The 576,716-nt window shown below is 40.2% G+C and overlaps 2 protein-coding genes across 7 annotated transcripts; one reads left to right on the top strand and one right to left on the bottom strand.

Moving 5' to 3' along the window:
- Positions 1-100,623: 100,623 nt before the first annotated feature.
- On the bottom strand, positions 100,624-366,608 carry WDR7 (WD repeat domain 7). Of its 2 annotated transcripts, XM_080919796.1 has the most exons (28): positions 366,446-366,608; positions 354,565-354,736; positions 353,672-353,778; positions 351,373-351,451; positions 347,554-347,728; positions 346,817-346,893; positions 345,665-345,784; positions 344,471-344,616; positions 343,732-343,834; positions 341,029-341,170; positions 340,559-340,807; positions 339,700-339,920; positions 325,909-326,104; positions 320,417-320,631; positions 303,552-304,321; positions 301,968-302,056; positions 284,393-284,488; positions 282,021-282,139; positions 280,114-280,237; positions 255,694-255,807; positions 219,978-220,199; positions 175,871-176,057; positions 160,417-160,534; positions 158,311-158,460; positions 157,738-157,820; positions 149,298-149,397; positions 112,916-113,020; positions 100,624-103,135 (listed from the first exon to the last, which is right to left on the bottom strand). In XM_080919796.1, the coding sequence occupies exons 2-28, from the start codon at positions 354,721-354,723 to the stop codon at positions 102,932-102,934; spliced, it is 4,470 nt and encodes a 1,489-aa protein (XP_080775922.1). In that variant the 5' UTR covers positions 354,724-354,736; positions 366,446-366,608; the 3' UTR covers positions 100,624-102,931. The 2 variants fall into 2 exon arrangements, with proteins under 2 accessions (XP_080775922.1, XP_080775923.1); XM_080919797.1 differs by lacking the exon at positions 284,393-284,488.
- An 11,233-nt stretch (positions 366,609-377,841) lies between these two features.
- On the top strand, positions 377,842-403,590 carry TXNL1 (thioredoxin like 1). Of its 5 annotated transcripts, XM_080920278.1 has the most exons (9): positions 377,843-378,114; positions 385,826-385,922; positions 387,907-388,080; positions 390,396-390,518; positions 392,414-392,483; positions 393,590-393,762; positions 395,737-395,841; positions 402,105-402,147; positions 403,431-403,590. In XM_080920278.1, exons 1-8 carry the CDS (start codon positions 378,017-378,019, stop codon positions 402,141-402,143), a joined length of 879 nt encoding a protein of 292 aa, XP_080776404.1. In that variant the 5' UTR covers positions 377,843-378,016; the 3' UTR covers positions 402,144-402,147; positions 403,431-403,590. The 5 variants fall into 5 exon arrangements, 4 of the variants coding, with proteins under 4 accessions (XP_080776404.1, XP_080776405.1, XP_080776406.1 ...); XR_013975110.1 differs by lacking the exon at positions 402,105-402,147 and having other exon boundaries at positions 377,842-378,114; positions 395,737-402,061; XM_080920279.1 differs by lacking the exon at positions 402,105-402,147.
- The last annotated feature ends 173,126 nt before the right edge of the window (positions 403,591-576,716 follow it).

Raw genomic sequence — 576,716 nt, 5'->3', positions numbered from 1 at the left:
GCCAGGATGGAGAAATAGAATTGGTTTAAAATGTTGCTAAAAGCAAACAACCCTCCATAAAGGTTTTCCCAGAAATTCTAGATTTAAAGAAATTCCTGTTTGCAGCTTAAACTCTGAGCAAAATACAGCCCTACACAGACAGAACTAAGATGGGCTTCTAAACTTCTAAACTTCATCAAATTCAACTTCAGAGACTCCTACAGTCTACCCAGAATAATGAGAAATTGAAATGATTCTTCAGGAGTCCAAAACCACTAAATGTGCTGGGTATGGGCTTCTGTAAGTATTGGTGGAGTTAGGCATGCCAAGGGGAGGAGATCAAATAAACACCTCCAGCTTCCATTCGGCACTTCTAGAAAAAAAAAAAAAAAACATTGTCAGAAGAATCACTGGGTCGGACAAAAGGCTCAGAACTCCCCTGTACCTCTGAGGTCAGAACCAATCTGGTTCTCCCACTAGTCTGACTCATTGCATTGGCCCATGACAAGTCCCCTAAAATCCTAAAATATGACACTCTGAAGGAGATTGGGTGCTAAATGTTCACACATATTTGAGGGAGCTTAGCATTTACAGAATTATAATCTTTGCAGGAAACAGATTCCAGGCTAGGTTTATTTTTTGATCACACTCCTTAGTTTAAAGCTAGACATCAACAAATGCTTAGGGAGACATCTAGTCAGTTTCTGAATCTTCCTACAGCAATCCCTTTGCTCTTGGCAAGGTTTTATTTTCCTGAGAGGCTGCAATTACATGAATAGAGCAGTAATAATAGCTGGGTACTCATCTATGTTTTATCTTTTCATCAATGTGATGAAATACAAGAAAGACGATGTAAAGAAAGAAAGATTTATTTCAGCATGGTTTCATAATCTTCAGCCCACCTTTCCTTGGCTTCATAATTATAGACTAGTGTTCAGGCATGGCATCATGGTCCTTGACCCCACAGTAGCCAGGGAGCTGGATGAAAGCAGAAGGGAAAAGACTGGCTGACTGCAACTTAGAGGAGGAGGGAGTGGGGAAGAGAAGAACAGAGAAGGGATGGGGACAATGCCACCAGCAACTTCCCAGTAATACTGTCATTTTCTACCACTTCCCAATAATGTTATCAGATTATGGATCTGTTGATGGAGAAATCTATTTATAAAAGTCCTGTTACTTGCCCAGATCTTACCTCTGAAGCATTGCACTAGGCACTGACTATTATAGTTTGATTATGAAATGTCCTTTGCAGGATAATGTATTTGAACACTGCTGTTGGTGCTATTTGAGAAAGTTGTGGAGCCTGTAGACGGATCACCAATTTATAGCGTTGCCTTGCTTCCTGTACTCTTTGCGTTCTGAGTGCAGATGTAATATGACAGGTAAGATTCCTCTTCCAGCCCCATCTTTACTGGCTGCTATCATGTCTTGTCCACCATGATTGGTAAGGGCTATATCTCTCTGGAGCTGTACTAGCAATGAGAAAGGAATTAAGACAGGTTCTAAGTCTTCAATATACCATGGCTTGGTTGTCTTTGCTAGATAGTGTCATCATTGTTGATTTGTGTTTGCTGTCTTGACTCTAAAGAACTAGACTACTGGTGTGTTCATGAAGTGTTTTTGAGTGGAACAAGTTACCACTGCTAACCTGTGAACTAAACTGCTGATTTCCAGACAAAACAGTTGGGAGTTGTTCCAAAGACCCTTTCTAAACAGGTCCACTTCTCCCATATTTTTTCTTTACCATTACTTCTGGTAGAGAGATTAAAGCATTTAAGAACTATCATTAAAAATAAGATTTAAAGAAAATTGGTTATACTTTCCTACCATGCCTCTAAAACAGTGGTTCTCAACCGGCCTAATGCTGCAATCCTTTAAGACAGTTCCTCATGCTGTGGTGACCCCCCAGCCATAAAATTGTTTTGTTGCTACTTCATAACTGAAATTTCTATTGTTATAAATTGTAATGTACATATATGATATGTAGAATATCTGATATATGACCCCAAAGTAGTTGTAACCCACAGGTTGAGAACTACTGCTCTAGAATAATCTTACTGTGGGAAACAGAATAAAGGTCATATAATATTTTGTGTATTTGTTCACAATTATTTTCTACTAATTTTTCAGAATTGTAGGGTAGGGTGAGTTCCCATTCAAACCTGTTTAGTTGGAAGGATCTGTTAGACACCCAAATGCCTTCCATTTCCAAACAGAAGCCTTTAAATTGCATTTTCAAGTAATGTGGTCACCAACATCCTTATCAGCTGTGCCCCTACTATATGAAACAGTCATGTTTTTCAAAGTTCTTCTTGCCCATATCACCTAGAGTCAAATAGAGTCTTACAGATTGGCTGGGCAGCAGGATGGATGTGTATTCATTCTGTAATTCTTAGAGGTTGTCAGATGCTACTGGTACTCATATGTTTGATCCCCAGTATGCTGATGTCTGCCGGACTCCAGTATGTGGGTACCTGTATGTGTTACCTAAAGACTTGCTCAAAGTCCATCTTGTCCACTGTCAAAGGTGCTGGTGGGTTTCTCCACTCCACAGAGAAGCCTTCAACCAATCGCTGGTAAAGGCCACCATTCTCCCACTCACCACTAGGATAATCCCAAGATTTGTATTGACCACCCTTTGCAGAGTTTCCCAGTGGCACCAGTATTGTACTACCCAGTTACTGACTCCATAGCTTTTGCTGGTTTTTTCCTTCACACATAGAAGGATGCTTTCTGGAATCATAGCACAAATTAATCATTTGTGTTGGAACTCTTATCTGCTTCTGAGAGGTGAAGCAAGATGGATCAAATACTGTAATCAGCCTTCTCATTTTGCTGTTTCTTTTCCTAGTCTTAGGAGTGTACAAAGCCCCTAACAGTATTTTTTAATATTAACTACAACTCAAACCATAGTACCACCATGTTGTGTCTTTGTGATTGATTTTATTTAACTTAAACTCAGACATTATGCTCATTCCTGTTATACTCTTGGCTCATTTCCACATACCAACCTAACAGAATAACTTTGAATATTGATTTGTTCTTTTGCTGTGTTATCTGTCTCTCACAGACATGAGTCATACTGAGAAACCTGATAAGCATGTCTTCTGGTTTTTTTTCCCATTTACTTCTTCAGAAAAATATTGAACCATGCAGGTTGGGAATGGGGTTGTAAACCCGCCTTCCTCTTGTCTTAGCAGTCTAGATTGTTGCAATAAGAAGTCTCATCAATGCTCATCAATTCTAACTAAGTAGATTCAAGTCATTAAAACATCAGGCAAATCAAGTCTGTTGCTTTGCTAAGATGGGGATGATCTGTCTTTAAGACATGGCTCTGCTACATAAATCTACAGGCCTATCAGAAAAAACAATGTGCTCAGTTGGTTTTTTATTAACAACATCATGTTGCCTGGGACAAACAACTAGAGACATTTTTTTCTCTTTTTGTTTTTGGTGGGTTTTGTTGTTGTTTTTATTATTTTGTGCCTAAGACATGATTTCTCTGTGTATCCCTGGATGTCCTGCAATTGGCTCTGTAGATCAAGCTGGCTTCTAACTCTGGCTTCTAAGTATTAGAATTAAAGGCATGCACTACCATGTCACCATGGATTCACCTCTAAAGGCTTCCAATCTTCCTTTTAGCATTTACCATTTGTGGAACTTATGCATCTTGGTGGTGTGAATTGGTTGGTAGGGAGTTGAGGTGAAGAGGCTCTATCTGTCTTCATTTGTGATTTTTGCTAACATGTTTTCTTATCCACATCTCTTCTTTCTTAACCCAGAAAGCAGTACTTGCTAAAGCCCTGTTTAAAAGCCTGGGGTGTCATGATTTTTCAAAGATATCAGCCTCTTTCACATAGCATGACCTCCCCCCATTCCTTCTGTGTGAAGGCTGACTCTTTTCTGGAGAACCCAGTTTGGGTGTATTAACTCCATCTCTAGTAAGCCCTCTTTAACCTTCTTTCTCCTCATTTATCTTCCCACACCAAAATGCAAGTGTCAAGCTTTTGATAGTTCATTTAACAGTGTGAGAATCCAGGCTTCTGCTGCCCCAGTGTCCTTTGTACCTTATCTGGGCAACATTCTGCCACAGGCCCTGATGCTCTGAATTTTCAGTAAACTCTCTCAAGAGCCTGGAAGTTTTGGTTTTACTTTGTCTCTCTTTCTTTTCCTTATTTACTGACCTTATTTATGTCCCATAATGTTACTCATACCTTTCGTCCCATCCATTGCTCCCTGTCATAGTTCACATGAGAACTATTCACCTTTATAAGGTGTGTTAGTCCAGTATCCTCCATTTTCCCCTGGGGTACTTGTAGTTAGATACTTTTTTCCGTCTTGATCTTTCCCATCCACTAACAGTTTTTTTTCTTTTGGATACTGCCCAGTTCTTCTAGATCTGTATGAAGAATGTTTAATAATAGAAGGAAAAAACCCCAAGAGTCAGAATAGGCCCTTGTTTGTGGCCATGCCCACACAGGTTGATTGACTCAAAGCAATCTCTAGATAACCGAGGGATAAAGTCCTTTCCAGAATCTTGCCCCTCATTTAGCATTGGGATTCTTGTCATAAATATTTTCTAGAATGTGTGTAGTAAGAGGCCTGGGGACAGAGATGCTGCTGGAGGTTGGAGAGCAAGAATCTAGTCTCTTGGTTCAGACTGCCTCAGCTATGGGAATCCATCCAGCAGGAACATCTAAAGCCAGAATGCTTTCTGCTGAGTAACTTAGGAGTAAAGAAAGATGGACTGAAACATACAAAAAAAAAATCCCAGTTGGGGGAGGAAACCTCTCTGTCTTTCTCTGCTGAGTGAGGCTCCAACACACACCTGTTCCTGCCAGACTCAGCAGGGGGAAGGGAGGTGGAATAGGAACAGGGAGCTAAGAGGAAGAGCTGGCCAAGATTCCTGTCTATACTCCAAATCCCTTTGTAGAGCCATTGCCAAAATCAATTTTATTAACTGAAACATTTACCTGGATCCAACATTGTTTCTAACTGGCAGCAATTAATTAATTAATTGCCACTCACCTGAACAGCACATTGGGATGGTATTTTGATGCCAGCAGATATTGAAGAGGGCAAGTCACATTTTCTTTCCCAAGCCATCAATTAACCAACCCAAATGAAGATTCAGACCCCTGCCTGTGCATATAGGCCCTTCATGACTTCCTTTGCCCAGATGCCACATCCTTGAGTCAGGGCTGTCAATGTTAACTCAGTATTTAAGAGAAAAATCACAACAGTTACATTAAGAAATCATGGAAGCATCTTCATAATTAATAAATGAAAAAACGTTCCTGCAGCTAATCAATAAAGTTGTGAGACGGAATTGATTGGATGGGGAACTCTTTTGTGGGGACAATTTTTTACCTCTTCAGAATGAAAGACTCCCCAGAGGGCTCTCAACATAAAACACTTGGGAGTATAACCCAAAAGGGAAAAAAGAAAAGGAGAAAGACAATTAATTAAAAATCTCTGTGAGTGATATCTTTCATTCTGTGGCAGAAGCAGATCGGGTATAGTAGAGGCAAATAAGAAACTTCAGGACAGATCAGAGCATCCCACGTGGTGTGGCTGTTTACCCCCTTCAGAGCCATGCTTCTGACATAATGGAATTCCACCATCTTTGGAAGTTAGAATTAGGTAGGACCTCTGTAACTCGTTTATTAAGTGCCCCAGAAACCTATGTCTTGCTAGGAGTGATATATCAAATGTGTGGATATCTACTAGAACAGAAGCACATCTCTCTAGCAGATGATTTTGATGTCTAAAAGATTCAGCAAGGGATCAGGGAGCTTATGTTTCCCTAGGTACCTGATCTTAGAAATACTTGCAAGAATTCTTTGGTTCATGTATATCTCTTGATCCAGAGTCTGTGAGACTGGAGCCCATGAAACCACATTTGTAAGTTTCTACCCTGAGATTTGTCCTTAGTTCCCATCAAAGTGTGGTCAGCACAGTGTTGGTTCACTTCCCTCTCTGGGTAGACATTCTGGGAATGAGATGCATCTTTCTTTCCCCTCTCCTTTATCTTTATTGGGTGAGTCTTAAGTCATAATATTTACTGAACACATTCTATGTGCCCAGAGTTGTAAGAGATTCATAAAAAGTGTGATTAAGCCATACAGCTGTCTAATATAACATGGTTATCATTTCACTGATGAAAAATGGAGACTTAAAGAGATGGAGTGAATTGTTAAGGTTTACACACCAGACTCGAACCCAGGCTCATCTTCTTTCTAGGAAGATTCATTCCCTCACCATTTCATCCTGCTACTACAGAGAAGGGCTCAGTGGAGAGAATACAAGGAAGAATCTCAGGCTGCCAGCTCTGAACGGACAGCCCTCCAGCCTCTCCCTTGCAGATACATAGAACTTTAGTTCATATGACTAAGACCAGAGTAGTGCTTTGTTCTTCTCTGTAGAACGCTGTCTCTTTTAGGCTACAAAATGATAAAAAGTGGCCAATAAAGTGGATCGGAAAAATGACTACAATTTTTGCAGAGCACTTTTTGGCCAGTGGGCCTGCTTTCTTATCAGAGTAATGTCTTAGTCGGTGTTCTATTGCTGTGAAGAGACAACATGACCACAGCAACTCTTATAAAATAGAGACTTTAACTGGTGCTTGCTCGCAGACTTGGAGGTTTAGTATATTGTCATGATAGCAGGGAGTGTGGCTGCGTGTGGCACTTGGTGCTGGAGAAGTAGCTGGGAGTGAGACATCTGAATCCACGAGCAGCAGGTAGAAAGCCACTGGGCCTGGTTTGGGCTTTTGAAGTCCTCAAAGCCCACCCCCAATGACACACTTTTTCTAACAAGGTTACACCCCTAATTCTTTTCAACAGTACTACTCCATGGTGACCAAGCATTAAAATCTATGGGCCTATGGGGGCTATTCTCATTTAAATTACCATAAGTCTTTGTTATTAATAAATGTTCCCCAAATAGCAGATTCAAGAACCTACTATGGAGTGACTAAAACAATCAGGTGTTTGTATTTTCAAGGCCTCTTGAATAAAGTATGAGAAAAATCAAGGTAGGAAATTCTGTAGTAATCCCATATACATCCCCAAGGATATGCTGGTTAATAATGTAATTGGGAGTGTGTTAGACAGAGTCTAGTCATTTGTTGCTATTAAAATATATGCCAAAATCATGGCTTTAGACTACTAAATTTCTAAAAACAAACATTCATTCTGTCTATTAAACTGCAAAATAAACAGATCTTACAGAGAAAGATACCCCAGCACCCCTATCTAAGGCTGGGGTGGTGTGTTGGTACATAGCAGGGCAATTGCACATATGAATCCACACAAGACCCATTTAAGCTCAAGCCAGACAAAATTTCATCATGAAAAGGGGAAGTGGGCACAAATTTCCACCTCCCCCCCCCAACTTAGAAGCTCTTGGCATTTGATATATGCTGGGAGCGGAAGAATCAGTTTTTCTAACAGTATAGCAACTAGGGAATTGGACCATTGATTCCACAGTTAAGATCACTTGTTAATTTTATGGAGAATCCAGATCTCATTCCAAGCACCCCTATGGTGGCCCACAACCACTAGAGTAATTCCAGTTCCAAGAGAACTCAGAACCTTCTTCTGACCTCAGGCACCAGGCATACACCCACAAAGCACATGCAAACATGCAAGCAAAACACTTATACATTCAATAAAAATAAATGAAGGTTTAAAAAAATAAACCAAAAGCCCTGGTAGGTCATCTACACTTCACACATCTAAGGCTTTATATCCAAGAATATATGGACAACACAAATTGAACCTGATGAGTGGGGCACAGAAATAAGTGGGTAAAGAAGGGACTAGGGTCACAAGAATAAATATGTTTGGATTGGTCTAGAGCCACTATGTATTCAGATGCTAAACTGTACCCTTAGATTTGCTTGCCCCAAGATGAGTGAATTCTCACATATACCCTATACCAGCTTTTGTTGTACAAAACTTGCTCCTCAAATTGGTCAATAAAAGGCTAAAACTTGTGATTGGTCAGTAGCGAGAGATAGGTGGAACTTCCTGGAAGGGAGAAAGGAACTCTGGGAAGAAGAGAGAGGACAGTCGTTTTGTGAGGAGACATCAGAGGAGACAGATGTTACTACAGGCCTGGAAGGCATAGCTAGCTAGATGGAGCTAGGGTGACCAGGTAAACTTGGGTGAACTAGTTGAGACTCTGCTCAGCTAAGGCCTAGACTTTGAAATATTGAAAGATCTCTGGGTGGTTATTTGATTAACTATCTGGTAAAGGAATAATTGCCAGCATATTAATTTCCAGTATTAGTTAATATTCACAGAACATTAATAATTTTATACAAATGATCAAAATGTCCTATATAAGCATTTTTGAAAGGTAGGAACCTTTTTATTCCTTTTAAGATGTACTTATGTATCTTGTGTATATGAGTTCTCTATTTGCATGTATGTCTTCATGACAGAAGAGGGCATCAGATCTCATTAGAGATGGTTGTGAGCCACCATGTGGTTGCTGGGAATTGAACTCAGGACCTCTAGAAGAGCAGCTAGCACTCTTAACTACAGAGCCAGCTCTCCAGCCCTTGTACAAAATTTTTAAAGAATTAGTTTTAAAATGAGAAAAAAAATACCACAAATGATTTTCTCAAATCCTAGCAAAAATTAAGATGCTGGCAGGGCCATGCTAAATTTTAAAATGCTAAGAGCAGAGCCTTCCTTGTCTCCTGGAACTGTTGAAGGCTCTACGTGTTCCTTGGCTTGGAGCAGTCACACTCCAGTCTCTGCTCATCTCTATCTTCACATAACATTCTCTCATTTCCAAGTAATTCAAGATTCTGACCAAACATGAATCTGAGAGAGAAAGTATTTAGTCTACTCTCCATATCTCACACACATGAAAATTGTCACATATTCTCTGGAGGTTTACATTATCATTGAAGTCCACCAGATCACAAGAAGAATAAACCACAGATTGAGTCCCAGGCAGGGGGATTTGTCAAATTCAGAATACATATACCATATGCCAGATAAGTCCTTATTGTAGGAGCTGTCCTGTGCTCTGTAGGACATTTGACAGCATCATTGGCCATTATGTAGCAGTAAGATGCCCTCCAACCATGACAATCAAAACACCCAAGACATTGTTAATTTTCCCCTAGACATTGTTAATTTTCCCCTAGGTGTGTGTAAGAAGCTTGTCTCTCATTAAGAACAAGTAGCCTATATCAAATCTGATCAAGACATACAGAGACATGCTGGGATCAAACAGTCTAGATGCAGAGTAGATGCAGAGAAGTCTCAGAAGGCCACAGGTACAGGATGCCGTCACAGTCTTTGTCAGTTGGAAATTAAGGGCCATTCTGAGTGTGCATCACTGTACAAGAGTAATAAAATGTGCTCTCCACCATTACTCATGTTATTAAACCAACACTTCAACGTACTTAAAGCTTCCATTTGGTACCTGGAAGCAAAATTCTGTAGCTTTGTTTGGCCCTTCATTCAAGGCCCATTCTGGTGTATTGTTCAAAGAGTACCCTTTAAGAGAACAGAAAATGTGCTATTCATCTCTGTTTCTTCTAAAACACTGCTCAGTGCCTTACACTCAAACATCATTCAATACATTCTAAATCTATTAAATGTATAATACCATTACCTAGAATTTATTTGTTAATTCTACATACTATATATTGGCATTGGTTAAGAGCAAAACAAATGTTTAATACTTAAGAAAATAATCTATTTTTAGAAAGCAAATATAATTTAACTTGGTTGCCTTGCATAAATAGGAAATCTGATTATTCCTTCATCTTACTTTTCCTTTTTAAAATTTAATTCACTGAGAGATGACCAATTATGAATGACCCTACAGTTTAATAACATATCTGTTAATGTTCTAGAAAAAAAGGCCCAGTGAATTAAATTAAGTATTAATGGGGTTTGAATTGATTCAAAGAACTGAAACGAAGAGATATTGTGTCCTGTTGTGACCCAGTTCTGTATATTTTTATTGAAAACTGATCTGAAGTTTGCTAATAAAGGGGAATCCTGACCTCGTGTCTTCAGGATCCATTGTCCTTGGATCATGGCAAAGCACTGGACACCTGTTTAGGTCTAACAATAATAAGTACAATATCCAAATGTGAAGCATGGTTGGTACATATAATTCATTTCCATTCATTTATTCAATGAGTATCCTTAGTCGCCTACTGTGTTAGACATTGTTCTAAGTTCAGGGATTTGGAGACAAACCTTAAACAGTCCCTGCCTTCACTGTGCCTCTAGAAAGGCAAGGGGTGGTATGGACATGACTCACACGTGATGGACATACATGAAGCAATGGAGAACAGTGTGTGGAACAATCTATCTGGGAAGTGACAGACAAGTCCTTGTGACTCTCTGGGAAGGGTCAAGGAAGTCTTTATGAAGATAACGATCCTTTGATTAAGACAGAATAGCTCAAAGAACATTCAATAGACAAACAGGCATTCCTTAAGCTCCCACCATGGTGGTCCTTAGCTTTTGTGTCTTTACGTGATCCTGGGCTTTGACAAAGTCTCCCAACAGTGGCCTGAGAAGGTGAGAGATAATGAGAGCTGTTTGGACCCTTAGCCTGTAAAAGATACAAGAGTACAACCTGATTCAACTGAGGTCGAGGCCTTCAGACCGAAGCAGAGGAACCCTGTCTTAACTCTGGACTCAAATCTGAATCCCAAGACAAGCTTTGTGGCCAAGAGTAAATGACTTTCAGTTGGTTTTTACAACCATAAGAAGGGAGTCTGAATAGGCCATGCCTTGGGACTGCTAGGAGAATTAAATGGGTATATGTTGATAGAGTGATCCAGAGCAGACAAGCAACCACTGAATACCAGTTATGCTATTTTATTATTAAATGCTGTGAGAAAAGCTAGGTGACACACTTAACCAGCTCATGAAAAGATGATAACATAGGCCTGTCTGTTCTAGATGTATTTACTGGTTCCCCCATGCTAGATCATGTTGCTGCTAGAGAGAAAGCAATGCTCCTCAAGTAAATCTTAACCTAAAGCACTGGGTTAGGAACTCATGAACCTTTGAACTTGAAAGAGAGAAAATGTATCTTTACTTTCAACAAAGTCGTCAAAACCTAGCATTTCTGTTCATTTCAGGTATAGACAACAACAACAACCAAAATTGTCACTAAGATTCTGGATCCTGTCCAGGAAGTCCTACTTGCCAGTCACTCTGTGAAAGAGCTCAACAGCAATGGTCTGTCAGCCATTATTAGCTTAATTAGTCAATCAATTTATTAGTATTAGCCACAATCATCAGTGATAATTACTTAGCCTCCTTTTAAGTACCAGGAACTTTTCTGAGAATTTGAATAATTTGGCTCTTACCAAAAAGCTCTCTGAAGTAGGGAATAGTATCTTCACAAATGAGAAAACCGGGGTGCAAACTGCCCCACAGAGACAGTCAGTGGCTGGTCTGGGAAAGGTGATAGCTTCTAATTCAGGAGACTTTACAGTCTACTCTTAACTTCCTCTTACTGCTCTGTGGACAAAGGGAAAGAAGCAGGGAGCAGAGGACCCGAAGAAAGATCACATGATAAGAAGGGAAACAAGTCAGGGAGCTGGGGAAGCCACATTTGCACTCTGATGGGAACCAAGAACTACGTTACTCTCTTAATGGGCTGACTTTTAGAGAACAGTCAGTATTCCAAGTTGTTTCCCTGGCAATGAAATGCCATTGTGAGTTCAGGGTTAAGCAGAGCACAGTACAGCCATCAGCACTGGAGATCTGCATGTAAGTGATGCGTAATTGACAGACAAGGAATCTCAGGCATTAAGACAATGGTCCCTCCAGCTATCAGCCCATAGCTGATGGCTTTGAATGTGGTAGTGCCTTGAACAGCTGACTTTCCCCTGAAGTAGTGGGCAGGTGCTGTAGACACTAAACAGCATCTGCTGGATGATACTGTTCATTCAGAGTGTGGCCAAGTGTGAGTCTTAAGGAAAAAAATCCAAACAAAATCATCAAAGTGTAATCCAATAAATTCATATCAAATTTACACGCCAGGCACTGTTTCTTAATGGGGTTTTATTTCCTTTCTGCATTATGTGTATGCATATATGTACGTAAGCATATTCCTGAATGAACATGTGCATCTGTGTGCTTGTGGAGATATAGGACAACCTTAGGTGTCACTCTTTGGTTACTATCCATCTCGTTTGTTCATGTAATGTCTTTCCACCTGCCTGGAACCCACCAAGGAGACAAAGCTGGCTGGCTGCAAATTCCAGGGATCTGCCTTTCTCTGTCTTTCCAGAGCTGGGTTACAAGAACACACCTCCATGCCATTTTATCTCTTTTTAAGATTTATTTTATATTTTAGTTTGTGCAGCTCTTTGTGTGTGTATGTGCACATGTGTGTAAATGGGGCCTGGCTATGAAGGCCAGAAGGAGGCAGCAGAGTCCTTGGAGCTGGAATTACAGGCAGTTGTGAACCATCAGATGTGAGTGTCAGAATCTGAACTCTGGGTCTGATAGAGCAGTGAGCCTCCTAAACAGCTGGTCTATCTCCCCAGGCTGCCCCTCCCCCCACTTGTATTACACAGCTTCTGGAAACCAAACTCAGCTCCGAGTGCTCTCAGGTATTCACTTTACTGACTGAACCACTTCCTCAACCCCCTCTAAGTGTTTTTCTACATAAACATTCTAAATCCGCGCAGTGGACAAACTCCCTGCTGTCTGCCTCAGATCCCGAACGAAGGACCCGTGGCTTTAGCTGTGTGCCACTGATCTTACTATGGTACACACAGAGCTTCGGCAAAGAGCAGGAACATCATAAAGAATGGACTTTGGAGAGACGGTTCAGCAGTTAAGCAGACTTGCCGCTCTTGCAGAGGACTCTGATGCAGGTCTCAGCCCCAGCATGATGGAGCACAGCTGCCCATGACTCCGGTTCCATGGAGTTCATAGCCCCTTCTTCTGGCCTCCATGGGTACCAGACATATGTGTGGATACATACATGTATGCAAAACATTTATATACACATAAATTAGTTTTTAAAGTGAGTTACAATACCCAGAGCATTCCCAACCTCACTTCAACAATACATACACACACACACACACACACACACACACACACACACTGAAGGACTGAGGCTCAGGGCAGAGGCTGGACTGAGGGAACTCCTAATTACTCTGCCTGGGGCAATGCCCTTGGCTAGTCTTTTCTACTGACCACTATAAATATTCCAAATCAAATGTATTGTTATTAATGCTTTAATGCAAAATAGTTGGATTCAATTTGGGGGGGGATGGGGTTTCTGGGAACAAGCTAGAAGGGAGCTCACTTTTTCTTAACTTACAGTGCCACCTCATGCAGAACAGCGGAGGGAAGCAGGACATACTGTGGGGGTGGGGGAGATGTGGAGAGGAGGCCTGTGGCCTCCCTGAGTTGAGGCTGAGCCTCGGAAGCTGGCTGCCCGCTGTCAGTGATGGGCTCAGTGGACGAGAAGGAACTGGCTTAATAAATGTTTTACTCTGGCATTTGGTGGAGGGCAGGCCCTGGCCTGGCCTCAGAGCTGCCTGGAAGTGCTATGGGGCCGGCTGACACTTCTCTGCCCTTTCCACAGTGCTCTCATGACAGCTGCTACCTGGGGGCCACTGGGCTGGAGTGGCCGCTGTGCAAGGTGGTGACCTTCTAAATCCGCGTCAGTTAATAAACTTGGCTGGTCCCAGAGCCCAGAGACTGCACACTCTACGGTTGTTCCTGCCAATTCCTCTTGTTGGTTTTAATTCCCTCCTTCCTCCTCCCCCTTCTTACCATTATGCCTGACATTTCTAAGGCCAAGTTTTGTTACAAGCAATTAGCCCATGTCAGGGATCTGGGAAGATAAACTGCACTTCAAGCCAAGACATGGGGAGAGTGGGAAGCACCTGCGTGGCCCTGGTGCAAGAGTTCGTTGCTCAGAGGGTACCTGTGTGGTGGCCCTGCAGAGCTCTCCAACCCCCATGCTAACCATTTATGTCCCTCCTTCTCCTTCTCCTCCTCCACCACCACCACTATTACCTCCTCTTCCACCAACACCACCACCACTACCATCACCTCTTCCTCTACCAACACCATCACCATCACCCCTTCCTCTACCAACACCTCCTCCTCTATCACCACCATCACCTCCTCCTCCACCATCACCATCACCTTCTCTTCCACCATCACCTCCTCCTCCACCATCACCATCACCTTCTCTTCCACCATCACCTCCTCCACCACCATCACCATCACCTCCTCCTCTATCAGTACCACCATCACCTCCTCTTCCACCATCACTTCCTCCTCCACCACTACCATCACCTCCTCTTCCACCAACACCACCACCACCTCCTCCTTTATCACCACCACCACCACTATCACCTCCTCCTCTACCACCACCACCTCCTTTTTTGCATGTACATATTTATATAGTATCTGTACATGTGAGTATCCGTGTTTGTATGCATGTGGGCACACATGTGTATAACATGTATATGTGTGTACACCTGTGCCTGGAAGCCAAAGATTGATGTCAAATGTCTTCCTCAATCACTTTTCCCATTATGATACTGAGACAGGGTCTTGCATTGTACTGGGAGCTAGGCTAATGAAGCCGGTTGCTCCTGGAATTATAGGATGGGATTATGGGTGGGCATTGGCCCAGCTCTCGTGTGGGTGGTGGGATCTGCACACCATCCTCACTCTTTCACAGCAAGCTGGGCCATCTTCCCAGTTTCAATTTTTCTACTGCTAATCTGGAAAGGTCTCCTCCCAATCAGAGTTTCCTAGACCTTAGGAAGTGCCCAAAGGTTGATACCCATACCTATTCCCAATATTTGAAAGCACAAGAAAGAAATTGCATATTAATCCATAATAAACTATATGATATAAGCTAACTTTTTCCATAGACCTATTCACTCGATAGGGCTGTCTAGACACTCAGATTGCCAACTTTGTATGCTGACTAGTAGAAACTAAGTCTCCCTCATTTTCATCCAGCCTACACAGTATCAGCATCCCATGCAAGGGATATGAAAACAGGTCTTATGCATTAGCCAAGACCTAGAAATGCAACAACAATCTGTTTTGTTCCTAACTTAGTCAGACAAACCCCACAGCTGCCCTGCTGTGAGCCCAAAGAGCAATGAATGAATAAAAAAGAGGAAAGAGAGTGAGAAAAATCTCAGAAGAAGCTGAGACCAAAGGAACTTAAGCTGCACAGTGCTGTACACTGTGTGGGTGAGATACCAGTTAGGGATTTCTTTTTCTCTAGTTGGAGGTATGGAAAAGTCTCACTGGCAATTTGCTCAAGATCATGGAATGTCTGATCGCCTGCTTCCTATGTCTAACCTCCATGTGACAGTCCCTTCCAATCATAACCCATATTCTTTCTGGCATCTCCCAAAGACTTTCCACCTGGCTTCTTATAAACCTCTCATAGGGCTATTTCTCTCTTATAGTCCTCATGATAGGCCAGATTAGCTCTGTCTTACATGTCATGGTGTTTCAGATTAAAAGTTTTAAATACTAAAGACACAGAATACCTCCTCTATATTGTCCAAATAGAAAAGAATGTGATCTTGGGGAAGTTCCACTAGATAACTTTTGTTTCTCAAACTTGAGAGCCTGCCTGGTCTATCCAGAGCTATTCATAGCTGATGACAGGTCTAAAGCTCTAATTCAAACAGAGTTCTGCTCTGCTCTTTCTGACTGGACTTCATTGAGTTTGAGGCCAAGACAGCCAGAACTAGCAAAATATGTTGAGCTCATTTTTCTAAGAACACCAAAAAGATCTATACCCCTACCCCACAACAATTTTAGAGAAGGAACAAAGACAAGGGAAGGCTAGTGTGACCAATGTTCCTACTAGATGCTTGCAATTGGCTGAACTGGAGACAGAAGTAAGAAAAACACCCAATGAGTTTTGAAATAATGAGATTTGAACACCCAAAGCTGGCTAGATAGGAACAGGAAACCAGAGTTCCCTTCCTTCTCCAACCCATCATACCTAATAAAACAATTCAGTATCCAGTGATCAGCTGATGTCTGCTGATATCTAATAAGTTTCTCCACCTACAAAATAAGACAATACAAGCCAAATCAAGAGTATAAAGGCAGGTTTGTTGAGAGGCAGATATTGGGCAAGTTGACCAATCTCACAAATGGAGGTCAATGGAGTTGGAAGCCCAGGCTAAACAAAGGGGATCTTATTGATCTTGAATACAGGGTGATGATGTGTGAACTAGGAGCTGGGACTGTGCCCAAATAAGGTTAAAAAAAACTGAGCCCCTGGGCAAGCACTGAGAGGTAGGTTACCTGAAACTTGAAGACTGGGAGAGATGATGTCTTAGCCCACAGTTTTCTCCTTGCGGGCAGGGTTGGAGAAGAAGAACAAACAGGGTTTCTTGGCTTGTACAAGGGGATGATCAAGGATTCCGACCAATCAACACTATCCGCTGTTTATTTCATAAGGGGCCAAAAAGCAACCACTTCTAAGAAGTAAAAAGCAAAACTCCAGACAGTCTCAGCTACATGATCTGGAAATCGCAGTACAGCATCCCCGGGAACTCTGTAACAATGTGTTCTTGTAGTCTTGCTGCATTACACCACTCTGGAGTGGTCCCGGGAATATGTGCCTTGCAAGCGTCCCTCACTAAAGGTGCACCCAGCTTTCCTACACAGAGTGTAGAATGACTCTCATTGTTTGCCTCCCGCTTCCAGGTCCACATCTGCCCCATCCCTCTCTGCTGTCCTTCCCGTGGGCCTGTCTTTCAGAGGCAACATCCTCACACTTCTTTCTGCTCTCCATATTTCTTCCAAAATCCTGCTCAAAATTTCTTCTTCCAAAGACCCTGAAGCACCTCAGCTTTGAGGTTTCCAAACGTCACACTGGAACCACCACAAACTCCCATCTCCAATTTTCATTCTTCACTACCTGTCTAGTTAGATGTTGCTCCCCAAAACTTCCTACAAGTCCTTTGAGAGGCGTGACCTTGTTGGAGGAAGTGTATCATTGTGGGCGTGGGCTTTAAGACCTTCCTCATGGCTACCTGGAAGCCAGTCTTCTAGCAGCCTTCAGATGAAGATGTAGAACTCTCCTGTACTATGCCTGCCTAGATGCTGCCATGCTCCTACCTTGATAATGGACTGAACCTCTGAACCTATAAACCAGCCCCAGCTAAACGTTGTTCTTATAAGAGTTGCCTTGGTCATAGTGTCTGCTCACAGCAGTAAACCCCTAACTAAGACATCCATAAAGGTACTATGTCTCTCATCCACGATTGGATATATAATAAGAACCAGACAGGCTCTTATTATTAAGACTGAATGACTTCTGGCTCTTGGGTCAGAAAGATTTTTTTCCTCCAAGGAAGCCCCTAAAGCAAGTGTTTAAGTCAAAAGATAAACCAGGACAGGACCAGAGTGGGAAGGGGTCATCACAATGTCCTCTTAGAACTATCGTACAGGCCAGCTTCAACTCATATGTAGGCAGTCCCATGTGGTCCCTTCATGTGATCCCCCATGTGGATTAGAGCTTGATACAAAGGACAGCAGGCAGGGATCTGGCCCTGCTGTCAGAGTCTATAGAAGTCTTACAAATGACAGCTGAGCTCCCGCTTGCTCTTGACACCCTGTAACCCAGAAAGAATCGATTTCAAACCCAAGGCCAAATGCTGCCTCTGGGGGCATCTGTGCTCACCCAGGTCTGAGAACTGGGGTTGGGGAGGAAAGAGGGAAAAGTAGAAAGGGCACCTTGCATCCTAAAGAGGACACACAGTGTGTGTGTGTGTGTGTGTGTGTGTGTGTGTGTGTGTGTGTGTGTGTGTGTCCACCTGTCTCTATGTCCATCTTTCTATTCCTGTGGCTCCACTGGTCTACTCTTTTTATGAAATTCTTTTCACTTATCTTTGGGGTAGAAAAATCACAACTTAAATAAATCATTTTCCCTTTTGCTTCATAAACTTTTAATTGTGTCTATAGGGACAGAGACTTTCACCTATGTACAAGTCTCCTAAAAACATATATTTTCAATAATAGGCAAAATGCACAAATGAAAATGTATCCAGAAATTCTATCCATTTATCCTGGACCACAGGAAAGGAAGTCTTTATGAGGAAGCTATAGAAACAGAGTCTTGCGACCACAATGTCTCAATTGACAGGATTCATTTACTTATTCACTGACTTACTGATTTTAGCAACATACTCTCTCAAACATTAGTACTTTTCATTTTTTCAGATTCACATGGGAGAAACAAAAGGCCTAAGGCTAGGGTTGTCAGATTTGACAAATTAAAGTACAGAGGCCCAGTAATTTTGAACTTTAGATAAATAACAAAAAATTTAAGGTATAAACATGTTCTAAAATTTGCATGTGATTTATGTATACAAGCAAGCATTTGCTCTGTCTCTGAAATTCAAATTCATTGAGCCTCATGGTTTGAATGCCACCCGAAGTTTCATATACTGGAAACATGTCCCCAGTGTGAGAAAGCATGACGCAATAGGAACATTCAGAAGCAGCCAAATGCATTTGCTGGGGGTGTTACTGTCAATGCGATTAACCAAGCACTCATGGGAAACAATTAGTTCTCCGGAAAGATTTGTTATAAAAGAACAAGCTCTATCCTTGCTCCTCATTCTCTGGCTCATTGTCCTGCCATGTGACCTCACCCTCATAGACACTGTCCCACTATGAGGTGGTTGACTGTTCAGTGGGATGGAGCTAAGGAGATGCTCAGCATAGGCTGACTCACTTCGGCTCAGCCCAAATAAACAAATAAACCATTCTGCTTCAGAAAGTTCCAAGTCTCAGTGTTTTAATGTTTTCGTGTGTATGTGTATAAGTGCTCACACACACATACACACACACACACACAGAGAGAGAGAGAGAGAGAGAGAGAGAGGTGGGGGGAGGGGAGAAGCCAGAGGACATCTGCTTTGTCTGTTTTTATGTTTTTTCTTGCTTCTTGTAACTTTTTGAGCTTATTTTTTTTCTTTTATATATTGTGTACCACATGAGTGTGTACCCACAGTGGTCTGAAGAGGATACTGGATCCCCTGGGTTTCCCACAGCTGGACATTCAGGCAGTTGTTAGCTAACTAATATGTGTGCTGGAAATTGAACTCGGGACCTCTGGAAGAGCAGTCAGCACCCTTAGAGGCTGAGCCATGTCTCCAGCCCTCAAGTTACTGTATGAGACAGACTTTCTCCCTGGCCTGGGACTCAACACTGAGGCTGGGATGGCCAGCAAGCCCCAGATGCACACCATTCTCCTCAGCACAAGGGTCGAAAGTGCAGACCTTGAGGTCTGTTTTGTTTGTTTATTCATTTGTTTTTGGTTTGTTTTTGTTCTGAAGTTCGTCTCAGGTCCTTATGCTTACAAAGCAAGCACTTTATTGACTGAGCTCTGTCCACAGCCTTCAAGTCTCCGATATTTTGTAACAGAAATGGAAGTCAGACTAGGACAGTAAAAAGTGTCCTATATTTGACCTGGCAACACAATCTCGGGACAATTTAAGTGCAGACGGAAGAAAGGGCACTTAGAGAAAAAAGAAAAACCTTAAAGTTTTATTATACTTTATTGCATTATTCTTAAAAGAACCCAAATCAAAAATCTCTTGAGCAACACATTTCTTAAAAGCAGAAATTAGGCTCCTTTTATGTGAGCGCAAAGGTAGATGCCAAGCTGGGGTCTCAGACGGGGTGACTGCAAATCTCAGAAAGAGCTCAGCTGGTTCTGCAAAAGGAAAGTTGGCAAGTGATCATTGCTTATGTAGCCCAGCTGCTCTTTTGTACTTTGGAAGAAACAATTAAAATGGCTGGGGCATTAAACTTTAAAGAGCTGACTTGTTCATATTCAGAAGCTAATTCTCAAAAGGACCCTGGTACCTAGGAAAGGGAGAAATGTCTTTAAAGAGAGCCCTCTGCCTTGGACTCTAAAGTTGGTGAACTTAAGCTCTTAAGCTACTTACAAGTAAATGTAAGAAAGTCTTTTTTTGTGGTTGGATTTGTTGATACAAGATATGACATTATTTTTACCTTTTCAATTCTGAGAGCTCCAATTTGTGACACCAAGTAAATTGTAGAAAAGATACACCTAGAACTAGTTTTCTCAACAAATTGCTGAACCTTTGCAAAAATGCATACATTGGAGTCCCAAAGAGGAGGAGGAGGAGGAGGAGGAGGAGGAGGAGAAGGAGGAGGAGAAGGAGGAGGAGGAGGATGAGGAGGAGGAGGAGAAGGAGAAGAAAAAGAAGAAGAAGAAAAAGAGGAGGAGGAGGAAGAGGAACCGGAAGAAGGTGAATTCCATCCAGGCAGAAGATTATGTTAATTAGGATCAACAGATTTCTAAGCGGAGGCAGCTTACTGGGATTAGATGATATAGCAAAAACCTAGTAAAAAGAGTTATGAAGGGTGGGCTACATGGTGGGACTCAGGCTCCTGCATTTGGTTTCCAAATTTGCTTTATGAGAACAGAGAAAGGTGCCTTCATCAGCTCATGAAGATTAACAGTGAAAAATAAAGGTTGATATATCACCTATTGTGTGACAAATGCTGCTATAACAAATGTTGGCATAGATATATGGGAACAAGGTTGTAGAGATTAGAAAAGCTGTGATGGCATCTAACAAGAGAGTAAATAAGGGCTTGAAGATGATGGAGCACAAGAAATCCAGGACAGTTGACAGCATGGATGTCCTGTGAGGAATGACAGCATTGAAATCAGGAGCTGTAACAAGGAGCCCAGTGATTACAGCTCTCATAATCATGGAAAGCATGCAAGTTTCTTGACCTTCTAGAGATATGGAAAACTCTGATGGAATTTAAAGTGGTGGGGATGTCTTGCAGAGGTTTTAAGTAGGGCTCTCCAAGTATAGAGTGGGGTATGACCATGGAGAGAGCAAGAGAAAAGCCATGAGTCAGACAATTGAAACCACAACTCCAATGATCAGTGATGAAGAGGGTGAACAGAGACCTGTTCTGTGGTCCAGTAGGCAAAGAGGATGACAGTGGTTTTAAAAAGTTTCAGAGAACTGGCTCAGAGAGTAAGTATTCACCGTGCAAACCTGAGTTCAATCCCTGGAACTCCTATAAAAGATCTGGTGAAGGGCACCAGAAATCCCAGTACTGTTATAAAGAAATGGGTAGTGAAAACAAGAGAATCATCCAGAAGTGCATGGGCAATCCAGGCTGCAGTGTTCAGCACAGCAGGAGAAACAAGAGAAAGACTGTATCAAATAATGGACACTGAGAAGTGACTCTCCAAAGTTCAAGCCTATACAGATGTACCATGGCACATGGGTGAAATATTCTCTCTCTCTCTCTCTCTCTGTGTGTGTGTGTGTGTGTGTGTGTGTGTGTGTATGTGTGTGTGTGTGTGTCTGTCTGTCTGTCTGTCTGTCTGTCTGTCTCCCTCCTTCTATATTTATACATAGTACAAATGGACACACGCACACCATTGAGCACATGCACAATTCATTCTGCAGTTGATGAGCAACTAACAGGAAGAGGAATAAGTTGACAGTTAACCCTGATGTTTCTAACTAGGCCAATAGGGATGACATGGTTGACTAAGTGGACAAAACATTTGGAGATGAGACTCAGGAGACAAAGAGAAATGGTCTGGCAGTCCTCATTTACTGAGTGTGACGTGCATATGGGACATCCAACTAGGGATATCTGCCTATAAGGTCCAATGAAAGGGAGACCAAGCCACCTAGGGAGACTTGGTAGAAATGGCTACTAAGAACCTAGATAAGTATAATAACGTGTTGAGCTAAGAATGGAAGCTGAGGACATGGGAAGAAAGCAACAAGAGTCTGAAACTATAACCTGAAATGTTGCATTTCAAGAAAATCTGGGTCAGATGCCCCAAAGGCATCCATCAGATTTGGTGGTTACTGATGATCGTACAGCAGAGGTGTCAATCTGTTAAAAAGGTGTTTCGACAAGAAAACTGTGTTGCCAATAAGATCCAGGAAAGGTATCCACATCCATCTTTCTTGAATAGAAAAGCCCTGATGCACAAAAAGAAACACAACATTCCAAAAGGAACGGCCATTACTTCACTCTCCTCCTCCGAGTTATTATGGTTATACTGCTGATAGTTTGGAGCTTTAGGAAAACCATTACACAGTATATTTCAACAAGAACATTTACATAATACTTCATCAGTAGTCTTTCCCTCTTAACCACTAAGCAGATTTCTAGAAAAGACTGAATGTCTCCTCACATAAATCAGCAAGCCCACGAAGGCTGGAGTGTACTCCATAAAACACTCAATAAAGGCTGAATGTGGTTGCTGTCAAGGACACCCAATATAGCTAATTTTCAAGAAGGTCAGTCTATTTAGTGGTGGAAGATCCAAACAAGGGAGACCCTTTAGCACCCACACAGGTGAATGGAAGATGAGCACGGAGCTGGTGTCTAGCACAAAGAAGTACATCACTCCCAGTTGTTGGATAAAGACAACACAAGTGCAGGTGATGGGTGGGTGACTTGTCCTGTGTTGGGACCATTCATAGTTTGGGAAGGTTTGGCAAGTAGGGCACAGTTTGGGTCTGAATACTTTCCTATCTCAGGAGTCCTCTTTGTCTTCGACTGCAATTGCCTGTGTGGATAAATAGGCAGATGGAGGGGAAGACCTGTGGGATTTCTCGGGAGTAGCTTTGTACCTAGAAGGGCATTTACCTAAGACAGCAGCAGTAATAACAATCCCATCGAAATATTACATTTTGTGCTGAATAAGAAAAAAAAGACCACTGTTAAAACCATTGCTTTTTTTTTCTTTCTTTTCTCCATTCATTAGTTTTTCTTCTTTTGCTGTGGGGAAGCACTGCAATGAAGGCATCTTATAGGAGGGAAAACTAGTTTTGCCTTACAGTTCCAAAGGGAGTACACGGTGATGTTGGAGAAATGGAACTGGGCATCTAGAGCAAGAAGCCAAGAGATCACATCTTTGGCTTACAAACACAAAGCAGAGAAAGAACTAGAGATGGGGCCAGGCTTTGAACTCTCAAGTCCTGCCTCCAAGTGAGTCACTTCCCCCAGCAAGGCCTCCCCACCTCCCCTTAGCATCACCACAAACTAGGAACTAACTGTTCAAATACCAGTTGGGATTCCAACTACCCTGCTCCTCCTCTTCCTCCTAAGCATCTTCATCCCCAAGTCGTAAGTGATGTGCTGACTTTTTTTTCCTGAATGCCACACTGCATGTTATTTGTAATAACAGACATTAGGGCTATCATAATTATCTCATAACCTTTTGTCAGGGTTGAGGGCACAGGCCAGTTCCCACTGGTCTCAAAACTACTCCTCCTGGTGGCTTGGCAAACTAGCAAGCCACTAGAGTAACTTTGGTGACCTCTAGCTGACCTGAGGGATCAATGAACAATTAATTACTATCAACCCACTCTGGGAAAGATAGTGCAGAGCCGTTTCTCAATCACAACTGGAAGCACCCCTCGGCTGACAGCTGCCTGTGGGATAAACCATGTCTGTTACTGCTTCTAAGCCACACTTCCTACCTCCAACTTCACACACACACACACACACACACACACACACACACACACGCACACACACACACACACTCACGCACACATATCCACAACCTCATGAACACACAGAGAGAAACAAAGATGGGGGAAGGGGGAAGAGGAAAGAGAGGGAGGAAGGGGGAGGGGAAGTGGGGAAGTGAAGGGAAAGGGGCAGGGGAAGGGAGGGAAAAGGGAGAGGGGGAAGGAGAGGGGAAGTGGGGAGAGGTATGCCACTCCATATTAGTCACATATCTGAGTGTCCGTCTATTGGTACAGTTTTTTTTTCCCAATTGTTTTGTCTAAGGGAGAGGAAATTAACTGCAGAGACCCAATGCAGGGACTCTGTACTTTGACTTTGCTTCCTGTGACATCTCTATAGACCCAACTTTTTCTACCATCAATGTTTTTAACATTTGCAGCCTTTTTTTCTCCCAGTCCTAACACTTTTCAGTCTATATTTCTCATGGTTACCTGATCACATAGCTCACACAGGTTCTACCCTTCCATATATAGCAAAATGTGGTCGGCATATTCAGAGACTCCACATAGTAAATCTGTGTTAACTTCTTCAGCTACCATGCCTCTAGATGTTTTAATCTGGAACTTGGAAGCCTCTGTCTGAAGATGGAAGTAGGCCAGTATGGGCCACAGAGGTGCTGAGAGTCTTCTTATCTTGTCAGGTGTGTTTGCTGCTTTATGTCTACAATCAATTGTATAAAGACTGTTAATTTTGTTATAAATAGTCTTTAATGCTCTAAGCCAAGAGTTTTTGATTATACTCAGCAGATACTTGGCTCAAAAATGGAGGGGAAATATGCAGCTGAGGATGGTTGGTGCGTGCCTTTGATCCCAGCACTCAGGAAGCACAGGCAAGTGAATTTTTCTTTGTTAATGTTGAAGACATTCTATGTCATCCTATAGTATCAAATATTTTACCAAGATTTAACTCTATATGCAAAATAAATATACATAACCATGCATTAGTATACAAATTATTTGATATATATATATACACCAAATAATTGTTTAAAAGAAGGTTTTCTTCTACTCCATCAATATACCTATGATATCAGCCTGTGGGTCATGAATCAGTACATCTAGGATAATCTATTATTGGTTTAATTTATGCATTTATATAAATTCAAGGCCTATGTAGTGAGTCCCAGTGATCTATATAGTGAGTCACAGGCCAGCCAGAGCTACATAGTGAAACCCTGTCTCAAAACACACAAAAACAAAGCCATATATGAATGTCTGGTCCAGGTCCTATGGGAAAGGATGTTTGAACAAAGGTGTCAGAGTTTTCTGTATAGTTCCTCTGGATTGGTATTGTTTCACACCAGGTCTTGCCCCTGGGCTGTCTCAACTGCACCACTGTGAAATCTTCTGACAAAAAGGAAGCTCATTCTGAGAAAGAGTAATTACAACACAAGGCCCAAAATCACACCTATTGGTAGAATGAGAATCAATCTCCAGGCTTGAACAGAATGTGATAGTTGTCTACAATATAAAACCACAGAAAATTCTTTTCTTGTCCAAGTTCCTGATCCCAAATACTTAGAGTGACCAGCCTGTGGCCAGTCATAGTCAGTGCAGCCCACACAGGGTATTAAAAAGGGCCCTGTTCACTCACAGTTTGACTCAGAGAGGCTAGTGACTATTTAGAGCAGTGCCTCTCAACCCTTCTAATGCTGCAGCCCCTTAAATAGCTCCTCATGTTGTGATTACCTCCAACCACAACACATTTTCATTGTTACTTCATAACTATAATTTTGCTACCGTTGTTAGTTGTAATATAAATATTTGGTTTGCCAAAGAGGTCACGACCCACAGGCTGAGAACAACTGATTTAGAGGGGCTGTCAAATCCATTGTTTCTGGAGTTTTGCCAGAAAGCAAAGTATTCCTAAGTTAAGAGTATACTTCCATGTGTAATCTCCTGGCTTGAGTACCAGGTGTGCACAGCATGCTGACACTATCGTACTGACCAGAGCAACAAACATAAGACCCTGCTCTCTCTCATGCATTGCCCAGAAGAGAAGAATATGAGAGTAAACACCTCCTATGCCCTTTAATACTCATGCCGCAGGCTGTTTCATGTTCCATCCAACATTTCCCCCATTTGGTGAAGTTAAATAGAATAAGGCACGGTGATCAGAGTCCCAGAATGCAACATGGTGACTTCCCGGAAGTTCTCACGTATACCTGGCTTCATCAGTAGCTTGCCATTTTCTCTCCCTCCATATACCCACCACATGGAAGGCTGTGGTCTGAATTCAGACCTGAGAGGCAGTTATAAGATCTCGTCCCATTCTACTAGATAGTATCACTGACCCTTTGATGGTAGATTGCTTTATAATGTTAAGTGTAAGAGAGCAGCCATGCATCTCCAAAGACACAGCAATATTGTTGTCATTAGTATGATGTGGGCCTTTCACCATATTGAGAAACAGCAGGAAGCCAGGTCAGTGGTGACTCTGCTCTCTTACTGATTTTCCCAGAGCTGGGGCTTGTCTTCCAAAAATAACTCAAAATAAATTGGAAAGTCCCCTCTCCAGACTGTAGGAGTTTACCAGTCCCTGGGGCTCAGATATTAAATCATACTGGAAGACCTATATCTGCCTGCAGATAGAAGAATCAATAGAAACACAGTATTGTAAAACAGCCCCAGATATATCCTTTCTTGTGGCAGCCTACAAAATGGTGGAGAATAGTCCCTGCCTTTCTCTAGACAATACAACAAAATGTATTGTTCAGAAATGGGCCATGAGGAAGTTCATTGTTCAATCTCATGCTATCTTCTCCTCATCCCCTCCAAAAAGGAAGGCCCGAACTTGAACTTCCAACCATCTCCCACTTCTACTCATTCCCCAGGCAAGCAGTCTTCTCCAATATGGTGGTTGTTATAGACTGGGAAGAATCCTGATGGAGACCGGTCTCACATGTGGTTTTGTTTGACCGATGCATAGTGTTTCTTCACCATCTGAGTTTGGAATTTGCTGGCTCCTCGTCAAGCTGATCACTGAAGTCAGACAATTTGTCATCACACCTCAGCTCAGTGAGGACAAGTGAGACCCACCAAGGCCAGCTTCAATCAGCACAGCGTTACATCATCTACAGTTGTCAGTGTGAGGAACACAGGGCAATGCAAGGGGCTGGGGGTGGGCATTTACCCCATTCCCATTCTTGCAGTAGTAGCTCACCTTGTGGGTAACAATTAACCTGATCCTAGAGACCCACATAAATCAATCACTACAGAGGAAAAACATTCTTTATCTCCAGTAGTAAATGTGTAGACATGGTCAGTGGCCTGGTTTATAGCTTTGTTTCAGAGGTGAGATTTGGGGAAAGAAGCTGCCAATAGAGAGAGGATTAGGGACACTTCCAGACACCTGTGTGGGACAGCCTGCCGACATTGGCTGCCCTGGAATCCTTCAGGCTTCTTTCTCAGATCGCATCCGTTACCTGCCTTCAGGCTTCTCGAGGCTGCATAAGCACAATCCTCAAAGGTGCACGCTGGTCTGTAAGACCCCTGGATACACAGCATCTCTGGCCAGATAGCTTTCCCTTCTTCTCCAGCACACCCCTTTTCCTTGCTGGATAGCTCCTCTTTTACACTCAGACCACAGCCAAGGGACTTGGTCCAGGGACTAAAACTTCTCGATCATATTCTATATGAGCAGACTCTCCTGTGTTCTGCAGTGGGACTTTAGCCTCTTACAGTTGTTATTGCGAAGTTCTACAGAGTAGGGTCTTAGACAAAAGATATTTACTCTCCATTTTGGGAGCCTTGGGTTGAACACAAAGCTGTTCTCTTCAGCTTGCATAGAGTTTTTGTCTCTTTATGTTGCTTATCTCTGAATATTCTTTTTTTTTTTTTTTTTTTTTTTTTTTTTTTTTTTTGTAAAGACAACAGTACATTGGATTAGGGCCACTTAGGAGCTTATTTTATTCTTAATACCTCTGTTAAGGTCTATTTCCTAACAAGGCTCCATTCTGAGATACTGACAGGATTTCACAGATGAATTTGGGGAGAATAACAGTCACAGCAGGGTACTTATCACTTCATATCTTCAGAAGCTACTAGTACTCTTGCCCGACCCTTGTCACAGGACACCTGACTTCCTCCTCAACTCCCAGCAGGTGGCAAAAACCAGTTTTCCACATTGTTAATGATGTCACATACCCACTACTCTTGCCCTTTCAAAAATACTCTGTCGTGTTTCATAATGCCTCTTGTACCACCAGCAAGGGGGTGGGGTGTCACAAAGATTCCTAAACTACCCAGCATCAGGAGGTGGGGGTGTGTGAGCTGGAGAGATGCTTGGAGCCAAGCTGCTGTTGGCAGCCTTGTTATAATGACCCATCTGCCTCACCTCAAGGGAGCTGCCACCACTGGGGACATGTGTCCCTCCTTGGCAGAGTGAGTATCAAGCTAATTTTCTGGCTCCATTTTTTTTAAAATCTACTTGGTGGTTCCAGGAATCCAGCCATGAGCTCTAATGGGCCCTTGTCATTAGAGGCTTGGCAAATGTTCCCGCTCTGGAGCTTCTCAAAGCTCGAGAGAGCTGGCCAAGGCCTGAGAGGCACCAAGGCCATTTCCAAAAGCAAAAGGGCAACAGGATTATAGTCCGACATTTTTTTAAACCTGCATTTATTTAGTAAATAATGTATGTTAGTGCAGCATGTGGTATATTATGCAATAATTATGGAAACAGCCCGATTCTCCTATCCTAGACCTTACTTGTCTACTCAGCAGGATACACACAGCTCCCTTCAATCAGAAAAGGTTCCAATCCATGAGAAGACAGTTGATGTTAGAGGTCAGCTCCCGGTCATTCAATTCCACTGGGCTACCTGCCCTTCATTCTCCCACAAAGCCACTCTTAAGACCTCCCCAGCCCTGTTGATCTGTGGTGATTTCCAGACTTGTCACCTCACCCCTTATCATTCTGGCTCAGCATGACAAACAAAGGTATTGCAACTTGGTCATTTCCTGTTTCTCTCTAGAGCTGACCACAGAAGTAAGAGCCAGCTTTCTACTCTTTATTTCTCAGGTCATCAGACAGTGCAAGGACCAAGTCAGAACTGCTGACCTTCCCTGACAAGAGACTCTGATGTGAAATCAGATTGTTTGCTAAGCACACACAGAGCAAAAGGCGAGCTGGTCCATGAGGGAACTTTCCAAGGTGTGGGAACTGTTCTCATTCTTGTCAGAGGTTACCTAAATATACACAGTTTTCTAAACCTACAAAACTACAAAATTAAAATCTGCATTTTCTGCCAGGTAAACCAGACTTCAATAAAATTGATCAAGAGGAAACAAAAGCCCAATGTCATCAGACCACAAAACAGAACCCGGCTTCCCTCGTGTTCTGACAGCACAGCCGTTCTAACCCCATCCTCAGTAGATGTCTCTCCTAACAAGCAATTATGGTGACATGCTTGCCCCATGGTACTTGTTAGAATATGGGCCTGTCAGACACAGCACAATGCAGGGGAATGTTTTAGGTCCTATATTATCAGGAAAAAAATTTGTCTTAACAACGCTATTTTTTTACTCACATAGGACATTTTGTTATTCACATAAAGAGACTCAGACTCTAGTGTGAGGGTCACAGTCTCATGTCTGGTAACCAAAGGGCTATCGTGACACGTTAACCCTTTGTAGTTTTCTGTTTCTTTAACTACCAAACAAGTCTTCAGACTGACTGAATTTGTGACATTTCTTTTAACTTTACAACTTTATAACTGGGATACATTATCTCTGTGTGCTGATGAAGTCACCAAGTGATGGAAAAACTGGATACCGGTGACATCTGTCAGATCCCTTTCACCAGCCTTTCCTTGCCTCATGAATCCTCCCATTTCTTAATTTTCTTGGATGCTTTTCCAGGGAATATTCTTACTTGATTGTTTTCTTATGATGCTGGCAACTCAGAAAAATAAAGTCTTAAGGACAACAGAGGCAACAGCTTTTCAAGCAAGTCCTTCCCTCCTCCCTTATAGGGAGTCAAGTCCCTTCCCTCCTCCCTTACAGGAAGTCCAGCCTTTTGTTGAATGCTTCTAGGGACCAGAGGCAGAGCAAAGACTGGAATGCTATGTATCCTTTGATTTTTACCTAGGTGGTTAGTTTTATTATTGTGCTTATTTTTTAAATAAACAAAGATTAACATAAAGCAGTTAAAGGGTTTCCCAGGTCCTGAGTGGCTGGAGTTATGACAGGAGGTTCTTGAACACCAGAACCCTTTTACTTGACAATGCTGTTCCTTCCTAAGTCCCACAGTAATCATGTAAGACTGGTGACATCATCTTCTCTTTCCCTAATTAAGAAGAGTCTAACATGATCACCAGTATAAATATGTTTTTTTTATAATACAAAAATGGCTGTGTAGGATTACTTCATTTATTCTTTTAAAGACTTTGTCTGAGGCCTTATGGTTTCTGGTGGCCTGGAAGTGGCAACTATAACCAAGAAGAAGGTGAGTCTCAGGACAAACTCAGTCTTATTCTCTACTGGTAGCTCCACAAATATCACAGAGCTACAGAAACTTCAATAGAGACTGAAAAACTTCAAGACAGCTCAACTTTAATTTGGAACATGTCCAAAGATGCATTTATCAAACCATACCCTTCCAAATACAGCATTTTTGGAAACATCGACATACATTCTTTGAAAGATAGTTCAAGGTGAAGGGAGTTTAAGAAATCCTGGTTACATCTCTATGGAATGAATATATATATATACTACATTGTAAATGCTGAGGGTAATCAGGAGTGGAGGGTGACTTTTTCCAAATACCTACTAACATTTTGATGGAAAACCACAAATAACACTTAAAAATCTCAGTGGGTAGAAGACAAAAAGAAAACTCTAATAAGTGAATGTGGTAGCCAGTCTTCCATGTGGTCTCCAGTGATTTTTAGTTCTTAGTAGTCGCACCTCTGAATAGCCTTTCCTACATAAGGCTGGCCTATGGGACCAAAAGGATATTACAAAAATGGTGGAGTACTACTTAACAGGTAAGGCCATAAAAAAATATTTTGGCTTCTGCCTTGCTTTCTCTAGGATTAACTGTGAGGGAGTCTAGAGGACAAGACAACCTCTGGGAAAATCCTAATGGTGGAGAGTTAGAAAGTTCACCCTAGTGTATTTCCTCATCCAATTATTAGGGCAGAAGCCTAAAAGACCTAGAACATAACTCTCCCCAACCTTGGGAACTGGACACCCTCAATCAAGAAAATAAAATAAGCAATAGAAATATTTCAATTGGGACAAATTTCTTAACTGATAGGAAGACCAAAAGGGATTAGGTTACATAATAACATGACGTTCAAATTTTCATTTTTATCATCTGGATGTTGAATGTTTTATTTCATCTAATACAAAAGTATTATATTATGTTACACTAATTAAGCTATGTAGCAAGAGCAATATGATGTCACCTAAAAGAACTTCTTGCCTGCTTTAGCCTGTGAGCCCATACCCATGAGAACAAGTCTAAATGGCACCTGAAATGGAAATTCTCATTTTATTTAAGAGTTGTGTTTATGGAAAAGCTAACTGTGGTATTTAGAGAACTATTGAGCCCACCTATCAGCTTTTATCCCATTCCCTAAGAGCTAGAAATCTGACTCTTAAAATCCTATAACCCCCCAAAAAAATTGCAAAATCTCAACAAGAGGTCATATGCTGTCATTATTACTATTTTGATACTTTGCTATAACAAATTTTATTTTTTAATCCAGTTTAAAATACCAGTATTTGCTTAATCTGAATCTTCTTGCAAATAATAAAGAGATGTCAAAATAGATGACTAAGCCCACCTACTTTCACATGAGGGAGGGGACATTTTCCCGAGCATTAGAGCAAGTGCAATAAAATAGTGTTTTGTGAAGCTCCTTTCTTGGAAGGAACACTCATAAAACTTTATCATACATATATTTGCCTTACTAATGCCATCATTTAATATCCCTCCTGCTTTTTAAAAAGACATCTTTATTACCATGTGGCAGAGACCCCAGACTAATTGTATTTACAGACAGTATCAAGCCATCTTCTGGAAAGGGCTGATTTTCCGAAGGATTCAATGGTGAGAACCACATGATTTCCCCCTTTATCAAACACCACTCTTAGGTTTTCATTAAGAGTATAACTACTGTCCCTATGGAACAGGCAGCCTGCCTTACTGATTAACCTTATCTGCTGTCTCCTTGTTCATTCTGGGTCACACAGGGACCATGGGAGAGTAAACATTACCTCCAGCATTACCTTTCACCTCTTCCTAATCTTTTTGTGTGGCTCCTAGCAACTATCCTATGCAAGAAACCAAGGAAGGAGTGGGAGGCTGCGAAGTGAGACAGGCAGCCAGGACTTCCGGCTCAGATCATGTAAGAAGAATGCTGAGGGGCACCCTCTTAGGAGCTTCCTCAAAGAAGCCAAACTGATATGCAGAGACACTGCATCCACCCTGCCAGCAATGACGCTGTGCTGACACAGTGTGTTTAACCATGGGTCTCTTTGCCCCCCCCCCATTTTACCCAGAGACAGGAGGATCCAAGCACCCTGTCTTTAAACAGATCATTGAGGAACTTGTCATAGAGGAAAGCTGTCAAACATGGAGGTGTGGATACATGTTGGGTTTGCAGAGTTATTTACAAACTTCTGAGGTCTTCTCCCATTTTCCAATTCGAACTAGGCAAGCCTTACTCTCCTAAAGATTCCACAGCAGTCACATACCACCAGAAGCTGGTTACCAAGTGCCTAAGCCATGGGTATGTGGGGGCACATTTTAGATTCAAGAAATACTACAAAGATAAATAGAAAGTACACAAACTATTCTCTACATCGTGCATTTGAGATTATCTTTACTTGATTTTACACACACACACACACACACACACACACACACACACACACACGCACACACACGTGGAAATCAGAGGACAATTTATGAGAGTCTCTTCGTCCACTATGTAGATCCCAATTGCCAACTCATACCGAACAGGCTGAGAATTCAATAGATTTTCAGTCATTCGTTTGGATGTCTTGGTCGTCCCAATGTACCTTGTAGACCTGGAGAGCTGCTGGTCTTCTGTTTACACTGAGGGCCCAAGAAAGTCGGTTCTAATATTGATGAAGGATTGCTGTAGCAACAAGACAGATGAACTTTCCCTCAAGTACAAGGGAAAGGGGATAAAAAGTAGTTTCCTTTCTGTGTGTGTCCTTTTATCTGGGCTGCTATCGGAAGGTGCTTACCCACCATCACAGTGGGTCTTCCCACTTCGAATAATGCTATCCAGAAAAATCCCTCAAAGAAATGTCAACAGCTTGTGTTTTAGTTGATTTCGGATCCAGTTAAGTTGTCAACCGAGATTAGTCATCACACTGGAAATGATCACCTCCGCTAACCCAAATGCCTCCCTTCCAGTTGTGTGCAGCCTTCTTTCTTAACTTGTTGCCTGGCTCTATTCCTGGGTCCACTTTTGTGGCGGTTTGAATGAGAAAGGTCCTTCATTGGCTCGCGTATTTGAACACTTAGTCATTGGCTGGTGGCACTGTTTGGGGGAGGTTATGGAAATTTTAGGGTGGGAAGCTTTGCTGCAAGAATTGTGTCACTGGGCCTGGCTTTGAGAGCTTAAAGCCTTGTCCCTCATTTAGTTCACTCCCTGTTTACTGTGTGTGGTTGACGGCATCTATCATGGGCCCTCCCTCTGAAACTGTAAATTGAAACAAACTGCCGTAAGTCAGTTTTGGTTGCGGTGTCGTACCACAGGAACCAAAAGTAACCAATGCAATCTAGAAGTAAGCATGGTCACACAGGATACCCGGGAGATTTCCTTGTAAATAATGGGTGTGGCACCCTTGGAAAAGGTCTAACTAAAAAATAAGAAAAGAAAGCTCAAGAACCATTATGTTTTCCAGGAAGCTTCCACCCTGTATGACCAAAAACAGAGCTCCACACAACCATGTCTACTTCAGATACCTCAGCAGACACGAGGGTTTACTAGATTACCTACTCAACCTTTGTTTCCAATGCTGAGGTCCTTTAATACAGTTTTCATGTCATAGTGACCCCTCCCCCAACCAAAAATTATTTTTGGTTCTGCTTCATAATCACAGTTTTGCTCTGGTTATGACCCATTATGTAAATAGCTGTGCTTTCTGATGGTCTTAGGTAACCCCAAAGTCCTTTGATTGCTCAAATGGGTCATGATACACAGGTTGAGAAACACTGATGTAAAAGATTTAAAGGTAACTTTAAAAAAAGAGAAGGTCTCTTCTAGCCCAGGCTGGTGTGTGACTTACCATGTAGACGAGGGAGATCTTTAACTTCACAATCATCCTGCCTCTTCCTCCCAAATGCCATGACTACAGGTGTGTGCCAAGATGTTTAGTTTTACATGGTTTGGGAGACTAAACTCAGGACATTGCATATACATAACTGAGCTATACTCCATGATCTAATATATATGTATATATGAAAATTATAATTTATAAAAGTATAAGAAAAAAATTACTACTCATCATTACCCCCTTGTAACCTTTACTAGAAATCCCCATTTCCTAAGTCAGCTTGGTGAAACTTGCTTGTTTTCTATTACATTTTTATGGCAATGTAGTTTCACCTCAGTCTGACAGATAGAACCCCATTAGCATTTCATCACAGTGGGTTAGAAACAACATAAGTCCCCTAGCACCACTTTTTTAAAGATTTATTTATGCAGCCATGCTTGTCTATCTCTGTGAGATTATGACACACATGTAGGGTTACCATGGAAGCCAGAACAGGATATCTAATCCCATGGAGCTGGGACTATAGGTAGTATGGGTGGTAACCTAGGTGGATGCTGGTAACCAACTTGGGTCCCGTGGAACAACAGAAAGTGCTTTTAACTGCTGAGCCATTTCTCTGGCCTCAGTATTACGTTTTAAGTGTATATTTTTAGACAGTTATTTTTAGACAGCATAGATGACTCAGCAGTGAAGAGTGCTGGTTTCCTCTTCCAGAGGACCTGGGTTTAGTTCCCAGCACCTATAGTGGTTCACAACTCTAACTGCAGTTCTAGAGGAATCCAATACCCTCTTCTGCCTCTGTGGCCAATACACACATATGGCACACACATATTTGGGTAAACACTTATACATATATATTAAAAATAAACAAATCTTTTTAAGAGTTAATTTTTATGAAAAATAAATAAATACTAAACTAGGGAGCTAATGACCTGGGTATAGGGTTGAAAGATCAGCTCCAGAAGCCATGTCATCAGAAGCTGAGAGTGTGCTGCTATGAAAAAAAAAAAACAATCACACTCAAGTACTTGGCCTATTGGGATTCTGCTTTTTCATGCCTCTATCCTCTCTAAAGAAAACTGTGGCTGCTGTACAGGAAGTGTCCTGTATTTACTAGACATTGGATATTATTACTATTGTATTAATATTTTATATATAATAATATATTATATATAAACATATTATATATATACAAATGAGCACATAAATACAGATAATATGTTATATAGAATATGGTTTACTAATATTATTAATAATAATGCTGCATTGTTTATAGAGATGTCATGGACGGGAAATCGGAACGTTTGTCATGTGTGGATGGTTGATACATAGAGTAATACCGTGTTTTCCTTGCAAGTATTTGGGTTATTTTGCAGTCTTAAAATACAACTCATAAAGGAAGCTATTTGCAGTGTAAATGGGGCCTCAGCTCACACAAACAAGGGTAGAGACCACCCTGTTCCACATCTGCACAGCCACCACAAGCTGCTTAAGGACAGCAGCCCAGGCAGAGAGGCCTGAGTCCTCATTTGTATTCAGACCTTTGGTTCTCAGAGGAGAGGCCAGATGGGACTTTGCTCGGAAAACCATTCTGGTTTAGCAACTAGCTCGGAGTGATTCTGAGCTTCAGAGTTCATTCACTGAGAGGGGAGTTTGTTTCCAGGCACATGTTAAAATGTATATGCAACGATGCCTCACAGATCTCTGCAGAAAGGCAGAGGTTCCAAGAAAGGCGGTCAGCTGCAGGTTCAGGACTTCTCTCAGAAAAGAGAGAATCCTTCAGGGAGCCAGGGGCTGTTCATCCCAGTGCTGGCCTGGAAAAGCACACCCTTACTGTGTACTGTGAGCCTCACTTAGACTGGATCACTTTGGGGTAGGGGCTGAGACACTACCTCAGCCAAATGACCACTCAGAACCCTTCCTAAAGTGCAGGCAACAGGGGACTGGAGGAATAGGGCTTGTCCTTTGAGGGAGTAAGTAAGCAGTGGGTGTCACAGAATTTCATCTGTCTTGATCACAAAGGACCACTGCAGCTCCATACCGGGCATCAGGCAGGAGGATGCCTTTCTCCTCCCTCCACACTGCTTCCCAGACTGGACAGGAGAAAACTGGAACCCATCAACTGTGGAGATCCCTGGGCCGTAATGGAGTCCATCGTCTACCTATTATAAGACTCCAGGCTGGTGCATGAGCAGCACAGGGTTTGAGTTGAGTTCTTGAGAGAGTAGACATGGTAGAAAGAGGAAACACAATTGCAGATGTCAAGTGCAGGCACAATGTCAATTCTCTTAGTAGCCACGTTAATAAAACACAAAGAAGTGAAATTAAATTTTAATTAATACTTGGCCATTTTATTTAAAACAAACAAACAATCCTGGGGCTGTGTGATGGCTCGGGGGTAAAGGAGCTTGCTTCTGAAACTTGAGTACCTGGGTTCAATCCCTAGGACCGGCGGAACAGAGGAAAAGAGCTGATTATTTCAAGTTGTCTTCTGACCGCTGTATACACATGTGCATAAATAAACAAGGGAACAGATGAATAAGTGTAACTTTTGTTAAATTAAAAATGTTAAAAATCAGTTGTAGCCATGTGGGAAAGCAGAGCTATATAAGTATTAAGTTCCTATGTAGCACACATATACAGCTTACACACTTACCTATTAGAATCTGGCATGTGTTGGTACGTGTCAGCACATTAACTAAAGCCCAGAATGTACACTGGGGCTGGTAACATCTGGTTGCGTGTTCTGAGAGTTTTGACAGATACACAGATACCATTGCAGAGTCATTTCTGGTTGGTTTTCTTCTACAGCCACTCCCTGATCCTGCTCCCTCCTCTAACCCTCCATCCTGTCCCCACACAGACCTGCCAACTGCCTTCAGAGTTCCGCCTTTCCCAGAACTTGTATAATTGGACCCTGACAGTATGCCATCTTCTCATACTGAAGTCTCTCACTCAGCAACATCTTTCGGGTCCATCCATGCATTGTCTTGGTTTGATGGCCAGGTGTGGTGGCTCAGACTTGAATCCCAAGGAAGCTAAGATGGAAAGATGGGCATAGTCACCAGTTTAGTCTGGGTAATGGAGCCAAGACCATGTCTCAAAAACAATAACAACAGTAATAATATCATGGGGTGTGGGTGCATTCAAGTTTTATTTTAACCACTCCATCTATTTAAGATCATTTTGGTTGTAAATATTAAGTAAGCAATAGTAACATATTGCCTTTAATTGAATGTAGTCTAAACAATATCCCAATTAAAATTATAACTTGCTGAAATATTAGCATCCATTTTCATTTTGAATCTTCAAATTCCAGGGGATGTCTTATATTTACAGCTGACACTTTTCTCTTCTCCTTTTTCTTTTTTTCTTTTCTTTTTTCCATTGCATCTAGCCATTAAAAGAATGGTGGTCATTTTAAGAATCGTGACCAATTCATTTTTGTCTGATTCTAAGAGCATAAAGTTGATCTTAGAGTTTTGGAAGTATGCCATATTTCTATTATCCGAGGTAAACAGGAAAGCTAGGTGTCGACAGGAGAAACAAGAAGCACTGTTACCAGGTTTAGTCTGAAAACTTGACAGCTGTTGACAAATGGCGCAGATGATGTCACAAGCCACAGTGAGCTTCCTTGCATCAGTACCACCTGAACAAGATATGACAAGGAACTCTAGGCACCACTGTTTGCATCTTGCTAAATGTATTTACCCCACCCCCTGAGCTTACATGCCTCTGGCACCTAGGAGCATCCAGTGGTCTTAAGCCCCAGTCAGCCTGTAGCAGGATTTTTTAAAATTAATCATTCAATTCATTTATGTCTCAAATTATATCCCACTTCAAAGGTACCCCCTCCACCAATCCCCCATCCCATGATATCTTATTTCCAAAATACTCCTCCCCCAGACCCCATCTCACATCTGCCCTCCCCCCTACCCTCTACCTATATGAGAGTGCTCCCCCACCCACCCACCCACACTCTCCTGCCCCACCACTCCAGCATCCCCGTATTCTGGGATATCAAGCCTCCCCAGGACCGAAGGTCACCTCTTCTGTTGCTGTCTGGCAAAGCCATCCTCTGCTGCATATGGTGGTCTAGACTCTGGGAGAGCTGGGCCGTCAAGCCAGACTATGTTGTTCTTCCGGTGGGGTTGCGATCCCACTGCTCTCCTCCTGTCCTTTCACCAGCTCCCCTACCAGGCTCCCTGAGCTCTATCTGATGATTGGCTCCAGCCATCCACATTGGCATCAGTCAGTTGCTGGTCAGTTGCTGGTCAGACTTCCTCAAGACCTGCCACACTAGACTTGCTTCTGTCAGCAAGCACTGTTTGACTCCGGCAACAGTGTTGGGTTTGGTGTCTGCAGACATGATGGATCCCCTGGTAGGGCGGTCCCCGGATGGCTCTTCATTCAGTCTCTGTTCCATTTTTTTTTTTTTTTTTTTTTTTTGTCTCTGTTCTTCCTTTGGACAGGAACATTTCTGTGTTAAAAACTTTGAGATGGTTGGGAGTCTCCATCCGTGACTATCTATTGGAGGAGGTCTCTACAGGATCTATCTCCCTCTTCTCTATACATTTCGGCTAAAGTCATCCCTGTTGGGTCCTGGGAGCCTCACATTTCCCTAGCTATCCCCAGTTCCTCATCCCTCCTGCTACATATTTTTGTTCAATTTCCTGACCCTCTGTTCCTCTCTCACATCTCCAGATCCAGATGCTGCCACCATTTCCTTCCCTTTCTTCCCCCCCTCCCTGTCTCCCTTTCCCTCCCTCCCTGACAATCGTCCTGTTCCCCCCTCATTGCTGGACTGAGGTAACTCAGACACAGGAGAATGCACATGCTACACACTTACTAATAAGTGGATATTAGTCCCAAAGCCCACAACACCCATACTACAACCCAGAAAACATATGGAGAAGGAGGGCCACGGTGTGGATGCTTGTAGCAGACTAACCCCATCCGAGTCATTACAGAGCTGGGAACCTTGCCTGCCCATTCCGCCCTTTGCATCAGGCAATTGGAAACAAGTCTTCTCAGGATGCCGTGATGAATGCAAGCGAGATTGTCAAGATGTCGATAATACAGTATTTCCTGAGAATGGCACGTGCAAAATAGGCACTGTAGCAGATGTGCCCTAAAAAGCAACAAAAAGTCAAGTGCTCGAGCAAGCACACACACACACAAACACACACAAACACACACACACAAACACACACACACAAACACACAATTTGGTCACAATTTTTAAAATGACCACCATTCTTACAATGAAAAGAGAAAAGGAAAGGGTGGTGAGGGAAGAACAGAAAGCAGAAGAAAGCGGAGAGTGAAGATAAATTTAGAAAGAAAGATTGGCTCCCTTAACTCAGAATCCAATCTTGTCATCTCCTTGACAACTGGCCCTGCCGAGGGACAAAGGGCCAGAGGTCAGGTCCCAGGGGTTCACCTGCCTCAGCAGAAATACAGGCATGGGGCCTGGCTGGCCGGCAAACTGGAAAACCTGAAATGGGAAGGTCGTGTCCAGCCTGTCTGCTGCTCACTGCTTTCTCTGTAATAGAATTGCAACAGTACAGGGTACCCCTGTACAGGGGCGGGACGTGAGCTCAGGCAGAGCCAAGCTCCAATATTGCAAGACATGACATTACAGGGGGGCCAGTCCTGAGTGCAGAGTTTCAAAGTATCCTCAAAGCTCTGGTTTTAGAGTCCTTACACAGGCTCCTCTTCCTCCCTCCCCACAACATTCAGGGAACGACATCACATGGCCCCTGTAGTGTTGTCAGCAGCGGCAGGTTTTGTAACTAATAAATGTCAAATCGGATCATGGTGTCCAGGTGCCTTAGTTGGGGTTTCTATTGCTGTAATAAAACTCTATGACCAAAGCCAACTTGTGTTTCATCTTATAGCTTATCCATCATACAGGGACGATGGAGTAGGAACACAAAGCAGGAACCTGGAGGCAGAAACGGATGTAGAAGCTGTGGGGGAGTGGTGCTTACTGGCTTTCTCCCCGTGACTTCTTCATCCTGTCCTTGTATAGTCCTCAGAGCCACCAGCCTAAAGCTGGCACTGCCTGTATCAATAATCAGCCAATAAGTGCCCCCCAATGGCTTGCTCACAGGCCAATCTGGTGGGCAGCATCTTCTCAACTGAAGTTCCCCGTTTAAAAAATGACTCTACCTTGCATCAGGCTGATATAAAAACTAGCCACCACAGTGGAATATTGGTGTAGTCACAGTCCAGCCTCAGTAGCTTTTGATTCCTTAGGCAATTTTCACATTCAAATTACATTAATAAGATCCAAAGGCTTATATTAATTTAATTTTAGTGATGCTTTGTGAACACTGGTGCCTGACTTGCTCCAAATTCATGTTTTAATTTTATCTGCAGTGACTGGATAAAGATGTAGAAGCTTCCTTGATGTGGTTAAGTCATGAGAAATTTGGTCCCAGTAAGAGCTAGAGGGAAGCTGCCTGACCACTGTTACATGTGAGGGCAGAGCAAGAAGAACAAAAAAGAATAAAACCTCGGGCTGGAGAGATGGCTCTGTGGTTAAGAGCACTGATTGCTCTTCCAAAGGTCCTAAGTTCAATTCCCAGCAACCGTGTGGTGGCTCACAACCATTGGTAATGAGATCTGATGCCCTCTTCTGGTGTTTCTGAAGACAGCTACAGTCTATTCATATACATGAAATAAATAAATATATCATTTTTAAAAAGGGGGTTCGGAGGGGTTGGGGGGCTAGAGAGATGACTCTGGAGAGAACTAGAGTTCTGAGTTCAGTTTTCAGCTACCACATGGTGGCTCACAACCATCTGTAATGGGATCCTATGCCCTCTTCTGGGGAGTCTGAAGATAGCTACAGTGGAGTCATATAAATATAAAAAAAAATCTTAAAATAAATAAGAATAAGACCTTTCAAGACATTAAATATGTTGGCACAGTCACCTTGAACTTAAATAAATTCTGTTATTTATATATCACTGAGATTCTTGTGTTTTGTTATAACAACCCAAAAGCACTATGGCAAATACACCCATCTTAAGGTAAAACACAAAGATACAGAGAAGCCACAAAAGGCTTCACCTACTCAGTTCCTTATTTCAGTCTCTTCTCTTTCTCCCCAGCCCCCACTCCAGCCCTACACACAGTGTCTACTCCCTCAATCCCCTTCCTTTGGTTTGAAGGAAAACTCTGCAGGTCTCAACAGCATCTAGGGTACTCATCTCCAAAGACTTCTCGGCCATAGCCAGAGGGATTGGTTACACAGATCTGGCCTCAAGCCAGATCTCTCTCAAGGTCCATATTTTCAGAAGACAGCTCAAATATATGGGTCAACATGCAATGGCTCTGATGAAGTTGGTCTAAGGGAACAATATTGGAGTTCTTCTCTAAAATATCCATCCTCTACCAGGTTTCTGTTTTATGCCAAATTAAACATTTGCCAGTGCCTTTATGCTTCAGAGAAGACAGAATTTTCGTAAACTTCTTTTAAAATGAAAATTGCTTTATTGTACAGAATTTGCAAATAAAAGCATCACACAGCTAGATTAGTGTTATGGTGGTTTGAGTATGCTTGGCAGGGAAAGGCACTATTAGGAGGTGTGGCCTCATTGAAGTAGGTGTGGCCTTGATGGAAGAAGTGTGTCACGGTAGGGTTGGGCTTTGAGACCCTCCTCTTAGTTGCTTGGAAGATAGTCTTCTCCTGTTTGCTTTCAGAACAAGGTTTAGAACACTCAGCTCCTTCTACACCATGCCTGCCTGGATGCTGCCATGGTCCTACCTTGATGATAATGAACTGAACCTCTGACCCTATAAGCCAGCCTCAAGTTAAACATCCCTTACAAGATTTGCCTTGGTTATGGTGTCTGTTCAGAGCAGTAAAACCCTAACAGGACAAACGTATTCACCCAAATCAACATATTCTCAGACCCAAAGTCTACAGTAGAGGCTAGGATCAGCATATGCAGGAGGGGATGTGGCTTTTGTCTTTCTGAGATGAGTATCTTCACTTAGTACAACTTATTCTAAGTTCATTAATTCTTTGAAAATTTTCTTATTTAATTTTTTAGTACTGAATATTACTCCATTTTATATTTGTGACAGATTTTCATCATCCATTCATCTGTCAATGAGCATCTAAATTGGTTTCTTTACCATAGTAAATAAGGCAGCAATAAGCATGAGGTACACACACACACACACACACACACACACACAGGAGGGCATGGATTTCTCTGTGTGTATATGGCCAGGAATGAAGCAGAGGGATCATATGGTAATTATATTTTTAACTTTCTGAGAAACATCAACACTACTGTCTATATTAACTTATTAATTCACGCCAACAATGAATAGGGCTTTTCTTTCTCAATATCATCTTCAATATTTGTCTGATTTCTTTTTTACTAAAGTGATATGGCATCTTAAAGTAGTTTTAATTTACATTTCCCTAGTGGCCATTAAGATACTTTAAAAGATATTTATTAGCCATTTGTGTTTCTTCTTGCTCTTCTTCTCCTTCTCTTCTTCTTCCCCTTCTTTTTCTTTCTCCTTGTCCTCCTTTTCCTCTTCTTCCCTCTCCTCTTACTCCTAATTCTCTTCTTTTTCCTCCTCTTCCTTGTTATCGTTGTCTTCCTCCTCCTCTTCCTTTATCCTTTCCTCCTCATCCTGCCTATCCAACTCTTACCCCATGTGTTACTTGGTAGTTTCATTTCCTCTGTATTTGTTCTCTGCAGTCCATTGTAGATTGTTGACATTAGCCCCTGTCTGAAGTACAGCTGGAAAAGACCTTCTCCCATTATGTGGGCATCTGTGTGCTCTACTGATAGTATCTTTGCTGTGCAGAAACTTGGGACTACTTCCTACACTTCTGATGTTTTGTTCAGAAAGTTATTACCTACCCGAGTGTCATGAAGAGTATTTCTTATGATTTCTTTTAGAATTTTCAGAATTTCAGGTTTTAAGTTAAAGTGTTTGATTTACTTGGATTGACTTTTTTGATACCAGGTAAGAGGTATAAATTTATTTCATTCTTCTGTAGGTAGATATCCAGTTTTGCCAGAACAATATGTTGGACAGGTTATTTTTCCCATGTATGTTTTGTCTCCCTTGTCCAAAATTAGGTGGGCATAGCTTTGTCACTTTCTGAGTCATTCATTCTATTCTGCTGGTCTTCCTGTCTGTTTTTCTGTTACTATAGTACTGTAGTGTAATTTGAGGTTGGTTATTGTAATGCCTCCATCTATAATCCTATTCCATGGGATCATTTTTGTTATTCATAGTCTTTTGTGGTTCCAAATTCAAGTGGATTTCTGGATTTGTTCTCTAAATCTGTGAAATATGAGATTGAAATGTTGACAGATATTGCATTAAATATGTAGATTAATTTTTGGTAGTATAGCAATTTTCACAATGTTGATTCTGCCAGCTCTGAGCATGGAAGGTCTTCTAGCATCTATTACCTTCTTTGGTTTTCCTCTTTCAGTGTCAGCAGATTTCCACTGTAGCTCTTCCTCTTCTCTTACAAGGTGTTTTCCTAGCTACTTAATTTTTTTAGAATTATTTTGAATAAAATATTTTTATTTTTTATTCAAGAGTATTTTGCTGGCCCTATTTATAATAGCCAGAAGCTGGAAAGAACTCAGATGTCCTTCAGCAGATGAATGGATTCAAAAATTGTGGTATATCTACACAATGGAGTACTACTCAGCTATCAGAAATAATGACTTTATGAAATTCCTAAGAAAATGGATGCATCTAGATAATATCATCCTGAGTGAGGTAACCCAGTCACAAAAGAAGAGACATAATATACAGTCATTAATAATTGGATACTAACCTCAGAAAGCTCTGAACACCCCAGAAACAACTCACAGACTATATGAAGCTCAAGAAAAACAAAGGCCAAAAAACAAAAAAAAAAAAAAAAAACAAAAAAAAAAAAAAAAAAGGAAAAAAAAGAAAGCCTCAGTCCTTCTTAGGGGAAAAATAATAAATGTATAGCACCCTCTCAGAGTGTGGTACACCTGGACCTCAAATCATTAATAATCCAAGAGCTAAGATAATAAATAGCCTTGTGGCAATTTTTGGTATTCATAGATCATTATGCTTAATCTGTACCCAACAAGAAATCTGTTTCTATGTTACGTTCTGTCCTACATGTACTTCATGCTTATGGTAACCAGTGGGATTTCAATGCATGCTATCAAACCTCTAAAATAATTAAGTACTGACAAAAATATTCATATAATGTTATGCCAAAATGCCTTTAAAAATCTGTAAATGTATCCCTCTTTTTTTTTTTTTTTAAATAAAGCACTAAGGGGGAAAAAGAGTATTTTGCTGGTCTGTATGAAGGCTACTGTTGTTTTAACATTTTTTTTAATTTGACAACTAGACCTAAGAGTTTTCTAGTAGATTCATAGGGTCTTTGAAATTTAAAAAATTTCAAAAAAAATCATGTCCCCTGCACATAGAGATGGTTTGATGTTTTTCTTTATTATTTTTAATGTCTTTTATATTTTTCTTGTATCTAGTTGATACAACTAAGACTTCATACATCCACTCAAACAAGACTGGGAGAGTGGACATACTTGTGTCATTCCTGGTTTTGGAGGAAATGCTCCCAGACTGGCTCTCCTTAAAGGGGTGATGGCTATAGTTTTGGTATATATAGCCTTTATCATTTTGAGGTGTGTTCCATGGATCCCTAATGTCTTCAGGACTTTTATCACAAAGACTGCTGAACTTTGTTTTGAATGTCAGTTGAGATAATCACACAGTTTCTCTTCTTAAGTTTGTTTATATGGTATATTATATACCATTTATTGATTTATATACATTCAATCAACCTTGCTTTCCTGGAATGAAGCCTATTTGTCCATAATGCGTGATGTTTTAATGTGCTTCTGAATTCAGTTTCCAAGTATTTTGTTGAGAATTTTTTGCATTCATGTTCATCAAAGAAATTAGTCTATAGTTTTCTTCTCTGAGACCACTGGGGCTGAAACCCTGGTCACAAGGTTGATGCAGTTGCATCAGAGCCAGAGGCCTAAGTATACAATGCTCTCTTGCCACTCTAAAGCTGGAGGCCTGGACCACATAAACTTAAGAAGTGTCTTACTGGCTCTATCTTCTGGCTCCATCATCATATCTCCCCAGAACACCTGCTCATCATACCTTCCTACCATTAATTGCTCTGTGGAAAAATATACAGTATCAGGTATAATGGTTTGTTACCTCTTCCTGGTGCTTACCCTTTAAGAGGATCTGGGAGAGAAAGAGCATATGTCATCCGTGCTATGACATTGAAACACATAAATGAAAAATCATGACCAAGTTGTGCATGGTGCATATTGTTTGAAAACAGCAAGAATCCAGAGTTCCTTAACTTGTCTGCTTTAGAATAACATTCCTTTATGAGTCTGCCTTACCCTTTTACCTGTGCCCACTTCATCTAAATGTTTCTTCGTGTGCTTGTCCCAGCAAGGCACCATCTAACCAACTTTCCAAAGAATCCTTAAGTTTCCACTTCAGTCAGCTGCATGGGCCAGCAGACATGAATCCTCAGCCAAGGCCAGATTGGGTTAGGTATCTCAAGTGAGTGGCTTCCCAGCTATTTGCCCACTGCCATTCAAACAGCTTCTCCTATTTGTTAATGCCCAGCAATGGTCATGTTTAGACCTCTAAGTGCCTGCAGCATTACAACTCGATCAGATGTTAGCCAAATACCAGAAACCAGGATGATGAGTCAGGTCCTGAACCCTTTCAAGGTTAAAGTTCTCTTCTTGACAGAACTAGGCTGTTCTGAGGGGAGTCGAGTAACAGAATCAACAGGAACAAAGGGTTATAAAGGCAAGAAGGACTCAGCTATTTCACATCTCTAATAAAATTTTGTGGACAACCAGCCTTTTAAAAAAATAAATGGTGTTGAAAATGAACAAAATATCACCTAGGAAGCAACTTCCTAGGGTAGAATCCAAAAAGCTTACCCTTCACTGGATTTTAGGTGGGCCTGGCTCACCCCCCCCCCACCAAGTTTTATGTTTCCTACAAATTCCATCCTCCGGGTTTTATGTGGCCCCCTGCTTACCACTCCACTGAGTTTTATGTGGCCCCCACTTACCACTCCACTGGGCTTTATGTGGCCCCCACTTACCACTCCACTGGGCTTTATGTGGCCCCACCCTAAAGCCTCTGCAAAAGCTAATTATAGCCCTTCCAATTCTCCCCACTCTCCTCATACATAGACCGATTTTTCATTCATCTGGAATCCACTGTAGCATTTTAATGTGGAATGTCTACTTCTCCATTTCTCTCCCCTGAAGAAAAATGGCTCAATTTCGTCAGCCAATAGATTTTTTTTTCTTCCTGATCCTTCAGACAGTAGAAAAAGACTCTGGAAAATCAGCAGTTGGACTATCCACGGACATTTTATGATGGCCATAAACAGAGTTGGGGTGGAATGACATGCCAGGCAGCATCTGAACCGGGGCCTTAACACAGCTATTATCAACCTCCTGCAAAGTGATAGCCAGATAGGCAGGTAAACGCATGGATGCATAGGCGGATAGACAGGTAAATGGAATGTCAGCTGGAGGAGAGCTGTGGTTTCCTCTCTGTGTTTGGAGACTGTAATCACCCCCTGCATTTTCCCCTGTCCTCGCATGAGACCTTCTGAATCCAAACCAGTTCATGTGCCCACCCACCACACTGAGACAGACTTCATCAGGAGGAGAAAAATTGACTTAGGAAGGAAATTAGAGGCAAAATTGGGGTTAATCATGTTAGTTGTGCCTTTCATTGTTCAGCTCACAAGGCTCAGATAGGCACGCCTGGCCTACGCTGTCTGCGGCGCTTCCTCTGCAATATAAGGCAGCCTGGCCTGGGAGGACAAAGACAGACCCCCCCAACCCATTAATAAAAATGGCTGGAATTTTATTAGAAGAGGGGTGTAGACCCTGGATTTAAAAAAAACACCAGGGTTCAAATTCCAGATTAGACTTTGTGACTTCAACAAGTTGCTTAATCTCTCTGTGCCTCCGTTACCAGTAGAGATGAGAATAGTGCACGTTTCGCACACTGTAATGAGCATTAGTAAGTCGGTGTGTCTAACGTGCTTACGGCAGAGTATGCACCACCAGCACAACTCAAGTGTCTGGCCAGAAGCTCGTTGTACAAATATGAGCTCCATCCCCAACGAGAAGATAATTAAATTTAACTAACTCAGTCTTAGGTTTAAGGCCAAAGGTTTCACTTAAGTATAACCCTCTTCCTTTATACTGTTTGTCGAGCTTCCCCAACAACCAAAGCCACACTCATTCAAATCAATAGCCTATGAAGCTGGGCTCTGAATGAAGAGAGTACGAAGTATAAGCCCACAGCGGTAAGCCAAGCTCTCATTCTCAGGGCTTGATCTCTGAGTCAAAACTTTCTGCCTTTATGCTTTATGGCCTGTGAGTAACTACCTGGTCAGCTAAATGTCCCTCAGAAACCACGGGGAAGTTGGCAGGCTCCATTCTACTGCTACATAATTAAAATGCCCACATGTTTCTTAGGCATAACATAGAGGTCACCCCCAAGGCCTACATAAGGCTAGTTTCCCATTAGTTAAGTTTATTTATTAACATTTTGGTAGATCCAAGATTCCCTCTCTATTTCGTTCATACTTTGCTTGAAGAAATGTACACATGTTGTTCTGCTTTACCAGGCACTGCCTTAGTTGTCCTCATATAATGACTAGTAACATCTGCTTTTTATTTCAAAAGTGTTCCTGCTAAGACACTGAAGAATGCAGTTATCTTAATAAAAGGAGCCACTGCAGCCCTATCAGGCTGCCTAGAAATGGAATAGTTGTCCCTGAAGACACTAAAAGTCTCATACACAGACACCCCCATCCTGAGCTTGCAGAAACCAGGGGATTAGGATGGTGGGAGAGTATGGCTGATTCCAGGCAGGCATGGTACAGGAAGAGCTGAGTGCTCTACATCTTGTTCCAAAGGCAAACAGGAAAAGACTTTCCTCAGGCAGTTAGGAGGAGGGTCTTATAGCCCACGCCCATAGAGACATACCTACTCCAACAACGCCATCTCTCCCAATAGTGCCACTTTTTGGGCTAAGCATATACAAACCACCACAGGTAGGATGGTCATTTTCACAACGTTAATTCTCCCACCTTGATGATAATGGACTGAACCTCTGAACCCATAAGCCAACCCCAGTTAAATGTTGTCCTTTATAAGAATTGCCTTGGTCATGGTGTCTGTTGACATCAATAAAACCCTAAGATATTACCAAAAGCAATTTGCAGATACAATACTATCCCCCCCCCAAAAAAATTTCCATTTCATTGAGCAGTTGAGCAATGAAGAATCCTACAAAATGGGAGAAAACCTTTGCCAGCTACACACAACATAGGATTAATACTCAGAGTATACAAAAAAAAAAAAAAAAAAAAAAAGTCAAAGAAACAAATGACCCAATCCTTAAAATGAGCTAGGATCTAAATAGAGTTCTCAATAGAAGAACTAAATATTGATTACAAAGTACCTCAAAAAGGTTTATTGTCCTGAGCAATTAGAAAAGTACAAATTAAAAGAATTTTGAGATCATCCCAGTCAGAATGGCAGAGGTAAACAAAACAACCAACAATAAATACTAATGAGGTTGTGGAGAAAGAAGAAACTTCATCCACTGTTGGTTGGAATGAAAATTGGTGTGGCCATTCTGAAAAACAGTTCTGAAACTCTTCAACAAAATGAAAATAAATCTCCCATATAACCCAGCTATACTTTCACCTTGGTAGATGCCAAAGGACTTGTCATCCAACTTCACCATGTTGCTCAATGATGCCCATTGCTTCTCTATCCACAATTGCCAGGAAATGGAAATAAATTAAGTGCCCTTCACCACATGAATGGATAATGAAAATATGCTACATGTATATAACAAAATACTAGTGAGATATAAATTTAAATTAAATGGCAAAATTTGTAGATGAATGAGTAGACCTAGAAAAGATTGTGTTGAGTGAGGTTACCCAGAGTCAAAAAGGCAAACATTCAACTTTTCCTTCACCTCTGGTTCCCACCTCCAAATCCTTAAATATAAATATGTGATATACAGTAAGCACAGAAACTAAGAATGTAATAGGGACCACAGGTAGAGACAGCTTGTGAGATGAATAGCAGAACACACGTGATGTGAACAGGAAACAGAAAAATAAATAAGAGATCCAACTGGAGAGGAGAGACAAGTAACACTGATAAAGCCTCAAGAAAGATATTTTATTTTTTTATCTAGACTTATATACAATTCATAAGTGTATATATATATATATATGTATATATATATATATATATATATATACTTGTGTATGTATGCATGTATGTATCAAAGGAAGTTATGCCCACTTTGGCTAACAACACTTTCTATAAGAACCATAGACTACCCAAAACTCCAGTACCAAGCATGAGAAAGTTCCTTTTGAATTGTTGGTTAGGGCAGTTCAAGTGGCTTCCAAAACAATATAGAAGTAGCCTTTGCTTTGGAGTTGAAGGTAGCCTTCCATTGCTGAAGACATAGGATACTGAGAACACATAACTCAGATGATTCAAACTGGATCTGACCTGAAATCCTCATTCCTGCAGTCTAATTTTCATAGTTCCAGAAAATCCCATGGGAGCTGCTAAGGGAGGAAAGTAATTAAACAACCCTACCCAGTTGCAACACCTATGTACCACAATTACCAGCATGGTAAGATATGCATGAAGGAGGTTCTCCCGTGTCAGTAGCAACCAATATTTGTCTAATTGAACTTAAAGCCCACTGATGAGAAGGGAAATCATGTCAGTTCTGGAACTAAAGAAAGGATTCTACTACTTCCACTTTGCTAGACCTGCATAATTCCTTACTACATTCTAAATCCTTATCCTATACCCACAAATAATGGTGGCTATCACCCTCATCATGGTAGCTTCTCTTTACAGAAGAGGGAGACCATCACCAATGAACAAAATTGGAAACAATGAAGAGATCAGTGGAGCGTGGGGAGCTCAGTTCCTGTAGATACACACACACACTACATCTCCTGTACCTACAGCTCAGAAAACACCTTGAAAGAAAGGGGAGAAAAATTGTTAAAAATAAAAATACTAAGAAGCCTTCTGTGAAACAGTCTCTCTTAGACATGGCTGCATAAACAAGATGGGAACGGTGGAAGTACCGATGGATGTACTGAGCTTGAAGGAGAAAATTTTCACAGGGTCCCACCTCTAGACAAGGAACTACAGGCAATAAATGTCTGTGAGAAAAGAAGTCAACTCCTTCCAGGAATGAGATACCTTGTTGGTTGTCCAGTGTCTAATGGTCAGCCTTGAAATCATATACACATAAACAAAACAAAAATGGGTTCAACAAGTTATATTTATTGTATTTGTGCATACACATACATACATATATGGTTGTAACAATAATAACCAAAGAGATCATGACAGGGGGAGGTGATGTTCGAGGGGTTAAGCTGGAGTGGAAAAGTGTTGTGATTCCACTTCAATTAAAAACATATAAAAATAGTGAGATGGGGCCCAGTAGAGGAAGACATCTATCACTGACTTGTAGCCTACACACACACAAATATGCACACATATACTTATGCACAAAATATTTCTCAGCACATATGAATTATTGATGTCACTGAAGCTGCACTGTAAATTTTCAAATCGTGCTGTCGGTTTCAGACAGGTGCACTTGGAGCTCCCAGCCACAGTTCACACAAAACCCCTTCAAAATATTGAGAACACTGTGGGATATAGTTATCTCTTCCAGATGCGGGGAAATGCCTGACAAAACGAGGTGCAAACACAAATCCACTGAATTGTCTGAGAGTATGGCAGCTTGACTCACAGCCCAGCTCCTCCTGTACCTGACAAGGTTATTTGCAACCCATTATAGGGGATGACTACAGTGTGCCATTGATAACAGCACCGAGTATTCTCACAATGACAGCTTTTAAATGATGACCATTTCCCCATCATCTGAGTCATCAGAAATTCTGTACAAATGACACTATTACTGGGGTGCCACTCTGCAAACTGGATTATTCTTTGACATCAACAGTATTTTGCTAATGTCTTTCCTCCCCACCCACACCTCACTCAGCATTAACTCAATAGAGCCCATAGTGAAAGCCATATTTGATGGTCATGGGAAGTTCATTGTTTCTTGTCGCATGCCATTTGCTGTCATATCCCTTTTGGAACCATGACATATGAGTAATGACCTTCTGCAATGTTTAATTAGGATATTCAAGGGGCCTACAAACTACCTGAGTATTCACACATGCTTGGCAGTGAGTGAGATACATTGAAGAGGTTAACTGGGAGAATCCCAGGGGAATAGGATTCTGATTTGATCTGGGAAACTGGGGTACTGTTTAAGGAGAGAAATGATCCCCATCACAGATTTGACAGTAACCAAACATGTTTAGTCACACTGCTTAGTTTAGTGGGGGAAGGGAATCTCATATGTCGGCAAAAATCACGAAACTTCTGGATGCAAATTGCTCTGCTAAGTGACATGGAAAAATTCTGGTAAGACTGGATATGTGTTCCATGTTTCCATAAAACACTTGAAATAAAAGGGATGTGGCCAAAGGAAATGATAGAGTTCCAGGAAGTAGGAGAGAAGATGATCAAAAGAATACCCTTTGACTTACCATAAATGGGAAAGACATGCTAGGTTGCTGTAGTGCTTGTGGCTGGATTGATTCAGGTCTTCTAGAAGAGGATGTGAGTAAAGTCCTTGGAAGTATGACACCAGCAGCTCCTAGATCTATGCCATTGGGAACTGAACATGGACCAACATTTATGAAATACTGTCTTAGGGTTTCTATTGCTGTGTGAAGTACCATGACATAAAAGAAAGATGGGGAGGAAAGGGTTTATTCAGCTTACACTTCCACACTACTGTTCATCATGCAAGAGAGTCAAGACAGAAACTACAGCAGGGTAGGAACCTACAAACAGGAGCTGACACAGAGGTCATGGAGGGTGCTGCTTACTGGTTTGCTCCATATGGCTTGCTCAGCCTGCTTTCATAGAGGCCCCAGGACCATCAGCCTAGGAATGGTACCTCCCCCACTGATCACTAATTCAGAAAATGCCTTACAGCTGGATCTCATGAAGGCATTCCCTCAACTGAGGCTACTTTCTCTCTGATTATGCTACCTGTGTCAAGCCAACAGAACAAAAAACAAACAAAAACAGCCAATACAAATACTAAAAGAGAAAAATAATTCAGCAAAGTTTAGTTGAGTCAAATATCTGGAAACTCAAAAATACTCTATTACTCTTTACTTTTATCACAGTGACTATATTGATTTTGCAAATTAATGGATATCACTGTGAATTTTCATCCATAAATATTAAGCTTTATGTCTATTCTGATTCCTACCAAGTCTTACCAAAACACTTTCTTTAAAGAACACAACCCTCAAACGTTTTCAATGGGCAGTCCTATTTCAAAAGTTTCCCCAAAGTCTAAGCATGTCTAAGACCCATACAGAAGAGTGAATATGACTAGATGTTTAACCTCTGAAGAGACAGCCTAGTCCCTGCTGTGCATTTGTCGGTGAGCTGTCAAGAAGTGGACCATCATGTGTGGGGCACCTACTGCAGTGAGATCAAAGGCAAACCTCAGCACTCCTGAATGGCTCAGGTGGGTGAGAGATCCTGTTTAACTGAATCATCATTTGGGGTTCGTAGTGTATCAATTATTGCTAGGTACAAGCTCCTGCAACTATGCAAACAGGTAAATTTTTCGAAAGATACTTCTGTGTTTCTGCCACTATCTTCCTAACAGCTGGAATAGATACTCTTCCTTGGTTCCTTCAAGATCTATAAATTTAAAGCTCTTTCATGATATAAAGTTTGGAATATTTAGACAAAATTCAAAAGGTTTTTTTGAAGCAAAAAAACTTTCTTATTGATAGTTTGACAATAAAATGGTTGCAGTTGTTCATAGAAGGAAGACTGGATGAGTAGGGCTTCAATTGCAAAATTAAAAACTCCATGTTTACCCTGGATTTCTGCCTGCTCATGTCAGCCAACTGTTAACAGGATGGACATTTAAGGAAAACTGTATTTTCTGTATAATACACATGTCTGTATGCCAGTCAACAGCACACCTAGGGTTATATCCACCAGACATTTCTATTCTTTGGCACAGTTAGACTTTATCCTCTACATAGACTGAGGTGCTGTGTCAGGCATCTTCAAGGCTCTCTTGGAAGCTCTTCAATGTCTTTTAATAGCTCAAAACAGCAGTTAGATGAGACACCAACAGTCCTAACTCTAACCTTCACTGAAGGTGGCACTTGAGTCTAACTTTAGTTGGCTCACTAATACCACAATGATATGTAAAGGAAAGAGCTCACATTGCACAGCTTCACTCAGACCTAAATATGTCTATGAGGATGTGATATATGAATTCCAATGTTTTCTAAAATCAAGCTTTGCTTTTTTTAAACTAGTTCTGAGAAATAATTAACCAGTTCTTACTACTTGTGACTCACTAGTCATTCTGCTGGAAATATGTCTCTATTTAGGCATTTCCTGAGCTCATCACTAGAATGAGTACTCGTGATGAGTGTTGCAATCATGCCCTTTAAAAGCTGGCACTGGCATGACTCTCAGTCCCCAAATAAATGAAGAACTAAAGCTAATTGTTGAACAAGCACAGGATGCTAAGGAGAAAATGTGAAATCACAGTGTGAGCATCAGTTTTTAGGACTAATGATCAGCAGGGGACAGCCCTGTGTCAGACACTTTTCTCTCCAAGAGCCTGTCTGTGTTTACAGTCTCACCAAAATATGAGGGCCAAGTTTTCATCAATCTCATTATAATCTCTATTCCAGTCAAAGCATTTTTCTCACCAACTTCAACTCAACTCAACATCTCTAAGGGGCTATGTGAATTTTCATACCTTGTACACTTTACAGAGTTACACAGCTAGAGGTGTGATAGTTTGTTTATGCTCAGTTCAGAGAGTGGGACTATTAGAAGACATGGCCCTGTTTGTGTAGGTGTGTCGCTGTGGGTGTGGGCTTTAAGACCCTCATCCTAGCTGCCTAGAAGCAGTCTTCTACCAGCAGCCTTCAGATGAAGATGTAGAACTCTCAGCTCCTCATGCACCATGCCTGCCTAGATGCTTCCATGTCTTGCCTTGGTGATACTGGATTGAACCTCTGGACCTGTAAGCCAGCCCCAATTAAATGTTGTCTTTCATAAGACTTGCATTCATTATGGTATCTGCTTACAACAGTAAAACCCTAACTAAGACAAGAGTGAGCCTCTAGATTGTATTCCAGTGCCAGTGATGAAAATACAATGGTTTATCAAGGATGAGAAATCTGACCAAGGTCACTTGGCAAATTAGTGGCAGAGAAAGACCCATGTGGTACCCTGCTCACACCTACCCAGGACCTAGAGTGTCCCATTGCTACCACAACATTCTTCCACTTCCTATGAGGTAATGCTCTCATGACATTGTGTCAGCTTTTACTCTGGGGCACTCAACTCCTATGTGCCTCACCTTGCAAGGACCCTAAACATTTGTAAGTATTTTTTCATCGTGAAGTACTTGTCATTTTTCAACCTGGTGGTAAATGCAGATTGCCAAACACTGTGGTTTTTGTTCTGATTGTTGGCGCTGACCGTGGTGCTGATTCTAATGCCAGTGGTGACAAGAAAGCAGAAGGCCAGAAGGAGTCTCACCAGAAATGGAGCTTCCATAAACTTGATCTTGTATTTCCAGGTCTCCAAAAATATTTTTGTTATGTTGCCTGAGCAGATCAATACATGAGGGAAAATCATATCACACCTGATGCTGTTGGTGGGGAAAAAAAAGCAAAGGTCACAGTGCTCTCTAGTATCCATGATATAAATAATGTTAACATGATATCTGTCTCTATATGCCCCATGATAGGAAGTCAGCATTCATAGCCAGTGAGTCATAAAGATGGCTAGGGTTAGACCCTTTGATGAAGTATATAAAGACAAGACAGTGATGTGTACATTGTATATGTGTATGTGTTCACATGTGTGTATGGTATGGGGTGTATCTGAGTGTGTATTGTGCATTGTGTATGTGTGCATGTGTGTATGTGTGTGGGGGTGTGTATAAAAGTCTTCAAAAGGGAAGTGTGATAGGTGTTATGTGAGATGATTATTGTGTTCTTAGTACTATATAGTACCTAGTACTTTTAAAAAGTTAATTCATTTTTCCATGTTTGAAATCAGGTGGGTGTGGTCACAGAAAGTGGACTGAAGGACATGTTCCCATAAAATGTCATGAATTATGATCTTCTCAACTGTGAATCCTAAAAGTGACATCGGAGTCCCAAAAGGTCTATGGAATCTTGTTTTGTATTCACCTATAAAATTCCACACAATTATAAATATTAACTTTACTTTTAGTTTTTGTTTCCTTAATAAAACTTATATTAGTCTTGGGAGAATGAAATGGTCAGTATTATTTGTGGGTTAAAAGCATAATATACTAACCTGACATGAAAGAGAAACAAATTACCTGCAACCAGAGCTGGCCCAGTGCTATAACTCTCCATATCCAGAACCTGTTGGGAGAGATCCAGTCTCCCAGAAGTGCTAACACACGTAGGACCACCACTTCTACTCAAGTTCCTGGCCTAAGCAGAAACCACCTAGAGTCTTCTGGACAATAGAAACTGAGGAGCAGACCAGGACAGGAACCTTCTGGTTTCTGTCTGTCCACTGAGCTGACCCTGTGCCACAGCTCTCTGTACCCAGATTCTTCTGGGAGAAAGCTGGTCCCCCAGGAATGCTGACACACCTGAGAGCCAAGGTAATATCAACACTTTTGCTCTGAGGGACCCGCCCAGAGCCCTCAGTACACAGGAATCAAGAAGCAGTCTGGGACAGAATTCTGGTTTCTGTCTGTGCCCTGAGCTGAACCTGTACCGCAGCTGACTGTACCCATATCCTGCTTGGAGAGAGCAGGTCTCCCAGTAGTGCTGACACACTGGCAGGGTCAAGCCACAGTTAGAGAAAGCAAGACTAACAACAGAGATAAGCAGATGGTGAGAGGCAAGTCCAAGAACCTAAGCAACACAAACCAAGGCCACTTGGCATCATCAGAACCCAGTCCTGGATACCCCAACACACCAAAAAGCTAAGATTCTGATTTAAAATCACAACTCATGATGATGTTAGAGGACATTAAGAAGGACATAAATAACTTCCTTAAACAATACAGGACAACACAAGTAAACAGCTAGAAGCCCTTAAAGAGAAAACAAAAAATCAAACAAACAGGTGAAGAAATTGAACAAAATGGTCCAGGATCTAAAAATGGAAATAGAAACAATAAAGAAATCACAAAGGGAGACAACCCTGGAGATAGAAAACATAGGAAAGAGATCGGGAGTCATAGGTGCAAGCATCACCAACAGAATACAAAAGATGATTCAGCAATTATGAATGTGTACTGCCTTTGAAGAGGACCCAAGTTTTGTTCCCAGCATCCACAATTTCAGTTAGTAAAATAACAAACTTTTGTTTTTAGATCTCAAAGAGATTCATTGTCCTATGGTCAACAAATGCAATTAACCTAGGTGTTCACCCTATTTAGATGAATAGATAATGGTCTATATATACATGTCTTAGTCAGTATTCTATTGCTGTGAAGCAATGCCATCACTATGGCAACTATTATTTTTTTAAACATTTAATTGGGGCTTGCTTACATTTAGACGTTTAGTATGTTATCTATATGGTGAGAAGCATGGTGACAGTCAGGCAGACAGGGCACTAGAGGAGTAACTTGAGAATTCTACATCTGTATCCACGGGCAGCAGAAAGAGAAAAACACAGAACTGTCTTGAGCATTTGAAATCCCAAAACTCACCTCTAAAGGAACACTTCCTCTAACAAAGACCACACCTCCTAATCCCTCTCAAGTAACACCACTCTCTAATGACCCAGCATTCAAATATATGAGCCTGCGAGGACCATTCCTACTCAAACCACCACAATACACAAAGGAACACTGTCCAATCATAAAAAGGTAAAATTCTGTCATCTTCAGAAACTAAAACTGTATGACTTTAAGTAAAATACAGAAAGTCAAATGCCATGATCTCACCTATGTTTGGAAGGTTTATCTTGAAGAAGTAGGGAGCCGATAGTAGTTACTGAAGCATAGGAATACTATTGAGGGTACAAGGAACAGAAGCTAGAAAGTAGATATAGGGGTGGCATTAAAGCAAAGGAAGAACTTCTCATATTCACAAAGCACAGGAGGATAGTCATGGCTGGCAACAAACAATTCACCTAACATTCTAAAGTAGCCACTAGAGAGGATCGGACATGGTTTGGCACATAAGGAGCTTTGCTGCCATTCCTGAGGACCTGAGTTTGATTTCTAGCATCCACAGAGGGAAAAGAGAGACCAGATTCCCAAAAGTTATCTTCTGACCTCTATACATACACCATGACACAGGAAGTGGTATATAAACATATATATAAATAGATGTAAAAGAATAACATTTAGTTTTAAAGGGAAGTGATGTATGTGGGAGGGACTATCCACGCCAGTCATTCTGACTGGATCATGGCACACTATATACTTGTATAGAAATGGCATTAAGTATGTTATAAATATGTAGTTACATTACATGTCAATTTAAAAGATAAAGTATTTTTTAGATAAAGATCTAATGTTCTAGATGAAGTCATATTTTTCTCTGTGGTACAATCAACTCTTTTTTAGCATAATAGAAGCCCATGGGGCCACGTGTCGGCAGAGAGCCCTACTAGGCAAGCATTATGATTGATAGAGCATCTGCTAGGAATCTCTCAGGCATTATCTCAGCTTCACAATAGCTCCATGCAGAAACAGATCACACCTTTCTCTGCTTTTCAGATCAGGAGCTGAGTCTGGAAAGGTTAGGGTACATGCCATAGCACCCGACTGGATTTCAAACCTCAAAACAGTGCCATTAGGAGCAATAGGAGCAACCATTCCTATTGATTGTCAACTCAGTGGGTCTCAAGCATTGCTAAAGAAAGGAATTACCTCCACCATACAATTTAAGGGCTTAAGAGAATGACTCCTCACCAAATAGTTTCCAGTTGCTGTCCAAAACACTGCTACTCATGACTTAATTCCTTACAGGAAATGATGTACCAAGTTCAAAGAACTTCACAGAATTAACAACTTTACCAGTACAATTTCATCATCAAAGTGCGCATAGGTGAAATAGAAGATCTTGAAAACAAAGGAGGCATGACTGACACATGGCAGGTAGGGAAGAGGAGGAGACAAATGAGGGAAGCTGAAGAGATGGCTGGGTTGAGCATTTCCTGGTCTTCCAAAGAAATATCTCTCTCTCTCTCTCTCTCTCTCTCTCTCTCTCTCTCTCTCTCTCTCTCTCTCTCTCTCTCTCCCTCCCTCACACACACACACACACACACACACACACACACACACACACACACACACAGAGAGAGAGAGAGAGAGAGAGAGAGAGGAGAAACATGCACAGATACACATATACACAGATATATATGCACACAGAAACATACATACATACACACAGATATACAATACAGAGACACACATACATATACAATAAACAAATCTAAAAGAAACAGAAAAGCAAGGTAGAAAGCAAAAACCAATAATGCTGGCTTCCCATGTTGGCTTTTGGTTCCCAAAGACCTGATCATTTCCCACAGGGAATTCTTCTGCCACTGTGAATAAATGCCGAATACCTTACTAAGAATAAAATTCACAAAATAAAGACTGGCTCCTCAAAGATGCATTTTGGTAATTTTTTATTATATTTCCAAACAATGTGTTCACATTGCGGGCTTTATCCATTACATGCCTCCCTATCATACAGGTCCCAGATCCTCTAGTGTGGTGTGACTGGAATGTCAAATGATGTATTCGCTTCCTGGAATCTTATTGACTATTTGCCTTTGGCTTCCACAGCCTGTGTGCCTGGTTTTGTTCCTTTCTTTACTGAAGCCACTGGGTTTTCTTCTCCCCCATGAATTACCCTCTCGTTCCCACTGCTCTAATTCCGAACCTTAGTTTCTCTACCTTCCCAGTTCACTCTCCACAGGAAACCAGAGGCTCAGTTTCACTTCCAACAGAAGGCTGACATCTATCTAGTGCACACAAGAGCACCTAAGAACCTTTTAGAATGTAGTTTCCATCTGTGAATGTGCCTGTCAGCAGCCTTCTAAGAGGTGTCCCAGTTTGAGAAACTTCATCAGAAACTGCCAAGAAAGGCAGAATTCTGTGAGAGAGTATAGTGAGCTCTTTATCCCAAGCTGTACTTCACCGACCAGAAGGTTTGTCTGTGTGCGATGAGGACTTCACACACTCCTAAGCTTTGTCCTTGTCTAGCTGACTGGGGTCACTAGGCGCCTGTGTTCTGCTACTTTGGCTCAAGGCTCCTAATTTTTGAAGAATGCAGCTCATTGGCCTTTCATCGTCCCAAAATTTAAGATGGGAGAAGAAACATGAAAGGGCCTAATTGGAAATGAGACAGTAAAAGCCAAAGTTTGATTTTTGCAAAGCCTCGTGTCTTAGTTTGCTTTTTATTGCTGTGATAAACACTGTGGGAACAACTTGGGGAAAAGAGGGCTTATCTTAGCTTACATTTCCACCTCATAAGCCATCACTGAAAGAAGTCATGGTGAAAGCCTAGAGTCAGGAACTAAAGCAGAGGTCATGGGAGGACACTGCTTACTGGCTTGCTGTGTCTCATTTGCCCAGCCTGCTTTTTTATACCACCTAAGATCATCTATCAAGGTGTGGCACTGCCCTCAGTGTGCTGGTCCCTCGTCCATCAATCATTAATCAAGTAAATGTTCTTATAGGCCTCATTAATGGAGAGATTTTTTCAACTGAAGTTCCCTTTTCACAGGTGACAGTTTCATCAAATTGGCAAAAATCTCACCAGGTTTCTAGGTGCCCATGTTCTGCTACTACTCTGTATCATAGAAGTTGCCATTAGAATTCTGCTCAGCTCAACTCACAAAAATGCTGTTACAGTCGCCCACCAAGCCAGTGGCAGTGCACCATCTCTGACTCCCAGGTACCCTCTCCCTCTCTCCCTCCCTCTCTCCCTCCTTCCCTCCCTCTCTCCCTCCTCCCCTCCCTCCCTCCCTCCCCCCCACTTCACTCCACCCTGCACTCTGACATGGTGGGATCATAAGAATGAGGATGGCTCTATGTTCACTTGCTCGTCTGTCACTTCTATTGACACCCTTACAGATAGTCACTTAGCTCCTGACAACTTTTTAGTAGGCTCCTTTACTCTGTTTTTAAGCTTCAGTCCTTAATGAAGCCCTGAAAGAATGGGCCTTAGGATGGGGCAGCTACATGTAAAGTCAGAAATAAGGTCATAACAGGGGGTCTGGGAGCTGGCAGCTGACAGATCAGACTAAGACTCCCTTAGTAACAGAGATGCAGAGAAACTGGTGAAGGGAAGAGACGTGTACTTGGACATATCGCCTTGACATAGCCTGGAATATGGCAAAGACCCAGATATTTTCCAAGTCAGTGTCCTGTTTCCTTTGCCAGTGCTGACATAGTTGTGGGCAAACATTTACAGCTCCAGCTCCTGTGAAAGCTGAAGTCTTCTCAATCCAATGAGAGGAACATCACAGGTCTGAGGATGCCAGACTTGGCCTTGAGAATGACTCTACCATGGCATCTGCCCTGTCTGTCTACTTGAGTAACAGAACCACCATTTTCTCAGCTGTGTGAGAGGAGAATGAAGCCCAGTTCCCAGGCCATCAAGAAGCCTGAGGGTGTTTTTGAAATATAGACTATAGGCCATCAGTGTTGAGACCCTCTTTTCACAAGCTCTAGTGCATATAGACACACAATACTGGTTACATGATACTGAACACAGTTGAGAATGCAGTAGAGCTTCAGAGTGCAAAAACAGAAGTATTAATATGAATAGCATAATAAATCCACCCTAGCCTTTGTCTCCAAAGCTATGCAAGTGACCAAGACACAGTCATAGGAGTGAATCAAAGTGGGGGCTCATAAGGGTGTTGCATTTGCCTCTCTCCCTCTACTTCCAAGTGTGATTATCTTCATAGTGATGTTCAGGCAAGCCAATACATTTGATGTTCCTCCCCATGCCATGAGCATTGTCTTAACTAATAAAAGTTGATCCTTCCAGTACCCAGAATTACCCCTGGTTCTGGTGATTGTTGAAGGGTGGTCAAATCTTCCCAGCCCTTGGGGCTCCTGTTTTATGTTGGTGAATACCCCCAGTTACTAGACTTGAGCAATAATCCTTGTAGACAGTTGTTGTTGACCAATTTAAGGAAAGCCAGACTCAAGATGGTATCAGTAAATGGCAGAGAAGGAAAAATCCCTGAACCTGGTCACCTGCCACACCTTCACCATTCTGAAATTCCACAGAACATAGGAACTTCACTCTAGGGGCTCAGAGTTCTACACTCTTCTCTTCTTTGTGCATTCTAATGGATTTCTATTTCCTGAAACTTAATGCATATTACATTTGATTCTGAGCACACAAATGCCATCTATAATTCTGGCTCAGATGTTGTCTTTACTGTAATGAACAACCTGCCCCAGATATGAATTCCTGTCCATGATTTTCTTGCAGAGCTTTGAGTTTTGCCAGATCGAGGTCTGGAAATTTAAACTTTGACTTGGTACTATCAGTCATAGGCTTCCCTAATTCTTTCATGCATCTGTTCAACCACGCAGGGAAATTTTATGAAATCTTGATTATGTACCAGTGAGCACTAGAGATAGGCAGGAAAGCAAAGCAGAGCATCGTCTGTAAATTACACCCAGAGTCTTCTGAGGATCTAATATGGTCTATCTATGCCATTCACATTTACAACACATTTCATTGCTGTTCAGTTTCTACCCCAAGTTCTCAAAATTTCAAAAGAACCATGACTTTTTCTGGGGGGGGGGGGGCAAAAGTCAAGAGAGTGGATTCCAGAGTTCCTTCCTTTCAGGAAGTGTTACAGAGTTTGGAAGAAAATGGTGATACACAACATTGCTTTCAAGGCAGGGCTCTATAGTTAACTTCGCTTAAGCATTTATGTACTTGCTGAACCCAGTGGTCTAGAAGAAGAATCAGGAAGCTTTCAGTTCTTAAGTGAGTTTCTTAGTGGCTCTCTTATCTTTTACAAAAGAATACATCCAGCAATCTTTTGAAGCTCAAAAATAATTACAGAATTCCAACTTTGGATTTCCAGGTTATTGAACGTAGGTAATATGGAGGACCAGACAGAGCCCCAGCAGCCCACCACACATGAAGTTATGGTTTTACAACATGGCCAACATTCAGTCTTTCTGGTTCCTTGGCCTTGCTTTCTAGAGCAGTAGGCACATCTCCATTTGAAATCTTCACAGCACACCCAGGAGAACTGCTGCCCACGTTTCTGTCTCATCTGTCTGACCTTGAAGTGCATGGGAGCACAGAGGTAAAGGGCAGCTCTGGAAAATAAGGACATTTCATTTACTTTGTCCCAGGCACCGTGCATACATTTATGTAACCCTCGTGACCGTATTGTAGGACTATTTCATCATCCCCACTGCACAGAGAGGTACAATGAGGTGCCAAAGTTTAAAATACCTTGGCTGTGGGTCTCGGTACGCCCTGGGTGACTCTAATCTACAAAGTAGCAATTGCCTTTATTTTGGAGGTTTGTGCATGTAGACACTACTACCTGTCCAGCAATGATGTGACAATAAGCAAACAACTTATTCAAGCAAGTAAAAAAGTGTCATCTGTAAACTTACTGAAGTCTACTGGGAACACATGTGCGCATGGGCATATTCAAATGATATCAGGAAGGAAGTGGGCCAAAAATTTAGGAAGCACACCAGACCAATGAGGATGGTTCTGTGGTTACAGAGCTCCTGGTATGGACTTTTTGATTCTTCTCTTTCAGATCAATGGCTCTGCTGATTGGATTTAGTCTTGAATTTCCTTTTTTCTACCCACTACAGAGGTTTTCACCGAGTAAAAACACTTGGTCCTACTAGAGGTCTGTGGCAAATAAAAAATATTTTTAACTTAATCTAGGTGCCCCAACCAACCTTAAGCAGATCTGGATGGCCCTATATTTGTGTATTTTTAAAGACTGGCTCACTGGAAGAATAATTCCACCTCATATATATATATATACTCAATTGCCTCTTCTGAGATTTTGCTGCCACAATATTGTCCCCACCCCTGTAACCATCTCTAAGGTCAAGCTGGTGGGACTACATACTGCTCTGCCTAAATGTACACAGCTTGTACTTTACATCACTTGATGGGAATTTCCTCAGGGCATCCTTATTATTGAGTTAATAATATAGAGCTCAGACAGTGTCCTCAGTTAGCCTTCAGTCTTCACAAGAGAAATTCAAGACACGCTTAGGTCAGCATTTCCCATCTTACCTGTGTCCTTTACACTGACTCAAATGTCTTTCCCATGACTCATTTTATGACAGTCTCCTTTTACTTCTGAGAACTACAGCTCATTCGACAATCAGGTAGCCCAGGGAGAGTGGCATCTCAGTATCCTGAGCTCTGAATTGGAGCTGAAGACCGATGAAAATAAATACAGGAAGTTTAACACAGGCAATAGACAACAGTTTCCCTCTTCATCTGGTCTTAGCATTCTTTTACTAAGTTCAGAAAACAACTCAAAGTAGGAGCAAGTTAGGAACAAATACTATACAGTTCTAGTATGTCTCAGGACACAGTAGAGGGTGAAATATTCCCCTGGTCCTTTTACCAAGAGCCTGGATGCAATTCCAGAATAAAGGTGGTTACTACTCCCCCATTCACATTCTTCTCTCATACCTCATTCATTCTGTCCTTTCTTTCCCATGTTCCCCGATGTCTTGTGTGGATCAAGGAGCAGTCAAGGCCATAGTTTTACAGGTGTGCATGGCACAAAACTTAACAGGTTTCAGAGGATGTGGGATTAAGTTCTCATGGGTCTTGGGTTTTACTTCCCCCAGCTGAGCCTGAGCATGGAATGTCATAGAGGTTTGAAAAAGGCTGTCCAATCTCAAAAAGGCCAATGCACCTCTTCAAATCAAAAGCTCAGACAGGTAGTCATTCTCCCATTCTGGACAGTCCTAGGATTCCCATGCATTTTCCTTCCTTTCCTTTTTATGGTCTTCCTGTTGTGTTGTCTTCCTTCTCAGGACACAAGACAGAAATCCGCTTAGAGATAGTTGATATCATGTCAGACATCACCTCTTGACAATATTCCACATGGAAGTAGAAATATTGAATAGCCACAGTTTCATTGTGAAAATCACAGTAGGCTCCCAGCTGGCTATGGCTGACAGGAGGCCATCCTCTTCCTCCTTTGTTCTTGGGCGTTGTGCACTCCGTGGTGCAGCTCATATTAATATTCTTTAATGAAAGCAGTCACCAAGCGGTTCTTCTAGGATAGTTAAGACAGGTTAATGATTGTCCTGCCACAATTTGTGAGCATTCTCTGATGAACGCGGAATGGATGGAAATGCAAAGCAATCGATGTTTTCCATTTTCGAGTGCGTTCATTCATCCCATATCTCAATCTTCCAGTTGAGCAGTCAATTTGCTGAAATTCTGCTGCTTCTCTTTGTTCATTTTCTTGCTCTGCTGTTCATGTTGTATAATGAAGTAATGAAAAATTGAGAGAGAAAATTAGCATAATGAACCACAGACAAATGAACCAAGAGAGAGGAGCACATGGAGGAAGAAGCTTAGATGAAGTTTGAGAAAATCAGAGACCCAGGGATGATTTGAAGCAAGAATGTGGACATTAAACATCCCAGAAAGAATTAGCTGTTAAGAATGGTCTCACAATGACCCCATATCAGCTATTCATCATTCCTGTACGCCAGTAATGGCTAATCACAAAATCCCCACTGACATTCGGTTTTAAGCACTCGCTCACACAGTGAGGTCTAGAGTTGGTGAAGGAGCTCTCAGGTCTGGGTAAACCGGTTATATGCTGACATTGAACTTCCCAGACACTACCATGGTCCAGATAGCTTTCTCTTGCATCTGCCAATATCTCATTGGCCAAAGCAACTACCAGGGCTGAGCCTAGTGTTAGGACAAGAGACAGTCACTATGCCTGTAGTGCAGACTTGGCAAGGGTGTGGCTATGTCTACAGGGAAAAATGGAGCACTGGGTCCTTGCTGCAGTCTAACATGATGCCAAGTTTGCCAAAGTCCAGGACCCAACTGCTACATCAGCATTTACTATGACAATGACAAGTCTGCCTCTCATTCCTTGACTGGGTATCAAGCTTGAGAACATGGTCATCATCTACGGCCATGTGAGTACGGACAAACTGAGTGTCTGCAGGCTTTCAGCTTCAATAAGCACTGTCAGCAGCATGTGTACTGTGAGGAACTCTACACACATGGGAATGATATGTCCTGCTTCGTTTCGTGTTCTTATAACCACACTGGAGACTGGAGAACTTTTACAGAACAAAATTTATTTCCTCTCAACTCTAAAGACTGAGAAGCCCAGTATAAAGCTGCTGGTATCTGGCAAGAGTCTCTGGTTGGCACAAGGATGCCCAGGGCTCACAGATGCAGATGGTAGGATGCTGGGGACACTGAAGACACTGGAGGCACTAGGAATGCTGGAGACATGGACCTGGAACAAATTGTGGTCTTCAGGCAAGGACAATCTGAGATGATGATCTTTCTTCCTCCTCCTTCTCTATCTTCCTACTACCATTTCCCCCTCCCTCCTTTCTTTCTCCATCTTATTCCTTCCTTTCTTTTTTCTCTTTATTTATCTTTAATTTTATGTGCATTGATGCTTCTGCCTGTGTGTGTCTGTGAAAGGTTGTTGGATCACCCAGAACTGGAGTTATTGACAATTGTGAGCTTCCATGTGGGTATTGGAAATTGAACCTGGGTCCTCTGTAGGATCATACAGTTCTCTTTACCACTGACTCATCTATCCAGCTTATTCTCAGCTTCATTTGTTATTAATTAATTAATTAATTAATTAATTAATTCAGCCATTCATTCACTTTACAACCCAGTATCAGTCCTTCCTTCCCAGTACCACCCTCATGCAAGTTCTCCCCCATTCCACCTTCCCTTTCTCTTTTGATAAGGGGAAGCCCCCAATTCGTGGCAACCCCCACTATCCTCTCCTGTTCCCCACTGCCCAGCCCACACTGGTTCTGCTTCAAGTCCATACAGGACTAGGCACTTCCTCTCCCATTGAGGCCAGGCAGGACATTCCATTTAGAAGCACTGCGTCCACAGGCAGGCAGGCAACAGGCTCAGGAACAGCCCCTGCTGCAGTTGTTGGGAATCTGCATGAAGCTAAGCTGCTCATCTGCTACATATGTGCAGGGGGCCTAGGTCCAGCCTGTGCTCACTCTTTGAGTGGTGATTCAGTCTATGGGAGACCCTAGTTAAGGTCCATGTTAGTTGACTCTGTTGGTCCTCTTCAATACCCTCAATCCTTCTCCCAACTCTTCTGTAAGACTCCCTGAGCTCCATCTACTGTCTGGGCGTGAGTCTCTGCATCTCTTTCCATTGGCTTCTGGGTGGAGCCTCCCAGAGGACAGTTATGCTAGGTTTCTGCCTGTAAGCATAAAAGAATATCATTAACAGTGTCAGGGATTGGTTCTTGCCCATGGGATGCATCTCAATTTGGAGCAGTGATTGATTAGTCATTCTCTCTGCCTCTGCTCTATTTTTTGCCTCTACACATCTTGAAGTCAGAACACATTTTTGGTGGAAAGTTTTGTAAAGAGATTGCTCTCCTTATCCCTCCACTGGGAGTCGTGCCTGGCCACAGGGAATAGCCACTTCAGGATCTGTATCTCCCACTGCTAGGAATTTCAGATAGAGTTACCCCCATAGACCCTCTGGGGCCTCTCCCTACCCCAGGTCTCTGGCCCACCCTAGCAGATCTCCCTGCTCTGTCCCCTGCTTTCCCTACATATGACCTCCCCAATCTCCTGTCCCCTCCCCACCCCTTCTTCCACCCAGTTCCCTCCTTCCATTGACTTCCAATATCTATTTTGTTTCCCCTTCTGTGAAAGATTCAAGCATCTTCTCTTGGATCCTTTTTGTTACTTGGCTTCTCTGGGTATGTTGATTCCAGCATGGCTATTCTATACATTATAGCTAATATCTACTTATAAGTGAGTAGATATCATGCTTGTCCTTTTGGGTCTGGGTTACCTCACTCAGGATGATATTTTCTAGTTCTATCCATTTACCTGTATAATTCATGATGTCCTTGTTTTTAACGGCTGAGTAGTATTCTATTGTGTAAATGAACCACGTTTTCTTTTTCCACCATTCATTTGAGAGGCATCTAGGTAGTTTCCAGTTTCCGGCTATTAAGAATACAGCTGCTGTGAACATAGTTGAGCAAGTGTCCCTGTGGTGTGGTGGCTCATCTTTTGGGTTATATGCCCAGGATTGGTATATCTGGGTGTCAAGGTAGAACTATTCCCAGTTTTCTGAGAAACTGCCAATTGATTGCCAGAATGGTTGTGCAGGTTTGCACTATCACCAGCTGTGGAAGTGTGTTCTAGGGGAAGACATTCTAACCACAGCCACATGGCTTTGTCTTTTCTTTCTAATTCAGGTTTGTGTCCCAGTGCTCCCAGTGACTCTTTCAATCTATCACACTAAACCATATTTCCTCTGGTGACAGATGGAGTCATGCTGTGTTCAGCCAATCAGTACTAAGGAAATGAATAAATGATTTTTCTACTTTCTTCCATGAATAGACAATCTTAAAAATACTTGTAAAACATGGTAATGGGAGCTGGTGAGATGGCTAGGCAGTTAAGAGAACTTGCTCTTGAAAAGGACCAGCATCTGCTTGGCAACTCACAACAGTCTGTAAATTCAGTTTCGGGGCATTATATGCCTCCAGGTTGCTAAAGGCACCAGGCACCTATGTAATCCACATACATACATTCAGACACACACTCACACACATAAAAAAATAAAGAAATGTTTTAGATGGTACTACAATAAAGCCTTTTTATTTTATTTATTACATAAACCTAGCTCCATGCTATCAACAGAATCAATCCAAATGCATCCTACCCCCATCCTTAAGACTGTGATCCATCCAAGCCAGCTCACAGCTAGATGATTTCTAGGTATGTTTTAAATGCCTGTTAGTCTTCTCTTAGCTGCTACCATCTGCCATCCTTTTCTGTGTTACACACATAAACTCTGAAAGGTAGTTTTAAATGATCCAATATGCTTATAACAAAATATTATGTATCAAAAGAAATATAATACTGCTACATAAATGTAATACTGATACATTGATCTAGTATTGATACATTTATGTGATACATTACATCAATAGAATACTGATACATAGATGAACTTTGAAAACACCTTATAGGTGGCCTGGAGAGATGACTTATGGGTCACACCACTTGTGAAAACAAGAGAGTCCACGTTCATGTCCATAGTGTCCATATGAAAGCTGGGCACACCTATGCACACCTAACAGCATTTGGGGGTTAGCATAGGCAGATCTTGAAGTTTAATGGTCAGCCAACATGGCAGAGCTGGTGAGCTTTAGGCTCGGTGAAAGACTGTCTCTCAAAACATAAGGTGGAAGCTGTGATGGTCTATATCTTCAATCCCACAACTTAGGAGCCAGACGTAGGTGGATATCTTTGAGTTCCAAGCCAGACAGAAACATATAGTAAAAAACTGTCTCAAAAACATTGTAAAAAATGAAGAACAGAGACAGACATTGAGTGTGCTCTTCTAGCCTCTATTTATACACACCTGTGCACATCACCAAATACATACTACACACACCATACATACACACATAGAAGCAGACCACATACATGCATAGCATTACACACACAAGCATGCAACACAAACATACACACCACATACATTCACATACAATACACACAACATACACATACAACATAATACATATGCACACTATGCATACTATATACACACATGCACACACCACACATACATTATATATACATACATACATACATACATACATACATACATACATATACATATATATCATACACAGACACGCACACACTAAGCAAACAAACAAATAAAGAGGAGTTGGGGCATATATGCCATGGAAGACTAAGGGTGGGAAAACTCCATTTATGCAGTTATGGGGACTCCATCTATGCAGTTATAGGAAAGCTATCATCCTTGGTAGTAAATACATTCTGGTGCAGCCTTTTACGGGGAACATTCATACTCCATAAGTTATCCCTCACCTATGGGCTCTAAGGAAGCCCCAATAAACTCACTGGTTCCCTGGGGTGAGCTCTGTAGAACCATACCTTGGTTTGTCATTGGAGGAGAAAGGGTAGATCTCGTTTATGTCTTTCCCTGGGAAGGAATTTTAGAAATGGGGCTGCAGGGAGCAGAGACACTTGAATTAATGTTCTCATGTTTAGAAGAGGGAAGACAGAGACATGAACACAATGGAGAGTCTTTGTCACACTGAAACATGTGACACGACAAAGCTGGCCATGAGATGAGAGAGAAAACAGCCACCAGGAAAATCCTGGCAAGATCATCGGGAAGGAGGGACAAAAAGGCCACGTGCTTCTCTTCTCATCAAAGCCACAGTGCTGGAGTTCAAACGAGGAAGAGCCTGTTGCTCCCAGGATGCCCAGCCATTCATTTATTCAATCAACATACACTATTACCAACCTGCTTCTGCCATGTTGTGAGTCTAGATTCTTGAGTGCAAAACAGCAAACCAAACTGGAAATGATCTTGGTGCCATCCTGGAGGAGAAGGTTAAGTCAGACCAACCAATAAATAAGGAACGTGGCTTGTTTGGGTGTGACTATTTCTGATGGCTGACTTGACTCAAACCATCAATTTGACACAATCTAGAATCACCATGAAAAAGATTTTCAAAGCTGGACTATCTAAATCGGGCTAGCCCTTAGGCACACTCTGTAGCAATTGGAGTAGTTGTGGAATTATTCTTTATGACATCATTCCTTGGGTTTGGGTCCCGGATGTGGAAGAGCAGAGAAATTGACCCGAGTAGGGAGCACGCCTGTTATTCATCTCGATCTGCTCTGGACTGCGGATGTGATGTGACCAGCCATTAAGTTGATGCTCCCTTGATTTCTCTGCTGTGATTGACTGTAACCTGGAGCTGTGGGCCACAGTGAACCCTTCTCCTCTAGGTTGCCTTGTGTTGGGTATTTGCTCACAGCAACACTAATGAAACTGCCGATACTGTCACGGAGGCGATAAAGCAGAAAACGTGAGGATTTAAGGATTGGAAGCTTAAATAGAGTTGCCCCAGAAGTCCTCTCTGGGGTGAGATGCTCCTGGGCACAGCAGTGGAGACAACCTGTGCTCTAAGAATGCAGTGGCCTGGGTTTGTACAGATGGTGAGCTGCAGAGGGAACTCCTGGGCTCGATACTGCTTCTCATTCAACAGCCACAGCTGCTGTACCCAACGGACACACGGCTGGGAAGTGCTTTTCTCTTTTGATAGGCATTTGTATATATCCATGCTGGATCCAGTCCTGATGGAGTCTCTCTGATTTGTATATTGACAGCCACTTGACCAGAGCCAACAGACTGACTCTTTGGAAGCAAAGCCACTGTCTTTGTTCCTAGCCAGCACCTTCCCAAAGCCTCACTGAAACACGTGGAGCTGTAGGCCTCTCAGGGCTTTTTCTTTTGCCTGCGTCTGTTTTCCTGACCACAGAGAGGGTGGAAGAGAAATCGGGAAGAGGGCTCTGCTTCCAGAAGCAAATGTAATATGAATGGCTCTGGATAGAAGATGGATGGGGTGGGCAGACCTGTCCATCAGTATCTCCAGATCCATTTTCCAGGGTTACACTATCAGTTCATAAAGGTTTAAAAACTGTGGGTTTTCACTTTGCTTGTTGTGCCTGTAACCTTCCCAAGCACCCTCTGTGTGTTGGATGTCAGTAGCTAGCAACTGGGACCGAGGAGGAAAAGATAGCACCTTTGCACTCGAGATGGGTATTTGGAGAGAGGGGACATTAAACCAATCAGCCACTGCAAATCAACCAGGTCCTGCCTTTTGGAGATCTTGGCTGCTGTTGCTCAGTCAGTCCTTTCATATGCTAGTGTATGTACTGTGGACAGGGGAAATGTGCAGTGGAAATTGCTAGGAAAAAAAAAAGCCAAAGCTCCCAGTCCTGGCCAGGGCCTGACTCATTGTTCCTGAGAAGACAAAGCAGGTCCAAACACTTACTGTCAAAGCAGCCAAGTCCATAGAGACGTGAATACGTTCAATCTTCTTTGCACAGCCCCAATCCATAGGATGTCACTATACTTGCTCCTTCATTACCCAACTAGACTCTACTGAGAATGGCCACAGTACAGACCAGATGACAGGAGCTAAAGACTTCTGCTGTTTCCTCCAAAACCATCTCCAACTCTTTCTCTGTACACATTCGGCCTGGCCCTCCTCCTGTCCTGTACATGCAAGCACACTTGCTTCAACACTGGCCTTTTCTGGTGCCATAAAGAGAGGCTGAACCATCCCCACCATGAGGCTCAGCCTCTTTCAGCTAAATTGGGATCAGGAGATCATAAGGCTGCCATGACAACAGTTCAGATTGAAACACCTGCACGCATACAAAAGGGCAAAGGGGAGGTGGGGGCAGGAAGGACACCTCCACCTGCCTACCACCGGAAGTCCTTCTGCACAATTTCCAACAGCAGGTGCACACAGAGGGACATGCATAGGGCTGAATATTTCACCACATAAATGATTATGAAAGAGTAGGGAGCAGTCTAGTGTAATGATTTATAGAATTTCAGAAACTGTGATTTCTTAAGTGTACTTCACAGCAGGGCTATCACAGACACAAAAACGGAGGCTCATCATCTACACTTTCTGGAAGAATAAAGGGAGGCTAGGAGTCCTTTGTGTTGCCTTTCTGAAGCACTTGGAAAGCTTGCTCAAGTACACACACACACACACACACACACACACACACACACACACACTGCAGCCTCTTGTAACACTTGATGCTGATCCCATACCCTCCACACTTGACCAAAGAGTGACCAGAGGAGACATCTCAAGACATTTCCAGAACTGGCTTCAGTCCAGCACTTTCCAAGAGGTGTCTGCCCCAGCTGGCTGCTCTCAGAACTTTGCAAGCTGAATCCCTGGATGGAGAGTTTCCCTGTTTGGAGTCGCTCTCTCTTTGAAGAAGCCCCGGAATAGAAACCCTACTCCACTGGTCCTGAAAGCTAGTCTCTGCAAGTAGAAAACAGGATCTCACTGATGGGAAAAATGTCGGCGTGAGACCAGTTAAGATCCTGGTAGAACGGGCTGCTGCCTGTTCATGGACAGCGTGCCCATCGAAGGTGGCGCATCTTTTAAGACTTCAAGGAGCAAATCCCTAACCTCCCCACAGGTATGCAACAGGAGATTAGCCACTACACTCTCCTCGGCTACCCTAGCTATATCCTGCCCTGAAGGTGGGAATGAACCAGACTCAGGGTAGCCCGAGTAGCCTGAATGGCGAGTAGCATACAGACAGTACTGTAAGTAGCCATGAATCCTGGATGACCCCAGTATGGAGTAATCTCACCCCCACTGTCTTCTCACTTGCAGGGTCAGTACCTCCAGGGTATACCCTTTGTATGGGTGATAAACTTCCACCAAAGGGTAAAAGGACAATTGAGTGGGGACAGCCATTGACCATTGCCCCCTCCTGGGACTAGATTGCACCTTGGTATTAGGGAAAGGCATCTTGCATGGAGAACTAGAAGCAAGAAATGAATAGCAGCTGCCCAGGAAGGTCGGTCTGTCGGTGTGAGCGCTTTCGTGTTTGTGGAACAATTAATTATCCAAAGCTCCCGATTTGAAAAGGGGATGTTTAATCTCCTATTTCCCCCAGGGTCTTAGCCCTTTGACCCTGCCTCTTGACCTTTGCTCTTCCACCTTGCCTTACTCCCTGGAGGCCTGGATTCTGCACTGCAGTTTTATTTAGTAAACATGGCTCAAGTTGGGGAGGTTAAAGACTAGAGTCTACAGTGGCACCTCTGGACAAAGGCACACTTTCCCCAGGGCAATGTGTCAGGCTGGGAAGGGGCTGGGCATGGAAGGTCAAACCTCATCAGATCCTATCCCAATTCCCTCATGAAAGGTTCTTGGTGCATGATGGGAAGGATGATTATGCCTTAAGTCAGGTTCCTATCTTTGTTCCTGTGCTAAGCACTTTATGCAAGAGAGCTGGCTGGTGGCACACCTTGCAGAAGGCAGAGCTGCAGCAAATGCAATAAACATGTCCCCAGAGAAAGAGCAGGGCCAGTGTGAGAACCTGGGTCTTGGGCTATTGGGGCCACCAATGTCTCTTAAGCTCTTAGATATTTAAGGGTGAGGGAGAGAGAGGTAAAAGGAGCACTCTGCTTAAGAATCTCAGTCTTGCTTCTAGTTAGCCGTTTGCCTTCTGGCAAATTACTTAACCTCTCTGCCTCAGTTTCCTGGTTGGGAAAAGAGAAAAGCATGTACTGAAGAATTAGCTGGCTCAGAGGTTGATCTAAATTGCTTTTTTGCAGAAGAGCTGGGTTTGTTCCCAGACCCCACATGGTGACTGCCGTCCACCATTAATCTAGGTCCTCAGGATCTAGCACCTTCTTCTGACCTCTGTGGGAACAAGGCACAATGTGGTGCACATACATGTGGGCAAAACACCAACTCACCCGTAAAATAAACAAATCTACAAGGGGAGAAAAGGGAGTGGAGAAGGATCTTCTCATGAGGACTAGTGTGAAAATGATATTAGTCTGTGGCAGGAAAGGATTGGGCCACTGGAAGATAGTAAGGGCTTCCTAACTTGCTTGTTTTCTATTCTGGCCAGGGGTTTCTGCTGTCTGGCTTTGTTGTTTTTCTGCAAGCCCCACATACTCCTGGAGTGTTACTCCAGGACATGCAACAGATGTAGGCATTTTTGGTTGTTGAAACTTGGGTAAAGGTCACTCTTGGTGTCTGCTGGGTAGAACCCAGCGTTGCGGGGCCTGAGAGGGCCAAGGCATACAAAGCACAGCACCCCACCACCTTTTATGACAGAGACATATACAACCCTTACTGTCTGCCCTGGAGCTTGCTTACTGCCTGTGTCCTAGTCTGTGAGAATCTAGTGCTGCTGACCTCAATGAGGCTCAGGGGGGTGGGGTTCACACCAAGGCTATTTTCAGTCTTCCACATTTCCCTCAAGAATCTCCAGGAACAAAGGCAACCCTTTGACACAAATTATGTATCCTGAGACATCAGCTACAATATGCATTCATGTTAATCAATGAACAAACGCCAATTGCTGTGGTGCCTATTGCCAAACAAAGCCCTGGACCTAATGTCTGTAATTTGAGGTGCTCACAAAAGTGATAAGAATCTCCAGCGTGCTGGTCCTCCTCTGTCTCCTAGTGACACATCCGGTCTTTCAGCTGTCACTCAGCCCTGGCAGATGTGAGGAGAGAGATGCTGTACTGATGGTCATTCAGGTCCCCTCTGGGGTTAACCCATGCTGAGCATCCAGCCTCTGACAGAGGTCCTTTCTGCTTAGGCCCTGGTTACCTTGGTTACAGTGAGAGAGTAACCATTAACGAGGCAGGGGCAATGGTAGAGAAAAGAAGGCAGGAGGAGAGTTTGCCCTTGAAATTCCTAGATCCTCTGTAATTCTCTCATGAAAATGGAGATTCGGCAAAACTTACTTCTTGGAGGTCCCTTTTGACTCCCTCTATAGTGATTTATTTTGGCCTATAGCTGAAAGCTAAATTATTTCTATACAGATGTTGACTTTGGCATAAACAGTACACCTAGCATCAAATCAAATCTTGATGTTATGCAAATTTCGATATTATTCATAAGAGAAATCCTGAACAGATGCACCATGCTTCCTGTGTCTTTCTGAGGGATCACCGTCATTCCTGAGAGTTGACCAACCCCGACCATGTTGATTCCATCACCAGAGGAGACATGAGTCCCATCTTCACCTGGAAGCTGCGTGTGAGGTTATGACAGTCAAGATTTGAATCTTAATTCATGTGTTAACCTCTGAAGTAGTAAAAATTATTCTTTTGAACACCATTTGTCTTTCTGGAAGGTCGGCTTGAAAATGACAAGACTAGCAATTTAGTCTATTATACTACAGACAGGTACAGCTTCTTCCCTTAAATGCTTGTGAGGTTTGAGCAGACACCACCAACCACTGATGGCACAAGATTCGGTCACAGAAGTAGAGCAACCCTGTCTCCAACTGCAACTTTATAAAGGGCTCTGGCATACACTTTGTTCACATTTAATATGGCTGTCATAATAGTCAGTGCTCTTAACACTAAATAAATGCTAAAAAGACCTCCAGAACATAGACCAAGCACAACTTGGGTTTCTAAACACTTTTACTTAGACCACTGGAAAGCCCAATACTGTGAATAGGTATATCCTTGGAAAAGATTCTGTCACTTCTCTGAGCAGGAACATCCTCAAGTCAGTTGTGGTTGCTAATAGTGCTCTCTGGAGACATTCATAGTTAAATAAATGACAACTGCTGAGCCTTTAGCAAATCCCATCATGGCTCCTTACCGTTTGTTGGATTATAGCCAGCGGCTGTTGGTACAGGTGGTCCCTGAGATATGAAGATTGAAGTTTCCCACATCCTTTCTGCTTAACTCCAGCATTACAAGCCACTGTCCAGCCCACCTGACAGGAAAGAAAGCTGGAAGAGAGGTGGATCTAAACTCCACTGGGTCCATTGGTAACCCAAGAGTACAGCCCACGTGACCTGTCAGGAAAGGTAGAATTGTCCTGCCAATCAATATCCCTGAGCTAGAATTTAGGACATTCCATTGGATGCAAATGGCAGCTCCCTTGTTCAAGGGATCACAACGCTCCACTCTAATCTAAATTCTTGTTATTTCAGGACCCTGTTTGTAGACCCAAGCTATTGTTGACTTCTCTGAACATTTCTGTCACTTGAGGCAGGGAAATGTATGTTTCTATAAATCTGCTAAAGTGTGCAATCCAGCATTTCCCCAAGCTCAATAGATATTTGCTGATTGATCCATTGGTCAGAGCCTAGGTCTCATGACTCATGGCACCTTCCCCTTTCAATTTCAAAAGGGCCAATCAATCAACTAATATGTTTTCTACAGTGCCACAATGCCTATTGCACAGTTTAGGAAATTTCCATAAATCAAAATATCATCCCTATCTCAATCAAACAAGTATATAAAATTGTATACACACATACACATGCACATATGCACATACATGCATACATATACATACACATGTACATATGCATATACCCCCATGTTCATGAATATGCACACTCACACAAATGCATGATGACACACTTAAAAGGACCTGGTAGCTCAGCCACAAAACAAAACCCTCGTTTCTAGGAGACATCTCATGAGATATTTTTTATGAGCCAACTGGGGTATTTTTCTGGACAGGTCAAATATTTGTATTAAAAAAAAAAAAAAACAGAACACATGATCTGTGAAGTGGCTCCAGGAACTGCTTCTGTCTATGTACTCCAACCAGAAGCCCAGACACTTCTGCAGAAGCAATTGTACTCAACTTGTACAATAAAGGCAGCCAGGCTGTTGGGAAGATAGACAGTAGAAAGCATCTACCTAAGTAATGAAGGCAGGGTAATCAGGGTTCTAGGACTCTGGATCCCCTGACCCCAGAGAACTCAGAGCCTGACCCTAAACTTTTCACACTCCCTAGGGCATGTACTTAGGTAGGGAGAGTATCAGGCCAAAGGACCACAGTCCCCATTGCTGCCCACAAAGAGACTGTTTCTATTTAGAGCCACTGGGATTCATTTCTTCATATCCACATGCGACCTTATCCAAAGAAGCTGCCTGGGGGTTGGGGCTGCTGGGTTTGTTCTTTGCTTCCTCTGCCCTGCCCTCTGCTGCTCTCTCCCACCCCACATCCCCAAGCCAGAGCAGAGATCTGCTGTTCCTTTCTGAAGTTAATGGCTCTAAGAATATGTCATTTTATTCTATTGCCACCAGTCCCAATATTTTACATTTGCCTCTGACAAACTAGGAGCTCTGGAATCATCATTTAGGAAAAAAAGCTTCACCAGGAGCTCCTAAGGTTTTTTCTTTCTTTCTTTTTCTTTCTTTCAGTTTTAGCAGGCTAGTAAAAATCAATAATACTGTGTTCCCATCTGTAGACCACCTGACATCTCATAAATGGGCAATGGTGCCTGTGCTGGCTTCGAAGGCTCCTGTGAGAGACAGGGCCAATCTGGCCAAGCGCTAAGCCCTGCATTCTTTTTCTGCTAATTTAAAACCCCACTCACCCCTGGGACAGTCCTGAGGGTTCCTTTTGGGGAAAGTTGGGTCTTCCTGGACAGAGTTTAGCACGGCCAAATTGAGGCAGGAAAATGGCAGGAGTGGACAAGGGAAATGTTATCCGAGTTCAGAAATGATCAAACCCTTTGTCCCTCAAAGGATTCATTAAATGGTACAAGGCAGGGACGGTGATTTGGAGGGCATTATTCCAGGGCAATTAGGCATGAGCGCCAAGATTTCAGAAGCTGTCACTTGGTCCAGGCTCATGCTGGAGGATTTGGGTCTCAAATCTCAAATGTCTGAGGCTCACAGTTGAAGAAAGGCAAAACCATCCTGGGGCACCAACACACTCCTGCCCCATGGGACTTCCTAGCTGCCCAGAGACATCAAAACATGCCAGGTTGGGACAGCTCTGGACACAGAGTGGTCCCGCAGCAGCACGGGCACAGGAAGCAAGTGTGACTCCTAAACAATAGAGCCAAAGTTCAGGAGCTACAGGGGCCACAAGACACAAGAAAGGCTGCCTCCAAGAACAAGAGCCAAATCCAGGCAGGAGGGGGCAGGGCCTCTGAAACTGCCACTCCCTTCATCCCACCCCCAGACCTTTTGAAAGCCACAGACGGAACCATATTGTCCTTCCCAGGCCAAGTTTAACTTCTAAAGAAATCTTTTCAAGACGTTCAAAGCAGGCGAGTGTAGTTTGGCTCTAAGCGCTACCATCTGCTGCTGCACGCAGACCAGTAATCCCGGCTGGGACAGAGGCCCTGCAGCAAGTCGCCTGCTGTGCCCACTGGAGAATGCACACAGGCAGCAAGAGACAAAGGGCCATCCATGCTCCTGGGCAGTGACATGGGATTGTTGGGATGGGAGGGGGTGGAGGGTAGTGGAGGGGGTGGACTGGACTGAGCGCAGAACCGCTGCGAAAGCAGTCAGCTGTGCGGACTGAGGCAGGGGCATGCCTGAGCCAGGGCTCACTAGAGGTCCTCACAGCCTGTGACCTCATCTAGTGGTCACAGGGAGCAGGAATGACCTGCCAGAGAGGTCTTAGTCTCATTACATTTGTGGGTTTTTGTGGTTGTTTTGTTTGTTTGATTCCTTGTAGTCACTAGTTATCAAGCATTTAATACTCTTTTTTTGGTCACAGCGGACCAGCAGAGTCCCCTCACATGGCCCGTGTTGTGCCAATTCCAGGCGGACCAGGAAACCAACCATGATGGAGACTCGCAAACCCAAAAAGGAAAAAGCAGATGTCTAAATATGTAAGGGGAGGAAAGAGCTCGGATGACTCAGCGGTCCAGCGGTCTACTACCGTCTCTCTGAAGAACAGCTGTTACGTGGTTTGCTTTCTCCTGGGCTGACAGAGCCTCCTGCTCTTCCGGGTCTACATTTACACTTATACAGGAATCTTGATCAATGCCCTTATAAAGGCATTATCTGCCTGGCTTCCTTTGGACTTCTCCATCCCTCAGACTCCCCTAGTCTGCCCTTCTGTAGGAAGCACTGCGGCTTCATTCCCACCTCTGAATATGTATATCCTAGGCTCACACTTAAGACGTATTTTCCTCACACGCAGGACTGTACACTTCGTCTTTACCAAGCGTCATTACCGTTTCGAGTAAAAGTCACACAACACTTGTCTATTTACGTCACCAAGATAACAGTTCTCTGTTCATCTGCCTCTCTATGGTGATATTCATCTGAGCATTGACGGTTCTGGGGTTAAGAGGGCATAATGTTCTGGCACAGGACTTGATGTGGGTCCCAGTACCCAGACTGGGTGGTTCCCAACCATCAGTAACTCCAGCCTCAGGGGATCCGATGTCAGCGTCAGGGCATCTGGCCTCTGCAAGTGCTTGTTCCCTGCACACATACCCCCACAGAGATATGTACACATAATTTAAAATTTGAAAGAGTCTTTGAACAGAATTGTTCCCCTTCTCCTTATTGAGCTACTTCTTTATGATATCCCTTGCATGACATTGTATGGGTTACTGTGTATAGCGGCAGGTTTATGTGATCTTTGTGTGCTCTTTGGATGCATTATTAAGATACTAAAGACTCCATTAAAAAATGTTTGTCATGGGAGGAAGGTAGGGTTGATACAGCTGAAGACTCCTTGAGGAACTAGACTGGCCCTGGGCTATGGGTAAGCTGAATCACTGTAGATATGACACTGTGTTCATTGGGTTTCTCCCCCGTGGAACAGAGAAGCTCAATGAAATGACCCTGGAGACTGTTCTGCTTCCGTTGCCCTGAGGTCTAATTTATAGGAATGTTACCTGCTTTAGATTGCCTGGGCCTCCAACAAGAAGCCTCCCCTGCTATAGAAATTCTCTGACGAGGGCAGGTAGTGAGGGGATGCTCCCCTGAATTAAATACTATTCTCAAATCACACTCACATCACAAAGACTAGCATCCATCACTACCACCCACCCGGCCCCGTGATTTTTGCCTTTAGAACTACAGTTTCAGTCCCATATGAGTTCTCAGGTGTTTTTTTGACCTTGTCCAATTTGCTGTGCCATGTATCCAGGATGCCAACTGCCTTTGAATATTATCCCATCCCTGTCTCTGTCTCTCCAGATAACTCTTGACCCTGCGCCAGGCATGTGCTTTCTGGGGGGGGGGGTTACACTTCCTGGGGGGGGTTGCACAGCCCGTTGCTATTAATCTTCCCTCAGCCTTGGGGTGTGTTTTCTGCTCCTTGGGTCATTAAATTATAGTTTGTAGGTTGTGTTCATGGAGAATGCAATGAAGTCCAGACACACGCAATTTCCCGTGAATAGACCTTGTTAAGGTTCTAGGTGTATCGAAGTATCTCAAATAGGCAGGTCCAAAGAGATTGGTAGTTGCCATGGGGTGGGAGAAGAGAGAAGGTAAGGTGAGAAAGTCTGTTAATGGCTGCAGGTTTGGGGGAATAGAAACATTATGGAACTAAATAGAGACAAAGACGCGCTGCTTTGTGAATCTATCAAAGCTCTTTGAATTATACACACTAGAATGATGGGATTTTTGTGATGAATTTTATCTAATGAAAACAAATCACAGTTGGGCATACAGCTCAGTGGTATTTGGCTAACATCCAAGACTCTGGGTTTGGTTCTCTGCTCCGTCAAAAGAAAATAGAAAAAAAAAATCCAAATGCAAACAGAAGCTCCATGTTTCCCAGATCCTTCTGCCACCTCTGGTCACCTGTAAGTTCTGTCATCTGTTAATGGCACCTCCCCTCTCTTGGGTCTCAGGTCAGGTCTCCCTGTCCTCATTCTCTCCCAAGCTGCCTTTCAGCAGTCGAGCAGGTCTGCCACCTCCCCTGAGGCCCCAGCCTTGCTTGCACACCTGCGGCAGGGCAGGCAACTCTTAGTCTTGGATCCCAGTACAGCAGCGCTCCGCTTACAACCCGAGGTGCTTCTTCACTACCTCACAGAATCCCTTCCCACACTGACCCTGTCAATGACTTCTCCTAGCCCATTCCTTCTTTTGGCTCAGTTTTGCCCAACAAGATAGAAAAGGTTGGAAGAACAGCAGTGGCCAGCTACAGATGTCTGACTCATTTCACTTGGAATTTTATGTAACTAGAAAGCTTGGGTGGAGTTGATGTACACATTTCATACGAAGGTGAAATTCCTTTATATATATATATATAATTTATTTTTCTCTCATAAAATACATCCTGACCACAGTTTCCCTTCCTCTGCTCCTCCCAGGTCCTACCCAATCTTGCTTCACCTCACAGATCTATATTTCCTCCATTTCCCCTCAGGTCTCCCAAGGATATCAACTGAATATGGCACAACAAATTGCAATAAGACTAGGCACAAACCCTCATATCAAGCCTGGACAAGGCAACTCAGTGGGAGGAAAGGGGTCACAAGAGCAGGAAATTCTTTAGGGACTAAGAAAACATTGTCTTCTTGCTACAGCAGAGAGTCAGCCAGAGAAAACTGGGAGGCTTGCTAAGGCTCTCGCAGGACATAGTTCAGTTAGGAGCACACACAAACCCTGGATTCACATACCCCTGCTGTGACAGCACATGCCAAACGCCTATGATGCTGGCGTTTGAAAGGCAGAAACAAGACTCCATAGTGAGTGTGAGCAAAGCCTGAGACGCGGGAGACTCGGACTCAAAAAACATGCAAGGAAACAAAGACACTTAGCACAGATTCCCCAATGAGAAAGTCAAGAGAAGGCACCTACCTGAGCAGTTCAGCACTTTCGGCCCAGGACAAAAAAGCAGCTGGTCTCCCTGGGAAGCATTCTCTGGTTTGAACATCAGTGGTGGCAAAAGAAATGGCCCAAGGAAGAAACTTCAAAAGAGACAAAATGCTAAAGATAGTTACTGGTGACTGTTTCCTATATTACGTGTGTCACTCACTGTTCTTAAACGTAACACTCGGTTCACTCACAACCATCCTGAGAGAGAGAACCATTGCTGTGAGTCCCGTTTCTGAGGTGTCACAAAGAGGAGGCTATCTCTCTCAAGGTTCTCTAAACGGTCTGACTGAGCTCCCCAGATTCTCGCTGTGCTCTTACCTTGAGAACAAAGAGAAATCCACTCCTGTCCCTACCCCTCATCCCTGCTATAGTTTGATAAGGGAAAAGCAAACCTAGTCAGTTGGGAAGCAACCATGAGACCAGGTCTTTGCGGAACTGAGAAAGTTGAAGATCTCTTCTGTATCAAAGAAGGAATATTCTAATACGGAAGTTCTCAACCTGAGTGACGGTCACGACCCCTCTTGGAGGTCAAATGATTCCTTCACAGGGATCACCTATCAAATATCCTGCATAATAGATATTTACATTATGATTCACAACAGTAGCAAACTTACAGTTATGAAGTAACAATAAAAATGATTTTCTTGGTGGGAGGTCACCACAACATGAAGAACGTTATTAAAGGGTTGGCCCCAGCGTTAGGAGGGTTGACAATCACTGTTCTAAAAAGACTCTGAGTCCCATCATGGAATCAGCGTGGATAAACAATGCATGGCAGAGCAGAATGGGGCTTTTTGGTGTTGCCACGGGACTTTGCCCTCATGCACTGCTAATCCTAGATTTTCATCAGTGGCTGGAATAGACACAGGAGAAAGTAGATACAAAAAAAAAAAACCCAAAAAGTATAAACAAACAAACCAACCCAAAAAACAAAACTAAAAAGCTCAAGCAACCTGATTTAAAGATACACAAAAGACTTCACTAGACTTCTTTTCAGTGCAGAGGCCAGGGGAGCTTGGGGGATTCCTTTGGAAGAAGCCATGTCAGAGGCCCCAAGCCCTTACAGAGTCTTGTGGGCCTTTAAAGAGCAGAGGTGGTGCTCAGTGGGGTTAAAAGAGTGAGGGTTCTGCATACAGGTGAGATTTTCTGGGTGGGGAAAAGTTCTGGGCTTGCTAAGAAGTTTCCAACATTGTTTAAAACAAAAATCTGCAGCTTGCTCGTATAAAGCATGGTTTGCAAGGTGCCCATGCACTTGAGGGCCAACAGCTTGTATCTGGGTACCTCAGATTTGGGGACTTTACTTTGTAGTCTCCAAAGAAGAAGTGAGGCTCTTAAATGCTCAGTGGTCCCTTTGCAGCTCCATTTCCTCAGAATTAAGACATCAAACTCAGCCCAGCATAAGATCCTGGATCTTGAAAGAGGTATGCCCACCATGGCTGGCCGGACACTAGTCATGGCACCTGGTTCTTTACCAACTGTGAATGACATGGGGCGTTTCCCCACCTTACTCATTTCTTCCTTAGGGCTGGTCAAGCTGAAAACAACTTGTTTCTGTGATACAATGCCTGGGCCGTTTCACATGCCACAAGTTGTAGGTGACAAAGCAGCCTCACAGAATTAAACGGGGTGGGAGGGGTGCTGGTTCAAATACAGATTTCTGAGTGTCCTCAAGGTGCTTCCTACAGGATCCTATGGATTTGTACATACTCCAGTTTGAGACCATTCTCCTGTGACAACCCTGCTGCAGAAGAGGTTAAAGGCCATGGAAGAATCGATTTATTGACTTCTGAGCTGAGGGAGTCCAGAGGCTCCAGGCCAGCTCCCAGGGCCTAGTGCAGCTCACTGAATGTTCTCAAGGAGACCAGGGGTCCCAGGTCAGCACAAAGGGACCAGTGTAACACCCTGAAGGCACCGACCATTCCTTCTTTCCCATTCTCCTTTGTCTGACATGCAGTGAAGGGACTCGGTAAGATCCCCGTTATTAAGGGGCTAATGTTTCAGTGACAAAGTCTTAAATTCTAATAACTCTTACTTAATAAACATGGTCATATCACAACTTGGCCAGCTATGGTTTTATACCCATTTTACAGATGAAAGGGGAAAAAAAAACCCAGACCATAAGAGATAGTGATCTCATTCCTGACAGCCTGAAGACGCTTGCTGTACCTCAGAATAGTGTTCCCAAATCTGGCACTCCACCTCCCCCCTAGAGTATATTAGCAATGCCCAGAGAAGCAGTTCTCAACTTGTGGGTCATGACCCCTTTGGGAGTCAAACAACCTTTGTATGGGGTCACCTAAAACTATCAGAAAACACAGATATTTACATTATAATTCATAACAGTAGCAAAATTACAGTTATGGACTAACAATGAAACTAATTTTATGGTCGGGGGATTACCACAACATGATGGTCACAGCATTAGGAAGGTTGAAAACCACTGGCCCAGAGACACTTTTGGTTGTCATAGCTAAGGGAGTTAGTGACACCCAGGAATAGCAGCTGGGGGCACAAGTGAACATCCTACACATTGCATAACAAAGATTGTCTAGCCAACTGACCAACAATACCGTGGCTGCAAACAGAAGCAGGGTGGAGACACAATGGAAGGGCTGCCAGAGACAAGCATGTGGTAAGTTAGCCCAAATATTTCTATGAAGTAAATAGAGTAATAAAGCAATCAGTAAGGGCCCATCTTTTCAGCACTCAAAAATTAAATATAGATAATATTTAATGATAGAAAGAAAAAAAAAGACAAATAAATAGCAAAATATCCTTGAAAGTTATTTGGGTTTTTGTTGTTGCTCGTTTTGATTTGGTTTTGGCTTTTCGTTTTATGTGTGTTTGGGGTTGTGTTGTTGTTGTTGTTGTTGTTGTTGTTATGTTTGGATTTTACAAAAGCCAATGTCATGTCATGTGATCTAAAGGGTCAACAAAAATACTTCTCTTCAAGCCAGGGCTGGCATCTGGGTACCTTGTAAGGAAGCCACAGTAGTTCACAGTAGTTCACCTGCAGTTGCTACACTGAGTACATGATGCAGAAAGTCTCCCAATGACCTCTCCCAACTGTCCTGCTAAAGGGCTTCCCAGACCACCACAACGTCCCTCAATGTACCCCTTCCCCAGAAGCTGGGGCTGGAGAAGGAACTCCTTCTTATAAGGGCTGTCTGAGGAAGAATGTAGGCACCAGAGATGTCTTCCGATTTACAGATGGCGGAGGTGGACATGTCCAATAGCCCCATTTGCTGGTTTGCCTCCAGAGGGCTTACTCCTGGGGGCAGACATCTTGAGTCCTGATGTGTGTTGTGAGGTTGGCACAACTGCCAAAACCTAAGGGCAAGGTGGGAAAGTAGAGGAGCCCTGCCCTGGAAATTACCCTTTTTTCATGCCTTGGTGCCTTGGTGAAGTCAGGGGAAAAGTAAGGGGGTGAGGTGTGGAGTCCACCAGAGCGCACTTCTCAGGGAACAATGATCTCTCTCCAAGGCTGGGACTTACCTTCTCACCAGACCTCTTGTCACTGTCATCTTATGTGGATGCTCAGTGAGAGCCAAAGTGCCACCTTTTAGTAGATATTCATCTGTTACCCAGAGTGAGATTTACTGGTGCCCCTGAAGAACATTCCAAGAGAGAATCAGTCCTGGCCTTCGAGAGTAGCAGCTATAGTCTAAACGCCAAACAGGAGAGGTTCAGAGATACTGACTATCTGTGTAATCAGGCTAGCACTTGTGTGCGTCAGCCTGGCACAGCAAGACAGCCCCAGCCATCTGCAAGGTCAGGAAAGCCAATGATCCGGAACTTCGAACCGTGAAAGCTGGCAGTTGCTTCCCTGTTGAAATTTCTTCCTTTTGTAAGAAAGTTCATGCCAGAGTTCATTCAGAGAGGCTGAACCACTGGGGGTGCTGGAGAAGAAAGAACCTATAATCTAGTTTGACCTCACACCGCTAGGGAACTGGTCTGTCTTGTTTCTTCTTCAGGAAGAGCAGTGGGGAGGTCCAGTCAGGATCTACCACCCAGGCAAGGCAGCTGCAGCTTCTAGGCAGGGCAGGAGACAGAGCAGAGAGCCTGTGGGTCTCTGCAGGGCGGGTTCAGTGAACGTCTCTGCCATTTCTGCCTTGTGCAAAACTCACTCAACCACACCTGCAAGAAAGTTTTATACTTTTTTTTAGTTAGTTTGTTTCTATATCTCTATATTTGTTCCTGTATCTCAACCCCCATTTCTGTGTGTGTGTTTGCATATGTGTCTATGTATGTATATTCCCCTGAATTGAACATACTTCTGCTAGTCTCCATTGACCTTTGAGAATTGCTTTAAATTCTGATAGAAAAAAGTAAGAACCATGTCAGGAAACCTACTTGTTAAGGTGTGTGTGTGTGTGTGTGTGTGTGTGTGTGTGTGTGTGTGTGCCTCTGTGTGTATCTGCATATTTGTGTCTCTCTGTGTGTCTGTATGTGTATTTGTGTCTGTCTATGCATATGTGCCTGTGTGTGTGTATATTTGTGTCTGTGTGTGTGTCCCTGTGTGTATGTGTGTCTCTGTGTGCCTGTGTATGTGTGCTTGTGATTGCATATATGTATTTGTGTCTGTGTTTGTGTATATATCTGTGTGTTTGTGTCTGTCTATGTATTGTGTGTCTGTGCCTCTGTGTGTGTGTGCCTGTGTGTATATGTGTATTTGCATCTGTCTGTCTATGTGTGTGTTCAAGATATGTGTCTTTATATATGCTCTGTTTCCACACATGCTTCATGCTGAAGAGGGAAGAGGAGAGGAAAGAGTCAACAATAGTAACAGAATGCAAAGCTGCAAACGAGGCTCTGGGAGGCCAGCGTCCTTCCCCCACAAACCAGCTGCAATTTCAATCAATTCAATCAATGGGCAATGTTTGCTGGTCATAAAAATAGCCCAGAGGTTGCTGGTCAGCGGCTCTAAGATGGATGACCAGTGGCCCTGGAGGTCCCAAAGGTCAAAGATGACTATCACCTTAAAATGTAATCTGCGCTGGCCCCTGGCCCAAGGCCTAGTGGGTGGGATGGGCACTGATGGCCGTCTGCTGCCACCTCTAAACCAGGCCGCTCCCAGCTCAAAGCTCTTAGCCCTCGAGTTTCGTGGCCTGTCTGTCTATCCTCCTCACCCCTGGCTTGGTGCCACTGCCCACCAAGCACACTTTCTCTACCCATAGCTATCAACACGACATCCCTTGGGGACTGAAAAGAAGCCAGAGGCTATTTCTCACATGACCCCTCTGGTCCTATTCACTAACAAGTCTGCTTGAAGGGGCTGCTACTGGTATTTGGGTGCCTTCAGCTTTCACTGGTGAGGAGAAGCTCTGATGGCAGCCAGTCCTTTGTTCTCCCATCATGTGACAAACAAATTCCCTCAGTCTCTTCCTCTCCATCCCTAATGGCTGCAGGCTCTCCCTATTCATTCGGTCTATTCCTGTACATTCATTTTTAGAATTCCCTCCAGTTTCTTCACCCCAGACAAGCAATCTCATGCTTCTCTGTTCTCGGTAACTCAAGGAAGGCCTTGGCATGCTGGGTTATTTTTAGCGGGGTTTCACTTTCCCGTTCCTTGTTTGCTGAATATCATGTTTGTCACCCTTGTTATAGGCATTTGGTTCCATGAACATTCCCCTCCAGCAGGAGATAAGACACCTGAGAGCCACATAGGAAGTACCTGAGCTACACATAGCATCACCGAATTGCACATTACATCACCATTCACCCATCCCCTGGTGCTGCTGCCCTGGCTAAAGGCTGGCAACCTGGCTAAAGGGTTGCTGAAGAGGCCTGCCTCCTGGAAATCCACTTCCTCCCATAAATCATTGCAGTTTGGCTATTTAATGATCGGCTTGTCACCCGAAGATGCAGTATTTCCCAAAAGTCAGGAAGCAAATAAATTATTACAGTTTAAAAATGAATCTATTTATTGATCTTCTTTTACACTATTAATGCTAATTGTTTTTCATGGTGCATGCATTTGTGATTCATCAAAATGAATTCTTAACGAATTTCCAAACACAAAAATTATAGCAGGATAGCAGTAGAGCCAAATCATTCCTCCATTTTTCAAAGACTTTGCTCTGGAAGGCCCAGTAATATAACATGAATCACATATACCTGTCTCTAAGAGTTGAGAAATTGCTGTGAGCATCAGTAGATGAGTAGGTGGACCTTGCAACCACATAGTTTGAGTGCCAACTACATGTTAGACCTTGTTTGGGGTTGTTCACAAAAGCTGTTTCATTGACTACTCAAAAGATCATAAATGGCCCATGATATCATTCTCACTCTAATAAGAAATGAAGACAGAAAGGAAGTCACACAGCTATCAGAAAGAAGGGCCAGGAAATAGGTCAGTTCTACTTGGCTCTACATACTTACTCTTTCCACCTGGCCATGGTACATGTGGGGATAATGTCAGTTAGCCAATGCAGGCTGTGCATCTGTCCCTCTCACAGTTGACCTAGGATCCTCTTGTCAGATGGACCTAGATCCAAAACAAGTCATGGATAAATCTCGCATCTTGTTTGGTTTGTTCCTTTTCCCCAATTGAATCGGACAGGTGTTCCCCATGTCCTCTTGCCTATTTGGTGGGGACATTTCTTTGTCCTTTCTACTTCCTACTTAGTGACATTTTAACTAGACACATGGTTCCAGCCACCTTCCAGAATTCTTTGAGCTGGCCCCAGTCATGTGACTAACAGGTTGTGAGTTGACTTGATGTAAGCCAAAGAGAAGCTTTGCAGTCTCCTTCCCATGCGTCTTCCTGCTATACGGAATTCAAGCATAACAGTGGAGCAGAAGTAGGCACATCAGACCATTAAAAAGCTGCAATGAGGACAGAGACAGGAGATTTTAAAAACTTAAAAAGCTTGATTTGATGGTACCTAATTGCAGTTCCAACACTTGAGTGACACATGTAGAAGTAACAGGGGCTCAAGGTCATCCTCAGCTACACAGAAGTCTTCTCCAAATAAAGTGCAATGTAGAGGACAAAGGTCAACATCTGTCTTCCTAGGTTGCTCTTCGCTTTGTGTTTTTTGAGATGGGATCTCTCCTTGAACATGGAACTCATTGATTTTGTTTACTGCCCACTATGCTCCAGAGATCAGCATGTCTCAGCCCCCCAAATGCTGAGGTCATAGATGTTCATGGCCATGCTTGACTTTCATATACATCCTGGAGGACAGGAAGTCATGCTAATAAAGAAACAAGCATTTTACCAGATGACTCATCTCCCTAGGCTTAGAAAAGTGACTTGAAGATGCATGCAATTTAACAGTCCTGGATTATCTTAAGTTGCCTTAGTGGGTGCTCTGTAAACCCATTGCTTTTCATAACAGGAATGCCGGCAAGAAAGCAATTTGACAACAGAAACTGAGGCAGAGAGAAAATACTATACCACTGAGGTTGAAGATGAAGGAAGGACTTGTTACCCAAATAATACCAGGAGCTTCTGGACCTGGAAAAGGCAAGGGAGAAGTTCTTTCTGTTCTAGGGTCTCTAAAAGGAGACCCCTGTCCCCATCGAAGGAGAAGGAAGATATAGGCTATGACTCTAGTCCTGTCTGGGATTTTGTATTTATCCCAGAATGATAGTTAATTTGTGCTGCAGTGGGTTACTGCATTGAGGTAATTTGTTGTAGCAACAGCAGGAAATGCACACAGCAGGAGATCTTAAAGAAATAATTCAGGTCAGGAAGGAAAGAACAAATTTGGATGATGCAGTAATACCCTTGCCCCTGCCTCCTCATCTCAGCAATGATTCACTCTTCAAGGTCTACACCAAACCCATTGAACTGTTCTAGGCCACACCAAATACCTGGTTCCCATGCTGATCTGCACAGAGGTACTGGCACAGGAAGAAAAAGAGCAAGACGGTGTGACCCCAGCCCAGATAATCTGCTGCCAGCATAAGTGATCTTTGTCATGCAAATCTCCTGGTTCGGTCATGCTGCTTTGGAGTTTCTGGACATTCATAGAAACAAAATGTTCCCAATAACATGGAGGAGCAAAGAGGTGGACGAGTGGTACCCGTCCAATCAAGGCAGCAGAGGCTTAGCAGGCAAGAAATATCCCTTCATATGAGAATGCACTTCCCTATTACCAGTGTTGTTTGGGCTCCACTTGCCTCTTTGCACCATTGGCTTTCTCCAGTTAAGAAAACTTGACCTCACAATCCTAACTATAGTTTCCCAGAGGATGATAAACAAGCAGTTGGAACTTTTCACTTTGGTCCCATTGTTTGATAAAGAGCAACAATTCAACCAACTTTACTAACAGAAAAATCTCCATTTGTGAAGAGCCGTGACTGTAAGGAGCACAACCAAGAATCATCCAGATGTTGACATTACCAGACAAAAGGATGAAGGAAACAGTGTCTTTCCATTATCTCAAAGCTTCTCCCACAAATTTCTCATTAAATGCTGACTACAAAAACCATAGTTTGTTTGCAGAGTTCACAGACATCACCTCATTCAAGGGATCAAAATAAAATAACAGGGTAAAGCTCATATCTGGCATAGACCTCCTGGTACAGGACAACTAGGGGGATGTGTGGTGTCTGTGGGTGAGGTGGAGGGGAGCGGGCAGGGAGGGGAAAGAGATGGTAACAATCATGGCTGTCAGTTTTTTTCTTCAACCTTAGCTGAGGCAGGGTCTGTTAATCATCACTTTATAGTTAAGCTAGCTGCCCAGTGAGCTTCAGTGGACTGTCCACTCTCGACCTCACAGATCAATGAGGCACAGGAATTACTGACACATACTACTATGGTCAGCATCGTGTGGCTACTGGAGATCTGAACTCTGATCCTCATGCATACAGAGCAAACACTTTACCCACAGTGCCATTCCTGATACCCTTCCTTCTCCATTGCTCTTGCAGAAGTGTGCATGCTGTGCCTAACCATGGGAAACATCAGACAAAACCACACCTGAAACTCGGATATGATAGAAAACACCTCCAAAATCATCAAGACAACTGGGCTGTCTGCAAACGAACCTGAATTCTTGCAGTATCAAAATCACAAGTGACAAGAGAGACTAAGACCTGTTAGGGATTGGAAGAGTCTAAATTGGCATCAAAATCAATGATCTTGGGATCCCGTGGTGATATTTACTAAGACTTTTGGTAAAATCCCAAGGCTGCAGCTTAGCTTAAGAACACTGCTCACTTTTAATTCACTGCCCTTGATTATTAAACTATGATAATGTCACATGTTTATAATCAAAGGTGCTGAGTAAGGGAATGTGGGAATTCTTTCTAAAACTTGCTTATAAGTCTGAAATTATTTCCAAGCAAACAGGGGGTGGGGGAAGCCTTCACAATTTATGGAATGCTTCCATATTACTGATTGATCTTATTCTGGTGATAATATCTATGGTGGCATTATCTGTTTCCTGGTGAAGAAATATTCACAAACGAAATAAAGCTGCATGCCAAGAGTCACTGTTCACAAGTGCTACATGGATCTGAGGCTTGAGACTGAATCTCCTATTTCTGTTCACCATTACTTTTTCTATAAGACAAACTGGCTTAAATTTGATGTCCCACGAGGTGTATCCTTACAGATAGCAGGCACTGTTGAGAGAGATGGTTCTATGTAGGCAACAACGGTACTGCTCTGTGGCTCTCTGACTACACTTGTGTTTCCCATTCATGAGGGCTCCATGGGCAAATACAACAGTGCCTCATGCTGTTCAGGCTGCATGTTCCCTAGCACTCTTCCCTTTCTGGGGCTGAAACAGAGCATCCTTCTGCCAAAGCAGAGTTTTATACTGCACCAAGGGCTGGCTGGGGTGTCTGTCGTACTCTAAGCCAAATGCTGAATGCACCAGGCACTTTTGGTTCAGTTGGTTCTAGCTGTGTTGGATTCAGTCCCCAGTCAGTAAAAAAGTCATTGAAAAATAGACACTAAATTAAGAGTGAGGCTATTTAGGTTTTTAGGATGCTTAGGAGCTCAGTTTTTCAGGGCTTTTTTTTTTTTTTTTTTTTAAACCCCAGGACTGGCTTAGGCTTTGTTGGCCCTCCAAGGTGTTATTCTGGGGAACATAAACCACATAATCACCATGTGTAGGGATTACCTAGCTTATCTTCTTTAGTTTTCAAGGAAACAAAGGAAGGCCCAGAGAGATGCTATGACATGCCTAAATCACAGAGCCATTTAAGGAACAGGTTGCCCAGCATCTGTAATAGACCAATTTCAAACCCGTTTCCTGGGGCTTTGGTAATGGTACCCCACCAGTGTTTACTGTAGCCTATCACTTTCTCTGAGTGTTTGTCTCCTTGCCTGCCCCGGGAGGAGTTGTTTTATCCTCGACATCTCTTTACGGAGCATTGTAGCAGCTTCTTCATTGCTGTTGCAGTAGCTCAACCACTTCTCTCCTATCCTAGAGTCAGCCCATGGTTTTTGTACAGTTCAGATTTGAACATGGACTTGTCCTATGGAGCAGCCAACCCACTGCAGGCCTTTTCAGCCCAGAAGACCGAACCACCTGCCTCTCATGCCCCCTTCTTCCCACCCACCTTCTCTGCCTTTAACCTCTGACATGGTGGCCTCTGGAAGCTCTTCAACAAAGCTCTTCTCCCAGGAAGAAAGGTGCAGATGCTTTTCTCCTTCTGGGGAGCCTTGTGTTCATCCTCACTCCTGACATTGAGTTGTCTCCCCAAATTATCTTCCAAAGATGTTCCTGGGGTTGTCCTGTGCCTGAACCTTCAGTAGCTTGAGTTCTCAGTTCTCTTGTTGCAATCTCCTGTGTGTGTGTGTGTGTGTGTGTGTGTGTACATACATATGAAGGAAATTTATTAGATTTTAATGGGCTGTGGTCCAGCTAACTCAACAGTAGCTCTTTACCAACTAAAGGTCCAAGAATCCAGTAGTTGCTCAGTCCATGAGACTGTATGTCTCAGCTGCTCTTTAGTATCTGCCAGAATCCCAAAGAAGTAGCTCTGATGCCAATGAAGAAATGGACTTGCCCGTGAGAGCAAGAAGTCATTGAAAGCAAGCTTCCTTCTTCCACATCCTTTATACAGGCTGCCAGCAGAAGGCATGGCCCAGATTAAAGTAAATCTTTCCACCTTGAAAGATCTGGGTTAAAGGTTTATATTCCCATCTCAAAGATCTGGATTACAAGTGGCTCTTCCCATTTCAAATGATGTAATAAAGAAAAAAATCCCTCCCAGGTGTGCCCAGCTAATTCCAGATGTAGTCAAGTTGACAGCCAAGAGCAACCATCACACCTCCTCCGCATATATCTCTCCATTTCCTATTACTCAGCCAACAGATGGAGCAGAGCCTATTTTGAATGAGTTTCCAGGCCTCTCAGGAGAAGCCGAACTGCTCAATACCGATGAAAGCCTTTTCTGGCCTCAGCTCACAAGCCTGGCTGTATTTCCTGCCACATCACAACACACAATCCAGGATGTTTGAAAACATCGTCTGAAAATGGCTTCACAATAGGACTGTTGACTTGATCATATAATAAAAAGAATACAACTCATGGGACAAGGCTCTGCTCACCGCCTACCATGCCCTCCTCCCCATATTACCTCAAAGCAAATACCTTTGTATTTTAACTTGTCTGGGGTCTCTTTCCCTCGCAAAGATAGATATTGGCTGCCCAACCTCACCCTGCTTACCTCTGTTATTGTATGATGGGGTTTCTACCTTCGCCTTGATTTCTTTTTGCTTCTATGACTATTTGTGCTTACAATTTGGATTTTCCTTCTCCCACTCCCCTAGCATGGAATCCCCATACAGCAGACCCCAGTTATTCCATTCACACTGCAAGGACAGCATTTCATTCGCTGCCTGATGATGATCACTAGATATGTACACAATGAGTGGAAGAGTCAATGAATGAATTAATGATATGCATACACTTGAATAATATGCATATCCTCGACTCTTTTCTTTGTCCCTCCTCTTTGCCTTCATTGAACCCTTTAGTTTTAGACCAATTGTTTTTTAAATAAAAGCACTGAAGACAAGTGCTTAACAGAGAGAGAGAGAGAGAGAGAGAGAGAGAGAGAGAGAGAGAGAGAGAGAGAGAGAGAGAGAGAGAAGAAATGGAAACATGGATGTTTAGAGCTCTGGCCTAGAGTCTGGGAGAAAAGTCTGAATCATGTAAAAAGAAATTGACTCCTGGGGTCCCTCCGGAGGCTGCTTGGGGTCCATGCACACTGCCTTGAGAATATTGACTGAGTTCAGTCCTGAGCAATGCTCTAAGTTCAAACATGAGAGAGAGAGAAAGAGAGAGAGAGAGAGAGAGAGAGAGAGAGAGAGAGAGAGAGAGAGAGAGACAGAGACAGACAGAGACACAGAGAGAGACAGAGAGAGACAGAGAGACAGAGAGAAAGAAACAGAGAGAGAGAGAGAGAGAGAAAGAGAGAGAGAGAGAGAGAGAGAGAGAGAGAGAATACACGTTTGTATGCCTAAGCATGTGCAGTATGTATAATGTGCTTTACAAAATGCAGCACATTAGCCAGATAGATTTTGAGATGCATAAATGATGTGAGTGCTTGGGCTGTATTAATTTTGCCCCCTCTGGAAATGCCTGGAAAATAATAGGCATTCAATAAGTCTTTGTGTAATAAATAAATGAAGAATAGATTTTGAAGTCCTTGCTGTTGTTTTTATTGAGGTCAATATAAAAATAAGCCATGTCTCTCCAGGTACTATAGAATTGCCCTTGAAGACCCTGTCCATCAGTGAGAGGAGAGAGCACTTTGAATTTAATCTCAGCTTTACCACTTACTATCTGTGTGACCTCAGGGCAGTTCCTTATCCTGTCTGTATGGTAGGTTTCCAACCTATAGCATATAGTTTAACCCATAGAAGTATTGAGAGGTCTGAATGAAATGACATATATCAAATATGCCAAATGCCTAACTTAGGCTCAAAGCACACCTGAAACCCTCAGGGAGCCTCTCTGGCTAGTTAAGAAAGAGACATGAGAATTGTTGTTATAGGGACATGAAACATGCTGCCATGCCAAAGTTGGAGCTAAGAGACATGAGTACAGCAGTATGATTTTGTTTGCTTTAGAAAGTTCTGGTATATTTCAGTATTTCCTAGGATGAGATGATCAGGAACAGGGGAACAAGATGGCACGGATATTCTATGTGACAGCAGATGCTGGAATAGCCTCTATTCCAGCAAAGATATTCTTTAATGAATACAGGCTGTTAGGGTTAAAAGTAATGTTTGGCTAGCAAGGTAAGAAGGACTTGAGGTAGTTTATCTCATTGTCTACTTGATGGATTTAGAATCACCTTGGTGATAAAATTCTTGGTGTATCTTTTTGGAAGTTTCTAGAGGTGGGGAGACTCAGCCTGAATGTAGTTGGCACCTTGCCTGGGCTGTGAGCTCAGACTGAAGTAAAAGGAAATGCTTGAGTGCCGTTATTTTCTCTCTGCTTCCTGATTGGGGACACAGTGTGGCTGGCTCCTCATGCACCTGAGGTCGCAGATGGAGTCACTCTTACCACCACATCACCATTGACACAGTATTCTACACCCTTGAACTGTATGCCAAAATGAACCTTTAGTAATTTGCTTACAGCTAAAGGACAGTGACTGGCTAAGTGGGGTTAAGTATGTCTTGTAATACTTCTGTACACGTGAGAGTTCAGGTTACCAGGGAGGGGGATCTCCAAAGTTGATTTCTAATTCCATTTCAGATATGTGATGTTTCTAGAGTATCCTTCATATTTACCAATAAGAAAAAAAAACCCAACATTAAAAAACAACAACAGCTCACTGGTCACATAAGTGACATGGAAGGAACATAGAAAGTTGGGCCTTGGTGACTGAGTTTGAGAGTCAATAGTAGACTTGCCTTTTGTTTGTCATGTGATCTTGGTAATTTGTCTTTGGGACTGGACTTCTGTTCTCTGCAAAAGGGAGATAAGAATTCACTGCTTTGGAGATGTTCCAATATGTGGCTCTGGGAACTGAGTCTTCATCTAATACCCCCCTCCTAGTGACCAATTATTGGCTGTAGCTGCTGTTGGGAAGGTATATGCAAGGCATAGGGTTTTTTGAGTCTCAAACATTTCCTAGAGAGGACTCAGCAGCTAGATAACAGGTGCTTACAGCCCAGCTCAGGGGGACAAGCACATACTCTCTGTCCCATTGGGATCCATGTGATTTGAAACCTTTATAAGCCCCAAACTCTAGAGGAAATAATAGGACAAACACCTGGAGGTAGTGTCACAGCACCTTGAACTGTGTCGGTGAGCACTTTATGAAAAAGTGTATCGCAGGGAATAATCTCAATAACTGACATGCAGGATGAAATGAAGCTAAAACGTTGTGTGCAGCAAAGGAAACAACCAGCAGAGTAGAGACAATCCGTATTTCTGATCAGGGATTAATATATGGATTCCATAAAGAACTGTTCCAAATAAATTATACCCAGTCATCCTGCCAATAAATGGGTTAATAAATTGAACAGATGATTTTCAAAAGAAGAAATACAAATGCCTAATAAACACTGGGGAATAGGTTCAGCATGCTTAGCCATCAGGGCCATGCAAGTTAAGGCTGCACTGAGATTCTGTCTCATCAACTATAAAACAGACAAACAGCAAATTCTGCCGAGGAATGTACACTGGAGCATCCATTACCAAACCAAAACTAGAGCCACCATCCAAAGATTCAGAGTTAGGGATATTTAAACATTAGTTAATATAGCACTGCTCACTGTAGTAAAGACAGGCAACCAGCCTACAGGTACATCAATAGCTGAATAAATAAGGAACATGTGGTGTATATACACAATGGAATTTTAATCCACTGAAAATAATGAATAGTAAAGTATATCATTGTAGTAAAATGAGTGGAACTTGAGGTCATGTTAGATGAAATAAGCCTGACTCAAAAGGACATATATTGTATATTTCCTTTCATATGTAGACTCTAGATTTACACTTATATGTGGAGGTATTATATATAAGAAAATCTTGAAAGTAGAAATGATGTTACAAAAATAGAGAAAGGTCTAAAGGGGGGACAGGAGAGGATAATGGGATCGATGTAAACAGAAACATGACAGGGAGGAGCAAGTTGGAAAAATGTATAATGACACACATAAAAAGGCCAGCACATCACATCACATGGCAGCACATTACAGAAATAGTGGGAGAACTCTATCCCTCACTGGGCAGTTGTTCTTCAAGTCACTACTGTCACCTTTACTGTTTCATATACTGTCCCCATGTGTGTGTGTGTGTGTGTGTGTGTGTGTTTGTGTGTGTGTTTGTGTGTTGGGGAGCACTCCTCTTCATGACTTATCAGTAAGATAACCCAAAGCTTGTCTCATGATGGGGCTGAGCTGACATGACTATTTGACAACTATGACCTTCATGTTTACCAATGAGACAGGGTGGGACATTGACTTCTTAACAGAATGGATGCCTTAAGCCTCCTTTTGGTTGTATGGACAAATGATATCCTTATTGGCATTCCTCCAATCTTACCCATAGAGGACATGTTTTATTAATCATTGGTAATCATGCTTACCTTCCAGATCTCTTTACCTGAGAGCTTTACTACTACTCTTGGTATTATCAGAGAGGGGTCCAGTACTACAATGCCATCTTTTACTCTCAGTACTGGATTACTGGCCTATTATACATCCCATTGCTTGGTAAATAAAATATAATAAAATAAAGAAAATGGTAGATAACTTTCCCTGGGCAAAGGTCTTCCTGGTAGGTAAGTTTTCCTGTTACTGGAATCCAATCCAGCATTTTCATCTCTGAGAATTTGGTCTCTTTCTCCAGCATGGCTGTTGTGCAGTTTTATGTAATTATTTTTTCTTGGACAGGCTTTTATATAATTATTTTTTTTTGTTGGCCAGAATCCAGCCTCTGTTTTCTCTCACCTGAGCAGATTGTCATCAGGAGGTGTGCAATGTTAAATAACATATTAATAAACTCTTCCTCACCTTACTTTATAATGTATCTCCTCAGAGCCCTTGACAGTCTTTTCTTCACCAGTTATTCCAAGTCCCTATTGGTGAGGCTTCGAAGCTCCTTGGAGATGTAGCTAAGTCAGCTAGATCCAGTCAAGTAGGCCAGCATCTCAGCAGCTGTGTGAGAGAGATGTAAGTGGTTCACTGGCCTGATGGTTGGGAGAGGAGGTAGGGAAATTCATTATTATCTTCAACGGCACAGCCTTTCCTACTTCAATCAGGACCCCTTTCCAGGGCAGCAGACCTTGTGAGGCAGGAATTCCAGATGCTCTGGAACTCCACATCTCATTGTGAGTCTTGGCTTTGATGTACATCTCACCTGTGGCTGCAATGTTGCCAGTGGATGTCTCTGACTCTCCCCTTTAGCTTTTAGTCAGTAACTAATCACCCTTAGCCTTTCACTGTCTCCCTGGGGTGCACTAGAATAGTCATCTAAACGGAGCATTCTCTCAGAAAAATATTTAATGTGTTCGAGCGTTTGCTTGCCTACAGCTGTGCATGTGCACCATGCTATGTCTGGTGCTTGCAGTCATAACACAGAAAGAGACCGGGTGGCCTGGAAGTGGAGTTACTGCCAGCTTCAAGCCACCACGTGGGTGATGCGAATGAAACTCTGGTCCTTCGTAAAAGTAGCTAGCGCTCTTGACCTCTGGGTCATCTCTTCAGTGTCATCTCCACTCATTCATTGTTCCATTGCCCTTTCCCTTACACTGCAAATGGCTGCTGTGGTGGTTCATGCAGTGTCAACCTCTATCAGTATGCTGGCCACAGTCATCATCAGTGGGTTTTGATAAACTGTACATCCCTAGTGTGCCACAGGCTATGTTTGCCCCTTACTTCTCCCTCTGTGCTCAGTGGTATCAAATCCTGTTCCAGAATGTTTCCTGATACCATACAAGTGGTTCTTTGGGATGTGGATTGAGAGGAGTAGGAAGGAGGGGAAGGATGGAGGGACGGAGGGAGGAGGGGAGGGAAGGTGGGAGGGAGGAAACGGAATATATTTGTGGTATGGTGTTCTCAGGATCAAGGCTGCAGGGGAGGAATTCAGGACTGAGGAAAGTTAGAGATTTAGCTGTAAAGCAGCCAGCTAACCTTCAGAGTAGTTCTAGAACTTGGAGGTCATATGCTTTTAAAGTTTTTCACATCCAAAGTTTGTGGCGAAAAGCAAGATGGTCACCATAACATCTGGTAAATAGGCTGATGAACATGAGTAGATTCTTGGAGCTCTGTTAGGCACGTTCCGAGCTATCCACAGGGAAGATGTTAGAAAGGATGATCAGAGCCAAGAAGGACAAAATATGGGGACACAGTAACCCAGCACTTTCTGAAAGGCAGGGTGATTATTTGTATTCCTACTCGATAAATGCCCTTTAAGACTGTTCACTTAGTAGGGAACACCTAGTGGACACTGTTGCTCTTCTACAGTGTAATCTCATAGATTTAACAGCTTAGCATCCATTCACCTGATGCCAAGGGCAAGCCAGGCATACCATTCCAGGCTTTCTGGGGGGGGGGGTTCCTTAGATTATCAAGTAGCATTAGATCATCAGCATTCTTACTTGGAAATAACAAAACTGAACATCACCAGCTGACCCATCTCCTCAGAAAAGAGTTCCATTTACCAATGAGAGGAAACTGAGGCTGGACTTCAGTTATGTGATCTTTTTGAGAGGGTAATAGGACTCAGCTATGAGCACTACCCTACTTAGGATTCCTTTGTCCTTCTGAGCTTGTCTGGAGAGTCTGGCAACATATGGCCAGACTTTTTACCTGTAGAGAAAAGAATCCACATTTGTTTGCCCATTGTTGTATCCACAGAAGGGACCCAGATCTGTGGACAAGAATGGACTGGGTTGCTGTTTTTTCCCCAATAAAGGTGCAAAGCCTCTCATTTAGAAGGGTCCTAATTAACATACCTGAATCAATGATATAAAGATTTGGGAAGCTACAAATCATTTTAGCTCTAAAAGTGCACCAACTCATTTCCTATGTGAGTGGTCGAGGCAAATATAACTAAGTTATAATCACAGTCACATGAAGATACAGGCATCTTACAGAGATGAGGCATCTGGACACCTACCATCTTGGTATATCCACGTTTTTGACTATACAAAATTTAAAAAGATAAACCTTTTAAATACCCAATGGTGGGGTCAGTTCATATAAATAACAATTGCAAACACAGAAAAACAATATTTTCCTTCCCCCTTTTAGTCTGTAAACAGCAAAAAGAACTGGAGCCTCTGATTTTTGAAATTCTTGTGGCTTCTCTGTTTGACCTTTGGTATTTGTATGTATTGACGAACTCTAAACCCTTGTACAAAAACACCTTGAAGTGTCAAGCTTTAAAAATGAGTCTTTTCTCTTTCTCCTGTGCAGCTTGTATTATCTTGGCCTTGTCAAAATATATTCTCTAGTTAGAGGGTGGAAATATTTCCCTCCTGGCTCTGAAGTATTGATTTTCTCCAACACTCAGTTCTGTCCGTCAGGCAAAGGGGTGAAAGGTGAAAGTTCATCCAGCATTGCTTGTCTTTACCTTCCTATTAATGTCATGCCCTTTCTGCATTTGATCAGTTTATGTGATCACCAGTCACACAGAACTGTTACTGCTCTTATTTTCCTACAAGAACACATTTCCGTTATTGCTGCTTGATTCCCAGGGATGATAATCCGACACATGCTGACTGGAGTCAAGCTGCTCTGCATTCTCATATTAAAAGCAGGAGAAGGGTTCGGTTGTTATGTAATGCTCAGTGGGTGACTAGAACATTTGCTATTCTTCCCTCAGCATTCAAATTAGACTTCAAACTGAAGATGAAATTTGATGAATCCAATGATCTCCAAGTCTGATTCCTAGGTAGATAACTCGTCATGAGGGCTGACAAGATACAATTTGGCTCAATGTCAGTTGAGGTGCAGGTCAAGCTTCAGGTAAAGCAGCAGGCATGCAATTCTCTGCCCAGGCGATAGATGATGCTGTTGAGTTTCTTCCTCTGGCATCAAGCAAGAACTATTTGCCATGGCTCTACTGTTCTTAGGGAACGAAGATAGTTGCCTTTCCTGAAACGTGCTCTCTAGTCAAACAAATAGCTAGAAACAGGAGGGCAAGAGGGACAAATGGGTCTCAACAGAGAATATTTAAGAGAGATCACAGAAAACAGTAAGGACAGGATAAAAACAATCTTCAGTACTCTCAAGTTTTATTTAACACAAGTATGTACACAGCAATTTTAAACACATACAGAGTTTATTAAATGGAGTCAGCCAGAATGTCTTAGGAGACAAGACATTTTAATTCATTCACTATATGCAGTTTCAAACATGACAACATTTTCATACAAGTGTCACATCATGTCACCTTTTGCTTATAAATTACCGATGAAGTCACATATGTCTTTATACTTACAAGGACAGGTCCAAGTGCTATGTCAACAAAATCAATAAGACACTACAAGCGTAGACTGAGATGACAATACAAAGTTTACCTCAGTGTTGAGGAATCCAAGCTGAGATGAAGCTGGGGACTATGGCTGTCAAAACACCCAAAGAGAGCATTATGCTTCTGAGAATGTAAATGATACTTTTTTAGTTAACGATTCTTCTAGCATGAAGTTTTATGTGCACAGAGCTTTATAGTCCTTGTGCTCTTCTGAATATACACACAAGGCATGGAAGGACCAGCCTGGACCTATGACCAGAGGTTTGCCCCTGTGACCTCACTGCTTTGTGTCCATCTCTATGACGTGATACCATCTGTTGGTGACCTCCAGTCCCACATCTCTTTCAAAATGTATAAAACATTTTTCTTAAAAATAAAAAAGGTCTGTGTTTGTCTTATCATTTCAACTGGTTTAACTCCTCCCTCTGAAGTTCACAAAGTAAATCTGTGCTGATCAGACAGCTGGCTCTAGAGTCCACTGGACAGTTCTCCATCTACATCAAATATATTATTAGCATGTTCACAAAAGTCTACACTTCACAGTTCTTGGTTTCTTTCTTGGAAGCTACATATATAATCATTATAAATATCATATGATATACATGCATGTGAAATAAATTCACTTTTGAAGGAACCCCAACATCAAAACCCAAGAGACAGTATAGAGTTGCCATCAATGAAAATAACATACATCACTAGGCAGAAGACACTCTGAGGGCATTAGCTTCTTCACATGTTCGTTGAAGGCTGTGGCCCTACTTTTCTATATATCGCACAGACTTTGGCCGTCTGTCAGCTTTAGACTAAATGCTCTCATCATCACTTCAGTTCTGCTGCTAATATTATATATTTTCTCTGAATTCAATAATTTCTTTTAAATTTTTGTATATAATAAATAATCTTGTGTAACTAACCAACCAACCAACAAACAAATCAATTCCCACTAACACGGATCAAAAGATTTAGGAACAATTCATACAGAACATTGTTATGGATATTTTCTTCTCTTACAATAAGGCCAGCATAACTGGACACAAGAAGAAAGTGGAGTTAAAGCTTGGGTTGAAGCATGAACACTTTCACTGTAGTATCCATTCTAAGACCGACAGTCTTCACATTTTCTGTGCACTCTGAACAATGTATCTGCACAGTTATGAGATTTCTAGGATGCTGACTTAAATTACTTCCCAGTTGCTCTTCCCCTGGTCAGAATTTGGAAGGCCAGGTTGAAGTGCCCACCGTAAGTGGCACTGCTGTACCCATGAGAACTGTCGGCTGTTAAATACCCAAGAAGAGGAGGCCTTTCCGAGCAAGAGAACCTGGTGACACATGGCCGACACTCTACTATACAAATCCGCTATGCTTCTAAACATGGTTCTTTGTTGAAAGTCCCCTTAGAAGGTTGGCTATAGTCACTGCACGGAGAGTAGTGATGATCTGTGTTCTAAACTATGAAATCTACTAACATTGAATCAGAAATGAGCATTTAGAAAGCTAGCTATCTGGAAAACTTTTCTAGAAGAAAAGAATATATATGTAATTTAATATTTTCTCATTAGCCTCAAATTAGAACTGGTATTATTGAGGAGTGGTGAAATCCTTGGAAATGGAATTGCCTACCAATTGCTAGCAGGAAAAAAAAAAACCCAATGTAAACATGGAATAGGTTTGGTAAACAACAGCATATTTCGGAAATCCAAAGGGAAGTCATTTCAGTGAGGACTCCACATCACGCCAGCATCCAGGTCTGAGCTAGGCCTGGGAGTGCAATCACACTGGTTATTGATTATCAGGTTTCTGATGCATCTAGCTACCACTAGCTGTCCCCTATCTCTGGCAGGGAAATACTACCTAGTGGCAGAATGGTCGCATCCTGTTGAGTGATGTGTGTGCCTTTGACTCAATAGGCTGCCCATGTAGAATCTGCCCCCATGAAGCATGCGCAAGTGACACAGACCGGGCCATGGCCCTGGGTGGCACTGGGGGGCGGGCAGGAAGCAAGCAACAGTCTAGTATGAGGAGGAATAGAACAACATCAGCCTCGACAATACAGAATCAACCAACAGTCCGGACAGCTGACAGCAGTCAGACCATGAAGCGGTGCTCTTTCCCATCATGGGCCATGAGGATAACATTCCGGTTGGAAGTCCAGATGAGCCGGGCCAACCGAAGGGCATTGTGGGAACCAGGTGATGCAGGCTGCACTGGAGGTACCTGGTAGGTCTTGATGCAGCGCAGCTGAGGTGCCGAGTTCAGCATACCAATGCTTCCCAGAAGTGAGGTGTTCATCTGCAGGGACAAAGCACACCCATCAAGATACACATCAAGACCCTCCCCTCCTCCTCCACAGACAGTGGCTTATTTCTTCTGCTACTCTCTCCTCCAGCATGACAATGCACACTCAGCTTTGAGTTTTATTTAACTATAAATGACTCCTCTGAGTAGATTTCAAATTGTTATGATGCCATTGATATGAACACAGAAGCCTGGAGAAATTTTCCTTTGTGAGTACAATGTGACAGTAGAGTCCATTGATCCTGAGGGAAGAAGCTAAATTAAGGCTGCTAATAAAACAGTTCTATCAGACAGGATTTGGTTTATAATTAATTGAGGAAAGTGAAGTACAGCCAAGCTATGGATAGAGTGGGAGCTGCCCAAGCCCCACCCTAAGGGCCACTGTCATCACCAACCACCATTACACCACTGCCTTTACAAAAGCTCTGGAAAAGCATTGTGTGTGCACATACATGTGGTTGGAGGTGAGAGGTCCATGCAAAGTGTTACCTGCAATCATTCTTCATCTTATATATTGGGGGCAACATCACGTCTTTCCAGAACCCAGGCCTCACAATTCATCTCCTCTAGCTCACCCACTTGCCCAGAAGATCCCTTTCCTTCTTTCTCTGCCTACCAAGTGCTGGGATTTCAGGTGTGCTACCATGGCAACCCAGCATACATGTGGTTGCTGGGGATCCAAACTCAGCTCCTCATCACCTTACTCCCTGAGGGATCTCCTCAGTCCCCATCTCCCCCTCATCGTCAAGAGAGAAGTGAGGAGCTCTTTCACTTCACCCCTCTGCTACCCTGCTCCGGATAATATATTTTTTTGCCTTTTTGAGAATTTTTCTGGGTTTGCTTTAAAACTGTGATTTTTCTTAATCCATTTACAAAATGAAAACATGAAAATTGTGAGTCATGAACAACCATGTAATTTGATTAAGGTGCTGAATATCAAATAATTGTTGTCCAAGTGGTCTGGTTTTGAAACCACTGAGTTTGACGGTTTCTTGAAGAGCATATCATTACTTAAACGACTTCAATATGCACTATTTGTGCTACAATAAATCACAGAAGAGATTCTGAAAACTGGAAAGAAGCTTTGAAAATAATCTTCCTCTTCCATACTAATATTCACTTCTATTCCTCTGGTGACCAAAGCATCTTCATCTACATGGACCACATGCCAATTACGTGAGCTAAACATGCCTATGATGACCCAGCTGCACCAGCAGTTGAAATCCGAGCAGATCTTTGGGCCTTTAAGATATGTTATTGTGATACCATGCTCTGAATTTGGATCAGTGCAAAATATAAGCCATTCCTTTTCCAGGCTTCTCGGCAGCAGATTGGTGTCAGAGGGCGTAAATCATGGCATCTCTAGCAGGGTGCGTGCAGGCTCTGCTGACATTTTCACAATTTAAATCATCTTGAGTAATAACCCTTTTAAGATGACTAATGTTACTGATTTTCCTGCATTAATAATAGTGCCGAACACAACACAAGAGGTGAAAAAAATCACTAGTGTACGAGGTCACATTTTAAACCAAATGTATGGTCATCATTAACTCTTTCTGCTAAAGTTCAGCTCAAGTCAAGCTCACCTGTCATCCTCCCAAGGTCTCTGTCCTTGTTTCTTTTCCTCTTTATCCTAAAACATCTCCATAAAAGATAACAACCTAAACCTTACTGCTTCCTGGAGGTTCCGTACTGTTAAATGCATATAAGGATGGTGAAGTCAATTTGCTAGTCTCACATCTATAAAACCTAACAGTATATAATTAGTCCTCTTATAGAACAGATCCAATTGATCCAGGAAATTGTTAGTTAAAATTAACTGGCATCAACAAGTGTGCCATGCTTTAAAGATATATGATTTCTAGGTTGATAAATAGCTACAACATATTTTAATTCCTTATGGATTTGCTATGAGAATACTTATGAAGCTTGAGTTCTGCTCATGGCTGAAGATGTAAAGGGCATAAAATAGGCTTGGCTATGCCTTCATTTTTATTCATCCTTGAAATGTAGCCATTTATAAGAAAAGTGCTAAGGGTTAAAGGAAGAGAGTATCTTGTAGACATGCCATAGATGGGCACGGGTGATGAACAAGCCATCGTTATATCTGGGTTCCCATCATAACCTGAGTCTGTTTGCTCTGCTCAGTGCCTTGATCAAAAGGCCTTCCATCTTAGAACAGGGTATGCCACGTTCTCAAAGGCACTTACTGTTACGAGTGTGAAGATGAAGACCCATGTACTCACTGGATTTCACTTCTCTCCTGACCCTTCCCTACAACACTTCAAAAGAGAACTGCTCTTGGTTCCCAGGATGAGGGTTAATTCTCAATGAAAGAATGAACTATTCTGCTAGTCGTCATTATTATTTTAATTGATTGGTGTCTGGCCATAAACTATGATAAACTCAAGGAAACTTAAAACTTTGAGTGAAAGCTACATGGAACTACAGAATTTATCAATATTATGGAATTTTCCTTATTAGAAAAAAACATAAATACTATAAAATTTTAAATAAAAGTATAAAAAAGTTAAAGAAGCACAATACATCTCCCTAAATCTTATTTTCTTGTGACAACTACTGTTAGCAACTTTTGGACACCCCCTAACACTCACTCTTAGACCCTGCACACAAATGCACAATGTATGCATAGAGAAGATAACACATGCACACACAATTACATGCACATTCATGAACCTGGCATACATATGCAGACTGTAACACAAACATATACCTACACACTTACACACTATGTATTCATGTGCACCATGAGTGGACATATCATATGTACTGTCAAAAATGCACCCTGCACTTATATGTACACTGCATGCAATACTACACATACATACCACATGCATAGTACATACTGTATTCGCATGTAACACACACAGGCACACACACACACAGACACACACACAGAGTAACAGACCTAAGAAAGAGGCTAACATTAAGAAGTGGTTTCACAATCTGCTTTTTCATTTAACATGTTAAGGCAAACGTCCTGGTGTAGATTTACATCACTGGTTTTGAATGTTTGGATACTGTATGATGAAGTAAATAAAAAGAAAACAGTATCTATGTAATTTATTAGCATTTTTGAAGTACAATATTTATTTGTTAGGTGGTACTGGTAATTTCTGGAGAGAGTTAAAGATGTTTTTCATTAGCAAATTCTCCTAGTTGTTTTATTAACAGATACACTGAAGTGACTTATTCAAATTATAGTAATATGGTGTGTAGCTGCCAGACCATGGTATTTAATAGCTTATCTTATAAACAGACTAAAACCCAACACTGGCTTCTCCCTTTCCTTCAGACATATGCACCACTACACAATTTATGTGAAGACTGTTTTCTGAACAGAGAAACACACATAGATGTAATTAATCAAAACAAGAGAATATTTTAATGCCTTTCCCAAAGTAAGTAATGCTGCATACAAACCTTTTACTGAGTCTCACTTGAGTAATTACCCAACCAATATTTCTCATTAACACTCATTTCTCAGCAAAGATTTTATAGCTGATGGTTTTAGTAAGGCTTTGTATTAATAAGACTTCATTAACTTTTCAAAATATATTATAGTTCGCTTCCTGGAATGATGAAAGGTCTCAGACAGCATTGGACCTGAGTGGGACGGGCATGCATCAGTACAGCGGCAGGAGCCCGCCCACGGCACTGCAGACTCATCTTCATAAAACAGACACAGATGCCACTACAGTATGAAGGGCTGTGCTGCTTTCTTGGACAGCCAGGGTGATCTGTTTGCATGCCTTCAATTTAAACTTGGATCAACGTGAGAGTTGACTGCACCTTTAACTGACGCTGTCAGAGCGAGGAAGGACCTGGAAGTGGCTAAGCTGTCTAGGGCAGACAGCACCACACAGTCTTTGAAGCAGGGGCTCTTACGGAGCCATGTCCATAGGCTCAGATATTCCGGGAAAACAACAGAAATGTCAGTGAGCCAGCAGAGAGGAACCAGAAGAGGAATCAAGACCTCACTGTCTTGTATATGATCCCGGCTTCTAAAATAAGCATGACACCTGTGTGTTGGGCACAGCATCTGGGTGGAGGTGGAAACTATTTTGAGAAAACAATGAACAGATGTAGTCAAAAAGAACCTTAGTAAGATAGACAAGGGTAAGGCAGAAGCTTGTCACTCAACAAATTCAAGTAAATGCTGAAAAGCTGTCAAATTGGGTTTATCTTTTCTATAACATTGTATATATACGCATACACACACATAAACACACAGGCACACACAGGCACACTCACGCACACACACGGCTTTGTTTGTCTATTCTTTATAAAAAGGAAAACATGGGAAAAACTAGTCCCCTTGAGAACTAGGCTCCAGACTTGCTAATCCCTATCTCTGCAGTGTGGGTCAGCACCTGGACACATAGGTAATGTGTAAACACCCATCCAAGATTCAGAAAATTAGGAACTAAAGGTAGATGTATGAAAGTACAGGAGGCATAATGGTGGTCCACAGTGCGAGCATGAAAAAAACCACAAATGGACAAGCCCTTGGAGGGACACATGTTCTAAGCCCATCTGTGGATAGCAATGGACTCCTGGAGCCTGACAGTAGAAATGTTAGTCCTGTGGTTGCTCAGAATGAAGACTGGGTGAGGTTTCTGATAGACGGAGTTTAATACGAGTTAATTAAGTTGCTGGAGACACATTCTGGAAAAAGGGATAATGAGAAAATAATCTGGAAGGCTAAATTAGATTAAAAAGGAGAATAAGTTTCTGACAGATTTGAAGGTGTCACATTTCAGTAGGATATTGTTAATTAAACAATTTGTTGTATTTATTTTACATTTTATTACCTATTGATTTTGTTTTTAAACCATCATCAAGTTGTGTTAGAAACTTGTCAAAACTTTAATTTTATTTCTCAGCTTTTAAAGCTATGTAGTGGATTTTCATCCTCCAAAAAAATGCAGTTGTCTATAAAACTTTAGAATAACCTCTGGTGGGGTGGGTGTCTTTTTAACATTTTTCTAATTGTCCGAATAAAGAGAGCTAAAAAAAGAAAAAAAAAAGAAAAGAAAAAAAAAAAAAAAAAAAAAGGAAAAGGAGACGGTAGTAATTAAACATTTAATATGAAATAGTCTATTATAAAAATTAGTTGTTCAAAATTAGCATTTACTTTAATCAATTTATATGTATACATGTGTATATGTGTATGTATACACACACACACACACATTACATAAAGTGGCAGATGAAAATATAAAAGCTTTTTTAATGTTTTGGATAGTTTAGAAATTAAGAATGTTTTCCTAATTTCTTTCTCAGCCTCTTTATCATTTGTATAAAGGAAGGCTTCTGATTTATTTGAGTTAATTTTATATCTGGTCACTTGGCTGAAGTTGTTTATCAGATGGAGAAGTTCTCTGTTAAAATTTTTTGGGGTCACTTATGTATACTATCATATCACCTGCAAATAGTGATACCTATTTCTTCTTTGCCAATTTGCATCCATTTGATCTTTTTGTTGTCTTATTGTTCTAGCTAGAGCTTTGGGTACTATATTGAACAGATATGGAGAGAGTGGGCATCCCTGTCTTGTCCCCGATTTTAGTGGGATTGCTTCAAGTATCTCTCCACTGAATTTGATATTAGCTGTTGATTTGCAGTAAATTACTTTTATTATGTTTAGGTATGGACCTTGACTACCTGATCTCTCCAATACATAAAGAGGTGTTGGATTTTGTCAAATGCTTTTTCTGCATCTAGGGAGATGATCCTGTGATTTTTTTTTCATTGAGTTTGTTTATATAGTGAATTACATTGATGAATTTTTGTATAACCAAGATTGCATCCCTGGGATGAAGCCTACTTGATCATGGTAAATGATGGTTTTGATGTGTTCTTGGACACAGTTTCCAAAAATTTTATTGAGTCTTTTTGTATATTTGAATATTCACAAGCAAGATTGGTCTGAAGTTCTTTTTTGGTTCGGTCTTTGTATGGTTTAGGTATCAGAGCAATTGTGACTTCATAGAATAAATTAGGTAGTATTCCTTCTGTTTCTATTTTAGGTAGTAGTTTGAGGAATATTGGTATCAGGTCTTCTTTGAAGGTGTTGTAGAATTCTTCACTAAATCCATCTGGCCCTGGGCTTTGACTTCTTCTATTTCCTTATGGGATATGGGCCTGTTTAGATAGTTGACCTGCTCTTGATTTAACTTTGTCATATGGTATCTATCTAGAAAACCATCCATTTCATCTAGATTTTTCCATTTTTGTTGAGTATAGGCTTTTGTAGTAGAATCTGAAGATTTCTGAATTTCCTCCATTTCTGTGGTTATATCTCCCTTTTCATTTCTGAATTTGTTAATGTGGATAAGGTTTCTACGCCCTTTAATTAGTTTGGCTAATCCTTTGTTAATCTTGTTGATTCTCTCAAACAATCAGCTTTTAGTTTTGTTGATTCTTTGTATTGTTCTCTTTGTTTCTGTTTGGTTGATTTTTGGCCCTGAGTTTGACAACTTCGTTCACAACAGTCACAAATAATATAAAATATCTTGCTGTTACTCTAACCAAACAAGTGAAATATCTGTATGACAATAACTTCAAGTCTCTCAAGAAAGAAATTGAATAAGATCTCAGAAAATGGAGAGATCTCCCATGCACACATATTGGCAGAATTAACATAGTAAAAATGGCCATTCTACCAAAAGCAATCTACAGATTCAGTGCAATCCCCATCATAATCCCAACACAAAGACATGGAAAAAGCAATTCTCAAATTCATCTGGAAAGGCAAAAATCTCAGAATAGAGAACACCATTCTTAACAATAAGAAAACAGCTGGGGGAATCACCATCCCTGACCTCAAGCTCTACTACAGAGCAACAGTGATAAAAACTGCATGGTATTGATACAGAGACAGACAGGTTGATCAATGGAATAGAATTGAAGATCCAGAAATAAAACCACTCAAGCATATTTGATCTTTGACAAAGAAGAGAAAAATATACAGTGGAAAAAAGAAAGCATCTTCAATAAATGGTGTTGGTCTAACTCCTGTCTGTATGTAGAAAAATGAAAATAGACCCATATTTGTTACCTTGCACAAAGTTCAAGTCCAAGTGCATCAAGGACTTCAACATAAAGCCAGATACACTCAATCTAATAGAAGAGAAAGTGAGAGAGAGACTTGAACTCATTAGCACAGGGAGAAATTTCCTAAACAGAACTCCCATGGCTCATGTTCTAAGATCAAGAATTGATAAATGAGACCTCATGAAACTGGAAAGCTTCTGTAAGGCAAAGGACATAGTCAATAAGAGAAATAGGCAACCTACAGACTGGGAAAAAATCTTCACTAACTCCACATCTGATAGAGGGTTAATATCTAAAATATATGAAGAATTAAAAAAGCTAACCACCACAAAACCCCAACGACCCAATCAAAAAATAGAGTATAGAATTAAACCAAGAATTCACAATGGAGGAATCTTAAATGGCTGAGAAGCACCTAAAGATATGTCCCAAGTCCTTAGTGATCAGAGAAATGCAAATCAAAATAACACAGAGATTCTACCTTACACCAATCAGAATGGCTAAAATCAAAACTTCAGGTGACAACCAATGTTAGCAAGGATGTGGAGAAGGAGAATACTCCTCCATTGCTGGTGGGATTTCAAACTAGCACAACCACTCTGAATATCAATTTGGAGGTTCCTCAGGAAATTGGAAATAGATCTACCTGAAGACCCAGCAATACCATTTTTGGAAATATACCCAAAAGATGCTCCACCATGCCACAGAGGCACATGTTCCACTATGTTCATAGCGGGCCTTATTTGTGATAGCCAGAAGCTGGAAACAATCTAGATGTCCCACAATAGAAGAATAAATGAAGAAAATGTGGTTCATTTATACAATGGAATACTACTCAGCTATTAAGAACAAGAACATCCTGAGTTTTGCAGGCAAATGGATGGAATTAGAAAATATCACCCTAAGTGAAATAACTCAGACCCAAAAGGACATGCACTGTATGTACTCACTAATATGTGGATACTAGACAAAAAAATGTACAGAATACTCAAGATACAGTCCACAGAAATCAAAAAGGTCAACAAGCTGCAGGGCCCAAGTGAGGATGCCTCAGTCCCACTTGGGTGGGAGAAGAAAGCAACCACAAGGGAGGAGGAAGGGACCTGGGAAGGAAAGGAGATGGTGGGGGAAAAGGACTGAAGCCCTGAGGGTCAGCAGAAATAATGTAAACAGGCAACCTCAGGAGATAGAATGTTGGGAAGACACTCCAGAATGGACCAGAGACCTGGGAGGTGAGAGACCCTCAGGAATCAAATGGGGGACTGTATATGAAATGCCCTACAGTGGAGAAAGGGAACATGTAGACCCACCTCCAGCAGAAACACAGGACATCAAGTGAGGGGTGGGTTGCTATCCCACAGCCAAAACTCTGACTCATAATTGTTCCTGTCTGAAATAATTACAGGGATGGAAATGGAGAAGAGCCTGAGGAAAAGAAGGTCCAGCAACAGGCCTAAAGTGGGATCCAGCTCAAGGGGAGGCCCCAAGGCCTGACACAATTTACTGGGGCTATGGAGCGCTCACAACAAGGGTCCTATCATGGCTGCCCTCCCAAAGACCCAACAAGAAGCAGCTCAAAGAGTCAGATGCAGATATTTGCATCCAAGCAATGAACCCTGTGGTTGAATTAGGGAAAAGCTGGAAGAACCTGAGGAGGAAGGTGATCCTGGAGGAGAACCAGCAGTCTTAATTAACCTGGTACCCCGAGATCACTCAATGGATCACCAACCAGGCAGTATACACCCGCTGATAGGAGTTCCCCAACACATATACAGCAGAGGACTGACGGGTCTGGGTTCAGTCAGAGAAGATGCACCTAACCCTCAAGAGACTGGAGGTCCCAGGGAGTTTAGAGGTCTGGTGGGGTGGATGGGGTAGAGGCATCCTGTGGAGATGGGGGAGGGTAGCATGGAGGAGGTATGGGATGTGGAATAGTTGGAGGGTAGACCAGGAGGGGAATAAAATCTGGAGTAAGAAAAAAGAAACTTTTTTTTTTTTTTTTAAAAGAATGTTATGTGAGCACCAGCCTGATAGTACATACCTATAATCTTAGCACTTAGAGATGGAGGCAGAATAATACTGAGACCATCCTGGGTTATAAGGGAGACCATCTCAGGCAAAACAAAACAAAACAAAACAAAACAAAACAGCCAAAACTAAACAAACAACTTAGCACTCAAACAAAAACATAATGCAAGCAAAAAAGGAGACAAGGGGAAATGCATAACATAGGAAAATACCTAGTGCCCTATGCTCCACTACAACAGATCCAAGAACCTTGTGGAAACCTACTATAAGCTCCCGCTTGAGTGCAGTTTCCATATCCACCTCACCACGTTCTTCCTTGTCTGCTCATGGCTCCAACAGGTGTCCCTTGCTCTGTTGGAAGAAGGCTTCCTACCATTTCTGAGAACCATGTCATTCTCAGATTCTCTGTATTGTCAGTGCTCGCAAGCTTACCTGTGTTTCCCTTGTCCTGAAGTCCTGTGAGAGCTGTTGCTCCTTCTCGGCCAGATTGTTAGCTGTGTTCTCAGCATTCTGCACATTAGTGCTGAGCACATAATTAGCAAGTGAACACTCAACACTTGTGTAAGGGAGAAAGGAAGGGCACAAGAGGAAGGCTGATAGACAGGCCCAGCACAAAGACTTTCCCACTGAAGCACACAAAGCGGTACATATTTAAAACTTGCTTACCTGCCAGAAAGAAATGTGACTGTCAGTGTTTGAGTAGGTGGCAAGATAACGTCCATCAGGAGCAAAGGACACTGCAGTGATCGGTCCCTTGTGTCCATGGATGGTCTGAAATGAAATTTATGGGTCATCAGTGACATGTATTCCGTAGAACTTTTACAAGTACTTCTGTGAACAAACTCAATGTTTAACAGGTGATATCACAGATACTGGAGACTGCAAACTGCGATTTTCTGTATTTACAAAATTATATAACAATAAAAAAAAACAATGAAAAAATTCTTCATGTTTGTAATGGCATTAGTCTTGGTTTGAGGAGTGGGTCTGTCTTCCAGTTTGAATGCATATGAGCCCAAAGAGAAAGTACATATTAGTGGACAAACCAGAGTTATAATTTTTCACACTAAAGGCTGAATTTTGCAATCAATGAGAAAGGTGTGGTGGCTTACTCTTGATTGTAAATGTGACTATGTCTGGAATTAACTAAAAGCAAAATGGGTACACTTGTGATAAATTTTGTTTTGTTTCTTTAATTAAATCATTCTAAGTGGGAGGACTGGTTTCTAATTTACATCTTTGAAGTGGGAAGATACACCTTTAATTCAAGTCTTTTGAGCTGGGCAGACTCACTTTAATTTGGACCACACCGCTGCCGGCAGCCTGTGAAGAGGACATGGAAGAAGGAAGCTTGCTCTCTTTGGCTACATGCTCTGACTCACAAGCCCATTCCTTCCCCGGTATCAGGGCCTAGGTTGTAGGGATTTTGGTATACACTGAGGACAAGCTGACACATCCAACGGTGTGGACTGAACAGCTACTGGACTCTTGAACCTTCCATTGGCAGTCAGCCATTGCTGAGCTAGCTGGGCCACAGTTTGTAAGCCACTCTATATTCCTTCATGTAGAGGCAGAGACTCATCCTGTCCCATCCTCTAGTGAACCCTGAGTAATTTAAAAAACAAACAAATAAATCACCAAAAAGTACCCAGGAACTTGCCTTTCTGAAGTGAAAGCTAAGCTTTTCCTCTGAAACAAGTTAAAGACTAATTTTAACTCCTTAATAATCACACAATTTTCATGATTTATCCTTAATTTGATACCAATAACACTGTACTTAACTGTATACAGCTACGATTAGTACACAAATGTACATGTACGTACTGGAAGTATGGGCACATATAAATCATGTTAACAGGGACAGTCTTGAACCTGTGCCAAAAGCTATCATTGATTTAACCATGAATAATGAGAAGAAACGTGTATTTTAGAGCATGTCTCTGATAAAATGTCCTTACCAATAAAAAATACACTCATCTGATGAGGTTATTATTTATAGAAAATACAGCATGCTAAGGACATCAGATTAACAGTGTAAGCTAGCAACATTCAACTCTTAAACTGCATACCTTCACTATGCTAGCTAACACCCAGAGTCTTCCCTTTTTGAATCTCAGTGAGCACAGGCTTGTGATGTCATTTGGTTCATATGTGCTGTAAATTTTCATAAGAAAATATATATAATTCATATCTGAAAGTTCAAATGAGAAAAACTAGGAAAGATAGAAAGACATGACCAAGCACATTTCTTAATGGCCTTTGCTATATTCTCTTCTGTCATTTGATTTGATGGTCAAGGTACTCAAAGAAAGACTGTTATTTTGGTAATATACCGCTGGTTTTAGGCAGCAGAGGGCATGGGGACTGAGTCAGACTGTCTGGATTTGCATTGGCTCACTCACTACTTATTCACTGTGAAACAAGGATCACATTAATCTCAGAGTATCAATACCTATAGTAAGGATGATGACATTGATAGTGATTGTATGTGTGCTAAAGAGCTTTGTGACAATTAAATGCACTAATATACATATTGCAACCCCCACAATGCTTAGCACATAATAAACTCAGCAAATATTGACATTTTTTCTTATGCTTGCTTACCTAGGAATGACCACACAATAAATTGTTTAAGTATAGTGCTTTTTAAAATGACCTCTTCCCTAAAAATCTAGAATAGTTTATGCTCAAATCATCATCACTAGGCATCCTAGATTGCTTAAAAACAGACCTCAGACTGCCATTATTAAATAAGCGTGGGAGTTATCCATGGTGCTGGCAACAAGTGTGCTAAATGGAGCTGTGGGTACAAGCCCTGAATAACTACCGAAGGAAACCAGTGCAATCGAACATAACGAGAGAATTTTTCACAAAAGTAAATGTCTACTGGCACTTACCAAGCCAGCTTAAAGAACTCAATGGAACAGCACTTTCATTTTTTAAGATTAGTACTCAGGTCTGGGAAACAAAACAAAACAACAAACATATCTCACTTGCTTTGGGCCAATTTTAATCTCTATTTGATTAAGATAAATGATTGGTGAAACCTTAGTTTATAATAGTCATCAAAAGCAAATTATTATTATTATTATTATTATTATTATTTACTGTGGATTGAACCCAGGGTCTTAGACATGATGCAAGCACTACTCGATATACCTAGACCTGTACTATACATGTATTTTGTTTTCCTGCAAACTGTTTGAAAAGGTTTGTGCCTGCATTTCTAACTTACCATACCTAGTGTGAACTGAGCTGCTTAAGAGCTGGGTTCAGCTCACAAATGGCCACTTCAACTTGGACACTTGGTCTTCACTAGAGTAGGACTGACACAAGAACAGGTCTATGGGTCAGACAAGCTCACCTGTAGACTACAGAACTATGGGCCAGACAAGTCCACCTATATAATACAAGCCTTTCATTGCAAATATTTGATTCAAAACAGTTTTCTCCATGCTCTGGGATCTGATTATTCAACCAAAACCATAACCAGACTACAAGAACACATTGCTCCTCTTGAAAGCCTCAATGTCCAACTAAGTGGGTATTGCACATTCTAAGTCAGAGCAAGCATGTTCTAGGCAGTGGCCCTTCAAATATCTACACAGAATGCAATACCTGCCTCAGATTAGCATCCTGCCTCAATTAGCAATGAATGGACTTTAAGCCAGGCACCCACAGGATGTCACATCTAACAGCGAGGTAGCACACTTTCCTGGAAAAGTCATCCCGGCTAAATGCAGAAAACCAGACACCAGGCTCACAACTGCCCCATTCGGGATATGTCAGGCCAGTTCATCCTGTATCATGTTCTCCAGAGACTAGTGTCAATAACATCAACATGAAGGACAGCTCCACGTCAGCAGACATGGCTTCTCTCACAGATGCCGTAAAAATTCTTCCTGGCATTTTTTTTTTTTTTGGCGGTGGATGGGTAAGGCAGTCAGGAAAATAGTTTGTTTACTAGACACATTTCTTTTCATGGTGTAACAGTCATTAAATAATCCAGTGGTATTTCCTTTACTGCCAGGAAGCTCAGAACTAAATTTATGCTCGGTTAGTGTCTAGTAATAAATATGGCATACAGATTCTGCTCATCTTTGACCTGTTTTTATCTAAATGGTTTAAAGTCCAGACATACACTAAGTTTGAATATAAATTTCTTTGAAGTCTGTTTTTGACTAAGCAGGATTATCTACTTTTGAAGTGCTAGGAGGGATGAGAAATGCTGCAACTATCCCAGTCAGAAGACGGAATACTAAAGTCTCCAACCCACTGCCTAATGAAGGAATAAGATCTGCAGGAAAAGATTAACAGTGAGCAGTACTTGTGTCTAGTAATAAATATTCCCGACCCATTTTTTTGACCATGGCTCTGTTCTCATCTATGTGGCTGAGACTCAAACAAAACATTTTGTTACTTTTAGCAAAGTTAGAAAAATTTATGAAAGTATGTAAAATTTTGTTATCATAAATATGCAAAAGATTTACAAAGAATTGACCATGTATTTGCAAACAGTAGATAGACAATAGATTGGTGGATGGATGGATTGATGGATTGATGGATTGATGGATGGATGGATGGATGGATGGATGGATGGATGGATGGATGAATAAATGGATGGATGGATAAATGGATAAATGGATGGATGGATGGCTGGATGGATAGATAGATGGATGGTGTCTTAGTCAGGGTTTCCTATTCCTGCATAAACCATCATGATCAATAAGCAAGTTGGGGAGGAAAGGGTTTATTCAGCTTACACTTCCACACTGCTGTTTATCAGCAGAGGAAGTCAGGACTGGAACTCAAGCAGGTCAGGAAGCAGGAGCTGATGCAGAAGCTATGAAGGAATGTTGCTTACTGGCTGGCTTCCCCTGGCTTGCTCAGCTTGCTTTTTTATGGAAACCAGGTTTACCAGCCCAGGGATGGCACCACCCACAATGGGCTGCGTCCTCCCTGCTTGATCACTAGTTGAGAAAATGCCTTACAGCTGGATTTCATGGAGGCATTTCCTCAACTGAGGCTCTTTTCTCTGTGATAACTCCAGTTTGTGTCAAGTTGACACAAAACCAGTCAGTACGGATGGATGGATGGATGGATGGATGGATGGATGGATGGATGGATGGATGGATGGATAGATGAATAGGCAGGCAGGCAGGCAGGCAGGCAGGCAGGCAGGCAGGCAGGTAGGCAGGCAAACAGGAACATGGCCTACAGGTCAGCATCAATGTCTTGGAGGTTGAAAAAGAACTGTCTATCTTGGGAACAGCAGGGCTGAATCTGTAGTAGTAAGGCAGATGTAATCAGAGGACACTTGACAGCTCTGTTCCCAGTGGCTGCACTTGCCTACAGAAGAACCAGTTATGCCTCCCACAAGGGCACCTTCCCCCAGAATGCACTCAAAACAAGCGAAGAGGACAAGCGTGCACCTCATGTTTCATAAGCACAAACATGGGAGATGCTTGAAGTTAAAACACGACTGAACAAATGTCTGCTGGTCTGTGGAAACGAGATAGATTGGAGATGGCCATAATACTGAGCAAATGCCTAGGGAGTAAGCAGAGTGCTGGAAAGGCAAGACCTAGTACTTTCTTGGTACTAATCCCATTTAATGATGACCATAAATGCCACTGTGGGTCAAGCTCTGGCCACTTTGTGTAGGATTTTAAAAAACATATTCATATTTATAGCAGACAAATCAGAAAGGGCAGGGAAGGGAAGAGGTCAGCACATAATTTGCATGTCTCTCTAGGATCCCAACACAGGAAGCCACACATTTCATGGCAGGCTGGCAAGGAGGTAAGTTTTCATAGCAGAGAGGAAACAGAGACAGACATCCTCCCTGGGCAATGAAGAAGGCTCATTTAAACACAGCCATTTCAGATGAGTTCAAAAGTTAAGATGGAACTATGTCCAAGGAAAAACTATTCCCTGTTCTTTTCTTCCATACAGCCAACTAAGGAGAATGTTGGCAGATATGTGAGTTGTCTGTCTGTCTGAGAAGACAAATGATAGGCTCGGCAAGTCACTAAGGTAGACATTAAACTTAAATCCATTAAACAGAGGATCATCTCACTGTGGCTGCTCACAAGGCTTAGATCATAACACCATCAAACACTGCATCATCTGCCTGTGGCCAGTCACAAGGCTCAAGTGGACTTAGAAACCACCGCATGAAGCCTGCTCAAACCTCTCTGTGCAGACTCTCTTAGGACCTTGTGAAGTTGCCAAAAGGGAATCTTTAAAAAGTTTAAGCAATAAGACCTATTTTTACAGACTTATATTTCTAATTTTATCTTAATCGTGCACTTTATCAGGTTATTGCATTTCACAATAGTAAATATATAATAAAGACTTTCCTAGTATAATTATAAAAACAAAAAAGCCATACCGTTAGGAACTAGGAAAGAAACAGCGGAGTTGAAATGAATTTGCATCTCTCTGCATATATGCAAACATGTTTGGTTCTTCACTTTAACGTGCAGATTCTTTTACTAATGATCACAATGACCAATTTTGTTTTGCTCTAAGTTTCATCAGTTCATGGAATCATAAGCTAGAATCAATACAAAAGACACTGGGTACTCTGCTGCAATTTCTTCTAGCAATATACTGTATGTGTAATTAGCATTCCCTATAGATTTCTCAAAAAATTTACTTCAATGGAAAATGAATTAAACATCCTTACTGAGATTAACTATAGAGGAAGGTGTTTTAATGTTCTTAAATATAATGAACAACTGACAGGACATGAAGAAATGAAGGAGACATGCACACTTAAAACTCTGGATCTTTAATGCAATCATATTGCCTACTGAGGAGCAAAACTGAAACCTGAAGTCACTGGTAATGCCTCATTACACGGTTAAAAGCATCAACATTTACAGTGTTTTCACTATTTCTAAGCCAGTGGAATATTATTCCCTACAGAAAAAAATCAAAAGGCTATATTGCATATGTCATAAGCATTATCAGTATGTAGATATTGAAACACTATTTAATTCATCAATGTCAGTTAGTTTATCCCCAAATGACATATAAATCACTGTTAGTAACTGCAAATGGACAAAAGGGCTAGAGCTGTTTTTTAAAGGAAGAGAGTCCATTTACTTGGCTTCTCTCTTATAATGAAACTTATGGTGGCTAATTTGATTATATTTATCCTTAAGTCTATTCCCATTAAGATGCTCAAATGATACCAAATATACATGTCTTCTCCTCAAGTGTCTATTTGTTTCAATCAGACAATGTCAGGAAATAATTCAATTCACTGATTAGTTCAACTGCATCCTGTTAGGAAGATGCTATTCAGGTTGATTCCCACTCTATACTTGGTATAATATATAATCAAAAATCACCACCTCAGCCTCCTTCTGAAAGGAAGATAACGAGATTTTAAAACAAAATACCCATTTTTCAACCCTCAAACATATTTCAAATCATTGTAATGTCACCAAAAGGCTTATGTGCTGAGAGTGTGGGAAGGAACTGAGCCAACGAGAAAGGCTGGGCTCCCTTCACGATTACAGAGCTTACCTATACATTCTTCTATCTTGTAAGACATTTTGTGTCCAGAGAGAAAGGGGCAAGCCATGAATTTTATAATTATTCTTCTCTTAAGAACTGCTTCCCTTCTTTGCCTGCAGAGGACACACAACTAAATCATTAGAAAACCATTGGCACTGAGGGCTGTAGAGGAGAGTTACTGATGAATGTGGAAGAACCATTGTCATCCTTGGGCTGAGGTGTCTGCGAGCCAGCCCAATCTTCCTCCATCCTGCCCAGTGTAGAAGCCAAGGCTGCTCTGTGTTCAGAGGTTTAACCCCCCACAGTCAAATCCAGGACAGGGGCTGCTTCACTGATTGCTGTTGTCGGAAGCAGCAGACCCCATGTGTTCCTACATGTCTGTAAGACAGCTAGACATCTGAACTCCCTCTAGACTGGGTTTACTGTGGGTTGGTGCTGACCCCTGAGTCTTTTTCCTCAGCTTCCCAAGTAATTAAATTATAGGCATTTGTCACTTTATCTGACTAAGGGCATGCTTGCATATGTGTGCACAATCACAGACACACACACACACACACACACACACACACACACACACACACCAAAAATAACTTCTAGTCCCACCTGCCTTTTTAGAAGTACTTGTAAAGAAGGAGCCCTCTTGTTAAATTCCTTCCCCTTAGGGAACTATGTCAGTCAGTAGGTATGCCCTTTCAGGATTACTTTTAAGAATCTGTATATGATGTGTGTGTGTGTGTGTGTGTGTGTGTGTATGTGTGTGTGTGTGTGTGTGTGTGTGTGTGTGTGTGTGTGTGTTGCAGGGGAGGTGCATAGAGAATGTGTGAAGGTCAGAGGACAAGTTTGTGGAATTGGTTCTTCTTTTTGATTGTAATAAAGACAAGGTCTCCCTATACAGTTCAGGCTGTCCTGGAACTTGCTATGTAGACCAGGCTAGCCTTAAATTCACAAAACTCTGCCTGACTCTCCCTTCCAAGCACTGGGATTAATGATGTGTGTCACCATGCTGGACTCTCCTTCTAACTTTTAACATAAGTTCCAGAGACCTAGCAAGTCTCCAGGCTGGTGCAGCAAATGTTTTTACCTACTTACTAATCATTTCGCCAGCCCATCTTCCCAATGGTACTTTAAAGGAGACAATGCTTTCAAAAGGAAAACAGTCTTCTGTTAAAGATGGGAATATATTAGCTTAACTTTATGCTACACATAAGCCCTACTTATATTTATTTTGTTTTCATTTCTGAATAAATATTGTCACTCAATGTTCTCATACATACAACTTGTTCCTTTATTTATTATCATATACTGGAGAAGTTTTTGTATGTAGTATGTTCCATCCAGTAAGATTTCCTAGGTTTGTTTGGAATTCTGCCATTGATGTAGACACTGGTATGATTTTTAGGCCAGCTTCTAAAAGCCTATAGAATCCTCAATAATTGAGGATTTACAGTGCCAGTTTACACTCCTAAACACTACTCTGATCAGTTTCAGTGAAGGAAAATATTTCCAATTCCATGTCAGACAATAAGTATTTACTGTAGGACCAGAAACTTTTCTAGATACAAGGGACATCTCAATGTACTGTGTATGCATGGCAGGAGACTATATGACATGTGCAGAAAAGAAAAAGATTAATTGTCCTAATCCTTTAGACATTTTCTTTGCCCTAAATTCTAAGCTAAAACCAGGGAGACTCCTTTACCTCCTTTTATACATCCTTGAGTAGGTATTAAAGTATGGGATTACTGTAAGATAGATAGGAAACTTTGGTAATTTTCTGGTTATAAATTGTGTGTGTGTGTAAGAGAGAGAGAGAGAGAGAGAGAGAGAGAGAGAGAGAGAGAGAGAGAGAGAGAGAGAGAACAGAGAGAGAGACAGAGGAGAGACAGAGAGACAGAGAGACAGAGAGAGACAGAGAGACAGACAGAGAGAGAGAGAGAGAGAGACAGAGAGAGAGACAGAGAGACAGAGAGAGAAACAAGAACATACTGGAGTACACAGGGGGATAGCCACCAGAGGGTATAAGTCTATCCTTGGGAGAGGTCTCTACAAAGCCTCTAGAATGGCTAGGATTTGGAGTTCTGGGGCTAAGCAGACTGAAGACAGCAGGAAGGGCATGAGATTGTTGTATATGTGGTAAACCCACCTTGAGAGAACTTCTCTTAAATCCAATGAAGACAATGCCTTTAAAACTACTCACAGAAGATGCTGTGTTATCTAAGCCATGGAATATTCGTATGATTTAGATACCAAAATAAACTCATTTAATACTACATTAAGTCTTAAAATTTTTGCTGTTCAGAGATTTAAAAAAAACATGTTTTATTTATGCAGTGCACATGTGCATTGGTGTGTGTGTGTGCCTGTCTGTCTGTCTCTGTGTAGGTTTGAAGTTGAAGTGCCTTCCCTTTTCTCCTTATTATTTGAGACGTGCTGTTTTACTGCACTGCAATGTACTGGTTGAGGACACTGGCCAGCCAACTAGCTCCGGTCTCTGCCCCCCTGTCCCTGGGGTTACAAGAGTGCACCTTGCAGGCTGAAGAGCTGAACCCAGATCCTCACACTTGCATGACAAGCACTTTTTACCAAGAAATCCATCTCCCCAGACCCCGTAACCCAGTTCTTGATATTAGTAGTTTTGAAGATACAACTCATTTTTTAAATAAAACATAAATAACTTGGTCTTCTCACTGAGTACTTAACAGAGTAAATGTTAGAGCATTAGCAAACATACTAAAAAGTAAGATGCTTTTTAAGGTTATAGAGGGAAAGCATAAAATGTCATTTCCTGTATTTTAATATATTCCTTACTTCAAAATAGAAGTCTTGGCACAGGTGTATAGCTCAGGGGTACAGAATGTTCTTAGAAAGCATAAAGTGATGGTTTTGATTCTTAGCACACATGCACACAACAACAATAAACAACAACAACAACAACAAAATAAAACCAAAAGAAGAAGAACAACAAAAAACAAAACACAAAGTCAAACGACATATTAGTCTTAACATGAAATGGCTTTGCTGTGGAATTCTGCTTATAAAAATTCTTCACAAATTTAAAGCAATGAAGAAATAAAAGCCACAGATTGGCTAATCCCCGAAGCCTGGCTGTGTTCAAGTTTTGCATCTATGAGTACTTTTACACAAATTCACCTCACCAGTGTCAACAGTATCTACCATTTATTTGATGTCTCATCAAATTTAGTAAGATAAAGAAAGTTGCAGTGAAAATGTATATTTTATTTACAGAAATCAGACACATGGCTGACATGTTAAAAAGTAAGGCTCCTCACACTGATTGTTTTAATTATTTGAAATGTAAATTACACTTCAACTTTGGGCAGCAGTAAATGCAAGCACAAAAGTGAAAGACTGACCATCGTGTATAAAATACACTTATCACTGAAATGACACGCTGGCTGCCAGTCAATAGGTGCCTCTCATTTGTTAGGTTCTCCTGCTGTGATGCCCTCATTAGGATTTGCTTTCACTTCCTAGGCAAATGACAACTAGAAAATGAAGCAGTTTCTTTCTTGACCAAACTTAATCCAGAAAAAAATGAGATGACAGCTGCAGCCACCCAAGTGTTACAGGACATTTTCCATGTGTTTGTTGTGTACTTGAAACATCAGATCACAAAATGTGACAGCCAACAGGTTATTTCACATCCCTAGTGTTGGACCACAGTGGAAAATGTTTCAGAAACAGAGTATTTTTTGCTTATGATTTGGAGCACCCCGTTCATTCAGTTAGATGACTTTTGCTTTAGATACACACTGTAGAATATCTTAGATGCTTTAGAAAGAATATTCAGCTGAACTCTGAATTTGGAAAAGACAGAGCCTGTACTAGGTGCTTTGTGATTACTTACTTGTATAATGTGTGTGTGTGTGTGTGTGTGTGTGTGTGTGTGTGTGTGTGTGTGAATGAATGAAAATCATAGTCACTGGCTTGGTTGTATTTAATTTCTGACCCACCAATTTCTAGTGCTGGTTTAAGATAACTCAGTGTCCAGTACATTATTGCTGGGAAGCAATCACAAAATTGCTAAAATCCTTCCCACCAAAGGAGAAATGCACTGCAGACATGAAGACTGCCCAGACCACTGCTGTCTGCTCTGCTCTATCAAGTTCTGCTCTGATGTAAATCAGTTCACCTTTCCAGTCGAGTTCAAATCTGGAATTCTGTAGGTACAATTTAGTATCACTTATCAGCAAGGAAACATAGGTTCACGGATGGATGTACATATGTTAAATAATCCTGTCCCTTCCATAGCAAGTGTGAGCACAACCATACACACACACACACACACACACGCACGCACACTCCTGCCTGTGGTGGTACCCAAACTGAATGCATTGTTATTATTCATGCAACTATAACTCCACAGCCAGTACATTGAGTACCCCACATTATCGTACCTCATGAAAGCAGTTACACACATGTATGAACAGGGAAATACACTGTTTTTTTACACAGAAAAGTGTAAGTTGTGTGATGCCTGTGTTGCTGCTGCCTGGAAGTAGTGAGAAATGGGCTCACAAAAGGCTACTTAGAGCAGGAGGCTAAAAGGCTGCTTGTGAAGTGCATTTCCTAGTTTCATCAAGCCTCAATGGATACTGCTCCCACTCTGTCCCTTGGGGAACCTTAACCACAACCTACCGTCTCAGCCAGGAAGCCTTTCCTGTAAATCGGCTCCAAGTGCTCCTTTCCTAGAACTGTGGTCTGTCACACAGTCGTGGATCTGTGCATGTCGCAGGTGACGGTGCTTCCTTTCCAATAAGCCACACATTTGTGCTCCATCTATAATACTGCCTATTGATTCAGGGTGGCTTGGCCAGGAAATTGTTAGCATTTTCACTTTCTAGCTCTAAATCTAAAATGATTTCTTATTGTCTGCTCACACTTATATTCAACCAAAAAGGTAGAAAGTATTTAAACAAATTTCAGAAACTGCAAGTTCAAACTTCTATGCACAAGAAACCAGACATTTATTTTCAAACTAAACACATGGCAGAGTGACAATAAACAGCATGGAGTGGACATAAAACTCTCTGAAGGAAGCCTCGGGACACTTTCCAGAGCAACCAAACCCCAAGAAAACTCTGAACTCACACAGCTTGTACCTACAATGCACTGTTAGTTCTAGAAGGATCTTTTTCGTTTCTGCACCCTGTGAACAGTGATTTGGTGAAGTATGGCTGTGTGAGCTTTCTGATTCTCAACAAACCAAGTCCTCTCACAAAGATTAAAAAATCACCAAAACCAAAACAAGCAGGGCTGGGAGGAGATGCCAATCTGCCCACAGAAGAGTATGGCATTACTTTTAATTAATGTAACAACCAATAGCAGAACCTGAGAATAAAAATGAATATCCAATACAGGAATAAAAACGGGATTTTTCCATCATTTTAAATCAATACCTTCCTTATTAAGAAAAATATCAAATGAGGTACTACAAGATCAGTGAAACAAATATAAAAAATGCATCATCGTTACTTATTACTGACAGCCTAGGATCTTAAGTGATTGTAGGAGGAGCTAATTAATTCTGTTTTATGACAGTCCTTAAAAATATAGATGTAATTCTGTTTAATTAAATACAAATACTAATAAATCCGTAAAGCTATTTCAAAAAGAATTATACAGTCAGGATTTTAGTTTAAGGACATCCTCCTTAAGCCTCCCTGTGCATGTCTCCTAATACTGCCTCTGCTTCGTGTCCAACCACAGTGCTCCTGTGAGGTGAGAGCACAGGGACTTTTCACAGTCAGTTTTGCCTAAGAGACCTGAAATAGAGATGAATTCAGCCAATAGGGGTATAGAGCAGCTCACAGGGCTCAGACAAACAAAAACAACAACAATAACAACAACAACAACAAAAACCCAGACCCTCCTTCAGTTCCAAGGACTGCCTTATTTAGCAAAGCCATGGCATGACCTACTTCCTTAGGAAAGTTCCAGGCATCTTTAGTATCTCTCTAAGTGGCATTTGCACTTTTCACCATTTCTGTCTGTCTATCTGTGTACATGTGCAAATATGCACATGTGTAGGTCAAATGACAATGTCTCCTTTCTATCACTTCTGCTTTTTTCCTTAAGACAAGGTGGAGACCCTCTTATCTCCTCCTCTCAGAGCTCGGGATTACAGCTATGCCTAGTTTCTCATGTGGGTACTGGAGGTTAGAACTCAGATCCTTAGGCTTGCGCCACAGCAATGCTTAGTCACTGCGACATCTCACCACTCCGGACCTTTAGTATCTACCTTACTTGCCTTCCTTCTTTCTATCCCTCTGGCATTATTTCCATATGCATGGGATTTTAGAAGAGACCACTAACTTGTCATTAGTCTTGGTTATATTATTATATACATTATATATATATATATATATATATAGTCTTGGTAATATTACATATATTACATATATAGTGTTGGTTATATTATATATATATATTAGTCTTGGTTATATATATATATATATATATATATATATATATATTATATATATAGTCTTCATTATATATATAAGACTATATATATATAAGACTATATATATATAAGACTATATATATATATAAGACTATATATATATGACTATATATATATATGACTATATATATATATATATGACTATATATATATGACTATATATATATATATATATAGTCTTGGGTACCTTCTCTTCTTGACTGCCAGTGCAAAGACAACCTTTTCCTGGAAGTCTTTCCTGCCTGGTTCTACTCTATCACCATCATTATTATTATCAGACCATCTGAGCCATTTTTCTAGCCATCTTTCAATGTCCTGATGGCTCAGCTAGTACAGGCAGAGTGCACAGAAGGCACTGGGCAGCTTTCTTTTCCCTCTCATTGCTTTGCAGCACCTCAGAATGAGCGCAGGAGTGTCCTTTAAGCTTTTTTCTTTCGGACCTACTTTAATACATAATTCATTATTGCTGAAAACAAAACAGAGACCAGGTAGGGTCTATGGCCCTTGAAAATGTGGGACTTGCTATTATTTGTTATGAAGTTTCAAATCAAGTTAAGAATTTTGTTCTGCTAACATTTTCTATAAATGGTATGTTTCTAAAGTAAAGCTTTATGAATATTCTTAGAGATAATGTATGCAAGAGGACAACTTCAGTCACTGGAAAGCATGACTTCTATATTACATACAGTTTATACTGCTAGTTGGGAAATTGTTGCTTCAGTCTTACTTTCTTCAGTTATTAAGTACTGTACTATAATACCACCAACTTGGAACAATTAAAAAATAAGGCCTGTAATGTCTCACATTTTCAATACTTGTAAATTTTCTAAGATACTGTCTTAACTTAAAAACAGAAGATTCTTATTTATTTCTGTACAAAATGACCACTTAAGTGACATTCACAAAACATTATTCCTTAGCAAGATATATATGCAAAGTTTTGTAAATTTATGGTTTTATTCTTACAAAGATCTTTCACAGTCACTGTATGCAGCCTCGGATGCCCACCTGCAGCAATGGCTCTCATTCCTCCACGTCAGCCCTCCTTAAAAGAATCACACACACACGAGGACCCGTGAAAGACTACGGCACAGCAGAACGTCCGGTGTAGTGGACAGGGCAGCTGGACTCTTTCCTGAAGGCCAGCACTTGCATTTCCACTGAGGAGGGAGTGGGCTTCTGATTTAATTTTACTAAGTAGAAGTCATTAAAAACCGAACTAGTAATAGCCTCAACTGCACTGTCAGACTGCACATGGAGAGATGGCAGCACCCGAGAAGACTCATGGCACCCCAATGTGCCTTGGACTTGACTGTGTCATCCTCCATAGAACATACAGAGGGACACAACAAGGTACTTCTCCATCCTCCCTCAGATTACCAGAAAGATGACTCTCTTACGAATGGTAACAGACACACACATCATTTCATCTGTTTATCGTTTAGTTGGAGGGCACACTATCACACAGGACAAACTGTAAGGGAGGCTGATTTCCTCTCAACTCCTAGATCCCCCTTTAGATCCTACACTGTCAGTAGCTGTTGATTATCAGGTTATAATAGTAGAAATTAATTCATTCTTAAAAAGCTGGAACCTAAAGACAAATCAAGGTGCCAGAGACAGCCTGACATAAATAAGGGGTATTTCTGTAAGTGGTGGAATGATTTTCACAGCTTGGTTAAGTTTGCGATGGGATGCTTACTGCGGTTCAGAGCTCACGGGAAGTCTTCTTGACAAGCACAGGGCTACCAAATTATGCTCTTACATAATTTTGCTTAATTTAGACTAATAAATTGCTTAAAATTGCTCAAACATATTTTCCCAGGGGCCACAAGAGTTTAAGATTTAGTTGTTTGAGGGAAACTTTAGGGAAAAAATTACAAAAGAGAACAAACTCTTATTTTTGAGATGATAAATCAAGCAAAATGGGCACAGGGTGCTACAACTCTAGAAAACCTTGAGTGACCGTAAGTTTTCAGACAGTTAACAAACACACATGCAATTTTACCCTTAAACAGTAATGGGGCAATAGTCATTATTGTTCTCTTTTAACCAACAACATAACTGTAAGTTGGACCAGCTAGAAAGAGTCTGCGTCCCCAAGAGGTTATCAGGCACCGGCAATACATCTGCCTGATTCTTGTAGAATACGTATCCAGTAATGTAAAGAGCATCCTGGGGGACGACTCATCACTTTACAGGAAAATACCATTCTATGAAAGGGTTTCCTATAAATCAGCATGAACAGGAAAAAGAGACCCGCACCCCCCTTGCTTAGACAGAAGCCCCTTCTGACTGTCTGAGCTAAAGTGCTCTGCTAACACAAGAACCTCCCAGAGCTAAGAGCTCAAACAGCCTATCTGGGGAGACCTGGGTAAATTAGATACACTCCTGCATTTCTTTTTGATACAAATTCAATTTTTTAAGAGCTTTTCCCCCAGACGAGATGCCAATTTCAAATCTCAGTCCTCAGTGATTTGGCTTCAGCAATGGTCAGCAGTTTCCTGTTTCTCAGGCAGCTGGGTCCATGGTACCAAGTGGCTTCATTCCCAAGAAAAATAAATGGTGAAAAAAAGAACTAAATTGATGAATATGTCATGCTGGCTATGTGTGCATTAGCTTGTTTTTGAGATATGGTCTCACGTTGTTGCTCTGCTAACCCAGAATTCTTTAGGTAGACCAGGCTGCCTTTGAACTCAGAGCTTTGCCTGCCTCTGCTGGGATTAAAAGCCTGGGCAACCACATTTGACCCTAACTATTCTTTTGTTTCTTTGTTTCTTTCTTTCCTTCCTTTCTCTCTCTCTCTCTTTCTTTCTCTTCCTTCATTCTTTCTTTTCCTTCCTTCCTTCCTTCCTTTCTCCCTCTCTCCCTCCCTCCCTCCCTTTCTTTTTTGAGAAAAGCTAAAAATTAGGTAGAAACTTCAGCAAACCTTTGATTTCTGGATCCCAAGTCCTTGGTGTCAGACATGCTGCCTCAGGGCCATCAGAATTTACATAAGCAGTCTGGCTATTCTAAAATAACTCAGAAGGTTTTGCCACTCAGCTTCGGAGGTCAACTGATTTGATTACTCCAAGAGCTGCTCTTCACCCACGCCCAGTTACTTCACTTCATTCAATGTATTCCACGTGTGCCTCAGACAACCGTAGTCAACCACCTGCAATATTAGAGCACTGTAGCTTGTTTAGGAAGGACAAACCAGGTTCAAGAATTGTTGGTCATTGGCATAGTGAGCTAGTTTGCATGGCAGTCAGTGTAAAGTTCCATGACTCCTCATCTGTGACAGCTCTGGCTAAACAGACTTTTTTTCAGTCATGGCCAACAGGGCATTAACTACTATGGCCCTGGGATGTCCTTTATTGAAAATCTTAGTGAATGTTCCAGGTCCTTGATTCCTGTCTCTGAACTTGAAGATAAATGGAATACTAGGAAAGTAACTGATCAGTCACAGGGCAGGACTGAAGGAGACAGAACACAAGAAGTCTGTTATACTTCACCATTATCAGATGAAATAGTCTGCTTTCCCATAGTAGCTCTTACCTAGTACTCAGAGAGGTTTTCCATTACCTTCCCAGTTCCATATAACCAGCCCTACCCTTACTCTTTTAATTCTTACTCCAAATTAATAATTAAGACCTTAAATAAAGAGTTAGCTATGTGTAGGTTTATATTAAAGTGAAACATGATTGGACAGTGGAGAGGTAGGTGGGGAATGAGGCTGGGGGAGCAGAAGAGAAAGCGGTAGGCCGAGATTGAGGGAGAGAGAGTCAAGAGGCAACATGGAAGCCAATGTGTATATTTCTCTCAGCGCACCTCTTGATGAGGTTGTTATGATTATTTCTAAGGGTTTCTATGGGTCTAATTTGTCTTTTCTGGATGGGCAGTTTATATCTTTGTCTGCTGATTGTGAGTTTATTGTGTAGAGGGGTTTTGGATTGAGAATTTAACATGTAAACCTGTTTGATAAGTTGATGGTTGTGTGATGTTTTTACTGGGCTGTGGAGAATGTGAGCTAAGTTCTTGGCTGGTAGAGGAGGAGCCAGGGCAAATGGTTTCAGTGTGGTGTCCTGTGGCTCCAAGAAGGAACTGGTAGCCAAAGTTCCAGACTAAAAGAGAGACAGCTGAGAGAGGGTGGTGTGGGGACCTCATGGTAAAGAAAGAGCCCGGGCACAAGGCTCCACACTGGAGCAGCTACCGCAGAGAGAGACTGAGCAGGACTGGTAGCAGCAGACTACTTTTTAATATTTACCTCAATAGCTATGAATATCAAAATCCAGTATTTTGTATTTTTTTACATAAAATTCAAGCTTTATTGGTTAAAATTAGCAGAAAAAATTCATTCCCTTGGGAATATCCCATATAAAGACTACATCATTTCTGTCTGGATCCTGATTCTACCATTTTTGAGATACTTAGCTTGCTAAGAAACACTCTATGTGTGGGGCACTGCCTGCACATTCTCCATTACAAGATGGCGCTGACATCTGGCTGGAGTTAGCAGTAAACAAGTCATGTGCGCACATGCTGGGTAACTTTCCACTCCTTGACCTCTGCCTCTCCCGTGGCGTCATATGGCCTGATGAGTTTCAACCAATCAGGGGGCTCCACGTCCAAGGCGAGGACTGATTCCTATATAAAGGGGATGGGCTAGATAGTTTGGGGTCTTCGCTTCGATGTAAGCTTATGCTCTGCCTCTCGAGAGCATTAAAGCTTTACCGCAGAAGAATCCTATTTTGTGTGCCGCGTCGTTCTTGCTGGCGAGACAGTTGCTCGGGACATCTATGTAGGCAACTCTTCTTTACAGAGCTACTCTATACTTCCTTTACACAGACAGGCTTTAATGTGCAGAACGTTATGTGCAATTAAGAGTCTACACACAAGCCGACACCCTGCCCTGCTTCTCAGTCTAAAACATTGTCATGCATCGTGCTACATTTGACTACTGACTTGTTTAACCTGGAATGGATTCTCAGGCTGGGGATATGTTATGAAGACCAGATGAAAAGAGGAAGCTGTTGTTTGGTTAGCTGAATTACTCTATTTCATTGTGAGTACAACATCCATGTAAACAACATGAGTTTGAGACTGCAGCACATAGAGCCTTTTCGATTTTAAATGAATAATGTGTTAATAAAAAACCAACATATTAAAGATTGGAAAAATGTGTTTATAATAAAAATTTGAAAGACATGAATAGTTCTAACATGAAGCCATAATAAGAAACTTAACTTTGAGGTATGGGGCCTGCTCTCCTGATGGTTCTTGTACTGGATGGTTTTGTGTGTCCACTTGACACAGCTGGAGTTATCACAGAGAAAGGAGCCTCCCTTGAGGAAATGCCTCCATGAGATCCAGCTGAAAGGCATTTTCTCAACTAGTGATCAAGCAGGGAGGGTTTATTGTGGGTGGTGCCATTCATTCCTGGGCTGGTAGACCTGGGTTCTATAAGAAAGCAAACTGAGCAAACCAGGGGAAGCAAGCCAGTAAGTAACATCCCTTCATGGCCTCTGCATCAGCTCCTGCTTCCTGACCTGCTTGAGTTCCAGTCATGACTTTCTTTGATGCTAAACAGCAATGTGGAAGTGTAAGCTGAATAAATCCTTTCCTCCCCAACTTGCTTCTTGGTCATGATGTTTTCTGAAGGAAAAAAAAAAAAAAAACCCTGACTAAGACAGCTTTCATGCCTCTCAAGAGACCTCTGAATACCATTTAGAATCAGAGTTCTGGTATTTTCATTTTAACTACCATCCACTGTGTCACCAGTGATCCATTTCAAAGGCTTAGAAAAGACTATAAGTGGGGAGGGAGGGAGTGATCTGGGAGGGAAAGGGAACGGGGAGGAGAGGAGAACATGATCTGGTATTGGGTGGGGAAAGGACTGAAACCCTAAGAAAGAATGAAAACAGGTTACTTCAGGAGATAAGATATTGGGAGGACCCTCCACAATGTACCAGAGATCTGGGAGGTAAGAGAGCCTCAGGACTGGGGGAGGGGGGTAGATGTATGCCCTACAGTGGGGAGAGTGAACTTGTAGAGCCCACCTCCAGCTAAAAGACAGGACATAAATTGAGGAATGGGGTTGCTATCCCACAGTCAAAACTCTGACCCATAATTGTTTCTGTCTGACAAAAAAAAAAAAAAAAAAAAAAAAAAAAAAAAAAAAAAACTGCAGGGATGGAAATGGAAAAGAACCTGGAAAAAAAAAAAAAAGAAGGTTCAGGGAAAGGCCCAAAAGGGAATTCCAGCTCAAGGGGAGGACCCAAGGCCTGACACCATTACCTAGGCTATAGCGCACTCACCAAAAGGGACCTATCATGACTGCCCTCTGAAAGACCCAACAAGCAGCTGAAAGAGTCAGATGCAGATATTTGCACCCAACCAATGGACAGAAGCTGCGGGTGAATTAGGGAAAAGCTGGAGGAAGCTGAGGAGGAAGGTGACCCTGTAAGAGGACCAGCAGTCTCAATTAAACTAGACCACCAACCAGGCAACATACACCAGCTGATATGAGTTCCCCAACACATCTAGAACAGAGGACTCTCGTGTTTGGGTTCAGAGAAGACGCACTTAACCCTCAAAAGACTGGAGGCCCTAGGGAGTTTGGAGGTCTGGTGGGGTGGGTGCAGTGGGGACATCCTCCTGGATATGGGGGTGCGGGAGAGAGGAGGTATAGGAATAAAATCTTGAGTGTAAAAATTAAATAAAATTAAAAATTATTATTATAAAACAAAACAAAAAGAACGTAAGGGAAGAAGGAAGGAAGAAAGAAAAAAAATAAAGAACCCACTCTACCACCACACCCCCACCATCCACAGACCTCCCACAGGGCCTTGGAACCCAAAACTCATTTTATTTGGTGTACTGTAAGTTAAAGTTTCTTTCTCTCTCTCTCTCTCTCTCTCTCTTGCTCTCTCTCTCTCTCTCTCTCACACACACACACACACACACACTCATCCTTGACGTGTGTGTGTGTGTGTGTGTGTGTGTGTGTGTACTCTCTAGTCCAGTTTCAATGGTCACTTATCTTCAAGATCATTTTGACCTCACCTGCTCACTTTCTCCCTCACAGTGGGAGAAAGGACACTCTTCTGTGTGCAGGATCGGGGAAGGAATGAGCCTTGGTTCTAGTCAGGAGAGCAGGAGGTAAACAAGTAGAGCAAAACTGTAATGCTGAGTGGAATAAGCGTTCCTACAGTACCAGTGGCAGTACAGCTGGGAACTAGGAAAGAGCTAAGCTACCCTTGGGTTTGCCATCAAGGGCAGTAGTTCATTTACCAAAAATGTGGACTAGAGGATGAGAGGTTGGTAGATACCAAAGAAGGACATAGTATGCACAGAGAAAAGCTGATATGCAAATAAAGACAAGCCAGTCATTCTGGCTTGAGGACAGCTAGCAGGCAAAAGCAGAAAACCATGTAGAAGCAAATTTTACTTCAGACGTATCAGGAAGTATTATTTATATTATATAGTATATATTATAGTATCAATATTTCTGTTAATTTAGTATTTATATATTTACACTTCAAAACTATTACAGGAAGCTTCAAATTACATACAGTAGAACAGAACTGAAGTATCAGTCAGGACTACTTTGTTATGATTAATCATACTTGCTCTAATTTGACCTACCTTCTTGCTCTTCTCACACTGATCTGAAGTAAATCTTTAAGGCCCTAAGATCTTATCACTGGGAGATCTGCTTTGAGCTGACTTTCCCACGTTGAGGGAAGAGCTCACAGCTGCAGAGAGGGCAGCAGACTGCAGAGCCCGGATGATTCTATGACTCCTACCACAAGCATAGGATTGCCACTGGCCTCTGGGTCACAACTAAAAGGTCCCCTCCCTCTAGGGGGCCTGGCAGCAGCTTCTGCTATTCCAGATCCATCCCCTCTTCTCAGAACTTCACTATGCTATGATCTTTGAGCACAGGCACGAAGGTCTTGGGTGAGGAGAGCCATTGGTCTTCAGCTTACCTACCTGCGGTTTTATAGATTTCATACAAAATGCTATGGTGCTTTCTATCAGAAGTTCTCTTTAGTTTTTTGCTTAGATGGCCTCATGTTATTAAGCAACAACATTAGTGCAAGCACCAAGCAATCACGGCTTAAATAATGATGCTAATGTTTTAAGAAACATTTGCTTTCCTTATGAAGAAGGATATTAGTTTCCCTGGGTCCCGTCAGCTCATTTAAAGGAAGCTTACTATGGGTTTGAGTGTGAAAAGATTGGAGTTTAAAATCAAATGTTGTTCAAGGATAAACAGTGTTGACCTTTACTAGCAATGGAATTGTAGTCACAGGACTTAAGATACAAGTGGCTAAATTTATTTTAAAAATAATATTTTTATGAATAAAATGAAATGACCAATATTATACGTCACTTAATAGTAAGTAGGTGCCAAAATTCCAGTTTTTCGTTTGATTTTTTTTCTTAAAGTGACAGGAAACTTATTAATCTAACATAGCTAAATGCATAGCTTCAACATACAACAAATACCTGTTATATGACAGGATCTTTTAAACATTGAATACTATGCTAGGCAATACTAGAATTTCAGCAGGAAATTAAGACACTCCTCAAAAGGGGATGCATTTAGGTCCCATGGGAATATCAAGAAGCCATAATAACACAGTTGAGTCGCTAAGTTACAAACTCTTGAGAAAAATGAACGTGCAAGGATATACTTTTTCTTTAGAAACAAGTTAGACAATATTTTAGGAACTAGTCATATAGCTACTTGAGAGTAAATTCAAGACATTACAAATAAAAGTTCTAAAGTGTATTTCCTCAGTCTCAAGAACTGAATGCAGCTGGATTCTACCAGAAATTCAGAACATTAAGAAGTATATCATCCAAAATGTGGTCTCTTCAATTAAAGTCAGAATAAATTTACAAGAGATAATGTAGGTTTTTAAAATAACAAGCTAGAGTCGACATAGAAAATATAAATCACTTTTCTCCAAAATCTTAATCAAACAGAAAACAGTAAAGGTTTAGTAATCTCTCTCACCCTACTTTTAACAGTAGTAGTTGCAGATGGAAGATTATAAAAATGCTTCTGGATATGAAAATCCAGTTACTGTCTTCTAGAGAACTTTCAAGTGCTTGGTGACGTCATTAGCATAAAAGCACATGCAGTTCTGAGTTTATAAGAATGGCTAACTGTTACTGTTCACTAAATGGGCAGCTGAAAAACCAGCATGGTGAGAAATTTGCCTTCCCTAAAACCAACCTTCTGTGGAAGTTTAACCTTAAAAAAAAGTGAGGTTATTAATTTTTCTTCAGACGTGTACACGGAAGTTCAACTGCTACCATCTAAACAATGAAATAAGAGCTTGAAGATTCAAACTCAATAAGACTGGAGGCAATGGCTTTACAAAAATCAGCTATTTGGGTTAGGTGAGTGGGTAAACAAGAAAATGTCAGTGTCACCTGAACACAAGTGGTGGGCATGCATCCATCCGTGGTATCAATGAGCAACCACGTGGTATGTTTATCACAAGATAATCACACCCGTAGAGGTTTAGAAGCATTCAGCTGAACCCTGTGACTCACAACACACTTGGGGCGTCATTATCTCACGATAACCATACTCCCTGTCAAGTCGTATTGCTTAATTAGGGGTTATAAAGGTGATAAGAGTAAAAGAAACTGGATGAGCAGAACCAGAGATGAATGATACCTTAATCAACCTAAAGCTGGGGGCCGAGGGAAGCAGGGCGGACAGTGTGTTCCGTGGTGTTTGCAGAAACATTTGTTAATAATGAATGAAGAGAAACCCTATCTGCATTCCCAGATTATTTGAACTGCATTTTCCAGGAGACATGATTTCATGATCAATAATTTAGATTGTGTTTTCATACAGTTTGCAAAAACATTCCAAAAATTACTGGTAGCATAAAATTTAACTGTGACTCGTGTTTCCTAGGTTATACATGACAGCAACCCATCATCACCTAAACATGAGATTTAGGTGTTAAGTGTGCCAAAGATCTTATCACTAACATCCATGAACAAATTAATCTGGAACTAAATTTTGAAATAATATGATAGGCCCCTTTCTATTTTTTTCTTTTGTGAATTAAAAATGAACAAATAGGAAAGGAAGAAAAAATTCCTACTACTAAAAGTCTTTAATAATCCATTCACAAATATTTAAGTTCCATTCTTTTGTTCTATTTTTATAAATAACTACCATATTTATGGAGGAACACGGCTCCAGCTACTGTGTGCTTGGAGCTGCTTTTCAATTCACTGTGAAACATCAATTATCTTTATCAAATAACAGCATCTCATCTCAGCCCATTATCAAGATGGAGTCTTATTTCAGCTGGACCACAGCCCTATCTGTATATCAGGGCTGGCCACAACGGCGGAGCATGAGTGAAAGGCTGGGAAATAATCGATAATAATCATCAAATTGTGGCTGAAAGGCTGTGAGGATGGAAGTTTTTGATGGAACCTCACTTTTTTTTTTTTTTTTATTTTGGTGCAGATGATAAGGCTTAACCTTAGCAATCCCTGATACTGAAGGCTCTGTTAGAGGAAGTCTCCTGCACACTTAAAAGTGGTTCTCAATGTCTAAGGCAAAGGGTGTACTAGGCTTAAGTGGAATGTGAACTTGTGCTACCAAACCCATCTGCATGACAGACTCAAAATAACTGTAAGTGTGGTTCCTGTGAACCTGATGCTCACTGAGACACAGACCAGCCGTGAGTGCTGGGTCCACGCTGGCCAACGTCAGCCACTGCTGAGCACAGTCTTCGCAACAGTGGGTGAAATGTACCCTGTCGTTTTTGCCCTAGGTCATGGAACCTAGAATTGAACAGGGCTCTGCTGGAAGGGAGAGGCTTCGTGGTACTTACCTGATATCACCACATTATGGGTGAAACTGTGTTTCCAATATCTCACTCAATAAATATATACTAATAAAATGATTGAAAATAACAATTATAATAAAAAACACTGAAAAGACCGAATTTTTTTAATTTAAAGTATGAAATAAAAATGCCAATTTGGGAGAAGGGGTAATAATTCTTTTCTTCTGATGTACCTCTATCTTTAGTTTTGTTTGGTTTGTTTACTTACTTGGTTTTCTGAAACAGGATCTTCCTCATATAGCTCAGACTGGCCTTGAACTCTCCTAGGCTGGCCTCAACCCATGACCTACCTGCTTTAAGTGCACATGTCTGGGTTCCTGGGCAAAGCTGAAGAAGCAACACATGAGGCTGCACTACACCATGTCAGTCCCTAAAACAACACTCACTAAAAGCTTCTTCCACTTGGAAATCCTTAGTTTAACGTGAGTTGATGTTTTTAAAAGCACTTATTTAGAAAACTATGTATCTCTCAAACTTAAACCAACCCTTTAAAGTCTGACAAAGCAGAAGGATGTAAATGCTAAATCTATAACCACATCAAAAAGAAATAACTATTTCAAACTGTGAAAAGTTATTTGTGGATTGGTGATATGAAGCCTAAAAGCCAGGATCCTTTCCCTGGTTTTCTTTCACTGGCGAAGCTTTTCGCTACTTTACAAAGGTGAATGTACATAGCAGACAGATGCGACCCCATTTTACTTCTCAAAGACTGGCTTTATTAAAATAGGCTTGTTAAAGTATTTTTCATCTGATCTAATAAAACATTCAAATTAACTTCAGCAAAGAGCAATCATGATATTAATAATCTCCCCTGCAAGTCTTTCACTTTCACTCTCCTGTAAAAATCTCTAGCTTAAGATGAGAATCCCCCCTCCCTACATTACTTTGTATACAATAAAAGTAGTTACAGTGCATTACAATATTAGAAGGCTGCCTTGGAAACACCTGCATGTTATTCTTTCTCTACCAGAAAAAAAAAAAAAAAAAAAAAACAAATCCTGCCTTTGGTCCCTCAGCTCTGTTTAGAATCTTATTCAACAAACATGGCACAAAGGAATTGTTAATGGTAATTCTGGATTGGAAACCATGTAAGTAGTAACAATGCCTAAAATATTCTGATATTAGTACAAGATAAAAAAACACTAATATTGACAAAAAAGATCTATGTTTAAAGAAAACCATTTAATTATATCTTAAATAGAAAGTAAATCTTTCAAGATAGCTAAGAAAGATTTTACTCAAAACACTTAAGTATTTAGGACATCAGGCAAGGATAACCTTGAAGCATGTATAATTTCTCGGCCTCATAATATCCAGTCTAATAAACATGTAAGGCAGTAATAATCCTTGTATATACTTGAAAATTATATTGTTGGCTAGTGAGCTTATTGTTTTACAATTAATTTTGTATATATTATTCAAAAGTTCATGTTAAAAACAGGTATGAAGCCAGCACTGGGCTTTTAAAGGCATCAGAAACTGTACAGGCTGAGACCTGGCTACTGAGAGTACACAACTCGGAGCCCTAAAATCGCTACACCTTATCCCACACATAATAAATGTTCTCCTGAAGTACTGTGGTGTGTGGAGGCTGACTGCATTGACTCCCAGAGCTGAGAAGCAATAAGATGGTATGTTTTATTATGAGTGTCATGGAGACGGTGTGAAAAATCACGAGCTACAGGCAGTCAGCAGCAATGGGTCAATACAGCTCCCAGAGACACTGTGCAGATAATCAACAACAAGGCCTGAGGTTCTCTGTGCTGCACACAGCTGAAGGGCAAATCAATAGAGCCAGGGGAAGGCCACTGCCCTGCTCTGCTTCCTATAGTACACCATGGCGACCCGAGGAAAACACTCCCAAATGAAAATAAAGCCAGTGCTGGGTAACAATCCACTTGCCTCTTAATTCAGTCACACATTGTGCTCAACCAAGCTTCCCAAAAATCTGAACAGATTTCAACATAGTCTGCCTAAAAACATGACATCACCACAAGAGCAAGGAGAAAGAAAAAGAGGCTGTACTAACAGAACCAGGACAGAACTAAAATACAAACATGGCAAATATGCCTCATGAGACACAATAGTGAGCCATCCTAAAATTAAAGTTCAATTAAATTTACGCAAGTAAATAATTCTCTTTGGAAATTGTTTTATGTTGACTTTGAGGTCTACCTTTGGGACTATTCAGACTGTTCCCTGCTTACCACAAGAGGGACATATAAGTAAAAAAGATGACATTTTATAAATTGTAAATTATATTTCAATCACATTATTCCTGAAAGACATAAAGCAAACAAAGCTAAGTTCCATTGTAGTGTGGTCCACTGGTTCTGAGAGCAACACTTTGACAATAGTGTTTACTTCCTACACCTAGTTAAATATATGGTGCTAATATTTCACATTTTTCAGTAAAAATTTATGGGTAGGGATATGTTGATTTATTATTTCTCAAGAAAAAGGTGATTTGTCACTATGTTAATCATTAGGAGTTATTTCTAAGTTACTATGCAGCACCAGCTTCCTCAAAACAGGAAGAAAATGTACTGAAAGAAAAACGAAAATATTTTAAGGTTTATGTCTGTCATTCAAATTTAAAAATTTTAATAAATAAAGTGATGCCATGAAGCATTAAAATATGCCCTAAATAAGCCCTAAGTAACTTTAAATATCCCTCCAAAATATTACAGAGCTATGTGCAATATGAACCTATTGTGACAGACTCAAAGGCATTTTAAACAAAGAACTGCCTGGAGTGTCACTCTAGTGCTGTGGAGAGCAAAACACTGACCTCTTCCAGCATTTTAGAAGCATGGTATCTGTTTGCTCAGCCCAGTAGCAAGAAAATTCATTGTCTTTCTTCCCGTCTGTCTCTATTTGCTGACTGTTATTATCAAGTAGTAAGAAAAATAACTATGCTATTTAGTGAAATGCTACCATGAAAATACCCCAAACTTGTGATTCTCTAGGGGAATGTTTGCAACTAGAAAGAACATGAATTAAAAAAATAATAATTTGTTTGTTGATGCTTATTACATTTCAGTATCTGGGAGACTGATAGGGTTCCCACTATATGCTCAATTATTGAAATCTCATGTGTATAAAGCAAATTTTAGACTTTAGGTTGTGGCTAGAGTCTATATAAATCATCTATTTTGAGCTCTTCATTTATAACTGGTAGGTTGATGCAATAAAGTTTAAGGCAGGTTTCCATTTTGGAAAAGTTATATTACATGATCTAGTTGCTATGACAACAAAATTGCAGTATGATATCAAACTACAGAAAAAAAAAAATCACTGCTTTTTAAAAATCAGAAGGTGACCTCTAAAAGTAGTATGAAGTTTTCAAACATTTACTTATGTACTATGTAATTACAATATGTAATAATGTAAAAGATGTTTAGGGAAATACTGGTACTACCTCATTATCCACAACAGTTCAGACTTTGTCTAACAATGGGAATCTGACATGAGGTACTTAAGAAGCCATTCCTATGGGTCCCTTGCTGCGCCCCTACACTCCCTATTGTTCCAGACTTCCTGTTTAACTATTCAATTTTAGACTTTCTCCCTGTGTCAGCTCTGGTTACAATCAGCTAGCCTCGGTCCTGCTGCTGGGCTACAACAGAGGCATGTATGTCAACAGCGGTTGGATCTGCATGCTGCTCTCTCATTGGCTGAGAAGGTGCTCTGCAGTGACACAGCCCGAGATGCACATGGATTTCAGATGCTTGTTTCCGAAGTCAGGACCATTTTGCACAGAGCACCCAGACAGCCCCAGACACTGGCATCACAGTGGCACTGTTTCTTTACATAGTCCAAATTAAGAATAATTGACAATTCATTCCTATAGATATTATGTTAGCAGATTTAAAAGCCTGTGATTCTAATTGTGTTTGGTAGGATTTTTAAAGTTCCATAACCACTTGATCGATCCAGGTGATTTAAAATCAATGCCAAAGCCAGACAAAGACTGCTGTAAACAGCTCGGCGTTTGCTTTATGGAGATGGTGGAGAGGTGGAGAGCAGCTCTTCCTGTATTGAGATGTGGCATCATGAAAACCATTGGAGTCTGTGAGGTCACTGATGCTCCTTTGGTGGAAATTCAGAAATGTGAACAGAACACTATCTTGCTTACTTACACACGCATGCACACATATGCATGCACACATGTCAAATGAGGATGAGAAAGAAAGGAAGGAAGAAAACATAAATGTGAAAATCAAGCACAAGAGCAACTGCCTAGTCAACCAGCATGTGCTTGTGAGCAAATGAACAGTACAGAGTTGCTGGCAAAGGAGTGTATGTCCCTTCATTATATACAGGAAGGGCTGCTTAGAATTCCTTTTAGGACTATGAGAAGCCAGGGCTCTGGACAATCACAAAATTAACATATGGCTTTAGTGACTCATTAAAATTGGGTAAGGGGTTCTGTTCCAATCCTGGGATACTGCTCTGTGTTTCACTCTGTCTCAATGGCTTCCCTTTTACTCTCATTGGTGTAGCTGTGAAAGCCTGTGGCTCTGGGTCAGCTGGCATTCAATATTATCAGTGGTTTACAGTAACAGTGTCAGCCGAATCATACACAGTATAACAGTATACAAACAGCAAGCTGGAGCACCACGCTCGGGGCAAAGTCCAAAGAAACATCTTCCACATCTGTTAAACCCACGCCTACTCCTCATGCCTTACCTTGGTCACTAGCAGTAGACAATACCTGACAGTGCTTTTCCAAGATAATCTTGGTTGGGGATGTAGCTCAGTTTGTAGAGTGTTTGCCTAGCCAGTATGAGGCTCTGGGTTCCATTCCCAAGACCAGACAAACTGGTCATAGGGATGCTTGTTTGTAATCCCAGCATTAGGAGGTGGAGGCAGGAAGGCAGTTTAGGGCATCATAGAGAATTTGAGATCTGCCTGCTCTACATGAGACCTTGTCACAAACAAACAAACAAACAAACATTCTTTTAACAGTATACAGCACTGATACAGTGGTAGCCAAGAAAAAAGGTCAGATCCCAACAAACTGGGAAAGACAACCAGATGTTAGAAAATTCTCAATTTAGTACTTTATCTGTATTCTGCAAAAATTCTCTATTAGGGGTAAAACTACAAGGGGCTAACCATATAGAGATGACTTTGGTCAGTATATTTTCTATTAGTGATTTTACCTACTAGAGGCCCCCCTTCCATTGTAATCTGAAGAGCTGAAAGGGTATCAGCAGGGAGATGGTAAGAAAATAAAGATCAGAATGTGCTGAGCTCTCTCGGTTAGGAGGTCAGTAAAACAGAAGGGAATACACTCAAATGTAAATGGAAAGCCAAAAGACTCCAGCACTGGGTGAGCTCTATCAGGGTGTGTAGACCGTGATTTCAAATGTTACTTCCCTTTGTGAGCAAGTTTTTTCTTAGGGGAGCACTGGGCTCTCTAATTCTTCTATGTTATTGCTATGTTATTTTTTCAATGATAATACAAGCACAGCTCAAATTCCAGTCATCCCAAGCTCCATTTTAGTCTACATGGTTTCAGATAGAGGTCGTTTTTGGAGCAATTTCTGAAATAATTTAATATCACAGACCTTGAGGACTGAAATATTAACACAATATTTCTCATGTTATTCCTAGTCAGTAGATTTTCTAAACTGTAGCCTGTCATGGATTTACCTAGGGGTGCTCCATAAAAATGTAGAATGCCTAGGTTTCTGCTTCATGGGTTTTGATTTAAGTTTGAAAAGAATGATGCTGCATCTCAATGCCTAGAGAATGGATGTGAAGCCAACTCTAAGCCAGACACACTTGTGCTAAGTATCCATATATCATTACATAAAGGAGACACTGACTTAGTATTCTAATTAATGATTATTTTCCTTGAATGGCCTTTATAATATTTGACACGTTTCTGTGAAGCATCTATATTCTGGCCCTATTTGTTCTTTTGAAAAAATAAGGATGTTGGATGGATGAAGTGATTTAATTCTCTAAACAAGATAATTTTACACTTAAGTTGGTGCCCAGTACTTGCTGAATGCATGCACTGTATACATAACTGTTGCACAGGAGCAGTCATGGTTAGTAGCACAGGTGTGTTAAACAGGGTTTTACATCTAACAATGTACGGTTCAGAAAATTAAGTAGCAAATTAATGAGTGAATTTCCTGGCTCCTCACTCGATGCTGAAATGTAGAGCACAGACAGACAGTGGGGTGAAGGACACGTGTGTAATTTGCATTCACCACTCTCCCAAGTAACGACAAACTGCTGACTACGTATAATGGCATGTAAGCTGCCACCTTCTTTAACCTCTGAGTACTGAAGAGGCAGTAATTCCAGATGTGTGATATATGTCTTTGTAAGCAATCTATCTATATGAGTTATAGCTGTGTCCTTGTAGATTTACTGCTCTGATTTTAATTCATCTCTGACAAGACATTTACATAAATTCCTGCAGCATAGCAACAGTGCCATATGCTGGGTTTCCCCCAGGGTCCTTACAGAGGCTTGTGGGAGCTGTTCTCTCACTACAAAGGACCATGTCCAACATGTGTGAGAAAGGAAGGAGTTCCTGGTGAGGTGTGGTGGCTACTCCACAGACTGTTCCTTGCTTCTGTCCTCCTTTGGAGAATAGACTGTGCTTAGGAAACCTCATGCTGCATAGTAAATATTATAGATTAAGACCGATTCCTCACAGGACAGCAGAAGCAAGGCTTGGTATGTGGTTGCTTCACAGCTGGGTGGGAAAATGGGGGACTGGAAGGTTTGCAGGGCAAGCCTGTGCCTTCTCACTAGTCACTGGCCCAGGCCTCTGTATAGATAACTGAATGCTGAGGAGCTAAGTCACTGGGATATACCCTGCTCTCTGCCCTCAGTAAACTTTCTCTGTGTGTCTATGTGTCCAAGGGGGGCATGAGACTTCTGGTAAGCTGATTATTAATGTCTACTTACTCATAAGGTATTTCCTAGAGATATGTATGTATTTTGGTTTTAACAACTGCCTAAACATGAGCCAAGCAAGAAAGACACCAATAGTCATGCCAAAGTTGGCTGGGAAAAGTCCACAAGACCTCAACCCTGCATGAGGAGCTACAGGCCATTCAGGAAGGCTGGGAATGACTGCAGAAGTCCAGGCAAAGTATGAACTTCCAGGGTCATACTGAGGTTGCTTCGTGTTTGTAAAATCACATTTTCACTTGTTTTGTAGAAGTTGTGTGTCACTGTATGCTGTGGTAGTCAGAGCACAACTTGTAGGGTTCAGCTCTCTCTGCCTTGTGGGTCCTGAGGACTGAACTCAGGCCAAGTGGCAGGTGCCTTACACACTAAGCTATCTTACCAATTTGTAAACTGCTTTTGATTTCAGATCACTTTAAGAATAAGAAACCAGTTTGACCTAGCAAGAAAACCATATTAGAACTCAAATCAGTGGGCCAATATAGAAAGTCCTTGGTCATGAGAATTAATGAGAATTTATGTGCTCAAAAGTCATGCTGTAATGTACAGAAATGTTGTTGAACCTTGGTCACAACCTGTGTCCCAAGTCAGGTTCAGCTACCAGTTCTTAATATGCTAATAAAAAGAGCCAAATTAATAAGGGAGCCAGAGAACTGAGATTTGTTCAATGTGGCCACATTGGGAAGAGGTAGAAAGAGATACAGAGCACCCTTCAATTCCCTTGGAGGTCCTGAATTGAGATCAAAGTTTAAGTAGAGGGCCATTGACGAGAACATATAATTAGTCCTGGTCAAGGTGTGGCTCCCCACACCACAGACCCATCATCATCCTGGGTCAGTCTCATCCTGTAAGATGGTCTGTGTAGTTGTGAGAAGTGCCCACAGGAGAATCTCTTTGCAGAAGAGAAGTCTTCTTTCTGGCTGACACGTTTTCCTTTTCCAAGCATGAGATTCCTGGGGAAATTCCCATTTATTTGGGATCCATTGTATCAGTAGTCTGATTGTCAGTTTGAGAGATACAAGTGTCTCTGGAGAAAGTCCTCATTTCTTCCAGGCCTCTTACAGAGACACCAGGAAGTTATAGAGAAGTTAGTGCTCATATACATGTGGGGAGACAGCTTTAGATAGTCTAATGCACAAATCTTATGATGTAGCAATGTAATTCAGGAATGGTTACTTGAAGTAAGAAAACATGCCTAAAATGTTACACAGATGATGAGTTTTAGGGCAGTAAAACTCCTTTGTATGTCAAAAGAGTGGTAAAAAATATTCAGTGGTGAATTTGTTCAAATCTGTCAATAAAGAACAGCAGAAGAGGACCCCAGTGTTGGCTGTGTGAAAAAGTCAAGTATAGCTTTATCAGTTATACTTGCTAGGGCTTAGAAAAGATGCCTCCCTCCCAACACACATGCTTCTTTGGATATAGATAAAAAGAAAGGAAGATGTAGCAATTTCAGAGAAGGGCTTTCCCTTATCTACCCAAACATGCAGATGCCTTCAGAGAACATATGTGTTCAAAGTTTACAGCCTCAGAACCCAAGGGAGACCTATCATGTGTCACAGAGGAGACAGGGAGCATCTCATAACCCAAGGGAGGCCTACCATGTGTCACAGTGAAGACAGGGAGTACCTCACAACCCAAGGGAGACCTATCATGTGTCACAGAGGAGACAGGGAGCACCAGCACTCTGTCAAAGTCAGAGGGACACTGTCCCTGACTCTTGGCTGGTCTCCAGGCTCCTTCTGTCCTCACCAATCAGTCATTCCTGCTTAGCCTCCCACTTCTTTATCATGAAGATGGAATCGAAGGCCCAGTCATCTGGACCATCTGTGAGATTCATGTTGCATTTAGCTTTCACATTTGTGTTCACACTGTGTCCTGCATTGACTGTCAACATGTTTCAGCAGCTGAAGCCATGAAAGCCCTGAGGAAGACTATGGCCACCCTACAGTGCCAGTGTAGCACTCCAGTGGAGGATGGCTAAGAGAGACTCATTCATATATGAGTGCGGTGGATATACAATATCTGTATCTTCCTTTCAATTTTACCACAAACCTAAAACTGTTTGAAAAGGGTCTACTATGAACTTTTAAATAACTTCACTCAGAAATATTCTAATAGCACATTAGTTTTTAGTTAATAGCATATAGTATACAGTTAATAGTACATTTGTTTTTTTAATTGCCAAAAATAATCAATAAGGTTGTAGAATACAGAAAAAGGACCAACTATAAAAATTATTAAAAAGAGATGAATCAGTAGGCTGGGTGGCTTGAATTCTGCTAATTATTTGGTTGGTACTATGTTTATTATACTTGAAGGGTTAGTTGAAATAGTGTCGGGGAAAAGACCATCAGGACAAAGTTACACTGAATCTAGCTGGTACTATGGCAGCAAGGGGGACCTGACTGGTTTTGTCCTATTTAAACCAGTGTACACTTAAATAATAATCATAGCTTACACTATATATATATATATATATATATATATATATATATATATATATATACATACATACATATATATACATATATATATACACACATATGTGTGTGTGTGTGTGCATGTGTTCTATTTTTTTCTAACACTAAGTCCAGGCAGTGTGGTTTCAGAATATACTCTCTACTACACTGGCTTCTCTGGCAAACTGCTCAACAACTGAATTACGGGTATTAAATCTGGTACATTACAAACACTAGTAAGGACGGCTGTGAGTGAGAAAGGCGCACACAGATGGGAGAGGAGTCTGGCAACTGCATGGCTTATGAGAGGAGCACAGGACTTGAAGGACTGCAATCAGCTCAAACAGAATAGTATTAAAGGGAAGTGCTGTCACCGGCTCAGTGTGGTTAGACCAGGATAGACCATGGGAGAAAAGAATGGTGCTACTAAACGAGACAAAACTCAGGAGTAGGACCATATGTGTGATGACCAGAACAAGAACAAGAACCCTGAAGGCCTCAAAGAATAACCGAGATGGTGACTTATGTTGTTATAAGAGAAGGTCCCAGCTCCCCTGGTATACTGCAAAGAAAAGGTCAATTACAAGTAGCTGGGTGATTATGGGATCACCACATTATGCCACCAACAGGAAAAGGTCAGTTGCAACGGAAGCTGTTAGAAAGAAGGTACTAAAGGCGTTTTCTGAGGCAGTTTTCTGATCTATCTTATAGGGAATGCTCAGAGTTGTAATAATGTACAAGTTCTCAGTTTTGAAGAATCTTACAAGATATCTCCCCCTCTCCTTTCCTCTTCCTCTTTTAACTCTGTAAATGTTTGTGTATTTTTCAAATTTGCGATTTAGTAACATACTTCATTAAAAAAAAAAAAAAAAAAAACAGTTTCAAACTGCTTGTGGTTATCAGAGTCAGAGTCAGGTGATGTGGGGCAGGATGGGAGAGGCATAAAGAAGGGAGATGTTCTACTGAGCTCTGCACACTGTGTCCACTACAGAACAGCGTGACACACACGTTAAAGTGCTACTTTTGAATGTCCTCATAATAAAGAAATGATCAAGTTTGAAGACAAAGAAATATTTGACCTGTTTTAAATATTATACAATATATACATACATCAAAGCATGACATGGCATCTCACTAATATGTAAAGTTATATATTTAGGTATATTAAAAATAAATTAAATAAAAAGCCGGCATAGTGACACATGTCTTCAATCCCAGCACTCAGGAGGCAGAGGCAAGTGAATCTCAGTGCGTTTGAGGCCAGCCTGGACTAAACAGTGGGATGTAGACCAGCATGGAATACATTGTGAGACCTGGTCTCAAATAAATAAACACATAAACGAACAAACATAAGAACGTTCTTAGAAGATGTTCTGGGGCCTGGTGTATGGCTCGGGTGTGTGTGTAGGGGGTCTGGGGTTTAAAGGCCCTTACTGCTAAGCCTGACATCCTTGGGATCCACATGGTAGAAGCACAGAGCTGACTCCCTCAAGGCTTTCTCTGATCTCCACACACGTGCTATGCCTTCTGCCCCTATACAAAACAAATAAAGGTTAAAAATGGGGCATTTCAGAAATGCTATTTGCAGTATCCCTTTCAAAAGAATTATATAAAGAACACAAAACATAATCTTTAAACAAGCTTCAGAGTGTTTACACTGATTTCAATAAGAGCCGAGGGGAAAGTGGTATGGACCAGAGTGAGCTGGAGAAGGAAACACACCAATTAGAGAGTAAATAAGTATACCAGTGGTGCATACTCTATGCACAGTGTACTCTCAGAGGTATCCTCAGAGAAATGCACTTAATACTCAAATAGCATCCTTTAACAGTATCTGAAACCTGAGTCTTTTACCCCTACCTCTTATTATGAGACTTTACAATTATTTCATGGCAGACTATCAAGGAAACTTTGACGGGGGCATTAGATTAACAGTTTATTACATTGAAGAAATAATCTAAAGTGTTAAAACACCCTGACAGATTTCTTCTATTTCCTCTCTATACTGTAAGAATTCAGCAGTACTAAATGTTATACTGAAACAGGAGAAGGCGTGACTTGGCACTTTGTGGTCAATGAGCATCAAGATTATCCAGGTCCTTGGTAGAATTTAGTCCTGGCTTTGCTGTTGCTAATGGTGTGACTCTGGAAAATAGTGATTTAAAACACCGAGCTTCAATTCCTTTTCTATCTCAAGTGGGGATATTCTTGCCCCATCTATCCACTGAGTATATTTTGAAAATCAGATAAACAGATCAAAGACAAAAAAAAAAAAAAATCATGAACAGTAAAGTGTCATGAAATCATAAAATGTAGTATAAAGTCTAAAAAGTGACACACCATTACTGTAAAGGGAGCACCAGTTCTGGAGAGTTGTATTAAGTGCTACTGTGACTGGCTGTGAGAACTCCGACTAATTACTGCCTTGTCATTGCTAACTGACTGCCACCATGTCTTCACAGGAAACATGTCGGAAGTAGGAACCTAAACAACACCGAACAAAGAAGAGACAGACTGTAAAACCAATCACGAGAAGAGCCTTCTCTCCCTGCTCCACTGGGAACCATGGCAGCCTCCAATCCCAGGGAACAGAGACGAAGGGCTCTATATTCTTTAGTCCTTCATTACGCTATCGATCTCTTACACATTATCCATAATGTTCCAGCAACCCGGTTCGTCACCTGGTGAAGTGCTAGTCTCTCACTCCCTTCAATAGCGTCATGGAGAGGAAGTCACAATGATTTATTTACCTGACATTTTCCAGTCCGGATGTCATACAGGGCTACTGAGCCATGGCGTGCTCCAACGGCAATTCTGTGACTCCGCTCATAATAGCTGACCATGTAGAACCTGAATTGAACATTTTTGAAACAACAACAAAAACAAAAGCCAGGTGAGATTGCCTGTATATTTAAGACAAACCAATACTCACTAAGATTAAAGCCAATGTGCATATAGGTACACATGCATACACACATACATAAAATATATGTACACATTTATGTATGTAAATGTAGATAAAAGCTTTAACCCCTTTATATCTCAAATATTTCTAAATAATACATCTGTGACCAACATATGTATTAAAAAATATTTCCCTTCAGTACTGGGTACTTTTGAGATATTACCTAAAATGGAATTGATGTAGAATATCACTTAGGCCTGTAATGAATTTTCAACCAGCTCTAGTGGCTGGGCCACATCTATAATCCCAGCACATGGAAGGCAGAGGCAAGAAAAACTTAGGTGCCTTTGGGCCAGTGTAGGCTTCACTGTAAATTCCAGGCCAGTAAGGACTACCGGCAGAGTAAGAAAATGATTTTCAATAGGGAACAACTTCTTAACAATAAATGCACTCGAAAGTTTGAGGTACAAAGGATCAAAGGCAAAAAGAATAAATGTGAAAATCCAGTTTTCTGATAACTTGTACAAACACTTCTATTTGAGCAGAAATGATGATTTTGAAGAGGTTCCCATATTCAGTTATGTTCTCATATTACTTAGCTATTGAAATATATGTCCTCACAGAACAATAATAAAAGGCTACATAAGTAAATAGTATGTCTCCTGAATTCTAATGACATTAGAAAAAATACTCACCAGAAAAAAAGATATCGTGAAAACATCCAAGGTTTTCCACATTTACTAGATTTACTAATTAGGCTACAGAACTGAGGTGACAGGCAGTAAGAGGTTTTAAGAGGCTGGCTTATTACTAATACTTTCTAGATTCGGTTTGGGAGTAGATTAAGTACTTGAATTTCTGATCTAGGCTCTGACATATTACAAATCCATACATCTGGGATTTAGAGGTGAGAACAGTACTAGAAATCAGGTAAATCAGGAATGATTTTTATGTTCATCAAGAGTTTTGAATATACTTTTACCTGGTCTCCATGAACGATCCAAGTGAAGGGAGCTACACTAAATTTTCTATTTAAAAACATCTTTTCCAATCACATTATTTGCTGTGCCTTCCTTTGTTTCCCAAGTTTTTTGTGTTGTTTGGTTTTATATCAACTAGATTTATTTTACACGAAAGACTCCCAGCCGTGGAAATGCCTCTATAAGATCTGCCTGTAGGCAACCTGAGGAGCGCTTTCTTGACTCGAAAGGGCCTAGGCCACTGGGAGTTGTGATACCCTTCAGCAGGCAATACTAAGTTGTGTAAGAACAGAGGCTGAGGAAACGAAGGCCTTTTTAAAATAGAGTAAATGCAATAAACTTTCTAGTGCTGGTTTTGTCAGCTTTACACACACACAAACTAGAGTCAATTTAGAAAAGAAAATCCCAATTGAAAAATTGCCTCCATTGGATAGCCCTTTGGGGTATTTCCTGGATAAATGACTGATACAGGAGGGCCTGGTCCACTGCAGGCGGTAGCAGCCCTATGCAGGTGGTCTGCGGATGTATAAGAAGGCAGGCTGAGTAAGCCATGGAGATGAACCAGTAAGTAGCACCCCTCTGTGGTGCTGTAGGCTGTAAGCTACAATAAGCCCTTTCCTCCCCAGTTGCCTTTGGCCAGTGTTTTATCACAGTCACAGAAACCCTAAGGCATTTTTTCTCTTTTTCAAAGGAGATAAAACAGGAAAAATACTGCAATGCATTCTTGAAGTAAGATACAGGGCCATTCTGTAATTCTAGGAAGAGAAGCTGAGGGACACACACTTGAGTATTAGCGGCAGTGGCATTCTGACAGCTCTTCTGCCTTGGCAGTCACATGACAGCTACACACAGATTAAAAATCTAGAAAAAAATCTTTATGCTAAATTTTTTGTTTGCTATTTATTAAAAAGGTATAGATTCTGAGATGTTTTGTCTTATCCATAAGCCTCATTAATAATCAGTTTCTGATTTATGGAAGGCCAAGGCTTCATTTTCATAACATGGAAGGCAGACACTACTTACAAGTGTTCTACCACATTTTCCACGGAAAGCAGCATATTATTCTACTTCAGTGGTAAGTGGGAGTCTGCATTCAAATATCCAATGTTCTTAATATGAAATGAATTGCTTTTGAAGTGTCTGAAGGCAGTCGCTATGTCATTGCTAATTGTATCAGCCTGAGTACTGGTGCGCTCATATCTACATCCATGTTACTATGGGCATCTGTATCTGCACATATGAACTCATATGTAATTTACATCCTAGTACAGTGACACAGAGTGTAATACTGAGAAATAAAATTTGTAGTGTCATTATTGCAAATATTTAATAGCTTGAACTACCAAAATCTTACTACAAAATAATATCGCATTCAAAATAACATTTTTCAGAACAAAACAACACATTTCTGATGACAGAATCTTAAACTAAAGGTTTTTGTTGCATTACCTTCATGCTTTGGATTTCAACCTCCTCCTTCTACATCATCTATAAACACCATTATTTATGGGATAAAAAAAGATTAAATCTATTCTTGGTATAAAATCTTTGGTCTGCCTGAAAGGACCATATATTACAGTTCTAGCATTTTTCATTCTTTGTAACTTATCACTTGACTAACATGGCTGAAAAACACTTTAAAGATTTCTAGGCAGTGATAGTCTCATGCCCTGGTTTTGGCTTAAGGGTTTTATATTAAAGTTTCCTTCCTGGTTCTTTTACTACTACTACTACTAATAAATCTTGTATATGTCAGTTTGTGCACAGGAACCCACTTTTGTGCTGCTGCAGGAAGCCACACACTGCTGAGGTCTTTGGGGTCTCTCAGACCCCTAGACTACTTACAACTGGAAGAGTTCTGCACATGAGCACTGTCTGTTCTAAGGATGGTATGGCAGATATAATTTGTTCTGACCTCTGATGGCATTAAAGGGCTGAGGCAGGAGTCCACTCTAGGTTTTAATATTGTTCTCATTTCATCAAATGAAAAGTCTCAGGTTTCTCTAGACCTCTAGTATCTCAGTGTTCAGGTCATGGAGATGGTAACAAGACACTGAGGTGGCAATCACTAACCTGGCAAGAACCTTTTGTTACTATTCCCACAGTCCTAGTTCCATTTGAGTTGCCATGAATAAGTAACCAATAAAAAGTACCGCACAGGAGAAAGGTTCACTGTAGCCCACAACTCCAGGGTGCAGTCCATCCCAGCATGAAGTCAAGTGGGACAGGAACTTAAAGAGAGCTCATTCCATCACATCCATGGTCCAGAGCGAAGAGTGATGACTAAGTGCACGGTTATTGCTCGGCTCACTTTTCCCACTCCTGTAGCACTAGTGACCAAATCTAGGGAATGGTGCCACCCACAGTTCAGTCTTCCCACACCAGTTACTGTAATCAAGATAATCCCCCACAGGCAAGCATGTGAGAAGGAGGCAAGGACACAATGTCCCACCCTTAAATGGTAGCATTTTGCAAGTGATTCCTGCTGCCAAAGGGAAAATCAATGTTCTCTAATGGAATGTCACTGGCTATATAACCACACTCCCAGACAGGCCCCATGCTCATCAGGAGATGACTATCACAAAATGAAGCTGGTGGTATTTTTGTGGACCTTTACATTAATTTTTGGTGTAGTTTGTCTCACTGGTTTTTTGCTTATTTGTTTTGCTTTTGGTTTTTATTTTTAGCTTTTGTTATTTTGAGATAGAGAAAAAAGGTGAGAGTGAAAGAACACATATAAAGTTGGGGGGGGGGTGACCTGGAAGAATTTGGGAGAGGGGGGAAACAAAATCAAACTACAGCATCTAAAAAACCTTTAATTAAAACATAAGACCCAGTCTCAAAAATCTTTGACCTCCAATCTGTTTTGTCTGTAAAATATGCCAGGGCAATAGTGGCATAGAATTTGTGGGTGTGGCCAACCAATGTCTGATTTGACTTAAGGCCCACTCCATGAAAAGGAGCCCATACCCACACAGCCTTCGTAACCATGAACCAGAGACTAGATAGCCTGGAGACTCAGAATAAAACCAACATTACTGGTATTCAAAAAAAAGTATCAACAAAATGATTCTTAACCATATTCTGCTATACTCATAGCCGAATCCTTGGAGAGGTTACCTGAGGAGGCAAATGGGAACAGATGAAGATACCCTGCAGTTAGATATTATGCAGAGGTGGAGAGAGGGAGAGAGAGAGAGAGAGAGAGAGAGAGAGAGAGAGAGAGAGAGAGAGAGAGAGACAGAGACAGAGACAGAGACAGAGAGACAGAGAAAGAGACACAGAGTGAGAGACAGAGACAGACAGACAGACAGACACACACACATAGAGAGATAGAGTTAGAGAGAGAGAGAGACAGAGAGACAGAGAGACAGAGAGACAGAGAAAGAGACACCACAGAGTGAGAGACAGAGACAGACAGACAGACAGACACACACACACAGAGATAGAGATAGATAGATAGATAGATAGAGAGAGAGAGAGAGAGAGAGAGAGAGAGAGAGAGAGAGAGAGAGAGAGAGAATATATATCTAAATGGAAGTCTAAATCAAATCCTTTCCCTCAGAGCTCAGGGAGTCCCGAGGAAGAGAAAGTAGAAAGATTTTAAAAGCCGGAGGGATGGAGGACACAAAAGAACAAGGAAGGCCCTCTGCAATCAACTAAACAGGTACAGATGAGCTCACAGAGATCAAGGCAGTGAGAACAAGGTCTACGTGGGTCTGCACCAGGTCCTTTGCATATATATTATAGCTTTAGCTCGGTATTTTTATGGGACATCTGACTGTAAAACCAAGTGGGTCTCTGACTCTTGTGCCTGCCCTTGGGAATCTTTTTTTCCAGTTGGGTTGAATGACCAAATTCAATATGAGAGTATTTTTTCTTCATCTTATACTTTAGTTTGTCATGTTATAAGACATTATCATCGTCGTCATCAGAAACACTGTAGTCATGGTGACTACAGTGTGTATGAAAATAAGTGGTGACCCATGTTACTCTAATAAGGAGAAAGAGTGAGTGCTCAGATAGTTAAATAGCTTTAAAGACTTACTCTTTACAAAATATAATCTCCCCTTCAAATGGATTCTCTGTGTAGCCCTGGCTGTTCTGGAAATTACTCTGTAGACCAGGCTGGCTCTGAACTCAGAGATTTACCTGCCTTTGCCAAGGGTTAGGATTCAAGGGATATGCTACCACACCTAGACACAGTATAAACTTATACGAACTATAAATTATTTTAGTTTTTCTTAAAAATATGCTAATTCAAATAAAATAAACTTTGGTCCTTGTTTTGATTGTTTTGGTTTTTTTTTTTTTTTTTTTTTTTTTTTTTTGATAGATGGTCTCATGTAGCCTTAGTTGGGTCAGAACCCATTCAGCAGCCAAGGATGGGCTGGAGCCTTCATCCTGCCTCTCAGTGCTTGGATTACAGGTGTGGTCCACCATACACGGTCTAAACTTGCAGTCCTTACATTATTTTAAATAACCTTCAAGTTAACTTTTTCTTGTTGTATATAGAATGCAGATAAAAGGTCTAGAATTATATATGCATAAATTTACCCAATAATATCCCAAGCCCTATTTTGGTTTATTTTAACATGAAAACTTAATACTTCAAGACAACCTCCTGGGGAGATTTTTAGGAATCTAATGAGGAATAGGAATAAAATAATGAGGGAGATTCCTACCTGTGAGGGGATGGGTACCAAAGACTAATATAACATAGTTACTAAGTTAAGAGTTTTACTAAAGGCTAGGGCAGAAGCTCTTTTACGTTTCCTCCCTGTTATCACCAGGCTATGAACAAAGCACAGTTTGGAGGAGTCACTTGCAGATGAGCTCATGAGGCACTCTGCAGCAGACAGTGTGCAATTGCTTACTAGAGTTTAAGTGCCCATTTAAGGTGAAATGAGCTGATTCAGCTTCTTACTTGAAAAGGAAAATCAATCAGTCTGTCTCATAATAACATAGTTTAAGAAAAGCTAAATCATTTTTGAAAACATAAACTTTTAACTCTTCTGTCTAAATACTTTTTGATTTTGCTAAGGCATAAAAGTACTGAATTTACAATGAAACTTTGTGTCGTATCTATAATCATACATTTAATGTTTTGCTTAAACATTTCTAACTCTCCACTGCATATTAAATAAAGGTGACACTGTTCTGTGGGGTCCGAAGCCCTAGCTTGGCTCTATACATCTACAGGAAGCCTCCATTCTGGTCACTCACTGCATGGTGCAGCCAGACTCACGGTTCACTTCTGTGGCTCCAAACACAGCAGCCTGGTTCACCCCACTTTTCACAAAGCCCACCTGCTCAGCTCTCTGCGACATGTTCCTAGACCTGCCTGTGCTCTTAGAGTCACTACTCTAGTTGGCTCAATCTGTCTCAGAGGACCAATCCCTCTCTACCTGATAGCCATTTCTGTGAAGGCATTTTTAACAGGAAACCATTACCCTCTACATTGTGCTCATCAATTTCTGATTTCACATACTGAATTGAACATTACACTCACTGCCCAGCTCAGTTTCCAATAGGTAGTCAACCAGGCAGTGAGCTGACAGAATCTCCTTCTCATTAGCCACTGTGATTCTGGAGCACAGAGATACCTAATCTACCATTTCTTCCCCAGAGAGTAGTGATACTCATTTTGTGTTCAATAAAATACTACTAAATCAACAAAATACTACTAAATCAATAAAATACTACTAAATCAATAGCCAAAGCACATTGCTTTTTGCCAAGTCAGAGGGGAAATGTATACACAGTGTGCAGTGAAGGCATCCAGCACAGTTCTCTCTTTCCAGGGTAACTTAGTCAACAAGTCATGGGTGTCTGCAGAGCACAGGGACCTGAAGAGCTGCTGGTAGAGGAGGCTTTGGGTGAATCTGGAAGACAGACCCTTTAGTGAAGAGATAAGCTCTAGGAAGCTAATTTATACAGCACTGGCTTGTGCCTTACCAGCACCATTAGCCCCCAGTCCAATAAGTTCCACTACAACCCCTTTCTTGTCATCTCCACATGGCAACAGACCACTGTCGGCCATTTTCACATGAGCGAAAATGCACCTGTCCACATGTGCTGCACCATCTGTGCACGTGTGTTACATAGCAGGACTTTTATCTGTGCTCACATTCTAACACCTAGGTGGCAAAGTCAAACTGCTAAATGATGGAATAGTGTGCAAGTTCTACTGCATGCAGGAAACGGTATGGCAGATAAAGAGAACACAAGCCAGTCAAGCAGTGGCAGAGATGTGGAAATGACAGGATGAAGGCATGCTGTACACCACTCTTCTCAGGAACCTTACTGCCAACTACAGCTTACACACGCTGCCCCTGCACCCATGCGCAAAGGAAAGGCAGCTATCACTAGGTTTGTCTTACAGACACAAGAATCACATCTAACTGTAACTGAGAAAACTTACCTATGACAGATTTAAGTACTATTTCTATAGACTACATAAAAGCAAGAAAATCCAAAAAAGCTCCCCAAACTTTAGAACCAACTCAGAAGTTACTCTTTTCACGGTGATGATTGTGTATGTATGTATGTATGTATGTATGTATGTATGTATGTATGTGTGTGTATGTATGTATGCATGTATGTACATATGTGCATGTATTTAAGTCAGAGAAGAGTTTGTAGGGGGATAGTTCCCTCTACCACTACCATGTCAGTCCCAGGGATCAAACTCAGACTGTCAGGCTCATGGAACAAGCACATTTACCCAAAGCTCCAATTAAAAAAATAAATGCAATGCACTGTATTTTGATGCAAAACCAATCTTCACTGTATTTGTATAAATAAATGTGTATATTACATAAAAGAGCAATCCTAAGTTATAGCTCACATATTTAGTGCCATTTGCAAAGTTTTAGCCTTCTAGCCTTCTGTTCCTGTTAGCCTTCCAAGGGAAGTTCTTGTATTAGTGGAACAATATGTAAATACGTCATTCTCAAAATACGATTTACTAGTGAGTGAAAGGAGACCAACTGACTTCTGTTGCTGGCAAGTCTATGTTTTCCCGAGTCAGAAGTGTTCTAGGTATCTTGTAAGACAAGTAACAATATGAGTAGACTGTGGGAACAGACATTTAACAATTCTTCTGAGCCATGACCCAAATGTCTGTGTCAACTGATTAAGTAACTAGTTTGATTATCTGTGTTCTTGTCACAAACTGTCAGGATTATTCTAGAAAGTAACAGGTAATGATTAATACCTGGTTTTCTCATTTAGCCTCATAATATTTTTTAATTACTTGTTACTGAAATGGACTTCTTTTGCATTCTGTGAAGGCTTCTTTACCTGCAGATAGCTGGAAAGCATTCCTGAAGACCTTTCTTTTTAACTAAAGATCCCTCCAGGCAGTACATGATGATGTCCATAACCTTTGGCAAAAAAGACAGATTGGAAGTTAATTTCAAATGCTTAATATTCTAAAATATAAAATGATTCCATTAGACTTCATTTTGTCTGTATAACTCCACACTGATTATATATTTACTTTAAATAGAATAATAACTATTTTAAGCTTATGGCTACTACAGGGCATCCTTGGTCTTGTCTGCAGCAACAGATAATCATGTCCTTTAACACTGAGTGCTCATGAGCAGAGTAGGGAAGCTGCCCCAGCACACGGTGCAAGTGCTTCGTTGACAAGTCAGCCTTGAAAGTATTCTCATACGGATCAACTCCATGTCAATGGCTACAGCTATCAATTTTAGCTTTGAGGAAATGGAGTTAAGGCACGGAAGCTAATTAATCTTAGTTATATGACCCACTCCCTGTCCCTCCCTCCTTTCATTCTTTCCTTCCTCCTATTTTTGACCTCATGAGTTTACTTCAGGGTCAGGGGGACTTGAAACTGGATATTCTCACCTCCACAAGAAGATCCACAACATCCGTAGGCATCTTCTCAATGAGAATTTCAATGACTCTCAGGATTTCACCTTTAGCCCGTGCCAGGGTCGTGGTGTGTATGCTCTGCTGTGACTGGGTATTTGCTGCAAGGGCCGTGTGTCTGTGTACCTACAAAAGAAGTGCCACACTTCAGAGGCCATTGCTGCTGCTCATAAGTTTACATCTCTGCTCACTATAGAGAAGTAGAACAATCAATCAGAACTGTAACGCAAACCACTTGGGGGTAGGTCAGGAATTGTTATCAGTTACAAAGAAGCATCATGTACATAAAACTAAGTAAGTAGGGTCTAATAAAATTCTACAACTTCCTTACACATCATCATCATCACCATCATCTTGAGAGAGAACCTTATGTAGCTGGCCTTAAGACATAGCTAAAGATGATTTGAACTGTTTCTCCTGCCTCCATTTTAAGCCACACATTGGGATTACAGACATAAAACACCATGCCCAAGCGAGTTCCCATGTATTGTCCTCAGCACAGTATTACTATGATACTTTAGGTGTGAGTAAGTCTGCTTAGTGAGATGTGGTCATAGAATATCAGGACTTTCACTTTAAAAAGAAACAAATTGAAACACAATTTGGAAGTTTGCTGTGAAGGTACTTTTAGAAAATGCCCAGGAAGCATCTGATATGACTATCACGCCTGTTAATAATAACACGTGATACTTACACAGTGCTAGCTGTTCTAGGCACTTTAAAATCAAGTTGGGAAGTTCAAGATAACATGCCTCCAACACTGATCAGCACAGCAAATAACAGAGATTCACTGGGATTTTTTTTTTTTTTTTTTCTCATACAAAGCATAAACTCTACAGCTGAAAGGAAACAAACTATTCAGAGCCTTGAATAGTCCTGGATGCACTGTGGAGCAGCAGGCCCAGGGACAGAGTCCTGCACAATGGTGACGGTGAGAAGCACCTTAGTGCGTTTCTCGAATGTTCCAGGACTAAAAGTAGCATTAGCAAACTAGTTTTGAAAAGAAATAAATGTAGGCTATTAAAATATTTTAAATGACCTTTCCAACCAAATGTCTCAGTATGAGTACCTAAACATTTCCTTAAAAAACATTCTTTTGTAGTTAATGCAAAATAATGTTCTGAAATGTAATTACTATAAACACCTATCAGAGTGATGTAAAGCTCCTGAGGCAATCAATATGCCCATCTGATCACATTCTATGCAGGCGGAAAACTGATAAGAAAAATATCTAAGTTAAACAAAACTACTCATTCAAACAGCACACACCTTTGATACAAGTATACATTAAGTGTGTGCAAGTGAAACATGGTGGAAGCTTCCTACTCTCACACTTACTGTCCACAGCTTTACTTTAGATATGAATTCATGACTCCACTGCTTCCTACCCACCATAAAACTCCATCCAGACTGGACCATCGTGCCTCCTTTCTAGCTGTTTTCCCAGCATGCCTGTAAGGATGGCTTTGGGGCAGACAGAGCCCGTACCCTGTGGACGCTGAGCTGTGCAAGCCTTTCCAAGCATTAGGAACTTTTTCTTTTTTCTCTCACTAAGATGTATAGGAAAGAACATAGAACTGGTTCATTGTTCTTTACTAGTTTGTCAGCTGGCTGTGGGCAATTAATTAGACCAGTAGAAGTACAGGAATCAATGGACTCTCCAGCCTTTATCTGTGACACAGAATAGGAAAAACAATCACCCATTTTATGGCTTATGTTTTTTTGTATACAGTTTGAGAGCCACTGCAAAATAAGTTTAGTTTTGATTACAAGTATTTGCTTACACTTGAGAAATGTGAATAACTTTAATACCTTCTAATTCACACAGACCTATCATATTTCATATTGAAAGGTATTGTCAAATATAACAAGTGTGTTCATTCTGAGAGCAGAAAGGAGCACGAAAGCACAATTCCACACTGTGGATTTCAGTGTGTATACACATATGATATGTTCATTTCAGCAGTAAATTATTAACTTGCTTTGCTTGAACTACCAGGATTCTTTGCAGGTCTACCCCAGTTACAGTATAGAGGAATGCCTCTGGAAGGGGTGAGGAAGCAAGTGAGGAGGGCTGCCCACCTCCTTAGCTATGGTGGTGATGAAGGCGGGTGGTCTGGCAGTGGCAATGAGAGAAAGGGCGTGTCTTGCTGAGCGGGCAGAGTCAGCTGCAGGGCTCAGAGGCAGTCCCATTGTGATGCTAAACAGGGAACAGGAAAAAAGGAAAAAGAAAAGAAGCATTAGAAATATAGACTGAAAAGATTAGACACAGCTTATAATGTCAGTTCAAGGTCAATGGAAGCACTCAAACAGTTAGAATATAATAGACCTGCAACAATGAACAGTGATTAAGAGTCAGGGTGTTCTGGCATCAGATACAAAATCGAATTATTAACCATGAAGATTGAAAACAGTATGTGCATCTGTCCAAAGGTTCAAAACGCCTTGTTAACAAATTATCAAGAACTACTACTGAATACATATCACAAAGCTCAAAAAGGCAGGAATGAATATTGTGCTAGACGTTTTAAAGTTTTTTTTGTCCTAGGTTAAGTTAAAGATAATTTATTCATATGGCCATGTTAAAAAGACTATAACAGAGGCTCTTTTATGAAAGAAAGCAGAACTCATTCTAGTCTGAAGTTGTAAAAAGAATGAAGAATGACAAAATCACTGTTACTTGGTGACTGCTTTCAGTCTAAAAGCTCAGCACCACTGGTCTAACATACAACAGTACTTTCAGAAAACCCACTAAGTACATGCACCTCTGACATTCAACACTGTAACAAAAATGAGCTGGTGCTAATTTTCTTACTAGAAAGAAGATCTGTAGACAGTATTCATAAAGTGATGTACATAATGCAGTGAACTTTTCTAGCCTGTAAGATCGTGGGGTCTTGATACAACAGTGTAGACAATGCATTCCCATCTCTGACATATGAAAGCAATAGTCTTATCACTAAGATCACTTTGTGTATGTGTTTATACACACACATATACACACATATACATATGCCTATCTATATATGTAAACATAAATATATATACATACATATACACATAAACACATGCACACACATGCACACACATGCACACATACACACATATACATATGCACACATACATATGCACATAAATATATACATATTCAAACACACGTGCACACATGCATACATACAAACATATTTATACATACAGACAAATAAGAGTTTTGATTAAAATGTAGCCAAGGAGCCACATATTAATTATGCAAATAAAGTATCCTATTATATTTATCATTATTTTCTAATAAATAATTTTAATTTAAATGGTATATAAAGATCCATTAAAATGTATTTTAAACAAATCTATGATCTGTATGTATAAACTGGATCATGTAACATTCTCAAAAAGTTTGTCTCTTTATAATTAACCCAAGAATGATTATCTTAATTTTTAGTTGAAAATGAAGATGCGTTACATGGTTACTCTTAACCTCACGGAGGTAAACTGTAGCAGACAGTTTGCTTTAATACTTGGTGAGCACTGTATTACTTAAAATCAGTGGTTCTCAACTAGGCTGCGATCCCTGTGGGGGGGTTGAACCCTTTCACAGTGGTCCCATATCAGATATCCTCCATATCAGATATTTATATGCATAGCAAAATTTTATATATAGCAAAATTAAAGGTATGAAGTAGCAATGGAATAACTTTATGGTTGGGGTCACCATTCATGAGAAACTGTACTAAAGGGTGGGAGCATTAAAAAGGTTGAGAACTATGGCTTAAAAGTTTGACAGCATATAGCTTTCTCCAGGCTTTTTCCAAACTGAGGGTAGCTACAAAGTATGGACTTGGACGAGAAGAGTACACAGAGGCTTTCTTTGATATTTAAAAATAAAATAAATTAAAAAGTGAGCTTTGAAAATAAACCTATGTCCTGAACCAAATATAAACAGAAGTGTGGGCTCCTGGGCTGGTCTAGCACAAGCTGGGAAGAATGGCAAATAGGACATGAAGCTAGCCAGTCTCTCGCCTGTGTTAGACTTTACCATTTCAAATACAGCAGGGCAATGCTCACCACCTAAGCAGTGGTGGTGCTTTGGAGTGGATGGCTTAATAATTACTGGTAAATTTATGTTACATATCTATATTTTAGGTCACGTTCTTTAAAAGCCCCAAAACTAGTTAAACAGTTTAGATACCTTGTATTTTATTTTTCATGGCTAGGGGACAAGAATATAGAAAGTAGGGGGCGGGGTGAGGGTGTAGATTAACTAAGTCTGAATAAACCTAAATCAACTTTTGTAAAATCAGTCTGTACAGAAAAGGTAAATCAATTTCCTGGAGAATCCATCCCATGCTGGCAAAGCTCAATACAGAAGGAGAAAAACTAGACACAGCCTAGGTTCTGGGGTGGAAGGTGGGCTTGTTTTCAATCTGTCATGTCTTCTTGCACTTGCCCCCAGCATTCCCACTGGAAACAAAGAATTTCATTTTTACAAATGAAAAACCAGCTCAAAGAACAATAAATGAGGAGCCAAGGTACTGGTGTACCATGGTCCCTTGATATTTGCTATCCAGGTAGGTTTCCTAAAAAAGTTAAGTGCAAAACTTCAGCAATAATGAATAAGAGTTTAAGCTGCATGAAACTCAGAGTTGTGTGTTAGAATCTTATGCAAGCAGTGTTGGTCAAACTGTATGACTGCATGCAGAAGAATGCGAGTATATGCATACTAATCACTCTGTACACCTCAACGCCACATGAAACATAAAACCAGACAGAGGCTACGAGCAAGAATGCTCGAGCCATACTCGCAGGGGGAATGGAATGGTTGTCAAAGGTGAATGGAGTGAGGGAACTAAGTGGGAGAGGGTATCAGGATGAAGATTTCCAGGTTGGATGTGGGGATGGTCAGATGGCTATGAGAATGAATGGAAATCTGCAATGACAGGGGACAGGTAGGGAAGGGAGAGGGGCATCTCCTGGAAGAGACCTAGAACTGTGGCAGGGGAGGCACCCAAGAATCAATGGGGGGCATTCTTGGAACCTGGGGAGGAATTGGGAATTGGGGATATGGAACCTGGGGAGGTTGTCTCCTGTGGCCAGGCAGAAAGCCCAGTGGAGCAATAGGGACACCAACCCACCCACAAATTCTTCAGCTGAAAACTTATCCTGTCTACAAAAAATGTAGGGATTGGGGATGGAGCAGACTGAGGGAACAGCCAACCAATAGCCAGCACAACTTGAGCCCCACACCATGGACAAGCACTAACCCCTGACACTCTTAATGGTACGCTGTATGCTTGCAAACAGGAGTATAGCACGGCTGTCCTCTGAGAGGCATCACCCACCAACTGACTCAGACAGATGCAGACACCCAGAGCCAAACAATGGATAGAACTTGGGTACTCTATACAAGAATAGAAGGAAGAATTGAAGTCCCTAAGGGGAATAAGAACCCCACAGGAAGATAAACAGAATCAACTAACCTGGATCTTTGAGGCTCTCAGAGACTGAACCATCAACAAAAGAACATACACATGTAGCAGATAGATGTACAGCTTGGTCTTCCTGTAGGTCCTAAACAACTGCAGCAGGGCTGTCCCAAAAGCTGTTGCCTGTATGTGGAATGTGTTCTTCTAGCTGGGCTGCCTTGTCTGGCCTCAATAGGAAAGAAGTGCCTAGCTTTGTAGAGACTTGAAGTACCAGAATTAGAGAATATCCGGGGAGCAAGTAAAAAGATAAATAAATAAAAATTTGAAAATCCAGAGAAAGTATAATGCAGAACTACAAGGGTCCATCAGTGCACAAACTCAGTCATGTTAATAAGTGGGAGCCAGTGTTGCAATGGAGAACCTACAGGAAGTTTTCATGTGGAGTGAGCCATGTCCTTCAGTTGACCTGAGATTCCTATCGAAATAAGATATATAGAAATAATCCCACCCAGTGACATCTCCAAGACTTAACCAGCTCAGCTACTCCCTTAAGTGAAGAAGAGTGAATTATTACTTCCAAAAAAGAATGCTGCAAGTCAGATAAGATGTACACCTCATGTCCATGGTGTTTGCACAGTTTTTACAGATAGTAAAACAAATGATAATCAAAATAAAGACTTTAGTGAAAGAAAAAGAAAAAAAAAAAAAAAAAACCAAAAACCAGACATACTGGACCTGATAAAAGACAAAGTAGGAAAAAGCCTTGAACTCATTGGCACAGGAATAGACATTCTGAACAGAACACTGTTAACACGGACAATAAGATTAATAATTAATAAATAAAACCTCATAAAACTGAAAAGAATCTGTACAGCAAAGGACACTGCCATTTGGACAAAGTGGCAGTGTTTGTGTTTGGCAGTGGACTAAGTATGTGTTTGCTTATTTGTAGAAAGTAACTGTTAAATTAATAATACCAAGCTACAATCTGTACAACCACATAAGTCAGGTATAGGGTAGAGAGAGTAGGATGGAGCATACAGCTAATATCGCCTTTGAAAAGGGATATAGAACAGGCAGTTATGGAGAGATGAAGGGGTGCTAGAATGGGAGAATCAAGTGGACAGGGAAAGCAAAGAGACAAGGGAAGAAACATGGGGATGCTAAAATTAAGAACTGTTTGAGGGTTAGAATGAAAATCTAATAGAGTAGAAGCTTACACACACACACACACACACACACACACACACACACACACACACACACCCCTAAATCTAAATGAAATTGCCAAATAATGGGGGAGAAAGAGCCCCAACTGGACATCTCATCACCAAATGATGCTTCCAGTCCCAGAATTGCATTACATCTAATTGATTTATTGGCCAAAGAGGTCCTGTGGGAACTCCCCAAACAATGCAAGCAGTTGCCAAGACAAGTTTATCTCCAAAAACTTACAGTTAAGCCTCACTGAAGAAGTGAACGCCTATGAAATTCATTGAACATGCAAAGGTGGAGCTGTGCCTATAGAGACCCCATGTGCATAGTCAGTCCTTCTACTGTTTACCCTTTCCAGAGCTCCTTCCTTCCCTGTTTCTCACTATGGTCCTTTTCCACTTTTATAACCTCTGTGGTTACTTCAGATTGTAAACCAAATCTAAAGATTCAGATCTGGGATTATCCTCCAAAGTCAATAAAGAACTCAAGGCACACAGAATCAAGAAGACAAATACCAATTTAAAAATGAGCCATAGATCTGAACAGAGAATTGTTAAAAGAAAGAATGAAAATGGCTAAGAAATATCTTTATGATGTTCAATATCTTTAACAACCAGTTCTAAATGAAAAATTAAAACTACTTAGAGATTTCATCTTACCCTTGTAAGAAGTCCAAGATGAAAAACTTCAACTGACAACAAATGTTGGTGAAGATGTGGTAAAGGCACCTTATTCTATGATTGTGTGGGTGCAACGTGGTATAGCCTCAGGAAATCAGTACAGAGAATTCTCAGAAAGCTAAAAATAGATCTACAAAATGACACAGCTATAGCATCCTTGGCTTATGTCCGCCTGACTCACCACCTAATCCCACAGATATGTGCTTGGCCATGTTTAGGCTTCTCTTACTTATGTGCAACAAATCTTAATGTGAGATTCTGGAACCTGTGTAGAAACTCTGTTCTCTTGACCCTGCCCAAGGGCTGTTGTATCAACCCTTTGTTTTACAGACCTATAGAATAGGCCTTTGGTTTTAGTCTTTATTCTAAGGAAATTGGAGACCTCAGACTATCTTACTTAGCATTTCTCAACTCCCCTCCATCTTTCCAATCATAAACACCAGGGCAGAACAATGTTGTAGATAAATAACATGAATAGAAGAAACTCTTGGGCTGAGCTCACTCTTCTCAGGACTGATTATTAATCCAATTCCAAAATTACTCCATTTTAGGAAAATCATTTTAAAATTTATAGAAAAAAGCATTTTAGTAAAACATTACCATCTAAAATTTCTAGATGTAAGACTCTGTCAAATTAAGAAATACTGTATGGATACACTCCAGGGGAAAACATTAATATTTTTGCAAATAGCCTACAATTCTTAGTCATCAGTAACAAGGCTTTGAAAACAGTCTCCATCAAAACAAAAAATGCTAACATTCATTTAAGTACATACTTAATTATGTAACACCCAGAACTTCTATCCTACACTTTTCTAGGAACACTAGTATGCTCATATTTGTTACATCTAAATAAAAAAATATGCAGCTCCTCTGTGTTAAGCTGAAGCTTCATGTTTAAAAATATTCTTCTTCTTCTTCTTATTGCATGTGCACGCATGCGTATGTGTGTGCATGCTATGACAGGTCATGGTGGTCACAGGACAAGTCTGGACTTGCTTCTTCCCTTCTGCTTTAGCTTAGGTTCTGGGGTGTACCTGGCTTCACTGATCAGCAAGTACATACTGAGCCAATCTCACCAGAGCCTAGAGCTTCATTTTTATAACTTAAGGGAGAATTCATATCCAAAGCTCAAAGATGGAAACTTTTCCTACTCTTCCAAACATGTTAGCTGCATTATATATTTACAAAAAATAAAAAACTATGCTAACCCTGTAAAGGCCTTCCTCAGGTTATAAACCCTTATAACTGAATTTTTCAGAACAGAACAATATAGAATTCTCAGAAAACCGAATCCAAGAAAACATCAAAACGATCATCCATCAGGATCAAGTAGGCTTTATCCCAGGAATGCAGGGATAGTTCAATATATGAAAATCCATCAATGTAATCCACTATATGAACAAATTCAAAGAAAAAACCTACATGATCATCTTATAAGATTCTCAGAAAGCATTTGACAAAATTCAACACCCTTTCACGTTAAAAGTCTTGGAAAGATCAGGAATTCAAAGTTCATACCTAAACACAGTAAAAACAAAACAAAACAAAACAAAACAAAAAACAAAAAAACAACCAAAAAAAAAAAAAAACCTCACAGCAAACCAGTAGCCAGCATCAAAGTAAATGGAGAGAAACTTGAAGCAATCACACTAAAATAAGGGACTAGACAAGGATGCCTAATCTCCCTACCTAATCAATATAGTACTGGAAGTCCAGAGCAAATAGACAGAAAAAAAAAAAAAAAAAAAAAAAAAAAAGGTCAAAGGGATACAATTTGGAAAGGAAGAAGTCAAAATATCACTATTTGCAGATGATATGATAGTATACTTAAGTGACCCCCCAAAATTCCACCAGAGAACTCCTAAACCTGATTAACAACTTCAGCAAAGTGATTGGATATAAAATTAACTTAAACAAACCAGTAGGCTTCTTCCTCTACTTAAAGGATAAACAGGTTGATAAAGAAATTAGGGAACTGAGACCCTCCACAATAGTCACAAAAAATATAAAATACCTTGGTGTGACCCTAACCCAGCAAGTGAAAGATCTGTACGACAAGAACTTCAAGTCTCTGAAGAAAAAATAGAAGAAGTTCTCAGAAGATGGAAAGATTTCCCATGCTCATGGATTGACAGGATTGATATAGTAAAAATGGCCAAAAGCAATTTACAGATTCAATGCAATCCCAATCAAAATTCCAACTCCATTCTTCATAGAGTTAGAAAGAGCAATTTGCAAATTCATTTGGAATAACAAAACACCCAGGATAGCGAAAACTATTCTCAACAATAAAAGAACTTCTGGGGAAATCACTATCCCTGACCTCAAGCTGTATTACAAAGCAACAGTCATAAAAACTTTATGGTATTGGTACAGATCAAAAACTCAGGTGACAGCAGAAGCTGGCAAGGATGTGGAGAAAGAGGAATACTCCTCCAACATTGGTGGGATTGCAAGCTGGTACAACCACTCTAGAAATAGTCTGGTGGTTTCTCAGAAAACTGGACATATTACTACCTGAGGACCCAGTGATACCTCTTCTGGTCATACACCCAAAAGATGCCCTAACGTACTACAAGGACACATGCTCCACCATGTTCATAGCAGCCTTATTTATAATAGCCAGAAGGCTGAAAGAACTCAGATGTCCTTCAACAGAGGAATGAATACAGAAAATGTGGTACATTTACACAATGGGGTACTGTTCAGCTATTAAAAAAACAATGATGTCATGAAATTATTAGGCAGATGGATGAAACTAGAAAATATCATCCTGAGTGAGGTAACACAATCACAAAACAACAACAACAACAACAACAACAAAAAAAAAAAAAAAAACCAAAATAAACCCCTACATGGTATGCTCTCACTGATGGGTGTATATTAGCCCAAAAGTTCAGAATACCCAAGACACAATTTACAGACCACATGAAGCTCAAGAAGAAGGAAGACCAAAGTGCAGATGCTTCAGTCCTTCTTGGAAGGGGGAACAAAAATATTCACAAAAGGAAATATGGAGACAAAGTCTGAAGCAGAGACTGAAGAAAAAGCCATCCAGGGACTGCCCCACCCTGGGATCCAGCCCATATACAGCCACCAAACCCAGACAATATTGCTGATGCCAAGAAGTCCATGCTGAGAGAAGCCTGATATAGCTGTCTCCTGAGAGGCTCTGCTAGATCATGACAAATACAGAGGCAGATGCTCACAGCCATTGTCTTAGTCAGGGTTTCTATTCCTGCACAAACATCATGACCAAGAAGCAAATTGGGGAGGAAAGGGTTTATTCAGCTCACACTTCCATATCGCTGTTCATCACCAGAGGAAGTCAGGACTGGAACCCAAGCAGGTCAGGAAGCAGGAGCTGATGCTGAGGCCATGGAGGGATGTCACTTACTGGCTTGCTTCCCATGGCTTGCTAAACTTGCTTTCTTATAGAAAGAACCCAGGTCTACCAGCCCAGGGATGGCACCACCCACAATGGGCTGGGCCCTCCCCCCTTGATCACTAGTTGAGAAAATGCCTTACAGCTGGATCTCATGGAGGTATTTCCTTAACTGAGGCTCCTTTCTCTGTGATAACTCCAGTTTGTGTCAAGTTGACACAAAACCAGCCAGTACAATTGACCCCTTGTCAACTTGACACACAAATAAATCAATATTAAGCTTCAACCCTTACTTTCTTGTTCACCCCAAGATCTAGATAACCTTAAGAGTCCCACAGTCTTTACCAATTCTTATATTTTAAAATTGCAATAGCTTTAAAATGTTCAGTCTCTTTTAAAAGTCAAAGTCTTCTTACAATTTGAAGTCTCTAAACTGTGGGCTCCACTTCTTCCTTCAAGAGGGAAAAATATCAGGGCACAGTTACAATCAAAGCAAAATCAATCTCTAGCCATCCAGTATCTGGGAATCCACTTTCAAACTTCTGGGTTCCTCCAAGGGGTTGAGTCACTTCTCCAGCTCTGCCCTTTGAATTGAGAATGGGGTCTTCAATGGAGGAGTTAGAGAAAGGATTGAAGGAGCTGAAGGGGTTTGCAACCCCATAAGAACAACAACACCAACCCAGAGCTCCCAGGGACTAAACCACTATCCAAAGAGTGCACATGGATGGACCCATGGCTCCAGCTGGATATGTAGCAGAGGATGGCCCAGTTGGGTATCAATGGGAAGAGAAGCCCTTGGTCCTGCCAAGACTTGATGCCCCAGTGTAGGGAGTGTCAGGGCCGGGAAGCGGGAGGATGTAGGGGGAGGTGGAATGTGATATGGGGTTTATGGAGGGGAAAATGGGAAAGGAGATAACATCTGAAATGTAAATAAAATATATCCAATAAGAAAAAGGGAAAAAAATAATTCTAAAGCATGCTCTCATTGTTAGTGTGTTTCTCTCTATCCTTCAAACTTAACAGAAATGGTTGAGCTTGATTTAAACTACTCAGTTCCTCTATATATACAGTTCAAAAGGAACCTTTCCAATGTTTGGTGCTTCTCCGTATACCAAAGGTTCATGGCTTCCAGAAGCTCTGTGTCCCCTCTCTGTCTGTGTTTGGTAAGCTGTGACAATACCCTAAGAGCAATAGGCTTTCTGTAATCCGTTCATGTCCTCAGCTGTCCAGCACATGATGAGCGTGGCCCCCTCAGCAGCTGGGCTGCGCTCCACTGTTCTTTCACAATAAAGGCTCCACACCGTGACCTAGGCAAATAGAATCCAAATCACAGGTCACACAAAGCCAGGCAGTAGTCTAGTCTTCCAGGAAGGAGCACAGGAGTTTTCTGCTTGTGTATAAAGTAGTATTTTATCAGTGCGTACAGACAGACCCACAGGGCTCTTTAAAAGAAGGAATTCTCAACACAAAGCAGAGCAAAACAAAACAAAAAACATGTATATAAGTTTTATTATAATTAACTACGTGGCTCATCAATTATTTCAGAAAAAGCACAGCCTCAGTAAGGTATTATACAATTCACATCAAAGAAATATAACATTCTTGTACATTAAAACATATCCTCATAAAAGATGCTACTTGTGGCTCACTTCCCAAACAACGCGAATAAGCCTGAAGTACAGGGGCTGCGCAGTGGGGCTGAGAGTTCTGAGAGGAGGGTGCGGTCCTTGGAGTTCATCTTCTATCTCTCTTTACTTTAAATATATAGAAATTAGAGAGCACACTGAGTGCACTGGGCCAGATGCAGCTGATGGAGACTGTCATATATCAAGTATGGCTTTATTAAAACCTCACTGGCACCGTCACTGTCTACCAACACACTAATGAGTATTGGCTTTGGTAACATACTAAAATTGAAACCACACAGAGAAGGTTAACATGGCTCCTGTTTAAGGTTGGTCAAAAAAAGGTCACATGTTTTATTTTTGAAAAAATTAATTAGGTGATATTTAAACAAAAATTTAAATTTCTATAAGGTACAAAATCCTTAATGAAAATTTCATTAAATATAAAATCCAAAAGAACATTTAAAATCCTGCCCTTACCATTTTTATAATCTTACTTAAGATGTCTTTAATTTTGCAGATATTAAGATTTTGAATTACATTATAGCTTTAGCTTTTGGAGTCAGCTAGATCTTAACTGAAACTCAGTAATTTCTTACCATCTAGAAAACAAGGATGGTGTCTCTCACAGAGGCATACACTGTATCTTGCATGCACTTGTAAAATGGGGAAAATTGTGTTTACTGCCTAGGGCTTCTGTATACCTAAGGGAAAACACAGCAGACTCTCTGGAGTAGCACTGCATATTGGTAGAGTAAACAAACACACAGCTTTGTAGATCTGCCCACTCTCCTGAATTACTCAGAATACGGCATTTCCCTTGCCTCCCTTCTATGGCTTTTACAAGCATGCATTCTTTAACACATTGGGAGTCCCAAACATTTTAGGCCTGCTTACTATTTCCCTAAAGCTCCCTCCCAACAATGTGGTTGCTTGTCTGTCATGTGTCTGACCTACATGACAGCTTAAACAGCGTGACACCTACCACACCACACCCCCAATTTTCCTCCAGGAAGCTGCAGAGATTTACAGCTTACCTGCCATTGGAATTCTAATAAACTCTAATAAAATTGTCCGTGAGTTTCCATTTGAGTCTATTCCTAAATTATTTATTAATTACACTAAGAGCTCTAAGAGGCGAATCCCAGTTTCCCAAGTATCAATACCAAAGACTGTTCTTTGAACCTACAGATCCATCATACCCTAGTGTATACTACACAGGAGGTGGTACAGCAAGGAGCTTCCTGTTACAACCTGTTTCTAAAGTAAAAGCTTAGAACAATCTGTGCCTAACCGTCATTCTACTTCCCAAAGACCCCGGGGAAAGAAGCAGCTGTGGTTTTGATGGGTGAGTCCCAATTTGCATCCTGCTGATGGGTCAAAGTGAGGCCGACTTTCACTGAGGCTCTGTTTAAAGACATGCCAGTGCCTGGTCTGTGGCTGTTCTGTTGGGCACCATTATCTTCTCCACACAATATGCTGATGTGAAAATCCAGGCACACCTTCTACTCATCCTGCTAATTCATCTGGTCAGATCTGTCCACCCCTTTACCACGCCCACCTCCTCAGAGTCCTGGCCATCAGGAGACAGGATCTCCACATGATTTTGCTGGAAACTAGGACTCATTGATATGTGAAAGGGCCAGTGTTAGGAAAAGACAGCCCCTCGGCAAAATATCCAAAAACCCCGGAAAACAAGTGCTGCTGCCAGGCCAGACAGAAGCAGTGAGTCAGAATTCTAGAGTAAGGTGCTGTGAATTCTGGGAAAACACTCCACTGACCTCAAAGCACCTATAGTGTTATAGAAAAACTCAGAATCAGTACTTGAAAGAGAGGGAGGGAGCACAACTCTGTGATGCCCCTAAGCCTTTCTTCATAATCTTACAAAATTTGAAGAAGGAAATATTTGCTTTGGTTGCTCCTGTCCACTGTAAAAGCATTTTCACACGGCAAGCTTAGCATCACAGACAGAAGCAAAGCAGTGCGGCCCTGGAGCCCGGTTATTGTGTATACAGTAAATCCGCCACAGCCGGGCATGGGGGGAGGCGTGGGTAAGATCCCTTTAAGCTGCTGTGTACCTGCTGCTCTGCTCTGCTTCTGCTTCCCCATCTCGGTACTCCAGCCTGTACCAAGTGGGCCGCTGATGTAACAGGCCATGTTCAATCTTAATCTTGTTAGAGATTAATAAGCAAACATTTTCTTGCTTATTATGCAATTTATCATGATGAAAAGTACATTGGACTCCTCAAGGCTACATGCTGATACTTTCATTTATTCAGAGCTGTACAGAAAAAGTCATACTAATCTTTGTGACAGAAAGGATGTAATACCAAGATTTAAATTACCTACTGAAAACTATAAAATTTATGTCTCTTGACATACCATCCGTAGATAAAGCATACATATACATACATATATGTTTACTTTGCTGGTATAAATCTGATATAAACTTATTTTTAAAAACACAAAATTGAAAGTGGTAAAACTAAAATGAAAACATTTCAGGTAACAAAAATGCATAAAAACTTGTAAAATTGTGTTTGGTCGGATTTGAAAGCAAACCTTATTTTTAGAAAATTAAAATACTGCACGCTTCTCAAGCAGCAGCCTGTGCTGTGGTCTGTTTTTGGCCACATAACAGCCAGCAGGAAGCTAAAGGTAGAAAATGTGTTCTGGAGATCTGCACAAACACGGCAGCCTTAGACTACTGGTGTGAATTTCTGGGCTAACATTCCCTCAATTCCAACAGTCATCTGAGAACTATCTGCTGCCTCCTTTATCAGAAACCATTCTGGCCAATGATATATAAAGTTTGTAATCTGCTGAATAGTGGAGCCAACACAACAGAACCTCCACTTACACAGCAGCTGCCACAGTGACATCATCAGTCTCTTCCTGTCCTGGTTACGTTTTATCCTCAGCTTGTCACAACCTGAGGCACCTGCAGAGAGGATATCTCAACTACAGAATTGTCTCTATTAGGCTGTCCTGTGAGCATGCCTATGGGACATCATCTTAATTGCTAAGTGGTACAGAAGGACCCAGTGTACTGTGGGCAATTTTATACCTAGGCAGACAGTCATAGAAAAAGCTGCTGAGCATGAGCCAAGGCCAGAGCATAAGCAAACAGAATTCCTCCATGGTTTTGGCTTCAAGGTTGTACACTGACTTAGTGAAACTGTGTTTGGTCAGATTTGAAAACAAACCATATTTTAAGATAATTAAAATATTGTATGCTTTTCAAGACAAACCAAGAGAGCTTCAGTAGCAACAGCCTGTGCTGTGGACTCTTAGGCACAAGACATCAAGGAGGAAGCAAAGGTTTTGGAAAGTGTTTTACCATACTAATCAAGAAACAAATTAAAACACTTAGGATGTGCTAACTGCTCCTCTAAATTTTCTGTGAACATAAACTCACTTATCATCAACCTTTTAAAACAGATACTTTATTTTCCATCCATGACTCAAGGGAGACTTAGAGGTGAGATTAGAACACATGGAGCTGTGCCCAGAGGTAAGGGAGGAAAGCTGCTGCTGGGTTGGCACTAACACCTCCTCCTTCCAGCTAACCTGGGGCAATGGACAACAGAGCTGATCTGGAGACAAAGCCACAGCACTGTACTCTAGCAGAAAGACGGCAGGCCCTCAACATGCTGTAACCTTAGGGATTGTGGTATAAGGGAAATCAGCCACGAATCAAAGAGCAGCTCACTTTAGGTTTCTACAAAGTCAACCACGGCAACACTGCATGTCATCCATTTTCACAGATGAGACAGATACGGACTTTTTACTATTTTATATTCACTAGGATGAGATGCTTTAAAAAGGAGATGGAGCAGTGGAAGTCTTGTGTGTACAGCTCTGGTGGGAATGAGAATTCGGCCACCATGAAAAACTGTGTAGCGGTTTTTGTAACTCTTTAACACTGAACTATCCTATGTCCTAGTAAGCCCGCTTTGGAAATGAAAGCAAGTTCTCACATAACACTCATGAACAAGGCATCATTACCAAAAGTGGAATGGAACTCGGCTAAAATACAATGTAACAGAGAAGCAAGCTACAAGATGGATGGACTCTGTAAGAGGGATTAAGTGAAAGAAGTCAGTCATGAAGGACCACAGGATGAAAGGCTCCACTATCTAGGACTGGCAAATTTAAGAAAGGATGCAGTGTTTGCTAAAGCATGCACGGGGAACAAGTACTTAATAGACAAGGGTGTCTACCTGCAGTTAGCATATCGGGAACTAGGTGGTTGTGATGGCCATGCATTGTCAGTGTACTTAAGATAATCACCAACTGTAGGCCACTTGTATAATATATCCCAAAGAGGCAAGATTTTCTGGAATGAGAGACTGAGTGTAAGAAGGCACCAGTGTCCATCTTTAGTCCCACAGCTCCTAGTCAGTTCACAAAGACCCGTGTTCCACTTACGTCAGGCTAGCCACTCTTTCAGGTTACATTTCCCTCTTTATTTTTACAATGATGATTATGGTGTATTTAAAATGTAATGCATTTCATTTACTGTCTGGGTTTGTGTGTGTGCGTGCATGTATGCGTGTGTGAAGAGGTCAGAGGACAACATGCAGAAGTTGGTTCTTTTCTTCTACCGTGTGTGGCCAAGGATTGAACTTAGACCATCAGGCTTGGTGACAGCTACCTTTGCCTGCTGAGTCATTCTACCATTTCAGCTACAGTCTTCATTTAACCTGTCACTGACTATATGCAAAAAAAAACCTCTCCAATAAAGTTAATATAAAAATTAACAGGAATACAGAGGAGCAAGTCTCCAAATTATCTAGTTCTGTGCTCTACTATTAAAACATTTTTGATCTAGTACCAAGTATGGATATCATTTTTCTTATAAATAATATGTTTATATAATTACTTATCCAGTAATATCTCAAGGTATAATAAACAGTTTGAAAAATATATCATGAGTCATTTACTGTCTCAAGGTTACATCTCAAATTTCTATTGAGTTTTGTATTGTTTGTGGTATTGAGACAGGGGGATCACTGTATGGCCCTGTTTGGCTTTGAACTTATAACAATCCCCCAGCCTTGGCATCCTGAGTTGTGGCTACAAGCACGGCCATTATTCCCAGTAGATTTACTACTGATTAAGCACACTGAGTATCTAAGGGATAACCAACACCTTCAACAGCTTCTTCCAACAAGAACACACTAACCCACTGGAACCCGCACATACTTGGCAAGTTGTTTCTCAGCGTCTGCACATAGCTCCAGCAGCCCCATCAGCACGGCGGACACATCCATGTAAGGCTCCCACACCGTGAACCCTCGCCCAATTAGGTCAATGGCAGTTCTCCGGATGGTGCTATGAGGAGGAAGTTTGGGACTTGGTGGCTGTAGCAGAAGATATGTCAGTGCCTTGCCTAAAAAAATAAAAATCAGAATATTAAGTATACTTTAAAAATATAAATATATTTCAACTTTCTCCCCCAAAAGGATTTGAACAATAAAATCATAAAAGATTTTGAACTTATATTTTATTTAGCTCCCTATTTTCAAGAGGAAAGTTAGGTTACAGTGTTTTAGACTATCTTCTTCAGTGCTTAATTATGTAATAGTTATATACAAATACTTTGACATTAAAACGTGAGTACCCTGGCTCCCTACAATGCTCCTTTCAACTCAGCATCACAAATAAGAAGTTGGTTCAAATAATGTAATGTAGGATCTTAACAACGTCAGCTCTTCAGCTATATCTACCACAGGTCACACTCACACACTCCGTCAGTAAGACTTGTCTTTAGAGGTAATGTCAGCAGAAGGGCTGGAGATTTCTTTCCACATTCTGGTGCCATTTATAATAACATTCTTTATGCAGGTTTGTTTTACAAATGTAAAAACAGCATACTATAGTTTCTAACCCTGGTCAAGTGTCCTAGCTTTGACTGTGCTGACTGATATGCCTAAGGCTGACCTTGTGACAGTTTGCTCACCGTGTTCAGGGGCCACTAACTGCAAAGGCCTGCTGAAAGAGCACTTTGACATTCAAAAAGAAAACCACTAGGAATTATAGTAATTTATTTACTTATTTTGTATTGTTGTTGTTCTGTTTTGCTTTTAGGAACTTAAGGCATATGCTACCACCCGAGGCTAAGAAAACTAATTTTAAAGAGTCTTTTGTTTGTTCTCTCTTTAATGGTAATTTTGTTTATTCATTAAATTTTCAACCTTGTAAATATCCATATGAAATTGTAAAACCTTGGTCATATAAAACTGTGAAATGTACCTTCTCTGGCATAGGCTTATTTAGCACAGAGCTTCATTCACAACTGTGGCTTTGGAAAATACCAAGAAATGCTTTGTGCTATATGTGTGCAGTATAGTCCTGATGATTCCAAGAATCACTTATAAACCTGTCTGAGCCTATGGCAAATTCCCACTGTTCTAAGGTAAAAATGAGAAAAATTACAAACAATAGTGCATGTATCCAAAAGCAAACTGAGTAAGCTGAAGAGAATGCTTATTCAAGGTAGGTTTACTACATTCTTAGTAAAATTATCTTCTTACACTTTTGATGGAATACAGAAATTTTAAATAAAACTATGTATGTAATAGTATTTGCTAATGTTTATATCAGACAAAAAATAAATTTGAAATAGTTCTTAATTTTCTCAAATATTGTAATTTTAGAAATTTTACTGGTCTATAGTGTTTAAAAATTGCAAAACATAGCTACTTTGAGAGATTAGATGTTGTAAGGAACTAAAAAGAAATGTTCTATAATTCACAAATACTAAGCCCTACTCCTGGCCACCAGCTCTGGATACACCAAGGAGCTCTACCTCAACTCACCACAGACTGAAATTCTGCATTACAGTTTGCAATCTGGAACCACAGTCAAGGTCAAATGATGGACGTCTTAGTTTCCTCCCCTGTAGGCTCAGAGAGTCATAGAGATGATGGCTGCTCTACAGAGAGAATTCCCCATGCAGCTTGTCCTTACCACTATGCGCCCAAATGCACACACACTGCCAAGTGCAGACAGATGTAGAGCCCACAGGATCAAAATCAGAGCTGAATGGACCAAAGTCCAGCACTGGATAAATCACAATTAACACTCTGTTGTGCTTGCAAACAGGAACCTAGCATATTGTCCTCTGAGAGGCTCCATCTAGCAGCCAATGGAAAGGGATGCCGAGACTCACATTCAGACATTAGATGGAGCTTGGGAGTCTTACTGAAGAATTGGGAGAAAGACTGAAGGGTCCAAAAAGGACAAATAACTCATAGGGAAATGAACAGAGTCAACTAACCTAGACTCTTGGGGCTCTCAAAGACTGACTCACTACCCAAAGAGCAAGCATAGGCTGTAGCAGATGAGCAGCTTGGTCTTCATGCTGGTCCCCCAACAACCAGAGCAGGGGCGTCCCTGAGCCTGTTACATGATAAATGGACAGCCGTGTCTGAACTCAATGGGAGAGAATGGGCCTAGCCCTGCAGCAAAATGATGTGCCCGGTGAAGGGTGGGGTGTAGGGTTGAGGGTGGGGAGTTAACACACAGAAGGGGAGTCCCCTCCTAAGAGGAATGGAAGGAGGACTTGCATGAAAAGGTACGGGGAGGGAAAAGAAGGGCTGCTATTGGGTTGTAAAGCTAAAAAATGAATAAACTTAATAAAAATTAAAAATAAAAAAATATCAAAAAAAATCACAATTGAATTTGAGCCTCTGGCTGTCGAGAAAATTCTGTCAACCTGCAGCCAGCACTGATATCAATAGTGAATATTTTAGTGTCATTTTTACCTCATATTCTTATCTGAAGACTATTACCTTTAAAAGTGCTACAAAAGAGCAATAGTGCAAGAAAATATTTACACTTTGCTCTACCGGCTAAACTAAAACAAGAGAGAGGCTGAGGCAAGGACAGCAATGTGAAGCTGTGGTTAAGAGGTCAGTCTCGTACTACGGCTCACTCACTGCGTTGGCACGAAGAATATTATTCAATCACAAACTTGCAAGAAAAACCAAAAACCAAAAAAATTACCACCAGTCCTTAGTAAATTTTGTTGTATCTGGCTAGTTACAATGGCTTTTTAAAAATAAATATACAAATTTAGAACACAGGCACATGAATGCATTTGTGCTACAATGATATTATGAAAATACTTTATGAATTTGTATTGTGGAACATGTATTTATTACACAGCACAGACTCACTGTATTAAAAATGCTATCTACTCAACACTACATGAAAACATTTCGTTATCCGAGAAGAACTATAGTTCCACAAGCCTATGGGCATCACTCCTCTCCCGTAACATCTACACTGTTTCCCTTTCCCACGGCCTGAGCCTCACAGTGAGACCTTCTGCTCTTCACAGTGCACCACAAACACAACAGGCGTGTGGGAAAGCAAGCTCCTTTGGTCACAGAGAACACAGACACCTGATAGCACAGTGCCTCAGTTTTCTATGTATTCACTTCTCCACAGAGTTAATGGATCAGCTCTTACCAAGACACAAACTTAAACTACACAGTACTGTTCAACCCAGTTTGTTCATGTAGAGGGCCACTAACCAGGAGAAGATCGGATAAGAGTATGAAACTGGTGACATACTTTTTTTCTTTTTTTGGCCCAGCCTTTTCACTGTAATTTTTGCCTGAGATTTATCATCCTTTCTTATTTGGAAGTAGAAGACCTCTGAAAACCCCTGTGAGTCCCAACACTGTATCTAGACCTCACCGCCCTGAGTCATCTGGCAGCCAGTACCCTGTCAGAAGGTGACAGCAGGGCTACAGGCTGCAAACCAATGGAAGATGGTGTAAGAGACAGGAGGAGGCATCAACTTCAGAGCTCCTCTGGGTTTCAAGGCAGAAACTTGGGTTTTATGACAACTAATGCTGGTGGGAAAATACTAGCAAGAAAAAAATTAAGAATTAGAAATTAACACAGAAGTGAGCATCAAACCACTCTTTAATGACAGAAAATTAAACAACGTCTTCTCACCCGTTTAAAAGACCACAGCCCTCCATTAACTGTTCTATGTGCCCTCAGAGACAATGCAAAAAGAGCAGCACCACAGAAAGGAAACAGTGTTCAGGCTCTGCTCACTTCCAGCAGACAACGGTCCCAGTCACAACCTCATTCAGTGGCCTTAGAATCTTGGGTGAAGAGACAGTCACTAACTCTTCCTGGGTCTGAGTAGCAGAGAGGGGACAAAGGGCCATATTCTGAAAATACCTTAATTAATAGCTCAATTACAGGGAAATTCCTAGGGGAAAGCATATTATATACACTTTAACCCAAATGAATTTATTATGATTTATGCCATTACAAAGAGTGCAAAATGAATAAATAATGATTGGCCACTTATTTCAAAGTGTAACCTAGTGAATGAAACCTTTTCCTAGTTGCTATGTCCATCAAAGAACAGGAATGGCAGAGCGCCAAGGGAATTCTAGTCTTCTGCTTCACACAGGTACTTGATTACAGATGATGCTGATATGTATTATTTGTAAGTGCAGAATAATTAAGACACACTTTTATAACTGGATGTTCGTGGCACATGCCTTTAACTACAAGACTTTGCAAACCGAGGCAGGAGGAATTCTATGAGCTCCAGCCAGGACTACATAATGAGCCTTTGTCTCAAAAACAAATCAAAAGGCAACCTCCCCTTCTCTCTCATACTTTTTATTTACTATATGACATTAAAAAATAAGCCATCATTTCTTTTTATTTAAAGGCATAAAAGAACTCTGTTATGTTGGAGAACTAGCAAGTATATTTTAAAACTTATAGTCTTGCACTAGTTTAACTAAAACAGTCCTAAATTAAAACAATTACATGTTTCCTTTCTTACAATAAAAAGAATATAAAGTTCAAATTCTCCATGATAGAAAGTAGAATTTTTTCTTCGTCTTACTGAATGTCAAATTGACAAAGCTATATCCCATAGGGAAATTCAGTCTTATTTTGCTTCTGGTTAACTCGTTTTAGATGGCAGACTAAAATATAACATAGTCTGGTCATCCTACAGACAGAAGGGTGTTTACTGCTCAGTGCACATGGCCTTCTGTAGAACATGCCAATGGTTGGATAGCTATGTGGGTCAGCAACAAAGAATTAAAACAAAAACAAATGTTTCCAGGATCAGAAGTCTGTTAAAATATAATTCAATGAATGTCGTCCAATTCAAATATCCCTTTCCTCTCTTCTCAGTAGGAAGGGTTAGTGAGAGGCTCATCAGTGAGAGGACAGGAAGGACGATAGAAGGGGACCACAATTGAGGGTCATGTTAGTTCATGCACTTAGTAGCTAAATTATCTTTTTATATCCAGTCTTTACTGAGGACCAGTGATGAACCAGATACTATTTTCAACCCAGACCCCCAAATTTTAGGTATGATGCTTTCTGTAAGAGCCAGATGAACCAGTATAAGCACTTTAACTACTCCTAAGTGCTGGCAGAAAAACAAGCACAGGAGCCTAGAAGTACCCAAGACAGGGGGAAAGAACAGCTCAGAGGCCAGGGCAGAACTGGAGAAACACTTGACTTTGGTGGAAGAAGCGTAAGGAAAGTGCCTGCCTGGGACACCTGAGACACTGGAAACCAGTATAAACTGCAGGACAGTGGACACGACAGAGGGTCGAAGGTCATGCAGCACAGTAGTCTTCACAAACCGGGCTGTGCAGGACTCCTGAGGAAGATTCTGGCGAGATGACTGGCCTTGTCTCACTTCACAGTGGAGAGCAGCTGGGGCTGTGCACAAAGTACATCATATAGGGCAGGGGAAAGGGTGAGCCTGGGAGGACCAGTTAAGCTTCCAAAGGTTCGGCAAGAGATAACACATCAGTGAGAACTGCATGGATTCTGGGGTTCAAAAGTTGTTTTAATGGGTTCATTTAAGGGTTGGTCATTTTCATGAAAAAGAAAGAGAGAGAGGGGGAGGGAGGGGGAGGGAGGGGGAAGGGAGACTGCCTGACTAAGCGGTCTGGCACAGTTTGTGTGAATGACAATTACATTTAGCCAGACAAGGAAGAGCAGGAAGATCGGTGTCTGCCTGCTTGCTGATAATTAGGAGCAGCAATCCAGTTTAGTTTGGGACATTTCTTTATGGTTCTTCCCCCTCACCCCTCCATGTATGTATGCATTGTTTGTGTATGTGCTGCTGCATACATGTGGAGGCCAAAGATCAACCTTGGCTGTTGGTCCTCACCTTCCACATTGCCTGAGACAGGGTCTTTTGTTTGCAGCTACATATAGCAAGTCATCTTGTCGCAAGGTTCCAAGGAATATTCCTGTCTCTGCCTTTCATCTCAATATACCAGTGCTGAGATTATTGTAATGAATCATTCCTAAGCTTTGAGTAATGCCCACTGGACCAAGACCAAAACTAAAACTTCAGAAGCAGCCCTGGGATGGTACTACCCTGTTCCCCAGACATGGCATCTTAATTCACTGCACTGATCTTCATTGGCAACAGGGCTTTGAGACATGCGTGTTCAACCATTGAGTTTCTGGACCCATTGTTGAGTTTGCAAATGCCTGCCTGTCAGCACCAGCTGCTGGCCAAAGCACTCAAGGACCTTCTGTAACTTCCAATACTGCCATTCTCCCAGCCACCATAGCTGAAACACCTCCCACAGTGCCCTCACCAGAGAGGATTCCTTGGTGGCAGCCTGTATGTTTGTTCCTGGACCACAACCTCTGGGTGAAGCATCTGTGTACATGTTGCTGTAAGGAATGGTAGAATATGTGAAGGGCAAATCTCATGTGGACATCTTAGTTGCCAAGTGTCTTGCAGCCCACTAGCTCTGCTAGTCACAGAGCGGTTCTCAGCTGAGTCCCTGGATATATGGGTTTAGGTGTAAAAACTAGGGTTAGAAATAAAAATCTGAAAATCATTATATAAAAGAACCTTTAAACACCAAAACAGTGTGAAGGGCCAAAGAGGTAAGAGAAGTTGGTGTCTCAGAAATGAAGAGAAGGAAGTCTCGGGTTCCAGCAGAGCCAAGGCTGTCACATGGGTCAGAGACTGACACAAAGGCTAAGGCATGATAATAGGATCGCTCTGCATACCTTACTGCTGATATCAATAAGGTTTCAGTAGAGTGAAAGGAGGGAAATGCTGGGATGGCATCGAGAAAGAGCAGTAACTGAGAAACACAGGTGAATACTGTCAGAGTTTTAGTATAAAATGTATACAGTCCCACAAAGGAAAATATTTTCTTTTTTGTGACCATGGTTCCTATGATGACTGATAATAATTTGGTGTCCATCTAGCTTCCTACTGGTGAAGTACTCTGGTCTTATGTCCTGCACCAGTGCCTCTGAGACTGCCTTTCACACACAGAGCCGAGATCACCAGAGCTGCTGCAGGTTAGCCCTTCACACATAGAGAGCTGAGATCACCAAGGCTGTACCCTCAGCATTTGCTAAAGACCAAGAAGGCAGCATGTGCAGACTGGAGTCAGTGTAGAGGAAGATTCTGAATTTGTCTAGGAGCTGGGAAAGGGGCAAATACTGACTTTCTCAATACAAGCACTTAACACATTCATTTTACTGAATGGGAATGAGAGGTTGCGGAAGATGGGCAAACAAAAGTCACTTGGCTGCCCGTTTCTCAGCCTGGACATCTTTGTTTAAGCTTTGACTTGGCTTAAATGAACGAATTAATATTGACAAAAACATCAACTAAGCTAATGAGTTGTTAGTTAAAGCAATAAACATGTCACATTAGAGTCAGCGCAGTAAAGAGGTAATTAGCCCTGGGAAGGCCCTGCTGATTGGAGCTGTTGAAATCCTCTGCTCTTAACCTTTGAGTCCATTATCTAGCCTAGAAGTGGTGGCTGGGTTAATGGCAACGCTCTGGTAAACATGAGCCTTCCCACTCAGCTCAGTCTACCTTCGCAGCTCTAGGATACAAAGGGTGTCTGTCAGTGGTGACAGGGGTTCCAGGCAAATCTAAGATATTAATGTTCAAATAGAGAAGGTCCAATATATTTTAAATTATTCAGGTTTCTCTATTTTTCAACAGAAGGGCACTCGGTAGTATATCTAATAACATAAACTGGAACAAAGGGAAAGCCATGTCAATCTCAAAAATACCCGAAGCAACCAGCATTACAGGCTAAAATCCTAGCTGACAATTTACACTCACTTAGCAGGAAGACAAAATGCCCCATAGTGAGTCTTACTTCTGGAGTCTGCTGCTCGGAGAGCCTGCCTTTCTGCTGGTTGTCTGATACAGTTCTGCAGGAACTGACCACTAACTTTACTCAGTTAGCTTCAAGACAATTGTAGACACATAGCTCAGTCTGTGCTGGAAAATCAGGTGCTTACAGAAAAATTACAGGCAGGATGACAAAGACCTAAACAGCTGGAAATCCAGAGCTAAGCATGTGAATAAAACCCTGTTCTCTGATTCAGTGGTGCTTTCCTGAAAGAAAGCAAAATCATGGCGAAAGAACAATTGGAATTTGCATAATATTTATATCAATTTTAAAATCATTATGAAGCATATGCAACATTTTGACATTGATTCTTACAGTATACTCAGGTGCCTGGGAGTAGATACTGTTACATGTGCAGAGAAATAGGCTGATAATACATTGTCAGGGAATGGGGATTTTGCCTTTGGAAATTTGTTTTAATTTTGATCATAAAAGCAAACAGAGACCTTCCATGTGAAGCTTACCCTATCATTGCTATTTGTTTTCAGTGTTTAATTCCATTTCCTTTTTCAAAGGATAAAGATACTGCATCTTTATTTTGTGATGTTTAATGAAAGCAAGGGTTTGATATGCAGTTCCCTGAAGTGTATATAAGTGGAGTGTGTGTGTGTGTGTATGTGTGTGTTTAGAGGAACAGAGACAATTGAACATTTACTATACAGTAAATCAATATGTACTATCTTTTCAGGCTGAGTAATTTTGGAAGGGACAGGAAACAATTAGATGCTTCACTGTATTGGCTAATATATAATTTTAATGTTAAAAACAACTTTCTTTCAAATATAGCTCTTTTTCATTAAATCTGTAAGCTATGTATAGATTAACTCTTCAACATTAAAAAAAAGCACTAAAACGCAGTCTTCATATTTAATGGACATGAAAGAAGTAATAATGTTAATCAAACTAAGAAATTTATTTTTTCACTATTTTACTGTTATTGACATTTAAGTAAAATCTGAAAGAGGGTATAGTACTCCCTTGTTATAAAAAAAAAGTCTAAATCCTCTAGGATCAATAATTAAAAATAAGATCACCAAAATATTGTTAACATATGGATTTAATTTAATACCATCTAATTTTTCTTGTATCTAGAAATGTATGACAGAACAATCGTGCATGATCATTTTTCTGTTCTCACATACTTGAGAATAAGACATAGCGCCAAACCATAGTTTAAAATGTCAGGGGACAGTATCAGAATTAGGGGAGGGAGGAAACACAGTTCCATAAAATCCAGTGTCCTTCAAACAATTGAGGCATCTTCTCTCACTCCACACCTTGCTTTTTCAGTTAAAAGGAAAAACCTATGTTTGTCTCCACTGACTAACATACTATGGGTAAGTACAAAGAACTGTACAGCGCCGAAGGCGGGCACTGGTGTACCTGCCTTTTCATCTAATAAGACATGGTGATTTGGATGAGACCTGCTTGAGTTGATAGAGGTACTCAGTGCAGTAGTGTCTGCCCGGCAAACAGAGGGCAGGCTGCTGTTGATAGACCACACTCCTATCCTTCCGTTTAAACTAGTTTTATTTTTCTCAAGCCTAGACATATTTAATTGTAAATCATATTTATCTTTTAGAGTGAAATTTTTTAATGTGGAAAACTTCCTGGATAATAATCCTTCAAAAATACTACAAAACAGAAAGGAATGAAAAATGCACAGAGCCATCTATATTTATCCCCCGACTGGTAGGCAGCAGGTGTGGTGCTGTGTGTTGACATGCACTGTTTCATTTATTCTGAAAATAGCTTTGTGAGGAATACAATACTAGTTTCATACTTTTAGGGAGATTAAAAGTCATTCCCAGAAAGCATAGACAACACATTATTGGTACATATGAAACTACATGAATGAAGTTTCCTGACTTGCGATTATAGGTTCTGTCCAAATTAGGTACATTGTTTACACAAAAAATATTATCTAGGTTATACCTACAGTTTTCACACAAAGGGGTTTTATGTCTGAACTATCGAATGAAGCATTCTATGCTGTCCTCTCCTGACAATACCACAGTAACAAGCTGTTCTAACAGTCTGTCACAGAGTCATCCCCATACAAACAGATAGCAGAGGCCCGGGCGAGCATCCATACCTCCAGGATGTTGAAGACTGTTCACTCAAACTCTACTACATTAGCACATCCAAACAAGGCAGAGAAAGGCAGCAAAAATCACAACAACTGGTTTCCAGCCTGCCCCTTATTAACTCTGGCCTAGTTAAACTGAGCTAGCAATGCCATTTTTCTTCCTTTCAAAATCTGTAGAGGGTGAATCAAATGTGAAAGGGAGATCAATTCTACTCCGAGACAGTAAAGAGGCTCAGCATGAGCCCTGCTTCAGTTATGGAAAGAATCTAACTTACCAGTCAAGTGCACATTATACAACTGTATTACAGAGGAAGGAAAAAGGACAAGCACACCCCAGAAGCAACAAGGAGATGTCATGGTCACTGAAAGGACCACAATTGCCCACAGAACTGCCCAGTGTGTTGATGCTGCACAGACAGAATACTGCCCGCTTGTGTAGGCAGTACACAGGTAACACATTGTCCACCTGCATAAATGCTGTGATCTGAAAGTGCTTAAATCCAAAGTGGATGTTAAGAGTTGAACCTTTGGGTGGTGATTAAGACATAAGTGCCCTTATTCAATGGGATTCAAAGACCTTGTTCACTCTTCCTACCACATGACATAGACTAGAAAGTGCCATCTCTGATACATAATACAACAAGCCGTAAGCCACTTTGATGGCAAATGCCCTAGTTTCCCAAACTGTGAGCAATAAATTCACATGGCTTAAGAAATTAGCTACTCTTGGCATATTTCTCTCTAGAACTTTGAGTTACTTTGCAACAAATCCCACTTATAAATGTTTCATTGTCTGTCTTAAAGATTGAGACACACATACAAAAAAAACCCACAAAACTACTATCACATCTAGAATAACAATCAATTCTTCAGATTTATCAAATAGACTGTCAGAGTTACAATTGTATCAATTTTTTCTGCCCTCCTTTCTACCTACCTTCCCCCTTTTCTGCCTCTCCTTTTCTTCTTTCTCGGTCTCTTCTATTTATAGTACAAATCTCCCTCTCTCTTACGTTTTTAAACCTATAGTTTAGTTTATCTTCTATCTACTGTCAATTCCTTTATACCATCTTAGGTCTGGCTCTGATCATTCCACGCCTCCAACAGTATTTCAGATGCTCTGATCTTTGTATGCTACAAAGTGGATGAACAGATTCTACCTCAAGAATGATATACTTCCAGCAGAAGTATAGAGCACTGTCTGACTGTTTTAGGTTGGGGTTGGAACTGTAGTCAAGGTCTGTGGATTCAGTGGGAGAATAAAGTAACTGCATGTTAACATCCTATCTTTACCTATCCTTTACTGGATAGAACACTATTATAATAATTTTCGAGGACAGGAGAGTGGCTCAGCATTTTTTTTCCTTTTTTTTTTTTTTTTTTTTTTTTTTTTTTGTCCCTGGCAGATGATCAGATTTCAGGAGTTCATTTTCCAGCACCCACACTAGATGGGTCACAACCACCTGTAAGTCCAGGACCTGATGCCTTCTTCTGGCCTCTGCAGGTAGCCCACACACATTTCCACACTGTATCTGGATGTCTGTCTGTCTATCTGTCCCCTTTTCACACATATACACAATTAAATAAAATTTAAAAATGGTTTTAAAAGCTGATACAATTTCCTCTCCCCGCCACTTGATTATACATTCATAAAAACACAGAATAAAATAAATAAATAAATAAATAAATAAATAAATAAACAAACAAACAAACAAACCACAGAAGAAATGCTTACTTCTTCTTACTTGCTGGTTTCCAAAAGTAACAAGGTAATTCCTTAAATCATTATAAAATGGCACTGAAGTATATATGACCCCAGTAAGCCTGGTGTCATTTTGAATTTGGGGTCACAGTAGATTTGATGTTTCTGCTTGAGTTCACTGTTCTTAAAGTAAATGGTACACCACAGTTTATAGTGCTCAGACACCGGAGGGGATTTATGTCCTTAAAGTAAGTGATACAGTATATCTTACAGTGCTCACACTAATTTATAAACTGCTTCAAAAAATTGTGAGGCATTGTGCACGGAGGCATCCATACGCGATTACTTTCTTACTAGTGCCTATATAAGTTTTTATAACACAAAAACACATTTCTTCACGATGATTGTAGGTAAGTGTTATTGCTACTCCTAACAGAAAAGACTGCATCTAGCCTGTCAGTTACGAGGCACCCCTATCAGTTGCTCTCTACTTACCTCCCTCCTCCCCCCAAATCCTAGAAGAAATGTGGAACAATGCTTTCTCATTTCCCTACTACCAAAAAGGAAACTAATGTAACACAGACATTCCGCCACTGTTGGGGGCAAGATATACCACAAAGTCTAAGCTTCCTTTGTGTTAAGTCTTTGCTTCACCAAATATGCCTTCTACATACTGTCCAAGCAGTAGAAAGACTTAAATGGCATCTGTGTGCTTTCTCATTATACTATTCTGATAGTTCTATATTCGTTCAATATTTATTTCAGCTTCCTCAATGCTTCCTCTCATGGGTCCATGGAACAGAGCTTTACAAGCTCCACTCCTGTGTACTCCACACAAAGACTCTGGTGCTTTTGAGTAAAGAAGCTTAAAAAAAAAAAAGGTTAGTGGAAGTGAAGGTTTTTTCAGCAAGGCAGTGTGTCGAAGCACAAGATCAGGTGGTCAGTCAACAAGTCCCTTCAGTGAGGGCGAAGCTCCTGAGCTGCTTGCTTCTGTCTAGTTTCCAGGTGGAGAAAGTCAGGACTGCTGCACGTTCCACAGGACGCACAGGGGAAAGTTAATAAAGTACCATGTAGGATCACCCGGTGTCTTTAGAACTAAGGCCAAAACATTCTCACCTTTCACTGAGGAGCTACTGGCAATTAATGGCTGCTGGAGAGGGAGAGTCTGTTTTCTTACAGGATGGGGTCCCTGAGGGACAACCGAAGCACCAGCAAATACTACCAAAGTCCAGCATGTATGCAATTCTCAATCAATATTGTTAAGACACATTGTGTGCATGTATAAAATTTTTAATCAATATTGTTTTTTAAAGGCAAAAGCTATAGAAAACATTATTACACCCAAAGTCACACCAATGTGATCAAGTTAATTAAACTTAAGTGCTAAAATACTTCCAATCCACAACTACTCTAAAGGTTGAGGCTTTGGAATACATACTGTATACAGAATTGAGAAATATATATCAAACCAATTAAACTCATTACAAGAACTCAAAGACAACAATGAAATAGCATTTTGATAGTTAGCAGGATAGGGTTGGGGAGATGGCTCCGAGGCTAAGGGTGCTTGTTGTTCTTCTAGGTCTGCAGTTTGTTTCCCAGCATCCATATCAGGTAGCTTACAGCCATTTGTAGCTTACACCACACAAATGGTATACACTCATACAGAAAGAGACATAACTAGATGCACATAAATAAAAAATTTAAATTAACAAGACATAAAGTAGATTAATAAAAGCTACACAATCTTAATGGTGGATGATATACTTCCTGATATAATTTTAAGCAAGGTTTAAATCTGTCTCTTCAATTTACATTGAAAGTATTCAACCATCACCTAAGGCATTAATAAATAGGTTTATAAGTCAGGAAAACAGCAGAGTTCAGAAATGAAACTGCCATGCCAAGAAGACAACCACATAAAAAAACTTGAGGAATTCATCTCAAGGACTCACATAATCCTACCTATGAGACACTTGATTCACACATCCGCTGAGCAAAGTCTGTGCTGTTGCCACAGTGGTCAGACTCCTTCTGCTGAAGCATAGACTGAGTCATCACTAAGCCGTGAGCGTGGACCACCCTGACAGACTTGTGTGTCTGTGGTACAGATGTTAATCTGGGCTCACATTTATATGTGACTTGTTTTAATAATTTCATTGTTAGGTTGGGTTATGTAAACTGCCACCAATTCAACATCTTTGACTGTCAAACTGGCAGTCACATACAGTATAAGTTAATACTACTACTTTTCTTAGCCCTTGCCTATGTTAGGCAAATAACTACATGGCTCTTCCATGTGTGTGCACTTAGATGACAGATATAAGGAAGGTACAAAGTAGAAAAGTAGTTACTTTTCCATTTTTATTTAGCATTAAAATTTTTACATCTTCTGAGCATACACACTATGTGCATATGCATGTATACATGTTATATAAATATCCACAAAGCAAACTCTAGGGTTACAAAAATTATATTGATGGACAATCTGTAGGTTCAGCAATATGACTTCTGGCAAGAAGAAGAGTTAAAATGATTTTCTGCATAAAAACTATGTAATGCTGCCGAACTTGGGGAGCGACCACATCAATATTTGAAGACTTGTGCTATTGCCCAGAACTCTGCTCTTCCCAGAAGCACAGGGGCCGCTCCGATCAAGCCAACTATGGCATAAGGAAAAGGAAGGTCACAGAACTGGCACAGAAGAAACTGGGAGCAGACTGTTCTCAGAACATGATGGTCAGCTAGACAAAGCAGAGTTTTAAATGGTTTTGGGTTTAATGCATTACTTTCTCTTGGCCAGAAACTCTTTTTCAGTGCTTAAGAATCTAAAGAATTCTCCTCCTGCCAATATTGTTCCCTCTTTAGCACAAAAACACAGGGAAATCCTCTACTTGCCATTTTGATTCCTTCATTACTCCCAGAGGTCTGTCCCAGTGAACTGACAACCACGGCTAAAATGGACGGCACTGCAACATTTCACAACATAAAATGGAACTGCACTGCAGTTTCTTTTTGGGAGAAATGCATTGTAAAGTCCACTGGGACTGGAAAGAAATTAGAAGAACCATTTCTCCAGCCGATGAAATACCTCCTACCAGGCCAAAAAAAAAAAAAAAAAAAAAAGAGGCAAATAGAAGTTAAATATAGAATCTGTACATCTACTGTACATTATAATAAAAGATTTAATTTTGTTAACAAATCGCTAATTCTTCTGAAGTAGTAGGTATGGGACAGAGCTTTATTAGGCTACTGAGATGCAGACTGGGTACCAACAGTTACATCATCTGCTCACCAGCAAAAGTAAAATAGGGTTAGTTGTGCTTACCACACACAGAGTTTGTCACTAGTCTGGTTCTTTCCAGTTTAAATCTACTTCTTTCAGTAGTATTGTATAGAAACATATGCAAGCGTGAAATGGAACTTCTTAGGGGGTAAAGGAGGAAACTTCCTTATGCTCTCTGTGTTTGTCTCTCTGTGTCTCTGTCTCTGTCTGTCTCTGTCTCTGTCTCTCTCTCTTTGTATGTGTGTGTGTGTGTGTGTGTGTGTGTGTACTTACATATGTGCCCTAGATGTAGAGGTCAGAGAATAACTCTTGGGTGCTGGTTGTTCTCATTCAGCTTTACATGACCTAAAGACTCTAACCAGGGTTGAAAGGCAAACACCTTTGTTCAGGGAACAGTCACTCCAGTCCATCGTGTTCCTAAGGGGTAAGTCAAGTGTACACAGAATATGTGAGGGAAGAACAGAAATCAAACTGAGGGGCTTGAGATAGGGTCTTTCACTAAACCCAAAGCTCATCAGTTAGGCAGACTCCTTGGCCACCCTCCACCCGGGGGTTTCCCCTTTTACTGGAAATAGACACAAGCCCTACACTTGAGAGTTACATGGACTGGGAACCAAGTCCAGTCCTCATGCTGATATGGTAGGTATTTCACACACTGAGCCATCTCTAGCCACAAGAAAACAGTTTTTGGTTGGTCTTTCAAAACATAAACCCTTAATTCATAACACTTTAATGGAGAATATCATTAGCAGAAGGAATCAAGCAGAGAAGCAAATTGCAGTGATCAGCAAGTTCTCAGTTTTGTGACTATATTTAGAATTGGAAGAGTAAATGATTCTTCCTGGAACACTTGACATTGTACAGCACCTCAGCTCCAAATCAACGGCACTTCTCCATAGAAATGTCAGGCAGGATATTGACAACTGAACCCCAGAAATGATCCTACCGAGAGAAAGATGCCTCCCTCCCTGGTAGGTGGAGCTTACCCAAGCTTTGCAGGTAGGCAGGTGGCCCCCATAGCAGCTCTTGCCCTGGGCTGCTCAGGAATAGTGAGCTGCATCAAATTGCCCTTGTTCCTATTTCTCACGAGTATTTGAACCAGCTCCAAGGAAAGCAGTGTAACACTTCAACCTGAGCTCTCTGGCCAGGGTGTTGATCATCCACAATCTGGGCTGTCCTTGAGCTCTTTTAGAGTGGACCTGTCCCTATACTTTAGTGTTCATTCTTCCTCAGCCCTAGATAGACAAAAGAGCAGCTGATATTTTGTATACACATTTTCTGAGACTATAAGAGTCTCTTTTAACTCCAGGACAAGGAATAGGATCCCTCTTTTGTGAACTGTTGGCCAGCAGAATCCCATAAAGCCTCTCACATTATAGGCTATAGCCATTGCTTTCAGTTACCCCTTAGAACTTGACAGACTCTCTTGATAAAGGCATCACATACTTGGGTAATAAAATATGGCAAAATCAAGTGGGAACAGACCTAGAAGCTTCATTTCTACAGAGTAGCTTTCACAGAGCTAGAAGATGCTATGCACAGTACTGGAGCAGAAGAGCAATCATCAGTCTTACCTAGATGTGAAAACCCTGACAGCTACAGTAATACTGGTCTTACAAGATATGCCTACTGGTACAACAGCAGCACAAGTGTTAACAAAGTAACCGACCATTTTCACATTGGATCTGATGCCCATTTCAAGAGCTGCAACCCATATATGGTACTGTCAAGAAAGCCAAAAAGTTATGATTAGATAGGTTATAGGTTATAGAGAGAATTTACTGTAATTATTTTGTTAAGTGCTCATACTATTAAAATGACTCCTAATAACATATTGTCATTATACTCATATATCAGTACATCTCTCAGTCCTAAAGAATAAAGGTTTCCCTTGCAGCAGATAGCAGTTTACACAGAGACACCTCTTGGAGGTGGGGCAACAAGTGAAGAATAGAAGACTATGAAGAGTTCAGGATTAAATTTGGTGTACATAATAGACCCCTCCTCCAAGACTCAAGTATGTTCACCAAAGAGGGCTTGGAGACATTGTAGGAGCCAAAGGTCATAACAGAAGCATTGCATGTATGACCTTACAGTCGTTGTGACAGAATGCACAAGACCTATGCATGCTCAAGTCATCGAAAAATCACAGTGTGGAGGAGGGAAAGTGGGTGTAAAATCCCACCGAATAGCCGAGGAGCTACTGGTATTTGATAGCTGATAGAAGAGGACGAGCCCATTTCTGTTGTTTTATTTATTTATTTATTTTTTTGTTTATTCTACTGGTGTGATACTTGGTAGATCTACTACACTGCACAGCAGGCCCCATGCCCAGGAGTAGTTATGGAAACACAAATTCAACAAAATGTTATTTCTTTAAGTTAGATTCATAGGGAGGTACAGGTAGACCTAGGAGGAGTTGGAAGAAGAGAGTAAATTTGATCAAAATCCATTGTATAAAATACTTAGGAGAATTAGTAAAAGTATCATAAGGCTTCTCTTTACCATCCTATAGTGTTTAACCACTTTCTACTATGAACATCTATTGATTTCTCTGTAGAGATAACTGATGAAGCTTCTGTCTGAGGTGGGGTACATCTTAACTTCTTCGGTCCCTTCAAGAATTTCCAGGCTCCAACATAAGACTATCTCAAAGTAATTTCTTAAACTCTCTGTGCTAAAGATAGCTTTTATAGTGTTTTAGAAGAGTTGCAAAATGGAGATGTAATGATATATTTAAGATGCTGAAAGCAATCTCCAAAGTACCTAGCTGAACCTAATCTATAGATAGCATGATGGGATTTCTGATGACAGTGAAAATTTACCAAGACACTCTAAACCAAAGTAGTGATGTTTACATTGTGTGTGTATAAGATGTCCACTTAGAGACTACTTAGGATAGTTGTGCTACATGAGAATGTTTAGTTGGTATCTCTGTACTACCTCGGAAGCACCTTCAGAAGTGCAGCATGAATGCACACCTTGTACTGGAAGGGGAGGTGTGGCCCTTGTTCCTGTAAAGGCTCGTTTCCCCAGTGTAGGAGAATGCTAGGGTCTTGAGGTGGAAGTGGGTGGGAGCGAGGGGGAACATCTTCATAGAAGCAAGGGAAGGGACTATGGGAGAGGGGAAACCAGAAAAGTGAATAACATTTGAAATGTAAATACATTAAATATCCTGTAAAAAACACATTTGTTTAATAATAAAAAAAAACTTGCTTCCTAGCTTTTATCTTTTAACCACAGGTTTATACATTGTTGATCACAAATTCATTTTATGTGCTTTTAAATTTTATCAAAATAAAAAAGAGCCCTGGTAGCTCAAAATCCTCATCAACACTTGATCCCACTCCGTGTGTCAGCACACTATACTTCTAATTTTCAAGTCACTTGATGACAAGGCTCAGCAGCTCTCCAGGATTTATAGGGCATTCTCGTTTTCTCCCAGAGAAGCTCTTTCACTTACTTTTTCTGATGAACAAGTTTTGTTTACTTTATCATCTTTTTATACACAAGTAATTTATCACCTCTCCTCACTTACATTATAAATACTCTTTGTAGTTTTACTTTTTACTTTCTGATAGAAGGTTGGAATTCTAATACAATTGAACTTATCCATCTCCATTATGGTTTGGCTGAACTTTCTTTCTAGTTTCTATTTATGGACGTGTCCTTATTCCAAAGTCACACTCTTCTGAATCATCTGTAAAAAGTTTTGAAATATTTTGTCTTTTCTATAAACATTGATAAACCCACATGGATTTACTTTCGATAACAACAGAGAGTAGAAATTTAATTTTACTATGTTTTATGGCAACCCAAAGATCACTGACTTGGTTTGAATCTAAAGAGCCCTCATGGGCTCTTGGTCTAAATGCTGCACCAGCAAAGGGGACTATTCTGATAGCTGTGCAGTCTTTAGAAGGTAGGCCTGATGAACATAAGTAGGTCAACAGGGACTGGCCTTTCAAAAATAAACCGAAAGAGGGTTTAGTTTGTTGAGGTTTGGTTTGTTCTATGTATTGTAATGCTAAATACTGGCCCGAAAAGACCTGGTTGCCTCTGGGACAAGGAAACCCCACATATACCAAGTGATGCTGTGTAATCTTGCTCTTTAATTTGAAAACTATTGGTTAAATAAAGATGCTGACAGCCTGTGCCTGGGCAAAAGGGAGGTAGGTGGGGCTTCAGTTGCCAGGCTTGGGGTCTGAAGCAGAGAGTGTGAGTGGAAGAAAGAAAGAGAGATGAAGAGAGGAGAAGATGCCATGGGGAAGATGAATCATGAAACTACGGCCACGAGGGCTGGTCAGTTGGAGAGTGCTGGGTGGAACAGGACAAGTGATATCTCAGAACTGTTGACAGGGAAGTAGACAGGATAGCATAGAAGATTGGTATCTACACAGCTCTAGTGCTTTAAGGATTATTATAAATACAAAGTTTTTTATTTTTTATTTGGGAACTGAATGATCAAAGGTGGAGTAAAAACTCTCAATTAATATTTAGCACAGCATTAATTTCTGCCTAGTTCTGTTTCCTGTTATGCCACTGTATAAAGAGTTTTACCACAAGCTTCATTCACCATGCCTTACCTGCTGTGATGGACTGACACTCTCAAATCATTAACCAGAATAAACCTTTTCTCCCATAAGTTATTGCAATCTTGTATTTTGTCATAACAATGAGAAAAGTATAAAATGAACTATATATCATTAAACTTACTTGCCTTATCAATTTATTTTGGGGTAATTTACTAGCATGCACAAAGCCCTGAATTTGATTACTACCATATAGACATGCAAAGACTCACTGAATTTTATCATTTATTTCACTGATCAATAGTCAAATTGCTATATATTTATGAAATGTTTGTGTTAGGTTGTTTAATGAGACTGATGCTCTCTCTCGCACTAATCACTGTAAACTTTATAGCAACTATGATCTAAAGATCTAGAGAGCCCTGCTTCCTTTTCCTTTCTTTAGAAATGCCATGTTTGTCTCATCTGATTCTGACTGCTTTAGTGTACAAATTTGAAAAACCATGGTACCCAGTACAATAGCCAAACAACCACTGATGTTTGCTCTGAAAGGGCTGTAGCTGCTTTTGTTGTTCTAAGGAAGAAAACCAATGTCCTTGCAATGTTAGATACTCACTCCTTCCTATTCATTTAGATCATTTATGCTCGTGCCTTTTCCTGTATTTCTTATGTTTACTGATAGACTTGAGACAGCACCTGTTATGCTTTTCCCTCCACTCCTGGGGACTGAACCCATGGCCTCTTGATTATGAGGACAGTGGTCTACCACTAGCTCTTCCCACCTGGAATCTTGTTCAGTATGTTATTTCTTAAATCTGAAGAACTATCATATTTACATAAAAATCCATTCAGTTTTTAAAAATTTATTATAAACAATACATAAGTGTATCTAGTAAACCTTCTTCCCCCGATTCTTTGACTATTTGGTAAGGTGAAACTGCACCATCTGCAGCACTTGTACAGACTTTGAGGGAAATATTTTGTAATTTTCTTTCTGCTATCCTGAGTCTTGTTAGATGTGTTCCAATGAAATTCTTCTGTATGACTTTCTATCATGTTCACTATTGTTAGCTATCTGGTACTCTTCAGTTTCCAAATACACAGCATAAACCTTTAATATTTGAATTTTTATTTTATTTATTTTACTTTTTATTTTGCCAAATTTGTTGCAACTTTCATCTTGGTAATTGGACCAGTGATGAGGCTCAGTGGGTAAAGATACTTGTATCTAAGCTTGACAACCTAGGTTCACTCTCTGGAACCCATTTGATGGAAGAACACAAGTTCCCTTAAAGGTGTCCACTGATTTCTACATATGTGTCATGCTATGTACCTGTGAACACATAATGCACACACAAATAAATAAGTATGATAAACTTTCAAACAGCTGGAGATGGTGGTACAAGCCTTTAGTCTTAGCCCAAAGGAGATGAAGGCAAGTGGATCTCTATGAGGTTAAAGCCAGCCTGGTCAAATAGTGACTTGTAGGCTGCCTCAACTATATACTAGACTCTGCCTCAAAATAAACAAATAAACGAATGGTCCTCACATGCCATTTGTTAGATAGTAGTTGCTGTGGCAAATTAATAACGTGGCTTTTAGGTCCAGCTTAAACTCCTTAATGAGAAGTTTAGCCAATTATTAAAGAGTTCTTATGCAGAAAAGTTCTAGATACAATGTCATCACGTTTTACTTATATTGAAATTAACAAGAATTAAGAAAAGGACCTACTGTTAATGAGTGGCTATATCATACCATAACTATCTGGATTAATAGGTTATAGATCTTAAAAAAGATAAGCAAAGTCATGTCAAACATCACACAAAAGCTGAAGTTTAGATTATAATGAAAAACACTGTAAAGCTCACTTAGTCACTACTGCCATCAGTGTTTAGTCACTACTCTGATGAGTACTTAGTCACTACTGCCATCAGTGTTTAGTCACTACTCTGATGAGTACTTAGTCACTACTGCATCAGTGTTTAGTCACTACTGCAATGAGTACTTAGTCACTACTGCCATGAGTACTTAGTTACTACTCAGTCAACAAAATAGACAGTGGTTCCTTTCTAAGCAGAGTTTCATTGTTATAGCAGGAAACTTATATTCTGTAGTTGACAGCAGTAAGGACTTTAGAAAGCAGAGACTGATGGGGACTACATATGAAATGTAGAAGATAAGAGGCCAAAGAATTAAACAACATGGTATGGACAATCTTGGGGGAGGGAAAATGTAAGCCAGGGCATAAATGAGGTAAAGGAGTGAGTCATGCAGGGATGGGGTCAGATGAATTGCTGAACTTTCAAATGAGAAGTAAAAGTATCACCATCAAGGATGCTAAGCTAACACACCCTACAGTGATGATCTCAGTAAAGAAGAATTGCTGACAATCAATGAATGAAAACGCAAACCAACCAGTCAGATGCAATAGAAAAGAAACAGGTAAATTCTGGATTGCCTTCTAAGATGCAACCAATAAAACTTCCTAGGTAGTACATGGGTTTGTAAGAGAAATGAAGACTGCCTACAAACTGAAGAAAATGAAAAAACAAAGAGAAACGGGCATCCATTAATGCAGCTGCCTCCTCTGGATTAAAATCTTCTCTCCTAGAGGGAGAAGGCAGCCTAGGGATGCTACATAAGGGAGCCCAGTGATGCTCACCTATGGGTCATTGTCATTCACACTGAAGAGAACCTCCTAGTGATAAAGCTGCCACTAAGTCACTTTGCTCCTGAAATCAACCCCCCCCCCACTCAATGCTATAGCAACAACCTCTCCCCCCAAATACTGCTTTACTCACCTATCTGGACATGGTTGGAATCATTTCTTTGTTCTTTTCATTCCTAATCTTTGGTAGACAAATGTACTTTTATGTTCCCCACAAGAAAAATTCATGCAGCACCATTGAATGAGCATAAATAGAACAGGTATAAAGGAGAAAATAACAAACATTTTTATTATTGAGTTTTAAGGATGTACAACTTTCAGTTTTCATACTTGAAAAAAAATTTTTTGTTGTTTCTACAAATTTCCTTTTGCAAAAACACTGTGATGTCAAACTCCAACTTCTAAACATATATACCAAAAATCTATTCAACTACAATTAGTATTAAAGACCTAAACTGCTACTGATAACATCTTCATGAAACTGTAGGCCTCTGTCGAACATAATTTTAAAACTAAAGTATAAAACAAGAACTCCAGGAGTCAGAAGTTCTAGTCAGCTGAAGGTGCAGAATCAGCCGTGTTTAACAAGAGTCCAGTGCCTCTGAAGTGGAACTTTGCTTAACAGAGACAATTGTTACATACAGCTGAGAGCAGTTGTAAGAACTCAGCATTAACTTGTTCACTCAGCACACGGAGGCAGTCAGTGCTCCAGAGGGGTCCAAGGTTGCTGCACAGGCCATCAGCCAAACATGGTGAATGCCTAAGAAATCTCCCATGTTACTGGTTTTAGCAGCATGAGACCTACATAGCTGGGAGATGGGTCATAAAGAAGAGCTGAGGGTTGGCACAGTGAGATGCCACTGGTGAAGATGCATTTGGTTACACTAGAAACTCCAAGACTGAAGGCATCAGGGAGAGCAGCTGAGGCTTGGCACCATATGGCAGGGTTAGAGTTCATGAAGAGAGGTCAAGTAAAGGTAAAGCCTCAAAGACTCTATCATATTAAAGACAGCAAGACTCTGGGGCAACTGCCAAGAACAGAGCAGCAGTGGAGTGGAGCTGGTCTGAGCCTAGGACACAAGCTGTGTGTGTTGAGGATACAGAGTCTGAAAGGTGGAGATGCTTAAGCCCTTTGGATCCCAGAAGAGAGTGAGTAAATCCAACATGTAGGACACTGAGCTACAGGATTTAATTTACAATGTTGGAGCATGATTTTTCTTTGTTCAGATTGTAACTATACCCTGGATCTTATATTAGGAAGTTATAAATTATTTTTGGTCTATAGAAGCTAAACATTAAGTGGTTTTGAATATTTAGAGAGATTTAGGACATTTTAAAGAGACTGAATTTACTGTTTCATTCAGTAATACTGATATAAATATAATATCCTGGGAACAAACAAGAAAGGAAAGGTCATGGTTTAATGGCAATATGTTGGTGTATCAAATTGACAGAGTCAATTTTCTTAGTTAATACTTTGTCAGCTTGACAGAAGCTAAAGTTGTTTGAGAAGAGAAACTTCAATGGAGAAAATGCCTGTATCACATTCTCTGTACACAAATCTCCAGGGAATTTTCTTCAGTAATAACTGATATGGGAGGGCCCAGATCACTGGGAATAGTGCCACCCTGGACAGGGGTCCTGGGTTGTGTAAGAAAGCAGACTGAGAAAATTATGGGGAGCAAACCAGGAAGCAGCATTTCTCTGGGGTATCTGTTTCAGCTCCTGTCTTTTCTCCCTGCCTTGAATTTTTGCTCTGACTTCCCATAATAATGAACTGTGATATAAAAACTAAACAATCCTTTTCTTCCCTAAGTGCCTTTAGTCATAATATTTATAAGAATAATAGAAACTCTAACTTATATACAATGTGCTTATAATAAAATCTATTCATAAATTTCTTAGAGATTTAAAGGAGATTACTACATATACATACACATACATATACATATGAGAGACAACTTCTACCCGAAGCTGGCCCTGAACTCATTAAGCAACAAAGAATGAGTCTGAACTTGTGGTTCTTTTTTTTCACTGTGGAACACTGGGATTACACACAGGAATGAGACACATACATAGTTTATATGGTGCTGACGATCAAACCTAAGGCTTCACGTACGATACTCAAGCACTTGACTAACTGAGACATATTCTCAGTCAGTGTGAACTTTAAAAGGAGCTATCCTTATTTTACAAATGTTTGTAGGAACAATTCTAACACCTAAAGTTTTAAAAGAATTTTGTCTTAGATGGTTTGTAAATACTTTATACACACTTGTTACTTCATCCTTGCAGTTACTCTGAAAAAACAGATTCTTAGTTAAGGAAATTAGAAAGAACTGAAAATCATGCAGCTACTAAGTGATTAGGTCAGAGTTCAACCAAAGCAATCTGGTTTCCGAATAATTACATTGTAATAAAAATGGCTAGATTATCTAACTAATTAGCTCAGAGGGTAGTATAAATATCCTTTATTAATCCTGATTAGTTTCCATTATCTCTTCTCTTTGAAAATTTAACAAAAAGTATAGTCTGTGCACGTTAAGATAATTTAATGATTAGAAGAACTACCATATTCAATTTAAAACATCCCATAATCAGCAGAGAGCTGAACAACCAGGAGCCCCAGAAGCACTCTCTGTCCTGAGCCCACAGGTGAGTCCCCACTTTCTCTCCATGAACTATCCAGGGAGAGACCAGTGGGAACTCTCAGGGCACAAGTATCTTGGTGCTGCCTAAGATCAGACCCTTCTGGACCATCTGCGGCCAGAGCAAAAGCCAGCCCACAACAATCTACACTCACAGCCTACTCACAGAGAACCGCTACCCAGGAGCAATCTCCCTCTTCAGCCCACCAGCCCACAGGCCTACAGAAGAGACAAGCTCCAGTGAGAGACAACAAGGTCAACTGGCATCACAGATAACAAAATCCCAAGAAACAAGTGCAAGAACCTAAGCAACAGAAACCAAGACAACCTGGCAACATCAGAACCCAGTTCTCTGGCCACAGCAACTAGTGGATATCGCAACACACACCAAAAAAAAAAAAAAAAAAAAAAAAAAAAAAAAAAAAAAAAAAAGACTATTGTTGATGATGGAGGGCCTTGAGAAGTGAAAGAAAAACTCCCTTAAAGAAATACAGGAGAACACAGGTAAACAAGTAGAAACCCTTAATGAGGAAACACAAAAATCACTTAAAGAGCTACTGGAAAACACAACCAAACAGCTGCAGGAATTGAGCAGAGCAATTGAAGATCTAAAAAATGGAAATAGAAACAATAAAAAAATAACAAAAGGAGACAACCCTGGAGATAGAAAGCCTGGGAAAGAGATCAGGATTCATAGATGCAAGCATTACCAACAGAATACAAGAGACAGAAGAGAGAATCTCAGGGGCAGAAGATATCATAGAAAACACTGAACAACAGTCAAAGAAAATGCAAAATGCAAAAAGCTTCTAACTCAAAACATTCAGGAAATCCAGGACACAATGAGAAGACCAAAACTAAGGATAATAGGTGTAGAGGACAGCAAAGACTACCAACTAAAAGGCCCACTAAGTATCTTCAGCAAAACCATAGAAAAAAATGTTCCTAACCTAAAGAAAGAGATGACCATAAACACCTCTAAGAAAGAATCCCTGAAAATTCCAAATAGATTGAACCAGAAAAGAAATTCTTCCTGACACATAATAGTAAAAAAGCCAATTGTTCAAAACAAAGAAAGAATACTAAAAGCAGTAAGGGGAAAAGGTCAAGAAACATATAAAGGCAGACCAATTAGAATTATAACAGATGTCTCAATAGAGAATTTGAGGAATAGAAGATCTTGGACAGACATCATACAGACACTGAGAGAACACAAACGCTAGCCCAGGTGACTATATCCAGCAAAACTCTCAATCACCACAGATGTAGAAACCAAGATACTCTGTGACAAAGTTAAATTTACACAATATGTGTCCACAAATCCAACCCTACAAAAGATAAGAGAAGAAAAGCTCCACCACAAGGAGAGAAACTTCACCCTAGGAAAAGCAAGAAAATAATCTTGCAAAAAACCCAAAAGAAGAAAAGCACACAAATATAAGTCTACCTCTAACAAAAACAATAACAGGAAACAACAATCACTATTACTTAATATCTCTTAACATCAATGGGCTCATTTCCCCAGTAAAAAGACAGACTATCAGACTGGATGCATAAACAAGACCCAGCATTTTGCTGCATTCAGGAAACTCATCTCAACCACAAAGACAGACATTACCTCAAAGTAAAAGGCTGAGAAAAAAAAACTTCCAAGCAAATGGTTCCAAGAAACAAGCTGGAGTAGCCATTCTAATATTGAATAAAATAGGTTTTCAATCAAAAGTTATCAAAAAAGATAAGAAAGGACACTTTTTACTTATCACAGAAAAAAAAATCTATCAAGATGAACTCTCAATCCTGAATATCTGTGCTCCAAATACAAGAGCACCCACATTCATATAAGAAACTCTAGTAAAGTTCAAAGCATACATTGTACCACACACAATAGTAGTGAGAGACTTCAACACCCAACTCTCATCAATGGACAGATCATGACAGCAGAAACTGAAGTTATGAACCAACTTGATTTAACAGACATCTATAAAACATTTCATCCTAAAACAAAAGAATATACCTTCTTCTCAGCACCTCACAGTACCTTCTCCAAAATTGACCATATATACTCAGTCACAAAACAGGCCTCAACAGATAAAAGAAGATCGAAATACTCCCATTCATCCTATCAGATCACCATGGACTAAGGCTAATCTTCAATAACAACAACAACAAACACCCACATGGACATGGAAGCTGAACAATGTTCTACTCAATGATAACTTGGTAAAGGAAGAAATAAAGAGAGAAATTAAAGACTTTTTAAAATTTAATGAAAATGAAGACAAAACACACCAAAATTTATGGGATCCAATGAAAGCAGTGCTAAGAGGAAATCTCATAGCTCTGAGTGGCTCCAGAAAGAAACTGGAGAGAGCATACACTAGTAGCTAGACAGCACACATGAAAGCTCTAAAACAAAAAGAAACAAACGCACCGAAGAGGAGTAGATGGCAGGAAAGAATCAAACTCAGGACTGAAACCAACCAACTAGAAACAAAAAGAAGTATAAAATAGTCAACAAAACTAGGAGTTAGTTCATTAAGAAAAATAACAAGATTGATAAACCTTTAGCCAGACTAACTAGAGGGCGCAGAGAATGTCCAAATTAACAAAATCAGAAATGAAAGGAGAGACATAACAACAAAAACTGAGGAAATTCAAGAAATCATAAGATCCTGCTATAAAAGTCTATACTCAGCAAAACTAAAAAAATCTAGAGGAAATGGACAAATTTCTAGACAGATACTAGGTACTAAAGTTAAATCAGGACCAGATAAGCCATCTAAACAACCTTATAACCCCTAAGGAATTATAAGCAGTTATCAAAAGCCTCCCAAGCAAAAAAAGCACAAGACCAGATGGGTTCAGTACAGTATTCTATCAGACCTTCATAGAAGACTTAATACCAATACTCTCCAAACCATTCCACAAAATACAAACAGAAGAAACACTACCAACTCATTCTTCAAAGCTACAATTACACTCATGCCTAAACCACACAAAGACCCAACAATGAAACAGAACTTCAGACCAAATTCCTTGATGAACATTGATGCAAAAATACTCAATAAAATTCCTGCAAACTGAAATCAAGAACATATCAAAATGATCATTTACCATTATCAAGTAGACTTCATCCCAGTGTTGCAGGGATGGTTCAATATATGAAAATTCATCAACATAATCTACTACATAAACAAACTCAAAGGGAAAAAAAAAACCACATAGTCATCCAATTAGATGCTGAGAAATCATTTGACAAAATTCAACATCCCTTCATGTTAAAAGTCTTGGAAAGATCAGGAATTCAAGGCCCATACCTAAACATAGTAAAATCAATATACAGCAAACCAGTAGCCAACATCAAACTAAATGGTGAGAAACTTGAAGCAATCCCACTAAAATTAGGGACTAGACAAAAATGCCCACTCTCCCCCTACCTATTCAGTATAGTACTAGTAGTCCTAACCAGAGCAAATAGCAAAAGGAAGCAAAAGGGATACAAATCAGAAAGGAAGAAGTGAAAATACCACTATTTGTAGATGATATGATAGTGATCCCAAATTTTCTACCTGAGAACTCTTAAACCTGATAAACAACTTCAGCAAAGTGGCTGGATATAAAATTAACTCCAACAAATCAGTAGCCTTCCTCAACTCAAAGGATAAACAGGCTAAGAAAGAAATTAGGGAATTGACACCCTTCACAATAGTCCCAAATAATATAAAATACCTTGTTGTGGCTCCAACCAAGCAAGTGAAAAATCTGTATGACAAGAACTTCAAGTCTCTGAAGAAGAAAATTGAAGATCTCAGAAGGCTGAAAGATCTCCCATGCTCATGAATTGGAAGGATCAAAATAGTAAAAATGTCCATCTTGCCAAAAGCAAGCTATAGATCCAATGCAATACCCATCAAAATTCCAAATTCATTCTTCATACAGTTAGAAAGAGCGATGTCATTTGTAATAACAACAACAACAACAACAACAAAAAAAAAAAAAAAAAAAAAAAAAAAAAAAAAAAAAAAAAACGAAGATAGTGAAAACTATTCTCAACAATAAAAGAACTTCCTGGGGAAACTCCTTCCCTGACCTTAAGCTTTATTATAGAACAATTGTGATTAAAAACTTCATGATATTGGTAGACAGGCAGGAAGATCACTAGAATAAAATTGAAGACCCAGAAATGAGTACACACACCTCTGGTCACTTGATCTTTGACAAAGTACCTAAAACCATCCAGTGGAAAAAGACAGCATTTTAATAAATAGTGCTGGTTCAACTGGCAGTCAGCATGCAAAAGAATGTAAACCGATCCATTCTTATCTTTTTGTACAAAGCTCAAGTCCAAGTGGATCAAAGACCTCACATAAAACCAGGTACACTGAAACTAAAAGAACAGGAAGTGGGGAAGAGCTTAGAACACAGGGGAAATTTTCCTGAATAGAACACCAATAGCTCATGCTCTAAGATCAAGAATTAATAAATGGCACCTCATAAAATTGCAAAGCTTCTGTAAGGCAAAGGATACTGTCAATAGGACAAAAGGGCAACCAACAGATTGGGAAAAGATTTTTTTACCAATCCTACATCTGATAGAGGGCTAATATCCAATTTATACAAAGAACTCAAGAAGTTAGACTCCAGAGAATCAAATAACACTATTAAAAATGGGGTACAGAGGAAAACAAAGAATTCTCAACTGAGGAATACATGACTGAGAAGCACCTAAAGAAATGTTCAACATTCCTAGTCATCAGGGAAATGCAAATCAAAACAACCCTGAGATTCTACCTCACACCAGTCAGAATGGCCAAGATCAAAAACTCAGGTAACAGCAGATGCTGGCAAGGAAGTGGTGAAAGGGGAATACTTTTACACTGTTGGTGGGATTGGAAGCTGGTACAACCACTCTAGAAATCAGTCTGTTGGTTCCTCACAAAATTTGACATAGTACTACAGGACCCAGCTATACCAGTCCTGGGCATATATCCAAAGGATCTCCAACATAGAACAAGAACACATGCTCCACCATGTTCATAGCAGCCTTATTTATAATACCCAGAAGCTGGAAACAACCCAGATGTTCTTCAAAAAAGGAATGAATACAGAAATTGTGGTACATTTACACAATGGAGTACTACTCTGCTATTAAAAAACAATGACTTCATGAAATTCTTAGGCAAATGGATGGAACTAGAAAATATCTTGTGTGAGGTAATACAGTCAGAAAAGAATACACATGATATGCACTCACAGATAAGCAGATACTAGCCCAGAAAGCTCAGAATAACCAGGAAGCAATCCACGGACCTTTGAAGCTCAAAAAGATGCCTCAGTTCTTCTTAGAATGGAGAACAAAATATCCACGGGAGGAAATACAGGGACAAATAGAGGAGCAGGGATTAGAGAAAAGATTATTCAGAGACTGCCTCACCTGGGGATCCACCCCATATGCATACACAAAACCCATGCACTATTGATGATGCCAAGAAGTGTTTACTGGCAGGAGCCTGATATGGATCCTCCTCAGAGGCTTGGCCAGAGTCATACTGATACAGATGAAGATGCTTGCAGCTAACCATTGTACTGATAACGGGGACCCCAATGAAGAAGATAAAGGACTAAAGTAGCTGAAAGCGTTTTCAACCCCATGGGAAGAACAATATTATCAACCAACCAAAACCACTACAGCTCCCAGGGACTAAACCACCAATCAATAAGTACACATGGAGAGACCCATGGCTTCAGTTGCATATGTAGCATTGTTTGGCATCAATGGGAGGAGAGTCCTTTGGTCCAGTGAAGGCTAGTTTTCCTAGTATAGGAGAATGCCAAGGCACTGAGGTGAAAAAGGGTGGTTGTGAAAGGGAGCACTTTCATGATAGCAAAGGGATGGGAAGTGGAAATAGGGGGGAAATAACATTTAAAATGTAAATACAGAGACTATCCAATAATAATAATAATAATAATACAGAAAACATAAGACTATTTAAAGCAAAAATGAGTTGCCATATTCATTTAATGTTCAATTTTGCTAAGTTCGTAGGTGTGATTTACTAAAATATATGTTACTTATACCTTTGATATTCTTTAATATCGATTTTAAAAGATGAGAAGCACTTGGTTAGTATTGAGACATGTATGAATAAAAGGTATTAAAATTTCATAGGAATAGGTAACCAAATGAAGAGAGAAAAATACTGCTTGTCCCAGCTTTCAAACCTTTAGAGTTACATACTATCTCTGAGAAAATTTTGGTTATAATCTGTTGCATTCATTTCATCCTAATTTTCTTTTTTATTTAAATGTACATATTCATTCACATACATCTCAATCACAGCCCCCTTTCTCCTTTCTTTCCAGTCCCACCTTTACATTCCCTCCTTCCCCATTTTTTTCTGAGAAGGGATGGCCCCTGTGGGTACCAGGATTATTTCCTTTATTATGGACAGTATAATGTGCTTATGTCATTTCCTCCTTCCCTTTCCTCCCTCTAAATCCTACATATACCCTTCCTTGCTTTCTTTCATTTTCATAGCATTTTTTATTAAATATAAATTTTTCATTTATACATATATATTATATATTCAAACATATATTAAAATATATATGTATTCATATATTCATTACATTATTATATAAATTATATATAATGAATATATTCATTAAATATATGTACATATAATTTATTATCCTGTTGGTTATAAACTAATAAAATAAAACCTATTCCTAAATTAAAAAAAATAAGATTCCATATTCTATCATGTTTTCTACTCTAGGTATACAGCAAATTTAGCTGTGAAAAATTTTAAACTAGCAAAGATAGCCAGATGTGCAGTATACTGCTGTAATTCCAAACTCAGAAGCTTGGCACAAGTAGACTATATATAGAAAATCTGAGACAAGTTTGTATTATATCATGAGAACCTATGTACAGAATACCAAAAGGAAAGTAACAGACACCAGTCTCACTCCTGACTCTGTGAACAGGAGCTCGATAGAAGGCTCCAATACCTCACTGTTACAGTCCCCTAGTTGTGACATGAGAGCAGTGCCAGCCTGGGGCTCATCACCTACATTCAGCAGCATCCAAAAGTAGAGACAGGAGGGAGGGAGGTGGTCATGGTGAGATTGCAGAAGAGAAGAGCTGGTAAGAAGCATGGAATACATTAAGGAAAAGAAAGAACAAATTTCAGAGTGCATTAAGACCCAGAGTCAAAGGAAACAATAAATATGAGATCTCTATGGCCACAGTTATCTCTATGAGGCTCATGGTTAATGACTGAAGAGTGAAAATAACCATCCTTTTAACAAGGTCTATCCTTAGGAACTGCCATCTGTTTTTTGGGGTTTTTGTTTTGGTGTGTGTGTGTTTGTGTGTGTGTCACTATTGTAAATTCTATAAGTTACAAATATCACTAGTTTTTCTTTTCTTTCTTTTTCTATTTTTACTTTTTTGGAACTGTAATTCAATGATGTTGTCCTACTCTTGCTGATAAGTATTTGAGATTGAGGGTTGCATGCAGAGCAGTGCTAGAATGCTTGTGTAATCCCCAGACCCCAATCCCCACACACAAGTAAGGGATTTATTTGAGATGTGGCTTAGCTTTTATTCTCATTTAAATATGTAATAAAATTTAGGAAAGAGATTCATTATAAAATCAATCTCGATCTATATTAATATATTCATTTAATATACTCTTCAGGATTAGAAAGCATGGGAAGTATCTGGAGGGTTCCTTTCACAAAGGATACTAGAAGCAAACACAATTAAACATATCCATCACCACAGCACTATAAAACTCTGAATGTAGACTCATAAAGCTAAAACATTCCTTTGGTAGCATCTAACTGATGCTCTCTCATTTGGTGGTACTATAGCTCATCAAGAAGGATATGGCTCTATCCCTTGTTGAAAAACAATTATTTCACCTCTACAGCAAGACAGATCTTGCAAATCCTTCTCCAGGGTCTAGGTAAGTGTGTCTGCATGACTTTCCACTCTACAAATCCTCTCCAATTCAACAGTTGCAGCTCATGTCCACATCCAGTCCTGCAGCCTACTGTGGCCATCTCTGCCTGCTTCACAGTCTCTAGGCTCTCACAAGGACCACCCCTGCCTGCTCACAACTGCCTGTCTCCACCAGGCCAGATCTACCCCCATACGCCAAGCTTTAATCAGGATGCATAGTCTGCACAGCAGCCCAAGCCCTTACGTCTGCCTAACTTCATTCCACCTAATTTGTACATTCTAGGCCCTCCCTCCACCATATTCTTTCTTCGATCAACTCCTATCACAGAAATACTAACCATATGAAATATCATGCAAGTGTCTCCCCTTCAAAATATACCAGTCATGTAGAAATGCCAGCCAATGAAAATTACCCACATAAACTTCAGGACACAGGATTTAAAAGAACAATCATAAATGTCAACAAAGAATTCAAAACATTCAAAGAAAACTCAAAGAAACAGCTCAACAAAAGGGACAGACATTCAAGGAAAATAAGCAACCGAGTGATGCCTAAGAAAACACAAAGCTGATGGGAATGGTGGAGTAACCAGGACTTGAAAACAACATCTAGTACAGAGCTAGAAACACTGGAGAGAGCTTACCATGAAATGAAGAGGGAATGACAAAGCCTAACAATTCGACTGGCAAACAAAGGAAAGCCCTACAAGGAGAATGAACTGGGCACAAGATAAATATTAGGTCTAGAAGTTAAAGTACATGAGCTAGATAAAATAAAGAATATAAAAATGGTAAAATAAAAAAAACTGAAAGTACAGAAAATGTAGGATGCCATGAAAAGACAAAACCTTCCAATTACATGCATAGAAGAGAGAGAAAACCCTAAGTCAATGGCATAGACAAGATCGTCCATAAGTTTATAAAAGAATGCTTCCAGAACCCAAGGAAAGACATATCCATACATACAGATATATCACACAGAAACCAAACAAGACGAGGAATGAAAATCTTCACAATGTATCATAGTTGAAACACCAGGTATGAACAAGAAAAGCAATAACCACCACCTGTTATATATAAAGGGAACCCATCTGAAAAACAGCTGATTTCTCTAACAAAACTTTGAAAGCCAAAAAAATCCAGGAGCAATGCATTCAAATCCTAAAAGACTATGATGGTCAACATAGACTATACCTACAAAACTATCTGCTACACTTGAAAGTGTTTTAATCACTTTCTATTGCTCTGAGGAGATACCATAACCAAGAAATATTATGGAATAAAGCATTTACATTAGGGGCCTGCTTACAGTTTCTGAGCCTTAGTCTACCGTCATCATGTAAAGGATATGGCAGCATGCAGGCTGGTGCTAAAGCAGTAGCTGAGGGCTGTGTCCTGATCCCTAGGTGGGAGGTGGGGCTGATATGGGCTCTTGACACTTCAAAGTCCATCCCTAGTAACCTGTTTCCTCCAACAAGGTCATTGTCTTAGGGTTTCACTATGGACACCTTTTAACTGGAGTTGGCTTACAGTGTCAGAGGTTCATCTCATCATATCAGGGAGCATGGCAGAGTCCAGGCAGACAGGATGCTGGAGAAGGAACTGAGAGTTCTACATCCTTATCTGAGGGCAGCCGAGAAGAGACTGTCTCTTCTGTACTGGGTGGAACTTGAGCACTAGGAGAACTCAAATCCCACCTACACAGTGACACACTTTCTGCAACAATGCCACACCTATTACAAGACCACACCTCCTAATAATGCCAGTTTCCATGAGCCAAGCATATTCAAACCACCATAGCCATGCTTATTCCAATAAGGCAGCATCTCCTAAACATCCTAATCTCAAATATATGAGCCTATGGGGGCCATACTTATCCAAACCACCACAAAGCACAAAGAAAGAATTTCCATGGTATAGACATAAACAGCCTGAAGACTGTCTAGCCAACAAGCAAAACTAAATAAAGGGAGCAATCTTTGTACTGAAGAGAGGAAATTAGCATAACTAAGATTCTCTCAAATCAAAACAACGCCATAATTACTAAACCATGAATACCACTGAGAACACTAACAAGACCACCAAAAATTAACAACACAATGACTGCCATTGAGACCACCACACACAAAAACTAGTGTAGGAGACCATACTATAGAGAACAACAGGGTACAAGTTATTTGATAGAGAAAATGTGAAATGTAGGAAGGCTTTAATTAGAAGGGGAGAGGAAGATAAACACAGAGAGAGGACAACATGTTTGAAGGGGTCAGAAGAACTCACACTAATAGCTACCAACCCAATCAGACCAAATAGTACAGGCAAATCTGTCTATAAAGAATCAATAAATAGTTTAAAGGAAGTCCTCTCATTTAGGCTTACAATCCTCCCTCCCTTTAGAGTCAAGACCATCTAACAAAACCCCAGCACCAGGGCGACATAAGAATCTCTCTTTGAGTTGTTGGTCAAGGTTTCCAAAACACTACCAAAACATTACAGGCTCTTGCTATTTTACTTGGTTGCCCCCTAGAGGTGAAGATAAGTTCCTGTTACTGAAGACACTGCATTTCAGGCACAGGACCTAGAGGCCCCTGAGCAGAAACTAACCTCAAATCCTCTTTTCTGGGGACTGACTTTCATCATAGCAGAAACATCTATTATAGATTTTAAAGGAGTAAAGCAACCAACAGTCCTCCCCAGCTATGATACTTATGAACCACAAAAAAGACCAGCATGGAGTGACAACTAAGGGTGCAGTAGTGGCACAATGCCCTGGTGGCAACCCATAGTTTTGCAGTAGACATAAGACCAGCTCCACAGAGGGAAAACATTCCTGGTACTGGGGCTGGTGTAGTCAGGGATCTTGGAAGAGAACATACAACCACCCCTTTACTAAACAAGTATAATCCCTAACTACAGTCTAAATACTTGTCTTTAGAGACATAGATGAGTGCAGTCATAACCCCTCAAAACAACAATATCTTCTCTTTGCAACTGTCAGAGACCATTACAGAAAACCACAATCAGCCAAAATGCAAGACTGGAGAACAACAGTCCTAAAGGATATGTCTAATACAACCCCTGAACCTAAGACTCAGGGGTCATTGTAGAAGAGGGGATAGAAAGACTGTAAGTGCCAGAAGAATAGGACATTTGTGGTAACACTGAGTCTCCTAGTAATGTCAGAAGCTACAACCATTAAGTCTCTCTAACAGGACTACCTAAACACAAGCTTAACAAGGTCAAAGTCAAAAGACATGCTAATGTGGACTGGAGAAAGCCAGGAAGGACTCAACCCTATACAACAAACTATAGGCAACTAAGGGAATGCTGAGAGCAGGAGAAATAGTTTTCCCCAGGGATGAGCACACCAATTGATTATCCAAACAAGTAATAGTACAGAGATTGAACAGGTTCTGTTTAGGAATATATGTATATACATATAAATGTAGCAACAATTAATGAAAAAGCAGGTCATGAATTTGAAAGAGAGCCAGGGTGGTGATATGGTAGGGATTAAAGGAAGAAAGTGGAGGAGGATTTATAGTGTAACCTCAAATACTACAAGATAATAAAAAACTGACAAAAGTTTACACTAGTTCTTATCCATTATTATTTTGATGACTTTCTTTTGAAAATGGAATGGAATCTAGGTAGTCTTTTCCTAAGACAAAAGCAAAAGTGCACATCATTTATGGCCTCTTTCCATGCACTGACTAGAGATCATATACCATGGCCAGTTGGAGAGCTTGTCATTACAATATCTGTAATGACTGACTTAAAATAAAATGCTTTCCTCAATCTAAGTTTTCACAGCAAAGTTGAAAGCCATTTTGAAAGTACGGAGATGCATATAGATTCTGTGTGCTTTTGCATCCTGTCAGTAAGTACCTGCTCGTTCCTACATGAGAGACGCAAGATATTGGCATCTGCAGTCAGTGTGGTACTCACAGAACACCCTCAGCTTTTGTACCAGCACAGCTAAGTTTGCTTATTCATAACTGTGCAACAGTGGATAAACTACATGTTATTCCAGGTTGGACACAGATGTCTAGCCCATGTTTGGCATGTTAGAGTTAAAAGATTAACTTTGAGTTACCCTATGGCTAGGAAGAAGGAGTTCCTCTCTCAGATGTTATATGCTATCAAGCAAACTCAGTGCCAAGTGTGGCTTAATTCTCATCTAGTTGTTGCCCAGTGGTGTCCTGCATCCCACCTCAAACAGGATATTGACACTTTTCTAGATTATGCTTCCATAATTGATGGTAGGACTCTATTACAGAGGACATGAATTTGAATCACAAACTACAGGCATTAATGTGAAAGTGTCATCCCTACCACCTAGCTTCCACAGGCCTGGAAGGTGCTAGGCATGCTACTGGGGAAGAAAAGTCAACAGTATCACCCAGCGGTGATAGAACTGGCCCGGGAAAATGTGCCTCTTAGTACAGTAGCAGCATAAAGACACTGTGGTAAGAAACTAGTTTCTTGGTGGATTTCAGGCCTACTCCACAAGACAGAACCAGTACTATTTTTCTTTGTTGTTGTTAAATGGATTGAATATTAAACTGTTTCCTACAAGTTTGGCTTATACCCATATGTTAGGGTGTAAATCAACCCTCATAAAAGAACCTTCTTTTTGCAGTAGATGATGGTTGGTTGGTAAAGAGACACATAGCTGGTCAACATGCAGAGATTAAGAGACTGTTCAGTGCTCAACACTAATGGGAGAACTATCTCTATCTATACCTATACCATACCTATACCATACCTACACCATACCTATACTATACCTATACCATACCTATATCATACCTATACTATACCTATATCTATACCATACCTATACCTATACTATACCTATAGTATACCTTTACCTATATCCATGTCAATATCTATATCTCACCCCTCCTTGGAAGGTTCAGGAATCAGAAGAAAAGGGTCAGAATGACTCTGACTAAGAAGAGGACAGCTGTGAGACAGTATGATCTGTAGACCACATGCCATTGCACACGTGAATTCACAGTAGCTGCGTTTTCAAGACCTATATAAAAGAAAATCAGTGTAACCCAACATGAGTTAAGGAGGTGCTCACAAAGTCCCATCCCCAGCTTAGGAGTTTTGGGCAACTGATGGCTGTATGGGGAGGAAAAGTCAGCTTTCTTTAGGGAGGTGCCCTTGATAGGCTGCCCTTGCTTCAGTAGCTGGCCCTATACCCATGCACTATACCCAGGAATAATAGATTAAATAGCACATTTGCAGTGTGGAACAAGACACCTTGCAGAGAGAAAACAGTCACTCATAACCCATCATGAGTGTGCTTCATACTGTGTCAGGTGAGAGAAAGTATTTACCCTTAAGTGTAATAAGAAATATGTATAGATTGGAATTAAAAGGCCCCTTCCTCTAATCATTTGTCCTGATAAAGACGGAAACTAGAGCACATGCAAGACCATCATATACTGCAGGAGAGTCGGGGAAAGCCGTCTGTCTGTCCCTACTCCTCAGACTGAGGACTGACTCCCACAAAAAGTTAGCAGTTCGCATGTCTTAGTTGAGTCCCTCTGCAGGTTCCGCTTGCTGTCACAGCCTCTTCTTAGGGCATCTCCAACTCAATGGCTAAGTGACATAAGTTACTAAAGTTAAGGCCTGTGTCCAGTGGAGGAAAGCCGAAGGGGTCAATCAGTCTCAGGGCTCCCTAAGATCAGCAAAGGCTTTCTTCGCAACGGAAACTCAGCTCAATATCTCCCCTGGCCAATTCTCCTCCTTTCCTTCCCTTGAAGCTATTGATCTCAAGAACAGTCCTAGACACAAATCAGCTTTGGAGCCTGCTGCCTAGAGAGATGACTTATAACACCTGCCTAAAGTAAAGGGTCCAATGAAAGATCAAAGCAGATTTACTACAGATGTGCCAGCATAATTCTATAATTACAAAATGAGCAGAAAAGACCAAAAGACAAAGGAAACAAAAGATCCATAGGTGATACCATAAATGATACTCTAAAACAATAGAGTTTCTTATCTGTGTATTTAAAAAAGGGAAGCATCATCATCATCATCATCATCATCATCACCATCATCATCATCATCACCACCACCACCACCATCATCTCCTCCACTCAACTCAGTATAAAACAAGAGGGAGTCCACCCTCACAGAGTAGAGTAGGAAATGGAGGTAAACTTTCTGATATGCTTGGTGTCTGGAAGCAGACTCATTGGGCAAAAGGAGATGATCTAGTAAAAACAGGTCCCCTCACTTTTTTACAGAGCATACTGCAACCAAAAAGGAACTAGATACTCAAGGACACACGGAAACAGTGTAACCTGATCTAGGCCTCTCATTAATTTCAGAGCTTTAAAAATTAACTTTATAGCTTTTCTTCCATGTTATTTCAATAAATACATCATGTGTAAGTTCAAGATGGGGGTTTTCACTTCTTGCTCTGCCAGCATGCTGTCCCTGCCTCTCCAAGCCCTGGAGAGCTAAGCCAAAGTAAAGCAAGTTGTGTTGGTTATGGTGTTTTATTACAGCAACAAAAAAGTAATTAATATAATTAGCAATTAAAGTTCATCAAATATTGCATGTTAATGGCCTTATCTCAAAATGATCATTATTACTCATTCAATAAGAGACTGTCTTAGTCAGGGTTTCTATTCCTGCACAAACATCATGACCAAGAAGCAAGTTGGGGAGGAAAGGGTTTATTCAGCTTACACTGTTCACACTGCTGTTCATCACCAGAGGAAGTCAGGACTGGAACCCAAGCAGGTCAGGAAGCAGGAGCTGATGCAGAGGCCATGGAGGGATGTCACTTACTGGCTTGCTTCCCCTGGCTTGCTCAGCCTGCTTTCTTATAGAACCCAGGTCTACTAGCCCAGGGATGGCCCCACCCACAATGGGCTGGACCCTCCTCCTTGATCACTAGTTGAGAAAATGCCTTACAGCTGGATCTCATGGAGTCATTTCCTCAACTGAGGCTCCTTTCTCAGTGATAACTCCAGTTTGTGTCACGTTGACACAACACCAGCCAGTACAGAGACCAAATAGAATAACTATTAATGGTAATGATGCATTCTAACTGACAGAACAAAACAGCAACAGATATGAGAGGAAGACAGCAATATGGACAATTAATATTATGAATGAGTGACTGAAAGGAGCTAAGCGAGATACCAGGCAGTTAAACTTCTATTTCCAAACAGCAGAGCAAGACTTAATTTTATCAAGAGATTCCTATTTTAAACTGAAAACCACTTGTTATTGTAGGCAAGTCCATCACCAAAGATCACGAGCTCTTTCAATAAAATAAAGGGTCATGCTATGGAAGTGAAGAGCAAATCTACGACTGCCCTTAAAATATTTTATATCTGACTTGGGAAGATAGATCAGTTTGTGAAGTGCTTGCATTGCAAGCCTAAGGACCTGGTGAAATCCCCAGACCCTGCATTTTGAGAAGCCAGGCGTGGAGATACATGCTTCTACCAGTTCTGAGGAGGCACAGATAAGCAGCTGTGGGGTCACTGGCACCAGCCCAGCCGACCTACTGAGTGCCAGGCCAGTAAAAGCCTTGACTAAAAAGTTGTAAAGAGTCAGATGGACCCTGAAAATTATAGCCAACAGTATCCTCTGGTTTCATATGTATATTCACACATGTACAGGGATCCACATACATGTGAACTCACATGAAAATAAGTGTACATACATGCAAAATATTTCATGACTATTAAAAAATATAATGTAAACCTAATTTTAAAAAAATAGGAAAAGCATTTTTGAACCAGGTGAAGGAAGTACTGTATAACATAATTTGACATAGGACTTCTTTCTCAAAATCTCTGAAAATGAATCATTTTCTAACAATCAACACATTTCATCATAATTATAATATGCTAAAGAAGCAGAATCTAGATCTTTTTATATCCAGTCCAATAACCAAAGTTCTCAAAAAGTACACCGGATCTAAAACCTTCAAATTGTTAAAATGTCTGGTACCTTTTATTTGCCATCCCTGGGATGGTGACGGATGGACAAAAACCTCTAATACAGCAAAATTCAGTCCGTGTTTCCCTTCAGGCCAGAGACACATACTGAGATCATTTCACATGTAGGTCCACTCCCCACTTTTCAGCAAAATAAGACTTCAGTAGGAACACTGTAATGGCTAGTCTTGACTGTCAACTTGACTACATTTAGAATCAACTAAAACCTGAATAGTTGGGTTCATTTGGCTATTGGTTTTTTGTTTATTTGTTTGTTTGTTTCAATTTTTTGGCTCATGTGAGGTTAGAAGACCCACCTCACAGCAGAGCCGTACCTTTTGGTGGCAGCCCATGGAAGAAGGAAGCTTTTGCTTTTTGCCCACTTGTCCTCACTATCACTGGCAAACTTGTCTCTTTGGCTGCTTGGGCACTGTTTCACCAGCAGTGAACAACTAACTTCTTCAGGATTCAGACCAAGAATGAAGACCTACTGAGATGAGCAGCCTCATAAACAACTACTGGATTCTTGGTCTTTCACTAGAGACAGCCATCGTTTGGCCTCTCTAATAAATTCTGTTTCTCTGTCTCTCTCTCTGTCCCTCTCTCTGTCTCTCTCACTTCTTTTTCTCTCTCCCTCCCCTGCTCCCTCCGTGTGTGTGTGTGTGTGTGTGTGTGTGTGTGTGTGTGTGTGTGTGTGTGTTATACTTCCTTCTGTCACTTCTGCTCCCCTAGGTCAGTGGGTCTCAGTTTTCCTAATGCTGAGATCCTTTAATGCAGTTCCTCATGTTATGGTAACACCCCCCCCCCAACTATAAAATTATTTTGTTCTACTTCATAACTGTAATCTTAATGTAAATATCTTATATGCAGGATAGCTGATATATGACCTCCAAAAAGGTCATAACCCACAGGTTGAGAACCATTGCTAGAAGCCTGACTAATACCATTGGTATTACTAGAGAAACAGAAGTATACAGATGATCTTTTTAAAGTATCTGGAATAGACTTTCCACTTTGTTGATATATCCAGTTACTGAAGGCTCACCTAGATTCATGTAGAGCATTAAAAATTCATGGTATGAACTATTCAAAGAACTTATCTATTAAAAGAACTTATCAAGAAAAATGTATCTGATTATCCTGATATACATGTTATGAAGAGCAAGGAATTCAGTGACTCTACACATAAACCTTTTGAAACTTTGCGGAAAGATAAGTAAAATAGTGATGCTGGCTGGTTGAGTCCAGCATCTCTGCCAAGAACAAGCTCCACAAAACAAGCAAGCAGGCAAAGCACCACAGGTTACAGTGACAGCGGAAAAGAGTGAACTCATGCACATGAACGGCTCCAGACATGTAGTCCAGCGGTTTCTAAGTAAGCTCTGGCAGACAATCCTCTCTCCAGCATCCACAGGGCTCAGCTGAATGAAGAGAAGACTAGGGCCTGGCTTACTGGTCAGAGTGGAAAACTGCAGTACCACACCCCTCTGAGCAGCCTTTACAGGCGCCAGAAAGGCAGGTACTGGGATAGCCAGACTGCAGCCTATAAGCCACTCTAATAAATTTCTCTTTAATATACGTTTTCACATATAGTGTATATTCTTTCTTTGTTTCTTTCGGTTCTTGTCCTGTAAAGAACCCTGATTAATATAAACATCCTTTAAAATTCCTTATTATATCTCTAAAACTTCTTTGGAAAAAGAAATCTCCATTTCTATTCTGCCACAACTTTTCCTTTTCTCTTAACCCTTTCCTCTTTTTCTAGTTCTAGTTTGCAAATGAATTCATTACATTTAAGATAAGACTTATGGACGTACATTCAAGAATTCCAAACTTTTGTCTAGACAAGCCATGGGTTGAAAAGTGACATTAGAAGTACTCTACAAATCCGGAAAATAAGGTATAAATTAATCCATAAATTAATTAATTAACAACTAGCCCTACCCATGACACATATACATAATTTAAATAAAAACTGACATTAAAAAGTAAATCTTTTTAATAGAACATCTCCTGATATCAGTCAGCAGAATCATACCTTGCCCTTAAATGATGTCACAATTCAGCAGGGACTGTGCATATACACTTTTAGTCCCAGCCCTCCAAAGGAGGAAGCAGGCAGATCATTGTGGGTTCCAGGCCAGCCAGGGTTACATAGTAAGACCATGTCTCAAACAATAAAATAAATAAAAAAATGTCCCAACTCATTAGAAATGCTTCTGTGAAATGGTGAGAAGACACTTGTCCTACCCGAAGGAATTTCAATGCCAACAACCCTCGTTACAAAACACCTCACACCCATTGTTCCACACACAGCACTCCCAGAAACACATGACCCGGGAGAATAGTTCTAATATCTGTATCAATGTAAAACTGTTACTGGGACGTTTTAGACTACAGAGGCTATTCATGCTAGTTCTATTTTCTATGATCCATTGCTGGTCCAACTTTGCGAATCCGATCCAATGCCAGTGACATGGTTTTCCAGAAATTGTTTTTCAAATTTTTAATTGAAATTAGCTTTTGTGAGTGAGGATGCCTAGAAAAAGTGCCGTGTCTGACAACACTGACCGGCTGATTAGAAGTGTACTAGCATCTAAAGGCTAGGATGCTGCAGACCCGGAGGCTTCATCCTCTTACTCTGTGCAAGCTTTAGCTCTCTAAAGAGCCATTCCTTATCCACCCCCATGCCAGAACTTTCGGATCTATTAAATTAGCAGACCACTAGCGTTCATCAACTCAAAAGAGTATCATCAGATAGCAACTGCATTGCTGATGTGGATACCGATGTATTTTTAAATTAACTTTATGCCTTTCCTCTTTCTGTTACTATAAAACTTCATGAAACCACGTCCATAAGAGAACACAGGGACCAAGAGCTTTGCATTCTCTGGGCCATGGTCACTCAAATTTGGCTACAAAAAAAAAAAAAAAAAAAAAAATCTCTATCTTAACTATTGCTTTTGAAATGCATGCTGCAGCATGTGTGTGTGTGTCTGTGTGTCTGTGTGTCTGTGTATGTCTGTGTGTCTGTATGAGTACAAGTGTGCACATGCATGTATATGTACACTTTTAAACGTTTTGGAGAAGAATCTTCATCAAAAATTCAAGAACACAAATCTTAGGAATGTGTTCTTTAGAGAAGAACTGAAAATATCAATATTCTGATATTCTGTTGACAAAGATGATGTCTTAAAAATCAAGTAGATCAGCATCAGAAATCTGAGAACTTACAAGTATGTCTGGCCAGTGAGTAGTTGGAACCTCCACTTGTCAAACCAAATCCTTCAGGAATTTGACTAGAGCTTCGAGGTCTGGTCAGCAGTTTTGGGGGTTCAATTTCAGCTCCAAACTCTGCTCCTATCACTCCCAGGAGAACAATGGCAGTGGCCTGCTTCCTTCTTTCTTCATAGGATGTGGAAATTTTTTTCATTTGTGGGACACTTGATAAGCAACCTAAGAACAAAAATATAGGAATTCAAATTTAAAAAATACCATTTGTACATACACAGAAAGTATATGTGTTTAGAACATTCCAGATCATGCACTTCAGAAAGAATATTTTCAGGAAATGATACTGGGACGCCAGGGTAGGACAAGAATATGTCACTGATTCACACAAATGGAAACACCTTGTCAATAGTTCTCAAGTCCAGTACAGAAAGCCAAATCTTTATTCCTTAAAATATACTAATTCCCTATAAATTCTAGTTATTTCAGGTTTTAATACCATGCACAATCAAATGTGTTCATTTCAGATCACATGTAGGCTGCTTTATCATGAAGCTCCCCTGATGTTACAAAATGACTTTGTAATTTCTAAGGCCATGAAAAACAAATCACATCTCATTTCTTACGTCTCCTGTAAAACTCTAGTCTTGGATGTTTAAAAATATTTTATACTAAGAAAAATTTCCAATCTATATTACACATTTCCCCACTTCACAAAATTTTGTTTATAAAGACAAAAGAAATATTTATTAAAATATTAACAATTAATAAAGTAGGAGGAAAGAATTTAAAAGCTTCAGGACACTAGAGAAGAAGCATCAATAGTTACTTCCTTTGCTTAAAAGGACCTTATTTCCAGACAGTCATATTTACCACTTTGATAACCTAGATCTCTGTGCATCCACTGAAACCCAACCTTCTTTGTGTACTTAACAGACACGGGGAGTTAGAGCCTACAGCGACTGCAGCTACAGTCATCTTCGGTGGCACTGTGTGCCTGACTCCTTACACCGAGGTCTGGAAATGGGAAGCAACCGCGCCCCTCCCCCACGGCTCAGCAGGAGCGCGCTCCACAACAATAGTTCAAAGGAAAGCTCTCTTCTGCAGTTGCACTGATTGTTCTGTCAGCTGACCTCTGCAGAAGGGAATTGCTAACTGCTGCCTTGCTCCTTAGCTGACAAATGAATGATCGCAGCTCCATCTATTTTCACTATGGCTGCCTCTAGCCCAGGTGCTCAGACAGAGAGCCCGGTGTGACATCTTAGATCAAGATGAATTGGCACAAACTCCTGATCCAAGATTGTTTTATACCATTTAATTTAGTTTCTTCCCCTGCTTGGATGAGCACAGCTCTGGTTATGGATTTCTATTCTAATGTACTGAAGCAGGCCCTGAAAGAAGCCGATGAAGCAGCTGCTAGAGCAAGGGACTGCAGGGATACTGATCAATAGGCAAGGCATTGACCCCAGCCGCTCAGCCTCTGCAACGCCTGGCTGGAGGGGGAGGGGCACAGCACACATGGTCAGCTTCCAGTAGAAAATTAAACAAGGGGCATTGGAAGAGTTCTACTCTCACGCTGGCCCCCACCTTCTCTCTGTTCCTTCTGTTTAATTACCTCAATCTTGTCTTAACTCCCACTCCTGAGGAAGGAATTAAGACTTTACACTAGTTTAATTCGGTACTTTCTGTCAGCCATTTATACATTTTATTCCTAAGCTAACAGTAAGAATTGTAACAGGTGCCTTCTGCTAAGTGGCAAAATATGAAATCCTAATTACATTACTTGGTGTAATTTGAAGTTTGGCATGTGCTTGGGCTCATAATAACACTGTCGAAACAGTGATCAAGTCTACTGGTGCTAACATTCAGTACTTAATTCCTATAATCACTCAAATGTAAAGAGATAGCTCTTTGTGAACACGGAAAAGGAAACAGAAGAACCACTGAGAGAGATGCTGAGTGAAGGCATAAGGGGCCAGATGCATCCCTGGTGCTGAGCCAAAAATAACGGCAAACCCGCCTTTAGCTTCCCTGATTTGTTAATGTTCTTCCTTTATTGGTCTGGATACATTTTCTGTTAAAAAGAAATAATCTGTTAATTAGCTGCAATGTTTTCCTATAAATGAAACTGTCGATCAAAGGGGAGATCTGGAGATGTTCAAAGTAAAATAATTCTTTAAATGTAAGTCTTCCCACAGTTTCATGAAATCTGGTATTTTTTTTCCACAGAGACATGGCTCCATTTAATCATGCTAAAGGGTGACATAGAGATCCATTTTCTTGACAGGACGGTTGATCACCCTATCACAGTAAGAAAATTAATACCTTCAACTAGCCTGTGCAGAAAATAGAAGGAACTGGATGGTGAGGGACATAAATGTCTTATATAGAAGTTGCAAACAGAAAATACATTCTGTGTGATGCTTCCTGATGACTGGGCTACTCTTAACACAACATGAGGGCTTGATTTCTTTAAAACAACCATCTCATTCATAGGGTTTCTCAAAAGGACACAACTGTCTTTGGATTTCGCATAATTGACTCCAGATTTACAGGAACAAGAATAAACATGTTGCTTACAGCTTAACTGGAGCACAGGTAAAATATTTGAGAAGTTTAAGCTATTAAAAGGGCTGTGAGATATTGATTGCTTCATTTAAAAAGCAGTCGGAGGGTGCAACTGAGAGGTCAAGATAAATGTAACAATTTGAAGCACTTTACTAAATAACTCTAAAGATCATGTTAATTGGCTTTGTGCAGTTCTGGGGTAAAATTAATTTTATCCTAGCTTACAATAAAAGGATTAAAAGACATATTAAGTTCTTCGGCTTTAACTGGAATAGGAATCAATGGATTGAATTAAAGCTAAAGGCGGTTTTATGAGAGATGAACTACCAGTATATACTTTATATCTGCAATTAGCCATATATTGATAAAAGGCTGTTATTGTATTAGGTATTAAAGCTGTAGATAAGTACATACCACCAATTTACTACTCTGATAAAATACTTTAGAAATTCTGTGTTTTAATATAAGAAAACTTTTGTTTTTTTAAACAATTCTTTGTTTAGAACTGAATATCATAATGCTTTCTTACTTGACTCTTAGGAAATTCTAGTTAATGAACAATGTAGTTAAATACAACTGAGCTTCCCTTCAAATTGTAACATTACGCAGAACATGTCAGACTTTGCAAACATACCACTAGGATTTTTAAAGCTAGTACATTATTTTAACACTGGTCATAGAACAGCAAGCTTTCTCTGAAATTTTTGGTATAAAATAGAGTCCAAGTGACACTCATAATAATATGAACATTTTATAAATCTGATATGAATCAAAATGTACTAAAAATTCATTTTGGAAATTCAAAATATCTATTTGGTTTTGGTAGATAAAAATAGTAGAAATAGATACTAAATGTTTTTCTTTAGTCTTAAATTTTTCTTAGAATTACATGTATATAATGAGATGTGACCCCTAACAAAGGAAAAGTAATTTGCACTTAACAAGGCACATCATACAGTTTATCAAAACAAAAGATGCTTTTATAAAAGAAAAATGTGTTATAGATATACACATGGCAACTGAGAAATTGTTTTAAGTAATTTGGATTGAGCTAGGAAATATTTTAGATTCTGGTTCCTACACGCTTATTTTATTTGAAATAACTTTTATTTTGCTAACACTAGGTTTTAATAGCTAAAGAAAAAAAATAATTTTTACAACATCTGTGTGACATTAGAACTGTCTTGACATACTACTCAAGAATTCCCTGAGCTGCAACAGATTTCTATTTTCTGACTAGAAAAATATTCTTCTAAAATTTTTTCAATTTTTCTATTTCTAGCTTTTCAAGCTTGAAGACATTTAAAATCTCATATGACAATATCAACAAATATTGATCATAAAAAGGATATAAAACGGCACACCAGGTCAAGCTGAACTGAACAGGACACATGACAGTGAAATTGAAATTTGCTATCAAGAAGCTTTCCAATCAGATTTCAAAAAGTTGGCCCAACAGTCTCTTGGATGTATGCTAACCAAAATCACCTTCATTTTTACTGACTCCTATTTTAACTGAGGAACCCGGTGCCTAATGGAATTCTTACAATTCATTGTTAAGGTATGCCGTTTGATCATCATTATATGCTGCTAATTAACTCTCTATATAGAAACTCAATATATGTGATTATATCCCCACATATAAATATATCACATTCTTAGTGAGGCTTTCAAGACATGAAACCTGAGTGAACTACACATATCTTTTTTTCTTTTTTTGAGATTTTTAAAGTGTGTTGACTACATTTTAGAATTAAATTTCAAAACACTGAAACTAAGGAGTTCTTACCATCTAAATGTTTCTACCTAAAATTAACTAAATATTTTTGTATGTATTTGTTCTTAGGATTCTGTAAGACAGACTAAATGAAATGTCATGAAAATAAGAAAATCAAACTTCACCAGATATAAAATAGAAATCTTCCAAACAGGTCTTAAAAGAGCATTCTAAAAACAAATTTTAAAATACTTAAAGGAAGGAAAAGTCTTTTAATATTAAATTTAATATTTTTAATCACTTTTAAAACCATCTAGTTTTAAAGAAATGTATAATCATAGTCTGCTGATTAAATTTCAGACATCCAGTTTACCACTTTCTTCTTGACTATTTCAAAATTGAAGTTATTAAATGGAAAATGAATGATTGAATGTTAGATCTGTCACAATCTAGGGTGAGAAAGAACTTAGACCGCATGTTCCTAGTGCTGACTTGTGAGAATCTGACTAACCTTGCTATATAACTGCTGGACTTCAGTTCCTTGTCTGGACTGTGATTCAGTAACCGGAGCACTGCACGTTGTTTTCTTTTGCTAACATAACTTAGAGTGACACAAAGAACTTGTAGCAGGAAATCTAGTACTCTAGACATGTTCCTCATCTTCTCAACCTCTTAAGAAAAACAGAAAGAGCAACTAATTTACATGACTGTCCCCTTGTGTTAAAGTAAGTATGGTGGGAGGTGAGCAGCCTTGCAGCTCCTCCCATTGTGCTAAAAACAGTATAGTTGCTTTGTTCTGAGGCTTATCTGCCAGCATGTTTCCCATATATTGCTGGGTGGGGGAGAAGGGACTGCCCCCACACCTCATGTGCCTACTTTTGTTGCAGGTGCTGCACCTCTCCCCACTCCAAACACCAGAGTAAACAAACATGCTATTGATTTGTATGCGAGCACGATGGCCCCCTGCTGGAACAAACTGGGTCCTGCAATGCCTGTTTCTCAGGCCACTCACTGATGAAGTTATTTTGAAGTAATGTCTCTGCAAAAAATGTATATTATGTGTGTGCATTTAAAATTGCATGAAGGCATTTCCTGTCAAGTCAGATCAACGCAAAATATCTGACCACGTTAAAATTACTTTGTAAAGCAATTAGTGTTCTAGGTGTCCTGTGCTAATTATTTTGGTAATTAAGTGCCTGAAACCCTTGCAGCTTGCTGTGGTGGTGCATGCCAGCAGGCTATGCCAAAGAAAGCTTGACCACTAACAGGAACTTGCATGCTTTCCCAGTCACGATGTAATTAATTATTTCTTTGTCTCCATACAGGGCTATTACAGTGTTTTCTGTGATCTGTATTACTCTACCTTTTCTCAAAAAAAAAAAAAAAAAAAAAAATTAGTTTTCTTGTCTTTACCTTTACTTCACTTTCACTATGTTAAAAAGAAAAGAAAAGAAAAAAAAATCTGAAAAATAACAACCCACAGGAATTTTTCAAAAACATCTTAACTATAGCTATACAAATTGTAACAAATTTTCTTAAAAAAAAAAAGAGAGAGAGAACTTTCAGGGAGATACTCATATAAACGACACAGATTTGAAAACAGCAAATCATTTGGATAAACTTCTACGTGTTTGTTGATCTAAAACCCCAACTCCTAGGTTGAGACCTACATAGAAAGCTTTGTTTCTGTAGCAGACTGAAGACGTGTTAACACATGAATTTCTTGGACAGAGATTTTTATACCTGCTCATTACAACTCGGTAAAATAAACTGTTACACCTGGAACATTTTTATGCATAAAATGACAAAGCACTTATCGGATTCACATAAAAATTACATCCGTGGTATAAAACTGAGACCAAAAGGGACAACAGCGCTAATCCATATGAGGTTTTAGCGAGGACATCTGCTTATATGTGGGGCGCTTGTAACACTGTGTTGTTTTAATTACTGTACTTGCACTCCCAGTAATGAAGCAGTGATAAAAGGCTTCTGTGGAGGAAACTGGAGTTTCCAGAGTTTCTTGTTGTCTCTGCTTTTAAACACTCATCATAAGCTGCATTTCCCCTTCTGCTGCCTCCTGCTAAGAAGGAGGGATGGAAACAGGAGTTAGGAGAACCTAGTTAGGAGAACCTAGTACCTTGGTGTTAATGGCCACAGATCTGGGTCAACTTGTGATGGCTCAACCCAGGGCCAACTTTTGTAGTGACGATTCTACCCAGTGCACAAATGGCAGAGACAGAGAAGAACTCAGCATCTAGGAAGTTATAAAATGTGATAAATTTTAACATACATAATCCCTGAGAACTGAATAACAAATGTAAAAAAAATAAGCTTAGAGGGTAAATATAGAAAAAAGAACTGTAAAAAAGTAGAAAAGTCATAGGCAACTTGGGAATTTTTAGAAGAGCTACACTAATAAATAAACAGGACTATAAACACGTGAGCTTACAGAAAAAGGCAAACCAAAGTGAACAGAGTCCATGATCAAAGTCTAAAGAGCCCTGACAAACGACTGCCGGGCAGCCATCACAGGCTCCTGTCTAGGCCACAGGTGGGCTGCTAAGAGGACAGCTCTCACTTCACTACCAATTTCTAAGGACCTCAAGGAAGTATGAAAAACTGGAAATTTTCATGTCTAATCTTTTCATATATGTGGGATTTTGTTGGTTTTTTTACTGCATGTAGGGGAATTACATACTAATAACATTATTACATGGCTTTAATTTAACTTATTAAATTGTTTTGCACATCCTCATTTTAACATACTGCTAATTAGATTATCAAATTAATTTTAGTTATTATTTGGCACTTTTTCTTCACAGACATTTTGTGCACAAATATTTCCTTTATTAAAAACCTACACTATTGACTGGAAGCACATACAGATATAGAACTGACTGTCTTCCATTCAGCCGTTGTGCATTTCCTATTCATTGTTAACTCCATTTAAAATGTGAAGATTAGTTACCAATCTTGCACATGTCAGAAAATAGCAGCCTCTGGGCTTCAAAACTTTTTCCAGATGATCTCAGTTCATCTTAACACAGCACGGAGAGACACGGGAACAGTTTGTTCCATGAAATATTATGACTGTAAATTGGGAAATCTGTCATTTCTAAGATGAACACTAGTAGAAAGGTTTAATGTCCGAACCTACATATGTATACAGTGAAATACTCAGGTTCATGGACATGATGCTAGATTGATTAACAGCAATCTATTTCTGTTAAATGCTAAACAATGATTTATTCAAAATTCTTCTTGACTACAGCAAGTCATCAGGCTACTTAGGAGTTAAAAAGAGAGATTTCCTTGATAGGCTCTCATTAATTCTATTTACATTATAAAACATATACCCATATATAAAAGTCATAAATATGTATATATTAATGTTGGTAAACACACATACCAAAGATGTCTTACTATCATTTTACTGAACTACAAAACTGTTTGAAAAGAAGAGAAAAAAAAAAAGAATATCAAGGCAAGAGAAGATAAAACACAGAGAATTCTTACCACACCCCACAAGACCACCAGTGTCAAGGTCTTAAGTTCCCATGCAAGGACTCAACACAGAGAGAAAAGACCCACAGCCAGAAGTAAATCTGTGATTAAGACTACTCTAAAATATAACTTGTTTTTTCAATCATCATGAGAAAAGGCCATTCCTCTAATGTTTTACCCAATGTTTTTGATTTCTGTAAAATAAATAATAAACAACATTTTCTTATAAATGAAAATCCTATCAAAATATGTTAAAAAATAAATTTCCCATTTAAAAACATTATCAAAAAGCTCAAGTCTATTTTTAATTTTTAATGGATCTAAACAAATTACACGTGTGTATTTACAGAGCATCAGACATCCACTGGAGCTATATATTTGTTGTGATGATACAATTACAAGCGTTTCACAGTTATTTTCCATATTTTTCAATAAAACACCAGATTATATTAAAATTTGTAAAGGAAGAGAGAGTAAGTTCAGATCAAGATGTAAACCGTCTCATGGGTCTAGGACATAGCTGGGGGTGGAAGGGTGGAGGGGGAGGAGGGGGTGGAGGAGGAAGGTGTGGGAGCACAGGAGCTGCTGTGCATAGGACAGTGTTAATATTTAATTTCTGTTCCAATGTGAATTACTACTGGGGACTTTCAACACTGTACCATCTTGAATGCTCCTTAAATAATAAGTAAACAAAACTGATTTGGAAAAAAATCTTTTAAGATAAATTTTCATACACTGTATGCAATAATGTTAATATATAGCTTGGGGCAGGACTCTATCAGACATCTGAAATAACTATAATAAGTCTTACATGGAGCTTCGAAGGGAATATTGAAACACACTAAACATAAAGTACTTAGTAAAAACACCATTACCGCTCACACACTGAACACTTAAGTGCTTTCACAGAAAGGGAAACTCAGTGTGGCATAATCAAAATCATAATTGCCACAGAACAAGTGTCTTCAAATATATTAGGCAGTAAAAGCTACTAACTTAAAATATAAATTTAAGTCTTAGGTACTTCTCCATAAATCTTCCTGTCAATTAATGTCTGCATGTTGTTAGAACACACGCGCAAAGTCATTCACTAAACGCTAACTACTGGAAATAATTCAAACTTCTGCAGTTCACATGGTGATGTGAAAGAAGTGCTGGGAGCCGCCACAAGGGTTCGGCTTTCTGTACAGCATAGCAGCGCTATTCTAAGCCAATCGTGTGTTTAAATCCCCACCAATGAAATCAATATGGTACTGTTCTAGTCAAGGTGAGACCAAATAAACCTGTCTGAAGGTTTGAGAAATAGGCTTTGCAGTATACTTTGAGTGCTAAATGCCTCTCAGTCCAGAGATCTGTCATTAAATAATCATTAGCCATCATTCACTCTTCCTAAAAAGCTTAACATCTAAACTTGTCCGGCATCCTCTAAAGCATTAGTGCAGATGAACAAGTAAGTGTGCATCAGTGTGTAGATGTCTCAGTCCCTCCCTCACGCTGCAGCCTCTCATCGAAATACTCCCAAATATTACCACACTTGCTATGGATTAGCAAGCAAAGACAACGAGTGATTAGGAAAGAGGACTTCAATGTAATGATCAGTCTAGGTTAAAAACAAGACACAACCTCACAGAGTGATAATCAAGTCATTCCAGACTGTTCTATACATATAAAACTCAGTGTCTTTCCTACCTTTCAGCATCAATATTATTTAGCTCCACAAAGAAATCAAGCAGAATTAGACTGATCTCAATAGGGAATCCATTAGTAGGTAGGTAATCTTTGCTTTGATCTTGAGTGTACTTTAAGCAAAGCTTCCTATATCAATATAATTATTATCTCAATTTCAATAGATGTTCATTTCAGTTCATGAATAACTACTTTACGAGACCCATTATTATTTTAAATATTATGAAACTGAGAGGGGAAAATCAAGGTATGCTTATCTTTTAATACCTAGAAGGTTAAATATAAACACAGAATGGTCTTAATGTAATTATTAGATCATTTGATGGCCAAAGTATTTTTTCTCAGCATAACACCAAATATACTTTCAAGCTGGTATTATAAAAAAATTGTTTCACTGAGACATTAATTTGTCCTTTATGAATAACACAGAAATAAAAATAAATGACCAGATACATATAATCCCACCTATAGTTTCATAACATGCCATTTAAAACTTATTTAATATAGATTTTAATGCAAATGAGAATGCAGCATTATTTGAATATTTACGTGAATGTTATATTTTCCCAGGTGTATTTTGGCCCTAAACACAAATAAAAAAGTTCATTTACTTGCTAAATGCTTTAATATTACAATTATGTATTATAGACATTAAAAAATACTAGTATTTGAAATTTTCCTAGTATTCTAATGATTAGTTTTTTGTCTATTATTTTCATTTCTCTGAATAGTAATAATAATAAGAAGAAGAAGGCGGCTTCAGTTGCTAAGAAATATTTGGATAGGTTGGCAATTATGCCACATCGTTATTAGTAAAAGATTTCATGATTTAACAAATTAAAGAAAAAAACCCATTGTCCCCCCAGGTCATGTTTTAATAGTCCCTTGTTCCAGAGTGACACATGGTAGCATTGAAGTTTCCAGAATCCTGTCAACACACTCTGGAGAATAAAATGGCCACATTTTCCTTAGAAGATGTACTGAATTTATCAAGGAAGGAACTGGACTCGTCATTAAGGAAGGAGAAGCGTCTTTGGCACACTTGCAGGAGCATAGCCATACTGAGCTGACCTACACTGTAGGAGAGGAAGTGAGCAGCCATCTGCCTACACTCAGTGCAAAGGTTGTGAGGTGAACTCCTCCCTTCCCAACTCAAACATGCTCAAAAGTTTAAAAAATATTTCTTTGCAGCAAATATAATATATAAAAGTATACGATTATAATAGCTTACAAAAATAAACTTCTAAAACAGCCACAATTTATAAAATTTGTGCAGCTATCAGTTATCAGGGATATAAAATCAAGACTGCAACACTGTCCTGCAAACTAGGCTGTCTGACCATGTAAGACCCTACCTGGAAAAATCCAAAGGCTTTATAAAGCACCGGTGCTGCCTAGGCTGACGTGGGGTCTTCAGTACGACTGCGTTTTTATAATTAGCAGCAGTGCAGGCAATGTCTGCAAGGCCTGGCCATATAATATGGATCCCTCTCAAACTTGGTACAGAAAATTTCTTGCTTACCATAGACTCAAAACATATGCCTCCTGTCCTACATTAGAAAGAAAATGTTTTACCAGGAAAATCATTTTAAATTATTTTAAGTGATAATCATTTTTATCCCTATATTTAAATTTTGGCCTCCTCTTTAAATAATGCTAAAAGGCAAAGGACAGACTCTTATCTGCTCTTTAACAACTGCTTTTATATGCTAAACTACATTATTTAAAAAAGAAACAAAAATGCTGGTTTTGAAAGATCTCATGCCTTTAAAGATATGTTAGATTAACTGCAAGTCAAATATTTATTTAGTATAGGCTACATATAAATGAGAATTCAAAAATATTTAGTGAATCGTCATTGATTTTTAAAAGGTATTTTGTAAAATTAAGCCAATCTCAGAGAGTTTACCACAAGCATATTTATATATCAACATGCACAGTGTCAAAAAAAACCATCAAAACTTGCACTACAAATTTTACTTATAAAATATCTTCAACATGTGTTATATAAAAATCTTAATTTTTAGACTATTAAATCAGTATCAGATCAATTAATAAAACACACTTATATAAAATTCAATAAGCAATGAATATGTTTTGTGTAAAAATGACTTAAAGTATAGTGCAGTCTAGTTATTACTGAAATGTAATCATTACATCACAGTTGAGGTTACTAAGCATCCATTATTATCCGAGTTAGATATTCAAAATGGCTAAATTTAATTTTGTAAGAGATATCAATGTCATAATACTCATCTTCCTTAAAATATTTTGAAAACTCTCAACCCAAAGACTTGGCTGTTTCCTAAAGTGACCAATACAAAAACAAAACAAAATAAAGCACAAGGTTCCTGAAAAATGCCACCAGAAGTCTCATTCAGAGATGAGAGGCTGGTTTTATACATTCTTTACATGAAACCACAAATAAGAAACAACTTCGGCAGGCCCACAGTATCGCAGAAGCTCAATACTTGACTGCTCTGTTGCTGGGGCAGCTCCAGAGAGAGTTAACCTGGTGTGATAAAAGACTCGACAAAGCAATTCTGACTGTGCAGCAATGCTAAGTTGTGGACTAATACATGAACAGGAGGCCCAATCACTGTCTTTCACCATGCACAATTTACACATGGCTTTATCAATAGCCTTAGCGCTGAATACAGAACACACTCTATTTGGCTTTCAGTCAATTAAGCTTTAAGCTGTCAGCAAACAAGACTTTTAAGTTAATTTTGAATCACCACGAATCAAGTTGAAGGTTGTAAAAGGGCGGCTCACATGCTGGCATGAAAAAAGGCAGTTTAATTGCCTCTGAATAGCTATTACATGCTGCAATTGGCCTATTGAATCTTAGATGATCTATTTATTTATCAAAGTACAACTATCAAAGATTAGTAAAACAGCGAATAATATACCTCGATCTTTTACTATTCTTCATAAGAATCTGGTATATTTCCAATCTTATAAAGAGTGAATATTTTAAAGTACATTTAATTTTTAGTGTAAATTTTTGAGAGATGAGAAGCCAAAAAAAACAAAAGTTGGTAACAGAGAATGAAGGAGATATGTTTCTAGGAATATTAATATACACTGTTAAAAGATATTTTGCACCATAGAATATTCTGGTATATGACATGAAATGCAATGATTTACAATGTGTATGTTCCTTTATAAATGCTCAGTAAAAGATGAGTGAGGAATTAAAAAGGTAAAGAAAGAAATTATAAAACTGAACTGGGTTGAAGATTTTGAAATATCTTGGTTTAGAATTTCTTAGATTAAATGCATGGTAGATGCATCATTTTAACGCCTTTAGAGGGAGATTAAGAATTTCTTCAGAAAATTAAATTAAAGCAATTGTATACGTATAATACTGCACATCATCTGTTTTGAAGGCTGTGGCTGGTTACAAAGGTACGCAGATTTCTCCTGGAATTAGCGATTTCAATTTCATGTACTTGGCTTTATTATCACAGGGTTGCTCATGAGTGTTTGGTACGTATATTGATTTTTTTTATTTGAGGAAAGCGGTGAAGCATTAGGTCAGTGGGGGAGGAAAGGAATGGTTAGCTTTTTTAAATCGTCATAAACATGGATCAAATTTAGGGATGATGAAAATGGGTAATTTTGTGTTGGTAGAGATGAACTATGGCTTTTGTATATTCTGGATAAGTTTCATATGTTAATATCTCAAGTTAAACCCATTAAACTGTGTACTCATGGTTACATGGGGAAATTACATGGAGTTTAATATCAAGTGCTAATGATGTTAAAATTTTGAACAGATAGGTTCATTATATGGTTTTCTCAAACAAAAATGTATATTCTTAGAAGCACACAGCTACCCTGTGTTTCGGGTCAGGAGAGTGAAGGGCTTGGGAAGGAGCACTCTCCTCATTCCAGGAACTACCACACGCTTAGGGGCTGCAACTCATTGATGGAAACCCTTTCTCCTCCCTTCTTCCAGTCATTATAAAACATTTTGCTTGCATTTACATTTGCAAAACATAACCATCCACTTGTTACTTCACACAAAAAGCCAAGCTACTAAAACCAGAAATACAAGGACTTTAAAGTAGACTATGCTTATTTGATTCCCAAAGGAAACACAGAAGGAAACAACTGAAAGTCAGAGTGGGAGTGGTCAGGGTCGGGCGGAGACTGCAGAGCAGAGGTGTTCTTTCCATCACTAAGAAACATTAATAATGACGCTTCTGATTCCATGGTCATAAACATTCACTGCACATCTCCTCCTGTATTTGTGCATTTATATATTGATGGAAGACAACGTATTACCAACATCCACATCCTTCTCTTATAAACACATCTGACAGAAGAGGAAATAAGACAGCCTCTACCTTCCTATATAGGTTCAGGCAAAGAAGGCACACATGGAGACAAAGACAAAAGTACACAGGTATGGAAGCCAAATCAAGTAAACAGGAAAGACAGGTGAGACAGAGGGGAAAGGTGAAAGTCCCACGGCACAATTAGTGCTTGAGTATGTTTATTCTCACTGATGTTAAGTAGCGGGGCTAGAATATAAACCTGATGCTCTTTTTCACCAATAGTTTAAGCAAATATCTTAGAGAAGTAACAATCAGATAAAAAGTTTTTGCAAAGTTTTTGGAACTTAACGGCAAACTGTGTTTGTTGTTCCCATTTCTATCACTATGACAAAACTTAGGAAACCAACTTGGGGAAGGAAGGAAGCACTGATTTAGGATCATAGTTTCCACCCAGAGCCATCTGGCCCATTGCTTTGGGTCCGCTGGAAGGCAGAACATCAAGACAAAGGTATTGTATCCTGAAGGAGGGCTGCAGTAAGAAAAACTGAGCCTGTCCTGCAGGGTCTCCTCCATTTCGTTTCGCACACTCTCCGCTTTAGACAGTGCCATCTGTACTTAAGCAGGTCTTCTTTAGTCATTGTCTCCATAGCAATAAAATTTCTGGAAACACCTTCACAGATACACTTATAAATGTGATCTACTAATGTCCTACATGCCAACCTAACCTGATAAGAATAACTATCAGAAAAGACAATGGATGACCAAATAAATTAAATCCAAAGCAATACTTGTTATGATTCAAGTACAAAAATAAAAATCTCATGGATATTCAGAGATGTGATCCCAACAGGCAGAAGAGGCACGAAACAGGTGGCGTTCTAGGGAGGCCCATAAATAAATTAGGCAGGAAGAATGGGGTGCACATAAAAATAGAAAAGGGGAGCAGAAGCAGAAGTCTGATATCCGTCCTCTCCTGTATGGCCACATGACTTCTTTCCCTCTATTCTGCTTTACCATGCTCTATTTGTTTCCTATCTCAACCACACATTAAAATGAATTCACAGGCTGGTGAGATGGCTCACTAAGCCTCATGACCTGAGTTCAAGACTCAGAATCTACGACATGGAAGAAGAAAGCCAACTGCCCCAATGCAGTCTGCATATATATGTACACACTAAATAGATCAATTAAAAATGTTAATACGTTCATTTCATATGCTCATTGACCTCCCACAATCACTTTTCCTACCTGGCAGAACAGAGTTATAGGAAGATAATTTGCTGTTTAACTATGGGGGCCAACCAGCCAGCTCCCAGGACCTGCTTGTTACAGGTCCTCGAGGCCATGTTGTTAGTTTCTGTTTGTTTTTGGTGTGGGTGCTGGGGAATGGAACTTGGGCTTCCTTGTATGTACAGCACATGCTCCCCCCACTCTCTGGCCCATCTCCCCAGATAAAGACACCAGGAAGAAGAGTCAAACACACTGTTAGGATTCAGAGCTGGGAAAATGGATCACTGATAAAATGAAGGTCATTTTAAATAGAGACACAGAAGCAAAGAAGACGAACTGGGAACGGTGGAATATAAAGCCTTGGAGCAATGCGAAGAGGCAGGACATTACTCCTGGGTGGATAAAGTTCATACCACAAGACAAGATGGATATACAGTGGCATGAAAGAGAGGGAAGACGACTGTAAAGAGAGACTGGAAAAGCCTCCATGTGGCTTCTTTCATCTGGCAAACCCTGACACAGGTCACAGTTCAAATGACAGAGTGGAGTGGGGAGACAACTCAGTTGATAAAGTGCTAGCTAGCCAAGCATGAAGGCCAGAGTTTGGTGCCTAGAACCCATGTAACAGCCAAGCATGGTGGAATCCCAGTGCTAGGGAAAAAGAGATCAGCCAGTCTAACCAAGCCTCATGATCCAATAAAAATGCCTTTTTCAAAAACCAACAGATGTCCAAGGAACAACATCTGAGGTTGATCTATATTCATACATGTATACTGATGTACATGAACATAAATGGGAGTGCACACACAGACACACACAGATGGAAGAGAGGGAAGGAGAGGGAGAGATCTTAAGTCCGATCTCTGGCTAACCATGTTCCCACAATGCTTAATGTGAAATCCTACAGAAGTAGTAAAAAACATCATTTTGGGGATTCATATCTTTCCCTCAGTAACAGAATCCTAGCATAAGCCAGAGTACTGCAAGGTAAGAGTTAACATATACACATGCACATACAGGTATGAGTATATGTAAGAGTTCACACTGGTTAAATGTATACAGTGCATGCATGCTTAGGTGCGTGTGTGCATGTGTGTGTGTGTGTGTGTGTGTGTGTGTGTGTGTGTGTTGCATGGAATTTAATCCTGTTTAATGTGTTTAATGCTCTGAGGAAGAAATACTAAATCAGAAACCACTATTTAGTACTTTCATCCCTCTGTAGTATACAAAAAAGGAGCCTTATGCCCTGCCTCACAGGAAAGTAATTACTTTGGAATGATTTATATAGAGCCAATAGAGAACTTAGCATTACAGGCCATATTATCTACAAAATTTACATCTCGTTCCTCATGATGCATTCTTATGAGCTCCTTAGTGCTACCTTATACAAAGAGAAATGAAACCAGAGGTCTCCAACACGCCACAACACACCTTCTGCCTCTTGGGCGTGAAATCAATCTCATATAAGGAAGCACGTGTTAGACTGGCTGTGCTCTCAGAGACAGGAAGCCCTACTTCCTATGAATATAGAGATGGGAGACAGGGCATGAAGGCAGCATCAGCTCATGCAGCAAAGTCTTATTTCCCTCAAAAATGTTTTGTGAAGTTCTGAAAGCTATTCAAGAGTTTCCTTTCTGTATCAGGACAGCTAGAGGCAAAACTCTAAATAATTTTAGGAAAGTAATGAAGACATATACACTATAACAAGTCTTTTACTTCAAAGATGTCTTATTAGAATCTACAATAATGGTAGGAGTTACAGGCTCTTTAAAGTGACAAAAGTAGACTCTGCCATAGAAGACAAGACTACTTGGGAGCCAGAGAGTTCAGAATGCTGGGCATGCAGACGGCCCACAGTCTGTCTTGGAAAATTTAAAAGTTGAAGAGAATTAAAGAACTGGAGATTAATAGGGCTTGAGTCTCCCATCTCTACTTTCCTCAGAGAGGATTTTCCTGAGGGTCTCTGGCTTCCTGACTCACTCTGCCTTCAGTGCCCCCTTCTTGATGGACAATGAAGGACAGGACTTGTCACAAGTGCTTCTCCCCACTCCCTGCCCTCCATGCCTGCTCAGGACACATTTATTTGCAAAGAGCAGCACTGCTCCCAAAGCCAGTCCTTTCCAGAAGCAGGTGCACAGGGGAAGAGTGTTTCCAGCAAAGCCTATGATGAATTATTAATTCGACTATCCAATGTATTATTGGAAGAACAAAGCTCCAAGAATAAGCAAGACATCTCTGAAGAAGAAAACAACAACAAAGAAAAGAGAGCATGCTCTATAGAGTATAAACACCGATTATAAAGCTACAGTAATAAAAACAGTAAGGTCCTGCAACAGACATAAAATAAGGAGAAAACGAGCAACAGCAATAAAACCAGAGGTCACCGACACATGCTGAAACAATGGTCATGCAGGTACACTATAAACATGGTTTCTGTTGTGTCTACTTGCCCTGTGAGCAAAAGAAAATTAAACATTCCTCTTCCATCACACACAAAATCAACTATTAGCTAACTATTAATTGCTATGACTGTGGTAAAACATTAACTATTGAAGGAAAGTATAATCGATGGTGTGAAGATTTGCTTAAGAACAAAAAGCACCAATAATACATGGAGAGCTGGATAAGATCTCAAGACAAAAACTAAAAAAGTTCCGAAAGAAAATTAAAATGCAAGGCATGGTGTGAAAGAGGCTACGAATGACTGATAAAGCACTGGTATTCCAGATGTACAGAAAACTTCTGCAATCAAAATGACATACGACCAGTAGAAAATCTGCAAAACAAACAAACAAACAAAAATCCCAACCTTTCGGAATGCGCGCGCGCACACACACACACACACACACACACACACACAATCCTTCAAAAAAAAAAAAACTTCAAAAAGTTTCAGCATGCCTTTCAAAAAACAGGAAAGACACAGCTAAAAGCACAACAGAGAAGCTCTGTCTCAGAAACAAATAAGCAAATCACCCCTCCCTATGAATTAACCTCTTCTATCTAGAAAAAAAAAAAGTGTATTTTTATTGTGGTTGTTCTGAAACACTATGCGACTATGTTGTTCCTGGGCTCATACAAATTTTCTGCCTCCACCTCCCAAACAATGGAACCATGTCACATGCCACCTTGTCTACTTAAACTGGCAAAACTATAAAATAATACAGTGCGTGTTGGAGCAGTTGTGAAATCACATAACCTCAGATAACATTTGCATACATTGAGTAACTTCAGTAATAGGTATACAACCAAAATAAAAATTATACTCAAGTACATAAATGACATGATAACATGTTCATAGCACCAAGATTTTAATGATGAAAAACAAAAAAAACCAAGCAAACAAAAAACCCTAACAACCCAAATGCCGATTACCAAATAGTGGACAAGCTGTGAGTGGACTACAGATAGACAGAGCAACGGGGATCTTGGTACTGCTTAGTCACAGAGAAAAACAACTCTAAGGGATTATATATGCAGGAACACCTTTAAAAACTCAAAGAGTGAGTGACACATGCCTTTAATTCCAGTACTCAGGAGGCAGAGGCAGGAGGATCTCTGAACTGGTCTACAGAGAGAGAGTTCCAGGACAGCCAAGGCTACACAGAGAACCTCTGTCTCAGAAGCAAATAAGCAAACCAACGAACAAGAACAAAGTGAGTTTTAAAAAATTAAAACAAGGCTACATGATACATTGTTTAAGCATAGTTCTATATGAGGACTAGAGACAGAAAGGGCAGCTATGATATGATTAAAATACATGTTTTCCTGTGAAAATGACTGTCAAAACACCAACCAAAACTACAGCCTAAACCACCTCGATGTCTATGAAAATGACTCTACTTGTTCACATTTTCTCAAGTAAGCCGGGATCTATCTGTCATCCCAGGATGCTGAAAGTGATGGATATCATAAGCACAGGCATTCCAGGCGAACATAGGTGATAGTTCCAGACCCACTGTATTACAACAGGCAGAGGAGAGAGGAGCGTTAAACATCCCATAAACAAAAAGAAAACGCATTATCTACTTTAAGTTATTTGTATAAATAAGTGACAATGAGAAAAAGAAACCTATGTGGTAGAATGTTATTGTTAAAATATGTTAAACTTCAAAGCTGTATCAAGGAACCATAATTGGTGACTATTAAAGTTGTTGGAGAATGACCACAAAGAATCATCACTAAGGACTCCAAAAAACTGACCAGTCATGTTCCTGACATTTTGCATACCATCACTAGGAGTTCAGGTATACTTATGCCTGAAGTTCAGAACTCCTAAATTAAGTGAATGTTAAATACTTTATCAGATGTTTGTTTAAAATTGATGGGCCGGGAACTTTTGTTAAGACGCAGGGATGTCTGGGATGCTGAGTTGCTCAGCAGTTAAGAGCTCATTGGACTCTTTCAGCAGATCTGGTTTTGACTATAAGCACTCATTTCCAAATGTATTTGTGCTTTATACTATCCTCACCTTTTCAGACAGAACCCGGGACAAACTATACTCCAGTAAAGAATGCAGAAAAGGACTGTAAACACCAACAGTTAGCATCATTTACTAATGAGAGCCATGACATTAGTCATGGCTAAGTCTATCAGAAGTAAGATAGGAAGTGACAAAGAAGGTTCTGTCAGGAAATATTAGAAGCCACTTACATTGTATTTAAATACAATTTAACAATTATTCCTTCAATACAAGTATCTGCATTTAACAGCACAGAAATGTTTCTTCGTTAATGTGTTAATATTTTCTGTTTACACTATTACAAGATACCTAACATAACTCAAGAGAGGAAGAATTTATTTTTCGCTGGATCCACTGATTGACATCTGAGAGAAAAAGTATAAAATGTTCTAAAAGTGTTTTGCATTTTACTGGAAACAATGTTAACTAAAAATGAGCACGTGATTAAGCAAAACTACTATACAACCTTGTACTAATTATTTATAGTTACTAATATCATGGATGTACATAAATAAAAACATGATTCCAAATAAAAATGAGTTTTGGTGGAACCTATCCTACATAGATTAGTACTGGTTTGGTCTTCCTTATAAAAATGAGTTTGCCATTATAAATAAGAAATAACAACTATGAATTTGACCCATGAGTTCAGTAAATCTACTAGACAACAATTATAGAATAGCAGTGAAATACTGTGAAACTTTTGTCTCCTCCTTGCAAACTCTACTGTTGATAAACAAAAAAAATGTTCAAACTGCTAAAAAAGCAGACCTATGGCAAGAAACTAGCGAGCTCTGTAACTGTTTACAGATGACTGAACAAAGGGTTATGCAAAGAGGAAATCGTTTTGTTGTCAGAAACTTCTTCTCCTAAGTACCTAGCTTAATTGTACAACTAAGATGCATCTGATCAATTCACCCAATTCCAAATCATAGCAGAAACAAACAAACAAACAAATAAAAATACAAGAGTCAAAAGAGGAAAAGTCAACACTGCTCACAGAACAACTGTAACTCTCGGTCTCCATGTCTGTTTTCCTTTACTGAAGTACCCATTCCCATGGGACAATGCAAGCCTTGTCTAAACTTCCATGAGCTCCTACAGTGACACATGGAGCTGTACCTCCTTTAACTCATGAGATTAAGCAAAATTTACAAGTTTAAAAACCTAAAATTATATCTCTACACTGCATGCAAAAAATTTTTTAATTATTTGTTTGTATTTTAATTGTTTTAGAGACTATTTTTGTCAGGCTGTACTCTAACAAAGGTCACAGATCATTAAAATGGACAATTGTAAACTAGAAAGGAGTACACAGGAGGGGTGGGATGTTAAGGAAGCTGAGGAGGGGCAATGGGAGGCATGGCAATGAGAGCACAGAACCAGGGGAGCGGAGCAGGGTGCAAGGACGGGCCATGGGGAAGGAGAACCACATCTACTCTTCTGTAAATACCATACTGAAACTTAATTCTGTGTGTGCTAACTTAAAAAAAATTAAAATAGTCATTCATAAAGAGGAGGAAAGTCAAACAATAAGGGAAAAGAAGTCCTTTTAATACTGAACACAAAGATTAGGTAGAAATGGTGTATGCATTTTCCACAAAGGTAAAGTAATAAATAATTCTGTCTTTTTAAATTTTTTTTGTCGTGGGATTAATAGGCACTAGGAAATGAAAGGCAGACCTCTAATGAGACACAACAGTTTAAGACCTAGACCATCCACACTGACAGTAGATGTGTAAAACAGAACAGTCACAGTAGAAAACAACATGACAGGTCTTAAGAATCACTGCATGCTCCAATAACTCTAACCTAAGTGTAAAACTAGGAAAACGGGATCTAAATGTCCCAAATGGAAGGATTTAGCAAGACACAAACATTTAAAACAGTCAAAGGGAGCTAAGTATCTACCTAGTATTAACAGAGCTGAGTCACACACTGGAATATTGCTCTGCCTTATACAGAAAGGGAATTTTGACCCAAGCTACAAGACAGATGAGTCTGAAAGGCACGATACGTAATGAAATAAGAAATACTTATTTGATTCTATATATAAACTACTTGTATTAGATTAATAGACAGAACACAGATGTTTTCCTCTGGTTCCAATTTATGAGAACATGTTTATCACCCTTAAAATACGGTTTGTGTCTAAGCCCTTGATAGATAATTTTTATTACACTTATTAGTGTCACGCGTGTGTGTACACATTATACAAGTACGGGGATCAGAGGACCTCATCCTGTGGGAATCTGCTTCTCTCCTTCCACCACTGGAATCCCAGGAACCCACTGAGCTATCTTGCCAGAAAGATTTTCTAATTCTCAAATTTATGCAGCAAAATAAAAGGTTTCTTGTATATAGGGGCTATTTTGGTATTTACATTGCTATAATAAACACATATCTAAAGTAGGTTAGAAAGCTCACTATTAAAGGTAATCTGTACATACACTATCAGCAGACATGCAAAAAAACGCTAAGGAAAACTATGGCCAACTCCACCCTGTGTGGTTCTTTACAAGTGGTGATTCTAACATTTCAAGACAACTAGTTCAGTCAGTTCACACAGGACAGACCTGCAAGTCTCTGGGTGATACGCCTGGCTTTTGTTCAAAACAGGCCAGAGCATCTGGATGAAAATCTAAGCAAATTATTTTAAGAATGAAGAGGTAAAAGACAATTTGAATACAGATTTAAAGATATCTTCCTATTTTGATTTCTTTTTGATTCATTTAGAATGAATTCATACAAACTCAAGAGTTTTCTTCTGTATGTAACCCTCAGAACATGCTTTTAAAATGCTTTTATTTCTGTATATAATGCTGTGTTAAGAAGAAAAACACTTAATTATTTCCACATCTTCTTTGAATAGAAACAACTTTTCTTGCCTACATTATGCCTAGGCTGGTCACATGTCAACTTTTAATGTCCTCTCATGTTTAAAAACAAGCCAAACTGTTTGCTTCAGAACTGTTCCCTTTGCTGTGTGGATTGCATCTCAATACGGAAAGCAGTTCTCTGGCTATTTTCCACTTTATTTCTCTTAAGTCCACTCAGAATGATTTGATAAAATGGCATTTTAATATACTCATAAAACTTACAGGTTATATAAATTGTATCAAGTATTCTTTTTGCTAATCATATTTTAATATTTTTTCTTTTATTGGATCTTTTAATTTACATGTCACATGTTATCCCCTTTCCTGATTTCCCCTCCAAAAGCTCCCTATCCTATCCCCCTTCTTCCTGCTTCTAAGAGGGTGCTCCCAACCCACCTGCCCACTCCTTCCTCCCTGCCCTGGAATTTCCCTCCACTGGGGTATCAAGCCCTGACTGGACCAAGGGCCTCTCCTCCTAATGATGCCCAACAAGGCCATCCTCTGCTACATATATGGCTGGAGTCATGGGTCCCTCCGTGTGTACTTTTTGGATGTTGGTTTAGTCCCTGGGAGCTGGGGGGGAACTATTTGGTTGATATTGTTGGTTTTCCTATGGGGTTGTAAACCCCTTCAGCTCCTTTAGTCTGTTCTGAACTTCCTTCAATGGGGAACCTGTACTCAGTCCAATGGTTGACTGCAAGCATCCTTCTCTGTTTCAAGTTTTATAATAGCAAACTGTTAAACAGATTCAGGTTGTGACATTTTTACTTAAATCTGTTGGTGATTACAGCCAATGAGAAACATTAATAAATCTAATAACATTTTCTACACGGTTATTTTTTAAATGTCAGTTATTGCTAATCAATAGACTTCTGTTCTCACTGATCAAATGCTCACAACATGGTCACAATGACTGATTTTTAGATCTCTTCACAGGTCATATCTACAGAAAGCTTGATCCAAATAGTGACTATCTCTGTGTCTTCGCATTCTTCTGCAAAGAATAAGGACAACAGTACTATTGGCAACAGCTCCATTTATATTTCAAAAATAAATGATTCATTGTAATCTTTAGTTTAGCTAAAACCCTCAAATTAACTTGCTTCTTAACGCTGCTAACATTTGTTATTCAACCATGGTGCTGCTCACTCAAATACTATCAACTCAAAGACAAGTTATTTAATGACAGCTGTCAATTGGTCACTGGACCCCAACTTTACCTTTAGATATAAAATTCTTTGTGTTTGGTGATTGCTGTGGTTAAGCTGTGATAATTTACAAAAAAAAAAAAAAAATTAATACAATTCTAAGGATTACAACAGTGTTAAAATTCCAGCAAAATTGTTACTAATTAAAAATGCTATGATTTTAATTGCAAAGTATATGCCAATAAAAGAATTCACACTGACAAACATGCTAAACCAAGCCTCCAGAAATGTTAATTGAAAGGCTCTTTTCAAAAAATGGAAATTGTTACAAAGCACCAATTGCTTAAAATACAATGCCCTTTTACTGCCCATATTATCCTCTTCACTCATGATTTAATGGAGAAAACATGACAAGGGTAACAGAAAGAATATTTTTATTTTAGCATTTGAAGGGGCTTCAAATTTCAAAAGACCAAGTACATATGTGGTTGTTTTTATATAATAGCTCCTGCTGGATATGGTGCATGGTTTTTCAAGGGGTAATTAAACGCAAATTAAAAGGTCTTTGATCTCCATATGACTGACTGGTGAGAGAGTCACATCTCCAAATGCTTCCTGACAGGGTTGGCCTTCACCCTCAGAAATGAGCCTCAGCAGGAGCCCTGTCCAGAGGCTGAGTCCTGGAGCCAGCCCTTCCCAACAGTGGGAAGGCTAGTTGGCTGGGAGTGCCAGATGGCTTCATTTGTTGTGTATCTTCACTTTAACGCAGGTGCCCACAGAGGATTTCTGCACCTGCCACCTCTGCTTCCAAAGCATCACCTCTGGTTCAGAAAGGACTTGAAAGGGGAGAAATCTGCTAAGTAGGCTTTAGTCACTGAATGTTCTAGTAGGCTGAGGTCACTTTGTTTATAGTTATCAATGCTTTCTAACTAGCCTTCACATCTCCTACTCCTTAATTTTATTTAAAATTAAGCTCGTAAAGTTTTTAAAGCATCTCATTTAAAAATAGCCTCAAAAAGCATAAAGCATATTTATAATGTTCAAGTTTTTTACTGCCTTAAAGAATTAGTATGAATAGAATCAAATGTAAATATCTGAAAATCTAAAAGAATTGAAATAATAATACCACAATAAATTGATTTCTTGGTTTTCTATCACAAACCAAATTTTCTTAAACTGATATTTAAAACTAACCCTGTGCAGGGCTCTAAGATGATCTGTTTCATGTGACTTTTGTGTACCCTTCAAAAACAGAGAAACTCAAGTTTTAATTTAAAGCAAGCCTGTTTGCTTCCCTATGAGTAGACAATCAATAAGTATTCACAATAATAATCAAAGCAAACATTCAGTCATCAGTATTAGTTTCATATACAGTTGTGATATGGATGATGTCCTGATAGATCCTGCACATCATACACAAATACTACACAGCACCAGATAGTGCAGACGGAACTCTAGGTGACTTCAGAAACCCTGAAGATGATTGATTATTGCTCTTGGCTGCTAATTAAAATAAAATCATCTCTACCAGAACCCAAAATATATCAATAATAATCTTTAAGCTTCTTAATATGCATGTAGCTTAGGCACAAGAGCACAAATGTTAAAATTCACTATCTCCCACCTACATTATTCATAAAAAAACATAGTTTGATATTAGTATCTGGAACATTTTATGGGAATATTGTTACAAAAAATGGATTGTAGAATTGATTGGCATTACAAACAAGTGGTTTTATATGGTATCAAAAGTCATGTCTAAGAGCGATTTGAGTGAGGGCCAATGAAGTAGAGTAGCTCCTACCTATTGGGGCCAGGTTTTCATTAACTAGTTACCAAAGGCACAGCGTAGGTTTGGTGATCATATTTTCAGAAGAGATAATGGTAGGAGAAATAGCTCATATACTAAATAGAAAAGAAAATTTTCCAATCCAAATATTCAACAAAAATCAGTAAGATATAAAACATAAAGTATACAGGATACGTATTAATACCTTTTCCTAATTCAATAAGACAATTCATGTCAAAACTTGCAGTTAGGCAATTGCTATAGGCAAGCTTCTTGAGTTAAGTGAATTAATGTGAGAATTACAGTAGGCTAGTAAAATAAGCAAAAGCTCTTTAAAACTTCCCTGATCATCAAGTGGTAGCCTGGTTGATTCTGGACTGTGTCCTAAAGAATATCACTGACAAGTTTCAGTGGTTTCAAATGCAAGAGGTTGTCTAGACTACCACTGAAGGACAGCAGGAAGAACTAATCTCACCTTTCCTCTCTGGAGGTTCAAAACTTGGATAATCAAAATTATCTGTTACATAAAACAAAAACCTATACACAGGGAATCAACTGAATCAGGCTTATCATCAAGAGTTTTATTCTGACAATCTTAACAGTAAACTCTACTTTAAAGTAATACTTAGTAAAGGAAATAAAATCAATTGCTTGCAAGTGACCATGCTGACCTGAGAATGAAGCCTCTGTCCTCATGACCCCTCAATGTGGCAGCTTCACCAAAGCTACTTTCTCTGTCATAGGCCTGAACAGGGTTTGGAATAATTGTTACCATTTATTTGTGATTAAACATTCACAATAAGGAGGAAAACACAGTAACTGATTTTCATTAAAAAAAAAAAAAAATCCTGATTCAACATGGCTGGCAAATTTCATGACCTTTTCAGGTGTTCAGAGTAACTACAATGTGCCAGGGAAGACACTTTAAAGCTAAGGTACATTTGAAACTCTCCTTCTCCCCTTTACATGGCTTTCACAGGAGAAGTATTACGGTTGAGTCAGGAAGCCTGTGAGTTATGAGACACTGTTGTCATTCCTCTTGTGAATTATGACTCCTGGTCATATGGTTTGTTAAAATTAAAGGCTTCTGCACCTAACATTCAGATATACAATAGTGCACCTTGACGCAGCCCAATTCCTTCTCTGAGGCATCATCACACAGCTCGCAAAGGACCAAAGTTAAGTTCATCTTGAAGGTTATTCACTATCCCAGAAAGAGTCTTTTCCCCTTTAAATATTGCTCCTACAATCTTATTCAATTAACAATTTCTATGGTTTCCCAAGCTCAACAAAAGGATGTATAAGCAATTAAATATACAAATCAATCATGTATATGTTATAAAGGGGTAATGAAAATGTGTCACATGAACTGTTGTACAACTTTAAAAAGCCTAGGCCATAGTCTGACACATGTTAAGTATTAAGAGAGTTTAGTGTACTGTCCTAAGTTCCTTTTCTTAACCCTGTCGGTGTGTGTGCATTTCCTAAGATTATATTAATTACATATAAACTGGAGTAAAATCTTTTGAAGTAGTACATACAAACATCCTATATGTATATACTTAAAAATAACAGTGCTAACAGAATGAGGTTGGGTCTGTTTAGAAAAAAAAATTACAAAAAAATCTGCTGCCCAGGCAACTGTTACTTAAAATAATTCATGCTATAGCACCTCTGATGTTTTGTGATATTTAATTCACCTAAATGAACAAACACATTCTTAGGAAAATACATCAATATTAAGTAGATTATTCACTTATAAGAGGCAAAAATTTGTTCACTGAGAAATTAAACATTTAAGTGTCATTTAATGGAATCATTAATCCTGGTCTGCTTTCATATATCCTACGCTTTCCTCAGGGAAGCCCTCTCAGGCTAGTCTTTCAGGCAAATAAATCCAAGCATCTGCAAGTGTTGGGTGCAGCCTTCAGCAGACAGCACAAAGCAAGATTTCTTAGTGTTCATAAGTGGCTACACCTCTTCACAGATGTACCTTGGCATCTCCTCCTGAGAGTCATATATTTTTGCAAACTTCCTGTAAAATCTTTATGCTTCCTGGAGCAGTCCACTTCCACACCTCTTCCTTCCACACAAACCACTCTCCCTCTTCTGCAGTAGCCCTCCAATCCTCAGATTACGTGTGGCTATCCTGCTAACCTCTGGCTCCAAGAAATTAACAAGAGTCTTCATTCCCTTGACAGGGCCACATCCAAAAGTCATGGAGCAGTTACCATGGCAAAGTGTGGGAAGGCACACAGTGAAGGAGAAGAGACAGCAACCAAACACACTCACAGCCTGTCACGAAAGCAGAACAGTTATCTCCACGGACTATAAACCTGAAAGGTCTGTGCAGACCACAGTGGCAAGAGGGTACTTGGAAATAGGCTTCTTTCTGCCTGAGAACCCACAATATGCTCAGCCTTCCACACATAACAGGGTTTAAGTTACAATCCATACAGTCTTCGGGTATCTTTTCCTGTCCTTTTTTTCCCCCAATAAAATCCTTCACATCTCATGCTATTCCGAATTTTGCAATCATCTTTTCCAAGAGAAGACATACTTTTAATGAGAATCAACTGTGATCAGTTCCATATAGACAGCTATCTTCTTATATCTGTCTCCAGTCTCTTTCTTTACAATACAGAAAAGTTGTCAAGAAACAACCCAAAATCCTCTAGCAGTTTGTTGCAAAAACTTTTGAGTCACTAAATAACAATTAAGATGAAGTTGAGGTAGTTATAAGATGCATATACCAGGTAAAAAAAGGAAGGTAAGTATATGAATCTATACATTTACAAAACATACAATATGTGATGAATGCTACTTCAAATGAAGAAAAAGTCCAGGTTCAATAATTCAATTATTTAGTTTGATAATTTATCAAGGAGGTGCCACATATCTAGGCATTGACTCATACTAGAAATACAAACAACTTAAAAATCACGTAGCAGTAGATGATTCTCTAAGGCAGGTAGAATGTTTAAAACAAAAGTCCATGATATTATTCTGACAGAGTACAGAAAGGGGAAGAAAAGCCTATGAAACAGACCCAGAAGTACTCACAAAGATGTCCATGAGGTAGGGTAGAATTTGAAGGAAATCTCGCAACATCACCCCTATAAGAGAGAGCTGAGGCAGAAGAAATGAACTATGCTTCCTCTTGGGGAACTAAGCTAAGTACTGTAGCAGTGATGACTCTGGAGATACGTGGACTCCTGGAAGAGCTCCATGTGTCCCAGGAAAGTCTCTGGAGTGTCCGTCACCTCAGTGGGTGGCACTTACAGAAGTGACAAGTGATGCACAAGGCACTCAAATTCTCTTAGAAAGGCAGCCCTGAGGCAGATGTGGGCAAGAGCTGGGGTTGGGGAGGCAGCTATGAAACACTACAATACAAATAGTTTTTAAAAATAGCATTGAGGCCGAGGGTATTTCTAGGAAATGAGATAATTAGGCGAATGGTTTATATGAATTAGGAGCAACTACAGGTGGGCACAGCTGGACAGAACTACCTATGCCAGTGACACTGCCTTCAACTGAGTGTAAGCAGAAGGGAAGATACACTTCAGGAAGAAAGAGCACGCAGCTTGTTCTGGACAAGGCTTTAGGTATTAGGCTTGGGCTAGTTATCTATGGGACATGCAGGCAAGAAGAGGACATATGAGCCTAGTGCTCAGAAGAGGCATCTCAGAGGCTGCAGATGCAGATGCAAATGTCGGGACCATGCAGCTGGTAGCTAAAACAAAAATAAACGAAGTTTAAAGCATGGATATATGAGAAAAGTAATGTTAACTTATATAACAGCATATGGCATACTATGTGTCTGGTCAGAAATGTCTAGAAATACTGTGCTTATCCACTGATATACAACTAAAGGCGAACATTGAACATTAAAATATAAATATTCAAATTTATATTCTCTTACTCAGATTAAAAAGTAAAGCATGGAAAGAAAAAATGACTTGGAATCAGATATTCTACTCAGAAAACTATGATGGCCCAGCTTTAGTTTTCAGAAACTTTACAGCGGAGAAGTAAGCGCTTCACTAACCTGCAAAAGAGCCAGAACATGGTATATGTCATAATAGTAATGGTCTAAAGCTAAAAGAATGGGTAATGGAAGTTTACAGCGACTTGGTGATTTGTGATTCACTTCTCATCAAAGAAGTTTGTCTTTGCCACAAAGGGACTGTTCCAGAAAGCCACAGCCAACCAAAATGCAGAGCTGGGGAACCCAGTCTCAATGACTACATTTACAAAATACTCCCTGACCTAAGGCTTAGAAAACATGGCGGAAAGGTTGACAGGAATAGAGAATTTGTTATGAAATTGTGTTTGTCACACCTATAAAGCCTTACCTACAGGACCGCCTCAACATGAGTGGAACAAGGATCATACCAACAGACATGCCAAAGTGGATGGGGTGGAGTAGTTAGGCCATGAATCCTCAACACTTCACAAGTACCACAGGCAACTAAGGAATGCTCAACATGGGAGAAACAGTCCACTCCAGGGCACTGACTATACAATACCAAACAACCAACCTGAAAACACACATTCAAGAAACCTTATAAAGATGAGGTTATACTTAGCAATATATACATATAGACATACACATATATACCCCTAACAAATGCTAATAAAAAAGGAGACCATCAATTTGAAAGAGAGAATAGAGGGAGCATGGGAGAATGTCAAAGGAGGAAAGAGAAGAAGGAAATGACACAATTATACTATAATCTCTAAAGTAAAAGGAAAAATCACTGAGCAAAATTAATTTAAGAAATAAAAGATCAGACAGTGTTTTAAAGGAGTTACATAGATTGGGTACTCCATACACTCCTTTTTACACTAATTATGAGTTTAAAAATTAGAAAGGCAATGGATACAGGTGTAACTCTTACTAATTACAGAGTCTCTTTTGGTGTTAGGAAAGCAATGTTGCTTACTGAATAACTAATGTTCCTCTTTTCCCCCCAGTGAAGCTTATCTGGACTTTAACATGGCAAATTTCCCATCTTTTAGTTAGAAAAAGTTGTAAGGATATGCCATGAATAGGCCCTTTAGTAAGTAGTAAAATGAGCAGATCAATATTTAGTCTCAGGGCAGACATTCTTTCCAGCTTTATCTTCACAGGCATGTTGAGACTTTAATACATGAATATTGGTTAAGGTGTCAGTTTTATAGTGATGACTTCAGAAAACCCGGCAGAACAATGAGCTTTCTGTTTAACACATATGTAATAAAAAAGGATGTGGCAACAAGAAAACATTTCTATTTGCAATCTTACAATGTTGGAAATTGTAAAGAAGAAAGAAGTTATTTTTTTCTTTTCACAAAGGAGACAGTATTTTGGCTTAACTTTAATTTTCTTATGGTGCTGGTGGCTAGACCTGCAGCTTTAAGCATGTTGGACAAGAATGTTACCACTGAGCTGCATAACCAGCCCTTAATGCTCTCCTTAATTTCAAGCATCGAGAAAGGATAAATACCAGACTGCTCATCTGGTACCATAAGCACACAGCTAGTCTGTGGTATCTTTTCACATGTAAGGAAGGAAAGAAGGAAGAAAGGAAGGAAAGAAGGAAGGAAGGAAGGAAGGAAGGAAGGAAGGAAGGAAGGAAGGAAGAACTTCCTTAATCAACCATTCACTGAGAATGAGAGACAGTACAGGTTAATAATTCTCAATCGTGGGGTTCATGTTAGATTCTATGACTATTATCTGTCAAGCACAAGACCCAAAAATGTTCTGTCTGCAAGCTTGTTTCCCCATTTATGTATAAGTACAACACTAGTATTTATTTCAAAAGAATTTTATAAGAGTTAGGCATACAATTCTTGATACATAAAGAATTTTAGCACTTTTACTTTATCCTACTGTTTCATATTTTTTTCTGTAGCATGCCTCATCTTACACATCGTATATCTAATTATTATTTTGTTGTCTGTTGTCCCCCACTAGAATGTATGGCTGCCTAGTTTTTCAATGACTTGTTCTAATAATGACACACAGAGTCACTAATTTAATGAGACTGCCATATACTATTCAAAGTAAAATATATAGAAATACTACTTCTACTCATAACTAAATGTTTCTGTAGACTCAAAATAAGAGACTCTTTTATCTCAGTCAACACACAGTACTATGTGACACCGAGCATCATTGTCTGTCATAAATTAATGACTGATTATTTAAAAAAAAATCTAATGTCATACCTAGAGAAAATACTGATTCTATAATTCAAAAAAGAAATGAAAGTTGAAACCTGCATTAATCTACAAAAAAATATGTTCCCTCCCAGACATACAAACCTAAGTAAAAGAATAAGTAACTGGGCTTGAGATGGAGATGTGTATATACACCCAGGTCCCTGCAGCACGAACTTCACAGCAATAGAAAGCATTTATGAAAGCACTGCTCATCGGCAGTGGGAAGACACATATTGCTCCCTGAGCTGCTAACTTTTTAGTTTAGCAGGGAATTGCAATTTTACAAAACAGGAGTGAACTGGCTCATCCAACTCATATATCAGTTTTTTCATCTTGAGTGGCTGCATCTGCCAACTACTGCATCACTGCTCTGCCCTCACCTGAGAACCCTGGTGACCTTTGACCCCTTTTCACTGTGAGCTGTTCAGTTTGTCCTAATTATATTAAGTAGGAGACAAGACATAAAATACAAATACAGTGGCTTTCTTAGGGAAATAAATGTGGTAATGAGTAAAACCCTTCTAAAATTCCCTTTAAGTTTAAAATTTTATAAAGCTATGTGAAAGACAACGCTTGGAAGATCTGTCACTCAAACCTCAATTAGGATGCTATTTTTTTATCATGAAGATATCTATATAAAAGAAAAGTTAGTCATACAGAATGCCTACATAAGAATTAATTCTGCGTCATCAAAAATTTTTTCTGTGGAGGTCAGTTTTTAATGAGCTTTCACCTATGAGTGCAATTATGTCATATAAAACCGTAATAATACTGGTTTTTACCAAAAAAGAAAGTAGTGATAAAATGACCACTAATGGTGTTCTGCTATACTCACAGATCAGGGTCTTGTTCGGCTTCCTATCATCAGAGAAGCTTCCTCTTGCAGCAGATGCAAAAAATACAGAGACCCGCAGCCAAACATCATGCAGAGTGGGAGACTTTGGAGCATTCAACCATATATGGAATGTCTCCATCAAACCCTCCCCATCAGAGCTCAGAGACCCTCATGGAGGAGGAGATGGAAAGAGTGCATGCGCCAGAGCGGTGGAGGATCACAAGAAAAGAAGGCCCTCTGAATCAACAGGAGCAAAGCTCACATGAATAATAAAGTAAGAAGATAAACCCACAATGCAAACAAAACATTATTTACAATACAGACTATATAGTGTACCTACAAAGGCTATAATGCTAAGGAAAGTATATAGATAAAAGCTAACACACTGTATAGGACAATATTCTTTGGATCCAAAAGTTGTAAATAATCTTGACATAACTTTAACATTATTATTGGTTTAAAAAAATAAGATCTTAAATATAGACTATTCATAGCCCTGAGGCAGCTTTATTAAGAAAACGCATTTTCCATGTATACTATATGATATAAGATTCATGTAAAAATAAGCTTTAATATCTATACACAAAAATGTTGATCCAAATAAAATTGATAAAAATAAATGTGAAAAATAAGTTAAGCCACATAGTTAAGACAGAATGGTATGTAAACTGGAGTGTGTTCACAAGCACACAAACAGCTGTGCAGTGCTGACCAATTTTTGGCTTTGGCTCTAAAGGGAAAGACAGACACAGCAGTGGTATATTGTTTAAATGACGTGGCAAAGCTTTAAATTGGCCCCACCAAGGCTCAATTCTTTTCTCCCAGCTTTTCCAGCTGTTCTCTTCCAATTCAGTACTCTTCATTTCAAATGCACTTAATTAGATCCATTGATCATACCCAACACTTAGGAGGCTTTACCTGTGCTTCCTTACTTCTGAGAGGCAAACACTAATATTGTTTTAAATACCCTAAAACAATATTCAGACCTCATTCATTCTCAGCCAAAACTATCATTTCAGAGAAGGTTGCCCTGCTTTTAGCAAAAGAGAAAATTATATTTTGCATTTCAACTGATGATAAATGGTCAAATCACTTTTAATAGTAACTCTCAGCTACCTACAACAAAAATAAAATTAAATAACTAACCACATTAACCTAAGTACATCAAATGATGTCATGACATAATTTCTTGGTATTTTATGAAGAGGTATTAATAGCAATTCCTTTAGAATAAGCAAATGCATTAACTGGATTTTAGCTCACAGGGATTGAACAGCCTTTGGTTTTGCAGAGCTGGGACTCAACAATGAAACTCATCTCAAAATAAGATTGTGCTCAAAACCGGTTTTTCTCGATACATCTCCAATATTTTTCATAATGCAATTTATATAGGATTTCAGTCAATAAAAAGAAATATGGTTTTCTTCTAAACTGTCACAAAAATCTATACCTCAGCTTAATCAAGTCACACAGTCTAAAGGCAACCTGAACGATCAACAAACGATATAGCATGCTCGCTGCTCTGACAACATGTTAACCAAGGCTTTTTTGGTTATTTAAAGTCTTTGGATATTGAGCAATCTTGCCTCTAGTACCCATGGTATGAAGCAAATAAATCAACCGACAAATGCCATTCGTCACACACGTTTAGCCAAATTAACCAGATTAAAATACATGAATTAACTCTTCAAATGAGATACACTAAAACTGCATTAAACTTATAAGCATACAGTCATGAACATTGATATGACATCATGAGTTTGTAACTGTGTTATCTAAATTATTAATTAGTTTCTTAAAGTTTATTTGAGGGCTCACAATGATCTTTATTCATGAATATTCACTGATCTGTTCTACTACTGCAAAGCTCCTTTGCAAAAAATTAAACAACTACTTTTTACAAGGAAGGCTGTTAAACAGAACATATCCATAGCACTGTATTTAAAACACAATAAAAAAGAGCTAAATAAAAAAAGCAATAAAAATGTCTTTTTACTTAAAAAGCATCTGCAAATGAATGGTTTTCTTTAGCTGCTACTGAAATGAACTATATTGTTAAATACTAAATGATTTCTAAACATTTGGAGGTTCCTAACAGCATTTACATTTAATCAAATGATGTTTCCACCAGAAGACTTATATGTTAAAACAATTGGTAATCCAAGTCCAAGTGTATACGATCCCAAGGCTATATGCACATAGGTAGCATTACAGACTAAGCAGGCTAAATCTATATACATATATACGTATATGCTGTATGCATGTATGCATGTAACAAAAAAGAAGCCATGATCTGAAAGAGAGCATGAGGAGACATTGGAGGGAAGGAAACAAAGGAGGGAAATTTACAATTACAATTTCAAAGAATAAAAATTTGTATTAAAAAGTAACAAAGAAGCGCTGTCATTTTATCTCAAAGGGAAATCCGTTGCTCTTCTATTCAGGGAAAACCTGTTCGAAACCATGGCCTAAGGGTGCAGCCCTGAAACATAAGCCTTTCAAGTACTGAAGGAAAAAACTGAGCTCTCAACTTCTGCCCAGTTAAAGGCATTTGTGGGTAATAGTAATAGACTGGCTACATATTACTATAAAAGAAAGAAAATTCTACTTTCAGTTTTTTTATAAAAAAATTTACACTTATTTACTGGTCATACATTTTTAAAATTTTTGGTTATTGTTAACTTTTAATAATAATTAGAGATTTTCATCATATTTTCAACTGCTTTTATGCATTTGCAAACAATCAATTGACAAAACAAAAACAAAAAACAAAGAAACCCCAATTTAATGTCAATAAAACTATCTAGTCTGTTTTATCTTCAGTACATGGAATGAAATTGAGATAATGAATGTGGAGATTCAGCAATTAAAATTAGTCAAAATGATTCAGAGATCAGCTACATATGTCATATGTGAACTCTGTATAATTTTCTGTCTGTCTGATTCCTTGAAAGGGAACACAGGTAAGAGTATCTGATAGCCACTCAAAGTCAGTAACTTTAAAAGCAGCATTCACTGCTTAATTCCAGTGTAAAGAATCTATGTGCATTTTTATATGGCCTATACTGCATACATTGTTACTACAATGTAATTATTCTTGAATTCAACCTTATTACTACAGAGCCTTTCACAGCCTAATGCAATAAACCTGTAATATATTTCTCTACAGGTTTAAAACATTAGTAGTGATCCTAGTTTCACAATTAAAAGATTTCTAGAAAAGTGGGGCCCAGCTCACAGGCTCACTGTTACGATGACATGTGCCATCCTGGACCAAACCAACAATTCCACTCCAATTCAGGTTTCCTGTCTTCCTTCCCTCACAAGGCACAACCACAATAAATGGAAACAGTTTGAAACACTGATCTGAGCTCCAACATGTTCTATTAATTTTCCCAGGCTTACCAGTAGAGATGTCATCATCCACGAGGTCATGCTCTTCTTCCTGGACTTTGGCTTCTGGCCCCGAGGCATCTGGAGCAGCTGCCATAGTCTGCATGGCTTCCGCCGTGACTCCAGCTAAACAGGTAAGAGTGACAAGATTTTACTTTACAAAATCAAAGAGATGGAGTGAAACTGTAAAGGTAACATTTGACAATGCACAATAAAAAACAAATAAATGAATAAGGTATTCACTTCTGCTCTGTTTATATGGGTGGATGTGCATATGTATATCCTGTATTTAATTTTAATCAACATCTAAGAAAATCAGACACAAAATGCTGATGTAAAATACATTTTTATTTGGTTTCTTTCACCAACACTTTTGCTACACTTAGGTCACACAATTTAGATAGAATGATGCAGCAATCAGAAAAAGAGAGTAAGGTAAGAACTAAACTCTCTTCCATGTTAGTATGTTCATACTTGGGGATGGCAGGCAGGTGAGGATGAAGAAGAGTGTGCTTGGAGACATATATTGCCTCCAAAGAAAAACATTTCCTGCTATGAAAGGTTAGCGATGAAGAACATAAACATCATACTGAACAGTGTCCTTTCTGCTGGCATAAAAGCACACAGATGTCCTTTTCCTCCATAACCTTATCTCTCTAAAGACATATTCTGCTGTTAATCTGCTTTTACCATATTATTTCTAAGCTGGCAATGGAAAGTGGACTTTATACTGTTTCATATGATTACCATCAGCCCATCATGGTTACTATAGAAGTGGGAATTTCTCATCAAGTTTTTCAAAGAAGTATGTTAATATTTGTTTACATAGGAACCATCTTAATGTTTTCAAACTAAATACTGTAGATACTAAGGGATTTCTTTTCTTCTAAAGAAATTTTCTTATAAAATTTTCTTCTTACACAATTTCCCAGGCTTACCAAAAGCACCCAGAGAGAAAGAATCTTAACTTATTCACCACTGCAAGTGATGTCAAGCTGAACCCATCAGAAGGTGAGCACAAGTCCTAAGGACAGACTATGGAGAACAGAACCCCACCGGGGTAGCATCAATTAATCAGAGCTGCTTTAAAGGGTCGGGAGAAGGAAAGAAGCAAAGGAGCAAACAACGATGAAAAAGAAAACGGTAGTAACAATACCAAAAAATGATCCCCACTGAACAGGAAATAATGGTGATACTACTCTACGAAGTATATTTACTCCTGAGTTCAAAACATCAATTTTATCATGAAAAATTTTAATTAGAAACCCATTAATTAATTAATCAATCAACATCAGCTACCAGAGAAATAAACTCAAAGAGAATGGGTTTTTAAAAAAAGCACATTCCTAAAAAAACACATTGTTCAAATGATTTTAAAAACTCCAAGATCATTTTTTCATATAATTGAATTAAAATATAACCTTTGAAGTCTCATTCTTTTTTTTTCTCTTGATAATAGTAATTCTGAAAACAAAGAAACTGGAATAAAGATATTTTAAAAAACAGTCTGGACAGTGATGATCACTAGTATTTTCCTTTCCTATGAAATCAAGAGATTCAATGAAAGTGAAAGTTGTGGCTTATAAGTAAACTCATTCTACTAACCAGAGAGACAAAGTTCTCAGTGTAATAATACTGCTGAGTTCCCTGACACCCACATCATTTCATCACAGGACAAGGAGGGTCGCATTAGAGAACAGCACAGCGCAACCAAGAAGACGCAGACTCAGAGAATTCAGTGTGAATGTCAAGTCATCCATAGAGCTCCAGAGCTGTACAAGGCATTCATTCAACTAAAGACACTCAGGGTTGTAGGTAGAGTTTAAAGAGTGAACACACACATCTCAATAGAACTGAGGTCAAAAGACCAAACACTTACCATTGGTTCTTTGATGGATATGTTTGGGGCGAAGGGCCATAAAACTTGGAATAAAAGCCAAACACTACCAACTATCTCATAAATAGAATATAAAATATCCTTAATGAAATATTAATAAATGAGGGTTAAGCATAATGGTGAATGCCTTTAATTCCACTTCTCAGGAAACAGATACATCTCTGTGAGTTGGAAACTAGGCTGTTCTACATAGAAATTTCAGGACCAGTCAAGTTACATAGTAAGAGACCCTGTCTCAAAAAAAAAAAAAAAGAAGAAGAAGAAGAAAGAAAAAGAAAGAAAGAAAGAAAGAAAGAAAGAAAGGAAGAAAGAAAGAAAGAAAGAAAAAGGGAAAGGGGAAAGGAAGGGAAGAAAAGAAGAGAAGTTGAAAAATTAAACAAGTAAGTCTGCAATATCTATAAATGTTTATATAATGTGGCCAATAAGAATTGAAAACCTGAAACTGCATTTATATTTAATGGAGGAAATCCAATCTCTTTCACTCTACAATCAGGAATATGCAAAGATTACACTCTGACCATATTTGCCTATTTAACAATATAAAAAAACTCTTATACCAAAAACAAAACACCAAAACAGAAGATAAAATATATGCACAATGAAAAGAACAATGCAAACTGCTCCTGTGTGGTATTTCATTTTGGGTACTCACTTGACTGAGTTCATGGACACATAGCTTGTAAGCCACCTGGGCTTTCGGACTTAGACTGAGCTCTAACATTAACATTTTTCCAGAGCTTCACCTTGCACATCACCTATTGCGAGACTTTTCCTATTTGACTGCATGAACCAATTCCTCTTAGTTAATCACCTCTCATCCACCTACCTACCTATTTATCCATCCATCATCCACTTATTGATCCTAGTCTGTTTCGCCAAAAACAGTGACTTTGCATACTATTCAAGGATAAAATAATTGCCCATGTAAAAAGTCCAAAGAATTCCAAAGAACAACTACAAAAATCAGTGTTACAGAACAAGGGATAAAACTTGAATCATTGTTACTACCAATGTCCCTACCTTGAAGCCTCTTGCTGCAAAGACTCTACAAACTCCACACCAGCCTCCTTTCTTCAAGACATTTTAATATCATTTCTTATCCTCAAATGGACTCCCTCTCCCCTTTCTTGTGTGTGTGTGTGTGTGTGTGTGTGTGTGTGTGTGTGTGTGCATACATTCCAATGCATGCAAATTATAAGTAACATTCCAAATATGGCAGAGAATATGTAATATATGTCTTTCTGAGTCTACTTAAATTTATTATCACCTAATATAATTTCTAGATCTATCCATTTGACTGAGAATTTCATAATTTCATTTTATTTCCAGTTTAATAAAATTCCACTGTTAGTCTTTTGGAGTAACAAGGACCTGGTGCTGACGTGTACTATGAGCCTCTGGTGAGGACCTTGTGATAAGTGTGACACAATCAAGAGTGTGAAAGAAAGATTAAATGATGACACAAGAAGACAGAGCAAACGTGATTTTCCCATAAGAACTACCTCATTCACTCTCATAGAATATGACCAGTAACTGACCAACTTCTTGTGGACCTCACCTTTGAAATGCTCCTCCATCTCTCAATACTGCTACAGTGGAGATAAAGCTCTTTTATATGAGTCATTAGGAGGAAAGTATATCCTAACTAAACCAGACACTTATACAAAATTAACTCAAATCAATTATGGACTTAAATACAAAATATAAAACAATTAGAATTTTTAAATAAAAAAATCATTGATCCCTAAAGTTAGACTTGACATTAAAAACATAATCCACATGAAGAACTATTGATTAGCTGGGCCTCATCAGGATTAAAACAAGTTTTGTTCTACAAAAACAATATTAAGAGGAAAAAATGGAAAGGCTGTGCTTGTGGAACAACTGCACAGGCTTATTTCCACCTGGACCAGCACAGAACCTGGGGCACAGGCCCAGTGAGGTCCTGCCAGAAATTCTCAGAGTATGTAAAGAGTGCTGTGCTCTCTGGAAAAGGGTCCTTTCTGGCCTAGAGAAAGAGGCGTACATCTTGGAAAGTACTTCAGTAGTACTCAGGAGCTGTGAGCATAGGGCTGAGCTCCTACAACAGCCTCATTAGAGCTCCAATACCTGAGCCCACAGAGGTAGAACTGAGTCACTGCCTTCAGAACTCACTGCTTGCCCACAGAGTTAAATACCCAGAAGCAATGTTCTTCCTGAGCCCACAGGCTCTCAGATCCAGGAGAGACAGGCACCAGTCAGTGATAACAAGATCACCAATAATCACAGATAACAAGATGGCAAGAGAAAGCAAAAGAACTTAAGCAATGGAAACCATGATAACCTGGCAACATCAGAACCCAGCTCTCCCACCACAGCAAGTAATGGATTGTCAAATACATCAAAAAACATGACTTAGACTTGAAATCATACTTCATGATGATGATGGAGATCTTGGAAAAGCACATAAATAACTCCCTTAAACAATTACAAAAGAACCAGGAGAAATTACTCAAAGAACCAAAGGAAAACACAACCAAACAGATGATGGAATTGAAAACAGAAAAAGAAAGAATAAAAAAAACACAAAAACGAAACAACCCAAAAACACAAATTATATTAATTAATAATACTAGAAAATAACATTAAAGGTATTAAGGGGAAAGAAAACATCAAAAAATATACGGAGAGCAAGAGATCTAACAAAAGAGATACAGTAAATGTATGAAAGGGTAAGTTTGCAAATGCAAGTCTTACAAAGTGCAGCAATGTGTGTTTTACCATCATAGATTTGGCCATATGGATCTATGAGAATCGAGAAGAAAGTGGAAAAACGTGGAACACAGACCAAAGCAGGAAAATGGTAAAAGGAAGTCTCACTGACAACATAGGGTGGGGAGCACTGCGTTGAGCCAGAGAAGCAAGGGACAGACAACAGGAAGGCTTTTATGAGACCTGTAGATTTCTGTATGCCAAGGTCACTTGTCATTGTCAAAGACCTATAATAATCAAGCATTTCCAGCACTAGAATCTATATACAAAAATACATAATATGTGTTGCTTTTAATTAGTATAAACATGTTTTAATGTAAATATAAAGATATAGTCTTCGAAATCAATAGACCAACACTGCACTCAAAATTCTACCAAGAGGAGCTGCAGAGATGGCTCAGAGGTTAAGAGCATGTGCTGACCTTCAGAGAAGCCAGGTTCTGCTGCCAGTACCACAGTGGTTCATAACATCTCTAAGTCCAGTTGGGAAGGAGCTGATGCCCCCTCTTACCTCAGAGTGCCAGGCAAGCACGAAGTACACAGACTTACGAGGAGGAAAAGCACTCAGACTCAGAAATATACTTTTTAATTTCAACAGTAAAATATACACATTAGCCAAGATGTGCATCTCATGTCTTACATAATATAAGCATTTTTTACAACTGATTTAAAACATCTGAGTAATGACAAGTGAAATAAACTCAGGGAAATTCTGCAGTGTCACGTGATTAACATGACAAGCAATGAGACTTTAACTTAGTAAGAGTTTTTAATACAGCATATTAACTAATATAATATAAAATGAGTTAAGTTCACTGTAACTTTATAATTTTACAAAAGATTAGATAGGCAGGATACAATGGTTACAGTAAAAAACAAAAACAGACAAAATGTTAAAAAATTATATTTCTCATTCTCATAAAATATAGATTTCCAGTGAAATTGAAAAAATGTATCTAGAACAATAGGCATTTTTATTTAATCAGTTTCTTGCAAATGTTGTTTTCCTGATCTAGTTAAAGTATACGTGAGGCAATCATTTGATATGAACATGCACATTAAATGAAGTAAAATCCAGCAATAAGGGAATGCGTGAATATCTCCATTGCATTTCAGGCAGAAGGCAGAGACACGTTAGAGGCAGATCTGCACAGTGCTGACCAACACTGCTCCACGTTCCCCACAATCTCGTGACAGACAGACGGCCTGCCTCACATTAATTCACTTCACACCACACATATCGATCCGCAGCCGTTCCCTAGTCTCTCTGCACACACTGCCTGTCTGGCTGCCTACATTCACATCAGCACATACACACAAAGGCCAGAGAAGATAACCTTTTGCTTTCCATTAAAGACACAGTACCTACTTTTCCTCTCTAAGCATCAAAACCAGAAATTATAACACTTAGATGTTCTCATATGAAAATATTTCACACAAAATAATTTGAAGGTAACTATCCCTTATTCTGAATAAAGATCATTCAAATTGGTCAGAAAGAAATGGGCTTATTACAGACACAATACAATTAGAGAAATAAAAATATGATTAAAATAGTTTAAGATTAAATTAGAATATAATTATTTGGTAGCATGAGAACTGAAGCTTAATTGCAGAAAGACATTTTCCTGCCCAATATTTTGAACTATTCATAAAACTGTTCTCATATAAAATGTAATTATAAGCCATTATGAAAACAGCAAAACAAGCTGGAAAATGGATACATGGCAGACACCACAGGTAGTTTTCTAGCTCAACAGAATATTAATGTAAGAGAATAAAGCTTTATTTTCTTCTTTTCAAAACAGAACTGAAAATTATCTGTAGTAAAAATTACCTAAAACTTGAAATTCAGCATAGTTACCTTTTAAAATATGTGTTTAATCTGCAGGCTATAAATGGACCAGAAGCCATTTTTTGTTTTGGTTTTTTTTATTTGTTTGTTTTTTTGTTTTTTTCAGAAGACACAAATGAAAGAAGGACTCACACGCTGTAGTCTTCCAGGTGTTGCAAAACAAAGGCATAGCTGTCCTGACACATGCTAACATTGAAACCGCCTGATTTGAACCCTCGTAGAATTATGCATCTTGGAACGGCTTCAGAAATCTGACACTGAACCCTTCAAAGGTCCGTGGCCTTTCTTTCTCCTTCCCTATCTCTCCCTTTCCGCCTCTCTTCTTCCTCTCTTTTTACACTAGCAATGGCTATGCAGACAGAAAGCCAAGCAGCATACACAGTACACATATATACATGCTAATCACATATTAACAGTAAGGTGCTTTAGAGTAGCAATAAAGATGCTGAAAAGTGGGCCTGAGCTAAAGGATGGGCTACAGCTAAGGAATCAGAGGACCAGAATGGCTCCTGTGGAAGAACAGGTAACTGCCAAGTGCTCACATCTCCATAACAACTGAGAACACTTGGTTACTGGAACAAGCCTTCTCAAGACAAGCTCTCTAGAGGCTTGTGTGAGCTTGGGTTGAAGGAGTAGCCACAGGAATGTGGGCGTGAGAGAAACCTTCACCTTTGTAGAGAAAAGATAGTTTTCTGTATGAACACAGAAAGATCTGTGAAGGGATGCAGGGATGAGCCAGTAATTTTCAAACAGAAATCTACTGTTTTACCTCACTAAATAGTTGTGTAATTGTGTGAATAGGCTTGCATGTGTTTTACAGAAGTTTTCATTTGAAGGATAAATACTTTTTTCAAAAAAGTTTGAAAAATCACTTTTCTAGATTGTTTTTCCAAATACAAGCATTACAAATGGGGAGAAAAATGTACCCATTCATTCAAAGAAAAAAGTGTGTGTGAGTGGCTTTCTAAGCAAAGGGAAAAAACTATAGGGGGAATACAAGACCTTTTACTATAGAACCTGATAGCCCTGCCACTAAAGCAAATTAGCAAATGTGTAAGTGTAAACAGTTGAGACAGAAACCTGAGTTGGGTCTTGAAGGTAGATAATGTATATAACGGGATGACCCTGAGTGAAGACAACCCCAAGACGAAAGAGCAGCACACTAACAGACCGTGGGCAGGGGAGGTAGGTGTGGATGCATGCAGGAATGAAGCTAAGGAGATAGCAACACAGTGAGAAATACGCCACTAACAGAGGATGGAAAAGGTTATTATGGATAATCCTGCTTGTCAACAGGACCACATCTGGAACTGACTAAAACCCAAGCAGCTGGGCACAACAGTGAGGAAGTTCTGTATTGGATTGTTCGAGGTGGAAAGAAGCCACCCTAAACCTGGATCACTGGAGGTCAAGAGATTCACACCAATCTGGGCCACACGCTGTGGTTTCAGCACAGGAAAGGACACTGGAGAAGGAAGACTGCTTTCCCTCACTTCACTGACTTAGGACTTAGTTCTTCAAACTTCCAACATTCCTGAAAGCAAATTGAGACATCCAGCCTCATGGACTGAACAACTCTCAGATTCTGGGCCTTTCTGTCGGGAGACAACCAGTGTTGTCAGACCATAGCCAGACCATAGCCTTTAGAGCACTATGATAAATCCCATTTTAATATATATGGATTCATTGCATTAGGTCTGTTCCCCTAGAGAACTCTAAGGCAGGAAGAAAAGGAAGAAACTTTTATTGCATTTTAAGGCAGAGTCTTATTATGCAGCCTTGGTGGGCTTAGAACTCACTATGTGGATCGAGCTGGTTTTGAATTTATAGAGACCCACCTGACTCTGCTTCCCAGAGACTAAAGGCCTTTGCCACACTACCAACTCATAAGCATGATTCCTGTAACACATGTACCTGGCACCTTGTAGTAAAAAGAATACAACACTAAATGCACATCATTAAAAGGGTGCTAAAGTTGGTAATTATGCATTGAGAACTTAATATCTGAGGTTAAACAGGAGTCTCCTATTATTCTCTTTTTGGTTATATGCCTAGTTTCAGGAAGTCAGCTTGGGTTGATAGCCAGAAGCTACTATGGAAAAACAACCATGAGGCCAGAGGGTTTTAACCTAAATCTATGGTCTGTGAGAAACAACAGTTTCTAGCAATCTGGTAGATTGCCTTTGTCTTTGTGTTTAACCAAATAGAAACAAGATAAAACACAATAAGATACCAATACTATACCACATTCAAATATGACTGTAGGTGAGTTTAGCAATGTGCTGGAGCAGAGTTGATTACAAAGAGTCACACCAGGGAAATGTTAAAAGGTGTGAACAGCTCTCTGTAAGACTGCAGCAGTAGATACAAAAAGAGAGAGAGAGAGAGAGAGAGAGAGAGAGAGAGAGAGAAAGAAAAAGAAAAGAAAAAAAGCAAGAAAGAAAGAAAAAAGAAAAAAATCTACTCATGTGTCACATCCTAAAGTAAAGATCTGAATATGACAGAATAAACTTTATTAAAAGCAGTTGTTTAAAATAATAAATTAACAAGAATGCTAGGCAAATATGAATGAGGTTCACACTCTTACAAATGAATCTATTACAAATCTTATTACATAAGACACAGAAAGGTGGAAACATAAAAGACCTGAGCTAAGGACAACAAAAATCAACCCAAAGACTAGACAATATAAAGCTACAGATATAAATAAATAAATAGGAACTGTATGCAAATACTGCACCCTAGTGTTAACTGGTTTTTACAAGGTAAGTGTTAGAAATTCTAAATTACATGAAGTCTACTAAGAAGGGTAAAACAAATCTACTGTGGATAATGAGAAAAGATTAATTTTAATCAGAAAAAGAAATTCCAAATAACCAGAAGGGGAGGGCTAGAATGAATCTTTGTGTGGATCAAGTGGGTAACACTCACATGGACCCTGTGTTATTTTAAGTAGGGCGATGACAGCCAGGAAGCAGGAGAGAGAGGCAGAGGAGAGGGGTCAGGACAGGAGAGCAGAGGACAGAGGGGACAAGCACACAAAGAATGAGAGTGGGTTCTGTCTCCGTTCTGTGCACTGGGGATCTACAGTGTGCACCTAGGAGCAGGAAGCACATCTAGTCCCTGGACTGTTGTCTCCAACAGCTCTACTCGAGGCTCTACTGGCTCTTTACACACGTGACGAACCTAAGAAGAAGGGAGGGAAGACACAAGAGAGACGCAGAGCATGTGCCAGAAAACAGCCAGTGTTATTTTAGTCATCAAATGGACACCAGTACCAAAGGGAAAGACAACCTGTGGTAAATGCTACAATAATAAGGCGAGAGGCAGAACAACAAGGCCAGCCAAGAATTTATCAACGGTCAGTTAGTAAGGACGTCATTTGCAGAAGAAAAATGTAATCAGTATGTAACATCACCTGTTTAAATTAGTTAGTTTATGCTAAACAAGCAACTAAAAATTAAAAGTTTTTATCTTATTCCCAAAGGAGGTATTATCAGTGAAATACTTATATGGATTTATTTGTATGAACACTGCATAGCCTAAGATCACAATGAAATAGATTATGTCATAAAATATAAAGATGCCTTCTTGGATGAATATAAAGAAACTAGTAAAGTGGTAATCCTCGGAGAAAACAAAAAGAGCAGGTTTGTGAAATACAGTCTATCTCCATCTAGAATGATGATAGAATGAATTCAAATGACTGCACACATCAAACACATGCTCTGCAGTGGCATGATGTGTCTATAGGAACATGCTATTATTCTACGACATTACACTAATTAAATCTCACAATTCATTTGTAAAGCTATTCATAGCTAACGCTTGATTCAGAGGAAAATGAAAAGTTGAATTAACTAAGGCTCCACTCATCATTGCCCCTGGCAGAGCTTTTAGGGAATTAACTTGCAAACAAAGTTAAAAAAGAAAAACTGAGCAGACAAGCACTATCATAACCAAGATATAAACATATAAAAAAAGGATGTAAACTTTATTTTTGAAGCCTACTCTACAAATAAAAACAAAATATCTTTAAACTAGGCAGCCACTTCAAAAAATATAATTTGTGTTAAGTGTGTGTGTGTGTCTATGTGGCCACACCTGCATTGCACACTATGAAGACCAGAGACAATTCTGTAAAGTTGGTTTTCCTTCTTTATTTGCATGTGTTCCTAGAACTCCAGCCATCTGCCTGTGTAGCACCTGATGCACCCGTTTCCTGGGCTGGCAGCCTCTCTTCTTCTACAGTTCCTTATGCTTAATAGGCTCATAAGAAAATAAAAAAGTATGATATACTAGCTAATACTTTAAACTTATAAATTCAGTTACTCAAAACTAAAAGAACTAACTACCAATGTGAACTGGTACTTGAAAACAAATTCGTAAGATTCATATGAAAGAACGCTGAGCAAGTTTCTAGCAAAAAGTAAAAATGAAATGATGGTGATATTTCACTTCTCATCCATCACAGAGATGAGGTTCCAAGAGTTTAAGAATATGTTCAGCAGCAGAGGCTGCTGGAAGACAAAGCCTCGCACAGACCACTGCTGAACATGCAAAACAATCTAAGCCATGTGGAAGGAAAAAGAAAAACAATTTGCAAAGACACAGAAGTTCCACTTCTAGAAATACACTAATATATACTATCAAAAAATGAAGACATGGTGAATTTAGCCACTACCACCCTCACATAATACCAAACACTAGACAAAGCAGAGTGCCCATTAACCCAAATGTCAATTTAAAAAACCAAGCAAAATAAAAAGATGTATCAAACATCTTTTCAAATAAGATCAAAAAGAATAAAAAAATCTCATTATCCAATTTGTTTAATGACAAAAGCTAATTGGTGTGTCTACTTATAGACACACACATACATATAATTATGTTAAATTAAAAGAGGTATAGAAGATAGAACAGTCACTTCAACAAATAAGCTTGGAAAACTAGGTAGTATTTACAAGCAAGGATTTAAACTGGATTCTGAGTTTATATCATAGATTAAAATTAACTCAAATGATTCAAATATATAAACCCCTAAAACTATAGAGTTTCTAGAAGAAAACAAGAGACAAGCTTCATGGTATCAAATCTGACAGTGATTTCTTGTAGAAAACACTAAAAGAACACATAACTACAAACAGGTAAACTACCTGTGCCCTGCAGTCCTGGGCAAGCAAAGGCACCTATGGAAAGAAACAGACGGTTTCCACATCAGCTGACAGCAGTTACTGACAGCCAATAGACACAATCCTTGGGTTGGGGACTATGGTACACATCTGTGATGGCAGCAAAGGTAAGAGCATTACTGCAACTTCTAGGCCATCCAAGTGTACATGGTGGGTTCCAAGCCAGCCACAACCACTAAATGTCTCAGAAAATGATGATAATTCAACAACAATAGATTCCAACATGATCCTAAAGTGGGTAATGTACACACACACAAAAAATATATACTTCCATAGAAGATATATAAGTATCCAAAAAAAAACAGAGGAAAAGATGCTAAATATGACCAGTAGTTAGGGAAGTGGAAATCAAAGACTCAATAGTACTTCTTGCCTTTTAAAACAATGGATACCTAAAGGGGGAGAAGTCAAGGAAAATGAAGAAATTCATTTTCTGTTCACTACTGGTGAGAACGTAAAGTATTATGTATGACTTATGAAAAATATAGTGTTTAATAAACAAAACCAGAATTACCCTTTAAACCTACACATTCTTTTTAATGTATTCTCAAGATAATTAAAAGCAGTATTGTAATAAAACAGTAGACACCTGAGTTCATAGCAGCAATACATATAGTAGCAAGTATACACTTACACTTATGGAAACAAAGTAAATAGTAATGAATGCATGGATAGGAAAATAATAATCAAATGATTGTATGCATAAAATTATATTCATACTCATCCATAATTCTGAGCCATTCCACAACACAAGGGACTTTGAATGGCATTTTGATAAATGAAATAGGCCACTCCAAAATAAGGATGTTACCATTTTAATTTCTTCTCTTGAGAACTCCCTCCCTATTTATATCCCAGTCCATGTTTTGATTGGGTCATTTGTCCCCTTGACTCTGTTTGTTAATTCTGTATATATTCTGAAAAGTGAGCCTTTGCCATATGTATGGCTTATAGACTCCCTCCCACTGTGTGGGCTTCCTCTTCATTCAGCAGTTTCTTTACTGTAGAAGTGGTTTTTAGTCTTACTTTTATCATCTGCCATTTGTCAAGTGTCATATTCCTTAGAAAGAACTTTCCTACACCTATGCTTTCTTCTAGTAGCTTTAGACTTCAGGCTTCACACCAAAGTCTTTGATCCATCTGAACTTAATTATCACGTATGGTGAAATACACGGTCCTAATTCATTCTTTACCATTTGCTGACTTTTCTCCGATGTACATTTTGGCAACTTTGTCAAATATCTGATGGTTGTAGTTACCTGCCTTCATGATTTGGTCATGAAAGAACAACAAACTTTGGTTGAAAACAACTGACAACAAATGCTAATAATGCTCAGTTGCTTAGAGTTTATCCTGTTCTTCCAGGGGACCTGAATTCCATTCTCAGCACTCACACCCAGTGGCTGGCAGGTCCAAGGTATCCAATGCCCTTTTCTGAACTCTCTAGGCATATAACTTCCATTCCCCACTGACCACCCCACACACACATACACACACACAATTAATGTTTAAATTATCTAAAAATGAAATCCTCAACCACAAACTTAATCCAAAATAAAATCTATTGTACGTATTTTAAATACTTAATAGGAAAAAAAAAATATAACTAAAGTCCAAGAAGTGAGCTTCTTAGAATGGCATCCAAATCAACTTCACACAGAAAACCTCACAGTATCTTAGAGAAAAAGAAAGTTACTAAAATTAACTGACTTAATATCACCCAATCAACTAAGTCATAAAGTAATTATTATAACTGATTATTGCTATTATAAGACAACTATAGTCAAATTATAAAAGCACTGTATTATATATAAGGGGATGAAGCACAGCCAGAAATGGCTAATCTATATCTAACAGATTTGCACACTTTAAATCAAGCTAACAAAAACATATAATAAAACATGTGGGATTGTCTTTCTAGGAAACAGCTTTTTCAGACTGTATGTCAAGCCCATCATGACAAGTAGTGCTACTAAAAACTACCTTGCATCTCTGTGAAGAGCGCTTCATTTGCTGAGTAAGTAGTAAGAAAGTATTGCCTAAAACTTGATACACAACCACAAAGAGTCACAAAGTTAATCTGCATAGAAACACATTTTAGTGAATAGTAGTCTATATATGATAAAGTTTGTACCGACTCTATACTAGCTCTTTCCTCTACGCTTTTAGTATAAGTACATACATGGATGTGGCATGTGTACGATACAGAAGATCATTTGTTAGAGCAAGATTGTATTAGTGAATAGAGCATGAAGAATTTGGGATAGTTCTACAAAAGCTACAATAGGCAAAAACAGCGAGTAGATTTCATTGCACAAGAAGTGCAGCATTTCTGGGACTATGAGATAGTTCAGAATGTAAAGATGCTTGTCACCAAAACTAATGAACTCACATAGCAGAAGAATCACATCCAGAAAGTTGTTCTCTCACTTGCACACCTATCTCCTCAGCCCCAAAGATGGAGTTTAATGATGTTCTATACCACGAGAAATGTTTGTGAATTATAAACTATCATCATCCTCTTCCACATCCTTTCTTTAAGCTAGATGTTCTTTAGTCTAAGAACATTTCAAATGCAAGTCTCATCAACTTTTCCCAGTAAGTATAAAGTCCTTCCATAACACTATAAGAGAACCATGACTCTAGATCTGGCATTGCCTATGGGGCAAGTTTTAAAAGCAAGCAATAAAAATAGGTAATGGTGGTTGTTTTCATCCTTAAAGCAAGCAAAGAAAATCTTTATAAGTGATAGCAAGTTTTATGGAATAAACAGAAAACATGTAAAGGAAAATTACAAAAATACTAAGTACTGTTACAGATGACTGGACTGGCATTTAACAGGATGAAAGAAACCAGATCAATCTCAATCTTGTTGAGGTCAATTAGGGTGTTCAAACAAAAAGAATTTTTTTTCTTTATGTTTGTGTGCTAAAGTGCTAAAATTAATAACAAAGTCTGCAAATGCCATGTACAATGAATCCTTTAAAATCATATCAAAATATGTTTAATAAATACAGTAAGGGCAGTTAAATCAGCAGAACAAAATCACTAGAGAATAGCAAATAACAAAACAGTATATAGAAAGCAGGGAGAGGGGAGGGGGAGGAAACAGTATTAAGATAGTGGGAGACCTTTAATCCCCGTGTGTAAATAATAATAGAACAAAAACTACCATTAGCTATTACAATCATGGAGAATGAGCTGACAGCCTTATCCACAAGTAGGAAGCAGACAAAGACAAGTAACTGAGAATAGCTTTAACTTTTGAAAGCTCACAGCCCACACCCAGAGACACACCTCCTCCCAAGGCCATACCTCCTAACCCTTCCAAAACAGTTCCATTAACTGCAGACCAAGTATTCAAACCTATGAGCCTACAGGGGACATTCTCATTCAAACTACTACAAAATTTATATTTAAAACATGGAACACTTGCTTTACTAGAAAAACATGTTCCAATATTCACAGGAATGTTTTATAAAGTACTTTATTTCCATTAGCATTATAAATTTTTGACTTTATAATGCTAGAGAATGATGACTCAAATCAATACTATCTTCTTCATAGTGAGTGATATTAGGTCATTTATTATTACAAAGGCCACTAGAACCTCAGCTAAAGATATTACCAGGCATTTCCATTTAAACATCACTTAAAAAAATGTATCAAAGGTTGAGTGGACAGTTCTCCTTTTTAAAATAGTCTTCATAGGCTTAAGTGCTTCCAAGCTTACAGCTACTACTAAAAGTGCACAAATATCTCAAAAGAAGCCAGGTATGCTTCCTAGTTGTTTGAGAATAAACTGCAGGTCTAGGAGAAACTTTGCTCTAGTCACTGAAAGGAGAAAGGAACAGACTTGAGAAAGACAAAAACGAGGAAATTGCCAAAATTATTGTAAGCCCTCAGGTCTTACAAGTAGCTCTGCGGAAGAGCCCAAATAGGATGATGAGATAGAGAGAGGCAGATAAGGAGCCTAGAGTAGGAGGTAGCACTCTTCCTCACTGCTGTACAGGGAACAAGTGATCCTTTTCCTTCACACTGTCCTTTGTTCTGCACTGTGGTAAATGGTGAAGGCTCCTTCAGTGCTCAGTAGCAGACTGTCCCCTGACGCCAGAGGAAGTACTGCTCCTCGGAGGAACACCATGCACTCATTCAGCTAACACTGAGAGCTCCCAGCCCACGATATCACATCATGACATGGGTTACTTTTTATAACTTAAACCAAGTCTGAACAACCACCCTACACACACACACACACACACACACACACACAATTCTTTTATTTTTAACTGGTTATTTTATTAGCTCCCAAGACTACTGAATACATAAGAGGGAAATCACAGAAATATTGAATAATGCCTCAAAAAATGTCAAATAGAAGGGATTTTCTTTTAAATGGCTATATATTTAAGTAGAAATTCCATTAGGTTTGTGGCCAAATACAGATAAGCAGAATCATTTATTGTTGTTAAATAGATTATCAGTCTAGGGTGTTTAAAATTAAGTTCAACATCCCTGACACTCTAGATGAAAAACGAGAAACAAATACCCAATTCCCACTGACACACTGTAAGCAGATATAATATATACTGTACTTTGAATAAATACAGTTCATCTGCAGATACAGCCTTTTTGCCTCCCAATACACAGAAGGGGTTCAAACATACAGTACTCAGTATAAGATGACTACAGTTTCTTCAGAGTTCTGAAAAACCCACACCTTTTAATCCCAACTGACTTATAAAGTAGGAATTCTATAAGAATTTAATCAAATCATTTTCCCTTTATTTCACCAATTTCAATTAGCATAGTCTCACTTTAAAAAAAAAAAAGATATTCGGAATGCCACAAAACCCCCAAAGAGTGGATGTGGGCAACACAGAGTGAGGGCAGCACTGGGCTCACCCTAAGGCTCTGTCGGGTTGCTGTCCAACTCTTCTGCAGTGCTGACTATGTAACCACAGCGAGCTTCATAGCCTGGCCGCCCGACCCCCACAGAAGCACAAACAGCAAAACCAGAAATTAGAAGCCATCAGGAGAGAAACAAAACAGCTCAATAGCAATAAAAAAGCCCATCACAATTGTTCAACAATAAAAAGGCAGAGAAGGAAAATTTATAAGAAATATAACTTGAAATGCAAGAGGCATACCAATCTAAGATGTTCTCAATCGAGAGGTTGTTTGTGATAGTAAGCAAGCAGGAGTCACTCCACAGCATGGCCTGAAATGGCAGCCTCTGCTCAGAGTAAATGTTCTTAAAATGGAAGTTTTATAAAACTACTTCAACCAAAAACAGAATTACAAAACTACTATGAGCATCTATTCAGTAATTTAAAAAATTCTTAGTATCCACAAAAATCACTATCTAAACACGATTATATCAGAACGTCCCAAACTTGCAAGACAAATGTAAATATAAGAGAGAAAGTAGAAAAGGATGGGGAGGAAAGCTATCTAGTTTCCGGCCTCAGAGCAGGGGTCAGATTCAATTAAATCATATGCCAACCCCTTTTTAGTCTCTCTGTTCTTCCCATAATAAATCCTGGCACTAGCTGCCTTGTGAATAACACACTAACATCGGGGATATTTTGCCAGCTACACTTCCCACATGTCTGAAACATACATCACCGTCACCATGTCTGTTGTGGATCCATCTATATCTGTGCTCAGAGTCACCACTTTATAACATCAGAAGTGACATTCCAACTCCAGGTTAGAAACGGTTGCTACAGTACGGCCTATCAGAAGTCAAACCCAAAACATTTACTGAGCATAGAAATCCTATTGTTTCCAAGGCTGAGTAAAAGAGGAGCCTGGCCCTGTCAACCCAACATAAAAAGAAGCTGAAAAAGAAGGGACTGGGAAGAAAGGAACAAAGGATCAAGCTGTCTGCTGACATCAGTATGTCTTAAACACAATGTGTTACCATTTTTTATCACTATCCAAGATGATAAACTTACAAATTAATACGACACTGACCAGCACTGTATAAGATCGCAGCACATACTGGAGGAGAGAGTTTTCATTTAGATAATGAGAGTGAGGTTTCTGTGGCCAGTGTTTCTGGAGCTGGAAAAGATGAGCACTGTGCGCAAGCAGAACACAATGTATGAGAAACAATTACGCCTGTGACCTAATGCCCCACAGGTCAATCTCCATTGAAGGCCAAAGGAAATCAGGAACCACCAGCATTTACCTCAGGGAAGTCACTGACTGGAAGGAAGGGCAAATGCGGCATGTTTCATAAAGAAGCAGGTGTGTGAACTCATAAAAAAAGCCAATTATCAAAATGCTATGTGTACAATGTCACATGTAAGAAATATATAAAACGGGGATCTGGAAAACGTCTTCCGCTCAAAATAAATCTCAGGCAATCTACATTGCAATTCAATGGCTTCGAAAAATAACATTAATCCCTGTTCAGTAAAACTACTAGAATTCTATAAAAATGTTTTGGAACTTAGAAGTGGTATTGCACACATAAATGGCGACTCAGAAAAGAGGTACAATATGCCCACATGTTGCAGAATATATGCAGTATTCACATTAGAACAGTGATCACAATACAGCTATCCTTAAATTTCCTACCAGGAAGTTAGAAGCAAATGTTCCCTTTTGGTTTGTTTGTTTGATATTTACAAAGGATGAAACAATGGTTGCGGCTGGTTCAAGGCGAAAATTCATCACCTGAACCATAGTCGCATGCCATTCAATAATTGTGGCCTTAGGAGCCTTACAGAAATGTGTGGCTGTCAGTTAAGGCAGACTGCTAGTCTACCATCTCTACCATCGGGATCCCTGGGAGGTAGAAATGTAAATGAACGCCAAGGCCGTAAGATAAGAAAATCTAAGCTGCCAAAACAAGTACAGAAATAAGGACTAAGCAGCCCATGCTCACTGCTTGTACTGTGGCATCACTACACAGGATGCTTTGCAAAAGGTTTCTACAATGCTCTCAAGACACCCAAGAAAAGCGTCTGACCTGGCCTATGCCTTCCTTTCTTCCACACAAATCCATAAAAAGCTTTCTATTGGGCTACTGTCCACCATGCCTACATAAAATACCAGGGATTAGCAAAGTGCACAGTGGGCATCATTTTATCCGCAGTCCATCCCCTGACAGTGCAGTTGGAGGAAGCTGCTGCCTATACAAGCTCTGGTCCTGATCTCAAGGGTAAAAGGGTTATCTCTTACGATCCAAAAGCTCCCCAGAGAATATTTTAATTAATTAAGAAAACAAAACTTCTACAAAAGTAGGCATAACTTAGGCACTTACAATATTGCTTATGCAATTACTGCATAGCTTTCAATTCTTAGAATGGTTGATTGCAAGACTACTTGCAATACTGATAAGTGGTATACTTTCTAAGAGTCTCATGCCAGAAATAGGTGCCATTTGTAAGTTTTAAACAGTGCTCCACAAGCCAGGTGGACAGCAGGTGTGGGCAGTCCAGCAGCTGCCTCCATAACCTCCTGATCCCCTAGGACAGCACATCTGTTCAACAGCCTTCTGGCTCATTCCTCATTTGTTAAATGCTTTCTACTCCTTTAATACATTCAGAATCCCTACTCTTTAGCTTGACTCTCTTTTATTAAAACACAAAGCTTCAAATAAAAGAAAGTACAATTGAGTCTATACCCGGTCAGCATTACAGTCCAAAGTTGATTAACATGCTAGATCAAAAGTTGGTAATATGAGATGCTTTAGAAGAATGTATGCCTAATTTTTCCTTGCTCAGGTACACAATATTGAAGTAGAAGATACAATTGAAATTTTTTATTATCTTTTTTTTAATTATTTTATTTATTTACAAAGACTAGAAAGTCATTGTCCTCTTGGTCCCCCCCCCACAGTTCCTCATCCCATTCCTCCTCCCCCTTGACTCCAAGAGGGTGCTCTACCCCCAACCAGGCCTCCCCCTTCCCTGGGGCCTCAAGTCTCTTGAGGATTAAGTGCACTTCTCCCACTGAGGCGAGACCAAGCTGATCTTTGCTACATATAAGCCCGGGCCTTGGACCAGCCTGTGTATAGCCATAGTTGGTGGCTCAGTCTCTGGAAACTCCCTGATGTCTGGATTAGTTGAGACTGCTGGTCTTCCTATAGATTCGCTCTCTCTTTCAGCTTCTTCAATCCTTTTCCTAATTCAACACTAGGGGTCCCTGACCTCAGTCCAGTGGTTGGGTGTAAGTATCTGCTTCTGTCTCCATCAGCTGCTGGTAGGGCCTCTCTGAGGACAGCCATGCCAGGTACCCATTTGTTAGCACATCACAGCATAGTAGTGTCAGGCCTTGGTGCCCCTCCCATGAGATGGATCCCAAGTTGGGCCAGTCATTGGACTGCCTTTCCTTTGGCCTCTTCTCCATTTTTGTCCCTGCAGTTCTTTTAGACAGGAACAGCTCTGGGTCAGGAATTTTGACTGTGGGTTAGTAACCCTGTCCCTCCACTTGAAGCCCTGTCTATCTACTGGAGTAGACTCTTCAAGTTCCCTTTCCCCAATGTTGGGCATTTGGCTAAGGTCACCTCCAATGAATCCTGGAAGTGTCTCATCTCCCAGGTCTCTGGGACTTTCTAGTGTACTCCCCAACCTTCCGCTCTCTGAGGCTGCTTATTTCCATTCATTCTCTTGGCCCTCTGGGCTTCTCTCATATCCCCTCCCCCCATATCTGATCTTGTTCCCCTTTTTCCTTTTCCTCTCCTGTCTTCCACCCAGGTCCCTCTCCCTCTCCCTCCCTTGATTATTTCCTTCCCCTTTCTAAGTGAGATTGTGAAGCCGCCACACTTGGGCTTTTCTGTATGTTTCACTTCTTATGGTCTGTGGATTGTAGCCTAGTATTTTGAACTTTACTTTCTAGCTAATATCCACTTATCAGTGAGCACATAGTATGAATGTCCTTTTGAATCTGAGTTATATCATCCAGGATGATATTTTCTAGTTCCATCCATTTGCCTGTAAAATTCATGATGTACTTATTTTTAATAGCTGAATAGTATTCCACTGTGTAAATGAACCACATTTTCTGTATCCATTCTTCTGTTGAGGGACATATGGGTTCTTTCCAGCTTCTGGCTATTACGAATAAGGCTGCTATAAACATGGTGGAACACTTGTCCTTGTGGTATGGTATGCTGTGGCGTCTTTTGAATACATGCCCAAGAGTAGTATAGCTGGGTCTTCAGGTAGATCTATTTCCAATTTTCTGAAGAACTGCCAGATTGATTTCCAGAGTGGTTGAAGCAGTTTGCAGTCCCACCAGCAATGGAGGAATGCTTTTCTTTCTCCACATCTTTGCCAGCATCTGCTGTTACCTGAGTTTTTGGTCTTAGCCATTCTGATTATTGTGAGGTGATCTCAGGGTTGTTTTGATTTGCATTTCTCTGATGACTAAAGACTTTGAACATTTGTTTAAGTGCTTCTTGGCCATCTGATTTAGGTAACCAAGCATTCACATAACTTTTGAAGTACTACTCAAAAATAATAGACTCAAGTAAAAAATACCTAGTTACAAAAAGGGAAATACTTAAATTTCTTAAGAGCAAACTACCTTGTTTAAACGATGATAAATATAGCAAAGATGGATTTCCTAACAGCTATTTTCAGCTTCATTTTGTCTGCACTTAAAGATAATGTGACTAGGAAAGGCCCATTTTTATAGCAGTTCCAGGCAACCCCAGAGTCAGTCTACTTATTCTCACACATCTGCCCTCAGTTAAGATCGAAAGACACTGTACCGAGCCAGACAGAATAAACAGAGGGCAAGAGAACTGAGGTTTAGAATCTTGCAGTCACTGAAGTGTCTGAAGAACTTTCAGGCAATTTTCAGTACCCTTAGTCTATTATCTCAGGTGAAAGCAAAGGAAACACAGAGAAGGACAATAGTATCTGTACTGCCTGATTATCATGATGGTTACAGCAAAACACAGACCTTACAAGTGCTTAGGAAAAGCACATACAGAGAACGTTTCCCAACAGTGATGGTCATCCTACCCTCTGTGTGCTTTCCCCTAACTGGGCCAGTAACAGACACTCACAGCATGGCTAGGGTTGCTTGGGGGATAGTCAGCAGCTATCCTCCACTTTCAACTTAGTTTGTAGGGAAGCCATTCTCTTCTACCCAGGAGAAAAACAACATGGTATCAGATATAAACAATGGTGGGCTCTCTTTTTCCACCCTGGTCCTGTTCTACTCCATACTGTGCCGTGGGATGATTTTCATGCATCTTTATATGCAATCACTAATTTGGGCTCAGAAACTGTCTTCATTCTACTTCCCACATTTACATCTGGTTTCCATTCTCCTTTTTGAGACAGCCTGATTTCATGCCGAATAAAAATGTCTTGAAAATGTTTCTGATTGCTTTCATAATTTTTTATAATTCAATTTTCTTCTTAAAAAATCTATAGTGACTTGTTCTTATGCAGTTTCACCTTCAGTCTACTCTAAAATACCTCATGAATGTTGTCCTCAAATGTGAAACATTTTTATAAGTATTTATGTGTACATATATATCTATTGTATATATACACATAAATATTTGCATATACATATATAAAATTATATAAGCTATACATTTTATATATTTTATATATTATGAGTATATTATAAGTGAATTATGTTTGTTTTATATGTTAATATATGATATATTAAATATAAATATTATATATTATATACATAATTTATGTAACTTATCTATAATATTTATATCTGTACACACATATATAAATACGGTGAGAGGAATGTATGTGTGTGTGTGTGTGTGTGTGTGTGTGTGTGTGTGTGTTTGTGTGTGTGTGTATTTGTGTATGTATATATGGGGTGCCACTATGTTGACAGCAGTTATGCTTTCTCACTAAACATGGAGCTCACTGATTTGGTTAGGGCACAGGGATTCTCCCAACTTTGCTTCTCCAGGACAAGGAGATCTACCTGAGCCATCTCGCAGACCCTTGAGGATGTTTTGTGCAACAAGTGTTATGACCCAGCTGATCCGTGGAATCTACTTTCTAAGGGCAATGTTCACATCAGGAACTGGAGTGTGTTTCACATAACCCATTCACACATTCAATAGGTAGAAGGGTTTTTATTCTATCCTTCCTATTCTTTCTTTCTTAACTGTATGTTCTGAAAAGTTTAATTTTTATTTACTTTATTTTATTTGTTAATCTATTTTTATTTTATTTTGCAGTGCTGTGGATCAAAACAGGTAAGCCCTCCACCACTAAACTAAAGCCACCAGCAGCTATAAAAATCTTTTGTGAAAAAATTGTCAAAAGAATTTTAAGGCTAATATATTAAATAAAGTAAACATATGTTAGAGGTCCTTAGTTGTTTTTCTTTGAGGGAAGAAAAGTTTATTCGTTTATGGCTTCAGGAATACCAATCAGTCCTGGCAAGAAGGACGTGGTGGACATCATGGCAGAGAGGAAGCAAAGAAATCTGAAACTCTGCTCAGTCCCTGGGTTTGGCTCTTGTTGTTTGCGTTTGTTGTAATTATTGTCGGTATTACTACTTTTTTTTTGGTTTCTTATTTGAAAGGTTTTAGAAATTCACTCAATAAATATCTGGTACTCAAATAAAAGTTTTAATTATGTCATGTCATGTGAATATGTGACCACCCTTCTCTCAGGTATTTATTCACTGAGAAAATCAATAGTGCTTACTTAAGCTAGGTACCAACCTGTACACTGAATAAGGGTCAACTCACTCCACTACAACTCTACAAAGCCTCCTCTCATCTTGACTCTTAACTGAAAAGATGGCTGTTCACAAAGCCTTGGTAACGTCCCAAGGTCACATGCCTAACGGCACCTGAGGGGAGCACAGCTGGCCTGGCACTAGGTCCACTCTAACCTCTACAAACTTCCCGCAGTCTTCCTTATCTGCTCTTGGACAGCACATGTGCTACTATCACAACACAAGGTGGGTATGATGCTGGTAAGCACTTCTCTGCATGAACAACTGACGGTGCACAAAGTCTGCTTAAAATCCAGTCTATTTAATGGTAAAATGTATTTTTAATGTTTAATCAAGACTGAATGTTAAAAACTGAAAGTATCTTCCTAATAGAAATCAAAATAAAATTTTAATTAACTTCCTTGTTTTTAGAAAAACAAAAACTTAAATAAACTAAGGGCAAAGATTTTTATCAAGGACGAAAAAAATAATGGTGCCAAGTATAAGCTTTTCCCAAAATATACTTAACCTAATATCATGAAAACAAAAATTATGATTTTCACAAATTTCTGAAAAATGCAATAATTTCCTCAGTTTGTTTAAATCATAGTCATTCAACAGACTCAGAAGACACAACTCCTGCCTATTGTCTCTCTTCCCACTGTACACAGGTGTGACTTTACTAAATCTTTGTTTTTCAAGTGTTCATGTAATCTTAACTTGAAAGAGGTCTTTCTACACACACCACATGATCAGTATGAATCATGTGGAACCAATAAGCCCAAAGAAACAACAGGCAGAGAAAAAAGTTGGGGTTATATAGGGTAGAAATGCTTTTTTCTTATTGGGAATTAGTTTCATAGAGTCAGAGCACTAGTGAATATTTTGATATTGGTTATATCTTGTTCTTTTTAATTGCCATATTTGAAACTACCAAGATTCAAGTAGAGAAGACCAGGTTTACGGACTTTATCTCGCTTGTGTTCACGTCACCAAACATGAGCACTTGCCGCTCTTTCCACAGAGCCCTCCCAGGGTTTTCAGAAAAGCACAAGAACTCTTACGTGATATAACATGGTCCATGTATTGAGGGAGATAAGGAGCCCAGGTATCAATAGTCTCCTTCCGTCCTGCCTGCTCAATTCTTCTCAGCTCTGCTAGAAGCAGGGCCTGTGCAGCCTCTCGAACCTAACAGAATTGCAGAGACAATGAGAGAAAAGAAACGTGTCAGCTGGTAAAGTGATGTCTACAAACTAGAAAATTCATATGATTTAAAGTTAGAAAACATAGAAATTTCTTATTTATATAAGACTGTTAATCCAATAATGAAGTAAGTAGTTATGGAAAAATTAAATGCTAGCATCTTACACATAATCAAAGATGCTTTCATTCAAAAATATTTTTAAGCCAACAGACAGACATAAAAGATGCTTTCATTAAAAATATTTTAAAACTAACAAACAGACATTTAATTAGCTTTATGCTTCAAACTTGATTTTCTAAAGCATTCTTATGAGGCGGCACTTTCAATTATTAAATTTCCATGTAACTATTATTGTTAAAATCAATGTTGGGAGGATTAAATTGTTCTTTCTTATGCCCAATAGAAACTTAACCTAATTTAGTGAATTCCTTATATACTTCAGTTCTGTTTGGAAATAAGGGAAGGAAATCAGGGCAGGCAAATAAATATGTTAAAGCCATTCACTGAATAATAATGTTTGAATCAACAGGCCAGAGAGATGACAGAGGTCTCCAAAAAATTATTTCTTGATTTTAAATTTACATTTCACCAAGCCTTTTCAATATTTGTTATCTACTTTATCACATCAACATTGCCCCAAGCATTGATCCTTTATACAATCAAATAGGTATAAATCCACATGATTCACATATACCTAGACACAAACAAAATGGGTAAATAGATTCCTGCATAACCTCTTTCAGTTTTATAGAGGGAATCATTTTTCAAAATCTATATCTATTTTTCTTTCAATTGGCCATGCAACTTTTTATTTTGCAGTTTAATTTTAGTTATGTTTAGCAGCAATTCCACAGGCATGAACCCAAAGAAGGTAGTTTATTTTTAAGCAAAATACCAATCAATTTATTAACTATTTATAACTCAAGGGATAACTCAGCTTCATCTAAAAAAGAGTTTGAGTAAAACAATCTTTATAAGTATATTGTCTTTTAAAGTAAATGAAAAGATTATTCAATGCAAGTCTATGTGAACCTTAGTATGTTTCAGTTCTGCTTGGAGCTGAGTCAACAGAGGTCAGAACAGGCAGATATCTTAAAGTATAAAGTATTATGATGTTTCATTCAACAGTATGCCAGACATACAGAGGTCTCATCAGATTCTTTCTCAGTGACATCATCGTCAATTAGCAAGTATACATTTGTATAATCCATGATGTTCATGCACCAACATACCCTAGTAATGCATGTGTTCTCATGAGAATTACATTATTATCTCTACTTTACAAACTGTCTACAAATAGAATAAGTGAAGTATCCAGGGTTACCAAGTTAATAATAGCTTGCATTGACATTTAATCCAGCTCTATTATAATTCAGAAGACTGTCTTGTTTTACTATAACATAGGACCTTCCATTTGATCTCTGACTGTTCCCTTGGAAATTTGATGAAAAGGATTGTACCAAATAATCAATCATGGGGCAGGGGCTATATGTCTTTGCATGTGAGTGTAAAAGAAATAACTATACAAAGAATGTGAAACATTTAATGAAATACTCAATGAATTTTTAGGAAGTAAATAAACTTGCTAGAACATTTACTGTTCACTATAGAAACAAAGGAGGAAGATGGAAAAATCTTGAATCCATATTTTCTGTAATGAAATGAGTAAGTGCTAAAGGATACAGGGGATAAAAGGTACTTTTGCTTAAAACTCACATTTCACTGGATTTGTGAAATGTTTGTATCTCCCTTATCACTCAACTTTACCTCCAAGCATCGATCTTGCCATCTTCGAGCTAGCATCTCCAGAAGAGGAGGCCTAAATTTATCCAGCCCCAGCAGGTCAGGCAACATAACACAGTGCATAGCAGCTAACTGGCTCCATCCTATCAAAGGTGACATATTACAAGGACATTAGACATCCCCGTATTCTACAGTAAATGGAAAGTTGTTATTTATGTACACTCATCAAAAACAAAAAGGGAATATAAGCATGATATAATTTTAGTTTAATATTATTACATACAAAATGACATGAAATATAATTGTCCACATAGTTCTACCAAATTCCCCAAAAAAATTCTAAATTAAAGATATTAGAAGATGACAAAGAATATAATAAACACATGTGAGAACTGCGCATGTGAACTTGTTGCCATGTAAAAGGGCATTCACACAAACACCCACATTTCAGTGGTCTGTGTGCTGCCAACAGACCAGTCAAAGGGGCTGTCTTCCCTTTTTGTCAGGGGCTTTAATTAATACGGTTACAATCAGCTCTCTTACTAAATGAATCAGAAACTTGATCACATCAAAGCTGAAATAACATAATGCCAATTTTAATGAAATATAAATGAAGACATTGCACAAAATTAAAAACCTGATAATCCAAATGTATAGTCTTAACTATCACTGATTCCAACTGAAAGCAAATCAATTTATTTTTTCCAAATTTCTGATTCTTAATATAAAATCTAATTATATGAAAAAGAAAGACTACCACTATGCTAATATACAGATTGTATGAGTCATATCACCTTTATTGTATAAGTTTACAAAATTGTATACTATATGTAGTATAGTATAAATTCAATGAATGTTCATCTTCTCAAATTACATATGAGGCCATTATTAGTTCAGTGTATTGAGCCATTTTCTCCCAAGGATAACATCTAGAAACAAATAATCAGGAATGGATGAAAAAGCATCCACTACCATTTATAATGTATTATCCATGAGCACAAAAATTTTATCAGTTCTGTGTTTTAGAAGAATTAACATTGTAGTCTTCTAAATTAATAACAAAACAGTATGGTAAATTATAAAGTGATCTCTTAAGTTATTAAGATGAGACAAGTCATCTACTTAAAAACTCATTCATTCAGTAAGAAATTCTCATCAACTGATAACAAATATGTAACTGCATTAATAAAGGTGATGGACATACATTTCATTTTGAAATTTACAGCACAGGAATATATCCATATACCCACATATGGATATATACGTAAATTACTCATGTAAATAACCTCTTGATTAATTTTAATGTCTCTCCAACAGTCTTACTGAACTGCTTATCAACTAAGCTTTCACACATGATGGTCCTTATAGTACAGCATAACTGTTTTAAAAGAGCCCAAGAAGTATTATTCTAATTATTCCAATCCAGCCTTCACATACAAGCTTTAGCATAGTCCTCTGATAGGGAAATAAAACAAACAATATATTATCATGTTAAATTCTTGTATTTTCTTTCCCAGGAGAACTTATTACTTGTGACAAGGGCTCTGAGCTTCAATGACAGCCTAACATTCCCTCCATTTGAATGGCCTTGCCTTATTGGCTTTCGTGAAGAATCTGAATCCTTTAGGTTCATATTTTAGATTTTGTAAAGTTCCTTCTCTGTATTTTCCACAGACTGGTAAAGATGGGGGTCACATGGAGACAGTGGCTGTGCTGTGGGGCTCACAAGCTCCAGCACATTTCAGGCACAGACAATGCCAAGAGAGGACTGAGCGGCAAGTATCTGAATAGTCCATTCTCAATTTCACATTCTCCAAATTATTTCCCATTTGTGTAACTACACAAGAAAGATATGCTAGCCCAACAGAATCCAAAGGCTTAAATCACAGATTTTTTTTTTTTCTGCCTGAAGCAGAAACGGTAGAAAAGGTGAATTTCTATCAGCTTACATCATCAATCTGAAGACTTTTCAAATGAGAATACAAATACACAGACCCACTTGTCTTTTACTAGAGTGTATGGGTGTATAAAGACAGCACAGTGTCTCATGCACTAGTACATGTGTAAGTTATTATCCTTACTGCCACAAATCAGAAGGTAAAAGCCACTATGACAACAATTCAGCTTGTAACAGACCTCCCAACCAAGACCAGCATTCTCTGCCTTCCTGGAACATCGCTCTAGCTGACAGCAGACATGTTCTACTCTAGCAGGACGGACATCACAGTTTTACAATTGGCACCTGGCGTTGAGTTCAGCAAATAAGGTTTCAAACGGGATTCATACAAAATAAAGCAGATGGATGTATAAACCAAGATTAAAAATAAAAACCAAGAGTACATCTATCAGGCCAAAGCAGAGAGGGAAAGGAAGTGTTCCAATGTGAGAGAGAATACCTTCATTTACTAAGAAACAGGCATGGAAAGCAGGAGAGGCAGAGTCAGAGCCAGAGTGATCAGCATCAGACCGAGCGGAAACGACAGGAGCAGCAGCTTGCAGAGGAAACAAGGATAAATAAAGAGCAAAGAATTGAGGTACAGCGGGTTCTGAAAAAGAGCTCAGTATTAGTGAAGAGTGAAAACACAATTAGCAAAATATAGTGAGCACAAAACTAAAAAATGATGCTGTAACTAGAAAGGAGCACTGGTGAGAAAGCACTGTAAGGAGGCCACGTCTCTTGGAATAGTGATCTCAATCAAGTTCAACTTCCGCTGGAAGCCACCATCTTTTTGATACTAAAAATCCACAATATAGCAAATCATGTAAAAAAACATAACCATAAGGCAATGAAAACTACATTAAGAATTATCAAAAATGTAATCTAGTCTTTAAAATAGATCACAGAGAAAATTTCTAGGAGGCCTTTATATTTTGATCATATTTTTCTAAGTTTATCCTCTACTATTATACATAAACCATTTTTAAATCTTTCAAAATAATACGCAATAGAATGGCACTTTGATTCTCTAAACTTCCATAAAAACTCATCATCAAATATAACGTAAAGAACATACACTGTACATGCCATTTAGTTCTTCTTACAAGAATTTTAGTATAGTTTCATTCATTTAAAAAATATATGCACTAAAACAATTATGAATTTTGTAATTCATATACAGTGGATAAAGCAATCCCTTCCCCCACTCAAGAAAGTTGTACAGCCGGGAAAATGTTGCCGTTTAAATTATCATATGAAAAAGCCAGAGGACCTTATGGCATACACATCCTACAACTGGAGGTCAATGTTAAGATTTAGAGGTCACCATGTGACACTTCCTTCCTATGAAAAAATTACCATATGTCATGCACAAGCATCTTCAAATTAATCCCTCTCCTCTCTTCTGTCACTGAGCAGCTATGGGCTAGGCTCCTGAGCAGACCAGGCATTGTCTGCTGGACGGCATGTTTGCTTTTCACGCAGTGAAGTCCTTTTGTTATGACCGGACAGCTGCAGGAAAGCAACTTTTTTATGATTTTCACACAAATGCATCACACTCAGGCACGTGTGAGGGGCCCAGCAGGACTGAGAGCAATTGTGAGCAGGGAGACTGGGGAGAAACTGTAGTGTTTTCTTAGGATAGACTGGGGTTTTGTTTGTTATAAGGTTATGATTGTTTTGTGTTACACTTTTGTATTTAATTAGATTTAATATAATATCTAAAATTTTCACTATAATATTAAAAATAATACCAAATACTTAATATACTCCACTGAATATTTATTTTCCATTTCTCTTCACTATTTAATTAGAAATTAGTTTAAATGGCTGAGATTTACCTCCCCATGTATAAAGTTCGTAAGGTCACTGCTTACTACAGGATTACCTGTGTGGCTGAAATTCATGCCACTAACATTCTGACGCCCTGCCCTGGGAGACCCCAACAGTTGAAACTTTTCTGTGGGAAATGTGTTCTTGGACAATTTCACCCATGCATACAATGCATTCTCCCTTTTTCTTCAACTCCTTTTCTCACGTTCTCTAGAGAACACAGTGTTAATTCTCTTTGATTTCATCCTAACTCTGCAGATACACTAGAATGAGAAGATCAGAAAAAAAATAAAAAATAAATCAAAGAAAGTTCAGGAGTGAGTGGTCACTGTCAGCTATGTCAAATGAACAGAATTAAATAATGATGCTTTCTCAGAGTAGGAAGACTCAAAAGAGCCAGTCAGCAGCGCGCCTGGCGAAGCAGCGTGAGTATGTGTACCGCACTTGCTACTCAACACGCACAAGACACACAGGAAGAGGAAAAAACATCTGTGGTACTATAACTGTGGATTCATGTTTAATGGGAGTAGAAACAGGGGTTTATTTATTTATGCTTTAATTAATCCTATGAATGCTACTAATGAAGTAACAGATTAAGAAATTGGATTTACTAAACTAAAAATCTCAGGAGCAACATAAAAACATCTTATGCATATTACTCACAACTAGAATGGCAAAATCTAGAAATACTGTAACAGTTTGTTGAAAAAGTAAACTCTTATCACCGCATATATATATATATATACACATATATATATATATATAACTGCTCACATATTTTAAAAAAATCAGAAACTAGAAAAAATATTATTCACTGTAAAATGTTCAAAGTTTAGCAATAAATGTCAAATCAGAAAAGTCCTGTGGATGAATACTGAAGATTCATAGCATAAACCATGTCCGCTCATCTGATTACAGAGGCAGGCGGCCGTGCCACCGTTCCTACAGAGCGGAAGATTGAAGAGGTGTACATTCTATTATCTTGCCAGGCAGGGTCCCCTAAGAAAGTGCTATTGTAGGTCTGGGCCTCACCAGCTGTTTACTGTCTATGGAGACCAGAGCACTGCGGTGAGCTTACGCAACAAGACAGGCCTGTAAGTGCTCGCTTCAGCCTTTCTCAGACAAATAGAAATAGATCTTTTTCATTTGAGGTCGATTCTAAACCCCATCTTTCCTCCACTGCTACTATGGTATAAAGAACATTTATGTGACAGAGATTAACCTTTTGAATGACAAAGGTTCTTTACATATTGTTGTAAATCTCAATAGCCTTCCAGTGTATACACCCAAAGAGCACCTAAACTTTCACAGATCAAAAAAGAACATCAAAAAACTATAGAAAATAAATGTAATGCTTTAGAAGGTAAAGATTTTTATAAAGCCTAACATTGAAAAGATATAATTATTTAATACTAAGTAGCCCTTTAAAATGTTAATGGTAATTATAATGCTAGGGAAAGAAGAGAAGAAGGGAGGGGAGGAGGGGAGGGGGAGGAGAAGAAACAGGGTGGGGAGAGAGCAAAACAAGGTAAGGAGAAAACTTTAGCAACTAGTGGTTGCTGAAACACCAGCCACAATGCACCTACCATGAAGATGTTCTGCACCAGGACTGGCATTTACTGCCTGCATCTTGAGGTCACATTTCCCTTTTACCCTCACATTTATGTCTGTGTATGTATGCTTTACATCGTTTAAGTCATCAGAGTTAAGATGAATTGTTAATGGGGTCTCTTCTCCTTTCCTGAGATCTCACTGAAGTATATACTAAGTATTGGACCTCAGAGTGAGGTGCAGGTCAGTGACCCCTGCACTGAGAAGGAAGGTAAGGTGAGAAGATCAGAGCTGGAGGCCATCCCAGACTTTCCGCAGCTTGGGAGCAGCCTGATCCTGTGAGACTTGTCTAAAGCACACAAATGAGACAATGTAACACCTCCCTTGACTAGTCAGACTGCATGCCCAGGGCCCCCAAGCAAATGTCACAATTAGTACAGAAACTTGCTGTGGATGTTAGAGTAATGTGAAGCAAAAACTTTAAATTACTTTTTTAATGCCTTTTGTCATGAAAAACCCACACTTAATATGTCCTAATTCAGAACAGATAATGGAAAGCTATGCTGATTAACGGAACTTGAACATATGTGCCGTAACCATGAAGGCAACATTGTAGTGCGGTTCATTAACCATGTTCCTACTGGACTCAGATGTAAACTCTGGCTGACCAGTTATCTTCCTCTCACCAACCCCACTGTCCCACCAAGCATGAAATGTAGCATGTCCAGAAATATTAAATTATAAAGTTCCCAATTCTGCCCCTGTACTGACTGGTTTTATGTCAACTTGACACAAGCTGGAGTTATCACAGAGAAAGGAGCCTCCCCAACTCGCCTCTTAGTCGTGATGTTTGTACAGGAACAAGACAGCCCCTATCTGCTGAGTAGTTACCATCTTGAAACATCAAGTTACAATCTCCAGACAAATTCTTCCTTAATATTCTCAATAGACCTTACATTGCTAGATTTTGTGTCATTTTATTGTTGCTTACTCTTCTAATTTGATTACACATATCTTTCAATTACTTCATGAGAATAAGTACACACAAAAACCTAGTTTTTCAAGACTTATAAATGCTTGAAAATATTACCAATCAAACTCGGTATTTGACTGATAATTTGGAACTGTGAACAAAACTTCTGTAAAAAAGTGTATTCTGGTTGGTTTGTTTGTATTGTTATCTGATTTTATTATTTATTATTATTATTATTATTTGGGTGACTTGTCTAATGAGAGAGAGTGGCTATAGATTTGGGTGGGTAGGAGGATCTAGGAGGAGTTGGGAAAGTGGAAAGTACTGTGATAAGAACATAGTGTATAAAATATCTATTCTCAACAAATAATTAATTAATTAATTAGATAATTAATTGTTTAAAAGCTGTGTTTGCAGAGACTCATTGTCTCATTAGAAGTGCAGTGCTGTGGAGAAGCTTGAATGATGCAGTCCACAGGCTGGTTGCCCCATCCTGGCCCACTTCTACTCTCTGAACCACACATGCCTTGACCATCTATCTCCTTGTCTGAACTAACGAGTAGGAACCTATTAACTCAGCAGCTCACTGGCTTCTACCACACCAGAAGCTGAAGCTGTCATCGGATAGCACCTCTGAGCTATAAAAAAGCTTCCTTGTCTTGCCGGAACCATCACTCCAATGACTCACAGGTGTATTCAAAACTTGCCTTAACATAAGGCTTGATTTGTTCTGTAAAACTATAAAACTGTTTCACTACTGGAACAAAACAATCGGGGTAACCAAAATCTTGCTCCTGGGCAATCACCCCAAAACTAGCTCTTACTCGCATTAAGATGAAAGCTGTGGTCTAGAGGCCACAGCAGCTATGATTATTTCAAGTATAGAGTATGTTTGCTGAAGCAAGCACAACACTACAAATAGCTACATACACAAATCTGAAGGGGTTTTTTGTGGACTTACTGTATTAAGTCACTGTAATGGCCCTGGAAGACTTTACTTCAGTAATGTATTTATTTATCATCTAGACATGTTTCCTTAGATACTGAGTGACAAACCAGGAAGCAATGGCTAACTGCACGGTCTATGAGAGAGTTAAATAGCTAATGTACATGGTGTGCAGCATACAGACAGCAGAGTCACCCGCTGTTTCTGAAGGAGTTAGCAACCCCATTGTGATGAAAGGCAGGGGTATTGAGGCAACAGCACATCAAGAAACTCAAGATTCTCAAAAACTATACCAGTGGTGCTGGAGCAATGGCTCTGTGCTTAAAATCACTGGCTGCTCTTGCAGAGACCCTAAGTTTAGTTCCCAGCAGCCACATGGTGGTTCACAGGCATCTGGATCCTCTAGCAGTCTAGAGGATCCAGCACCCTCTTCTAGCCTCTGTGGGCACTAGGCACCTGTGTGGTGCATATACATAGATTCAGGCAAAATTTCACACATATAAAATAATAAATTTAGAATATTCTTAAAAATAAAGTATTATTACTTAATCTTTGACTCATTGCTAGTTCACATGAGAACTGAAGTAAGGTCAGATACAACAATGACTTTTCTTAGACTGTAACTATAGCAAGAAACTTAACAGAAAATCTGCTTTAAAACATCTTCATTACTAACACCAGAAATCAGTAAGTGGGGCTAGAGAAATGGCTCAGTGGTTAGGAATCTGTATTATCCCTGCAGAGTTCAATTCCCAGCACCCACAATGGGCAGCTTTTAACTTCATATAATTCCAACTCCAGGGAATGGCCCTAACCTCCGGGACATGTACATACACAGACATACACATGTACATGTAAGTAAATAGAACTACAGTTTTTGATAGAGAGAGAAATAGTCCTCTAAGCCTGGGAATGAGGGAGATAATTCATTACACTGAAAGATGAATCGATATGAATAGTTTCCCATGTCACCAAGTGTTTCATATGCATTCCAAATACTGAGTCAAACATGAAAACACAGAAATCAGACAAAGCCTAAGATCCACAAGACACTCAAGCTCTATTTAAAAAGCAAATAAATCCATTATCATGAACTACACCCTTCCCTACATTGTCTCCAGTAGGCATAAGCACCCCTTGAAGCCAGAAACTTATTTTGTTTTATATCCCAGTACCTAGTAACTGAAATATTTACCCCAGAAACAGAAAAATGGTACATATGAATTCATTAGTTACCAGCTTCTTTCATGAAACAACCACTGTACCAAAGACTTAAGAAAATTCAGTGAGCAAGACAACAATCCCTATCTTTTTAGCTTCTGCAACAAATTAGAGTAATAAGCCAATTAAAAAATGGCAATTAAATTGGGACATTGTCTTCCCTGTTATTTGGTGACACTATCTATAAACTTCTTTCATATATATACATACACACACATACCTACACACACACACACACACACACACACACACACACACACACACGCGCGCGCGCGCGCGCGCACTAGGACAACTAAACATATTAAGAAACTAACTAAAAGTGTACAGTGCCAGGAATGGGCTGCACTTTATTGACTCACTGGCCAAAAAGATACCATGGAATCCCCCAAACATCAGAAGGTACTCCATACTACTAGAAGAAAAAGTCAATTGTCAATAGCACCCAGAATCAAATCCTGTGACCTACAACAGTGACCTACCTATGAATTGCTGAAATAGTGGCACAAATGTTATGGGAGTGACCAACCATTGGTTGAATTTAAAATCTACTCAATGAGATGGAAACCATACCTGACAGTGCCCCATATAGAACCTGAGACTAGATATATCATAGGGCTAAGGAAAAAGCTGATATTATCATTCTGCTAAAAGGCTCTAATGATAAAATAACTCCTAATGATATACTCTTATGCCCATAGTCAGTGCCTGATCCACACTCTTCAAATGAGCAGTTGTTTGTTTGTTTGTTTTTCTGTAGAAAGGAATTAACCCAAAGACCCACACTGGACAGTGTGAAAAGAAGAAGAGACTTTGGAAAACGCATCCAAAATGGATGTCTTCATGAAGCCTTTCCCCTCAAGCCTCAGGAATAGATGTGAAAAACAGAGAAAGGAAAGACTTAAAGAGCCAGAGTTGGGGGATGACTCCAAGGAAACAATGTCTTCAAAACACACATAAACTCACAGACCAAGGCAGCACACACAAGATCTGCACAGGTTCGAAGCAGACATGATCCAAGCACTGAATGGGGGAAGTGGACACCGGGTTCTAGTCCTAACAACAAACCTTTATGCTAATGATTCTCACTAACAAAACAAAACAAAACAAAAAATCAGTTTTCCTCCAATTGATGTGTCACAGGGTCTCTCAACCACAATCAGGGCAGGTCCCATGGACAGAACAAGTTAGCCAAAAAGGAGAACTCAATGGTATTTAGTAGAATATTTGTTCCATTTTGCTCCCCCCACCCACATTTTCCATGTTTGTTTTGGGGTGTGTGTATATGTGTGTGTGTGTGTGTGTGTGTGTGTGTGTGTGTGTGTGTGTGTGTGTGTCTTTCAGCTTTTTTTTTAAGAGAGAGAGAGATGCACAAGAGCATAAAGTTGGGTGGGTAGGGAGGTGGGAAGAATCTGGAAGCAGTTGGGGAAGGAAAACCTGATGATGACATTATAATGGGAAAGTCACAACCAAGTCACAATGGTGAATGATTTAAGGTTAAATTATGCTACTTGCAAAGTTATTTTCAGAAATGGTTTGAATTTATATCATATAATTTAAGAAATGAGAAGCAGTCTTTGTAAATTAACCTTGGGAAATCGCTATGCAAACTGATCAACAGCTTATTGCTGCCTTTCCCAAGATCAGTAGGAGAAATCTAGACTGAAAGTGAAGTGCCAGTTGGACCTGAGATTTCCTTCAAATACTGTTATTTATAATTAACATATTTTTAAATTTTTATTTATTTTTAATTATCTTTCTTTTCACAAATCTGAGACAAAGTAAGCTCTATGATTGGCCTATTTAATTATTAACTTGACAGAGCTCCTAAGTCAAGACACAGGGAATCAAAACTTAATGAGTTGGAGACACAAAGCTGGGAGTCGTGGGAGACAGAACAGCTAGAATTTAAAGGCTGGAGAAGAGAGAAAGAAATTCCAGAAGAGAGGGTGTACTGAAGTCCTGTCAAGTTTCAGCAGAGTACCAATCACAACACTTCAGGAAACTAGTAAGGGAGGAAGACTGAACCATCAGAAAGTCTAGGACAGTGCCCTTCTCCACCAGCCTTCTAGGGAGCCTCAGAACCATGAAACATTTGACTGAGTCCTAAGAAGGTCTTATCTCAGTAATAAATATTTTGCATTACTTTGAGCACTGCTCAAAAATCTACCTACCAAATCATAAAACTGATGGTCTATCTACCAAATCATAAAACTGACAGTGAAAATGCTTTCACAGAACTCCATTCTAAAAGAAAGTTCTATAAGAATACAAAATGTCCAGTATTCTATCTGACAAATTTAAGCACTTTCCCATGATATTCAAGCATGAAAATTTAGAGGCAGGAAATATAGTTGATAAAAAGAATAATTAAAAACCTCTTTAATCTCAGAACACAGAAAGCAGGTAGATCTCCGAGTTCAAGGCCAGCCTGATCTAGAAAGTTAATTTCCAGGACAACCAGAGCTACATAAAGAAAATTTGTCTTAAGAAAATTAAAAAAGGACCACTGGGAACAGCAGAGATCCAGGGACACAGGCCTGGTGAGACTGCACTGTGAGTAGCGCTCGGTAGGTGTGGCCCTTTGGTTGGTCCAGGGGAGCAGGAACTCTGCCGTAGGGACTTGGGTCCACCCAGAAGGCCCTTGCATGTGGACAAAACACTCAAGCCATTTGCCACCTGGAACAGCGGAGATCCAGAGACACAGGCCAGGTACACGGGAGAGATGGGAACCAATCACTGACAACAAGACCACGTATAATCACAAAAAACAAGATGGGAAGTGAAAAGCAAAAGAACTTATGCAATGGAAACCAAGACAACCTGGCAACATCAGAACCCAGCTCTCCCATCACAGTAAGCAGCAGAATACCAAACACTGCAGAAAAAGAAGACTCAGACCTGAAATCATACTTCAAGATGATGATGGAGATCTTTGGGAAGAGCGTGAATAACTCACTTAAACAAGAACAGGAGGAAAACCATAAAGAAATAGAAGCTTTTAAAGAGATAACACAAAATGCACTCAAAGAAATCAAAGAACTAAAGAAAAACATAACCAAAGAGATGAAGGAATTGAAGAAGGAATTTAAAATGAAAATAAAGAAAACACTAAAAGAGACAACCCTGGAGGTAGAAAACCTAAAAAAGAAATCAGGAGTCACAGATGCAAGCATCTCCAACAGACTACAAGAGATGGAGAAGAGAATCTCAGGGGCTGAAGACAACATTGAAAACAGACAAAACAGTCAGAGAAAATGCAAAAGCCAAAAAGCTCCTAACCCAAAATTTCCAGGAGATCCACAACACAATGAGAAGACCAAACCTAAGGATGATAGAAATAGAAGAGGGCGAAGAATATCAACTAAGAGGCACAGTAAATATTTTCAACAAAATTGTAGGAAAAAACTTCCCTACCCTTAAGAATGAGATGACCATGAGCAAAAAAGAAGCCTACAGAACTCCAAATAGAGGGGACCATAAAAGAAATTCTTCCTGACACATAATACTCAAAACATCAAGTGTCCAAAGGAAAGAGAGAATAATAAAAGCAGTGAGGGAAAAAGGTCATATAAAGGCAGACCAATCAGAATCATACCCGACTTATCAAAAGAGACTATTAAAGCTAAGATATCCTGGACAGACATCATGCACACCCTAAGAGAGCACAAGTGCCAGCTCAGGCTGCTATACCCAGCAAAACTATCAATCACCATAGATGGAGAGACCAAGATATTCCAGGACAAAACTAAATTTACCACAAATCCAGCACTAGAACTAATTATAGGTGGAAAACACAATACAAGGAGGGAAACTATATCCTAGTGAAAACAAAAAAATAACTAAGCAAGGAAATCAAAAGAAGAAAGACACATAGGCACAATTCTACCACTAAAAGCAATAAAAGCAGGAAACAGCAACCACTATTCCTTGATATCTGTAAACATAAATGGACTCAATTCCCCAATAAAAAGACATAGGCTACCAGACTGAATACATAAACAAAACCCAGCATTTTGCTGCATACAGGAAACTCATCTCAGAGACAAACACAGATACTATCTCAGAGTAAAAGGTTGGGAAAAAAACTTCCAAGCAAATGGCCCCAAGAAGCAAGCTGGAGTGGCCATTCCAATAACGAATAAAGTAGACTTTCAACCAAAAGTTATCAAAAAACATAAGGAAGGACACTTTTTACTCATTAGAGGGAAAATTTATCAGGAGGAACTCTCAATCCTTAACATATATGCTCCAAATACAAGAGCACCCATATTCATAAAAGAAACCCTACTAAAGCCCAAAAAATACATTGCACCCCACACAATAATAGTAGGAGACCTCCATATCCCACTCTCACCAATGAACAGATCATGGAAAGAGAAACTGAACAAGGACACAGTAAAACTAGCAGAGGTTATGAACCAACTGAAATTAATAGACATCTACAGAACATACCATCCTAAAACAAAAGAATACACCTTCTTCTCAGCATGGCACCTTCTCCAAAATTGACCATATAATCGGTCAGAAAACAAGCCTCAATAGGTATAAGAAGATTGAAATACTCTCACGCATCCTATCAGATCACCATGGTCTAAGGATGGTCTTCAATAACAACAAAGACAACAAAAAGCCCATATACACATGGAAATTAAACAATGCTATATTAAATGATAGCATGGTTAAAGAAGACATAAAGAAAGAATTTAAAAATTTTCTAGAATTTAATGAAAATGAAAACACAACATACCCAAACCTATGGGATGCAATGAAAGCAGTACTGAGAGGAAAACTCATAGCTCTGAGTGCTTACAAAAAGTAACTAGAGAAAGCATACACTAGCAACTTGACAGCACAGTTGAAAGCTCTAAAACAAAAAGAAGCAGATACACCCAAGAGGAGTAGACGGCAAGAAATAATCAAACTCAGAGCAGAAATTGACCAAATAGAAACAAAAAGAACCATTCAAAGAATCAACACACACAAGAGATGGTTCTTTGAGAAAATTAACAAGACTGACAAACCCTTAGCCATACTAACTAGAGGGCTAAGAAAGAGTATCCAAATTAACAAAATCAGAAATGAAAGTGGAGACATAACAACTGAAACTGAGGAAATTCAAGAAATCATCAGATCCTATTACAAAAGCCTATACTCAACAAAGCTGGAAAAATGGAGGAAATGGATGGATTCCTAGACAGATACCATACACTAAAGTTAAACCAGGACCAGGTAAACCATCTAAATAATCCCATAACACCTAAAGAAATAGAAGCAGTCATCAAAAGCCTCCCAACCAAAAAAAGCCCAGGTCCAGATATGCTCAGTGTAGAATTCTATCAGACATTTATTGACAACCTAATACAAGTACTCTCCAAACTATTCCACAAAATAGAGTCAGATGGAACACTACCTAACTCATTTTTCGAGGCCACAATAACCCTCTTTCCGAAACCACACAAAGACCCTACAAGGAAAAAGAACTTCAGACCAATCTCACTTATGAACATTGATGCAAAAATACTCAAAAAAATCCTTGCAAACCGAATCCAAGAACACATCAAAACGATCATTCACCATGATCAAGTAGGCTTCATTCATGGGATGCCGGGATGGTTTAATATACAGAAATCCATCAACGTAATCAGATCATATAAACAAACTCAAAGAAAAAAAAATCACATGATCATCTCACTAGATGCTGAGAAAGCATTGGACAAAATTCAACACCCATTCATGTTAAAAGTCTTGGAAAAAACAGGAATCCAAGGCCCATACCTAAACATAATAAAAGCAATATACAGCAAACCAACAGCCAACATCAAAATTAATGTTGAGAAACTTGAAAAAAATCCCACTAACATCAGGGACTCGACAAGGCTGCCCACTCTCCCCCTACCTATTCAACATAGTACTGGAAGTCCTGGCCAGAACAATTACACAGCAAAAGGAAATCAAAGGGATACAAATTGGAAAGGAAGAAGTAAAAGCATCACTGTTTGCAGATGACATAATAGTGTACATATGTGACCCCAAAAAATCCACCAGAGAACTTCTACAGCTGAAAAACAAGTTCAGAAAAGTGGCTGGATATAAAATTAACTCAAACAAATTAGTATCCTTCCTCTACTCAAAGGACAAACATGTGTAGAAAGAAATTAGAGAAAAGATACCCTTCACAATAGTCACAAACAATATGAAATACTTTAGTGTGACTCTAAGCAAGTGAAGGACCTTTATGACAAGAACTTCAAAACTCTGAAGACAGAATTTGAGGAATATCTCAGAAAATGGAAAGATCTCCCATGCTCATGGATTGGAAGGATCAACATTGTAAAAATGACCATCTTACCAAAAGCAATCTACAGATTTAATGCAATCCCCATCAAAATTCCAACCGAATTCTTCATAGAGTTGGAAAGAGCAATGTGCAATTTCATCTGGAATAAGAAAAGACCTAGCATAGTGAAATCCATCTTCAACAACAAGAAAACATCTTCTGGACTCACCATCCCTGACCTCAAGCTATATTAAAAGGCAATTGTGTTAAAAACTGCATGATACTGGTACAGAGATAGGCACGTGGATCAATGGAATAGAATAGAAGATCCAGAAATGAACACTCACATATACGGTCACTTGATTTTTGACAAAAGAGCTGTAAACATTTAATGGAAAAAGGACAGCCTATTCAACAAATGGTGTTGGTTCAACTGGCACTCCGCATGCAGAAGAATGAAAATAGATCCTTTCTTATCTCCTTGTACAAAGCTGAAGTGCAAGTGAATCAAAGATCTCCACATTAAACCAGGTACACTGAAACTATTACAAGAGAAAGTAGGGAAAACCTTAGAACACATAGGCACAGGAGAAAATTCCCTGAACAGAACACCAATGGCTCATGCTTTTAGGTCAAAGATCGACAAATGGGACTTAAGAGATTGCAAAGTTTCTGTAAGGCTAAGGACATTGTCAAGAAAACAAAATGGCAGCCAACAGAGTGGGAAAAGATCTTTACCCACTCCACATCAGATAGAGGCCTAATATACAAGGTATACAAAGAACTCAAGAATTTAGACACCAGAGAATCTAACAATCCTATTAAAAAATGGGGTACAGAGTTAAACAAAAAGTTGTCAAATGAGGAATATCAAATGGCTGAGAAGCATCTAAGGAAGTGCTCGACATCATTAGCCATAGGGAAATACAAATCAAAACAACCCTGTGATTCTACCTCACACCAGTCAGAATGGCTAAGATAAAAAAATTTAGATGACAGCAGATGCTGGCAAGGATGAGGAGAAAGAGGAACACTTCTCCACTGTTGATGGGGTTGTAAACTGGTATTACCACTCTGGAAATCAGTCTGGTGATTCCTCAGAAAATTGGGCATAGTACTACCTGAAGACCCAGTTATCCCACTTCTGGGCATATACCCCAGAGATGCTCCAATATACAACAAAGACACATGTACCACAATGTTCATAGCAGCCCTATTTATAATAGCCAGAAGCTGGAAAGAACCCAAGTGTCCTTCAGTAGATGAATGGATACAAAAATTGTGGTACATTTACACAATGGAGTACTACTCAGCTATCAGAAACAATGACTTTATAAAATTCCTAAGAAAATGGATGCATCTATAGAACATCATCCTGAGTGAGGTAACCCAATCACAAAAGAACAGATATAATATGCAGTCACTGATAATTAGATATTAACCCCAGAAAGCTCTGGACACCCCAGAAACATCTCAGAGACTATATGAAGCTCAAGAAAAACAAAGGCCAAAAAAAAAAAAAAAAGAAAGAAAGAAAGAATGAAAGCCTCATTCCTTCTTAGGGGAAAAAAAAATGTATAGCACCTTCTCAGAGTGTGGTACACCTTGACCTCAAATCATTAATAATCCAAGAGCTAAGATAATAGACTTTTGGCAATTTTTGGTATTCAGAGATCATTATGCTTAATCTATACCCAATGAGAAATCTGTTTCCATGTTACACTCTGTCCTACATGTTCTTCATGCTTGTGGTAACTAGTAGGATTTATATGCATGTAATCAAACCTCTAAAAGAATTAAGTACTGACAAAATTATTCATATAATGATATGTCAAATTGCCTTTAAAAATCTGTAAATGTATCCCATCCTCCCTTTTTTAAATAAAGTGGTAAGTAATAAAAAAAATTGATGATGATTCACTTACTAATATTAAAATAGTAATAAATTATATTCATTTATTTAAAAAAAGAAACTTAAAAAGAAAAAAAAAGAATTTTTGATGGTACATATCCTTAATCCTAACATTGAGAAGAGTTGGGAGGAAGGAGAGAAGCAGAGGTGGATCTCTGTAAGTTCGGGGTTAGCCTTGTCTACAGAGCACAGCAATGGGAAGTGTGGGAGCTGCCGCCAAGCAGTATTCAGGAAGAAATGTCAGCACTAAATATGGCGTACCAGGAAAAACAGCCATATCTCATTAGCTAAACTGGGGTTTCCCTTAAGAGTGAACTTAAACTAGAAATAACAAGATGCTAGTAAATACAAACCAAACATCTAGAAAGCAGAAAAATCCTAAAATTCAACTAGCCAGGTCTTAAAAGAGACTTAAAAATTGTTTTATGCTAGGCTATCTGCATGTTAAAAAAAACATTGAAGATGAATAATAGAAATGAATGGGAATCCATCCCATATGCAGCCACTAAACCCAAGCACTATTGCTGATGCTAAGTAGTGCTTACTGGCAGGAACCTGATATGGATGCCTCCTTAGAGGCTCTGCCAGAACCATACTGATATAGAGGAGGATGCTTGCAGCTAACCATCAGACTGAACATGAGGACCCCTGTGAAGGAGCTAGAGAAAATACTGAAGGAGCTGAAAGGGTCTTCAACCCCATGAGAAGAACAAAATTATCAACCAACCAAACCCACAACAGCTCCCAGGAGCTAAAACACCAACCAGTGAGTTTGCATGGAGAGACCCATGGCTCCAGTTGCACATGGAGCATTTTCTGGCATCGATGGGAGAAAAGGCCTTTGGTCCAGTGAAGGCTCATTTTCCCAGTGTGGGGAATGCCAAGGTGCTGAGTTGGGAAAAGGTGGTTTGGAGAGGGAGCACCTTCCTGGAGGCAATGAGAGGGGGAGGGGGGATGCAATCGGAGGAAAGGAATAACATCTGAAACGTAAATGCAGAGAATATCCGAGAGAGAGAGAGAGAGAGAGAGAGAGAGAGAGAGAGAGAGAGAGAGAGAGAGAGAGAGAGAGAGAGAGAGAGAGAGAGAGAGAGGAAAGAAAGAAAGAAAGTAATGAACAAAAGAATTTTATAGCTTTTTGCCTGATAAAATTGATAGAAAGTATATGAATAAAAAATATTAAAATAAAAAGGCAAATACAAAAACAAAAACACCACAATAGCTTGAAATATATTAAAAATTGAAATAGTTTTTAAAAAATCTAAGTATTTGAGCCCTACAGCTTTCAGCTAAGGAGTGTAAAAGCCCAACAGAAGGCCACTCATACGCATCTATACATATGCTTTAGAAAAGTCCAAGAATCAGCTTTCACTAGCTCTCTGAGGCTGTTACCCTGTCAGAAAGCCATTACCAGAAATGAAACTACACACTAAAATCCCTATGACCACTACACATTTTAAACAAATTTTACAAGTTATATGTAATAACCTATAAATCGGGTAAGTCATCATAATAAAGTATGCTCTATAGGCCAAGTGATTTTCAAACAAAAATGCCAATATTGTTTATCTCATGAGGAATAGAGAGAAAAATTGTAAAATCATTTCAACAGATACAGGGGAAAAAACTAACCAAATTCAACAACTATTAGTAAATTAAAATCTCAACAAATTAGTAATATTAGGGTATGTTTTAATGCAATAAAAAGTATACTGGAAAAATCTAAACAAGAAAAAATATGTATAAATTGTTGTCTCTTCATTCAACAGTATAATACATAACAACAAAAGTAACAAACTATATTTCTAATGCAATAAAATTTTAAAAATCTGACAGTAGAGGCCAACAAAAGAATATAGGTCTTATATAGTGAAACAAATCAAGCAAATCTCAAGAAATGCAAAATAAATCATAAAGTTATAAATTTTTTAAAAATAAATAAATAAAAGAAAAGAGGTCACTAGAATATTTCCAAAAGCACTTTATTTTAAAAGTTGCTATTTTTCTAATTCTGAAATATTGCATATCATGATGAGCTACCTTGAAGAGAAGAGTCAGGTTTAAATGGAGAATCCATTTGTTGTATATACACCCTCTTCCTCAGCCAGATTTTTCTAAGTGCACCTTTGTTCTGACTATAATTTACCATGTGAGACACTCAAGATTCAGATCCTCAATAATTCGAGATTCTGATTCCAGATGAGGGAAGCTCCAGTCTTAGCCCCTTCGGGAGAGGGAGATGTGGTGGGGAACATAAGGGAGTTTCTGTAGTGCCACCCAAATTCTATTCCTTCTGTGAGTGTGGTTGCAAGGATGCTCAGCTTCTAGACATTTCTGCTTTGTTCGCTTTTATGCATGTATAAGGTATGCTATGCATACATTGTAATTATCTAAATATAGCTATATATTATTTTTATATTGATAATGTAACCCATGCAAAAGTGACACTATGACTTTACTGAGGGATAGAGAAATGAGAAAGGAGCTCCATAGGTCAAAAGAACTAGAAAGGAAGGGTGCAAGGCATCAGAGCTTACTGTCCATAATAAGGACAGTATTTACTACTGCGTAAAACACAGGCAAACCATTTAAGTATGTTAAACACCATCTCATTCCAGGAAATTCAGCATTGATCTTGGCCCAAGATACTTATGTGAGCACAAATAGCCCCCTAACATTCTTGGTGTGTGTGTTAAGGAGATGTCAGTATTTCATTTATTAGTAATAAAAGGCTAGAAAACATACATAAAAAAGTAATAGTATGTTATTTCACAGAAATTTTTAGGATTGATTTCAAAAGGAAGAGAAATTAAGCCTTTCCTCTTCTACTCACTACTCACTAATGAAACACAAAGCTAAAAATTAAAGTTATAGTATATTATTATTTAGGTACAAAGAACAGTTTATTAGGTATTTTGACTTATGAATAGCAAAGTAGACACCACTAGAAAACAGCAGAACACAAGTCATAGCATAAATCTGTGAATTCAAACATTACCAAGCAGAGTTAAAAAAAGGTCTAACTTTCAAACTTAAGATATACAGTTAACTATTGTTGACAAATGAAGGTGGCCCTAATACGTACAACTTAGACCAAAGACCATATAATAAAATTATCTGAAATATGCTCAGTTATCAATTTCCAAATAAATCTGATTTATTTTTAACTGACATCTTAATTATCCATATTTACATCTGGAATATAACAACTTTTCTCTCTTTTAACAATCTGAGACAAACAAAATATTATGATTATACATTAGCAATGCCTTCTCCATTTCTACAGCTGAAATGCATGTCAATTACTTATAAGATTCAATTTTACCTTGTTTAATCTGTCCTTGCACAATGTTACTGGAGGGTGGAGGGGAATCCCTCGCCTTAGAAAGGTCTGGTGTGCCTGGTCTGGGTGGCCTTTAAAAGAAGAAAGAAACAGTGAACATTTTCCTTTTCCAGAGGGTTGAAATTGGTATTGTCTAGGTGAAAAACAAACACAGAACATTTTCACCTTACTACTTCAAAAAGATGACTGTTTTCTAAGTTTCATACTTATTTGTTATTCGTTTCAAAAATCCAGTAAAGTAATTCCATGATTATGAGGTAGAAAATACAAACGTTTGTAACTAAAATGTATACTTTCTGTTAGCTTATATACTTTTGAACACTCCAGTGGACTACAGTTGACAAGTCAAAATCATCCTTAGCCTTCTCTTCTTACTGTTAACATCCTGGGAGTTCAGCCTACCTCACAGTCACTAGCACACAGGAATTCCCGGGAAAATACACTAATCTAAAAAGGATTCATATACATGGCAAAAAGAAATCTTGGAATCCATAGATAAACTGTCGAATTTGGATTCTGGCCCAGCAATTTCCATATATCAAAGTATTTAGAGGATTAAGGATGCTGATTTTTTTTTTTTTTTTTTTTTTTTTGTAAAAGTAAGCGGAACAGAGTATGACATAAAAGAAATGCTAAAAAAAAAACCTGATATAGTCAACTTTTAATAAAGTGTAATGATAAATTGTCTCCATAACTTTGGAAAAATAGAAAACAGCATTCAGGCTAAGTATTGTAAAAACATCAAAAGTCTATTTTAAAAGTATTGTGTTTTTGAAGCTATTTTTTCCATATTTTGCAGAATATGAACTGTACTTGTTACCACACTCCAGTGTAAATAACTGGACACATTGTCACTGCAAACAGATTACAATGAGAAATTCTGTGAACAGACACACATTTTGAACTTCCAGAAGCTATAAATTTAAAGTTATATTTATAGAGCTCAAAGACATGGTTACAAACACATACTGCTCTTGTAGAGGACAGGAGTGGGTCCCCAAACCCACACTGGGTAGCTCATGTGACTCCAACTCCAGGGGATAACACTCTTTACTGGAAGCCACAAGCACCTGTACTCACATACACACAGACCTGAATATAAGCACACAATTTTTAAAAATTGTCAATTTTGTTGGCATACACCTTTAACCCCAACAGTCAGGGGGTATATTTAGGCCAATCTGTGAGTCCATGGCCAGTCTTGTCTATATGAATTCCAGACCAGTCAGAGTTATCACAGAAAAAAATCATCTTAAATAAGAAAAAAAATTTTTGTTTACTCAAGAGTTATCCTCTATAACCAACTCCTACACTGTAAATCCATTTAAAATAGCTACACACACACACACACACACACACACACACACACACACACACACACAATAGTACTATAATTTTATCATGTTTTAAACCTGGCATTTTAGAAATGACTGATTTACAGTTTAAATGGGAAATCACTAACATGACTAAAGTGGTGAATGTGTGCAGAGCCAATCAACAAATATAGAGTATGGTTCTCTTAGCCCTTTGGAAAATAAAGAATAAGATTAAACTCCAGAATCACACCTGGTGGGGCCCTTCTTCATGTGATCTCCAATGAAAGTTGCATTGGTCATACTCATTAAAGTATTTGCCAGAGATATGATGGACAACAGATGTTGCGTAGTGACCGCTCGAGATACTGTGTAGGTCCCCTTGCCTACGCCCTCCATTGTTGGCAGCTTCCTTCCTACTTCTGCTTTCGTGTGTAGTAGCTTTCCAGCAGCCTGATTATAACCAGGAAGCATCAAGGACATATGACCTCCTCTCGATAAGAGACCAAAGGACACTGTGCAATGTGGTTTCAGCATCCCGAGGCGATCGAGACAAACTTCATCCAGAACCTCATTCAAGCCCCAGGCGTGGAGACAAGACATGAATAATTTTGCGGTATCCATTGTAAGGTTGTATTCTAGTAGGGTAAGTGGCTTGGACTTGCTGGCCCGGTACTCAGGGTCACTTTCTTCCCTTCTCTGCCTCATCACCTCCTCGTCGTCCTCCTCGTCGTCGAGGAGGTGCTCCTTTATGTTCTCTTTGATCGTTTCTTTCACTTGCTGGAAAAGAACTGCTGCCCGTTTCCCAGTTAGGAAAGAGCCCCCTTTGTCTGAACTGCCAGATGCTTTCTGCAGATTCTCTGGGGAAATAAGTGCAGTATTCGGCCTAGAGGCTTCTTCAGTCAGGAGTTGAATAATCAAAGCTTCCACATCAAAGAAAAGCACATGGATATCCGGGTCTGTTAGGTTTGTCTTTATTGCTTGAACCATCAGGGAGTTATGAGAATATTTAGGTAAATTCCCCTGTAACAGATATTTTTAAAACAAATAGTTACAATTCAAAGTGTTCAATTTCAACATTCATTAATGAGCAAGAAATAGGTGAATTAAAATGCTTATGGAGCTGTCTTTTTGGGGCTTCTGGGTCATTAACGTATCTTTGGCAACCAGCATCATGTAAAGATATGAGCATATGTGATTAGGAGAACCATACACTGACACAGGCATTAGAATAACAACTCATTAAAGCCAAGTATACATTGATAGAACCTTATTACTGAAGTGGGAGCCTCCATGCTCATTAAAGCTGGTTTCAGCAACATTGGTGGACTCTGAAGATGAATCGTGGTGCACAGCAGAAGCTGCAGGTCAGTCTGCAGCACCACACATTGGAATCCTTTGGCCACTTACAAACTCTCCATAAAGACACAATCAGGCTTTCCGGTTTTTAGATGACACGGCTACAGCAATCCTTACCATGTTCCTTCTGTTTCTCTCCTTTACTTACTCTCTGCTTTACTAAATCTAGGAAGAGTGAAGAGAACCAGGGGTCAGCCTTGAGGCCAGGGCCTCCACTTTTTCCTGTATATGACAATGGCTTGTGGAGATAAGAGTGTATACTGTTCACTTTATCTTTGAGGTGCTTGTGTGTGTGTACATGTATATGTGTAAAATTCAGACATGCCCATATATAAATGTTACAAGAGAGAATGGGAAGGAATCTTATCCAGAAGATAAAGAGCAATTATTTTTCTGAAAGAATCATAGAACATTTTGTTCAATTATATATATTTATACAGATTATATATCTATTTATAAAGATTATACATACATAGATTGCACATAATTAACACATGCTATTATCATAACTAGAAAATTAAAACTATAGAATAAAATATAGATTCCTTCATCCCATTTATGAACTCTCCTTTCACCTTCACCAGGCTGCTGAGCCGTATCTGTGACCCGTGACACACAGCTCTGCCCATCTGTCCTCCAGCATGAGTCTTCACTCATTGTCCACACATCCTTCTCTCCTACACGACCCTAATTCTCAATCACAACACAGATGCTCATCAAAGAAGTACAGTGAATGCTTTCCTTAAATATATACATTTTCTTTGCTAACTATATCATATATTTTAAGGAAAGTACTCTCAACTGTCCCAGGGAAAAATTAGTCGACAGAGCTTACTTAGTTCCCCTAACATTTTACATCTACCACACACCAGATATTTGGATATCTCAGAAAAGTTTTAGTTACTTATAACTTCCTTACTCTGTGAGGCATTTTTAGAACATGAACAAACTATGCCTTATTCGTTCTGAACAAGCAGAGTGAAACCTAATGAACAAAGAACACTAACAAACCTTACAAAATTATTCCTACTGCTCATCAACTCTTCATGAACAGTTACAATAAGTTCCCGTAAATGTTATCCTGTCTCTGTTTCCATCCATCCTGACTATGTGTGTAGCTTAAGGTTATCAATAGCATTTTAACTTGAAAAGAAGTCCAGACTTTGCAAAGCACAAGACATCCTTCAGAACATACCACTGCTGGTCCCTCTTTCACCTCTCAAGACCATCCTATAACGGAACACCAAATCATTTATACATCCCAGAAAGTTTCCAAGAGGTGGATATTTGCACACATTGACATGAGGACCACATTCCTTCTCCATCTCCTCTGTCAGCATTCACAAAATATCTCAAGTTGTTCAGCATCCAAAATCACTCACACAGTCATTCAAGCAGATGTTATCACTGCCCCATCATAGAAGCTTCTCTGAACTGAATGATGCTGACAGAATAGAAATCTTTCTATACCACAGTAAAACAACCTAAAGAATACACTTAATAAGATATAGTTATACTATTTAATAGTCAATATGAAAAAAAGGGAACATAGCAGAAAAATCTATAGTGGATGATTTACAGGAAACTAGCTGGAGCAAGCAGAAAACACTCATTTGGAAAGAAAGCAGACTTCTGAAAAGTGACAATGGAAATCACAGGGTGGATGCTATAGGTCAAGAGGAAGAATCGGGGTCACAGTTCACTAAGAGCTTACAAGATCACATTGCTGCTTTTGAACTTTATTTTGCAAGCCAGAGTATCACTAAAGCAGAAACTTCACAAGTTTTGGTGAAATACAGATTTCAAGACCTGAGCATCAGATCTGAATTAGTGTGGCTAGGAATGTATATGAACTCAATGAATTCCCTTAGACATATTAAATATACAACTTCTACACAGTAATGTCAGAGAACAATTATCTAAATGGGGGAGTCGCATGACTAGATCGAGCGTTGTCAGCTTACCAGGAACAAGAGCAGGGTCATGAACGCAAGCGGGAGGCAGCAGACGTCCCCATGTGAGCAAGTTAAAGGTGCAATAACCCCAAGAATGTGAGCAAAGTAAAGACTGAACTTGATCCTTTCATCTCTCCCTGCTCTGCTTACATGTTTGCCTGCCAAACACTGCACATTTTTCAGGCACTATGCTTGGTGCTTTGTAACCGATGAGCAATAACTCGAGTGAATCACACGGGAACTTACACATGAGTATTATATCCGCTATGATACTGATATGAAAGTTATCCTTAATAATCACAGCCACTATACACTAGCTGCTGCTCTAGCTCAGGAACTGTTCTCATTATTATCACTGGCTATGTCGCAGAAAGAGCGGTTTCAGGTGCACAACGCTGAGAAGGAATATGTGTGAAGAAATATGTAGCATCAAGTAAAATGGAAAGTCTCCACTGTGCCCCTGAAGATAACATCCTTCCCACAAAAGACTCACAACATCCTTTTAAGAAAAAAAAAAAAAAAACTATTGTCAGTCAAACAACAGAAAATCAGACAAGTCTGGCTAAAAAGTTGCTGAAGCAGTGAGAAGGGCTTGGGGAAAAAAGGGAAAACACAAGGTAGACAGACTTCGAGTCGTCTCATCTGATGTCAGCCACACATGTGCCCATCAGCACCCCAGCTCCGCAGGCATCTGTATCTCTTTCTGAAGGTGTTCCAGCAGACAGCCACATGCTCACAACAAAAACGTTATCTAATTAATACCATGCCTAGGTGTGAGTTTGTAAGGCTCTTTGTTACAACCTCTCTCGAAGCTACTGAATGTGTTATGTGTGATTAAAAACTGAATGTAATAGCAATGTACAGAATGTAAAATGTAAGAAACAACAACACCAAGACAAATATATATATACATGTGTGTGTGTGTGTGTGTGTGTGTGTGTGTGTGTGTATTCAGAGTAAGGCTGAAGGGAAAGAAGAGAGAAGATGACTCAGCATCACTCAGTAGATGAGCTGTCATTTCTCACACCACCAAACCTCATAACCAATTCCCTGACTTACAAAATTTGTCATGACAAAAAAAAAAAAAAAAAAAAAAAAACAGCCAAAGCTGTGAGAACGATACTTTGGCTAAAGGAAAAGAAGTGGCTGAGTTCAGCACTCCCATGCCTAGTTTTCAAGTGTGTGGTGCTAAGATAAGCTATAGGAAAAGGAACAAAAACATCTAGTATATTCTAAAGTTTCCGTGGGTTAGTGATAAAACGCACACGCCTGGGACTGACTGATTTGTTCAGATCATCACACTGTCACATTTCAATGCTAACAAGTGAAGAAGTTCTAGAAGACTCACTCTGCCCATTCACTAGACCCACAGAGTAGGGTCAATTCAGTTCAACAGTTATATGACGAGAGACCTACTGTGTATGATATGCCTGGGAGAAAACAAAGTATTTGTTCTTTAACAATTAGTTGAAAATCTACTTAACAATGACTAAACACAAAGTTAACTTATAACGTATATAATGACTGAGTGATAACAGGCTGGCACACAGATTTACCTTATGCCTGTCCCAAGCATCTAACTTGTTGTAAACTTCATTTTCTGTGTGGAGGAAGGACATCTTTAACCATGTGAGATTTCTTTTGTTTTGAGACAGGATAGATCTATCTCTATGCTGTCCTGGAGACACAAAAACCTACCTGCCTCCGCTTCCATAGTGCTGGGATTTTAAAGACATCTGACAACATGCCTGACACCATTTAAAATCTTAAGGAAAACTAACTTTAAAAATGACAACATCCCAATGCAGGGGAATGACAAGGCAACAGGGTGGAGAGGGGGACCAGAAGGGAGTGTACCTTTGTGAAGGCAACTGGAGGGAGAGGGAAGAGGGGAGCAGGGCTGGTAAAGGGATAAAACCTCAAATGTAAATACAGAGTATCTAATAACAAAAAATATTTTCTTTAAAAAAAATAACAATATTAACAACAAAAAAAATCTGGGGGAAAAATAATGAACCCGTGACTCACAACAGAAAGTGAACCTGAGGCAAGAATGTTAGAACAAAACATCTCTCATGTACAACCCAGAACAAATGACAGAGCTCTCATCCTGCTAGCATGCTCATCCACACACGTATGACCTCAGCATACACATCAGATATCGTAGGCCCCACAAACAAAACAGAACAATCCAGAATGCTGAGCAGAAAAAATGATGACATGTAGATATAAGTTTTCATCATTTTATATAACTGAATATATTCTAGATAAAATCATATCTGTTGAAGCATCTGAAAGCGTTGTCTCTGAATACCAAGATTATGTTTTAAGTGTCTTTAATGGGCTTCGAATTTTAAGTGTATTCCATTTTATCCACCATCTACATGAAACCTTACTCTCTCACCATTCACTTCATTGATCCTGACTTGAAAGCTCACTTACTTTGAAATCATTGTTCAATAACACAGTTTTCAATGCTATCTTTAAGTAGTCTTGTGATTTATTATTCTTCCTGAATCAAATCTATATCATTTGATATGGGTTTTATCTAAAAATAGTTGATTTGTACTACCAAGTATTATGCCAACTGATAATCAGAAACACTGATGTGTGTGACACTGTGTCAGGTGCATGTGTCTGGGTGGGTGCATGCATGTGCTCATGCAGGCTGATGTGAGATGTCTTCCTCTTAGCCACAGCTTTTTAACAGAGCATCTTTCTGATTATTTTAGATAGATGATAGATAGATAGATAGATAGATAGATAGATAGATAGATAGTTATAAAATAATATATATAAAATCAGCTTTGAGATCAGTGACTAAAGACTCTAAGAACAGGTTAGAAAATGAGCATGTCTCTGACAGGCACAGAAACCTCTTTAAATAAACACTGAAAAAAATAGATTACAAAAGAAAATTATGACTAACAAATATGAATTTACTATTTTATAAAGTGTATAACTGAATAGGTATAATATTTAAAATGAATATTTTAAATAACTTAAGTTTTCTACATAAGGTATAAAAATTGATTTAATATAAAAAACTATTTAGACAGGAAATAGAAAGGAACAATAATTTTCCCCTTGATTTGGTAGATAATATCTTATTGACGGAAGTTCTTTAAAGGGATTTCTAAAGTTCTCGTGCATAATAATAAATGTAAAAGGTACACTGAATAAGAATAAATAGATGTTTATTGTATTTTTAAAATACTCTAAAGTAGCTGAGGGAAATCCTCGCCACCTACTAGAAAATATTCAAAACATGGCTTCCACATTAACGATTCTCTTCTCGGTAGCAAGAAAAAAAGAGAGGGAGGAAGGAGAAAGGGAAGAGATTAGAGGAGGTGGAAAAATAACAAGGACATCTGTATGCCCAATGTGGCTGTCTGGCGCCCTCTACTGCCAAACCGGTGTTTCTTCATGCTAGAGAGTAGGCTAGGCAGGGTGCCTCAGAGAAGAACCCAGTCACACTGGAATTCAACAGTATGGCCATGACCACCCCACCCTGAGCATGTCGATCTCATCTGGAATAGACAATTACTAGACTTCTGTTAAGGACCTGTTCCTGGATAGGATGAGAATTCATGATCACATATGAATGAGCATATAGTAACACAATTCCTATCTTTTCCTTTCCTTTCCATGTGCTTCAATAAGCGCCTAAACTAAATACAAATCAAGAAATATTAAACATATCAAGGAGTACAGATTTTATATTTTAATGGAATTTATTTAACAGAACATAAATAATGTGTAATTGTAAATACCAAATCCAAATGGTATGTCTTACACAGAAAACATTTTGAAGGTATTTCTTCTAAAGACTGGATGCTATTACTACACAATTATTAAATAATATTAAGGCTGAAAACTAATATAGTAAAATTCAACAGCAGCACAAGGAATAAACTTCCAACTTCAGCCAAGAGCCCCAAACAGCAAGACAAGAAGCCCTCTGCTGCAATGTAAACTGTTGGATGAACAGCTGACTACTAATTCCAGACTTCCTGTTTGCCATATAACAAACTGACTACCTATTTCAGGGGCTGAGAGCCACTGACAGGTAAAACACACAGTATTCTCTCATTTTATGTCAAATGCACACGTCAAGGAGATACATGAGAATATTTAAACAAACTGCAGGGGCCACAGTAGGAAGTGGCAGTGTTAGGGAAAGCTGCAGTCAAGGGGCTTACAAACTCCAAAGATCCCTGTTGTATTTTTAATCTGGGGTGTGCAGTATCAAGCCATGTATATCACATATGAGTTCTATATTGAAAAAAAGATTAAAATTCCAACATCAGTGTCACAGATTCACAGCCTTCCTGGTCATTCTAGGAATAACCATCCAAGTAGAAAAAGATCTTCACGGTATGACTTGTGGCTCACGGCCTCTCTAAAGGATGTAGATCAATTCCAAGCAGAAGGGACCACAGCATAAGCACTGAATCACTTAGTAACAAGGCAAATTACTAAGGTTACATTTGCGTATTTTACTAGCAGTACTTGCTCTGTACTCCTTTGTTGTCATGTTAGCATGTGGCTACACAGTTCAAAACACTCAGTATTGTATAACACGTCATTCACATGACATGCCAAGCAGTGGCAGAGGTTTTTTTGCACTTGCATAAACATTGATTCTGTAGATGAAGGTTTAGTTTTAGTACAGCAAAAATGATGGACTGCTGCTGTTGCTCTTCCTCTTACAATATCACATATTGTTAGTTTTATTACTAGTTTGTTCAAAGGAAGATTGTCTGCATGAGTTTTAAGCTGTTATTTCACTAGACACATGTGAGAAAGTGCTGTTCTTAAACCAATTCTCCAGCCTAGCTCCTGTATGAAGCCTTTTGGATGACACTGTGTTCTTATGAGGCTCTTGACCTAATGGGAACCCGCAACATCTTGAAAATCTTAGGAATCACCCAAGGTTGAGTCAGAGAGCCTCACAGGTCCTTAGCTGTCAACTCGAGTCACAATGCCATCCGCAGACCCAGCTGGACACTACAGAGCCATGCTCCCCAGGCTGGCTACTGAGAAGCAGTCGTGCCAGAACCTGCTACAGGTGAAAACTGCCCATGGCTGTTCTTCACTCTCACAGCTGTGCTCACAGGCGGACCTGAGGGTCTCCTGAAACCCTCAGTGCACTGCCGGACCTGCACATAAACAGAGTCAGCAAGGCTGTGATGGGAGCTGGGCCTTGGCAGTGTTTAGAGATCCCAGGTGATTTCAGTGAGTGGCACAGTCTGGTAACCGCCATCATAAAGGCATCCTGTCCATGGGTTCCACACTTCCTCAAAGACCACCAGTCTCACCCTCCCTCATCCAGCCGTGACCCTAGGCTTGGCCACAATCATTCATTCAGAGATACCTAGCCCTATCCTTCCTAAAGGACTGCAGTTCTGCAAGAGTAAGAAAAGTTTTCATGTTTTCCATATGCCTTTATTCTAGCCCACCACAACTGCACATTTAGCCCCTACCTCTTGTTCTTAGCTTCTTTTGCCCTGAACCTCTGTCACTCCCAGCTCCCTACTGCAGTGCCCTGCATCCCCATAGATTTCCCTTAAATGCTCAAGCATTTCCTCATTTATCAATAACCAATTCTCCTTTCACAGTCTAGAAGCTCCCCCTCCCTGCTGGTTCTTTGTCCTCAGCCAAGGGCACACTCTGCTGTCTCCTCCCTTCTCCTCTCATGCAAACTGATCTTGTTATTTCTATACCCACTTTACCTAGTCACACTTCATCCTTTGCAGCCCAGCTTCCACTCTGGAAAGACGAGCTGAAGAAAGGACACTTTGACATGCTGACAAACGTACCTGCTTTTTGGAAGGTAGAAGGCTGACTGCACTTCACGCAGAGATCTCTTCTACCTTGCACCTCTTGACTTTGCTGACCAGCACATTCGCCTGGTTCTCCTCAGATATTTCCTCTTTCTCCTACTCTAATCCTTCCTCGCCATGCTCCCTTTAAAGCTCCTATTTCTAAGAGTCTGTATATGAATGAATGATCTCACTCCATAGAACTATATATTTTTTCATATATATATATATATATTTAATTTTATATGTGAATATATTTATTTATATATTAGATCATATGTATCATATATGGCATATGTCATGTGTATTCATATATATTTTATATATATTTATTTTTATATATTTATATATATTTCATATATACATACATACATATGTTATATATTCATATATATATAAAGAATTCATCAATACATGTATCCCTTCACCCTACCAATCCCTCAAGTTTCAGCACCTTAAATTAAACCACCTGGCAAGCATCCTGACATATGTAACACACAGGCACCACAGGTTTACCATAAACCAAGCAAACAGCTCTTCTCTGTCCCTATAAAACCTGCTCACACATCCAATATCAGACTTGATAGAACCACTTTCTAGTCAATCAGAAGACCTTTGGATAAACCCTACTTATTACTCATACCCAATCAATCATTGGCTCCCACTGAATACAACTCAATTCAACTATTGAGTTTAAATTCTCCACTGTACTCCTTATCAAATTTATTGACTGGCTTTCATGTAAAATTCCATTTGAGTAAAAAACTCTAAAGATGCTTTTTTTTTTCAATTTTTGAAAGCCACTGAGGTAAGAAGTAAAAATTTCAGCATGTTCCCTGGTACAAGATGAGCTCACCTTTCTTTCCCAGCACTACCGGTCTCCAGCTGAGCTTCAAAAACACTGATTAAACAGAGTCCCTCCACTTCCTTCTTTGCTGAACACACTGCAACCCTCTCCATTCAAAATCTAAATATTTTCCACTTATCCTTCCTCCTAACAGCCAATCCCAATCACCTCCGGCAAGGAAGACATCTGCAATCCTTTCTGCATTCCTCACCACACCACCGGATGCAGAGCTTTACGATTTATCTGTTCATATTTCCTGAGAGAAAATATCATGTCTTATTCATCTGGCTCTCCAGGCCACAGTACCAAACTAGTCAATAAGTGCTTACTGAGCCGGACTCATTCAATTATTTTGCAGCATAAACTGTGAAAGTCAAAAAGTTTCAAAATATTTTATATGGTCTAATAAAAAAACAGATTTTTTCATAAATATTAAAAAAACAAATTCTTCACATTGCTATAATATTTATAATTAGTCGAAAACTTTATGCTTCTATCACAATAACATCAAGATCTTAAAGCAGAATTAAAGATAAAGAATCTCATATGAGAGCTGGGAAGACCTGGCCCCTGACGTCATAGATTGAATTTCCTTAGTGCTCCTTGGTGATCTATAATTCGACTTATAAGGAGTAGATTAAAACAAACACCCTGCTGTATCTCACATACATTCCATTGCTATGTTTTCTCTTCATAAAAAGAAAATCTTGTTAATGTATTTCTGAAGCCAAACACTATGCTGGAGAGATGGCTCAGTGGTTAAGAGTACTGACTGCTCTTCCAGAGGTCCTGAGTTCAAATCCCAGCAACCACATGGTGGCTCACAACCATCTGAAATGAGATTCAGTTGCCATCTTCTGGTGTGTATGAAGACAGTGTACTCACATAAAATAATTAAGTAAATAAATCTTTAAAAAATAATAATAATAACATCATAGAACAAACCACTTCTCCTTGACTCGGGATATAATGACGCATTAGACTGACTACACAATAGCAGGCCAATCAGAAACCCACTGAGCATTTACTATGCAGAAGGTACATGGTCAATAAGGCATTAGGTCCAAAGAGTTCTTTCAGGTAGTCCCTTGAAAATTTATTATTTAAAGGTGTTATAAAATCATCATAAATAAACAATCATGTCTAATTTAAGAATTCTTTAAAACAGGAAAATAACCGTATCCCAAAGTAATATAATTAGAAAAACAAGTTCTTATTAGTTATTTAGTTATAACTTTTAATCTAGTTTCACTGGTTAACTGAATCATTGATATTGTATTCATAGAAATTTAAAACTTATTTATTTCAAACTAGAAAAAATGTTTATAACATGAGTTGAAAATTTTAAAGGTATTTTACTCCAACCTATAAAATATATACATATGATATACACATAAAAGAGCACATGCCTGAACAATCTACAAAGAGTGTTCCTTCATATATGTGTGAAAAGTGAACATACTTTAATGGGTCTGACTGGTGCGGTAGGAAGGTCACAGAGCTCAAAAGGTCACACGAACTAACAAGTGTGAGGCCCTGGGAGAGCCTCAGCAGTCAACAGAGGAAGATGACCTATGTGGTTATTATCTGAGAAAACTGTTAAAACTAATCTTAGAAGGAGATAGGTCATAAAAGCTCTTTCTGGCTTGTTTCAGGATGAGATGAGGAATACTATTATTTGTGATGATTAGCATCCAGATGTGACAGAGAGTGGTGATATCTGGCACTGGATTTAGAGGCCATACAATGTTTTGTCACATACTCTCTTTTTTGAGCCCTTTAAACATGTAAAAAGTGTGCTTAGCTCCAAGGACCTGATGAGTGCTGAGCATCACCTGCAGATTCTATCTAGGGAGTCCTGGCGACAAAAGAGATCATGATGAACACCAATCAAATGAGTTAACAAGGTCACCTAAAGAAAGACAGACAGCCTCAGACACAAGAAACTCTGGAAACTCCCAGTAAAGTGAGAACAAAAATAACCAAATCACTATATATTTCGGTAGTTAAAAAACAAAGGATAAAGAAAAGCCCTATCTTAAAGGAACAATATGAATAGTATATAATTTCTCAGACAAAAAAAATGAATATAATATCACACATGCCTGAAGTCTCAGCTCTTAAGATACATGCAGAAGGATCACTGAAAGTTTGATATTAGACTAAATACATGACAAGTCTGATACCAGCCAGGGCTTCCCAGTGACTATCAGAAAGAGAGACAGACAGAGACAGAGACTGGATGGGGGGGACTGGACATGGTCAGGGCTAACTCTGACGAAAGGAGAATACAGTGGGACTAGAAAACAGTGAGAGAAGCAGAGCGAGCTAGCGTGTGATAGAGGGAATACTGAGACCAGCAAGAGCTGTAGAATAGCGAGCCCAGTCCGTTATGAGAAGAATGAGTAGCCCAGCGACAGAGGGGCCATGAGAGTGGCTTAGGGGCTTTGAGATGTATAACCATCATGTGTGAACAGGGACTGAGAGCGTGGAAGCTTGAGATATACGCCTGGTGCAGGCTGCATCTGCTGAAAGGCACCACAGGTTTAATGTTAACTGAAGACACCGTGTGCCCCTCCCTCCCCTTTTTGTCCAGGGGTAAAGGAAATGACCAGCATCACAAGTTCCTAACACACACACCTGTTTTACACTGCCACCTAAAGAAGCAGCCATCTCTTGTTATAATCATCCTGAGGGACTACTCCACAGACTCTACAGTTAGTTCTATTATTAGCACTCGACAAGTGTCTCTGAAATAATCCTGAAAGTCAGAACTGTCTTGTTTTCTGTGAAGATCTGTTTGTTCAACTTACACTGGAGTGCACACGCCAGGCCTTCTTTATCTTCACTGCCTAACCCCATTTCTGACCTCATGACTGCTCACTGTATCAACACAGTAGCCTACTGCCTTCCTATAACATTTACTAGAACTCTATAGATGCCATTAAACATGGCAAACTTTTCTTTAACAAAACCTTTGAAAACTATTCACTGTCACAGAATTCCCTGCTAAACCCCCAGCTTGACAATCAAGTTCCTTCACAGTATGAGCTTAATCTACACTTTCAAACAAACTTCTCCCTGAATGTCTTAGGCATGTTATAAGCAACTGTCACAGGTAAAAAGTTATATTATATTAAATACTGAAAATGAAAAAAAAAAAAAAGCCACTTGATGTCTGCCCATAGGAAGTTTAGTACAGACAAGAGGGAAAACAAGATCAAAAAAAAATTTTTTTCAAGTCCCCATGCAAAATGGTCATCCTACCAGAAGCAATCTACAGGTCCAACCCAACCCTCATCAAAATTCCCAACTCGATTATTCACAGAAATTGAAAACAAAATTTTTAATCTTCAACTTCATAGGGAAACAAACAAAACTCCAAGCTAACTAAAACAACCCCTAATACTACAAGGACTGCTGAAGGGATCACCATTCCAGATTTCAAACTGTACCTCAGAGTTATTGGAATAAAAACACTATGGTATAGACATAACTCAGACACAGTGGTCAGTGGATACCAGATGTAAATCCACACACCTATGGATGCATGATTTTTCACAAGGAAGCAAAAACTTCATGCTGAAAAGAATACAGCATTTTTAACAAATGGTGCTGGTCAAAATGAAGAGTCGTGTGTAGACGAATAAAAATAAATATAAATCTATCACTCTGCACAAAATTCAACTCCAGATGAAGGACCTCAGCATAAAACCAGATACACTTGAATTCACTGTCACAGGAAAGGACTTTCTGAAAAGAACAGGAATAGCAAAGGCATTAAGACTAACAATTACTAAACTGTACCTCAGGAGACTACAAAGCCTTTATATAGAAAAATATACCATTATTTGAAAAAAAATCTTTATTAATTATGTATGTGACAGAAGTTTAAATATATGAAAACCACAACTGAATATGAGAAAACAGCTCAATTTTAAAACAGGATACATAAAAATGTAACTCAGAGTGTAAAACACATAGCTGACAAACATTTCCTAGAAGTTTAATATCCTCAGCCACTGAAGACACAAATGACAACTACTTTGAACTTTCACCTTACCCCAATCAGAATGGCCAGGATCAATACACCAACTGACAGCGGGTGCTGGAGAAACCTCTATGGCAAGAGAGCATTGCTGCTGGGGGTGTAAGCTAGTAGAGCCACTAGGAAATCAGTAGAAGCTCCTCGTAGAGTGGAGAACACAGCTACCTACAAGCCAGCTGTACCTTTCCTGAGCATATGCTCAAAGGACTCCAGTGGGAGATACCTGCTGTCTTGGCTAATTTTCCATTGTTGCGATAAAACACCGTGACCAAAATCATGGGGAAAAAAAGGGTTTGTTTGGCTTAGACTTCTGCATCATAATACATCATCAAAAGAAGTGAGAGCAATAACTCAAGGCAGAGACCTAGAAGCAGGAACTAAAGCAGAGGCGAGTAGGCACTTGTTAGTTTCTCTCCATAGCTCACTCAGCCCGCTTTCTTATTCAACTCAGGAACAACTTCCCTCAGTACTCTCAAATTAATCATTATGTAAACATGAGGACACCCAGAGGCCTGTGCACAAGCCAGTCTGGTGGGGCATTTTCTCAAACAAGCCCTCTTAAAGGACTTGCGCAGTGTCAAGTTGACACAGAGGCAGTCAGCACACCCCTCACTGCTTCACAGCTGCTCTTGTCAGGAGTTGGAAGCAACCTAGACACCCACCAACTGATGAGTGGATAATGAGAATGTGGACATATACACAATGCTACAACCTTTAACTGTTAAAGAAAAAATTGAAAATTTTGCAGATAAATGGATAGAGCTAGAAACAATTATCCCGAGTGATGGAACCCAGACCCAGAAAGGCAAATATTACATGTTTTCCCTCATATATGAATGTTAACTTTTAATCTTTAGATCTGTGTCTTCTTTAGAATATCCTCAAAGGTTAGATAGCTTGGAAAAGATCAGAGGATATAGGGGCTGTTCCAAGGAAGGAAAAACAGAATATTAGCATTATAAAATAGATAAGGAAAAACTAGAATTGGGGGATTAAATTCAGAGGGGGATGGGAGGGCTTTGGAGAGGGATAACTAACATTAAGAACCTTTGGAAAGACAGTTATGGAAATCTACCATGGAAGAAGCTCCCTAAGATAGATAACATGCAAATGTAATTGAAATGACTTTACAATGTAATTCAGGAGGCAATGCATAAACTAGGCATCATATAATATGAAGTGAAATCTCAGGACATGAATGAGTTGCATCCTGTCCCACAGAGCACACCTCAAAACATTACAGGCAACTGCCAGTATGACTGGATACCTTCTATAACCTAAAGGCAAGTCCTTACCGCTGAAGATACTGTTTACATCAGTGAACACCGAGGAATCGAGTTGTTAAAGATATGATAGAAGAAAAAGCAGTCATTCAGCTCACCAAGCTGTGAACCCTGTGACCTACAACAGTGACATGCAGACAAGATATACATGTGCAACAGCAGCATCGATGTATGTAAGTAACCAAACATGAGATGGAACTAACCCTGATAGTCAATGAGGCCAGGGACGGAGACTGAGGGCTGGGCCCTGGGGAAGACCTACTACCGTTTTCTAAGTAAACATGGCAACAAAATGAGTCCTAGTGACACGGCTAGAGCCACAGGTCAGCTCAGTGCTCGACCCTGAGCAGAGAAACGTCTTCATCCTAACTAATAAAAAGACCTACAAACAGAAGCCCTCGCGATCTCAGACCTAAAAGGAATGTTTTTATCAACCCTCCCCACAAGGTTTAGGGATTTATGTGGAAGAAGTGGAAAAATTCTAAGAGTCAGAGGTGGTGATGACTCCAACCAAACAGCCTTTCAGGACATCGGGGCTGACGCACATATGAACTCGGAGACTGTGACAGCATGCTCAGACAGAACAATCCTTAATGGTACAGCCAACATACATTTTTCATGAAGTGATTACCCTCCTACAGCCTCAGCTTCCTAAGCCTTTCCTCTCCTATAACTGTCCCCTGTGCGGGCAAACACTGCTCTGCAGCAGGTTTCTGCTGCCCTCATCACTAATTGCACCATAAAATACACTATTAAAAGAGGGACACACAAGACTAAAAATATCACCTAATGAACCCTGACCACTTACTAAAGCCACTCATAAATAGTACTACACTGCTTATTTTTCTTTAATTTTCCAGCTATGTGTTAGAAAATTATTTTTCTACTTTTGTACTTCTAAGAGCTACCATGAAGATATATATAAGAACATAACTTTTATGTTCTTAAAGATAAAATGGACACAGGCTTTTGTTAATAAAGTGTTTTACACATTTGTAAAAAGCGAAAGCCGTGCCACACTGTAAATGAGACAATGACTTCCTGCGTCAGGTATGACTCTTTGAACAAAATGACGAGTACACAGCAAACACATTTACGCTGTGGTTTCTCCTCAAACTTTAGAGCATGGGCCTGAATGTATGGAGAGAAACCACAGAAGGACTTCCTAAGTCCAGCTAATGAAATATAAACTGCAACAGAGCCGATAAAACATTAATGTGTTGGGGAAAGAAAAGATGATCAAAGGGTGGTGTCACTGTCAATCATGGAGGATATGGGTCAATGGGACAGTCGGCGGTAGCTCGTCCACTGCCAGGATTCCTTGATTCAGGGATAACTGTCAGTTTACAGGTGAGCCTTTCAACCCCTTCAGTTTTATACACAAGTTTAACCACTACCAAAAAAAAAAAAAAAAAAAAAATGGAAGTCAAGAATAAGAGAGCCACAAAATGGACAGCAGCTTAGCTTTACAAAATGAAGAATGGGGGACCAGTTAAATGGCCTGGCTTTGCTGCTGCTCATGAGGGGGGCACCCTTCTGTCAAACAGCAAAGTAGCTAGTGTCTGGATTGCAAGTATCGGCTCAGAAAACTGAACTGAACGGAAGATTACAGAAAGGATTAAAAACCTGTGTTTTTATCATATCAAACCAACATTATCTAGTTCAGTAAAAATAATTTTAAGATTTTGAATGGCAAAAAAGAATCCTTTTCTTTGACAAAATGCTCAGGACTGGAAAAAGCTATGTTACTAAATAACCTTCCATGGAACCCACAGACTATGAAACTACATACAAAGCTCACCTTGTCAGAGGCCTCAGAAGCCAAAAGGTTAGTTGCAAGGGTTTGCAGCTTATGGTGGGCCATATTTTTAAGGGCGGCGAGACTCCGTCTGGTCATGGCTTGTTTCAGGTTGACCGCTGGATGGCTAAGTGAGTCTACAGCCGCAGGGACAGCCTCGTCACAAGCATTCAGTATCTCCACTGCTGTTATCCCCGTGGCACAGCGGTCCAGCGCACCTGCAAGGCAGTGTCTCTGCGTGGATTAACAATGCCAGCAACTCGGACTTCCACAGTACACTACTCTTCCAGGGAGACTCCACCAGGGCGTCACCACCCTTCCCACTAAACTCAAATTCAAAGCTAAGGTTTTCAGAACTTCTAGCAGGCTTGACCCCTCTTGCTTCCCTGGAGGGTTTTCTTAACTAGTCTATTACTTTCACATTCTTTACAAACACCAAACTCAGTGGCCTCGCCTTTCTTGTCTTCTATCAACACTGAAACAACAATAAAAAACTCTCACTAAAATGGGCCCATTTTCTCCTTCAATGATTTCTGAAGCTTTTCTTTCCAAAAAAGTATCCACAAAACAAGAATGGAAATGTTGTATCTTCTCCATTGAGTCTACAAAATTTCTTCCTCATTGCTGGTTATCAAATCCTGTACCTCCTACACCCTAGGGCAGGAAGAAAGTATCCCACCACAGTAGGATCTTTTGGGTCCTTAGTTCTACCACTGTGACGTTTCTCATATGTTCATAACTAAGTGCTCTCTCTACCCACAGCTACTACAAAGCACCTCATCTGGTTTTCCCTTCTATTTCTTATTTATTTACAGATTGGTTGACTGACTGGCTGACAATGGCTGGTATTGCAAACAGAGTTTTTCTATGTAGCCTCGGCTGTCCTACACTTACTCTATAGACCAGGTTGGCCTTAAAACCCAAGGATCCACCTGCCTCTGCTTCCCAGTGCTAGAATTAAAGGTGTGCACCATGGCCCGGTTTACTATTTCTTTCTTTTCTAAAAGAATTTATTTATTTAATGTATATGAGTACACTGTCGCTATCTTCAGACACACCAGAACTGGGCATCAGATCCCATTACAGATGGTTGTGAACCACCATGTGGTTGCTGGAAATTGAACTCAGGACCTCTGGAAGAACAGTCAGTGCTCTTAACAACTGAGCCATCTCTCCAGCCCTACATGTTTCTTTCATAAGTTAGAACACAAACTTCTTTCTGCATAACTTGGGCTCTGACCCCACCTTTCACATTCCCTCATTATCTTATCAGTTTCACTTTTTCCTAATCAACTGCAAATTAAATGTCTTTACAATTAACTTATTCTTATGTGTATATTTTGCCTGCACGTGTACACCACATGCATGCCTGTTGCCTGCAGAGCCTGGAAAAGTGTCAGAACCTCTGTAAGTAGACTTTCAGAGTTATAGGCAGTTACAGGCTTCCAGGAAGGTACTGGGAATTGAACTGGAGACTTCTATAATAGTATCAAGAGCTCGTACTTGCTAAGACAGCTCTCCAGACTCTTACTTGAATTTTTATATACCTCTTCAAATCCAGATCTATGAACTACACAAGAGCTACAGAGTTTAAGTTGTTTTGCTCACTGTAAAATGCTTATTTTAACTATTTGTTAGCTAATGAGACACAGAGTTAGCAGCTTACAGTATGGTTCTTATAAATCCACTGGGGGGGAAAGGCTAACAAATGAAAAGAGAAATTTTATGCTCATTGTAACTAGTAAGATCTTAATGCATACTATCAAACCTTTAAAAAAATCAAGTACTGACAAAAATGTATTCATATACTTTTATGCAAAAATGCTTAGAATCCATACATTTATCTTTGTTTTTTTTAAAATAAAGTTGTTCAATATAAAAAAGAAACAAAGAAATCACATTTGTTTTGGATTTCAACTGAGATGGGAGATACTTGCTTTTCCTCCTCTTGATGTTCAAGCTGTAGCTAGTGATATACAGGCCCCTAGAGAGTTGGGAAGGTACATCATGAAGGTATTAACATTATTTATTTATTAAATTTATTTATTTATCATATCAATAAAAAATGAAGCTCCATAAATCAGATCCAGGCAGGATTTGATGTATGAAATGTATTTAAACTCTGAAGAGCTACCTCAGCTGTCCTCATAACTCTTCTTATATGGACGGGATGCTTTCCTGTTTGCTTAAAAACCAGCTCCGCTGCTGGATTTTAGGCTGGATGCCCTCAGAGTCATACGTTAGTTGCATTTTTCCTCTTCAACTGCATAGTGATTGCTAGAAGCTTTTCATCGTTAAGGGTTATATTGGCTTTGGTTTTATCGAGCGCATGTGTGTGTGTGTGTGTGTGTGTGTGTGTGTGTGTGTGTATGTGTATGTGTGTGTGTGTGTGTGTGTGTGTGTGTGTGTGTATGTGTGTGTGTGTGTGTGTGTGTGTGTGTGTGTATGCGTGTGCACATGTCTATGCGTATTCTTAGTTAGGTTGAAATACATTCTTTCAAGTCCTATACTCAAGGACTTTTACTATGAAGTCGTCCTGGATTTTATTAAGTACTTTCCCTTGCAACTTTTAAAATGATAATGTAATTTTTGTCATTAAGCCAATATATGTGATTTATTGCATTTACTAACATGTATATGTTGAACCATCCTTACATCACTGAGATAATGTCAACTTGATGACAGTAATATTTTTGATGCATTCCTGTAACTAATTTGTTAGAATTATATTGAGGAATTTTTCTTAGACAGTCTGGTAGGATTCTGCTATGAGTCCATCTGGGCTTGGGCTGTTGTTAATCTGAAGGTTTTTTCTGACTGTTTCAATATTTTCATCCATGGTGGGTCTGTTTAAGTTGTTCATCTCTTCTTGATTTAAGTTTGGTGGTTTGGATGAATCCAGAAATTAATCCACTTAAATTATATTTTTCAACTTAACAGAGAACAGATTTTTAAATTATTTTTTATAGTAGTCTAACTTTCATTGGTGTCTGAGGGTCTGATGATCTTGTTAATCTTGCACTTTTTGATTATTTGTATTTTTTATTGTTTACATACAATCCTTGTATTTGTATGTATTGTATATGTCAATAATTTTTGCTCTAATTTTTATTAATTTTTGCCATGTTCTGGATTTTTTTTTTCCGTGCTGGGGACAGCATACCATGATAGGAACTGCCAGCAGTAGGCTGGGATAGAGACATCTCAGAATCCCACAGCAGCTTTTTGTAAAAAAAAAAAAGGATGGTGTTTGAGACCCTGAGAAGCAGGAGACACATCCCTCCGGGGGACCAGCCATCTGAACTAAGAGACTGCCTGCAGTAGGCTGGGATGGAGACATCTCAGTAGTCTGCAGCAGCTCTGTGTAAAAAACAGTTGTTCCCATTTCTCCTAACCTTAGTCTGGACATTGGCTGTATAGATTCATTTGTGTGTGACTGCTTTTCAGTTGGCCTTGGTTTGCATAATTATTCTACTATGTCTGACTTTCCTATTTCTTTCTCCTTCTGCTCTGGTGGATTCTGCAAAACTAGATATTCCTTGATGTAATGATTCTTAAACAATTGGAAACTGAGGCACAGGGCACAGCACAGCACAGGCCTAATGGCCCAGGTGCATGCTGTGTGTTCTCATCTTGGAAACAATGTAATAACTGCACAATGACAGTTCCAGTTCCAGATTAATGCTCAACTTGCAAAGAAAGTTTGAAGAAGTTGCTAGAAAATGAATTAGAGCCAACATTGGGGCCCCAGGAAAGGGGTTATTGAAGTTATGACAACATTTGAGAGTGGTTCCTGGATAAGAAAGTACAGAATGCATGAAATTATATACTAGTAAAACTAAGTCAATGTACAGTGTCTTTTTCTACCTGCTTTTGAAGTATCAATAAAAATCTGGGACAAGAGAAAGGCTAGTGAGCGAGCGAGTGACCGAGCCAGTGTGAGAGCATGAATGAGTGTGTGTGTGTGTGTGTGTGTGGTGGGGGGAGCATGAGAAGAGCATGTGAAGAGTGAGTGAAGAGAAAATGTGAGGTGTGTATGAAGAGTGTATATGAGTGTGGGAGTTTGAGAGAAGGAAAGCACAAAGAAAAACAGAGTACTCTAGAGAATGCAGTGTGTACAGCCTCAAGCTTTGGGAGAGTGGGGGTTGGGGGAGGAGAAGAGAGTAACTGTAAGCCTTGAAAAACTGTCTGCTTGTACCCAAAAAGTAGTCTGTGTTTATTTATTATGTGCCTTCCAGATATCCCTGCTTCCAGTTGTGAACTCTGATCCTGTGTTGAGGCTGGACCCCGACTTTGTCTTATTGTCTGAAGTTCTTGAGTTACAGCATCAAGCTCTTTCTGAATTCCTCCTGCAGGCACTTAGAGCTCGAGTAGGACTGTTTTTTATGTGTCCCAGGGGTTTTATCATATTGTGTTTACATTGTCATTTAGTTCCAGGAATTTTTATTTCTTTTTTATTTCACTGGCCCATTCATCATTCAGTAATGATTGGTTTCATCTCAGGGTTTCTGTACTTACTAGTGATTTCTTTGCTGTTCATTTTAAGCTTTGTGGTACTGTTGTCAAATGGGCTACCAGAGCTACCTCAATCTTTCTGAATCTGTTACGATTTGTTTTCTGTCCATGCCTGCAGTGTATTCTTGAGAAGCTCCCATTGGCCACTGTGTCGAAGGGTGTGCTTGTTGTTCAGGACACACATCAAAGTCAACCTGCATATCTACTACATATGAGTGGAGAGTTAAATGCAAAAGAAGCCTGTTAGATTTCAAGAATGCTTCTCTTGTCCAGACTGCTGATGATGCCTCCTTGTCCCTGCTCTGTAGCAGTATAAGCAAAAATACCTATCCAGTCTACTTCAGAAGGATTATGGAGGACAGACAGAAGAAAAATAAAAGCTTTCATACATATTACTTAAAATTTCAAAAGTATTATCAAATATGCTTGCTAAAAACATAAGCTAAAACATTAAGTTACCTGCCAAAATATTCCTAGTAAAAGCTGTATTGATCTGTGTACGCACACCTATCAACACCTGCGCTTTTCAGCTGAGCAATATTTATTCTTTACTATATATACATAAAACTAAAAATTGAAAGGTCACATGTTCTCTCTAAAGCCTACATTGTCCATTTCAATTTGGCTCCTAAAATTACCTGGCCAGTTTACTTCTCTGCTGTCCAAATAAAATTGGTTTTATCTTTCTCACCGTCTTTAACATGAACCACAACTGTCTCCCTCAGCTTGGCCACCATGATTGTCCTCATCTGCACACCACTCTCCATTTCTCACCTGCATGTCGAACCATCTATAAGGTCCAACACAGAGCAAATACAAGAATGCTATGTATGCCATATGGAGAAAAATAAAATTAGAAAGGATAGTTACAAGAAATATACATAGAAGCCTCTGTACATTTCCAGGTTTTATTTTCATATGAACTATTTTCAGAAAATCAAATACATTTGACTGTAGTGTTTCTCTACCTCCATTCTTACCAGTGTCCATCTGCCAGACATACACAGAGCCGTCCGTGCATCCCACCACCAGGTAGTCATCGGAAGGCCTCCACTTGATCACCTGAATAGGAAACAGGTGACGAGACGCCAACATGATGCATTTTTTTTCTCGAAGACTTAGAAGTCCTACTGAGTGGTCACTGGCTACAGAACAGATGCAATGTTGAACTCTTGCCTAAAAAGAAGAATAAAGTTCATTAGATTTACATTAAGATAGCTCTTGTCTCCCAATAACTTAAGTGAACATGACTTATATGTATGCTCCACTGAAAACCAACCACCATCTTAGGTCATTTTACAGTTTCTTTCTTTAGATTATAAAGAAAAGTCCCTTGTTCAAATAGATATGATAAATAGAAGTGCTAAATGATGCAAAGATTAAAGACTGGAAAGATGTCACTGAAATTTGAGAAGAACCTTACTAAAATAACTGCCACATGTGAGAAGGCAAAACTGGATGGTGCAGGTCAGGGTGGGTGGAGTGATCTGTCCTCTTTCCATAATATGAACTTATTTTTCTTTGATTCCAGAGAGAGCTTTCTGTCGTCTTTTTTCTGCCCATGACTCATTTAGACCCATTTGTCTCCCAGCACTTTTGTCCCAACAGAAATCCCCCAGTCTTGCAGCACAGTCCCTTGTTGAGAGCCACAGCTGTCACACATTATCTGCAGACCAGCACCTCTGCTCCTCGGATGAAGTCTATCTATAATGACAGAGGGTGCAGCACTCAACTAACCACATGACAGACATTTAAACACTGTTCAGAGTACTCCCTGCTCGTCACTAGTGTCTACCCTTCAACTTCCCTTTAAAACAGTATCATTTATAAATAAGCAAAGAAATGATTTTCACTAACATGAGAGAGCCAAATCTACATTACAGCAAATTAAAAGGGGTTTAGTTTCTATAGGACAATTTGTAAGCAATTTAAAAAGAACTAATAGCTCTTCTGGTTACAGTGTCTCACTGAGGCAGGTGATGGTGGTGACAGAGTTAGAAGCCAGTTTGGGCTACACATGTCACGACAATGGACTTGTGATGGTTTGCATGAAAATGTCCCCCATAGACACACATGTTTGAATAATTGGTCCCCATTTGGTTTGGGAAGAGTTAGTAGTTGTATCCTTACAGTAGGAGTGTATGTCACTGGAGGTGACTTTGAGCTTTCAAAGCTTCACACCGGCTCAGTGCTTTGTGTTTGTGAGCTTTCAGCTACCTCAGCTGCCATGCCTAATGTTATGCCACCACTTCCCTGGAGAGATAGACGGCTCAATCCCCCAGCCCCGAACCATAAACCCAAATAAACCTTCTCCTCTGTACAGCACTTTAGACATGGTGTTTTAACACGATGATAGAAAAGTAACTAGTACATTGATAATCTAGCAAAAAGGAATAGATCCATTCAACGAACAAGATTCCTTCAAATGGGAAACCCTCCTGAGGAGTCTCACTGTCAGACATTCTTCAAGATAAGCAAGTAAGTCATTCCAAAGATGAAAATAATGCAATCCATCTTCATAAGAACACTGAAAAGTGTTATATGACATTGCTCTTATTCAGAGAAAAATTACGGGGACTACAAAACAAACGTCAGCTAACAGCACAGCCTAACTTTAACTCATAAGAAAATATGGTCCCCTATTTTATAAAGGTTAAAATAATCTTAATTTTCCTTCTTTCAAGAAAATGCTAGTCCAATTCATATAAAGAAAACTGGCCTAGAGTAGAAATGACTCAATATAGTTAAACCTCATTAAGTGTGATCCCACTAATTAATTATATTAATGGCTATCTTTAAAGCCTTTAGAAAAATTTAACAATATGAACAAAGCAAATGCCTAGTCTATTTAATGTAGAAGGAAAGAGACCATTTAAGCACTTCTTTGGTATTAATTTTGATTCAATGAGCAGAATTATAATAAATAATTCTTAGCTATTAAATGAAAAGCACTTAAATGATTTGCTAAAACACAATTAACATGTTCTGATCTGTCCTCAGAATTATTAAAGATGCACTTCCTAAAAATATTTAACATCTCGTATTTCTTCCTGACTTAGATACAACTTTATTAACATAACAGTAGCCATCTACTTTATGTATAATGACTAATTCTATAACCTATTAATGAAGCTTCTTTCACAACTGAAGATGCTTTAGCAATAGTATTATAGTAAGATGATATATAAAATACTCTGATAATGTAATTAAAATGATTATACAAGCCAAGCACAGGGACTCCTACCTGTAATCCCAGCACTTGAGGGGCTGAGCCAAGAGGAATAAGAAGAGTTCAAGACAAAGCTAGGCTACACAGAACGTTCCAGGTGGACACAGGCTACAGACACACTCACAGAGACACATACACCATGGTAGCACATTTTCACCAAAATGTATTTAGAAAGCATTCATACTCCAAATTCTTTTCCTCATTTACATACTAAAAATGTTAGGGTATATGTGTAACTTATATGTGCCTCTGTGTGAAAATGGTGTCATCATTTCCTGGCGCAACTTGTACTGAAGAGCGATAGAATAAAAGTAGCATGGAACTGGCATAAAAACTCACATGATCGACAGGATCAAACTGAAGACCCAGACAGAGGAACACACCTGTGGATATGATATCCTTTGTTTTGTTTTGTTTTCTTTTTTATAAAAAAAAAAACAAAAATATAGTTAGGAAAAAGAGATGGCATCTTCAAAACTGTGCTGGTCAAACTAGACAGCTGTATATAGAAGAATCCAAATAAATCCACAAATATCACCCTGCACAAAACTCAACACAGGCACAAAGTCCTCAACATAAACACTGAATCTGATAGAAGAGAAATTGGAAAATACCCTTGAACTCTTTGGCACGGGAAGACTTTCTGAACAGAATACCTTCAGCACATGCACTAAGAACAATTAATTAGTGGGACCTCATAAAACTAAAAAGCTTCTGCACAGCAAAGGACACTGTCATTTGAACAAAGCAACAGCCTACATAAAGGAAAAAGATCTATACCAAATACATATTCTATAAAGAGTTAATGTCTAAAGTATATAAAGGATTCAAAAAACTGGATATCAAAACAACCCAACTAAAATAGAGTACTAGTTTAAACAGAGAATTCTCAAAAGAAGAAACTCAAACAGTTGAGAAAAACATAAAGAAATGTCCTTAGCCATCAGCGAAATGCATATCCAAACTATTTTAGGATTTCACCTAACACTGTTCATAACAACTACAATCAATGTAACAATTAACAGCCCATGCTGGTGAGGATGCGGAGTATGTTCAGTCCATTGCTAGTGAGAGTGCAAACTCATACCACAACAATAGAAATCAATATGGTGGTACTTCAGGAAGCTGGGAATCATAGTGTGTGTGTGTGTGTGTGTGTGTGTGTGTGTGTGTGTGTGTGTGTGTGTGTGTGAAGGCAATCTAAACAAATTGCCAAATAATAAGAGAGACAGAGCCTAGTCTGGACTTTCTTGTCACCCAATGAAGCTTCCAATGTTTTGGGATTGGGTAACATCTAATTGAGTTGTTGGCCAAAGGGGTCCCATGGAAACCTCCACACAACCCAAGCTATTTCCAAGGTTGCTCTCCACAAACTGACAGCAAGACCCATTGCTGAAGACACCGCCAACAGAACTCATTAAACATTGATATGGATAAGTCCAACTGGTACCTACATAAAGACTTCACCCCTGCACTCTAGCATGTGTAGTACAGGAAGGTACTTTGCATGATACCAAAGGATAAACATGAACACAAACCTAGCCACAAACTCTCTCATCTTAAATGCTGTCCTACCTGAAAGAATGTTCATGCAATGGTAGCACTACTAAGCCTGTGGGAGTAACCAACCAATGTCTGATTTGACCTAAGGCGGCCTACTCTGTGAGATAGAAGCCATACCCAACACTGTTGGTATGACCCAGAACCTTAGACCAGATAACCCAAGGACCTAAGATAATACCAAATACTACAAAAAGAGAAAAGGGGGTAACAATAAAATGGCTCCTAATGATATTCTGCTATACTTATAGACCAGCGCCTTGCTCAGCCACCATTTTAGAAACTTCCCCTGCAGCAGATGGAAACAAATGCAGATCTACAGCAAGATATGATGCAGAAATGTGATGTCTCCATCAAATCCTTCCCTTTCGGGCTCAGGAAACCCCTCAGAGAGGAGGCAGGAGTATAAGAGCCTGAGGGGATGGACAACACCATGAAGACAGGGCCCTTTAAACCAACAGCTGCCAATGCACGTGAACTCCCAGCAGCTGAGGAGCACACACTGAGCCGGTAAGCTTGCTCCAGTTGGGTTGTAGAGCTGAAAGGAGAAGTAGACACATGTTCCCAACTCTGCCCCAGAAGCTAGCTCCAACTGAAAACCATTTGCAAGTAAAAATGTAGTTTCCTCCATGGGTGTCTCATGGGGAAACAAACTCTCTTAAAGGTAGGCTGCACTCCCAGTAGATGGGCAATGGGAAATAAACTCCATGGCACCTTTGGAGGCTCCTTGTCTCATAAACTCATGTCAGGGCTCTCTTCTTGGCTTGTTTTCTTTTATTTTCAATTTTATCTCATCTTTTATTTTACTTTTTTGTTCTTTCTTTATTCCCCTCAGTTCCTTTGCATATATATTAATGGCTTCCAATTTAGTGTTGCTGTAAGTTCCTGAGCGTGCAAATGAGTGGGTCTGCTTCTCGTACATTCTCTTGGGCTCTTTTCCTTCTGCCTGCTTGTTCTGTCCTACTCAGATGTGGTGGTTTTGTTTTATCTTATTATATTTTATTAGTTTTCCATAAAGCCCATTTGTTTTCTTTTTTAGTTTATTTATTTTTATTTCATGTACATTGGTGTTTTGCCTACGTGTGTATCTGAACAGTTCTGAACGGCCATGTGATTGCTGACATGGAACCAAGACCCTTTGGAAGAACACGAGTTAATAAGCAACTCTTAACCAGAGTCACCTCCCTAGCCTATGTATATTCTCTCTCCTTCCCCCACCTCTCTCATCTCCTTTAAAGTTTTTTTCTCCATTAATTAACCTATTTATTCACCTTACGTCCCAATTGCAGCCCCCCACCTCCTCCCAGTCTGCCCCTTGCACAGTTCCTCGCCCCACCCCCTCTTCTCCTCTGAGAAGGGGGAAGTTCACCCTGGGCATTGAGACAAGGGGTAAATCCAGATCCAAGGGGAAGTAAGGAAGAGATGGGAGGAGTTGCAATCAAAATATATTATGTGAAAAAATTATTCTCAATAAAAAGAAAAAATAATAAACAATTTAAAAAAGAAATAACATCAATATCTTCTCTGCCCACAGTTATCTGTGATAACTATACTGTGTACTATAAATCCAAGTCAAACCAAGAGGATCAAGAGTTCTATGCCAGCCAGGGCTAAATAGAAAGGTGTTATTGCAAAACAAAACAAAAACAAATTCCTGAGATGTGGCACAGGAATAGAATGCTTGTATAATATGCATGCAGCCTTGAGTTTAATGCCAGCATTAAATTTTTCTATGTCATTTTTTTTCTTTTTTAAAGATTTATTTATTTTAAACATGTGAGTACACTATCACTGTCTTCAGACACAGCAGAAGAGGGCATCAGATCCCATTACAGATGTCTGTTAGCCACCACGTGGCTGCTGAGAACTGAACTCAGGACCTCTGGAAGAGCAGTAGGTGCTCTTGTCGCTGAGCCATTGCTCTAGCACCACGTTTTGTTTGTTTTATACAGAACAATCTACAAATCCCTCAAATAAATATTTTACCTAGATGCATACTTGGACCCCTCTTTGTGGCAATATATACCATATAATTTTTTTCAATTAGTGACGGTATCACTACCTACCCAAATAAATGTTCAGAAGCGTTCATTTAGTAAGACTTAAAAATGTTTCATTGCTATAGAGAATCTGTGCAGATTTGGCAAAGTAGCCTATCACTGACATAATTTTATAGGCCACAGTTCTCCACAATACTAATCTGGTGTTAAAAGCAATATATAGTTATGACCTCAAATTCTAAGTTAAAAGTAAAAGATAACAATAAGCAATAGTATATTTAGCAAAATAAAAATTGGTTTTCATGAAAGAAATAAGGTAAATGATGTAAGGACAAGTGGACAAATATTAGACCAAAACAGATACTTGGTTGTTAAATCGAATCCTAATATTTAAAAGGTTTATTGAATTTGCCAGTAAATAATCCTCCCATTACATTAAATGCTGAAGAACCAAATCCTACAAGCTATCTTGGTGTCTGAAGTCAAAACATACCACCTAGGTCATCCAGTCTGACCTTACACATCTTAAAGCATTCCCAGAACCCCTGCGTGTAACATGTTCCTAAGCACAAATTACAGAAATTCCAGGCAGCTAATTCAGCCCCAGGAGACAATTCCATTTTCCAAGGGCTTCTAATGCAACTAATATTCATTTTTATTTCAAGTTTTCCTAGTTTGTTCCCTAAACTACAATACTCCTTTGTTTGGCACTGTTTGAAGAGCAGTCTTGTATTTGTCCCAAGAATTTTCTCTTAGTATGAGTGTCCTCTAAATCTATGAATGCTCGACTGTCTTTCCCTTAAGCATAGCCGTCATTAGACAAGCTGTGAGTGAGCAGCTCCTTCTGCTCATGAATCAATCCCACTTGTCCCGTAATCGTTACTTCTTGTACTTCCCAGAACTCTTTCTTTGGAACATAAATGTACCTTTAAGATGTCATTTATCGTTCTAAATATTCTATCTAAAAGGAGAAAGAGTCTATGAAATTAAATATTAATTTCATTTCCATACTTGTACAAAACTACAAAAATACAGAATTTTTTTCAATATCAGAAATGAAATTTTTATTTTAAAAGAGAAGGTTGTCTAGTATCTATTTTTAGAGATCAACCCTGACTGCCCAACCACATGAATAACACTGCTTCCAAGGATAATGTCAGCGCCCTCCTTTACTCACTATTCAGACGGATAACTAGACTCTCCATCTTTTTCAGAAGCATCAAATAAATATGAATCTTCCACACAATACTCAGAAGATGCCAGAGAGAGATTTAAAAATAACACAGTGGTTATGTTATATTAGAAGTGAGGATCTTATTCTTATCTCATCCCACAATTATAAAAATGTTTCATATTTGTTTTTAATCCAATTGCATGAAGCATTATTGAACTTTTTAGCAGGAAGGGGATTCCAAGCTTCAAAGAAAAAATGTGAAACTACACTCAAAAGAAAAATTCCAAATGAACTAAATTACATAAAAGGAAATATCTGGAGGTTGCTCTTCCAGGGGACCTAGGTTCAATTCCCAGCACCCACCTGGCAGCTCACAGCCATCTGTACCTCCAGTTCCAGGGGATGCAACACCTTCTTCCAACCTCTGAGGGACCTAGGCAAGCACACGATGTACAGACATGTATGCAGGCAAAATAGTCACATATATAAATAAAATCTTTCCAAAATAACTTTGCTCGGGCTAGGTAGATGTCTCAGTGGACGGCTCGCTGTGAAAGCATAATGAGCCAAGCTCAGGTCCCTGAAACCAACATGTGAGCTGACGCAGCAATGCATGACCAGAACTTGAGGGATTCATGCCCTGTGGGATCTGAATTTATGGGTTTTATAGACCAATAAAGCTAAGTACTGAGACCCTGAAAATACTCTAAGGATTTTTGGTGGTCATGTCGAATTTTGGTTTTGTTTTAAGTAACTCAAAAGGTCAGCCCATGCGGGACATGATGACTTGTGTCTGCAATCCAACCACTTGGGAGGCATAACTAGCAGAGTTACACATTTGATCCTAACCCCTGCTACACAGCAAAAGCCTACAGTAAAAATAGACAAATACTGTTAGCATGCACATATACACAATCATCATCTTCATTCTGTACCGGGCCAGCTTGCCCCAAGACTGAGTTATCAGCACACATTGAAACAACCAGCTGGCTACCTACTGGAGCGGCTTCTGCTTTGTGGCTCAACAGAGAACATGAATACTGCCAAACAACTGAGCTGCAATTGTTTATCTGTTTGCCTTGCCTTACCATATTTGGGCCTGTATGTTTGCAGGAAATAAACACCAACTTTACATACCTCCCATATCAGTACAGAGTATCTCTTCCCTAACACATTAACAGAATTATGTATCTTTGTTTAAAAGAGATACCGATTTGCTGTCTAAGTTATATCAAAGAATATAAAGAACCCTGACCTTGAAAGTACACAGTTAGGCAAGAGGGTAGTGAAGAATTCAATTTATGTCCTAAGAAAGTGAATAAAAGGGGCAAAATCTCCTGCTTTTATGATGCAGGGTCTCCCTGACAAAAGCCCTATAAAGGTAACAGTTGTACCCCTCTGTCATCCACTCCAGGAAGTGGGGGCACAAAGAAATGACCCTGTTGAGTTTTTCAGGCACTTGAAAACCTCAGTTTCAGACAATGAGCAGAGAGGCATAAGTAGAACTTAAAACTATTTTCTAAGAAATTAGAAGACAATAAAACCTTTCACCCAATCAGTTCCTTCATATCTTGAAACTCCTATTTCATGTAATATAAGATTCAGAGTTGTTGTATTATTTCTCAATAGCCCTCATATAGGGACAATTACCATGGCTAAGATCAAAAACTCAGGTGACAGTAGATGCTGGCAACAATGTGGAGAAAGAGGAAAATTCCTCCACTGTTGGTGGGGTTATAAGCTGGTACAACCGCTCTAAAAATCTGTCTGGCAGTTCCTCAGAAAATTGCACATAGGACTATTTGAAGACAAGCTATACCACTCCTGGGCATACACCCAAAAGACGCTCCAACATGTAACAAGGACACATGTTCCACCATGTTCATAGCAGCCTTATTTATAATGGCCAGAAGCTGGGAAGAACTCAGATGTCCTTCAACAGAGAAATAAATAGAGAAAATGTGGTACACAATGGAGTACTACTCAACTATTAAAAACAATGACTACATGAAATTCTTAGGCAAATAGGTGGAAGTAGAAAATATCATCTTGAGTGAGGTAACGCAATCACAAAAGAACACACATGGTATGCACTCACTGATAAGCAGATACTAGCCCCAAAGCTGAGAATACCCAAGAAACAATTCACAGACCATATGAAGCTCAAAAAAAAAAAAAGAAGAAGAAGAAGAAGAAGAAGAAAGAAAAAAGAAAGGCCAGAATGTAGATACCTCAGTCCTTAGAAGGGAAAACAAAAGACTCACAGGAGGAAAAAAAGGGACAAATAAAGGAGCAGGGACTGAAGAAAAGAGACTGCCTCACCTGGGGATTCATCCCATATGCAGCCACAAAATCCAGGCACAACTGCTGATGCCAAGTAGTGCTCACTGGCAGGAGCCTGATATGGATGCCTCCTCAGAGGCTCTGCCAGAGCCATACTGATACAGAGGAGGATGCTTGCAGCTAACCATTAAACTGAATAAGGGGACCCCAATGAAAGAGCTAGAGAAAGGACTGAAGAAGCTGAAAGAGTTTGCAACCCCATGAGAAAAACAGTATTATCAACCAACCAAACCCCTCAGAGCTCCCATGGCCCAAAACACCAACCAATGAGTACACATGGAAGGACCCATGGCTCCGGTTGCATATGTGGCAGAGGATGGTATTATCTGGTATCAATGAGAGAAGAGGTCTTTGATCCAGTGAAGGCTCATTTTCCCAGAGTTGGAGAACACCAAGGTGCTGAGGTGGAGAGGGTGGTTGGGAATGGGAGCATCTTCATGAAAGCAAGAGGAAGGTGGAAGGGAATAGGAGAGGAGAAAAAGGGAATAACATTTGAAATGTAAATACAGAGAATATTCAATAAAAAAAACAAAAAGTTATAATCAATCCTTCCTACCACCCTCCCTAAAAGTTTCAAAATCAGATTAGGAAGAAGGACTCTCATTCTTAATTTGGACAAATTAACTGCAGCTTAACTGCAGACAAGGAGCAAGGGGAAGAAAGCAGGGTTATAAAGAGCCCACTGCCATACTGCAAAAGAGCAAGAATAGCCCTAGGATTGGGCTTTTTTAGTACGCCATTTATAACTTCATAAATACAAAAACAAAAAAAAATTTTTTTTTCTTGAAAGTCTCCTGAAACTAACCAGAACCACTTTCCTGAGAGTCTCTTCTCGTGTTCTCAACACACTGTGATGGGACAAAGTGTCCTGCTGTATCAAACTCACAACCGTTTCATCAGGCAGACTGCCTGCTTGCTAATTTCACTCTCAGAGCAGATTAAATTTAATCAAACATGAACTATCTCTACTCCACAATTATACCCTTGTTCCAAATCAAAACAGTCCCATGTAATTGAATAAGTAACCTGGCCTTCAAAGGATACACATGCACACACACGTACACACACACACACACACACTTCCTCTCTCTTTCTCTCTCCCTCCCTCCCCCACCTGTCTCTCCCTCTCTCTCTCTCTCTCTCTCTCCCTCTCTCTCTCTCTCTCTCTCTCTCTCTCTCTCTCTCTCTCTCTCTCTCTCTCTCTCTCACACACACACACACACACACTAAAAAACAGATAAATAATTAAATTAATGCCCAATAGAATCTTCTTCTGGCTTAAGATATACATGAAAATTGTACAAAAATAGAGACATTTCTTAAATATTTGGTTTAATATTGGTACAGCCAGCAGACTGAATCTCTCCTACTATTGTGAAAGGGGCCGACAATTCCCTAGTACTGTATTGCTCTTTTCAGAACCTTACATAAGAATTGGAGCACATTACAAAATCTGACTATTTAAGTAATGTATACATAAAAATAACATTTTATCTTAAATACAGTAGCATATGACCATAGATTTAAAACTAAACAAAAGCTACACTTCAGAGCCACAATTTCAGTACTCAGGAGCCAAAGGTGTGTGTGGGGGGGGTACAAGTCACAAGTTCCAGAGCCACCTGGATTGCTTAGGGACTTCACAGCCAAGCCCGGATATATAAGGAAAACAGGTCTTAAAAACCCAAGGGTTGTGGATGCAGCCAGATGGGGAGAGCACTTACCTAACACACTCGAAGCCCTGAATATGATCCCTCATACCATAAAGGTAAGAAAGATAAGAAAACACAAATCTACATGAACTAGCCAAAAATGTTCAATTTATTCCATCTGAATTCTTCTGTACTTTCTAAATAAAGTCAGGAACTGTACTTACATATAGTATCCAAATAGGCCCCCAAATTAATGAAGTTTTAAAATTGAAAAGGACGGTGAAGAATTCTATAAGTACAGTGGTAGCTAGACCTACCTCTAGTTTTTTGGACAGTGATGGCCCCTTAATGTCAAAACAAATCACAAAAGTCCAGACACCCACACAAAAGTGAAGTTTGTTGTGTGCTGGCCAACTACTCCTGGGTAGGGGGCCTGCCCTAGAATGTAGTGGATATATACTCCATGTTTGTTTTGACTTTAGTTTCTGTATGTTTGTAGTGTTTGTTTGGGCGTTTAGGGATTTTCTGTTTTCATTTCTGGTTTTTTTGTTTTTTTGTTTTTTTTTTTTAAGAGATAGAGAACATATGGTTGGAAGGGTAGCTAGAATTTTCATTTATAAAAGAGAATGATAAAAAAAAAACCTAAGGTTGGAAAGATCTGGGAACAGTTGTGGAAGAAGGGGAAAGTATGATCAACACTGTATGAAAAAACTTATATAAAAATTTGTTTATTTTTGAACACAAATTCCAACTTAAGAATCTATTTGAAAAAATTCTCAACATACAAAAACACTTAGCCATACTAATGCTTATGCCTAATAACAGAAATCCAGTAAAATTAAATTAAAATTGCCTCTTAAATCACTAAAAGTAATTTTGTACTAACATAGAAAGATGAACAGAAAGCCAGGCATAGTCAGAAACACCTTTGATCCCGCGTTCAAAGGCAGGACCAGCCTGATAAACATAATATGTTCGACAGCCAAAGCTACAAGTAAGACCCTTTCTCAATAAATAAGTAAACAAATAAATAAACAAACAAACAACTTGTATTCTGACAGCAGTTAGCCCTTTCCCAACAGCCTTCCCAAGCTTCTCTTCTTGCAAATCTCCACCCATTTCTGTCAGCTGCAGATACCTAGGAACACTTCCCACAAGGCACTGCCCCTGGCAACACTGAGCTAGGAGTCAGGTAGAAGGGTCACATTCAATCCTACCCCCAGTATGCAATCTAGAATTATTTATTTAATTTTTAAATTTCTGGTTTCACTCAAGGTATGAAAATGCTTTCAAAATATAGAGAATTAAGTGTAAAGAAAAAAAACAACATTGTAGAGTAGAAAACTGCATTCTAAAAGTTAAATACGTATATGAGTGTTCTGCCTGCATGTTGTATTTATACCAGGTGAATATAGTTTGACCAACGAAGCCAGAAGAGGGCATCGAAACCCTGGAAATTAAAATTATCCATAGTTGTGAACTGACACGTGGGTCCTGGGAACTGAACCTGGATTCTTTGAAAAAGCAACAAATGCTCTTAACCTCCAAGCCATCTCTCAAGCCCTGACAATTCCTTTTTAATAAACAGTAACATCCTGCTTCCTGCGTTTTTGGTAATTTATATAAACATGTTTACTTTGCTTGATTCCTATATTGTACTAGATTTATAAACATTTTTTGAAATGTGACATTCAAATCCAGTTAACAAAAACTCAGACTCAAAAATGAAAGAAAAATTCTAATCAGGAAAAAAGCCTTCAGTCCTTAGAATGAAGGAAAATTACTAAGAAGAAAACCTACGGCTTAGGGAAGATTGCAGAAGAGAGGCAGAGATAACATGTGAGCCTGAGGACCAGCATGCCTGGTGAAGGAAATAGTGTCTTCTAGATATGATGGAGGAAGTCTTGACCAAACAGCTGCCTGCCTAACACCTGCATAATGACAACACTAGTTGACAAGCCAATCTTGACAAAGTAAATCTCACAAGGTCCTACCCAGACATAGAGACCCTATAGGCAATTAATGGCTGCTGAGAGAGAGTCAATTTCTCCAGGAACAAGCCTCCTGATAGATTATCCACTCCCAGTGTTCAGCACTAAATACATGGACATCCAACCAACACTGAACGAAATTTGTAAGGTAGGGTGTGTGCACGCGTGCACATAAGAAGATTTCTAAAAGAGAAGATGGGTTTGAAAAGGAATAAAGGGTGTGCAGGGGGAGCGGCAGGGGAGGGAGAGGTAGAAACAATGTAAATCATTTTAGTACTCAAATATAAAATTCTAAAAAAATCATAAAGAGAAAGAAAATTTAACTGTCCTCTCTAGCAGTGAACATCTGTCAAACTTACATATACTTAGTTGTGTACACTATTCATGTTGTGAGGTCTGTATCCAGGAAACAGAAACCCGGCACTGTCAAATGAAGGTATAAATCTACCTACATTACTGTTTCCAAAAGCCATGCTGCCCCCTGCTGGACCATTTTAGAGGCTGTGTGACAACAAAATTCCATTATATATAAGAAAATTTAGCTAGTATTTTAAACAACTTAATGTCTACATGCAGAAAAATACAAGTGCTAAATAATTTATTTTATTAGTTTGCCAAATATTGTCTATAAATAGACGTAGCGACAGAAAAGTAGCTCCAACAATTTAGCCTTCAATATAAAGAAATAAATATTAGGCTCATTATTTGCCAAAAACACAAAAACTTGACCCTTCAAGTTACGGTGGATCCTATTTATAAGCCGGAGAGCAGCAAAGCCTCTCCCTCTATTACAGAGAAATTATATTAGAGAAAGCGACTTACACTACAGTTTTCTGGTGGGACCAGAAGTTGTGTGATCTCACCACCATGAACACAGAAGATATGTTTCATTTCTCCAGAAAATATGTCCCAAATTATGACGGAGAAATCCACACCTCCAGATATCAGGTATCTTTGGTCATAGCGAGCTGAAACCTGATGAGGATAGAGCAAACACGTGACTTTGTTCCGATGGCCTCGGAGGGTTCTGTGAGGGGGCCAACCTGCGGAAGAGGTGTGGAATTCAGAATCGGAAAATTAAAGTCTTCACAATGCTTCAAAGAGCAAACATGAAATGTCTAAGAGCCATAACCTTCACTTCTAGAACAGGTCTGTGGGGCATGGTCGCTGCTACTTTCCCAAAATAACAGGCTTTAAAATGGTGCTAGGCTTTGCGCATGTGTGCTGTGCGTGTCAAATTTCAAAGACTCAGTACGAAAAATAACATAAAACATTTCAATAACAATTCCCATATTTATTACAAACAGAAATGAAAATAATGGTGCTACGTTGAGTACATAACAATTAGTAGTTAATTTCCCATTATTTACTTTACTGTTAATACCACTATTAAAAAATTACATTAGTTTAACAGCACTGTTTTAGAAGAGTATCAATATTGCTGATAATATGTAGTAATCAATTCAACTAATAATTTATGAAACCATCAATATATGCAAATGGGATAAAAACAATACTTTTTTCCAATAACAGATATTTAAATTTAACTGTATGCACACTACCAACTACACTAGCAATGTACCAACTGGTTTTATTTTCTTAAACTACAGCATGGAGAAATTCTCAGCCTCAGGGTTACAGAGTTCTCAGAACACAGTGCGCATAGTAGATGTTAGTGTACCTCTTCTGAGCATGTGTTCTCCTTGCAATAGCTGAACTATGGCCGTCTGGGTGGCAGGGACAATAATGATGCTTCCATCTTCCCGGCCACAAACAAGTCGCCCGTGTGCTGGTATGTAGACGCTCGCAGTTACTTTAAGTGGTTCATTGCTGTTTGGAATCACACTTAGCTGATCGATAATCCCAGCAGGACAAGGCTTCAGTTTGTCGAATGCCTCTTGCAAACTAATACAAGTTGTCGTTTTTAGCCCTGTAGAGGTTTGGTGTCATGTAAAATAAATACATATGTGTTTAAAAAATAACAACATTAAATAAATAATGTCAATTGATTGATTCAGTGATGTACCAAAACTTTAGTTTCATCAAATACATTACTTAGAAGAAAGTGATGTATAAGTATTTTCAACTTTGTTATAATTCAGAACGTCATAGTAAAAGAATTACGAACTCAATGTGCAGATTTACTATTACCTTCATCAGCTTCCTGTTTATCAGCTATGTCTGCTATGTTCCAAATATTTAACCTTCCAGAAGAATCACCCTGAATTAGTAGCTTATGCAAATATTCCTTGCATCCATAGAAAAACCGAGTAACAGGAGGACAAATCACCAACTGCCAAAAAAAAAGGAAAAAAAATTCAAGTGTCTTTATCTGTTATTTGGAATTCAAATAATTTACAGATTAACAGGTGTTCATGATGAAGTGTTTAGATGCTCTGATTCAGACCCAATTTTAAAAGAACTTATAGCACAATTATTCGGTGTATTTTTATGTAATTTAATAGTGTAGCTATTCACATCAACCACAGTAGAACATAAACACTAAGGAACAAATACCCTTTATTTATTGCCTTTCTCTAAGACCAATGTTTATAGTCCTGTGTTCCATTTTATAAACAGCAGTTACCAATCACAGGGAATGTTACTTATTTGTTGTTAAAAAATCTAGAAACCAGGTCACTCTTAACCAAAATCAGTCTGTACTTTAAAAGATAAAAATACAAAGAGCCCTCCACATAGGTGACACTAAGTGGACTCAGCAGACTGAGAGTCACATATACAGATAACGATGGTAACGGAAGAGGAGGAAACCCTCGGGTTGAGAGGGAGCCAAGAGCCATGGGAGAAGCTGGGCTAGGATGTAAATACAGTGCTCATGTCTAAAATTCAAAGCATAGCAAATATGTTAAAATAAAGCACCTTAAGAAAGAAAGGAATTCACTAATGCTATCTTTCTTCCTTCTTATAAGTCACTAAGAATAATAGCATTTCAGAGCAACATGTGAGTAATGAGTGTGGAGACAGAAAAGGGCTCCAGGTCCTTGGGACTGGAGTTACTCATGGAAATCAAGCCCTGAGACTCTGGAAGAGCAGCTAGCATTCTTAAGAGCTAAGCTATCTTTCCTGACCACCCATTTTTAAAAATAAGGATAGTTTAGAGCATTTGATTAAACACATTTACATAACTAATTGTAACAAACTAAAAATATTTCTGTACAAAAAATTTATAATAACAAATAAATTCAGTTTCATAAATTTAATTGTCACATTTGATTGCTTTATACTGGTCTCAGGAAACTACCTACAGAGTATGTATAGACAAGCATTTAATTATACTTAAACTCTGATGATTTTAATTCAAAATTCCACACTTAATAGGGAGTTGCTATAGAAGCTACAAGAACCAATATCATACTTCCGTGTGTCTGTGTCTCTCACCATACCACACACCCATTTCAACGTAAATACACTAGCACATACTAGACAGATGGTATTTAAAGAAAAACACAAGCACATGATGGTTAACAATGACTGTCAACTTGACAGGATCTAGAATCAACGAAGACAGGGGCCTCTGAAGACATGTGTAAAAGATCTAGGTTTCCACAGGCTGGGTCAGGACTGCAAAAAACAGAAGGCAAGCTGAACCAACATTTTGATTACGGAAGTAATGTAACCAGCTGCCTTGGGCTGCTGTCTTAAATTTTCCCGCCAAGACAGATTGGATCCTCCAATTCTAAGGCAAGGCACACCCTGCTTCCTTTTCCGTGATGTAAGGTATTTTGTGACAGCAACAAGGAATGTAGCTAGCACAGTCTGCTATGTTATATTAATGCAGGTTTTTCATACAAATCTCAGTCCCTTAGCTTTGAAGTGACTGACCCAGCTGGGCAGTAGTAGCAAGTAGGAGTTCAAGAAAGTAGAAAGAAAGTAATCTATAGGATTTTAAAATACACCTAGATGCACAAATGCTACATTTAAAATATTCGTAGAAAAGAACCATTTCCCTTCTACTTACCACACCTCCATTCTCCACTGATGGGTGGGACAGAAGACGGATGATAAAACTGGAACCCAGAACCAAAAGCAAAGCACACAAAACTTTCCTCTCCTAAAAAAAGCTTTTTTCTTAATGTTCCCAGAAACGGGAATACAAAATCCAGTGTAAGTGTAACTACATTTCAGCTTTCTTTTATTTTATGTGTATGAGTCTTTCTTGCATTTGTGAACCACAGGTGTTGCCTGCTGTCCATAAAGACTAGAAAAGGGTGTTGGTTCCCCTAGGACCACAGTGTCTGTTGTGAGCAACCACGTAGGTGCTGGGGACTGAACCAAAATCCTCTGGAAGAGTAACAAATGCTCTTAGCCACTGAGTCATCTCTCCAGCCCACCTAATTCAATTATAAACAGTAAAACAGCTTTAGAAACACAGTGAGTTTCTCATTCCATACAGGAAAAAAAAATGTTTCATTTTTATTTTTAGTACCCATGTTTTTGAGTCACTACTTGATCTGAGAAATACTGCAATGAATGAATCAAATAACAAACAGCATTAGTCGGTATTAACACGCCATTATCCTTGTCCTTTAAAAACTATCTTCTCTGGGTTTTAACTGTGTGCATATAAAATAATTTAATGGTCAATATGAATGTTATAAAAAGTCAATTCTAATACATAAACAAGATAAGATCACATGTATTCTTACATAAAGGCAGGTACTATTTAGTAGTTAAATTGTATATTAAAGATTTGCAAGTTTTGAAATGTGCTTGTAACTCACCATATCAATATTTTTGAGAAATCTACCACTCTGCTGGACTCTACTGAATCTCTGAAATGCCTATACACCATCACTGTAACTATCAATTATAAATGATACCTGAGGACTTTACCTCTTTATCCTTCTGATCCAAGAGGCTGTGCTGCACAGGAGGAATCAAATTTTCAACTGCTTTCCCCACATCACTGCGGAATGAATCACTGGCCGGAAGGCAACTGAAATAGGAAGTAAGTACCCACTTACTATACCCATAAGAAGGCAAGGTGTGGTGCACATGCCTTTAGTCCCAGCACTTGGAAGCAGAGGCATTCAGTACTCCGTGTGTTCAAAGCCAGCCTGGGCTACACAGTGAGTTCTAGGACAGCCAGAGCCACATAGTGAGATTCTGTCTCAAAATAAAATAAATGATATGAAATATTTTATTCCAAGGCTTATTACAATAGACAAAATGGGATTTTTTTAAAGTTTCAATTAATTTTAATACAGATTAAATAACTTTAAAAAAACATTCTTTGAAGGCTCATGAGATGTCTCACACACAGGTAAGAGAGCTTGCTGCCAAGTCTGACAACCTGAGTTTAATCCTTGAAACCTACATGGAAAAAGAGTACTGATGCCCATGAGTTGTCCTCAGACCTGCACACATGCACATACACACATATAGTAAATAAATAAGTATAAGGAAATCTACCTGTTTCTTTGTGCCTAGAAGTTAAACTGGGATTATATACAAACCTTAATATATCCTGAAGCTGAATATTTACAATCCATAAATGTTCTTACTTTAGAGTTATGCCTCAAATTCTGAATCCTTCACATTTAAGTAAACTCTTAACATATTTATTTCATACCTGGCAGGGAGTTTGTAAATGTAACTCTGTCCATTTTCAGTCCAAATGATGACTTTGTCGGCAGACACAAAGTCCCCTCCAGTCCATGTCTGTCCATTTTCACTAGGACCTGAACACAACAGGGAGTAGTCGCCAGCATCGAACACCTAGAAAAGACAGAAAATCACAACTTTAATTTATTCCAGCTTGTTATGATTTAAGTAAGACAAAATAACATTTCATCTGGAAGAAAACTTCTGAAAACATATTTAGCAAACCCAGGCTTTTAAAATAAGATTCATCAGATGAAGATATTTTCTCGGTGAGATCTGGGGCACTCTTTGTAGGTGTCAGCTCTGGGTGACCTCTGGCAGACAATGAGTTAGGTCAAGTGCAGGTGTGTCCCCAGCATAGGAACAGAAATCCTTAGTCAAGAAGGAAACACACATTGGATAAAGGCAAATAATAAGAACTCTACCCTCTAGAATATTTATCATAACTGATACTGTATCTGGTACATTTGTGACCGTATACTCTGACATTATATTATTTTCTGCTCAGTAGAATTATCTTGCTTGGCCTCACTTCATCAGTGTTCTAAAATTATTATTATGAATAGGAAGGTAAAAGACTCCATTTTAATATGTAATAATTCTGTATGTAAAGGCCAAGGTGAAAGCACAAAAAAATAAAAAGAGTAGTTTTTTTTGTAAACATGGAAAGTTTTAAAAACTGCTAAGTAGAGAACAAATGTTCAAAACACACTGGTCAATTTTTTTTTTTTTACTATTAAAGACAAGCAATGTAGATGAAAAAAATCTTCCTTTCATTGTTAGCTGTCCAGTGATAGAGTTAAGATTTCCAATATGAAGGAGCCAGGAAACATACATTATTTAGGTTTCATAACATACAACAAAGAGAAATGCCCAGCCTACAGAGACCTCATTACTACCACTTACACAATAGCTAAGTCACAGCAAAAAGTAGAAATTAAGACCAATAGAACAGTCATTAAACCATTTATTCCAAGTAGTAAATCAAAAGACTGCTACATAGAAATAAATCCCAATTCCTCAAAAAATGTCAGAACCAAACAGGAGTTCCAAATGGCTGACAAGTCATATGTCACATACATGCTTGGGATTATCTTTGAAAGTCTGGTAAGCTACACTGTATCATAAAGGATAAAAATATAACTTCATGTTTTCAACTTACCCTCCAGTATTTGGAGCATACAACCAAAAGTGACCTCTGTGTGAATGCACAAAAAGAAATGCTTTGGCAATTCTGACAATAAATTGGTTTGGATTCCTCCTCAAATATTGGCTCAGTATCCTGAAAAGAAAAAGATTTACGAAGTCTCAGGAATAACATATATTAATTAAAATCATCACAAAATGATAAAGACAGCACCAGAGAACAAAAGTACCATGTGATATATTCATCATTTTAAACCCTTGGGTTAAAGTCAAGACAGTAACAGCAGCAAAAATGTACTCTTAAGAGGAGCAAGAACAAAGCTGTCCAACATTTAAACCCTGAGGGTAAATCAGAACATCTTCACTGAAAATGGCAGATGACTGAATTTTGCAGTAATCCTATGGTTATAAATACTTTAGTTTTTTTTTAACTGATTAATTATTCCAGTCTTTTCCAAGTTCAACACTAATAGTTCCCTAGCTGAAATAAAAAATATCAATATTGTTAGGGAACTGATGTTTCTGTCAAAAGTGAATAATTATTTTAGTCCCTATGACTATGAAAGAAGACTAAAAATGGGTGTTATGGTTTGTTTGGCTTTTTTTTGAAGATGATATTGGTTTCTGAATATGAAATGCCCCCAAGGGCTCAAGTGTTCACCCTTATTCTGCATCCTATGCTGATACTCGCTGGAGGCACACCTTAGGAAATTATACCCAAGTCACTTCCTTTCTCTGCGTCCTGGCTGCCCCAGGGTGAACAGATGTCTGCCTTCCCTCTGACTGTGTCTGGCGGTACTATCACTGTTCTGTCAGGGGATGTAAGAGTAACTAAAATGAGTAGCTGGCTTTCTTTAGTTCGTTCAAGCAAGACACACTCTAACTTTTATTCTAAACAAAAGCAGGAGGAAATACCTCTTACATTCCTCTACTGCACATCTGGGTGATACATTCCTATTTTTACAACCTTGATGGAACAAATCTCTCTATCAGAACGAAGGAAAATAATTCACTTAGGATAGTAAACAAAATGAAGGATCTTTTCTAATATGTGCTTGTGACTATTTCAATGGAAATGCTTTAAAAAAAAAGCAATTAAGTGAATAACATGAACCCTACAAGGTTTAAGTGATATAATAATAAAGACAGATATCACTGCCCATCTCACCTGCATTCCACTAATTTCAGAGGTAACAATCCACACCTTCAGAATACCTGTCACGGAGAGCGCTACCACAGTGTCCTCTAAACCAGGGAGAGACAAGAAGGCAAGGTAAAACACAGCATGCTTTCTTCTAACATTAGAACAGCCTGTTCTCATGAACTCAGGTAGAAAAACATGGTTCGCCATGCTTAGAATAACATAAGCTCAGTGGTTCCATGAGTGGTCTGTTCTGAAAAGAAAAACTATGTTCACCCTCATGGTTCTCAGTGAGGGCTTCAGAGTGGATGAAGGAGCAGTAGCAGTCCCGGCTGAGTTTAAGCGTGGTCACAGTGTTCATTCAGGACCATCCCTCCCCTTTTCACTGTCACCATGAGAAATGCTGCCGCTTGGCAAGAGATAAGAGCAGAACCAGGAAACACTCAAGAAGTGACAGTTCTTATCACCACCACCCACTATCTATAATAACCCTGCCTCACTGGAGATAACTCTCATGAGCTAAAGCTTCCTGAAGCCTGGTGCCCCATCACACTGAGGGGAGGTAAACTAACACGTGTGAGTCAATTATTAATTCAGCCAAAACCCACTGTGGAGGGGACAGATCACAAATTACTGAAACAAAAGATACCTGCTGAATATAAGAATATAACCCAAACTGTTAGCTTTAACAAATTTTATAGCTTGCTACAGTAAATTAAGCAGTAAGATGATGTTCCAGCTGCCGAAAGGAGTAACATACTGACCTTGTGTCCGGTGTGAGCGGATAATACTCATGGAGCTAATCCAGTCTGGTGATATCTTTGATACCAAAGAATACAACACCTCAAGGCTGGTGGCATCCACAACCAGGATTTCAGGGTAGTGCCCATGGCACAGAAGCCTTCCTTCTTGCTGATTTCCAACAGAAAACTGGTAGAACTGAATTCAAATTTTAAAAAATATATTTCTAAATGTACTGCTTCAGTTGGGAAACTTGATAAACATGCATTAATTAAACATGCTATGGTATTCTTGCAAAAATTACATTATCCCAATGACCATTTCAGATGAGTAAATCCATGTTGGATTATACTAATCTTTAATATATTTAAGAAAAAATATTTACTACTGTCACAAACTCACTTTTGAAGTCTGAAGAGGCAAAAGTAATGATTAATCTTTTTATCCTAGCATCTAAAGCAGACTTTTACATTTTCATGAGGAGGTAGAGGACTCATTCTTGGTTTTCTGTTTTGGTTTTGTTCGTTTGCATTTTGCTTGCTTGTTTGTGTTTTTACTGGTTTAGTTTGTTTTTTTGTTTTGCTTTGCTTTCCGTTTTGTTTTGTTTTGATAAAGGGTCTCACATGTTGCTCTACTTTGGTGGCCTGGAACTCTCAATATGCACTATTGTAGCGTCAAATTCACAGAGATCCACTTGCCTCTACCATCACAGTCCCAGAAGTAAGGGCATGTATTACCATAAGCCTTAAAAATAATATGTGATTAACAAACTAAATAAAAAAGGAAACTCATGTGAGTCACAGAACCAATATGAATTCTGTAAGGAACAGGTGAGCATGATGGATACACCATCCATTATGGTCCACCCACTGACAGAATCTTGAACCACGTCTTAGTGAGGGTCACTGCCGCCATGATGAATCACCATAACCCAAACAATGTGGAGAGAAAGGCCTTACTTCACTCATAGTCTCATATAACAGGTCATCATCACAAACAGTGACAGCAGGCACTCAAGCAGGGCAGGAACCTGGAGACAGGAGCCTGGAGGCAGGAGCTGATGCAGAGGCATGGACGGTGCTATTTACTAGTTTATTCCCCATGGCTTGCTTCCCTGCTTCCCCAGGCCAGAGAAGGCACCGCCCAAAAAACTGGGCCCTCCCACAAGAAAAAAAAAAAGCCCTACCACTGGACTTAAGAGATATTGTCTCAATTAAGGCTCCCTCCTTTAAGATAACTCTAGCTTGTACCAAGTTGATATAAAACTAGCACAAACCACCTAGGAATTTAAAATACCTTCACACTTCCAAGGGAGTTTCTAGGTTGGGTTAACAAAAGAAGGAAGAGCCACCTTAATGAGGGTGGAACCATCACATGGGCTGAGAACCAAGTTGAACATGAGATTCATTTCTCGGCTTCCTAACTGCAGAAGTAGTGTGACAGCTGCCTTTACCTTCGCCACCATGCCTTTCTAACAATGTCAGATTGTATTCACTTGAACAGAAACCTAGATAAATCCTTCCTCCCCTAAATTGCTTCTTAGCAGGTATTTTTTCACACCAACAAGGAAATTTAGTAATGTGATAAACAGAGAATAGAAGTGAAGGATGACTGCTGTTTAAGCATATTATAACCTGTTATTTTCTCTCAGGACATCGAGACACTATCAAAGCAGGCTCCCAAGAGCCCTGGATATGACCAAAAGAGGCTCCAGGACCCCTAGGCTCATGCACATATATGTACAAAGGGAAGGTGTGCCACAGGGAAAGGCTGAGCTCAGAGAAAGTAGCAGAGAAAAGTACTTTCCTGAGGGCATGAGGATTGTTTTAGAATTGCCTGAGAAAAAGCCTCTGTGCTTGATTTAATGCTATATTCCCAAATACTTCTGCACACTGATTCTGCATTTGAGACATTTTGATATTGGGAAGGGGGATGTCAACATGGAGATCCAAGTTTTCCAAGCATTTAAGAAAAGATGTCTCTACTATTTTTTGGACATGACAGGGAATTACATCCACGAACTCTCAACAACTGTGACTGCTGCACAAAGCCTGCATAACCACACCATTTTCCACTCCAGCACGAGTGGATGGATGATTTACAAGCCCCACTGTTGGAGATTTGATTTGTGCTTACATGGGGATTCACTCATCCACTGTGGGTCCCTACCAACAGCTGGTTTTTTAACTCGTCAATAAAGAGCCAGTGGCTACTGGCTGGCCAGGAGGACAGGGGCAGAACTTTGAGGATTCCCAGAGAAAAAAACACAGGACAGGGAAAAGGAAAATAGCTAGGGCAGAAGAAAGGAAGAGGGTACAAACATGAAAGCTGTAGAAGACAGAAAAAAACAACCATGTAAACATCTGGAAAAAGCATCCCCAGGGACCACTCCCCTGATTGGGTCTGGGGTAGCAGGGATAAAGTATAAATTTTAGAAAGTAGTAACTCAGGAATACCAGAAGGAAGTGTGTGCTAATAGTGTGGAGGTTTGGAAGTGACCAGCCATTGAGCTAGTTAAGGCATATTAAAATATAAAATGTGTGTGTGTGTGTGTGTGTGTGTGTGTGTGTGTGTGTGTTTCATTCCTGAATCCAGAGATCTTGGGCTTATTCAGAGCTGTGCACAGAGAGTACACCTTAATTACTTACCGCCACACCCCACCCCAGATGAGGGTCAGCTGCTGATGGAGGGTGAGTTAGTTTTCTTCAGTGACCTTAAGCCCCCTCACAGGTTACTCACCTCCATACCCATATATATATACACGGAGGCAACACTGAACTCAACAGAAACAATAATAATTATAGACCAAGAGGTCAAGAGTAAGAGAAGTGGGTGTGAAAGGGGACCCAGGAGAACTTGGGAGTGGAGAAGTGTAATGAAAATGGGACTAAACACATAGGAAATTCTAAAAAAAAAAAAAAAAATTGATGTAAAATGTTGCACATAATCATTTAATAAATTGCTATTTTTATGTAACTTCAGTAAGTGCAAATGTCACCATGGGCCATCTCTGTGTATACAAAAACAGTCTTTGCCAATGTAATGGCACATACCTTTAATCTCAGTACTTGGGAGGCAAAGGCAGACAGATATTTGTGAGTTCAAAGGAAGCCTGGTCTACATAGTAAGTTCCAGAATAGTCAGGGCTATGTAGACAGGTCCTGTTTCAATAATGATGATGATGATGTTGTTGATGATGATGATGATGATGACAACAATAACAATAGTAAATATAAAAGTTGTTTTTATTGCTATTTATTATTATTATTATTATTATTATTATTTAAAAACTCCTCTCTGGATCCGACTGAGTGAGGACAGAGCAAGTTGCCATGATACCCATGAACCTGCCAGAAGGCGTCTTCTGTTTAGTATATGACTGCTAATCTAAACACGGAGGTCTAGAACAAAATTAGCTTTTTGTCAAGTACTCAAAATATATTCAGCACAAATAAATAATTCCCTTAAAACATAAGCCAGAAGTTTTTAAGCCATAACTGCAAATTGTATGAAAATTAAAATAATTACATATGATAAGCTTGACACAGCTTTTACACTAAGATAATATAGAATAAAAGTAATTTGCATTTACATGAGTGTAGCTGGTGCACACAAATACATGTGCACATGCCTGTAGGGACCAGAGGACAGCCTCATGTGTCCTTCTCCAGGCACCATCATATTTATTTATTTATGTACTTACTTACTTACTTATTTATGTAAGACTAGGTTTCTTACTGGCCTGAAACTCATCAAATAGGCTGGCTGGCCAGTGAGCCCCATGTTTTAATGATGCGCTTGTCATAAACTGTGTTGACTCAGACAAAGAAATACATACAAACCTGTATGCCAGTATGTGTGCAGGCTAACTTTGTAAACTCAATACATCTGCCGTCATTCACATCCCAGAGGCACATCTCTCTATAAAACAAAACAATGGCTCATTACCTGGATGTAATTTACAACAGTAACAGTGTCACAGCGGCTTACAGTTAGCTTGCATTGGAACTAATATGTTGCAGGAGGGAAAGTAGCTTACATTCATTACTGCTCTTGATCAAATCTTCCATTCCCTTCTCTCACTATTCTAACCCCATTTCAGCCTACATCAGTCTGGAATAGAGATGCACTCCTGATTCCTCCTCACCGGTTGCTAGAATCTTGTGAGTAGTTCTTGGCAGAACTTAAGTGAGATTCTCCAGAATGTTCCTTCTCCTTTCTGATAGTGGCTACTCCAACTAGCAGCTATTCACTCATCCAGAAGCTCCAAGTTAAGGAAATAAGGAAGCAGAGCCAACATGGAAGTGATGTGCAAGGACTGAATGAAGAACCAGAGATGAAGCTGTAATCTGAACGTGTGAGAGCCATGGGGTACATTAGTGTGCTGGCACATGCAGCGCCACAAAGCACAAGCTAGCTAAAGCCAACAGAGCCCCAAACATCAACACACCACTACAGCTCTTCTGTGTGTTCGTTTTATTACATGAACACCAAAAAATCCTTATATTTCAAACTAAAAAAAAAAATACACTGAAAATTATACATATTGCTATGCCTTGTCTTTTAAAGAAATAAGGTTTACTTAACAGGAAAATATTAATAAAATGTGTAGAGTAACTTTTATTCACCAGATATAATTGTTGTCTCTAAGGATTTCTGCCTCTATCTGCTAACTGAGGCCTACTCCTTGAAGCTTCTGGCCTCTGTACAATCTCATCTAGGCCTAGAATGTTTTCAGCCTCTGAGGCTTACAGCTCAATTAGCTTACCCTGTCTTGCTCTTTCTGATCTCTCGCTGTCTGATTCAACTAAGCTTTTCCAGCTCAAGATCCTTTCCAAGGATCAATCTGGCTTCTCTCTCAGCCTCTGACTTTTATGTTCTGCTTGGCAATCTGTTATAATCTTCTGCCTCCTTTCTCATTCTCTGGTTTGTTCTGTCTTCACCTGTGTCTAACTTGTTCTTTCCTCAACCTGTCTCTGTACAACTGTCCTGGTAAAACTGCCTCCTCTCCCTGCACTGTTCTTTCTTAAGGAGCTTCCCTTTCCTCTCTCTTCCTTCTACAAACTACCTTTACCTTTATTGTTTGGTTTTAAATGTGTGTACGAGAGGTATGTCTGTATTCTAGCCAGAGGGACAAGAAATAAGTATTGTAAAGATGTTTTATATAAATGTCTACAAATTCTTTAACTTGCTTTTTAAAAAACCTGTTTTTAAAGTTCATCGCACTGTGGACCCTAATGAGACTGTTCAGTGGCCTTCCTCTCAACACAGGCACTTTCTGAGGCAGGGGAACTAGCTTCAGTGGCATGTGAGCACACAACATCACAACAGCAAAAACCTGGCAGAACTCTGCCTCCCAGCCTGGAACAGCATGGCATCACTTGAGTTTCTTAAAAGCCCCAAAGTTGCCAGTGGATTCAATAAAAATGCCACACAAACTAATGATCATGCTTTACTTTCATGATATTCAAGGTGTCTCAAAAAACAGAAGATTAGTTGTGGAAAAACGTATATTCTTAAAACTACAATTCAAACATCCTCTTTCAGATTTAGACAGTTCAAGAACATACTGCAATAGAAAGAAAATCCTCCTTAGTAGTGCTAGCTATAAAGTATGAAAATAACAATACCACATGGCAATCTAGAAGCACGGGTTTTTAAGACATATTTGTATTTCCCCTATGTGTTCATGTGTGAGTCTCTCTGTAGATAAGTTTTATGCACGTGGGTGCCCACAGAGTCCAGAAGAGGTTGGGATCCCCTGGAGTCGAGTTTACAGGTGGTTGTGGGCTGCCCAACAAGGGTGTTGGGAACTGAATGTGGGAGGAGCTGTAAGTGCTCTTTAACTCTGAGTCATCTCCCCAGCCCTAGAAGCACACTTTTTAACTAACAAAAACTGCAACCTTCTTCTTTTTTTTTTTTTTTAAGGCAGGGTCTCACTGTGCAGCCCTGGCTAACCTAGAGTTTTCTTTGTATATCCAGCTGGCCTCGAACTCACAGTGATCTACCTGCCTCTGCCTCTTATGTGCTGGCATTAAAGGTGTGCACCACCACATTCAGCCAAGATCCACATAAAAACTTGGGGGGTGGGGAGAAAAACCTGACCAAAAAACTGAAAATACAAAGCAGAATGTGACTCACCCGTTGGCAGACGCACTCACGGTGTACTGTTTGTCCCCAGAGGCACAGGCTTTTGACAAACAAGTGATGGATGCTGTGTGACCAAATAACAGTGCTCTGGGGTTAACCTAGAAATGCAAAAATATGCTGCTATAAAAACAAGTTATACAGCTAAGCTCGGGGCTGGAGAGACGGCACAGTGGTTAAAAGCATGTGCCATTCTCTCAGATGACCCGAGTTTGGCTCAGGACCCCTATAACTGCACCTGTGGGTCTCTGTGACTGTCCAGCCACATGCACGCACACACACAGAGTCACACAAATACACTTAAAAATTAATTCTTTTAAATGTATCCTTTCATTTGGGGTGAACAAAGTAAGAAAGATCTTTTTTTATCCCTCCCCCTCTCCCCACCCCTTTCTACTACTCTCTATCATCAGATCTTTCTGCCTGGCTCTCAGCTTACTTCAGAAAATTTTAAAATCACACTAATAATCAAAACATACATAACCTTGGAAAAGAAGGAAGTACTGTGGACCAGAAAAATCTAACAATTGTTCAAAAAAAGTGATACCTTGGAAATTACACTTAATACTGTTGAAATCGTTAGAGCAACTTTAAGGCTTGTAAATACATAGAACAAATATTTAAAAACATAAAAAAGGAATTGACTCAATACTATTTTTTTTCACTTTCCAAATATAAGGAACAAAATACAGATGAGCATTGCAAGTTTAAAACAAACGCTAACGTTTCAGTCAGTGATGGTGTGTAAGTATTCACTGTCAACACACAGGCTCAGATGGAAAGAGGTAATGCCCGGACACAGACAAGGAGGGGAAGGTGGTGTACTGTGTGATGTGCTGGTAATTACTGACTTCTGCTTTAAGTGTACAGCAGCATCGGATACTCACTTCCAGGTCCACTGAAAGATCCCAGAGACATATCTGCCCATCGTGGCACCCGGTCACAATTGTGCCCCCATCATCTGTCAGCAGTATTGACGAAATGCAATGTGTGGGTGCTTTGCGGCCCCAAAGAACAATGGGCAGAACCAGACTGTTTCCTGCCATTGCCTTTTCAAACCTGAAAATGTAGTAAGAATAACGTCAGATATTCTTCCTGAAACACTGTATATGCCTTTATCATGAAATCAACTTGTATAATTTGAAAATAAGTTATTTTCTAAATACCAAATTTTAACCACTTAAAATCCTCTCAAATAAAAATAGCTAATTTATCATATTTATTCCCATGGTCAGAGGCTTAAAACATTGGACAAAAGTATTTACTGGAAGCATTCACAATTTTTTAATTTTAGTATTGAAAGTCTAATCATTTCAATACACGTTGATTTATCACATGAGTGTATACAGCAACTTTAAGTGCTCCATTTTATTTCAAATCTGAAAAGAGTCTTCTCAGCTTAGAAGACAAGAAGGTGAGACTTAAGCATTACTGCCCTGAGAGAGAAAGCTAGTAAGCCATAGTGCTGAGATCAAAGTTCTGTCTGAGTGATTCCAAGTCCTCTGCCTCCACAAGTAAAACAGTCAAATCCAAAACTATATTCAGCAAACGCGGTACATGAAGACGGTGGACACTGGACAAAGATTATAAATAACCTCATGACCTGAGAACCCTTCTAAGCATCGGTTGGTGTAAATGTAAATATATTTCATCTCAAGCCTTTTTCTCATTCCGTAGTATAAGTCACATGGCACTGTCTTTTGACAAAGACATTCGACAGAGTCGTGTAGAGACAAGTGGTAGGCCCAAACCAGCACCCTGACGCCAGTACCTATAGTCTGCCTTACTTTCTGAGTAAGAAGGGCCTCAAACCTCAGTAAGTTTCCAAAGTAGTATAAAATAATTCCCTTCCAAAACAAACTACAAGGTCTGTGTCACTGTGTGCTAAACACTGAGTGAACACACTTAACCACAAACTCACTTAGTGACATTCACTCCAAAGGTCACATATGTCCTTTGCAGTGCTGAAACCTGGGGAAAATAATGTCCTTAAATGACTGCATCCAAATTAAAGCATGTTTCTGGTGAGGAGATTTACATTTGAAATGATAATTAATCAGTGTATACTCAAGTATATCTTTTGTAGGACATCATAAACATAAGAAATCATTGCTTCATAGAACAAAACTTCTTTGGTAAACCTCTTAACTGTTACTACTGCGGGGCTGAAGACCTAAAGAAATGTTGAGTTCAGAGACGTTAGAAGGACAGAAGAAATAATCAAAGAGAGCTCCACACAGAAGAGAGTTCTGCTAGATCTAGGGAGCTGCCCATGGCCTGATAGAAGGTCAATCAAAAGAAACTGTTTAAAGGGAAAACAAGGGAAGTAAGGTTTGAGGGGCATCAGAATGCCTACCACAAACAACCTATACAATACCTTTTATTTTTATTGCAATGAATAAATAAATTTCACCAGTCTGTTTCTTCAAAACATTTTCTTGTTACAGATAAAAAGTATACATTTAAAGAAAAAAAGCTCAAAAGACATCCTTATTAATAAAACCTGCTTGTGCCATATCAGCTTCCCAAGCCATTGTGAAACTACAATTATTTCCATATTCTATCAGACATTAGCAAGGAAACCTAAATTCTAAACTGAGCTTAGTAAATTCAGAACAGTGTGTTCCTTGAAGCATGGCATTTTCAGCAAAGACTTTGTGAAGAAACATAATTGGAAGGAGCTCATTTTTCCATGGTGACAACACTGCCTTTCAATTATATCACCAAAGGTTTCCTCCAAGCCATCAACCAAGTACAAAGCATTGAATACAACTCCAGGTTCCCTGGAAAAAACAAAACATCACTCCTCTAGATATTCCAGGATCTACCAGCCCAAGTTAAAGGCAATGAAAGCAGACCTAGGGCCAGTGAGTGGATTGGTAAGTACCTGAAGACCTTCTTTATGTAAACGCTTAAAAGTCTAATTAAATAAAAGTGAAACTTTAAAAAAGCCATATTGTGATGTGGCTTACATCACTAAATTATATCAAATACTTCTATCTCTATAGAACTGATTAAAATGAGAAGTGAGAAAATTAATTTAACTGGATTTAGTCATTAGATCACAGAATTTAAAACAGATTTAATCATCAGACCACAAGAGTCTAAATCTGAGCTTCTCTGAACTAATGAGCCAATGAAACTACTAGGAATTAGCTTAAGAAGGAAAGGAGCAATAAAAATTGTGTCTTATTCAATTACCAGAATTCAACAAGTCCATTTATTTATTAATTCGACAGTCTTCATATTGCTAACATTATCATCTATTGCTTAAAAAGAAATATATCCCAAAAATCTTTATAGTGAACTGCAATTCACAAGCCACAGAAGTCACTGAAACAGAAAGGAAATAATCATATATTCATGAAAAGGCCAAGAGCAAAACTATTAATCAGATGACTAAAATAATCTAATGGTGTATTAAGCTTAATAGGAATGCTTAAAGAAATTACGTTACTAATTTCTCCAAAAGTATTGTGTGAATTTTAAATTTTTCTAACTAGTATTTTCAGGGGAGATGCTATATTCCAAAATATAGCATGATCTGGTAAATAAAAGCATTCCAATTCTACATGCCTCTGGAAACAGAATACATTGCTGGGGCGATGGCTCAGCGAAGCAGCACTTGCTGCACATGTGTGAGGATCAGAAGTCCGCTGTGGAAAGCACATTAGCCTGTCGGGAAGGATGCCCTAGAAGCAGGACTGCCCCTCCCATCTCACGCCAAGTCTGTCTCAAAGTGTTCTCTAAGGCCGCTTGTCAGCAACTAGATGCCCCTCTAATTCTGTGACAAGGAGAGGATACAACAGCAAAACAGCCCAAAAGTTAAAAATATTGAGCCCCTGAGAGCAGTTAGAAGGTGCTTTCACTTTCCAAAGGAGGTGACTATTGTTTATCCCATGGTGCAAGAGTTGGAAAGAGGGCTGGAGAGGTGGCTCAGTGGTTAAGAGCACTGACTGCTCTTCCAGAGGTCCTGAGTTCAATTCCCAGCAACCACATGGTGGCTCACAGCCATCTATAATAGAATCTGATGCCCTCTTCTGGTATGTCTGAAAACAACTACAGTGTACTCATATACATAAAATAAATAGATATATCTTTTTTAAAAAAATTGGAAAGAAAAGCCAGAAGTTCAGCCATGGGAATTTTGTCCATGGGAAGAAAGCATAAATATTAGAAAATAACTTATGTGTACCATAGAAATTCACTCCTAAATATTTAGAAATACAGAACTTAAAATAATAAGAGCATTCTTCAGAATAAACACAATACCATTATCAAACAGCACCAGCAATATTGTCCATATTCAAATTACTTTAACTCTCTACAAACCATCTTTCATATATTTACAGACCAGTAAGTAAGTAAAACACTCAAGTTTTATGCAATGTATTTTCTTGTGAACTCAAAGTACATGTCCTCCCAAAATCTTACAAGTTAAAGTCCCTATAGCCAATGTAACTGTATTTAAAGAGAGGCCCTAAAGAAGGCCATGTTTAAGTGCACAGCAGGTCACAGCCATTTGTAACTCCTGTTTTCTAATCTTCAACATCAAGCATGCACTTGGCACACAAACATACACAGAAGCAAAATCTGTATATACATACTTTTAAAATCAAGTTTAAAAGTATTAATTTGGGAGGAGAGAGGATGGGAAAGGGGGGGTTGAGGAGGAAAACCAGGAAGGGGGATAACATTTGAAATGGAAATAAAATAACCAATAAAAAGAATATTAATTTTTCTATACTGTGTTTATAACTTTTAAATGCAAAAAAAGGGATGCATTTCTATCCTAGGCATTTTCTCAAAGGCACCAATATCTTCTCAGTCTGTGCTCTTTCTGAGCACCAGGGAGACCCCCCCCATTACTCATTGAAAAACCCGAATTCTCTTGTGAGAATGGGGATATGTGAACTAGGGTAGGCACTACGTACTGCTCCACCAATGAGAGATGAAGAAAGCAGGAACCAAACACCTAAGAGCTAAGCATACTTGGCACAGCAGCGATGAAAAAGGAAAAGGCTGGAATCTCAGGGGCCATTCCTGCATCATTTTCAAGAGAGTGCGTCAAGGCCAGGATCACTATGGTATGCCATCAACAAAGTGGTCATTAATATTATGGATTTCTGTGCCAGGGGTACCAGCATGTGTCTAAAATCCTAGCACTGGAGAGGCAGAAGCAGTGGGATTTTATGAGTTTGAGGCCAGCCTGGTCTTCACACTGATTCACACTGATTTCCTGGACAGCCAATGATACATAGTGAGACCGTCTCAAAAAAACAAAAACATAATAAGAACATAATGAATGTTCTTTATCCCCTACTTCCAATTTATTAAAGACTTAGAAAACCTGAAGCCGACAATGAAGAGACAGCGAGGTCAGAAAAAGCAGGGAAGAAATTGAGTACTCAGCTGCTTCCTTAGCAAAGCTGTTCTGGAACTGGAGCTATGAGGGACACAACCTTCTAACTCCATGCATAGGCCATCCTTCCTATTTGGATGGCAAAAAGAATACTCTCTGGATGAAGCTGGCACTTCAGGATTGATTGCTAGGATTAAGGAAGTCCCAGTGTGTCTATTCACAAGCATGTGTGGAAAAACAGAGGGTAACACAGCAATATACATATTTTTATTACTGAAACAGCCCTAAGTAGATGAGTTACAACTCATTGAAGAACTACGTGGCTATATTTTCAGAATTAAATCACAATTTTAAAAGTGAATCAAAGAATGTCAGGCATATTACTCGTGTTTTTAATTCTGCAGCTGCCATGGCAGCCCAAGGCCCTCCACCCATCAGGCGTGTGCATCAAACCTCAGCAGCTACTGGTCTGCCCGTCAGCTCTCACTGTGCAGCAGAAATTCCTTCCACTTAGCAGAACAAACCTCAGTTGTCCGGCCTTCCCTCTCACCTTCCCAGCACCTCCAGTCACTTCTACCATTTCCCTCCTATTATCCTCAGACCCTAAGTTGAGCCCTGAACCTTTACCATATGTAAACTAAACTATACCACCCAGAAGAAGAAACAACCAAGTCAGAGGTCAAAATGTCTCAGGAAACAGATGAGTAAAACACAGTGTGAGTATAAGGTATGAGTCACCTTAGCTGGAGAAGAACCAGCTCTCCCACTGGTTGCCTCTAAGCTCGGAGGATATAAGTAACCTAAGCTACAACACTCGTATTTACATTGCCTTCCTCCTGAGAGACTACACACAGTGCTCTGCCTAGCTACAAGCTGCTGCATGACTAGGCCATCAACCCCAAGCTAAGCTAAGCTCAGTCCTGTTCCTCTCCTTAGCTATACCAGCAGCATCTGATGCAGTTCATACAGCCTCCTTCAAACACGTCTACCTGAACTCTGCATCTGCATACTCTCCTGACTTTCTTCTACTTCTACTTTCCCTAACCTCGATCCCCATAAATGTGGTGTGTGTGTATCTGTGTGTGTGTATCTGTGTGTGTGTCTGTGTGTGTATCTGTGTGTATATATATATATCTGTGTGTGTGTGTGTGTGTGTGTGTGTGTGTGTGTGTGTGTGTGTGAAATCGGCCATTGCCTGGTGACAGAAGTGCAGTGAAATGACCCTGGCTTGTGGTGCTGGGAATGACAAGTGGTGCTCATTAGACCCACTCTGCTTCTGGTGCATAAATCCAGAGAAACAGGAACAGGTAACAGCAGAGAATGATCTATGCAGCAGTGAGAACCAGCAACTATGCACTGGAAGCTTTCGGAGAGATTGTTTACTGTGCTCTGCCTGAAGATGAGCTAACACTTAGAAAGCAAGGTGAACTGTAGTGCTTTAAAGAGTGTGAGGCTATGATGAGCTCTTCAGTCTTGTCAGAAGTAACTGAAGTCGATGGAGAACTCTGCAGAAAACCCGGGGCTCACCAAATCCTGCCATGAAGACGGTTGGCTGATCAAGAAGACACTGAGCAACCTTCAGAGTGAATGAACTACTGGGTGATAAAATATATGGAAAATATGTAAAATTCATTAAGGAGTACACACATACACACGTACACACACACACACACACACACACACACACACACACACACACCAGATAAAACAGTGAGATATAATGGGCCCCAACATGGTTTTCTTAAATTAGTACTGGATAAAAGACCTGAATAACTTCTAGAAAAACTGATGGAAAAGAAACTATTCTGAACAGTGCTATTAAAGAAACCCCCCAACTTCCTGATGTGTGCAGATAAACAAGATGGACATCTTTTTATAATAGCCTAGACTAGGTATTTAGACTAGGGGCTAAAATCCGGTGTTTACAATTATGAGATTATCTGTTTTTAAAGTGGCTATAAAGCTGAGTGTACTGCTACACCAGCCTTTAATTCCAGCACTTTGCAGATCTGAGTTCAAGGCCAACCTAGTCTACTACATAGCAAGTGCCAGGCCAGCCAAGATACGTGATGAGACTTTACCTCTCAAGTTAAGGTTTCTATTACTGTGATAAAACACCATGACCATAAACAACTTTCATAGGAAAGGGTTTATTTCCCTTACATTTACACATCACAATCTATCATCAAAGAAGTCGGGGCAGGAAACTGGAGACAAGAGCTGATGCAGAGAACATAGAGGAATGCTGCTTGCTGGCTTACTCCACATTGCTTGCTCAGCACCCAGGACCACCAGCCCAAAAGTGGCACTGCCCACAGCGAGCTGAGCCCTCCAACATCAATCATCACTCAAGAAAATGCACCACAGGCCAATCTGGTGGAGAGATTTTGTTAATTAATTTCTCTTTTCCAAAGTGATTCTAACTTCTGTCAAAAGAACATATACCTAGCAAGCACAGTAACAAAAAAGTGGGTATAAAATTCCATATTTCAGAATATGAGTTTCACACAGTACTGAGAGTACTCATAGCTCATTTATATCTATCTCTAGATTTAAAGGGGAAAATGTATCATCTCATTGGAAATTCCTGGGAACACAGAAAAGTGAATGTTATTCAGTGTCAGATGAAAGGCTACGTTTATGTGCTGCACTGACTCTGCAGGTTTACCCTGTGCTACACTGGCTCTGTGCTACACCCTCTTCAACATAAAATACTATCCACATGATGATGGTTCCCTGTCAGCTTAGGACTGTCTTCTGAACTCCAAACTCCCCTGCATAACTAGGAAGTTCTGCAACTTTAACATTTCCTAAAATAAAATCTTCTCTCCTGAGCCCATTACTTGCACAGTGTCCCCACATAAGGTGACTTACAACCTCCTGGAACTCCAACCCCAGAGGATCAACTGCTCTCTCTGGCCTACACACACACACACACACACACACACACACACACACACACACACACAAGAACACAAACGGAAACAATAAAAGTGCTAGGATTAATCCTAGCACTCCGGGGGTAGAAGCCAGCCTGGTCAGCACAGAATTTGAGGCCAGGCAGGTCTTCAAGTGAGACCCTATCTCAGAAATAATAAATCTTAAAATGAACACAGACAGCATAGCATCAGAACACACACAGAAAAATAAACTAAAGGAGGAAGATCCAGTGTTAGAATAAATATCAAAATATAACCTGTACATGTGGTATTATTGTTGGGAAAAAATGGGAATGAATATAGAAAAACGGGCTCACTGTATGGAAAAGAAACTGGATCACAACATGTCATGACATACAAAGGAAACATTTAAAGGAAAACTATGAAATCAGTACTGCTTAACACAGGAGGACTTACTCTGAGATATCGTCAAAAAAAACTTCAGAAACAAAACTTGAAACCACAAGCTAAGTATAAGGGGAAATCTTTTATATCAAAATTAAAAGTATCTATTTAGTGACGTGCATTACAGAAAAGGCCACTGACAAATGGCAAATAAAGAAGAGACATAGTCATAAAACTTACAGGACTAGTGTCTGGGAAACACTGGTCACGTTCAGATGAACATGTTCAGATTGACAACAAAGATCCACGCTACAGTCTCGATACAGACGGAGCAGGCCCACCAGGGTTTAGTGGCGAAACCTAATCCTCTTTGTAAGGTAATAAATAAAGTTAGTGGAAAGTAACCCAGGATAGTTAAAGGTGAGGCCTCTGGGAAGTGATTACGATCAGATAACGTCCTCAGGATGGAGCCCAATAATTAAATACAGGTGATATTTTTAAAAGGAGATAGAGCAGAAGATACACAGTACACACACATATGCACATACCTGTGCACTTCCTATCTGACTAAATGACACCTGTGCTGCCTTAGTACCCAGATAACGCTGTCACCACCAAAGGCCCACTCAAAGTTGGACCTCCATGACCATAAGCAAGAATCCACTCCACAGTTTTAAAAAAAAAAATCTGTGATTCTCTGCTATTAGCAACACACCAAGACAGGAACTACAAAATAAACAGGAGTAAACAGATGAATAGCCCATTTTACACAAAGACAAACCAAAATAAGATAAAATGCTAATCAGAAAATGTCCAAATTCAGGGTTGGGAACTGAGCTTGGTGGTAGAGCATGTGTGATGCCCTGGGTTCAATCCCAGTACCACACACACAATGAAAGCTCAAATCCATTGTAGGTTGAGGTTTAAGTTTATATATAATAGTCTGGAAAAAAGAGCTGGGATACTGAGTGCCACCAAGCACCAGGGCAGCCACAGGACATGGGAACCCCCAAGAACTACCTGCAGAAGTAAGGACCTCTCCAGCTTATTCTACAACATAGTTTAACAGAGCTTCAATGAATATTCTATACTCAGGAAACATGTAGCTTCTACATGTCTCACAGACTGGTATTAGAATAACCTCTACAGTGCTAGAAAAGGTAAGATAGTGTACTGGCTGGTTTTGTGTCAACTTGACACAAGCTGGAGTTATCACAGAGAAAGGAGCCTCAGTTGAGGAAATGCCTCCATGAGATCCAGCTGTAAGGCATTTTCTCAACTAGTGATCAAGGGGGAAGGGCCCAGCCCATTGTGGGTGGAGCCATCCCTGGGCTGGTAGACCTGGGTTCTATAGGAAAGCAAGCCAATAAGCAACATCTCTCCCTTAAGTGCTGAACAGTAATGTGGAAGTGTAAGCTAAATAAACCCTTTCCTCCCCAACTTGCTTCTTGGTCATGATGTTTGTGCAGGAATAGAAACCCTAAGACTGATAGTGTGGATAGACCCAAATGAAGCAGACAGATCAACCAAAGTATATATACACTCTAAATCACTGCAGGGTGGAGGTTAAAGGTACAACTCAAAGAGCACTCGCTTGCTCACTGCTCTTACAGTGACCTGAGTCCAGTCACAGCACCCACATCAGGTGGCCCACAACCCCGGACAACTTCATCTCCAGGAGATCCAATGCATACTCTTAACTTCAACAGGCGTGCACACATATGGCACCTAGCCGCACAAACAACGCACACTCAAACAAAAATAAATCTTTAAATTAAAAGTCAGATGTTAGAAGCATTAGTCACCTTAGGAGAACAAGAATGATACAATATATAACAGAACATAATTAAAAACTTAGACAATCAAAAGAATACACATTTAATAACACAGACTAAGGCAAGTACCCCACACACATTATATTGGTTGTCACTGGATGAACAGACAAGAAAAAGCAGTAAGAGTTAGAATAATAGGATAGACTGTGAACTGGAATGTTGAGTCACCTCAGTGATGAACACTGAACATCTCTGCCTGAGGTTCAAAACAAACTTTTATAAAAGATTCTCTTTAAATAAATATGTGAGTACACTGACTTCAGAAACACCAGAAGAGGGCCTTGGATCCCATTACGGATGGTTGTGAGCCACCATGTGGTCGCTAGAGATTGAACTCAGGACCTCTGGAAAAGCAGTCAGTGTTCTGGACTGCTGAGCCATCTCTCCAGCCCTCAAAACAAATTTAAAGATTCCCTTTAGACACAGGGCTACCCTACTCTTCTCTTGAGGTAGGTTACCTTGATGTTTTGAGAGAAGCCAAAAAAAAAAAAAAAAAATAGCTCACTATTTTATTCAATTTTATTTTATTCTTTAGACAGGGCCTTTCTATGTAGTCTGGTCTGTCCTGAAACTCACAGAGATCCATCAGCCTGTCCCCTCCCTCTGGAATGCTGAGACTAAAGCCATTCTAAGTCACTGCTCATTGCTTTGAAAGGACTGAATGCTGAACTTTTACCTGGAAAAAATGGCTCCATTTCCTTCAACTTTATAATAAAAACTGTATTCATAATAAAAGAAAATACTAGATAAGGCTTTGTACCCCTAATTTTAACTTCCCAAGGGTAGGACTAAGTATATATGATTCATCCAGTCACCCAAATATTCTTTCCCATTAGAAAAGTGGAGTTAAGGGAATTTTTAAATAATACCATAAATCTTAACTGACAGTTGATACTAAGGCTTTCCTTTGTAATTATGCAGTTTGTTCCTCCAAACCTGAAGCACCAAAGGGCTGATATTTTGGGTAAAAATCAAAGTAGTTTTTTATTCTTTACAATAAAGACAAATTGAATGCAAATTTTTCACATGGGATCTGCCAACCACCTCCACACTGTCATAAGACTGCTTATGAAGTAAAAAGATGAAGCAAACTAGAAATGTTATGTAACAAAATACCAACAACTCAATTTCCTTCATATAGTATTTGATCATGGTAATCTTGTGAAGAAATTCTTCTAAGTAATAAACATCATTGAAAAGAATCATAGGGTGTTATAGCACACACCTTTGATCCCAGGACTCAGAAAGGAGAGACAGGCAGATCTCTGTGTTTTTGAGGCCAGCCTGTATGGTACTGGGATGTGTTTCTGAGCATGTTCTATGAAATCCAAAGCTATGCAAGAAGAGACAGCTCTTTTAAAAAGCAAGAAAGCAAGAAAGAAAGGAAAGAAAGAAAGAAAGAAAGAAAGAAAGAAAGAAAGAAAGAAAGAAAGGAAGGAAGAAAGAAAGAAAGAAAGGGGGAGAGAGAGAGAGAGAGAATAAGGAAAAGGAAGAGGAGGATGAAGAGCAGGAGAAGAAAGAGAAAGAGGAAAAGAAGGAATTAGTTTTTGTCCCATGAGAAATATTACAAGAAAGAAAATATATAGCTAGTGCTGACTAAGCACTGAAGTCAGCAGCAAGAAAACACTTATGTGCTCTGCGATGCACCTGAACCAGCAAGAGTTCCAGAATATACAAACCAGAGAATTCTGCACAGCACCCAAGGTGCAGACATTGCCGGTGGATTAAAAACAATATAATTTTTTATCACAGGCAGGATAGCTCTGGCTGCGAGCATAGTTTGAGAATGCCAGGATCCACCAGTTAGACATCCTGTCAGGGCAAGTCCTAAAAGAGAGCAGGCAAGTGGAAGCTCAAAGATGATCAGACAACAGACAGTGTTGCCCCTTAGCAGTAATATCAACCAAAGAGTAGTACCAATAAGGAAAGTCCGAACATCGGGAACCCCGTGCAAGAACATTACCAATAAACACCCACGATCATCACTAGTCATCCGACCCTAGAGCAAACAGATAATCCTTTGGTTGCAAAGCAGTTCCACCTAAACACTAGGGCCACTCTCACAAGCAGCAAATGTCACCAGACTAGGGCCCCCCGCACGTCAGATAAAGGCTCCTGGAGGTGGGCTGAAGCTGAAGTACCAAACAGCAGCAGCCAACCAGAACAATCTGACAGCTGGACGGTCTCCAACTGAGGAGGGAGTCGTGACCCTTGACCTTTAACCCCTGCCTTCCAAGGCTAAATTCTAAAGCTGGGCTTTGACAAGGAGGCTCCATAGCTCTCTTACCTGTCAAAGCTTCACCTCAGGCGATAATCATGTCTGTCGGAGATGCTGTGGGCGCCCCCGCAAAGGAGGCAAAAGAGGTGGCGTACACCAGGAGGACCAGCCGGGCAAGTCGGGGGGGGGCGACCCCGAGGAACCCCACGCGCAGATGCAGCCGCCCTCACCCTGCCGGGTTGCAAGGAGCCACCGCCGCCGCTGCTGCAGTAAATCAGCTGACACTGGCCTCGATTGCCGTAAATCAGATGACACCGGCCTCAACTGCCGTGAAGTCGCTGCAACTGTCGCAAAAGCAAGGCGGGGTGGAAACAGCTCAAGGTTTCTCAGCGCGCCCAGCCCAGGAAGGCGTGGTCTGGTTACTATGGCTACTGAAGCCCGCTATATGTGCGCAGTTGCCTTGCTGTCTAAGTCTAGTCTAGCCTGCTTTCTCGCTTCCAGTTCTTTTGTAGAGTGATGGAAAAGCATACAAAGATGGAATGGTCAGCCTAGAAAATCAGGTCTTTCCTTTATCAGGATGGTGAAAGCTTACATTTCCCCCCAAGTATGGGTGCAGGCGGCAGGACATTGTACTGTTTCCTGGTGGTCAGAAGTTCAAGCATCTAAGGAAACGCCTGCATAACAAGCACACACACCACTCACATGCCCTGGGAAAATATTCAGGTCTCCTTTATCAAAGGCTTTGATGACTGCAGAGCCAATCCACCAATCTTACCTTTGTCTCTTTCCCCCACATCTCCTCCACCATTTGTCATTTGCCCTGACTGAGGTAAGATGAAATCTCAGTTGTTTTGATTTGCATTTAGCTAATTGCTAAGGAAAATAAACCCATTTAAAGGTGAAGTCAAACTTATTATTTTGGGTTGTATTTTCCCCTTTTCTCTCATATATTACATCCAGGGTGCCGTTCCTCTCTCTTCCCTCCCCCCAATTATCCCCTCCTCTTCCCCTCAGAAAAGGCAGCCTACCAGGGACATCAACCAATCACTGCATAACAAGCTACACTAAGGCCAGGCACAAACCACCAGATAAAGGCTGGACAAGGCGACCCGTAGGAGGAAAAAAGTAAAAGAGTGGGTAAGAAAGTCAGGAACATCCCCACTCCCAATGCTAAAATTCCCACAAGGACAACAAGCCACTCAGCCATATTTGTACGCAGAGGACCTTGGTTAGACACCCTTGGTTAGAGGCTCCCGGGCTTCTGCATGCCAACCATAAGTTCCAAGTCTGTTGATTCTGTGGGCCATGTTCTCAAATTCTCTTAGTGTCCCAGACCCCTCTGGTTCCTCCAATCCTTCCTCCCCCTCCTCCAAAGGACTCCTGAGCTCCACTTAATGTTTGAGTGTGGGACATTGCATTTGCTCCCATCAGTTGCTGGATGGAATCTCTCTGGTCTCTTTGATGATTATTCTGCTAGACTCCAGTCCCGCAACACTCTACAGGCAGTACAAACTGTAGGTTGAGGGGTTTATGGCTGGGGTTAGTGTCCTAATCCCTCCACTTGAGGCCTTGCCTGGTTACAGAAGATGGCCCATTGCGGCTCTCTGTATGACCCCCCTCCCCATTACTAGAGGTCTGTGCCAAGGTTACTCCCATAGATGTCATGGAGTTTCTATTGCAGTAGGTTTCCAACTGTCCCCCAGTTCCATTTGTTTCTCTCAGTATCTCTTCACTACCTGATTCCTCCTGTTCACAACCCCACACACCCCAGTTCACCAGCAAAATTTATTCTTTTTGCTTTTACCAGAAAGATTCTTGCTTCCCCCAATTAAGCCTTTCTTGTTCCTTAACCTCTCTGGGTCTGTGAACCATGGCATGATTGTCTTTTACTTTATAGCTAATATCCTGTTATAAGTGAGTTTGTCTTTCTGGGTCTGGGTTACTTCACTCCAGATGATTTTTTTTCTAGTTCCATCAATTTGTCTGCAAATTCATGATATCATTTGACTGCAACAGCTAAGTAATACTCCACTGTGTAAATGTATCACATTTTCTTTATTCACTCTTCAGATGAGGGACATCTAGGTTGTTTCCATTTTCTGGCTACTGTGAATAAAGCTGCTATAAGCATAGTTGAGAAGGTGCCCATGTGATAGGATAGAGTGTCCTTTGACTACACACAGAGGGATTTTAATCCAGCAACATGGCTACTCTGGCTGGAATGCAGACGTGCACTTACTCACAGTTTCAGTCACTCTGGCTGGAATACAAACACTCTTAGTACACAACTTTAATCCCAAACAATGAAAGTAAAATTAGTTTGGAGAAAGAAACAAGTGGTGTATAATTGAGTGGCAGACAAAGTGACGAATCAGAGAAAGATTTGATCGAATAGAATATGAGCAACTCTAATAAGAAAGGGATGGGAAGCTACTTAAGAGGCAGAGCAGAAAGAGGAGGCAGTTTTACCAGAACAGTTATAGAGAGACAGTTTGCAGAGACAAAAAACAAGCTAGACACAGGTGAATGAGCCAGAGAATGAGGAGAAGGAGACAGAATGTTGAAACATGTAGTCAAAGTTAGTATGAAGCCAAGCCGAGTATAAGCAACTCAGTCAGAAGCTGAAAAAAGCCAGTTTGAATCAGTCATCATGGAGAGAAGTTCGGAGCCAGAACAGCTGAGTTGACCAACCAGCCAGAGCAGAGAAAGAACTAGAAAAGGGGAGCTTGTTTGGTAGTAAGTCTCAGAGGCTGAAAACATAGACCTACATTAGATTGTACAAAGCCTAGAAGCTTCCAGGACTAGGTCTAGGTTAGCAAACTAAGACAGTAAGCCTTGGAGATGACAATTACATCAGTTTAGTAAGTTTCCTTTACAGGTATATTATATAAAAGCATATCTGCCCAGGTACAGCTGGGTCTTGAAGGAGATCAAGTCCCAATTTTCTGAGAACCTCCATATTGACTTCCAACGTGGTTGTACAAGTTTGCATTGCCACCAGCAGTGGAGAAGTGTTCCCTTCCTCCAGTGTAGAGTTTAGGAGTGTTGAAAAACTATGATCTTGCTGAAAAAGTAGACTGACAAATATAAACCTTACTTTTAAGGGACTGGGTCTAGCACACATCTAGGCTCAGGGGATGGGATAGTGGGAGAGGAGAAAATAGCTGTGGTTTCTAAAGCAGAAAGACTTCTATTTGCTTTAAGAAAGTGACATATTCGAGTGTTGCTGATTAGCTATAGTGTTGGGGCTTAGCAGTTGTGTCAGTGCTTAAGTAGCTATCAGTAGATCATTCTAGAAGCATGATAAGCTCCTTAAGGAACCACCCTGTCCAAGTCCCTCCTCATCCTATAGCTACCTGTCAATACTGTAGTGATCAGACATCTAATGGGAATGCGATATGCCCGGTTCATCATTCTCTCATCTAGGCACATTTGCACAAGTGCCTATCAGCAGGTGTCCAGCCAGTGTTTTCACATTGTACCTGGGTACTGTTAACAGTCAGGAGTGATACCTATTCCTAGCTATGATGTGGCAAGGGAAGTGAAGGGCACAAATTAGAAAATGGTATGGCATAAGCTGCAAACTTTGGTGGTGTCGTAACCTGTGGCAATAGACCAAGAAGAATGATGTATCTAGATTTCATTGTTTTCTGACATCCAGTAGTTTCCATAGAGAGAACTTGATGCAGTCCATAAACATCATCTTGCTGGGACAACGGTCAGAATAGAGAAAGACTGACAAAATATATATGGAAGGGTACAAAAAGATGAATATTAAAATGCAGTCTTAGACCTGATTTTTATAGTTCTTTTCATGGTGTGTGTTAAAAAACTTCTTGGTTGTCTTCTTTTAGATGCATTCTGTGACGTGGAAGAACAGTTAAAGTGTGTGTGTGTGTGTGTGTGTGTGTGTGTGTGTGTGTGTGTGTGTCCCCACAGTGTTTAAGCGTAAATACAGAGCTTCATTCCTAAGCTGTGGAAGGACAGAATTTATTCCTTCTGGATTTAACTAGATGACCCCCCCAACACCAGAATTCATAAGTTGAAGCCCCGATGCCCAATATCGTTTCACTGTTTTTGGAAATGACAATTAAGGCTCATTAAAACCCGTCATGTTAAGTGAGGTCATAAGTCGAGACCCTGTTCTTGTTATTAGCAGCATAAACTACAGCTCAGAGTCTGTGCTACAGGCTAAGGACTCCTCCCCAAAGCTTGAGGGGGCCTTTGCTGGGGTGTACCCAGTCCTTAGGGTGCCACAAAAGCAATGTAAAGACATTCAAGGTGAAGCCAAGCTGGTGAATTTATTGATTAATTGAAAAGATGCACTTGGGAAAGAGGCAGGTATTTGAAGAAAAGCATAGCCCAGTACTTCTGGAGAGGCTGTGTGCAATTGTAGGGCTTGAAGCTACTTAATCCATAATGAAGCTTAGGTCCAGGGGAGGTGTGTGCTGACATACACCCATTTTAAATCCAAAGCTGAGGGGGTTTTTTGGTTTGCTTTGGCACATGGTTCAGGCTGAAGAAAGGACCACTGGTTAGAAAATAAACATTGACCAAAAGTACCTTTAGTCACAGGCATGTCACACGGAGGTTGGACATAAGGTATAAGTTCATTACACAGCTTTTTTAATTGTGTAAATTGATTAGCTATTTTATTTTATTTTTTTAATATTTTAATTAAAATTGGATTGTATCACTGACTTGGCCCCTTCCTCCCTCTGCCTCCCTCAGTCACCCTCCCTCTAGCTCCTCTAAGCATCTCCAATCTCAAATTGCTGGCCTATTTATACTTAGTACATACTCTGTGTGTGCACAAATATAGCCAATATATTTATAAACCATTGGCAAATAACTAAAAAATATTGTTATTTGTGTATGTACGATTTTAAGGTGGCCAACTCAGCATCGGACAGCCAATAGGAGAAGAAGGCTCATCTCTGGGAGAAGCTAAGTGTCCTTCTCCCAGAAGTCAATTGTTTTTTTGCCTGCAATTTTTTTTCTTCATCTACATTAACAGGTCCATTGTTTTTGCTATGGTTCCTGTCTTGTCTATGCAGACACTTCTAGGAGAGTGCTTCACAGCAGACATCTTAAATTCGGGCTCTGAAACTCTTTACGCCCCTCTCTTTCACAGTGTCCCCTCAGCCAGAGACGCAGGACCTGTGGTGTAGCTACATCCACTGGACCTGGCTCCCCATGATCCACTGATCTCTGCATTCTGTCCAGTTGTGTTTTTCTGAGATGGTTTTCATTTTCTGTAAGGAAAAGCTTCAATGAGGTGTGGTAGTCACACTTACCTGTGGATGTAAGGATAAGACTTTAGAATGTGGAGATGGATTATGCTGGTGTAGCAAAGCGTCAGTAGTAAATTCTTTTCTAGAGTCCATGAACTGACTACGTTTCCAGTATCAGGCATGATTTTTATAGTAGTAAATGTTATTGTGGGGGGGGGTACAGTGTTACCCCACTTAGACCATATAGTTACCAAACAAAAGCACAACAGCATTTATATTTATAATAAGCCTTACAGCATTAAGGCTGTGCAGATATCAACCCTCTATGCTATTTTGTCTACTTCCTTGTCAATAACCCCAAGATATCACTTGACATGTTCTGCCTGGGCTGCTCCTATTCCAACAGGTTGGCTCTCATGGCTGTGCATTCACAATCTACCTACCCCATGGCAACCTCATCCTTTTTCTTCCTCTTTTCTCCTGGTCTCTGCCTGAGAGCCCAAGCCCAGGAACCTTTTCTCTGCCCCCTCTCTTCTGCCCAGCCCAGGCTGTGGGCATTTTTATTAACCCATCATGAATAACTTGGGGAGTAAGGTTTACATAACAAAGGGTGGTATATGTGAGGATCTGCTTGTCTTGGAGCAACCAGATCTTGAGGTTCAGAACTCAGCATTTGAAGACAAGCAGCACCAGACCAGCCTCTTACATGATTTCCCCACTTGTGAGTAGGCTTTCTTTCTATTAAGACAGCTGTTGGTTGTCACTGCTTGCTCCTTTATGCCTGCCTAGCCATGCTGGTAATTTGTTGTTTCATAGGTGTTGAAGATGGATAGGACTGTCTAATCAATTCCTTCCCTTGATAGTTTTCATAGTACATTCTAGAATTATGAATGCTAAAATAGAACAGAGGCTTACAGTTTGGATCCAGCTAAAGTCATCCCGGTCATGGGTCCACAGTTTGTGGTTTCTTCATAAAGAGAGGCCCACTTCAACCCCCTGAGAAGCAACCAAGAGCTACAGTAATTGTATATTGCCTTGGGAGTTGTGGTAGTTTGAATATGCATGACCCAACAGGAAGTGGCACTTTTAGAAGATGTGGCCTTGTTGGAATAGGTGTGTGGAGGAAGTGTGTCACTAAGTAGTTGGGCTCTCAGGGCTTGTAGTACTCAAGCTCTACCCGTGCAGAAGAGACCCCCCTCTTCCCGACTGCCTTCAGAAGAGAGCTTTTTCTAGCTGCCTTTAGATCAAGATCTATAATGCTCAGCTTCTTCTCTAGCACCATGTCTGCCTGCATGCAGCCATGCTTCCTGCTATGATGATAATGAACTGAATCTCTGAAGCTGTAAGCCAGCCCTGACTAAATGTTGTCCTTTATAAGAGTTACCTTGGTCAGAGTGTCTGTTCACAGCTAGTTAAGACAGGAGCCATTTAGACAACCCTGACTAAACACTCCTTTAATGGTTTCTGGTCTCAGTTGCTGGGGGTTTTGTTGGTATTTGGTTCTTGTGAAGAGCTACTTGTTGGTTCAAGTGGCTTAACTTAACTTTCTTTAAGATCTCTCTCTCTCTCTCTCTCTCTCTCTTTCTCTCTCTCTCTCTCTCTCTCTCTCTCTGTGTGTGTGTGTGTGTGTATGTATATACAAGCTTATGTGTATTGTGTATAATTTATTATATATATAATAATGCAATCCCTTCTCAATCTTCCTGGTGCTACTTCTCCTTCCTCTGTCTGTACTGACTTACCTCCTCCTCCCCATCAGATCCTCTCCTTGTTGTTTCCCACATCACATTTGTTTCCTCCTACTCCCCTCCCAAGTCCATTCCTTTATACTTGCCTTGTCACTGTGGCTGCTTCTTGTCACTGTGGCTGCTCCTTGTGTAGTTACATCTGAGGATTTAGAGCTAGAAACTGAGAATGAACATCTGGACTTTGTCTTCTGGGTCTGGGTTGCCTCTCTCACTGGACTTTTCTTCTAGGCCCACCCTTCTATCTGCAAATCACGTTTTTTCATTGCATCTGGATAGTATGGGGCTGTATAATGTACTGAGGAATCCATTTTTCATATCCCATCTTATCTCCACTCAGAAATTAGGCCATGGACCATTTAGACCATTTGCTATCTGTCCTTGGTGGAAGGAACTTCGCTTCTGCAGTTCTGGTTAGCACCCCAAAGTGACACAGCAGGAGGCTAGGTAAAGCCTGGACAGCTTCTCTAAGTTGAAATCTCAGGGAAAAGGGGGAGAAAGGCTTATTTCTGCCCTTTGTTCTTAGTACTTGTAAAACTCTGAGAGCGCGTGTTCACATGGTAAAACGTCTCACTTTGAGTTTGCATATAATTTCAATCACAAATTGAATTAAGAGACTATAACAGAGATGTGCATATATGCCAGGAGCAATTATCTGGCTTAACTTTCACCATTTGTTACTAGTTTGCAGTGTCATAGAAAAGTTTTAGACTATAGCTAGTCCTTGAAATTTTGTTTAGACAAACTCAGTCAATATATTTTTTCCTGCTTTTGCAACTGTGGTCCTGTGGTGTCTACCATCTTTATGAACTTTGGTTAATGGTTTCTGTAACCCCTTGGAATGTACCTAAGTTTTAGAAGTCTGCTGGTATCTCAGAAGCAACTAAAGGGAACTCCAGTGTCTCTGCGGGTGGTGCCATTCAGAAACACTGGTAACCCTTGCATTCTAGATGTTTTTACAGAATAAATGTTCTTTATCTTTGCATACCATTCGAATCTGGTGGCTTCCTTTTCAGACCCTTACATGTACCACATTTTCACTACCCATTATCTGTTAAAGCACATGCAGCCTGTTTTCATTTCTTGGCTAGTATGACTAGGAGAGCTATGGATATTGTTGAGCAAGTATATGGAGTTGGCTGTTGAGTCTTCTGAACCATCTGGTAGATTTATTTTCAGTTTTAATTTTGTTGTTGTTTTTAGGACCCTTCACACATCCTTCCAGAGCAGCTGCACACACTTGCATTTCCACCTGTGCTGGCTGGTTGCCACAAGCTGAAGTTCTCACAGAGAAAGGAACGGACCTCGAGAAAAGGCCCCCATGAGATCCAGCTGTAAGGCATTTTCTCAACTAGTGATCAAGTGGGAGGGGGGAGGGCCCAGCCCATTGTGGGTGGTGCTGGTAGTATTGGGTTCTGTAAGAAAGCAAGCTGAGTAAGCAGCATTCCTCCATGGCTTCTGAGTCCACTCCTGTCTCCAAGTTCCAGCCCTGTGTGAGTTCCTGCCCTGACGTCCTTTGGTGACGATCAACAACGTGGGAATGTAAGCCGAATAAACTCTTTCCTCCCCAACTTGCTTCTTGTTCATGTTTTGTTCAGGAATAGAAACCCTGACTAAGACTAATCTGTAATGAATGCGGGTTCCTCTCTCTTCACAACCCACCACCACTTGTTATCACTGGTACTGTTGCTGTTTGCCATTCTGACTGGGTGGGTAGCATTTCACCGAGTTGGTTTATATGTCTACTTTGTGCCAATATCAGATTGTTTCTGTTACTGTAGCTCTACAATCTATCTTAATGTCTGGAAGTCCCCTAGTGTCCTTATTTTTGCTCAAATTGCTTTGGCTCTCTGAATTGTTCTCAGATTTTATATGCATTTTTTTCCCTATTCCTGTAAAGAATTGTGTGGGTATCTTGATTGGGATTGCATTGAGTCTGTTAACTACTGTTTGTAGGGTGATCATTTTCGCATATTAATTCTACCACTGATCCATGAAATTTCCCATATCTTAGTATCTTTTTCAATCTGTTTATCAGAGCACTGTAGTTTTCATTGTAGAGGTCTTTCACCTCCTTGGTTAGTTTAAGATATTTTGTTGTCTAGAATGATGTTGTACATGGGAGTATACCCATAATGTCTTACTCAGTCTGTTATTGGTGTCATCACACGTTTTTAACAATCTGCTTTGTGAAGTTTTTCAGCTGTTTGGTCTATGGTCTAGTTACTTACGTCAAAAACATCTGGGTGTTAGCAAGTGAGAGACTCGGAATAAAGGGAGAGAAGGGTTTTCCTTTCTCATACTCCTTATGATGGTTTGAATATGCTTGGCCTGGGGAGTTGAGTGGTACTATTAGGTGGTGTGGCCTTAATGGATAGAGTGTGGCACCATGGGGGTGATGAGCTTTGAGACACTCCTCTTAGTTGCCTAGAAGCAAGTCTTCTCCTGCAGGGTTTCCATCAAGATGTAGAACGCCCAACTCCTCATGCACCATTCCTGTCTAGATACCCCCATGCTTCCTGCCTTGATAATAGTGGATTGAACTTCTGAAACTGTAAGCAAGCCCCAATTAAATGCTGTCCTTTATATGGCTATACGTCATGGTGTCTTTTCACAGCAATAAAACCCTAACTAAGTCACCTCTCCTATTTCCTAATTAGCTATCCTGTCTTAATTTAATAAGATCAGTGTGGTGGTTTAAATATTCTTGTCCCAGGGTTTGTGCAGATTAGTCGACCTCTCCCTGTCCAATCATGTATTGACTTGACATAAATTTACACCAGGGAGTGGTACTATTAGGAGGTATTGCCTTGTTGAAGTAGGTGTGGCCTTGTTAGAAGAAGTGTTACTGTGGGCATGGGCTTTAAGACCCTTGTTCTAGCTGCCTGGAAACCAGTTCTCCTAGCAGCCATCAGATGAAGATGTAGAACTCTCAGCTCCTCCTGCACCATGCCTGCCTGGATGCTGCCAAGCTTCCTGCCCTGATGATAATGAACTGAATGTATAAACCTGGAAGCCAGCCCAAATTAAATGTTGTCCTTAGAAGAGCTGTGTTGGTCATGGTGTCTGTTCACATCAGTAAAACCCTAAGACAATTGATATCTTTGCTATTATTACTACTACTGGACCAGATCAGCATCATACTGTGTTCATGTGAAGCTAGAATGCAAAGGAGGACACAAAGAAATTAAAAAAGATCCCAGGAAACTAACTCCTGCAGTCACCCCTCTGTCTCATTTATTCCCACCACTCCCCACTCTTTTGGACTTCCAGTTACAGATCCATGAGAAATTTCTATTGTATAAGCTGCTTTCTCCCACGGTATTTTATTAACACAGGTAGCTAACTTACAACTGTTTATAAATAGTACTTGCTGGGTATTGTATATTTGGTTTGAACATCACTATAATTCACAATTCTGGACATAAGATATTAACACACTTTGTCGAACAAGAAAGATAAGGTTCAGAGAGGTTGATGGCTTGCCCATGCCTGTAGGACTAGTTGCTGAGATTATGGAAAATTCTGCCAGCTTCTATTAAAGTCATTACACTATCTGATATAACCTAAGTGTATGTGTGTGTGTGTGTGTATAGTAAGTATTGCCTATTATCTGCCCTTGCAATTCACTTGCACATGCTGGTTCCTCTATCTGAAATATTTCCATTACCTTTCTCCTTCAAAATCGAATTACTTTTCTGTCACTGGATGTCTGTTCACACATTTTTACATCCTATATCAAATATATTTTTGAGAATTTCATGCACGCAGTCGTATTTTTGATCAAGCCAATTCCAGTCCTGCTACGGTTCCCTCTGTATCTCCTTCCCACTTTCCCCTCTCTAATTCCTGTTTCCCCTTTAAAATCTAGACTCTACAAGATTGCATTCTGAAGTTACATCTACCCTTTACCTTGAGTCACAAGCTCACCTCGTTTGTTTCCAACTTTCCTGTTTGTTAATTTTATGTGTCACTAGACTCCAGATTCCTGAAGAAATTGGGGTATCTCTTTTTGGCATAATTTGGGTACATATTTTTGAATGTCTGCTCGGAGGACACCCATATGTACTGAAAGAAATGTCTCTAATAGCTATCATGTGCCGAGTGACTTGCACAAGAACTCTTGAATACAAGACAGGAGCACTGTCAAGAGTTCTTGTAAAGGGTGCCTTGTGATCTTAGGCTATAGTCATGCGCCGGTCCCCTCAAAGTCAGCCCTTGGTTAAAACAGAGCAAAACAGAACAAAAGAGAACTTTAGGTCGGTGAAGCTAGGGCAGCAATACAGAAGCCTGGCGGCGCCGAGGAATGTACAGGCCGCGCCTGCGCCGTTCCCGTCGTGCAAGTTTCAGGCGGGTACAGGAGAACCGGAAGGGGCGGAAATGACGACAAACACGCAAGGGCCGAGGCTCCCTGAGCGCGGTGGCTGCTGGGTGCTGCGCGCCTTGCCCCTCTAGCTCCCCTCCCAGCCCGCGTCTCCTCCCCCTCCGCTCGCCTGCTCCCTGGCGTGACTCGGCACTCGCAGCTCCGGGAGGACACGTCGTGGTCGCCGTTCCCGCCCAGGCCCCGGCCTCCTGCAGCCTGTCTCCGGCCTCTCTCGGGCTATCTTCTTGAGTTTTGAGGCCGGGAGCGTCGTGGCCGCCCTGCCGGGCTCTCTGTGAGGATGGTGGGAGTGAAGCCGGTCGGGAGCGATCCAGATTTCCAGCCGGAGCTGAGTGGGGCGGGCTCCAGACTTGCTGTGGTCAAGTTCACCATGAGAGGGTGAGGCCGAGTCTGGGATCTCTTGGCATTCCTCTGTGGGTCCCTGTTTCCCCGGCCTCCCCACCCCCAATTTCCCGGTCTCAGTTCTGTCGTCTTTTGCTTTGGAATGTCCAGTGGTGACTACAGCCTAGGCCGCTGCCAGGATTAGGCCTCAGCTCTGGAGTGCGGGTCTCAGATGTGCAGAGGGGGGCTTCCTGGCGGGCACAGAGGCCACTTTGGCGGGTCCCGCCGAGTTTAAAATCGCAGATGTCTCTGCTCTTGGGGGCGGCCCGCGACGTTTCCAGGTTGTAGGAGGCTCAGCCTCTACTACTTGCGCCGCTCCCTATCTTTGGGAAGAGCCAACCATCATTTTCATTTTAGTACCTCTGAACGCTTTATTTTTCAAACCGTTGATTTCTCTTCGCCTGAATTTTCTGCAAAGCCTTTGAAAGATCCAGATGAGGGTGTCCGTCTAGTCGGAATAACGTGTGGTTTTAAGGCCTAGTTGGTGCGTGTTGAATTAAGTTAGTGTTGGGACAATGTTTTTAATGTGCATAACATATTTGTTCCATGCTTGGTTTTTGTCTTGGTCTCCTCCGTGGATGCAGATTACAGACGCAAAATAATGTTTGTTCATGTCACGGGTTACACAGACCTCTGTTTGTCCAGATGGCCATTTTAGCTTACTGATTTAAGATGATAGGAATGTGGAAAGATGTTAGATCTATAGGACAGTTAAAGCTGGAGAATCGCTTCTTGGGTGTGTAATAATGTTTTCGTCTGTAAATTGGAACTAGGCCTTAAAAGCCAAAAAACTCAGCGTGTATTTACAGAGCCCTTGAATGTAGCAGTTCCAAGTTAAAAGGTTTAGAGATCTTCATTTGACCACCTGGCATTATTTACACACAAACCACCTGGGAGGGAGTTTATGTAACAGGTTTGCTTGCCTGTGTTATTGTGTTTGTTTTTTCTTAAACCCGGAGAAAAATTTAGTTTCTAGTACAGGGTTCAGTAAATGTTGTGTCTAAAATGTAGATAGCTTTAGGAGATCGGGGTACAAACAGAGAAGAAAACAAGTTATAAGGGGTTTTTTGTTGGTGTTTGTTTTGTTTTGGGGCGGGTCTCCTACAGAACTGAAAGGGAAGGTAAATTATTAGGAGTCTAAATTGAAGGGATTAGGCTATATCATGTGTGTTAAGACATGTCTCAAAGGAGTGTCAGAATCCTAGACTTGTCTTCTCAGCCTTCCGTGTGTATAGCTTTCATACTAGGAGAATGGCTGCTTGTTTGCTAAATGAAAGAGAAAAGATGGCTTCAACCAGGAATCTCATTTTCAGTTCATCCTCTACTTCCGGTCAGATGGAGCTTTTACACTTTTCCAGCTTACCATTCGAATGACAACTCGTTACTGACTGGAGTGAGAAAGGTGGAGGGACATTGCTATTGATGGAACTTGTTAGTGTGGAGTCATTTTCAGTATACCTGCAGGGACTGATTAGTAGAGAGATAGATTACTTATTAGTTAATGGAATGAAAATTCCATTTCCTTTGTAAAAACTTAAGACAAATAAATGCTTACATGTAGAGAACATTTTTAGTTTAAGAGTATTTAGGTAACATTTATAAATCGAGTGAGGTTGTATTTACCCTTAACATTCTTTTTATTTTTAAAAATCTTCACCATTCTATCAATGTGGGCAGTCAAGGCATTCCTCTCTGAGGTCACTGCAGTGTATTTATACTTTGTGACCTGCAAGTATCTGTCCGATAAATCTCCAAAACTGCTCAGGGAAAGTTAACATTACCTATCAGCCATTGCTCTAGCAGTGTGTAGATGGCTTTAAGAATCTGAAGCTGCTTTTGGTATATGCACAGGGCCTTTGAACATACTGGGTAAGTAAGTACCTACCACTGAGTTACACCCCAAGCACTAAAATGACTCAAGGCAACCTCAAACTTGTGATCCTCATGCCTTAGCCTTCCGAATGCTGGAATTAAAGGAATGCACCACCATATGGAGTCATTTTTAGCAATTTCAAAGAGTATAATTCAGGGGTGTTATGTGCATTCACAATATTGCGCAGTTATTACCTTTGTTTTCTGAAATAGCCATATCATTCCAAGCAGAAACTACCTGTTAAGTAGAAACACCCTGTTCTCACTTCTCTAGAAGAATGAAACTGTTAGATCCCCACTCTCTCACGTCCACTGGCTTCCCCGATCGTTTACTGTGCTGTCTCTGGGAATTTGCTTGTTTTAGGCAGCACATGTGAGTGAACTGTGACAAAGTATGTGGCCTGTCTTTTTTTAGTTGTTTCATGTACATTTTCAAGGTTCATCTGCAGTAAAGGATGTCTTGGGTTCACTCCTTTTTTCCTCTCTTAACACTTGTGTTTACTTGTAGCTGTTAGTAATGAATATTACTGTGGTCACTGGTGTATTACATCTTTTTCAGTCTCTGCTTCATTTTTTGATAAAGATTGCTTTGAGTGCATTAATTTTGTCTGCATTATACTCTTAAACCTATCAACAATTCATTTTACTCATATTTTCCTGGCAAGGTGAGAATATTAAGCTATTCATACTGTTAAGAGGATGAATTCTATATGTTAAAAATCTATTCTGGCAAGATTTCTAAAATAACTGTCTCCAAATAGTTGCATCTTAAATATGGCCAGATACATTGAGTGGTTGTCAACAGTGCTGTTTTATTGATTTTGGTTTGTGGACATACTAAGCTGAAAGAATGTATAGTTTCTTCCCTATTGGTATAGGGAAGATTTTTATCTTGAAGTGAATATATCACACCTTTTTCAGTAATTTGAGTCTTCCAGTTATTGACAGTTTACTATATTTTGTTTTCTTAAAGCAGGCCTTATTTTGTAACGTTTTGGTTGGAAGTTTTTTGTTTTGGGCATAAAGGGTGGGGGTCTTTGATAACTAACATTTAAGAAGATACAAATTACTAAATTGTGTAGCTTGATAAATTTTACAAGGTCCACTTTTTTATAACTAACACTAAGTAAGAAATACACCATTGGGGCTGGAGAGATGGTTCAGTGGTTAGGAGCACTGACAGCTCTTCCAGAGGTCCTGAGTTCAAATCCCAGCAACCACATGGTGGCTCACAACGATCTGTAATGGGATCTGATGCCTTCTCTGGTGTGTGTGAAGACAGCTACAGTGAGTGTACTCATACATAAAATTAATCTTAAAACAAAAAAAAAAAAGAAATACACCATTATTTATAACCCCAATTCTTGCATCCTTGGGCTTCTTCCCTTCATTTTTGGATTTTCACACTTAGTTTTGCCTGAACTTAAATCATATAAAAAGAGAATTGTATTTTATAGATTGTTCCTTTTCAAGAGGATGTAGTTTCTTCAAGAGTGTGCAGGATATCGTATATAGCTATTGCTTTATACAAAACAGCATCTGTAATGGACTTTTAGGTGTGGTAGTTAAAGATTTTAGAGTTTTTAGTTTTTGGCTGGGGATTGAACCCAGTGACTCCTACATGCTAGGCTGCTGCTGAGCTTTTTTTCCCTAGCCCTGTTCTTGGCAGTTGTAAAACTTTAAATGAGGTAAAAATAATTTAACATCTTTCTGAATTGTATAAGATAGGAAGTGACCAAAGTGTATTATTTTATTAAGAAAGTGTAATTACTAAAATAGGTATATTTTATGTGATTTACAGAACCAGTTACAGTTATAGCTGCACTTTAGTAACTACAGTACATTTAGAAATGGCCTGTTTGAAACTTATTCCCTGTGGAAAAAGCAAGCCCTTATGAAATAAAGCTTTAAAAGTGCATACATTTTCTTTATCCATGGTTGTACATATGTTTGTACAAGCCTTGGTCGAGATAAAAGCACTTGCTGTTGTAAAAGGTAGTAGGAAAGAATTTCATGAATTTCAGTATTAGAGCTAGAAGGAAAGTTACTAAAAACTCAGTAACTTTTAAAAAGAACTGGAACTGGATTAGATTTATGAATGGTCTGTCCTGCTTGTGGCCCTTCCGAGTAGGGTGTTGGACTTTAAACAACTTTTTAACTTTTGGTCTTCAGTTTTTGTTTGTTTGTTTTAGATGGGTCCCTCTTTATTGTAGCCCTGTCCATCTTCCCATTTGCAGAGATCAGCCTTCTCTGCCTCCCCAGTTCTGGGATGGAAAGTGTGTACCACCACACCTCCTCATAGTTTGCTTTGTAAATACTTACTTACATCTGATGTTATCAGTAGTGTTAGGTTTGAGTCTGCCCTTTACTGTATTTCTCATTGCCCCTTTTCCTTTATTCTTCCCTTTCTTGTACTCTTTTTGTGCATTAATTCTTTGATTCTACTATATCATAAGTTTTATGAATTTTAAAATTATTTTGCATAGTGTTTCAAAGATTTTTCTCTCCACTATCCTTAAATTTTATGTATATTAGGTTATTTAAAATGTCTCATATATCAATATACCTAAATTTTTATTTAGCCAGGCCTACCTCTCCGCCTCCAGAGTACTGAGATTAAAGGCATGTGCTACCACACCAGCCTTGTTCTTCAGTTCTTAGTAGGTGATTATGTTAGGTTACATATGTTTTATTTTAGTTTTTTAAGAATTTCTTTTGAGAATTGTATGCATGAGAACTTTATATTTAGACTTTTTACCCACTGTCAACTCTTCCCATTTCCTCCTTTTCCTTCAAATTTATGACCTCTTTATTATTGTTATTGTATGTGCACATATATATATTTCAACCAATACTTGAAGGAAAGAAAGACCATTTTCAAACTCCTATGAGGCCAGTATTATTTTAATACCAGGTAAAGACACAACAACAACAAAAAACTTCAGGTCAATATTTCCTGGTGAAGATAAAAAATTCTTGATAAAATACTTGCAAAAAGGGATATATCAATAAGATCTCTGTGCAGGTTGGATATGCAGGGATGGTTCATCTTATGTAAGTCAAGAAATGTACTAAATAATGGAATTAAAGACAGAAAAATTGCACGATCAGACCGGTAGATTCAGAAGAGGTCTGTGAGAAAATCCAACATGCCTTCATGGGAAAGTCCTGAAGAAAGTAGGACTGGAGTGAACAGAGCTCAGCGTAATTAAGGCATATGACAAACCCACAGCTAGTGTCTTGGTGAAAGAAGAAAAATCCCACTTACTTCAAGGAATGAGACAGGACTGTCCTCTGTCCTGTTTAAATTTTTGTCAATGTAGTGTTCAAAGCAGTAGCTGGAACAAATCAGTGAAAGAAGGAAATTACAAGGATGCAAATAGGGAAAGAAGTGAAGTTATTCCTGTTTGCAGAAGATACAATATATACATAAGAGATCTTCCAATTTCCATCAGTTAAATCAGTTTAAATGGGTAGTCCTTTTGGTCCTTTTACTTACTAGGGAACTATAAGCTTATTTACTATGTTCTCCATCAAGAAGCATAACTTAAAACCCTTTTTGCATGTCCATCTTATATGTAAAGGTACGAAATATAACCTTTCAGTCAGAGATTTAAGGCACAAAAGTAATTTTTCCCACCCATTTTTAAACCCCTGAACTAGATGATTTCTGGGTCCTGTTGCAACAATTTAAAAGAAACGAATACTGGTTTTGGTTTTCATGGCAGGAGGGGAGAGGTCTGACATTTGGAAATACTGGATAATAGCTATGAAAGGTTTTCAAGCTGCTGTTTTATACAGGAAAACTAGCTGGCTTATTGAATTAGTTATAGAAATTTTTCATTAATTAAAGGTTCTGAGTAATTCCCAGCAACCACATGGTAGCTTACAACCATCTATAATTATAATGGGATCTGATGCTCTCTTCTGGGTGTGTGTATGTGTGTGTGTTTAAACAGGTCACTTATACACATAAAAACAAACAAACATTAAAAAAAGGAAAAAAGAAGACTAAACTAATTTGGATGGCTGTAATGTGAAAGAAGGCTAGTTTGTATCTCTGAAACTATTTTGATTTTTTGACAGGTTAGATTTTGAAGTAGATATTTGCATGGTGATATTGTTTTGATCAAGTTTGTTTAGCTACAGGGTGTTTCATTAACATAAATTAGCTTATCTGTGGTTGGTGGGTAGGTGGATGATGATAGATAGGCAGAGGGAATATCAATATAACATGGACTCAATGGTTAAAATGATTATTTACTAGGCTGAGTATGCTAGTTCATGTTTGCAAACCTAGCACTGGGAAGGCAGATGAGTTCGCTTTCAACCAGGGAATTCCAGGCTAGACAGAGCTACTAATAAGACAAAGCGTGTTTTTGGTTTATTTATTTACTGTATTTGTCTGTGATGTCTGTTCATGTGCACAGATGCTATGCGGGCAGATGTGGAACTGGTTCTCCCTGTCCACCTTTATATGGATTCTGGGCATGGAACTTAGGCTGCCAGGCTTGCTCAGGAAGCACATCTACATAGTTCTTGTTTAAGTTTGAGAAAATTAAGGTTAATAAAAGTAAATATGCCCACCTATATCTAGCACTTTGTTCCCCAGAAGGGTATTTTCTTCTGCTCTAAAAAACCCTTGTTGATACTATGAAGTTATCAGATACCAGTCCTTTGTGTTGTTTAAGAAATGTTTTACAGTTTTTCTAGTTCATGTTGTACTTATATTACTACACATTTAAATCTTCAGTTCATCTGAAGTTGATACTGTATTCAGTGAGAGGTTGTTTCTTGTTTGTTTTTTAAATGTGAATATCCACTTGATCTAGCACTATCACTAAAAAGATCACCTTCTCTAGTGCTTGGATTCTCAACATTTTAATAAGTCACATGGTTGAATATAGTGTGGCTCTGCTTCTAGACTAAGTTTTTTATCTCTTAACCAGGTTGCTGTCCCTGTACAGACTGTTTGTACCTGAGATGCATGGGATCAGTGTTCCCAGCTTTCAGAGTTTGGTGGGATTTGGAATAGTTATTGTAGACTTAACCAATTAAATATCTCAAATCGGAACATTTAAAATTCAGAATGCTCTGATATCTACACTTTTTAATGCTGATATAATATTCCAGTTTTATATCATTGAGGATCATTTTGAATTCTAAAGATTTTCAAATAACATGTTCAAACAAATGTATTGCATGCTGTTAGTAAAGCTTTATGATAGGGCTTAATATTTGATTTTTTTAGCTTTGAACCTCAGGTTAGGTTGCCTTTTTCTTACATTTTTTTTTTAAAGTTCTTGTATTTACTACTTCACATTTAAATTTTCAGTCATCTGGAATCACTGATTGTGTATTCAGTGATAGTTTTTTTTTTGTTGTTTTTGTTGTTAGTTTTTTAAAATTTGAATAACCACTTGATTTATTATTATCACTGAGAAGACCCTATAAATGTTAGAATATAAATTTATTTAATTTTTTAAAAGTCAAGATTTTTTTAATTAATCCTAATTTAGGGGGATTGATTTTTTTTGACCATACTGACTTTAAAAATTTATAGACATAACCCACTATTTATTTTCCTTTGTTTTCTTTGCATGAGAACAAAATGGAAAGATTTTACAGTTTTCGGCCTAAGACCTGATCTTGTATCTGTACTCATTAGGGCAATATGGTATTAATGCAGTATTATAAATAATCCAGATGAATATACTAGAATGCCTAAAGCCAAGAGAATCATTGTGCCTTGTTTTGTTTAACTTGATACATGCTTTTATAACATGAGTTAGTATAATCTCTGTATTATTTATTGTATAAGCTCTCTTTTTCTCAGGTGTGGACCATGTTTGAGGATTGCCCCGGCATTCAATTCTATGAGTAATAAGTACCCACAGGCAGTCTTCTTGGAAGTAGATGTGCATCAGTGCCAGGTAAGGCAGGAGAGTCTTTCTTTCCTTCTTTTTTTCATGAAACACTTCAAAATCCAACACTGATAGTACCCATTATGTTTTTATTCATACAGTATTCCTTAGAAGACAGGAAAATATTAGGATTATTATGTCATTTTGACTATACAGGTTAGCATATCATTTCAAGTTTTTCTTATGTGGAGTGGATTTAATAGGATGTTGTTAAAGTAATAGGTTACTTGGCAGTTCTACATCTTCTGCTGAGGCATTGGGTAAATTGATCACAAGGTATAGCAGAGCAGTTTTGATCATAGTTGAATTTAATTTGATCATTTCATAATCTCATTTTTAAAGTTATATGAAGAGTGGTTATGCTTTGTGCATTGTTAAGAACAGTATACGTAAGAAAGTTCAGTTCCTCTGTTTTGAATACTATGTTTTGTTTTAACATATTGCAATAAAAGTAGATTCAGTTTGTATTTCCCTGATTTCCCTGTTAACTAATTTCCATGTTAAGTACCTCATTTGGCAAATTACCTATTCCAAAAGTTGATTTTTCATTTGGGTGTCATTTTTATTCTTCTTATTTGTGAGTGTTCTTTACACATTACAGGTAAAAAAGTACTTTGTTTAGTATGTTCTGCAAATATATTTGCCCAGTCTGTGAACTGTCTTTTCCTTTTCTAATGGTAGGAGAATGTGTTATTTGGGGCATAGAGCTGTAGGTATACCATTGTGGTGGTGTGGCAGGGCATTTGCATGGAGAGAATTAAGAAATAAAGAACTGTGTGTTTTTCATATGCTAAATACTCTTAGTTCATTGTTATCGTTCACATTTGTGTCATAATTTCTATTTTTAAGACAGTGCTGTTCTAATAGGTCCCTTCTGTAGTTTAGAGGGGATAGATACCCTTTGTGCTTTTTTTCCTTTGAATTATGTCTTCTGTACCTCTTCATAGAATTGGCATGTGTGAAAGGACAGATTGATTTGCTTTGCTGTTTTTAAATCATTGCCATCAAAGTTTAAACAGTGGAGCTTTGGTTATTAATTTCCATTCAGTATTAAATTATAGAACTAAAGCAAAATTTAAAAAGATAGCTATTAATTTTTATGATGACCGGCAATGAAATCATTTTTGTGAGAGCAAAAATGAGATGAGGTGACCCTTTTTTGCCTGTCTGTGTGCTTGTTTTGATAGTCTATGGACTGGCCTTTCTTTGTTTTTCAGGTCGTTTTTCTTAGCACCAGTGCTTTGTATTAACTCATTACCTTTCTTGTGTTTTTAAATTTATTTTATTTTATTTGTTTGAAACAGTCTTCTTTAGTCCTTGCTGGCCTGAACTCTATATAGACCAGGCAGGCCTCACACTCAAGAGATCTGTCTGCCTCTGCCTTTCCAATGCTGGGATTAAAGGTGTGTACTAATGTGCCCCGCCTTTGATTATTTCTTTTTTCAAAATTTATACTGCATAATTATAAAACAGCTGCCTGCCATAAAGTACAGTTTCTGTAGTAGAAGGTAATTGTTCTGTTATATAAATATATGACAATAAGATTTATGTTTTAAAAAACAAAACCAGCTCTCTACCGTGGGTGTATGGGTAGTATAACTGTCTCCATAGCAACTCCCATTAGGTCTGCTCTTTAAGATTTTTTAAATTCATTTGTTTAATGTGAATGGGTATTTTGCTTGCATTCATGACTGAGTACCATATGAGTTCCTGGGTTCTGCAGAGGCCAGAAGACAACATCGGATCTCCTGAAACTACTGTCATATAGGTGGTTGTCAGCTGCCTTGTGGGTGCTAGAAATTGATGTTGGATCCTCTGGAAGAAGAGCTAGTGCTTTTAACTACTGAGCCTAGTTGCTCTCTTAAATAGCAATTAGGAATACATTATTTTATTTTCTGGTTAGGACTTGTGATTTTAATTTGCTTAAGGTTGTTGAATGAAAAATGAAAATTGTGTAAGATTCGTTTTTAACACTTTAATTTGCTGATTCTAGGGAACAGCTGCCACCAACAATATATCAGCAACACCGACATTTTTGTTTTTTCGAAACAAAGTGAGAATCGATCAGTATCAAGGAGCAGATGCTGTGGGGCTAGAAGAGAAAATCAAGCAGCATTTAGAAAATGATCCCGGAAGCAATGAGGACACAGACATTCCAAAAGGCTATGTATGTCACCGAAGAGTAAAGAAAATATCTTAAATCTGATGTTGTTTGGTTGAAATGAAATGTACTGTTTTATTTCTTACTTGTTTAAAATGCTTCCAAATGAGCATTTTTCAAACTAAATGGATTATTGAGTTTTGTCTATTATAACCTTAAGTCTTTATTGTAAATTATTTCCCCCTAAATTTCTTTGGCTAAATTCCTTTATCATTTACAGTTGTTTTCTAAACTATTAAATAGCCATATTCTAAAGCTTGCCCCCTCCCGTGAGTGGAAGATATGGCATTGAAAAATATTTTTGTCTCTCAGTTTCTCTCTTTCTGTCTCTCTTCGTCTCTCTCTCTCTCTCCCTCTTTCTGTCTCTCTTCGTCTCTCTCTCTCTCTTTTTCTCTGTGTGTGTGTGTGTATGTGTGTGTGTGTCTGTCTGTCTGTCTCTCTCCTTGTCTCCCCTCAAGACAGAGTTTCTCTGTGTAGCCCTGGCTGTCCTAGAACCCAGAGACTGTCCTGCCTCTGCCCTCCTCCTCCCCACCATGCTGGGCTCAGAGGTGTAATAGTTCTCATTCTTACAGTAACATGACTTGAATTTAATGCACTGAATTCCCATGTTACTTAACTTCCTGCATTCTAGTTTAGAAACAAATGTGACTTTAGAATTGAGTGTATTTAACGGTAAGATATTTTTTTTAAATTAAGACAAAGACTAAAGAACTCAAAATATTATTTTAAACTACAACATAATGTGAATAGTCCTAATGCAGTTGTGTGCAGTTTGACATTGTTCAGGAAGGAAGCCATGTTCAGAAGTACTTTATGGTGCTACAAATTTTCCTCAAGTTGCAGCCAATACATTAAAAAAAAAATTTAGATTAAGTACAGTAAAGCAGATCAGTGTGTTCTCTGTAAACCTTTTAAAGTCAAGCTGAAAAACTAGTCAATTAGACAGGAAAGCTTGTTTTTTGTGTGTACGGTGTGTGTGTATCTTTGTCATTGAGCATCTGTAACATAACGGCATTATTTATTTTCTGTTAGTGTATACAGTTAGTTTATATTTAAAATAGCACCCAGTCAGAAAGAGTAAGCCGTGTTTGAGGTGTGGTGGATAATTACTGAACTATTCATTGTACCTGTTGTACTTCTATGCCAATTACTGAAACAAGTTTTGTGAAAGAGAAAGTTTATTTACAAGTCATCCAAGCATGAAGACCAGAAAACAGTTTTGTAATTCATGTCCCCAAGAATTTTATTTAGGGACACTTAGGGATAGTTGGAGGAAAGAAGGTGAAGTAACTGATGGTTTCTGCAGTGTGGTTACACTGTGGGATCTCAGTGCATATGCTCAGGCAGAAACAATTAGACAAAGACATTCCTGGGGATACTTTACTAGACTCAACTTAAGTGTCACTGGTTTCAGCTCATTTGACCTAAACAAAAGCAGTCTCTAAATTATGTAATTGTGCCCTTATGTCCTATTGTTACCTATAGCTAAGCTAGTGGGATCCTAAGTGATTTCACAGCCAGCACCATCACCTTGATTTTAGTCCTTGTAGTGCCTGGACCTGATTTGAGGTTGTGTTGGTCTGGGACTTAGTTCCTTAGAACTTAGTTTCCCTAAGAAAGGACTGAGCCCTGTTCTTAGATGTTATGAAAGGAGGAGGGAGCCCATGAAGTAAGGGTGCACATTATTGCTTAGGGTGAATGAAGTTAGGCTGCTGATGCTTGTTAGCTTGCCATTCTCAGTTTGGGGTTTGCCTCTCCTAAAGTCAGGTGTCTCATGGAGACACAGGTCTTATTCTTTTTCTTTTTGATTTGGTTGGTTGTTTTGTTTTTTTTTTTGTTTTGTTTTGTTTTTTTTTTTTTTTTTTTTTTTTTTGACTTTTGTTTCTTTGTTTGTTTGCTTGCTTGCTTTTTGCCGTGTGTGGTTTGGTTTTGGTTGAGATGGGGTCTCATGTATGCCTAGGTTGACCTCAGACTCTGTACCTCTTACATCTATTTCCCAAGTTCCAGGTGTAAGTGTCCTTGATCCTTGTATAGACAATCATTTGTTCTTTGTAGCAAATGTTCTGGGGAATACCAAGGTCTGCAAGATGGGTTTCTGATACCTTTCTTTGTAGGTTAAGCCTAGATTTAGTTTTAATAATTAGTGATAGATTTCAGTCAGAAATCCAATTGAAAAGAATATTATAAAAATTTCAGTAACTATTTTAAAGCAAACATTTTCTTCAAAATAACCTGATCTAAAAATGTACAGGTTCAAGTCTTTATATTTTTTATACTAAATCCAAATGCTTTGCCTAAGTTCCTAATTTCTTTGGTTTCAGATGGATTTAATGCCTTTTATTAACAAAGCTGGCTGTGAATGTCTTAATGAAAGTGATGAGCACGGCTTTGACAACTGTTTACGAAAAGACATGTCCTTCTTGGAATCTGACTGTGATGAGCAGGTAATTGAGTGCTTGTGTTAAGGCTGGGCAGGGCTGTCACTATTTACAAGTGCTCTTCTTGTTTGTTGTGTTCTTGCCTTATGGCTTACGTCTCTCTTCCAGATGATGATCCTTGCCTTTTCTTGTCCATGTCTTGTGGCTTATGTCGTTCTTTTCCAGATAATCATTTCTGCCTTTTCTTTGTGTAGCTCTCAGTTTCTTTGACTCCTATTCCATTACCGTCTGAATTAATCTCCTTTCTGTGTTCTGAGGGAGTTGCCATGTGTCCCAAAGAACATCGGAGGACCTGTGTGCTCCACGGCTGCTTTAGACCATCACCATACTGGCCATTTCTTACACTGCTCTCTGTGTTTGTCCTACACAGATGGTTTGTGTCTGAGAAGTAGAGATTGGTTAGATGAGAACTCCCATGTAAGACTATCTCCTGTTTTTTCTCTTCCCTGCATTGCTCTTGCCACAGAGAAAGTTGGACAATACCTTAACCACACTATCTTTACCTTCTGGGTACTGCTTTTCTTAATTTACTCTCTAGTTCTGTGTATGCTTAGTTCCTGTCACAAGAGTTCATCTGCATGTTGCTCCTTCTTCTAAGAGCTAATGGCTTCTTGCTGCTTTTAGGCAGTATTGCTGACCTGATCTGTTTCTAGATTTCCCCTCGTACCTGCTTTCTACCAGCATTTCAGCTTTTCACACAGCAGGATTGCTGTTTTGACACACTGTTTGGAATTAAGTATGAAGAGTGGTATAACCAGAGGAAATAGCTGTTTTCTTAGACCACAATATGATTTTGAAATAATAAGTCTAAAATCTCTTTCTTCTAACTAGGGTTACTTTATGATAGCTTCAGGACTGTGACTCACATATTCCTGTGTATAGTTACCTAAAAACACGACAGTGTAGATGGTGGCATTGTCTATTGCTTTGCTGAAATCTTCTGTTAAGGGAAGTCTTTACAGGGTAGGAGTATACCTCTAAACAACAAATACAGTTTTGAGTGGGGAAAAAAAATTAATGGATAACTTAGAGCTTCAAAGAGACTCCAGATAGCACTGGTCTCTCAGTTCCCGTATGTGACTGTCTAGAAAAATTTGGAGTCAGGTTTTGAAGGCCTAAGGGCCTTAGATCTTAGTGACTTTCCTCCCTTTTCTCTCTCCCACTACTCAGAGCATTGTACGCTGACTGCAGTCCTGGTCCCAAAAGTCCTGTTTTTTGAATTTTACATCACAGTTCATGTCTCTGCATGGCAGCATATTGCCTTCCAGTAGTCAAGCAGTGTTGATAAGTACTTGGTACACCAGAAAAGATGTGTGTTGCATATTAAAAGTTAGAACTTACATTTATTTTATTTGGGAATTTTGTTTTATTTGTGGGAATGTAGGTTACTTGTCAGTTTGTAGATCCCAAGTTCTTAGCTTTCCTCCCTCCCTCCCTCTCTTCCTTTCATAATATTTATCTTATGTATATGAATGCTTTGTCTGCATTTATGTCTGTATCACATGCATACCTGGTGTCCTTAGAGGTGTGAGGAGAGGGTGCTCAATCCCTGGGACTGGAGCGCTACTGATGACTGAACTACCATGTGGGTGCTGGGAATTGAAGGTGGCTCCTCTGGAAGAGCAGCTAATGCCCGTAAATGGCTAGCCATCTCTCCAGCCCCAGATCCTAAGTTCTTACACATAATTTTAGTATGTTTATTGCACTTTTTTATATGTAAGTAATTGGTGGTGGCAATCCTTAACTGTCAAACTAATTTCGGCTCACAGAATTTATATTGCAGTGATTTTGTTAGATGAACTTGGTTTGTACCACTCTTGTTAATTTTAGTCCCATAGCCATTTTGTATATTCCTTGTGTTTAACAAACCCTTTTGTATAATTAAACTATTTTCCCTACAGCTACTTATTACTGTGGCATTCAATCAACCTGTTAAGCTTTATTCCATGAAGTTTCAAGGACCAGATAATGGTGAGTGAAGGACAGTTAATTACAATCTGACTTTCTACTTTGTTAAACCTGTTGTCTTTACATTTAAAACATTTTCCCCCTAAATAGATGTGGATCTTCTATGTTGTTTAAGGAAGATGATAAATGTCCATGTAATGTGGGATTAAGAACTAAAGTAAAAATGTAAAAATGTTTGTTTTCCCATAGTTTACAAAGAACTGATTCTTTCCTCCCATTTCTAAATTATTAGCAGCTATGCAGTTATTGTTTAGAAATGAAACTGTTTTCAGACTTTTCTTTTTCAGGGTGATAAAAACGAGGCTCCAGGCCCTGCTTTTTGTGCAGTGTTAATAATGCACTGTCACGACTATGTACAGCAGTGTGCTTTACACACGGTTTGTTTCATAAAGTCAGCGGCTCTTTTTTTTTTTTTCTTTTTCTTTTTGCCGCAATTCTTTTTCCCCTGTTACTCTTGATGTTTTTGAGAGAGAAGGCAGTCAGGACTAAGGGGCTTCATCATTTGGTTCAGTTTTCTTTAACTGATTAAAAGTAAAACTGAGAAATTTTAGGATTAATTCCTTTTTGGTAAGTCTTAGTGGTAATATGTTTTCCTCCTGGGTAGCAAAATGTGCAAGTTGTTGGCAACAAAAAATTAGTATATGTATTTCATGGAAGGCTGCTAACAGGTATACGCTATCAGAATCCATACTACCTTCTGTGTAGCTCTTCACGATAGTGTTATAGTTATTGTATGTAGCAGAGCTTCTGTTTGTTTAAGACAGAGTCCCACCATGTAGCCTTAGCTGACTTGGAGCTTGCTCTTTACATCTACCTGCCTGTGCCTCCCAAGGTGTGCCCCACCACATCCAACTCAGTGTATGTCCTTTGTCATTGAGGGTAGGAACTTGCTTATGTCTGTGTGCATGCGTATGTTTTTTTATTCTAATGAAGAGTAGAACTAGGCTAGGACGATACCAGCAAATGTTGGGGGGAAAAGATTGTCAATATTTAGATTTAGTTTTAGTGTCTACACAGGTTTCTGTACAAGTTACATTTGATGATAAAGGAAAAGTATGTTACTGTGTTTATAGTTTTAGTACTTCATTTTTTTTTAAACCATTTTATAGGTCAGGGTCCTAAATATGTAAAAATTTTTATCAACCTACCCCGATCTATGGATTTTGAGGAGGCAGAAAGGAGTGAGCCAACCCAAGCTCTGGAACTGACAGAAGATGACATTAAAGAAGATGGCATTGTTCCTCTTCGTTACGTTAAATTTCAGAATGTTAACAGTGTAACTGTGAGTAGCATTTTCTCAATTTATCTTCCTCTGGTTGGTGGACAGTATTGCTGAATTCTATATCCTAGGTGATGTCTAAATGATCTTGTAAAGTAGAATTTATCCAATAAAGTTGAGAAATGGAGGTTGATTAATGGGATTTGTCAGTTTGTTGTTCTAGAACATTTTCACTTAGAGTGGAGATATTTATGTATTCTCTATTACAACTGGTGAAGAAGTCTGGTACCTGTGTGAAAGTCCTGCTTAATTTCCTAGAATGTAGTCTCTCAGTGTAGTTACTGTGGTATTAAGACTGGCTTTAAACTTTTTTCTTTCTTTTTTTTTTTTTTTTTTGAGACAGAAACTTACTCTGTAGCTCAGGTTGGCCTGATATTTACTGTGTAGCCCACACTGACCTTGAACTCACAACAGGTCTGTCTCAAACTTCCAAGTGATGAGTTACAGGCATTATCTAATACAACCAACTAAAAAAGATTTTGAAAAAGATGACTTTATATTTTAAGAGATAGCTAAGGTTTATCTGAATATTGACTACTGCCAGAGATAATTTTAGTTATTGATCTATGAAAAGAAAGGAGAAACCAGCCATAGAGCGCTGAGTTCAAATCATGCCAGACTGATGCACCTTTGTATCGATGGATCATCAGAAGAACCCTGTAAGTTCTCTTTTGGAGGGTTACGGTGGACATAGATAGTTCCTGTAATCAATCTGTGTGAGCAAGCTGAGGTTTAATTATTCTAAACGTTTTATCTAAATAAAACTGAAGATAAGGGCCACCTTGTAAGTACAGTACTATCATTTATATCTGGAAAATTAGGCAGTGATCTAAGTGAAGACACATAAGGCATTCCTATCACTTTTATGATGATAAAAGTAGGATTAAAATAATAGTTTTGATCAGAGTTTAATCAAAGAAAGATGAATTTTAAATACAAGTAAGCTGGGAACTGGTTTAAAAGTGCATTTATTATATTCTTTAAATTGATTAGATAAACTCTTTGAAAGGAGTTTCAACAATGAAAACGTAGTAATATCTTAGAACAACATGAAGAGAGACAGTTTGTTCTCATTGAAAACAGATTTTTCCCTCTTATTCTATATTGTGAGTACAGTTTCCCCTCCCTCTACTGCTCCCTGTTCTCCCCCACTTCCCTCCCATCCAGATCCACTTCCTTTCTGTGTCTCAGAGATCACAACACAGCATAACAAAAGATAAGACAGAAACTGTCACATCTAAGATGGATGGGACAAACCAACAGAAGGAAAGGGCCAAGAGAAGAAAGCACAAGAATCAGAGACCCACTTGTTTACATACTCAGGAGCCCCGAAAGACACTAAGCTGAAGCTGTAATGTGTGCACAGAGGACTGTGCAGACCAATACAGGCCCCGTTCAGTAAGACATTATTTCTAAGTAGAGAACATTTTTAGATTATCTAATTTCTTTTAATAGAGGATTTTTTTTTCAAAAATCGAATATAAGCAATATGGAAGTAATGGATTCTATCTCTTATGTACTGAGAGAGAAATTTTAAAACAGAGAATTTGGAGTTAGGCAGAACATAGTCTTCAGAGCATACTGCCAACATCATTCCTTCAGTTCTTCTAGGAAATAGAATGAGTGCTAGAGTATCAGAAAGATTACAGTGACAGATTTCCCACACTTGAAAGACTGAATTCCACACTCTTTCATTGTAGTCAATAAAGACTTAATTATGACTTTTCTATACATCACACTACATTACTATGAACTTGCATATGTGGGCATCTTGTCAGGGCATCTCTGGAGAAAGTGAGACCTGCAGGGCAGATGGAGAACAGGCAATTTTCTAGGAATACTGGTGTAAGTGTAATCTTATTTCATTCTTAAAAGGGATGGAAGGTGTTTTTATTAAGAAAGCAAATAGATTAAATCTAAAGCATGGTCATGAAAAATAGGTTGTAATTATAAATTATAAATGTGATTTTGTTTTAGTTATTTGTTCAGTCTAATCAAGGAGAAGAAGAAACAACGAGAATTTCATATTTTACTTTCATTGGTACTCCAGTCCAGGCAACAAATATGAATGACTTCAAGCGAGTAAGTTTGTTCAAATGATAATTAAGGAAAATACAATACAATTTCAGAGGAAAAATGTCTTATATTTTAGTTGTCCTTTTAAACATAAAGATTCAGAGCTGTGTCTCATAAAAGATTAAATGAAGGTCCCTTGTTGAGATATTCAACTAAAAAAGTCTTTAGTAAATATAACTCTTAACTGATAGAAAAATATTAGTGAATACATCTGAGTAAAAAATAATAATCTAATTATACAAAATGCTTAGGAATAAGTAAGAAATTATAGTCAGATTATTACTTGGAAGGCATAGTAAAATTTTTAAGGAGTTTGCTGATAATGAAATGTATTTACAAAGACTTGAATGATTTTATTTTGATAAACAGATATTAACACATGGTTATGTATGACTTTCTAAGCACTGTGTTCTAAAAGGACATATTTCAGCAAATACTTTAAAAGTGATTGTGTAAGCTTTTTGCTATTTTTATAAATGTATGTCTGTATTCTTGAAGGATGTAACCCTAAGTCTAACATAGAGCTTACCGAGTATGGAGGACTTTGAGGAGTGAGGGTCAGCTTTTTCCCATGCTTTCCAGGACACTTTGTTTCTGGTAGCAGTTGTATTGGTAACTTTCAGGTACGCAGGCGCAGGTCCTAGAGGTGCCACTGAAAGCTTTCTTAGTGCCCAGCCTGTAGCAGGAAACGTGCTACTGTGCAGGAAACATTGCCACAGAACATGGCTGTGCTTAGCCAGTGGTCTAGAACCTGATTACCAGGGAAGAGTTTCCTTAGGGCTGCTAATTCCCAGCAGCACACTTCATGCAGGCACTTGTTTTGTGGGATTAGAATATCCTGAGAAGTCTCTCATTTTGGTGATATTTATAGACCTAATTTAATTATAGAAAATTAAATTGCTGAACAGTAGATGATCCAGTGAGGTATATGTTAGTTTTTTAAAAAAATAGAAAGCCTGGCTAATACATATTTTTCTGGTTACTTTTCAGTCACTTCTTACTGTCTCATAGCATAATTAAGTTTTAGGGGCAGCAGGAATACTTAGCTCTGCCATGACCAGGTGTTTTGTGTGTATATAATGCTTAGAAGAAGCAGGTATAAAGCAGCTCCATTCTTACCCTATGGAGTGTATTTTCCTGGAAAATGTGTGAGCAACAAAGATGTTTTGGCTGCCTGCTTGTCTGGCTTGAATTAAATGCACTGGCCTCGCTCTAGCTGTTCTTTGTATAGTTTGTCACTGGCTCAGTTCTTCTGTGAGGTTTACACTGTGTCAGGTTAGTATCTTCCATCATTAAGTTTTGCTTCAGTGTCCTGTTTGTTCCTTCAGCCCATGCTACTTAACTTGTTTTTGATGCAAGTAATGTTTTCTTCTGCATTTTACCAGTCAGCTACTGTTCAGTTGTAATATTTACGGTTTGCCTTAGTTACTGTCTTAAGTATTGATTGCACATCCTTCTAGCTGTTCAGTCTTTTCGGCTGCCAAAGCTGGTGCTTTTGAGGAGTGTGTTTGCTTGAGAGCTTGCTTTCATTATTTGTCTGCCTTCTCACCTTATTTAAGTGATGGAAAGTAGCAGTTCCTAAACTGTTTGGTCTCTGGTGTCATCTAAAACATGAAAGATAGTTGAAGATCAAGAAATGGTGGTGTTGTTGTGTTGTGTTGTTTTGCTTTTGATTCAGGGTTTCTCTGAGTAGTCCTGGCTGTCCTAGAACTCACTTTGTAGTCCAGACTGGTACTTTGAGCTTACAGATTTCTGCCTGCCCCTCCCTCCCATGTTTTGGGATTAAAGGCAGTAGCCACTACCGCCTGGCCAAGTAGAGTTTCTATTAACATATTTATTTAGTAGCAATTAAATGGGGAATCCAGCGGTAGTGGGTCATACCTTTAAATTTTAGTACTTGGGAAGTTAAGGTAGCTTTGCTACCACGATGAAGGCCTAGGTGTCAGAGTGAGAGTCAAAAGAAAAGGATTAGTTGGAAAAAATTTTAATTACAATTAATAAACTCACTCTATATTAGTAACTGTATGTTTTAATTAAGATAGAATTACATTACTTTCTCCCCCTTGCCTCCCTCCATCCCTTCCCATTTTTAAATCGTTGACAACCACACACCCTCTATCTCAAGTTGGTAGTCCCTTTTTCTTTGATTGTATTTATTACACACTCATATCTTGTGTTGTGTTTTTTACAACCTGTTGAATCCATTTTTTTTTTTTTTTTTTTTGTTGTTGTTATTTTCTTTCTGTGTACATGGATTCAAACCTAATGACTCGGCATCAGAAGGCCATTTAAGAAGGCGAATCTTCTGGGAGAGGACAAGTTTCCCTCTCTGAGAAGTCAGAAGTTGCCCCTAGGTTTTTGCCTAGGTGTTGGACCCTACAAAAACTTTCCCCTTCAGTAGTAACAGGTCCATTGATTTTTCTATGGTTCCTGTCTGGTTTATACAGACATTTCTAGGAGACTTGTTTGAGTGGGTATCTGAAATTCGGGCTCTTACACTCTTTATGCCCCTCTCTTCCACAGTGTTCCCTCATCCAGAGATGCAGGAGCTCTGATGACCCCTGGGGCTGGCTCCCCATGATTCACTGATCTCTGCATTGTGTCTAGTGCTGTTTTTCTGTCATGGTTTCCATTTTCTCTAAGGAAAAGCTTTGATGAGGTGTGGTAGTCACACTTACCTGTGGATGTAAGGATAAGATTTAGAATGTAGTAAGGGATTATGCTGGTCTAGCAAAGTAGCAGTAATAGATGTTTTTCCTAAGGTCTCTGACCTCAGTAGTCCCGGGAAGCTAGCTGGCTCGGTTCCAGTTAGACCTTTATGCATATCTTGTCATGTTGATGCTTGTTATGGTTCGTAGGTGTTGCCGCCGAGTAGAGCTGATTAGTTGCTTGCCGCCTTTGATAGTTTACATAGTATTTTCTGAAATTATGACAGTTAGACTATGGTAAAAAGGGCTTTCCAATCAGATCTAGCCCAAGTCATGTATCCTCATGTGTGGTTTCTTCAGCAGTAGGGTCCAACCTTTAACCCCTGAGAGGCAACCAAAGGTTGGTTACATTGGTAATCAGTTTTGTTTTGGGAGTCACTTAGACAACGCTCACCAAAGCCTTGAAAGGTTTCATCTCTGGTACTGAGCTTTGTTAGTCTGTGGTTCTTGTGCAGAGCCTTGTTACCTCAAATAGCTTAACTTCCTTTAGGGTGTAAGTGTGTGCATGTTCGTGTGTGTACATTCACCTCTGTATGTGTATAATTTTAGGCAAATGTGAGATAGGATTTCCTGACTTTACCAAGCCACCTTGGTGTCATTCATCCCTCTTCCTTCTGTGTTGATCTCCCTCCTCACTTCCGTTCCCATCACTGCCATCCTGCTATTTTTCCCCTTACAGGCCCCACGTCCTGCCCTACAGTCAATTTATACTTTTGTTATTTCTTTGGTTACTCCATGTTGTATATTTACACCTGCAGATTTGGTGTAGGAACCACAGATGAGAGAACATGCAGCATAGCCTTTGTCTTTCTATATCTGGGCTCTCCTCTCTAGGTCCATCCATTCACCTGCAGATTTGGTTGAGGTAGGGTGATTGCTGCAAGTGTGAGGTCTCAACAAGAAAAGGTTAAACCGGGATTTAAAAAGCTATAATTAATAAATGTACTATATATTAACAGTAATATTTTTAATAAAATACATTTTTCAGGGCCTAGACACATAACATAATTTAGTGGTTAAAAAAACTTGTTGCTCTCACAGAGGACCTGGGTTTAATTTGGTGGCTCCGAGTTTGGAACTCTGGTTTCAGAGAATCACAAATCCTCTGATCTCTGCGGACACCAGGCACACACATTATCTACACATATACTTGCAGTCAAAGTTCTAAAAAGCCCATCTTTTCCAATAGAAAAACCACTTTAATAAGAAAATATTGCTTCATATTTTTATGAATTATTCACTAGCCTAATAGAGTTCTCGTGATAATACTGGTGTCTGTATTCAGCCAGTTATAGCATGTACCATTTGTGCTGTATTTAAAAAGAATGAGAATTTAAAAGAAAATGACTGTATTATTATTGTAAAGGCAATTTTGATTCAGAGCAGTTTTCTGGCTCCTGGCAGTAGTGTTAGAACTGCTAGAAGAAGAATTTCAAAACAGGATTCAGAACCGAAGATTTAACTGGTTTTAAATGAATGTGCTTCTTAGATATATTAAGAATATTAATATTACATTGATTTTGTAACTGCTTCTGGTTGAGATTTATTCTGCTTGCCGTCACTAATTTTCTTTAGGGTTATATTTTATGTAAGAAACAATATCTTCAATATAGAAAAACTTAGGATTTATATGAGCTTGGCCTATTTGGTCCTTTTATAGAGTTCCTTATTAAAAACTGTCAGTGAGCTCTGAATTCCAGTGAATGTGTTTGACTTTTCTGTTTATGCTTATGTTATGCCACAGCAGCCATTGTCCCTGCTTATAACAAGATTGTATTCTTACACAGCAATAGAAAACATAACAGGCAGTGAAGGTATTCTATTTTCAGCAGTGATACTTTCTTCTTTCTGACCATCTTTAGGAAAGTAGGAGAAAACTGTGGATAAAGAGAGTCTTGCTCTGTTTTATATGTAGGATTTGGATAGAGGAAACCATAGTGATGAGGTGCCCTGGATAGAAGGGAAACATTGAGACACAGGTCATGCAATGACAAGTCAAATGTGACACTTAACTTCCTTTACAGTATAATTGATCAGATATTGAAAGGGTCTATGTTCTAATTTTTGAATTTTCAAAATAATATTTGGTGTGTATCCTATATTAAGCGAAGATAGATACTGTTGTAGTGGAGAGAAGGCTACATCATATGGTTTAATGGATCATGAAGTAGTAAGTTATAAGTATTTTCAGTGTCCATTCTTCTGTTATATGAGTTATTTGTAGATGATTTTAGTTTTCAGCATGTCACTGACCTCCCCCTTATGTCACTAAGATGACAGAAGCTAAGGTAATATTGATAAACCTTGGTTGTGGATAGTTACTTTAGAAGCCTCTGCATGCTGCCACAGCTCTCTGAATTCACCTCAGATCTGCTAGAATAGAACACACCTTCTGTCTGTCTGTTTTGGCCCTCAAAGGTGTCATGCATACGTTGGCTATTTTCTGTAAATGCATTTTTTGTGATATAGCATGAAGAGCTTGCAATTTTAACTAAGAGTAAATTTTTTTTTTTTGCTAAAATAGGCTTTTTACATAGATTGCTTTATATCAAAATGCAAGTGTGCAAAAGTAAGACACTTGGCTTTGCTTCTTAAGGAACAAGGCGCATGAGAAAAGTAGACCACGTTTTATCACTTTTTATAAAAATAGACTTTTCTAAACTGGCCATTTACCACATACGCTATTTTTATAACACTTCTATTTGTTTATTTTTCAGCTTTTTTAATACAACTCAATGAACTAAAAGCAGAAGATTTTTTTTAATGAAGTAATATACAGATAAACTTGTCTCACTGTCCTCCCCCTACCCCTTTGCTTCATTGCTCATCTGTCACCCACTGCTCCCACCCTCCCCAGTTCTCAGTTGTCGCTCCGAGATTTCTTCAGCTTCAGCATCTGGATCAGCTTCTTGTTACCTAGATTGCCTCAACCATCTCTTCCTTCAGAGCCACCACACTCAGGATTCAGTTGGCCCTTTATTTTGCTTGCAGTCTGGTGCCTTAATTTTCTTACCACACTGCGTGTTCATAAGGCAGTTCTGTTTTTGTTTTTAAACCTACTGCTGTTTTGTTCAATATTTTGAAAAATAATTTTGAAGAAAATTTTAAATGTTACAAATGCTTTTAAATTTAATTGAGTAATATTTTTATCTATTTTAAAGTTTATGTTTTAGGATCAGGAGAATTGTTTTGGAAAGTACAAATTTTTCTTGTTTTGTTGTTTTGTTTTTTAACCAGAGCTAGTGTTACATACTTCTCAGGTTTTTAGTTGCAAGTTGTGAGTTTTCACATCGGAACGATGTCCTCAAAATGTTTTTGTGGTGTATCTCTCATGCTGAGTCAAGGCCAGTTGAAGGACACATGGACTAAACAGGCTGGGTCAGAACACTAACGCAGAAGATCAATGGATTCTTTACTGAGTGAAAGCTTTTAACATCTAATTTTGATGTACCTAGACTTTGGTTTGTCTGGGGTGTAATAGAAAGGATAAGACAGAATGAAAGAGCTTTATGTTTGGGGTAAGAGTCTGCATGGAATGCTGAATTTCTTCTTTTTTTACAGAGAATACATATTGGCAAGTTGAGAGTTGTCAACCTGTGAAACAGTATGCAGACTTGCATCTTCTACTGTATCACATCCTCTAAAATTTTGTTTTACTATTAATTGTTTTCTTTTGCTTAATCTAATAGCCCCATGCTGCATTTCCCAAGTAATACGGTGATTTGTAATTTTGTATTGCGTATCAGCTAAAACTCATTGATGGCATAGGTCCTACTATCCTGCTGCATTCTGGTATATTTTTAAAGTCCTGTTTTTCTTACTCTTGTCCACTCTTCTGTTGTTTTCTAATGACATTGTCCCTTTGACTTCTGAACTATTCTAATATGGTTTACATGGACCAAAAAGGAATTTCTTTAAAAGTTGTCCCTAGCTCGAGTGTAAAACAAGCTACACAAAAACATCATCTTTCTGTGGTTAATAATTCTCAATGGAAGGTGTTTCTAAGTCTATTCTCATGAATGACATTGACCCAGCTATTTCTTATTACAAACGTGTATTAATGACTTGTGGACACTACTGTTCACTTTAAAATAAGAAACTTAGATTTCTACATGTGCATATAAATCTTTTCATTACCAGCAGACATGTAGTTCATTATAAAGGGGATTTATTTTGAGACATTTATGCTGTGAGAATATCTAATGACAAACTCTGTTTAGATAAATTAGAGCGTAGAACCAGCAGAGAACCAGATTTCATGACTTAGTGGTAGATACCAGGTCTTTTGTTTGTGTGTTCTATGACATTTATGGGAACTAAGGCATTTTTATAGACCTTCAGGGCTAGATTTTTTTTTTTTTTAATCAGATGCAAGGTTTATTTTTTATGTTTCTTAGAGACCATTTTTACCAATCAGGGTTCTTTTTAAAGCTAGAAAAGAACTCCTCATTCTCAGTCTGTTTTCATATTGAAGGAAATGTATAGAAGACATGAATTTACTGTATCCTTTTAAATACAGGTTATCCTGTAATTGACATTAGATTTCTAATTGCCTAAAACTAGTACACTAAGAATGTTTTACTCACATAGCAGCATCTTTTTTAAATTTTTTAAATTAACTTCTTTAAACTGTCAACTTGGCTTGGAAAAATTAAATTTCTTCTTAAGACAGTGGGAAAGTAAAAATAGCTTGCATGTGTTTAATTCCTTGTGTTTAGGGGGAGGGATGTTACAGTTTGCTGCCACAATAAAAGTACATTGCATGTGGAAAAGATTCATGGTTAAAAATTAATACAAGGACAAAAGGACTAAGTCTTCTTGAAATCATTACGTTAATATTTTTTTAAAACATATTTCTAAATTTATTTTTTATTTTTGTTTTCCTAGGTAGTTGGCAAAAAAGGGGAAAGCCATTAGGGTTCAAAAGACAGACACTGGAAGACTTACTGCAGGCAGATTTGCAGCTCCTGGATAATTGCTTGATTCTCTTCAGAAACTGTTAATCTTTTATTTGTTGCCAGTACCAATAAATCATTGCTTTTGTTCAGATGGTATCACTAGTGTTTCTATTGTAATCTTGATAAATGCAGTTGTAAATAAAAGTCATTACTTTTGCCAAGCTTAAACTTTTGTCATTCTGTATAAGTGCATTCTCTCTTTTTTAATTTGAAAATTGGTTAACTTTTTGTTTATATAGAAGACTTGTATCTAGTATTACATTGACTAAAAGCTAGTCTATCTCTAGAGGAACAGAACATTGCAGGACTTTGGAGTACTGTCTATACACATGGAGTGCTTTGGTATGGATTTGAAACATCCATATATGTGGAGTGTTTATGCATGGATTTGGAATGGTTAACAAGTTCAAGTACATACTGACTTATTTTATTAAAGACATTTAATTATCAAGGCTTTATAAATTTACTCAAATTATAGACATCCATTACTCTTACCCATCCCTGGTAGTTAACAGGTTTATAAATGTTTTGTTCTCAGGTTAGCTTCACCATTGATATCCTTCACCTGACTCCCATGGTGGGATTGCAGCCATATACCACTAAACCTGGTCTCATGCCAAGATTTTAACTTTCTCTATAAACCTAAAAATTAGAGTCATCTATTTCCTTTAATAATACAGGTATTAATACTGAACTTAGAAAAAAATGGAAAAATATAATACAATGAGTTTATGGAAAATTAGAATTAGAATCAAATCTATTATCTAAATTTACCAAAATATTCACTGTAAATATATAGAGAACATGATTTAAGGCTTAAAATGAGTTGTCCTAACTGTTTGTTTGAAAGATCTTTCACAAATGACTGGCTAAGGAAATATTTTTATATGCTTTTTTAATACTTAATATTGGCAAATTTAATGTTTAACTTCGTTTTGTGTGTATGTGTGTTTTACCTCCATGTGTGTATTTATGTGAGTGTGGTGCCCAACAGAGGCCAGAAGAGACTCAGAAAACCTCGTAAGGGGGTGGCAACTGCTTAGGAGCTGCCATGTGGGTGATGGGAACTGGGTCCAGGCCTGCAGCTCCAGCCGGAGAAGTTTATCCTGTACTTCATTATTCTAACATTTAAGATCGTCTCTGACTTATAATTCTGTTAATACATTTGAGGACATTCTTATCTAGAATTAGTGCAAAGATTTGCCCTTTGGATACTAATGTATTTATACATAATGATGAAAACACTATGGTCATTGTTGAAGTTGTGTTGAAGTATTCCTTTCCTGAAACTCGTGTCATCAAGTAATGTTCAGTTCATTTGTATGTGACCCAAGTAATTGGTCTTTGGTGATGTCTGTATTTTGTGTATTTCACAGAGTTTGTTGACTCAGAACAAAAGGAAGACAAAAAAATAAAAGTTCATAATTCTTGTAATGTAAACCATCTTGAAGTTAATCACATCTGAAATGGAGAATAAGAGTTGTAGTTTATACTTACTCCTTGTGGGGTAGTCATTCAAGTGCCTCATCTCTGGTGTAAATGGTCTCATTCTATTTGACTACTTGAAAAACCAAGTAAAAGTGGTTTCACATTTGCAAAGTCTCAGACATCAGATTTTTTTTTTTTTTGTTTATATGACTTCTGTTACTTTGTTGTAACATACAGGCATTCCATCATTCAAGTTGTAAAGAGTGAAGAATGCAGTAGGAAACTTAACATGTGTCATGAATTTTACTACAAAAAATGCATGAGACATAAAACATAAAGCTAAAATGCTAGTTTCAGTTAAACTAGAATGCTTAATATATAAATATAAATAAGTATATTTACATGAACAGTTTTTCTGAAAACATGAAAAATATGCAGCCTTGGCTGTTTTATCATTACCCATCCATGAATGTTTTCTAGAAAACTAGTATTTTGTCAGCCATAGCAAAAACCAAGAATCCGTATGCATTTCGTATTTCACATCAGGTTGCCTAGTTGAGACATACAGTGAAATGCTGTCAGAAAAGTATTACCATAGGAAGGCTTTTCAGAGAAAGCCTGGGAAAAGAGCAGCACTTGGTACTCCTTATGTGTTCCTGTTGGTCTTTAAAAATGTACTTTGGCTATCTGCTGCCAAGTACTAAATTGTCCCCTATTGATACATAAATGTATTGGAGTTAGTCACTTAGCCTTCTGCCAATCATGTTTCTCTTAACGATAGAAGATGTGTATTGTTTTTTATACTGTTAGTAGTTTTTTGCTATTAACATATATTTAATACCAGCATTTGTCTTATGGTCATCATTAGTATTAAATTGAGAGTCTTGAGACCACACAATGTCAGCAATGAGATACAGTCTGTATATAACAGAGCTACATCCTTGTCAAATCTTAACAATAAGGCCACCTGAACAAGACCTGTACAATGACACCAACAGTTGACATGCCAAAATGGATTGAGGGTGTCTTACAAGGCTGAATCTAAAAGAAACGCTACTAAGAACCAGTCTTGCCCAGGGAAAAGTCTGTTGATAGGTTATCTAATCCCTAAATACATATGAGCAGTACTGAATGGACAGGCTGTATTCCTATACATGCATATGTATATATTTTCTATTGCTGTGAATATCCCTGACCAAGGTGTGCTGTAGAAGAGTTCATTGGCACTTGGTGATTCAGAGGGTGAAACTGAGTGTTATGTTGAGCATGGTGGCAGATGAGTAGACATGGAACTGGGGTGGTAGAACTAGGAGGCAAAGAGAGCCAACGTGGAATTGGTATGGGCCTTTGAAATCACAGCAGGAATGAGAGGGATTGTGTTATAATTACATCTAAAAATATAAGATTGCTTATATATACCTTATTTGAATCAATACTAATACCCTTGGTTTCTTCATTACACCAAAGACAATTTTTATCTAGTTTAAGTGTTTATATATGGAAACTTCATGTCTCATTTGTCTACTCACCTCATTTGATTATCATGTTTGAGAAATACTGATACAGGGGAAATTGGAATTTCCTCCTAAAGTTTTTAGTCTCATTAATAAAGTACATTTTAACATATGTTTGTTGTTTACTTATTTGAGATAGGGTCTCACTGTGGAGGGCTGTCCTGGAACTTAATATGTAGATCAGGCTGGCCTTAAAAGAAATTTTCCTGCCTCTCTGCCTCCCAAGTGCTGGGATTAAAGGCATGTGCCACCACAGCTGGCACATGATACACTTTGTAAGGGAGCAAGGGCGGTTCATTATGGAGTCTTGTGATCATTACCCAGGAACACAGATTTAAATTACCCCAAGTTTTGTGTTTCATGATGGAGCTTTATTGTTTTGTGAAATTTTATTGTCTTACAGAGCAAAGAATGCCAAATTACGGCAAGTTTAAAATGCATTGGTTTCATTTATAAAAAGATTTTAAGGGGCTGGAGAGATGGCTCAGCCTTTAAAGGCTAGGCTCACAACCAAAAAAAAAAAAAAAAAAAAATTAAGAATGGGCTCAATTTTTTTATTAGCATTTAGAAGAAAAACAAGCCTAAGGCAGTGAACTTCGTTAACTACCTGGAGAATAGAGGAGGAGGAAAAGTGCACAGTAGTGTGGAGGTCAGATGTGTAGACACAGCTATGGGGTGGGAGGCTTTAGAGAAAGTAAAGATGCCCAAAATTTTTGCGGCACCCGAGGTACTGGGCATGTTTACAAAGGATACAGGAGGGAGAAACGTTTGAGTTTTTCAGAAAACCAGGCTGACAGGGAAAACACAGCTGCCATTTGTCACTCAGCTGGAGAATCTTGTCCTGTCCTGGCCCCCATATTTGAATGCTTTCTCCCTAGTTGGTGGACTGTCTGGGAAAGATCATGAGGAGGAGGTATGTCACCGGGGGTGGGCTTTGGAAAGCCCTTGCCAGGCTGGTCTCTGCCTCCTGCTTATGGAGCAGATGGAAGCTCTTAGCTCCTGCTCTAGTACTATACCTGCCCGAAGCTGTGCTCCTCACCGTGATGGACTCGCCCTCTGGAACTGAGCAAGTCCCCACCCAGTTAAATGATTTTTTTGTAGAAGTTGCTTTGGTCATGGTATCTCTTGACAGCAATAGAGGATGTCACTGCCATGTGACAGCACTAAGGGGAAGCTGAGCCCTGGCAAGAGCTGGGAAAAGCACATGGATGGCATCTCTGGAACATGTCTACCACACAAAGTGCATCATGTCACAACGCTACATGGCAGGTAAGTGAATAGGAGTTACCATCAGTGTACCATCAGGCTAGTACATAGCAGGAGTGGGGACGGACCTGCACATGCCACTATATAGCAACACGTATGTGGCAGGCATGAGAATATGTGCCCATGCATGCTGTCACAGTGGTGCTGGGATGTAGCACTCATGCGCTAGCATGGCTTTGTGGTGCTGGGGACATGAGGGCCACTCAAACAGGCATGCCCATTTGGTGACACTGTCACATAGCAAGCCATGAGACAGGCCTATCCTCACTACCTCCTTGTGTTGGGACATGACAAGGATGTAAATGGTACTCAGGCTGCCAACTGCTGATGCTGTCACACAGGCATGCCCAGGGCAGTGCACACGGTAGGAGCCCAAACAAGATTGAGGTGCCACCATGTGATAGTACTTAGATATGACAGATACATGAGCAGGTGTCCCTGATCTGCTACATGTAGTCTTAGGAAGGACCTGGCATAGGTGCAGACAGGTGTGTGTTCATGCCACCAGGTGGCAGCTCTGGCACACATCATGCGGTGGTGTCAGCAGATTGCATGGGTACAAGAAGCAGGTGTGCTGCAGAACCATGTGCTTTGTGTCCCAGAGAAAGACCTGCCCGTACATTGCTGCCGGAACACTGGGTGCAAAAGCAGGTATTCAGTGCAGCAGGTACTAATGTGCATACCCGGGTCACCATGTGGAGCACTAGGACATGACAGGCACACAAGCAGGAGTGCTGTGCCACCACATGCTGGCATCGGAACATGGATGCCCAGCTGTCACAAATGGGTACCAGTGTCGAAACATGGCAGCACTGGAACATGGCATGTAAGCTGACAGGAATGCCCACAGTGCCGTGTGGCAGTGTTGGGACGGTGTGGGTAGGTACAGGTGTTCCAGTGTCATCAGAAGGCAGTGCTGGACAGTGAAGGCTTCCAAACGGGTGAGTCCTCATCGCACAGCAGCACTAAGCGATAGCACCAGTGTGATGAGGACTCACCTGTTTGAGCAGATGGCACCTCCGGATTGGCAGAAGTGTAATTAGACCTGTACCTGACACTGCGTCGACACTGGAACACAGCAGGTTCATGGACAAGCATGCTTTATCACCAGGGGTGGCTGCAGCAGGCACAGCCTACACAGCCATGTGGCCTTGAGACAGACAGGTGGACAGGTGTGCCCACTCCACTACAGGGTAGCAATGGGGCAAGGCACAAGGGCAGACAGGTGGCTATGCCATCAGTATGTGGTGCCCTGACACTGCAGGCTTTCAAACAGGCGAGGCAGCGGCTGGGGCACAGCAGGTGCAGGGGCAGACATGCCTGCCTCCCGTGAAGTAGCTCTGGGAAAGGGCAGACATACGAGCAAGCATTCCTACCCTGACAGATGGCTGTGATGGGAGACAGGCAGGCATGCACGTGGACAGATGTGCCAGGGCTGTCCAGGGGTGGTGCTGGGACACTCCAGCCTTCAAATGAGAGGACCCACCGCTGTCATGTGGTAGCGTTATGAGATGGCATGGGTGTGAATAGGTGTGTCCACAGGGCAGAAATGTAACTCGGTGTGGGAATGACCTGTCCGTGGCACCACTCACAGGGCTGGACCACAGCAGATATGCAGACAGGCATGGTGGTACCACCCTGTGGAGGTGCTGGGGTACAGCCAAGGTGCAAGCAGGTGTGGCCCAAAATGCATGTGAACAGGTGTGAAAACTGTCGAGTAGTAATTCTGGCACACAGCAGTCTCCAAAGCTCATGTTCCATGTTGCCACACAGCATCACTGGAACAAACAGTTGCAGAAACAAACGTCTACTACTTCCATGTGGTGTCAGTCATACGTAGGAATGTGCCCAGCCAGCCACCGGGCAGCAGTGGCTGGGTGTGAACAAGTGTGTCCATGCTGACTGAGGGCAGTTGCTGCAATGCCACGCACAGGCTATGAAACAGGGGAAGCAGCACCACCCAGTGGTGCACGTTGTGAACAGGCGTCACTGTGGCACTGGACTTGGCAGATAGCAGACATGCAAACAGGCCTGCCCCTGATGCCAACCAAGGGTAGGTGCTGGAACAGGCGGGTGAACGAGCTTACCCACACTACATGGAGGTGTTGGCGTGTTGCAAGTGCGCAGGGAGGAGAGCTGTTTCACCACATGGGACACAGCGGAGTGTGGGAACGACTTGGCCCATCCCACCGTGTGGTGGCCCTGGGACACGGTAGGCATGTGGAAATGCCACACTGTGGTATTGAGCGCAGCAGGTGCACCAGCAGGAGTGCCATGTTAGCACATAGAGGCACTGGAGGATAAGCTGAACAGGTGTGCTTGCATGGGCACGTGACCAGTGCTCAGACGCGCCCATCCACCACCTAGTCATGCAGGTGTGTGGCAGACACGTGGACAGGTGTGGCCAACATATGACAGCGCTGGTACATAGCAGGTGTGCACACAGGCAGGAATAGGCTTCCACCTTTTAGGACGGTGGCAGTTTGAGTATCGAGAGCCTGTGTGCCAGGCTGACAGAGCTGTGACTCAAAAGACGTGAAAGCATGTCCATGCCGATGCTTGGACATAACCGGTGCCTAAACAAGAGAGCCGCATTGTCAGGATGTGGTGCTGGAACATGGCAGGTGCACTGAAAGACACTTGTACATTGGCACCAAGTGATGCTGGCACGTGGTGCCTGTGAACATTCGCATTGGCGCATGGCATGGCTGGGACAACTGTTACAAAAACAGGTGTGTTTGTACTGCCCCGCGGCAGCGCTGAAACACAGCAGATGCGTGAGCGAACAGGTTTGCCAGCACCACTGTGTGGCTGCGGTGAGACGGCATCAGTGAAAGTGGGTGTGGTCACGTTGTCAGAGGGCAGCACTGAGACATCTCAGGCTTTCAAACACCATCGTCACAGAGATGGAATGGTTGGGACTGGTGTGGTCATGCAATTACATTGCAGTCCCGGACTAGGCACGTGTGCGCACAGACTTGCCCGTCATGCCATGTGTTGGTACAGGAACATGACATGCATGCGAATAGGCATTCTTTCACACTACCATGTGTTGGTGGTATGACATGGTGGCTTCCTGGGCCACCATATGGTAACACTGGGATATGGCAGATCCTTGAACCCTGCCCCAAATGACAACTCTGGGACATAAAGGTGTTCAAAATTACATACCTGTGCCACCAAGGAGCATCACCTGGACACAGCACAGGAGTAAACACATTCCAGCATGGGCAGGGGCACAGCACAGCTATAGTGCTGGTTCGTGGCGGGCACATGAACAGGTGTGCACGCACAGCCAGGTGGCATTATTGGGGCATGATATACATGATGAAAAATCCCCGTGCCACCATATTGTGGCACTGGATCATGGTAGGCACACAAACAGAAGTACTCACCACCACTTGGCAGTGCCGGGGCTTGGCAGGCACATGAACGTGTGTAAATATTTCTCTACATGCCAATCATGGAGCAGGACTGGGTCACTGCAGGTGTGCTAATAGGAGTGCTGTTACCCGAAATGATGGTGTGGGGATATATTGGGTGTGGGGACAGACTTGCACATCCAAGCAGTGCCAGCACCTGGCAGGCACATAAACAGCTGTTTCTATACCAACACAGTACTGGTACATGCAGGCGTCTGCACACATGTGCCTGTGCCACCTCGTGGAGGCACTGAGACAGGATAGGCAAAAGAACTGTCATGCCTTCCACTATGTGGTAGCAATGAAGGTCCGTGCCCAGGCCTGCCCGACAGTACCACGTAAGAGCACTTGGATATGTCCTGGGTGTGAAGAAGTGTGAGTGTGCCACCACATGGCCATGCCGGCCTTAGCAGATGTACAAACATACGTAGGCCCTGAGGCAGAGCAGGTGCAGGGACAGGCATGCCCATGTTGGGAAACACAGCTGGGTCCTTGGGAGTGTTGAGCCGCCACATATTGGCTCTGAGATACATCATCCATGTGGTGGTGCCACACGGCAGGTAATCGAACAGGGTTTTCCACTTTCCATGTGATGCCATTGGGACATAGCAGGGACATGAGTACGCATGTTTGTGCGGCCATAGTAAGTGTGCGTACATGTGTGCCATCTGAGCTTTGAAGACACCCTGGTGGGCCACCACGTGTCAGTGATGGAAAATGGAAACTATGCTAAAATACCCACCAGTGCTACGATGTGGCAGTGCTGAGCACAGCAGGAGTGCCTTGTTGATGCATGGTGGCCCTGGGACGTAGCAGGAGCTGGTGCAAGCTTGCCGATTCCACAACACTGCAGCCCTGGTATACAGCAGGCATGCAAACAGACATGCCCAAAGCAGATACACATGCAGTTCTGGGACACCGCAGGGGCATGAACAGAACAGTTGTGTCTGAATTACCACATCACAGATGCAATCGGGTGTGCCCTTCCCACCAGAGGGCAGAGCTAGGACACCATGGGTTTTCAAATAGCGGCAGCACCGAGAGAGCACACAGGTGTGACAGACATGAGCAGACCTGCCAGGAACACCACAGTTCAGCGATGGAACGCGGCAGGTGTGCACAGAGATGGGTGCTGCTGTGTGATGTAGTGACCATGAACATGCGTATGTGCCTGGTGGCCCTAGGACAGAGGAGGTGAGCAAGCAGATATGCCCAGGCCACCACATGGGGCCCCTGAGACATGACAGGTGCATGAATAGAAGCAATCGGCTACCATGTGGTCCTGGGACATGAGAGACACGTGAACAGGCATGCAAGAGCCCGGCAGGAGTGCAAAGATTAATGACTGTGTCATGATGTGACTGGGTTAGCACAGGCATGTGAAACTGCATGCCTGTGCTGTCATGTGAGAGCACCTAGACACACTGCAGGTGTGAACAAATGTCGGTGTTACTGTGCTGGTATATGACAGGCACAGACTTGTGTCCATGCTGCCGTGAGATGGTCTTGAGACATGGCAGGCACTGGGGACAGGTATGCTCACACTACCACATGGAATCCTTGGGAAATGACAGGCAAGCATGGTCGTGCCCGGACGTCGCTGTTGTGACAAGTTTGCTAGCACAGCCATATGTCAGCACGGGTACACGGCAGGGGCGTGAACAGGCGTGCCTGCACCAACTCACAGATACATGGCAAGTATACAAACAGTGCACTCAGGCCAGCAGGTGGCAGTACTGGAACACAGAAGGCGTATGAACAGATGCCACACGACTCCCACATGTCCACCCTGGGATGCGGCAGGCACATGAGCAGTCACGCCTGCGCCACCAGGTGGCAGTACTGGAACACAGAATGCCTAAAACCAAGCATGCCATGCTGCCCTTTATGAGGTGATGGTGGTGGGGGTGCTGAAAAACAGCATGTATGTGGAGAGGAGTGCCAATGCCATCGCAAGGTGATGCTGGGGACACAGCACACATGTGAGCAGAGGTGCCCAGGCCCTCAGGTAGTTAGTGGTGCTGGCACATAGCAACCTCAAACACACCTGCCCACGCTGACACGTGTTGCTGGGACACAGCAGGAATGAGAACAGGCGTACACGTGATGCCAGAGGATAGCACTAAGATCAGGGAGACTTTTATAGGTGAGCCGGCACAGCCAAGTGCGACATTGGGCAATGGAACGGTTTTAAACAGGGGTGGCTAGGCGACTACACTGCACCTCCATATTCAGAAGACGGTGTACAGACACACTCACAATGCCCCATGTCGATGCTGCGGCCCAGAGGGTGTGTGAACAGGCTTGTCCACACTGCTGCTAGGTAGATTTGGTACATGTTAGGTGAGTAAACAGGTGTGCCAAGCTGCTGCACACAGCAGGCAAGCAAACAGGTATGCCTGGTTCTGGGATATGGCAGGCACACTAATGTGCTTGCTGGCACTGCCACAGGAAGACAAGGGGGCATGGTAGATGTGTAAACATGCCGTGTGCCAGCACTGAGACAGAACAGGCACATAAGTGGTCATTCCCACGCTGCCTTGTGGTGGCCCTAAGACACCATAGGTGCATGAACAGTCATGCCCATGCCACCAGATGGTAGTGATGGACATGAAAGGCATGCCACAAAGTATACTCTAGCCACCATATGGTGCCTCTGAGACACACCGGGTATGCTAATGAGGTGCTCTCACCATCACCTGGTGCTTCTGGGACCTGGTCAGCATTTGGGCAGGTATGCCTGACCCACCACACAGTGACCCTGGGACACGCAGCTTCAGGAACAGTCGTGTGCACACCCCCATGCTGCGGTGCTGGTAAGTGGTTAGTACATAAACTCCTGCCTTGAGTTCTACCCCGTGACAGTGCAAGGACGTAGCAGATGTATCACCAGGTGTGCCTGTGCCACCAAATGGTAGTGTTTGCGCAAAGCAGATGCATGGAAATGTGTGCCACATGGTGACATTAGGACATTGGGTGTGTGTGTGTACGGCACCATGCAAAGGCACTTGGACATAGCAGGCTTGCACACAGGTGTGCCCATGTGAACATGTGTGATTGTGTTGGTACATGGCAGGTGCATGTAAAGGAGATCCTGGCCATCACATGTTAGCACTGGAGGCAGATGTACAAAGAGGAGTGCTGTGCCACCACCATATGGTGGCAGTTGGGACATGGCATCTGTGACAGTGGGATTGCCCACATTTCCACACTTCCAATAGGATTGCACACTATCACTATACTATAAGTGATAGTTCAGTTCTTAACCTTTACCCCAGTGACTAGGCTTCTTTCCTTCTTTCCTTCCTTCCTTTCTTCCTTTCTACCTTTTCAGAAAATTAGCCTGATTTTCTGCATAAATGTTAATTAGAAAATTAACATACAAAGTAATGGGGTTTTATTGTGGTGTTACTTATCTTTTTATCCTGTATTTATTTTGTGTATTCATGTATGGTATGTGTGTGTGTGTCTGGGTGTGCTATGATGTGTAGGAGTCAGGGGACATCTTCTAGGGTTATTCCTCTCTTTCTGTCTTGGTTGAGATAGGCCATCTCTCCACACAGCATGTCTCTTGCTCTTTATCCACTGTTGCATATGTGGGGATAGCTGTATAATCTTCATGGGACTCTCTATTATCCATCTCACCATAGGAACACTGGGATTACACACACACACACACACACACACACATACACACACACACACACACACACACACACACACACACACACACACACACACACACTACAGTGCCCAACATTTGCATGCATTCTGAGGATCAGAGCTCAGGTTCTCGTCTGCCTGGCAAATGCTTTACCACTGAACCGTTTTTCAGGGCTCATTGTATTAGCATACAGACTGTTCTTACTGCTCTCTCTCTTCTCCAGCCCCGTCCTCTCCTGCTGTCCCCAGCAACCAGTCTTTTACTTTCATGACACATGTATTTTATTAATCCTCCTTGAAATCTTTTTTTCCTATCTTATGATCTCCTCTCTAGCTTCATCACACGCACCCACACAATAACATACATAATTACAATTAAAATCTAGGACATCTATACAAGAGAAAGCTTGTAGTATTTGTCTTTTAAATTTTGGCTTCTTTTGCTTAACGTAGTGACCTTCAGCACTATCCATTTTCTTGTAAAAGGTCATAATTTCATTCTTTACAGGTGAGTATGTTCACCATTCATTTGTACCACATTTCTTTATTCATTTACATGTTGTTGAACCATAAGCCCAAAGAGTTTCTTGTGGGAATAATTTCTAAATCAGGGAGAATCAAGGCTCTTGAAAGAGATGGAGATTAATGATCTATTTTGATAATCCTGCTTCAAAGCATGTGGCCTCTGATGACCATCCCCATCTGGGTTCTCCCAGCATTCCCTTTTGCTTCTTCCTCTACAGCATGTCCCTATCTGTGATTTGGAGCATGCTTATTTTTATAAAAATGAACCAGGCAAGTGCTATTCGTTTGTAAGAAATAAGCTCAGAGAACAAGTTTGCAAACAAAAGAGGTGTCCATGGAAATTTATTGGATCAGATTCTCCAAGGTGGCCTGCCTTGCACAGTTCAGGTGCTTGTTTGGAAAGGGGCACCACAGACAAAACTCCAAGTTGTGTGTACATTTAACACTTCCATGGAATAATATTGCATCTCCCAATGGGTGGCTTTTCCAGTTCCAAGTGATACTGTATAACTTTCCTCACAGGTGCATCAAATAAAGCTGTACTCATCAAGCAGTGGTCTCTCAGATTTGATGGACAGATAGGAGACACCCCCACTTGTCTCCCAGATAAACCCCTGTAAAGATCTCTTATCAATTTCAGTAATCAATGCTTCCATCTGCTGCCTGGTTTGTGGGTAAGACCCAAACTCATAAAACACAAAGGGCCTGGTGAGGACAAATTCTCCTGAGATGCCACACAGGGACAGACTGGCATCTACCAGTTCTCAACAGCACAGATGGCTTAGAAGGTTGTACAACTTACAATGAAGTAAAGATATTCTCACACATGCAGCTTGCATATTAAAAGCAATTGAATTGTCCTAGTGGCAATCCTGGTTCAAACCCCACTCTCTAACTCTGAGCTTAAAGGGAAGCTAGCCTCATTTTTCATTTCTCAGTCCTGGAAGCCACCAATACTAAATTAGCACAGTGATCGTAGTGCCTTTATTTAGACTGCTATATCCATCTTATTTGTAAATGGCTAATGCATGAAAGGGATAAGAAAAGGAGAAAGCAAACGAAGTCTCCTCTCTCTGGGTCACTTGAAAGTGAGTGTGCTCCTATATTGAGTCAGCATTTCTTTCTTTTTTTTTTTTTTCCTGTTGGAGCTGTTTTTTTTTTTTTTTAACATCTTTATTTTACAAAACAAAGATAAATGTACAGAATTCAAGCATTTTTTGCGTAAAATTATATAATACATTTTTGCCAGTACTTTTTTTTCACATTTTAAAATAATTTTTACATACATCTATATGAATAGTTAGTACTTGATCTTTTTAAAGGTTTGACAGTATGCATCAAAAACCCAATAGTTACAATTAGCACAAAGTACATGCAAAACAAAATGTAACATGAAAATAGTCAAAGTTTTCTTGTTGTGTAAAGATTTTTTTGTTTTGTTTTGTTTTCTTTATTTCTTGGACTTCCTACAGTCTGTGAGTTGTTTCTGGGGCAGTGCGAGCCTCTGGGGGTTAGCATCCTACTATCAGTGACTGCATATTATGTCTGTTCTTTTGTGACTGGGTTATCTCACTCAGAATGATATTCTCTAGATGCAGCCATTTTCTTAAGAATTTGGTCAAGTCATTGTTTCTGGTGGCTGAGTAGTATTCCATTGTATAAATGTACCACGATTTTTGTATCCATTCATCTTCTGAAGGGCATCTGGGTTCTTTCCAGCTTCTGGCTATTATAAATAGAGCTGCTATGAACATTGTGGTGCATATATCTTTGTTGTGTACCTAGGTGTCTTTGGGGTATATGCCCAGAAGTGGAATAGCTGGGTCTTCAGGTAGTATTATGTCCAATTTTCTGAGGAATCGCCAGACTGATTTCCAGAGTGGTTGTATTAGTTTGCAACCCCACCAACAGTGGAGAAGTGTTCCTCTTTCTCCGCAACCTCGCCAGCATCTGTTGTCATCTGAGTTTTGGATCTTGGCCAGTCTGACTGGTGTGAGGTGGAATCTCAGGGTTGTTTTGATTTGCATTTCCCTGATGGCTAAGGATGTCGAGCACTTCCTCAGATATTTCTCAGCCATTCGATATTCCAAAACTGAGAACGTTTTGTTTAGTTCTGTACCCCATTTTTAATAGGGTTATTTGATTCTCTGGTGTCTAGCTTTTTGAGTTCTTTGTATACCTTAGATATTAGGCCTCTATCTGATGTGGAGTTGGTAAATATCTTTTCCCATTCTGTTGGCTGCCGTTTTGTTTTCTTGACAATGTCCTTAGCCTTACAGAAACTTTGCAATCTCATTAAGTCCCATTTGTTAATCTTTGACCTTAGAGCTTGAGCCATTGGTGTTTTGTTCAGAAAATTATCTCCTGTGCCTATATGTTCTAGGGTTTTTCCTACTTTCTCATCTAATAGTTTCAGTGTATCTGGTTTAATGTGGAGATCTTTGATCCACTTACACTTGAGCTTTGTACTAGGAGATAAGAAAGGGTCTATTTTCATTCTTTTGCATGCTGAGTGCCAGTTGTTGAATAGGCTGTCTTTTTTCCATTGAATGTTTACTGCTCCTTTGTCAAAAATCAGGTGACCATATATGTGAGGGCTCATTTCTGGATCTTCTATTCTATTCCATTGATCCACATGCATATTTCTGTACCAGTACCATGCAGTTTTCAGCACAATTGCCTTGTAATATAGCTTGAGGTCAGAGATAGTGATTCCCGCAGATGTTTTCTTGTTGTTGAGGATGGATTTCGCTATTCTGGGTCTTTTGTTGTTCCATATGAAATTGCACATTGATCTTTCCAATTCCATGAAGAACTGTGATGGAATTTTGATGGGGATTGCGTTGAATCTGTAGATTGCTTTTGGTAGGATGGCCATTTTTAAAATGTTGATCTTTCCAATCCATGAGCAAGGGAGATCTTTCCATTTTCTGAGATCCTCCTCAATTTCTTTCTTAGAGGTTTGAAGTTCTTGTCGTACAGGTCCTTCACTTGCTTAGTTAGAGTCACACCAAGGTATTTCATAGTTTTTGTGACGATTGTGAAGGGTACCTTTTCCCTAATTTCTTTCTCCACATGTTTGTCCTTTGAGTATAGGAAGGCTACTGATTTGTTTGAGTTAATTTTGTATCCAGCCACTTTGCTGAACTTGTTTATCAGCTGTAGGAGTTCTCTGGTGGAATTTTTGGGGTCACTTAAGTACACTATCATGTCATTGGCAAAGAGTGATGTTTTTATCTCTTCCTTTCCAATTTGTATCCCCTTGATCTCCTTTTGCTGTCTAATTGCTCCAGCTAGGACTTCCAGTACTATGTTGAATAGGTAGGGGGAGAGTGGGCAGTCTTGTCGAGTCCCTGATTTTAGTGGGATTGCTTCAAGTTTCCCACCATTAATTTTGATGTTGGCTGTTGGTTTGCTGTATATTGCTTTTATTATGTTTAAGTATGGACCTTGGATTCCTGTTCTTTCCAGGACTTTTAACATGATGGGGTGTTGAATTTTGTCAAATGCTTTCTCAGCGTCTAGTGAGATGACCATGTGGTTTTGTTCTTTGAGTTTGTTTATATGGTGGATTACATTGATGGATTTCTTTATATTAAACCATCCCTGCATCCCAGGGATGAAGCCTACTTGGTCATGATGAATGATCATTTTGATGTGTATGATCGTTTTGATGTGTTCTTGGATTCGGTTTGCAAGGATTTTGTTGAGTATTTTTGCATCAATGTTCATAAGTGAGATTGCTCTGAAGTTCTCTTTCCTTGTAGGGTCTTTGTGTGGTTTAGGTACGAGGGTTATTGTAACCTCAAAAAATGAGTTAGGTAGTATTCCATCTGATTCTATCTTTTGGAATAGTTTGGAGAGTATTGGTGTTATGTCCGCAATAAATGTCTGATAAAATTCTGCACTGAACCCGTCTAGTCCTGGGCTTTTTTTGGTTGGGAGACTTTTGATGACTTCTTCTATTTCTTTAGGTGTTATAGGGTTATTTAGATGGTTTACTTGGTCCTGGTTTAACTTTGGGACCTTGTATCTGTCTAGGAATTCGTCCATTTCCTCCAGATTTTCCAATTTTGTGGAGTATAAGTTTTTGTAGTAGGATCTGATGATTTCATGAATTTCCTCAGTTTCAGTTGTTATGTCCCCACTTTCCTTTCTGATTTTGTTAAATTGTATACTCTCTCTTTGCCCTCTAGTTAGTCTGGCTAGGGGTTTATCAATCTTGTTGATTTTCTCAAAGAACCAACTCTTGGTTTTGTTGATTTTTTCAATGGTTCTTTTTGTTTCTATTTGGTCTATTTCTGCCCTAATTTTGATTATTTCTTTTCGTCTACTCTTCTTGGGTATATCTGCTTCCTTTTGTTCTAGGGCTTTTAGCTGTGCTGTCAGGTTGCTGATGTAAGCTCTCTCCAGTTTCTTTTTGGAAGCACTTAGGGCTATGAGTTATCCTCTTAGTACTGCTTTCATTGCATCCCATAGGTTTGGGTATGTTGTGTTTTCGTTTTCGTTGAATTCTAGAAAATCCTTAATTTCTTCCTTTATTTCTTCTTTGACCCCGCTATCGTTTAACAGAGCGTTGTTTAGTTTCCATGTGTATGTGTGCTTTTTGTTGTCTTTGTTGTTGTTAAAGACCAGCGGTAGACCATGGTGATCTGAGAGGATGCATGGGAGTATTTCAATCTTCTTATATCGATTGAGGCTCGTTCTGTGTCCAATTATGTGGTCAATTTTCGAGAAGATCCATGGGGTGCTGAGAAGAAGGTGTATTCTTTTACTTCAGGATGCTATGTTCTGTATATATCTATTAATTCTAGTTGGTTCAAAGACTCTGCTAGCTTTGCATTGTCCTTGTTCAGTTTCTGTTTCCATGATCTGTCCATTGGTGAGAGTGGGGTATTAAAGTCTCCCACTATTATTGTGTGGGGTGAAATGTATTTTTTGAGCTTTAGTAGGGTTTCTTTTATGAATGTGGGTGCTTTTTTATTTGGAGCATATATGTTAAGGATTGAGAGTTCCTCCTGACAGATTTCCCCGGTAATGAGTAAAAAGTGTCCTTCCTTATTCTTTTTGATGACTTTTGGTTGGAAATTTACTTTATTCCATATTAGAATAGCCACCCAGCTTGCTTCTTGGGGCTGTTTGCTTGGAAGTTTTTTTCCCACCCTTTTACTCTGAGATAGTGTCTGTCTTTGTCTCTGAGATGAGTTTCCTGTATGCAGCAAAAGGCTGGATTTTGTTTATGTATCCAGTCTGATAGTCTATGTCTCTTTATTGGGGAGTTGAGTCCATTTATGTTAATAGATATCAAGGAATAGTTGTTTCTGTTTCCTGCCATTATTGCTTTTGTGGGTTGAGTTGTGTCTGTGTCTTTTTCTTCTTTTAGTTTTCTTGTTTAGGAGTTTTCTTGTTCTTACTAGGCTGTATTTTCCCTCATTGTATTGGGTTTTCCACCTATAATTCGTTGTAGTGCTGGGTTTGTGGTCATATATTGTGTAAATTTTGATTTGTCTGAAATATCTTCATCTCTCCATCGATGGTGATTGATAGTTTTGCTGGGTATAGCAGCTTGGGCTGGCACGTTTGCTCTCTTAGGGTTTGCATGATGTCTGTCCAGGCTCTTCTAGCTTTCATAGTCTCTGTTGAGAAATCGGGTGTGATTCTGATTGGCCTGCCTTTATATGTTACCTGACCTTTTCCCTTACTGCTTTTAGTATTCTTTTTTTGCTTTGGGCACTTGGTGTTTTGACTATTATGTGTCGGGAGGTATTTCTTTTCTGGTCCAACCTATTTGGAGTTCTGAAGGCTTCTTTTATGCTCGTGGTTATCTCATTCTTGAGGGTAGGGAAGTTTTCTTCTACGATTTTGTTGAAGATATTTACTGTGCCTCTTAGTTGATACTCTTCTCCCTCTTCTATTCCTATTATCCTTAGGTTCAGTCTTCTCATTGTGTCCTGGATTTCCTGGACATTTTGGGTTAGGAGCTTTTTGTTTTTTGCATCTTCTCTGGTTGTTTTGTCTATGTTTACAATGTTATCTTCTGCCCCCGAGATTCTCTCTTCGATCTCTTGTAATCTATTGGAAATGCTTGCTTCTGTGACTCCTGATTTCTTTTTTAGGTGTTCTACCTCTAGGGTTATCTCTTTTAGTGTTTTCTTTATTGTGTCAATTTCCATTTTAAATTCCCTCTTCCATTCCTTTGTCTCTTTGGTTGTGTTTTCCACTAGTTCTTTGAGTTCTTTGAGTGTTTTTCTTGCTTCCTCTTTAAAAGCTTCTGATTCTTTTTGCTTTTCCTCCCGTTCTTGTTTAAGTATCTCTATCAGCATCTTGATGTATGATTTCAGGTCTGCATCTTCTTTTTCTGGAGTGTTTGGCATTCCTATGTTTGCTGTTGTGGGAGAGCTGGGTTCTGGAGTTGCCAGGTTGTCTTGGTTTCCTTGGGATATACTCTTTCGCTTTCCTCTTGCCATTTTGTTGTCAGTGATATGTTCTTGCCTTTCCCTTGTATCTGGTCTGTGTCCCTGGGTTTTCACTGGTCTAGGTTGCAGATGGGCCGAGCCCTGTTCTATGCCTCAGAGTCGCCGTGTGGAAACATAAGTTCCAAAGTTCTGTTCCTGGTCCCTGGATCAGGCAGGGCTGGGGGTGCGCTTACAGTGCGCACTCCGCAGAGATCTCTCTGCTCCCTGGCTGCCCAGGTCTCCTACTCACCAGTCTTTAAAGCTTTAGGCGCTGCTCTTCCCTGTGGCAGATGGGCCATGTCCTGTTCTGCGCACTGAAGTTGCCGCCGGGTGGAAACAGAAGTTCCAAAGATCTGTTCCTAGTCTCTGGATCAGGCACTGAAGTCGCCGCCGGGTGGAAACAGAAGTTCTGTTCCTGGTCCCTGGATCAGGAAGGGCTGGGGGTGTGCTTACAGTGCACACTCCGCAGAGATCTCTCTGCTCCCTGGCTGCCCAGGTCTCCTACTCACCAGTCTTTAAAGCTTTAGGCGCTGCTGATCTGTGTGGCTGATGGGCTGCACCCTGTTTTGAGTCAGCATTTCTAAGGAGAAAGACCAAAAGAAAGATAAGCTTAGCACTTGTGAATCCCTAAAAGGCTAAAGCCCTGACAAAAGCTTAGTAAAGACAAAAATGAGATGGCACTACAGAAGAAAAGGAACACATTTGTTCCACGGCAAGCACTTCTTCCCCCAGAGTAACTGTGTACATTTCTCTCCAGAAACAAAGAATATTGTGGGTGGAATTGTTGCTTGCCCAGCCCGGGACACTGATTTCATAGACGTGGTCAATATAGAGGCAACAGCCGAAGTCTACTTGAGCATACTGTTGATCCAATGGGACTTGCACTTACAGAAAGTATAATGTGACCATTCTAACCCTTGGCCCTAGCACTTTGTGAGTGAAGAAAGCCAGCTCCAACCCCACAGAGCCTGATATGAGTGGCAGTCCTATTGAAAGAGTGGATGGCTCATGGGGAATGACTGTGAATTGTGGGCAGCTGACTAAGGCAATACCTGTCTGTGTTACTGAATCTAACATTAACCTTTTGAGGAAGCAGTGGGATTTTGTCTTGCTGTTAATAGTTTTCTTTACTATGCAAGTAGCTAATGATTCTTGAGATTAACTAGCCCTTAGTTAGTGCTGGGGACCCTGTAAAAGTCACACTCTGTGGGAAGATGATCCATGTGAGGTGAAGAAGGAAATGTCAGAGTCAACACTATTCTTTCAGGTACTGGGTCAAGACTTCTGAAGTCTGACCTTATGCTTTATTCTTTTTATACATTTAAGCTCAATATTTCTACAAGACAATTATAGCAACAAAATTTTTGACATAGCTACCTAGACTATCCCTACCAAGGTAGCAAAGCCTCTGTGACCTTTACAGTAAGAGTGAGTCCTATTGGTTGATGAACAGAGCTCAGGACTAGGGCCTAGAAGAAAGATAAGTGATAAGCATAAGGACAGAGTCTATTGATTGAGGATACAAAGCACATGGGGCCTCTTTCATAAGGATGAGTTCTATTCATGGAGAGACAAAGCTCAGGATTAGAACCTAAACAATGCTCAGGATATTGGGGGGAGTTCAGGTGGAGGCCGACGTCCAGTAGAATAGCAAAGGATCATCAGGTTGTCTGACCATTTTCAGTGTGGCCTTCCAGGTGACCTTCCGTCATTCATTTTCTTCTGTTGAAGAAAACAGGCCCCTGTGGCTGGCAATCCTGCTTTGGCCAATGCTTACCTAAGTTGTGCTTATGATAGGTTAGGATGGTCAGGCTTGGGGCTTTAATGATCCTTGTACATTGCCAAAGATTTTTTTTTCAAGTATTTAAAATGATTTTAACATGCATAATGGCACTTGGGATGCAAAGATAGCCAGATCCCTGTTAGTTTGAGGCTAAACTCTACACAGTGAATCTGAAGCCAGTAAGCACTACTTGTGAGACCCTCTCTCAAAATAAAAGTGACAAAAGCAAAAAAAAAAAAAAAAAAAAAAAACCTACCATAACCAAAATGCCCTGCATCTGGAATTTATATTCAGTGTCTTGTATGCTTTTCTGTGTTTATTTTATTAGATACTAGAATGGCTACTCTAGCTTGTTTCTTTGGTCAGTTTGCTTGGAAAACCTTTTTCCAGCCCTTTACTCTAAGGTAATGTCTATCTTTGTTGTTCTGGTGTGTTTCTTGTATGTGCCAGAATGATGGATCCTATTTACACATCCACTCTATTAACTTGTGTCTTTGTTTGTTTGTTTGTTTGTTTTCTTTTCTTTTTTTGTTTTTGTTTTTGTAGTGAGTCCATCGATGTTGAGAGATACTAAAGACCAATGACTGTTAATTTTTGTTATTTCGATGTTGGGGTGTTTGTGTGTGTGTGTGTGTGTGTGTGTGTGTGTGTGTGTGTGCATGTGTCTGTCTGTCTGTATGTGTGTCTCTGCATGTGATTCTCTTGGTTTTGCTGTTGTGATTTTTATTTGTGTTTTCTTGGGTGTATTTAGCCTCATTGGGTTGAAGTTTCCTTCTAGTATCCTCTGTAAGGCTGGATTAGTGGAAAGATATAGTTTAAATTTGGTTTCATGATTAAATATTTTTCTCCATCTGTGGTGATAGAAAGTTTTGCTAGATATACTAGTCTGGACTGATGTCTGTGTTCTCTCAGAGTCTGCAAAGCATCTGTTCTGGCTTTTTTGGCTCTTTAGAATCTCTGTTGAGAAATCATATATAATTCTGATAGGTCTGCTTTTATGTTACTTGGCCTTTTCCCTTATAGCTTTTAATATTCTTTCTTTGTTCTGTACATTTAGTATTTTGATTATTATGTAGCAGGAAGATTTTTACTTCTGGTCCAACTTATTTGCTATTTTGTAAGCATCGTGTATGTTTATAGGCATCTCTTTCTATAGGTTAGGGAAATTTTATCTATGATTTTGTTGAAGATATTTTCTGGGCCTTTGAGCTGAGAATCTTCTATTCCTATTATTCCTAGTGTTTCCAAGATGTTTTATGTCATGAACATTTTAGATTTAGAGTTTTCTTTGACTGATATATCAACTTTTTAAAATCATATCTTTTATGCTGGGGATTTTTCTCTTCCATCTCTCGTATTCTGTTGTTCTTGCCTCTTCCTTAGGATTTTCATCTCTAGGGTTCCCTTGGTTTGTGTTTCATTTATTGCTTCTATTTCCATTTTCAGTCCTTGAACAATTATTCATTTCATTCACATGTTTAATCATATTTTCCTGTATTTCTTTAAGGTATTTTATTCATTTCATTTTTAAAGGCATCTATCATCTTTAAAAGGTTGGATTAATGTCATCTTCTTATGCCTCAGCTGTGTTAGGATATCCAGGGCATATTGTGGCAGCATAGCTGGGCTCTGGTGTTACCATGTTGCCATGGCTCTTGTTGACTGTGTTCTTATGCTGTCCTTTAGCCATCTGGTTGTCCTTGGCTGGATGATCCAAGGAGTCAGCAGGACTCTTTTGGGAGCCATGCAGAACCTGACAATGAATCTCAGGGAACATGAAGATGCTCTCTTTCTCTGCTGGCTATGTCCTGGGTGGACCCAGCAGGTAGGGGATTGGCTGGGGAGGGGGTCTGACTAGACACTCCTGGGGCCCCAAAAGGCTCCTCAGGAAAGCAGGGAGAGCTGTGGGTCAGATAATGGAGGCCAGGGGACATTGCACTGTTAGTTGTGCCCCAGAAGGAGCTGATTGGCAGGGGATTGGTGAAGAATGGGGTTAAGCTGGTTGTTCCTGGGTTGTCGTAGTAAATATTAAAAAGTAATGGTTCTTTGTCCTGTGCTAGGGCTGACTCCTGTGGGGCCGTATGGCACTGTGGGGAATCTCTATCTCAGAGACTCCAGGCCGCCTCTATGAACTCAGGTGCAGTTCACTCCATTCACCCTGCTGCTTCTGTCCTGGGTGGATGCAACTGCCCTGGTGTGTTGTCCTCACACAATTCCCTTTGGCATGTTGTTGCCAGGCCTACACACAAACACCCAAACTATGTGGCGGGCTTTATGTGTTCCGCTCGTACACCCTTTGAACTCAATTAAGTCGCCACATCAAAGAACACACCAAAGCACTCTGATGAAATTGGTAAAATATAATTTGCCCACCTAGATAAATCAAATGATCTTGTACAATTTTATCCCTTATAAAACATTCAAAATAATCTTATTTATGAAGAGATGCACCTAGAGAAACATAAATGTCTGCCTCTATCTCCTCTAGCAATCTCTTCCCCCTCCTTCCTCCTCCATTGCTCCTTTTCCCCCACCTACCGCTCCACTATCCAGTCATGTATCACCTTAACATCAGTCCACACCAGGGCCCACCACAGACCCCCTCAGGAATGCAAGACACTCCTGGGATCCTGCAAGGCTCCTCTGGATGGCAGGGTGAGCCCAGAGCCAAAAGGCAGCTTTTGTGTGTCTAAAGAGGAAAAAATAAAGAGTCAAGGAGGGAAGGAAGATAAAAGGGAGAGCTAGAACTAGAGCTAGCTAAAAGTAGATTATATAGTGATTAATGCTAAGAAGAAAGATAGAACAAACCACTGAACTGGCTCCCTCTACACAGGATGTTTTTATTCCTCATTTCTTGGTATCCCTTGCTCTAGCCTATAGGATAATGAATGAAGCAGAGATACATAAATGGAAACATTTTTGAGCATCCTAGCTAAAACCCTTGTATTTTCCCACAGGCGTACTGAAAGTTTCCCACTTAGGTTGAGACGAGAGCAAGAATACGTAGGTGACATAATGTTCCCCAGCTATCCAAGCAGCCTATGACACAAGCTCTGAGCACATGCAAAGTGACTGAAGGAAACAGTTTCAAAATAAAAGGGTGTAGTGAGAGGATAAAACAGTGAGGGTGGGGTACCTTTGCAGGCTTGTGGTACCGTGTGCCGCTAAGAAATCACATCTACAACAGATCTAGTGTAAGTGGCTTATTGGGGGAGAAGGGAGAGTGAAAGATCTTGGAGTAGAGGCATGAGAGAGAAACAGAGAGAATGAACAAGACAGAGAATGAGGGAGAAAGAAAATGGGAAAGAGGGAGGGAGAGAATGGGAGTGAGATCAAACAAGACACAGAAGGAACAAGAGAGATAAAGAGACAGAGAAAGACAGAGAGACATAGGTATCTGTGGTGATGGGGGTGTGGTGGGGGCTTTTATGCACCACACCTGCTGCACCTGGCAGCTTCAGGTGATGTCATAGGCTGAGTAGGCCAGTGTTCATGCCGGATTGCTAACACTTAGAGAAAGGTGATTTTTTATTGAAGTGATATTTTCTTGATGGGCCTTCTCAGGAAATTGAAAGTCTATGATCCACCAGCATCAGAGATTTTGAGTGAATTTAATTATCACCTTTGTTATCAAAGTAGTCCCTGGTCTGCAGGAGTGATCCTTAGGGCATTGTGACAGGTGGTCCAGCCTCACATCAGCTGTCATGAGAAGAAACAAGGCTTAGCATGTTTGGAAGCTTCTTGTTCCAGGGTAGAGGCGGTCACTGTAGGTACCTAGTTGTCTCCTCGGTGTAACACTAGTAGCTTAAGCATTCATCTTTTTATTTTCAGGTGATAAGAAGTTCAGAAACCTCGGGAATAAAAAGTTTTCAATTCCTTGGGAAGCATACAGGGATCCTCAGAAGGGGCCACTGATGATGAGCCACTAATCAATTGACAACCCTGACTCTGGGAAGATAAGTCTGGAGCTAAGTCTGCTCCTGGGCACCTGGTCAGAGGAGATAACAAGACCAGAGCTAAGCTGGTTTCTGAGACTCTTCATGGTCCCACCAAATATGATGAAACTAACTTAGCAGCCAATCAAAATTGTACCTATGTCACTGCTTTGTCACCACCAATCCAATCATATTAGAGATTATCTAGCCCTTCTGGAAAATTCACCTAGCATTGCATAAAAGAGGGACTACAAACCCCCAAAGTTGTTGCCATTTTGATGAGTGGCTGACCCCTGAATACATGTAATTTCTGAAGAATAAACACTCTTAGCCTTTGCATACTATTTGAGCCTGGGGTCTTCCTTCAGCGATTCTTGGACCCTAATAGTGAGTCAGTTTGTGGTGGCTGAGAGATCAGCCTTGGGAAGTGAGAAGCCAACCACTTCTTTTTCAGCTGCCTAGGCCCATTCACTGTTAGCCATGAGAACCCATGTGCTGATATTGATGCTCCTTTATTGTCATTCTCACTTACCCAGTTCCTGCTCACTCGGAGATTTTCCCACATCATTTTCAGGATCAACTGTCACTGACAGGGATAGTAGTAGAACAGTTGTCCCATCTCAATTCCGTCGACCTGCTGACAGCAACCTTTTCTCTTTATCATATGATCATAAGGGACTCTCAATGCCCAAGTGATGGTTTCCTTCCTGTTGTCAGATTGACACAAGCTAGGGTTCTCTGTCAAGAGGGAGCTACAACTGAGAAAATGCCTCTGTAAGACTGGTGGTAGGTGGGCTGGAGACATGGCTCAGTGGTTAAGAGCACTGACTGCTCTCCAGAGGTCCTGAGTTCAATTCCCAGCAACCATCTGTAATGGAGTCTGATACCCTCTCCTGGTGTGTCTGAGGACAGTAACAGTGTACTCACATATATAAAATGAAATGATCTTAAAAAACAACAACGAAACCAAAACCAACCAACCAACCAACCAACCAAACAAAGAGATTGGTGGTAGGCAAGCCTGGGGAGTGTTCTCTTAGTAAGAGATGTGGATAGGGCAGCCCATTGTGTCTGGTGCCATCCTTGGGAAGGTGCCTGGATGGCACAAAAAAGCCCACCGAGCAAACCATGGCAAGCTAGTAAACAGCATCTCTTCAAGGTCTCTCTTTCATTTCCTGCCGATAGGTTCCTACACTACCAGAGTTTCTGCCCTGATTTTCTTCAATACTGGGTTGTTACCTTGAGGTCTAAGATGAAATAAAGCATCTCCTGCACAAGGGGCTTTATCTCATGGTGCTTTATTGCAGCAATAGAAGCTCTGATAAGGAGAGTGGTAGGTGTGAGCTGAGAAGCAGCACTAGGTATGCCTACAGCACCACGAACGTGTAAATCACTGATATACACAGTACTGTGTGCATATACAGCACTACATATGTACACAGCACTATAAATGTACACTGCAGTGTGACGTGCATGGCACTGTGACGTGCACAGCAAATGATGTACGTAGCACTGTGATGTATACAGTACAGCTGAATGCAGCACTGTGATATAGACAATACTATGTGTGTGTGCTCTGTCTGGTCATCATTTATGACAGGGATGTATAAAGAACCCTGCATCACCACTCTAACTCTGAAACCATGTAAATATGCTCGGGCATCCTTGATCTCACATGGTGTGTGTGTGTGTGTGTGTGTGTGTGTGTGTGTTGTGTGTGTGTGTGTGTGTGTGTGTGTGTGCGTGCACGCGAGCGCTCGTGTATGCATGCGTACATATGAAGGGAAGAGAGAAGAGGTTATGAGGTCAGGCTCTGCGACCTCCACTGTTGATGATCTGTGTGGGCTTAGGCCAGGAGCAGGGCAGTGATGGAGTTGGACCATCATTTAATAATTAGATTACTTAGAATTAAGATGAAGTTCAGAGCTGAGGCTTCTCAGCCTCTTAGACTTTGAGTGACTCTGCCTCTGCCTCTGCCTCTGTTTCTGTCTGTCTCTCTCTCCAGCTCTCTGTGTGTATGTGTGTATGCACACACACATGCATGTGTGTACATGCGCACATACTGTGTTACATTGAATGCACATGGCCCATGCTTTTGGAATGGAATGCAAAAATAAGAATTAAATAACAATTTAATTGCCTTTATTATCTCCTTTATTTTCATTTTTGGTACTGAAGTTCTAGCACTAGTAAACATTTCCTGGGAAGACACAGACATCTATTCCCTACAATAGGAAACCAGTCAACAGCGCCTGTGGTCCTCATGTTACGCAGTAGCACACCAGAATTTCTTTCTCCCATACAATTGTAACATAGCCCATGCTCACCAGACTTTCCCCATCACCACTACTCCCCTGAGCCTTTGGCAACCACTGTTCCACTCTTTGCAACCAGCAGTGTTTAATTCTGAATTAATCAAATTGTTAGTAATTTTTCGAGCTAGGTGCTTTCACAGGCATTCACCTAATTATCCCGGAAACCTTCTATTTTTTCATGAAATGGGATGTAAGGAAGCAGAATAACTTTTATAATACAGGACACATAAAGCTTTGACTCTGAGGCTATTCATTAATTGCAAAGAGCTTTAAAAAGGAACAAGGGTAAGACTGGGGCAGATGAGGGAGGGAGACTGGGATGTAAAGTGAATAAACAAATTAATGAGACAAAAACAAAAACGTAACAGTATAAACCACCAATTTCTGTCCGGTAGACCATTTTTAAGACCAGCTTCACTAGTCTAACAAAAACACTGAATTGGGATAATTTTAACGGTTAAACAGTACTTTATTAACCACACACACAAAAAACACCCATAGCTTTGTAAATCTCAAGTTACTCCTTGTTCCAATGAAATTATACTTTGGTAGGAAGTCAAGTGCTCATCCTTAGCTATTAAGCAGCAAGGAAAGAGGCTGCCAGGCACCTATTACTGATCTGGGCATTCAATTAAGAGCTCTTGGAAAAACCAAGTTCTTTTTATGAGACTATGAGTCAAACCAGCTCTCTTTTAGGCACTGGTGGGTTGATCAATGATTAATTACTGGACTTGTATCTCTCTCCAGGAACAAAAAGTACCTTAAATGTTTTTATATTATTGTGCCCACCATGGTTTTAAAATACATACGGAAGTTTCCCTTCAATATTAAAATTTGAGACATGGTGTCAGTGTGAGGCAGAGAGTAGAGAAGCATGCCAAGAAACCATGTTCTCACCTGTTTGCTCAAGTTCTTTAATCCTTGAGAGAGTTCTTTATGCTGGAAAATAGCAGTGTCCTAGGCCAAACCCAGGGTAATTCTCGTGGGGGAGGATCTTATTGTCCTGTGGTGCCTGGAACAGGCTGAAAATGGTAGGTTCCTCTCCTAACTTCTTATTAAAAATTATTTCCTCTTTCCCTAGGCTCTCTCTTAAAGTATCCCTATTATTGGCCACTGTGGACTTTGATTCCACCATTGTTGGATAGATGACATAAAAGAGTCTCATTTCTCTCTGAAAGCAGGACACTCTATAGTCCTATCAAATCTTTTCATATGCAACATCATGAACCAGTTCATCTCAGAAGTGCTTTGGGCACCACAAGAGTCTATACATACATAGTATTGTCTGTTATATTCTTGTGTTTGTTTAAAAAAATCAATCTATGGGTACTAAACAGATCTCCATTTCTTATAATTTAGACAAGTGTCCTCCATGTGTTGGTTAGGTTCTCTACTATTCAATGGAAGGCGGTGGATTCTCTAGAAGATGGGGTAGATGATTTTACACCACTGGCAATGTTCTGTAGAAGGGGTATTGAGAACCTTGAGAAACACTGGAGATTCTCTATATAAGGGGGATATTGAGAACCCTGAGGACCTTGAGATATTATATGAACAAAATATTGAGAACCAACACCTTCTGTATCCTTAAACGTAGGCATTTTGCCACCAGGTGAATGATTTTACCATATTTTGTCACTATGGTATTCCTCCTTGGTACACATCTGAGAGCAATACAGTCAACCAAATTTGGTCCTGAATTAACATTCTGAGCTGTAAGTCTTTTCTGTTTATAACCTGACTGTTACAAGCATCAGTTAGCATCACAGAAGGTTGACTGACAGCCGTTAGCCCAGTACAGCTTGTTTGTGTAGTCGTTGGAGGAAAGCGATCATATCTCAAGGCCATGACAAGTCACACTTACATCTACAACAGGCTTCTCATCCCTGCATGACTGTTTTATCTTCATGGAATAAAATGCGGTGACCAAAGTAACTTACTAAGAGGTTTTATTTGGACTTAACATTCCAGAGGGATAAGATTCAGTCACCATCATGACAGAGAAGGTGTGGCTGCAGGAATGCATGGCAGCTGAAGTGGGAAGTTCAAATCTTAAATCCGTTTTATTTCATTGACCTATGTGTTTGCACTTGTGCTAGTGCAATGCTGTTTTTGTTATCATGAGTCTATAGTTTAACTTGAAGTCAGGTATGCTGGTGTCCTCAGTACTATTCACTTAGCTCAGGGTTGCTTTGCTACACAGTGTTTCATGGTTCTATGTGAATTATGCATCATTTATTCCTAAAATATTGCCTACATTTAGTGTCCAAGTGTGTTTCCTGGAGATGGCAAACAGAGGCCTCCTGCTTTTAAATTCTGTCTGCTAGCCTGTGTTTTCTGATTTTGGAAATTGAGACTATCAATTTGTTATGATCTGACCCCCTTCCCCTGCTCCCAAGGAACTGTAGCCATTTTGTTTTATCCCTGCCAAGTATTTCATATTGTTGCTGTAACATAGCTTTCAGTCACTGACACAGAGGAGTGACTTGGCTCAAGGACATGCTGGACATATACCCTGATTTGTTCATTATGTTTCAAATGTTCTGTATGAGGTTTGGCAACCTTAAAATATCCCACAAAGCTTTGCATAGGACCCATTAAATCAAAGGTCAATATAAACTGTTACGTCTAAAATATCTTGAGTCAGGGCTGTCCCCCAGGCAGCCTTTCTACATCTATGTGTGAGCTCAATGTGCTTTTTGTGGCTGACATTGAAGAATACTACTGATAAACCAGAATGTTATGACTATAACACTCATGCTTTGTTATCTCAATGTTCTGAAAAAACCCATCTATCACCCGCTTACCTTACTCAGAACCAATCAGCTTAAAGGTTAGCTGATATTTAATTTACCCAGTAAGCCAACTGCTCTGCTTTTTTGTTTTTAACCTTTGAATTTTTGAACCTGGGTTTCCCTATAAAAAGTCTACTCTGAGAGCCAACTAGTGTCACAATTAGGTTTTTCCTTCTAGTGGACTTGGAATCCAGATTATGGTGTGTGTTCAATAAATTGTTCTTGTTTTACTGAGTGTTAACTTGCTTAATTGGTGTACACATGATTTGTGTAGCAATTTCCTGAACCCCAACAAATTCAGAGTTTTCATTAAAATGTGTGATTGAGTTCCTTTTATTTTATTGATTTTTATAGTGTTTGGTGTGTTCCTAGTCTTTATTTGTTTAACATTTCAATACCTTTTATTTTTCCCCTGCAACCTCTTTAATAATTTTTCCTAGTCTGAATAATTCTTTCCAGCATTTTTTGAAGAGGTAATTTAGTGGTTGTATTGGCTGGTTTTGTGTGTCAACTTGACATAAACTGGAGTTATCACAGAGAAAGGAGCCTCCCTTGAGAAATTGTTTTATGAGATCCAGCTGTAAGACATTTTCTCAATTAGTGATCAAGGGTGGGAGGACCCATTGTGGGTGGTGCCATCCCTGGGCTGGTACTCTTGGGTTCTATAAGAAAACAAGCTGACTAAGGCAGGGGAAGCAAGCCAGTAACATCCCTCCATGGCCTCTGCATCAGCTTCTGCTTCCTTACCTGCTTCCATTCCAGTACTGACTTTCTTTGGTGATGAACAGCAATGTGAAAAGTATAAGCTGAATTTCTTCCTCAACTTGCTTCTTAGCCATAATGTTTTGTGCAGGAATAGAAACCCTGACTAAGACAGTGGTCATTAAAATCTTAGTTTACTTTTGTCATGAAATATTTCTCTTTCTCCATCAACTATAAAACATGGTTTTGCTGGATTTATTAGTTTGAGTTTGTAGCTGTGGTCTTTCAGGACTAAACAGATACCATTCTTTCCTTTTGGTTTTAATGTTTTTGGCTTCATATATGATTTGGTACTTTTCACTTAGCTTTTATATGTTTTCATTGTCTGGACACTATATTTTAAGGATATTATGTAGGAAGTGTCTTTTCTCCTATTTTTGGTATTATATATGCCTCTTATATTTTGATAGGCCTCTATTTAGATTTGGGAAATCCTCTATGTTTGTATTGAAAATATTTTCAGTGATTTTTGTGTGGAGTTCTCCTTCTCTTTGGGCTATAATTACTAATTTTTAAAATGATGTTCTAGAGATAGTGCATGTTCCATTTGTAGAGTTTTAAATTTTTATCATTGATCTTGACTGAAGATATCAACTTTTTTATCCTGTCTTCAAGCTCTGGCCATGTTCTCCCCATTATTCATTCTATTAATTAGGGTTTCTAGTGGGCTTTTCAATTTTTAAATTTCTTATTTCAAGCATAATTTTTGTTTGTCTTTTCATTAGCATTTACCTTTGTTGAATTCCACTTTCAGTTCTGTATTTGCTTCTTTATTTTATTTATTTTATTTTGTATATTTTTATTTTCTTGTTGCTCATTTAGGAGTTTATTAATGGCATCTTTAACTTCTTTGAGCATATTCATCATCATTGTTTTGAATTCTTTGTCTGGAATTTTATGTAGTCATTTTCACTGGGAGTTATTGTTACTTTAGGATTTTTATATTTTAGATGATACATGTTGCCTCAAAAATATTAAATGTAAATTTAATCTTGGAGGTAAAATTCTTATAAGGAAAAACTTTAAGACCAAAAAGAAAATTGAAGATGACATTAGATGATGGAAAGACTATTTATCCTAATACCTTCATATGTTCCTGAACCTCAGGAACAGTCTGCAGATTTAATGCTGTCTCCATCAAAATTCCAAATACATTCATCACAGAAACATATGTAATCACAAAAGACCATGATTATTCAATATTGATTAATATTAACTAAGCAGAAAGAACAAGGCAAGATGCATCTCATTACCTGACCTCAAATTACGTAACGAAGTTAGTGATTAAAAAAAAGCATGGCAGCACCACAAAGATGAACATGTAAATATGTAAATGGCACAAAGACAGACATGTAGACATGGCAATGGCACAAAGACAGACGTGTAGACATGGCAATGGCACAAAGACAGACGTGTAGACATGGCAATGGCACAAAGACAGACATGTAGATCTATGGAATGAATAAAAACAACTGAAGACAAATCCATACATTTATGGGCCCTTAATTTTAAAAAAAGGGTGTCACTGAACCAAACCATAGTCATTTAAATAAATGGCTCTATCAAAAATGGATCTCCAACTGCAAAAGAATGAAATTAAATTTATATCTATCATCATCATGTACAAAAATTAATTTAAACTGTATCAAAGGTCTTAATTTGAAAATGTATGTGCTGGAACTGCTTTAAAAATATGGGGAAGTCTTCTTTTTTATGTTTTTTAACCTTTAATGATTTACAAAACTTTTATATCCACATTTTAAATTTTATTTACACAAATGTCTACTATGTAAATTAACTAACTGTCACTTTTTTTTTGCAATGGTGTTCTATAATCTTGAAGGTATACATCATTTAATTCTGCTTATGATCTGTGCATTCACTATGACCAGCTGCAATCACAATTCTACATGTTTCTTTCTTTCCATGATGGACTGTACCATCAAACTCAATAACAATAATTCACCTAAACACTATAATATCATAATGTTAATCTCCTGGATGAAAAGTTGACACTACCAATCTGTCCATGAAAAAAAAACTTCAAAGGAAGTATTAGCTAGAAAAAATGTAAAATAGTATTAAACCTCAAAAGCACAGTCAGCATGTAATTTATCTCTGAGAATTTTATGTCATCATGTATTAGAACCTAAAATATGTAGGATATTCCCTGGGAGCTTCTGTGTCAACTAAAGATAATGTGGTGGTTTGTACAGACAAGTTATCTCTACTTTTTAACTAGTCAAATTGAACAGACTTCAATTAACAGATCTGAACACATGGTCACATTTAACTCTATATAAATATAATGTAGGGGTAGAAAGAATGATATAAATGGGGAGACATTAAGAATAGTGTGAAGTGGCCATCATCAGAATGCTGCAGTAAATGCATATTGTTGTAGAAGTCTCTTTAGGATGTGGGTATAGGCAATATATTTCCAAATAGAACCCCATTAGCACAGGAAAGAGCCCAAATTAACAAATATGATGAAATTAAATTTAAAGGGCTCTGCATACCAAAAGAGTATTAACAAAATGAACAGGAAAATGTTCATAAAAGGAGAACTTATTTTTTAGTTATGCGTCAAATAAGGGCCTAATATTAAGAATATCTGAAGAACTACAAAAAAATCAAACACTTAAGATACAAAACTATCTGTCAAAAATGGGCTTCCTATCCTACAGCTGAAAACTTTTCTACAAGCCATTTCCAAAGCAGTAGAACCATGTGGTCAGGTTTAGTTCATTAGTGGCACCACTTATGATAACAAATTTCTGTATTAGTTTCTTTTTCTACTTCTGTGATAAAGTATCTTGAGAAAAGACATTTAGGGAAAAACATTTCTTTTGGTTCTCAGTTTAAGGCTACGTCCATAATAGTAGAGAAGTCCTGCCATTAGGAATTTGAAGTGGCTTTTCTCATTGTACTCATAGTCAGAAGGCAAAAAGTAATGCTGTGCTTAGCTAGCTTTCTTTCTGACTTGTACCCTATGGTCCTAATGTAGAAAGTGGAGCTGCCAACGTTTTGAGTGGTTCTTCTTAACTAAACCAATAAGATTATCCTTTACACACATGCCCAGATGTCTCTAGGATTAAACTCTTCATTCTGTTGTCAATGATTAAAAATCATTACAGATTCCATGAGAATGGCCACCATAAAAATAATAATGATGGGGAGGATATGGTGAGAAGAACATTTATTTACTGTTCATGGAAATGTAACCTAGTGTAGATATTCTGGAAACCAATGTGGAGACTTATCACAAAAAAAAAAAAAAAAAAAACTAAAAAGAGAATGACTATATTATCCAGCTGCATATTGCCTGAACATATACCCAAAGGATTCTACATCCCACTGCAGAATACTTGCACAGCTATTTTTATTAATACTCTGTTCACAACAAAAAATAAGTGGTATTAGCCCAGAGGTCCATCAACAGTGGGATGCATAATACATAATGGGAATTAACTCAGATGTAGAAAAATAAAATTATGAAAATTTTAAGAAAATGGATAAAATGTAAAACATATTGAACAAGGAAACTCTGGCTCAGAGACAAATATCTCATGTGTAGATTCTAGTGTTATTTCCTTTTTTCAGGTGTAAATGAGTCAATTGTTAGAGACTTTAAAGGGCCTATGAGACTGGAAAGAAAGGCTTTATGGAAAGGAGGCAGGGAAGGCAATGGAACAAAGTGAAGGAGAATAATGGGGAAAGAGTATGAGGGAAACGGGGAAGAGGGATAAGGGAAGATAAAGTTGGGGCGGCAGATCAGCCCAAATAAAATATATACAAAGCTCTCATAGGTTACCTTGTAGGCTAGTTTAAAAAAATTACAAATATTTAAAACAACAATGAAACAGTGCATATACAGAAGTTTGTATAGTTTTTAAAGTCCAATGTTGTTATAATACTCTGTTCACCAAGTGTCAACTAACAGTAGCTTAAGGACTTCTGTGGGAGGTGAACAAAGGAATTTATCAAGCCAGGAATGCTGTTTTTCTGTGCTATAGTATTCTTAAAAACTCATAATGTTCATTATTGGCCACATTATAACTTCCATTGATAAAACATATAGGAATTGAGGATGTAATATAAAAGGAAAAAAACCCAGCATTTACTCTTCAGATTTTCATGTAGATTTTTGTGAGAAACCAGCCAGGCTTCATTTTGTAATCAGGAACCATTTTGATATTCTAGTTCATTTTGGTTTCTGTTTTCTGTAAAATTTAATTTTCTGATTTTGAGAACTGGTCTGTGCCCACCACTGTAACCATTGACTGTTCTGTAACAACTGTTCCAGGAAGGTTTAACTGCTGGTCTTACTATTTCACTTCTGTAACCATGCTTGCTTGCAGAATATCTCCCCTACCCCCAACCTGTTGTTTTGCCCTATCACAAAGGCTTGAGAAACTTACTTGAAGATGTTCTCTTGAACCCCAAATTAAGTGAGACAGCTGCCAGGCAGCTCTATAGAGTGCCCAATAAAGCTTGCTTTGATTTGGCCATAATTTTTTCTTAGTGGTCTTTATCCTGTTTGGTGGGATGAAAATGTGCACAGAGGTTACCTAGAGGGTGCAATTTAACTCTATTGCCATAAGCTGACCATTTCTCCCCCCAGAACTCTTTGTAGCAATTTATACCAAAAAAAAAAAAAAAGCTGATTAGTTTTTATCTGAAAGGACATGTCAGTTAAGGGGCCAAGAGACTTAGGGTTTGTGTTGGTTTGAATATTCTTGGCCCAGGGAATGGTATTTGGAAGTGTGGATTTGTTGGAGTATATGTGACCTTGTTGGAGGAAGTGTGTCACTGTGGAAGTCAGCTTTGAGAGCTTTCTCCTAACTGTCTGAGAATTCCAGTCTTCTGTTTGCCTTCAGAACAAGATGTTGAACTCACAGCTTCTCCTGTGCCATGCCTGCCTGGGCTCTGCCATGCTTCTCAACTTGATGATAGTAGATTGAACCTCTGAACCTGTAAGCCAGCTCCAATTAAATGTCCTTAGAAGAGTTGCCTTGGTCCTGGTGTCTGTTCATACTGTTAAAAATGTTTTCCTGTTTTATAGAATGACACAGATCTGCTCTTCCCCCTTTAGGAAGAGTAGGGCCTGGGTCCTTACCCAGGTATTTAGTAGCATCCTTCTGGCTTTAATTTGGCTATGTGACTAGGTAATGCTAATGAGGGACAAGAGAAAATATGAATATAGATCCAATAAATATTCCTAAAAAAGGAGCTGTATATTTTTTCTACTTTCTCTGCTCTGCTTCAGGAATTCTGAGTCCTAGCTGGAGCTAGTGCTTTTCATCTGCTTTCACCCAAGTTGGGTCACCTGGGAAGATAAAACTTCCCAGGTAATCAAGAAGACACTCTATTATATTGGCCTGAAGGCAAGTCATTGTATTTTCTTGATGATTGATATGAGAAGTTCCATCCCACTATGAGCCACCTTGGATTGTGACTGAAAGCAAATGAGCAAGGGTGTGGAGAGCAAGTCAATAAGCAGCAGTCCTGTATAGTTTCTGCTTCAGTTGTTCCATTTGGGTTACTTCTCTGATTGAGTTCCTGCATTGGATTTCTTCGATGAAGGGCCATGATTGGGACATGTAAGCCAAACAAATTCTTTTCTTGTCAAGTTGCTTTTTTTTTTTTTTTTCCCTGTGGTGTTTTTTTTCCCATAGCAACAGAAAGTAAACTAAACTATAATACTTGTGATGGACTACCTGAGATAATCACTTAAAGCAGAATAATTTTATTGTGGCTTCTGCTGTAGGATATTTCAGTCCACAACCACTTGGCTCTACATTTCCTGGCCAGCGAGAGGCAGGACATCATGGTTTGAAGGGTGTGGTGGAGCAAAACTTATATCAGCCAACTAGCACACAGAAGGTGGGGCAAGGCCTGGAAAATATGACACCCCAATAGGTCCTCAATCTAAAGGTTGCTGTTACATTATGATGATAAGATTATGAACCCATTAACATAGGATGGCAGCATATACCCGTTATCTGAACACTTAGGAGGCACAGTGGATTGTGAGTTCAATAAACTTAGACTTTATATTGAGATTCTATGTCAAGAAAATAAATTGTGACTCTAACACTGGATCAACTAATTGCATTTGTGATAGGCTCATGATCTAATCACTTCTTAGGGATTGGCTCCACTAGCTGGGGACCAAACCTTTGACACATGAGCCTTGGGGGGGGGTGATTCAAATTTGTTTTCTGGAATTAAAATAGTTTGTTGGTACTTTCAGGACCAAGCTGATATTGACTTATTTTATGAACAGCGCACTGGGCACAGTGAGGACTAAAGAAACTATTCCTACAACAGCACTGGAATCAAAGAAACCAAGGGAGCTTAGCTTAGGCAGCTTCTCTAGCAAATACAGACACCAGACTGCAGCAGGAAGCATAGTAACATCTCAGTAACACCCAGTGTGAGCTTTAGATTCACAGTTGTTCTTCCAAAGCTCAGGTCTGTGATTGCTAAAACATGAATTCGTCTGTTTCAGGTTTACTTTTCTTATCATTCAGTCATCCTACCCAATACACGATGAGCATATGTTATATGAATTGAATGCTGCAAACACAAGATCAAACTATGTAACTAGTCTAGAATCAGCTACAAGTCAGAGTCAGGTTGACAAACTAGGCTTTATTGCTGACTTGTCTTGTTATTCTTCGTTTATGCCTTTGCAAAATAGCTCAGATCTTGTTTTCTGGATTATGTGTGTGGTTTGCTGAGCACTGGATGTCTCTTTGACCCAGAGACAGATATTTCTAGTATTTGTAGGTTGGAGGTTTGCATCAAGAAATTTCAGGCAAATGATTTTTGTAGCATAGCCATTCTGCAAAATAGCTATTATAATAAATAATAATGATGGATATTATTATTTAAAAATTGGTACTGCTGTGTTTTCCCTAGTCTCCTCCCCTGCGCTCATTTATCATGTATCATTCCTTCAACAGAGGGGCCCCTGAGAGCTGGGAATTAGCTTGATATGGAGGAGGAATTGAATAAGAGATGCTCAACTTTTCTGCTCAAGTAACAGCTGGAATATTCTGGGTGAGAGAAACAGATGCCAGTCATGAGAGAAGAGAGGAGCCAAGAGGCCAAGAGAAATGGAGTGGTCTGGAGCTCCTGAAGATTCTAGAAATGCTCCCTCTAGAATCTACAGGTGACAGCTGAGATATGTGATGAATTATTGTCTGTTCAAGTCAGAAGAGCCTGAGACTGAAGCCCTAGGCACTCCAGCAGACAAAGTACTTTATGTTTCCAGCCATTTTTTTATCAGGTGGGTCAGCCTGCCCTCTTTACCCTTCACTCCCTTTCCCTCTCCCTCTTCCTCTCCCTTTCCCTCCATCCTTACTTCCCTTCCTCCCTCCCTCCCACTCTCTCTCTCTCTCTGTAATTAATTTTTTCTTGTGGTTGTGAGTAATGCAGGAGGTCCCTCCTACCAGTCTCTGCAATCTTTCTGATAGCATTGCCACTCCTTTCCAGGTAGCATCTACAGTTTGGCTAAACATTATGAATTTAATATTTAATGTTAAAAGAAATAGTTTAGAAAGTATAGGAACCACTCATGTGCCTTGTGGCAATTATGAAGTCCCTGGGCCCCTTTAAACAATGAGCTCTGTTCTTTTAAAGCAGTTACCAGAAGTAAAAAATACAACAATGCCAGGAAGCTTTGCACAGGCGCATCAGCAGGAGGGTCGAGATGTAACCTGGGAACCTAGCCATCTAGGGTACAAGCTCCGTGTCACTGAGGCCCTCTCTCCAGGGAATGCCCAGTGGAAGCTGGTTTAGATTAGCCCTCAGTGGACAGTTCTTACCTGGTTGTATGAGAAGCATGACACTGTGGGCCAGAGGCTTCATCCTCAGAGATGAAGAGGTTTGCCCACCGGTTTGCTAGCATTTGTAGCAAGCTATAATTAGATTATCCCAGTGATGAGACCAACACGAAGAGATCAATAAAAATGATTTAAGATTTTCTGAAGAAGTTCGCTCAAGTTTTCCTTCCTTGATGGGAAAGAAAACTTACCTCCCAGCAGTCCCCATGTGTCACTGGCTCCATACTGTCTTTTTGTTTCATCTATATCAAAATTTTCAGTCCATGTGTGTCTGCCAGAGTGTCACCCAGGAATGTACAGCCTCCTCCTTCCTTGTCTTTCTCTGGGTGCTAGCTTGACCTGCCTTTCTCGTCTGGCTGTAGTCTTGCATTACACCAGAGGCTGTCAATTTGGCTTCCATTAATTGTCTAGAATCCAGTACAGGAGAGAAGGGCTGCAAAGATGCAGAAAGAAGGACCACAAAAGTGGTCATTGTTGCCAGAAACTAAGTGCCAATTCCACCTCTGGACTTCTGTGGGATCCAGTCTTCTCCCAGTGTCAGATTCCTCCTTCATACTATAGCATACTTCATGCTAACACTACATGACTCTCTGACAACACTCTTTTCTCATGCCATCCATGAGGCCCTTCAGAGAATGGCTTCAGATAAGAGGGTGAGAGAACTTCGGGTTCTCAAAGACTGAGACAAGAGTAAGAGGTTAAAATTATTTTTCAAAGAATGAAAAATGGCCTGAGAACATTTGACCATCGAATTGTTGGGTTTCCAACTCTTGAAGTCAGAGTTTCTATTCTTTCATTTATGAATGGGCACAATATTGTATATTTTGTGATTGTTATAATTGTTGTTGTTATAATTGAAAATCTAGTTGAACTGACTATTCAAAGAAATGTCACACCAACTAAAACTCTTTTTATTATTACTACACAGCAGTTCTTGGTTTTTACATTTCCGTAGTCTTTGCTTTAGTTTTAAAACTAAATTTCTCTGAAAATCATAAAATCAGCACGTTATAAATTATAAAATGACACATTTCATTAATGATAGAACCCCTTAGCAAGACCCTGATATCATCTTTGCTTCTGTTCTTCATTCCAGGACGAATGTGTTTGTACTCTTCTGTGTATTCCACCAGCTCAAAGGTGATTGCATACACACACACACACACACACACACACACCCCACACACTTCATTTGCACAGTTTTTAATACTCTGTAATTTTTATTTCCATCGAGTAGATTTATACAAATGAGTTAAAGAGATTATATATATTATTAGTAAACTTGAAGATTTTACACACACACACATATTACTAAAAATAAATCATTAAATTAATCTACCAGCCATTAGCCTAACAGTGAGTTTCAACCTTCCTAATGCTTCAACCCTTTAATACAGTTACTCGTGTTGTGATGAGAGCCCCAACCATAAGATTATTTCATTGCAACTTTATAACTACAATTTTGCTATTGTTATGAATTATAAAGCAAATATCTGACATACTAATTATCTGATATGTGACTCCTGTGATAGAGTCATTTAGCCACAAAGGGTTTGAAACCTACAGGTTGAAAAACAATAACTTACCAAAAGCACAGGTTTTAAACTTTTATGACAGCGATGGTACAGGCTACCTGCTGAATATAATTATTATCACCAGCTATGCATATTCTCTTACTCTTTATTCCTTCATATTATCTTACTTGCCCTCTTATAATTTACTAACCTTTACAATTGTTACTAATAAGTAGGGAGAGGTGAAGAAGCTGCTATTGAAAAGTCTCTTTGGCTTCACACCTATGCACGTGTGAGACGGCTGGACATGCCAAAGTGGTAGAAAAACAATCCATATGTTCTTATGCTAACAGGAGCCTTGAAAGCAAGTTCTGTAGTCTTTTAAGTTCAAAGTTTTAAAAGTTTGGAGCATGTCTGAGTGGTATAAAATATCAAGTCTTTCAATGTGTAAATGAAACTGATTCACTATTATTTGTGAAAGTCCTAGTACCCCTCGATTTTCCAGTCACTGAACCCACAATGTACTACTAGTGAGCACTGTGCTGGGCTAGCTTCATGACATTTCTCTATGCAGACAGAATTCATACAAAATGAATTTGAGCAAATTTGAACCAAGACTACTCAAATGAGCCAACAAAGGCTACAAAGAGCTTTGTTTGAAGTGAATGTCTCACCAATAAGAATAATTCTATTATTTTCTGTCTCTCTTGCCAAATCACCTTGATTTTTTAAAAAAAGCCCTGCATGTACAAACACCAGCAAAATAAATTTGTATTCTTGGCAACAGCTTTTCTCTTTGAATACCATCCTCAGAGAACCAAGAAGCATGGATCAATTCTGCCTTCACTGTGAATGCCACAAAAGATAATGGGATATTTGCCGTTATTTTCTGAAGTTCTTTCTCCAAAATTAACATGGTGAAGTTAAAGTTTCGTAAGTTACTTTTTCAGAAGGCACTGGAATAAGGTTTATAAAATATGATCTTTGGTCTAAGTTTTTCATATTTTAAGAGGCTTCTTGGTTATCTTTGTGTTTTAACACTGGCTAATTTCACAAACCAGCTGTGTGGTGATTGGGCACATAGGCCTGCTGGTCTCAGGGGAGACAATGTCAGCCTTGAGGACAGCACTGAAGCATCCTTGTTCTATTCTGGATGCTTTTGTGGAGATCAGGTTAGGATATAGAGAGAGTGAGGGTAAGTCATTGATTCAATGTAATGGATGGCTATCATGGTCCAACCATGGTAGCCTTGTGGAATGCAAGAAGTCATTGGAAAAATTGTGACTTAACTGATAAGTGAAAAATAAAATACAAGAATTTAGTTTGAAGTTGATATAGATAAGATGTTATTTTAGAAGGTATTGGTGTGAACTGACTCCTAACACCTCTGGAATAATCATAAGGATACAAAAAAAAAAAAAAAAAAAGAAGAAAAGAAAAGAAAAATAAAAGGAAGCCTGAGAGTAATGCATTCTAAGGTGGTAAGACCTAAACCTCAGATTTGGCATTTTTGATTGTCATAACAGTGACTCTTCAGTTCCCCTGCAAGCTGTGTGAAAATCCAGCTTTCTAGGCTCTGGCCCTATCTTCATGAGTCAGGATGTCTGGAAAGTGGTTGAAGTAACCTACTGTTTCCCAAGTCCCTTAGGTGACAGACAGACCTCACTAGGTCTTTTGAGGGCATATCATGTGCTAGATGATATCTTGTATATACCCTCATGTGTGAGCCCCCTTAGAGTGTAGAATGACTCATTTCTGTGTGCTTACCCATGTTACAACCAAAGTAATGAGTTCAAGTTGCCTGAGAACATGTTATGGTCACAAGCAGGTGATTACTAGATGTGGAAACTTAGGTATTCTGGCTTTAAAATTCACATCTCTAATACCACACTGCCTTGGAATATTTTTATGTTTTTCATGCTTTGGGAACCATTTCTTTCCATTGCTACAAAGGGTATAAGAACTGATGGCAGTGGTCCACAGTTTACATCAGTAAACAAATCTCAGTGTGGGAATGACAATGGTGATAGAATGGTGTTACTTTGTGTTGTCTCATAATGCACTTTCTGGGTGGCTTCTGTGCTAAGTGATTTCACCAAAGCTCCAGTCTTTGAAAATGTCTTTTTTTCACCAAAAAGTATTTTCTCCTTAAAAATGCTGAGCCTGAAGAAATACTCTTGTTTGTGGGAGGTTCAAACACTTATTTGTTGCCCAGTTTAAATACAAGAGTTCATATACCAATAAGCAAATAGGCCATCCCTTTGTCTACCACAAGAAATTGGTGACCTATTCCCTCTTGGAAAACACCTGATTGCCCACGGGCCTCTGTTTGCTGTCCTGGAAAAGGAACTGAACATAAGTCTGGCATCATGGCTTTCTTTGCTCTTCAGATGATCAAGAGAAAGAGTTATTTGTTCTAAAAAATTGAAATGTTGAAGTGACTAATCTGTCCCTTTAAAGTTAAGAGCAGAAACCCGATTCAACAAATTTATTGCCTGTTGCTAAGACTGAGTGTGACAGTATGACCTTTTGTTAGCTATTTGGCCAAGGATTTGAATCTCTGTAACCACTTTGTTCTTTCCACCATCACAAATGATTCACTTGAAGTCCCAAAGCAAGTAGCCCCAGGCACAGCTGTGCCCTATATTCATAGTAACTTGTCCTTGCAGCTTTCTTTCATTAACTCCTCAGGTAGCAGTTCTCAGCCTGTAGGTGATAACCTCTTTGGGTGGTCAAATGAATTTTTAATAGAGGTCACCTGAGACCTCCAGAAAACAGATATTTACATTATGATTCATAATAGTAGTGAGATTATAGTTATGAAGTAGCAATGAAAAAATTTATGACTGGGGGTTACCACAACATGAGAAACTGTATTAAAAAGTTGCAGCATTAGGCAGGCTGGGAACCACTTTCCTAAGGCATTTGAATGATCAGCATTGACTAAATCCAAAATATGATGTTTGCTAATGATATCAATATCTTCTCTGGACAAACATCTCTCATACAACATGTAGGCAGGTTAGTACATGGTAGACATGGGCAAGGATAGTGGCCCACCTAAAAAGCCTGGACTAAGAGACACTAATGGTGTCCCTTATGAGTCAAAAGTGGAGCTTTGGGAGAGAGGCAGGAATACAAGACTGACTTCGAGGTTTTAAAGTTCTTCAGATGTCTGATCGAGGTTGTACTTTGTCCTTGGAAATGTGCGATGGTAACACATCCCTTTTTGCTATCTTAGTGGAGATCGCTAGATGGAAGTGGACCGTGCATATCGTATTGAGTCTCTGTAGAGCAACTGAGATTAGGTCCAGGAACCTGGTATGCATCCTGTGGCTGTGGGTCCTGGGAGGATGTGAAATTCATAAACCATAAATGAACTTAGAAAAACTGTATTTCATGATGTGATCCAGCAAACAAGGTGGTAAGGAACATGTGCAAGGGAAACTCAGAGAAAGGTCTTTTCTGAAAACCAGAGGAAGGTGGTATTTTCATAAGAGCATAACAGTTAGTGTGCCAGGTGCCACAGATGGTCGGAGGAGAGCATCAGGATGAGCAAATTCGCTGGTTTGGCATCCGGGGAAGGTCTCCGTCACTCCAAGGTGATTTACTACAGAAATGGAAGTAAAGTCCAAGTGGAGGAAAATACAGCGATCTTTTTACAGAACTGACTCTAAATCACAGATACATACTACTTTCTTTCCAGTCTGCCAAAAGAATACTTTTTTTCTGGGCAAACAGTGAGGTGAGGGGAACAATTCCAAGTGTGGAAAGAAGTCTTCAGAAGTCTTGACCATGAATGTGGCTTTTAGCCACGGGCAGTGAACATTTTGCAGGTTTGATTGCTTCTTTGAGCTCTCACATTTCAGTTTCTGGAGCTCTGTGATGGATCAGTACTGTGAATTCCGTTCTAAGGAGGTGGAAGGTTAGGAGAATAGGATCCAACTATTCTAATTTCAGCTCTACATTATATTGGAAGCAGCTCAGTGCATTCAATTGTTTTTGTTTGTTTGAACCCACTTGCAAATGAGCATCAAAGGCATTTGCTTCCTATATTGGTTACTTTTCAATTGCAATGATAAAATAGCATGATCATAGCATTTATTGGGTTTATGGCTTCAGAGTGTAGCAGTCTATGGGGTGAAGCAAAGGCATGGTGGCAGGTGCAGCTGAGGGCTTACTTCATATGCAAGGAGTAGGCAGAGAGAGGTTCTGAAATCTCAAAGCCTGCTCCTACCTTCTCCAAAAGGACATACCTCCTACTCTTTCCTAAACAGTTACATCAACCTAAGACCAAGAATTCAAACATATGAGCCTATGAGAGCCATTCTTATTCAACCACATCCAACACCATGGCCCCTATTAACTCATAGCAATATCTTAATGTAAAATGCATTTAGTTTAACTTCAAAGGTCTCCATACTCTTTCTGCCTCAACACTGTTTAAAAGTCCAAAGCTCAAAGTCTTTTCTGAGACTAAAGGCAATCTCTTAATTGTAAACCTCTGTAAAACTAAAAAAAAAAAAAAAAAAAAAAAGGAAATTACATACTTTCAACATACAATGGCACAGAGTATATATTTCCATTCCAAAATGGAAAAATGAGAACATACTGAAGAAATATTTGAACAAAGCAAGATTAAAACACAAGACGACAAGTCCAAATCTTTAAGCTTCACCTATAATATCAAAGGCTTGGATGACTCTTCCTTTCCTGCAACACTTCTCTCTGTTGGATGGTTCCACTCTCCATGTGCATCTCTCCTTGGCTGATATCTCATTGCCTTGGCAATTCTAACAGCTTGGGGTTTCCAGTGCACTCTAGGTTTCAGTTTCACAAGTTTGCACAACGTTGTTTTCATGGCTTTGATGTACAGACTTCCCTGCTACTTGCTTGGCCCCAGTGACCCCTCTCAGCTATAGAGGTGAATTCTATAATCCCTTACTTGTTTGTTTTTTATTAGTCTAAAGCCAGAACCATGTGAACAATGTGGCCAGCTTTGCCTGCCCCCTTGAGATGGTGTCTGAGCCCCTTAAATTTTTTCAGAACCTTTCATTATGTTTTTTTTTTTTCTTTTTTTTTTTTAGGAACAGAAAAATCCTTAGGCCTTTTCTTTATACAAGATGGAAACTTGGCTTGGTGGGGTCTTGGCCTGAGGGCCCTACCCTCTTTATTACAGTTTGGATCAGGCCTCCCCTATCTCCTTACAACTTACTAAATCTTGGCTCTAGATGAATTTTCTGATGCTCTTTTAATGTTCAAACTCTACATTTTCTGTTTCTTCTCACCCCACTTGCTCCTTTTTTTGTGGTAGACATTCATAAGAGTGATTACTGATAACCACACCCCCGAATCAATATTAGGTTGTCTTGAAATCTCCAAAGAAATTAGTCCAGAGTTTTGTTTTTTTAGCCTGGGGCAATTTATCAGAACAAGAGCAGCCAGCAGTCACAGTCATTGCCAAGCCATCGTAGCAATGGTTTCTATCTCAGTTCCTAATATTGTTCTCTGAAACCTCTTGAGCTGAGCTTCCATAGTCCATACTGCTCTAAAAGATGTTGTCTTTCTTCTAAGCTCTTACTAGGATCATTCATTAAACTCTGTTTACAAAGTTTTCACTATTGAATTGCTATTCTAGCCCAACACCCCAAAGTCTTCCATCAGCCATTCCCAATAAAATCCTCCTACTTGATCAGGCCTGCCACAGCAGTAGCCCATTCCCTGGTCTAACTTCTGTATTATTAGTTACTTTTCTATTATGGTGATAAAACACCATGGCCAAAGCAACTTATAAAAGGCAGTATTTAATTGGGCTTATGGTTTCAGAGGGTTAGAGTCCATGATGGGAGAGAAAAAAGTATAACAACAGAAACAGTTGGCATCTTGATTTATAAATAGGAGACAGGGAGAGAACACTAGAAATGCCACCGGTCTTTTGAAACCCCAAAGCCACTCTCTGGTAATAAACCTGGTCCAACAAAACCACACCTCCTAATCCATCCCAAACAATTTCATCAATTGGAGACCAAATATTCAGATGTATGAGCATATAGAGGACATTTTAATTCAAACTGCCACACTCCCTGTATGGTTATCTTCAACTGAGTAATTTTTGTCTTCTCAATTAAATTAATTGGGCATTTACTACAACATCTTTGGATGAGTTACTTTTTATAAATTCATAATATTTTGGTTTTTGACTTGTCTTTTACCACTCTGTACATGTTGAAGGCAGATGTGGTTCTTCATAATGATAAGGTCACACCTGCTCTCTTGGAGCTAAATGTGTAATTATAGTCTCTGTAATGCCAAGGACTCATTTTCCAGAATGGTCAGGAGCCATTTCCTGGTTTTCTCAGCCCTTTGAAGAACATTGACAAATGTTCACTTATGGAAGCAAGCCTTGATTCTCCTCTGTTCCTGTGTCTTGTAAAAGATTATTTTACTAGAGGGGTCACAAGGCTTCTTTCAAAGATGCTTGAAGACAATACACTGAGAACTGGCTTCTCAGCAACTGTGTAACTGGCAGTCTTCTGATATGCTTGGAAGGTCTCTGACTCTTGCCATACTTTCTTCTTAGTCCTTTGACTCGAGACATATAATCCCTTTATTTCAACAAACAAGCTGTCCTCTGACAGTCTCCAGCTCATTTTTACCTGCTGTACTTATAGCCACCCCCTAGTTCCTCCAAATCTTGAGACTGCAGGTACATAGTGACTGGCCAATTGAGGGCAGTCGACCTACATATGGGAACTTTTAACAAGTTGGTCCACTGACCCTGGTACAGTGATGCACATCTTTAGTCCCAGCTACACTGCAGGTTGAGGCAAGGAGGTCTTTTAAGTCCACCACTTTGAGACCAACCTGGGCAATATAGTTACAGCCTCACTCTTGGACCTCAGAAAACAAAACAAGACAGAAAACCCAAGTAACTATAAAAACCTTATGCAGTGGTTGAATATGTGTAATGTATACTTTATTCACCAAGGAAACATTTCAAGAATTGCTGGGCATCTTTCTTTAAGTCCTAAGGACCTGGGTTCAGATCCCTGACACACACATGTAAAGGTACGGCCATAGACAGGCTAATCCCTGGAGCTAGCTGGTCAGTCAGTAAAGCTAATCACTGAGCACTAGGTTCAGTGACAGACTGACAGACTGTGTCTCAAAAGATAAAAAATACATATCTAGATATCTATATCTATATAGTTAACCTCTGTTCTCCTGTGCAGACACATGCACACACATTAACATGTATCCATGCCACATGTACACACACCTATGCATGCAAATACACACACATACATAGAGAGTCATGACAGAGTGTGTTTGTGTGAGTGAGTGAGAGAGAGAGAGAGAGAGAGAGAGAGAGAGAGAGAGAGAGAGAGAGAGAAAGCTCAAGAGGGTTACAAGTGGTTCTGGTTCTTGTGGGTCTAGCACTGCCTGGGTGGTGATAGTGACAGTGGTAATTACTATACCATACATCTTCCAGTGACACAGACAGCCTAGTGAAAATAGAGGGCAGGTCTCGGTAGGAAACCTGGGGAAGAAAGTAGAACAAGAGAAAGCCAGGTTATGGTGGTTTGAATGAAAATGGCCTCCAAGGGCTCATAGGGAGTGGCATTCTAAGGAGGTGTGGCTTTGTTGGAGGAAGTGTGTCACTGGGGGTAGACTTTGAGGCTTCAGAAGTGCAGGCTGGGTCCAGTGGTTTACATTCTCTTTCTGTTGCCTGCTGATCCTTATGCAGAACTCTTTGCTCTTTCTCCAGCACCATATCTGCCTTCATGCCACCGTGCTTTCCTCCATGATGATAATGGACTAAACGTCTGAACCTATAAGCCAGGCCTATTCAATGTCTTTCTTTATAAGAGTTACCATAGTCATAGTGTCTTTCCCCAGCAATAGAAATCTTAGCTAGGATACATGTCATAAAACTATGGTTTCAGCTATGTGGTTATCTGCTGCTCAGGATTGTTCAAGGTGACGTTGCTGTGCTAGATTCATACAGTGAAATAGAAGCTCCATTGCTCTACCAGGTTTGGGTATGTAACTTTAGAGACATCATTGCCATAAACCTATTCTATATTTGTGCATCTCAAATTTTCCATCAAAGTACCCATCCTATGGTAGCAATTTGGGGGTGGACCCTGGAGGTCTATAAGTTCAGGTTGGAGCTTCCTGCAAGCAAGTCAGCAACAGTCTTCACTTTTTAATGATCTCTCAAATGGACTTGATTTTCCTGTTAAATCTCTAGTCTTTTAATACAGGAAGACTGTTGTACAGAAAACAGATCCAATATGAAATGCACTGCCGCTTATATACTGCAATTGATTTATATAACTTGGCTCATCTCTGTTTTTCACAAATGAGTGAGATGACTTCATTCCTTCCGAGAAGCCAGAGATAGTCAGCCACTGTCTCTCTGGAAGATTGCAGACCTGTGAGCCAAGCTCATGTGGCTGCTGCTGCAGGCCCTGGGATCCTCATCAGCAATCAACATGTCCTCTTTTCATTGGCTGGTCAAGATTTCCCCTGCCAACATGCCCTTCTACATTAGGTCATCTACAATGTTTGACCTAATGGGACTTCAATTTGTCATTGCCTTAATCTTATAGGTATGTGACTGAAGGCCTTGCTGCTTACAGGTGTTTTGGAGCATGGGGACACAGAAGACAGGCTGTGGATTCAGAGAGTCACACATTGACAGGTCGAACCTCTGTACACAGTGCTTTCATGCCCCATGGTATCTTAATTCTTTTGTCTTATAGTATTTATTAGGTGCCTCTCCAAGTAACAATAAAATCCAACTAAGAAACAGCTTATTAATGCTTTTCTATAGTTTTTTAATTACACTGATAGTAGTCACAGTTTATTTTGGCTCATAGCTTATGTGGAAGATACTTACCTATTATCTTTACAATTAGGTGTTTGAAAACAGGGGTGGTTTTGATTTTCATACAACAATCTGCTTGTCATAGCAACTCATAAAATACACAATCCAAAAATTTTAAACCCATCTAGATAACTTACTCATATTCTGAATTTTGTAGAAACAAAATTAAATCCAAAGATATAATGGCATAGTATACTAGAATGATGTCTGGTAACATATACATGCATGTGGTTTGCATGTGTTGAGTGCTTGAGCCATTTGACCTAATGTAATATGAACCTGTTGCTATTCACAATTACTTGTGAGGAGACACAGGAAAGCTCAGATTCAAAGCTGCTCATAACACTATGTGAATCACTTCTCACAGCCATTGAGAGGAGGGTGAGATAACCTCAAAACTTTGAGAGTGAGGCAGGGCTGGGACTGGTAGTGCACAACTCTAATACCGGAATGTAGGAGGCAAAGGTAGGTGGATCTCTAAGAGCTCAATCCCAGTATGGTTCACATAGAAAGTTCCATTGTCAAAACATATTCCATTGTCAAAACAAACAAACAAACAAACAAACAACAATAGCAAAAACAAAACAAAAACTGGGGCAGGACCATCCTTCATCCCTGACTGTGACAATTTCACCAAAATCCTATCAAAAACTATTACAAGTAAAATTAAGAGCACAACTGTGGTGATTTGAATATGTTTGGCCCAGAGGAAGTGGCACTTTAGGAGGTGTGGCCTTGGAGGAAGTGCATCACTGTAGGGGTGGGCCATGAATCTTTGCCCAGTGTGGAAGAGTCAGTTTCTCCTAGCTGCAGTCAATTCAAAATGCAGAATTTCCAGCCTGTTCTCCAACACCATGTCTGCCTGGATGCTGTCATGCTTCCTGTCATGATGGCAATGGACTGACCTCTGAAACTGTAAGCCAGCTCCAATAAAAAGCCTTTATAAAAGTAGCTTGGGTCATGGTATCTTTTCACAGCAGCAAAACCCTAAGACAAAGACTGAATATGAAGCATTTCATATTTCACCATCCAGACCAGATGCCCACTTTCTTTCAATTTTTTTGATGTGTTTCAAAAACACTTTCACTATAAAACAATTACAAAGTTTATTCTGATAAGCAACACAACAAACTCTATTTAACCTTAACTGAAATATACAGAACCACAGCTGGGTATTATATACTGATATAGTTTTAAAAATGTATCAGTCTGTCAGGTAGATTAGTAAATACATGAAGATAAAGCCTCTGATACATAGATTTATTGGGTAGAACTAGTGGTATTCTCTTTAGAAGCAGAGTTTTGTGGGATAGTTACAAGAAGCCATGTAAAAGGCACAAAATGGCAAGACTACTTCCTCATGGCCGACTACCTGGTGCTGTAGCTCGAAATCTGAATGAGGTAATAGTTGCAGATCAGTCACTGCCCTGAAATCTTTCTCATTCAAGATTCGATTTTTCAGGAAGAAATTTGAAACTGACTTAGTTCTCTGCAGACTGGAGATGCCTGGAAGATGATATTTACAAAAACAATAGCTTAAATCAAAGGGCCAGAGCAATGAATATATGGCTTGAGTATATAGGAGAGAAAGTAAGTTTTAAAGAGAATATTTTTAGGCTTAGAAAATTAAAATAATTTACAATACCATCTTTGAAAATTAAAAACCCTTCAACTCTATAACATCCATGCATATATAAGAAAAGTACATATTCGCATTCAAATTAAAACAAATAATTAAAGTTTTTTTATATGTTTTAATAATCTTGGGTCTACAGGATGTTAACAATCTGAAAGCTGTGTCACACAGAATCACTCAAAGAAAACAGTTTGAATTTTGTGTGGACTGAGCCTAATGAGCTGATGGTAGACTTCTAGTTGTGTGGTAGAAGTAATGCAGCATGTTTGACTTAACAGCAGGAAGGATCTTATGACCTTATGTTCAGTGAGATTGATGACGTAGGGGTTCCCTTGTGCTAGAGTTTGGTTCTTGAATATCTTTCAAAGAATAATGTGTCAGAAGGTTGGGCTCCAGCAAGATTCAGTTGGTAGGACCTAAGGCCTTAAAGATGTGGAACCTAGTGGGAGTTCTACTGATCATTTGGGAACATGTTCTCAAAGGGGATTGATTATAGCACCTCGTTTCTTTCTTATGTCTCTTTTACTTCCTGATCAGAAGGCAAACACTCTGGTCCCCATCAGGATGCAAACAATAGGCCCAAAGCAACAGGGACAACCAATTAAAAACTAACATCTGAAGTTGTCTGCCAAGACCATCCTTTCTCTCTTTATAAGTTGATTTTTTATGCATTTGTTACAATAACAGAATGCTGATCATCACACATAGAGGATGCCATTCTATAGATGCCCATGAACATCTGTGGGGACTCAGAAGAGAGTTTCTGAATAGGATGGCAGGTGAGGAAAATAATTTCTTCATCTTTAGATGTTGTTACTCTGTGCCCATAGAACTGAATTCTTCAATTGTATCCTCTGGTTTGCTTCTTGGGCTCAGTTATGCCTACCACAACCATGATACATTAGGGATGCATCCATGGTCTATTACAGTTTGGCTCCTTACTGTATCTCTAAGGTTGTGCAGCCTGGTAGAGTTCAGGGTGAGATGGTACAAAGCAGGAGCGGGTCAGTTCTAGGTGCAGATTCTAGCGGCTGTGTTGCTGGGGCTAAGGAGCTTCATTTCCCTAAGCATCCAATATCTTTGCACAAAATGGCCTTTTCCCTAAGCATTCAATATCTTTGCACAATATGATGACTATAACACTTTAGCCTTCAGGGTTCTGTGTGAGAGGTAGAGAAACAAATAGGAAACATTTTTCTTAAACTTAGTTCTAAGCAGAGGCATCCAGAAATGTGAACACCTCTTTGTCAGGACCCTCCCTACTTCAACTCTAATTACAGATACTCTTGCCACTCAAATGTCCAGTACTTACTCTTGACACTCAAATGTCTAGTACTTACTATACCAGCGTCAGCATCATGCTGGTACTTCCTTTTTGCCAAAACAAGGCATCAAAAGTTTATTGTGGCAGAATATAAAGAAGAAGGACATGAAGTCTGAAGAGTAATTCCAATCTGGCCAGATGTTTCTGATGTTCTCAAAGCACTCTTTGTTCCCAAGTTCTCATGTTATGGTCGCTTGTCTCTGGACCCATCATCCCCTGTCCTTTCCACCCATGGCAGGCAGCTGTAGAGAAGCTCCAGTGTTCCCACTGGAAGGCATGCAGTAGCTTGGCTGCCCATAAAAGAAGAAGGAATATTGACTTAGGGTTTTACTGCTGTGAACAGACACCATGTCCAAGGCAACTCTCATAAGGACAGCATTTAATTGGGGCTGGCTTACAGGTTCAGAGGTTCAGTCCAGTATCATCAATGCAAGAGCATGGCAGCATCCAGGCAGGCATGGTGCAGGCAGAGCTGAGAGTTCTACATCTTCATCTGTAGGCTCCTAACAGAATACTTCCTTCCAGGCAGCTAGAGCTAGGGTATTAGAGCCCACACCCACAGTGAAACACCTACTCCAACAAGGCCACACTTTCAAATAGTGCCACTCCTTGGCCCAAGAATAGTACAACTAGGTACATGTATACATTGTATAACCATTACATCTGGGTAATAAGCATTTCCATCTCTTCAGGCATTACCTCTGAAAGAAAAACATCAGTCTCCTTTGGTTATCAAGAACTGTCCCAGGTCACAGTTATCCCATTTCCTCACTGTATTTGCTACCTGCCCTAACATTGTGTAAAGTTAAAAGGCACATGTCTGTGAGTGAGGATGCCTCTTCTTGGTTCTAAGCACCCATCTCTGCTTCAATGGGTGCTGCTTTTGCAGGTTGAAATCTACATTCTGTGTGAATAGTTGGCTGATGTGCAAATAGAGCTGCTGAGGTTAATCTTACCTATTTCATAGTGCTGAGCCCATGATTAACCTGTACAGGGAACAGAACTGGTGTGTCCCTGCTTAAAGGCTGAGCAGGTGCCATGATTCAGGAATCCCTATGGAAGCTGAAGCCAGACCTATGGAACCACATCCTTCCTTCCTGTGCTTTGCTTCCCTTCATGTATGGCTCCTCAAAGGTCCCACGGGTTTCCCCTGAGACTCATAGGTAGCTTGCCCAAACACCCCCTTCTCTGAATAACGCTGATTGGCCATCATTTATCCAACAGCATGTGAGGGCAGAAGTATTTCAGGTTTTGAAAGATTTACAGATACAGTGTCATAACTTGGTGCGACTTGGCTAGCCATGAACTGCATATGAGTCCACAATGTACCTTACCCACACAAACAAAACACAACTTTACACAATAATCTTATGTACCTGTGTTCTGACCACCGTCGATCACTCATGATCATGTGTGGGATTTTCTACTTGTGTCCTCTTGTTGGCACTCAAAAAAAAAAAAAAAAAAAAAAAAACAGTCTTTGTAACATTTGGATTTTCAGATTATGGTGTCCTTGTTTCCTGTTTTGTTTCTTTGACTGAATACCCTGACAATAAAAGCAACTCAGGAGTGCGTGTTAGTTCAGAATTCCAGGTTACGGGTTCATCAGCGTGGGAAAATCAAGGCAGCAGGGACTTGATGTAGTTTGTTATATCACCTACACAGTCTGGAGCAGAGAGAAGAGGGTAGCCACGCTGGCTAATCAGTTCACTTTGTCTACTCTTACACAGCCCAGGTAACACATTTAATCCAATATGTTCATCTGCAAGCATGAATTCCTCCAGATCATTTTGTGATGACACACTGCCACCATTGGTCAAACGATTTGACACCCAGGACAATAGTTTATTTTGATGCAGTTTCTCTGCAGCACCATTACCAATATGGTTTCTAAAAATAAACTTCAGTTTGATATCAAGGGCTAGGATGCTTGCAGCCCTGGGGAACTGGAGCTTATCTAAAAGTGTAATATAACAATGGAGTGAAGTCTCTGTTTTACTGGGATTTTTGGAAAACCAAAAGCCACCACACTGAGTGACATTTAACACAACTCCTTTCTGTCTGGACAGATGATTCGGTGATTAAGTGTTCTGGCTGCTCTCCAAAAGGACCCAGGCTCAGTTCCCAGCATATACAAGATACTTCACAATCATTTATGTCTCCATGTCCAGGGGCTCCTATGCCTTCTTCTGTACAACTTAGGACTATGTGTACATAATACACAGCCAGCAGGCAGAACACCCATACACATAAAATAAAAATGACACAAACATCCTTTGGTGTCCTCATGGATCCAGTAGGTGAGGAGTTTAGGTAAGCATGGCTTGGCCTATCTGTTTTCTGATGTCTAGTCTCACCTCTGATAGAAGGTTTAAGACCCATGACTAGGAAGGCTTCTAGGAATGGCAGTCCCAGTGGTAGTCCCGGTGTGTCAATGTTCTTCTCAGTATAGCCTTGTTGAGGAATATTCTGAGAGCATGTGCAAGCTTCTCTGCACGGCTTGGACTTCCTTAAAACATGGTGGGCTCTTGTTAGCCAGATCCTGACATCGTAGGTAAGAACTCTTGAAAACAAAGATCCAGCTGAGAAGGTGCTGTGTGATCTAAATTTAAGGTGGTGGCAGTTTTACTAGCACACCATAGTCTCTTGATCACAAGAATCACCAGTCTAAGCAGTTAATAGCCAGGGTTCAGAAAAGCTCTCTGGTAGGGTCACTTTTAGAAAACATGTTCTGCAGTGTCTCAGAGACACTACTTCACAACTCTGGGTACTTGAGAAATTTCTTGTTTACATCTTTGCCATACCTTTCTTTTCCCATCCTCTTTCCCCTACCCATGTTGTGAGGAGAAGAAGAATGTGTTAGTTCAGAGCCATCAATAGTATTGTTTTAAAGTAGGGACAATTCTTCATATGGTTTTCCTTTTGTTGCGAATTGATGATATCAGAGAAGGCTTAACTCACATTAAACTTAAGAAAATGGCTTCTAACTGTTTGTAATGCTTACCTTACTTTTCAAAGATGGACCCCAGCCTTTGGCTGAGTTGGCTGCTCTGAGACCTGGGTAGCAGACCTGCACACAAACTCAGGGCCTTCCTTCACATCAGGCCACTGTGGATAGAGCTTGACAGAGTTCTATCAGTTTACTTCTTCCAACTTGTTTTAAAACTAATGTCAGACTCAATTTTTTATTCCCCCATTAAAAGCATACACCCTCTTAGAATTCCCTGAGCGCCTTTCTCAATTAGCAAAGCTTATTAAATAAATAGTTAATGAAACTTACCAGACTTACAATAAAGACAGCAGTGTTGCTTTAGCTGAGTACTTGATGGGCATCCATTATTTTTGTCATTTTACCATTTCATTTGGCAGGCACGGGGCAAACCTAGAGTTGGCAAATGCCTCTTTTTTCATTGCATGCATTTTTAAAAGATGATTTTTAGGTTTTTTTTTGATATTTACAATATAATAACATAATTTCTCTCTTCTCTTTCTTCTAAACCTCTCCCATGTATCCTCTTCAAATTCATGTGTGTGTGTGTGTGTGTGTGTGTGTGTGTGTGTGTGTGTTGTGTAGTGTATATTTTTAATGTCAGTTTCTGCCATGGGTTTATATATGGGTATATACTCCCTCATTCCCATGGACTCAGGGTCTTTAGCTTTATTCATGTGGACAATATTCAGCATTTTCTGAACTTTGACTTTTATTCCAACCCAATTTTAAGTCAGCTCTAAACCGATCTCACAAACTTTTATTGTTGATAATTATACAAACATTACATGGGCAGGAAATTCTGTTTTATTTATTGATATGTGTGCTTGTTAGTCGTTGTCAACTTGAAACAAAGTAGAGTCACCTGAGAAAAGGGAAGCACAACACAGATATTACTTCCATTGGACTGGCCTGTTGGCATGTCTGTGGGGGCATTTTCTTGATAGTTCATTGATATAGCTGGGCCCAGTCCACAGTGGGTGTTACCATCCTTAGGCAGGAGAGTCTGGTAGCTGAGCAAGCCAGAGGAGACAAGCTACCAAACAGCATTCCTCCATAGTCTCTGCTTCAATTTCTGCCCCTGGGTTCATGCTCTGACGTGATTTCTCTCAATAATAGGGTGTGACCTGGGAATTGTAAGTGAAATAGGTCCTTTCCTTCTACAATTTTTGGGTCATGGTGTTTATCACAGCACCAGAAAAAGCAAACTCAGATGCCAATGTCAACCACATGCAGCTTATAAATATGACAGTCCTAACAGATAGTGGAAACCCAATGAGTATTGGCTTGATGTGGAATGGACACAGAGTTGTACATGCTAGGCCATCAAGGGACACTTGTGTTTTAGTGCTCAACAGTTAACATCTTAGCAGAAAGTTGAAAAACCATAAGCTTGGCTAGACATGTTCTTGGTGATAAAATCCTTTGAAGAGGAAGTTGTTTTGTTCCTTAATCCCTGCCAACCACTCTTTTCATTGATATCCTTGGTTTACTATCCTTGCAAGACCTTAGGAAAAAAGGGACTCAGAATCTTTTAGCTTAAGCACACTGGAGACCATTGAACCACCTTCATACTCATGTGCACAAGATGGCCTTGCTTTTGTCTTTTCCTGAGCTGTTATGAGTTTTGCCATAAAAAAACCCTAGTTTTAAAGGGACTTTCAACCTCTAGGGGAGACAGCTTACAAATTGAAATAAAAGGATTTGAATTTCATGCAATGTGTTAAGGCTTTGGGGGGTATAAAGTTGATAGGAGCATAGGTACCAAAATTCTATCCAGAACTGTTATGATCCACCCTGAGAGGGCTCCTTGGAAACAAGGATCGTTGAGCCAGTGCAGGTGCCAAACTCCATGCCAAACTCTGCACCAAACTCCAAATCTTAGCTGCTGGCATCCCTTAGCCGAGATGAGCATTGCCACAGCTTCTTCAAGTGACAGATTTCTGAATTCCTGGAATTTGTTCCCAGATTAGATAAACAGAATGTTCAAAGGTGGGATGCTGCTTTGTTGGCACTATTACTAAAATCATCAGAGAAGAATAATCATCATTTATCCTTGCATTTATTCTGCTGTTCCCATTTACACTGTCAAATTGGTTTCTTAGTTACTTGTATAGAGAATAATACTTTCTTCCCTTTTTAAATTAATTTTTTATTGGATATTTTCTGTATTTACATTTCGAATGTTATCTCCTTTCCCCTCACTCTTGTTCCCCCTTCCTCTCCACCAGCTTCCATGAAGATGCTTCCTCTTCCAACCACTCTCTCTACCTCAGTGCCTTGGAATTTCCTTACACTGGGATAAAACACCTTCACTGAACCAAAGGCCTCTTCTTCCATTGATGCCAGACAATCCTATCCTCTGCTACATATGCAACTGGAGTCATGGGTCTCTCCATGTGTGCTTATTGGTTGGTAAGAATAACACTTTCCAAACTTCCCCCTTCTTAAAGTCACACAGGCTATACACTATTCCCTCAAAACTCTGTTTCCTTTTATTAATTTATTTCTCGGTGCTGGGGACTGAACCCAGAGTCTCACAGTTACTAAGCCTGTGTTCTATCACCAAGATTTAGCCCATGCCTTCACTACTTTAAAAAGCTCACAGCCTTTGATTTTGCGGTTAGAATATATCAAAGGTTGTCCTGTGGTCATAGCTGTTGTTGCTGTTGAGTCCCTATCAGGAATGTATTAGTTCCTAGACCACCTCATTATATATCTTCATCCCTGCATCTACATGTCTCCCTCAGGAGAGAGTGATACTATTCTATCAGTAAGAAAATCAGGGTTCACAGAGACCAAATAACTTGCCCCAAGTCTCTACGCCTACCACAGCTTTAACTATGCAATATTGCTTTGTAAATAATGTATTTTTCATAACTACAGATGGCCAATCAGTGGATGAGGTAGTCTTTTCTCTCTGCTTAGGATGAGTAATGTTTTCTTTTCAGTGGCCCTTAATGCATCTCCGTGCAGAGGACTACTGCTTGCCTATGCAGCACGGATGTGAATGAGGAGGTACCAGAACGATGGATTATGCATAAGTGCCTTAAATAATGAATCACAAGCAGAGCTCTAAAAGGGTGTGTGTTCAGCTGCCGATGTGCGCGTGAGAAAAGGGGGTGGTGTCAGACCAAGAAAGGAGAGAAGCTCTAATGAATGTCTCAGGTCTCGAGATTGCTGACCATCAAACCTGACAAAGCTGCCCCATTATGTCTCATGACCTTTTTGCCACCTTCCTACAGCACAGCCCACAGTCCCAGCCTCCCACTGGGGCCTGCAAAGCATCTGGGCGTTCTTAAGTTATTTCTGTTAATGCTACGCTTAAACCAGTTCTCCGTTTCTGCATGCTGTTAGCACAGGGTATCAGTTTTCTGGGTGCTGGCATGTTTGAAAATCCAGGCAAGTGTGAAACATTCAGTTGTGTTGAATTTATTTCATTCTTTTCAGAAATGTTAGTTTTTTTTTTAATAAAAGATTTTATTTGTTTATTTATGTTTATTTATGGGTTCTCATGTGAGTTTATGTGCATTATGTGTATTGGGAGACCATTGGATCTCCTGGAACTGGTGTTACAGGTGGTTGTGGATGCTGGGACTTGAAACTGGATCCTTTTCAAGAGCAGTAAGTATGCTCTTAACCCTTGCACCATCTTTCTAGTCCTTGGTTTCCTCCTTACACCACAAAAATTAAGTGCAAATTTCTCTGAATTGTGCCGGATAATGTTTAACACAAACTATCTGTTTAAAAAAAATCCTCTGACTTGGGGCTGGAACAATGGCTCAGCAGCCAGGAATACTGGCTGCTCTGTGAGCTCAGGTTCAAGTCCCAGTATAAGCACAATGGCTCACAGCTGTCAATAACTCCAACTCGAAGACACCTGATACTCTCTTCTGGTCCCCATGGACATCAAAGATGCACATGGTACACAGACATGCATCTAGGCAAAACATCCACACATATGAAATAAAATATGTACATTTTACAGAAATCTGATGTTTATGATGTTGATGATAGAAGCAATTAGAGAGGGTGAAGTCGTGTGAGCTGAGCAACTCCTTTCTGAATATCTCTATGGCTGAGGCTCAAAGAGGAGGCTCTGTCTAACTGGTCAATCTATGGGCTGTAAGAGAATGTGTTCTTCATGGCTGTCTTAGTCAGGGTTTCTATCCCTGCACAAACATCATGTCCAAGAAACAAGTTGGGGAGGAAAGGGTTTATGCAGCTTACACTTCCACATTGTTGTTCATCACCGAAGGAAGTCAGGACTGGAACTCAAGCAGGTCAGGAAGCAGAAGCTGATGCAGAGGCCATGGAGGGATGTCACTTACTGGCTTGTTTCCCCTGGCTTGCTCAGCTTTTTTATAGAACCCAGGTCTACCAGCCCAGGGATGGCCCCACCCACAATGAGCTGGGCCCTCCCCCCTTGATCACTAGTTAAGAAAATGCCTTACAACTGTATCTCATGGAGGCATTTCCTCAAGGGAGGCTCCTTTCTCTGTGATAACTCCAGCTTGTGTCAAGTTGACACAAAACCAGCCAGTACAATGGCAATCTTCAAAATTTATCTACAGAGATAATGAAGATAAAGTAGGGAAAATTATTTTAAATTATATCATTAGAGAAATTGAAGCTAGGCAGAGCTTCATACACAACCCAAACATTTGTGAATATTATCCCTGGCCTGATAAAGAACTTATTGGTATTGGAAAGGGGGCAAAGTCACTGTTTTGGTTTTAATTTTATAGTTTTATTTTTAAAAAACTTATAGAAAACACATGCCCTCGGTTATTTTCTTGAACTCACATGCTTATTTTGCACATTGCAAGAAATGAGCCATGTGGACAATCTTAGGTGAGCTGTCCATCCTTCTGTCAAGAGCTATGAAAATGCTGCTTCATAAAATACAGCTGATCAGCCTGCACCATGTATAGTCAAGCTGCGGGGATCTGTTCTTCATGGTGACTCCTGTCTTCCTTTTTGTCAGACATTCTTTGTGGGAATTTTCTGAATGTCTCTCAGGATGTGAAAAAGGGTTATCCACTCCAGGGTTAAAGTTTAACAGAATTAACATTTTTACTTATTTTTCTAGAACATTCTTAACATAGTTTTTTAAACTCTGAGTGTCTGATGGCGATGAATGCAAAGACTACATGTGTAATTTTATCCTACCCCACTGGTTTGTGCTAAATACAAATACCCACACAGTGAGAAAGGATAACAATGTCTTAGTAGTATTCTAAAAATTACAAAATAAACTTATCCTAAATATTACTTAGAATATATAAAAGTCATTACGAAAGCTATAAGAAAACCTTAAAATAGAAGTTGCAGAGGCCCTGAAGACTTTATGGGATCCATGATTTATATACTTTGACTTTATGTTTGTGGGCTGCTTAAAGGGTTAGACTGTTTCATGTAAACAGCATACACAGTACAGTGTGTGCATAAGATAAGCGGAGCCTCAGTGTAGCAAGAGGGGTTTTTCCAATGTTGGTGCAGCGTCAAACAGATGAAGCTCTCAGGAGAGCTGGGTCCCTTGGGAGTACATAGAGACGGAAGGGACAGAAGAAGGAAGCAATACGGCACAGGGGCAGAGCGCTAGCTTCACATGTATGAGGCTTATCATCCTGTCTCCCGAGCTGTGAAGGGGTAAAAGGAAAGAGAAAAAGGAAAGGAGTACCCAATCATGTGTGTGCTCAGAGCCATCAAGTCTCCAGTCCACTGGAGGATTTATCGCCGTATTCATCGCTGGGAGAGCAGAGCACATTTTAAGAAGGGTTTGTTGGCCATTGAAGTGTAGAGGCTTTAATGTTAGCCGGTTCTGACTGACTCTGAATCCTAGTTGGTCAGCCCACCTGAGCGGTGGTTGAAACTAAGGAAAATACAGCTACCTACACTCAGGAAGCAGATTAACAGCATGGAGATAATTTGCACCTCAGGATGGGTCATCCCTTTTCCTTTGGGGACAATGAAAGATGACAGTATGTACTGGAGATACTGGAATGTTGGTTTCTCTAAGATAACATCTGAAGGGACAACACCTTAGATTATTAAATTTGGAGACTTCTTAGGAAGTCTGGACTCTGCCTTCACTCTATGTGCATAGAGGGTGCCCCAAGTTGCTGGGTTTCTCAAAAATGTTTAGAAAGACTTTTCGTACCATACATATCACAAGTTAAAGGCTTCTGCATCAAGGAGATCTGGAGACTAGAACTCAGGGAGGTGAGTGGGCCACTCTCTTCCCAGGCCCATCAGCAGTTTTGCTTTCCCTAAGGGAGCTGCAGAGTTCTTATAAATCATTTAATTAAGAGACAATTTCTGATTTGAAAGTAGCATTCTTTCCTTGCTAGTCATTGAGCTAACAGCGTCCTTCACTGCTTCGATATTTATCATAAAACACTTGAGAGGTGTCCCCCATCTCTTGTGGTCTGGGAGTTTTTCACTCCCCCTGTTTTCTGTGACTTGACAGTTTTGAGGTACATCAGAAGGTACCTTGTGTAATATTGTTCAATTTGGGGTTCAGGTACCTTTTTCTTATACTGGGAACAAAGGATTCTGGGAGTGATGTAGATGTTCTATATTTTATTGCGGTATAACAATAATCACTAATTATTACTCATAGTATAAAACCAGCCCATTTTGATATGTAGAAATTGTGCCCCAGTGAAGTTTTTGGAAATAGTTATTTCATATTCATATTCATATATCCACACACATACCTAAACACAACCATCACATATAGTACATAGTACATATTGTTCAGTTAGTTCTTTACTGCTCAAAATCTCTCACATGCTCTGTATATTGATCCATTAAACACTGAATATCATATGCGCTGCTTTTAAACTTTATAGACCATGAGGTCTTTTTTTCTCTTTTTCTCTTCTAGCACCTTAAAATTTGGTTGGTTTCAGACTGGATTGTTTCAGCAAAGCGTATGTAGTTGTGTTGGAGAGATAAAATTGCTTACTTTTTACTGGCATGGCTGGCCAAGAATTAGAAAGATGGTTTTGTTTTTTGAAGTAGAAATAGCTTTCAGGTTTAGTATATTGTTATTATGCTTGTGAGTGTAAAAATGTGATAAGATTTGAGAGTTGTAATGTTTTGTCGAGCCTAGTAGTTATTTGCTGTTATAGTTTGTTTTCTGTGTTAAACACCAACACCAAAATCAACTTGAGGAGGAAAGGGTTAATCTCGTCTTACCAACACCAAAATCAACTTGAGGAGGAAAGGGTTAATCTCGTCTTATCCCCACATAATTTTCCATCATTGAGTGCATCAGGACAGGAACTAGAGGCAAGAACATGGAGGCAGGAACTGGAGCAAGCCACCAAGGAACTCTGCTAACTGGTTTGCTCCTATGGCTTGTTTGGTAACCCCTAACAGAACCTGCCCATGGTGGAGTCACTCACGGTGCCTGGGCTATCCCATATCAAGCATCAATCAAGAAAATGCTCCACAGGCAAACCCAGGCCAAGCTGGTGGAGACAATTATTCAACTGAAGTTTCCTCTTCCCAGGTGACTCCAGTTTCTATCAAGTTGACCACTTTTGCACTCCTGTTTTATCGCCACAAGGTATGTCAGAGAGTTGGGGATTGAGGTGTTACTTAGGGTTAGATCTTTAGATCTAGATGGATGTTGGCATGCTCTTACATTGCTAGGGCCAGCTGCTGAGGGCCTGAGGGGTTGGGCTTTGCCTCAGAAGTGGGAAAGATGAAGTATGGTGATGTTGATATCAAGATGGGTCTCCTAACCCTAAGATATATCTATAGTTACAAAGTTGTGTTTTGAAGCGGTTCCTTTGCCAGGGACAAAAAAAAATTATCCATTTACCAAATAAAGTTCCATGTCTCTGAACTCAGACAATCCTCGTTTAGATGCTGACTTCCTGAGCAAAGCAGCATTAGCTGCTTTTTGCTTTGTACTGTATTCTGAAGCCTTGACAATACTTACTGCTAAGTCATGACTTATGATGCATTTTACATGATTCATGTGTCATGTTTGCATTTGTATTGATGAGAGAAGCATCCCTGCCTCTGAAGTTCCATTATGCACTGAAAAATAGAGACAGTATTGAATGCTTTCAGGTTCTTCTGAGCATTCCTCAGACCCAGAGTCTACACGAATAACGATCTACAGTGTTTGGACAGGCTGTACATGTAGTTGAAAGTATAAAGTCTATTAGGATTTTGTTGGCTTCAGCCTGGCTAGGGCTGTGTATTGACACAACGCCAAACACAGTCTGGGGAACGGGTGTGCTGAGGCCATCTGGCCGAGGGCCAGTGGCTGCAAGTGAAGCTGCTGACTTGATGAGGCATGACGACAGGTGGCAGGCATCAGGCTTTCTGACTGCACAGGTGCATCATGTAGCCTGACTAAAGGGAGCTGGAGGCTATGTGCTACTGCTGAAGGGAGCAGGTCTTAAGGCCAAGAGTGTCCTGAGGAAGATAGCCTCAGACTCCTAGGAGTTGGAGTTACAGAAGGTTGTAAGCTTCCTGATATAGATGCTTGGGAACTCAGGTCCTCTAAGTACTCTTAATCACTGAACAGTCTCTTACAAGTATGCCTAAAGGCTGACTGTTAAGTTTCAAACCAGGGACAATGGCTGAAGTGCCTATTAACATATCAAGGTTCTCCCTGAATTCCTCAGCACCTACCAGGGCCTTTGAGGCTGGCATAATCCTATCCTCTACCCTGAATTCTCCAGCCCAGGGGCTAGGCTGCCCTTCTCTCAGCTGCCTTTACCCCAATTATCTTTCCCTGTGTAATCTAACCATTTTGGTTATCTGGTCTTTTTGTCTACTCTTTTTTGGCTGCTGCACCTCTCCCCTGTCATTTCTCCTTGCTTTAAGACTTTTCACACAATACTAGGGATGTTCCCCATTTCTGTGGTCAGGTACCTACCCATGAGCAGTCAGACTCTTTCCTTTTATTTTTCATTCACCTACCTCCCTGTTGATTCTAGAGCCTGTCAATCTGACGTTATCACAGAAATCCAGCCAAATGAGAGGCTACAGGTAGACCAGGCTTTAGTTTGTTGAAGGACCCTTATACTGTTCTCCATTTGTATTAACTTATGGTCATACTAAAAAGTATTTCATAGTTCTTCTTTCTTCATATTATTGTTAACATGTTCCCTCCCTCTCCCTCCCACCTCATGTGTGTGTACATATACAGGGTCTTTCACTTAACCAGAAGTCACTGGCTGGGCCAACAAACAGAGACCCTAGTCTTTGTCTTCCCAATGCTGGCACTTAGATTCTGGGGGTATTGTGTGAATATAATGCTAGAATCCAGGCTCTTTGGGGGCCATCTCTTACAGACACTGATAGGCAACCCACTGGGGCACTGTTTACAAGTCCTCAGCTAGGACACTCGTCTGTGCCACCAAATTCAACCCGGGAATGGAATATCAGCTTTCCACTCCCTTCCCTGCCTCCTGGCTGGGAATCAGAGAGCCTAGCTGCAGGCTCTTGCAGTGGAGCCCCCTCCCATGTTCAGAGGAAAAGAGGCTCCCTCACCTGTAATGGAGAATCTGAATCTCTTCAGAGACCCTGACTCTCTTTGTCTGATGCTGGGGACTGAACTCTCTCCTTGGCTGCCCTGCTATTGCCTCCCTGTCTGTCTGTTCTTGGCTTTAATAATTCTTCTGATAAACTTCTAAGTCCCCAGTGATTCATCCCAGCCGAACTTACTTCCATATCCCAAACCTGATGGGTGTGGACTTTATTCTCATCTTACACAGCAAGTGCTCTGCTGAATCTCTTCCCCAGCCCCTCGGTTTGTCTTTTAGAATTATCCTTTCCACATGAGCCCGATGAGGACTACTTCTCTGTGGTTCTGTTCTTGGGGTTTAAATGTAATCTACTTTACAAGAAAGTACTGAATGAGTTTTTAGCAGAAAGCTAGTGGATGGGTTGCCCCTAGCTAAGTTGTACTTTATGAGATCCAGAAGTGGAAAGAGCACAGGGACCTGAAGAGACCATTGGCTATGGGGGCAATCATCCTGTTTGACAGACATATAGTCTGAATCTCTGTAATGCAGGTGGCCAGGAAAATTAGAGTTGTTATTGGAACTGAGGTTCACAGAGCAGGGGTGAAGTCCAAAGTGCCATATCACAGAAGCTCCCAGTGAAGCTTGTCCTGCTTTCTGGGGACAAAGGAGACTCAGTGGAACCCTCACAAGGATATGGGCACTCAGAAGATAAAACAAGATGTCTTGGCAGAGAGGAGTTTGTTTATGCTGTCCTTTTGTGGCTTCCCGAAGGCCAACAATCCACTTTAGGAGATCGATATTGTAAATCGTTGGCTCTTTAGAAGCCTAAAGGAAGTGGACCCCTGTCAAGCTAATGGCAGCCCTCTCCCCATCACAGGGAGCAAAGTTTTTCTCCTCCTCAGCTTAGCTCTCTTCTACCTTAGAATAAAAGAGAGGTGATCTCCCAGGAGCCCACCAAAACTGGTTATCCTTAACCTTAGCAGGATAACCAGCTCTTTACTTCCCCTAAAACATAGAAGCTGAGTCCGGGTCACCTGAGGGCACCATGATTAGAAAGTGAATGTTGAAAATTGAGAATTCTTTTTTTTTTTTTTTTTAATTTCGACCATACTTTAGGACAGGGTTTCTTTATGGCCTTGAATTCACAGAAATTCCTCTGCCTCCCGAGTGCTGGGATTAAAGGTGTGTGCCACTATGCCCCAACTGAATGATGAGAACACTAAGGCCTCTCAGTGTGTGTCTTTCAGCCACCTGGTCATGGATAAATCATCCCATAACTCTGCAGTTTTCAGACTGCATCCTATGTAGCGTCTCCGTGGGAAGACCTCCTGTGCCTCAAAGTGCAGGGGTTTCCTAGTGGGACTATCCAGAAAGGCTTGTTCCTCCTCTGTCACAGTGCAAGTCCCATTATTATTAATGTCTCTGCAATTTCCTGCTTTCTTGGCTATGCACACAGATACTATCTCTGTCGAGTGTTCAAAATTTGGTTCAAAGCAAGGCACATAATAGATGTATTTTTTAGGACTGAATAAATGCCATTTGTTTCCCACCGGGTCTGGTGTTCTTGAAGCCTGTTTGAACATCTGGATTAGTGCAGTTTGCATCCCTTGATAGATATTATTCAACTTAAGAGTTGGGATTTAGTCTACCTAATGGTTTCAGTTCCTGATGGCTTGTCCCTATAACCTTTGGGCCCATGGTGAGGCAGCACACCGCAGGGCATTGTGCAGCAGAGGAAAGTAAAAGATAGACAAGGGAAGTCTGGTCTCCCAATATTTTCACCAAGGACATGGCCTTAATGACCTACTACCCTCCCAGTAGACCATAACTCCTAAATGTCCTCCCACTTTAAAGGATGTGCAAGGCTTAAGGACCAACATTTTGACACAAGGGCTTTGGAGGATATTTAAGATCCAAACTATAGCAGTTTCATTACTGTTACCTCCACCAGGGAATACATGGAAGTTCAAAACCAACATTTGCTGTGAGCTTACAGCAAGAATCATTAGGGAAACAATGGTTTTAGACCCAACTCTGAACATTGCCCAATTCTGGAGGCTCTCCATTGTGAGACACAGTCTTCAACATTCCTCAAACTCTCAACAGTCACAGAGGCAGGTCACTGAAGATAGCACTCAATGAAAGTCAGATCAAAGTTGCTTTATTGGCCTTCAGACAAGAGCAGGCTCACTGGAGAAAGGACTATCTATTGGGAAAGAAACAGGTTTTGTAAAGTCAGTACCCACAATGACATCATACCGGAGGCAGACCTGATGGCAGAATATTCAGTTCAATTGGTTAACATTTTTTTTTATGTTGTAAAACGATGTACCCCCAAAGCGGCAGGTGTGACTGCATGGGAATATTCTACTCAGCCGAGCGAGAGGGGGAATGCAAGATGAAATTAGTTAAATTATGACAAAATGGAGTCACTTTGGACACTTTAGAAACCGTGTTCTATTTTAAACCACAGCACCCGCTATAGTGCGAACACCCACAGTACCTTAGCCTTCAAAGGGAAAGCTGGTTGAACTGTTTTTTCTAATCTTGTCACAGGTTTTCAGTTGCTGTGTTGGATAACGTTTCTATCACTTCCTTGAGTGTGGAACAACTTGACACAAGGCCCTTCTACTTGCCAGTGCACAAGATTGTAATTTATTCAAGTGGTTGGTGAGAAGGGGAAGTGTTAGAGGTCACTGTGCTCTGAGAGATAAAAGTGATAAGATGTTGTGACAATGGTCATGGTGGGCCTTTGTCCAAGGCAAAGCTTGACTGTACAGTCCATTTCACCCCACTAACCAGCTTTGAGTGGGAAGTGACATACATGGTCCTATGTGACTATTCCATCGGCCACTGTGGAGGAGGAACCTAACTGGAGAACATGGTAGTGATCCACATTAGATGGTAGGAAGTGAGGCTAGGTTGGTGAAGAAATAGCTTTAAGATGTATTGACAGAACTGAAAGGACTTGATAAGTAGATGGATAATCAGGCTATTTACTGGATTTTAGAAGCTTGGGGAACGAGGAAAGTCAAGCAGCTGCTTAGCACATAATGATGGAAGGCGTATATGACAATTAGGGTAATAACTTAAGGAGCGTGCACATGGTAAGTTTCTCTGACTGCCTTCACTGCAGCCAATACGTTAGAAACAACAGGGGTTGTGGTTAAATGGCCATGCAGAGACAAGCAGTTAGCCAGTGGGATAAAGTAATGAGAGTTTCTGGACCTAAAATGCTTCCAAGACTGTACTGGTTGGTTTTGTGTCAAATTGACACAAGCTGGAGTTGTCACAGAGAAAGGAGCCTCCCTTGAGGAAATGCCTCCATGAGATCTAGCTGTAAGGCATTTTCTCAATTAGTGATAAAGGGTGGAGGGCCCAGCTCAATGTGGGTGGTGCCATCCCTGGGCTGGTCATCCTGGGTTCTCTAAGAAAGCAAGCTGAGCAAGCCAGAGGAAGCAAGCCAGTAAGTTGCATTCTTCCATGACCTCTGTATCAGCTTCTGCCTCTAAGTTCTTGCCCTTTGTGAGTTCCTGTCATGACTTCCTTTGGTGATGAACAGCAGTGCGGAAGTGTAAGCTGAATAGACCCTTTCCTTCTCAACTTGCTTCTTGGTCATGATGTTTTATGCAGGAATACAAACCCTAAGACAATGACATTTGAACTTTGGAATACCATGCAAACCACCTCTGAGACAGAAAACTATAAATGTATTTTGGTCCCTTGTAAATTGTAAAAAGAGATGAATATGTTGAGATTAGCCAGCATTTTGCATACAAACAGAGAGTCACACCTGAGAATTTGTAACTACCAGCCGGCCTGTTTTCATGTGGTCTGTGGTTTGCATATATATTGCCTATTTGATCTGGTAAGCCATAAACCCATGAGCCAATTAATATTTAAACATAGTTCTTGGGATCCCAGATCCAGAAATAATAAAATCCCCTTTGTCAAACTATGGATAAAATACTTTTCTAACCACAACTATAAAGAAGCTACTGAGGAATAAAAAGCAATAGGCTCAAACTGAGGGAAAGATGATTGACTGACCTTTGGAAGAAGAAGAAGAAGAAGAAGAAAAAAAAAAGGCAGACGAGAGTGGCATTTACCCTACTCTCCAGCAATGCAGTATTATGAAAATATCTTTTATACTCTAAAAGACTGGAACTTTTGCTGGAGCTCAAAGCCAGAGATAATAACACACCTTGAGGTCCCTTAAGACTTAAGACTACTATCTTACTATATACCCTGACTGTCTCTTTAACATGACTCTAAGAGAACAACATAATAATTAAATATTACTGGTCTTGGATTTCCCACATAACCACCTTTCACAACCTAAGTTAATGTACAGCTGCAACCATAAGTTGTGAATCCTTCCATGCCCCTGACCCAGATCACTTACTAGATGCAGCAGATGCAGGAGTTGAAAGCAACTTCCTAAAATCTACCATAAAGTTGAAAGCAAACATTTATGAATATTGGTTGATCAACAATGATGTTTGTTATCTGGGTCAGTTAGGATCACCTGGAGCCAGGGCCTTAGTCCCTTATAACACCCTGTTAAAGATTTTTGTAAAGTATCCTCTTCCTTCCCCCATGTGATACTTTTTATGCTGTTTAATAAAGACAGGAGAAAGTCTTTTGCTAGGAACAGACACACTTAGTCACACAGCAGACACACAGACAGGGACTGGCTCATAGGACAGGTTTTGGGAAGGCAGAGATTCAGATAGATGACACAGGACACATGAAGTAGAGAGTTCAAAACTAGCTCTTGGTTAAACAGTTCCAAGGGGATGTGCTTTTATTCCTTTTCTTAATGGGGCACCGATGCATTATTGGTGACTCACCACATTATTCACTAATGTGCATAATTTACACACTTACCATTGTCTTCTGAAATCACCACAGTATCTTACAGATGCTAATCTATGTTTAGTTTACCAAAGAACTCCGAAGTGATTGGAAGGAACCCATAAAAAACCAGAAACATTGTTAAAGACTAAAGGGACTTTTGAAGTTGCATTGTATTTAGAATTATAAAATGAACATGAGACTTAGGGCTCTGGGGTAGAAGGCTGTGTTCTGATGTCAAATTATAAAGGGGGGTGAAAAGAATTGTGATTGTTAAGTCCAATTATTAAACTCAATAAGATCCATGATGACCTTGGAGATGGACTTCTGGAAGTGCTTGTGAGGGATTATTTTGATTAAATTAATAGAGCTAGAAAGACCTACTCACTGTAGGTGACACCATTTCTTGGGCTGTGATCCTCAACTGTATGAAAAGGAGAAAGTGAGAGTATTCATTACTATCAGTCTCTTGACTACAGCTGCAAAGTTCCACCTTCTGCCTCAAGCTCCCGCTACTGTGACTCACCCGTTATAATAGACTATAGCCTCGAATGGAGAGGCAAACTGAGCTCTTCATTTCAGAAGTTACTTTAGTTGGATCTTTTATCACAGCAACAGGAAACGTGACTAAGATAAATATCATGGCCAAAAAAATTGTCCAAGCAGAATTTTAACTTCTTTGGACTATAGTAGAGACAGAGGTTGAATCAAGTTAGAAGGATTTTGTCTTTCCATTTGAACCTTGGAGAGTTCATTACTGAAGAAAAATTAGTTATGTCTACACAGTAATGATGAAATCTAACTAAAAGGTATCTGATGATCTTTGGTCCCCAGTGAATTGAAAGTTGTGTCTGTGTGCACAGTGTGGGCAGCAAGCTATTCAACTGTACTCATGAACAAAAGTAAACAGTATTTCGAATTCAACAATATAATAAAAAATTTTGGGGTAAGATGTCCACAATGCTCAGGATTCCACATAAAATCCCTATGCATGGGAAAATTGATAAAATTTAACAGTTACTAAAAACAAAACAAAACAAAAATAAACCAAAAAACAAACATATGTTAAAAACAGACTACAAAACTCTCTTGATGTTTCAGTTAACAATGAGTCTAATATAAAAACATTTAAAAATGTAAATTTGCCATGACTCTGACAACAGTAGTCACAGAATGAGAATGGGCGTGGTCAGTGGTATTCCCACAAAGATCTGGGTCTAGAAAGAAAAAAATAGAAAGAGTGAAAGAAACAAATGTAGAGGATTTAATAGCAAATTAAAGAGGGCAGAAGGTAAAGTCATCTTGAAGGATAATCAACAGAAATTATCTTATTCAAACACCAAAAAATTTTGAGGGCCTAAAGACTAATGAAAAGTAGCAACAAAAACAAGGGAACAAATCTTTGAATATTCCATATAATGAACATAAAACTATAGAGCATCTTTGATAGGAAAATGCCAAACCAATGTTTCAGCTCTGACATCTATTGCTTAGCCAGTGAGGATGAGACATCTATTAGCTCAGATATCTACAGCTTGGCCAGAAGGTGAGACATCTTGGCCAGTAAAGGTACTTGATACAAAGATTGATGAACTGAGTCTGACTGCCAGGACTTACATAATGAAAGGAGAGAAACAATTCCTGCAGGTTGTTTTCTGACACCCATACATGTGCCATGGAATGTACATAGTTCCCACCATCAAATAAATAATTGTAATTAAAAAAAGATTATTAAAGAAATCTAAAGCTAGCCAAAAATTCCAATAACAACACAGAATTAAGAATTTTTAGATAAGTGAAATGTGAGAGAATGTATTACTATCAAATGTTAGCAAAGAGACTTCTTGAAATTGATGGAAAATGACCCCTTTCAGAAACCTAGAAACAGGAAGGAATAAAGAATGATGTTGGCAAACGTAAGTAATCATTGTTTCCTTTCCTCTTTATTTTGTTAGTTGAAAATTGGCAGCATATCAACAGATACAGTGCTCTGATTTGAAATGTCTGACAGATACAGATACATGATAACAGGCTGGATGTGAAAGTAAACTCCTGACAAAGAATATAATTGGAGTTACACTGGGGCAACAGGCTTTAATGTTGAATGAATCGGCACATTATTAAATCCAAGTAGACCATGATGAATTGTAAACACAACTCCAAGTTCCACCAAGATAGTAAAAAAAAAAAAAAGACTCCAAACTTCTTTAATTATTTCTGAAGACTTCATGGTAGAAGTAACTGAAGAAGAAGACAGATAAGAGAGTATTTAAAGCGGTGAGGTAATCTCTTGATGCGCAGTATTAGTACCAATACTAGGGATGTGTGTCTTTACCCTTAAGGTTTAAGGCAAAGGGTATATTCAATTTGAATGAAAAAGGAAATTCTAATATTTTGCACTTTTTAGGAGAATCCCTCTAATTCTAAAGATACAAACTTACAATAGTAAAACAATGTGCCAGTTCCTAAGGTGTCTAACAATTAAGCTTTTAAAATTAAGCAAAACTGCATAGAATTAGAAGGAGAGATATATAAAGTTCTTTGGTATAAGAAGGTTTTTTTTTTAATAACTTCTCTGTAATTGTGAGAAAATTAAATGTCAGTAAAACCCTAAACCAAATCGGCCCGACTGATAACACTACACCAATTAACTTTCAACCTGAACAGACATCCAGTAAGATACAAATATGCTGTCATTAAAATACATGCCAATAATTTTTTTAAGATGAAAAATTTGAAAAGCATATCCTCTGACAGTTACACAGTTAGATCATATGCCTCAACATTTGTTAAATAAATAACATACTTAGAAGTGACTCGTGGGTTACACAGGAAAGCGGGAGAAAAATTATGGCAGTGTTTCATAGCAAAGGACACAAAATGGTAGCAAATGTTGACACTGGAGAACTTACTGGGATTTGTATGCTTGAAGAACCAAGTGCAAAAGTTGAAGAAAAATGAAGAAACTTTCCAGTATTTTCCCAGCAACACCAGGAGATTCAGTGTCGAGTTAGTAATAGCCTTTCATTGCTGTTACGAAAACATATGAGGAAATTTACCTAGAGGGAGAAAAGTGTATTTTGGTTTGTGCCTGTGTGGTCCATGGTTGCTTGGCCTTGTTGCTCTCAGGGTATAGTTAGGCAGAACATCATGGCATTGAGGACACAGTGGAGCAGCCACTGTATGTGTGTGTGGGGACAAGGTATATCCATATGAGTGAACACCAGTGACCCACTTCCTCTGACTACCTTGCATTTCCTAATTTCCATGGCTTCTAATAATGTTATTAACTCAATTAATGGATCACCCTATTTGTAAGACTACAATCCTTGTGGCCCAATCAGTTCCTGAAAACGCCACCTGTCAACATTGCATTAGAGAACAAGCCTTCAATGCATGAGATTTGGAGTGATGTTCCACACCCCAAGCTACAGCTGTCACTGACAAAACGTGGAGATTTAAGAGAGAGAAACAATCGCTGCTGAAACACCTAACCTTAGTGAAATGCTTTAACTCACAGAGGCAGAACTCAGCAATCATAAATAAGCCAAACACAGAGGAAGCAGACTAAGTACAGCATAATCTAATTCCTGAAAAAGCAAAATTAAGAACTAAAACAGGAAAAATGTGGAATGAAGTGAGAAAACGACATGTTATGAGAACGGCAAGCAACAAGATGATGAGCTGACACCAATGCTACAGAAATGATGGCATACAAACCCAAAAGACTGAAATGGGCTGGGGACATGGCTCGGTGGTTAGGAGTGCTTGATGCTCTTGCAGAGGATCAGAGTTGAGTTACCAGCGTCAATGGCAGGGGTTCACAACCTCGAGTAACTTTACCTCTAAGGAATCCAGTGTTTTCTGGCCTCATCTGGCACATGTGCATATATGTAACAATACACACACACACACACAAACACACACACACACACACACACATTCATGCACATACAGAAAAAAAAGACTGTAAATAATAACGCCATGCCCGTGACTCTTTCAAAGCTGATGTGTGAAATGAAGACATTTCCACATGAACTACAGATTTCATTGATTGCCAATGTTTATATCAAGATGTATTGGAGAAAGTCTTTCACAATCCAGAATGTTAACCACTATACAAACAAGGTTAAAGGAATTTTTTTTCATGTAAAACAGGCTCATTAGAGTAACAAAGAAACAAAGTCATCACACATGGTGAAAACAAAACTATATATGTGTGTATATATGTATTTGCATTTATCTTCAATTTACCCACTTCTGTTGAAGTTTCAACATTTATCCAAAGGAATTAAAAATTAGCTTCATGTAGATTGTGATAAATTAAAGATGCCTGTTGTAATCCCTAAAGCGGTGTCTAAAAATAACTTGAATAAATGGTATAAAAAATGTCAGCAGCAGGTACTTATGCTGACTTCATGTTTGACAAAAGTCCTTGATTGCCCATGAGTGATGGCTTCTCAATATTTAATATTAGGGAATGGAGGTAGATGCCAAATAAATTCTTTTTGGGAAACTACTATTATCATGTTATTGATCACTAAAGGTATATCTATTACTAAATGACACAAACTGTTTGTGACCTGGAATGCTTTGTATATAGTTGAAATATACCAGAAAACACTGAACTTGCAATTTAACTTCTTAGAACATGTTTTTGGGACCTAAAACCTACTGAAGGTCCCTGTTACAGGCATAAGTAGGTGGCCACTATAATTTGATTCCAAAATAAATCTTAAAGAGTTGGCTAGCCCTACCATGGGATTGATATCCTCATGAAGTTAATATTGAGAATCACTAGTAGTAGGCAGTAGGTCTAGCCTGGGCTAGGGGCATCTGAAGGGTGGCTGTACTGTTGTGGTCTACAGTTGGCTGAATGGTAGCAGAGAAAGACTCTGTCTATTCAGTGGACAAATCTTTTGGATGCTGTGCAGCAAGGATGATCCAAAAGGCATCAAATCAATTTTCTCACTCTTCTGCTTTGTGTTAGGAGTGGTTTATGTTCCCAATAGACATCACATGGTCACTTTTTCTTGTGTTATCCACCCCACCTTGTGGTAGACTTATATGGGAGCCATGTTAACGGTATTGGAAGCAGACTTTCCAGGCTTCATAACAGTGCCAACAGATAATCACAATCATAATACACAGCTTCATTGTTTCTTCACAGGGAGACCCTGAAGTCCTAAACTAACTTGCTGGGTGCTCCAGATCCTCATGTACTGTGCTAGATTATCAAGGCCTGGTAATACAAGCCCCTGATCCTAGTTGCTTGTGAAGCTGAGGCAGAAAGTTAAAGTTCGAGGGTTCCCTGGGTGACAAAGGGAGTTAGTTCATGGCTAGGCTGGATAACCTAGTGAGACCCTTCGTCAGAATTAAAAAATAAAAACAAAACAAGGAAAGGACTGGGGACGTAGCTCAGTGATAGAGTATTTGCCTAGAATGCCTCAATCTCTAGGTTTGAAAGAAATCATGCCAGATAATGACAATCTATCTTTTAACATTTGTTTATTCAACTACATCACAGAAATATTTTTAGTAGCTTCATTAGATATAAGTCTCTGCAGAAACCACCATCCATGCAAAACAATGTGTTTTTTTTTTTCTCCAAAACTAGGGCTGACAGAAGTAATAATATACGGGCACAAACACAAATGTTTAGATGTGAATTTAACAGGCACATAGTATCTATTTAGCAAACAACAGCAGTGGCTTTCCCACTAAGGCCCATGATCACCCTAGTCAAAGTTTTCTCTTACAATATCTATCATCTTAAAATGTCCCTTTTTTATAGGCTATGGTGGCCTCAAAGTCAGAAAGATTTTTTTTCTTCTGCTCCCAGAGTGCTGGGATTAAAGTTGTGTGCCACCACATCTGGACAGTATCCCTACAAAAGCCCTGTCCCATGAAACAGGCCTTAAGTACAACTGGAAGATGGTTAATAGTACCTGTAACATCAGACCACTATTGTACAAACAGGTACATCTTGCTTCACAGACTGATAGGGTTAGCATGTTGTGTTTATAATCAGAGTTACTGGTGACAATTTCTCATCAGCAGTCTTTTGGGTCTTTGGGCACTAAATGCTTGTCAACAAAAGAAGTCCCTCTAACAGAGTCTCAGCTTTCTTCATGTCCTATAATCAATATGTATGAATCACCAGCAATAGGATCTTAACTGTCTGGGTCTGAGATGCAATGAATAGCAAGACAATTACCTATTTTGTTGGCCCTAGTGTCTCCCTGGCCTACATCTCACAGGAAAGGACTCAATCCCTCCTCACTGGAAAGTCCTTTTAGTAGACAGTTGGTGTGGCAGTGGGCAGTCTGATGGGAAGAGAGACAATAGCAGAGGCTCTGAGGAACATTTCTAGAGGGACACAGCAGATCTGGATCTTGAATGTGGTTGTAGTTACATTATAAAACTCATTTGCCCAAACACTGAAGTTGTCGGGCTTCAGTGAAGTTGTTTAAAGAGGAAAAGTGAATAAAGTTTCTAACAATAGATGTACTAAATATTGAAACTTGTGAGCTGCAACCATGCTGATGTTTCCACAGTTTTGCATAAATTCAAATGATTAAGCTGCTAGAAAGAGAATGAGTGGTAGATTATGGGCTCATTATCACAGATAAGCACAGAGGAAGGTAGCAGTCAGCCAATACCGACGCTTACAGCACTTAGGTAACTGAGATGGTAGCGCTGGGATGCTTTCTCCTTCATCTTGTACTTTTAGAGGCCATGATAGTTGACCAGTTTTTACAGCTTCTCAATTTCTTCTTATGAGTCCTCTGAGGAGCAAAGTCAGTCTTTTGAATGAACCTATAATGGCTTCACACACACACACACATACACACACACACACACAGAGAGAGAGAGAGAGAGAGAGAGAGAGAGAGAGAGAGAGAGAGAGAGAGAGAGAGAGAGAGAGAGAATCGCTGCTACCCTTATGATGGCTTTGGTTAATCATTTAGATTCCTTCCTGATTAAAAATTCTACGTTATAAATATAATCTCTTATTGACAAGGAAGTAGCTTAAATGTACTTCATGGCATCTTCCTCAGGAAGAAGCAGAATGCATGTCAGCACCTACAAGCGCCATTCCCATCAATGTGATTCATCTCTAGAGAGCGTCGTAAAAAGATAGAAAGACAAATTGGTCAGTTAATTAAGTGTAGCATCTGTGGTACTCTGTCAACATAGCAGACCACAAGACTATCTGAGAGGCAGGATCCAGCTCGCTCTCTGTGAGGACTTCTAAGTGACACAGTGGGGCCCTGTGAGCCTGATCTTGCGAATTCACTAAGGCTTCGATGTAGAAAAATAAGATGCATAAAAAGTCAGGAGGACTCCCGGGCTCCCAAACTCACTGCCATCTGGAAAGTTCAAGTTGAAATATAAAATAAAACCACATTCAGCTTTTAACTGACTGATTAATGGCTCCAGCCCACGTGCACTGGGCAGGAAGCCGAAATCAGCACTGGTCACAAGTCTCCAATGGCTCTCCGTAAAACAGCCAGTGGAAACTAGTAATGGATTTACACATGGTGTTTTCTCTAAATGTTTCACTCTTCACATTGCCTCCTCTTTCAGCTAATACTTTTCCATCAGTGTGACCCCATTTTCCTGTCTATCTATCTATCTATCTATCTATCTATCTATCTATCTATCTATCTATCTATCACAGATAAGCACAGAGGAATGTGACCCCATTTTCCTGTCTATCTATTTATCTATCTATCTATCTATCTATCTATCTATCTATCTATCTATCTATCATCTATCTAAAAATCTATAAAATCTAGGACTAAATGTATGTGAAGTGGTCTTTGAAAATTGCCTGGAAGGGGCTTTAAGTGGAAGGTTCTTAACCTTTCTTCTCAGTGTGGTCCATTACTCTGTCAGTTCCAACTGGTCATGAGAAACCACAAGCTCTCTTTTTGTAAACAAGTAAAAAAAAAAAGTCACCATGAAGATGCCTATTTAAGTAATAATGGGAACCAGAAGAAGCCTTTGCATTTTAAAATAAATGTAAGTTGTGAAAATAAACTCTCTATGTCATGTTTAAGTGTTCAGTGTAATGAAATGCAAATGAATGAATAACGTCCAGTCCAGCCTCCCTTTTCTTCCCCTATAACATCAGAACGTCACTATAAATTCCTGAATGCCATTTGCTTTCCTTCTCACTGTAACCTATAACATCAGAACATCACTACAATCTAAATTCCAGAATGCCATTTATATAACCAGTTCTGGAGCCTCATTGGATAAACTGAGTTACTGGACTGGATCTAATGGATCAAGTATGGTTCAGGTTCTAGCCCAGACTTTGTGTTTTCCCTTGCAACTAAGATGTGAGCAAGTCAGTCCCCATGACAGGGAGCTGTTCTCTCCATTAACAGCTGCTGTCCTCCCCAAGAGCAGGAGCTGTCCTCTGCAGTGATCAGCGCCTTCTCTGCCATGAACACGTGACTGAAAGAAACCTGTGCCCTAAGTCCTCTGTCAGGTATTTTGTCCCAGCAGCAAGAACACTGAGTCTCCAGTGTTGCTCACTGTGGTCTTAGTCTGTATTGACCACAAGGTATTGAGCCAAGTTCTCTGGTGAGAGAATTACAAACCTTTTAGCTGTACAATTTATTTCTCTCCCCTTCGTAAATGTGATATTTTAAATTTATTCTTTGAGAATTTCGTACAGGCGTAGAAAGCCTTTCAATTGTACCCATCTCTCAACTCCTCAGTCCAATTCTTCCCCAACCTCCCAACATGCACTTTCCCAACTTTAAGTTGTCTTCTATAAAATCCCACTGAGTCTAACTAACGGTGCACATATGCATGTGGCCATGAAGCCATCCATTGCAGCATGGGCAAAGTATCAGTAGCTGCAACCCCCACAGAATTGTCTCTCTTCCAACAGCCTTCATGCCAGTACCCCGGTGAGGGATCGGGGTCTCATGGATCTCTCCCCCATCTGTGCTGGTATTTTGAGTGGCTTCACGTTGTGTGGACAGCCACAGCGACTGAATTATGAATGTGATACCCGTGCCACTTCTCCTCCTCCAGCTCTTTGAGTCTTTCAACCCCTCTTCCGCTGTACACGCAGAGCCTTTCAGGGAGGGGTTGACATAGATATCCCACTCAGGGATAAGCACTCAGGGTCACGCATTCTCAGTACCAATAATGAGGCTCTGGATTGACCAGTTGCAAATAGATGCTACTCTGAGCAAGAGCAACACAGAGATATGGGTATAAGCATAAATATTTAGCAGACAGTTTGACAATGTGTCCGTGTAGCAAGATAATAATGGGGCTTCCTCTCAGCTCTAGGTTTTTCAAGTCATGGGATTTTGGAAACCATGGAATGCTCCAGGAAAACTTTTTTTTTTTTTTTTTTTTTTTTTTTTTTGTTCTTCTTGTACTGAGGCCATGTTAGTCTCCCCTGCCTCTTTCCAACTTTAGGATATGTGCTGCTGAAGCGAGCACCTCTTATTTTCCTCTCCGTAGCTCTTTTAAAAACCCTGATTTGGGAGAGAGGCAATGGTTCAGTGTGTAAAACACTTGTTAGGCAAGCCTGAAGACCAGCATGTGGATTCACAGAGCTTGTGTAAACGTTAAGTGGGAATGACAGCTTGCCTGTAACCCCAGAGTGTGGGAACAGAAACAGCTTGATGGAATAAGAAAGGCCAGGAGAGGACAGAACACCGAGTTGAAGACAAGCCGGAGAAACTGGGACAATTAACAATGACAAAGAAAACATAAGAAAGTACTGGTGGGGATTCCCAGATATATCCAGAGCTCCTAGGAAACCAATTCTGTGGATAATAGAAGGAGAAGAGTCTAGTTCTAAAGGCATAGAAACCATGCCCAGGATGCTCTTTTAGATGTATTTGCAGAATTACACAATAAAAGCAAATTAGAATATCATTGTATTAATTTCTCCTACTGGCTCTTTACTTAAAATGCTGTTTCTGTTTAGTGCTTGTACAAAGGATGGGTGCTCACCATCTTGCTCCAGCTCCAGGGCTGTTGCTTACCATAATGCCTCCTTGCCATGACAGACTCTTATCTCTCTGGAAACCATTAGCTCAAATAATTCTACTTTAGAAAGAAAGAAACAAAGAAAGAAAAGTGTTGGTAGCTATTCAGAGGAAGACTGGCAGGGTTTCCCGGCCATGAAAAGGATACAAGACCAGTGGGGTTCCCACTGAAGGGCACATAATAATAAAACCAAACACCCACAAGTAGAAACATTCTTTGTGGCTTTCTTCATTTGGTTACTTGTAACAGGGTGGGAGAGATGACCTATGCTCATTGCTGTACTTGTAGTTTGGGCATAAGCTGCTTCAACACACAAAGGTCCAAAGGTTTTTGAGTACACAGTGAACTGAAAATTAATTCAGCATACGAGTGGAGTGAAACCAAGCAGCTAAGAGTCAACCAATCACAAGGGGCAACTTTTTAAGCCATGTTTGAATAAAACAGATATGCACAGAATATAATCAATCAGGCAGTCTCTGGCCTCAGTTTCCTGGTAGACTCTTCCTTTTCTCTGGTTGTAAATATTATCTGTTTCTGTGGTGAGTAAAAAGCTCTAAAAGGCTTCAGGTTTAAGCAGCTGCACAACTAATTAGAATCACAGATAATATCACTTAAGACTGGGTATCAACCTGTTGCTTGTGACCCCTTTAGAGGTTACCCATTCTACAGAAGTCACCCCTTCCACAGGGGTCACCTAAGACCATCAGAAAACCCAGACATTTTATAATTCATAAAGTAGAAAAATTATAGTTATGAATAGCAATGATTTTATGGTTGGAGATCACCATAACAGGAGGAGCTGTATTAAGGAGTTTCAGCATTCAGAAGGTTGAGATTCAACCTCACACCAGTCAGAATGGCTAAGATAGAAAAACTCAGGTGACAGCAGATGCTGGCAAGGATGTGGAGAAAGAGGAACACTCCTCCAATGTTGGTGACATTGCAAGCTGATACAACCACTTTGGAAATCAGTCTGGCATTTCCTCAGAAAATTTGACATAATACTACCTGAGAACCCAGCTATTTCACTCCCGGGCATATACCCTGAAAATGCTCCAACATATAACAAGGATAAATGCTCTACTATGTTCATAGCAGCCTTTTTTAAAGCTGGAAAGAACCCAGATGTCCTTCAACAGAGGAATAGATACAGAAATTGTGGTACATTTACACAATGGAGTACTACTCAGCTATTAGAAACAATGACTTTATGAAATTCCTAGGCAAATGGATGGTGAGGTAACCCAATCATAAAAGAACACACATGGTATGCACTCACTGATAAGTGGATATTAACCCAAAAGGCTAATGTGTGGGTGCTTAAGTCATTCTTAGAAGGGGGAACAAAATACAGGAGGAAATACAGAGACAAAGTGTGGAACAGAGACTGAGGGAAAGGCCATCCAGAGAATGCCCCACCTGGGGATCCATCTCATATAGAAACACCAAATCCAGACACTACTGCAGATGCCAAGAAGTGCATGCTGACAGGAGTCTGATACAGCTGTCTCCTGAGAGGCTCTGCCAGAGCCTAAAAAATACAGAGGTGTATGCTCACAGCCAATCACTGAACTAGGAACGGGGTCCCCAATGGAGGAGTAATAGAAAGGACTAAAGGAACTGAAGGGGTTTGCAACCCCATAGGAAAAACAGCAATATTAACTAACCAGCCCCCACCCCCAGAGCTTCCAGGTACTAAACCACCAACCAAAGAGTACACATGAAGGGACCCATGGCTTCGCCTGGATATGGAGCATGGCCTTGTTGGACATCAATGGAAGGAGAGGTCCTTGGTCCTAAGAAGGCTTGATGCCCCAGTGAAGGGGAATGCCAGGGCGGGGAGGCGGGAGGGAGTGGATGGGAAGGTGGGAAAGCACCCATAGAAGCAGGGATAGGGGAGATGTGATAGTAGTTTCTGAAAGGGAAACTGGGAAAGGAGATAATATTTGAAATGTAAATAAAGAAAATATACAATAAAAGAGAAGAAAAAAGGGAAGGTTGAGTACTACTCACTTAAGAGTGAATAGTAAGATTAGAATAGTTGCTACTTTTTCTTGTGATGGCACCTAAAATATAGCACTTAGTTAGCACCTTCAGTTTAGACAACAAATACTTGTTAACAGAATTCTGAAAGGGGCTGGAGAGGTGGCTCAGCAGCTAAAACCTCTGGCTGCTTTACAGAGGACCCAGGCGTGGTTCCCAGCTTACATATGGTGACTTACCGCCACCAGGAACTCCAGGCTAGGGGGAAAGTGTGCATTTTTCTTGTCCTCGAAGGCACTAGAAACACACAAAGTGCACTTAGATATAATCAGGCAAAACACTCATACAAATGAATATAAAAATATATAAATCTAGAAGAAAAAGTAGAATATAAGAAAGAAGCAATGTCACAAGTCTCCAATCCCTAGATGAATTGCTAAAGATAGTGACTCTTCAAAAAAGGAAAACCAGTCCTTCTCCTCTGTGCTGGAGGCCCACAGAAAATGGGGGAGAGAAAGAGACCACTTGTTTGGTTCCAGTTTGTACATATCTGTCTATTCAAACATGGCTCAAACATTCAAACATGGCCCTTATCCTTGGCTCTCCGACAGGTTATCCAGTCCCAAGTGGTCACCCCTTGGGACGTATACACATGAGCAACACTGGATGCATTTAGAAAGTTGTATTATTCACACACACACACACACACACACACACACACACACACACACAGAGAGAGAGAGAGAGAGAGAGAGAGAATTACACACAAGCAGACACACACATACACATTTATAGATAACAAAAAAAGAAGTCATGGATTTGAAAAGTAGTTGGGGAAAGAGGAAAGTGTGGGAATGATGTAAATACACTACAAATGCATTTCACTCTACAAACAGCTAAGGTAAATGCAGACAAAGAAGTGTGCTTAAACAACTGAAGTAAGAATCAGCCGATTTTTACCTCTTAATAGAATCTTCATTAAGGTGTTCCCAACTGTGTGTGTGTGTCTGTAGAATATGTAATGCTCTCGAGCCTAGACATCTGCAATATGGCAGAGGAAGTCCTGCTGAAGACATAGGCATAGAGAATATATTTTCTTTCGGAATTCCAGACTATTATAGTTCTTGAAATAAACTGTTTTCTCAGAAACCCCAAGCCTGGATGGAAACCCTTAGTCCCTTAGCTGAGGCTGAATGCTGTTTCGCTGTGATGGTGATAGTGCTGAAGAGATATGGTGACCATAGACACAGGTGTTTGAGGAGCTGGAGGCTATATCTGCTGATGGCAGTAGCTGACAGTCTGACAAAAGCATTTGTCAAGGACTGGCTGTGGAAAGAAAGCAGACTGTGCTGGATCTGTCCACAGCTGATCGAAGTTAGCCAGGAAGTTTTCTCTTTAAATCTCTAGACAGTCATCGGAAAGCCATTACAGGCTTCAGATATATTAATTTATTTTAGAGCTACTTTGAATGATGTTTCCAGTTTGCTTGGCCTAAGCTTTTTTGGTACTTTCTCTGAAATTGCTTCAGTCTTAGAATGACTGCAAGTATCTTGGCAGAGTTCAACATTGTGGTTTATTTCTCCCCTGTTCTTCTTGGGAAATAGCAAGGGGTGAATCTTCGAGTGTCGGAGCTTGCTTCTCTGGTGGCTTCCAGGGACAGGGAATGGCTCCTGGTTTTGATTCTAGGAATGAATTGGGTGTTCTTGTATAGAGACTGGTAGGAGGGGCAGATAATAGTGGAGTCAGCTACCACCAGAGTCTCACAGCAAAGCCAGCAGAGCCCACAGTGGCTTTGGAAGGTGGCCTGTCTGCTGACTCTCAGACCTGGGGCTCTGATTTGAAAGTGTTCGCCTTGACCATTCAGGTCTGGTATGTACTATTGTTTCCATATGGCTCACCTTGCTCTTGTTATATTAAAACTCTCCAACAACATCTGCTTCCATCTCTTTGTTGGCCCATAGAATCAAATTAGCAAAGACTCCACTTGCCTGCTACAAACTCATAGAATGTGGTCATGGTCACAGGATGAGAGTTGGTATATAAGGCACCCTAGGTGTTTTCATGCTGAACAACGGTAACTTTACATTCATCATTACCCAATCTCACAGTTCCCCAGGACCCTGGATGACAACTGAGTGGACAACGAGCATATATCTGCTACCTTCATTGGCTCACCCAGAGAGTCTATTCTTCTAGCAGTGATTTCTTTGCATTCCCCAGTAAGTGAAGTGTGGACTAATTCATGTACAAAGGCGATGCTCACGGGAAAATGAAAGGAGTCTGCACAGGTCAAAGAAATTTGAGGAGGTATCCAGCCTTGAGTTACACATTGACAATATGAACTCTGGGAGAAGTATCCTTTCTGCCCCAGATGCATGCTGGATGCTGTTGATGGTCTAGCCTGCTGTGCTCACCATGTGGTCGCTGTAAACTGGAACAACCTTCCTTAGTCCAGCTCTGCCACTCACCTGTGCCTGCTCACCCCAATTGCTCTTTCCACAAGAGTTTCATAGATAGAAGGCCAAGGTCTGATTCTTCTGTATGAATTAAAGTTGAGCTTAAGAAGAGAAACACATAGTAGTTCAACTCTTAAAAATAAAGGTCTGGGTCAATTTAACTTAGCATCATTTATTTGACAAGGAACTCGTCTCTGTGGTTTTTTTACAATGCTTAAAAAAAAAAAAAAAATCAGGATCCCAGGGTCATGCTGAAGTTCAGGTAAAAATTCACACTTAGCACTATGTCTTTTTTTTTTTAAACTCTTAATGTCCTTCTCATTGACTGAGCAAACATAAATTTATTCAGTACTTGCCCTGGTTAAGTCTTAAATGGACTCCAGTGTCTATGTATTTAAAGGATGTACTGGTTAGGGTTTTGTTGTTGCTGTTGTTTTGTTTTATCAACTTGACACAAGCTAGACCCATCAGAGAGGAGGGAGCCTTAATTAAGAAAATGCTTCCATAAGATTGGAAGGGTCCAGCCTATTATTGGGAGGTGCCATCTCTGGGCTGGTAGTTCTGGGTTCTGTAAGAAAGCAGGCTGAGCATGCTCTGGGGAGCAAGCTGGTAAACAGTAGTCTTCCATGGCCTCTGCATCAGTTCCTGCCTCTGGGTTCCTATTCTGTTTGAGTTCCTGTCCAGACTTCCTTTAAGGAATAGTGATGTGGAATCATAAGTTAAAGAAACCCTTTTATTCTCATGTTGCTTTGTTCATAATGTCTCTTTACAGCAATAGAACAGTGACTAAGTCACTCACACACATTTTATTTTATTTTTTTTGGAAATGAGAAATCCAGGGCCATGTATTTGCTAGGCAAGCACTGTTTCTGAGGAAAAAACCAACTCCTTCCACCATTTAATTTTTATTTTAATGTCTTTTAAATTTTGCCAACCATTAAAATCTATATGTTCTAGAGGAAGATGTTAGTCTCAAACACTCACGACATTCCAGCTATGCCCTTTGAATATTTCAGTTTGCAAAGTAATTTGCCCATGGTTCTGTAAATGGTCTCTGCTGGATTATACTCTCCTTGAAGAAGAAAAAAGTGGGGCATCAGCTTCCATTCTCTCACGCTGTTTAAAATATACCCAATGTAAAAGAGCAGCCGCATGAATGTTTCTTTTATGATGTTCAGATAATGTGGCTCATAAAACTTAAATTGCTCATGATGAGTCTTCCTCACCACTTTTGTATTCACTCCCAGCGTATGGAAATCATCTTGGGCTTATTCTTTATCACTTAGACATTCATTATTTAGAGAAACAAAATTGCCTGAGACAACTAGATATTTCTTCCTTTAAGAGATTTTCCCACTAACTTACTGGGAGAGGCCCAAGATGGCTTTTCACTCTGAATTGGTCTACAGGCAAATGGTCAGTAGGTTTACTCCCAGGGTGAAGGTCTTCCAAATGAGTTAGTATTGATAGCCAAGTCAGACCACTGAGAGAGACGTTTCTTCCCACACTATTATAAACACTTCCTATTTTGATTCTGACATCTTAGTGGTCATAAAAGATCATCTCTAAATCACGAGTCTGTTACATATCTAAAGCCATAACCAGTGTATAGCATAATTCCTCAAGACCCTTGGAATTTAGTGCCATTTAATAGTTAACTGGACAAGCTATTGTACTTCATGAATGTCTTGAAGCGATTGTGCAAGACCTTTTAGTTCTTCTGGACTTTAAAATATTTCGAATGTGAGAATCATTCAGGGAAAGGCAGCCTTGAGGTGATTATTCCTTTGTCATATTTTTCCAACATTGATATCCAGATTCATGGTGGCCAGAGAAATTCTCACATGAACAAGACAACTGCTGGATATGTTTGCCGTGATTTCTCCTAACTTGATCTTGAGGTCTGTCTACAGAATATCTAACCACAGTAACTACTTTCTAGAAGAGCCTGTTGAAGACTGGGGCAGTCTCCAGTGTGTGTGTGTGTGTGTGTGTGTGTGTGTGTGTGTGTGTGTGTGCACGCGCATTATGAAACAGAGTAGGGGACATTAAAATACAGTAGCAGCAGAAGGGTTGCTTCCCTCACAGATGTAGAGGAACAAATGTGAGCTCTAGGGCCAATAGAAAGTCCCAAGGTAACAGCATGCAGAACCAGGACTGAGAGAGAAGGGAGACCATGGGGCTCTGCTCTACTGGTCCCCATGGTCATTGTTCTGACTTTCCCACAGAGATGGAAGATCAGCTAGCCTAAGGAACACGAGTGAGAAGTGGAGACCACCCTCAGCTGATTCTAATATCGATATTAGACTTTGCCATGGTAGAAGCTGAGATTTGCTGGGTTTTGTATCACTGGGATGAGGGATATTCAGGCTATATTATAAATCACCTACGAGAGGTGGGAGAAGTCTGGAAGTGATGGGACATTAACAACTGGCTTTCAAAATGACTGGTGTCAGGCTTGCAATGGATACTGAGGTAATGTAAAACAGCAAGAATGCAGCCTGTTGTTAAATATTCATCAGAAACGGCGTTACCTCAGATCAAGTCGAATTACACAGAGAAAACAGGAAGAAGGGCCAGTGGAACCCAGCACTTAGAGAGATGCTCGTGTTCAGAGCTTGTCAGGTGCTGCCACACGTGTGATTTCATTTGGTTGCCACAAAACTTTTTAAAGGCAGGTGTCTCCCTGGATCTACTCTTGGGCTTGCTACAAGTTGGGATAAACTTATTCTGGCGTGCCTAGCTTGTAGATGACACCACACCAGAGATGGCTTCCCCCAGAATCCTTGATTTCCAATGAGCAGGCAGAGGCAGCGGGGAGATGGTGAGATGCATGTAGGCAAAGAGGTTGAGGAGAGAGAGAAAGGCAGAATAGTGTCTGGAGTGAAGGGTGATAAACCTGTGGCAGAGAGGGAAGCAGGCACAAGAGTGTAGCGGTTGTCACCAGTCACACAACATGTGTGGTCCCTCGGAGGTTGAGTCTCATCTTCTCTTAAAATCACCACAAAAGCAATAGAGTGTTACTAGACATGGAGTGGAGAGTATTAAGTCTGTCTTGAAATGTCAAAACAGAGGCTTCGAGGAGGCGTCTTCATTTGCAGTGGATGTTTTTACTTAAAAGTAAAATGTCTGCAGTACTCCCCTTATCTACAGCTTCCCGTGATTACAACACGATCAATCACAATCAAGAGAAAGTTATTTAAAGATGCCTCCTTTTGAGGAGCCGACCTAGTTAGACTTTGAGTCTCTGTGTCTGCCCTGTAGCTGGGGGAGCTATTCACTGCTGTGGATTTTAATGGGTGGTGGCCACTGGGCAGCTACTGGGTTAGGGCCCAGTTGATCCATCTCTGTTGTCTCTGTGGCTGCCAGGGTAGTAGCTCTCAGGAGGCCTGGACGGCCCTGATGGTTAATGTGCAGTTTGTAAATGCACCAGCATCCACCAACATCGAACTGAGATGTATTATTCATGCTGGATCGAGAACAGCAGCGAGGCTTTTGTGGTTTATGCAGTCAACTCTGTTTTCACTTAAGAGTGGAATATAGTAAATACAAATTGATGATACAGGCAATAATTATCATAAAGCCACAGCATAGGCAGGCTGACAAAAGAGACCTGGGGTGAATTTGTAGCTAATTGGATGGGAAACATTGCCTGGGTAAATGGGTATTCACAAGCACTAGTCCCAAAGAACTCTGCCTAATCTAGAAAAGCCAACTTTTCTTCGGCTATAATATGTCCTATTACCTATTCAATGGTTACTATTTTGGGAACACAACTGGTGTTTTTATTTCTAAGTAATATGATTAGAATATTATACATGGAAAACAAAAATTTTCCAGAATTTTCAACAATAGAAAGAAACTTGTTTTATGCAATGTTTCTTTTCTTCTCTTTTCTTTGGTTAGTTTCTTGCTCTCCTAGCAGATCTGAATGGGGTAGAAAACTGCATGATTTCAGAAAATAAAAATTATCCAAGGTCAAAAAGAGAAGGCATAGACTGGAAAACTGTAGTTCACTGATCATTGATATATGAGCTACCGGGGAGCTAGCGGTTCAATTAAAGGAGATGTTATCCCAAGTCATAACCATTTAGATGCAGTTCTACCAGCGTTTACCTGGGTGTAGGGAGTGAGGGTGGGGTGGGCAGGGCTTAATAGCAAGTACCAGGGAGGGGAGAGGCTGAGGGAAAAGTACAGTCCATTCCTGGTGGGAAGCTCTCCTTGGTGCAAATGCACTCCTCTCTGCCACGCCAGCCATCTGCAAGCATCTTACCCACTTACTGCAGAAGAACATCTCTCCGTGAAGCCCCCGGAAGAATGCTTAAGTTCAAGACATAGCAAGCTGTGTAGAGATTGCCACGTAGTTGCTCATCTCTGGGTAACAGCACCTTTCAATTGTGTCTCTAAAACGCACAGCACCATGAATGTGATACTTATGCATTATCTTCCCCACACTCATCTAATTCCCCATCATCTTTAGAGGAACAAACCCATGTATAGACATTCAAAAGTTCCCCTCCCTCACACTGCAGTAATCATTAACTTATAAACAGGGAAAAGACGAAGTGCTCTTAAGATGGAAGAGGTGGGAAGATGGAGTATATATTTCAAGCAAGATTCAGCATATTTAATAATATAGTGATAATTTTTCAGAGGAAACGCAGTCAGGGATCCTGTTGTTTATTACTTATTTTTAAAGCTGGTTTTGGATTTCAAGTAGATTTACTATTTTATGTGTATGAGTATTTTGTCTGCATGTGTGTGTGTGTATGTGTACCATGGGCACGCCTAGGGCCTGAGGGAGTTAGAAGAGGGCATCAGATCCTTTGTAGATGCAGTAGCTAGAGTAATGAACAGAGCCATGTGAGTGTTGGAACTGTGTCCTGGTCTTCTGCAAGGGCAACAAGTGTTCTTAACCACTGAGCCATCTCTTTAGCCCACTTTTATTCAGTTTTAAATTATATATTGCGTTTAATTCCATAAAAAGAGGTGCTTTAAAATCTGGGCACTTTTTCCATAAATAGCGCAAGGTCCACTTTTCAGTCTAGCGGTATGGAGGCTCGACCAGCTGGGACTTTTGTGATCTGCTCCGAGTGTTTCACTCTCTGTCTCTTTCTCCGAGATTCTTACTAGGTAGTACCACTGTTGGGAATGCTCCCTGATATAGACATTTGTAATCTCTCCTTTTCACAGACAACGGGAGAAAAGGGATGATAGTCACACATTTTGTTTTGTCGTTGTTAAAGGAACAAGGCACTTTACCAGGAAACAGGTACTGCTGATTTCCTAGAACACATTGCTGTTTAGAACCCAAGAACATATTCCTTCATGATACATTGTAGCATCCTTCAGTCCTTTAGCTTGCTACAAAATGTATTACCCTATAGAATGATAACATGGTGTTTCAAGATTAGGCCCAGATGTGCTGGCAAGAGGCAAAGCTTCAGAGAAGTGTAGCAGGTGGTATGGGATTCTCATGCAAGTCAGGGTGTTCCTGGTCTCCTGGTTCTTAAGAACTACTATGAACTAGATCTTATGTATTGAGGTAGCCTTTTATGTTTGTCCTTTTATTAATATAGCTATGTTTCATAGCTGAAAAATAATTAAATATTGGTAGGTTTAGGGGACAACATTTAGTGATATATCTTTTACCCTGGAAAGTGTTTGTCTTACTCATACCCAAGGCCTAGAAAGCCTAAATCACCATCTTCATTCTGGGGAGAAACTTCTCATTCTGTGGGATGAGCTGTTATTCCACACAGTCAGTTCTGCTAGGGATGGAGCAGGTATCTCAGGTGACTCTGGGTGTCTGGGTGATTCTCCTCTGTGGCTGTGTACAGCTTTCTTGTCATTTGAGCTTCTAGTTAGGTATGATTCATGGAACGTTATCTCTCCACCACATCACAATGTTGAAACCCTTACTGTGGGTGTGAGCATTTGGGGGTGAGGCATTTGGGAGGTGATTAGGAAGGTTAATGAATAGGATTAATGTGCCTGTGAGGGAGGGTCCATGGTGGGATTGATGCTTTTCCAAGCAGAGATACAAGACTGCCCTCATTCTTTCTGTCCTTTGGGTATACAAAGAGCACATCTTGCCCAACAAGTGTGACCTATTTCAACTAGAGAGAGAAGTCCTTTAACAGAGACCATTCATACTTGCACCATGACTTCACAGATGCAGCAGCTACTACTGTGAGGTAATAAATATCTATTCTTTAATCCAGCTTTTCTTTGTTATTTTGATATGGTCCACTAGGCAGTCTTAGTACAGTACAAAAGGAGCAGACTGAGTCAAATAAAGGATAGCTTCTCGTTGACTATAACAGGTTGAATAATGGCTACTCAAAGGTTTCAGGTCCCAAATTCTGGAACATGTAAATGCCAGCTACCCTATAGGGAAAAGATTTAATTACAAATTTTGACATAGGGCCATGATCCTTAATTATCACTGGAGAAGAAAATGACATTTTTAGCAACCAAAGAAGCTTCATCTAATCTAGGCTTCAGAAACCAGTGTTTTCCAAAGAGGCAGAAGGAGGATCCATGACCATGGAAGAGAAGGAAGTGTATGACCATGGAGAGATTGGGGTGGTGACCATAAGCTAAGGAATGCACCAGCCTACAGAATTGAGAAGAGGAGCAGGTTGTACTTTGGAGCCTCCAGACAAAGCCTATGAGGACATCTCTCCCTTGTGCTTCTGGCTTCTGAGACTATGATGTAATGTATGTCTGTCACTTTAAGGTCCTTAATTGTGTTATCTGATTGCTTGCCACTGGAAACTATTCTCAGGGGTTTGTTTCCTAGCTCTGCTGTTGTTAGCCACATCTGACCTGACAACCCTGATTTACACTATTGGTGCCTTTGTAGCTGCAGTACCTGGGGTAAGATGGCTGGGGACCTATCTCGATAGTGGTACATGGGCTGGGAGATGCTCTTCTAACTTCTGGGTAGGCCCAAGATCAGAGTGCAATTGGGCCTCATGGTAATTCTCAATGACAGTTCATTGTGTGGTGCAGGGGAAGGAGGGAGTAGGGAGAAAGAGAGAGAGAGAGAGAGAGAGAGAGAGAGAGAGAGAGAGAGAGAGAGAGAGAGAGAAATGACAGGATCAACATTGTTTTTCCCTCACTATGTTTTTTGAAGCCCAGACTAGAGGAAGGCCCTTAGCTGCTAAAAAGAGCATTTTCTTCCCCAGGAACCAGGAGGTTCACTCTGTGAACAGGCTTTTACCCGAAAACTCCAACTTTCTCTAAAATTAGCCATATTAGCTGGAAGTTTAATGTTTTTACTCCAGTTTGGGATGTGGCTGAGACTCTGCCTTGTAATGGAAAACATGTGTACAAATCCTTTGCTACCCCCCCCCCATGAGCTTCCTCTTTTGGGGTCAGCAGCCAATGCTTTTCAAGTTTCTATGCCTGTTTATATTTGCCAAGAGGAAAGAGTGTGTGCCTTGTTCTCTCTGCAGGTAGCTGCTTGTGCATGTGGTGGACATCTGGGCCCGGTGCCCATCCCTCAGATTCTCAGTTATGTTGATCAAAACCTAAAATACAACTTTTAACCAATGACATCTGCCTTATCTTTCTCGTCAGATCTATCTGGTGATCATTAATGCCACTGATTCATTGCTTATGGAGAAACAAAAACAGAAGTTCAGTAAGTCCTGCCTTCCTGTTTCTAATGAAAACATCCAACAAATAAGTATTTTTTAGAGCAAATGTCTGAGAAATTATGCCAGGAATAAAGACCCAGGAGATTGAATTAAAAGCATATCATAAGTGAGGATGGCGTGTGCCAAAGCCTGGTTCTTTGAGGCGTTCTTTTCATTCCCCCATCCATGTGGCCTTGGAGAGTGAATACAAACTGGTTGAAGGACCGCTCATATTTTTAATTTGTTTGTCATCTGAAGCACTCATGTATTTGTTATATGCTAAATTTAAGTAAAAGTCTCTGAAGAATGAGTAACTAGAAAAGATGCTCTGAAAGGTGGTATTTCCCACAGATGTGGAATACAAGGGCCATTGCCTAAGAAAGTCTGACTAAAAGAAGGATGGGCAAATGTCCTGAAGAATGCCTGGGTTCTGTAAGCTCTACTGGGAAGTCTAGTTATCTTCATAGTCTTCTATGTTTGCAGCTCAGTAATTATAGAATAATTATAAGGTCACACCATCTTACTGACAAACAGCCATTTTCTCAATGTATATTTATTGAGCACAGCTTTAGTTTACCTTGCCTTGATTATTACAGGAACTTTGGCTTTAGTATAGTCATCGGAGGGGCTAAAGATACTTATAAGGACAATGTTATTTAGTCGCCAACACTCTTGAATATTTTGTTGCCTTCAGGACAAAATAGACAAGCAACTTGGATGTGTTTTAAAGATAGGAACATGGCAGTACTTTGCATTTTCCAACCTTAAAATATTTCGTTCAAGTGCCTCTTTAGCTCAGTGACACCAGGCAGTGCAATCTAAAGGAGACATCACATCTATCTACTCTGCTCAACTGCCTTTGTAGTCTATGAATGGCTACAAGTTATGAAACAAGAAGTCACAGTTCCTGGCTAGTGCTAATGAGTCTAGTCTAGAACGTTAAAAATCTCTAAATGCACTGTGCCTTTCTAGGTGGCTGTGAACTGAAGCTTTTCAGATCAGACTAGTGACAACTATATTTTGCCAGAGAAAATTGGGAAATTTTAGCATCCAGTTATTATGTTCTCTCTAACTAAAAAGTTAGCGTAATTTAAATAAATTTAACATTTCTAATGTATATATGGGAACCTATGGTGGGAAGAATATAGAATGTAAGTTTTCCTGGGGAGGTACCCAAACTGAAGAGAACTTTAGGTAAGATGGGGAGGATATTAAATAGACATTTAGGGAGAATGGGAAGAAAGATTTGCAGCAATGAGCTCAGGTTGCAAAGGTCAGGAGTGATGATGCCCAAAGTGAACTAGGGAGTATTTGTGCTTAGGAGTTTTACACTTTGGAATCACAGGAGGCTAAATGTAGACTAGAAACTGGCAAAAAGGAGAGCCATAGATGCGAGTGGTCAGGGGGCTGCTGCAATTTTGATATTAAATTTACCCATAGGTCCATGTGATAAGGGCTTGGTAGCTTGCATGGCATTGAGAATAGAAGCATTAGGGGGTCTACTAGGAGGTCTTCAGGACCTCCGAGCAATGCTCTTAGAAGGAATGGTGGCATTGTGCCTGTTCTCCCTCTCCTCATCTTGAATATTGATTAATTCAAATAAAATAAGGTAAATAATAAAAAGGTAAATGCTTTTTCTATTGCAAGATGTTTTCTCACACCCACTCATGACCCTAAAAGCAACGGGGTCACAATGGCCTGTCCTTTCCTGTACTCTGAGGCACAGTAAACAGTTACTCTGACTAGCTGAACATCCTAAGTAGTATTAAAGTGTTGGAATTCTAGCATGGGGTTTACATTGTGTGTTGAGAAGAACAGCCTTATTTTCTTCACATTAGAAAAGACGTTTCCAAGCTTGACCTAGTGTCATGAGACTGAAATCCTTGTCTGGCCTTGTTTCAAAATAAAAAGCAAAACAAAACAAAACAAAACAAGAATAGCCACTTAGCTTAGTGATAAAGAATTGTCTAGCATGTGTGAGGACCTAGGTTCAAACTCTATATGGAACAGAAACTAAGCTAGGACATTTGAGCTGTTACCTAGGCAATGGGTAAGAGAAGCAAAAGTAGAAAAGAGGATAGGTGGAGCTCTGTGTCTGTAAGGAGCATATAGTTCAGCACACTGTAACCTGGAATGATGTTTCTATCCATACATATCAGAAAGTACAAGAGGCTGTGCTTATTCCCCAGGCAACCACCCCTCCAGGTATGCCCAGAGCATGTGTATAGAGCTTTTAAAAACAGAAGCTTTGCTTTGCATATGGTAGACAGTCCTTCGGGTATGTCAAGCCATTCCAGTATGAGGTGATGGAAGAAAATCCTATGAAACCAAGAGACAAAGTAGAAGTGTTTGTCCAGTTCCTTAAAGCCTTTTAATATCCTTTATAGCCTCACCAGCATTTAAGCCATAGCTTGTAAGAAGTAAAAGTTTGGTCCTTTGTTCCTTAGCAAAATTAATTATAGAGTCAGCTACTAAAAATGGGTTTTAGGTTCTAGTTTTCTTCAGAGGAATTGAAGTTGTATTACTCTTAGGCTTAAAATAGTATGTAAGTTATGACAATGCTTTGGAGTAGTATTTTAAAATCTGAGTATTTTTATGTCTGTGTAAGGATGAACAGTAACTTCAGTAATTTCTAAGTTACTACTGTGTCACATATGCTGTGCTGAGGGACAAAGAGAAATCTTGATCATTTTGCCATTAAGGACACAAGTTAATATCAACAAACTCCTTGGGCTGGTTGCCTTCCTGAATAAAATGACAGATTGGATGTGGATAAAATAAAAAGGCCCTGTGAGGTCCCTGTAAGGAACAATGATCCTCACTTGATAAGAAGAGCTCCAGAAACTGAGAGATGTGACCCTGAACCAGTTGTCTTTACAGCTCTGCAAGGTTGGGTGTCAGCCTAGAGTGGCAGGTGTGCTCATTGGGTGCAGAGTAGCATACACCTTAACTCAATTCTTTTCCTTCCCCTCCTCCTCCTCCTCATCCTCTTTCTCCCCCTCCTCCTCTTTCTCCTCCTCCCTCTCCTCTTCCTCCTCCTCTTTTTGTGTAACTGCTAGGGTACTAACATAAAGTTGCTATTTGTAATTATCCTCTCAATGTTTGTGGGGTTCAGAGTGATTACAAATAACCATGTTGTTTTCCCTCCACCCCCAGTGGGCCTGTCTGCTAAAGATATTGATCTTTTAAAGGAACTAGATGCCAATTTCAATATCACAGCCCCTTTGAATTCTACTTAATTGATTTCTTCTTTCTCTTTTTATTTCCTTGTCTACCTATATTGGATTTGATATTCTTGTAATGATTTCTTAAAAACAAACACTAGAAAACATGGTCTTAGTTCTTCTTCTCTTAGCATAAGCTTGACTTGAGGTCAATTCCCAGAGGTGGCAGGAGAGAACTGGCTCTGGAGCATTGTCCCCTGACTTTCACATATGGGTTGTAGCATGTGCATCATACATGGCATATCTATACCCGTACTCACGTTAACATATATACACACACGTACAAAAAAGTCAATCTTAAAAAGTCATAGGTTTACTTAGAGGAAGTAAAATTGACTTAAACTCAGCCTACAGTAGAGAAATAAATACCAAGCCAAAAGGAAGGCCGAGTAAATTTGATGTTTGAGAAAAACTAAGTTTGAGTCTGGCTAAGAATGGTTCTTGGCCCACACAGAGCTAGCTGTATGTTAGAAGTACCTGAGGGAAAAGACAGCAACCAATGGCCACTTCTTTAGTCTTGCTCTGAAACATCTGTGACTATCCTCAGGCCCTGCAAAGTAAGAACTTCTGAGTTGAATTCTAAGGCAATGGTGGAAATTGAAAATGACAAGACAAATTAAAAAGAAGGCCACAGAAATCCAGGTCCTGCGTTAACTCAGAGGCTTGGGTAAATGGAACATTCTTAGGTGGGAAATTGTAAGACTTTATGATTGATCATTTGTCAGCTCAAATGAAAGGAACGAATATAATTGGAAACAATAGTTTTAGCTTCCCACATGGGGCTGTAAGACATATGAACATCTACCGGGCCAAGCTACGAAGACCCACCTGAGAAGGTTGTGTGGCCACAGATGATTGAGGTGATTACCAATGCCATAGGTGCCAGAAAACTGAACCTAAAGAAAGAGGTTCTCAGTGTGGGAGTTATGAATGAAGTACACAAGGTTCCAGTGGTTCCAAAGGAGAGTCAGAGGACTAGAAATTATAGGGGACAGAGTTAAGGGAAAGAACAGAGAGTAAAAACATTCGAGAAAACAGCTACAGGGATTTCTTTCACTTTCTGATAGGCAGATAGATCGATAGACAGACAGATAGTTGATGTATATACATATATATATATAAAGATAGATTGTGTATGATAGATGATAGATATAGATAGATGATATGTAGAGATATATGATATATATTATATATATAGATGATATATAGATAGATAGATAGATAGATAGATAAATGGGTAGGTAGATAGATCATGTGAACAGCTTTAATATGTAGGCTAGCCCCTCCCACTTTAAAGAGCCTCTTTTGTTTCTGCTGGGAATACCTGTTAGCTAGGGAAGAAATGAAGGATATCCCTTAGATTCATTTTATTCCTGTCCTGGCTCCTTGGCTCAGTCAGTGGACTGAATTTTTTATGGTCAAAATCTCCAGAATTTGGTGACTTCTGTTCATTTTCTTAATAGAACTGCTAGGAACTGCATTATTGGAAGTTGCCACTAAATCTGTGAATGGTGTGACTACTTTATTTAGGTGACAGATACATGTCTAAGGTGAGAGTCACATCCTCTCCAGTCCCCTCATGTCTTTCCATAGCAAGGTGGTCAGGTTAAGCCTGAGGAGAGGTGATATTCCCTAACAAAACAGCTAGAGTTGATAAAAACCATTGTGGGGCTTCCAAACAAGTCAAAACTCACCCTGGTTTTCTTGTAAGGGAAGGCCACTTCTGCTGAAAACTCTCATGAGGGAGAATATTTTTTATTAAATTAAGAGAACCCTTGATATTTATTAAAAAAACCCCAAGATATTTATAAAATATAATTTTATAATTTATATTTTATATAAACATATTTATATTTTATATAGATATTTATATTTATATAAAAACCAAGATATTTATAAAATATCTTATTTCTAATTATTTTTTAAAGATTTATTTATTTATTTTATGAATGCATGTTCTGTTTTCACATACACCGTGTGCCAGAAGAGGGCATCAGATCCCATTATTGTGAGCCACTATGTGGTTGTTGAGACTTGAACTCAAGACCTCTGGAAGAGCAACCAGTCCTCTTAACCACTGAGCCATCTTTCCAGTTCGTCTTTTCTAATCCTGATGTCACATTCTTCATCTTACATGTGATCGCAGAATTCGGGTGAAGTTATGAATTGAAGGTACACAGTAATTAAGCAATGATGTTTGGTTACAGCAGTCAGTGAGGGATTTTCTCAGCAGCCTTGGAAGCTCTGGGCCTGAACGAAACGCTTAACCTTCCAACCTTGTTAATTCATCACGCCAGCCTCTATCAGTTAGAGCTGTCAGCCGATCTCAGTCCCTGTGCTCTTGCTACTGAGTCCAGTGGTGGACTGCAGCAGCCATTTTGTTTGTCTTCAGTTAGGGAGTCTCAGGCCAGGGAATTACCAGAAGCAACGGTCGCTCTTGTGATATGGCTTTCATCACAGCCTGAACAAATAATGGCTCTGAGTCCCCATTCTCCCTCTCCCTCACCCCTTCTCTTTCCCTCTCCTTTCTGTCTCTGTGTCTCTTCCTCCCCTGTCTCTTTCTGTCTCTGTCTCTGTCTTTCTCTCCCCCCGCTCTCTCTGTGTATGTGTGTGGCATGCACATGTGTGTAAGGGCCAGAGGTAAGCCTCATGTGCTATTCCTCAGTTGTCACCCACTTTCATTATATAGCTGTTTTGAGACAGACTTCTGTAACTAACCTGGAGCTCACCGAATACCCTAGACTAGATTTCCAGCAACCCCAGGAATCCATCTGCGTCCACCTCAACAGTCCTAGGATCATGGACACTCATGGCTATGTCTGGCTTTTTAATGTAGGTTCTGGGGATCAAGCTCAGGTCTTCATTGTCGTTTTGGATGAAAGCTTTTTTTTTTTTTTTTAAATACCCTGTGAGGCTGCAGAAGTTCAGACAAGATGCTCCCAGCCCTGCCCACTCCAATGCTGACCTCCCAGCTCCTCTCTCTGGTCTCTAATACCAGTGAACCTGTAACCAAAAAACCACACACACATTTCTCTTTGTTCCACTAAATACCTTCCACTATCTCAATCTCAAATAGGCCCATAGTCTATGAAAGTATGTGTAGAACCCATTAACCCATTATGATGTTTTTATGTCCCCAATTCCCAATTGTTGTTCCTTATTGTACTATCATCTCTCTCTTTATTTTTATTCAATTTGGCATCACCAGTATTAACACATTCATCAAGACTGTGCTTCTTGAACATATGTCACTGTATCGAGCTAAGCTTGGGTTAACATCCCATACAGCACAGCTAAGCAACAGAGTCTGTTCCATTTTTCATCAAACCAGTAGAATTTTACATCTTACAGGCAGATTTCATTCATTTGATGGGTATTGTTTTAGAAACGGCTGATTCCAGAATGAATTCTCATTTCTAGTCACTCTGACTTTCAAGAACAAATTTATGTAAGTCACAGTTTGCAGTCCTAACATTTATATCAAACCATTCTGACTTTTATCTGCATGTTCTGATGCACCAGAAGCCCGTACAGTGTCAGAGAATCCTTTTGTTGGGCAATACCAGTGGAGACAACGTGGGGCTGACTCCCATCTGCACCAAGAGTGAAACAATCTGCTTATGCATGCAGAGAAGGAGTGCTTGCCCCGATGATCATTACAAACCTTGCATACAAAAGAAGGCTTGTGCTTGTGACAATCCCATCACTGTCACTCTAGCACCAGCAAGGACAGCCTCTTTGAGAAGACACAAGGGGAAGTGTACTCCTACTGCTGGCCAAAGTTGAAATGCAAGCATCTAGAGTTTATGACAGCTTGTATTGCAATGTGTCTGGTACAAAATGCTTGAAACAGCCCTGTCAGAGGCCACAGCGATCACTTCTGATCATGGTGTTGTTTGTTTAAGGCAACTGTGGAGTATTCAGAAAGGCGGGTGTTGGCATAAGCTTTGGTCTGGGCTGCTGGGTTGATAGGTCTTCACCTGAAGGCATCTAGGGCTGCAAGGGACAGTTTAGCAGCTGCCAAGGAGGCAGCTGATTGCCTTATTCCCTGACATCTTTGTGAGCGTATACAAGAACTTAAAGATGCTATCACTAAGATGAATGGTGACTTCTACACACATTTTAACCATATGCAATCTTGCCCAGTGCTCCAGGGAGAGGTGGAGCTTCATCTGTCTTACAATGAGCACTGGAAGGTTCCCCAGGCCCCAAGACCATGGGCCATAGAAGAGGAGAAACTAGAGAGAAATACTTGAAGTCCAAACAAACAGCTCTTATGCTGGTAACTGGATGTTTTTGAGATCAAAGGCCCTGACCACAGCAGCTGCCCATCCATCTCCTCTCAACGTTCTGGCTCTTCAGCCACATTTACACCATGGAATGAGATATCAAGTGGTGAACACCACCCTCACTGGATTCTCTGCAGGGAAGGATGGACTGACAAGCCCCTGCACATCCTCCCAGTGGGGTCATCTTGGCCATCCTCTCTCTAAGCTGCTTTTCCAACCAGTTGTCATATGCATTTGTCACTGTGCTCAGGAGCAGATTAATGTTGTTTTAGTGGCTTTAATGGAAAAAGGTCAATTGTGGTTTGAATGAGAAATTTCCCAAGTGGGCTTATGTATTTGGGTACTTGGTCCCTAATGGGTAGTGCTATTTGGGGAGGTAATGGAACCCTTAGGAGGCACAGGCTTGATGAAGGAAGCATGTCATTGGGGGATGGGTTGAGTTTATAACTGTACCTGCTTCCTGTTCACTCTCCTTCCCATTCGTTGTGATCTCTCAGCTTCTTGTCCCAGCCATCATGCCCTTCCCTACTACTATCACAACTAGCCCTCTAGAACCACGAGGCCAAACTCAGTCTTCGTGAGGCTGCTCTTGGCCATGTTACTCTATTATCACAACAGAAAACGATTTAGCACAGGGTCCAAGATGGTTGAAAACATCAGTCCAGCCAAGTGCACTGTGAACATATAGACACTAACTGTCCCTGTGAAAGCCTCACATGAATTTGTGTTTCTTTACTTTGACCGACCACATCCTTTTATATATTTTGGCCACGTGGGAACTCCCTATCTTGTCACTGTCCAATTTTCTGCTACAATTTTTCTTAGCCATTAAGAATTATGTGCACTTTGGTCAATTCTCTGGTCCCTTTTCTGGCTTATCTAGTGAAAATATTTTTGCAGTTTGTCATTTTCCTTTACAAAAAACTGTTAGCTGAGTGGCGGTGCATGCCTTAATGCACTTGGGATGCTGAGGGACAGGGAGGTTCCCGGTCATCCGGGTCTGGTTCTCAAACAGAGTTCAACAAACCAGCAGCAAGACTACCACTACTATCCCAATAATCAAACAACCAGGGAACTTGGGTTTTTATTTAATCATGTCACGATTTTTTTTTTTGTTAATAGTCTCTGTGTTTAACAACATGTTTAGAAGAGATTCAACTTCTGTATTACAACGCACTAAACTGTTGTGTTTTTTTTAAATAAAAAAAATTAAAACAAAGTTATTTTTTTCCTCGCATGAATTAAACTATTTGGAATGTTTTATGTCCTCAGAACAAAATAAGCTTCAATTTTTTTATTGGTCAATTGCTTTACCAGTTATAGCATTATCTATTTTATGTTATAGATTTGAGATTAAAAAATATTGTTTACTAAATATACGTTGATACTTTGAAATATTCTACTTTTTACACCCTATGTTGCTACTTATTCTTCTTTCTTGCACAAAAACAGATTATAGAAATTAAATATTAATAATTGCAGCTTGATGTCGTGACACATTCATCCTACTGCTTGGGAGGTAGAGGAAAGAAGATCAGTAGGCCAGCCTGAGAATCTGAGAGTGCTACATTTTTATCCAAAGGAAGCCAGAAGCAGACTGTTTCCAGGCAGCTAGGAAAAGGGTCTCAAAGCCCACCCGCCCAGTGACACACTTCCTCCAACAAGACCACACCTACTCCAGCAAGATCACACCTCATATTACTGCCACTCCCTGAGCCAAGCATATTCAAAATACCACAACAGCCTTCTACATTTTAGCCCTATTAAGGGACATGTAGTGATAGTTTATTGCCATTAGAATTAGAGCTTCCACAATGAACTTGCTGATCTTCTTTCATGGGCTGATGTGCCATTGGTTGCTTACTTGGGAGGTATATTTGTTCAAATTGTTTGTCCATTTTTTAATAGTTTCATTTTCCTATAGCTATCTCTACTTAATTCCAAGGTGAAAAGAAGATAAATTTAGAGAATCCTTTAAAACATACTAAAATGTGTTACAGAACATACTTATCTTCCTAAATATCTTGTCTTTGAAGGAAAAGTGAGTCCTGATTCCACACTGAATGACTGGAACACTGGCTGGATCAGGCTGATGACAGTGTTGATCAAGTCCCTCACCTTACAAATTTTCCATTGATTGTATCAGTTACTGTAAAATGATATTAAAACTCCCTAGCACACGAGTGATTGATGGTTTCCTTTTCTGCTTGCAGTCTCTCTCTTATTTTCATGTAATTAAAGCTCTGTTGTCAGGCACATAGACATTTGGAAATTTATTGACTTGAAACTTTCAGCTTTACTATCCCATCACAGCCCTGGGAATAGCCCTTCTCTGACATCTACTCCACGGTGTGTGTGCACTTGTATTAGCATGTTTCATTTTTCTACTTTTTAACTTTAAAACTATAATTAATATATTTTCTAGTGGACAGAAGACTTTTTTATTGGTTATTCTCTGCATTTACATTTCTGATGTTATCCCTTTCCCACAATGGCATCCCCTTCCCCATCCCATTGCCTCCATAAAGGTGCTCCCTCTTCCAACCACCCTCTCCCACCTCAGCACCTTGGCATTCCCCTACACTGGAAAAACAAGCTTTCCCTGGACCAAAGGCTTCTCCTCCCATTGATATCAGAAAATGTTATTTTCTGCTGCATATGTACCATGGGTCTCTCCATGTGAACTTATTGGTTGTGTTTCAATCCCTAGGAGCTGTGGTGGTTTTGGTTAGTTGATTATTTTGTTCTTCCCATGAGGTTGAAGACCCGTTCAGTTCCTTCAGTCCTTTCACTAACTACTTCATTGGGGTCCTCTTGTTTAGTCTGATGGTTAGCTGCAAGCATCCTCTGCTGTATCAGTATGGCGCTGGCAGAGCGTTTAAGAAGGTATCCATATCAGGTTCTTGCCAGTAAGCACTACTTGGCATCAGCAATAGTGCTTGGGTTTAGTGGCTGCATATGGGTGGATCCCCAGGTGAGGCATCCTTTTGTATACTAAAATTCCTTGTAAGTACATCTTCTTTATGCATCGTTCTTCCCTTTCATGATATATAAGTCTTGTCTAGATTCTTTCGTGCCAGAGAAAAACTCTTCATTTTCTAATGTTTTGGGTGGTCCTATCGTCCTCTGGTAAGCTCATTCCTAAGTGTGTGAACAAAACTCCTGAAAAGAAGCTCTGTCTGCAGAGATGTCGGCTGAAGAGAACTGCAGTACGGTCCAGAGATCAGAATGTTGCTATCCAGAGGATGATTACCTTACCTCAAGCAGATTTTACATGGTGGATCTCCAACATTCTAGGGTTTCCATAGCAACTTAGCCTTCATATTTATGGTGCCATGCAATAAATAGCCTTTCAGGATCTTCTTGCAAAGAATCCAACACTGCCACTCACTGAGTGCCATTAGCAGCTTTCAGGAACCTTGGTGTAAACCTCCATGGCCCTTTATGCATCTACTCCATACATCCGCAAACCCAGCATCATGGAGAACACACTGCCAAGTGTGTAGAGCCTAGGAAATAGGATAAACCGAGTGTGATTACTACTGAGTATCTAATGAAAGAGAAGCTCTTAAGCATCAAGCACTTGGTAAATCGTGATTGTTGTCTCAGTCTCGTGGCATCCACCATAGGAAGGAACCATTGGAGAGACTCAGCCCCTGTGATGGCAAGTCTGAGTCAGAACACGGAGAGTGAACATTTTGGGGAACAAAGTAGATCATGTTTGCTTTCCTAGAAAACCTGCTTTGGTGAACTTTCTCTCGCTAGAAGTACTGAGAGCTAGCCACATGACTGTCACATTGAAGAGCAGGGCACATCTTTAGTTCCCACCATATCAGAGGCGTGGAGTCAGAAACACAGAGCTAAACCCCGATACAGGGTTTGGAGAAATGATGCACTCTTACTGGAATGATTTATGACCTTTTTGGAGAGGAAATGCTAAAGGAAGGGACAACCTGAGTAAAGTTAATTATTCATGACTTCACTGTACCTGCGGAAGTCTCCAGACCTCTCCAGCTTGGAGATGCTTTCGATAATGCTTAAGGAGATGAATTTTAAAAACCCTCCCGATAATGGAGATGCAGTACTTATGTTGTTAACTGAAAACATTCTTCATGCTTATCAAAGTGGCTCATGGAAGTCCGTTAATGTAGTTGTCTTTTCAGTTGAAAGTACACTGACTTTATGGATGGCTGCTGCTCATGTATAGTGAACCAACAGCTTTAGGTAATTCTCACTCAGTTCTCAGTTTCTTTGCATCAATAATTTCCTATCCTCTCATTTAATAGATAATGTTTCGCACTGAATCCCAAGACAGTTCCTGCCAATGAAAATGGTTCCTCTCCAGGACTCAGACACACTTCAAAGGTAAGCTCCAGGAGCCTCACAGATCCAGGGTCCAGGGCATCAGAAGTGAATTAAATGGTGTTGCTTTATGTCTGATGAGGTGGAAGCTTGATGGATGGTCTTCCTGGGGCTATTTACTTTACAAATGATTGGTGGAATCAAATCTGTTAATGGACTTGCAGTGTCTGTGAGAAATGGAAATCATAAAAGTATCACCAATGAATGACTGAATTCTAGCTTCATTTAATCTATCAATTCCTTTGGTTCTGGCCCTCAGCACAGACGTCACGGAGTGAGTAGAGTTACTTGTGAGAGAGGGAAGTGGTGTGTGTGTGTGTGTGTGTGTGTGTGTGTGTGTGTGTGTGTGACAGAGAGACAGAGAGAGACAGAGAGAGACGGTGACACACAGAGAGAAACAGAGACAGAGAGACAGAGGGAGACAGGAGACAGAGACAGAGAGACAGAGGGAAACAGGGACAGGGACAAAGAGACAAAGAGACAGAGAGAAAGAGACAGAGATTAGGTGTATCATATACATATATCTGCCCATCCAGACCAGAAGAGGATGTCTGGTCCCATGGAGCTAGAATTATGGGCAGGGGTAAGCAGCTTCCGGTACAGAAGAACAGTACAGGCTTCAACTACTGAGTCATTTCTCCAGCCCCTGATCATGTTTCTTTTCTTTTTTTTAAGATTTATTTATTTATTTACTTATTTAATGTATATGAGTACACTGTAGCTGTCTTCAGACACACCAGAAGAGGTCATCAGATCTCATTACAGATGGTTGTGAACTACCATGTGGTTGCTGGGAATTGAACTCAGAACCTCTGGAAGAGCAGTCAGTGCTCTTAACCACTGAGCCATTTCTCCAGCTCCGATCATGATGTTTCTAGGACTCAAATATTTAGTTTATCTTGCTTAAAAGACAAGATTTTTTCATCATTCATATTCTAATCTCTGAGTGCTTGCTAAAGATAAAAAGAAATAGGAAGGCTAGATATGGTGCTGGAAGCCCATAAACTACAGCACTCCAGAGGTCGAGGCAGAAGGATTCTGAGTTTAAAGTGAGGCTGGTTTACAAAGTGAAACGCTATCAAAAGAAAATCTAAATTGGTTTACTTTTCATAATTCAAACATCCCTTTGCTCAGGATAAACTGCGGCGAGCCATCCCCTCAGACGCCCACACTTGAGGAGAATCTCCAGCCGGCTGGGGTTTGGCTTTTGTTCGCTTTTAGTAAGCTGATCTTCCTCAGCTGTGATGGAATCCACTCTTGGTGCTAGAAGAGCAGGGGTGGAGACTCTAGTCCTCTCTGGAATTCTGCCTGGGAACACTCCTGACTTTCTCTTTTACCCCTCAGACAGAGGCATTGCTCCACATTCTGAGAGGCCCTGCCAGACTTTTCCCTGAGCTTGGAGATTTCTTCTGTTTTTGGCTTCCAAGTTCCCCAGGGACACCCGAAATTATAGTTCTTGAAAAGTAGTTTCTTTCCGTTAAAAAAAATGAGGCCCTTTCAATTATTTTGTATCAAAGTGTACAGAATTGTTGGTATTTCTGGGAGTAAAAAAATAATACCAAAAGTTCAAAGTTGACACTTTATAAAAAATACTTTACTTATTTTCTTTTTTTCTGAGCTGATACATACATATATATATATATATATATATATATATGTGTGTGTGTGTGTGTGTGTGTGTTTTCCGAGCTGATATGTGTGTGTGTTTTCTGAGCTGATATGTGTGTGTGTGTATGTATGTATATATGTATGTATGTATGTATGTATGTATGTATGTATGTATGTATTCTATGCTGAATTTTGCAAGCAACCACTATGGACCAATCTTTTTTTATACCCTGTGGATATACCCAGGCCTAGAAATCTATGCTCTTTGTGATCAGTAATTATCTTATAACTCATATCTATTATCTATGTTTGAACCAGGGATGGGACACTAAAGGGTGATTGAACGAATGATGCCCTAGGAATTTGAGACTGCCTGGTTGTATTTTAAGCAGGAACTTGGAAGCAAATTAAGTCAATTGGGATGAATGTAGGTATGGGGATCTATGAACTATAAGCTTTGTGGCAAGTGAGTGCCTTCTTCAAACACCCCTCCACCCCAGCTAAGACTTGCTTTAGAGACTTGGCACTCTTGGAGCTGCCAGTATTTTAGGCCAGGAAAACAGTGTTGTATTTATCTCTCCCCTTATGAGAAAGTGCAAGATATAACAAGGCCTTGTTATATCACTTTTCTTTTCTGGTCCCACTAAATGTAATTTATTTACCATGACTTACAAGAATCCACTTGCCCCTTGCAGCTGGTGTAATCACACCAGCACATTGACCTCAGGACCCCACCCAAGGTGGGTCATGACAGGAAGAGGGAGCCTGGCAGGATTATTGGCAGCTTGAGCAAAGTAGCAATGGATTCTGCTGATGTCCAGAAGATTTCGGTCTTTTCACAGTCTCAGGGACAGCAAATGACTTGAGCGGCCCATGCTGTGGGAGCCAGCCCCAGAATTTGTGGTGCTGCCTTGATGGCTTGGGTGGGGAAGCGTATCACCCCAGCTTCTTACTTCCTAGCTGTCCTACACCTTGACTATTTAGGTGGTTTCTAATGTTATCAGGGCTCAACTATCATTTTATCTGCAACTGGGTAAACTTAAGAATGTGAGCCTTTCCCTTACCTTTTAAACAGGAAGGCGGTTTTATTCCTGAAAGTGGAATGTGGGTAGTGTGACTGCTTGCCTGCCGGGTGTTTCAGAGTTCTCAAAGTATTGTCTTTTCGAACCGGAGCCGCAGACAGGCACCCTCCGTAGCTCGCTTACAGAGGTCTCAATACAGGGAGACCTTGTCTGCCCCTTCCTCGTTGGGGCTCTCCACCCCGAAGCACTCAGCCGTCGTCCACTCAGAAGAACGGGGTCTTCACCTGCTGGTTCAGTACTGCAGGCATTATCTGAAGGTGCTGTAGGTGGCTGTGTTGGAACATTTTTGGAAACAGCGACCTAATTTGCCACAGACCCCCTGGAACAGTGCCTTGTGTAGAATTTGGTTTAGATTGATATTGTGGAAACTACGGGCAAGGCATCCAGTTCTAGGGGAGGCTCGGGACTCCATCTGGCTTGTGGTACTATACCTGTAGTATGTAGTATGTGGTATGTACCCAACTGCCTGTTACAGCTTATACTGTACACACCGCACCAGGCTCTCTCATCAAGTGGCTTGACCAGTGTAGAAGGAAGAGAGATGTGTGACTAGTTCCTGTCCCTGTTCTACCTGGCTAGTGGCCTTTGCTTAGGGTCCCAGATTTCTCTGCATCTGAGACTTCTGACTCCCCCTCCCCCTCTGTCTTTAGGATTCCTCAGCCCTCGTTTCACACCTCTGAAAACAACTGCTCACTGAATACTTGCTCACTGCTGTCCTATTTCTGCATTTGCTGTCTGATTTGCATAGAAATACCTTTACAGCATTACCAGGTTCTTCAATGGTACCTTCAGCTCCAAGCAAGATATCAGAACTGTGCTTTGAAAAATGTCTCAAATGCCTCCAGGGAGGTTGTAACTAAATGCCTCAGGTGACCTCTGTACCCAGCCAGATACTGCACATCTCCAGGGTCTAGCTCAGTGGGTCTGCCTGGACGTTCCCTTTGGTCATCCCCCACAATGTGTCGGACGGAGCCCTGGGTCGAGTATCTAGTGCCCAGCCTGGTTTGGCCACCCTTGCCTACATGCAACAAACATTTAGGCCTCTGTCAGAACCCTTCCTGCTTGCTTTCTCTCGTAGGTCCTTCCCAGTCTAACCCTCCAGTTCTACCCCATCCTACGGCCCTGGACAGAGACATAAATGCTGCACACCAGCGTAGTCTCCTCTGGCGACCTGACTTCATTCCACCTAAACCATCTCCAACCTCCAGTCCCATTCCAGTTTGCACATTATTTGCCTCAACATGCTCTGTCTATATCAGACACAGAGCTAATAAAAGAACTCCACATGCCCAGATAGGGTTGCAAAAGTACCAACAATATGAGAGATCAAGCCAGCATCTCTCCTCCTAAACCTACCAGTGAGCATTGCCTAGACAAATGGCACCCATCCCCCCCCCTCATTCCTGGATTTAAAGACATAAGATTAACATAAATCCATAGGTAGGTAGGTCATCTGGGCAAAAACAAAAACAACCCCCCAACCCTCCAAAAATGATATCTACAGGAATATTTATATTTGTATTCCACCTAAAAACCAAAAGAATACACATTCCTTGAAACAGTACAAGGAGACATCTCTAAAATAGACCACATGCTGGGACACAGAACAAATACTGACCACTCAAAAAGACTTAAATAATTCTGTATAGCCTATGTGACTACAATGAAATAAAACTTAAAAACATGACAAGAAACAAGTCCCTGGAAAATACACAAACTCGTGGAGATGAATCAATGCATTAATGAATGACAAGTGGGTCAAAGGAGAAAGAGAGAGAAAATTGTTTCTGGAATTAAATGAAAATGACAGTACAACACAACAAACCTCTGGGACATGTCAAGAGCAGACCTGTGGGTGGAACAGGCTAAGAATAGACCTGTGGGTGGGGCCTGTTGAGAGGAGACCTGTGAGTGGGGCCTGTTGAGAACAGACCAGGAGGGCAATTTGGAGCTCCACATGCCTATGCAAAGAGAGAGAGAGAGAGAGAGAGAGAGAGAGAGAGAGAGAGAGAGAGAGAGAGAGAGAGATCAGAAATACCACAAACGACCTAATGATGCAACTACAAATTTAGAAAAGCAAGAACAACCTAAATCCAAACCAAGTTGATAGTAAAAATATTAAAATTAAAACGTAATTAATGAAATGAAAACAAAGAAAACAATATAAAGAAGCAACAAATTTAAGAGCTGGCTGGTTCTTTAAGAAGATAAAAAAGATCAACAGACCTTAGATTCAACAAAACCAAAGTGAAGAGAGGTACCAAATGAACAGAATCAGAAACAAACCAAAAGATAATGCAACCGACCCTTAAAAAATTGACATTATCATAAGGAGAACTTTAAAAGTCTATATTTCCACTAAGATGGAAAACCAAAATAAATAAATAAATAAAGGATAAATTTTCAGATTCAGCCACACCACCAAAATGAACCAAGATGAAGTCAACAACCTAAACAGGCCCATTAAAAATTAGATTAAAATAGTCATATAAAAGCTTCCAACTAAAAAAGTTCAGGACCAGATGAATCACAAAAGAATTCTACTAGACTTTCAAATATCTTCAGCCAGTTTGTTTTAAACTACCTTTTAAGAAATAGAAACAGAAGGACCAGTCCCAAATTCCTTCTGTGAAGCCAATATTACTCTAATACTAAATCAGTTAAATGCACAATAACATTATCAAAATAAAATAAGAAAGAAAACCACAGGTCAATATTCTTGATGAAGTGAGACTCAAATATACTCAATAAAATGCTTAAAAATAAAATGCATGAAGACATACATGAAAATTATCCACCACAATTAAGTGAATCTTTAACTGATTTTTTACAGAATTAGAAAAATCTATCCTAAAATTTATGTTTAAATTTAAATTTATGACAAGCCAGGGGAGCCAAAGTAATCCTGAGCAAAAAGAACAGTGCAGGAGAGCTTACTATTCCAGACCTTGAGATAGATTACATATTACATAGCCACAGCAATAAAAACAATATGGTACCAGTACAAAGACATGCCGACCAATAGAGCAAGATCAAAGATCTGAACGTGAACACATGTAACTTCAGTCCTTTAATATTTGACAAGAAGGTAAGCTGGAGAAAAGAAATCATCTCCAACAAATGGTTCAGGAAAAGCTGGCTGGCCCCATGCAGAAGGTTCACATTAGGTCTGTATCTATTACTTTGCACATAAACTAACTCCAAATAGATGAAAGACCTAAATTTGAAACCTGAAACATTGAAACTGCTAGAAGAAAATATATGCAGTACCTACAATGTATAGATGCAAGAAAGGACTTTATGAATAGGATTCCATTTGCCCAAGAAATAAGGCCAACAAGTGAAGAGCGGGACTTCATTAAATTCAAATCCTTCTGCACAGGTACATAAACAATCAACCAGAAGAGAGGAAATCCACCAAATGGAGTATCTTTGCCAGTCACTCAGCTGACAAAGGATTCATACCCAGATTACAGAGAACTCAAAAACAAATGGTGATGTGGGAAAAAGAAAACCCTCATTCTCTATGGTGGGATTGCAGACTGGTGCAGCCACTCTGGAAATCAGTGTGGAGAATTCTCAAAAAGTGATACCACCCCTTAGTGTGTGTCTTAGGGTTTTACTGCTGTGAACAGACACCATGACCAAGGCAACTCTTATAAGGACAACATTTAATTGGTGCTGGCTTACAGGTTCAGAGGTTCAGTCCATTATCTTCAAGGCAGGAACATGGCAGCATCCAGGCAGGCATGGTGCAGGAGGAGTTGAGAGTTCTACATCTTCACCTGAAGGCTGCTAGCAGAAGACTGGCTTCCAGACAGCTAGAAATAGGGTCTTAAAGTCCACGCTCATAGTGATGCACCAGCTCCAAAACAGGGCCACACATTCCAATAGTGCCACTTCCTGGGCCAAGCATATACAAACCATCACAGTATGTATATGAAAGATTTAACATTTGACCACACAGGGGCTTCCTCAGTCATATTCATTGCTCACACCCTCAAAAGGTGGCTCACCTTTGCTCCTGCTACCAGGGTCAGCTGTGCTGTGCTGTCTGGGTGAGGTTCAAGACTCACTCTTCCGACAGTGGTGCAGCTGGTGAGGGGCAGGGACAGCTCTCCCGTGCTTAAGATCCTGTGGGTAGTTTTCCTGGTTGCTGGTGGTGAGGAAGGGGAACATCACTCTACTCTTGTGCCACCACAAGGCAGAGGGATGGCAGAGTCAGCTCTCCAACACACTTGTCCTTGGGGCTTGCTCATGTTGCCATCTGGACAAGGCTCAGGGTCAGCTCTGTCAAATGCTGGCACAGGTGAAACTTGGGGACAGCTCTCTAGAGCATCATAGCCAGTGATGGATGATCCATTTGGTCCCTGGTGGCTGCCCTGACCAGGGATGTCCTTATGTTCTCTAGTGGTAATATGAGCCACAAACATAACACGGACTCCTGCCACTGAGTAGGTATGGATCCAGGCATGGCACCTTGACTAGGACCTCACTATTTTCTAGGTGATGGGGCTAGCCTCTCAGAACAGGGGCTACTCCTATCCACCAGGTCTCTATTTATAATGCCCAAGCTGCTCCATTTCTCAATCCTTTGACCACCTCATACTGGGCACATTGTGGTGGCTCACTCCCACTATAGGCTGTCTACATGGCTGGTAGGCCCTGAGTGAAATTCTCTGTGCAGTGGGCTCTGTGTGTCTATGGCCCTTCCATGCCATGAGGTAGAGGGCAGGTCTGTATGTCTTTCCTTGCCAGCACCACTTGGCATGGTAGAATGCAGGTCTCTGTCTTCCTCCTCTGGTGACGCCTGGATTTGGTTTGAATTTTATGCGTCCTAGGCATAAAACAACTTTGGCCACCAAGTCAGGCATTAAGATAGGATGAACAAAGGACTGCCGTCTGCTCTGCTCCTGACTGATGTAAGAAGACCACCACCAACAAGATGTCTCTTTGCCCTTTGTCAGGGAAGAACATAGGTGAGCCATAGGGCACCTTTAACATAGGGCAGTGCTTTAACTCCTCACCTGGAGACATTTATAGATTTGTGCAACTGAGTCCTCCTTCTCTGAAGATGAAAGAGACCTCTCAGAGAGATGCCAGCCTCTTGGCTGTATCATGTCTGGTGGGATGCTGTGAGCAGGAAGGATGATAATGATGTATGTGGTGAGAAATTCTCCCATCTTTAGAGTTTCAGGCCCATCATCTGGGGGTTTGGCAATGCTGTGACCCTGTGGACTGATGGAGATAATGAACATCAACTGAAACAACACAGCTTTGTGCTTTTCCAGATCATACTGGGATTAGAGGTTTAAGTCAAAGTTGGATCATGAATCAAATACGTTTCCATTCAAGACCCTGGCAGTGTGTGTGTGTGTGTGTGTGTGTGTGTGTGTGTGTGTGTGTGTGTGTGTGTGTGTAGGACAGAGAGATACAGAGAGACAGAGACACAGAAAAGACAGAGACTAGTGAGATGTATATACAGAGAATAACAATGTAAATGTCTGGCTGGTTCTAACCTTCTGCTCCTCTTTCCATTAAAATCTCTCCCAGAATGTTCAAGGCTGTTTCTCATGTTACACTGGAAGCAAAGTTAGCATCAGAGTTGTAGATTTTGGAAACACATTTCTTAGATTCATTTAAGAAGGCTCAGAAGAGTCAGGTCTGTGTGCAGTCTACTCGAAAACCAAATCTCCCAATACTGACTTACTGGAAAATGATTGCTTCTTAACTAAAGGTTCCATTTCCCATCAAAAAGGAAATAGTCCACATAAACATGTTGAGTTCCAGAATCAGTTTTTAAAAAACCACAAGATTTTTGTTTTATTTTCTAAAAGATACTTTTTGAAGATGACACAGGCAAAGTCTTTCATGTGTGACATGTGACTGACTCCCTTGCAGACTGATCCTGGAACCACCTTCTGTCTATGAACACTTATATATCCCCAAGAGCTAGGGGGAAATTCTGCTTAATGACCTAGTTTCATGTTTTGTCTGAGAGCTTCAAGGATCTGTAGAGCAGAGGCTTATGGAGTATAAAATGAGAGAATCATGACACCTTCTCCTCCCCTTTGTGTTCCTTGGCCAGTTGCTTCTCACTCTCTGTCAAAGTTCCCTCCCAAACATACATACTTACTTTAATAGACAAAACTATATTTAATATACAGTATGAATTTTATGAGCATGAAAAATTGTTCAATGATTTTGGGGGGTGTTAAACAACAAGTGCCTATATGCAAATGAAATCATAGGCTGTGTTTGCAGAAGGATGATGACCTTGGACTAACCACAGCACTGTCTCCCATCTCAAAGTTTCATTGGAAGGTTGGAGGGTCACGTAGTTATATACAATCTGGCTTCATCCTCATCAGATTTCCTGGAACAATGACACATTTTTCTTTTTATGTAAGGCTGTAATGAGGCTAGAGTATACCCCAAAGGTCCATGCGTTAAGGGTCTATTCCTCAGAGTGGAATCCTTGGGAAATAGTAGATCTTTTAGAAGGTGGAGTCTAGGGGAGGTCTCTAGGTCATTGGAGACACACCCTTGAAGGGAAATGAGTGACCTTGGCACCTTTCCTTCCCGTTTTGTTCTTTGGCCACAAGATGAATTCCTTTGCTCAGTGCTATGGTTCTTCCACGATAGGCTGCCCCACCGAAGGCTGGAGAGCAAAGGAGCCAAACAGCCCTGGACTCCCACAACTCTGAGCCAAAATTAGCCTTTCCCTGTGTAAGTAGGTTTTCTCAAATATTTATCAAGGCATTTAAGCTCGGAATACTCAAAAAACAATTCACAGACCACATGAAGCCCAAGAAGAAGGAAGATCAAAATGTGGATGCTTCAGTACTTCTTAGAAGGGAGAACAAAATACTCAGAGGAGGAAATGCAGCAACCAAGTAGAGCAGAGACTGAAGAAATGGTCATCCAGAGACTGTCTCACCTGGGGACCATAATATATGCACCAAACCCAGTCACTATTATTGATGCCAAGAAGTGCTTGCTGACAGGAGCCTGATATGGATGCCTCCCGAGGGGCTCTGCCAGAGCCTTACTGATACAGATTAAGATGCTTGCAGCTAAGCATTGGACTGAGCAGGGAGACTCCAAAGGAAGAGCTGGAAGAAAGATTGAAGGAGCCGAAAGGGGTTTGCAACTCCATAGGAAGAACAACAATATCAACCAACTTTCCCATACCTGGCCAGAGCTCTCAGGGACTAAAATGCCAACCAATAACTTGGAACCATGGCTCCAACTACATATGTAGCAGAGAATAGTATTGTCTGGAATCAATAGGAGGAGAAGCCCTTGGTCCTGTGAAGGCTTGTTTTCCCAGTTTAGGGGAATGCCAGGGTGTTGAGTTGGAAGTGGAGCATCCTCATAGAAGCAGGGGGAGGAGAGATGTTAGAGGGAGAACAAGGAAGAGGGATAACGTCTGAAATGTAAATACATAAACACTCTAATAAAAAAAGAAGCAACCTGACTACAAAAATAAATAAATAAAATAGAATAAAATAAAAGGAAGTTGAAAATTCAAACCAAAGTTGTCCTCTGACCTCACCTATGACCTGTGGCATTCCTGTGCCCCACAATCTACCCACACGAGTACACAAGTGATTAAAAACATTTTAAATGGAAATCTTCTCTGTTTGAGGATGGAGTAGTAGAGATTAAATCTACACTCTGCCACTCACACCTGTTTTATCATAGATAGGCATAAATAAATGCCAGCATCCCAACACCTGGAAGGTAGGAACAGGAGGAACAGTAGTTGAATTCATCCTTGGCAAAACAGTGAGTTTGAAATAAGCCTGGGGTATATGAGATTCCATTTCAAAACAAAAAAGACCAGAAAAGTGAACAGCAAGAACCAGTCGTGGTGGCCCATGACTGCAATCTTAACACTAAGTGGGCAGAAGCAGTGGGATCGCTACACGGTCAAGGTCAAGACAAGCCTGGCTTACATCATGAGTTCCAGGCCAGATGACACTAGGAGGAAACCTTGTGTTAAAACAAGCAAATGAATAGCGCTGTGAGATGAAGTGTGACATTTCCCAGCTAATTCCCTTCACTGTCACTTCTGTTGTCCTCCAGGGTCACTATATAGCTTTGTTCCCTTTGTTCCTATTCAACCAGGATAATGGTGGAGAGACTATTGTGTGGGCAAGTTACAAAGACTGCTGTGAAGACAGTTATGTGTCTTTTAAAGGATTGTGGTTTCTATCCCTGACCTTGGGCCATAACATACCAAAGGGAACAGAGCCATCTTGGGAGAGAAATGACAGACAGGAAAAAAATAAAAAAAACAGAATACAATTTTTGATGCCTGAAAATGGCACGGACATGAAAGGGAGAAGGAAACAAAACAACAAAAGAAAAAAAAAAAAAAAACCCAGATATTGTGAAGTGCCAAACACCAGCCACTGGCAAGATGACTCAGACTCACATGGAGGAGCAGTGGACTGTGTTATGTGTGAGGAAAGTTGACCACAGGCAAGAGAGAGCACAGCCCTTCCGTAGGAGGATGAATCATAGAAAGTCTCCTTTGCCTTTCATTCCCCAGAGTTATTTTCTCCCATGTGGCTCAGAGTTATTTTCACATGGCCACCCGGAAGAGGGGAGAGAGACCTGGCCATGTGGCCTTGTTATTCAGGCCACTTTCTTCATCCTGAAGCTCAAGGCCAAAATGTACTACAGACAATGTTTTGGCAAGATGGATACTTCTGGAAAGATTGTCTAATTGTTCTTGAGACCCACTGTTTGAATATATGGTGCAGTGATGCCAGCCATGCAGGTGGGGTGTGCTTCCTGGAGATGGCCCCCCATTCTTCACAGTTGTGATGGGTGGCATGGGACCCCAGGGACTTTGTCCCAGGGTTCTTTGCTTCTTGCTGCTCTGCCTTTCTGAGCTTTAGTCCCGTCACTGCTGCGTTCCTCATATGTCTGACATAGCCTGTTGTTTCTGGGTTTTTACCCAGATGTAGGACAGATTGTCTTACAGAATCAGTATGAAGATGCACTTTCATGTAATAATGCTGTTTAGGTGAATTAAGGATTTTACAGAATTCTCGATTTGATTCAAACCATTTTAGGAAGTTAAGAAAATTGGAAGTTTAAGGAGATGGTTTTAGTTGTTTTGCCAGGAAGATACAATAAAGTTAGAATCAAGACTCAAAGGGGCTCCTTCCTCCTAGAAAAATTAAGAATGCATTAAAAAGTGAAAAGCACTAATATTCTAAAGAAAAATCATGGAATTATAATAGAATTTATACTTTTAAAATAATAAGTAGAAAAAGAGCAGAACGTTTTAACAGGGTATAAATTTGACCGACCCAGTAATGTTAATTTCAAAACCAATTTATTCTCAGCCATATGATATTCTTCAGTTAAGAATTTTTTGTCCAGCTCTGTACCCCATTTTTAACAGGATTATTTGATTCTTTAGAGTCTAACTTCTTGAGTTTTCTGTGTATACTGGATACTAGCCCTCTATCAAATATGGGATTAGTAAAGATCTTTGTCCATTTTGTTGGTTGCAGTTTTGTCCTATTGTCAGTGTCCTTTGCCTTACAGAAGCTTTGCAGTTTCATGAGGTCCCAGTTGTTGATTCTTGATTTTGGAGCATAAGCCATTGGTGTTCTGTTTAGGAAAATTTCCCCTGTGCCTATGTGTTCTAAGCTCTTCCCCACTTCTGTTCTATTAGTTTTAGTGTATTGGCTTTATGTGGAGGCCCTTGATCCACTTGGACTTGAGCTTTGTAAAGGTTGATAAGAATAGATAGATTTGCATTCTTCTACATGCTGACCTCCAGTTGAACAAGAATCATTTGTTGAAAATTCTATCTTTTATCCGCTGGATGGTTTAACTCCTTTGTCAAAGATCAAGTTACCATAGGTGTGTAGGTTCATTTCTGGGTCCTCAATTCATTCCATTGATCTACCTGCTTGTTTCTGTATTAATACCATACAATTTTTATCACAATTGCTCTGTAATACAGCTTGAGGTGGGAGACAATGATTCCCCTGGAAGTTCTTTTGTTGTTGAGAACAGTTTTGCTATCCTGGGTTTTTTTGTTATTCCAAATGAATTTGCAAATTGCTCTTTCCAACTCTATGAATAATTGAGTTGAAATTTTGATAGGAATTGCATTAAATCTGTAGATTGCTTTTGGCAAGATGGCCATTTTTACTATATTAATCCTACCAATCCATGAATATGGGAGATCTTTTCATCTTCTGAGATCTTTGTTTTCCTTCTTCAGAGACTTGAAGTTTTTTTCATACAGATCTTTTACTTCCTTTGTTAGAGTCACACCAAGGTATTTTATATTGTTTATGACCATTGTGAAGGGTCTTGTTCCCCTAATTTCTTTCTCAGTCTCTTTATTCTTTGAGTAGAGGAAGGGTACTGATTTGTTTGAGTTAATTTTATATCCAGCCACTTTGCTAAAGTTGTTTATCAAGTTTAGGAGTTTCCCGATGGAATTTCTTGGGTCACTTAAGTATACTATCATACCATCTGCAAATAGTGATTGATATTTTGTCTTCTTCCTTTCAAATTTGAATCCCTTTGACTTTTTTTGTTTCTAATTGCTGTGGCCAGGACTTCCAGTACTATATTGAATAGGTAGGGGGAGAGTGGGCAGCCTTGTCTAATTTCTGATTTTAGTGGGATTGTTTCAAGTTTCTCACCATTTAGTTTGATGTTGGCTACTGGTTAGCCAAATAAAAACTGTTTACTGCTTTTACTATGTTTAGGTATTATTGGGATTCTGTGAACCCCACCCCTCAGTTACTTGGCAACAGCCAGGTATACCGTATGCTTCACCTGACACTTTATCTGACACTATAAAAGAGGCTGCTTGCCCCTTTCTCACTCTTTTGTGTTCCTGCTCTTTTTGCTCTCCCACTCTTGGTCTCCCCACTTTGCTAGACAAAGCAAACTAACATGGTGTTTATAAATTTGGCAGATGCTGTACCGTTTGTGGTGGAAGGACGTAGAAGAAAAGGCCAGGGTCAAGATGTGACCTTTAAATACACATCCTCCAGTTGGACTTCATTCCCAACATTTCTACCACTTCCACAGATTGTATCATCAGATAGGGGCTAAGCCTTTACCAATGATACCATGTGTGATATTACTGATTCAAACTATGCCATTTATTTAATATGTATTGTCATCTTTCAAATACTGTTTAGATGAACTAATGATTTTATAGAATTCTTGATTGATTCAAATCATTTTAAGAAGTTAGAAAAAAATTAGAAGGAAGTCTCAGGGGATGATTTAAGTTGTTTTGCCAGAAATATAATAAAGTTAGAATCAAAGAATAGGATATGCCCCCTCCTCATAGAACAAAAGGAATGCCTGGGAGCATTCAGAAGGGGCTGAAGACTCAAAGAATAAACTTAACTCAAGTGTTTCTATGTTTAGGATTAAGATAAGGTAGGTGTGGGGAACGATCCCTGGACAAAGGCAGGTCTGAGCCAATGGACGTAAATGGAGGAGGAGTTAACATGGGCTATTTGTACATGATCTCTGTGCTGTGACATGGTCAGAGACAAGGATGCTCCTGTCCTCTAGGTAAGGGATGATTTCTTGTAATGAAGATCTTAAGACTTGCTCTGAGCAGAAGAGGAAGCAGTGGGGTGACCTCCTGTGTTTTACCATTGCCTCCAGAGAGAAGCTGAATGAAAACCCCCTTACGCTTGCTGTTTATTCCGATGCCAAGGAGCCACATTTGAGAATGATGAGACTAGACCTACAGTTCAAAAGAAAATGCAAGTGGGACAGAAACCACAGATGGCACTTGATGTGACAAAGTTCAACAAAAAGACTATATCTGCTCCTCATTACATTATTTGGTCACACAATTATTTCAACTAGGCAATAAATATAGACTGATAAATGCATATATCCCTTTAAATGACTGGAAAGTAAGAAGTTCAATTTTAAATATCTTAAAGACATATTTGGCCTCAGAGGGAAAGGATGCACCTAATCTTTCAGAGATGTGATGTGCCAGGGTGGGGAAATAGGATACCCAGGGGTGTCCTATCCTCTCAGAGGTAAAGGGGAGGTGTTACAGGGGAGGGACTCTCCAAGGGGGGACCAGAAGAAGAAAAGCATTTGGGATGTAAATTAATCAATAAATTATTTTTTAAATTAACATTAGTTTTAATACTAATTAAAATAATTCTATTTTAAATTAATAAATTAATTTAAAAGGCCAATATTGCCTTATTTATAGCCTGTGTAAATGACTAATTCTGGAAAGTGGGGTATTAAGATTCCTACTGTTATGGCACTTCAATTATTTCTCCCTCACTTCTGCTAACACTTGTTTGGATATTTAGGTATGTTTCACTGTTGAGTGTATATGTTGTGTTCTCTTGATGATAAAGTCATTTTATGATAAAGTTCATTGCTCCTATGATAGCTTTTGACATGCAGTCTATTGGGGAAGAGGTGTGAGTATTTTCTTTCTTTTTTTTTCTTTTTAAAAAGTTTTGCTCTCTAGGTAGCAATTTACATGGGGAACAATTCTCAATCCCTTCACATCTAGCTTAGCCGTGGTTTTGAAAGCTCTTGTGAGTCTCTTGTGGGCTGTTATTTGATCAGCTTAGCCATTCTATGTCTTCTGTCTTATATTTAAACTTACCTAAAATATGAGACTATTCCCATAGTTTATTTTGCTTTCTTCCTTTTCTTTTTCCGTTTCACTCTCTCTCTCTCTCTCTCTCTCTCTCTCTCTCTCTCTCTCTCTCTCTCTCTCTCTCTCTCTCTCTGTTTATTTCCTATAACTTGATGCTGCTTTTTTCAAGCATTTACTTTGTCTATGAGAACTTTGTGGCATGATGTCAAAATGTTGAACTTATTCTTAAGAATGGTTTCTTTTAACCCAGATGTCCTTCAACAGATGAATGGATACAGAAAATGTGGTACATTTACACAATGGACTACTGTTCAGCTATTAGAAACAATGAATTTATAAACTTCTTAGGCAAATGAATAGAACTAGAAAGTATCACCCTGAGTGAGGTAACCCAATCCAAAAAAACAAAAAACAAACAAACAAAAAAACCATGTTATGCACTCACTGATAAGTGGCTATTATCCCAAAAGCTCAGAATACCCAAGATACAATTCACAGACATGAAGCTCAAGAAGAAGAGAGACCAAAGTACAGATGCTTTAGTCCATCTTAGAAGGGGAAACAAAAATATTCACAGGAGAAAATGTAGAGACAAAGTTTGAAGCAGAGATTGTATGAAAGGTCATCCAGAGACTGCCCCACCTGGAGATCCAGCCCATATACCAGACAATATTGTTGAGGCCAAGAAGCACATGCTGACAGGAGCCTGATATAACTGTCTCCTGAGAGGCTTTGCCAGAGACTGACAATAACAGAGATGGATGCTCACAGACAACCATTGAACTGAGAATGGAGTCCCCAATGAAAGAGTTAGAGAAATGATTGAAGGAGCTGAAGGGGTCTGCAACCACATAAGAACAATAATACCAACCAACCAGAGCTTCCAGGGACTAAACCACTATCCAAAGAGTACAAATGGATAAACCTATGGCTCCAGCTGCATATGTAGCAGAGAATGGCCTTGTTGGGCATCAGTGGGAAGAGAAGCTCTTGGCCCTTCCAAAGCTTCATGCCCCAGTGTAGTGAAATGTCAGTGCAGGGAGACAGGAGGGAGTAGGTAGGTAGGGGGGCACCCCTATAGAAACATGGGGAGGGAGGATGTTATGGTGTTTTATGGAGGGGAAAGGGGATAATATTTGAAATGTAAATAAAATATATCCAATAAAAAGAATATTTTTTTATATTTTCATCCATCTAAACTCAGTATTTATTTGCCTTTGAATTGCAAGTTTTAAATATCAGACTTTAAAATTCCCTTTGTTATTGAGTTAAGATAGTCCAAGCACCCCTTCTCCATTAATTCTCCGATCAGTGATCTGATATAAACAACAGGGCTCTGTGCTAGAGACAGCAGTACAGGCTGATCCAGTTGCAAGCGAACTGTATGCAGGAACTTCATTAGCCCAGATGCACAAACAGCCAAATAAGGGGCCTTCACCTCATGTATACAAAAACTGGGCTAGGATGGTAGATGTTTTTTCAAGTTAGGTCCAGATCCAGCCCTTTGAATTCCTTCATGAAGACAGAAAGATCTTAGTTAAACAACACTAGTTTGTGTCCTATGTTTGACAAGTCACTCATGGATGTGATCCTCAGCACCACAAGAAAGCAATAAGAAAAACCCCGGGGGGAAATTTGTCAAACCAAACCAAACAAACAATTCCCACTCCCCTCAAAAAACAAGAACAAAAGCAGAAACAACAACAACAACAACAACCCACTCATTACAGGAATCTGGAAAAGAAGAAACAAATAGAAAGGTGTCCTGAAGACACTGTAATGTAACCTTTGGTAAGAACAGTGGTCATTTTAACCAGGGTCGCTTCAACCCATTCTCGCCTCCCCACAACACTATTCATGGACACTACCAGGGTGAGGGAACAGTCACAACTGGGTGCCAGAGAGTTAACTTGATTGGATATAAACAATGAAAGCCACAAACAAACTGGCTTCTGTGTCATGCAACCACAAAAGTAAACACATTAGCTAGTCTGAGTTGGGAAATTAGGTGGGTCAGAAATTCAATAGACAGTTGTAGGCAATACAGCTGACACATCCTACATGTATGCTGGACAGTCTTGTTTGACTTCACCACCCTAAAAGATCTTGTAAATAAAAACCAGGTTTGCTGAAGTTAAGATTCGGAACGAGAGCTGACTGACAAAATCATGTTTCCCCCACATTCTCTTTGGGCAGAATAAGTCAGATGTTAAGGCATAAGATTCTTTTGTGCCAAGAAACCATTCGTGGCTAAAGTACTCTTGAGGCAGGAACAGCCTGTGGTGGAATTTGAGAAGGAGTGCCCCAGGCATACTCCATCTGTTCTAAAACTTGTTAGTAGTGGTGTGTTTATGAGCATTGGAAATGGTATGCGCTTTTGATCACTTTCTTCACCAATCTGTTTCTTTAACAAGTTCCGTATGTGATTTTTCTTTTAAATGTCCTAATTCAAGCACCCAACCCGAAAGAACAAGGAGTCGTGAGTGCACATTCTGACGTTCCTGCTGCCTTCATGGTTTCTGGGTGTCTGTGTGTCGCTGTGTTTTGTGTTAAATACTTGCTTTGCTCTGCACCTCACTAAATGAAAACATGAGCCAGTTGGCAACCAATGGGTGTTTGAATGGGGAAATCAGGAATATCTGGGTGGAGACAGTATCAACCATTCAAAAGCCAAGAACACTCTAATGGCTTTCAAAACAGTCCTCAGACTTCTTAGGAGACACAAAGAGGAAGTTTATTTTGTTCTCTCTCTCTCCCTCTCCCTCTCTGTCTCTCATGCATGCAACATCGCTTAGCTAATATAATTTCCATGAACTTAAAACAGGGCTTCCATCCCTGGATATTGACAACACTGAGTGAAAGTAAGTTTCTACAGAAGGGAGCAGAGACAATAGACAGTCAGTGAATAGCATTCCCGAGCGATCCTTCAAGTCAGGCTTAACTAAAATCGACTTTTCTCCTCTAGCCTCGGTGAAAATATTATGAAGTCCTCATTGGGTTGTTGTTTTACCCAAGTGGTAAATCTTCTGCCCTGTTCTTTCTTTCACGTCTGCACTTGGGAAGAAAGGAAGCGCATACACAGCACAATGTACAGTGCTGTAAAATGACCACTATTTGTGCTGGGCAGTCAGTGGTGTGGGGTTCCAGTGAGACATGCCCTCTGTGGGCTCCTGCTCTTGCACATCTGGCCAGCAGTTGGTGGTGTAGTTTGGGGAGGCTATGGAATCTACAGAACGTGGAGCCTTGCTGGAGGATGCATGTCACTGGAGGGGCAGAGGTAAGAGTTTATAGCTTTGTCCTGGTCCCTGCTGGCTCTCTTTGCTTCTTGTGTCTGGGTAAAAATGCCATTAGCCAGCTTATTACTCCTGTCACCCACTGTCATGCCTCCTCTGCCACGAGGCCTGTGAAGCTCTAAATCAAACCCCTTTCCTTCTAGTTGCTTTTGCTTGTGGCATTTTATCACAGTTACAGAAAGGTAGCTAATAGAGGTGGAGAGATGAAGGAAGAAAGCATTCCTCCCAGGCCTTATAGGCCCACTGAGACACTGAAGAGTGTACTAACACATGCAGAACTAATCCCAGTTACATGTAAAAATGATAGACAATTATAGGAGGTGTTGAGAGGATTATCAGGGACCTGAAACTTTGAAGGATGAAACCAGAGGGATGGGAATGCATTAAATCCATGGTTTTAATTCTCACTCTCTCTTTCCCTTTCCCCTCTCCTGTGTGTTTGTCTGTGTGTATGTGTGTTTGTGTGTCATATATATGTGTATACATGTGTATATGTATATATGTACATATGTATATGTGTATATGTATATATGTATATATGGGTTCATGTGGGTATGTGCAGGTATAGAAGAGTGTGTGCACGTGGAGGCCAGGGGTCAGTGCTGGGTATCTTTCTCTATTGCTCTCCAGCTTATGTTTGCATCAAGATTCCTCACTGAACCTGGTACTCAAGACTCAGCTTTACTGGTTGGCCCGTGGACCCAGCGACCCATTTTCCTCTACTTCTCCAGTGCTCCCCAGTACTTATTCCAAATATGAGCCATCATGCTTGGTTGCTGCTGCTGTTTTATGTGGGTGCTGAGGATCAAATTTAGGTCCCTACACATGTCAGACAAGCACATATCAACCGAGTTATTCTGGCACTTAGATCTCAACAGCAAGGTAAATTTGCCTCCTTCGTTGTATGTCCTTCATTTGGAATCACTTTATGTTCTTTATGGCTTTACATCTTGGCATGTAAAGCAATTTCTCAAAATGTCAGCCTTTATTTTGTAGTAATACTCACGAATCTAACAACTCAGGTGTGCTATGGCCACGCTAGGATTACATTTGCCCCACATTCACAGAGTTCACAGAAGGAATGAACATCCGGGTTAGCTATGGACTGTTTCTGCTGTGTAGGTGGAGCTCACCACTGGTCATGAGCATATCCACGTGGAAAGCAACCTTGGTAGTGGAGGAGGCTGTGAAGATGTGGAGCTGAGAAGAGTTCTGAACTCCCAAACTACTTAGAAACATCTATGAGACAAAGGCCTCTGCAATTAAATATTATATAATGTAATCATCTTTTCGTTTTATGAGAAGATTAGTATAAAACCCCTTTTCAAAGGTGAAGTTTCATTGTTAATTTTGTGTTCTGCCTTAGGATCTACATTACCGGAACAGAATGTTATCCAGTAGCAAGCTGAGTCTTCATTGCAAGATAAAATAGAATATTATGCTGGAACGATCAAATCTTCATTATCATCTGGAATGTATTATTAAAGTTTAACATGTCTCTAAGACATGTCTCTAAGAGGTGACCAGATCATCTTCAGATATATACTCCCTTCCTGTGCCAACACTAACATCACAATCACCCATGACAATGCAAGGTCAATGCGAACTCTCCCTTAATTTAGTTAATTTAAGACATTCAATGGACTTAATAACTACCCTTTTCTAATGAACTGAGTATGTAAAATATGTTAACCAACTGAACAGATAATTTGCTGGACTATGAATTTAGGATACTGACTTTATAAAAAATACTTGAGTCACATGAAGATGTATAGCCAAGCCTCGTATGAAAATAATTCAATGCAAGCAAACACTGTATATAAGAATGTACACACCAACTTCTGTCTGTCTGTCTGTCTGTCTGCCTCTGTCTCTGTGTCTGTTGCCTGTTTGTCTGACTCTCTGTTTCTCTGTTTCTCTCTGTCTCTGTCTCTCTCTGTTTTGTTTTGTTTGATACAGTTTTATGTGTAGCCCTGGTTGTACCAGAAATGGATCTTTAGACAAGGCTAGCTCAAACTCAGAAATCCATCTGCCTCTACTTTCTGAGCACTGGCATCAAAGTGATGTGACCATAGACTTCTAAGTGATTAAAGCCTCAGTGGTCTCTCACTTGAGGACTTGAAGGTCACACTGTCCTTGGGATTGGCTAACCATAGCCTGGTTAAAATGGATCCCCCACAAGCAAAATGCCGTTCATTTTCTTCAGTCTCAAAGCTGGGATTGGTTTTAATTTCTGAAAACCTATGAATACTCTCAGCTGCCACCGGAGGAGGGTCACCCTAATGATGCAATTTATTTTTATGAAAAAAAATGTGAGTTTTTTCTTATGAACAAAATAAGCATCCTAGTATGAGAGAGAGTATAAAGTAGACCCCCGTTGCCTGCCATGGTCACCATGAACCACATGTTACTATCAACAGTACATTTAAGTTAAAACAATCTTTCTAAAAGGTGATCCTGTATGCCACTATGAGCACTAGAGCTTGGCTCACAAACTTAGAAGAAGCTGTGAAGCACAAGGTCAGCTAGAAAATATTGTGCTGAGGGAGCCTTAGAATGGGGCAGGAAGTCAGAAGTCAGAGGCACTTTCATATTGCTTGAGGACCTTGAAGAGCATCATGGGGTTTTACTTGGACTTTTTCCTCTAAGAACTTAGAGTTGACATCCATATTTTCTGAGGGAGTCTGCAGTCCCTGACCATGAGGCAGGATGAGGACACCATGTACAGAGGATGAGGGTCTGAGGATATTACAGGGATGTGTACAAAGTTATATCCCCTTGGAGCCTTAAACTCTTGAGGTACCTAAAGCAGTGTAGAGGAAACTTAATAAGAGCCAGAGCCCAGGTGCTGGTCTGATGGAAACAGGCATCAGAAACAGAATGGAATGTTCCAGGTCAGGTCTCTCTGTGCCATATGCCACTGGGATAAACTTGAGCAACTGTCCAAATGTTTCTTCTCTGACCTCTATGTTTGAAACAAGATAACGCAACATGTGGAGGGGGAGAAGAAGTGTTGATGTCATAACCTGGCATAAAACGGGCACACCATTGATCCCTGGTTGTCCCAGTTCTTGAGGTTGTGATCTCCCTAAGCAATATAATGAACCATGGAGATGACTCTGGTCTTAGGGAGGCTATTCTTTCATGGGGAGAAACACCCAGCTAGATAGAACTCCTAGGCTGATTCAGGTAGATTCTATATAGTACAATGTGGAGTACAGCTGAGAGTACAAAGACACAGTATTAAACACAGAGTAGCCTCTATGGTAAACATCAGTCACAGCTGTCCTTGAAAACTGAGACATGCATTCTTTTTGGGTCACAACCAAAGACGCTTGCCTTCTTAGACCAGGCTGGACCTTTTCCAGTGGTCTTTTGGCCTTTTAAAGGCCTCATCATTACCCTTCTTACATTACATGGAGCTGATAATTGATGGTTTGTCACTTTTAATTCAAAATAGGTCCTATCTCCGATTGGCAGATGGTACAGCAATGGAATCACATATGCACACACATTGCTGTCTATCTATCCCAAATCTGGACTGGAGTTCATCAATTGCTAATCATTGGATGATGAGTACTACTTTCAAGAGTTAGTAAACATGACCTGAAAATTTTGCTTCATTTGTCTAAATGTGCATGTGCTTATGTGTAATGTGGAATATACTAGAAACACATGTAGGGCAATTCTTCAAAATCCATAGTCTTTTATGTGTAATACAGTAGCTATCTCTATCTACGGTTTTAAAAATTCACCAACAAAATGGAAATGATGAAAGTTCAGTAGCTTATCTTATACTAATCACATTTTAAATAACGTGTTAAATAACCCCAAATAGTTAGTGGCTATGACAATGGTAAAAATCACTGCAAAAGATTGTGTTGCTCTCTCTCTGTATGCCTCTTCAGTCAGGACCATTCAAATAGAACCTTGGAGAGCCTTGGTCCTGTGAAGGCTCTGATGCCCCAGTGTAGGGGAATGCCAGGACTGAAAGGTGGGAGGGAGTGGGTGGGTGGGTGGGGGAGCAGTCTCTTAGAGGCAGGGGGAGGGGTTTGGGATAGGGAGATTCTGGAGGTGAAATGGGGAAAGGGGACTAACATTTGAAATGTAAGTAAAGAAAATATCCAATAAAAAAGAAAGTACAAAGAAAAAAAAGATAAGACACTATCTAACTGTGTCATGGAGACCCTCCTGAAAGTATGAAGTTCAGATGACAGAGGGAATAAAACATGCAGAGGTGTTGCAGTAAATACTAAAAAGTGGTAACCTTTTATCCCATGTTGGTGCCAGCACCTGTAGGGCCACATAGCACTGCAGAGTATCTTTGTATCAGTGGCTCTAAGCCAATTCTAAGTCTTCTCAGACTCTGGCTTCCTTTGACCTCAGTGTAGTCTCTCTCTGCCAGAGCTGCTCCATGTGGAACTGAGCACCATGTTTCTTTCTCTACCATGCAGTGCCCTAGGCAGTTAGTCACCATGCCTGGTACACCCTCATCTCATTCCGCAGGCCCCACACCAGATCTGCACACTCCGGCTGCCTCTCAGCCATTGCTTTCACACACTGTCCTCCACAACCAGTAAAATCATGACTCAACAATCAATAACTTATCAAACAGCTTTATATGTTAAATTCTCAATCCATAATCCCTCTACACAATAAGCTTACAACCAATTGACAAAGATATATACTGCCCACCTATTTAAGATGAATTGATCAATGAAATCCATCCCTTAGAAAACACACATAACTACTGATGGCTAGGGATCTTTGTCTTCCATCTTGAATCTCCCCTCCTCCTTCTCTCTCACTGTACCAGAACTTTGACCCCATCCACTCTTTGGTATTCAATCATGTATTGCCTTGACCTAACTCGTGCCAGCCCTCACCTGCATATAGACATCAACATACACCAAGAGACTGGAATGATGTCCCCAACACCAATAGATGTTGTGTGTGGATACATTGCACCACACTCCAGACCTTTGCTTTGAGTCTAAACCTGTATTCTATGCTTTGGATGACACAATTTATATACTGATTTTCCCTACATTTATGTCTCTTGCTTAAATTTTTAGGGTTCTAAATTTGTAACCTATCATGTACTGGATATCTTTTTCTGAGTTTCCTATCAGAATCTCAGGCCAGTCAGACCCTTCCAGACTTCTTTCTGCCTTCCTTTCCCACACTGTCTCCTAGCCATCTTTCCCATCCCCTCTACTTCTAGATGTTACTAACTATACTATGCTTTATTCAACTACTCCAACTACAAGCCTACATGGTATTCCTTATGATTACTTTAATCCAGTAATGGTCCCTCTCTTAATTTGTAGTCCTGAAACTTATTTCAATATAGTGGTAATATAGCCTGAAATTAATAACTTAGTTTTCAACCTTGAATATTTCATGTTAACCTGGCTTAATTATGTCAAAAATAACTAAGAAACATGGGCAGCCCTGAACTTTCAGTACCTTTGGAAGCACTTTAGATTCATATAGTCTTTGATGTGGGCCCTCAGAAGGAAATGACCCCTTTATATTGTCTTCTAAGCACATTGAAAATCTGATAGTGTTAAGGGGAAATATCCTTTTGGCAACAACTTCCTGTCTCCAGGCAGTCTTTGTGCCAAAGACAAATGTTTTTATTTACTCTCTGTTCCCAAATCACTATTGGCTCTAACCCTTTCCCCATGTTTATAATTACAGATAACTTATTTTAGATGAAGTTGAATCGATACAATGGATGCATGAAGGACAGTGGTCTTAATTATCTTTGGTTTCCCATATAGTCATTTCATATAGACGTCTCATAAATAAGGAGAGATGAGCATGGTAGATATCTTGGGAATGCTAGGATTTACCTTTAGACAGTTTTCTGTTGGGGCCTGGAAGGCATAAACTTCTTTCAGATGGTGCCAAACTTCAAATGTCAGAAAAGGACAGTGATAGAGATGGTTCCTGGAGTCAGTGTGGAGAGGAAGATTATGCTGCAGACAAGGGCCCTGGAGCCATGGCCGGATAACTTGAGGTGATGGCACAGAAGCGGCCACAACTGGATGAAGAGTGTCCTGAAAACGGATCTTCCTGCTGATGCTATCAGAAATGCCACCATGGGGGTATGTCCTTCCACCATAAAGTTTCTTGTCCTGTACACTGTACCGTGATTGCCAGTAAACAATTACAGATAGTTTATTAGTTTATGTTTAAAGGATGCTAGGAAGAAAGAAACTGTTGAGGGAAGGCAGGGGCATGTTTTCCAGGACATAGTACAGAAGGTAGGTTGTGTGAACAGTGTTCTGGAGATGGTGGGTGAGCAGATATGAATGGTTAGAAAGACTTAGGTAGATCAAAGTGCATCAGCTAAAACCAGACAAGCACATGAGCACAGTCTGTCTACCTTCTTGACATTCAGTACAATTGCTTCCTACCTCCAGCCATCTGACCTAAAGCTGTCCATTGTTTCTTTGAGCCTAAGACTTAGTTTTAACACACTCCCTGTTAGGATTCTTCCAAACTCCACCCCACAGTATGCTCCACCCCATAGTTACTTGGCACTATAAAAGGGGCTGCTTGCCCTCTCCTCACTCTCTTCTCTTGCTCTCTTGTTCTTACTTCTTTGTTTCTCCTCTCCCCATTCCCTCCCCCACCTCCATGTACTCATGGCCAGCCTCTACTCCTCTATTTCTCTATTCCTCTCTTCTCCTCTTCTCTCTCTCTGCTTATACTACCATTTTAACTCCCCTCCCCATGCCCTCAATAAACTTTATTCTGTACTATACGTCATGTGGCTGGTACCTCAGGGGGAAGGGATGCCCAACATGGGTCTCCCAGAGGCATCGCCCTTCCCCCCATACCTCACTACACCTCCAAAGAACACCCCACCCCCACTCTCTTTAGCTTTTTCCTAACATTGGTGCCAAAACCCGGGACATTTCTTTATCTTTTTATAAACACAACTCTCCCCATCTTACAGATTTTTCTAATAGTTTGCAAAAAACAATTTTGTCTTATAGTCTGTATTCCATAATTTTATTACCTGTTTTCATTGATAATTGCTAATTTAATGGTAAAACCAGTAGTAGGTGTATTACAAGTGGCATATGAGCTGATTTTCCTAGTAAACAGGGTTTTAGTTTGTTTTAGAATGTGTATGCAGGACCTAGAAGGAGATAGAATTAAGTGAATCAGGAGAAGCTTTCATGAAGAAAACAAATGGCAAAACAGCAGATGTAATTCCTACCTTAACAGTTTACAATAAATGGAAACAGGCTAAATTCTTTAATTAAAAACCAAACCCACAAAGGCTATGACTGGACAACGTGCAGTGAAAGACCTTAGAACACTCAATCCTAATTGGGATGTCTCCATCAAATCCCTTCCCCCAGGCAATTCTGAGGAAGAGGAGGCAGAAAGGCTGTAAAAGCCCGAGGGGATGGAGGAAACCAAGGAAACAAGGTCTTCTAGACATGACACAACTAATGAACTCATAGGCTGTGGCAGCATGCACATTTCTGCAGGGACCTAAGCAAGATGGTGTCACAGTGAGAGGAAAGGCAGACACAGTATCCGTTCCTCACCCGGAATCTGCCTCCGGTTAATATAACCTCTCATAAAAGAAAAAAGACTCCTGTACAGTCTCGCTGGCTGGATATACAAACCACTTCTAGGGCCCCATGCCTAGCAGTAGTTGACCAACACAAAACAAACTCAATATTGACCCCTCTAGTCTTGCTTTGGGTCAGTGTTTTAGTTCTTAGCATCTCTGAACTTGTTTTCATTTTGTTTTGCTCATTTGTGTTCTTATTTTTCCATGAGAAAGAGGAGGGAGGGTAGTTCTTGTTTGTTTTCTCTTCATTCTCTTCGTCTTCCTCCTCCTTGTCTTTCTTCTCTTCCTCTTCTTCCTCCTCCTTTCTCTCCCCCTCTTCTTCTCAGCACAGTTTCTCTGTGTAGCCCTGGCTGTCCTGGAACTCATTCTATAGTCCAGACCGGCCTCAAATGAACTCAGAGTTCATCTTTTAAAGCAGCATATGCAGGTTAATGGCAGAAATTCTGTCTCAATACTAACTTACATTTAACCATTTTTCTTCCAACTTCATCTTTGCAATTTTCTTTAGGACTTTACATTCTTATTACATAGATCACTTTTTGCCAGTATGCTCTGGGTTCTTTCCAGTGTCTTGAGTTTTCAAGTATGTACATTTATTAACAGAGGACTTGATTATTAGTAACCATTGGGCTGAGCTTTTTCACCAGCCAAATGCAATTATTCCCTCATGGGGAAGGTTAAGGTCAAACAGTTGCTAGTGGTATCTACATTTTGTCTCTAAGGACCCTAAGAGATAAGGGCTTTTTCTCCACTCTATGGCCCTGTTGGAAAATTTAAGGGTTGGGACTATCTAGTGGGAGAAGAAGTTAGGTGACTAAGGGGTGTGTCTTAGAAGGGTGTTGTAGGCCACTGAACTTTTGCTAAGACTGTATTTTCATTCTGCCTACTATAAGGTGAACAGCCTCATCTTCCCAAACAAGTAGGAGGATGGTCCTGAACCAGGAGGTTTCTGGGAATGAGAAATAAAGCAGATGATAAATAAAGAAGACAAAAGCTGGGCCAAGCAAATGTGTTTAAAGTACATTATTTTATATACTATTTTCAGATGGAAAAATGTTCTAGATCAGTAGAGAGGTAAGTCAGACAAAGTTGGAAAGAAAACACAGGATACCTTAGACATATCTACCTAAGAACTGATACCTACAACCCAGGGGAAGAGTCAGGTTCCCAGCAACTACAAACATGACTCTTTCGAGGTACTGGCTTGAGCCCTAGATGGGCTTTGCCAAGTCTGCTCCTGGACCTAAGCACAGAACCAATGATCCCTTTGTCCTTTCATTAGGGCCTCTACAAAAGTCATCTGTCAATCTAGCTCCCAATAGTCAACCCTGATGCCTGTCAGCTGGATTGCCTTAGGCAGAATAATGTCATCACTGCAGACCAAATTCAAATGCTCAAATAGGCTTTCCCTTCTTACAAGTGGATGTTTTCAGGTACTTGTGGTGACTGACAGATGACTATCATGGTGAATGGGCCCAGTCCTTTGATTTCATACAAAGACAGATAATCTGCCTGACAGCTGTTTGTGGAGGGGCCTGACATTTCCACAGCCCCTAGTGTGTTTCCTTTTCCTACAGTACAGTGTTTACCCCCTGTACAGAACCACAGCCTTGTTCCTTTCTGGCAAGCAGTCTTTGCGGTCAGCATATCATAGCCTGAGCCCTTTTCATACTGAGTTTTAGCTCCAAAAGACCAGAGGTTGAACAAGAAGACAAGTGTGGTGCTCTGCAGCTGGGATCCCAGGATAGAGGCAGAGAGGGCATTCAGTGGCATCCAGAGCAGACTGATACCAGTGTGGGAAGGATGTCTTCCTGTGCCTAGCCCTGGCTGCCCGCACCTGCCAAAACTTACCGCTCAAAATTTTATCTCCTGACCAGATAGTATGTGGTACGGAGTGATCCCTCAGAAAATATTTGCAGAAGTGACGGACCAGAACCAATTAGTCACCCCAAGCTACTACGGACTGAATAATTGTATGTCTTTTAAATGTTCAAAAAATTTTAATTAAAAAGTAAGTTTATGATTGTTTTTTTTTCTTTCCACATATATGTCTGTGTATCACTTGTGTATCTGGTGCCTGTACTGGCCATAAGAGGGTGTTAGAATCCCTGGAACTGGAGGTATAGATGGTTGTAAGTCTTTACATGGTGCTGGGGATAAAATCTAGGTCCTCTGGAATAATAGCCAGTGTTATTAACCACCGAGCCTTTACTTCAGCCTCTTGAATGGCTGAACTGCATGGATGAATCAAATTTAATAAAAATAAAAGACTATTCTTGCCTTTGGAAAAGGTTAAATTAAACACTAAACTTTAAATACAGGTTTTTTTTGTTTTTGTTTGTGCTTTTATTACTAGCATTATGATTGTGTACCTCCTGGATATGATACACAACTCTTTGCCTGATTTTAAAATGATCACCCCTGGTGTTGGAGAGATGACTCAACAGTTAAGAGCACCAACTGCTCTTGCAGAAAACATAGGTTCCACTCCGAGTGCACCCACCTGGTGGCTTTTGTTGTTAAGTATTCATGTGTGATCTCAGGGAATAGAGGTCAAGTTGGCTTGCCTCTCTGATGGCATTACTTTTGAGCCAGCACTCCAGGGCCTCAATGATCAGTCCAAAGCAGGTCACAGTGACCTGGGGTGGCCATGGCTCTGCTCACAACAGTCTTGGGAGCCTGTCTGTGGAGACAGGGCGGTCCAGGTGCATGTTCTTGGAGTGCTTTGCTTTTCCAAGGGATCCCAGATCCACATCATCCCACAGTCAGCTTTTTTCTATCCTACCCACATCGTACTTTGCTTAATCCTGAGCCATTGTCTTCCTCTACCAAGAAAATGCTATATTATAAGAAAAACTCACAAATGCTGCCTGAACACATTTTTCTAAGATATTACAAAATCTGTTGAGGAACGTTGTGCTGGTGATAAAATATTTCATTCTATAACCAGGTATCAAACCAGTATCTATAAAATATATACACATATACTTTATATTTTTAGTGTTAAAATTGGAGAGAAGCTCAAAAGCCAACAAAGGAGCTCACCTTCTCGCTTCCACCAAAAGATGAAAAGAAAGTAAAACGCTTTATTCCTGACCGCGTTTAATGGGTCTCCTAACAAACATGTTTGTGAATTTGAACTGCTGTAATGCAAGGGAACATGTCCTGGGACATTTATGCATGAGAATGATTGTCAGTCCCAGGAAAGCCTAGTAAGGAGCAAGAGTGTCCCGTTTCCTGCTCACTTCTGAACTAAGTGGGTCATGGAGGAACAGTGCCAAGAAGCTCCTCACTTGGTGAATTTTAACAGCGCTGAATAAGTCCTTAAGGTGCTCACAGAACAACCCAGCGGATACCGGTGTATCTGGAATTTGGAATCAAGATGACCTGGGGAGGAGGAAATGAGATTCTGAGTTGACATTCTAGCATGACTGGGTAGGCAGGAATGCGTGGCAGCATCTTCAGAAGGGCATGCTTAGCTGTAGGCTTTCCTGGAACTTTTATTTGAGAGAAGTAAATGCAGCCAGAATGTATGCGTGCGAAGCATTCTGGAGAATGAACTGTGATGAGAAATGAATGGTGACCCTTGGACAGTTTGGGTTTTGTAGAGTGCAGATATACAGAAGATGGAAGTCAAGAGTGGGGTGTGGCCTCGGGCCTTCAGCCTGGACCCTGTGAGTTAGTCAATGAGGTCAACCCACGCAGCCTGTCCTCCAGTATGGACACTGTTGGCTGTTTTCAATAGCTGTCCTGATTACTTTAGGAAGTGGTATTTTGGGCAAAATGATAATGAAGTCCAGCCCCAGAGAGTTTCCTGCAGGAACAATCTCTAAAGTGGGGAAGGTTAAGTCTCCTGGAGGAAGCAGAGATTAACAATCTACTTTAACAATCAGTTTCAAAATATGTGACCTACTAACAAGAAACCCAATCTGTGTTCTCCCAGGATTCTCCTTTTTCTCCCTCCACAATGTGCTCCCATCTGTGATTTTTGAGCTTGAAGGATTTTTTTAAAAAAATAGAAATGAACTAGGCAAATGCTATTTATTTGCAAGGAATAAGCTCAGGGAACCTGTGCCATTTGGATGGTTTACTGTGACTCCACATGTTCTGTTAGCTTCTTGTTCTTAAGCACATGGAGCAGAGGGGCTGTCTGGTCCACTCTGATCCACAGCACATGGTTAGGACTTCCTGAAATGGGTTTAGTAGAAGAACAGAAGCCTCATAGACACAATTTCCCATGCGTCTGATTGTACAACTGATCTGAGAAACAAGGGACCGTAGGGGGCACTAGACAAAACATTTCACCAACTCCAGGTTATGTACACATTTAACACTTCCATGGAATAACATTGCATCTCCAAATGGGTGGCTTCTCCCGTTCCAACTGATACTGTATAACTTTCCTCACAGGTGCATCAAATAAAGCTGTACTCCTCAAGCAGTGGTCTCTCAGATTTGATGGACAGCCAGGAGACAGCTCCACTCGCCTCCCAGATGAACCCCTGTAAAGTTCTCTCATCAATTTCAGTAATCAATGTTTCCATCTGCTACCTGGTTTGTGGATAAGACCCAAACTCATAAAACACAAAGCCCGATAAGGACAAGCTCTCCTGAGATGCCACACAGGGACAGACTGGCGCCTACCAGTTGTCAACAGCACAGTGACTTGGGAGTTTGTACCACTTACAGTAAAGTAAAGATGCTCTCACACATGCAGCCTGCATATTTTATGCACCTGGGTTGTTTGGGTGGTGACCCCCATTCCAACTCCGGTTCTTAAACCTCAGTTTAGGGGGTAATAACTTCACCCCCTCATTTCTTGCAGACAGATGAACAGTTACCTTCTTCATTCCTGGCAGCCTCCAAAACTTAAAGTACTAGCGTGAACAAAGCAATTTCATTTGCCCCATGTGCACATGCCTAAATGGTAGGCTGACCTCAACAAAGAGCATCCATCAGTGCTATATGTCAGCAAGCCTGCACACACAGTGTGGAATACCGCTACCTTTTCCTGCTAGGTATAGAGGGGATCTCAGGTACTGGCAGATTGTGCTTTCCTATGGCCCAGAGTCTAAATCTGAGCAGACATCTGATCCCCAACATGTGTTGCTTATGGGCACTAGGAATGATAATAAATATTAGGGTAGAAAAAAATGCCCAGTTCTTTCCACATGTTTGGGACTGTATTCATCTCCCTCCCTTCTATGGCTAGTGAAGTCAACATGTGGTTTAAAAGCCCCCTTAGGTAGGCATTTGGGGACGAAGCCAAGTCTCGTTACTCCATGAGATAATGATGTATAAACATTTGCTTTGCAAATGCCTTTATGTTAATTTCCTGTGTTATATTTATAGGCTGTAATGCATGTGGTGGGTTGGTACCAAGTGTACAATAAAACCATTCATTGCCTAGGCAGTGCTTTCTCAGGTAACCTGACTGCAAGCTCTGTTTCAGACAAACACTGCGTTCATGACTTTTTTTTTTCAACCATATTATGCTTGGTCTTGTAAATGCAATGCATGGAAAGCACTGTGCTATGTTTTTATTTTTAAGGACCAGGGTGCTCTCTACAGGGCATAAAGAGGATATTTAACAAATTGCCACACTAATGTTCGTGGAACATTTCTGTCAATGTTTTTCCAGTGTCTGTCAAGATAAATTGACAATAATCACACCACATCTTTGAAAACAATTGGTAAAATCATTATATTTTAATTAACATTATTGTGAATCTCAAAGCCAAATTTTCTTTAAGCAAAAATATATTTCTTTGTTAGGTAATTAGATGGAGGGCCCAAGACTTTTTGGCATTTTGCTGCTTTTAAGACTGGGTAGATAAACGCAGGTAAGCACTTTAGATGCAAGCCAGGTTTGGTGCAAGGCAACTGGGGTTTGTAACCCCATGCCAAGGGATGAGGCAACCAGGACTGAAGTTTGTATTGGGTGGAAGCCAATGAGTAGGAAGGAAACAATATAAGATGTGGGAATTTTACATGGTTTCCTTCCAGAACAAGGTAAGACATGGACAAATCACCAGGAGCTAAATCAGAGAAAGAATTTCATAGACCCATCATAGATCTTGTCCTGAGCCAAGGAAAAGGCTAGCAAAGGATCTGTCTTGAGCCTGTGTGACTTCAGCAGAAAAGGGGTGACTTCTTTGTCCCTACCCACATGCTTTACTGCAGACTAGGTTTTGTTGTCTTGTTATTTGCTGGTGTAGACATCAAGACTGGTGTGAGGCAGAGGCAAGACAAAGCCAGCTAGCAGCTCACACACAAGTGTGAAGCCTTTTAGGCCATTTTTAGCATTTCTTTGGAAACTTAAAACTGGAAGCAGTGTGGATGAGATTCTGTAAGTGTCCTTAGTGTATGTGCACATTAGTAAAGTGTGGCTATTCTGCGGGCCATCTACATTTTGTATATTAGAATGGAATAGAAATCTCTAAAGTTTGTCACAAAAGTGAGGTAGTAATTATGCCACCTTCAAACATGGCTTTTGGTAGGTGAGTTTAACTTCTCAAGTTTCTTGTTCTCTTGATAATGATTATGAAGGTTTCCTCCAGTCTGTGATTTCTTCTGTGAATCTCAGCTAAATGAAAATGGTGTAACCAATAAGATTCAGGTGCGTGCACAGTGCACAAAAGAGAGATGCTGTGTGAGCTAAAGGGAACCAGCAACGGTGCACCCGTGCTTGGGGCCATCTGTTAGTGAGAGACACACTTGGAGGTGAGGAGACGGAGCTATGCTAGTTTTAGGTAAAGGAGAACTTGGGCATGAGAACATTGAGCACTGCCTTCTAATTCATTGCATGCACATGCTATGGCAGGTGTACCTCTTGGGAGACCATGCACTTAACTTCTCGAGTGTTCTCATGCACATAAGCTCCTACACTGCCTTCCAAGGCTCGAATTTCAACCAGCCTGGCCTCCTGTATTCCACTGCCACAGGTTGGGTGTTTGATGGTTACTTCTTTCTTAGAGTGATGGGGAGCTAGAATTATGAGGTCAGAGTTTCTGAGTGTCAGGAGTCTAGTGGAGACCTCCTGAGTGGTAAGTTGGACACATCTCTGTGTATTCTCGAATGGCAGAACAAAGCCAAGCGCTCACACACTCTGACCGGGATGTCTATCCTCTTGGAGTTCAGGGCAGGTCACCTCACCCATCCCACTTCAACTTAATCTTCTTCTGAAGCCCCGCCTCCTAACATGTCATAACATCCATATGAAAAGAAAACACTTTGCTCATTGAATAATGAGTTGCAGCAAGGGGGATAAGCTCTGCCTGGAATGGAGCCCGGGTTATTCTGGAAAGTTCTGAGGCAGGCCTCCAGAAAGGCTTGGCTTTGAGATGGGAGCTTACAGGAGTTCATCAGAAACCAGTACTCTTTCAGGCATTATTTCTAAGGTCCCAAAGCTAAGGCAGACCTCTCACCCCTCAGTTCCCTGCATCCTGCCCTATGATCCCCAACTAGACACATGTATGACTTCACGATTAAGTTGTCCCATTTACCTGTATCCCTCTATCACATTGTGGGCTCTGTGAGGGAAGGTGGAGATTACTCAACCATGGTCATGTTCCTAACATCTCACCTTAGGGAGAGTTAAGATAAATGATTTCAAGCAAATGAATGACTAGAACAAAGCAATTGTCTATCAACTAGACCCTTTGCAGCAGGCTGCACAAAGCTCAGACCCAGATGTACCCTACAAGGGATCTTAGTTAGAGTTTCATTGCTGTGAAGAGACACCATGATGAAGGCAACTCTTATAAAAGAAAATTTTTATTGGGGCTGGCTTACAGGTTCAGAGGCTCAGTCCATTATTATCATCATGGCAAGAAACATGGCAGCAACCAGGCAGGCATGGTGCAAGAGGAGCTGAGAGTTCTACATTTTGATCTGAAAGCAGCCAAAAGAAGACTGGGTGGAGCTTAAGCATAGAGACCTCAAAGCCTGCCCCTACAGTGACATACTTCCTTCAACAAAGCCACTCATCCTAATAGTGCCATGTCCCATGGGCCAAGCATATTTAAACCATCACAGGAAATCATAATTATTGATCTTAATTAGGGGTTTAGCCCACTGTTCAAGTATGATGATCATTAGAATGAGAGTCACAAGTATATCCTAGCCAGAACCAGACACCTGTAAATATCTGCAAAGAAGATTAGCTCCTTAGCTGTGTGTTCTTGGATGCTTCCAGGCTGCCCTGGCCACCATGTCTCCCAAGTACAGCCTGCTCTTCCTTTGTAGGCAGTATTTGAGCTCTTTCCCAGCACTGGCCTATCCTCCTGATGTCTGCCTGCTTGGCCACGCCCACACAGATTCTCTAGTGGCTCTTGACTGAATGTGTGCCAGGGGTCAAGGATGGGAGGGAAGTGTGGAGAAGAAGTTGCAAGCACTGAAGGCTACTGGGATAGAGGTGACTGGAGACCAGAGAAAACAAATTAAAAGATTGTCCATATTTAAGCACTCAGGAAGAAAGTTTATAGATGGGATGAGGAGGCACCCAGAGTGTAGAGGAGTATGGGGGAGTGTGGGGGAGCATGGGGGGTGTGGGGGAGTGTGGGGGAGTGTGGAGAAACTTGGAGGAGTGTTTCTTAGGTCTGATCCTGGCCATCTTACTTATCTTCCTCTGTCATGGAGACCCTGGATCAGTCACACATTCGTTCATGACAGGGTCTGAGGGGAATGAACGGTTGATATGGAGCAGATTGTCCTGAGTTCTTGCTGAGTTCTATGAGCTTTCTCCTCTGTCAAAATGTGACACAAACTAACACAGCTGCGCCAGTGCCCTTAGCTTTCACCAGTTTGCTTTTCCTAGATAATAAGGAAAACTGAAGAATTTACCAAGAGAGTGTGCCTTCCATTTCTTTATAAGATTATTTTGCCTGTGGAAGGACCAAGAGATGTAGCCCCAGTTCAGAATGTATTAAAATCTGAGCATCTTTTGCCTAGGTGCCTGCCCAGTGCAGTCTGAAGTGCTGTTATCATGTGCACCTCAAATGTGAGCAGAGAGAACTGACTGCTGAAGTACCTTCAGAGAGCACACTGTACACATAGATACAGACCCAGGCTCATCCCTGCCTAGCTTCTGAGATCAGATGAAATAGGCATATGCTCAGGATGGTCATCCCTGAAAACAAATATCGTATAGACTGAGAATGTTTTATGTATATGTGTATATGTATGTGATATATATATGTAGTATGTATATGTGCATGTATATATGAAGATTTGAAGTGTGGGAAGAAAGATGGTAATTCAAGATTAAAAGAAAAATTTTCTAAAAGGAGAGAGAGAGATTTTCTATTATTACCAATCAGGTTTATTAAGGACAACCGCAGATGCAATAAAAACTTACTAGAAAAACTCTAGGGTGACCATTGCCTCTTGCTGGGCATGAATATGGTTTGTGCCTCCAAAACTAAAGCCGAATCTTAGTTTGAAGGGAGAACTTTCTGACCATGGCATTCAGAGATAGAGCCTTTGGCTAGGTGAAAACATGAGGCTGGAGGGAGGAGTCACATGATTGAATCCCAGTGGTTTCATAGGTAGAGAGAAACCGGATTCACAGCTATTCAGGGTTCTGACATTCACTAGGTGATGCTGTTACAGTGTACTCCCAGAGAGGTGCCACCTACATCCCACACCTCTGGACCCAAAAGCGCCACTGCAACCACTGGTATTTCTAGACAGCACCGTGGGCCAAACACTTCACCATGAGCCAAAATAAGCTCTTCTGAAAAATCTACTGAGTGCTATAATTTGTGTCTTTAATGTCTCCTTGTCCCCGTATTAAATGATTGTGTTTCAGGATGACCACTGGAAAGAGACAGAGGCTTTAAGGGGTGGTGCTTGGTGGAAAGTCCTTAGAACACTGCAGGGAGGGGTGACTCCAGAGAGGATTGTGTCACTCTGTTCTCTCTCTCTCTCCCTCCCTCCCTCCCTCCCTCCCCCCCCTCTCTGCTTGTAAACAGGCTTTCTCTGCCACAGGATCCCAAGGGGTACCATTGGGCACTCCATAGCACATCTTTATTCATTTCTACTTTCTTGGACACAGCATTCTTTTTCTTCCTGGAGGACAGCACTGTGCCAAAAACCAGCCTTGGCTAGGTCTGGGTTCCTGAGAGAAGGGTGTTTGAAAGTAGTGAAAACAAACAACTTGGAGTTAAATCGTGGGTCCAAACTGGCAGCCGATGTTCAACTTGAGGTGGCTTCCCAGACTGCTCTTTCTCTGTGCTCTGCTCTGCTCTAGACAGCTTTTCCTTGCTATTCTAAAAACTCTCTGGTCGAGACAGCTAGCTTTCTGCTCAAGACAGGCTCTCTCTGCTAGTAAAAATTCTAAAAGCTCTCTGGATAGCTCATGGGTTTTCTGACCAAAGTCAGAAAAGCTGCTATAAAAAAAAATTCTTGGATCTTTCTACCAAGTCAGAAGTCCTGTTAGAAAAAAAAATTAAGTAATTCTTGAGTTTTACAATCAAAATTAGAAAGCCAGAAAAGTTCTAAGAGAGCCATGCTCATTCTTCAGACACCGTTCTCTGGATAACTGCTAGAAAACATTCTAAAAGAGCTGTGTCAGTTTTCCAAGTGATTCTTGGTCAGAAATCTTAATACAAAAATTTTTCTTTGTTTCCTCCTTTATGCAGGATTGAAGCATCCACATGTTGGTCTTCCTTCTCCTTAAACTTCATAAGGTTTGTAGGTTGTATCGTGGGTATTCTGAGCTTTTGGGCTAATATCCACTTATCAGTGAGTAAATACCATGTGTTTTTTGTTTTGTTTTGTTTTGTGTCTGAGTTACTTTACTCAGGATGATATTTTCTAATCCCATCCATTTGCCTAAGAATTTCACGAAGTCATTGTTTTTAATAGCTGAGTAATACTCCATTGTGTAAATGTACCACATTTTCCGGTATCCATTTTTCTGTTGAGGGACATCTAGATTGTTTCCAGCTTCTGGCTATTATAAATTAGGCTGCTATAAACATGGTGGAGCATGTGTCTTTTTTAAATGTTGGAGTGTCTTTTGGCTATAAGCCCAGTAGTGGTATAGCTGGATCATCAGGTAGAACTATTTCCAGTTTTCTAAGAAACTGCCAGATTGTTTCCCAGAGTAGTTTTACCAGCTTGCAATTTTACCTACCAGCAATGAGGGAGTGTTCCTCTTTCTCCACATCCTTATCAACATCTGCTGCACTTGCTGACAGGATCCTGGTGTGACTGTTCCCTATGAGGTTCTGCCAGAACCTGACTAATACAGATGCAGATATTCACAGCCAACCAATGGACTAAGCAGGGGGGCCCTAATGGAAGAGCTAGGGGAAGAACTGAAGGAGCTGAAGGGGATTACAACCTCACAGGAAGACAATATCAATTAGTTTGGACCATCCAGAGATCCCAGGGACTAAATCACCAACCAAAGAGTGCACATAGAGGGACCCATGGCTCCAGTTACATGAGTAACAGAGAATAACCTTATCTGATACCAATGGTAGGGGGGACCCTTTTTCATGTGGAGGCTTGATGCCCCAGTGTAGGGGGATGTTGTGAGGCAGGGGTGGGTGAGTGGATGTAGAAATACACTCATAGATGCAAAGGAGAGGAGAATGAGATGGAGGGTTTGTGGAGGGGGAAACTGTTACATTTCATTTGAAATATAAACAAATAAAATGATTAATAAAAAATTAAATAAGCAAAGTAAAAAAGAAAGAGAGAAAAAGAAAGGACAGAAGAAAGAAAGAAAGAAAGAAAGGAAATTCTAAAAGAGCTGTATTTGCTCTCCAGAGATCTCTGGATAGCTCAGCTCTCACTAGAAAAAGTTCTAAAGAACTGATGTTGCTTTCTGCTAGGTCAAGCTTGTTACTTGTTATTTACATATCAATTCTGTTATTTATTCCAGGTTCTTTTTGATTATCTTGTGAATCAGCATTCCTGACCCCCAGTCCCTTAATTGTTAGGAGACAGCAACCACATTTTTATTTTCTTTTTTTTAACATTAAAAAAAAAATTCAGAGATCTGCCTTTCTTTGTAAATTTATCTGGGTAGGACCTTGTCCTAAGATTACCATTCGAATCACACCTGGACCTAAATTTATTCTGTCCCATGCTAACCTTGAACTCAGAAATCTGCCTGTCTTTGTATCTTTTTGACAAGCTTCTCAAAGCTGCCTCTGTTCCTTTAGATCTATGGAACTCCTTATACAATTCATATGGCATCCTTATAAGTTTGTATGGTTGAAAAATTATATTTTCTTGTAACCTATGGTTTTAGAGTTCTTTTCCAGGGCTGTGCTGAAGGTCTCTGTGTTTACTGTTTTGCTGAGACATGAGCTACACTTTGGCCTCCTGAATTTATGTTGTCTCTGATTATCATGAAATCATTTGTTGGAGATTGGTTTTGACTCAATTGTGAATCTGCATGTCTAGATGTTAAAGCTCCTTGTCCTCAACTGGTTTTGATCAATCAATAAAAATGCCAATGGCCAGTGTTTGGGCACCAGGTGGAACCCAGAGTTGCGTAGGCTAGGACACAGAGAGGAAGAGGCAGAATTGCTATAACTTGGAATAAAAAAATGGGATTCAGGAGAGGCAGAAAATAAAGCCAACCTGCCATGTGAGACTTTGGGTAAATGACCACAGGCCATTTACTGGGCCTGGTGTGGCAGGGGAAGGTTTAGGAGTGCCCAGCCTTTGGGGTAGCCAAGGCATTTAAAAAATAAGTTAATGTAGGAGCCAAAACAGTGAACAAAGAGTCACCACTACAGTCATTAATGTTAACAGGGAGCACATTCCTTGGAGAGACTGGAAAATATGTACATTATCATACAAACAAGCCTTATGCACACAGCAGCCATTGACAATCCTGGAGGGCCATGCCTACTGGCCCTGTCTCAGGGGTAGGGACCATGCCATTCTGTCCCTACCAAGGCTATGCTGAACTCAGCAACACTGTAACAATAAAAAGCCATGATGCTGAGACACACATCCCATACAAGGAAGACTCTGTCTCCTGGCCACTGTCATTTGGTGGGGTGAGAAGGACAGGCTACAGGTGCTTTACAGAAGCATCTGCCTATGAGGATACAACAGTGCTTTTAAAGAGATCTCCCTAAATCAGAACAGCTCCAGGATTTTCTCACATTTTTCATCTCCAACGTTACCACCTTAGAACAGGTCATCTTGCATTTCAGTTTTTTTTTTTTTTTTTCTGTGACAATCCCTCCCTAGCAGTCTGCAGTTGTTCTTCTGCCACCATGTGAATGCAGATAGCCATAGCATGTATTTAGAATACCTGGCTTGGTCAATAGCCCATGATGTACTGGGATGTAGTAGGACTTTTAGAAGTTGGGATTTTGTAGAAAGAAGTTATATTGTTAGAAGTATGCTCTTGGAATTATACTGGCACTCCAGCCCTTCCTTCTTCTCTGTTTTTGTTTTAGTTTCTTTCTGTTTCTGTGGGAAAAATTTGACAAAAAGTAGCTTAGAGGAGAGAGGGTTCATTTGGGTTACACATCCAGGTCACAGTCAGTCACTGAGGGAAGTCAGGGCAGGAAATCAAGCAGGAGTTTAAATAGAAACCATGAGAAATGCTGCTTTCTGGATGGCTTCTGCCTCATGCTCAGCTAGTTTTCCATGCTTATCTCGTAGCTCAGGACTGCTTAGCTAAAGGAATGATGCCACTCACAGTGGGTTCTGTATTCCTATATCAATTAACAATCAAGCCAGATCTTTCATGGACATGTCCACAGACCAAATGAGTCATTTTCCAGGCGATTTTAGGCTGCATCAAGTTGATAGTTAATGTTAACTAGGAAGCTTCCTTGTTGCTACAAAATGATTAGGTGCCTCTTCTACATCCTTCCATCATGATCTCATTATAGGATTAAAGGTCATGGGACAAAGTAAGCACTGATTGAAACCTCTGAGACCTTGGGGAAACACAAACCTTTTTCTTTGTAAGTTGATTTCTTCAGGTGCTTTATTATGGTAACAGTAACTTGTAATTATATTAATTAATTACACAATACTTCAGCTTTTAATTCTCTGTTTTCTTTCTATTGTCAAGAACATAATTCTATATAGATTTTGATAACTGTGAAGTTTCTTGTCTCTGGTGATTATTTTCCTCTTTCTTTACATTCTGGGACATTGTTTTATATTTTCTTAGTGTGTCTCCATGTGTTAACTGAATCCCTGTGTAGATTGTCCTGAAGCCTTTGTATTTTGATGTTACTTCCACTTCCCCAAGAAGGGTTGCCTAGTCACGTACTCAGGTGACTTTATGGGAAACTTCCCATTTTAATTAGTAAAATAAAGGCAAGAGCCAGTGATTGGTCAGGGGAAGGGAGGTGGAGAGAGAGGATCAGAAGTGAGGGGAAGGGAGTGGGGGGAGGAGGAAAGGACCAGGATGGAGATTGGAAAGGAGAAACTGGATCTAGGTGAACTTAATTGTCATTAGGTAGCTATAAACATTTTAAGGATTTTATAGGTCTTTTATCTTATATAGAAGGGAAGTTTGTATCTTTGTCCATTTGATGTAATCTTATTGTGTAGAGGGTCTGTGGATTGAGAGTTTGATATATAAACCTGTATGAAAAGCTATTGGGCCATAGAATCATGTTTATGTTGGGCAGTGGGGTAAAGAAACATGCTGGGGTAGTGATTCCACCAGAGACAGAGGCAGTAGGGCAGGCGGAGTAAACTTCCAGAGAAGGGAGCCATGCAGAGAATATGGCTTGCAGACCAAGTGACAGAGTCCATGTTCCTGGCTCTATCCTAGGAGCAGCACCTGCACAGAGGACTGTGCCACTAAGGAGATAAGCCAACTCCTTTTAAAATATTTATTGCCCATGTGTGACTAACTTCTGTCCACTCTGAACTCTCTTGAGAACATCTCTCCTGGTGCTGTCACTCTCAGATTGAATCTGGTATGCTTGTTCACCAAGCCTCCAGATCTCTGTTTGTCACCCTTATCACCACTGAAATTTTATATATCATATATATGATAAAATTATAGTCCTTGCATTTTTAGGGTTAACCCCTTAAAAGTGAGTAGAAAAAGAAAGATTAAAATAGTTGAGAGGCACATAGCATATCTTTCTTCCCAACGAAATCTATATTCATTTTCCTTTGCTCAGTGGTTAACTTCTTCCCATGGGAGAGGAACTATGTAATGTAGTCAAGAGGAGGGCAGGGTGTCTAAAGGCACAGCAGGTGTTCCATGTCCCTGAAACCTCAAACCTCAAGTCTTTCTAGGCCAGTAACCTTCTACCTTCGGATATTACTGTATTTTTTTCTTTCTTTCAAGTCCAATACACACTCAGCTGACACCCCAGGATTCTAGGTCTATCGTGGAGTGTTCCATGGCAGATGGGATGCTACTGAGGTACGAATTCAAATGGCCCAGGTTGGGTGATGAGTGAGCCGTATTTATTTATCTATAAAATGTCAGCAAGCAATTAAAATACAGTTATTATTGGAAAATTGGTTTATTTTCCGAGTCCTTCTCATAGAGGATTCAGTCCTCTGGGAGTCATTGGAAATTCTCCCATCTCAAGATATCCAGTTGTAAAACCAGCATGTCTCTGCTTATGTGATGTGATGCTTAAGCTCAACTTCCATTTACACAGACAATTTGACCTGTGACATGCAAAAGGGTACTTCCCATAGACTCCTTAGAGTGTGTAAACCAAAGAGCAAGTTTCCCTCAAGAATCAGCGAGTTGATGGCTGAGAAGACAGGGTCCTCCTGAAACAGGGTGTTGGCTACATCATGTGAAAAGTTTAAAGATGATCTGAGTGGCCAAGAACTTCACACAGTTGTAAATGAGACAACTTTATTTTGTTTCAATTCTTTCTTTCTTTTCAAAATAATTGTGTTAGGTGTGTGTGTGTGTGTGTGTGTGTGTGTGTGTGTGTGTGTTTGTGTGTGTGTGTGTGTGTGTGTGTGTGTGTGATGTGTACAAGAGCCCACAAAGGCCAGAGGTATTAGATGTCCTTGGAACAGTAGTAATAGGCAGTTATGAGCCACACAACACAGGTGCTGAGAATCAAACCTGGGTCCTCGAAAAAGCAGCTGATGTTCTTTTAAAATTCTTATTTATTTATATTTTCTTTTGGTACTTAACAACTGCTGAGCTAACTGTCCAGCGCCCAGCATCTCACATTTTTTTAGTTGAGGGTGTATAGTCTCAGCTGTCACCTTTTTAAAGTTATATATTCCTAACAAAACACTTCAAAGGGATGTTTGCGATTTACCAGAGGCCAATTAGACTAAATCCATAAAGCTATAAATAAGTAGAAACTCCGTAAATATGGTTAAACTAATGGAGACAAGTTTACCTTTCTCTTAGTAAGTTTAAGTTTCCATGGAGTTGACTCTCTGGGTGTTTCCTGAATGGTAAGGACTTTATCTTAGTTTACAACCCCCACTAGGTGTGCATGAGCCTCAAAGAAAAGATCCACAGAGACAAATAAACCAACGTAAAATAACACTTAAAAACATCTTTTTTTTTAAGATTTAATTTTTATTTTTAATAACATGTCTGTTTTTGCTTTACTCATTTACTGTGTGCATGCACACATACATGTGCAAACATGCTGTGGTGACAGTTGGGAAGTCAAAAAGACAGCCAGCAGGAGTCAATTTTTTCCACCATGTGAGTCCCGGGACTCAAATTCAGGTCACCAGGCTTATTGGCAAGCACCTTTACTCCTTTGAGTCATTTCACTAGCTTCTTAATTTTTATTTTCTGTGCATGTGTATGTGTGTGAGTGTCATACGCACATACATGCAGGTGTCCATGGTAACCAAAGCATCAGAATCTCTGAAACTGAAGTCACAGGAGATGCAAGCCTTCTGGTACAGGTGCTGAGAACCAAGCCCAGGTTCTCTGTAAGAGCACTGAGAATTCTTAAGCATGGAGCCATCTCTCTGCCCTGGGAAATTAAATTTGTTAATGTAAAGAGGGTTTTTTCCCCCTTGACTTTTCTCCTGTTCTAGAAAGAAACATTAAAATTGTAGGCTAGGATGTAAGTTGTAAGAAACAGAAACAGGTCAACTGCAATAATTTCAAACATAGCTGAAGAGCAGAGGCAGAGAAAGGTTACATCATTAAGAAGACTGAAGATTCTTCTCAGAGCCCAGCTAGAGCACACTGGCTAGTTTTCTGGTTGTGAGAGAAATTTGTACTGGCCTGGACATTTCACCATACATCAAATCAGCTCTTTAGCGTAGCATAGGAAAGTCTAATAGGTAACTCAGATATCTATGAAGGAATTTGGTTGTTTATTCTAAAACAAGCTGTTTCATGTAGATATGGGAACGTGGCTGATGCTGTCGACACATGGGAAGTGGCTGTCAAATCTTTGTTACCAGTGGTTAGACTGGATCTTGGATGAAACAAGCAAACAAAATTGAAGAAAGACCAGCAGTGGTTAAGATTCTTCCATGTGAGGCCTGAGTTCACATGTGAGGCCAATAAAGCTTCCATGTGAGGCCGACAAAGCTGATCAGCCAATCCTACAGGTCCCCCCAAGTTCAACTTAGGTGCTCATGAGAATGTGCTTGTAATAATTAACATAGGAAAGGCAGGACCAATCCATTTACTGATGGGTGTACAGTGGCAAAAGGGAGCATGGCGCTTGATTTTGTAGACAAAACCTCACTAGTTGTAGGCAGGCTCTTGGTTTCCATAGCTTACTTTGTTGCTTTTGTGCCTCAAAGGCAGCCTGGACTGTTGTCATCTAATGCCCTGCCAAGGAGAAACGACTTCCTACCTTCACCGAAAGAATTTGTCAAACCCTGCCCTTGACAAACAGTGAACAGATCTGAACCAATACAAAACACACATTCCTTTTCTCTCTCTACCTCCCTTGGCCATCTTGGGCACAGGCTTCGAAAGTAGCAAGACATTCCCTCGTGGTCTGCTATAGTTTGGGTCCCGAAAGCATCTTATAGGCTCGTGTGCTTCAGTCTTGCTCCTGAGCTTGGCACTACGGAATGCTGGTAGAATCATTAAGAGATGAAACCCTCTGTGGGGAGACTTCAAGTCATTTAGAGAAGGCCCTAAGAGTATGATGGTGGTGGTGGTGGTTGTAGTGGTGGTGGTGGTGGTGGTGGTAGTGGTGGTGGTGGTGGTAGTGGTGGTTATAGTGGTGGTGGTGGTGGTTGTAGTGGTGGTGGTGGTTGTAGTGGTGGTGGTGGTGGTGGTGGTGGTAGTGGTGGTGGTGGTGGTAGTGGTGGTTATAGTGGTGGTGGTGGTGGTTGTAGTGGTGGTGGTAGTGGTGGTGGTGGTGGTTGTAGTGGTGGTGGTGGTGGTAGTGGTGGTAGTAGTGGTGGTGGTGGTGGTGGTAGTGGTGGTGGTGTCTCTTACTTCTTTGTTTCCTCACCATTGATGAGCTGTTTTGCTTTAACACACATTTTTCATCATGTACCACTACAACACACACAGAGACACCCACAGACACATGCACACATGCACATAAGCACACACGCATGCATGCCTCATCAAAAGGTCTAATTGACTGTGGATGTAAATCTCTAAAAATGAACTTTTCTTTTTACTGACTATCCCCGGCTTTTCCTGCAGTGATGGGAACCTAAGTAAGGCACCATCTCTAATGCTTCAGTTGTAAAGAATTTCTTCCATTTTGGGCATCACTGCTGAGTTATCACCACAATTGTTTCTGTGCTTACAGACACTATGCTTTTCCAACTTTCTGAACCCGAGGGTGCGCATACGCTTGATGCAAGGCAGTGTGCTGAAACTACATTCCTGGAGATGGCAGGTTACTGTTGCAGTCCAGGGCAACTCAATTTCTCTGTGTGGCCACTGTCCTAGGACTGAACTCTTCGCTTTTTCTGGCTCATGGTAGGTTGCTTGTAGTTGGCAAGTATAGCCTCTCGTGGAATAGGTTTTAACAATTTGCTGTGAGTGAGATTTAAAAAGCATGTTAGAAAAAAAAAACTTGGCAAAATCAAAGTAGTATTTAGAACTATTTGATTAAATAAGGACTATTGGAATCCAAACAAGGAGTATTTTGAGAAGTCCAAATCAAATTACCATATATCTACAGAAGGTTTTCTGTGAGAAGAAAACAATGATGTTGAGGTAAAGGAAAGGAAAACTCTTGTCCTGCACCCTGCTGGGGTCAGGGTGTCCTGCAACTGTCATGCACTTCACTGAGACATGCCTGTCCCTCCCTGAAGTCTGTCTTTCTAACCTTCTGAACCTTAGCTCACTGGGACTTTCCAGTTCACAGGCAGAAAGCTGCCTCTGTAGCTGGCTGCCCCCCAAAGCATGATCTTAGTTGCATGAGAGACCCAGAAGACTGTGCATTCAATTTTCCCAAGGAGTGTGATTTAAAGTGCTGCAGTGGAGCACTCCTTGGCAGGAGAAAAGCAGTTAAAAACAAAATTCTCTGCTGAGAACACCCTATTATCAGCAGCCATTCATAACCCTACGTCCACACTTTAAAGGCCTTCACTGGGAAGGCAAAGGGAGATGCTGAGTCTTCCAGACTCAGTCTGTTTGGCCTTTGGAATCCATAGGCACACACAGAGGCTCCCTGGTTCCAGGGCAGTTGATTACTTTAGAATCCTCTTCTTCCTAAATGCCTAAAGTATTAGAATGCCTTCCGTGGATCTGTTCCTTTCATAACAGCACACTTGTGTTTCTGACAATTTGCCAGCATTTTTTACTCTTTCAAAATTCAAACAGATAAGCAGGGAGTCCCAAAAGAATATAACATAAAGAACTATCCTTCTAGTATCTTAATCACATGTAGTGTGTAAGAAAAGTCATTTTATAAGGACGGCAGATGGGTAAGTGAAGAAATGGAATGGCCTGACTGCTTTATATTTTTCTACTAGTTTATAATTCTTTATGTGATACACTACTGCTTAATTTAGTAGTGACTTGAACTCAGTAAGGTCCATGGACACTGTCTTTTCTTTTTAATTTCTTCAAAATGACTTGATTCTCTCCAAATGTATTTATCTGCAGTGCCCTTCTGGAGTTCTTTTCCAAAACAATATTTTTTTGAGTGCTTGGAAATTTAACATAATGTACCCTGACCACATTTACTTCTAAGTCCTCCCAGGTTGGCCCCCAACCCTTGTGACCTCTTCCCCCAAACAAGAAGGAGGAGAAGGAAGAGAAGGAAGGGGAGAAGAAAGTAGAGGAGGAGGAAAAGGAAGAGGAGGAACAGGAGGAGGAGGTGGAGAAGGAAGAGAAGAAAGTGGAGGAGGTGGTGAAAAGGAGGAGGAGGAGGAGAAGGTAGAGGAGGAGGAACAGGAGGAGGAGGAGGAGAAGGAAGAGGAGAAGGAAGAGGAGGAGGAACAGGAGGAGGAGGAGGTCATGAGGCTAGGTTGGATCAAGGTTCTTTTTCAGGGCTATTTTCTTCTTAAATTGATGGAACAGGAGAGAGTTTTACAATTTGATTGCTTTTTTCCCTGGCCATATTTCACAGATCTAACCCATAACTTTCTCTGCAGTCAACCACTCAGCCTGACCCTTCCACCCTTCTCTTCATCCAGCAGGGTCGTGGCCCGTGTCCTAATGCTTGCTGTAGCTTTCTTCAGCTGGTCTCTCTCTGCATGCTTCCTCCTGGTGTACTCCCCCGCCCCCCAAGTCGTTTCTCCTGTGCTGTTTCTTTCTCTGGGTGCTTCCTTTGGTGTACCCCCTCCTACCCCCCAACACCCCCACCCCCCACCCCCACCCCCACCCTCAGGATGGCTCCCCCTGCTTTGTTTCCATTTGTTCCTTTGTCTGTGTTGGTTTCATGTCTTTCCCACTGAAGCTCTGTGGACTGTCTTCTCTGAAGTGTGACCCCTGTCTCTGCCGCAAGCCTAAGTCCACCCACCTTCTCTGCCGCTTATCAGACCTGTGCCCTGAATGCCACATTAGGAACTGCCTCTCTCCAAGATGGTAGTTGTGACTGCTCCCATTTCTCTGACAACATTCATACAGGATGAGAGACTCTCCTTGGCTCCTGCCTCTTAGTGAAGTACACCAGCCAACTCTAAGGAATCTGAAGGATTCTCAGCTGGATCCCTTACTTCCATTGTTTAGTCAGTGAACAGGCACTGTCTTTTCTTTTGAATTTCCTCAGACACAGCTGTAAGTCAGCCATGCCTGTCTTGTGACTTCCAGCCTACCTCCTACTCCCTGCTGTTGCCACGCCCAGCCAGTCTTCCTGGAGACATCAGAGCACTTTCCCCAGGCAGAGGTCCAAACACACCATGTTTTCATCAGTTCTCACAGTCACAGAGAATAAATCTAAACTCAACCTCATAGCTAGGGTCTGCCTGACAGCTGGGTCTCACTCACTCACTTCCAGACCTTATTATTATTATTTTTTTTATCATGCGTAACTTCTCTGGGGATCCTGGGCTTTTTTGAATATGAGCACAGCTTTTCTAGGTGTGCTCCTTCTGCTCCTTAGACTCCTGACTCTTGTTCAACGGATGCTTATTGTCATTCTTTGAGTCCTTGGAGTCTTATCAGTACTCGTGAGCTGAAATGTCCTCCGAGCTTCTTTGGCTCTCACATCCAATTGATAGGGGGACATTTCTATTCAGTTATGTGATACTATATCTACTTTGTGTGTGTGTGTGTGTGTGTGTGTGTGTGTGTGTGTGTGAGAGAGAGAGAGAGAGAGAGAGAGAGAGAGAGAGAGAGAGGTGGTTGTGTGGTTGTGGAGGGGTTCCGTGTGTGGTTATGTGCTTGTGGGGGATTGTGTGTTGTATGCGTGTTTGTGTGTGTGTGTGTGAGTGAGTGAGATGTGTGTGGGGTTGTGATGTGTGTGTGTGTGTTCACACATAGTGCTGGGAATTTCCCAAGGGCCTCATTCATAGGCAGTGTTCTGTTTCTCCCCATCCTCTGCCCTCTGCTTCTTACACCTTACTTGGGCTGCAGCTGTTTCTTCCTAAACTTTTTGAGTTCACCAAGCTCAGCTCAAAGCATTTAGCTAACATCTCCCGTTCCCTCTTGTTCATTTCTTAGCTGCCTCCCAATCACCACTTGCTTTCCTGTCTCTAAGCCTAGCAAACTACATTTAAACTAAGCCTTGCAGTTACACACAAGTTTCATGGTGCTGATGTGAGCCAAATGTCTATTGGATTTATGTTAACGGGATGGATAAAACGTCTTCTTGAAGGATGTGCTTTGTCAATGAAAGTTAAGTGAACTGGTCTGTAAAGTAGCTGAGTTGAGCTAGAGTCATAGTCCTTTGCTTGCTTGCTGTGTAGTATACGTCTGACTGTTTTTCCTACAAGGTCTGAAGACAGCATTATTAAGCCTACCAGTGAAGGCAGTTGACTCTGTGACATCCTTGGTCTTTTCCTGAGCTGTTGTAGTCTCTGGAACATCAACTAAGGGCATACCACAAGCCGAGCATGTGGTCTGTCACTCAGCAACCCTGGCTCTTCCTGATGCTTTCAAGTGTCTTGAAGCTGATTGACATACACATATGTTTAAGTTATTCTCTCAAAAATTCTTCAACATGGGTGTTTTATTCTTGTCTCTAATTTACAATTTCCATAGTATAAACCAATTTACATGTTATAGAATATACAATTTACATAATGATCCAATTTACAAATGGTGTAAGTGAGGTTCTGGAGAGATGGCTCAGCTGTAAAAGCACTTGTAGCTCTTGCAGAGAGCCCAGGTTCAGCTTCCAGCAGCCAATGTTAACTGACAACTACCTAGAAGTCTGGTTATAGGGTATTCAACATGATCTTTTGATCTCCTCAGTCACTGGATGGTGCATATGGTACACACACATACGTGCAGGCATTTATACATGCATGCATTCATATACATAACATTCATATGCATAAAATAAGTAAATTTCTAGAAATGATAAAAGCAAACAAGAAACACGATGCCCAGAGAAATAGAAGCATACGGATAGTGTGTCAGCTGGCAGAGTTGATGGTTTTTCTCAGCTTGTGATTGGAGGCAACATTTTCCTGAAAATGTTGTTAAAGTATAACAAAGTATACTTGTATATACCTGCCATGTAGCAGATAACTATAGTAACAGCTATTATAATTTATAATATAATTATAATTGAATAATTATAGCATAGTAAATATAATTGTAACCGAATCACAGAGCCTTTCACTTAATTATCCACATCAGGCACTTGAGCATGGAGATGTTATACTTAGTGACGGGTGGGTACATCCTCTTTAACTTATGAGAATGATGGTATTCTGTGGGCAGAAGATTCCAGTGGCAAAGAAGGAATGAGAAGAGATGTCAGAATATCCCACATCCAACTCTAATTGAGATTTTGCTGTTTCCGAAAATCAGGTGCAGTCTATCTGTAGCATAAAGGTCATGGGTCACACACAGACTTCTCTCCCAGTGGATAGTGCCTTCTCCCTGGGTAGCAGCCTAAGGTAGCAGGACACCTCTGTGTCCTGCAGGTGTGGGCCTTCACCTTGTTATTCCCAGATGGTTTTCAGACGGGCCTGTGGAAGATGGAATGAAGGACCCAGGGCACAAGAATAAAAGTGCACAAACCAAGGATGAGAAGAGGGAAGCAGATTAAGAACACAAGGAATCAGCTCAGGAAGCTGGGCTTGCTGCTGGGCCAGCAAGGCTTGGTGACAGCGAACACAGAGGGCACTGACAACATTACAAGGACAACAGATCATGACCTTAGCTCATGTGTGGGGCTCCTCATTTTCTTCAGTGTTCACAGTGGTTCGTCTGTCTCTTCTACTACTTTTGTTGTGGTTATATTGTTTTTACTTTTCTGAGACAGGATCTCTGTCTAGCCCTGTTATCCTGGAGCTTGCTTCTAGGCCAGGCTGGCCTTGAATTTACAGAGATCCACCTGCCCTTGCCTCCCTAGTGCTGGGATTAAAGGAGGGTACCATCACCACCGCCCCAGCTGATTAGTCTATTTCTTAAAAGATGGTTTTGATCATTGTTTGTATGATGTATGTGTGTGTGTTTGTGTGTGTGTGTGTGTGTGTGTGTGTGTGCATGTGTTGAATGAAGGCATGCATGTGCCCCAGTGCACATGTGGAGGTCAAAGGACAATCTCAGGTATTCATCTTTGTCTTCCATCTTGGAGTCTCTAGTCATTCATTGCTACATATATGAGACTGGCTGGCCCAGGAGTGTCTGGGGGTTCCCTTGCCTTCACCTCTTATCTCCTCGCCACAGCACTGAGATTACACATGTGTGCTATCATGTCTGGCTTTATGAACCCAAATTTCATGCTATATAACAAGTGTTTCATCTGCCAAGCCTTCTGTCTTCTTGGCTCTGTTCCTTAGAAGATTTGTAGAATGTGTTGCTCTAGGCTTTATATAATAAGCGTTCTTCTATCCATTCAGACATGAGACCAACATGTCTAACTGGCTTGGGGGTCACAATTCATTCCTAGGAATGCCAAAGTTTTTACTCTGAACCAGGAGGCACTGTGTTGTTCTCAGTGACTGAAAGCATTTGCAGTCTCTCAGTCTCTCAGTCTGGGGCAGCTTTCTGAGCCTGCCTGAGTGTATGTTCTGCATACTGCCTCTTGTGAGGAAGTCTGTTTCAGGTTCTTGTTTTGTTGTTCTTTGTTTATTTTGTTGGTTTGTTTTAACCCTCTCTTGAATGGTGAAGGGACACACTTAGTTATAGTAGGGCTGGTTTACACCCAAGGCCTTGACATCAAGTTTAGTTTCTGAGAAACACACGAAACATCACCAATATCTTTTCTGAGCTGTCCAAAGGGCCACAAACAGTTGGTAGTTACTGATGTCATATTGCACATCCTGATGCTATGTTCTGTTCTCAGTGTCAGGTGTTTTGTTTTTGTGTTTGTTTTGTTTTCGCTTTGTTCTTTGACTCTAAACTAAAAGTAAATTTTTGTGGCTGAGGATTTGAATAAGAAAAGTTCAGGGGAAAAATACTCCGATAATTATAGAACAGTTGAAGCACTCCTGGTTGACAAGACCAACTTTGAACTGTTTCCTCTGCTTATTAGGAAACTAGTCAATCAATAAACTGTCTCCAACTGGTTTCCTGGAAGAAAAGATCCTCTTTACTTTTTTTTTTCTTTAAAAACTTCTAAAGCTTTGAAATGAGAAAAGTAAGTATAAAGATAACCTGGAATACATCCCTGGGCCTTACTATTCTGAGTGGAGATGGGTCCTTGAGGGGCAGAAGCCTGTGGATTGTAGGATGTGTATTGCACTGGCCCGTAAAACTGCTCACTCCGCCTCTCCAGCGTGGGTAGTCTGCAATGGCTGGGAAGTGGTGTCCATGAATAATGCATGCTGTGTTCCTGCCCTGGATCAGCCAGTCTAATGCATATACATTTAAACTCAACCACCCAGATCTCCTAAACTGAAGTTTCTTGCCCAGCCGGATGCAACTTGTTTTTGGAGGCATTTCCATTGCTTCCCACAAGCTATACACATCCATGTCCTTCTTTAACTGCACCCATGGTTTCCACAAAGGCAGAGTGGATGAACTGTGATTCCCGGTGGCTCCTCCAGCTGCTTTCAAGCTGAGGAATGTTATTTCAATGTCTAAATCCCTGGACTCAGCAGCCTTCCTTGTTGAATGATTACAGAGAACAAAGGAGCAACTCAATCACTTGGGGGAAAAAAACAAAACAAAACCCCAAACACTTAGAATGCTTTCAGGGTCAGACAGCACTCTCTGATGAGAGTTAAATTATTAAAATAATAGGAGTTCTGGGAAAGACCTGACTGTGTTTGCTGGATGACTTGGCTTTGGTCTAAAACCCTTTCCTGAGATCAAGTTTATTTGGAGATGGAGCCTGAGAAACGGGGATTAAAATTGGTCAGCGGTATGATTCATCAAGGCGAAACACCACAGGCTCACATGTTAGCCATTTTCCCCACCAAAGAATCCACAGGATAAAGAAAGCAGGGTGGAACCTGGGAAGCCAGTTGGAGACCCTAGGTCTGGGTGCATCTTTCTGGAAGTGACTTCTCAATGACAATCCAGAATTCTACTTACACAGTTTAGTTAAAGAAGGCAAGTTTTAGAAAACAAATCAAGCATAGACTCCCTATTTCTCTTGGAGCTGCTTCTTTCCAAGAGTGTCCTTTCTGCTCCCTAAGCCCGTTCCTGTCATCCCACGGCATAGCTTGTTGCTTTAGGTATCTCTAATGGTCATTTGAAGTATGAGGGCAACTCTGTGATCAACCCAGTCTATTGACTACATAGTCTACCAATGGATGGACAAACCCAGGTTTCCTGTACCTTCCCAGGGGTTAGAGTTGGGGTATCGATGGGATAAAAGAGCACATTAGTTTAAGGCTTAGAGGATGTGGTGGGAGGTGAAGCATCAGTAGTGAGAGGGCACTGCACTAAGTACTACACTAAGGACTGCATTAAGTACTTCACTAAGTGCTGCACTAAGTACTACACTAAGGACTGCATTAAGTACTTCACTAAGTGCTGCACTAAGTACTACACTAAGGACTGCATTAAGTACTTCACTAAGTGCTGCACTAAGTACTACACTAAGGACTGCATTAAGTACTTCACTAAGTGCTGCACTAAGTACTACACTAAGGACTGCATTAAGTACTTCACTAAGTGCTACACTAAGTACTACACTAAGCACTGTACAAAGTACTGTACTATGTCTGTACATAAGGATACTCCACACAAAGGCAAAGTGTGAGTCTTCTTTGAAGTGTATGTTCAAAACAGTGCTGTTGTCACCATGATCTGAGATGGAGGTTACTTGGTCTCCTGATGGAACAAGATTGACACATGGGCCCTAATGAAGAAAGTCATTAGTATTAACAGCTGGCCTTTAAGACCCTGAAAAGAAACGTGGTCAGTGATCACCACCATGGCCTACCCATCAGCTCTAACTGTAGTTGTGGAAAGCAGCTCGTGTGAGACTGATATGACACAGCTCAACTGTGTGAGTGTGACCTTCAGAATCAGAGGTTCAAGGCCAGCTGACAGCGAGTAGCAGAGAAGGAGGAACAGGCAAGGGTCAGTTACTGAAAATGGAAGACGGCTGCTTGTGTTGTTCCTGATGGTCACAGTTTTGAGTCTGCCCTCAGGAGCCTGGAGATGGAGGCACTGTTCCTTGGATGGTTTCATTCCAGAGTGTGAGTCTCAAGCCTCGAGGGACTGACTGTCCAAGCAGGAGATCTGTCTTTATGATTGCAGCCCCCTTCTTAGTGAATGCCCGGCAGACGGTTGCAGCCTCCGCTGCGAGGGCTCCATTTTAATTTTTTGCATGTCTTGTTTATTAACAAAGAGGTATCAGCAGTTTTCCTTCCTGTTTGTTTTCCCATCGGCTTAACCCATCGGCCAATCAGAAAACTCAGTTAATCAGCACCCTTCGTCCCTTAAGGCCAGCCAAGACTTTGCAAAACTAAAAACTGAGTCATAAAACCAAACGGCGCTGCTTTTGTTTGCATGGTTTTGGTTTTAATCACCAGTTCCTTCAGCCATCCCATAGGCTAAGCCACTGCAGGTACTATCAACAGACTATCAACTTGAGATTCACAGAGATAATCAACTTAACTCACCAAGACTGATGAGGCCCTCCCCTGATTGAAGCTCTGGGAGAGTGTTAGGCAAGATTAAGATCACATTCCTATTACTTATGAGTTCTTTAGGCTCTTACTGTCTGCACTCCTCCGACATTTATTTTCCTGTGAAGAAGCAAAGGTTTTTGGGGATGGGGCACATGGACTGTTAGTTTGCAACTCTCCCTTGCTGCCTAAATTTCATGGGAGCACAAGAAAAATAGCTGTCTGGACATAGACAACAGTGCTTGTTTTGAACACTCCATAGACATCCTGGGCAAACTCCACCACAATTGAAAAGGGACTGTGGACAGCTGGAGTGTGACAAGCATGGCTCTGGTAGGCTCTGCCCTTCTCTCCCATTCCTTCTGCCCTGGTAAAAACTGTTACATGACAGTCCTAAAACTAGCCACCAAGGTCTGTTCCCTTACTTGACCACTTCCTCCTGAGGCTATCAAGTTCCAGCTAACAAAGTACTGAAGTCAAAGCCCCATTTCGCTACCCCAATTAGCATTCCCAATCAAAATGTAGCACCTCATCTTAACCTGGTGTTCCCCATTGTATATTTATAAACTGCTATTTATGTATGAGCCATGTCTGTCTCTTCTCTATCCAGGGGAAGTCCTTTGTCCCACCCTGGGACAAATACCCCTCCTTCCTTTCCCTTGTTCCCTTTCCTTTCTTGCTCATCTTCTATCTTTTGTCCTTTATCCCCTGCCCTCTGTCCCTCTGAGGCAAATAGATTTTTCTAGCTTCGGAAAGCATTGCCTCCGTCTGGGCTGTCTCAAATGTTTTTACCTGTTGGGTTCTCACATAACCTCAGTGAGCCATGAGCCAGTGATCCAAAGGAACTGCTGTGCTGTGGATGGTAACATACAGATGTTTATTTGCACAAGCCAATACAAATGTTTATTTGCTTGTGTCATTGTCTGTGATTGACACAAACACCCTCTTCTGTCCAATTCATCAGTTTTTTTTTTTTTTTTTTTTTTTTGTGTGTCACTTAAGGTTCTTAAGTGGCACCCTCCTGTTTTGCCTCTCTCCTGGTGTTGCAGCGTTAGACACTTTCTGGCTTACTTTTAGCAGTGCAGGGTGAGCTGACAGCACCAAGTAGCAACAGCACTAAGCAGAGGAGCTTCACCTACAGCCGAATAGGAGGCGCTAGAAGCAGAGAGAGCTGCAAAGGAAGCAGAGCTGCAGGGTTGGTGGGTCACAGAGTCAGATGCATCTGCAGCCACAGAGAAACTGTGTCCACTGCCTCCTGAGTTCCAGCAACTGTGGAAGCCTCCATATCATTAAGAAGCAGCTGGAGAGCTCAAGAACAGCATCTGGGAAGAGAATGCAGGGGACAGAGAAAGGACTTAGAGCCGAGGCTGAAGGGCGGAAAGCCATAGATGAGAAACCAATGGCCCTGATTATGTCCTTGAGACTAAGAGTCTCAGATGCAACAGGCTTAGAAGCCTTAGCAATGACCATTGACATGAATCTCAATACCCAGACCTGCTCAGAAGCAGCAGCTCCCACTGCTGCCCACATCAAGGCCATGAATAGAGCTGAGTCCCTTAGCAGAGGCTCCCAGGAGAGTGATGACATTAGAGAACAGCTGGCTGTTGGCTGCTGGTTGCTTGTGCCTTCGTGCTCTTGCTATTGCAGATTTCTCTTTTGTCTTATCTCCTGGGGACTGCTTGTCCCCCACGGGGTGGGGGGGGGGAGGAGGAGGGATCAGTGGTCCTTGTATTAACACATAAGCTCTGGTTAAACACAGTAGGTTTTCTCTTCAAAGAAAGACACATAATCTGTTTTCTACCCAGAAGGCCAGGAGCAAAGGTGATTGATAGCCTGGTAGTCTCTGTGCTACCTGTATGACTGAGACCATATCAGATCCTCTCCCAGACCATTAAGATGTCACATGTAGTCAATTCGTAGAACCCATCTTTGTGGAAGAGGTGACATGTACTTTACCATGTAAACTTTGTCACACAGATAGAACTGAGCTAATCCTCATCAGAAAATGTCTTTCCCCCTGAATTGCGCCCCACTTAAATACGCCTGAAATAAACTACCCAACATCAGAGTCTCGGAGTTTGAGCTGACACTGGGCACTGAGTCAGGTTTAACCAGACTTCCTTCTTGCCTCATGCAAACCGACACTCAGCTGGCCCTGGTGTTTGCAGAGGCCCCCCTGCAGTCTCTTGGGAAATGAAGCACAAGGATGCAGAGGCATGAGCAAGTAGGAGGCTTTATTAAGTGGGAGATGGAGGAAAGAGATCCCAGCTAGTGGGGATGGATCCCAAGAGGTCACCAGCCTAGGGAGTGAGGTTTAGGTGCTCCTTATGGAAGATCTAGGTGTATAAAATTTAACATGGTCTATGTGGCAGCGATAGAGCTGTTCTATCCCTTTGTCCCTTTCTCTAAGTCTGCCTCTTAGAAGCTGTCACTCCCCTGTCTCTCTGCTAGCTATTGTCAAGTGCCAAGGGATATAAAAGCTGCCCAGGCAAACTTGCAGAGCATCTGTGTCTGCCCTCAGCGCCCCTCCTGGTAGAGCAGAAGGCACCCCTGTCTAGACTAGATGCTTGGTCACAGTGCTGCCCTGGCCTGGTCCTTACATAGTGGGTGGAATGGCCCTGGAAAGCACAAGCTGTGTGACATCATCCTTCTGTTTCACACCAGAGTCCTGTGCACTGACTGGCCCCCAGTTTATGTGACCACTGCACCTCCCGGTGTTAGGGGATTTGCCATTTCCTCTGATCACAGTCTCCGTCCCCAGATATGTGCTGAGCTGGATCCTTTCTTGTCAATCATTTTTATTTCTTGTTTCATTTCTGGAACCAAGGCAATGCCCAGCATGTGATAAATGCCTAAGCATTGACAGATAAATAAGTGAATGATGACTTCGATCCATGAAGCACAAAAGGGATGAGGGAGACTGGAGGAAGATGTTTGGTTGTTCAGTTTGTACTACAGCTACTTGCTGTGTCAGTCATGTGGTCAATGGGGTTTGGTGTTGCACATCATTCCCCCCTTGAGCTCATGAATTAACAGAATGTAACACCAGTTTGACTGAAAGAAGAGTTTTCAAATTGGAAACCTGGTTTTCAAGAAATCAACTGGCCAGCAGCAATCAAAGCTCCTTTCTTGCTCAAGCAGCAAGTTTGGGAATCTGGTCTTTGGGGTGGAACTGGTAGGCACCTTAGCACATAATCCTGGAAACCGGCTAGGCGCCAGACCCTTCACCAAATGTTCTATTCTAGGTTACTATTCTAAGTCACATATAAGTGACAGACTCCATAATCAGTTTGTCAGTACACTACAGTCTGGACTGCTTTGACATGTAGGCCACATGCTTCTGATATTTCTGATGTTTCTGATACTCTAGGAGGCTATTGAAAACAAAACTGTCCATATGCCAGTTATATAGATATGAACAAGGACATTAAGGGCAGCAGGAGGCAACAGAGAGAGAGAGAGAGAGGATTTGAGAGGAAGGGTTAGGAATAATGCACTGGAAGCAATTTGGAGGCTGTGCCCAGTGTTCGGCTTGAGCTGAGAAAAGACAATATTGTGTTAGTCTCAAGGTATTACTCAAGTCCTCACTGGGCATATGTTGTGTCTCTTTTATGGGTGTCCCAGAGTCTGCTACACTAGGGACATGCTCAAGATACCAGTGGAAGATGAGTAAGAGTAATCCTTTCTGTGTCAGCTTGAAAGAAGCCAGAATCATTTTGGACGAGGAAGTCTGAACTGAGAAAATGTCTTCATAAGACTGGGCTGTAGGCAAGTCTATAGGGCATTTTTCTTAATTAGTGATTGATTTCATATGGGAGGGTCTAGCCCATTGTGGGTGGTGTCCCCCTAGGTGGGTGGTCCTGGGATGAGTAAGGAAACATGTTGAGAAAACCACAAAGCAATCCAGCCAGAAACACTTCTCCATAGCTTTGACATCAGCTCCTGCCATGAAGTTCCTGCTCTGCTTAAACACACACACACACACACACACACACACACACACACACAGAGAGAGAGAGAGAGAGAGAGAGAGAGAAGCTGGTCTTGAACTTGGGATCATCCTGCCTTATCCTCATATGTGCTGGCATTACAGCCATGTAGCAGTACATTGGGTAGAATTCTATATTTGTCTTATTGCAAGCTGCGATGTCACCTTTTACCCTGGGGCTCTGCTAGGACACTGTGGTAGCATGCACAGAGATACACGGATCTACTGGTAAATACATAGTGTTGTGCTTCTGGTGGAAGAATGTTCTTGATGATGAATATGAGACATTCTAATCTTTAAATACATTTCAAGTATTTTAAACTCATATTAGAAGTCAGTGGATGACAGCCATTGAGCCTGGGGTTCAGGAATCTGTAGTTTTTAGTTTTCCAAAGGAAAAATATTATTGTCTTAACCTTTATCAATATAATTATTTATTCTGTGTGGGCCAGAAATCTAGAGTATTATGAAAGCATAGTTATGTCTTTGAGTATTAATTATTTTGCAAATTATTCTTGTGCAACCCTTATAAAATATTAAAAGAAAAATTTAAAAAGTGGGCGGAGACACTAAAGCACTATCTGTAGAGATAATTGTACGAAGTATCATTGCAGCCTTTGTCAGATGTCACAGTGTCAAAAATGCTTGTCATTTTTCATAGATAATTAAAAAAACTAACATATAATTATATGAATGAATGAAGTATTGTGTGAAGTTTCACACCTGTTTGACTTGTGCCATGAACACACCAGAGTAAGTGGAATGTGGGGTTTGGGGGAGAGCCTGTCAACAGAAACCAAACTGTGATTCTAAAGGGGAAATAAATTCCAGTGTTATCTTATGCACAGAAACTGTATTATCTTTAATTACAATTAGTGTTGCTCATTGCATAGAACTTTATAATAGTCTATATTCCAGGGGAGCTTGTTTAAATTTTAGGCCACAGTACTATCATTTTTTCATAGTCCCCCCCATAAAAGAATGAATTGGTCATTGCTGCACTCCCACTTCGAGGTGCCACTGCTTATCTGATGACAGAAGCAGTATCCTTTTTTCTCCTTTGCTCTAAGTCATGGCCACTGTGAGCTTTTGTTTTAGTTAATTATACCTTCAAAGCTAAGCCAAGGTTAAGGCAGCTCTTCTCATTCCTCTCAGAAACAACCATGTCTTACTCCTGTTCAGATCTGCTGCTGCACTTCCAAGCATGGCTCTGGGATAGGCAATGGTTCAACAGAAATATAACACCAGCGTACCCCATCCTAGCCAGGACTTCTTGATCTCAAGCCAACATTTCACAACCTTCATTCTGAGTACTCTCCAGAACACTGTACTCTCTTCCACCTAGATCTTGCCCCAAATAAAGAGCCTATGGTGACTAGATAGGGTGTGGGACCAGTGTCTTCATGCTTGTCCAGTAGTTGACCTAAAGAAGTTGACATGTTATACTGGCAGGTTTGTGTCAAGTTGACACAAACTGAAGTTATCGAAGAGAAAGGAGCCTCAATTGAGGAAATGCCTCCATGAGATTCAGCTGTAAGGTATTTTCTCAACTAGTGATCAAGGGGGGGAGGGCCTGGTCCATTGTGGGTGGTGCCATCCCTGGGCTGGTAGACCTGGATTCTATAAGAAAGCAAGCTGAGTACGCCAGGTGAATCAGGCCAGTAAATAGCATTCCTCCATGGCTTCTGCATCAGCTTCTGCTTCCTGACCTGCCTGGGTTCCAGTCCTGACTTCCTTTGGTGATGAACAGTGATATGGAAGTGTAAGCTGAATAAACCCCTTCTTCCCCAACTTGCTTCTTGATCATGATGTTTGTTCAGGAATAGAAATCCTGACTAAGACACATGCAGACTTCAGGTATGAAAACCAGGATGATACAGTGTACCTGATACAGATGTGATTTCAGTATTTGGCAGCGCTAGTAGGAAGCTGCAGGTCTTTTTTCCTATAAAACTTACCTTAGTTTGAGTTTTATTGCTGTGACAATAAAAGGAAACACATCTACTTGAGACTGGCTTACAGTTTCAGAGGTTCAGTCCATTATCATCATGGTGGGAAGCATGGCAGCGCGCAGTGGTGGAGAAGGAGCAGAGTTCTCCATCTCTATCCAAAGGTAGCCAGGTGGGGGACTGTGTTCCATACTGGGCAGAACTGAGCATACAAGAGACCTCAAAGCCCCACCTCCACAGTGACACACTTCCTCTAAGAAGGAACACCCTCTCCAATAAGGCCACACCTCCCAATAGTGCCACTACCTGTGACTAAACATTCAAACGCTCCAGTCTATGGGGGCCACACCTATTCAAACTACCACACAGCCCAGCTCCCTCCCAAAGGCCTTGTGTCCAGTAAAGAACACCTTTGCTCTGCTTCTGGGAGGATGGAGGAGCACAAACTGCAGGTCTCCTCTCCATAGGGACCCCCTGACCTTCCCCTTACCTGGGAGAGGATTTCCAAAAGTGAAGACAATCTCTTGTAATATAATCATAGCCTACACGGCTGCAAACTAAGTGGATGGATAGGACTCTGCTCTCCTCAAGGCTCAGTGCTGCCTGGCTTTATGAGTGTCCTCTCATCTGAATCACAAGGATTCAAGGGTCAGTACTGTTCTGGCTTTGCCAGATGGCAAAGGCAAACACTAGAGAAACAAGGTTGTCAGCTCCTTAAGTCAACATGGTAACCCACGGACCCCCGCACCCAAGTATTAAAAATGTTTTAAAGATTAGCTGCTTCTCTTCTGTGATATGAAAAAAAAATGATGTGAATAGTCATGGAAAAAGTTACTATACAGAATTTGGCCAAAGAAATGTTTAACAGAACAAAACAGAAAGAAAGTCCATTATATCTCCCAGTGACAGCTGAACATTTGGATCAACAGAATCATCTGTAACTAGAAATAGTGGTTTTCCTCTACATGTCAGCAGTCCAAAGTCACTGACAAAATATTTATGAAAATTTATTTAACATTAATTAAATCATAGAACCATACAGGAGAGAGACTGTACCCACTTAACTATTAGTAGGTCAAAACAGAGTCAGGAGGATAATTTTGGTTTCATATGTATGTATGTATGTGTGTGTGTGTGTGTGTGTGTGTGTGTGTGTGTATATATATATATATGTGTGTGTGTGTGTGTGTGTATGTATATATATGAAAATTTGAAAATCTATTTCTTAAAGGTCCACTAGGTTTTGGTATTGAAAGCACTGATAAGGTGCTGAGCAGAGAGTTTTTTAAGTGAAGTATTCTGAATCTGATTTCATGTATCATTTGACATTATTTACAAGTGTTGCAAGATATCCCCACGGCCCTCCTCGGGTACAGAAAGAAGCACCAGGGGTGTGCTTAGAACCCCTGTCCACTCGATAGATCCAGAGCCATAGAGGTCTGGGTGAAAGAGCTTAAAAATGAACCCCAGCTATGAGTTCTAAGGCCCTGCCAGTGTAAACAATCAGCCATCTCCATTTCTATGTGAGGCCAGAGCTTTGTTCTCTGTTCCTCTCACATACTGGACCCCACTTAGCAAGGATAGTCTGTAGGAAGGAGCACCCTGGAGGGGGTTTTACTTCCCCTTCCGGGCCCTACTTCCTCTCCTACTTATTGGCTAGTAGAAACTGTCTAGGATTCCAGTTGAAGACTGGGATAAAACCAAGGAATGGCCACTGTTAACCAAAACTAAAACACTGGAGAAAAACATATTAATGCCCCCCCCCAGGCTTCCTTAGCCCCCTCTTCTGGTTGAAAAGACACTGATTTTTTTTTTAAAGACTTATTTATCTTATGTATATGAGTACACTGTAGCTGTTTTCAGACACAGTAAAAGAGGGTATTGAATCCCTTTATTGATGATTGTGAGCCACCATGTGGTTGCTGGGAATTGAACTCAGGACCTCTGGAAGAACAGTCAGTGCTCTTAACTGCTGAGCCATTTTTCCAACCACTAAAAAATGATGTTTTGCTAACATGGTTCCCTCCAGTGCATGCTTTACTTTCGAACTATAGATCTTCTCAGAACCCCCACCCCATGCACATTTTAGTTGCTTTTGTTGCTGTGCGTGATACAGAACTCGTAGAAGACAGGACTTAATTTGGCTAACAGTTTCAGGGCGGAAAACCACAGTGGTAGAGGAGGCATGGTAGCAAGAGACTGGGGCAGAGGCGGGAAGACCACACCTTCAGTCTCAAACATTAAGCAGAGAAAGTGAACTGGATATGAGGCAAGGCTATAAACTCTAGAAACCTATACCAAAGGACGTAATTACTCCACCAAGGCTCCAATCTGAAAGGTTCCATACTCTTCCCGAAGAGCAAAACCAACTGGAAAGCAAGTGTTCAAATATTTGAGGCCATGTGGGGACTTTTTTTTTTTAAATATGTGGGGACTTTGTTATACATCACAAAGTATATCAAAGGTTATATTTGTTTAGTCACAGATGAATGGTTAGCATAACTATTAACTATTCATTTACCACACAACATCATTAACCTGTGGTTCTGCTACAGTGGCAAAACTTCCGCCTCATTTCTATCTGATTTTGGGTGGGGGAATTCTACAGCTTTGATGGCAACTGTTGCAACATTAAAAGAGAGGTGTAACAGCTAGTCCAGGGAACACAAGCTCGGTGACTCCGACTGGATTTCCAGCATCCTTTTCCAAAGGAATCATGGAGTCAGACTTTTGGTATGGTTGGAAGAACTTAATGAAGTTTCAGACAAAGTTCCTAATTGGTCTACAGATCAAAGGTTAGCATTTCCCAATGGATTTCTTCCTTTGGCTGCATTAGCAAATTCTTTAGTGATAAAGCCCACAGTCAGCTAAGGCATGCATTCTGATCTGCAGTGGGAATGGGTGCCTTGCATATCAAACCATCACATGTGTGTATGTGTTTGCTATGAGAAGAAGGTGATGGTGTAAACCAGAGCTTGGAAAGATTCAAATAACAAATATGTCTCTAAAACACAAGAGAGGACATCATTTTGCCCGATGCACGCAGATACTATGATGAATAAATAACAGTTTATAATCACCCTTCTTTCCTAAATTGCCTTTCCCAATGTCTGCCCCTTTTGTTTTATTTATCACTTATTCATTTATTCTGTTAGTTTTTTGTTTTGTTTTGTTTTTGAGGGAAGATCTTGTTATGTATCCTAAGCTACCCTTGAACTCTATAAGCAGGCCAGGCTGGACTTGAACCTTAAGTCCATAAGTCTCATAAGATCAGTAGTTTACAAGTGAAGCTTGGATTTGAGGGAACCATGTTAGCAAAAAAATCCGTTTCTTCGGGGCTGGAGAAATGGCTTAGTGGTTAAGAGCCCTGGCTATTCTTCCATAGGTCCCGAATTCAATTTCCAGCCACATGGTGGCTCACAACCATGAATCTCAGAACTACTTCATATCTTCTTTAAGTTTTTAAAAAAATGTTGTTGGTAGAAGTAGTAGTAGTAGTAGTAGTATTTGTGTGTGTGTGTGTGTGTGTGTGTGTGTGTGTGTGTGTGTGTGTAAGCATGTGATATGATTGTATGGGTTAATGTGTGAGAGGATGTGAATGTGTGTGTAGTGCATAGTTCATGCAAATGTTAGAGGACTGCATTGTGTGTGTGTGTGTGTGTGTGTGTGTGTGTGTGTGTGTGTATGAAAGAGAGAGGGGGGGAGAGCAGGATGCTGGATAAATTGCTCAAAGCTTCTCTTCTGAGAGCCTATTTTACTAAAAGCATAATGTGTTAGAACATCTCTGGTATATCCCTATGTATTCATTCACTTGGTTGTTACACATTTTTTTTTATTCAATCTTCTCAGCTCTAAGGGTTTGCTAATTTTCTGAAGCTGAAGACATTAAAGCAAAGAACACAGGCAGTTGAGTGCAAGACCAGTGTTGCTGTGGAGGTCTGGAGGACATGACATGCATCTTGTCCTGTAGAAGACCCCAGAAGGACTCCTTCTGACATTGCAGGAAACAAAGACAGTGTGACATATAAGTATAATAAAGGCTGGCTCTGTGATGTTATACCTGTGCTGTGATATATGTAGAAGCATATGGAAGAGCGTACAGGTGGTGTGAAAAGTGTGAAATCATGTGTGCAAGTGCACATGTGGGAGATGTGTGCACAGGTGTGCACATGTACTGTGAGGTATGCAGAAAAGAGTGTGAGTAGGAGCAGAAAATGTAGAGGATGCTTGAGATCTGTACAAACTATGTGGCATTTGCATGTGTGTTTATAAAGAAGCCCATGCCATTGCTTACATAATCCCTGGGAAAGAAGGCACCCACCATCAGCAGCCATAGCAGAGGGTGGGCATGGCTCTGTGGTAACTGTATTTTCAAAGCCATGAATTCATGAATCCTTTTCATCTAGAACACAAGAGAGTACATGGTATTACCATTAGCATTTTACAGATGAGTCCTTGGAAAATTAGGATGAGGTGCTGACATAACTTAGCATAATGTCATAGTGGGTCCACGTTGGAGGGAGGGATGCAGACTTAGTGGACCCATGCTGGATGGAGGAATGCAGACTTGGCTTTGAGCCCTTTGAAAAATCTTCTGTCTGGACTGTGCTGTTGCCAAGATGCTGCTAGAGGAGATGTTGTAAATGGAAGACACGCTGTTCCTTATTGTCCTGCCTGTCTCCAGGGGATCAGATTCCTAAGTGCAGGGGAGTTGCAGGACACTTTGAAGGGTGGCTCAAGACAAGGTGAGCTGCTTCCCAGTACCTTAACAGCATAATGCCATGTGAAATGCTTAAGTCATTGGCCCTCCACAGCTAAGATGTGATAGCGCTTCAGAGCAGTGCAGCTGAATGGGAGGAACCAGAGTCAGGGATCCCGCCCTTGAGGCATTTCAGACTTCTCCAACCACTCATACTTTGTCCACGTCATTATTTTACACCATTTTATAAGAACTTATGGTGACTGCAGACTAAAAACAGAACACAAAATGATGACTTTATTCTGTTTTCCAGTGGCTATTGGATACAGTGTGATGACGTGTACCCATTGGTTGAAATATGCTGTGGACTTCATCCTTTTCTCTGCTGTGTGAACGGTCTTGTTTTCTGGCTCACACTCTCCTCTACCCTTATCTACGCACACACACACACACCTCTGCCCGATACACCTGAGAGCCAGTGTGGTTCTCTAACATCCCTGATTCAAAAACACTTAAGAAAACTGTAAGACACAAAACCTTTAAATGGACTGGAAATTTAAAGTTTGACCTTCCTTATACTTCCTGACACTGAGCCTCACTTTTTCCTCCTGTCAAGCTGTGAACATTTGTATTAAAAAGTCCTTAATCTCCTTTACAGTTCTGTGAAGTTCACACAAGCAAAATAAGCTTTGCACACCAAGGGCAGGAGGGATATTCATCTGAGGCTCAAAGATGGAGTGTTTTTGTCTTTTGTTCTCCCACAGCTGGAGGGAATTAATTGCAAATAAAAAGTGGTCTCCAGCCCAGCTCATGAGCTGTAGCATGCTAGATGGTATTTCCATGAACACTGCACGATTTACTGCTTATAGAATTACAGACAGTTGGAGCTGCCAGGTCCAGACTCAAGAGGAGATTAAAGAGTGCCTAGGGAGGCCAGAACCCACCGAGGAAACATGGCGGGGATTTGTAACAAAGGCTGGGAAATTTCCATTGTTAGTGCCATACTCACACCTGTGAGAAATGAGCCATAAGCCAAACATTAAGGTGTGACTTGTAATTGTACCCAAAACTGAATAAAAAGCTTGGGTTTTTCAATAGCAGTACGAACGTTAGGAAGATACTTTTGGGTATTTACTCCACCATTCTAGATGTAATTTTATCTCCCATCCTGCATAGAGAGGGCTTGTAAATGTGCTTAGGTGTGCGACAGTGGAGCTTGTCATCACCCAAGAAAGATGTTAGAAACGACCATTCACAAGTCCCTCTAAGAACTGTTTTATTTATTTATTTTAATGAAATGTATACAATATATTCTGTTCATTTTGTCCTCCCATCTCCTACTTGGTTCTCCCCACCCATGCAACCCCACACCTTCTTTCTCTCTATCCTTACAAAAACAAAGAGGCAAATTAAAAAGAAGAATAATTAAAAAACAGAAAACTAAAAAGCCCAGGAAGCACACACACACACACACACACACACACACACACACACACACATCATAAAACTACAAAATCGGAAGCCATAAAAAATTTACAAGTAAAAGTCCAGTAAGATCAAAAATTATGCCAAACAAAGCAACATGAGGCAACAAAAAAAATCTATGGAAATATTATTGTGTTTGCTTTGTGTTGGCTTAGGTCTACTACTGCTGGGCATAGGGCCTACCTTTAAGTGTGGTTTGTGTACCCAATAAGACTCCATTTGAGAAAGCTATTTTTTCCTTTGTAGACAGTTGTCAGTTGGAGAGAGGATTTTGCTTAGAAATAAGAGCTCATGTACACTTTCTTCCCACTTAGCACTGGGACCCCTCCTGGCTTGAACCTGTGCAGGTCCTGTGCATGCTGTCAAAGTCTCTGTGAGTTCATGTGTGTGTCAGTCCTGTTGTGTCTGGAAGGCTCTGTTTCCCTGGAGTTGTCTATCTCCACTGGCTCTTATGATCTTTCCACCTATTCTTTTGCATGGCTTAATCAACCCCAAGGAAAAGGAAAATGAGGTCTCATTGGGTATATATCAAATATATTCTCTAATGTATTTGATAAAAACACCTCATTTACAACTGAGTATTCCAAAGTATTCCAATCTCATTCTCTGCATATTGCTCATTGTGGGTCTCTGTGTTCTTTCCCATCTACTGCAAGAGAAAGCTTCTCCAATGGTGGCTGAAAAAGGCACTGATCTATGAGTATAGCAGAATACCATTAGGAGTAATTTTATAACTAGTGTTTTGTTTTCCCATAGGTCCATGGCTATATAGTGTCAGATTCTTGGGCACCCAAGTAGTGTCTGGTGTGGGTTCCATCTCATGGAGTGGTCCTTAAATATAAGCAGATAGTGGTTGGTTACTCCCACAATGTTCATGCCATCATTGCATCAGTATATTATGTAGATGGTCAACATTGCAGGTCATAGGGTTTTTAGATGGGTTAGTGGATACCTTTCTCTTAATAGGATGAAATAGAAAGATTCTCCTTTCTCTTAAAGGTTGCTGTATAGAGCATCTTCCAGTAACATGAATACTTGTGGGCCAGGGTCAAGGTTCTAAGTAGGTTCCAGCTCAACTTCTGTGTATTCAATGAGATATGTCAGTGTTGTCTTTAGCAATGGGACTTTACCATTAGTTTTTGGAGAACAAACCAAAAGCCTTAGCAATAGTCCAAGCTGTTTAGTGGTTTCCATGGAGTCTCTTTGGCCAACAATTCAATTGAATGTAACTCATTTTTGGTACAGGGTATTTTACTTGTCTTCTCCATTATTTGGTGACCGATTTTGGATTTCTTTCATAATTGTATATATTTTAAGAAGCTCTGTGTAGTAGATTTCCACATGACTCCTTAAAAGGCCCTTAGTGTTACTTGTCCCTCCCCATTTACAATACTTCTGCTACTATATTTTCTGTTGTGTTACATGCCCCACTTATTCAAGAATGAAGCAGCACTGAGTATTTTCAGGTCTGTTGACTGTTCAGTGGTTCTCAACCTTCCTAATACTATGCCCCTTCAATACAATTCCTCATATTGTGGTGACCTCTGCCTTAGTTAGGGTTTTTTTTTTTTTTTTTTTTTGCCGTGAAGAGACACCATGATCAAGGCAAGTCTAATAAAGAACAGAAGTTGAGTGGGGCTGGCTTACAGTTTCAGAGGCGTAGTCCATTATCTTCATTGCAGGAGACATGGCAGTGTGCAAGCAGATATGGTGCTGGAAGAGCTGAGAGTTCTACATCTTGATCCAAAGAGATCGGAAGGGGACTGTGCTTCACACTGTTCATGGCTTAAACATAGAAGACATCAAAGCCCACCCCAACAGTGACAGACTTCCTCTAACAAGCCTATACATCCCAATAGTGCCATTCTCTATAAGTCAAATATTCAAACACATGGGTCTTTGGGGGCATACTTACTTAAAGAACTTACAATTATTTTGTTGCCACTTCAGAGGTATAATTTCGCTACTGTTATGAATCTTAATATAACTGTCTGATAAGCAGGCTATGTGATATGTGATCCCCCAAGAGGGTCATGGTTTACAGGTTGATAACTATTGGTTTATGCATTGAATCTTAATGTAAATGTCTGGTAAGCCAGCTATCTGATAGCCCAAGAGGGTCATGATCCACAGGTTAATAACTATTAGCTTATGCATCTACTGAGAAAAAGAACTAAGTATCCTTTCAGTAGTAGGTAGAGATTACATTTTGCTGTGAGGCTGGTTTCCTTAAGTGTTTCCCACTTTTGGGAGAATTCTCTGGTAATGCTGGAAGAAATGCATATTTGTGTGTGTACATGTATGTGTATGTTTCTGCTATGGTTTTGATATAACCTTCTAAAACTCATCTTGAAACTTAATCTTCAGTGTAATTAATGGACCAGACATCAGGGATGTTATGACATTTTGATGATTTCTCCATCATCTATGTGGTTTGTGCACTTAGAGAAAATAATGACAGTAAGATGCCCAAACCTTCTATCTCATCCATCATGTGAGAACAAGTCACAAAGATGATCTCAGTGACTACTGGACACTAACTTTAAAGAACCCAATAACAACTTGACCTTACCTGTCCCATCCTTACTTGCTGTACTTTGATGCCCATCTCTCTGTGACAGCAAATCAAGCTCCTACCTGAAATTATCTAGCACCAAAGTTTGCCTTAAATTGTAAGGTCATAAATCCAGTTTTCTACTCAACATTTTCACATAGTGGTCTAACCTTCAAATCACATTAATATGGCTGAAACTGAGCTCTCCACCCTTTCCAAACCTGCCCTTAAAATACTTTCTGGTCTCATGACATCCCCACCCCCACCTCCCAGCAAACCAGCTGAAACCCCCACACATTGAAACCCCCATCACCTAGCATATGTAACCCTCCCCCATAGCACACAGGATAAAATACACCATCTGACTCTCCTTCCCATGACTTCCCATAGTTGCTTATCTGGTCCAGATCTCAACACTCAACATCCTTCAAGAGGCTTTGAGCCTTCCTGCTCTCATCCTCTACACACACACACACACACACACACACACACACCACTCATAGAAGTTTTGCTCAGGACTTCAGTAGTTATTTAAACTTCTGTGAGCCCTAACACAGTGATAACAGGAAACATTGCCCACATTCTTGGAAATTAGACAACAGTCATTAAAAAAAAGTAGTGTGTCAAAGAGCAAGCCTCAAAGGAGATCAACATTCAAAACTAAATAAAATAGAATGTCCCTATCTCTTTTCTTTCTTACAGGAATCGGTACAGAATTGATGTGTTTTCTTCTGTATGAGTTTGGCAATCCTGAATTGACCTCTGAATAGAGTTTTGTTTTTAATAATTCTTAGGCTGAAAGTTTGGTCTCTTAAACAGATTATAAAGGTTGCCTATTTCATTGGGCGAATTTTACTTTAATTTCCTAATGTTCCTACTTTAAAGAAAATATCTCACATTTTTATGAGTTATTAAATCTATGTAAAATACTTGTTGGTAGCACTTTCTTTATTCTTTTTCAGCTTTTAAAATTTTTACTCTCTCTGTCTCTCTGTCTCTCTGTCTCTCTGTCTCTCTGTCTCTCTCTCTCTTTCTCTCTCTCTCTGTCTCTCTCTCTCTCTCTCTCTCTCTCTCTCTCTCTCTCTCTGTGTGTGTGTGTGTGTGTGTGTGTTTGAGTACATGCCAAATGTGTGTGGCATCTGAAAAGGCCAGATGAGCACACTGCGTCATGTAGAATGGACAGTTGTGAGTCACCTCTTGTGGGAACTGGGAATTAAAACTCAGATCCTTTGGAAGAGCAGCAGGCAGTTTTTCAGCACTGAACTATATGGACCCCCCCCAAAGATTCCCTTTTCTAAGGTGTTAGGAACCATGTATTTTTGCCCACCTGCATTTCACTGCATCAGGTGAAGAGATTGTTGGTAAATTAATAGCAGAGGAGGGTCAAACACACACACACACACACACACACACACACACACACACACACCATGTTGATGAGATACATTTTAGTTCACCAGTTCCAGAAGCTCATGGTAGGGGACACAGGCACCATGTCAACAGTAGAAGAGATGTACTCACTAGCAGAAGACTAGAGGGACCACAGGAACCTAACAAGGGACAAGTGTGGAGGAGGGGGCATTTGGTGGCTGAGAAACTTGAGCCAATTAGACTTTGGACTTGGCTGAGGGCAACTCATCCAGTCTCTAGAGGCATTAGCCTGCTTGGAGCCTTTGTTAATGAGTGGGAGTTAGTCAGTTTGATAGAAGTTTTGGTTAGACATTTAGAACCCCATTCAGCTCACAGAGACTATATTAGCCCTGGAAATGGAGAAACAATGATAACCTAGGTTAGCCTGGGTAACCAGGATCACCAAGTACAAGAATTCTAGCGTTTCTAGTATCCTAGTTACAATGCAATGTTAAGACTCAAGGGCAGTTGTGGTTGTCAAGTCTGTTTCTTCATAATGTGGGTTTTATTAGAGTATGGGTTTTATTAGGGTGAAAAACATGGCCTTAGATATCAAACACATTAGTTAAAATAATCATAGCTAATTATATTATACCTGCCCTAGGGGAAAATGAAATATTATTTCCTGCTTATTAACCAGGGTCAAGACTTCTTTGTTTCTCTGCTTCGTTTAACAGCCCCCACTCTTACTTAAAAAAACATGGCTTTTCTATTAAGTACTAGTTATCACAAAAAAGTACTCTATAGTTTTCCAAGATAATTCCAGTGTATTTCAATAGGAAGGCATTGAAGAGCACATATAGGCTCATCTTGGGAAACACAACGCATGAATAGGACGTTTCACAGTAATCTCATGGATTTTTCCCCTTAATACATCCGTAGGGAAACCAAATTGATGATTGTAACTGTCTGATATAAATTTAAGACA

The sequence above is a fragment of the Micromys minutus genome, assembly GCF_963924665.1.
Source record: "Micromys minutus genome assembly, chromosome: 8".
Lineage (NCBI taxonomy): Eukaryota > Metazoa > Chordata > Mammalia > Rodentia > Muridae > Micromys > Micromys minutus.
Note: the sequence above shows the minus strand (reverse complement) of the source record. Positions and strands in the feature narration are given on the sequence as shown.

Excerpts from the sequence above, each read along its gene's own strand:
- TXNL1 (XM_080920278.1), top strand. The coding sequence starts at position 378,017 with ATGGTGGGAGTGAAGCCGGTCGGGAGCGATCCAGATTTCCAGCCGGAG. Across the intron at positions 378,115-385,825 it reads GTCAAGTTCACCATGAGAGG|GTGTGGACCATGTTTGAGGA; the intron begins GTGAGGCCGAGT and ends TCTTTTTCTCAG. Across the intron at positions 388,081-390,395 it reads CAGACATTCCAAAAGGCTAT|ATGGATTTAATGCCTTTTAT; the intron begins GTATGTCACCGA and ends CTTTGGTTTCAG.
- WDR7 (XM_080919796.1), bottom strand. The coding sequence starts at position 354,723 with ATGGCAGGAAACAGTCTGGTTCTGCCCATTGTTCTTTGGGGCCGCAAA. Across the intron at positions 302,057-303,551 it reads ATGAAGAAGGGCCCCACCAG|GCCACCCAGACCAGGCACAC; the intron begins GTGTGATTCTGG and ends CTTCTTTTAAAG. Across the intron at positions 220,200-255,693 it reads GGATGATGACATCTCTACTG|GTTGCTTATCAAGTGTCCCA; the intron begins GTAAGCCTGGGA and ends TTTTGTTCTTAG.